We start from the raw sequence: 557641 nt of genomic DNA on the forward strand, positions 1-557641 counted from the left end.
ACTATAGCTCAGTGTCTCACCCATAAAATGAACAGCTTACAGTAGAATTTGGTTATTAGATGCTCTCTGAGGCTCCTTCGCCCTCCACAGGTTTGAGTGTGCTCTGGATTAGAGAACCATTTACCAGCAGACTTAACAGTTCCGGCCAGGTTGGACTCTGCTGTCAACAGTAATCCTTCTCAGGGCTGGGGCTCTGCCGTTACTAGCTCTGTCTGCCATTTCACCTTTCCTGGAAGATATTCTAAGCTTGGATTTTACCAGGACACATGAGCTGTTTGTTCTTGTGCTTCCCAGCAAAGGCTGCATCATAGTTTGGATTTTCACAGAACAAGGGTTGAGTAATAATTACCCCTCAAATTGCTGATCATTCGCTTCACTTGCATCCATTAGCTGGCTCTTTAGCAATCATTCTTGGACGTGCAGACATACAGTTGGAAGCAGATTCCTGAGCCAAATTGCCAGAGTTCAAATCCAGCTCCGCCATCAACCAGCTGGGGACCTTGGACAATTTCGAAACCCCATTCCTCCAACCTCATTTGTCTTTATCTGTAAAATGGGAATAGTAAGAGTTTCTACTGCACAGGGTTATTCTGAGGATTAGCTGAGAAATCTCTCTCAAGTATTTAGCTCAGTCCTGACACCCAGTAACTGCTTACTAACTGTTTCCCTGATAATAATAATAATCTACATGTGTGGTAATCTCATCTACCCCATGGAATAGAGGAAGAAGTAAAAATAGAGTTACCATATGATCCAGCAATCCTACTCCTGGGCATATATCTGGAGAAAGCTGTAATTTGAAGAGACTCGTGCACCCCAATGTTCATAGTAGCACTATTTACAATACCCAAGACATGGAAACAATGTAAATGTCCATTAACAGATAACTGGATAAAGAAGATGTGGTGTATGTACACAATGGAATATTACTCAGTCATAAAAAAGAATGAAATAATGCCATTTGCAGCAACAGGAACGGACCTAGAGACTATTATATTAAGTGAAGTAAGTCAGATAGAGAAAGATAGTTATCATATGGTATCACTTATATGTGAAATCTAAAAAAATATACAATTTCTACTTATAAACCACAGACATAGAAAACAAACTATGGTTACCAAAGGGGAAAGGGTAGAGAGGGATAAATTAGGGGCTGGGGATTAACAGATGTGCGTTACTATATATAAAGTAGACAAACAACTAAGACAACTATACTGTAGCACAGGGAACTATATTCAATTTCTTGTAATAACACATAATGGAAAAGAATGTGAAAAGAAAAAAATACGTATATATAAATATGTATACGTATAACTGAATCACCTGAAACTAACATTGTAAATCAACTACACTTCAATAAAAAATTTTTTTGAAAAGTACAAAAACATACTCTAGGGCCCTTGTATTTGATCTCTGAGCAGCCTTGGACAGGTTAACCATTCCTTCTAATACACTCTTTTGGTTCTTAATCTCATATTTTCCTCTCACCTTCCTGGCCACTCCTTCTCAAACTTTTTTTTTTTCTGTCTTTTAGTTAGTTTGTTTTTTCAATTGTGCATGCCAAGCACACGCTCTACTACTGAGCTATTACCATCCCCCTGCCCAGTCTCTTTTATAAGCTCTTCTTCCTCAATGTGATGTTTCAGTGTTGGAATGCCACCTTCTCCTCCCAAACCTTCTCTCAATTTCATCCATTTCCACTGGCTCTCAAATGTTTATCTTCAGCCAAGTATTTCTGTTTCACTGTGACCAGCACATACACTTGACATCTCCACTTTGAGGTCTCAGGTGCAGCTCAGATGCAATGTATTCAAAACTGAGCCATCATCTTCCTTTCCCTACATAATGTCCCTCCTTTGTTCTCTACCTCGGAGACTTTCCCGAACCCTTGCCCATGTCAGAAACCTAGGAATCATCCTTAGCTCCGCCTTCTCTCCTCTGTCACCCAGTTTGTTACATCACCTCAATCCAGAACAGACCTCAAATCCATCTGCCTCTCTCTACATTCACTGCTACCACACTAGTCCACATCTACCATTAACTCTCTTTTTCTGCTTAAAATCCTTCATGCCTTCTCCCAGACTCTGTGTCTGTCTAGACATTACTGTATCCTCAGTGCTTAAAACAAGCTCCTGGCAAAGATAGACACTAGATAAATATTTATTGCATGAATAAACAAATGAATGTTCATGACCTTATTCAAGAAGTCTTTGTTTTAATTAAAGTGGAAGAGGGAATGAAGGCCATATATGAAAAACCCACAGCTAACAGTACTTAATAGTGAAAGAATGAAAACTTTCCCCTACGATCAGAAACAAAATGAGGGTGCCCACTTTTGCCATTTCTATTCAACATAGTACTACAAGTGTTAGCCAGAACAATTAGGCAAGAAAAAGAAATTAAAGATATTCAAATTGGAAAGGAGTAAGTAAACTTGTCTAGGCTCACAGACGACATGATTTTAATTATTAGAAAATTCTAAAGATTTCGCTCTTATACTCAAAAAACAAAATTTAGAGTTAATAAATGAATTCAGCAAAGTTGCAAGATACAAACTTAACATACACCAATCAGCTGCACTCCTACACACTAGCAATGAACAATCAGAAAAGGACATTTTTTTAAAATTCCATTTACAATAGCATCAACAAAAGTAAAAGGAATGAATTTAACCAACAAGGCAAAAGGCTAGTATATAGAAAACTAGAAAACATTGCTGAAAGAAATAAAAGGAGAGCTAAATAAGTGGAAAAACATCCTGGTTTCATGGAATGAGAGACTTAGTACTGTAAAGATGGCAGTACTATTCAAAGTGATCTACAGACTTGATGCAATCTCTGTTAAAATTCCAATGCCATTTTTGAAGGACTAGAAAAACCCATTCTAAAATTTATATGAAATCTCAAAGGATCCGGAATACTCAAAACATTCTTGAAAAAAACAGAACAAAATCGGAAGACTCACACTTTTCGATTTCAAAACTTACTACAAAGCTACAGTAATCAAAGCAGTGTCATACTGGCATAAGGACAGACATTCAGACCAGTGGGATAGATTAGAGAGCCCCAAAATAAATCTTTACATATATGGTCAACTGATTTTTTTTCAGCACTGCTGAGGTATATATTACTGATATGGCCACTTGATTTCTGACAAGAGTGCCAAGACCATTCAATGGCGAAAGGACAGTCTTTTCAACAAAAGGTGCTGGGAAAACTGGATGTCTTCATGCAAAGAAAAGAAGTTGGGCCCCTGAGGGGGAGGGTAAAGCTCAGTTGTAGAGTATGTGCTTAGCATGCACAAGGTCCTGGATTCAATCCCCAGAGCCCCTGTTTAAAAAAAAAAAAGAAGAAGAAGTTGGGCCCTTACCTAACATCACATACAAAAAGTAACTCAAAATGGATCAAAGACCTAAATGTAAGAATCAAAACTATAAATTCTTAGAAGAAAATATACAGAAAAATCTTCATATATCGGATTTGGATATGACACACAAAAAATAAGCCAACAAAAGAAAAAGTAGATAAATTTGACTTCATCAAAATTAAAAACTTTGGGGCATCAAAAAGCACTATCAAGAGAATGAAAGCACAACCCACTGAATAGGAGAAAATATTTGCCAATTATACATTTGATAAGGGATTAATATTCAGAATATATAAACAATTCCTATAGCACAACAACAAAAAGAAACAACCCAATTCAAAAATGGTCTAAGGACTTGAATAGACATTTATCCAAAAAAAGATATACAAATGGCCAACAAGCACGTGAAAAGATGTTCAACATCATCAGTCATAGCGAAATGCAAATCAAAACCACAATGAGACACCACCTCACACCCATCGAAATGGCTATTACCAAGAACCAGAAAATAACAAGTGCTAGTGAAGACGTACAGAAATTGGAAATGCTGAGCATGGCTGTGGGAATGTAAAATGATGCAGCCTCTGTGGAAAAGCTTGGAAGTTGCTCAAAAACTAACCATAGAATTACCATGCTATTTAGCAATTCAACTCCTGTTATATACCCAAAAGAATTGAAAGCAGGGACTAGAACAGATCTACATACACCTATGATCATAAGCACGTGATGCACAATAGCCGAAAGGTGGAAACAACCCAAGTGTCCACCAGCTGATGAATGGATAAACAAAATGCTTCAACACGGACGAACCTTGACAACATTATGCTAAGTGAAATAAGCCAGACAGAAAAGGACAAATATTATGATTCCACTTATATGAAGTACCTAAAATAGGCAAATTCATAGAGACAGAAAGTAGAAAAGAGGCTGCCTAGATGAGGGAGGAGTGAAGTGTTACTGTTTAATGGATGAAGAGTTTCTGTTTGGGATGATGAAAAAGTTCTAGAAACAAGATGGTAGTAGTGTTTAAACAGAGTTGTGAATGTAATCAATGTCCCTGAATTATGAACTTAAAACTAGTTAAAATGGTAAATTTTATGTTATGTGTATTTTACCACAATAAAAAAAAATGTGGAAAGGAGAAAGACCAATTCAAAACTGTTATACTTCTAGGAAGAATATCATAATATTCATAAAACAGATAAGCCTAATTTTCGTAAAGTCAGAGGATGGCCAGGAAAGCAAAAACCACTCCACAAGTTTCAAGTTGAGGGAACGATGTGTAAGGAAATTGTTACAAAGGTGTTGGAAGGGCTGCAAGAGCAAAAAGGGGAAGAGAGATTGGGACAGAATTCCTACATCATCACCTCTCCTGGGTCTCCAGCTGGCCAACTCGCCTTGCAGGTGGTGGGACTTGCTGGCCTGCAAATCACATGAGCCAGTTCCTTACAATAAATCACTTTATTAAAAGAGATTTATAGCAGGGGTATATACAGCTCAGTGACAGAGCAAATGCTTAGCATGCACGACATCCTGGGTTAAATCCTCTGTACCTCGATTTAAAAAAAAAGATTCATATAGGATATAGAGAGATGCGTACACACACAGGATATATCCATCCACCCATCTGTAGACACCTATATAAGCTACATATCCTAACGGTCCTGTGTCTCTGGCTAATACACACAGGAAGGGAGAGGATTAAGGCCTTCATTAAAGGTTTGGGAGCTTGGGAGTTCCTATTCAGTCTGAGGGCAGCAGTTTCACTGTGGAATTGACACTGAGCTGGACCTTAAGTACCATTTCTATAATAGAGATGACAGATGGAGAGATGAGGGAGAAGATAGAAGAAATTCCAAGCAGAAGCAATGGTATGGGCAAAGACAGATAGGAAAATTCTGGCTACATTCGAAAAATAATGTATCACAGGATAGCACGTTATAGTTCATTGCTTGCTGCCACACACCCTACACTACCCTCATCACACAGGAGCCGATAGAAAATTGGGACCCAAATAAACTTACGGAAGGGCCCACGTAGCTAAACCAAAGTACTTAGCTCCCTTCCCCAAACCCACGGCCCCTGGAGTCAAGTACCATCTCCTCAAGACACTTCACACTCTGGCCCCAGGATGGGTTTTCTTCCTCTTTCCCATAAGCCCTCTCCGGATAGACTGTGTTTCAGCCAAAGGAGGCTTGAGATTTTCAGACAGAGCCCGGGAACCGGAATGTCACCTGTGTGCAGGCGGCAGCTGACTTAGCCAACTTGAGGAAGGCAAATCCTAAACTGCCAGCAGGGAAAGCTAAGAAGCAACCCAATTTATTCTACAAAATCCTCAAAAGGCTCATGAGTTAGCAATTCCAAAGACCTCTGAAACTGAGTGTTGTGCGTGTGTGTTAGGAGGGGTGGTTGAAAGCTATTTTAGAAGCAGCTCTCTCAGCCCCCAAAAATCCACACACTTATGGTCAATGAATCTATGAGAGAGGAGGCAAGAATACACAATGGAGAAAAGACAGTATCTTCAATAAGTGGTGCTGGGACAACTGGACAGCTACGTGTAAAGAATGAAATTAGGACATTCTCTAACACCATATATGAAAATAAACTCAAAATGGATTAAAGATCTGGCTGTAAGACCGGATACTATAAAACTCCTAGAGGAAAACATAGGCAGAACACTCTGTGACATAAATCGCAGCAGTATCTTTCTGGATCCGTCTCCTAAAGTAAAGAAAATAAAAGCGAAAATAAAGGCAAAAATAAACAAATGGGTCCTAATTAAACTTAAAAGCTTTTGCACAGCAAAGGAAGTCATCAACAAAACAAAAAGACAACCTACTGAATGGGAGAAAATATTTGCAAATGATATGACCGATAAGGGGTCAATGTCCAATGTATACAAACAGCTCACACAACTCAACATCAAAAAACAACCTGATTGGGGGTGGGGGTATAGCTCAGTTGGTAGAAAAAACAACCCGATTGAAAAATGGGCAGAAGAGCTGGATAGATATTTTCCCAAAGAGGAAGTGCAGATGCTGAACATCACTAATCATCATGCAAATGAAAATCAAAACGACAATGAGATACCACCTCACACCTGTCAGAATGGCTGTCATCAAAAAGAACACAAGTAACAAATGTTGGCGAGGATGCGGAGAAAAGGGAATCCTTGTACACTATTGGTGGGAATGTAAATTGGTGCAGCCACTCTGGAAAACAGTATGGAGGTTTCTCAAAAATCTAAAAACAGAACTCCCATATGACCCAGCAATTCCACTAGTGGGTATATATCTGAAAAACACAAAAAACACTAACTTGAAAAGATACATTGACCCCAGTGTTCATGGCAGCATTATTTACAATTGTCAAGGAATGGAAGCAACTTAAGTGTCCATCAACAGATGACTGGATAAAGATGTGGTGTATACATACAATGGAATACCACTCAGCCATAAAGAAGACTGAAATTTTGCCATTTGCAGCAATATCGATGGACCTGGAAGATATTATGCCAAGTGAAATAAGTCAGACAGAGAAAGACAAACACTGTATGGAATTGAAGGAGGATTAATAAAATGGCCACTTTAGGCTAACAGATTGTTTATTCTTATGCTTGCCCTTAAAACGGTCAACTGACGTGATTAACCAGTTGCCACTCACAGCTCCAGGCCCGTTGTTAAAATAAAGCTATTAATTTTACTGTTTCTGCTTTATTCCAGTAATCAAAAGTAATACTTATACTTGGTTTCTGAGTTATTCTCCAGGGAGAAGGTTACAGAACTATAACCTAACAAAACAGCTAAATACCAAGAAGACCATGCCTTGGGCGCTTAGGGGATAAAGAGATGGAAAAAATGACAACCTCTAGCCTCTATAGAATTGGTCACCTGGAGGTGGCATAATGATGCCACTCTAAGCCTTATGATGAGAAAATAATTCTGTTGACTGTTATCGATGTCTTATTGTTTGAACTATGGCTGTACAATCACCCTACCGTATCCCCAAGATGCGTTCACAGTGTTGAAGGCACCAGCCTGCTGTGAGTCCCCTTTGCCCGGCAAAGTAATAAAGCTGTCTCTTCCTTCTGTGCTCCAAGACCCTGTCTCTGAGTTTCAGTTTGGCTTGTCAGGGATGGGGGTGCCAATCTTTTGGCAACAGAATCATATGTGGCATCTAAAAAATACAACAAACTAGTGAATATAACAAAAAAGAAGCAGATTCACAGATACAGAGAACAAATTAGTGGTTACCAGTGGGGAGGGGTGGTGGAGCGGGAAGTACAAGCCACTGACAGTAAGATCGGCTATAAGGATGTATCATTGTACAACATGAGGAATATAGCCAATACTTTGTAATAACTGTAAACTGAACGTAACTTTTACAATTGTGTATAGGGGAGGGCGTAGCTCAGTGGTAGAGCGCGTGGCTAGTATGCACATAGGTCCTGGGTTCAATTATCAGTGCCTCCGAGAAAATAAATAAACCTAATTACCTCCTCTCTAAAAAAATTAAAATGAAAAACCATATAAAAAATTTTTAATGTAAAAAGAAAACAAATTGTCTCAATCTATCCGCCTCCCTCCATTACTGGATGTGTCTCCCTCTCACAGAAATCTGCAAGTTTACTCTCTGCATAGGGCAAAATAGGACAGTCTCTGAACTGGGGATGCCAGTTCAGAGACACATGGGTGTGGTCCCGAGAAGAAGAGGACTGTGTGTGTGCTGAGCGCCACATACCGAGGCCGGCAGCCCTGTGTTCCTTTCAGCAACCAGAACACTGAGGACCAGACCAGTGTTCCCTCCGGAAGGAGATTGCTGGATTCTTCTCCGGGAAATCTGAGGGGAAAGATCTAAAGATCCAGACATTTGGGAATTTTCCCAGCAAACAGCCCCACCCAGATACCCACACACTGAGTTTCCAGTCAGCATTTTGGTGCAGATATTTCCCATCTGCTCCTCCACCCTCCTCTCCGCCTTGCTCTGGGCTGGGAGAAGCTCCCAGGCACAGAGGACGAACAGGCCCCCGCACCCCCCAGCTTCTGGTGGGTTCGTCCAGTGTGAATCCCAGGAGGAAAACAGGAGAAAGAAAAGGCAGTGAGGTCCAGCCACTCGTTCCTCCGTTCCTCTTTGATGTCACCCCAGGCTCCCTGTGTCTCAGGCACAGCTCCTACACTCAGCCTTTGTAAACAGCTGTTTTGTAAATAAACCCTCCTGAAATGATCCTAATTTGAATGAACCTTTGTTTCCTGTTGAAATCTGACTGACGGCAGTTCTGATCTCAGAAATAACCAGACAGACAAGATTACCAGACACCTGAGTAAAAAGCCTCCAACAGTGGACGATACAAACAAACAAACAAAAAGCAGAATGAAAAACAACTTGCAGAAACAGAGTCTGGGTAGGGAGAAGACTTTTTAAAAAGTATCAGTAATCTTCTCAGAGAGGCACTAAAAGATATTGCATTCATGAAACAAAAGTGCGATGCTATTTAAAAAGAGGAAGAAGATTCAGGAGCTCTTGGAAATTAAAAACATGACAGCAGAAATTTAAAACTCTGCAGAAGAGGTGAAAGATAAAGAAATGTTCCAGAAGCTGGGGGGGGGGGGCATAAAAGGAAAAGATAAGAAAACGAGGGAAGCAGTGCCAGAAGTACACTATTTGAATAATAAGAGAGAAGATGAAAAATAGAGAGGAAGACATCACTTAAACAAGTCTGGAGTTCTCAGAACTAAAGGACGTGAGTTTTCGGACTGAAAAGGCCAGGGGAGGGCCTAAAACGGGGGATGAAACTAGACTCACACGGAGGGAACACTGAAGACAAAGACTTTAAAAACATTCAGCAAGAGAGAAAAAGCAATCGCCACAAAGGATCAGTGGGCCAGTTACCAGTTTTTGCTTCTCAGCCCCAAATCCACCTTTTAATACCTTCTTGGAGATGATGGATGGGATTCTTTTCAGCATTATCTCCCTCACAACGAGCACAACATTAAGCTTTCTAGGTAGACGGGGCTAGAGGGACACGGCAGGAGGACGGGGCTTTTCCTGCGGGTTCCAGCAGCTGCACCGTTGGTCAGAGCTGTGGGTGGAAGGACATGCTGGGGGGCTCTGATCCAGACATGTGCCCCACTATCCTCCCGATGCTGCACCCCTTCAGACATGGACTCTGAGCGCTGCAGGCCTGCTACACCAGTGACTCCCCGCCAGGGCTCACCTGTGCCCTGAAGGGTTGCTTCCTGCTTGCTTGGCAAACCCGCACACGTCTCTGACACCCACTGAGCGGCAACTCCTCCTTCCAGTGAGGTCTGAACCCCTGCCATGGGGAATGATCCCTTCCAAATGTTTCCTCCTTTGATACCTCCCTCAGCGCTCAGATACCATAGAGTGCTCTCACATCGCACAGTTGTGCTTTGGTCATACTTTCATACTTCTTAAAAAAATAGTAAACCTCCCTGTTTAAATCACTATATAAGCACAGAGGGTACGGCTCAGTGGTAGAGTGCATGCTCAGCATGCACGAGGTCCTGGGTTCAATCCCCAGTACCTCCATTAAATAATTCAAAAACCTAATTACCTCCCCTCCAAAAAAAGACTTAAAAAAAAGAAATTACTGTATGTTCTTGAATCAGAAAGGACTGGTCTTCATAGCAACCCTAGAAGAAAGAAGGCAGTGGAACAATGCTTTCAAAATTGTGATGGGAAAGTATCCCCAACCTAGAATTCTCTACCCAGCCAAAATATAAAGCAAATAGGAGGGTAAAATAAGGACATTTGAAATAAACCCTTGAGAGTTTTGGAGCTGCACACAAAAAACGCGGCCAATGACAGAACAGACCTGTGGGATCTGCAGGAGGGAGAAAGTGGCAACAGTGACTCTGAGGCCACCTGAGCACAGGGAGACCCGGCTCAGTCAGGAAGGACAGGTCTGCAGCCACCCAGCACAGAAACGCCCAGCCCATGGCGCTGCAGCTGCAGACAACCCTCTGTGCCGCAGCCAATCATTTCCTCCTGGCTCCCAGAGTCAGGCTCCCGCCCCTAGAGTGCTCAGCTGTGGTTTGTGACCTGCCAGGCTCAAGGGACTTCCCAGGGCCTTCCTTTCCCCTCCCCAGCCGCCAGCCCAATGACCTCAGGGTCCCCAAGTTATACAATCCGGATGCACACTTCTGCCTCCAGGTACCACACCCTGTCTCCTTCCTGGAGCTCCATCCTTCCCAAGGTGATGGAGGGGGTTAAAGGGGAAGAACTCTAGATTCATTGAACAACTTGAGAAATGAATAGATGGGAAGCTGGCCCTATTGTTTTCCTTGAACGATAGGAAAGGACAGTGTGGGAAGAAGGACACAAAAAGCCACTGAGTTGGGGTGGGGCAGGCACTCCTCCCCTTCACACCTCTCAGGGGCTATGGCTTATTCCCAAGATGAGGCTGAAATGCCTTGGCAGAGAAAAGGGTTCTAAAGAAATGGTTACCCATGTTTTTATCTCTGGCCTCATCTCTGGCCACTTTCTTCTTGCTGTTTGGGCTCCAGCCACAAGAAACAATGTCCTTGCATTCAAGAACATTGACTTGACATGAGAATGTGGGACTCCTGCCATGGGCCCCACATTTAGAATGACCCATATTACACACACACACACACACACACACACACACACACACACACACACAGGGCACAGCACTTCCCTGGTCGAGTGCTTGGCTCAGGGCAGGGCAGGTAGTTCAGTCTGAGGACAGACACGATGGATGACACAGGAGACACCTCCTTCATCTTGCTCTGGATCACTCTGCGTGCACATGGGAGGCCTGGGAAAAGACAGAGGAGCCAGCCCTGGTACATTGCCCCCTGCCACCACCATCACCCAAAGGCTGACTGGAGGCGGCTGAGCTGAAGCTGGTTTACTGCTATTTGACTTTCGGAGTCTCCACCCCAGGGGCAGCAAACCCTAACCCTCGGGCCACATCCGGCCCACTACTGTTTCTGTACAACACATGAAGGGGGAATCTCAAGAATGGAAAAGAAGCCAGACACAAAATATCACAGACTGCCTGATTCAATGTATCTCAAGTGTAAAAACTGGCAAAACTGATTCCATGGTGTGGGTGGTCAGGATGGAGGTGACCTTTGGGGAAGTGGGGGCAAGGGTCTGGACTCCAGCACAAAGGAGGTTTCACATGTGATTACGTGGGTAGTTCAATTATTAAAGTTATTTCTAGGTACTTGTTTCAGAAGCTTATTACAAATAGTATTTTTCTTTTTTAAAAATACTTTTTAAATTGAAATATATTATACATAGCCACGAGGTACACTAACAAGTGTGTAGTTCAATGAATTTTTGCATATGCATACATTTATGAAAGCTCCACCAGATCAAGATACAGAGATATAGAGATATATAGATATAGAATTTTTCTAGCATCCCAGAAGGTTCTTCCCCATCCCCGTTCCCCAGAAGAGTAACCACTACTAGAATGACTACTGTTGGTTCTGCCTCTTCTTGATTTGGGCATAAATGAAGTCATACATAATGTTATCTTTTGTGTCCGGCTTATTTTGTTCAACATAATGTCTGAGATTAATCCATGTTGCTGTGTGTATCCATTTTGAATTAATTTTTTTGTATATGGTGTGAGGTAAGGGTCAATATTTATTTTTTGCATATATATCCCATTCTTCCAGCACTATTTATTTAAAAGAACACCTTCTAGTTGATTGTATATAGAAATACAATCAATTTTTTAATTTGATCTTGTGTCCATAATCTTCCTAATTCATTTATTAATGTTAATAGTTTATGTATAGATTCTTCTGGGTTTTCTATGTACACAATCACGTTATCTGCAATAATTGCTTTATTTCTTTCTTTCCAATGCTTGCAACTTATTTTTTTCTTGCTTTATTGCATTGACTAGAGCCTCCAGAACAATATTGACCAGAAGTGATGATAGTGGATAACTTTGTCTGAATCTCAATTTCAGGAAGAAAGCTTTTAATTTTTGACTATTAAATCATAACATAAGATGTAGGGTTTCTATTAAACTCTTTATCACGGTAAGGAAGTTTTCTTCTACTTCTAATTTCCGAAGAGGTTTTATTGTGAACAGTATAGAATTTTATCAAATTATTTTTCTGTAGCTATTGGGATAAGACAGTTTTTGTTATCAAGATTACGCTGATCTTATAAAATGAGTTGGGAGAATCTGAGTAAAAATGTTTTTACTTTTTTGCTTAGATGTTTAGAGGCATTCACCAATAAAGCCACCTGAGCCTGGAGCTCTTTGCTGGAAGATTTTTTATTTTTAGATACAGTTTCTTTAACAGATATAGAACTCCTCAGATTCAGATTTCCTACTTGTTGTTTCTCTTTTGAAAAGTATTTTTCAAGGAATTTGACTATTTCGTTGAAAATGTCATATTTATTTATGTAGAATTATTCACAATAACCTCTTATTATCTTTTTAATGTCTATTGTGATATCTCCCTTTCCATTCTTGATATTGGTAATTTGTGCCTTTTTGAAAAAAAAAAAAGTTTATCAGTCTTGCTAGGAAAGTCATCAATTTTATTAGTTCTTTCAAAAAACCAGCTTTTGCTTTGTTGATTCAATTATTATATGTTTGTTTCTATTTCATTAATTTCTATTCTTAGATTTGTTATTTCCTTCCTCCTACTCTCTTTGGGTTTAATTTGCTGGGTTTTCTTATTCGTAATCTTGAAAATTGATTAGTATATCATTGATTTGCAGCCTTGATTTGAAAGACCCCATTAGACTCTCAAAAATTATTGAGAACATAACTGGATATCCACATGTAAAAGAATTAAGTTGGACCCTTACCTCACATTACATACCAAAAATAGTTCAAATGGATCACAGACCTAAACTTAAGAGCAAAAACTATAAAGACTCAGGAGAGAACATAGGGGTAAATATTCATAACCTTGGATTTGGCAGTGATTTCTAAATTATGGCACCAGAAGTTCAAGCAACAAAAGAAAAAACTAGATAAGTTGAACTTCATCAAAATCAAAAATTTTTACATATTAAAGGACACTATTAAGAAAATAAAAAAATAACCCACACAATGGGAGAAAATATTTGTAATCATATATGTGATAAGGGTCCAGAATACATAAAGAATCCTTACAACTCGGAAACAAAAAACAAAACAGAAAAAATGAGCAAAGACTTGAAAAGATATTTCCCCCAAAGAACTATATAAATGGCCAACAATCACAGGAAAAGATGCTCAGCATCATTCGTCAGTAGGAAAATGCAAATCAAACCACAATGATATACCACTTCACATTCATAATGGATGGCTGTAATAAAAAACATTTTTTTAAGGGAAAATAACAGGTATTGGGAAAGTGTGGAGAAACTGGAACACTCCTACACTGCTGATGGGAATGTAAAATGGTACAGCCACTGTGGAAAATAGTTTGCAGTTCGTTGGTAAGTTAAACATAGAATTGTCAATATGACCCAGCAATTCCACCCATAGTATATGCTCAAAAGAATGGAAAACATGTGTTCAAACAAAAACTTGCACATGAATGTTCATTGCAACCCTGTTCACACTAACCAAAAGGAGAAAACAACCGAAATGTTTATCAACAGATGAATAGATAAACAAAATGCAGTATATTCACACAGTGAAATGTTTGGCCAAAAAAAAGAAATAATCCAATAATATATGTCACAACATGAATGAACCTTGAAAGAATCAGGCTACATGAAAGAAGCCAGAGACGCAAAAAGTCATATAAGTTTCCATTTATATGAAATATCCAGAATAGGCAAATCCATAGAAACAGAAAGCAGGTTAGTGGTTACCGAGGGTTGGGGGAGGTGGGGAAGTAGGAGGGACTGCTTAGTGGTACAAGGTTTCCACTTGAGATGATGAATAGGTTCTGGAACTGGATAGTGGTAATGGTTAAACAACCTTGAACGTACTTAATGTGACCGAATTGTACATTTTTAAGTGGTTATGATGGTAAGTTTTATGTCAATCTATATTACCACATTTTGAAAAGTTATTGAGGGCCTCAAACAGCTTTTCTTTATGTGGATTATATCAAACAAAATTTATCATATTAGAAGTTAAAACTGAGAGTTTAAAAATACGTATACATTAATTCACTCTAAAATAATAATAATTATACCATTACAAATAACATTTTATTTTGGGGTTTTGTTTGCTCATTAAAAAAAAAAAAACAAATGAGAGTGGCATTGTCTTACACTGTTTACTTTTACTTTAATGTCTGGTTTATAAAAAAACGGCTTGATTCTCACATTGGCTTCTATAGCCAATATGTTGTTATATGATGTTTAGTTGAAGTGTATCAAGAAAGTTTTCAGACCCATTAGGATGGCTGCTACAAAGAAGAAACCAAAAGACAAAAAAAACAAACCTCAGACAATAAGTGTCATTGAGGAAGTGGCGAATTGGGACCCTTGTACCCTGCTAGTGAGAATGTAAGACGGCGCAGCCACTGTGGGAAACAACATGAAGCTTCCTCAAAAAATTACAAATAAAACTACCATATGATCCAGCAATCCTGCCTCTGGGTAAGTCCGCAAAAGAACTGAGAGCAGGATATTAAAGAGAGATTTGTACACCCATGTTCATTGTAGCCCTATTTATAATGGACAAGAGGTGGAAACAACCCAAATGTTCACAGACAGATGACTGGTTAAACAAAATACGGCATATACATACGATGGACTATTATCTGGGCTTTAAAAAGAAGGAAACCCTGACACATGCCACCACATGAGTTAAGCTTGAGGACATCATGCTGAACAAAGTGTCAGTCATAAAAAAGACAAATACTGTATTCACGTACATGAGATGTATAAAAGTTGTGAAATTCACAGAAGCAGAAAGTAGAATGGTAGCTGCCAGGGGACAGAGGGAGAAGGGAATGGGACATTGTGATTTAATAGGTACAGGTGTATGATTAAAGAAATTTTTCACATATTGAGGTATAGAGAGGAGATCTAGCCACACCCAAGAAGAGAGTCACCATGGGCTCGCACCACAGGGCCCAGCAGGGCCAAGAGGGCAGTGCGTGGAGGGAGTGGGGAGTGGGACATGGTCTTTTCCTTCCACCTATACCCTCTTCTCACCTCCTGCAGGCCCTGAGTAAACCCGAGCATCCTGTCCTCCTCTTCCCAGTACCTGGGCCCTGGGGGAGAGACAGCCGGCCTCTCCCAGGGTGCTTCAGGCTTCCTGTCTCTGCAGTCACAGAAGGATGGAAGATTTCTGCAGAATCTCCAGGCCGGGCAGAACCCAAGCTGACCTAGCCAAGGGGAAACCCCATATTCTCTGCCCCAAAATGCTCATTCTTAAGGGGAAACACCCCATAACTATTTCTGGGGGGATGGAAAGAGTCTAGGGCCTAGGAAATGTTTGGGAAAGATTTCCCTGTCTCAACCCAGCAAGATGAAAGCTACGCCCTCCCCAGCTGGCTCAGCGCTGCCCTGCAGGGCAGCTCCCGGCAGCTCACTGAGACCTGGAAAGCTTCCAGAAGTGCTGGGAGAGTCAGACAGGAGGTCACTGTCCCTCCCTGGGGTCAGAACACAATCCTTCAAGGTAGGAGGTTGAAGCCCCAGAGAAGAGTCTGCACTGAAGCCTAGAACAGACCACCTTTTCCTTCACTGGACATAGTCGGAACCACCCTCGCCTCCCCCATCCCTGACCTTAGGATGTAGCTCTCCAAACCCAAAGTCTCCCCCACACAATGTAAAAACATGGGTGCAGCCTTCCCGACTTTGTTCTGAGAAATGAGATAAGAGGGAGAATTCAGCTCCTCCCTTCAGCTCCAGAGCTCCAGCTGCTAGTGCAGGGAATCTCCTAATAGCTGACCTCTCTGGAGTGGTGACCACAGTCCATAGTCCCGGGATTGGTCAGTGACTCCCTCCATTGCGCTGGAGAGGGTGGCGACGGTGGGAAGCTGTAGCCGCCTGTTTGACCCAAATGCTCTGGTCTCTCCATATTCTCTCTTGCAGCACCAAGGAATTTGATATTATCCTGTCTTTATGTTTTGAATTTCAACCTAAATGGTTCTTCCTTGGGGGCAGAAATTTGGCTGGTCACAATCACTGGGAAATAGTGGCTCAGGACAATGCAGTTTTATTCATTTCATGCTCACCATCAAGGGAGACATAATATATGACCTGGAGTGTGGTGGCACCAGAGCAGACGTGTGGGGTTTTCTGCAGGACTTGTGTGTCTGACTTTGGTGGCTGGGGAGATGGTGTGCCACCCACTGAGAGAGGATGCAGTGGGAGCAGGTGCTGAGGGGAATAATGTTCATTTGGGAGCATGCTGAATATGAGGTGCTGGTGAGTCATCCAAGTGGAAATGTCCAGTGGATAATTGAATACAGGGTCTAGAGCATGCGTGTGAGCAGGGAGAAGTCTGATCTGGAGATGAACAACGGTGACGCTCCTAAATCTCTCTCTCTTTTTAAAATTTCTCTTTCTTCATTTTATTTATATATTTATTTTGGGTGTGTGTGGGGGAGAAGTAATTAGGGTTATTTATTTATTCATTTTTAATTGAGGTACTAGGGATCACACCTAGGACCTCGTGCATGGTACGCATGCACTCTACCACTGAGCTATATACCCTCCCGCTCCCCAACAAATCTCATTTAAACCATGGGTTTGCATGGGGCCATTCAAGGACCTTGCACGGACCAGAACAGCTCAGCTCAGAGTCAAGATGGCGCCCTGGGTGGGAAGAGCAGAGGAAGGAGCTCCTGGAAAGGACGATGAGAAGCAGAAGCCAGAGAGGCAGAAGTGAAACTGAGAGAAGGTTTTTTTTTTTTTTTTAAGCCAATGGAAAGCAGAATCTCAAGAAAAGAAGTCAACAAAGTCAAATGACTGAGAAACTATAAGATCAGACCTGGCAATGTCCATTGGACTTGGCCAAATGAAGGTCACAGATGATTTTGGTGAAAATATTTCAGGGGTGGGTCAAGGAGGGGCCGGACTGTAGGGAGTGCAGGGAGAAGATGGGGACATGGACACAGATGGCTAAGGGGTTCACAGGGGTGAGGAGTGGGGAAGTGAGGAAAAAGTTGAGCATCCTTATTTGGTAAAGGAAAGAACCATCGGAGAAGGAGGGGGAGGCGAGAAAAAGAGGACAACGGATAGGGCATCCATAGCGGAAGGTGCTGAGGTGAGAGGAGGGGGAGGCGGCGCCGGCGCACAGGCGGAAGGGCACGCGGCCCCGCCTCTGTGGGCTGGGACTTGCAGGTGATGGAGCAAGCTGGAAAGTTATTTTCCTCTGTGAAGTAGGAGGTAGAACCATCTGTTGAGGGTAGGGTGGGAGGCAGTGGAAAGGAGTTGCAGAAAGAGGTGAAAGTTAGTAATCGTCAGTGAGGGGAGGGAGAATGCTAGTAACCAGAGAGGAAGGGCATTGCCTCTCGGAGTGACAAGGCTACTGAGGCAGAGGCGGTGAATTTCCAGCCCTCTGCTCAACGTGGTCCTGTGGCTTCCTCCTTTCACATCCACAGCTCGCACGGGAGACGCAGGTTGAGCCAGCATCTGAGTGTGGTTGGGCAGAGTGGTTAACATCGGACCACAGGCGCTGAGCTGGGATGGGAAGCGAGTGAAAGCCAAAGGAGCTCCGTGGCTGGGAGAAGAGGTAGGAGTCAGAGTGTGTACAGGGAGGTGGAAAGGCGGAGGGGCTGAAGGGCACAGTCAAATGCTGGACAGCAAAATCTCAGGGATGACACCCCCGAAGACAGCAGGGCGCAGGGGAGTGTGCTGTTTCACGGAGAGGAGCTGAATGCCCTCAGAGATGAGGAGGCTGAGGAAGGACAAGGCGAGGGCATGAGACAGGTTGCTCATCCACACAGTCGGAGAAGGTACTAGGGTGATGGGGGACAAGGCACCAGAAGACAGTAAGCCGGGTGCCCAAGTCCTCAGTGAGTGCAGGGAAGGAAGTAGGGAACCAAGGAGAACAAATGGGCTATCTGAGCAGCAGGAGAGCCAAAGTCCTGTTGACTCGGAGATGGAAGACACACGTCTGGGTGGTAGGGAGAGCAAAACTAACGGGGGCCCTGCCCTCAGATACGGGATCCTGGGGGAGGCCTCCCCCTTGGCTCACTTGAGGAGGTGCAGAGGGGACATTCTCTCCATGGGTGAGCAGTATGTCCTCTGTCCTCTGCAGCCATGCTTGTAGGTCAGCAGTGTGGGGTGGGGGTGGGGACGGAAGCACGGGCGGTGCTGAGTGAGAAGACGGAGGATCTGGACAAGTTTCTACTGTACAGCACAGGGAACTATACTCAACACCTTGCAGTAACCTATAATGGAAAAGAATATGAAAATGAATGTATGTATACATATGACTGAAACATATGATGTACACCAGAAATTGACACATTATGAGCTGACTATACTTCAATTAAAAAAAAAGAAAAGACAATGACTGAGGATTGTCACAGGGCGAGGGGCCATCAGCGGTTTGGTCCATGTAAAAGGCAGCAGGGACAGGAAAGTTGGGAGCCTAACCAGCCTCAAGGGATTATGGCCTGTTTCTGCATCCTGCTGGTGGGGGACTGGAGGCCAGAGGCCACCTGCTCCCTAAGCCTCAGCATTCCAGAAGGATCTTGGTGAAAGGCTGGTTTGTATCTGCACAGGCTCTTCTGCCTGGAGGCAGACGCCAGGCTGCAGTGCTATCCTTGCTCTGGGCTTTCTCTTTGAGAGGGAAACTGATCTTATCTCCATGTCTTTCCTCCAAGCTTAGGCACCTGCTTGGAAATCTCTATTTTTCAGAAGGAAGAAGGGGAGGAAGAGGAATGATTGTGGCCACGGCAGAAAAGACAGGTTAGGTCAGAAGAGGAAGGTTGGGGGCGGGGGGCGGCAGATGGGCATCAGCGGGAGCCCTACTTCAGAATCCAGCACTGGCCCTGAGCTCTCCTGGGACTCCTTGCCCCTCTCCCTCCCTGGAGGAAAGCTCACTTTATCTGCTAATCTTAAATTCCTGCAGTCTTGGTCTTTAATACTTAGGCTCCTTAAATTTGCTTCTGTGAAAACTCAGGAAGATGGGAAGCTATGAGGCCAGTGCTAATGGAAAAGGCTTGGGGTTGGAGTCAAAGAAAAAACTTAAAATATTTACCCGGTACTCTCCCCTACACATACCCACCCATCTGGCGTGTTAGAAATGAGTTTGGCTTGTGTCTGGAAAAGCAAATAGTCCAGGTCCTTACCACCCAGCCATCAGCTGAACACAAAGCCCCCACGGTCTGCCTTAGTCCTGCCCACTGCCCCGCCTTCCAGCTGAAACTCCGACCCCGGGAGGCTAGCACACAGAGGAGGTGCCCCCCACCTCAAGTCAGACACCATTTTCTCCTCTCCCGCCCACATCCACCCACTCAGTGCCATTCAAGAAACAGTTTCTGTCTGTACTTTTACCACCAGTCTTGGTTAAACATCAGAAAAGAGACAAATTACACACTTCTCAGAAATTGGAATTTTATAAAAAGGCATTTTTTTCTTATATCCATAAAATGATATAATTTTTGCAAGTATAGAAATGTGTCATAAATTATACAGAATGTTCCTTAATTACAGCTCAATGCAACTTGGTTCTTTCCTCCCTCCCTAAAAAACGAGAGAGAACCAAAAAAATAATATATATATATATATATATAACTGTATATATATATATTTATATTTATATTTATATAATATAGACAAACCAAATATGAAAAGAAATCATTTCCTCTTTGGTATAAAAATCAGACTCTCACCTTGAGAGACACACAGACAGACATGATGTTGGGTTTGTAAACCGTGCGGCCTAAAGGAATTTCCCTGTCAAGCTTTCCCCGCCCCTGTTCCCTGCCCACCCCACCCGCCTCACTGCAGCCCAACTCCAGTTCCCTTGCAACTCCCACACTAAAAGTGAGATCTCAGTGCCCCACTCCCAGCTCCACACCATTCCTGAGTAACCCCCTCCGCTAGCAAAGACGAGGAAAAATCCTTCCTAAGACCGATTTGGTAGCAACTAACTTGGGAGACACCTGGACTGGGGAAGGGCTTCCTAGGTGTGGGTGGCCGAGAGGGAGGCCATGTGTGCGGACCAAGCCGGCCCTGGGCAGCTGTGTCCTCTGCTCCCCCTGCTGGCCTGGCTCCCAGTACAGGGACCCAGCACCTTTCCACCACCTTCCGCGGATGCGGGCCTTGGGGGGGCGGGCGCCCTTGTTTACCAGAAGGGAGAAGCAGAGGTCAGCTTCCCTTCAGCCTCACCTCATGGCACTCAGCTTCCCGTTTCGGGCAGCCTCAGGTCCTGGGCGGTAGGTGTGGGAAAATACCCATGAGGAGGGAGAAGGGAAGTCAGAACAGACTCTGCTAATGAACTTGGGTCTAAATTTAAAATGAAAGAAAATGTTCTTAGGACTAAATTTCATAGCCAGGTTTGGGTCACTGAGAAGGACGGGGCCACTTCGCCAGGCTCCAGCCCAGTACCAGCAGGACTTATGGAATCCAGGAGTTGATACACATGTGTTGGGGAGGGGGTCGCACTTCACTCTCAAGGTGAGGAAGGAGACAAGACCAAACCCTCCTGTGTACTCTCCCGACACCCTCTACCCTCTGGCTGACAGGCCGCTCCCTCCCTGGTCAGCCTCTCTGTCCCTCACGGGCACCAGTGGCTGGAGGGCTCCTCCGATACCACTCCACCTCCGGCCAGGCGGGGGCACCCGTGAGTGCCGGCTTGCTCTTCCCCAGGAGAGTTAAGACACCAACCACAACAGAAAAGTCACATCAAGGCCTCCTCCACTTGCCAAACAAAAAAGACAAAACCAAACTGGACACAAACACAAATCAAGGAGAGACACACACAATGTGAGGGGCCCAAGGCCCCAGCAGGTCTCTGGCTTCCCGGCATGATACATTCTTGTGTGATTCAGGAACAGGGGCTCTGGGCCCCTCTGGGGAATGGGAGTAAAAAAATACAGAGATCATAGTCTCCCTGTGGGCTCCCAGGAAGGGCAGGGGCAGACACAACCTCTCACAGTTTTTTCTTCTGTTTTTGGTTCCACATCTGATCCCCCACTGGGGCTGGTTCCTGATGCCCCAGCCCCGACTCTGCCCTTGGGGCCTGCCCCCTGCACCCCCCAGCTGCTAGGAGGGCCCTCGGCTGGGGAGCCCCAGCCACTTCTAGTGGGACCAGCAGGACAGAGTCTACCGGGGAAATGGGATGAGGACCCAGGCAAGGGATGAGGACCTGCAGTTCCCAGATGCTGTCCTCTTGGTGGCTGGCCAGCCCTGCGTGCGCTGATCACTGGCACGGGGCGTCCCCGTCCCAGCCTTTACCCCTTGAGGGGCTTGTCGGCCCCTCCACTGGGGCTGCTAGCGCTGTCACTCTTCTTCCTGCGCAGGCTCTCAATCCAGCTGGAGCTGGAGCGGGTGGTGAAGCTGGAGAGCGCCAGGGAGCTGACCCGCATGTTTTTGCCGGACATGATGAGCTCCCCGAAGCCCTCCTGGTGGGAGAAGGCGTAGCCAGAGCGCCGGGAACCCGTGCGACCCACCCGCCGCATGCAGCGGTGCTGGGCCTTCTGCTTCTTCCTCACCAGCTGGGTGTAGCGGACCTGGTGGGGCGGGGGGAGCACGACGGAAGGAGCCTCAGTCAGTGTCAGACCCCACCACGGGGAAGGGACCCAGCGCACCCGGGACTGGGAAGGGCAGAGGACCAGCACTGACACACTAAACAGAAACTGCAGCTGCAGGAGTGCTGAAGCCCGAGGGCTTCCAGCCCCCAAAGCAGCCGACCTGGCCTCTCACCGTGTCTGAGAGATCCGGCTTCAGGTGCAGCCTGAGGAACCGAAAGGCGACCACAGGCATGATGCAGACGACTGTGGTGAGCACAATGGTCAGCCACACGGTGGGTTGGGCCAGGGTGTTCTGGGCATTACCTGGGAGCAGAGGAGTCAGAGGCCTCGGGAGTCACAAAGCAGGCAGAAGGGCAGCCCCCGGAGTTCCCCATTTCTATTTCTGGCAGCCCCACTTCCCCAGTTTCAAAACCAAGTCATCCCTGGCTTCCCGCTCCTCTCCGCTCCCCAAATGTCTACCTCCAAACTGGACACTAGCTCCAAACTCTCCCCACAACTTCAGACATCTCCGTTGAACGTCTAACAGGCATCTCAGTTTCACATGGTCAAAAAAGTACTGCTGTTGCCACACCTCCATCTGCTCCACGTCTTCCCCAGCTCAGGAAATGCCCCCACCCACTCAGCTGCTCCAAGTACAAGCCCAAAGTCCACCTGATTTGCCCCGCTCCCCATCTCAGACCCCTCATCCAATCTGCTGGCTCCATTTTCAAAATGCTTGTGGGATTCCACTGCTTTTCTTTCTGCTCCTAGCCACCATCATTCGCACCTGGACTACTGCTCTAGCCTCCTAGCTGGTCTCCCTATGTCCACCTTTGCCCTTTACATTTTATTATCCACAGAACAGCAAGAGCGATCCTTTTTTTTTTTTTTTTACAGTTGTTTCAAGGCTTTGGTTCAAATTTAATTAAATTAAACTTTCTACTAAATGTTTCTCACTCTTTTATTTTTTTTTACATTTTTATTGATTCATAATCATTTTACAGTGTTGTGTCAAATTCCAGTGTTCAGAAGAGCGATCCTTTTAAAACATAAACCAGTTTATGACATTTCCCTGCTCAAAAACCTCCAATGGCTTTCCCACCACATTTAGATCAAAATTCATACTTTTACCTGTAAGAGCTTAAATGATCCATATTGATTCTCTGCCCTGCCCCCTACCTTGGCCCCACCTTCTAACCTGGTTTCCTCTACTCCCCCAGCTCCTCATCAGCCCTCATCTAAGGCTTCTGCATCACTGCTTCCTCTTCCTGGTCTGTTCCTTCCTGGAGAGGCACCTGGCTCGCTCCTTCCCTTTATTCAGATTTCTCTGTGCCAAGCCCCATCTTTTCCTCAAGAGGTCTCTGCTGACAACTCCTGTCCCTCTCTACCTTGCCGATATTTCTTATAGGACTTATTAGTTTCAGACATTGTATCTGTTAACTTATAAATTGTTTGTCTCTCTTGTTGAAATATGAGATCCAGGAGGGCAAGGATTTTGCTAATTGCTGCATCTCTAGGACCCAGCATAGCTGGTGACTGAATGCCCACTGGATGAGTGAACGAACGGATCTCAAGCCAATGCCAAGACTCACAAATGAGTCTTTGATCTCATGCCTCCCAACCAGCCCCTCCTGGCCACCCATCACTGCTACCCCGGCACCAGTTCTGAACAGCCTTGCACTCAGTCACTATAGAAGCTTCCTCACTGGCCACTACCACATGCATTTTTCTAAAGTAATCCTCTGATGCCATTCCCCACTGTCTCCTCAAAAAAAAAAAAAAAAGAAAAGAAGAAGAAGAAGAGGAAGAAGAGGAAGAAGAAAGAAAGAAGGAGAAGAAGAAGGAGAAGGAGAAGGAGAAGCAGAAGCAGAAGCAGAAGCAGAAGCAGAAGCAGAAGCAGAAGCAGAAGAAGAAGAAAAGAGAGAGAGAGAGACTCCTGGCAAGTTAAATGCAAACCCGACACCTGACAGCCTGGCATTCTGATACCTCAAATGGCCTGCCTGCCTTTCTAGCTTCTCTTCCACCGCTTCTCAGTGGGTATTCTTGCCCATCTCCTGCTGGAGCACTCTCTATTTCCTGGAAAAAAGCGGCCTCCCCACACTCCCAGCTCTTCGACTTGGATTCTGTCTCCCCAGCCCTGGTTCCACTCCCAGCAGCCCTATCCGTGACCATCCCATAAGCAGTTACTTTGCTGACCATGAAGCCTGCCACCCCGACCTCCCTTGGATCCCTGACCTCCCACGGCCTGGCAAGGCTGCTCTTCATTTTCATGGATATGGAAGCCCCCTGAGGGCAGAGCCTGGGTCAGATACACCAAGATCCCCACAGCACCTTGCAGAACACCTGGCACACAAGGAATGTTGAATAAATGCCTACCCACCCTGGTGGTCCCAGAACAGCTGTGATCCCTCACTGATTCAAGAGGAAGCCACAGGGACTCACCCACAAACCGGAACTGGTTTGGAAACATGTCGAAGAGCCCATTGCTGTGCATGGCGAAGAGGATGGCAAAGTAAACCGCTAGGCTGCCCCAGATGAAGAAGTGGTTGATGGCCGTCCAGTAGCCGGTATCCAGCCCGATCTGCAAACAGCAGTTATCACAGGCAGAAGGAGCATCCCCCAAAACTCCGTCCCCCTGCCCAGAAACAGAACTCTAACGGCCAGGGCAGCCCCACGGACAGGAGGCTCACTCCTTTCAGAGGGGAGGGCTGTTCCCGGACTGCCTCATACCTGCACACTGACTACGATGACCAGAGAAGTGGCCACAGTGACTGCAAAGGATTGGTAGTCAGCCAGCTGGGTGCCATCATCCCGGGTGGCCTCAGCAAACACCCCATAGGGGATGAAGAACATGAGCACGGACGTGTAGATGCCCTGGGCGATGCAGATGAAGAATTCCCGCTTGTTGAAGAGGAGGTTCAGCTGGCCTGGCTCATACAGCTTAGGGTACTCCATGCTCCGCTGCTCTGGGACGTCCTGTGTGTGGAGGGCCAGGTGGCATGGGAGGCCTCAGAAGCTGCAGTTTGGACTCAGGACAGCCACGGGCTGACTCTGCCCTTGCCTTCTTTGTTCCAAATTCTTTGACAGCTAGATCCAACCTCAAGCCAACTGCCCCCAATCAATCTTTGTTCAGCAACCCAGGGGTGTTTCAGGTCCAGTGTAGCTGAGGAGAACCAGCCACAGCCTGCCCAGCTCAAAGAACTGCCTTCCCAGGGGCCACAGGCAGTGGGCACAAGGGTCACAGGCCCACCACTATCAGGTGACTCCCTCGCAGCCATGTCCTTCTGCCCAACCCGCTCCATCATGCAACTTTCATACCTGATCGAAGACCCCCATAGCCAGGACTGGGAGGGAGGTGTACACGATGTTATATAGCGTGATGAAATACTGGTCGTAGACAGTCTGAAAAGAGAACAGGGAGCAAGAGAGGAGTGAGCATGCAGTCCTTCTTCACTCCAAACCAGGTGGAGGAAGATAGCTGATGTGGCCTAAGGAATGCTCTGGAACTCCCTGTTCACTCCTTCAACAAGAATTTTTAAAAGGCATGCGTAAGACAACAGCTAGGCCCTAAGGGGACTGAGGGATGAACAGGACTGACACAGTCTCTGCCCGTAAGGAGCTCACAGATAGGGAAGCCAGGGGACTGAGGAGCTCGCTACCTGGGCCGAGAAACCGCAGAAGAAGCCAAACCAGAAGTGGACCATGGTGAAAGCGAAGTTCTTGTAGAAGAAATAGCAGAGGAACTTGCACATGCGCAGGTAGGACCAGCGCCCGTGTACCAGCAGGAGGCGCTGCAGGAACTTGAACTGGGAGAAGGAGTAATCGGAAGCCAGGACAGCCTGGATCCCTTCCTGCCCGCTGATGCCCACACCAATGTGAGCCGCTGCGGAGACAAGAGATGACAGAGGGATGAAGACGGCCAAATACTTCAGAATCCCACCACGTTCCAGCCCCCCTCCCCACCATCCTTCCCTGGGCCCCTCTCCCTGCCCTACTGCCCAGCCAACACACCTAACGGACCACTCACTTTTGATCATGCTGACGTCGTTGGCTCCATCCCCAATGGCAAGGGTCACAGCCTTCTTGTACTTCTTAACCAGTTCCACCACTTGTGCCTTCTGCAAGGGGGTCACGCGGCAGCAGATGACAGCTTTGCAGGCACAGGCCGTCTCCAGAAACTCCAGCTCCATGTCTGCCTCTAACGCATGAGCCTGGAACACAGAGGGCACTGAGAGAGCCCCGGTCATCTCCAGGGGAGACCTGGGGTCAGCTCCCCCCAGTTCCCCTCTGAAATCCAAGGAGGTGGGAACAAGGTAAGAACCAAGAGCCGCTCTCTGAAGAGGTACTGCCCGGGCGAAGGACGGCGACACTTACCAGGCTGTGCCCGTTGATGACCAGGGCATACTCCCCAGCGACGGCATCCAGGACGGAAGCGAGCTTGGAAGAAAGCTTCTCCTGGTAGGTGAAGCCGTTGCCGACGGTGCGGGAGGAGTCCATCATCTTCTCCCGGGCTTTCCTGTGAAGGGGGAATGGAACTGTCATCAGCCAGCAGAGGAGCAGGGATGCAAGCCCAATCAGGGAACCTCTGCCCGACACCCGTGTACAGCGCAGAGCATCTGCCTGCCTCGGCCCGTTTACCTGAGCTCCTCCCGCACTTCCAGGACCGTGTGGCCAGTGACGATGAACACCTCCGTCATGTCGTCAGTCAGCATCTTGCAGGAATAGCCAATGTTCACAGCCGTCTCTACCAGGAGAGAACCCAGGCGCTATGGACAGGCCCCCGACAAGGTCGGCGCGCTCTGCGGCCCGATGTCCTGGGCCTGTGAGAGAACCCAACGGGGCTGCATCCAGATGCAATTTTCTCTGCCCTGCTGGGCTCTCACCTTGTTTGTCTCCGGTTAACACCCAGATCTTGATGTTGGCCAGCGTCAGGAGAGCGATGGTCTCTGGAACACCCTGCTGAAGCTTGTCCTCGATGGCCGTGGCCCCCAGCAGCTGAAAATACCACAAGAGCCCCTGGCATGAGGGTCCCAGGCACGAGCCCTCCTTGCTCACCCTCGGCCCACTCTGCAGCCCATACCATCATGTCGCTCTCAACCTCCTCGTAGACGCTGGCCAGCCGGTCCTCCCGGCTGTCCTGCGCCAGGCTGGCCTGGAGGCGTCTCTCAGCCCACTCCTCATAGTACTCTTCATCCAGATCCTTGTAGGCCAGGACCAGGGTTCTCAGCCCTTCGCCTGCGTACTCCTGAGGGAGGAGGCAAGACACTCGGCTCTTACTCCCTCCCACCACACGGACAGCAGCAGACCCGCAGGGCCCCTCCTTCCTCACACCTACATTCAGGTGGTCAGTGGTGGTGTTGAGCAGCTCCTGGGTGGAATGGTGGAGCCTCTCCAGCAAGATGGTGTCAGCCCCTTTGCAGTACAGTCGGATCTTCCCCTCCGGATTCCGCACTAGGAGTGGGGTGGGAGAGAACACCCAGAAAAATTCAGAAGGTGAAAAGCCCCAACCTGAACACATCAAGGGTCACCCAGCACACCTCACCCATCCTGGGCCTACACGCCACCCCCAGACGCCCCAGCCCCCTGAGCCCGGCCTCACCTATGACCGACATCCGTTTACGGATGTTGTTGAAGTCCAGGATGGCCAGCAGCTGGTAGGTGATGGCCGTGCCCAGCTCGTGGACAGTGATGGTCTTGGGGGTTCGAGAGCGGAATACGAAACCAAAGTTCCTGGCTGCGGTAACCAGGGCCCCCTCGTCTGGAGACTGGGCTTTGTAGTACAGCTCCCCTGGGTAGGAAGGAAGAATAGCGTCGATGGCCACACTTTTTTTTTTAATTGAAGTACAGTTGATTTACAATGTTTCAGGTGTGCACCCAAAAGATACAGTTATATGTTTGTGCATGCGTGCCTGCGTGTGTCCATCTATATCCTTTTTCAGATTCTTTTCCATTACTGGTTATTACAAAATACTAAATACATTTCCCTGTGGTAGCTACGCTCTTGGACTGCGTGTCCCACCCAGAGAGCCCTGGTGGCCACCCTGCAGAGCACAGCCTGAGCCCAAAGGCACGAATCAGGTGGGGGTAGAGGGCCAGCCAGCTTCTGGGCTCACCTTCATTCTTTTCTTCTGACATGACAGTGTGACACAGGGAAAGGAGGCGGAAGAACTCGTGCGTGTGGTGGTCCCCCATCTTGACAGCCTCCAAAAGGCTGGGGTCCCAAAATAAGAACTTCTTGTCAGCCAGAGGATTGAAGGAGAAGTCAACGGGTTCAGGCCTCTGGAGCAGGAAAGGGGGCGATCAAGGGGTTGTCGCCAGGCTGCCTCCTGGGGAGGAGGGGTCAGGAGAGTCTGTCCCCACCCTTCTGTCCCCTACCCTTCCAACTCTCAGTAGGAACTTCCAAGACCCTATCCATTGTGGAACTCAAGGTTACCACTTCTGCTACCAAGTCTTCTTTAAAACACTCATTTCCTCCAAGTGGCTTCCATTTCCAGACCAGACAACACATCACTCCTAATTCTACCACCTCATTCCTGGCCAGGCACCTCAAGTTTAGCTGGCACACAGAATCACTACAGAGTCTGGACCTTACCTCTCCCAACTCAGCTTTGTGTCCCAGGACATCGAATACATCACCTACACACAACCAGGACAGAAGAAGAAGCAAAGTCAGTGAGAGATCTCTCAGAGCAGGCAGAGAAGCCCTCAGAACAGAACTCCTGCAGGCACCTGGAACCCGCAACCCTCATCACTGAGTAAATGTCACACAGATTCACACGCTGACTTGAGGGACCAGAGGCACAGGCACCTTGGATCCTCAGAACCCCAGGGCTGAAGTCGTGACACACACTGCTCCCCATCCCCATCCCCGCCACCCACTCCAGCCCCACCCAGGGCAGCTGCAGTTCCATACCTATGCCCCCACAGCCACTTCAGGTGCCTTTTAGGCCTGCACAACAGAGCCTCACACACTGACCATGAGGCCTGGGTTAGTACAGAAAGTAGTCAGGAGAGGGACTCACTCTGCGTAAAAGTTAGAGCTCACAGCCCCTGACCCAAGCCGTCCCAGCAGCGCAGCCACAAGGCCACTGCAGTGTGGCCATGCTGAAAAGACCGCAGTCACATTCCAGAGACTCACAGGGGCCCTGGACCGCACCACAGGGAGTGTCCAGCACTCCACCGAGGCAGCCGAGGTCCAACCTGGCCAAGACACCCAGAGGCCAGGGTCCCGGGCTTCACTCCAAACAGCCAAGGAGCGCCCCTGCTGCCCAGAGCCAAGATCAGGGTGAGGGTGTCGGCTGGCAGAGGAGGGGGCGGCACTGCTGGTGTCTGCTTCCTGACACAGGGCCCAGAGCGGACCCTTTCAAGGCCCCACAGACCCAAGTAGAAAAGAAGTAAAACCCAAAAGTGAAAACAACTGTGGGAGCACCAAGAGCGCCGGGGCAAGGCGCGAGCCCCCGGGCCCCGGCGGCGCCACCGTACCGTAGCTGCGACCGTGGATGGAGCACTTGTTGAAGACCATGATGTTCTGGGTGAGGGTGCCCGTCTTGTCGGAGAAGATGTACTCCACCTGGCCCAGCTCCTCGTTCAGGGTGGTGGTGCGGGCCTCCGCAGGTGTCCGCTTCTTCATGCAGAACATCTTCTTGTCCCAGTTGATGAAGTAGCTGTGGCCCAGGCGGATGACCTCCACACTGCACAGGGGACAGGAGGTGAGGCTCGGGGCAGGAGCGGGCAGGTGCCCCACCCACACAGGCCCTCGCTGCAGGCCCTCCACCTGGGGAGAAACGAGATGGAGCGGACACCTGGGCATGGACACCTGGGCTGGGAAGGGCAAGGAGAGCCTGAAGGTGGAGCCGGCCATGCACAGCCGGCAGAGGGGCTCCCCGACCCCGACCCTCCAATGCTCTCCAGACAAAAAGGTGCAATGGGCCTGGGCAGGCGGGACAGACGGCACAGGCAGAGGAGAAGGGACTGCAGACAAGGCACTCAACCAGTTCTTACCTCAGGACTAATAATACAGAAACCATGCAGAGAAAACAAGAGAAAGTATAAGAGGGAAGGAAGAGAAAAAAAAAAAAAAGAGAGAGAGAAAGAAATAATGAGGGTGCTGCACAGGCCACAGCAACACAGGCGCCCCTGCAGGGAAAGGAAACCAAGAAGGCCCTGCAGCCCGCGCCTCGCTGCCCGAACACAGGCCGAGCAGGCTCCTTCCACCTGGCTCGGGGCTCCACAACCCAACCTGGGGTGTTCAGGAGGAACGCCAGGCAGACTGAGATGCTGACTCCAGAAGCAAGCAGGGCCTTGAGGGTCTGGGAGATAATACCAATTTACAGTGGTGCGGCGCTCTGCACAGCCCAGGTCTGTTCATATCCTCTTCTTTACTAGGCATTACCTCTGGGATACGGACTGTCAGCATCTCAGAAAGGGCCCTGTGTTCAGGTCCAGCACAGCTAAGCAATGGGGCCACATGTGGAGCCCTGCTTCCGACCTAACCAAGGCTGCTGTCAGGATCTGGTGACCGCGCAAAAAATGAGCCGGCTGGAAACACCTTCATGGCCTTTTCCCCACTCAGCTGATCAAGCACCCGCTCCCCACCCTAAACACACACACCGTAGCCTGATGAGGCTTAGAAATTTTCTTAGGCAGCTACCATGGGCTTCGAGTGAACTTGGATTACAAATCACAGACAGCAAAGTCCAAAGATTAGGGGGGAAAGTCAGATTGGAAACAAGAAAACATTTAAATAGTAGTGAAGAACCAGAGCTGCGATGACAACAACGAACACGCTACCACCTGGTATTTGTATAGTAAATGAATTTTTAAAACGTATCTTCCAATCCAGGATCTTATACCAAGGTGTCCCTGTGAAGAGGGTGCAACAGGTTTTATTACTCCCATTTTACATGAGGAAATCAAGGCCCCGAGTGACTGTGGATTTGTCTGAGGTCACGTGGTTACTGAGTAGCAGGACTAAACCACGAACCTCCTGAGTCTCCCCCCAGTGCTCGATAAAAGCCCCCCACACTGTACTCTCAGCACAGACCCCTCATCGCCTACTCACTGTCATCAGCACTAGGACTCAGGGGCTGGTGGGGAGACCTGAGGACTATCTGGGGAATCTGTGTGAACACACACCAGCAGATGGGAAGAGTTCTGAGCGTCTCCATAAAGCATTTCCTTAAAAATGTCTCAGCTTCCCTATCTCAGGTGCAAGGGACTAGGTTCCAAAAGGAGCCTTCCCTCTTCTCTCCCGGCCATCCTCCCTCCTCCGGTGTCCCCTTCCTCCTGCTCCTCCTCACCAGCCTGGCGCACATGCTCTCGCCCGCAAACATCCTACATGTCCTCTCGCTCCTGGTCGTGCTGCCACTGCCAGCCAGCACTTCCTAAAGCATTCTTTAGATTTTTTTTTTTAAGAATCTTTTTTTAATGGTTTACTATGTAAAAGTCCACTGGCAAAGACGCAAGACCCTCCACAACAGGGGACAGCTCTCTGTCTCACAGCCCTCAACTCATGGTCCATGCTCCTGCCAAACGGTTCTATGACCATCCCGAGATTCCTATTGCCGTGCTTTTGTTCCAGCTGCTACGCAAAGCCCAGTTCAACCGCCACCGCTTCAGAGATGTCCTCCCGGATTAACTGCACCGGGAGGGAGGCTCTGCCAACCCTCACAGCACTTGGTGCCTCTGTGGTATCTCAGCAGGATGCCTGGTATCTCGGTGTCTCACACTGTTTGCATCTCTCCTCCCCTACTGGTCTGCTGCTTTTGAAGGCAGAGGCCATGTTGCACACTTGGTGTCCCCTTGCTTCACACAGAAGCCTAAGACTGCAGGGACAATGACTCCTATAGCACTAGTTCCCCTTTTGTTTTATAACGTGCTTCAATTTCTCTTTCTCTACTAGACAAGCTCCTGGAGAGAAGGAGATCCATTCCTAACACATTTTGTCTGTGCCACAGCACCTAGCATGCTTCTTTGCACAAAGTTGGCATGTGATAAATACGTGCTAAATAAATCAACGTGGTTCTTGTTCTAATACAATCCAAAGTGCCAGGAAACTGTGGTAATGATTGCTTTGCACACAAAGATAAACAGATAACATAAAATGTTCACAGCACAGGAAGGAGAGAACCCCAAGCTCCCTCTCGAGGACTGCATCTTCGCAGAAAAGAAAATCTTGCTGTGGGACCACTTGAGCTCCCTGGGGAGGCCCTGGGGCAGAGAAGTCACATACCTGACGTAGAGCGATATGGGCACAACGGTGTTGAGGATGATGATGTAGGACCAGAAGGAGAGGAAGCCAGAGAAAAAGGCACTGTCCACCGCCTCATCCCAGGGTAGGTAGACCTGAAAGCGTGTCCCAACCTCGTGCTCCCAGATGGCATTGCCAATGGCCAGGATCACCCCCATGCAGACCAGGAATCCAAAAATCTGCAAAGGAATCAGAAGCAGAGGCTAGTAAGCTGCCATTTGGGAAGCCCTCAAAACCAAGTGCATCCCTGAAGGTTACCACTCATTACCCTGAACAATCAAAAGTTCAGGCATCCTTAAAATAGTAACATGATCCAGCAGGAAGCACCCAGAACTGGTGATGGGTTCCAGCGTGCCACTGACCATCCCATGGCCTTCCCGCTGGATGCTTATCTCAGCTGTATGACGGGGAAGCTGAAATGGTTGTGGACCTGACATCCCGGAACCCTCAAAAATCTGCAAAGATGGTAAGAGTGGGGACGAACTACTTTCAATATACCAGGAAAGCTTATTGAAAATCACTCATTTACTTGAGCTAAACCTCCACAAGCCAGAAAAAATGCCAAGTTTCTGTAATGTTCATCATCTCATACAGATTGCCAAAAAAATTCTTTTAACCAAGGAAACAAATTATGTCTTCATAAATGTAGATTCCTTGATAGTCAAAAAACTTAAAAGGTCTGGAGTCCTTGAAGAAGGATCATAAGAAAGTTTTGGTGGTTAAAAGAAAAAAAGAGAGAGAGAACAGTATGTGATTTCAGACATCCATCTCCAAAGCTGCCTCCACTCTGGATGCTTTGGAACAAACCAGAAACCCTCCTGATGTCCAAGGACCACCAGGGGGCGATGTGAGCCTTTGCCTGACACAGGCTGGGTTTCAGCAAACCCTTTAAGGCCAGGGAGGAAGCTGTCTCACCAGAGGCTGGCCCCAGCCTTCCCAAGCTGGCATGTGGGGGGGCAGGCAGCAGGCAGTAGGGGCGCAAGATGGGGAGGAGAGCCCGACAAGGAGCTCACATTTCTAGCCAAACAAGAGAAGGATTCAGGAATTGCCAAAAATGAAAACAGAAACTTTTCCTTTGGGATCCTTCACTCTTGGAACTCAGGGGGAAAGACCCCGTTATCCATCCTTCAAATGGAAATTTTTCTTTTAATTCCCTCTCCATCCCCATGAAGGCCTCCTTGTCCCTGGCAAAAGCAAACAGAAGGTCACATGCTATACTAAGTCATCATCATAACTAGAATCCAGAGAAGGAAAGATTTGTTTTAACTTTCAGTTGTTAATTCATGCACGTTCCTAAGGTTTTTTAAATAACATCTTCCAGGTCCAAAAGGAGCCTGAAATAAACACTGCCTTTGAGTGGCTGACCTGCTAGTGGCTTTAAAGCTAAAACCTGAAGCCTGACGACTGATCAGAGAAGAGAGATGGGAGCAAAGGGAACTGCCCAGGGAGAAGCAGAAGGGCAGGGGCAGGAACCACGTGTGGAAGCCTTACCCAGAGCACCAGTGTATTCATTAGGCGATCGATACTTGTTCTCTTGAATTTTGTCCTGCCGCTGTTCTGCATCAGCTTAGTGTCGGGACCTAGGAAGAAATAGGAAGGGCTACAAAAAGCAAATAACAAATCTGCCTCTGGGCTTCTGCCCTGGTCCCCAGACTACAGGACATCAATGTGGAAGAGAGACACTGGCTGGGCAAGAGGCTTGGACTCAGGGCTGGAGAGTTTCCACCTTTTCACCTTACACACTGTGCAGCCCACTCAGCCTCCTCCCACGTTCCTGAGGCAGGGGGTGGAGGCACCAATTCTTCCCCCGTCTTTCTTTGGACACCAGGAGGCTCACCTGCAAAGATGACCAGCCCGAAGCACCACTCGGTGTTTCGCAGCACACAGCCCCGCAGCAGCATGTTCTGGTTGCTCAGGGGGAACTTGTTTTCCTTCCAGTAGAGGGTTCCACTGAATTTGTCCAGCTTGTTGTTCGGAGGTTCGCAGATCACTTCACCTGAACAGAAGACAAGAGTGCCCCCACTCCAGGTGCGGTCTGTAGCTTGACCACGAGACAGCAACACAGAAAACACAGCTGAAGGAAGGAGGTGTTAGGACATGGGCCCATCCGTACACTGTTGATGGGAGTGTGAACGGGTGCAACTTTGTGGGGAAAGGAATGAGGCAGCATGAACTCATTAAGTACACATACCCTCGGACCCAGTAATCCCACTTTGGGGACTCATTCTATGGAAATGATAGCACAGCTCACAACAATTTTTATTGAAGCGTTCTTTGAATAACTAAAGGCTGAAAACAATTGAATGGTCAGGGAAGAGTTGAATAAATTATGATCTGGCAATTCTATGAAACATGATGTAATTATTAAAAAGGAGGTCAATTTCTTTCATAGTGATGTGATCAGATACCTATGATGAATTTAATAGGTACAGAAAGGCACGCTGCAGAGATTTTAGTACAGTATGACCCCACTGGTTTATGCTCACATGTCTGTATGAACACAGAGGAGTGTGGGTGCATACACACTCACCTGCCAGTTGGCCTGGCTACCTCAGGGGGCTAGAACTGGAGGGCAGGGGCACTGCTTCTTATATACACTACATGGCTTGTCTTGTTAGAAGGAGTATCTGCCTGAGATGAATCAGAATAACTTGAACTTCTCTCAACATGTACAGCAAGCAGGGAGCTATCAGCCATGAAGATCTCTTGAAATGACCATCAATTCAAAAGTAACTGATGGCCACCTAGCACTCCTGACTGCTCCCCACCTCCCCTGCACACCACCAACCCAAAAAATGTCCAGGGAGCTGCACAGCAACAAGAAGCCAGAAAGAGAAGGTGCAACTTAAACCCCAAAACCCAACCCACCACCTCTATCTGAAAGCTGCTTCTCCAGAATTACTCACCATCAAACTTGGCCAGCTTGCTGATGTCTCCCAGTTCCGAGGTGACTGGAATCGCCTGGCGTACTTTCATGTTGGTCTCTCTGGAAGGACAGTGTCCGTGAGTCCTGGTTCCCTTCCCTTCCTCAAGCTTCTACCTGGGGTCACCTGACCATGAAGCATCACCACCCCCATGCATTACTGAGTAGGTAATACTTCTACACACCCAAATCCTTTCTTACCCCGAAATTTTCCAAAAGGGATGGATCCCAGACCCGGGAACCTCTCTCAAAAACAAGCTTTTTACTCCTAAGGAGACAGAATGCAACTCACCCATCAAGTTCTGCTGTCTCTATGTAACACAGCCCATGGGGTTCACTGCTGGAAAGGAGGAGGAGGTCCGCCTAGAAAGAAACCCTCTTGAGAAGGCCACAGACCAGTCTTCCACCCACAATGGACTCTTTGATGATCCCTCTTCCCACTAAGCATGCTTGGTTTGCTTAGTCTCAAGCACATGAATGGCTAGAAAAAAGGCATATTAACATGACACAGAAGCTTCCCACTCAAGAAGGGTTCCTTCCATGGGTGTTAAAAAGGCAACTGTCCATCAGGAAAGACTCATCCCTTTCTGCCAGGGAAAAGGAAGAGCCTGCAGGCCTAGAGAGGCACCTTGTCCCTTACCGCCACAAACTGGTTATTTTCTAGCTTGATAATATCACCAACACAGACATTCATCCACTGCTCCTGCTGGAGGCTGAGGCATGAGAAGATAAAGAAGAGGCTGTCAGTAGCTAGAGAAGTTTCCTTGGGACCCCCTTCCTCCCCAAGGCCCTTAGTCTCCAACAAGCACTCACACTCCATTGATCAGCACCTGAGACTGACGGTTATTCACCTGGTTATCACTCTTGTGGCGGAACTGAAGAGGGGAGAGGAAAGAAAGGTAAGACACCTTCTCCCACTCCAAGGCACTTAGATGATCAGTGGAATGCAGAGCATGCTGGGTACCACATTGGATACACCTGTCCACAGGTCCACTCTCTCCCTGACTCCCCCTCCCTACTCTTGGCCAAGATATCATGGATCTAGCTGGACCAGGTAAAGGAAGGCAAGGGCACCAAGGAACCATCTTGGGTAGGGGAGGGTGAGTTGGGAGTGGGGGTGGGAAAAAGGTATCAGAATGAAAATAACTCACATAGTCATCAGTGGCATCTTTAACAGCTGTGATGGTGAGGACAAGAACCAAAGGCACAATGGTGGTGAACCAGGACAGGGAGGAGATCTGTGGGATTAACTGAAAAAAGGAAAGAGAAGGCATGCCTCTGAGGCCCCATCCTATGCCCTCTTTTCCCCTAGACCTTTCTCTTCCTTGACTTTATTCAGCTTTGTGAGTTGCAAAGGGTCTACCACAGGTCACGTACCTGCAGAATGAGAAGGAACAGGAAGTAGGTATTGGCAACTTCCTGGAACTGCTCAAAGAGGTTGACAGGCAGGAAGGTGAGAATATTGTACTTGGAGGTCTTGATGCAGTTACTCTGTGACAGTGGGAGAGAAGATAATGAGGCAGCCTCCAAACCCAACTCCAAACCAGATGGAGGCTGCCTCCTCCGTTTGCACTTCCCAAACCTCTGTCCCCAAAAGCCGCTACCATAGGTGTGGGAGGGGGGAGAGAAGAGCAGAGAAGGGAGTCTCATGAGGTCAGTGTACCCTGCTTCACTGACAGGCGAAGGCAGGAAAAATTCAGCATGGTAGCAGATGGAGAGTGGTGAGAAGGCTGCCTCCCCCTCCCCTAAGCACTATCCCAGCCAGCCCTCTGTCCCAACCTTGGATGCTCTTGCACCTGTCCCCTTTCTGACTCGTGTGGAGGGAACAGGTGTCTAGAGCCACTTACCGCATACTGGAATTTCTCATTGTATTCTCGGTCATTGGCCCGCGCCCTCCTTTCTTCTTCTGCAACAGAATGATGCTGCAGTCAGGGGCAAACTGAGGCCTGGCCCAGCACCTTCCTGGGCCCACCCCACTCTGTGGGGTTTCCACTGAGGGCCTGTAGTTCTTTCCACAGCATGGTTTTAAGGAGTTAGTGCCACACCTGAGTCGTCACTAAATTCTTCTCTCTAGTCTACCTCTCACCACCAGCCTGACCACCGGGCTCTGCGGGCATTACGCTCATAGGACAAGACGGTTTCTTTCCTCACCAACAACTGTCAAGGTCTTCCTCTAGGGGCACTCAGTTCCTCTCCCCCATCCCTTTAATTGATGTTGTAGGAATTAACGGTCTTGGGACTGAATCTCCAGTGGAGCATCAGCTGAAGACACTAAGCTTCCTTCCCTTGGGAACCCCTGCAGCTGCCCTCCTCCTAACCTAGGGGGTGGGGAGGTGACAAGACGGAGGGTCACTGTGCCCTGGAACTGCTCTGCGGCAGCATCCTAGCCCCACGTGCAGTCTCCCCCTACAGAAGCCTCTGCTTGTCACATGTCACGAGCAGCAGCTTCTGACTGGCCCACAATGACATCATCTTATTTCAAAGCTCATCTTCAAGTAGGAGGAGGGGCAGGTCAGGGATATGGGTCATGCAGACTGAGACAGAGATGGAAGCGGGAGGAATGGGATGTACTTGAAGCAGTTGCTGCCTAACTGTGACCCTTCTTGTGCCATCTACAACACTTGCCTTCAACAACACATTTGTCACTACACCTATTCAGAACCCCCACAGATCTGGGACTGTAGGCATCAAGTTCGGGTCCCAGAACATGGGGGTGTCCTCCGAAGGGTTCTCCCATGGTCTCCCACGGTCACAGTGACCACAGACTGAAAAAGGGGGTACCTGAGTTAGGCAGTAAACATGGTGACATGGAGCCATAGGCAGCATTCCAGACGCCTTCCCTCAGCCCTCCCAAGCCCCCTGCAGAGCAGGCTGCAGTAACAAAACCTCAGACCACGGCATCCTCTGCCTACTCAGAGTGCTCCTTCCCTGCGTGGTCACTTTACTCCCAGAAACTTCCCCAGAGAGGATCCCTCAGGCTGAGTTGCCTGCGCAGTCATCAAAGACCATGCAAAAGGAGAGGTAGGGACTGGACACTTCGGAGCCAGGATCTCTGGGTCTGGAGAAGAAAGGGTCAGGGAAGGCTCGGGGGAGCCCGGGGACAAGCGAATGTGAGGTTGGGAGGAGGGAAATTATGGGCTCAGGAGAGCTGCCAGTCACTGCCTCCCGTTACCTGTCCCCCAAGAAGGCTTCTTTCGGCTCCAGGAGTGGGGCGCCCCGGCCCGGGCCCACTTCTCGGGCATCTCCTTGGGGACCGTCATGATCCCAGTTTGAGCAGGGGAGGGCAGACTGTGGGTCTGTCCTTCGCCTCAGCGGCTCCGAAGGGGCGGCCCCCCGGGGAGGCACAGGAGCTGCGGCCACTCAGAGGGGAGCCCCGGCCGTCGGGCGCGCGCCCCACCTGCAGCCCCGGCCATCCTCGAGGCCGCCCGCCCCGCCGCCGCCCCCGATGCCCCCCGCGGACGCCGGCGCGCTCTGAGTGGCCCCGAACGCGGCGCGCACGCCCCGGGCTCCGCCCCGCCCGCTCCCCCGACTGCAGGGGCAGCCGCCTGCCAGCGCGCCGCGTAGGCGAAAGCCAGCGCGGAGCCCCGCCTCCCCCAGCCTGGCCAATGCGGGTGAGGGGACTGCCAGTGTTGTCCGGGGCAACCACTCCATCCCGCCACCTCCCACCCCCACCCCCGCCCGCAGGAAAACGAAGAGGACCTGGGTGGGTGGAAAAATGAGGGGGGGCGACGAAGTGCGAGGGCGCAAGGGAGGAGATGGGAGCACAGTACCTCAGGCTCCCCAGACCAGAGGATAGGAGCTCCAGGTGCCCCAAGATAAAAGTCTCTGTGCTTGGGGGTGAGGGGCAGGTACTCAGCTTAGAGACCAAGGAGAATTCAGTTTCCTAAGGCTCCCCCCGGGATGGATGGGGGTTGCAATCTACCCTCCTTCAGACCCATTACCAGTCATTCCTCTTCCCTTTACTCCCTGAGCCAAAATAACACTCACACTTGATGGTCCAAGGGATTTCCCCCCACCCCCGTCCCCTGCCTGTCTTACCTGGGGGACGCTTTTTTGCACACAGTGCCATCTCACCCAGCAAAGTCCCAGCAATCCCATGGGAGACCCTGCAGGAAGGTGACATATGCGTGAGGTCAGGAAGCTGAGGGTAACCCTTCATTCCCCTTTTCAGACTCCTGCAGAAGGTCTTCTTCCCCAGTTCTGACCTTGCCCCTCCCCCAGCAATCCCCACTAACTGCACACCAACACTCTACTCTTACTTCCCTGATGGCTCCCTGAAAAAGAAGACGGGACTTCCCCACCACCTCCCGTAGTGCCCCTTCGGAGCCACCTTGGATAACATGGGGAGACTGACAGTTTATAATAACCAAGACCTGCAGGGAAAGGAAGGGGGCAGAGATGAGGCCAGATATTGACAGGAGGGGCGCAGCTCTCAAGGTACCCATCCCAGGGACAATGGATGCCCCCATGTGCCCTCCTGGTGGCAATGTGTTGGTGCCTGTGTTTACTGGAAAGCAGAATTTCCACCAAAGGGTGGGAACGTGAGTCAGGAAACACCTGGCAGAGCATCAGGAAACAGGGTGGGCAGGCTCCACCCTTCTCAAAAAGCTTATAACCTTCCCATCCCCCCACCCCATTACTGGGGCTTCCAGTATCACCTCCTCCAGGGGAGCTCACATTAGAAGCATGGCCTTCACTTCCTGCACACAGTCCCCAAACCACTTCCTCTCAGTCTGGGTCAGCCATCCTTCTGGGCCAGCAGAGGGGTCTTCTCAACCCTGGTGGGGAGTCATTCCTCTCTCTGCCCCACCCCAAGCCTAGTCCAGCCAGTATGGTACTGAGTGCAAGCTCAGGGAGCATCAATCACAGAGGCCTCTACTTCTTTCCATCTCGCCATGTCCTTCCCTTCACCTAAAAAGGCAAAAGGCCTGGACTGCAAGACAGAGTCACAGAGCCTTATCCCTATTGCCCAGCCTGGCCCAAAGGAAGCTGCCAGCCAGGTCCTGGGTCCTTTAGTCACCTCCTCTTTTTTTGTCTGGGTGGAAAGTCTTCCTCCCCCTTGGTTCTCCTGTCTCCAGCCTACAGGGAACACCCCACCAGCCTGTCAGCCCCAAGAGATACTAATTGCCTGTCTGCCCAACCTCTATAATTACAGACTCTAGCCAAGGCCCTGTCACCCACACCAGGTCTTCGTTCTGGACTCCCTTCCTGAACACCAATCAGGCAATACTGAGAGCTAGAAGTCCTTTTCCTCTGTTACCCTCCACAACCCTGGCAACCAAGGGTGCCTGGCTCAGGAAGAAAAACCTCATCTATGTTTTAGAGATGCCAAGCCCTCCTCCACGGCCCCCAGCCAGGGTCTCCACCCAGTCTAGGGTATGAGTCATAGGAGGGTGGGGAATGGAGAGAGAGTAAAAGAGAGGATGCAAGGGTGGGCATCACAAGTTCCATAGCCAGCCCTGCCCTCGGCGAGGGAGGCGATCAAAGGAACTATCTGCTGAAAATCTGGGTTTGAGTCCTACGAAAGAGTTAAGGAGCCGCACAGGCTCTCAGGAGTCAGGAGTCTGGATTCCAACCAGGAAAGTTGTTTTACCTCTAAGACCCTGGGGAGACAGAAAGCTGGCTTGGCCCCAGACCTCATCCCCTCTGGGGGGCAATAATAGGGAAGGAGAGGGAAGGGGGGAGACCTGGGAACAGGGACACTCTCTCACTTCTCCTTCCCAGTCTCACAAGGCATGGGTTTTCTGAACCCAGGCCCATCAGCCACGTCGCTCTGCCCCGTCACCCTGCCCCAGCCCCCTCTGCAGCCACATTTGGGATAAAAATAGCCAGCTCTGGGAAGAAGGCAATGCTCCATGGAGAAAAACGGCTCCTCCTCTAAGCCTGGCCCCTGCCCTGTTCCAGCCCAAACCCAGGAAGACTGACTCCTCTGTCAGGGGAAGCTGGCAGGGATATTTGTGGGCAGGTCAGGGAAACAGAAAGGAATGGAATCCAAGACCCCCAGCTCACATGCCACCAATACCTGGCCACTTTCCATCGCCAAGGACAGAGCCCAAGACTTACCCAGGACCTCAGCTCTGAACTCCCAGACCTCCCACCTCTCCTTGCGCCCTTGCTTTTCCTCACGCACAGAGACCTCCACCTTACAGAGAAAAAGCCTCCCATCCCCGAACTCCCTTCTCCAGGCACCTAAACCCTCGGACGCCGGGTACTTCTCTCACCCCGACAACTCTCTGGGCAGTTCTCTCCTCTCTTCTGCTCCATGGGCTTCTCCTCGGCACTCCCGCGCCCCTTTCCTGGTCTCCACGCGCCCCTTCAGCACCCAACCCTCTCATTCTGCGGACGGCCTCCCGAATCTCCCCCACCCTCAGGCACCCAACACCCTCCTCTCCAATCATCCACTCCCCCTCCTCCGTCTCACCAGAGCTCCGACTCCCTATCCCCTGTGCTCTCCTGCCCACACCTCCTCACCTCCAGCCCCTCGGTCCCCGTCCGCAGCCCCATCTCCCCATCTCCCCCTGCCCTCCGGCCCCGCGCTCCCCGCGGCTGCCCCCGCCTCGCCTCACCTCAGCGCTCAGCGCTCGGCGCCCGCCCCGGCGGCCCTGTCCTGCCCATGCCGGGGGCTGGGGCGGGGGCGCTCGGCTCCGCTCCCCGCGGGCTCCCGCCCCCCCAGCTGCAGCCCCTCTCCTCCCGGGGCCTCGGCCCGCTACTTTGTGTCAGTTTCGGCCACGGCGGGGCGGAAGTGACGGAGGTGGCGGGAGAGGGCGGGGGGCGGGAGGGGGTTTTGGGGAGGGATGAGGGCAAGCGAAGGCGGGAGCCGCCATCTTTGTGCGGGGCAGGGGGAGGGTCTTAACCCCTCGGATGCAAAGCAGTGCGATGCCGACCGAGTCCCCCGCCCCACCCAGCCCTGGATCCATACGGCTCCAAAAAAAGAAAGAAAGAAAAAAAAGGTCGGGAGGAGAGATAGCGCTGAGATTTTTATTATTAATATTATCTGAAAGAAAGGAAACAGGAGAACGCTGCTTCTCTGCTAAAAGAGCATCTCCTTCGGAGAGGTGTGTGAGAGTTGGGGAAGCCGTGAACAACAATTTTCCTCAGCGCCGGCTTTCCCTTATCCCTGTGCTCATTCCTCTCGGAACCCTCAGTTCCTTCGCCTTCTCTCCTCGCCCTGGCTCATCTCATTGTAGCTCACCCTCTCCTTGAATGACACAGCCCGGAATATCCAGGTATCGTGCCTCAGTTTCTCCGCCTTGCTATCCCAGTCTCTAGGCGCTGGAATGGCTGTGTTGCATCGCCGGCCCTCTCTTCTGTCCACACCGCACCCCGCCACGCCCCCTTGGTGGAGGCAGTTTCCTCATCCCTAATTACTGTATGGGGGTGGCTGAATCTAGACGAGGCGCCCCGGTGAGCGTAAAGGTGGGCGGCGCTTAAGTTGCGAGAGCTAGGGGTCAGGCAGTGGGGACCAAGCTTTGGAGGAAGTCTCTAGGGTTGTGCTCCGTACTGGGCCGTCGGCCCCACCATCCTGCAGATTCCCGCAGCCTTCCCAATGTGGTGTCCAAGGTGCGCACCCTCTGGTGGCTACTTTGATGAACTACGTTCCTGGAAGTCCTCAGGGTCCGAAAACCTGCATGGGGGAGGAGAGGATGAAAAGCCTGGGTCCTGTACCTGATCCTCATCAGTTCTTCCTGTCCAGGCATCCTCCTCAGTTAGGAGGAAGCGACGCCTAGATGAGTAAACAGAGAAGCTGCCCAGGACCTGGGGTATTAATAAAGAGGAAAAATATCTTGTCACCAGGCATGGGTCTCTGGCCCTCTTCATGCCCATCTGGAGGTGAGGGCTGCCGTGTCAGAATCACCACTTACACTTCTACATCTGAGCTGAGGTAGGACTTTCCCAGTCTGAGGCTTCAGGTTGGGCACAGTCTAGATTCTGAGCTGGTTCTGAGTCCTCAGGATGGTGCAGAGCCGCCAGCAGCTGGTATGTGATTGTGCCAAGGGTGGCCCCCCAGCCACCGCATTACCAGCGCTGCAAGAGAAGAACAGAAGGAGATATCAGGGGTGAGTCCTTTAGCCTTCCCTTGGAAGGACTGGGGGCAGTGATGAGAATTTCCTAAAGCAGTTCCTAGGGTGATGGACACCAGAAAGAGGGTGTCTTGACACTAAAGCATAGTACTCAGACAGGAGGAGACCCCAGAAGAGCTTGGTCCAGCCTCTTGCCTTAGGAAATTATCAGAATATATGCATTTTTGATGCAGTCACTCATGCCCCAAGGGGTAATGTGATGTGCCCAAGAACATAACCTTTACATCTTACTGTTTCAGTGAAAAGGGTGGAGGGGGAGAGAGGAGACAAGGGAGAAAGGGAGAACTGGGGCTTAGAGGAGGGACACTGTCCTAAGAGGCCAAGAGAAGTATTTAAGAGGAGAGAGCTGGGGATCTGGGGTCAGAGCCCTTAGCAGAGGAATGTGAGTGGAAGGACAGCACCAGGGGAGGCCATCTCCCACCTGAACACTTCAGGGCCCCAGCCAGCCACATAGGTGAAAAGCCGTGGGCCCAGGTCCTGTGCAGGGTTGATTGGGAACCCACAGTTGGCACCCATGGATAGCCTGATGGCAAGGATCAGCAACCCCACTACCACTAGCTCCAGACCGCAGGCACTCCCTTGTTCCATGTGTCCAGTATGGCCAAGATGCCCACAATCAGCATCCTGGTGCCCAGAACCTTGGAGTTGACAGTGGCAGAGGGGCTCCCATCAGCTGCCAGATGCCCTATTGCCCTATTTCACCCAAACAATCCAGGCCACCACCCCATGTCATCTGACTTTGGCTAACTGGGGAAGGTGTGCAAAGATAAATCTAACCCCACATCCCACCCAGAACCTGAACAATAGGCTGGGGTCCCAAGGGATAGAGCAAAGTCTAGGGCTTTCCCAGGTCTCCCCTCACATCTGCCTGATTCAAGAAGCCATTGCTCAGGGACAGATAGGGAGCAAGGTAGGTGGCAAAGATGGAGGCTGTCTCCTTGGGGCCAGTCATTGTCAGGTTCCCACCTGTATACTTCTGTAGGTTGTCTGCAAGTTAGGGGTACACCCAGGATTTCCATCTTTGCTCATTCAAAACTGTTCTGAGACACGTTTGCTCACACATGGGTGCCCCCAACCCTGATCTCTGTTACCATAATAGAGAGTGTACGTGACTCCAGAGGCACGGAAAGCAGGCAGCAGCTGCACCGCGGAGTAAATGGGAAACTTGGCCCCGCGGAGGCGTCCCAGGAAGCACGTGGCCAAGGGTAAGCCTGGATGCAGGTGGGCCCCATCAAGGATCAAGAGAAGAAAAAAATTTTCCATTAAATGTCACTGCCAGGCACTGTCACCAGGTAACACTGCTACTTCTCCTCACAACTCTTAAGACAAATATTACTATTCCCATCGTATAGGTTAGGAAGTTGAGGCACAAGGAGGTTAAGAAACTTGCCAAGGTCACATAGTGAAACTTAGGTTTAAACCTGGATCTGTCTGCTCTTTCCACTACAGCACTTGTATCCCAAGGCTACAGACAGGCACACTGATGCAGTGTGTCTGAGGGACGAGCAGGTAAGTTCCTGCGCAAAGAAGAACCCCAGAAGGCTTCAGGTGGGGGACACAAGAGGATAGCACTTACCCTTACTGCTTTGCCATATGAGCAGAGGATTAATGTGAGGAAGGGGGATGGTGAGATGCAGAAAGGGGAGATAATAGATTGAGCCAAAGGCATATCTCTGTCCAGGGCACTGGTCAACTCAAGGAGATCATGTCCATGAGTCACCAAAGGATCTGCCTTTTCACTGTTACCATACACCCACACTCAAATACACACATAGACTACTTGACATGGGATCCACATTACATTATTTTAGACTAAGGGATCCACATTACAGTAAAGGAGGTGTGGAAGTGGGCACATGACCAAAAGATCCACTGGTCTTACACTGATAGAGGAGTTCAGTTACCTCTTAAAGACACAGCTTCAAGATGAAACCCCAAGAGGATGGGATACCATCCTCCAGAACATAATATATACCCTAAATCAATGACAACTGCATGACTCTTGTGTCCCCAAGAGGAAGATTACATGGATCTGAGAATTAATTACATAGATACAGGATAGAAATCAAGTAGCCTCCACTTACCTTCACTCACAGTGAAACATGTGGGCTATTTGATTTTGAGGCCAAGAGGTCCTGGAAACCATTCACCATTTTAGAAAAAGCTGTTACATTTTCATGGTATTTGGGTGGCAATGTGACATGTTTATATTGGTCAGGATATTTCATTATGGATTCTAGTTATGCCTGAACATTTACATATTGACAAATACACTATTTTATTATAAGTTAGTTCCCTTTTATTTCTCCTTTATAGAAAATTTGAGTATGTATGCATATATATGTAATTATTATGTGTATAGATAGATTATATTATCAATAAGTTTCATTTCTGGATACTAAATAAAGTTTTACAATTTTTTGTATTAAAAAAAGGTAATTTTGGTGGGAATAGCAATAACAATAAAAGCCTAGTTTTTGGATTTTCTTGATCGCCACATAAAAAGATATAACAAATAGATAGCAAAACCTAAGACTCATTAAAAACATTTTTATTAAAACTATGTGACAAAGTACACTTTCAAACCCAGTAGAATAGGGTTTGGGGTTGGGGCAATATAACAGCCATCAGACCTATACCGTTTTAGGGTTTGTGCAAGAAACAGAGAAAAACAGAGAAAAGCAGAGAAAAGAAACAAGATATCTGAGGTATTCCCTGAAAAGTTCTGTAGGTCAGTTTCAGAACAACTGAAACTGGCATGGATTTCACTCCTCCAACAGTGGGTGATTTCAAGAGCCCTATAGAAGATAGTGTGAATGGGCTATGGCAGTCAGGTTCCTATGGCCTTTTAAAACTAACTCACCTGGCCTCCCTTCCAGAACAGGGCCCCACATTGAGGAGAAACGACTTCTCAATTTTTATATTCAAAACCCCTAAGATTTGATAGAAATTGCATTGAATCTATATATAAATTTGGGTGGAATTGTTTTCTTAACAATATTAAATGTTCTGATCCATGAAAGTGGTATACTTCTTTTATTTAGATTTTTATCTTGGCAATTTTTGTAGTTTTCAATGGTCAACTCTTGCACTTTTTTCCCAAAATTATTCTTAAATATTTTATTGTTAATTATAATATTATGAATGAAATGCTTTAATTTCATTTTCAGGTTGTTGCCAATATAGAGAAATCTTTTTTTTTTTTTGTATATTGATCTTGTGTCCTGAAACTTTGCTATACTCACTTTTTACTATTAGTAATTTTTTTGTTGTTGATTCTTTAGGATTTTTTCTACATACAAAGTCATGCTATATGTAAATACATTTTTACTTCTTCCTTTCCATTCCATGTCTTTCACTTCATTTTCTGGCCTTATTATCCTAGCTAGAACTTCCAGTTCAATGTTGCATAGAAGTGGTGAGAGCAGATAGCCTGACTTTATCCTAATCTTAGTGGGAAATCATCGGTCTTTCACCATTAAATATGTTTCATATGAGTTTTTGTAGATACCTCTCTTTCAGACCTCTTTCATGTCTAAACATGACCCCCACATCTAATTCATAGTTTAATTGGATGTACAAATCTAGACTGGAAATAATTTTCCCTCAGTATTTAAAAAATTGTGTTCCCTTGTCTTTTAAATCCGACGTTGCTGTTAAAGTTTCAGATTCCTCTTCCTCTGTGATTTTTTTTTTCTCTTTGTCTCAAATCATTTAGATTCTCCTTTATCTCTAGTGTTCTGAAATTTTATATAATGTGTCTTGGAGTGGGTTTATTTTCATCCTTGATATCTAGCACGTGGTGGGCCCTTTCATATTAGAAGTAATAGTCTTCATTTCTAGGATATTTTCTCAACTTATTTCATTGCTGGGGATTGAACCCAGGCCCTCATGATGCCAAAAACATGCTCTACCACTGAGCTATACTCCCATCTTACTCCTGTTTTCTATCTCTGTATTGGGTCTATTATTTCGGAGATTTTCTCAACTTTATCATCCAAACCTTTTAAATAGTTTTTCATTTCTGCCGTCATATTTTTAACTCCCCAAAGTTTGTTCTTGTTTTGTTTATTCCCCTTTTGTAGCATCTGTTCTGGTTTTATGGATATATCATATTTCCAATACATTAATAATTTGTGTCCTTGCTAAATTTTCATCTTTCTGCATAGTCTGTTTCTTCCAAGTTGCTTCTTTTGTGAGTCACCATCCTTCATCTTGAGGCTGTCCATAGATGTCTGGTAATCTCTGGCTCCATTTGTGTTGCTAGACAGAGCATTTACAGTGGTACTCCCAAAAGCTAATTAGAAATATCAATTGCATTCTTATATGCTAGAACAGTTAGAGGCTAAAAAAAGGTAGAAGGATATGTTGTACTGAATACAACTATAGTATTTAAAATTGTGATATGGGCACAAAAATAAATAAATAGATTAATAGAAGAGAGTGCAAAGACTCAGCAAATGTATATAAATATTTGTGTGTATATATACATATAAACAAAATATATGTATTTGTATTTGTACATATATCTGTATGTATTTTTCCAAGCATAATAAGTGAAATTAGTCTCCTGATTCATACCACATAGAAAGATAAATTCTAGGTGAATTAAAAAACTTAAATATAAAAGACAAAACTACAGATCTTCCTCAACTTACAATGGGGTTATGTCCCAATAAACACATCATAAGTTGAAAATGCATTTAATAACCTAACCCAACAAAAATCATAGTTTAACTCAGCCTACCTTATACATAACACATTATCCTACAGTTGAGCAAAATCATCTAACACAAAGCATATTTTATAATAAAGTGTAGTATATCTCATGTAATTTATTGGATACGGTATTGAAAATGAAAAACAGAATGGTTGTTTACCCTCATGATGCTGTGACTGACGGGGAGCTGCAATTTGCTGTCACTGCTTAGCATCACAAGAGTTAGCATACTGTGTGTCGCTAGCCTGGGAAAAGACCAAAATTCAAAATTCAAAGTACAGTTTCTGCTGAACACCTATCACTTTTGCACCATTGTAAAGTTGAAAATCTGTAAGTCAAACCATCATAAATTGGGGACTGTCTGTGTATGTTTTGAGACACATATTTTTGTGATATGCCTTTAGAAAAATCCCTTGTCATTTTAGTGGGGTTTCCAGAGGGAACAGAAGAAAATGCACTTGTAAGATCTCCTACTCTAAGCCATAGTGCTAAAAACTTTTTTAATGAGAAAAAAAATCCAATAATTAAAAAAATTGAAGTATAGTTGATTATAGCCAACTACCTGACACTAATATTGAACAGCATAATGATTCAATAGTTTCACAGATTATATTCCATTATGGGTTATTGTAAGATAATGGGTATGATTCTCTGTGCCATACAGTAAAAATCCTTGTTGTTTATCTATTTTATACATAATAGTTTGTATCTGTTAATTTCATCTAATTTGTCTCTCCTCTCATCTTGCTCCCCTTTGGTAACCACAAGTTTGTTTTCTGTCTGAGTCTGTTTGGACTCTGTTTTGTGTATACATTCTTTTGTGTTATTTTTTAGATTCCACATATAAGTGATCTCATATAGTATTTGTCTTTTTCTGACTTATTCCACTAAGCATAATATTATCTAGGTCCACCCATGTTGCTGTAAATGGCAATATTTCACTTTTTAATGGCTGAGTAATATTCCATCACACACACTCACACACACACACACCCTTTTTTCCTCCCTCCTCTCCTTTCAATACAGACATCTTCTTAACCTAGTAGTTGATGGACATTTAAGTTGCTTCCATGTCTTGGCTATTGTAAATAGTGCTGCTATCAACATTGGGGTGCATGTATCTTCTCAAGTTAGTATTTTCTTTTCCTTCTGGCTATATGTAGCCAGGAGTGGAATTTGCTGGATATGATTGTTCTATTTTTAGTTTTTTTAAAAAACTTCCATAGTGGCTGCACCAATTTACGTTCCCACCAAGTGTACAAGAGTTCCCTTTTTTTCCATATCCTCTCCAACATTTAATTGTAGACTTTTCGACAGCCATTCTGACAGGTGTAAAGTGATATCTCATTGTGGTTTTGACTTGCATTTCTCTAATAATTAGCAATGTTAGGTATCTTTTCATGAGTCTGTTAGCTATCTGTATGTCTTGACCTTGGGAAAATGTCTACTTAAGTCTTCTACTCATTGTTGATTGGATTTGTTTTTATATTGAGTTGTATGAATTGTTCACGTACTTTGGATATTAACACCTTGTTAGTCGCATCATTTGCAAATATTTTCCCCCAGTCTTTAAGTTGTCTTTTCGTTTTGTTGATGGTTTCCTTTCCTGTGCAAAAGCTTTTAAGTTTAATTAGGTCCCATTTGTTTATTTTTGCTTTTATTTCTTTTGCTTTGGGACACTGATCCAAGAAAACATTGCTACAATTTATGTCAAAGAGTGTTTTGCCTATGTTTTCTTCTGGGAATTTTACAGTTTCATGTCTTACATTTAGGTCTCTAAACCATTTTGAGTTTATTTTTGTATCTGGTGTGAGGGAGTGCTCTAATTTCACTGTTTTACAGGTGGCTGTCCAGCTTTTCCAGCACCACTTGTTGAAGAGACCAATTATGTTTTGCTTGTTATATTTTCTCTAACATATGCAAAAAATAAAAATAAAAACATAGCCAGTAAAGGAAGAAATATTTACCCATGTAATTCCTCAAAATACCTCATGAACCATCCAATCATAGTGATGTCACACCAGGGAAGCAGTTATTTCCCTATACCTCCAAACATGCTGCTGCTTTTTTTTTTTTTTTGAAATCTGATGCAGCCCCATGCAGAAATTTCCCTGAAATTATCAGTAGTTATCTCCGTACAAGGAAAATCATTTTCTACAGGTACCTTACTCCAGTCAAAACCGGGCTTTGGAAGTGGAATCCCCAAAAATTAATAATTTTTTGTGGGCCTATTTAATTTAGGAAGCCCTCGATGGTACAAGAAAGTGGGACCGCCTTGACAAAACCAAGACCAAAGAACTAGCATAAATAAAGGTTTTATTGATCAGTTTGGGTGAGTGACATACTGATATACCCCCAATTCACTATTCCACACACCCAAGGCCCCGAGGTGCCAGGAGGAGAACTACAAGTCCCACTGATGTGAGCAAAGGGTGGGAGGTGAAAGAACCTAAAGGCCTCTGAGGGTTAAGAAGGCTACCGGGACCGGAACCAACGTCCTAGGAATAAATCCAGGATGGAATAGGCATCATCCAGGGATGGAGGTGTTGGTGATTCTGGATCTAAGGAAGAAAGAGATATACACAGGCTAAATGAGAGACTGGGCAGAGGCAAAGGAGAGGAGTAATAGTAAAAGGTAGGAAAGTATGGGTTTCCCATTCCCAAGGAGTTAAGAGATGGACCCCCTTTGACTCATACTCTTCACTTACCATCTCTAGGACTGCCACCTGCTTCTTGATGGGTTACTGTGGTCTCTTTTCGGCCCTCACTGTCCACCACAGTCCGGCGCTCCTCTACTGTCTAAAAGGAGAAGCCCCCAGCATATCCCTAACATCACTAAAGGTGAGTTCACTGGTTTCTTTACGCAGGTTGACCTTTCCAGGGTATTCTCTGGCCACGGTTCCCTTCACAACTCTCTCCCAACTCACCCCATCTGGCTTAGTGATCTTTGTCACAGAGATGCTCTTGAAATAGGATTTGGGCTGGGGCTGCAGAACTGGGCCAAGGCCCTCCTGGGAAACCTGGGAATCAAGATCTAGAAGGGCAGAGAGAGGAAACAAGAAAGATGGAGTCCAGGGGAAAGATGGGGACAAGTGTGGCAGGAAGAAATTTAAGGGAGGGAGAACAAAGGGCTGGTAAACGTTCTCTCCCTCCAGACTCACCATTGTCCTCTCTGGCTCGAGAATCGGGGGTCACAGGCCACATATTATCAAACTGTAGAAGAAGCCAAAGTAGGTGAAATGACATCTTCCAATCTGAAACTTGGAGGAGTCACAGAACCCAAACTATTCCCTAGTTCCAGAACTACTTTTTCTCAGGAGAAGTAATCCCAGTCAGGATAGCTTTACTTACTCACCCCTTCCTCTCTCTAGCTGTTTTATGTATCCTTCTCTCAAAAGCATCCCTGAACTGATACTTTTCTGTCCTCCCACAACAGCCCTGCCTTGTCCAAGAATCATTTGGACCAGTAATTTTTTTTTTAAAGAAAAAAGCAGCACTCCCATTTCCCCCTGAAAGAAAATCCTACAAGAAGCTTAATACAGAAAACAGATTAATACACTAAGGGGAGGGCCTAGGAGTCCAACCCTGTTGGATTCCAGTCTTTGCAGCCAGTTTCTTCCACAGGCTTTCACTTTGGGCCCAGATGTACTCACCCTATGAAAAGGTCTCTGGGATCCCCAGTCTGGTGCTGGTTTGGGGGGTTCAGTTCTTGCATCACTCTCCAAGCCCCCATGAAAGATCCTGGGCTGGTGACTATCTGGATATTTAAGCATTGAGTCCCGAAGCGTCTGTCCTTGCTGTCTCTCACCCGATGTCTCTGACTCAGGACCTGGAAGTTCTGCAGAAAGGTGGCAGATGATGCTAAGGGTGGGAAAGGACTTGGGCCCTTTTATATCTCCTTGAAATCATCAGTTCTTTCACACTTCCCACCCCCACCCCCCACCTACTCTCTGCAGGCTCATTTTTTCTCCCACAGACTCAGCAGAAACCATAGGTTCTCCCCCAGGAGCATCCACACACCAGGAGGGCGGGAAGGCAATGTCCAGGCCCCCATCTCGCTGAAGATGTTATTGAAATCCCGTACTAGGTCATCAAAGCCAAAATTATCGTGGAAACGCATCCCTCCTCCTGGGCTGAAGCTGAAGCCGAAGCCAAATTCCTCGGGAGGCTGGGGACCCTCAAACCTCGAGCTCCCACGGCTCCACGTGGCTCCTTCTTCTTCCTCTTCCTCATCATCTTCATCATCATCGCGAGTCATCCCTCCAAAAAAGGGATCTCTGTGGCTGGGGGTGGAGGCAGATTGGCCACCAAGATTTCAGCACTACTTAAACCATAAAATCAGTTAATGGGTGACGAACTGGGACAACAGCAGGGATCTGGGAAGCTGAAGTGAGGGTTAGAGGGCTGGCCATAAGTTTCTGTTTTGTTTTTACCAAAGTCAGTCCTCACCTCGCGGGTCCCCCAAACAAGGGCTCCTCCCCTTGGCTTTTCAGTGTTCCCCGGCCCCTCCCCTCTCTCCCAAGGTCCTGTTCACTCGCTCATTGTCCTCTTCCCCAGAGCCCCATTGTCTTCCCCACCCGGGCCCCTGTTGCATCACCCCAGATTGGAGAAAGGCTTAAGCGGCTGTTTCTCCTCCTCTTAACGACCGCCTTGGTTACTGTCGCGGGATGAGTGCTCAATGTTGTGCCTTCTGTCCTCTCAGCAGGAGTTGAAGGAGTGGGGAAAAGGATGTTTTTCCAAAAATAGGGTGTCGGGGTCAAGTTCCCCTCAGAAGATCCACCCCTCCCGTCTGACCCAGACCCGCTCTCACCTCCGAGGACCAGAAAAGCCGAAAAAGCCCCGAAAAAGGTCAAAAAGGCTCATTCCCGTAGTGGGACTCGAACCTTCGAAACCCTGTCGATGCCCACCCACACCTGGGGGCAGCTGTTGGCAATAAGAGCGAAGCGTCAGACCACGCTGCCGGAAAGCAAGCCTGTGATCGTACACTGTCGTAAAACGACCCGTAAACGGGCCTTGGGGGGCGGGGCGGACGGTCCTTTCAAATGCAAAAGGCTTTTTTACCCAACCTGTTTCTCGTGAGGGGAGTGGGCGTACTAAGTTTTCATTTTCCAATAATCACCTGCCTCCTAAGCTGATTCTCTTTCCTGCCGACCAACCCGGTCCAATAGGGAGTTTCGAAGGTTTGACGCCGGACGGCACCGGACGCAGCCGCTAGAGGGCAGCCCACCAGCACAAACGGACCAGACCGAGGACCCCTCCACCTCACCGCCGACTCACCACACCCATGGGCAAGTGTTCCATTTGAAGCCACCTTGCCCCTTGCTCGGTCCAGTTTGCTTCTTGACTCAGCCAGTTAGGTGTAATATTATGAGAGACGGACAAGACGTATCAAGCTCCTTCTAGTATTATTGACTTCCCCAGGGTAAAATAGACAGGAACACATGGACTTAACGCCGTCTCTCCAGCTACTAGAGTTCATCAGAACCATAAAGTATTCTTTTAATTCTTCTAGGCTAGCTCTGCAACCAACAGGATAAAGAGGTCAAAGGAAATCTAGCTTAGAGTCTCAGGACGGAAGAATTGGGGCCATAATTATTCCCTTTTTCCTATCGTTGACTTTGAAAGCCTCTCCCTTCCCGCCCCGCCGCCTCCCAACCCCCACCGCCCCCCAATCCCCGCCAGCCTCGCTCTAGACTCCTTTTCAAGGGGTAATTAGCTATGTGAAATGAATGCACTCAAGAAGCAAGAACTCCTCCTTAAGTTCTGCCAGCCCAACAGTGCATGTTGCCCTCATTTTTTCCAGTTCATTTGCCTGGATCCATCTCTGAATTAAACTTTGATTCTACAAAGCCATTTCTTTCAGTTCCTACATAATTTTCTCCCTTTCCACCCAGTACCTGCTATACCATTCCCTCCATTGCCTAAAATCTGCTGTAGATCTAGAGGAAATGAAGATCTGTAGTGATTCTAGCACCAGGCTGTGAAATTCTTAGGGAAGAAGAGAAGGGAATCCCCTCAAGGGCAAGACAGTAGAACATTAAGGTCAGAGGAGTTCTTAAAGGGAGAAGATTTCATTTTATTCCACTGCCTTCGGGGCCTGCTAGGGAAGGCCCAGTTGGTACAGTAATATTTATTCACCATGCTGGTCATCGACGAGACTGAGGAGATCCTAGACGAAGCAAGAATGGGCAGAGGCTGAAGGTAGAGGTTTTCTTTTTATATATACAAGACACAGTAATCCATTAAATTTGAGGACACAGTACAAAAAAAAAACACTTCAACTAATTCATCTGACAATGCTGTTCATATTCATGACGCCATTTTTTGTTGTTGTTGTTTTGTTTCCTAATAATAAAGGAGGAGACTTAGGGCTGTTGGGCTGATATATATTTGGGGGTCCCCCCTCCTCACCTCCCCCACACACCACCAGGGTGAACAGGAGGAGAAGGAAGGGCAGGGCCCACAGCAAAGTTTCATAATCTTGAATGCAAGGGGGGAGGAGGAGAGGAAAGGAAGAAAAAAAAAAAGGAGAAAATACAAATCCTATAATACATACAACAGAGTGGGGATGGTATGGGAATGGGACAGACATGAAGCTGAGGCATGGGGTGGGCCGCTGGGGGTGGGGGGCAGCGGAACCCCCCCCCACATTCCTTTCTCTCTTTGATGCTGTTTCCATAGTTGCCAGGCTGAGAAGCCCTCTCAGAAGATGGGACCGGGAGAAGAGGGTCAGGGCCTCAGTTGGCCCCCCAGCTGTAGCTGTTGTAGGCAGACTTGTTGGTCTGGGGCTTCTGCGGGATGGAGCTGGTCTGGCTACGTTGCCCGCTGCCCGTCTGCAGGGGAATGGGAGGATGAATGGGGAGGAAAAAGATGTCTAGTTAGTGGGACAAATTTGTGACATCTTCAGGTGGAGATTTGGAAATTGTCATACTCTCCCATTCCCCTTGCTTAGAAACTACTCTAAAGCTTACTCTGAAGCTTTCAACCGTAGGAAATTTGGTTTATATAGCAGCTGGAGCACCTCTGACAAGTAAAAAAGCACTTTCAAACTTTAAATAAGGGAAAGATGAGAAGAGGGCAAGATACCGTTAGAGACAAAATAGTGAATCAATTCCATTCATTTTCAATTCCACCTTCTCCCCAACCCCAAAATCCACCCTCCCCTGCTCTGAGGAGAGGCTACTCTACAGTTATGGCCTCTTGGAGATGAGAGATCACAAGGTGGTTTCACTTTCACTGATCCCCAGGAATGCCTCAATTTGGACAGCTGTCTTTGAGAGCAAGAAGCCCTTACTCCAGCTCCCCAGCCACCTATGAGGAGAGGAGGAAAGGTCACTTGCACCACCCCATGGCTCCCCGCCCCTACCACACATCACATGTGAGCCCGTTTCAGGCAAGGTAGGAGACAGTCTGAGGCCCCAGGCTCCAGATGCTGCCCCAAAATCCTTTCCATCCCGGTAACCAAGTGTTTCCAGAGTTGGGGAAGGGTAGAAAGAAAAAGAGGGCACTGAGGAGGGGAGGACGAGAGAGGAATGGGAGGCCAGAGAGCTCAGCAAGGTGTTTGTGTTTGTGTATCCCGATTTGTGACCGTGCAATCTTTTCAAGTTCCCTGAGGCTGTGGAGGTGAAATGGGGACTGAAAAGGAGTGGATTCAAGCATATCATCATTCAGTTTAATTACCTGCTCCTCCTGCTGGCGCTGGCAACAGAGAATCATCTGCAAATATGGTAGCTGAGGCAGAACCAGGATATATGGAAAATAAAGGGACAAACTTTGACAATAGAACTCCACCATTAGAAGGGAAAGCTATAATGTCAGGGAAGGGGTAGGCTGGGAGAGGTAAGAGGGGAGGTGTGACCAAGGTCTGATGGGATGAGGACAGCTGTGCTATGGGAGGAGGTGGAGGAGAAAGGCACCAAAGGAACTGGGCAAAAAAGGTTTCAATCTGGCCCCTTCTCGGACATCTCCTTTGCAGGCTGCTTGTGTTATGTGCGCTTGTGTCTGTATGTGCTGTGTGCCCATGGCTGGCGCTGGGGAGGATTGGGTGAAGGTGGTGGTGAGGAAGGGTAAGAAAAGGAAAGGGGAGGTAGTTTTAGGGGACAGGAAGGAAGAGGAAGGGAAGGGAGAGAGGGGAAGGGCTATTACCTGACCATCCTGCTGCAGGTGATGGTGAAGGATCTGGGAGTGCGGCTGCTGATGGGGGGTCAGAATGTGCATAAAGGGGGCAGGTGGGTAGGCAGCAGCTGTGGCCGGATTGATGGGCCCCCCACTTCCTAGGGCTGAAGGCAAGTTGAAGGAGGCAGCAGGAGTACCGGAATGAAAACCTTGTTTCTCAAAGGACTGCTATCCAGGAGAATGGGAGGAGAGAGAGTAAAAGGGATCAGCAAACTAATCCTTGGAATTTCTGAACCCAAGATCCCAACCCTCAGAAAGCAGCATGTGGTGTCATAGAAGGCACACTGCACCTGAACTCAGATATTCAGGTCTCAGTCTCAGTTCTACCCTTAGATAGCTGTGTGATCCTGAGACAATTACTCAATCTCTCAGCCTCAGTTTTCTCATACCTAATCAGGGATGCTACTGACCTCTCAGTTGGAAGGACCAAATGAGAGGGTGGATGTGAAAGCACTTTGTAAAATCTAACATCACTCATGAACATAGTGAAATCTGCTGACTACTCTTAGCACAAATCTACCCTGGAGTTGGGTAGAGATTAGAATTCCTTAGGTATTTCAAAAGAAATGAATACACACTGAGGTATCTTGAGTGTTAAAGGTCTCGGCCATGAAACACTCCAACATAACTCCTCATAATTTATGTCAAACTTTTAATTACTTATGGGGGGAAGCGGGGAGAACATAATATAAATCTGTGGATAATTCAGATGCCTCACTTTAGTTACGGGGTTGTGTCCTTTCCCACTCTGTTACATACTTACAAAGAATGGAATAAACTAGCCTCCCTCACTTCCATATTTGTTCTCTTTTCTTTTTCTAGTAGGATGGGTTTCCTGACACCTCTCCTTGGGTTGTTCTTGTTCACTGTGCTTCTATCATTGCAGCTCCATCTCCTCTATGTCCATCTCTTTGCCACTTCTATCCAGAGCCAGGCACCTACCTGGGTTTTGGAGTACACAGAACCCGAGATATCTGGCACGCCTGTGTTACTGGAGGTGACTGATACACCTGGGGGAGGAGGAAACAGACAGGAGGATTAGCTGGGCTGGCTGCCTGGCCCATCCCTGGGGGGAGACGATGTGTGCAGCCTTTCTAGCTATACCACTGCAAGGGAATTTTGGTGTTTTTCCAGCTTCAGGTCAGTCCTGAGGGATAAGAGCTCATGAAAGAAAGGGGCTCCCTAAGGGTTCTCTTGCCTTTTCCAGGTGTGTACTACCTGCGTGAGTGAGGTGCATTGTTTTTGGAGGGACTAGGGATTATAGACAAACTTCACTAGCATATGGTTTCAAAACACTTCTGTGCCATTTCAAATCAATCCATCCAAACTCCACTCAGTCCTGCAGTCTTGCTCCTGAATGGGTTCAAAATCCATGCCTCTTGAAAAAAAAAAAAAACAAAAACCACACCTCCACAGCATAAGGTAAGTACCAGAGGAGCAGCCCAGCTCAACCCCCAAGAGCACCTTCATTCTCAAAGACTCAGGTTACTTAGTCCAGCTTCCCCAGAGTCTTGGCGCTTCTAGGCTATAGACTTAAAGACTTTAAAGAGCTAGCACAAAGGTGAAATTCCATTTGTGCAATTTAAGCATGGGGAGGAGAGAGGGATAAGGAAGGTAGATGGGGTAAGTTATCTCCTACAGCCTAAGTGGAACACAAAATCTAACTGTCATTCTAGCTTAAAACTTCAGCTTTTCCATGAGATAAAAGCTCTAATCCATACTCCAGCAACGTGCAAGTTTCTTGCTAAAAAACTCCCTACCACCACTACAACTTTTAAGTAAACCAAAATAGTATGATCCCTCATTTTAATTTCTAATCCTTAAAGTGAAATACACATATTGTACCTCCTGGGCTATGGGGCAATAAGCCAAGGATAGGAAAAAGCCATCAGGTAAAATAGCCCAGCATCTTACTAGAGAAATTTTCTCTATGCAAATATTTGAGGAAAAGTCACTGAAATTTAACTAGGAATTTAAAGCATGCTTTTTAAAGATCTGTTAGTTCTCATGAAGTGAGATAAAAATGAAACCTCAGAAACTTTGTATTTCATTCTATATCTTTAGATCCTTCTCTTCTGCTGTTAGGAGCACTTTGATGAAAGCGGTTTTGTTTTTCTGTTTTTTTTCTTTTTAGAAGCACTATAGTAAACTGACCAAATCACAAATGAGGAATCCTCCATTTACTTGCAATTTAACAGCAATCTCCCTTCAAACGCCAGGACCCGAATCCTCCCAATGCCTAGACAAAAGCAGCCTTCAAACGTTAAGCCCACTTTGGACAACCACTATAGAATCTTCCCAGTAAAAGTGGCATCTTAACCTGGAAAAACACTCCCACATCACAAGCTGAGATAGTTCCAGGGGGAGCAAACACCAGCTAGGAAAAGAACAGAACTACAGAAGCCAAGCATGAGAAAATACTTTTCCATCTCCAAAGTATCAACTCTACATTTTAAAGGCACTGAAGGAAAAGGGACAATACAGGAACTAATAGGGTAATTTTTTTCTTCCCTTTTCAACCCTCAGGTGCCCATTTGGCAAATCACTGGTAATTCGCGTAACTTTAAGAACAGGAGTTCATTTATGGAAAAGGCTAAGCTAATGAGGTCTGTGTGGAAGGGTTTGAGAGTAAGGCGTAATAGGATATATATACAACAGTTTTGAGGGAAACCCAAAGACAATGATCTTTACTGCAAAGGCTCAAACATCTTGCTGACAGCCCCTAGTCATCCCATACAGGATGGGAGAATTGGCTGATTCTCAAGCTGGGTGGTAGGGAGGAATTTAGTTCCAATGTGCCCCTACCTGGTCTCATTCTTTCCAGAGGCTAGACTAGCTAGCAACCAGCTTCAAGTCTAGAGGTCTTAATGGGGCTATTGGTTGAAAACAACTGGAAATGCAGGAAAAAAGAATACTTTGTGTAGTATCCCTCATAGCCTCTGTCTAAGTATCTGAGACCCTAAAGAACAAAGGGCTTTGCTTTCCCTATCTATATTCACCAGTAATTAGAAAGCTTCTCAGACTACAGTTTTCTTGCTTTTCTTCCAACAGTCAACACCCTGTTTATCCCTCACTCCCAAGCAGTGATGATCACACTAACACAATGTGGACAGCAGGGAGGAGAAACAAGAACCGATCTCTCCCAGCACGGCAGCCCCTGGGAAAGTTGGATACGCTCACAGGACAAGATTACTCCAGAGGGCTGGCAACAAATACGAAGAAAGTGAAGTATCTGGTAACCAAGGATTGCGTTCCCACTGTCCAAGTTAACTCTATCAAAAAGGGCTGATGGTGTACCAGTTGGACTGAGTAGAGATGAGAATTTCCATAGTCAAGGAGATGTCTAACCAAACCTCTCCCACACATTCTTAATCTACACTCACAAGTGCAGAACGACTAATTATCCACAATCCCTGAAAAGCTGTCAAGGGACTAAGAACAACGTTCCAGGCCAGCACAGTCTCCGCAGCCTGAGTCGTCAACTAGTCAGTCACTGAGGACGTTATCAGAGCTCAGTCAGTCACCTGGCCTTTGGGAACCAAGTGTGGAAATTAAGCCTTGAAAGGTACTTCCCTAACAACAGCTCTTAACACCATCTCTTCTGCCTTTCACAATGACATGACACGAACTTTTTTGTCCTTCCCCCTCTGCTATGTCAGAGACAAGGGGAAAATCTAAATGGAAAATAAGCATGGAGAATCAGGGATTTTCTACAAATAGCTTTCTTTACCAACCAATCAACAGGCTGGAAACAGGCTGTTTCCCCTCCCACGCCTTAATAAAACCACCATACTGAAAAGTTAACAGTTCTTTGGCTATGCCGGGGTGTGATTGAAAAGGCCACCCTCCACCCTTTATCACAGCACAACATTGGCTCCTAGTGTCCAGAAAGACATGCACGGAAAGAACGCCAGAGTTAGCTAAAGAAACACCACAGTTTATTGAAGACTACAAATATTTTGTTACAAGTTGAAACTACATGCCTTCCAGAAATCAAAAGCAACAGCGGGTGTGTGCATCGATGCTTCGGAGGTGCTGCACCGCTTGAATTCGAAATGGGTAAGACAGGGTCAGACACATGGGGGAGAGGGAAATGGGAGAAGGGCAAGTTCAAAAGCCCAGAAGGTATCCACCAACTCATTTCCCCAAGCCACGCAGGCCATGGCCACAGCTCAGCAGGCTCTCCTCAGTGGTCTGGTTTCTGAAACAAGACTTCAGTGCAAATTTATACACACACACAAAACACAGCCCCCAGCCTTGGGCCAAATTAGCTCTCTGCCGTCCAGAAATGCTTGTAAGGGGGTGGATATTTTCTTCCTAAAAGGAATCAAATACATAAAAATAAATGAATTTAGAGGTTGATGAGGAATGGGATGACAAGAGCCCTCTGTGGGGTTGGGAACTGGGGGCTTTCAAAGAAAGGGCTGTTATAGGTTTCTGAAATCTTCAGGGAGGTAAGAAGCTAGGATTTCCAGAATCAGGTATGTCATTCTCTTACATTATCAATCATCTACCTCTTAAAATTCTTGAATCTGGTCCATCTAAGACCTAAATCTAACATTCTCAGAATAGGGCCACTCCAAGTCAAAAAGCTTATAATCTTCCCCACCAAGGATTGGGGTGGACCATGCTCAGTGAGAGGAGTTCCTAGCCACAAGGAGTCTAGGTATTATTAAATCTCAATGGAGTATCTCAGGATTCTTTAGTTTAAATCTCAACCCACTCTGTCATACAACACAGTTCAAAGCTCCACCTGGTTGTTGTCCGTTTCAGACCTATTACCCTCGTTGCTTAGCTCAGTTTCCCAATTACTGAAAACCCTGGGCAATTTTAACCACCTGGAGCCCATGCAAGGGTGACAAACACAGATGCAGCTCCACCCAAATCACCATGAAACCATAACTGAGCTGAGAATTTTAAAGGACAACCTTCAACTCCAACCCCAAGCAATGGCAACAAACTCCTCCCCATATAGATCTACAAGGCTCTGAAAAAAGTAGATGGAATTGTTTTATTCAAAGACTCTTCTTTATTCTCTGCCTTCCAAAAACAGAGAGCATGTGTCAGATATGGGATCAAAGGATAGGCTAATAAGCACCTTTTAGGTCAGCACCCATTCAGAGGATGCCTATACTTCCCTCCCTACCATCAGATGTGCAAATGGACTTTGCAAAGAGACCAGCTATACAAATGAAGGAACCTAAAGGTCCAACTCTCCCTCTCCTGAGCATTCATGCCCTTCTCCTTTCTCTCCCTCTCAGGCCTTCTAGCTAGGGAATAAGAAGGGGACACATGAGAAAAGTAGTGCTACCAAGAGATTTAAGCCAAGCCTACCGCAGCATGCTAGTTTAGAACCCATTTAACTCTTCCATTCAGTGAATATATTCTCTATTGTACTATCAGTATTAAATGTAACAACTGCTTCCATGGACATCTCAGTAAAATCTTGGGGCCCCTTGCTTCCCACCCAAAGTTCAGGCCAGCCAACATATTCTAATAGCCAATTTGTGCCCTAGGGCATTCCTGTCATGAGCAGTGGATATATGTTCTAGTGTTAAGCTCCTCTGATGGTGCTGCTCAGACACTCAAGTCAGTCAAACATTAACAATCATACATGGAGCAGCAGCACACCCTCACCAACCCTATTTTCTCAAGCACCAAATCTTCCTCCCTGAAGCTCATTCATTAACATCCTACAGACACCAATGACAGCCAGGGTCAAGGTGAGCTTACCAGTGTTGTATCCATGAGACCCATATCCACTTGGCTGTTGGAAAGGGGTGGCCGATGCATTCACACTGACATTCACACCATGCTGCTTGGAAGAGGTAGGAGCCACCTGATGAGCAAAAACACCAGAACTAAGGTGAAATGGCAGCAGAGTACCAGTCACCCTATCTGCCCTCCTCCAGAGACTGGGCATTCAGATGGTTACCCATCGTGATGCAGGCTGTCCACAGTTTGCTTAGCGAAATGGGCTCAGGGAATGAATGACAGTCTGAGGGAAGCAAAGCTGTGTATCACATTCCTCCTGTAGCTAATTCTAAGAAGGGGTAATCTCTACCCCAATACCATCAATGCCAGCCGCACATTCTCCCAGGTCAGAAACATTCTAGAGGTGGGTATTGTTCCTCTTCATTCATTATTAAAAAGTCATTTAGCCTTGAAAGCAGCTAGGATAGGGTCCAGGGCTAGGATTCTTCACCACAAGTAAAGACCAAGCCCAAGTACTTACAGGGAACACAGCAGGCCCATACTGGAAGGTGCTGGGGAGGCCCGGAACCCCTGTGTAGTATGGCAGGCTGGTGTAACTGTAGCCAGGAGGCAGCGCCGGGTTCAGGAATGTCTGCTGCGTGGTGTGGTGAGTCTGCGTCTGGTTCTGTTGGGGTTGGGCCAAGGTTGTGGCCGGGGCCGGGGAGGAGGCATCCCCACGGCCGAACTTTGTGAGGTCACCTGTGACGGGAGAGACTACGTGTACCTACCTCTTTCACCCCCAACACCAATGCAGAATACCTCTTCTGGTTTCACGTGATTCCAGGAGAGTCTACTCAAAGACCACTGAAATCCACGTCTTTGAATTACATTTCTCTGCGGCTCCATTTAGCATTGCTGAGCACACACTTGGCACAGTGCTAGTCAAGGACTGATGTTGCATGACTGCCCAATGCTGTGGCAGACAGGCTCCCAGAATAGAGCTCCTGTATGATTTCTCTGCCTACCTATGTTCTTTTATTTCTTCCCCATCCCAACCCCCTTTCCCTTTCCCATTCCTCTCCATGGGGAACACTCCATGCTGGACTTGAAAAACAGTAACAGACCAGAGAAAATGATAGGTCAATATGGACAATAACAGGTCAGGCCAAAAAAAAAAAAAAAAAAAGGCCCATGGCCCAGCAAGCAACGAGACTGCTACATGAGTAAGGAACAGGAACAGACATGAGTAGAGGAAGGTCAGCTCAACCACTATCCTTCCTGAAAAAAGCCAAAGAATAGCTGAGAAGACCAAGTCAAGACATCCTCTGGAATCACAGGGAGACAACAGAAAGTGGGATGAGAAGCAAAATTGCCACATGCCCATCTTCAGCAGGATTCTGAATCTACCATGATCCACCACAGTCATTCTGTACTTCTGCCGAAGATCTTAACTACAGTGAGAACTGGACCCCTTTCTTTCTACTAATCAGGTTTCTGCCACCAAAGTCAACATAATTTCTCTTTATCCAGCCCCATCCCAGTCCTACCAGAATAAGGATTGCTGGCCAGGCTACCATCCCTCCCAGTCAGCGGAGTGGTGGGTGTGGGAAATGGGATGCTGTAGTAATCCTGAAAAAGAGAAATAAAAGGAGCAGAGACTCAGTGCCACTCATTCCCCAGCATGAGGACACATGGTACAGAGTGAGAAGAATGTTGGAGTACTGCAGTTTACCCAGCCACTGATTAAGCTGGCTAGAGCTAGCACAAACTCCAAATTATTCTTGCATACACTGTCCCCCCTGCCTGGCCACGGGCACAGTCAGGCAGGGTCTACGAGTATGCCCACAGGAAGACACTTCAGGTCTATCACTATCAACGATATTCTCAAACCTCTAGATATTATCTGTAATAGCCAACTACTACTAAGAAAATAAGACTTTCCTTCTGGAATCCATCAAAGTGTTAGAGACATACAGGAAGCATCCTGAGAGCTCCAGAGTATTCTGAGCTACAGGCCAGGTTAAAAAATGTATAAAGATGCCACAACTGATTAAAAAAAAAAGTTATCTTCTGTTAGAACCACTCTTTAAGCCCCTATATTCTAATATATCTTAAATCAACGTAAGTGTATGGAGGTACGGGTTGGGAAAGAGCTAAGTCTGTGACTTACCAACTGAACACCTGGAATAATCCCAACATTAATTTTAAGATAGCTTTCTTTCGCTAAGTTCTACAACTACATACTCACCAATGGAAATCTTGTCTGAAGCATCTGCAAGTCATCATAACCATATACTTGTGGCTGAAAGACACAAACACTGAACAAAATTAGTGGGAACTGGTTGACAGTAGCAAACCAAGGAGCTAAGAGACAAGATAAACCAACAGAATATCATTCTCATTCTTAGGAAGAAAAGGAATATTCTTCCTTGAAGAAAGAACTGAAGTACAAAGAGACTACATGATCCACGGAAGGTCTTGAAGCTTTCCTTGAGCTACATACTGACTCAACTAGGCTGGCGTCTAGGTAGCAGCAGGGGACACACAAGTCTTACATGAACAGCCTGCTTTACTCTCCATGCTACCAGTCTTTGTCTCCTATAGCTTTCAAAATATGGCTTAAAATTTACCTCCTTTATTCTTTTCTCTTTGGGTACTAAGGTAGTATGTTACTATTAAAAAAGTGCTATTGGATGTTTCATTTGTATGATATTCATCTAGACTCTCTGAAGGCAAAAACAGGTGTTTTAAAAACTTTTTAAAAACACCCTTCATCTAAATAGGCACTGAATACATGAAGCTGATAAAAGATACAACAGGCAAAAGGCTACTACTGTCAGCCACGTATTCTCAGAGTCCCAGGCTGAGTCAGGGAACTCTGTTCTGACAAGGTCAGAACCAGCAAAACCCCCAAAGACAGGGAATCAATCCAACTAGAGAAAATAATTTTCTTAAGAAACTGAAAGGGATTCCAGGTAGACACTCTGCCCTCTGACTTCTGAGCCCCAGAATCTGTATCTCACACAGAGAAAATACACAATAGAGAACCTATTCTACTTTTAGTTCTTCCTGTCTAATAACTTATTTTTCCCAAAACTACAAAGATCAAAAATCTGTTTGCTTACATGTGACAATCACTCATTTATAATTTAATTATAGCCTTCCACCTGAGGCCAGAGCTATGAAGAACAGCCACACTGCCTTCCTCTTTGGAGAAAACCGTTCGCTGTCACTTACCGGGTAGGCATGTAACAGCCCCGGGGCCATAATATACGGATTAGGCAACAACGGCGGGACTCCAGGAGGGAGGTTGGGAGGAGCTTTTCCTAAAAGAAAAATTATTATTTTCATTCTGCCACACAATTACTTGGCTCCCCCATCCCAAATGACTGCGATCCACCCTTTACGCAGAGCTACCTGAAGTCGTAGCAACTGAGCTTCGAGTCGAGGCCGTGACGGTAGAGTTGCTGCCCAGGCTGAGACCCAGGCTACTGCCACTATTGAGACTAGAGGAGACGCTGACCACTGGGGGAGGGGCAGAGACCGTGCTGGACGTGGTGGAGAAAGTGCTGGAGGAAGAATGGAGATTCGCCTCACTCTCCACGCTTGTGTGCTTCAAAAAGGGGGAGCGGTGGAAGAGAGGAGGAGAAAACAGTGATGAGCATAACAGGTCAGGAAAGATAATCCCTTCTGTTGATTACAGCATGTCAAGTCCCCAATTAAAAAGGCTGAGGCAGGGTACCAGGGTGCCGTCTGTCAAAATAATTAGAAGAAACTGCTAAGTATTTTCCAGCTACACATTCCCGTAGATTCACCTGGTAAGGATAACAACAGATCCACTACACATCATCACCCTGTTCAGAAAGGCAGCAGACCTAGTGGGGACGAACTCCCCAGAAACCAACGCTGACTGGCCAGCAAGGAGACTAGAGATAGTTCAGGTGTGAAATATTTATCACAGCCTTCTCTCCCACACTCTTCTTCACTAGTTCAGCACAAAAGACCAGTACGTGGGCTAGAAAAAAGTGTAAGCTCTAGTGAGTTTAAACCTGAAACAGTATACTTGAGGAAAAAGAGAATCCTAAGAAAGTCTTAGCTCTCATTACCTTGCCCCAGGCTTTTGGCAAACCACACACCTTTGCCCAAAGCAGGTCTTTTTGAAGTTAGTTTTCTTCCTTACCATCTCAGCTTAATTCCACAAATAGCTGTTATAAATCACAATGGTGAAATTAACTCTTTGGTCACAAACTCTCATGTGGCCTCTACTTTCAAAGGACGCCCAGATTCACACTGATTATTTTCATGACTCATGTTTGGCATACTCCAGACTAATGAATGGGAATGGCTGTTTCAGTTAGAAAGGGATATTCTTACAGAATTTATCATAGCATACAAAAGTCCCACCCAGTTTCAGTGCTTGGAAAAAAAAAAAAGTTACATATTTAGGAAAGTCACTTCCAGGGTTTTGAGAATTGGCTCTATAGTATTTCTGAATTCTTCTGCCTCTCTTGGGTTCAAACATCCGTGAACTCCTTTCCAGCAACCTCAGATCAATTATCATTTTGCCACCTCAGGAAGAAATTTTCAAGAGCCTCTTCTTGGAAGAATCTTATGGTTGGATGGTTGTAAGTGTTAAGAAAACCACACTTCCTCTTTTACAGCATCACACTTACCAAAAGAGTGGATGTTGAAGTGCGCCCAGAAGATGTTGATGATGAAAGGGTATTCTGTTGAGTAGATAACGTGCTGTAAGTAAGGAAACAGAGGTTGCCATCAGCCGTAGTGCTATGGTTACCTGACCTGGACTTTCAGTCAAGAGAAATAAGGCAGAATGTGGAAACAAGGAGACCTAAGATCAGATGGTAAACACAAGAGCCAGCCAGCGATAGTGAGCAGTTAAAGCAGGAATAAGTGTTAGAAAAAAAAAAAAAGGAAAAAAGCCTCCTCTGCCTTTACTTCTCATAGCTTTTAGGTGACCCCTTAATGTGGTCTCTGCCAGGTGCAGAGAGGAGAAGGCAGAACCAGAGAGCTCTGTTATTACTACTCACCAGCCCAAACCTCCATCCTCACCCCAAATCACCTGCTGTGTTGTGTTGTGGTAGTATTTGGAATCTCCTCATTGTGGCTCATGCCACCCAAGGAGGATGAGTGCTGATTGGTTGTCGTCAGCAGGGAAGCTGCAGATACTGTTTCACTGAGAGGGGGGATGCTAGACGTGGAAGGTGAGTCAGATTTCACTGCAGAGCCTGTAGCACCTGGAAATAAAGACAGGAATTCACCTCATCAGAGGAAAGAGAGTGTCTATAAGGAGTTAAGAGGTGACTACAGTCCTAGGGTATCCCAAAGAGTTCAGTTATTTAATAATGGACCATTTATGTTTAGGTATAATCTTTTCCTTTTTAACTCCAAGCTTTTCACAGCACTGATCTCAGCTGTCCAATGATTACCACTGTTATAACACAGAGAACCTAAAATTTTTGAGATTAAGGAGCAAGGCAGAAAGAACCAAGCTAGAACTATAACCAGAAGTTTTGACCACTAAGGCAGAGCACTTTTCACTATAATCTAAGAAATGCAAACTATCGAAAGGGGAGGAAAAATACTACAACTGAGAGGAAAAAGCCTGGAAAACACTCACCTTCAACAGATTGCGTGGTCTGTAACTGCGTGGCCTGCACAGAACTGAAGCCATTCTGGTACAAAAAAAAGAGAAGACACAGACAGACTCAAGTGAATAGGTCAAGTTAGCACACTGACTCAGCTTAATTTCTGTCAACAAACATTTCAGAGAAATTCTGCAAATTAACAAAAGGATTAACATAAGGCAGACTATCCAAACAAAGTAACAAAAACTAAAAATAACAAAAATAAGATATACCAACCCTGTGTGACCCAGGGCAACAGAAGGCAACCCCCAAACTGCTGAAGAGATCCCGAACTCAAAACAGATACAGGAAAGGTCCAAACCCAGTGATCCCTGGAGGAGGATGTGGGAGTATGACAGTTCAGCCAAACCACCTATTCTGCCGGCTGCTTCTGACAGTCACTCCACACTGCCTCTGGCATATGCTGTCCCCCTCACCAAGCCAGGATGTAGCAAGGTGAGGTCTACTGATATGCACTCAGAATTCTAGCAATCAGATCTTCTAAGAAGAGAAAACAGGTACCTGAGACTGATTCTATTAGAGAGAATGACTCTTTGGTGCAAAAAAAAAAATGATCTTCCGGCTCTGAGTCTCCAGGCTTAATGAAAAAAACTTTTTAATTTCACTAACCACGAAAATGTAGTTCAGCTTCTCAATCAGCACTTCAGAGGTGTCTTAGCATCATTTGTCAAGAAGTAAAACACTGATACTCTCCTAACAAATGTCAAGGGGCTCATTAAGCCAATACCTTTGCCTGAGTCAGGTCCTTTTGGGGTGATGAAGAGATGGAGCTGGGGTATCGCCGAGTCTGTGTGGATCTCTGTTCATATAGAGGGCCCTGAGCATTATTTTGGGAGGTATAGGTTGTTGACTGAATTGGGCCACTCTGATAACCGGACTCCTGACTCTGGTTAGATGAAATTGTGGATGAAGATTCACTGTGAGAAATAAAGAAGGAAAATCTCAGAGAAACAAATACAGCAGATCCACTGATACTAATGTAGATCTACTAAAGTAAGTTGATCACAATTAAAAAGAAAATTGCCAGAAACAAATAAAAGAAACTGCCACAATTTCCTCCTCAGATCAGTAGGAGTTTCTACATCCCATAGAGCCAAAGATCTGAACTATGAATGGACTTTAAAACCATTTTCAACTCTTAAAGGAAGAGAAAAAGTTTCTTGTTCCCCTACATTCTCTCCTATAAGAAAAAGAGGCTGAAAGTCAGTAGAAAGGATTTACTATTGGTCCCTTAGATATAGCGTAACATGAATCCTAAGCATAGGAAAAAATCACCTTTTGCACATATTCATTTAAAGGAATTCTGAGCTCCTGGCACTCTCAAAAACCCTGTTAAGCTAAACTCTCTTGAGAGGAACTTTTAAATATTCACATACATTAATGGCAATTATGATTCAATAGATCTCGGCTGGGGCCAGACATCTCTATTTTTAAACTCTAAGGATTGAAAAGACAGTGTATTCTGAGCCCATAAAAACTGGCAACATGGCGCCTCGTGGCCACCTTTTTGCTCCCTCCTCTTCGGAGATAGTCCGCACTCTGTCTATGGAGTGTGTACCTACTTTTACTCTAATCTGAGCACCCAACCCCCACACCTCGTGGCCCTTCTCTTGCCTTCTGAAACAGCCTACACTCTATGCAGTATGTACGTCTCTAAGTAAAACTACCTTTACTAAGAAAAAAAACAAAAACAAAAAAACCCAGCCTAGTCTCATGAAATTCCGCCAGGACCTCCTATTGCTCAAGATGGCCTTCCTTGGTAGCTATCAAAGGAGGCAGGAAAGGCTCTACTGGAAAGGTTTCTTTTTTAATTGTGTAATACATTAATGCTATCTCCTTCCCAGGAGTTCAAAATTACACCTTTCATAGGCATAAGTCCACACCAAAGGGCTAAAAGCATCAAAAGCACTTTTAGCTGCGGCAGATGCCAAGGTACTTTTCCTTCACCCAATCAGAGGTGTGGCCTGTCCAGAGTTCTAGGAATCAGCAAAAATAAAATAAGCAGTGAAAAGTCTAAAAAAAGAAGTTTTATGACAGAGGTTTCCTCTACCTGGCCGTGCTGGTATAGAGGCTACTTGGAGCCTGGCTTGAAGAGGCGCTCGTGGTGGGGGTGGACTCATAATCAGAAAGGACAGGCTCTGACCCAAACTGCAATGCCCCAAACTGCAGGTTTAGCCCTGAGATATCTGCTGAGCCAGGCATCTCCACAGCCAGAGCAGGAATCTGTAGAGAAGATAAAGTAATGGTTTATTATAACCTTACTCTAAGACTAATAAAAAACTTTTGCTTCAGACTTCCAAATTATGCCCTTACTATCTCAATTCTCAAATCCCACACCCCTTTGCTCTAAATAATATCTATCTAAAAATTCAAATACCTTAGAAGTCAAGGAGGCTTTTTTCTTCTGCTGTTTCAGTTTTTGCTGAGCCGGCTGAGGGCTGGAGGATTGGTTGTCTGAAGACCCAGGGGACATTTGTGGAGCAGAGGTGGATTTGCTTGGCAGAGGAGAAGAGGGGGGTGGAGGTGCAGCTGTGGAGGTAGCCACTGCGGGTGGCTTCTCCTGAAGGAACACCTCCATCATGGTTGAAGATGGGGTGAAAGCCTGGCGCTTTGTAAAGGGGCTGTGCACTGTTGAATCATTTGGGTTCTTCAAATCTGCACAAGAAAATCAGTACGTATGAGGCCAGAGGTGCTTGTGAACCTCAAGAAAAAGCTACTGTCCTGCTCTAGAGCCATAAACTAGGTTCCCAGGGATTGTAGCCTCATATAAACAGGTCCTCTTTTAAGACTTAATCTCATTTCTGTAGGTGTCAACCTTTGGATGATGTTTGTTCTTAAGCAGAACCTTATCAAATCAACACTATTACCCTGCGTATGTAAGAAAGAAATCTAGAAATTGTCCATTTGGAGTATAAGGTCCTAAAATGGCAAAGTCCGTGAACCTTTCCAAAGGCAGTATGTTATTTTCAAACACTAAAGATAAATCTAGGGAAAAATCCAAAACACCCCCAGGTCAACAGAAGGCTATAACTATGGATATGGCTACATCTGACGAAAGAGATACACAGCCTCAACTCTGCATTACTCCCCAGGCTTCTGAACTCAGCCTATCTGACAAGGGGAAATCAACGTGGGAAACTAGCCAGCTGGCTGCCCTTCTCCTCACTTCAGGACCTTCTCCTCCCTTACTCCTGCCAGCCTTCTGGCAGCAATGCCCCAACACTTAAAGAATTCAAGTTAGTTTCCATCTTTCTCACCATACTGCACCAGCGATGGGGACTGTGTGGTGGAGCCCATGTCCCAAGAGGAGGTGGTGGTGGTTCCAGACTGAGAATGCTGAGCTGCCAACTGAGCCAGGGCCTGAGCAGTCTTGAATTGCTCCAAGAACTGAGAACCTGTGGTGCTGCTGCCTTTAGCTTCACCAACATCACCAAATCCTTTCCCTAACATGCTCACCTATAGATCAACACAGAGATTAGAGAAATCTACAGCCAGCAACCTTGTTCAGCTACTAAAAAAAGACACTTATCCAGGTTAAGAGCCAGTATTGATAAGACAAGTAAAGAATGTCACCAAATGGAATAGTCAATTAGAACATAAGCTCTGGACTCAGACAGTCTAGATTCAAATCCTGGTTATATAATCATGGGAAAAATTACTTATAATTCGTATGTCATTTTCCTCATCTGAAAATAGGAGTAAAGGTAGTACCTCATAAAGTTGTAGGAAGAGTAAACAAATAACATATGCAAAAAAGCATGTAATATGTACATGGTACATAGCAAGCACTCAAAAAGAATGAGCGCCATTAAAATTTATACCACTACCATCACTCTCCCTTCCTTCCTTCTCAGGGACTTAAGGACTGGAGCGGTTTTCCCCCTTTAAAGTTTTTAAATCAACCACTATCTGATTAAGTTAACACGAAGATGATATAAAATTGCACTTCAGCCATTAAGGTCTTTGCCCCTTCAACTAAACAGCTCAAAAGGAACAAAAACTAACTGGAGCCTCATCTCGATGCTTCTAATAACTAGCATAGAGATGAAAAGTTAAGGGGCCATCTTAACTTCTATACCAGACAATCAAATAATGAGTCAATATGATTTCATTGTTTTCTCTGTGTATATCCAAATATTACAGGATAATCATGAAAACAAAGCAAAATTTACTTTTAATGCTTTTGGGATTCTCTCTATTCCCTACTACCAAGTAAAACTACTAGCCTAGTCCAGAAAATTAATCATGTGGCCTTGACTATTCCAAAAAACCTCCAAGGAGATTGAGTCTAATCTTCCTTGGGTTCTTATTTAACCATATTATGATCTTCATCACTGAGCACTGCTTATACAAAACCACACAAAACTAGTCTGTCCAACTCAAAGTAAGACATTTTTTTCCATTTCAATCTATATCCCAAGATAATACAAACAAAAACAAAAACACTAGAAGTCTAGTTGAAAATATGGGATTGTGGCATAGAAATGATCTAACACAGCAACAATTACGAAATATTCTGCAAGTGTGAAACACTAAAGGTACAGAAAATTACCTAACATTCATATATCATCATAGGGGAACCCCCTGTATTACTTACATTTACTAAATTTTAAGGGAAATCAACCCTCTAACACTTACTCTCAATGGAAGAGAACTACATTAAATAGCATACTGATAATAAAAAAGAACAGAACAGTACTTATGTTTAGTCTAACATATCACATGACACATATTAAATAGAATGTCAGGATGAAATGGAAGTATATCGAAAACTTATTTTTGATATTAGAATTTGGATTTGATTTTAAGTCTTAAATCCCAGACCTTAAAGACAATTAAAACTGACAAAGAACACTTAATCACATTTTCCAGTTACATATCTTAGGGGTGGGTTGGTAGTTATTTCATGATCTTCATTACGCCTTCCTACAACCTTTGTCCCATTTTGTTTCTTCTTTTTCTTTTGAATCCCAACGTCCCTCTTCTCCCTTTCCCTTCTCCCCCACCTTTCTATTGTACAGCACAGGGAACTATATTCAGTATTTTGTAGTAACATACAATGAAAAAGAATATAAAAACAAATATATTTATGTATACGTATGACTGAAACATTATGCTATACACCAGAAATTGACACAACACTGTAAACTGACTATACTTCAATTAAGAAAAAAAAAAAGAAATAGGGAACTGCTACAATCTTCCATCAAAGTTTAATCAGTTTTGCAAAAGGGTTAAAATTGGCTGTCATTGATTCTGTCTCTTCAAACATAATAGCAAACAATGTTCAACACGATGAGTTTCTATAAATGTTAACTCATTGTTTTAAGAAGATTCAGTCTGTCTGAAGCTAATCCTCTCCTAGAGCTTTCCCCTACTACCCAACTCAACATCTCTAAACTCAAGTCTCCTTAGGAAGACGAAAGAGGATACCTTAGCCTGCCCAAACCTCTGGGTATCACAGAAAGGAATTACTGTATACATGTGCTGGGGTTGCAGAAAAGTTTGGTTAGGATACATCATGTTTCTTACCATACTGTGATGAGAAAACGTGTTCCCTGAAGCAGGCTGTGATATGGCACTCTGCTTCGAGTTACTGAACACCAGAGGCTGGGCAAGAGAAGGAGCCTGAGATGGATCCAGATTAGAAGAATCACTCTCCATTGAAGACGGTGATTTCCCCAACAGAACAGCAAGGTCAATTCTAATGGAGAGATGGGATCTTGATGAATAACAAGGGAAATTCTAGCATTCCCCAACACCCAACTCAGGATATGGTTAGATCAAAATCAAGTCACTCCTCAGAAACACAAAGCCCTGAAATGCTTAATTCATCAAAATAACTGATGTATAAGAGCTATGATAGTATCTAGCTGTGTTCCAATGAGGTTGCCATCCATGATAATGTTATTTAAATAATTTTAGTGAAATTAACTTAATGAAATATCTAATGTTAGTTTTAATTCAGTAGCTCGCTAACTGGGCGAAAATTTACAAATTTGTACCCATGATTTTAATACTGAATACTTGTTATTACTAGTACCTAAGATACATAAAACTGCATGTTAGAATGCTGGCATCTTCAAGTGGCTTTGAAACAAGAAGGGTTTGGGAAATTTTTTCCCCCAATTTTTATAAAATTTCAAGTTACTTGTGGTACAATGAAGATATATATTAGAGGTTTTGCAAATTTCCTGAGTAATACGAGGGTCTTTCATTATTGGTAGTTGGTCCCCTTTCAACCAGGGTTTATGCTTGTAAAGTTATTCAGGATGGGGTCCACACAGAGTCTCAGGAAGCAGGCTGGTCACCAGAAACATGGAGAAAGTAATTAGAGGCTTGGAACTTTCAGCCCCACCACATTCCACTCAATTCTAGGGAGGGAAGGAGAGCTGGGGATTGAATTCAATCACCAATTACTTAATTAATCATGCCTATGTAATGAAACTTTGATTAAAAACTCTTGAACAATGAGGTTCAGTGAGCTACCCGTGTGCTGGGAGGGCAGCACAATGCAGAGAGAGCTTAGAAGCTCTGTGTACCCACCCCTCCATACCCTGCCCCTATGCATCTCTTCCATTTGGCTGTTTCTGAGTACCTGTTGTAATAAAGTGGTAACAATTAAAACTCTTTCCTGAGTTCTCTGAGTCATTCTAGCAAAACACTGAACCTGAGGAGGGGACTGTCAGAACCCTCAAATTTGCTGTCAACTGGACATAAATGTGTGGGTAGCCTGGGCACCCATTTGCAGCTGACCTCTGAAGCAAAGGCAGTCTTGTGGTACTGAGCTGTCAACTTGGGTCTGTGCTAACTCTGGAGATTCTGGAGAATCTGTCAGAATTGAACTAAACTGCTGAACACCTAGCTGGTATCAAAGAACTGCAGAATTGGTGCAGAAAAAAAATCACAGCTATTTGGTATCATAAAGAAAAAAACACACATTACCTCTGATAATAACATCCTTAACATCTTATTCATCTCATACTTCTCTTTAAGACATTCTGAGTCAACAGCTATCATACCCAGGTCTAGAAATAATCCAAGACGTTTTTAGAGAATAAAAATATTCCCTGACAAGAGTATCCTCCTCTACTGACCCCAATGACATGCTCAAGTTCTAAAAAGTTCATTAGCCAGATCCTAGGGAAAAAAACTAATCACCATACTCAATGGGCTGAGCAGATCATAATTATAAAGCTAGAGAAGAAGCTACTGAAGAATTCTGCAAATTCAGAAATAAAAACTTTCCACTTTTAGCTTTTCTTTACCTGATTTACTGTAAGTTTATATTGTTCTAAGTTTTAATCAATGCCTGTGACGCTGACAAGAATGACCTATGTAATTAAAGGGCTATTTGGAGAATTAGCTTTAAAATTATAGATGGATTTCCATTTATTAGATTAACTAGTATCAGCTCTTCTAAATCTATCAATCAACTAAATAGGAACCTAATGTGATTTGCTCATTATTACCAACACCATGGAAGTTTGTAAGGGCCCACTGCCACTCTTCCTCACCACTAGCCTAGTAGGTCTAGACCTCTTTGGGAAAGGATACTGAATTATACCACACACTTGCCTCTGACCAGCAGTGATTGTCACATTCTCCGCAGGCAGAGGCACTGAAGACACATTAGAGGCAGTGAAGATCTTGGTCTCAGAAAGCTGGAAAACAGAAGAGTAAGTCACTCCTGATGTTAGGCAGGTTACAGTCAGAAACCTGGCATAGGTAAGAATTCAGCGTCAAGAAAAAGGGGAAAACCCTTAGAGGAGCGAACTATTTACCCTGTGGAATCCTAAGCGGATTGAACTTCCAAGCCCCTTCTATATACGCACAATGGTTTCATCAAAAGAGAAGGCAAAATCAAGAAACCCAGTAAAATCTAGTGAATCGCATAATATGCACGCTGAACTTAGAGGAAGATGAATACACGAGACAGAGACAGAGAAAGCCCCTTTATGTATTTCCGCTGCAGGTTCCCAACTCCTATTTCTAACCAAACTGTATTTTCCACTATTCCTCTCAAGAAAAGGAAGATCACAGCCAAGATGAAGACAGAAATAAATTAATTCTTGGCTTTTGATCAGTACAGGCCCAAGTGCTGGTGAGTTAAGATCGTTAGATCGTCTCAGGGGTAATTTTAACAATATACAATTTTTGACTTAATACTAACTTTATCATACCTAGTCTCTCCACCATTAAAACACTAAAATTAGGTAAGCAATTGCAGGGACTAACTCTTCCTACTATTCAAAAGTTGGTTTGTTTCTCTTGTTTTTGTTTTACTTTTTTGATTAAAATCTCCCCTCTGAAAAAACAGAGAATCCACCCCCCAACATGCCATTCTCTGAAAGGAGCTTAAGCAGACAAGCCAAATCTTAGAAAGTATTCACAAGGCAATCTAGCTTAACTATAACAGAAAAGAATCACCCTCTGATGCTGATGCATCTGAAATTTTAAACCTCAGGCCTGGCAACCAAAACAGTTTAACACATCATTTCCTATTACCTAAAAGTTGATTTAATTGATATTCTTGCCTGAATAAATACAAGTATAGGAAAGTTTATCCATGATCACGGAATTCACAGAAAGCTGACTGTGATCAGGGATCAGCAGAATTCTTTTACTCAGGTACTACTCTGGTGAATTCAGAGAGCTTGTTTATGTGCCACCCATCTATGAGGTTTCCAAGTTGAGTCAAGCTGGAAGATAGCCAAACCTACGTATTCACTTCAACTATAATCACCAAGTTGGGCTTTAATTAAAAAAAAGAAAAAAAAAGGTTCCAGAGCCAACCAGGTTGTAAATTTAAGGACTTGATACTTAACTCTCACTCTGTACCCACGTCTAAGCCAATTACAGGGCCATACACCAATGCCTGAATGTGAACCAAGTAACTGATTTGCTCCAAGGAGAGTCATGTGTCACCAGCAGTTGTTACTCAATGCACTGCCTGCCTCACTCCATTTCTAGTGCTCTACCCAACCACCATCTCTTCCTGGGATAAATCCGACAATCAGATATTGGACTTACACAAGTGCACTTGCCCTTTCCATAGTCTGGTTCCACAGAGTCCTGTTCATGCCCAGCCTCCTTCATATAACATATGTGAAATGTTCTGGCTCAGAACACTATTTTGGATGTAAAAGTTTTGGGTCAGAATCTTAAGGGTGAATTTTGAGGGTAGAAACATATCCATTTTCTATCCCTAAACACCACTTAGGGATAGAAGGTACTAATGAGGAATGACCTAGGAATACCTACATCTTCATTCCAATCTTCAGTTCCCCACTCCTCTGTTGCAGTCCTCCATGCACCTGGGAATAAAGGGAAAACAGTGAAGGAGCTTTAAGTGCCAGTACAAAGCATGTGCAGAAAACACTAATGTGTTCAACTTTTTGGCAGCCAAAAGTGTAACCAGAATTTAGTAATAAGAAGGGATTCTTGGGCTTCAGCGGGAGGAAGAGATTTTTTAGAAAGGGATGCCTCAGAACACCAGGGTTTTAATAAGATTATTATTTCACAGCTACTTTCAGTTGCTTCATAGCTGTAACAGGACAGGGGAGCGAGAGAGCAATAGAAAGAGGGGAAAAGAGAAAAACAAAGTGCAAGAAAGAGCAAGACTCCAATGGACCCAATGCACCAAGCAACCTCCCTTCAGCCTTCTGACTTACTGGTTAGGTCAATGAAATGGGAGCAGACAATTTAAACCAAAACATGCAAACTACACCTATTTGGTATAAGACAATGCTGCAGGCAGTCCAAAGAGATGGCAGCAGTAATAGAAGAACAAACATGGTTGCCACATGATAGTGAAAGGGCAGTGAAGAAGGAAAGCCCTGAAATCCAAACTGAGAGTACTGACACCCATCTGCTGTGGGGATTGAATTAAAATGCACACTCAGCAGAAGTCAAGTGTATAGATTGTACTGGTTTAACTACAAGAAACCCTGAAGGATCTGTTCTTTCAGAAGACACTGGATGAGACTGAAAAATCAAGTATATGTGCTAGCTCTTGTACTAGTCCTAACCACACAGAACATGAAACCCAACCTGCCAAGGTCATGGTACAGATAATACATTCTCCTCATGTCGGTAATAATGTTGTTGGGATACAGTTTCTATAGAAGTCTGTAAGCAATCAAACCACCTTCCATAATCCCGTGGTTTTGCTTCATATATACAAGTATCCTCAGAAAGGGAACCTGCCTTTTCTTAACAAATATAGGTGAGTTTTTATTAGACCCAGAAGTCTTCCCTTCAACCAAAGGAAAACACTAAGAAATAAGAACCTATCTGTAGAAAGGACAAGAAAACTCCTTATTTTCTTCTCTAGAGTAACAGTATATATTTAATAATTCTTAAAGCATTCTCTCCAAATGGAGAAAACATTACAAGAATGAAAGTCTGGCATTCAAATAGTGTCACTGAAGAGACACATTCAAAAATTTACAAAGTCTATCTGAAATTCTTCTAAATATTTAATAATGAAAAATTCTCTTTCCTAGAGAAAAATGTTTAGTGCAGTGCCTTTCCCAGGACAATGTTAAAACTGTACCAGGGAAATTCCAAACCACTTAATAATGACAACATTCTCCCAATCAAACTGAAGTCCAATCTCAGTTTAGACAAATTACAAACCACATTCTTCTGTCTTTGGTGATATACCATTCTTCCTCCCCATTGACATCCATCCCACCCTGTCTAACCGAAATTCAAAATCTAGGTTAACACATAAATACAATCTTAGAGCTAGAAGTGACTAGATAAGTTTTTCACTATTGACAGGTTATTTCTCAATGCAAGAATTTTTTTCCCCCTTGCACTCTAGCAATTGCATCTGGAATGGAAAGTAAGGCTGTAGAAAGCTACCCAGTACCTTCCTATATAGGACATATAGTCATGGCTGCTGAGGACTACACTGATAAGCATTTACGAGCAGAAAGAGTTCAAGTAGTGTGAACAGATTACAGGGAACAGACGATGTAAATAAGTATTCATTAAATAAACTATAATTTTTTTAAGGACAAAAAAAGGCATAAAATATAAGAGAAAAGGGCAGAAAGATAAAAAGCAGGAAAACAGAAAAACGACATATCCACAGATATTTCAGTTCATAAAAATCTATTAAAATATCCGGGGCAGTTAGGCGCCTGGATGTATCATACCAGGAGCAGTCTCAAATTTTCGGGGATAATTTGACCCCTCAACCCCAATGAAATCAAGTCCTGAAACAAAAAAGAAAAGAAAAAAAACAACCAGTGAAATTTTGCTTGTGAATGAGAAATGTCTGCCCCCAATACACAATTCCCACTGTACCTGTGGATATTTTAAGGGTAGATTGGAGTTTCTTTTTAAATTAAAAAGGGAATTTGAAGTTTGCTATCATGAAAACACAAAAAGAGATCATGCATGAAGGTAAGTTCGTATCACGAAACTAACAATGATGGGAATGTATGAAACTACACCCAACACTTTCACACTAACGAAATAACAGCAGCATTAAATAATTTTTCTTTCAGCGACAAGTCAAAGGTTTCTGATTCTAGCCCCCAAATATGGTATTCTCTACCATACATAAATACAAACCTCTCCCTTCCCTCTTTTTCCAACCAGATCCTTATTGGAAACAACTAAGGCTTGCAATCTAGGACTGGGACTCCGTGCCTGATTTTCTATCCATGACTGAAAACAAATCCCTCAACTTCCATTATCTTTCCTACCGATGATAAAAAGCCAAACATCCAAGAACTCAGAGCTCAAAAACTGTGACTTTTGCTGTATGGACTATTACCTCTGCTCTATAAAGCCATCAAGAGATGAATGAAGAGCAGTTCTCATGCCTCCAAAGTACACTAAGTTAGAAAAGGATACTTCATAGCCAAATAGTAAGAGGAAATTAAAAAAGGTATCTTGCCAATAACTCAACTTTGGCCTCCATCAATGAGAAATTTGTGTTCAAAATGAGTTTAAAAGATAGCTTGATGAACAAAAAGCAAGTAACATTTAGGACCTGAGGTATAGCTCTTGTGGGCAGTAGATGAGAAGCCGTTTGTGCCAAAGACCCTCCTAAAGACGCAAGACTAAGATCACTGATCTTTGAAAGGGTACAAGGCAAATTTAAACAGATTAGGAGTCAAAAAGTCTCTTTCACAGTGTTATTATTGACCCATTCCCCTCTCCTCCCTTTATAAGAGGAAAAAGTCTCAGGCTTTCCATATGTTGGCTCAGCCAGAAGGTAGCTGATCTCATCAGAAGAAAGTACTCTGGAACCCAGAAGCTGCTCTTACTTACAGTAGTAAAAATATCTTTAACTCACAAACACATCTTGGTGTATGCCAGAAGCCTAACACATTCTTAAACATACACACCCTACCCAGATATGCACCAAAGTCAGCTAGCAAACTCCATAATACTCTACCACATTTAGAAGACTATCCAACAAAGAGAGCTGAGAAGTCTCCAAATTTCCTTCTTGCCCAGATACTGAGATTTCCCAAAATTGAAGGGAAAAAAACATTGCTATCTTGGTACCGAAAAACAAATAAACTGACAGTGGGCTTTTGTTCTGGGCCCTGTTAATCTCTACAGTGGCTTGATTAATTAATTCTAAGTATCTTTTCAAAAGGAAAAGCTAGCAAGCCTAACAGAAACACTAGAAAACACAACTGGAGCTAATGGCAGCCACACGGTATAATGGAAAGAGTGCAGGCTTTTAGAGTCAAACAATTTTGTATTCAAATACTAGCAAAGTTGACAACCAGCGTTACAGCCTAAGTCTAGTCATCTGGACAGTGATGATAAATAACATTTATTTCATAAAACAGTGATGAAGATCACGTGAAACAGTGCATATAATATGCCTACTGGCACACAGTAAATAAAGAAAACACACAGTAATTCAATTGCCATACCTTTCTCTCCCTGTCTCAGCACTCAAAAACCATTCCTCCATTTTTTCATGTGACTATAACCTCAAAAAAAATTATTTCCTTAGGTTCCCAGAGACAAATAAAGCAGTCACTCACTTGTCCCATCATCTGGTTCAAAGTGGCCAGTGTTGTTCCATGTACTGCCGCTGTTATTGCCGTAGGTCTCATCAGTGTTGGCCGGCTCTGCGTAATCAGCTGGGTTAAAGGTTCTGGCGGGCGGGAGAGAAAAAAGGCTTAAAAGAGTCTCTGAGCTCTAGGCAGCACCAGTAAAAATTAACAAAAAGGAGGGCAATCAGAATCTAGACTCTTTTCTAGTACAGATCAACCATGGCCCCATTCTATATAATCTTATATGCTATCTACTTCTCCTCATTTACTAGCCTACCTGAAGTTTCATGGTGTAATAATTTTAATTTATAAAACTACTATCCATTTTGGCCTAGGACATCAATAATAATAAAATTCTCTTGGAGATTTTGGGAAAACAGCAGGTATATGTATTTAAATGACGCTATTAAGATAAAGAAAATAATTCAGGTGGTAAATGCTAAGTCTCCCAAAAATAAGCCCTATGCCTACATATCTGATTAAACAGTCTAGAAATCTTTCTGATTGAATTTTGGTTACGGTTGCCTATTATCCTCAGGATACCAGAATGTTAGCCACTCTAAGACATTATGATAAGCCTAGGGGAAAACAGTCTTTGACATCAGATCAATGAAACTTACCCCATGCCTTGAGCAGAAAACCTTCCTCCCCGCCTACCAGAGCCACCTAAAAAAAGAGAAAAAGAGGGAGAGAGAAATACTTTAGAAGTTGATATAAAACTACATTGCCAACTGAGGCAGCTTTGGAAAGTGGGTATCATCAGATGTTCCTTCTCTCACTCTGTAGCACATCAGTTAACATAATACAGTAGGACAATCATTATTGACAAGGCTGTTCTGCTGCTGCTCTCTGCTGATCAAACTGCTGGATCCTCAAGCAAATATAGTTAATAGCAATGATAAAGACTAGAGAAAATGGCATCTACCTCCTCCCCACTGTCCACTCAGTAATCTCTAGAATTTGCATGACACCTCAGTAATTCAGATATCCAGACTCCACGTGAATTTGTCTGTTTTTAAATAGAGTAGACCCCTACTCTAATAAAAGTACCTTGTCCCCAGTATCCATCCCCCCCACTCCCCCACCCCCAACAAAATGATCACCTCTGCCTCGGCCACGACCTCTTCTGCCTCTTTCTGTGCCTCTTCCAGAAGGCCCTCCACTCTTGGTGCCATCTAATCCATTTTCCTGACCCCGAACTGAAATTAAAAAAAAAAAAAAAAAAAAACAGAACAAAACACCACAGATGGCCAGAGCAAAGTCAATAGAAAATATATAAATATATAAATGGTATGTATATATGGTGGTAGGGGGACAAAAACAAAGAAGAGAGAATGATCTGGAAGGATGGGACATGCTGGTTACCAGGGTAATGGTGATGACCACAACAGAGAGCTGTAAGTCAATTTTATAAATGACTACAGGGTAATTTCATGCCAAACTGCTGGCCATTGCTAGAAAGAGATGCCAAGGTCTCAAAACAGATGGCAGTAAGAAAAAGTCAAATGGGTGATATAATGGTTACTAGGTCTAACCTAGCAGGGCCCTGACATCCCTGAAGTCTAGACATTACTAACCCACAGCTGGTTTTGTTAAAGCCCCATGCATACACTCTCGTCCACGGCTGGCACCTCTCCCTCGTCTTGGTGGCCCACCACGTCGCCGACTGTAGTCTCTGTCCCGGTCTCGATTTTCTTTGCCCTCCTCATTGGATTCCGTTTGGCCACCATCCTTCTGTCCTGAGACTCCCTTCTTCTTCCCAACCATCTCCCAGGAATGCTGAAGATGGGCAGAAAATTCATGTCTAATCAATACAGACTGCTATCAGGAAACCAGAGATAAAAGCTGGGACAACTGCTAACCATTTTCCTCTCAGCATGCATATCTAAGGTATGCCTATCAGTTTACTTCTGTAAATGGAGAATATAGAAGAACCTCAAAACAAATTCTACACCTATCACTAAAAAGTTGAGGTGCTCATAGCAAATGGATTGCAAGGATCACTTCCAAAAAGGTCACCAAGATATCTATCCAGTTCAGTCACTTGGACCAGTTTAGTCAAAGGACATAGTTACTTACTGGTCCTTATCTTTCAAGTGTTTCCCTGGCTGAAAAAACAGATTGCCTTCAGATTTAGTGACTCCCAATTTTTTTAGTCTTATTCATGTCAAATAAAACAAAACAAAACTGAATGTTTCTAAAAGTTAACTTTGAATTCAAAATGAACGAACAGAATTTGACTCCTGGGTACATTCTTTAATTAAGCAACCCAGAATTTAGGAGGAAAACAACTATACCTACTCCCCAACCCACCCACTTCATAACACGTTTCTTTATTTAAAAGAAGACCACATAGCAGTCAGAAAGCACAGCCCCAGCCCTAAGACATGTTGAGTATAGGCAGCCTTTGTTCCAGGTTTTATCCACTGTGTTCTCTTTATACTTCCTAGATTGATATAATCCAATTCAACCTTCCTCAAACGGTTCATTCCAGATTACAGAAGGAAGTATTTGCAGTAAGGAAAATAAGCTAAACAGTCTTCCAAAACACCAATTCCTTAGGCAAATGCATTTCATAAATTTAAAGTTTTAAATACACATATACCTTGATTTATACCTATTTTTGCAGAAAATGTATACAAATACAAGTACCAGCCAAGACTATCAGATCTTTACTCTCCTAGTTATGATATAACTCAAACTAAAATGGCCCTGTTGCTCATCAATAGCTACCTAATATCTAATAACCTTAAGAATATGGAATAGTAATATGAAATTACTATTAACTCTCTCAGGATTGATAATAATATTGTGGTCATATAAAACAGCATCCTTCTTTAAGGGAAACATGCTGAAAAATTTAAGGGATAAAGTAAATACTACGATATCCACAACTTATTTCCAAATAATCCCAAGTGTCTACCAATGGATGAGTAGATAAACAAAATGTGCTATATACATATAACAGAATATTATTCAGCTTTAAAAAGGAGTGAAATTCTGTCACAAGTCACAATATACATAAACCTTGAAAACATTATGTTAAATGAAGACACAAAAGGACAAATACTATATGATTCCACTTATATGAGGTACCAAGAATAAGCAAAGTCACAGAAACAGAAAACAGAAGAGGTTACCAGGATTGGAAGGAGGGGGATATGGGGAGTTAATTGTTAACTGGATATAGTTTGTTTGGGAAATGAAAAAGTTCTGGAAATGGATCATGATAATGGTTGCACATTATGAATGTACTTAATGCCAATGAATTACATATGTAAAATGGTCAAAATGGCAAGTTTTGTTAAGTACATTTTACCACAATTTAAAATTTTTTAAGTTCAAAGGAAGTAAAAGGGGATAGCTCAAGTGGTAGAGCGCATGTGTTGCATGCAAGAGGTCCTGGGTTCAATTCCCATTCCCTCTTCTAAAAACAAGAAAATAAATAAACCTAATCACCACCCCCCAAAAAACTAAAAAATCAAACACAGAACACTATAGTGAAAGCACACCTACATATTCTAAAGAGCCTATAAGAAATTGTTTATTAAAGTAATCATTTTTTTAAAAATTAAGTATCTACTTAAGACTTGGCAGCTAGCTACTTGTTGCCTATTCTTCAAACCCAAGCTGATTCCACAGTACAGCTGGTAGGTCATTTTATGCTCACAGTAGCTTGAATTAAGAAATCATAGTAACCTTGTAGCTAACTCTGTATCACCAACCACTGAAACTAGACTCAAATCAGCTCTTAAAAGAGTTTTTGCTAGTCTGTCCTGAAACCTGTCACCTTTTCCCTCCTGTATGGTATTCATCAACTGCTAGCAACAGATGGGTTCTGTAAGTAAAAAGAATTACTATGATCTTCCCAAAGGCACTACCAGTTTTCTGATATCTCATCCACCCAAATACATCCAACATCCTGGCAGCTGACTGATTCCCACTGGTTTTGCTAGTAGCTGGTTTATTTGTGTTACAAATCTACATCACTAGTTTATTTTCCTTGTTGATACTGTGGAAAATCTGATTTGTAGCACTAGGCAAAAGATGCTAGAAAGTGAAACAAAATGTGATTTGAGTGGAAAAAAAAAATCAGACTTTTTAAAAGCGTAAGTAGCCCCACCTTTACCTCCACCCCCTCCCTCCATCCCCAAATCTTTAGACAACTACTCTGGAGTAAACTCAAAATGAACCAAAACTACTATCTGATTATCCAAGCAGTAATTTTCAAATAAGGCCAATAATGTAAAATCTAATCTAGGACCACACTTCTGAAGAGAAAAATCTACAAATTTAAATTCAGTAATTAAAAAGTTTCCACTTTCCTATTGTCTCAAAGAAACCAACAAACCTTCAACATTCAGCTAAAGTGACACTGTAACGTCAGTAAAGATGAAATCTGGTTATCTACCCCAACCAAAGATCCCCAGTGTAAGACCAAGTAAATGAAAATGATCTCAAATGATACACTACTCTTTAAAAAAGCAGTAAGAAAATTCTCTACCAAACACTGCAGTAACATCCCAAAGGTTAGTAAGGCAGAATCTCTGTTCTTACGGGACTTAAAATTTGATGCAATGATAAGGCATTAACAAAACATAGGATTCTCATTAAGTGGAAAGGAGGGGAAGAGGTGACAGCAACTCTGTGCTCTAGGGCGAGTTCCTCCAATATCCCCTTAACATCTCTAGGGATAATCAACAGGCTGTAAAGTTTGCTTCTCTGTTACCGCAACAAAAATAAGTTCACATGATGAAAAGGTATTGTGAAATGTAAAGCTGATACTGATGGGAGTGTTCTGAAATCAGAATCCTGTAGTTTGTGGCTTTGTTCAACAGAAATAAAACAGGTGAGCAGAAATCTTTCACAATTAGTAACTAAAGCTATTTAATAGCACCTCTAACTCAGACCAACCCAGTCTTACAAACAGTCACTAGCCTAAAATGAGTAATTTATTCCAGGTCAATTAGAGTGGACTGATTTTATCTGTTTTCTCCTATTTATTGTACATACATTTAAGTATTTGCAAACTGCAGCAAATAATCTCCAAGACAGTTCCTTGCTTTATTTGGAGAATAAGATACTCTGCTTTAAGTTGAATTACCCCACTTGCTATTTTTAGATTACTAGCCTCTCAACCAGGGACCCACTTTCTAGAACACTGTATTAGCACTCTACCGTATCTGGGTTTCCTTCCAGCAGTACATTGATGGCTCTGTTGACATCTCCATTGCAGTCATGCAAAGCAATGACACATTCATCTTGGTTCTTGCCTGTGATATCAATCAACTGCAAGAGAAGGATTAGCAACCATCATGAACCTGCACTCCCCACAAAAAGAAGCCCGGTGAAAAAAAAGGGAGAAGACATGACTGAGTTTGAAAGAACCAGATTTAAAACATAAAATATGCAGCATTTTGGTATCTGAATTCCAAAAGCAAAATATTAACACCTGTGATTATGGATGGGACAAAAGCGATCAAACAATAAAGTACCTAATAAAGAAACAGACACAGAAGCACACAGGCTTTAGCATACCATGACTTTCCGCATTTCCAAGATGTCACAACCACTCAGAATTGCTGTACAATGGTACCAACAAAATCACTCAATAAACAAGAGGTTGAAACTGAGATTAAAAATCTTTGAACATGGTGTCTGTCCAAAGGAGCACAGTAAATCAGACAATAAAAGCACTCATTTACTCACTTAACCTATCATATTTCAGGTCATAATTCTCAATACCTATAGTGAAAAGTATCGTAGTAGGCATCCATGTTATTTAACTGTGCTTTAATCTTGATATCTTTTCCCACAGCTTACAACAAATTAGCAATACACTCACTTGTTTCACCTTTTCCTCAAAGTCAGCATCGTTATGGTCCGAAATCATCTGTGCAAGTCGAATTTGTTCTGCAGTGGCCTAAGAAAGCATGATCAAGAGACAAAAGTTTAGAGAAATAAGAGGGACCTAGGTAGTCAATATTCACCATCTCCCACCCCAATTTCCTTCTCCTTATTACAAATGATAAAGCAATAAAACGCTACCACCATTTAAGATGCTTAAATGAGCAAAATGACAACAAAAAGTAAAGCTGCCACTATTTCATTTTACAGCCTCTAAAAAAGCAGGGAATCTTTTTCACCAATGTTCAGTTAGAGGCTTTCATTTTGGGATCACAACACCACTCTGAAACATCTGTGCCTAAATTCACTTTAATGTATTTGCAAAGTCATGTGTAAACCCTGTTCCTATTTCTGTAATGACCAATTCTACCCCTTATTCCTCAGGGATGAGAGTATCATAAGGTTTAGTATGAGGGCACACTAAGTGTATCTTCTGAATATCAAGTGTATATTTATAAGGTATCACAAATTTCATTGTCCCAACTTAGGTTAAGTACTAAGATTCTGTTATAAATTCTCTTGGAAAAGAGAAGTGAAAGAAAAATGAGTAAGAGAAAAGTTCTGGTCTTACATATTCAATTTATCTGACCATAACCAAGTATAAGCTAATTCATTCATATCAGGTACCAACCAACACCACACTTACAAAAAACAGACCACATCTAGATCCAAGTTTAAAAAAAAAAAAAAGAACCCATAAACCTCAGTGCCCAGGAGGCTAATTTACTCTCTAAAACTGAACAATACTCTAGGGTGTCTCATTTGTTAATTCTGAAGGAACATGGTAAAGATGCTAACTCCTCATGGGAAAAGAAAAACCAGATTAGGTGGCAATGAGACCAGAGAGGGAAACAGAAGACAAATTAGGGAAAAGAAGAGCAAAGGAAGGAAAAAAGGTGGCAAGACAAAGATTGGCTAGAGAGATATCAAGGTGGAAGATCTAGGAAATAAGAAATGTATTGCTAAAACATTTTGGATAAATGAAAATGCTATCTTACAGATACAAAGCACAGGACCCATTCTTTCCAAGCCTCATAATGCAGTATATTAAACAACAAAAAATAAGCACGCTGTATCACAGCATGCCATTAACAGTTATCAGGCCCCAAGTGGAAAGAGGCAAGGATTAGAAAACAAGACTAAAGAACCCAAACCAATAATCCAAAGCACAGAATGATGCTGTATTGGATGGAAACCATTATCAACCAGCAAGGTTACCCCGCCGATCCACATTCCTTGGGTTCTTTACCTGGGGCCGCTGCTTGTGCTGTGTCTGGTTTTGGTTTTGAGGTTGTTCCCAGTTTCCCCGGGCTCGGTTAGTGCCCACCGACGTCATCATTTACAGTATATACAAATAACAGTATTTACAAGGTAGAATACTGAAAGATTTTAAAAAAAGAAAGATAAGTTTAGATGTTAAATGTGGGCAAAATGTTTTCAACCTCTTTTTCATCAGCACCTTCACCAAACACTTTCATTTCTTCAAAGAAACAAATCAACATTCACCTGTTCTTGAAACATACCTAGTCTGACAAATTCCTTAGGGAACTACAGGTAGTAACCCATTTTTGTAGGACATGAAATGTATAAAGCGTATGTTAAGTGATGGGTTTTTTTGGTTTTTGTTTTTAGGTTATGGGCACATTTTGGTTACTAGTCCCCTATAAGCAGGCTTTGTGAAGTTTTGCTATATCAACAGTAAGCAAAACAGTGTTAATAATCAAAAGCCTTCTAATAGCTAAAAATACCTAAGGTCCCTTTGACAGAAGGAAAGATAATCAGCAAAGCTTGGAAACAAAAGCCTTCTAGGAAAGGGGATTAGTCTACACTCCAAATAAAAATAATTTAAAATGCTGTACTCAGTCTACCTTTGTAAACAGCCTTACCTGCCTTATGTACGTTGTATGTGACCTCCATCATTTGGGAAAGGATAAGCTCAAGTTTGCCTCTTTCTCCCTCAAGTTTATACCTCTCAGTATGCTGTGGGGGCTCCCACAGCCTTCAACAAGACATGTGTTAGCCCCAGTGACTTTGCCCAGAATTTTAGTTCCCTGGATAATACTTTCAACACACTTCTTTTGTGGCTGTTTCTGTTGGTTTCCTAAGTCCACAGTTTCCAGACACTGGAATTGCAATTACCCTCCACCACTCACCTTAATATACAGAGAATCCCAAATTTGTCCTAAAAGCATCTAGCCCAAAGTTTTATTTGGAAGAAAGTGCCTCTGGGAAATAATTTTAAACTTGAAACATTGCCAGCAAGATGACTTTGTTGAGTCTTTAAAAGAGACATGAAACACACAAGGCCTTCACAAAACCAGAGCAGTTTTTGTTATAACACTTCTAACAAGCAAGGATTCTACTGAATTTAAGTTGCCTTCATTCATACTTTTATAATGCAATCTCAGCTGCTGTATTTAATAAACAAAGAAAACATTCATCATATGACGGAGTGCTCAAAATAAGAGGTTACTCTGCATTGTTTTATTCCCTTCCAAAGAAGACAAGTTTATACTTTTCTGCTCTATGTTTAATTTTTTTTTCATTAATGAAACTTCATACAGGGTAATTCTTAGCTGCCCGGAAGACATTGCTGGATTTGAGGGAGGGGTGGGATGGGCTTTTAAAAAAAAATGTAAGGATTAACCACTAGGAAAGAGAATTTCACCCTAAAAAAAAAATGTAAGGATTAACCACTAGGAAAGAGAATTTCACCTGTTTCTTGGGGTCACAAAGAAAGCTGACTTTCCTGTAGATAAATTCTTCACCAAGTTGGGTCAATATGTTACATAGGTTTTTATTTTCTAATGCAGTCATTAAGAATCCTACGTTCCCTATCACCAAGATATTTTTAATAAAAATATTTTTAAGAAAACTTCAATCAGAGCTAATTTTTAACTATTATCTCTTCCCCTTACACACATGTGCACAAAAAGGCCTATAAATATGTTTAGGTAGTATAGGATTATTTGATACACAGTAGTCCGCTTTCCCAGGCCAGCATTACTGTCAAGTTTCAACAGTTAATTAAAAAAAAAAAGTGTTGTTCAACTAAGTACCCCTGGATTCAAATCAGAGGGGGGGAAAAAAGTAAAACTACTAAGCTTTATTAAAAAGAGGCTCTTAGGTAAAGATTCTAACATGAGAGTAGCCACTCCAGTAAGGTACAAGTATTGCTTGCTTTCTACTCCACATGTGATTTCAATTCATGAGTATGAGTTACACTGCAGATATGAATTGCATGACTAGCTATATGGACAACTGTGTGTACGGTACCAATGTAAACATATTAAAAAGTCATCTTAAAAGCCACATAATTAGAGGGGAAAAAATCCTCCTGATTACTCTTGCTATTAACTTCCATTTCTCACTTACAAATGCTTTGAAATGTGTGACTAGGAAAATTTTACCACCTAGCTAGTAACAACACTGAGCAACAGGTCAAAAGTAAGTGATCTGGGAAGGATCACTGGAGGGCACAGAATTAGCAGAGACAACATACCCAGAGTTATCACAGTGGAGACGAGGAATCTTGTCAAGTACTCTTTCTTAGAAAATAAAAATATTTAAAGGAAATAGGTGAGAAGTATTGGAGACCAAGGGAATAGTGCAGGAACAAATACAGGTTTCAACACAGGAATGCCCTTGACCATTTTTTGAAAACCAGCTACTTAAAAAAATAGCCAGAGAAATTTTACCGAAAAAAATAAGTAACAAGTATTTATTGAGTATCTACTATGTGTCCAGTACTTTAAAAATACAAAAGCAATATGACTTAGTCGCTGCCCTCAGGGAGCTTACAATCTAATTTGAGAAACAATTCAGAAACTCTGAAGCTGGACTAGGGTGGGTAAGGCTTGTTACTTCTAACAGAGCAACTAATCCCCCTAGATGCTCTGGAAATGACCCCAGCATCCCTTTTTTTAAAAAAAAAGAGTACTTCCCAATTAGGACACATTTGAGAAAGAAGGGGCTTTAAAAATCAAAAGCAAAACAGTACATTTTAAGGCCTTTCATCATTAGCTTACATGCGAGCAAAACTTCCCAACTTCCCATTCACAAAGGAAATAATCACTGGGATAGTCTAATCTTCAAAGACAATGGTTGTAGGATCTCAAAGCAGTTTTATCAACCCACCCATACACAGCCAAGACGTTTTCGCTCTCTAGAAAAGCTGGTTGTCACTGACCCTCATCACCTCCCAGCAAGTCACATCAGATATCCCTAAAGCAGGATATGAGCAGTGAAAGGTGGATAGGGAGGAAACAAAAAGGGGGGGGGGGGGGGGGTTCTCCAAAGAATAATCAGGGACAAAGGCAAAAAGGATAACAATAACAACAAAAAAAGGCCTGTTACTGTGGTGTTTTTCTTTCCACAACATCCTACACCAGAGATGGCTACATTTCAAGAACGGTGGAAAAGGAGCAGCCTCCTGTTTGTGACATCAGTTTGCAAAGCAATTTAGGGACTGTCCACAACATGAAGGGTCTGAAGACATTGGGAATTCCTGTCCCATTTTGAGAAGAGTGAACGAATACACCTCAGTGCTCTAGTGACGTCCCTTAGGCGTAATATATCCCATAGGGGCCTCCATGTCCAGCTTCCCAAATAACATAATTGTTTAGGGTACCCAAAACAACAGTATGGACGACAGGAAGCTAAAGACAGCAGCAAAAAATACATATTTCAAGAGCTAGGGCGATGAGAAAGAAGGAAGGATAATAAGAAGAGCTGACAAAGAGGCTGCAAACGGAGAGGGGACGCAAGCCCACGCGTGGAGGATGGGAGGCTCACCCGGCTCAGCGCCACATCGGGAGCTCACAGGGCCAATCGCCTCCTTACCTCCCACCCGGAACAAATTAATCCCCCGCACTCCAAACTGAGGGCCACATGGGGGAGTTTGGGGCAGCTCCACCCCATCGCCCTCCCTCCCTACCGCCACCCCCAAACCAGGCCGGATCCGGATCACAGGAGGCCCGCAGAGGGTTGGAAAGGGAGGAGGCCCCCTCGTCTTCTTGCAGGCACCGGCCAGGGTTAAGAGAGGGCCCTACCTCAGGCGGGGCCCAGGCCTCGCTCGCTCGCGCTTTCTCGCTCTCCCCCCTTCTCAGGCTCTAGCCGCATGGCCCCCCCCTCCGGCTGCCCCAAGCCCCGCCCCGGCCACGCTCCCAAATCGAGGCCCCGGCTCTGGCGCGGCCCACTAGGCCGCGAACCCAACCATAAACAAAACCTCCAGCGGCCAACTCGGGGTTGGGGGGAGGGCGCCAGGGCTCGCACGACTAGGAAGGGGGGGTGTACAGTGGGGAACACACGGTGCGGGGGGGCCTACCGAAGGAGGAGGATACGGCAGGGGTAGGGGAGAAAGGGGGGAGGGTAAAAGGGGGATCGCGGATTTAAAGGGGCCGCGGACAATACCCGGCCCCGCCGCGCTGCCGCTGCCGCCGCCGCCGCCGCCAACGCCGCTGCGCTCCCAACTTTACCTCAGTCTCCTCCACACTGACACCCCGGGCCGCGCCGCCCCTGTCACGTGATATAAGGTTCCCTCCTCCCCACCCCCCTCCCTCCTTTTTCCTCTCGCGCTCGCTCTCGCGCCTTCCCCCTCCCACTTGCCTTCCTGCGTCCCCCAGCACGTGACGCGAAAAGGGACGCGCACGCAAGCGTGCGCGTGCCGCCTCGCCACGAGACAGCTCACTCCGGCTCCGTGCGTCCGCCCCGCCTCCTCTACGGCGGCCCCGCCTCCACCACGTGACGCACGGATGGCCTCGCTTCCTCTTACTGGCGTAGTTCCGCGTCTCCGCACTAGCCGGTCCCGGTTGCCATTGCCTGCCTGAGTCACGTGCTGGGGGGAAGCGGGAAGGCGTTGTTCTTCTTTCCTAGCCCTCCCCCCGTCCGCCATGTTTTCAGGCCGGGTCAGCCTTGGTTTTTCCGCGTAAGGAAATGGCCGGGGCGCTTCGGGAAAGTCAGGCGCCGTTGCCTCGGCGGAGCCTGGGCTGACGAGGCAGGGCAGTGGGGTAAAGCGGAGCAGGTCTGCGCGGGGTGGGGAGGCCATGGCGTCCGGCAGTAACTGGCTGTCCGGCGTGAATGTCGTGCTGGTGATGGCCTACGGGAGCTTGGTGAGGAGAACCCCCACCCCATTCCTGTTGTCGCGTCTGACTCGGTAGAGACCCTCCTCTTGAGCAGGTCCCTGTCCTCATTCTCCACCCACTCACCTGCGCTTTTTCAGGGCTTTGACGCCTATCCCAGGAGTACCTGGGAGCATAAGTCAGCAACTCGGACCGCCCCGCCCCTGGCCGAGAACCCTCCCTCTAAACCGTAGGATGCAGAGCCCCCAACGCCTTTCCGCTCCAGGCTTCTCTTTAGCCACCGCATCTCTGACGGCCTTGCTTTGTCCACAGTTTATACTCCAAAGCATTACTGAGAGCCCGAGTTGGGGAATTTGAAATGAAGGCATGCCTTATTTTTTAACTAACTTTTTTTATTAAAGATTCTTTATTTCTCTCATATCTTTCGGACAGGTGTTTGTACTACTATTTATTTTTGTGAAGAGGCAAATCATGCGCTTTGCAATGAAATCCCGAAGGGGACCTCATGTCCCTGTGGGACACAATGCCCCCAAGGTAGGTCCTTAAGGCACTAGATGGGCCTGGTTTTCCAGATCTATTATGGCCCACAATGAAATTTAGAAGTGACTGATTTCTCATGTTTTCTTGGCCAGTTACCCATGTGCTTACCTTAGGATATTGAGCAATAAAGGTCAGCTTGGCCCTGGCTTACCTGCTCCCTGCTGTGGCACAGCATGTAGCTTATCCAGGAATTTCAGTTTTTTGCACTGCAGAATGAAGGACTTAGATTAACTAATTCCCAACTCTTTGTGGTAAGATGTTTTCCCGGTTCAACTTAAACTACCCAGTGTTTTCTGGTTTGGAGTTTTTGTTTGTTTTAGAATGAGGTTAGGGTAGTTAGAATTAGCCCCAGATCAGTGAGAGGGGTTGCCTTTGCACAACTTTAGATTTATAAGGGCCCCATAAATCATCTAGTTTGATCATTCATGTTACAAACACACCTGAGAAAAGGAAGCAACTTATGTAAAGACTTACAGGAAGTGAAAAACCAAATAGTCTCTGTCTGTAGGCTTTCCTTGGGTAATTGCTTTCTTTTCCTTGGCTTTAAATACCTACTGATGAAATTTTGTCTCTATCCCAAACCTTTACATGTTCCCTACTTGTATATCCAATTGCGTACCTAACATTGCCAGTTAGATGTCTGATAGGCATATCAAACCCAACATGTCTAAATGAGAACTCTTGATATCCCACTACCACCCCCACCCTGTTTCTTCTGTCTTCTGCTTCTGGGTAAAAGGTGCCTGCTGCCCTTATCAACCTCCTTTTGTGTGGCTCTCCCCTGATCACTGGCAGCCAGCTACACGGGTTGAATTTTTTTCGTCTTTACATATGCTGTTACTGTGGCCTAGAATGAACTAACCTCTGGTCTTCAATTGACTAGCTGATTTGATCTTTAGATCTTACCTCAAATATTTCCTACAAAGAGGAATGCTTATGACCCATTATAAAGTAGGTCCTCTTTGTTTTCAGATACCATTTTACCAGAAATTTTCTTTTATATTCATTTGTTTAATGCCTCTCTCTTTCCTGAACTTCAAGAATGTAGGCACCATACCAGCTTTGTTCACTGCTGTAAAGCCAGGGCCTACCCATAGTATACAGTCAGTAACTCATTGCTGAGTGAAAAGCAGGTTAGTGGGAGAGCTGAGCTGGTACACAATTCTGTCAGTTCCTAGACCAATGCGCTTTCATTTCTTTCAGTGCTGTAACCCTCCCCTCTTTGTTCTTGGCTAATGTGTTTCATGGAAAGCCTCAGGGAAGATGTCAACAGTGCTTCCACGTTCCCTCAGTTCTCTAAATGCCAATTGCCTCCCATAAGACGGAAAGAGGGATATAGCGTTAGTTTCCTGTATGTCATGAACCAATCAAAACTTTTGACTATTTAGGATGATCCCCTCCCTCCCCACCCCATTACATGAGACAAAGATTCCTTTTGCTTTAAAAAATTCTCTTGTAAATTCTCATCCATTTCTTGTGGAAGTATAAATTAGTAAAACTGCTTTGAAAAATATTTGATCATTGTCCAGTGAGATTGCAAATGTACCTAATCCACAGCCCAGCAATTCTACTCCTACCATAGAAAAATTAATTTTTGCTCATGTGTACCCGAAGACATGTCCAAGAATACTCACAACATTGTCTGTAATATTTTAAAAAGAAACTTACTCTTAAGTGTCCACTTAAAAATGGATATATAATGACATATTTACATTCTAGTATATTAGAAGGAATGAAAACATACTGAAGATAAATATATGAACACCAGTGAATCTCTAAAATATTTTTGAATGGAAAAAATGAATCACAAACATGAATCTCAAAAACATAGTGAAAAAATGCCAGAAGGCTGAATATGTACCATATGAGTCTGTTTATTTGTATGGAATTCTAGAATAGGCAGAACTGTATTGATAGCAAGCACATCACTGTTGCCTGGGGCAGGGAGGGAAAGATATATGAAGTATATTTTGGGGTGATGGAAATGTTCTGTATCTTGATTGCTATGGTGGTTGAATGGGTGTATTCATTTGTCAGAATTCTTCAACCTACACTTAAAAATGGATGCATTTAATTGCATGTAATTTCAACCTCAATAAAGTTTATTTAAATTTTAAAAAATAGGTTGCAGAGGAATTCAAGAAGTATTTTTCCATTTGTATGAAGTTGAAAACCAGACAAACTAAACATTTTTCAGGGTGAAATAGGCAGTAAAACAGTAAAGAAAAATAGGCTGTTGACATTAAGATTGGGGGGTTGCATTCAATCAGCGATGGGCACACAAGGCTTCAAAGTCATTGGTAGTGTCCCAGTTCATAAACGGGATAGTGGATACAGGTGTCCATCTTAATGAATTTTATAATTATTTAAAATGAACATATATGTCATATGCATTCTGTGTATGATATGGTTCATGCTGGAAGTTTCTAAAAAGTTACAAGAAGAAAGAATATTTCCTGGGGCTCTGGCAACCCTCTTAAATGAGAGAAATGAATATGAAGCTGTTCACAGTGGTTACTTCTGGGTTAAGTGGGGGGTGACACCTTTAGTATCTTTTTTTTAATTACCTACTTAAAAAATTCAATATGCTCTGGAAGAAAGCCTGTAGAAATCCTGTGGTCCACCAGGTAGGGATAGTCCCAAACTATTATAAATCACATGAGGTCTCTGTATAGGTTTTTAGAGTAGATTATGACTTCTAGCTGATGTCCACTTTTTTCCCAGCTCAAGGAATTCTTTATGACACCCAACCAAGATTCTTCTAAATCCAATTGAAAGTTGAACATAATGTTGATGCTATAGAGCTTGAAGGAATTCTAGCAGGTTAAAAGATCTAGCTTAGAGATGTACAGTTTGGAAAGGTTCTTAGAGAAGCCAGTCCCATTCTTAAATTATTGAGTCCTGTCTGGCAGTTTCACTAGCCAAATGAGCATTCTCTCTGCTTCTGTTCACCTGCTCTGTCCCATTTCCAGACTGATGAGAAGCAAAGTACAGGCTAAGTGGTTATGTATTATTTTCTTCCCATGAACAGGACTTAAAAGAGGAGATTGATATCCGACTATCCAGGGTTCAGGATATCAAGTATGAACCTCAGCTCCTTGCAGATGATGATGCAAGACTGCTACAGCTGGAAACCCAGGGAAATCAATGTAGGTAGCATGCTCTTGGAGGACACTCCAGTGAGGAGTTCCACAAATTCAGAATTCCTTTACTCTCAGGGTGGTCAACATAGCTGCTGGTTTTGCCAGTGGTTTCTTGTTACTGGCTATATGTTAGATATGGGAGGCATTTATTGGCTTGCTGGAGTTTGGAGAATCTTTTAAGGGTTATGCCTGAGACCAGTCTCTTTTCTCAGCAGGTTGCTACAACTACCTATACAGGATGAAAGCTCTGGATGCCATCCGTGCCTCTGGTAAGGGCTGCTTGATGGCCATTCAGGATCCTGAAAGCTCACCTGGGGAAGAGAGGGAGGAACCCATTTTATACATTAGAATTTGTCATTTCTGCACATCCCTGGATAGTAGGAATTTCCTAGAGTTTTGAGAATACTGGGTTACTATTTTACCTAAGGAAATGATGTAGGCAAGTTATTTTTTTTCTCCAAAAAACCTGGATTTGTTTTGTTCTCTCTAGACCTTTAGTTTCATCAACTGGATGATGGTAATTGCTTGTTTTTCCACAAAAGACAGGCAACACCTGCCTTTTCACTAAGCCTACATAGAGGGTTCTTGAGTTTTTTTCCATTCTATGACCACTATCAAAAATGCTCTATCTCTACCAAAACGTAGGTTAAATCTTAAACTATGGGTAAGAGGGCACTATCATGTATCATTGATACAGCTTAACAGTTGTATTGCCACCACCATATGACCACCCAGACACAGCTCTGTATCTTTAGTCATTTTTGTTTTTCTTTTTTTTTAATTTTTTAACATTTATATTATTGAGTTATAGTCATTTTACAATGTTGTGTCAAATTCCAATGTAGAGCACAATTTTTCAGTTATACATGAACATACATATATTCATTGTCACATTTTTTTTTGCTGTGAGCTACCACAAGATCTTGTATATATTTCCCTGTGCTACACAGTATAATCTTGTTTATCTATTCTACATTTTGAAATCCCAGTCTGTCCCTTCCCACCCCGCTAGTCTTTTTAATTCTTTTAGAATTTCCCCCCAACTCACTCATCGGCCCATTTCTAAGTTTGGGAAATTAATTAGAAAGACAATGAATGAAAAAGGGGGACTATCATTGTTCTGTTATCTCCACAGAGATCCCATTTCATGCTGAAGGCCGGCATCCCCGTTCCTTAATGGGCAAGAATTTCCGCTCCTACCTGCTAGATCTTCGAAACACTAGTACTCCTTTCAAGGGTGTGCGCAAGGCGCTTGTGGATACACTGCTGGATGGCTATGAGACAGCCCGCTATGGGACAGGGGTAAGCTGGACGGCCACTTACTCCTCCGAAGAGCTAAAGGGGTTCCTTAGACTGAGAGCCTCATTCTTCCTTCCTCTTTCTTCAGGTCTTTGGCCAGAGTGAGTACCTGCGCTATCAGGAGGCCCTGAGTGAGCTGGCCACCGTGTGAGTTTGGAGGGGAATGTGTCAGATGGAGCTGGTTAGAGGATACAGGGGTGCTGGACTGTTCCCACAGTGAGATGACCTTCAAAAGCAATGTGAACAAAATCTGTGATAACAGAGTTGTCAGGTCCTAGACTGTTAGAGCTGCCTCTCACTCACATTGGAGAACAGATACTGCTCTACAAGCTGACAAGAGAAGTTTCTCCTACTTTTGTGCTTGTACATCTGTTTCTTTTGTTGGCTTTTGGCTTTTGTTTTTATTTTTCCAGTCCAGCTCAGTAAATTGTAGGAATTGGTGTAACCTATCACACCAATAAAGGGAAAAAAGTGTTTCAGCACACAAAGATTCCTTCTCTTCCAGGGTCCCAGTGTCTCCTTTTATGTCATGGTCTGATAAAAGTAAGAATTACATGCTGTGTTTATTACCACTTAAAGTATCAGTAACCCTGTTTAAAATAAAAGATATCACTAAAGAGTCAGCTCTTCAGGGTTTGTGTTATAGAAGAGGAAGAATGACCTTTGTCTGGGAATGTTTTAAATATGCGCTCATAAAGCTTCATTATGTTCTTTATGCAGATGTTTAGCTGAAAAGGTAAAGAGGTAAAACCAACCTAGAATAAAAAATTAGTTACCAGCCATGAAAAGAATACATCTGTTTTCTGCTTTGTCAAGTATGACTTTTTCTCTTAAGATAAAGAGTTTGTCTGTTCTGTCTTCTCTCTATTCTTAAAAATAATCTAGCTTGTTCTAAAGACAAAAGGTCTGGTAGAAACTACTTAGAACACTAATGAAAATGCACATGTGGAGAGAGTGGAAGAGGACGTGTGGTCTAGAAATCAGGCAGGAGGCCTATTCAGAATTCGGTTTCTTTTAAAGATACATATTGTGTGATTCCATTTATGTGAGGTACCTAGAGTGGTCAAAAATCATAGACACAGAAAGTAGAATGGTGGTTGCCAGGGGCTGGAAGGAAGGGGGACTAGAGAGTTGTTTAATAAGTAGGGTTTATTTTACAAGATGAAAAGAATTCTAGAGGTTGGTTATACAACAGTGTGAATGTACTTAACAGTGCTGAACTGTAAACATAAAAATGGTTAGGATGGTAAATTTTTATGTATATTTTACCGCGATTTTTTAAAAAAATTCAGTCTCTTTGATTTTTAGTATGTAGAAAATTTCAGTGGGTATAGTGAAGAATATAGGCACTGAAATCTGACAAACTTAGGTTTGAATCCCAGCTCTCTGTCACTTACTAGCTTTGTGACCTCAGGCAAGTTACTTAATGGACCCTCAGTTTCCTAACCTGCAAAATGGGGATGATAACCACCATATAGGTGGGATGTTAGTAAATGAGATGTTAGTGAAGTGCCAAGTTTAATGTCCTAACGTGGTAAGTATTCAGTAGTTACTTCAGTATTATTTTTTGGTATTCAGTTGTTTCAAGGGACTGTCTTTGGACTCAGAGTATATTAGTGGCATACAGACATTAGGTGAATCAACAGAATTAAGTTTTCTTGAAGGATAGTGAGATGAAGACAAGGTTGAGCCAGAGGCAGGGACTCAGTGGGAGAAATGGTTTCTCTGCTGTTTCTAAGCTACTGGATGGGATTTTAATAGCTAGTTTATAAAATAGGACAGAGACCATTTGTGGCTACAGTTGCGTTTATAGAATGGATAAACCTTGAATTGTTTTCTGTTAGTCCTCATTCTGTCCATGATCTGCCCTCTCTGTATTCTTCAGGGTCAAAGCACGAAGTGGGAGCTCTCAGCGACAACATCAGTCAGCAGCCAGAGACCTAACCCAGTCTCCTGAAGTCTCCCCAACAACCATCCAGGTGACATACCTCCCCTCCAGTCAGAAGAGTAAACGTGCCAAGCATTTCCTCGAATTGAAGAGCTTTAAGGACAACTACAACACACTGGAGAGTACTCTGTGATGGAGCTGCCGGGCTCTCACTGCTGCTAGAGCCAGATGGACTGCAGTGTGCTCGCCGGGTGACCCTCAGGTCTGGCTCAGCAGCCCAGACTGGATCAGCTGAAGGTCCGGCTGTGTTCAGAACTCAAGGTGGATCATGCCTAGAGGATCATTCCCCCACCCTTTCTTGTGGCCAGTTTCAGAACATTAGTTAAGACTTTATTTTCCCTTGGTAGCACTTTTCTCTGGAGTTGAATTCAGATGTTTTTTCTTAATATTTGTCAAAGCTTCCTTAAAAATCCTCACTTGGTTTTGGTCATGGTTCATCTGCCCTTTTCCAGACTATAAATAATCCCGAGAGTGAGAGCTGAGGTGACGGGGCTTGGGTCTTGTCCTCTGTATCTACCCCTTTGTACACGGTTGAATGGGAACCATTTGGGTGTGAGAGTTGATTGGTGGGAAAGGCAGACAAGAACTGATGGGGAGGCTGGACGAGGCCATGAGTGGTATGTGGAACAACTCACCCTGGGGCTCCACTTAAACCAGGATGTGTTGAAACATTAACATAGCTTCCCTGGTGTGCAAGGATCTACTTTCCACTTCCATTCTATACTGTCAGGAATAAATTGAAAAGGTAATGTTTTGACACCTGACATAACCCACCCCCCTCCTCATTTGTGAGATAGTGTGAAGAAATGGTCAGACCAATATACTAGTCTGACTTTATAAATTATTTAATAAAATGAACAACTGAAAAATTAAGCAAATGAGTCATTCCTTTACATTTGGTTTTTAATAAAACAGGCATATGATATGCTCTCTGGACCTAGGATCGTATGGACACTCCTTTGGACCCCAAAAGAAGAAATCCTAAAATTGGGACTGTGGTCCTTGCTCACAGAATTGCCTGTGTCGCAAGTAGAAGGCTGGAGAGCTAGGATTCCCTTCAGGTCTCCAGGGCAGCAGCCCAGGTGACCAATCAAGTCCTGGGCCTAGGGTCATTGTTGGAGGCGCAAATGTTGCTATGACTACTGAAACCTCGGTGACTAAACTAAACAGAAAGGAGAGCCTGCTCAGTCTTCCAAGACCATGTCAAGCAAGTCTGCAGACATGTCTGTGGAAAAGATGGTACAAGTAGAAGAGGTATGCAGAACTGGAAGAAGGGGCTGGATTGGAGGAGTTTCCTGATCGATTTACTGGAAATGGTTGGTTTCCTGAGAGGCCCTTGATGTAACAGGAGGACAGTAACAGGAGTGGGAGACTATGTCTGGCACATAGTAGGTATTCAGATATTTGTTGCATACCAACCCCTGCATGTTTCCTTTGATCCATTCTGAAAGGAGTAGGACTTTCTCCCCACCTCCTCTAGGAAATTGGCTACAGCTTCTCTCAAAAGAGGAAGGTCTATGTGTCTCCCACTACGTTAGGGTACTGGGGGGGAGGTACTGGAGATCAAGGCAGGTCAACAGAACCCCCCTTTTCTTGCAGAGTTTACAAAGGGTCCTGGGACTTAAGAAGATGGTGGACAGGTAATCTCTGCTTCTATCCCTTTCCTTACCCTACTTGACCTTTTTACCCTCCTGTCCTCCATAAGCCACCTCTCAGATCTGCTCCAAATTGCTAGGGGTCATCAAGAAGGCAGACAGGTATGGAGGGGACAAGAAGCAGCCCTTGCTTCACAAGCAGATTGCCCCTTGCTCCACAGTCCCTGAAGGAAAATTGGAGCAAGTTTCTGTTGTTTTCCTTTTTTTATTTTTTAAGGAAAGTTCAAGTATTTGTTGCCTGGCATTGTACTAACCATGTGGTAAGTATGCAGTATTAGTTGAATGAATGAATGCAAAGATTCAAAAGACTAGACTATAATATCTCCGTCACCTGGTGAGCTTTTGGAAAAAACACAGGTCTTCACCCAGAAGATTCTAACTTAAATGGTCTGGGATTAGATAGGATAAGCTTGTTTTTTAAAGCTTTACACCCCTGTTTTTAAGGCACCCCAAGTTAGCAAGGATGTAAGTTATCAAGAATGCATACAATTTTGGTGGTAGTCAAGAGTTATATAGTCTTTTTATGAAGGTAGTTTGATGAAATCTATCTAAATTTTAAATTCACATGTCCTTTGAACTGGAAACTCTACTGCTATTTACATTATACACATGGGTGCAAAAGCACTAGAATGTACATACACGAGTATTCATGACAGCATTGTTTATAAAAGTGAAAAACCTAGACGCAATGTAGCTGGTTAAACTGTACAAAAGCACTAGGCAGCCTTTAAACAGGATGAAGCAAATGAAATGGAATGAAAGTCCAAATTGTTAAGTAATACTGCTTATGTAAATGTATGATTTCATGTTAAAAAATTTAAAAGATACACTTGCTGGTATATGATAGAAGAATTGTGAAACTGTAAGAACTGCAAGAATTTTGTTGAGAAAGACTGGGGCAGAAGAATGAAGGTTTCACTTTTCATTTAGTATATGTTTCTGTATGGATTTAACTTTTCAGCCCTCTGTAAAAAATACTTCATTAAAAAAATGTCAACAAGGGTTATCTGAACAGAAGATAACGTGTGTATATTTCTTTAATGTATTAATGAACGTTAACAAACGATTCTGGAATGTGTCTAGCCAGGATTGAGTATCACTGGTATGATGAAAGACATTAATCCTTAGATTGGATTTGATACCCGGGTCTGCCATTAAGTGACCTTGAGCAACTATCTGAACTTTTAAGTTTTCCCATCTGTATAATGCAAATATTAATATCTTCGACACATGGTTATTATGATGATTAAATGACATAATATACTTAATATATACTAGGTTCTAAGCCAGTTCTAGTTACTCTTTCAAGGAGTTTGCAGTCTTCTGACACTGGCACAGAAGTTCTGGTGAAGAAACAGCCTCACTGATGGGGTTTTTGTCTCCACTCCTAAGTCTAACCCATTCCACCCCTACTTTTATGCCTCCAGCAGGTGGCAAAATTCACACACTTACTGCCTGTGGCAGATGACATTAAGACAGAGGAGGAACCCGTATGCTATCCTAAGGATGCAGGACACTATGGCACAGGAGTTGGCATTGGCCAACAAGCAGCTACTCATGGTGAGTACTAGCAAGGGTGACCTGAAGTTTCATCCTGTACTGCCCAGGGCCTTTGCCCACTTGGATTCCCAAGCTCTTCGTCTCTGCCATTACTCACCTCTCTTACTTGCCTCTGAGGTTTTCACCATTACACCAGAGCAATAACTCTTTAAAACCAACGCTCTTTTTCATTAACTAGTTCATTGCATCCAGCTGCAGATGGCACATTCTAAAGTCCCAAAGTGCAATCTAGTTCCTGCTCCTCTCATCTTGGTGAGACTCAAAACTGCTTCTTAGTGCCCAGCACCTGCCTCTCAGAATCTCTCTCTCTCCCTGGAGTCCCCACTTGCTGTCATGTCACCATCTTTGTATCCGAGATGTCTAGAACAGTTTCTGGTTCACTGTATGTTCTCAGCAAATATTTGCTGAACATAGGGCTTCACTCATGGAGAAAAAAAAAAAAATGAGTAGGCTTCCCCCGAGAGTTCAGCCTCTATGCTCCTGCCTAGCTTTATGTCACAGCTAAATCCAGATCCCAGGAGAACACGGGTGATGGGAAAGCAACCAGGAAGAAAGAATGAGAAAGGGGTGTAAACAGAAGGCAAACGTCATGCTGTATTCTGCCCTCCCCACCAGGTCCGTCAAGCCGCCCTGCACCAGCTGTTTGAAAAGGAACATCGGCAGTACCAGCAGGAACTTAATCAGATGGGCAAAGCTTTTTATGTGGAGCGACTCTGATGGCATTTGAAACATCGTCTTTCCATTCTCACCATACCTGCTAACCTAGCCTTCTTGAGCCCCTACCACCTTGAACTTCCTTCCCCAAACTCACCCAGATCTAGTTATCTGCTCAGAATTTAAGACTGCTCCCACTCTCACCTCTTTCATATCCATGTCAAACCCCTGGTGCTATTTGGGAAACGATCTATGACATAATGGTTAAAAACAAGAGTGACGCCTTGTGGTCAGAATGAGATATGCAGTGTTGATGTAAGCACGGGGAGAGGAGGCAGATAGATGGACAATGTGAGCAGAGAATCCTGATTTCATTTAAGAAATAAAGCTAGTTCTTAAAGATTCAAACTTAGATTGCTGTGCTCATTCTTTCAACCCTCTTTATCTGTTTCAAAACTGCTTATTCACAACTGCCATAATCATAATATAGCTTCCTGAATTTCGATCACCACCTCTCAGATCTCACTTCCACGGATCTTTTCTGTGTACTTGGACAAATAACTCTGAATGTGGTTATTAATCCACAGACACTGTGGTGCTTGCTGTCACGAGGCCTGGATTTTAGGTTTTGACTCGGCCAGTTATTGTGAGACCTAGGACAAGTCTCCTTCCTCTGGATTTCTGCCTGAATTCCCACCTCTGCAAAATGACAGGTCTCCAAATTCAAATGCCTTCAGGGGTCAGGCAGGTAATAACAGCAGGTGTAAGGAGATAAGAAATGGTGGGATTAATGGGGGACTGGAAAGAACACATTAAATCTAAATGCATTCAAAATTTTGAAAAGTACTAATTAATCATGGCCATCTATAGGCCACAGAGAACCATACTTATAAAGATCCAGTTTACATACAAATGACATCTCAAGCCAGAGAGACTCCCATTCTGCAGCCAGTAACAGTTGCAGGAACACACCATCGCTCTTGCTGTCATCTCCATCATACCTACTTTTCCCTGTTCTCTCACCTTGCCGTCTGCATTCTCAATGGTTACTCATCCTTCCACACTGATTGATCATTTCCTGCTCTTAACTCCATGTAGCTCAGTCTCCAGTGCAAAACTGACACCCTTCCTCCCCCTCCCCCAAGTGCGTGTCTATCCTTCAAAACGTGTTTTTCATTTCAGCTGTCAGAGCTTCCCCCTTTGCTTCCTACACACCCCACTGACGAGCACAGAGAGGCAGCAGGGTATATAGGGAGGAGCACCCGCTTTGGAGTCAAGGGTGGGTTCAGAGTCTGACTTGACCTGTTAATTGTTGTGTCACCACATACAAGTTACATCTCTGAGCCTCAATTTTCTCCTCTGAAAATGAAAATAATACCTGTCTCATAGGATCATTATGAGGATTAAATAAGGTAATACATGTAGAGAGCAAGCCTGGTACTTGGTCCCCAGTAGGTATCCTCCCTTTCCCCCTTAGGAGGTTTCCTGGTGACCCAGGTCCTTCATAGTTCCCCGGCTGGCCCCTAGCCAGCCCCGTTTTGCAGCTCTAATGTCATTCTCCATCCCAAGCCTGTCTTTCTTTCTGTCCTATATATATCCATTCATTCTCCAGTCTCCATCAGCCCTGCTTCCCAAGCCCTCTTATCTTTAGTCAATAACTACTCATGAGTTGTTACACCAAACAAAACATGGAGCTCACAGGCTGGTGGGGGAGGCAGGCATTGAACAAGTCATGGCAGGTATGATGGGAGTTTTATAGGAGAGAAAACCACACACATGTGTCCTGGATGTGACCTGTAAAGCTAAGACTGAGTCTCCCATTCCTGCTTTCTCTTCCCTGCCCTTCCCGTGGGGCCATCACGCCTCCACTTCTTTCATCTTCCCTCTTTATCTCCCAGCCACCCCCTGCCTCTAATGTTTGTGCAGCATAGCCTGGTGTTAGAACAGGCTTTCACAGGGCAAATCTGGGTTTGAATCCTGACTGCTACTTATTGCTTTTGTGGCCTTGACCAAATGACTTTAACTTTCTGGGTCACAAGGGTTTTGTTTTGTTTTGTTTTGTTTTGTTTTGTTTTGTTTATGTGAAATGGAGATAATACCTACCTCATTGGATTACTGTGGGAATTAAATAAAACACTTAGCAGAGAACTGACATATAATGTCCAATAAATGGTAACCCATAATGATGTTTTCCTGCCCTATGATAGTTTTCCTCTTTTTGTTTCCTCTCTATTACCTGGCTTCCCCCCACCTCCTACCAACCTCCCTCACCAGCCCCTTTAATTCTTCTTTCCTCTGTTCATTTGGGCCCACAAAATGCTCCACCCCGTCTGCCTTGATCTCTGACCTTGGCCTCTCTCCCCAGGGCTTGTCAGTGTCAGGTTGGCTCCAGTATTGGCAGGCTGGCCCCCTACAGAGCCCATCTCCTGTGATCCTCTCTGCCGACTCTGTCCACTCTCATCACATCAGCTGAGTAGTTCACCCCATCATACCCATCAGCTCCCTTCCCCTCTGTGACTGGTGCTTTACCCAGCTCCTCAGGCTCAAAAGTGCTCAGCCTTATTTGAAATGGCTGCACAGAAGGTACTTCCAGGAGAGCTAGAAAGCTTGCATCAGAGGCCATCTGATGTTTCCACCTAGCTATGCCATCCTGTCAGTCTCCTCCTAAGAGAGCTGCTCCTCCCCTACATCAATATTTCCAGCCTCTGGCTCTGTTTTCCGAGCTCCCCAAACACTGAAGTCCTTTCAATTCCTACTAATCTCTTTCCCAGACTCTCTCCCTCCAGCCTTTGGTTCTCTAGGGTAGTTAAGCTTCCCAGAGAAGGGAACTAGAACTTGGAGAGGGCTGGGGAAGGGAGTAGTAAGGGTAAAAAGGAAGGTCAAGAAAGTAAAATTACAAACTGAGAGCCATAAAAGAACAAGGACATCAGGCAACACCACAGGTGCCTATCTTGGGGCTTGAATGCCCATTTGTTCGTCTTCCCCTGGAAGGCAAGAGCCACACAATAGGAATTGACTGGGGCTCGGGACAAGCTATTGATCTGGATCAAGGGCACTGTCGAGTTGGCATATGTGTTTGTGTGTGTGTGTTGGGGGTGGGTGTCTGGACTAATGGGAACAAGGACACATGGAACAGGCCTGGGGGCTGAAGCAGAGCATCCTCCTCCCACCCCCACATTTCCACCCAAGCCCCGCACCCAACCAGTGCAGCTATAACTCAGGCTCCTTTCTGCCACAGTAGAGAGAAGCATCTGCCCGCCACATGACGTTCAACAAACCCGGACTCTCTTCAGAAGAAAAATCTCCCAGAAAAGCAGGCACCAGGCTGGATCTCTATGAGGGAAGACCCTTAGAGAAGCCAGCCCAGGAGCTGTAAAAAGCCCTAGAAGAGGAGGAGAGTCCTAAGGGCTGCAGGCTGTTTCCTGGCAGAGGGGGTTTCTTCCCCCACCTCGATCTCCTAAAGTCTTAGTTTCAGTTCTGCCAGGCAGGAGAGACCTAAGTCTTCTCTAGAGCCTGCTAGTGAGAGAGGTCCCTCTTCTCTTCTGGACATCCAAGATGACTTTGAGGAGGATGCCTGGAGGACACGGGGAGAAGGTGAGAAGGGATAAGGTGATGGGAAGAAGCAGCCAAGCCTTCTGGAAGTTTCTCGCGGTTACTTATCTGTAGTACTTAAGAGCAAGAGGTTCCAGGCTGGTGTCCTCTGAAAGGCCTTCGGCAGCCTTGTGGTAGTGGTCTGGAAAGGTTAGGAGCTCTGTCGCAAAGGTAAAGCAGGATGTGCAAACCCTTCACCCCCACTCCCGGAAAGCCTTGGGGCAGCTGGAGGGGAGCTGAGGAGACCAGGTGGCAAGGTTGATGAGGAGCTGATGACATGTCTGATCCTCTGGGCACCAGGGCCGTGACATCAGGCGGAGAAGCTCCATATGGGAGCTTTGGGGAAGGATAGGTGCCCGGATGTGGAGCCCTGCCAGATAGTCTTCCTGGTTTAGGCCAACGTGATCCAGCAAAGGCCAGGCACTGGTAGGAGAGGAGCCAAGACAGGGATGGCACGAAGAGCAGAAGAGTAAGAACTGGCTGTCTTGGGAGGTAAAGAGCAGGGGTCAGTGCCCTTCCCTAGGGAGATGGCTCTCCATCTAGCCATACTCGGTGGTTGGTGTCTCTGCTCTGTCCTTTCTTTGCCGTGGGGAGGAAGGCAGATGACCAGCAAAGCTCTCCTGCCTGCTTCTGTGTGATATGTTTGATATTGGGTTGTTTAATTAGGAACCAACTAAATGTCAAACATATTCTTACAGCAGCAGGCAATTTGGCATCACACTCTTCCCCACCTCATCCTCTGGGACTCTGATGCTCCCGTCTTTGTTTCTGAACCTCTTCGCTCCTGGACCCCCTTGGAAGATCAGTGTCTGCAACCTATGTGGATTTCCGTCTTAAGCTGGAGGGCTAGTGTGGGAGCAGGAGAGAGCTGGAGTCTGAGTATCAGATCTTCCTATATCTTTCCTCTGTACTAGAAGGGATATATCTCTGATCTCTTGTCCTTGTATTTTTCTTCTCTTCTTCAACACCCCCCACCCCCTAACTATCCACTGCTTCCTGTCCAGAAAACTGTCCTGTTCCGTAGCCCCACAGTAGAGGTCTTTGGTCTCTCTGCTTTCCTTCAAGAATCAGCTGACGGTCTGTCTGCCTATCTACCTCTAGTGACTGGAAGCTCTCCGAGCGGACTCCAGTTTTGCCCTCTTCCCAGTGGGTGTTCAGTCACCTCATGGTTGGGGCCTGGTATTAATACTGCCCTTCTATCCTTGACATAATGACAATCAGAGCCATTTATGTTCTTTCCTGATAGCTCTGGTCACCTTCAACAGCACCCATCTCCCGCCTGGCATGTACTCAGGTTGCATGGTGCCAGTGTCTGGGACCAACTGCCACCTGCCAGTAAAGGGTTCAAGTAGAAGAATGAACATGGCCTGGAACTAAGCCAGGGAGAATAGAGCTGGTAATGATGATTATGATGATGAGTAGAGGCAGTTAAGAGGGGAGCAGAGGGTGTGAAAAAGAGGAGAGCAAGAGTATAAAAGTTCTATTTAAAGATCACTATGGGGAAATGGAGGACATGATCCTATCTGGATTACTCTGACTGTCCTCCACTTTTCTGTCCCCTACCACCCCGACCCACGTGAAGCACTGGGATAGCCTTCCAGATCCCAACCCTACCCTCTTACTCCGTCCCTGTGGCTCTTAAGGGGGAGGAATGATGTCTCCCTGCCAATTAGAGAGTCTCAAAATAGCACAGTAATTTGATCTGGGGATATGGGGGAATTGTCAAGGATCATGAGTAGCTGCCCCTCCTCAATTGCTCAAATTCCCTGAATACCAGGAGTCAAAAGTTTGATTAGCATCCAACACTAGCTTGGGTGAGAGTAAGGGGGAAGCTGAAGGGCAAGCAGGACCTTCTGGGTGAAAACTACTGTTCTAGAATTGCCAAAGTACCCATCTCTATGTCAATGTTCTACCCCTCCCCCTCCCTGCTCTTTTAAAATACCCATAGAGCTGCCCAGAGTGAGTGGAAAGTCACTTCAGGGTCAGGGAGAACCTTTCCCCTCCCCCAGTTTCCATTGTCTAAAATCAGCCTCAGCTGTTCGTAAATTTTTCTTTGCTGGTGATGTCAGTCTATCAAAGTGTCTCACCCTGTGTTCCCCCGAGAGAACAATCGTGGGGTGGAGGGAGCTAGAAAGACCATATTAGGCACGAGAGGTGGAGCCACAGGCATAGATAAAGGCTCAGGTCTGGGGAACTAGTCACTCAGCTAGCAGCTCCTCCTTTCTTGCCTTAGTCTCCAGTCCTCCAGTGTTCACAGGTGAGCTCACCAACGGCCACTGCTCACAATGGAGGCCATCAAGAAAAAGATGCAGATGCTGAAGTTGGACAAGGAGAATGCTCTGGATCGGGCAGAGCAAGCTGAAGCTGAGCAGAAGCAGGCAGAAGAACGAAGTAAACAGGTAGGCGTTGGCCTTGGTCTCTCTTACCTGCTGGTGAACAAGACTGTGAGATGGAAGAAAGTTTTCATGAGAAACGCAGTGACCACTGGTAACAGTTCATCCTTTGGGTGAGAGGGACTCCTCTTCTTCCCCAGTCTCACTGGATAGGCAGAGGACATCTAGGGTATGTGCCTTAGACTGCCTGTGTGACCTTGGGGAAGTCAGTGGCCCCTTCTGAGCCACCGTATGTCTGCTGGATTTAAGTGGAAGTGGATCGTGTTTTGGAAAGAACCTCTGATTTTGAGAGGAAAAGATAGGAGCTTGGCATGTAGCATCTGTTTTCCCTTAAATGGAGTCACAGACATCGACACCCTAAGAAACTCACCATCCCAGTATCTAAATGGAAAGCATGGCTTGGTCATCTTAGGGTCAAGGTTCACAGAGTCACAGGCCAAGCCCATAGCATAACTTCTGGGGCGGTTGGCTGAAACTGACTAGGGAGAACTCATGTTTCTCTGAGGATGTGCCCAGGGGTCTGTCAGGGCTCAAGACCCCAGGGTCTGAGTCTGCACTGTTGTGTATGTATGTCTTGTGTGTGACTCTTGGGGCTTCTATAGCTGGAAGATGAGCTGGCAGCCATGCAGAAGAAGCTGAAGGGGACAGAAGATGAGCTGGACAAGTATTCTGAAGCTTTGAAGGATGCCCAGGAGAAGCTGGAGCTGGCAGAGAAGAAAGCAGCCGATGTGAGTATTAGAGAGATGGGGGAGGGGTGTTGAATCCACACACATAGATCTTCACATTAAAATGACTAAATTCTAAGCACACTTGGACACATAAATACTTGTGGATTCACAGAACACAGACATAGACACCCACATGCATTTTTTCATATAATCACATGCTGGCATACCCTTGTCATGGCATAGACTTTCTTTCTTAAAGACATGTAGAATTCTTATGTTTCTCACGCCCAACCCAGCAATTTAATTATCTTTCCCTGGACTTGGACAGAGGGAAGGGACTCTAAGTCCAGACTGCTATCACTTATCCCACCTCCTCCCCCATGCCACATTCTTAGCTTTTGTATCCAAGGATTGGCACGTACATATGTGTATTAATAGGGAAACTCTCATCTCTCAACTGCCCAGCAAAGCCAGCTCAGATTTCACAATGGTACAAAGGAGGTCACACTGACCCTGGCCCTATATGGGTTTATTTACCTTGGCTAGTGTGGGTATCTGCCCTTATGCCTCAGAGATGTCATAGGGAGCTTTGTTTATAGGGCAGCAGAGAGGATCTTAGGATGACTATAATAGAAATAAGAAGGACTCTCAGAGGGTGAAATTATCACCACCAGAACTTACACTGTGACCTTGACTAAATCACTCAGCTTCTCTAGGGCTGAATTTTCCCATTTGAAAATGAAAGAAATTCTCTTATCCACTTCACCTTAACTCATAATCACCTACTTTCCTTCATCTTCAACCTTGAAGTTTACCACAGAGATAAATGAGAGACTACACAGAAAAGATTTTTGGAAGAAAAGTAACACAGGAATCTTAAGAGCAGCAAAAGGATGTTCCAGTATTGATGGAAATATTTGCTATCTAGCCCTTTACAGAAGCAGTTTCTGGGGGGAGGGTATAGCTCAAGTGGTAGAGTACATGCTTAGCATGCACAAGGTCCTGGCTTCAATCCCCAGTACCTCCTCTAAAAAAATAAGTAAATAAACCTAATTACCTGCCCCCTGCAAAAATGTCTGCATCTTTGAGGGGAGGGTGCTCTGTTGAATACAAAGGAAGTTCACAGCTCAGTTTCTACTCTTGAGGTTAATAAACAAGCAAACAGCATATTACTCTGTTGTGGATATAAGGGAAAGGGAGGGAGGAAGGAGTCAATAACTGCATGTTTACCCAGGGAGTTCTGGGGATCTGAGAAGCCTTTTTGGAAAGCATAGGGTTTGCTGGGACTCTTTGAATCAAGAAAGGGCAATGGTGTGGCAAGATCAGTCAAAACTCATCTGTTTCCTCCCCAGTTCATCTAAGGTCCTTTTTGTTTGTTTCTTAATTATGGAAAAGTATACATAAAGATTGCCATTTTCACCATTTTTCAGAGTAGAGTTCAGTGGCAGTAAGAACATTCATGTTGTGCAACCATGTCTAAAGTTCTTTTAACCTGAGATGAAATCAGAATCTGTTTAGGGTGAAACAAAGGGAAAGAGGAATGCAATGGTTAGGACATTGAGTCATAACACCCCTTTTTAAGGACAGGAGGTGGGGCGCGATGGGGAAAAGAGGGGCAGGATGGACATATACACCCGTTGATTTACTGTTGTATTGTTGGTCACTAGGAAAACAATAGCACTGGGCCCCTTGCTGCCCATCCATCACACTTTTAAAGGCCGTTAGGAGTCAATCCACCTGTTTTCCTGAATCAAGAGGAGATTATCTGTTCAAATCTACCAGCCCCAGGAATGCAGTGGTGCTCTCAAAGCTCCTTTGGGTTGTCCAAGATGAAGTCTTCTGCTTCTTCACTAGGGCAAAGGAGGGGTGCAATAGTGCCCTCTGCTGATCAGCACCCAGATGACAAAGTCTCATTTTTGTTTCCATAGTCCCTCTCATCAGATTTCTCCGAAGAGTTGGAAAAGTTCTTAGGCCATCAGGGTAGAGTTTACTGAGGCTGGTTTTTCTTTCCAATTCCTGGGTAGGGGGGATCAAAGGGTACCAGTTACTCTATCAAGCAAATTATTTATTTGTTTCTGTTTCCTCTGAATAGTCTCAACGCTCAGTATTTCTAAATGGAGATAGGAAGGCAGAGCCCCTGGTGGCAGTGTCCTCAGAACCAGGCATTGAAGGCTGCACCTGTCTTACCTATCAATCCTTTCAGGGGTTAGGATTCTTAATTTTAAATCCTGCTGTACACCCTAGTTCTCTAGGGGAAAAGACAGCTGTACCACAGGAGAGATATTACTATTACTTACTGAGAAGGTGGAAGGAATACAAAGAAATAAGAGGGAAGAAAAACATTCTCAAGTCTCTTTACTACTGTGCTTTTAAAAACTTCATGGAAATGCCTAGAAAAGTTAGACAGTTTCTAACTCATAAATAGCTCCTTGGAGTACCTGGAAGCAGAAGTGACAGTGAAATTGGTGAAAGCTATAACACAGATGGAGGCTGAGTTCCACAGTACTGTAGTTTTCCAGGTACTCATACCTTGCTGTTGCACAAAGGATCTGGTAACAATAGTCCTTAATAGAGGATTCCTTCCTGTTAAAAGGGGGGCATAAGATATTTTCCTCACCTCCAAAAGGAACTGTAGGAGATGATTAACTATCAAGTCCTGAATCATTCAAGGTTTGGAGAGGCTGGCAGGTTGGTAAATCGCTGGTGCACATTGACTCTCAAAAGTAACAGAGGAAAAGACCAACATTCTAAATAGAACACTTATGTTTCCAAGTGATGCCAAATAGAATGAGAACTTTGCCAACCTGCCCATCTCTTCACCCTCCCATGATTCCCTTCGTTGACTTTCAGAAGATGCAGAGAACCTACTTTAGCGGACCTTAAAAGGAGGCTGTAGGGCAGGGCTCTTTTGAAAATGAGGCCCAGAAAGTCTAGGCTCTTCTCAGCACCTGGTTTTGGAGCCTTTGTGGGGTGGGTGGAAGCAGAGGCTTGTAGGATGTTTATATTGTAGAGAGGATACAGGGTGCCCTGGCAGGAAGATGGTGGAGGATCAGCATTGGGGGAGTGAGGGGTCAACTGCGGGTGTGTAACGGCTGCAGAGACCAACCATTGCGGGCAGCCTGTCCTGTGGCTGGAGAGGCTTAACCGAGACGCGCCTTCCGGTTACCATGGTACCCTTTCCTCTTCCCAACCCCGCCCCCCTTTACTGGCCCGAGGGAGAGGCTGGGAGCGGTCGTCCAGGGCGACTGAGAGATCTCGCCCCTCGGGCCTCCCTCCAGTGGACTGCCTTCCCGCCTGCCTGGCGGTGGGCGGGTGCGGTGGTGGTGACCTCACATCCGGGCGGGTGGGTGAGTTCCGGTATTTCAGGGCGGAGCAGGCGGAAGTAGGGGTGAGAAGCGGCTGCAGCGCCGAGCGGAGGAGGCAGGAACCCGAGCGCTAGCAAGAGCTGGGTGGGCACCATGGCTGGGATCACCACCATCGAGGCAGTGAAGCGCAAGATCCAGGTTCTGCAGCAGCAGGCCGATGATGCAGAGGAGAGGGCCGAGCGCCTCCAGCGGGAAGTGGAGGGAGAAAGGCGGGCCCGGGAACAGGTACGGAGAGGACGAGGTGCATGAGGGAGGGGCAGGCGCTGGAGCAGATGGGACCCCGAACTGGGTCCTGTTTTTTGCGGTGAAGCATGGTCCTTATGGGCGCAGCATACTCGCAGATGAAGTTGGAGCCCGGAGGCTGGGTGGAGCTTAGCTTCAGTTGGACATCGAACAGGAGAGGGGGGAACTGGGTGCTTCAGCGAGCAGGCTTGACCTTTGAAGGAATTGAGCCTCATGGGGCCTGGAGAGTGGTTTTCCTTCTCTTTTCTCCCAGCTCATTCATTCAGCCCTTCGGAGCCGGGCGCGGCCGGGGGAGGGGCTCAGGGGCCTCTCCCTCCCCCACTTCCGCGTAGAAGGGAGGGGGGACCTTGCTCTCGTTTGAGGTTTCCGGCCCAAGGGGTGAGAGTAGGTGGATGCCTCTCTGGTCTAGGAGGGGCAGAGCCGAACTTACTGTGAAAGGGTGGGGGTTGGGGGGGGCTGGTAGCCGCCGGAAAGCCCCCGGCCTGGCCTGCTGGCAGCTTTTCCGCTCCCTCCTCCTGCTCAGGAAATGAGGCAGCAGTCGCCTGAGAGGAAGCGCGGTGCCCTCCCTGGAGGAGGTTGAGGCCACAGCACCGCCTCCTATCCTCCGGCTTGGGGCCCTTTCCTCTTAAGGAGAGACCTTGCAACTGCTAAACCCACTCCTTCTGTTGACGTGAAGCGGGAGGGGAGGAGATGGCACTTTATTCCCTATGTTAGTACAAATGTAGGAGCCAGCCAAACTTGCCCAGCTTCCATGATGACCGGGAAGGCAGAAACTTATGCCAGATTCAGGCCTTTATTGCTGAAGTGTGAAGAGTGCAAGCTGAACCGGTTAAAAACACTTCTTCCAAGCAGAGCTGATAAGTGGGTGTATATGGCAGAGAATCTGATGGAGTGCCAATTTCTGCCAAGGTTTCTGGTTGATGGAGACAAAATGATGAGTTCCGAGGGGTCTCTAAGTGATGTTACTCTGATACTTTCCCAATTGTCCACCACAGCCTTCCCCCCCCCCCAGTTCAGTAAGTATTTGTTCAACTGAAAGTTGAAACATGAAACATTAATGGAATGAGTGGTGATTCTTGAAACCACTTTCATTTTAGAAGTGGTCGACTAGTTTTAGTAAGCCTTATATAAGATTTTCCAAGGTCTAGGGTGCATTCTATTGGGTGGAGCTGATTTAAGTTGAGGCTTTGGTTTTGGAGGATCTTGAGGCTGGAGGGGAAAGTAATTTGCTAAAATTTGAAGACCTAATGAAAGAACTCTTGTGGTTTATTGGTATTCCTTGTTCTTTCCCTTGGTAAGTTGGTTCTGTTTGTTTTCCTTTTTGGCCTCTCCTGTGGGGAGTGGCTGAGAATGTGCTTTGGGAGGGGAAGGGGAGACAGCTGCCCTCCAGGTAAAGATTATTAGAATACTCTTTTTTTTTTTTAAACTGGGCATAGAAATGCTTGACACTTGTCTTCCTCAGTCACCCACTTCTCAGTGGATTTTTCCTCTGTTCATTATGCCACTAACTTCTAATTATAAATTCAAGTGAGATGGACTGGCTGGGTGACTCTTTATGACTAGTGACACTTTCTCATCTCCCTTGTTCTGGAGACCAGGTTCCCTTAAAGGGCAAGACAAGATGGCTTGAAGGAACTAGCCATGTGTTGAGCTCCAGAGTCTTAGGCTCAACATTTGAGTATGGACATCCTGGGGATAGTTCTAGGGTAGATGATGTCCCCCCTCCATGCCCAGGATTTGGTTTCCCCCCTAGCATGTCCTCCCCCACTCACCCCAAGATTTGGTAGTTTCCTTGCAAGAAAATTTATCTCCTTTTTACCCCACCCTTGGTGACTCTGGGGTGATAGGCAGCAGAGGGAGCAGCTTGAGATGTTTTCGTCACTCAGAGCCTGCCAAATTTGCTTATTGGGCTCAGTGAGGTCTAGTGAGGAAGTCCTCAAATGGGGAAGTAGTATGATAGTTAAATATTTATGAAACAAGTGTCTTCTCTTCAGCTTGAGAGGGCCTAATCTTTTGACTTTCTGCTCTAGTGAACTTTGAATTCCTCCTGAAGAGACACCTGTGGGAAGGGAGGGGGGTGCTTGAACTACCTGTTATCCTCTTAGGGCATTCTGGAATGTGGGTTTTGCAGGCTCCTCCCTTCTGGAGCTGGAAGCTCAGCACTCCCTGATGGTATCGCATGCTGTTAGTGGGACTGTCACTTAATTACTTTTCTGGTTGCTTTGTGTGAACGTCCAGCCCTTGTTAGGAAGCTGAAAGAGTCCAGAGCTGAGACTGAGTTGTGGAATCATCTGTGTTTTCTGCCCTTGGCCTGGAGACTGACCTTTTATAATTTAGTACCTTGTCAAATCCACTTTCGATTTTGAATCTTCTTTGCACATTTTTGCTAAACTGAAACGGACTGCAACATAATATTTAAAAGTAGTGTTTTTTTCTTATCTGGTTTGTGCGTGTATGGTGGTGGTGGTGGTAAAAATACACATGATGTTAAATTTACCATTTTAACCACTTTTAAGTGTACAGTCCACCTTAGCTTTTCAATACCTGTAACTCTCCCTGGTATTCCCCACCCCCTGCCTTTTTTTCTGGTCCAAAATTTAGGAGTACTATTGGAGGGAGTGAGTAGGCTTTCAACAGCAGTTTCGATTCTGGCCTTATTGCCAAATTCCTAGTGTGCAAGGGGTGGGTGGTGGTGGTGGTGGTTAGAATGTCTGACTATTGTGTGGCTTGCCTATTTGTGGGGTCTGGTGGGCTAAACAACAGGCTTTATCACCTTACTTTGGTTTAGATTTGCTTTCCTGCTGATTACCTTTCTCTTGCCTTCATACTAGAGCACATACTCATAGGGGAGAGGCAAACAGCCCTTTGCTCTGAGTGCCTCCGCTTAGACTCCACCTTTGTTTACTTGCGGACAGATAGCTCTACTCCCTCCCTTCTAACTTCCATCCCCCTTGATGAAATTTGAAGTCCCCAAGGACACAGTATCTCCCTGGGTAGATAAATTTGTGAACACGGTGAACTGGAGCAGTCCTTTACTCACAGGGCTCAAGCCTTAACTTTGCCTTTACTCTTTTCCTTTGAATTTCATCTGTGGCTTTTGTCTAAAAAGAGAAACCTTAGAGTGGCAGAATGCCAGATTTAGGCGAATCCCCTGCTGTCCTTGGCCCTCATCTGCCTCCTAGCACCAGTGAGTGCCCTGTCAGTTTCTTGCCTTGATGGCTATGACATGCTTTGGGAATCTCTTCAGTGTAGAGGATGGTACCATTTAAACCAAACTCATTTCACTACTGAAGCTGTTGTCAGCCATCTTCTGATGTGACCGAGAGCATGCTGTGTCCATCCCCTGCCTTGGGATCTTTGCTTCCTGGGCAGTGGAGAATCCTGTTATTACCTGAAGGAAGGACCTCAGAGTGTACCTCCAAGTTGGGCAGAGGTGGGCGGGCTGAAAGATCAAAACCACATCTAGGCAAGCTAAACCTAGAATGATAAAATAGGATAAAGTTAATGTTTCCCAGGGCCATGTTTCCCATTCTGATTTGCAGAAGTTAGTCCCACTCAGTCTCTTGGTAGGACTTGACTGACCTGAAAGGGATAAGCATTGTGCATAGGTTCTGGCTTGAAGGAAAAGTCAGGTGGGTGTCTTCCCTTACTCCTTCAAACATTTAACAGATCTTGATTCTGTAAGGTCTTTCGTTTCATTGTAAAGAGAACTGATACTGATCCTTTGTGGGAGTAGAAAAAAGAGAACAGTAACTGCCTTCCTCCCTTCCCCACCCTCAACACCACGGGGTCTCTGATGCTTTTGCTGGGACTCCCTTCCTGGGTTCTGCTTTTGATACAGGCTTGTTCAGTGTGCACATGCTCTGGTTAGGGCACAGAGATGTGTTTTCTCCTCCTCCCTTTTCAGCCTTGTGAAGAATTCTGTTGTATATGCTGATTTGTGGGAGAAGCTGCCCTAGCCAGCTTGTTGTCATGGAAACTGTACACCCCGCCCCCATAGCTTGTCATCTTCTGCTTCATTTGGATAACTACTGGTGAGCTGGGTGGGGACTTGGGTTTCAGAAGCTTCCTTCAAATCTGGGTCCATGCTTCGCTTTTTTAGTTCTAGGCACCTGAAGAGGCGTGGGGTGGGATAAGTCACTGTACTGGCAGTGTTTCATAGTCCTTGCCTGATAGTGGGACTCATTCTCCTAATCTTGACCTGTCCTTGGCCTTTTTGGAGCTTGTGAGGTGAAATGTGTGTTGTCCTAGGGTACACCTGTTTTCCTGAGACAGGACCAGAGAATACTTGTCTTTGTGCCATTTTGAATAGAGACACAAACGATTTCGTGGTACTCTCAGCTTATGGAGGTGTCTTGGTTTTCTTTTCCTGTGGGTCAGTGGTTGTATAGCCCTGGCCCCGCAGTCCCTTGAATCTTCCATGTTTGTATTTGGAAAGTTGGTGCCAAATAACCTGATTTTTAACAGGAGTCTTTTGGGCTATATCCCTTCCCATAGGGGCTGGTGGCCCAGATTACTTCTATAGCTACCCCCACCCCTGACTGCCAGGAGGAAATCAGGGTAATAGAATTCAGGCACAATCTGGGCTGTAGAAGAGAGATCGGGTTAACCAAGCACTTGGATAAGCATCTGAACTGGATAGCATGCAGGGCAGATTAAATTCTTGTACAGTTGCGGCAGTCAGTGTACTTGCCACCACTGAAGGTGTAGGGAGGGGAAAGGCAGTCATCTGAGGGAGGCTACTCCACCAGCAGAATTCACGGACGTGCAGCTGTCTCCTTTCCTTGTTTCTTATTCTATGGCCAAGGAGGAGGCATGGGATTACGTGGACTCTAGCCTGTGCTTTATTGTGGGGTGGAGGCCAGGGAGAGCATTGTCAAGCTGTACCAGAGGATGAGGGTAGGGGATGACTAGAGGAGTGGAAAGGAGTCAAGTTACAATTCAGAAATTTGGAGGGATGGTGCTTGGTGTGGAGGAAACATTCTCTGTGGCCTCTACTTTTTTTTGGTAATGTCATTATAGCTGGTAATTTTAGCCTGAGAAAGCTCCTTTTTGTCAAGTTTTAAAAGGTGGGATGTGGGAAGGCAAGTTGAAAGGATGTGGGTTAGGCATCCCAGAGTTCCATCCTTTTGCTTTCTGGTCTGGAAGGTTATTCTGGAAAACATTCTCTTAGCTAGTCATCCTCCTGATTTGTTAGGGTAAGGTGATCAGAGGGTTAACAGCTTGAGTTAAGGAGCAAATGAATAGCTAATCCAAGATTCCCTCTTTAAGAAAAGCTTGCTTTTTAATTTTTCCACCTTATGAGACACAAGAAAGCTGCTGCAGAGTGAGATACACCTCTAAGCCAGAGCTCAGAAGGACCTCTTCACTGGCTACCTTTCCTGACACTAGTGTGTTCAGGAATTTGAACTGAGTCCAGAAAGGGAGTGGTACTGACACTGGATGGGGCAAGGAACTAAGTTTCAAAACACTCTTCCTGTGGAACATATGGGAATTCATTGATGGGAAAGGGAGGAAAATACATCTAATAATAGAGAATACGTAATCATGTCTGCTAGATCTTGAATGCATCTCAGCTAAGACAGTTTCCATCCTGCGAGACTCTGGCTTCCTCCAGGGGTGGTCAACCCTGGTCTTAGTGTCATAGTTAGTTCAGTGTCTCTTCACTGTGCCTCTGCTTCCTTTTTTCATTGAAATGCAGGCTGAGGCTGAGGTGGCCTCCTTGAACCGTAGGATCCAGCTGGTTGAAGAGGAGCTGGACCGCGCTCAAGAGCGCCTGGCCACTGCCCTGCAAAAGCTGGAGGAAGCCGAGAAAGCTGCTGATGAGAGTGAGAGGTGTGTAGAGGGGCCTGATGAAGCGTGGATTTCAAAAGATGTCATAATGGATGGCTCTGATCAAGATTTCCTTATAAACCTGTTTTTTAAAACAGTAACCTGTCTCTATAGGGTCTTCTTTTCTTCTGTTCTACATGTTCTCTCCACATGAAGACAGAGTAGGGGTTACCTGGACTCGTGACCCTTTTGTAATTTGTGTTTCTCTATAAATTGACCTAATGATCCTTAAATGGGGTCACCAGGACAGCCTTCACTGAGTGAATTGTAAACCTCCGAAAGTAGTGGTTCTTCAGGTAAGGTCCCAGTCCAGCAGCACCTGGGAACTTGGTAGAAATTCAAATCCTCAGCAGCTCCTATGCCTGATCTATGAATCAGAGACCCTGGAAGTGGAGCCCAGCAATCAGTGGTTTAATAAGCTCTCTCACCCCTGGCAGCATGGTGAGAATCACGGGAGTGAATGATGGGGATCGTTGGGGAGTCTAAAAAAATATATCAGAATGTCTAGATCCCACCCCAGATCCATTGTGAAAGGGGCCTGGGCATTGGTGTCTTTAAAGCTTCTCCAATAATTTTAATGTGTGCCTAAGGCTGAGAACCACAGTCCTCGGACAACACATCTTTGTTGAAAATAGCCAATTGGCTGGCTCCTTGCCACCTGTGAGTTAAAGGAGAATACAGGTGTGGAATGACTTGCATAGGGTCAAGCTAAGGCTTTTCAGAATTAGAAATTCCCTGTTGGGAGTGCATTAATGCAGTGCATCTGTGAAAATGAGTAAGACAGCTATGTGTGTACTATTACAGAATAGTGTCCAAATTATAGAAAGTGAGGAAAACAAGTTGCAGAGCAGTGTAGTATGATTCCTTGGGGGTGTGAGGAAGTGAAGATGCGATTTTTGGCATTTTATCTGTATAAAACATTTCTGGAAGGATTATGATGTAAGAGATTACCTCTGATGAGCAGGACTAGAATTGGGGAGACTTACTTTTGCTTTATGCCCTTAGACTATACACTTAAATAGTTCATTTCTTAATAAGCGTGTATTTCTTTTATAAGAAAAAGCTTTAAATAAAATAATTAAACTAAGGTGGGGGGTGCTGTGGGAATTCTTTTTGAGTGGCAAGCAGAGAGGAATGGGCTTTAAAAGGTGCAATCCGGGTCCCTTGGAACTGAGCTGATGACAGGCTCCCCAGGATGTCAGTGCCCCATTTGTCCGTATTGTTTCTGACAGAGGTATGAAGGTTATTGAAAACCGAGCCTTAAAAGATGAAGAAAAAATGGAACTCCAGGAAATCCAGCTCAAAGAAGCTAAGCACATTGCAGAAGAGGCAGATAGGAAGTATGAAGAGGTAGGGCACTTTTAGTTTGTCTGTCTCTCTCTTTCCAGTGGCGTGGGGCTTCTGAAAAGAATCATGAGAGGGAGAGGGCTCTTTCTCAGCCTCTCTGAGCTGTACCTGGGTCTTCTCCCATAGGTGGCTCGTAAGCTGGTGATTATTGAGGGAGACTTGGAACGCACAGAGGAACGAGCTGAGCTGGCAGAGTCGTGAGTATCTTGCTCCCCAAATCTTGCTGTACCATTCTGTTCCTTCCCCTTTGGCTTGGGCACTAATGTGAATAAACTAGCATTCCTTCAACCTTGTTAAACAGGGCCTAGAGAGTGGAAGGCATCCAGAATGCTTTTGTTTAGTCCCTAAGAATGGCTTTGGGTTTTACTCTCTTGACCAGTGACAGGTGACAAATTGGAGCTTCCTGATTTCTTGTAGGGAAGGTTTACAAATTAAGGGGAAAAAGGAAGCCTATAAAGTGGTGAACTGTTAATTGGCAGACCCTTCTGGGTCCTTCCATCTGAAGGTTCTGCTTCTCCTGGAGGCATTGAAATGGCTGTCCTGACTTAAGCTCTGCCTCTGTTTTTACCACTTTGCCAATCTGCTGGGGAACTTTAGGGCAAAGGCAGACGTGACGCCCTCCCCTGCTGGCACCTTCTGGGCCTTGTGTAACAGAGTCAGTGCTGATGCATATTTATTTGTGCTTCCCTTGCATTCCCCTCTCCTAGACATGACATATCATGGCCATGGTGATGTTTTCTTCCCATTGTTTGATTTTTTTTTTCCCCCGTTTTGCTGCTTGTTTCCCTGCTGTGTTCCTTTTTGACCTTTCTCCCTCCCCACAACCTGGCTTGTGCGATCCTTGTGACTATCACTAACAGCCGTTGCCGAGAGATGGATGAGCAGATCAGACTGATGGACCAGAACCTGAAGTGTCTGAGTGCTGCTGAAGAAAAGGTACTAACCATTAAACCCACAGAGAGGTTATGTGTATGGTGTGGTTTTGTTTGGTTTTGTTTTGTTTTGCAGCTGCCTCCCCTCCACTGGTTGATTTGTTGAGTGCTCTCTCATCTCTTCATGGAATGCTCCATTCTTCTCCACTTACCTGGCATCTTTCATCTCCTTTTTCCTAGTTGCTTCACTGCCTCTTCACAGGGCCTCTTCTTCCCTTGGGTGATTTGGGGGCCTATTTGGGTTGGGCATCTGTTCCTACCTCTACCCCAGGTAGCAGTTATGATTTGTTCCCTGTAATGATTTCCCTCAAGTGTTTTCTTTATTAGTATCCAAACATTCTGAGGCCTAGCCCAGGAGGTCCAACTCCTGACTTGGTCTGTGGTAGCGGGAGGAGGGTTGACGCTTGCTCAGATGCGCCGGGAACCTCTCTTTCCCCCAGTATGCCTTCCAACTCTCTCCACAGATAGGTTCAATTCATGTCTGTGTGTCTCTCTCCCTTTTTTTTTATTCTCTTCTTCCCCTTTCCTCTCCTGCGATATTTAAAATATTCACAGTAAGTGTTCTGAGCTGGAGGAGGAGCTGAAGAATGTCACCAACAACCTCAAGTCTCTTGAGGCTCAGGCGGAGAAGGTAGGGGCTGGTTTGTAAAAGTGACAGGCTTTGGGGCCTGGGCCCAGCCCTGCCCTTGATGAAAGACTGGAGCAGTCCATTCCTTATGTAATCCAGTGAGAAGTATCCACCTATCCTCTCTCCAGATTATGGGTTTAGTGCTAATTCCTGCGCACTTTGATTGTGGTCTCAGGTGCCTGGGGTCATGTTCTCCTCAGGCTGATAAGACTATGCTGACAGATGGGGGCAACCAGTAGTACCAGATCTGAGACCTAATGAGCAATTGAGACAGATGACTTGTCTTTATCATCTTGTGAGACTGTTTCAGCCATGTGGCCTCGGGGTGTCACAACACCTGCTCGTTAACCAGGAGGCAGGAAAAATACCTCCCTGGGTTGATTTGAATAAGATCAAAGCTTAGGTCCATTTACAAAAGTAAAGGAGGACTCTTAATATGAGGGTATCGTGGTGCCAAGGACACTGATTTGTGGATTTTTAAGGACTGTTGTCCTGAAATGGGCCTTGCTGTTTCTCATGGATCATTCAGCACATTAAATCCAAGAGGACATTCAATGTCAGAGTAAATATAGGGAGGGGGGCATTCTCCATGTGAGTCATTTCTATCCTGAAATGTGTATTCTACTTCTCTTACAGTACTCTCAAAAAGAAGATAAATATGAGGAAGAGATAAAGATTCTTACTGATAAACTCAAGGAGGTAAGCTGAGGGGATTTGAGGAAGGACCCACAACATTTAGAAGTTTATAAGGCATTAATGTAGACTTAGACTGGCTGGCTGTGGTTCTGCAAGGTGTAGAAGTAGAAGGTGAAAGAAATAAAGATGCTTCTCTAATTGTCTTACTCATCTCAGATTCTGACTGGTTTCATATTTCCCCTAGGCAGAGACCCGTGCTGAGTTTGCTGAGAGATCAGTAGCCAAGCTGGAAAAGACAATTGATGATTTGGAAGGTACGGAGCCTGGGAGAGGGATTGAAATAAATATAGAGGAAGACCTTGCCCATTGACCGTTATCCTCTTTCCCTGTATACCAAAGGGAGTTGGTAGAGCTTTGGCATGCATCCTATGCCCTGTCCTGTGCCACAGCTGGGTGAAGTGGGTCAAACCCTGGAACTGGATTTTTACGTTTAATCCTTTCCCTTAATAATAAGACTTTACCTAACATTCTGGAATTTGCATCCTTCCCTTGGAGGAGACTGATAATGGCACACACCTCCAGTTTTGTAGTCTTAACTCTTTAGTATCTGGGTTGAAATGGTAGCCATATTTTCAGAAGGCAACAAGAATGTGTCTTGTGTCATCCTATGGCTACTTTTGGCAATCCTATTCACCGCTCAAATTGTGGGGGACCTCACCAAGAGACACAGCTGTGGAATAACCATTTCTCAGAGCTGACCAATGCCAGGGGCTTTCTGGATACTTCTGGTCCCCACAGTTTGGCAGCTGCATCCACCTGATCCAAGGAGAATGTACTTTGCTCTGAGAACTCTGAGATATGCTCCTTTGGTAGGCTCTGGGTAGCAGGATGTTCTTTCTTTGGGGAAGTTTGGGGAGGCAACTTGTAGAGCAATGGGGCCAAGAATATTGGTCACGCTTGGTAGGTGGACAAGTGTCTGAATGTTGTATATTTTCTCCTTTTTCTATTTTTGTTAAATTCAGTGTGATCACTGCTAGGAATTGGGTTAACTGGGTGGGAGTGGTATCCTCTTAAGTGCCTTTGGTAATAGGAATTTCTAGTCATGACTGTGCCCAGGTTCTCAACCAGGCTGCAATTGATGAGAGATGTCAGGAAGTCCAACTGGTCCTGGGGATAGTGGATCTGAAAATGGCCAGTCATGGCTGTCAGGATAGATGTTCTCCTAACTGTGGGATTAGACCCATGGTCACACTTTCCCTAATTTCTAATGATTCCCTCTCTTCATCTGCTTCTGATATCTTTCACTCTGTCCCCTCGTTCCTCCCTGTGGTTCCTGTGCCTGTCCAGATGAGCTCTATGCCCAGAAACTGAAGTACAAGGCCATTAGCGAGGAGCTGGACCACGCCCTCAATGACATGACCTCTATGTAACTATCTTGACAGCAGAGTGGGGCTGGGACCTTGGCTTGTGGGTGGGTGGGGGTACAGGCTGTGCACAGAGTGCTTTGGTTTTGTCTTCTGGAAACTAGATTCTCCACTCTTATCTTTAAAACATTGGTGCTGGTTACTTGTTGGCAAAAGCTGGGGAAGCATTTAATCCTGGATCAGTGGTAGAGTACTGATCTATGTAATTCTTACACTTTTTATTCATAATCCCTTCATTATGACACCAGTATTTTTCTATTTGTTTCTTAAATTTGGTCTTCTCAAAAGGGACACTGCTGAAGGTAGAATCATGTCATCATACAGTTAAGGAACTAGGGCCCAGAGAGCCAGTGACTTGGGCCCTTACATTACACAACAAAATTCAGACCTGGGTGTGTATGATTTGTGCCCTGATATTAAAGTTCAGGGGAAACACCCATGATTGGAAGTACCAAATTCACCTAAAAATCGAGCTGAATCCCAGAACAAGCCAGGTAGTAAAAAGCACCAAAAAGAGTTGTTGGGGACTTCATCTGTTTGCTGTGAATCCCTGATCCTTGATGCTAATCTGCCTCTTTCCCACTAACCCTGAAAACAAGCCAAGGGACCCAGGCTGTAGTGTCTGGCTCTCTTTTCTCATTCCTACTGCTACCTCTTCCTTCTTCTCATCCTTTCCCGAACTGCTATCCAGGTTGATGCTAGTCCTTCTCACCTAGAGTCTCCTTACTTTTTCATACAGATAACTATCACCGTTTCTGCTCTGTTCTGGATCTGCCCCCTTTCCTCGGGGAACCCAACTCCCCACTCTCGCTCTGGATTCCATTTGGGTCAGCCTGGCTGGTCCCCAAGGCATTAGGATGAGCGGGGGGCCACAAAGCAACTTATGTATTCCCTTCTACCCCTCACCCCAAATTAAAATGTTAAGCTGCTGGAAGCCTCATGCCACCCTGCATTTGTGTCATTGACAAAGCTGCTGCTGTCCCTAAGAAGGAGCCTTGGGGGTATGGTGTGGGGAGCAACTATTGTAGGCTCTCCTTCCTCTGACTTACATAATCAAAGCCACTTTTGTGTGTGTCTATTTTTTTCTTGACATTTAAATTCAACTGATTGAGTCTATCAGAGTGGTGGACTAGCAGGGGTCTCTTGGAATAGGAGCTCGAGCCTTATACTAAAGCTGAATGAGATCATCGACCTTTACTACCAGGTTCTTAAATCATCCTGCCTGGAATGTTTCAGTCTTCTCTTCAAGTTCTCCTCCTTTGAGAGACTATTTAAATGTCTCCCAGTACATAATTGTCTACCTTTTACCAGAGTTTCAAATGGTGCATCCGCAGAGTACCCAGTGGACCCAAATATGTTACCACTAAAATTGAGTAATTATCCCAAGTCACAGAAAAATACATAATAGGTAAAATTTTCAACAGTTTAATGTTTTCTTTAAACCTTTCTTGCATATTTGAGGCTTACTACCATTTGCCTGCTAGTATGTGCTAGTGGGATGTAAGACAAGTGGTAAATGATTGTTATTGGAAAAACTAAAAACAACCCATCATGCATATTTCAAATAATGTGCACAGGGTAGTAATTTATTACATGCATAAATATGATCAATTGCTGCTAGTAAAATTGTTCCTAGTTTATATTATGGAGTTACATACTGACTTTTTGGAAATCCTATTCTAATTTATATACAGAGATGGAGACTATCATCTGGAGAGGATAGTCATCGGTTGTACTTATCTCAGCACCTAGCACCTAAGTGTTGATCACTTAGTACTTCAGTTTCTCATCAGGGTATATATTTAAAACTTGCCTTTCTTTTAAACAGATACAGCAAGGTAAAGAGATTTTCCCTAATTTAAAACTTTAGGTCTCATCAAATTCAGGTTTCTTTCTGTCCATACCGTTTCTTTTTGCCACACAACCTTTATGATTAAGGTAGATTGAGGTACAGGTTAAGTTATTATTAATTTAGGCTCAGGGTATTAAGGTGGAGACAGAAACAATCAAAGCTCGAGGCACCATCCCTACTCTCAGATTGCTCCAAATCTAGAAGAGAGAACGTATATTTAAAACTAAAGATAAAGTGTGATAAGTTCTCCAAATAATAAAGTGTTGTGGGAGTTCGGGGGAGGGGGAAGAGATTGATTGCATTGGAGATGATTAGAAAAGTCTCATGGAAGGAGGCACAAAATAGGTACTTTAAATAAACATGTTAAAATTTGCCTCTTCATTTTTATTGGGTTCCAAAAGATTGAAAATTACTTTTTTTCATGATAATTCAGTAGTAACGTCTCCTCATTTTATTTATTTATTTATTTATTTTTAGTTTTATTTTTTGTTTGTTTATTGAAAAATAGGGGTGGGTACAGCTCAGCAGTAGAGCAGACGCTTAGCATGCATGAGGTCCTGGGTTCAATCCACAGTACCTCCATTAAACGATTTTTTTTAATTACTGAAAAATAGTCAATTTACATGTTGTATTAGTTTCTGGTGTACAGCATAGTACTCAGATATATATATATATATTCCAAAAGATTAGACTTTTTTTAGTCTCTTTAAAAAATTTTTTTTTAAATGTATCTTTTTTTGGTGCGGGCGGGGAGATAATTAGGTTTATTTATTTATTTATTTATTTCTAGAGGAGGTACTGAGGATTGAACCCAGAACCTCGTGCAAACATTGGATTTTGACAAGCAGGGTCTGGTTGAGGAAAAGTAGATATTGAGCACTTTGGTCAAAGAGAAGCAAAAATAAAGGCGTCGAGAGGGACACAATAGGTACAAAGGTCCTTTAGATACAGTAGGAAACAGGTATGTGCTGTGATCTGGCTAGGGGGAGTTTTAATTTTATTCTATAGATAATGGGATGTCACTAGAGATTTTTAACAAGGATATGTCCTGGGTTGCATGTAAGAAGAGTTAATTTGGCAGCTAAGTTAAGAATATATTAGAAGAAGATGCAAACTGTTGGGTGTAAGATAGACTTAAGGATGTATTGTATAACAAGAAATATAGCCACTATTTTATAATAACTGTAAATGGAAAGTAATTTTTTCTTGTCGGGGGAGGTAATCAAATTTGTTTGTTTGTTTATTTGTTTATTTTAAATGGTGGTACTAGGGTTTGAACCCAGGACCTCATGCAAGCTAGGCACACACTCTACCATTAAGCTATACCTTCTCCCCGGAAAGTAATTTTTTAATTGTATAAAAATTTTAAAAATAAAAAAGAATATATTAGAAAGGGGGAGCAGGTTATCAAAATGATCCATTAAGATGATGATTACCAAAATTTCATTCATTTGCATACCACTTTTGATGGCTTTTGCCATAGTCACATACTGCCTATGTTACTATTTTTTAATTTACTCATTTTCCAATTTGTTTTATTCTGACTCTGGACAGTTCTAATTTGAATCAAAGATTTTGATGTGCTAGGGTTTCCTAATGCACATTCAAATAACATAGCTAATACTTTGGGGGGGGTTAGGTTTATTTATTTATTTATAGATAGATAAGATAATGGAGGTAGTGGGGATTGAACTCAGGACCTCGTACATGCTAAGCGCACTCTACCACTGAGCTACGCGCTCCTAAGCTAATACTTTTTTTAAAGTCCACAAATGTTTACCGAAATCTCGCATATCACTAGCAGTGACTATACCACATTTTGGGAAAAACTGGATTTGCAGTTTTCCCAGAGATAATAATCTGAACTAGAGTAGTGGTAGTAGGGGATGGCGCTGAACATGAGCATTTTGAATGGCCTGGCCACTGAATGCAAGGAGGAAACCAAGCCTAGGTAAATAGTGGTTGTAAAAGTTTTGGGAGACCACGTGGTCCTGGTTTGGGGAGGCAAGGGAAAGCAGAGAAGTATATAAGTCTGAAAAACTGGCAGGTATCCAGATGAAAACCAAATCCTAGGACTTGAGAGGGAGAGATTGATGTAAGAGAGATTTGGGAGTCCATGAGGGTGACAAGCAGTTTAGGCCATGGAAATAAAATCAAACCCTAAAAGATAATTACAAATGTAAAAAGAAAAACTGAGTAAAGAGGAAAATCTGTGTAGAAGAGGAAGCCCAGTGGAACTGGTTGGAGGCATAAAGGGAGAAGGAGTAGCTTTGTAAAACTACTACTGTAAAAACTTCAGTGCTGGATGGTTTCCAGTGATTCTCAACTTCAACAGGTAGAGAAGGAAGATAACTGAAGATAGGATGTTATCACTGATGTTTTATTAATTTGAGGGTAAATTTTGAGCATTAAGGACAAGGAGAGGAACAGAAGAGCGAATTGGTGGAAAGAAAATAAGGGCATGAAGTACACCCTAGACTAATGGTGTCCAACAGAATTTTTGGCAAGAAATTCCAATATGGTAGCCGCTAGCCACATGTGACTGTTGAACACTCAATGTGGCTAATGTGACCGAGGAGCTAAATTCTAACTTTATTTGCTTTTTGTTCATCTAAATTTAATTAGCCAATTGTGGCTAGTGGCTACTGCACTAAGTATTACAACTGTAGATGTTTTAGTATTTAGGCAGAAGGAGTTGACTTTGGCACAGAGGAAGGTTCCTTACAAAGGAAAGAAGTAAGAGAGAGTGAAGAGAGATTAGAAGAAAAGCGAGGTGTAATATTTTGTAGCTCCTGTCTTTCCCGATGGGCATGTCTGGTGTAAGCAAGGATAGAGACCAACAAGCTAGGAAGCAGAGGGAAATTTGAAATACTGTGCCACAATAAATTCACTCTTTTGGGGCAGGGTAATGCCTCAGTGGTAGAGTGTGCTTAACATGCATGAGGTCCTGGGTTTAATCCCTAGTATCTCCATTAAAAAAAATAAAATAAATTCACTATTTTGTTTAATGTTCTGTATCCTCATAGAAGCTATCCTGTTACTTGTGCCTGGGCTAGCTAAGGGAATGGGATCAAGCATCATTGGCAATCTCAAAGCAAAATGCTTGACCTCTTTATTTTATCGCCTCATCTTAATTTCTTAGAAAGAGTTGCAGGTTGATGTGTTGGAGTCCATTCTTCCTTTCTTCATTACCATTGTTAGGATGAGGAAAAAAACAAAACGTGGCTGGACCCCAACTTACCTAATGAATGGGTGGCACTAACTGTCCTGTTAATGTTGGGCAACCTTGTCGTAGCCCCACCCATTGTCTTGCGTTCATGTAGTATTGGTTGAATACTCCCCAGCCTTAATATTAGGGAAATTAAAAAAAAAATCTGTTCTACCTCATTCCTTGAACTTTGTGGCTTTAAAGCTGGTATAGTTCCCTTTGCTCCAAGTACACCCTCCCTTTTCCTGTTACAGAATGAAATTGACCTGATTCAGACCAAGGAACCCTAAGGATGTATAGCATCCATGGGATTGTTCCCTAAAAGGAACATCAGACCAAATGGATTCTCTGGCTTGCTTTTTTTGTTTTGTTTTGTTTGCTGTTATCAGGGAATCAAGAACTTCAGTGAACTATTATCTGATCTTGAATTTTCGATCATTAGAGATATCAGAGTTAGAAACCTTTTTCTTATTACTAAATTCAAAGTGAGAGAACAACTGCGTTTACCTTTCTGACTTCATGCAATTCTTAAGGAACCATATGTTCCAGGGTATAATCAGGCAATAAAATGCTCCCACTTCTTCTCTATCTCTTTATTTCTTCCCTAAGTGGAATAAAAACCTCATTGACCAGGCTGTTTTGAGGGATAAGATCCTGATAACACCCAAGACAGAAGTGGGAACCACACTAACTTAGGTATAGATGCTATGGAAGAGTCAGGGTGCATGTGGACTCTATATGTGATACACTCCCAAAAGTTTAAGTAACAAGAGTTAACACAATTTGAACTCCTACTATTTGTCAGGGGTACCCCAGTGAATAAGACAGGTCCAATCCCAGGCCTCATGGACTAGTACAGACTAGTATAGTGTTTCTCAATGGTGGACTTTTGTCCTTTAGGCCAGGATAATTCTGGGATGTACCGAACAGTCCTATTTACTGCTGTCCCTTGTCCAGTAAATATCTGTAGGGCCCTCTAGTTACCGTGACAGTTAAAACTTGCCCCCCTCCCCAAATTCCCCTCTATAAGGAGGGGCGGGGCACTATTCCTGGTATTGAGAACCATTTGTTTAGTGGGAAGTGCAGTTTTAAAAATTTGCTCCAGTTCTTCTCCTTAATACACCTATTACGTTTGGTTATTCCTCTCCTGGGATCTTCCTCAACCTAGAAGGCATGGTGCCTGAGCATTGCCCACAGTCAGCCCACAGATGCAGTTGATTTTAAGGCAGGAAAGTCTTTTTCTTATTGAGGTCCCAAGACCATTTGGAACAGACCGTAAAACATAGAAAGAAACTTGTTTATGAACACCAGAGGCTGACATTAGGAATAGACCAGGAAGATCAAATTTCCACACCGCTGTGTTGGTCAGATGGATTTAGATTCTCTGTACCCACTTTTTTTTTTTAATTTAAAAAAGTTTTCTTTCCTTGTGATAAGAACTCTTAGGATTGACTCCCTTAACTTCCATATATAACATACAGCAGTGTTAATTATACTTATGTTGTACAGTACATCCCTAGTACTTCTTTATAACTGGAAGTTTGTACCGTTTGACCACCTTCATCCAATCCTCCCTCCCCCACCCCCCACCTCTGTAACTACAAATTCTATGAGTTTGTTTGTTTTTTGAAATATAATTGACCCACAACACTATGTTCCTGGTGCACAATATAGTGATTCAGTATTTCTGTACATTACAAAACGATCACCAGTCTCTACCTGCTCTTTAAGATGTACTTTAAGTAGAAAATCCAGATAAAGCCAGGGGGTCTGAGCACTTAAGTAGTTATATCAGGGATGTATTCAGTTATGAGAAACAGCTTAATAGGAGTTTAAATAAATATGTTATTTATTTTTCTCTCATAATAAAAAGTCTAGATTTGAGCAACTGTGGTTTGATATAGTTGGGGTTTCTGTGATTCTCCTGGACCTTTCTTTTAAGGCTGAAATTTGCAACTCTAGTCATCACATCCATGTTCAAGGCAGGAAGGAAAGCTAGTTTTCCCAGAACCTCCAACACACTACCCTCTACATGTCACTGGCCAGAATTTAATCACATGGTCACCCCTAGCTGCCAGGGAGGCTGGAAAAACAGGATAATCTTGATTGGCTTGTACCAGTAATTCACCTTCCTGGGACTGGCCAGACACACTAATGGCTCTAACAGGTTTTAGCTTCTTTTGGAAAATGTGAAGTTGGATTTTGACTGACTAGGCCATTATGATGGGTCTATCACTCACCCAACACCTAGAACAAGAAGCATCAGAAAGCGTAGGATTGAGTGGATGTGTTTATCCCAGTCTCCCATTCGTAATGCTCTATTGAACGCTTTTGCAGAAAAATGTTCAACCATTCACTTGGATTCCTTACAAACCTTGATTATTGTAAATGTATTTCTGATAAGCCAACTGTATTCCTTCCTTTGTCCTGTTTCACTTGTCTCAGTTTTTCAATCCAGGGAATAAACACTGTGAAGGAGATATTTTTCTCCCTCAAAAGGTCATCCTATCAGCTTATCAGTCTGAATTTATTTTATTCCTCAGTTGGTCTTTTCCGCCAACTGACTGACTCTTACTGCCCTCTGTCTGAATCCTCCTTGCAGCCATCCGGCCTTACAGATGCATGTTATATATACCAGGTAGTTGAAAGTCTCAAAATTTACTTCTGGTACTCTACTAACCTTCCCTTTTTCTCTTTCTCCTCCTCTCCTTCCTTTCCTCCTCTTGTTTTCTCTCCTCCTTTGCTGCTGCAGAGCGTCTCTACAGCCAACTTGAGCGAAACCGCCTGCTTTCTAATGAGCTGAAGCTAACGCTGCATGATCTGTGTGACTGATGGGCAGGGCTCACTGATGCCCATTAAACCCAGCTTACGGCTCACGCCGCTGACCTGGACCCCAGCAAAAAGCTGATTGTCTTTTTAAAAGTTACTATTTGGCCCTAAGCAAATTGCTTTTTAATTGGGGCAGTTAGAATAGTGTTGACTTCCTAATTGCATTGTTAAGTGGGAACAGTTAATATTAATACTGCATTTCTCCCTTTTTAAGAGATTATGGGTCATGATGAAGGGAGGGGCCTGAGAGATTATAGTGTGAAAGCCTGGGAGAGTTTTCTGTTTTCCACCCTTATTTGCTGCTCTTTCACTTGTGCACTGACTGTAGGATATGTTCCCTTGCATGGATGTTTTCTAACAATAAAAGGACTGACTTGACAAGATGTTGTAACTGCTTCATCTGCAGGCCCAGGGATGGGTCGTTCTGACTGGGTAGAAACAAGGGAAGGGAAAGAAAACGGTGTGGGATATGAATAGGTCTGTGTTGCCCTCCCCATCTGTGAGTTGAAGAGTATTTTCCCCACCTCCCCCAGAGCAGTGAGTGGTTTGCTTGCTGGGCAGATTAACTTCTCCTTGATGTTCAGCTGCTGGTTTTCTTCCTGACATTTCCCCCACCTTGCTTCTCTTTCCTGGGTTTATGTTTAATTCTAAGTAACTGTGTTACAGGCAAGTTCTGACGAATAGCTCTGCAGAAATCTCACTTAAAAGGTTTTGCTTACAGGTATATGTTTTGTAGTATTCTTGGCTTTGTTTTCTTTCGAGAGTCTTTGACTTAGACATGGGGGTTCTTTTATTTACCCCACTAGTTACTCTTTACCTTTCTACTTTGGGGGGAAGGCCTGTAGTGCATGGAGGATCCTCCTGTACTCTTTTCAAGTTGAGATTCTGATGTTTCTTTCTACTGGTGGAAATAAGCCCATCCTGTTCTCAGTGTGTCAAACTCCAGTGAGCCATTTCAAGTAGGTGTTATCCTGTGGGCAAAGACTAGAAAGAATGGATGGCTGATGTTTAAGGCCACCTCCTTAAGTGGCCAAAAGCTGAAAGCCTCGGCTGGGTGTGGGAAGGAGAGGAAATGACTGATAAGGTCCCCCACTCCCTCCCCTAGAAGTACAGCAACACCTGCAACTTCGGTAGCAAGCCCGAGGTCCTGCAAAAGCGAGTGATGAAACAGCTCACTTCTGTGGCTGAGAAGGCAGCTATTCTATCAGTCTGCAGGTTCCCTGCAAAAGGAGCTATTCTCAGAGTGGGTAGACCTTGAAATTTGCTTCTAGTTTTTATAACGTCTCTCCTTTACCCCCATTAGATAAGCTGAAATGCACCAAAGAGGAGCACCTCTGTACACAAAGGATGCTGGACCAGACTCTGCTTGACCTGAATGAGATGTAGAGCACCCCAGTCCCGCCCTGCCGCTGCTCCTCCCTCTGACCCTGACTCCGCCTGAGGCCAGCCTGCCCGAAGCTGACCTTTAAACTGAGGGCTGATCTTTAACTGGAAGGCTGCTTTCTCCTTTCGCCACCTTTCCCACCCCTACCCCTGTGTCCTTTTCACCAAACTGTCTCTGCCTCTCCCCAGAGATTCCAGTTGGGCTAGAGGCTGAGCACCTTTGGGAACAACATTTAAGGGAATGTGAGCACAATGTAAAGTGTCTTTAAAAGCATGTTGTGATGTACACATTTTGTAATTACCTTTTTTGTTGTTGTTGATATAGTAACCGTTTGTAAAACATTCCAGATAATTCCCCGTTCTGAAGCAGCAGTCTAATCCCTTTCTCACTTTTGAAAGGTAACATCTCAGCTTAATGCATCTTGCCCTCTCCATAGAGGAGGGAAAAAAGGTATGGGCTTGCCTTACTGAGAGCTAAACAGCCCAGAGAAAGATTCCATTACAGGAAACCTCATTGCTCTGTAAAAAGTACCCACCAAACCAGAAAGGTGATTCCAGGAGGAGCTAGCCAGAAAAAAAAAAAAAAAAAAGGCTGTTCAGGTTTTCAGCTTTACGGTATCTTTGGGCAACTTTATTTTTATTTTTTTCATCAGAAGTGACCAAACAAGATAGTGAGACCTCTGTCTGAGACCAAATCCTTGTCCCATCTCTACCCTGTTCCCAGCTGCTCACAGGATCATCTGCCCCTTATGTTGAGGTGACCACTTACTTGCTATTCTGCCTCCTTGAAAGACAAAACAGAAAATCAGTTTTGCCACTAATTTAGCCATATGAAACATCTCATCACCCTTTCCTGGGTCTGAAGCTGCTGTCTCTAAAAGTGCCATCTCATTGTGCTTTGTATCAGTTAGTGCTGGAGAAATCTTGAATAGCGTATGTACAAAACTGTTTTTAAATTTTATATTATTTTGAAACTTTGCTTCTTTGGGGTTGGGGCACACCGGTCACCCTTTCTGGCTGTGAGAGCTCTCAACAGTCTGTGGGCTGGCAGTGTGCTGATCTTTTAAAGTTTCTTTCCCTACCCAATCCCCCCTTTCTGGTGAGGTTTCAGTGAGGTCTGTTAGGTGTGCATCCTGCAGCTTAATTGGCTTAAAGTGTACTCTCCTTTGGTGTGGTCTCTTTGGGAGCCAATTGGAAGAAAGAGAAACCAATAGTGTAACTGTTTTGATACTGAAAATTGATAAGTGTCTTTTTGAAATAAAGAACCAGTCCCTCCAATGCTGAGACCTACTTGCTTTTGTTTCCTAATCCAAATGTGCTTTCTCCACAGGAACTATGAAGTTTGGGTAAAAATCGGGTCTTTGTGAGTAGTAACAGGATTTGATGTAGAGCACACACTTTGGAAGCCAACCAAAACTGGGATCAAAAACTGGGATCAGCTCTCAGAGGGGTGGGTATAGCTCAGTGGTAGAGTGCATGCCTAGCATGCATGAGGTCCTGTGTTCAATCCCCAGTAACTCCAATAAAAATAAATCTAACTACCCCCATCCTCCCCCCAAAAAGCCTCAGCTCTCAGACCCCTGGCTGTATATTCTGATACAAATCATTTAGTTTCATTATCTGTAAAATAAAGATAATAAGGATTGTTAGAGTAAATATGAAGATTACTTAATTTAACAGTGGCGTCTTCGAGGTGAACTATGCATTTTCCTTTACACGTGTATTATTTCTTATAAACCATAGGTTTATTAGGCTCTGTGCTCCCTAAACAACTTCAACAATATATGACATTGATTACGTATTATATGTGTGATTTTAGTAAACTGTCCTGAGACAGCCTTTGAACTGATACTCCGTTGGATATTTGGAGAAAACAAGTTAATTTAACAAGAAGTGCTCTTAGAGTATTTGCTTTCAGACAGGCTGTGAGTGGATAGCTTTCAAAGCTGCCTTTGAGACGCCAGTGCCTGGCATTTCCTGTACTCTGGCCTTGAGGCTGGACATGAATCTGACTTCCTAGCAAATATGACACAGCTTCCTTGACAAAGTCCAGCTGTTTATACTAGAGACTGGAAAATTTTTTCCGTTTATATGCACGGACCAATGCTGACTGAAAATTACTGGAAAAAAAAGGGGGGGGTGCTCTAGGAGCCAAAGACAAGGTAGGCGACAGAAAAAAATCAAACTGGGAGAAATTCTTTTGACTTTATGCTTGTCCTCTACTTAAAAAGATCTGCCACCCAATACTTCAGAAAGTAGCCCCTTAAGTGGGTTTGGGCCTTAAAATCTCCATAACGTTGGCTTAACTAGAGCGCGTCATAAAAACATCCCCATAATTCCGAGCCTGAAGGGGCGCCCGCCTCCTGCTGACGTCGTGCCTGCGGATTGGCTGGTGTTGGGGCTGAGGGCCCGGCTGTAGCTGAGCGGGAACAGAGAGCGGGCGGTCGCCATGACTGGCGCTGGATCGCCGGCGCCCCGACGCTTCGGGCTGTTCAGCTTACCTCTACAGCGCCTCCTGGTGCTGCTCCTGTTTTCTCTTGGGACCCCGGCCAACAAACTTAACGTGCCACAGGTGTTACTACCCTTCGGCCGGGAGCCAGGCCGGGTGCCCTTCCTGCTGGAGGCACAGCGGGGCTGCTACACTTGGTGAGGTGTGGGGAACACGAGGATATGTGCCCCCAGGCCACCCACTGAGGGTGGGAGGGGTTCACTCAGCGTAAGACGCCACAGGAATGCTGTGTGGTCACTCAGCCTGAAGGGCCTTGCCTGGGGGGTTGGGGTGGGGTGTCAGTGGGAGTGGAGTGGCCAACCCTCCCGGACGTCGCCTTTCCTTGTCTTGTGAGATATCTTCAGCTTATGTGTGGGGTCTTTATATGAGAAATTCTCAGGGTGTGAGACTGCCTTCTCATTGTGTGGGTTGAGGGGGTAGTCCCTGTGTGAAGGGCTATCAGGGCACAACCTTGTGGTGGAGGCCGCAGGCATTGGTGGCTCCCCAGTGTGAAGAACTTCCAGTGTAAACAACTAGAGTGAAAAGGAGTTCCCAAGGTCTGAGGAAATGTATTGAGGGGCCAGAGAGGCTTAGTGTGAGGGTTCTCCAGGAACTAAATAAGATGGGGTTTTCAGTGTAAAGACACAATTATTGCCTACTTAACTAAGCACGTTGCAGGTACTAATTCAATTCAGTCTTGTGAAGTAAGTACTATTACTCCCATTTTACAGATGAGGGAGCTGAGGCCCTGACACGATGAAGTATTAGCTTCTTGTAACATGAGAAGACTCATTTTGGGTGGAGATGAGACCTGCTTGTTATATATGTTTCCTCCCTTATATGAGAGTACCCCCTTGAAGTGCACACTCAACTTTGGGATAGTCAACTCTTAAGGGATGACTTTCTGACTGAGGATGAAAAGACATCATTTTTTTGGTGTGAGAGGGCCCAGCCAAGGAGTTGTGTGGTTTCCTCAGGTCTGAGGGAACCTAACTGAAGTGGACTGCAAGGTATCATAGGGTTCATTCTAATTACCATCTTCTAAAGGGAAGCACTAAGGTTTGTTCAGAGTGTAAGAAGTTCACCTTCCATTTTATGAGGAAGTATAAGGGAATCAGGCTTATAGAATGACCCAGTGTGATGTATTTCCTGACTGAGAGGATGATGCAAGGCATCAACCTAGCAGTGAAAGGTATTCCTCCCATCCATCCAAAAAATAATAATGATTTTAAAAATTGTATTTTGAGTGAGATTCACACCTCATAATTCAGGCATCATCTCCACCTTACTTGCAACAGCCCAATTTCTAAGATTGGAGGAAATTCATTCCTCAGAGTGTGAGAAAGCCAAGTCTCTCATTGGAAACACATCAATCCTATTTTTACATACTGAGGGAAGAAAGAATGTAACAATCTTATTTTAAATACTGAGGGAGGAATGTAACTTTGCAGAGGGATCACTGGAAAATGTTCTAATCAGTCTCTCCCTCTTAAATCTTGTGTCTCTAAGCAATGTTTCTACTTTAAAGAGTGTCATTTAAATACACCTGGTAGTATGTAACATGGGAAAACTATAGGAGTCTGTGTTCCACCAAAAGTTAATTTTAACCCACATTCTTATTTCATGCTCTTAAATATTTTATTCTGGCAGGCATTCCACCCATCATGATGCAGTAACTGTTGAGCCTTTATATGAAAATGGCACCTTATGTTCCCAAAAAGCTGTGCTCATTGCTGAATCTACCCAACCAATACGCCTCAGCAGTATTATTCTTGCTCGAGAGATAGGTATGTTGAGAGAAAACACACTATGTTAACAGTTCATCTAGAGTGGAATAATCTGGTGTCTTTTATAGATGGTTAACACAAATGGTGTTGGTGTCAAATGATAAGGTAAAAAAGAGGATTCTTGCGATGTAAACCCTAATTGTGGCATCCTACTCTGTGACTTTTTCTTTTCTTTTTTGGTATATCCAACCCCTGGTATGGTTCCTGCTACAAAGAAGAAACTCTGGTTGTTTGAATTAATGGAGAAAGTAAGGAATTACTTAGCAAAACTAGCTTAGGTGTTAAGGTCTGAGGTTGGTCTTGAGTGAGGCAAAAGGCAGTATAAAAACTAGTATTTCTCAAAGTGTCTGTCAACCTGTATCATCTGCATCATCAACATCACCTGGGAGCTTGTTGAAAATGTAAATTCTCGGGCCCCACCTTAGATCTGCTGTATCAGAATCCCTGAGGTGGGCTCAGGGATCTGTGTTTTTAACAAGCTCTTTGGGCAATTCTCATACATACTAAAGTTTGGGAAGCATTGCACTAGTCTGTTTTAGACCAGAGCAGTTTAAGAAATGCTATTTGTATCCAGAATCAAAGCAGGGCTCTTTGTATCCCTGAGTTCCTGGCATTTAATTGTCATATTGATAGGCCAGAAATATTTATATGGCTTTTAAATATTTTGATAAATTATATATCTATACTATATTATTAAAGAGACATTCAAGATATTTGGTGTACCATATTTCTTATAATTGAAGATGCCATCTATTGTAAAACTTTTTTAATTGAGGTGTAGTCAATTTACAATATATCAATTTCTGGTGTACAGCATAAATAGTTCAGTCATACATGTACATACATATATTTGTTTTCAAATACTTTTTCATTAGAGGTTACTACAGAATATTGAATATAGATGGTTCCTTGTGCTATACAGCTGAAACTTTTTTTTTTTTATTTATTTTGTAGGTAGGAGTTAGTATCTGCAAATCTTGAGCTCCAAATGTACCCTTTCTCCCTCTGGTAACCATAAGTATGTTCTCTATGTCTGAGTCTGTTTCTGTTTTGCAAATAAGTTCATTTGTCTTTTTTTTTAGATTTCACCTATAAGTGATATCATATCATATTTTTCTTTCTCTTTCTGGCTTACTTCACTTAGTATGACAATCTCCAGGTCCATCCATGTTGCTGCAAATGGCATTATTTTATTATTTTTTATGGCTGAGTAGTAATCCATTGTATAAATATACCACAGCTTCTTTATCCAGTCATCTGTTGATGGACATTAGGTTGTTTCTCTGTCTTGGCTATTGTAAGTGGTGCTGCTGTGAACATTGGGGTGCATGTGTCTTTTTGAATTAAGGTTCCCTCTGGATATAAGCCCTGGAGTGGGATTGCTGGATCATATGGTAAGTCCATTTTTAGGTGTTTGAGGAATCTCCATACTGTTTTCCATAGTGGCTGACATTCGCACCAACAGTGTAGGAGGGTTCCCTTTTCTCAATACCCTCTCCAGTATTTATCATTTGCGGACTTTTTAATGATGGCCATTCTGACTGGTGTGAGGTGATACCTCATTGTAGTTTTGATTTCCATTTCTCTGATAATTAGTGATATTGAGCATTTTTTAGTGTGCCTATTGGCCATTTGTATGTCTTCATTGGAGGACTGCTTTTTTAGGTCTTCTGCCCATTTTTGGATTGAGTTGTTTGGTTTATTATTAAGTTGGGTGAGCTGCTTATATATTCTGGAAATTAAGCCCTTGTCAGTCTCATCTTTTGCAAATATTTTCTCCCATCCCATAGGTTGTCTTTCTGGGTTTTTTTCTTTTTTTTCTTTTTTGGTTATCTTTGTTTTGCTTCTGGTTTCCTTTGCTATGTAAAAGTTTTTAAGTTTAATTGGGTCCCACTTGTTTATTTTTGTGTAAAGCTGTCTTTAATGTACCATTAAGAAAGAACAACATGCCAACTACACTGTGCTTTTCTTAACTTAGAGCTTTTACTTTATGCCTACTGTAGAACTCTTTGATTTAATTAGATGGTTATTTTTATTATGTATTACTCTTATGCCTAACAACAAGGAAAATATGAATAAAATAAACTGGTTAAAATATTCCAGACACTACTTTAACATTTCTGCCTCATCAGAATCACTTTTTGACTAAGAATCATTAGAGTTTGGGTTTATACCCATAACATCTTCCTCAGTGCCATGGAGACTGTTAGTGATGTAGCATTTCTTAAAATAATCAATTAAAAACAAAAATATCTAAAAGGTACGAGTTTGGACTCATAAGTTGGCTTTGCAATTATATAGAGCTGGTCTATTTTTGTCTCCAGCTTTGAAAAGGGTCCTAGCACATCTGAGTCACCACTTCTCCCACCCTGTCTCCTTAACCATATGGTTCCTAAGGAAAAGAGTGCTCCACTATTGTGTTTATTTTATTATTTTTTTATTGAAGTATAGTTGATTTACATTGTTGTGTTAGTTTCTGCTGTACAGCATAGTGATTCAGTTATACATATATATATATATATATACTCTTTGTTATTGTAGTTTATTACAAGTTATTGAATGAAATATACTTCCCTGTGCTATACAGTAGGACCTTGTTTATCTATTCTGTATCCAGTAGTCTAAGTGCTTCACTGTTGTTCACCGAGTTTTCTCCAACTACTAATACCCATTCTGCAAGTTTGATGCTGGCCCTTTTAAAGTTCTCACGTATGCAGTCAGTGACAACTATGTCATGACTGCTGCCTGACTGACAGCAATTCTTAGATGTCATCAGTTATAAGATAAAATCCCAATTTCAGAGATGTTAGAATGCCAAAAAATGAGTGTCTTAGACTCAGTGAAATATGAAATCTCAATGATGAGAATCTTTGAGGACCATGTCATGCAGGGCAACTACAATAAATACAGAAGCATATCAAGATCAGAAAAGAAGCATTACTTTGGTCACATATACTATTTTTAATGTAATTCCTCTTAACTACATAAATGCATTCTGATACAAGATTCATTCACATAATTGGTAGGAAAAATGTCAGATCTGGCTCTCAGCTTAGTTTTACCTGATTTGTAAATATTCCAAAGCTTAATTTAGAAATAAACTTCCCTAATTTTGCTATTAACACAGTTGGGTACATAGACGATGAAGACTCCCAATGATCAGTGGCAGTCCTGGTATTCTAACAGGTGCATTCTCATCTGAATGGGAACTGGCACTCTGAAATGGTGGGTAGGGGAGGGTCATTTCGAAAGGAAAGAACGTACCTAAGAGAAATTGTTCATTTGTTAGACAAATATTTATTGAATTGCCTACTAACTACAAGGCATCTGTAAAGGTAAAAAGATGTAAGCATTCCATTGGTGTTTAGGCACTTAGAATTTTGTTTATGATGTTTTTGGTGATAGAGTAGTAAAATTAGGGGCTAAGACAGAGATGATGGATAGAGGTGAGAGACTTGAGGTGGGCATGTTCTATTTGGTAAGAGTGCTAGATTTCTTTTGATTTTTTTGTTTTATTTTGGCTAGATATTACCTCTATTTGGTAAAATCTTTAAAAAATATATAAAAGGTTATATAGTGAAAAGTAAATCTCTAATCTAATTTCTCCAAGAGACATCCACTTTTCTGTATCCTTCCCGAGGTAGTCTATGAATACATGTATATGCCTTTTTGTAGTGGGATATCTAGATTTTTCAATCTTAGATTCAGGACAAGTAGAAGAGTTTGGAGATGAGGGCATAATTTTATATGAAGAAGCTCACATGGAGGATGAAGAAAGGGTTTGGACAACTGGATGATTTTGGTGGAGAGAATGTAGAATGGGGTGATCAGTATTTTTTGCACTGTGCTCAGCATTGGTTAACGTTCAGTAAATACTTACTGTTTGATTAGTTGCTGCAGTGGATTGTAATTATACAATCAAGAGGAGTTGATTTGGAAGCTAGGACAAATGCAAGAATCAGAGCAGGCAGGAAATATTTGTTATTTCTGCTGTCTCTTTTTTTGTCTGTGGCTCTCTATATATCCCTTTGGTTTTCTCAATCTTGTCTTCATTCTCTTTATTTTTTCTTCTTCCTTCTTCATCTTCCTGGGTCAACTTTTCTCTTTGTCTCATTCATTTTTGTTTATTACCTCATTCCTGTATGGGCCTGAAGTAATATGGGCATGTAAATAAGAATATTCATTATATTACTTAATAAAGTTATTTGTTTTTACCTTTAAAAGCAGGTAAGTTAAATGTTTGATATTTTTCCTAATCACTCTAAATTTACTTATAAATCATACAAGGTAATTTTTTTTCTTTATGGTCAATGGCCCCGTATTGAAAAGCTTTCAGCTACTGAAATAGTCAGATGAGTAGGCATTGTGTGCACAAACTTTTTATGTTATTTATAGAAGGTCACAGCTGCTTCTGTTCTGCCATTGCTCTGCACATTTCTCCACAGAAGATAAGGATTTAATTTCCCATTTAATTAATGCTTTATTATCCAATGCCTGATTTTCTGGTGTATATTATTTAAGCTCACCCTTCTCTCCTTTACCATCCCTGGAACACCTCCTTAATGGTATATTCTACTAGCAGATCCTGTGAGATTTCAGCTTCTCTCGGTTCTTGTCCATAGGCCTCATACCTTGGCCTTCAGGTCTGTTCTTCAGTTAAATGTTAATCAAGTTGAAGATTGATTTAATTTCCAATGCATTTTATTTAAAAAATAATTTTAGATTTACTGAAGAGAGGCAAAGATAATATAAAGATTTCCCATATACCTTTCACCCAGTTTCCCCTGATGTTCCAGTAATGTCGTTTTTCTGCTCTAGGTTCAATTAAGACATCACATTACTAAACTAAATTGTCATGTTTCCTTAGTCTCATCTGATCTGTGACAGTTTCTCAACTTCTCCTTGTCTTTCATGACCTTGACACTTTTTTTGTGACACTGATTTTTAGGAAGAAAACCACAGAAGTGAAGAAGCCTTTCATTGCATTACATCAGGGGGTATATGATAGTAACATGACTTATCACTAACGATTTTAACCTTGATCAGCTGGTTAAGGTAGTGCTTATCATATTTCTCCACTGTAAAGTTACCATTTTTCTCTTTCCATATGCTATTCATTAAAAATGATCACTAGGTTCAGCCCACATTCAAAGGAAGATAAATTAAGCTTTACCTCCTCGAGGGAGATGTGTCAAAGAAATTTGTGGACATACATTAAAAACCACCACAGTAACTAATAAATATTTGGGGAGATACTTTGATACATCATGTTTCTCTTTAAAGTTTAGCCCACTAGTTTTTGCATTTATCCATGAATCTTGCCTGTAGTAGTTATTACTATGGAGTTCTAATGGTGATTTTCAATTTCCCTCATTCCTTCCACATTTATTAACAGCACTCTTCTGTATGAAAGACATCTTATGTCTTACAAATAACTTATTTATTCGTTCATTCAGTATTTACATAAATTTTGACTCATGGACATTTGTTTTAGTTTTGGTTTATAATTCAATACTATCGTAATTCATTTTGTTACTCCAGTTTTTCTAGCTTTGGTGATTGGGAGCTCTTTTGGGTTGGCTCCTGTGTCCTTTGGGCTTGCCCCCATTTTAATTAAGCAATTAATTTTAGTACTTCTTACTTCCTAGCACTACAAGGTGAACCAGACCCATCTTGTATTTTTCCTGCCCGGTCATTTCCTCAGAATTCTGTTTCTTTTTGTTAGAGAACTATATTTAGAAATCAAGATCTGTTTGCTACTGTATTCACGGCTACTGAGTGTCACTGCTTCTGGGCCCTCTTAGCAGACGAGTGCTAGGAAATATATGTATGTATACTAACCAATGTATGTACCCATATCTGTACTTATTTCTGTATCTATCTATCATGTATATGCAACATGACATGTATTAAACATGAGCTCATACTGGTATCTTTGGTTCTAATCCTATACCACAGGGTAATTTCTTTCTCTGACAGTGAGAAACCTGACACTCATTATCTGTAGTATATTTACTTATTTGTTGAGCTCTAATATAAATATAAAGTCGTTTCAAGATGATTAATTCAATTTTATGTTTCTTATGAAAAGGAATATGGTTTTTCCTGAAATAGCATATTTTGATGTTTCTTAGCTTTTTTTTGAGGGGCATTTACCTATGTTATCTGATTCACATTCTCCTTTAATTAAAAAATTCCATAAAAGCAGATCTACAGCTAGGGACAGAGTTTACTCCTGATGTCCATTGGTAATTAAAGGTATTGTAGTGATAGTTACTTTGTTTTCTATTTCTTGTAGATGAAGCTAAAACTAAAATGTATAGTTATAACAGCAGAACAGATTGGCTACGTAGGTGGTTCTCTTAACACATGGTAAATGTGACAGGTGGGAATATTGTTAAAAGATAGTAGAAAATAATTTTTATTTCATCCTCATTTTATTCCATACTGTTTGGATTTGTGTTTCTGAATTTCATTATGGCTATATTGACTGGAACTCTAGTTGGGTCTAATAAATGGTTCCCAGGCTTTTTAATCTCATGGTCCAGAACACAAGTTTGAAAGAAATAAAGTGAGAGAGAGAAATTTATTGGCAGGCAGGACTGACATATGGTTGCCACCCTTTTTCTTTCCTAAATAAATACATTTTTTTAGAAATCTACTCTTATCATAATTTCATAAAAGAAAAAATGTTTTAATACTTCAAAAGTAATATAGAATGTAAGGATAAAGTATGTTCCTTTAAAATAAATACATTTAATTTTATTACTATTTTAAAATTCTTTTCTCATTTTTCCATGGATGAATGAAAACATCATTATAGATCAATATTTGGGAACCACTGGTCTAGTGGCTCTTTTTGTAAACAGATGCTCTTATATTTTGTTGCTGTGCTGTTTTCTTCCACAGGTTCAAAGGAACTGTTACAGCCTTTCTTTTTCTTAATATTTAGAATAAAACTTATGAGTGTGTGAGATATTTAATAGATTCATGATCTGTTGAATTAAATTCTCAGTTTTTGGCTTCATCGTAGTGACTGACCATGAACTGCGCTGTGATGTTAAGGTTGATGTGATAGACAGCATTGAAATTATATCTCGATCCCGGGAACTCTATGTAGATGATTCACCACTGGAACTGATGGTGAGGGCATTGGATGCTGAAGGTAAAGAACGTCAGAGGATTCAACAAAATTATGTAGAATAAAGAATACTCCTTTGTGTTTGGCACTTGGAAACAGCAACTTGAGAGATAAAAGTAAATTGGAAATAATTTTTATTTTCTCATATGAAGTTCATGTACATGAGGAATTAATCATTCTGAGGATGGTTTGGTGTTTTAGCTACATACTTTCATAAAAATTTCCTACTATATTTAATTATTGGTTATCTCAGAAGTTTTCTTAAAAATCCAAATTCTGCTGCTGAGCTTCTGCTAATGGTCCCTAGATCAGCAATTAAGAACATTTTTTAGAATTTATTATGAGCTCTGTTTTGATCAGTTTACTAGCTATAGGCCAGGAGAATTAAATGTAAACCTGTGAAAAAGTTTTATAATTTAAAGCTTATCTTTCTTGATACTGATTTTATATTGCTTTTTAATATACTATACTAATGCTATATTACGTAAAAAACATTTAAATGTATTGCTTTCTTTGTAAGCCAGCAAAGAGTGTTTTTTTAAATCTGAAAAAATGAATATATTAGAAATATTCGAATCAAGTTTTTATTAAAAATTTGTTGAAGGGACCAGGATGTAGGGATGCCTGTCAACCCTGAGTGAGACTATAAGGTGGACTTTATAGAGAAAGGAACAGAAAGAGTGCCATAATTTTGTCAACTAGAGGTTAATCAGGTTGAGTCCTTTTTACTTTCAGAAAGCTTATGCAGCAACAGCACTTATATTGTTAGTGTAGGGGTCTTCCTGGTATATGTGTTTTAGTTCATTAATGATAGTGCTTCTATTTGTTAATGAAGGAGGCCTAAAAGTAAGTCTATTTAAGTTTCCCTTTCTTGTTAAAGATACCTGAATATTTTTAAATATGTGATTCTGTTTGTCTACTTTTGGCTTGCTCTACAGGAAACACTTTCAGTAGTTTGGCAGGGATGATGTTTGAGTGGAGCATTGCCCAGGATAACGAATCAGCAAGAGAAGAACTGTCTAGCAAAATTAGGTAATTTTGAAGCCAAACAACCGTCTGACTTTGAAGGAAACATCTACCTTTGGGTGGTATACTTAACAGTGGTCATTTGTGTGGGCTTTGATAATCCTTTTGTCTGGACTTGTTTGGAACAGATAAATTTACCACGGGGAAATGTCTTTGATAGAATGACATATGGTATGGGTATAGGTGCCTTTATCATGGCTTAATTTGAGCCACTGCAGAGGAGTTCATGAGCTGGGGACTATACAATTATTTGGGTCAGGTGTGTCTTCTGGCAGTTTTGCTGTTCAAGCTATCTGCACATGTGAAATACAGTGAGTGGATAACAGTATGAAATTTTGTCTTCAGTACCAAGTAATAGCTCTCAGACAATCCAAGTTTTAGTCTTACAACAGTTTTAGCCAGAAGCATATTAAATTCTTTCCTTCTGTCTAGTCCTTGTGGGAAACAAATTTTTAAACTTTTTACACTATGTAGACATTGAAGAGACTGTTTAAAATCTCTTAGGGCCTTTTGGAAGAAGATGAATTGTTTGATTCTACTAGAGACAGACCTTATTTTATCTCTTTAGGATTTTGAAATACTCTGAAGCAGAATATTCTCCCCCAGTGTATATAGCTGAGATGGAAAAGGAAAAGAAACAAGGAGATATGATTTTGGTGTCTGGGATTAGAACTGGTGCTGCTGTTATAAAAGTTCGAATTTATGAACCATTCTATAAGGTAAAAAGTTCATGCTATAAACTTGCATTTAATAGTCTTCCCTATGCAAAATATAGTTTATGTTTGTCTATAGTAGAAGCCGTCTAACCTGATGTGATTTGGGCCAGTAGTTGGTCATTTATTTGAAAAAGTCATTTAAAGTGGATAAACAATTTTTAAAAACTTGTCTTCCTAAAACATGTTATTACCTAATTACTATTACAAATACAACTGGCATTTTCTCTTAAAACTTGTAACTGCATTTTATTCATCAATTCTTTGGTGTAAGCCCAAGGCCTTTCTTTGGCTACAGGTTTTCTGGTTAGAAATATACATACTCATTCTTGCATAAATTATAATTTCTAGTTTCTTTTTTTTTCATTTTTATTTTATTTTATAATCAAGTGAAAAATTAGACATGTGTGAAGCAATTTGAGTACAGAATTCTGTATTTTTCAAGGATTTTCCCCCCAATTATTTTACATTTCTCACCTACACCTAATTTGATAGTATATTTTAGCAACTTGCCTTTAACTCCTTTTCAAAACATTTAAATTTTTTATAGAAATAACAACTATCTTTTTGTATAGTTAAAAATACATATATAGTTATAATTAAAAGTGCAACTGACATAAACAGGGTTGGGAAAAACAAATGCCTTTTGGTAAGCCTTTAATTCAAATGGCAGGGACTTGTGCGTGGACATCCTAGAAAGCAGCCTACTAACCTCATTTTGGGTAAAACTTCACAAGAATCAGTATGTTCAACAAGGAATATAGAGTAACAATCTGGAAAGTCAGTTCACAGGAGGTTGGTTAAAAGAATTTCTGTGACATATAGTTAAGTCTTACCTTTTCCCATTTCAGCATACTTTCCTTTTTTTTAAAACCTACTTGCTCTTCTCCTTTAGAAAGCTTGTCATTTTTCATTCTTTGTTTGAGTGACTTAGTTAATAAGTGACTTAGAAAGCTAATATCATATTAATATTCATGATCACTTTTTAAGGCTAACCAAAATTATGACCTGTGATTAGGAAAGCATTTTTAATCTTTATAAAATATTTTAGAAGAAACTTATTACAAGGAAGATGACCTTGAGGATTTTGCCTGTGGAAACTCTGTTTTTTTCCTTCTTCTTTTAGAAAGTGGCAGCAGCACTGATACGTCTGCTTGTTTTGGAGAATATATTTCTTATACCATCCCATGATATTTATCTCTTAGTAGGAGCATATATTAAATACAGAGTTGCAAAAATGGTTCAGGGAAGAATGACAGGTATGGTGATTAATCTTTTCCTAAGATAACATTTTCCAAACCCTTTCTGCTGATAAGAGAAGCAACTCCACATTATGTATGAAAAACACTTCTTTGTGTTTTTAGATTTTGTGATAAAGTACAGTCAACCCTTGAACAACATGGGTTTGAATTGTGCAGGTCCACTTATATGCGGATTTTTTCCCAATAAATACTGCAGTATCATGCATGGTTAGCTGAATGTGTGAATGCAGAACTGGGGTAATGGATGGCTGACTAGTATGTGGATTTTCCACTGTGTGGTGGTGGTGGAGGGGGCCGGTGTCAGTGCCTCTAACTCCTGCGTTGTACAAAGATAAACCATATTCCTTAATTACTATACTTAAGCTAATACTGAACAGAGATAGTCCCCATATCTTGAACAGGCTAATGCTATTGTTCAGTTATTATTCTTCTTTTGTGCCCATAGGCATCTGAATTGTCTATTAAAACAAGCAAAAGTTTACTAGCTTTCATAGGGCAAGTGCAGAAACTTTACCACAGAAGGGACCTGAATGATCTTTGCGAAAGTTGTTTCTTAAGAAACTCAGGTCATTAACTGAAAACTTAATACTCTGTTGACCCCAAAAGCCCCACTGAGTTTATAAAGCATCCGTTAGCATTAGTCTTTTACTTACTTACCTAGTCCGGATCCCTTCTCCTCCTCTTGGTTTACTGGTTTTTAAGAATACAAGCAATATCAACAATAAACTCAGATAGTATTCTCCCCAAAATGGCTACATGTAGAAATTCATCATAGTGGGAAGGAAATTAAAAGCAGATCATGCTCTTCTTTAGGCCTGCTTCCTCTTATAATCCAATAATACACCATTGTCTGTTGGAATGGCTGCTCTTGTTACATTTATGTATCTTTCATGTCTTACAGAGGTGGAATTTCCCCTGGAACATTATACACTGGAGTTGCAAGACCATAGAGTTTCATGTAATGTGTCTCTTTCTGGGAAAGTGGCTTTACTGGATGAGAAAACAGCCATGGTGACTGCTGTCCAGCTGGGCCAAACTAACCTTGTCTTTGTCCATAAAAGTATCCTTTTGTTCAAGTTTTAGCTGTCAATCTATGTTTCCTGGAGCATGCTGGACATGTTCCTTGGTAAAATAATTTGTTAAGCATGATTATAATACTATTACACATTTTCTGTAAGTTCTACATTTAACCAAGCACTATAAATTATTGTCATAATTTCTAACAAAGGGTAGGGAGAGAAGAGTATTTGGAACTTGGGATCTGTTGACTTCAGAGCTTATGTGCAATCTCAATCAAATTCTAATTAGGAGACTGGGGAAAAATAGAGTTTGGAGGAATTGTGTAAATTTTATTTAACTTGTTCTTTCCTGTTTTCACATGAATAATTGAGAAAAGATGGTATTGTCTGTGGTAGATAATTAATATTCATCAAATTGAGTCGAGAATTTTTAAAAATTCACTAAACCTGCTATGTAAGAATTGAACGAAGAGAGATACATAGAGCTCTACTATAGTCAATGGAAACAAAACAGTATAAAGATTTAAATGATCAGAAAATTGAAATTTTCAGAGAATTCAAAAAAATCATAAAATTCTCTCTCAGTGTTTGATTTTAAAATGTTTCCTATTTTTTGAATATTTGAATCCCAAATAAATTCATTCAGCAAATACCTATCTGTTTCTCCTGTATGTTCAACGTTGTTCTAAGTGCAGAGGATACGAACTGTTATGCTCAGGTAGTTACAGAAGTCCTCTCTAAGGCCACATTGAAACAATGAACCATACAGATATCTGGGGGAAGGAGTGCCTGGAAGAGGAAACAGCAATTGCAGAGGTTCTGAACCAGGAGCAATTTTGGCATGTCTAAAGAAGGGCAAGGAAGACGCTGAGGCTGAGTGCAGAGTCGGGAAAGTAGTAGAAGAGGTAACAGAGTAGGAGAGCAAGTGAATTGTGTAGGGCTTAGTAGGCTTACTCTGAGTAAGAACCCATCAGGCTTGGAAGGTACAATATGTTTTGTAGAATAGTGTTAATTAGCTGTTTATATTGTTTGTCTAAAATATATTGAGGAGTTTTGGTTCAAAGTTGTTTGTTCTCTAGTCATTTTAAGGTGCCTAGGGCATTTGTCAGCAAATACAGTAGTACCTACAAAATACATCATTTGATATTTATTGAACCATAGCTCTGTGTCAAACACTTCCCTGAATTCCCCAAGCAGATTTGCCATGATTTTTTTTTTCATATTCTCAGTTCATATTGGTATTTATTCCAAAGTAGTAAATACTAAAATATTTATAAATTATATTTATCTATTTATATGTCTTTCTTGAGGACATGGATGGTGACTATTCATAATTTGTTCCAGCATCTGGTTTAGGATGGCTGGTGGTACTGCTCATAGAGATAGGTAATATAAAAGAAGGAGCAGGTTAAGGGAAAAGAAAACTAGTTTAGTTTTTCACACATTAACTTGAAGTATCTGTGGGATAGACATCCAAGCAGAAATTTTTTTTATATCTCTGGAGGAGAAAGATTCAGGATGAGGGTAGATATTTGAAAGTTATCAGTTTATAGACAGGTGTTAATTGAAGCTATTATTGTAGACAAAAGTCAACTAGGGAGAATATATGGAGTGAGAGAAGAGGGCCAAAGACAGAACTGTGAAATGCCAGCTTTTAAGGTTCATGTGGAAGAGGAGGAACTCTAAGGGAGGCCCAGAAAGAATGTTTAAAAGGTAATTGGAAAACCAGGAGAGAGGAGTTTCTTGGTTAACCAGCTGAGGAATTTACAAAGAGAATGTTCCTCAGGTGAAATAGGCAGAGATAAAGACTGAAAGCCTATAGTAACTAGGAAGTCTTGGGTCACTTCTTCAATAAAAATAGCTTGGCTTTAAAAAGAAGAAAAACAAGGTAGATGTTTGAAAAAGATATGAGAACTTTATTGAGATAAGAGAAACTGGAACATGTCTATAAGTTAAATAGAGAGCAGAGATATGGAAGAAAAGAGAGCCAGTTGATGGAGCAAGATATCTAAGGGCAAGAGAAAATGAGATTCAGAACAGATGGAAGGATTAGATGAAAAGCAGGTATCTTATTCTGATAATGGAAGAATGAACTGGTTTAGAGACCTACTGAGATCTGTTTCCTCATCTGTAAAGTGAAAGGAATGATGTGCTTCTGAATTTTCTTCTAGCTTATATTTTATGAATATTATATTTATGAATATTATATTTTAAAATATTGTAATTATATTATATTTTATGGATACTACATATCAGAACCAAACCTAGATTGGCACAGATTGCCTATCTCTTGTTTTAATGAATAGATACAAATAATTTTAATTAGCATGTCAGTTGTATGTATATTCAGTAGCTTACTTGGAGTACTGGGACAGCTTTAAAAGTTTGATCCCTGAAATAGATGAAATATTTTACTTCCATTATCACTGTAGATAATATACTTCTAAATTGTACCCTAACACACGACTGAATTAATAGAATTTCTAAATTATTGTACTTTAAAATAATGAGTGTCTTCAGTCATTTCAGAACTATATTTCTCAGAAAAGGAATAATTTCTTCTTAGCTTTTGGGTGTAGTATATTTTTGAGAGAGAAGGACATTACTAATTCAATTCTGTATAGACCAATAACAGAATAAATTTGTATTTCTGCTAGAATTTAACTGAAGGGAATAATGGGTAGTATGATGTGTAAGTGACCTAGAAGGATCTTTGGTGGCAAAGAGAAAATATTTTGATATTAAGGAATTACCTCAGATAATAGAAAATCAACTAGTGATTTTTTTAAATTGAAGTATAGTCATTTTACAATATTGTGTTAATTTCTGGTATACAGCATTGTGATTCAGTTATACTCAACTAGTGATTTTTAAAACTGTCTGCAGAGCCCAAGGCATGACTGGATGGCAAGTCATGCCTCTCCCTCCCTCTCCATCTACCACTGTCCATTTCTTCAGCCAAGAGCAATGCCACTTTGTCCTGCTTTCCATAATGGGCTCCTATGTAAGAATTTTTTTGGAGAAAGGGCTCTGCAGCTAAATGAATATTAAAAACATGGAGTATGATCTTTCTCTCTCATCTTCCTTGTATTTGATATTCAAGAATACCTGATTCCTGTGATTCCCTCAGTCTTTTCTCAGCATGTACACATTTAAGTTTTGCTTTCCAAAGAGTGATAAAAGATAGAATTTTTGTTTGTGGGTTTATTTATTTATTTTTAGTAGCTTACTCTAGCTTATATGATTTCCTTAAACTCTATATGATTTCCTTAAGCAAAAATTAAGATGTCCATATGCGATCTGTGTCTGGACTCCCAAATTGCACCATATATGTTGTAGAACCTGGATTTTTAGGTATTTTTAGATAATTATTTTCAGAAATCCAAATAATTTAAAGTATTTCACTGAAATGAGTGCATTAAAAACTAGAGTGCTTCATTTTGAGACTTAGCTGATTTCAAATTCAACCTTACTTTGACATGTTTTCTCACATTTTTTGGATTAAATGCTTTCTGCACGAGTAAAGCATCTTGAAACATATTGTGAAAAAATGTCAAGATCCGTGTAATTCAACTTTGGGTTAGGAAAAGACACTTTATACAAGGGAAAAAGAAACCTAATGTCCTTAAGCCACGTGAAACAATGAATATGACTGAAAGAAGCTGAAATCTTGCCTAACATATCAGGAATGAGGAAACTTGTGGGTTTTGAGGGGGGTTTTTTTTGTATACATATTTAAGTTGGAGCATATCTTTTTATTTGTTTGTTTTTGTATATGTTTTTTTATTGAAGTGTAGTCAGTTTACAATGTTGTGTCAGCTTCTGGTGTACAGCATAATGCTTCAGTCATACATAAACATACATATATTCGTTTTCATATTCTTTTTCACCATAAGTTACTACAAGATATTGAATATAGTTCCCTGTGCTATACAGTGGAAACTTGTTTATCTATTTTATATATATTAGTATCTGCAAATCTCAAACTCCAAATTTATCCCTTCCTGCCCCCTTTCTCCCCTGGTAACCATAAGTTTGTTTTCTATGTCTGTGAATCTGTCTCTGGTTTGTAAATAAGTTTGTCTTTTATTTTTTTTTAGATTCCACATATAAGTGATAACATATGGTATTTTTCTTTCTCTTTCTGGTGAGAGCGTTTCTTTATACCTGAGATGAGCTAAGTTAAACCAGGATCTTTGGATATCCAAATTATTATACAATTTAGTAGAAGGGACTAAAGGATCTACTTTGGAAATCATCTTCATCTATTATTTAAAGAGTTTTGCTCTTTAAATGGCTTTTTAAAGGTTATCTTTTTTATTTCATTGTAGAAAAATATTGGCCTCTTCTAATATTTTTGTTTCTTGATTTCTGTACAGGTTTCACAGTCCAACCTGGAGACCGATGGAGTCTAGAGGTGGGACAGGTGTATGTTATTACAGTAGAAGTATTTGATAAAAGCAGCACAAAGGTCTATATTTCAGATGTAAGTGTATCTTTTGTATTTTTCTAGCCCCTTTATAGATAACTCCTTGAGTGGGCAGTCTTTCTGGCTTGGAAGACTTGTTTTTCTTTTGCTTCCAGATTTTACCTTTGGAAATGCAAGTTACTACTTTATTATTATTATTTATTAGTTCTGTTCTTGAGGAATGCTAAACCAGAAAGAAAAGACATAATTTGGTTAGAATATAGAAAAGAGTTGAAGTTAGCGCCAGTAATAACATTTTAGAGGGGATCCTCATTCTACAACTTCATTTCAAAGATGGTACCAGAGTTTTGTAGTGGTGAGAGTAGTAGTGTGAACACTAGATATGAAGTGTTATACTCACTCTCTAGCATCCATTTTTTTCCCCTCTGAGAACTGTTAATTTATGGAATGGCACAAATTATACTACCATTTACATAAGCTTTGGCTCTTTCTACTTCTGATTACTTGCCATTAATGGATCTTTCAAAAACTAGTACAATTTAAAAATTACATCTGTCCAGCTTAGAATTAGAATTTGATGAGGGAGAGCAAAGATTTTGTTTTTATTTCTTTACTCTCAGAATGCATTTTTAAAAAATGCTTTGGGATTAAGATGGCTTTAGGAAAAAAACATCTCCTCAGGTTTGTGTTCTGTTGGGTTGATTTTCAGAATCTCAGGATTATGTTCAAGTTCCTGAGGGAGTACTTTGAAGAGCAGCTAACTACTGTGAATGGATCTTACCACGTAGTAAAAGCCCTGAAAGATGGTGTTGTCATGATAAACGCATCCCTGACCTCCATCATTTACCAGGTAGGAGTTAAAAGAACGGTCTTTGAATCCTGAGAATACTGATAAGACTTGGCTGACTTGTTGATTTGCAAGCACATATATGACATATCTCACCTTTATCTTTCACAAAATAAAGAAACTAATAAACAGTACACTTACTAGCTTATACCTCTACAGATTTTCTGATCCACTTGAGCTATACCCTCCCCCCAGATTTTCTGATCCAATCTCTGTTATGGCATATATCTGCATTTGTGGTCATTGTGTATATATGTCATTTGAGATTCCTTTAAAAATGATTTCATATGCACATTTCCTTGTGTCATCAGGTCCACATAAGTGTACTTTCTATTCTGAAAATCCAAAAGGTTAATATGCCAGTTGTTTAACCATGCCACCATCTTTGAACTTTTGCGTTTTTAACAGTTTTTCAATTTTGTAAATAGTATAATTGAGTCTCTTTGTACAATTTTTATTCTTTTTGGTTAATTTTTATATAGTATAATACCAGAAATGGAGTTACTGGGTAAAGGAATAAGAAATGAATATGTTTCTAATGCCTCTAAAATGTAAAAGTATCTGATTTTTAATAGCCTGTCAAATTTGTTTCTCTCTCCCAAACCTACTTTTTCTCTAGTGACCCTTTCACCAGCTGTTTAAGACAAAATCCAAGAGTTACCCTTGATTCTGCCTTCTCACTCACCTTCTACATTCAATATATTATTGAACACCATGTCAATTTTTATAAATGTCTCTCAAACCCATTTCTTACCATCCCCACTGCTGCCTTTCACCTAGACATTCATAGTAAACTCTAAGCTGGTATTCCAGTATTGCCCGTAGCTGGAGTGATGTTCCAAAAACTGTAAAAATTATTACATATTTACTGTTTAAATTCCTTTGGTGGCTTCCCACTGATTTTAAGGTAAAGTTTAAACTTCTCAACATGGTTTTGTAAGAACCTCTGTGAGAGAGATCACATATTGGTGGCCTGCAGACTATCTTGGTTTATGGTCTTGTTTTTTATTTAGGCATGTAAGTTTCTTTTTAATTGGGAAATTTTAAATAAAATCCAAGATTTCTGATTCTCTAGGTTATATGAAAATATGACAGTGATTAGCTGGAACAGATAGTGGCTACACCATTTAGACTACATTTTTCAGCCTGCCGTGTTTCCGGCCATTCTCTGTTATTTTATATTCAGTTTGATAAAACTGTTTATGATATATACTTGGTACCAGTAGGCATTTGAGTTTGTGACTCTATTTAATTGGACCCTGACAACTTCTCCAACTTCAGGTCTTGTCACTCTTCCTAGCTTATGTTTCAGCCATATTGAACTTTCAGCTTCTAAAAAATGCCTTGTTCCTCTTTGCCTCTAAGTTTATTTTCACTTATTTTCATTTTTATAAACAAATATAGTTCCTTTTGTTTACAGCATTTTCTCCCTACTCAGTATACAGGTCCCCTTAAACATCAGCTCCTCAGGCATGTTTTCCTCATTCATACGTTCTCAGAGCTCCCTGAACTTCTCAGATCATACTCATCGTACTTTATTGTTATTATTTGCTTCTTTCATCAGCTTATGGTTAGGTATAGATCTATATTCATTATTAAAATATATCTAGTTTTCTCAACAATATTTAATACACAGTGATTTTTTTGTTTTGTTTTTTTTCAAATAGACTTTATTCTTTTAGAGCAGTTTTGGGTTCACAACAGAATTGAGCAGAAAATACAGAGTTCGCACATAGCCCTCCCCACACAAGGACATGGATGCCCCCTCTTACCACTTCTATTCAACATAATATTTGAAGTCCTAGTCATAGCAATCAGACAAGAAAAAAATAAAAGAGATACAAATAGGAAGGGAAGAGGTAAAACTGTCACTATATGCAGATGACATGATTTTGATTCTATATATAGAAAACCCTAAATACTCCACTACAAGAGCTGATAAATTCAGCAAGGTAACAGGTTACAGGATTAACATGCAGAAATCTGTTGTATTTCTTTGCACTTTACCAAATTTGTCCCAATTTTATAAGTTATATATGTATTTAAAATTTTTTCTCCTTTCAAGTGATCATGCTGGTGTATAGAAATATAGTGGGGTTTACATATTACCTAGAATCATGAAAGCTTGCTGAATTCACTTATTCTAGTAATTTTTTGTAGACTCCTTAGGAATTCTTACATACACAATTATGTTATATTTGAATAAAGACAGTTAACTCTTCTCATTCCAATAAGTATGTCTTTTGGTTCTTTTTCTTGCCTCATTGCACTGGCTAGAACCTCCGCCTCAGTGTTCAATAGAAGTGGTAAGAGTGGACATGTTTTCCTTATTCCTGATCTTAATGGAAAAGCATTAACCCTTTCACCATTGAGTCTGATGTTAGCTGCAGGCTTTGTGAAGATGCTTATCCTTAGGTTGAAGTTCTTTTCTATTCCTAGTTTGTTGAGAATTTTCTTCATGAATTGGTGCTGAATTTTGTCAGTGCTATTCTACTTCTACTGAGATGACCAATATAGTTTTTCTTTTTTCATCTTTAAATATGCTGAATTACATTGATTGATTTTATAATATTAAATCAATCTTACATTCTCAGGATAAACCTAACTTGATTATAATTTGTTATCCTCTTATGCCTTGCTGGACTTAATTTGCTAAAATTCTGTTAATGGATTTTGCATGGATGTTTTTAAGGGCCTAAAGCTTTTTTTCCCTTCTCCTGTTTTTATTGTAATGTCTTTGTCAGTTTTGATGTTGATATCATGTTGGCTTTATAAAATGAGTTGAAAAGTATTCTTTTCTGTCTTCTGGAAGAGTTTTGTGGAATTGGTGTTATTTCTTCCTTAAATATTTGGTAGAATTCACAGTGAAACTATTTGAGCTTGGAATTTTCTTCATAAGAAGTCTTTTTTTAATTATTGTGAGAAAATACACATAACATAAAATTTACCATTTTAACCATTTTTAGGTGTGCAGTTCAGTGGCATTAAGTACATTCACATTGTGCAACAGTTGCCACCATCTATCTCTAGAACTTTATCATCTTTTTGTGCCTCCTCCTTCTGTAAACAGTAACTCTCCATTTCCTCTATGCCCTATTCCCTGGTAAACACTATTCTATTTTCTGTCTCTATGAATTTGAATAAGCTAGGTACCTCATATAAGTAGAATCATACAATAGTCCTTTTTGTGTTTGGCTCCTTTTACTTAGCATGTCTTTAGGGTTCATCCATGTTGTAGCATGTCAGAATTTCATTCCTTTTTAAGGCTGAATAATATTCCATTTTATGCATATACCACATTTTATTTATTATTTATCCATTAGTAGATATTTGTATTGTTTCCACCTTTTGTCTATTGTGAATAATGCCGCTGTGAACACAGGTATACAAATATCTTGTCAAATCCTTGCTTTCAGGTCTTTTGGGTATATACCCAGAATTGGAATTTCTGGATCATAGGGCAATTCTAGTGTCCTAACTTCATTGATTTACATGCAGCTGTTTAGCTTTCCCAACACCACTTGCCAAAGAGACTGTTTCTCCATTACATATTCTTGCCTCCTTTGTCAAAAATTAATTAACTGTAGGTATGTGGATTAGAATAATGTTCTTTTAAACTGACTTATTTTCAGTATATGATCCAGCTAGCCAGCTGAAGAGAGTGAAGAGAAAATCAGAGCCGTTATTGCAGATGTGATACAGTTGATAAATATTTCATGGCCTCTTTAAAAAAGAGATAGATAGATAAATAGATAAACAGGTAGATAGATAGATTTTTGCCTTCAAGGAGAAAACACCAACAGAGTTGAGTGTGAGGATTCTATTTTACCTGTATGGATACCGCCTGACCACAACCCTACTCTTGTTTTTAAGCAGGAGGAGAATGTCTTACCCTAGTATCTTTAAATGTTCTCTTTCTTTTCTTCTGAACAGCTTTTAATATCCCTTTGCTTTTACAATTTATGTCCTAACCTGATGGATGTCCAGGAACCTCTTTCTGAAACTATGATTACCCTGTCTATGTTGATAAAACTCTTATTTCAGGAAACCTTAAGTACCTTCTATGACTGTGATACCTATTTTAGGTCCATCAAAATCCTTTTCATTATTATTGAACTGTAGTAGCTGCACTTCTTTAATGAACAGGAGCATTTATTTATTTCTTTTATTGATAGAAACTGGGTGAGTAATCTATTAACACACCATTTTGCTAATGCTTTAAATATGAATATGGGCCATAAGAATAGTCCTTATAAAATCTGTTTTGCTCCCCCACCTTTTTTTTGCTCTTATAGAATAAAAATATTCAGCCTATAAAATTTCCAGTCATAAATCAGCAGGAAGTGAAGGTTTATTTTCCCATCAAGCTTACACCCAACTTTCTGGCATTTCCTCATCATCCCATGGGATTGTTATATCGTCATAAAATAGAGGTATGATACCCTATCATGAGAATTCGTAAATAAGTAAGTCAGTTTCTCTGATAGCTTAATTTATTGATATTTGGTTAATGTTAAATTTCCCCTGCCTAATCCTAGTAGTATAACTCAGTTTTTGGTGACAACCAAGTCATGCTCTTGAATACAGTCATCCTAACAAGACTTGGTCTACTTTCTGTCTCTCTTCCATATATCTTTTCCTTGAAATTGAATTAAGTTTTGCCAAACTCCTTTGTGCCCCCTTTTGACATTTTGTGACACTGCCGTTACAAAATCTCCCTTTAGTACTTCCCTTCCCCATTTAGCTACTTTAGTAAATCATCACAGTTTCTTAATGTTCCAGAAATAATTTATTGTATAGTTTTATTATTTCCTAAACTTTGTTTCACCAGATTTTATATCTTCACTTAAATTTTGTTTTTCCTCCTATACTAATTTAATATAAAGTTGTATTTTTCCACAGGTAAAAGGAGGCAGTGGTAACTTCACTTGGACCTCTTCTAATGAAACAGTGGCCCTGGTAACCACTAAAGGATTTGTGACAGCAGGTCAGGTCAGGGGGAACAGTAGTGTTTCAGCCCGAGATGTACAAAATCCCTTCCGATATGGAGAAATTAAGGTAAGCAACTCCCCAAACAACTTTTATATCCCCTCTGAGACATTGCTGTCTAAATTTAAGTACAGTAACACATGTACAATTTCTTCAAATTGGCTATTTAAAAGTGATGCTTAAAAAAATAAAAATAAAAATGATGCTCAAATTCAGTTTGGAAGTACATATTCATTAAATATTCCTCGGCCTGGATTGAATCCTTCTTCACTTAATAACCAATTATTTAATGTCTGTGTTTGTTTTCTCATCTCTAAAATGGGGATAATAATAGTATCTACCTCAAAAGGTTAGTGTCAGAATTAAATGAGATAATGTTTACCCCAATGCTGGGAATATATTCAATTCTTAATGTTATCTATTTTTGTTATTTTTTTGTTGTACTTTGTTAATATTATCATGTATATGACCTTTATAGAAACTTTATTTCTAGTCTCATATTTTTGTTTACCTATCTTGTTTCTGTAAGACTGAAAACTCTTTTTCAGTGTATTATATTACTATTTTCTGTTTTCTCCCACTTTTTAAAAATCTTTTTCTCCAACTTTTAATATATATGAATACATGTTGTCATTTCCTGCAGGACTTAGCATGTTGTTGTCATTCAGTGAACATTTATTGGGTACCCTTATGTACTTAGCACCATATTAGGTATCATAGGACATTCAAAGAAACAGTATATCATTCCTACTTTAAAGAAAAAGTCTAACTAGGAAGATATAGTCACATGAAAAGTTAAATAACATTTTAAGGTACTTTAAAACTGTTTATGATTGATAGCTATTTGAATTGTGTAGTAAAAGTACTATTAGTTAATAAAAGAAAAATCCTTGTGGCTGTGACTAGTCAAGACTATCATGAAGAGGTGGGAACTTGAACAAGACTTTGAAAGCTGGAGCCAACCTAAGGCCTAAGGGTCAGACTCAGCCTGCTACCTTTTTGGTAAATAAAGTTTTATCAGAACACAGCCATTCATTTATGTATTGTCAATACCTGCTTTCAATCACCAAGTACAGATTTGGGTAGTTGCCACAAGATCATGTGGCCCCCAAAGCCTAAAGTATTTGCCCTCTGGCCCTTTACAGAAAACATTTGCTGACCCCTGTTGTCAACAAGGGGAAGCCAACACAGATTTTTCATAAGGTCAATAAGATGGTAAAGCCTGTGTTTAGAGAGATATCTAATTATTTTATAGTCAGACAATAACAACTATATTTTTAAAAAAAGAATGAAAAATAGTTGCTGATGCTGTATACTAGTAGACTAAAATGGATTGAAGGGAAAAAGTGAAGGCAAAGTATCCAGTTAAGCCTGAACTAGTGAAATGGTATTGCGAATGAAGAGAAGGAGACAAATTGAGGGTTGTTTTAGAGGTAGACTTAGTCAGATCTGAAGCCCAGTGGAGTGGAGAAAAGTGAAATATTAAGCTTGGCAGCTGGGTGAATAGAAAACACAGGAAAAGAATAAAGAAAGAGAGGAAGATGATGAATTCAGTTTTGGATAAATTTAGCGTGCCTCTCCTATGGAGCATCCAGATGAATGTTTGTTGTTGGAAATAGGTGTCTGAAGTACAACTGAAAGATTAGGGCTAGAGATAAAAATTTGGAGTGATCAGCATATGGTTGGTCATTGAAGTTTTAGAACTGGATAAGATTTCCCAGGAAGAGCATACAGAGTCAGAACAGAACATGGACCCTGTGTAATATGTGTCATTTTAAGAGACATGTGTGGAGTAAGAGGAACTAGCAAAAGAAACATAGAAAGTAACCAAAAAAAAGATTCTATTGGTCCATTGGTCCATTCAGGCTGCTATAACAAAATACCGTAGACTGAGTGGCTTATAAACAACAGAAATTTATTTTTCACAGTTTTGGAGGCTGGGAAGGCCAGAATCAAAGCACCAGCAGATTCAGTGTCTAGTGAGGGAAAAAGCATCCTGGTTCATAGAAGGCTGTTTTTTTGCCTTAACCTCATATCACAGAGGGGACAAGGGAGCTTTGAGGGTCCCTTAAAAAAAAAAAAAGGTTTTTTTAAAAAGATACAAAGAAAGAGGAAGTGCTCTGTATCAGAGGTTAGCAAATATTTTACGTAAAGGGCCAGATAGTAAATATGTTAATGTTTGTAGGCCACATATAGTCTCTACCCCATAGTCTTCTTTTTTTGTCGTTTTTTATTTCACAACCCTTTAAAAATATAAAAATCATTCTCAGCCTACCAAAACCAAGAAAATGGTGTGCTGGTCATATTTTGCCAGCCCCCTATTGAGTGGTGTTAGATGTTTTAGAGAGATCTATTGATTAAAGAATGAAATGAGTGATGTGTTCAGCACCTAACTTGCACACACACACAAACACACACATATACATATACATGGTATATAGTATATGTTTTTGTATATAAAACATACATATATGTTCATGTATATGTGTATTTAAATATTTAAGAAATGCTTTCTTTTCTTCTAAGACTTTCCTAGCATAACTTTCTTGAAAGATAATTTTTTTTCCCTTCAGGTATATGTCCTTAAACTGAACAAAATGGAACTGTTACCATTTCACGCTGATGTAGAGATTGGCCAGATTATAGAAATCCCCATTGCAATGTATCATGTAAATAAGGAAACCAAAGAGGCCATCACCTTCACAGACTGCTCTCATTTACCCTTGGATCTGAACATGGATAAGCAAGGAGTCTTTACTCTTCTCAAAGAAGGTAAGAGTCAGTTTTTTATGTTTTCCTTTCTGTGTCTTTGAGTTGAAGGACCAATCATCAATTCAGAAACTACAAATTATAGTCTAAATTCACATACTACTTTTCTTTACAATATTTTTATTTATCCTGTCAACTGCCTTGTAGTAGGTATTATAATGTAATGTAGAAACAAAGACAATTTGAAATTGAATAACTTGTCCAGGCTTCATTTTGACCAGACAGTATCAGTTTTCAGCTTATGTTAAGGTCTTCTCTTTCCAGCTTCAAGCTCTTTTCCTGTTTCTTTCTTTAATATATACATCATTCCTCTTTTTAAAAAGAATGTAGTGCTATTTAATGTATGTATACATTAAATTATTCAAAAAAAGAGAAAATACATTTTTAATAAGAAACAAGTATGAATAAGCTATTCATAAAGATTAATATTGTTTCCTGTTATGGAACTTTGTGTCTGATCCTGGTCACTGTGGTTTTTTCATCAATAATAATGATAGTGGTAGCACCTAGTGGTAGCACCTAACATTTACTTAGCATTTATTATTTGCTAGGCTCTGTTCTGAATACCGTTCATGTATTAACTTATTTAATTTTCACGATACATCTATAAAGTTGCCATCAACTTGGAATTCTCCCTTGCCCTTGCTGATGATGCTATGTAATATCTCCCACCTCTCCTCTGTTCTTAGGGTGTCAGTCCCCATTTTTAGGCTCTCATTTTCTCTCACATAGAATATAAAAATATGCTCCTAACTGTTCTTGCCTTTGATAATCATGGCTACCAGGTAGATCTTCATGAAGCTCAATTTCTTTCTTTCTTTCTTTCTTTCTTTCTTTCTTTCTTTCTTTCTTTCTTTCTTTCTTTCTTTCTTTCTTTCTTTCGTCCTTCCTTCCTTCCTTCCTTCCTTTCTTTCTTTCTTTCTTTTCTTTTCTTTTCTTTTCTTTTTTTCTTTTCTTTTCTTTTTTTGTAGGAGGAGGTAAGTGAAGCTGAATTTCAATGTTAATTTTCCTGCTCAAAAATTTTGAGAGGCTTCTCATTGCCAGTGGGCGAGAGCCAAAGTCCTTTTAGTTTAGTATTCAAGGCCCTCTACAATATAGCCAAATCTACTTTTTATAACTTCATGCTTTGGCCTCATATATGGCTCCGGCTAAACCAACTACTTTAGTTAAAATTTCCCATATATCTTCTTCATACTAATTTGTATCTCATTTATATTTCTATCTTTGTTCATTTACTTGTCAGCTTAAGATACTCTCTTCTTCATGTCTAAACCTTCCTTGATCTCTCCAGCTACAAGTAATTTCTCCGTTTTCTAGACTTCTATAATGTCTACCATTTTCTACTAATATTTTAATTATATAAATGTTCACTCTCCCTTTCTAAATTATATATGCCTCGAGGTAGGGTCTTTGCTCGCATTTGTATCCTCACTGTAAACAGAATTGTGTCTTACATGGTATATATCTGTTAATAGAACAGATTTTTGTATCAACTTGATATGAATAATTGGGGCCTGGTAGTTAGTGTGTGAGATCACGATTTTTTAATATATTAAAATTTTTATATTTCTAGGGACTGATTTCCTTAAGAACTGATTGCTTATTACCCTACTGAAGTCATGTGTTTTGATTTGCAGGTATTCAAAAACCTGGACCAACGCACTGTTCCAGCACCCACATAGCAGCCAAATCTCTGGGCCATACTTTGGTAACAGTTAGTGTGACTGAGTGTGAAGAATACTTGGAGAGCAGTGCCACATTTGCTGCTTATGAACCCCTAAAGGTGAGCTATTTCATGGTAAGGAACTGGCACATCTTTTCATGGACCCCATTATGTCCATTCTGGGGCTTCCTATCTGTAATCTCTATTAAAGTTCAGTGATATTTGTGTTCTCTTTGCTTACCACTCTCTCATTTTTAGATCTACAACTTCCTCACAAAATCTGAGTATCAGGGATTTTACTCTCTCATGTTTCTGCCACAGGAATATTTATAAGTTGTATCAGAAAGTTTTAGATATTCTACTTTCTTTCTTCTTTTTTTAAGATACAAAATATGTAAAGTACACTAATGTTAAGGTGCTATTTGAATTTTCACATATGCATATATCTCTGTAAACACCACCCTGAATAAGATACAGAATATTAGTATACTCTCTTTTGAAGAACACTGAAAGAAAACCTTCCATACTAGGGAGGGAAATCAATCATCTTTTACCCTTTATGTTTGCAAATTTTCAGCACAACAGTCCTTATTTGGGGCCTTGAGGATTGGTCCATTACAATTGGGATATTGTGACAGGCAATGATTTTAAATAAAAGTAGATAGAGCCTGATATGCTTTCTACATTTTTGAGTCCTTCAGGAGCTAAAATTGATGTCTATAGATTCTTGCTGATAGATACTGACAAATCTTGATTCAGTGCCTCTTGGGATAAGGAGGCAACCATAGGGGAAAGATTAGCATCAATGAAAGAATAATGTTAAGTTATTAATTTTAAAAAGATAACTTGTTCATTAAAATTTGCATTTTAAGTTGGCCTTATTGTACATTGTGCAGCATGAGTGTTAAACATAGAGCCTGAATGTATTTCATTCATTTTCTTAGTGGATGGGTCATCCTACTTGCCTAATTAAGTGAAAGTGCTTGGCTGTGGCTCGTTGTCATTTCATTAGGTTTTTTCTCAGCTTTATCATTATCCTTACCCTAATTTTATATTTGTTGAATGCCCACAAATCAGATCTCCCCCGAGTGAAAACTGTCCTCAAAGTAAAGGCAGTAAGATGATGATTTTCTTCTCCTACCTAGTGCTTTGGTCATACATCTTTCCCTTTAGCTGCTAAAAAATATGTGTTCTACCTTTGTTATCAATATTATGTTTCAGTACATGGTGCATTTTTCAATTTGTCCTTTTATGTATCAGTCCAATTCAGTTGCTCTGCTTAGTTTTGGACTGTACACATCTAGGAAAAAGGAATAACTTCTATTTTGCTTTCTCACGGAAGCCTTCTGTGAAGCCTCTGACTAGTTTAGTTTCTTCTATTTGAGACTTGTTTGGCACTGTGTATTGTACCTTTTTTAACACTCACTCTACTCTTTACCTACTTCAAATCTGTCTTTTCCAGACTGTGAGCTCCACTGTGAGGCAGGACCTTGTTTTGACTTTCTATTACTGTATCAACACTGGGCCATCAATGAATACTTGTTGAACTGAATTATATATACATTGTTTTAGGGAATATTGCCATTAAACATAGAAATGTTTAATGTTAATAGTATTCAATAATAAATATGATTTACTAGTTCAGGAAGGAAATACTAAAGCATGGCTTACTTACATTTTTAGAATGATTACTTCAACTCAGTACGTCATTTTGTGACTTGTTCACTGTTGTAGACACTTTGTGCCATATAAAAATCACCTGCACTTGAGAATACTTCATTGCCCTAAAACCAGTTTCCTCATCTATAAATAGGATACAACTCCTCTGTATACTGGAGTGAGTAATACCTGTCTTGACTACCTCTTAGGTGAGAGTTCTTTCAGAAATAGTGTGAACTGTATAGATGTATTATTTTTATACTTTTAGGGCAGAAGTTCTTTGATACTTTAGTAAAATATCCATTTAAAATTCTTATGCAGTATGGTGACGGATGGTAACTAGATTTATTGTGGTGATCATTTTGTAATGTATACAAATATCAAATCATTGTGTTACACACCTGAAACTAGTATAATGTTATAGGCCAATTATACTTAAATTTTGAGAGAAAAAAAAAGAAAGAAAAAATGTTCATGTAGTTTTTTATTCAGTATCTTTTATGTGTACAACATTGTACTGAAATTTGACACAACACTGTAAAATGATTATGAATCAATAAAAAATGTAAAAAAAAACATTGTACTGAATCTCATTAAGAAAGAGAAATTCTTTCAAATGTATTGCATATAATATGCTCCTTTCTCTTTATTTAACTAGAGAGCATAACATGAATTATTAGAAGTATATATATGAAGCATTTGAAACACTTAAATAGCATTAGGGCATGAACAAGTATACAAATGAATGGTAGAGATAACTTCTGTAAGAGCTTAGAGGATGCAGAACTGGTTGTGGTCTGGAATGATTAGACATTACTTAATGGGTAGGGCACACGAGTTAGGCTTGATTGATAGGTAGGGTCTAAATTAGTACAGAGGTTGAGAAGCATTTTAAGTAAAAGGCATGACATACTTGTTTCTATTTGGGAATTAAGTCTAATAACATTTACATCATAGTCAGATAACCAGTTTTTCACTTTAGAAAACTGTTGAATTCTCTAACCAATCAGGGATTAATTTCTTTAAATGTCATCAGGCACTAAACCCTGTGGAAGTGGCACTGGTGACATGGCAGTCTGTAAAGGAAATGGTATTTGAAGGAGGACCTCGTCCATGGATCTTGGAGCCTTCCCGATTCTTTTTGGAGCTAAGCATTGAGAAGACAGAAAAAATTGGAATAACACAAGTCCGGTTGCCAGCTAAGAGAAAACAGAACCAGTACATCTACCGGGTTCTGTGCCTGGATTTAGGGGAACAAGTAGGAGAATGGTCTTTTTCTAACACTTCTTTTTGCAGTAATACTCCAAATCTTCTGTACTTCTATCCATTCGTTTTCTGATTCTAATAGATTTAGTTTATGGACTAGATAGGAAACTTCTAATTATTGATTAAAGTATCTTTTTAAAAAACTTCACTATCCTTTAAATATAGCCAAGGGTTTTGGTTTGCTTATCTGAGAATTTCAACAGTTAACTAACTAAATGGTTCAAGATCTTTTTGTAGTAATGAGCTTATTTCAGACACTTTATCACTATAATTCATTTTCTTGTTGTCTAGGCTAGAAGATACATGGTTTCCCACCTCTGAAGATCGAGAGGAAGGGAAATTTAAAGTGTCATCTGTCATTAGCAATTTTAAAGAACTGGTTAGATCTGTGCTGATAAGAGTAACTAGTATGTTGCTCTTTGTCAGTTGAATTAGTTTTGATTATTTTTAGAGGTAGAGATGGATTTATCTACAGCTGTGCCTTCCTTCTGTCAAAACCAGCAAAGGTTTGCAATTTGACCGGGGTTGAGAATGTAACGTATGACTATGAAACATAGCGCAGCTAACTAGCCCATGTTAGTGGGAATCCATGTATGATTTTAACTTAATAAAAACTGTGCTATAATCAACTGAGCTGCTTTTTAATTTCTCCAGTGAATTCTATTGCATATATGACTAGCTGTTAGTGATTTCAAGCCTAATTATCCCCTTTTGAAGCTCTCTAGCTTCTTCTTCACATTCTATTACTCATTAGTATTTCCACCAGAGATGAGTTGAAACACAAATTAGTTTTTCCACTTTTTACCAACTGGTAACAAAAGATTTGGTGGAGGAAAAGACTGAAGTAATTGGCCAGATTTTTAAAGTTCCCTATGTTTCTATGATACCCTTGTTTTTCTTAGCACAGATAATTAAGAAATACAATGCCTTTAAGGGATTTGCATGATTATAATATCCAAAGGGACTCTGTACTTGAATTTGAATAATTCTAACACATTTAGATTGGCACAACTGACATCAAGTGTCTACCCACAATTATCTCTTGTCCTTGTGTTTTCTGAAAGATTCTGACATTCCGAATTGGAAATCATCCAGGTGTCCTGAACCCTAGTCCAGCTGTAGAGGTTGTGCAGGTACATTTCATATGTGCCCACCCTGCCAGCATGTCACTAACTCCAGTGTATAATGTGCCTGCTGGTGTCCAGCCATGTCCTCTGCCACAGCACAACAAACAACTGGTAAGTATAGTGTTTCCAACTAACTTGCCCTTTGTCTTCCATGCTTTAAGATAAAATGTCTGAAATACAGCTTTTGTCTTATTGAAGTTAGTAAGGAAACTGTTTTATTTGTTATTCAGTCCCTGATGGTGTCTGAGAAGTGGTGATTAAATTAGGTTAGAATTGGCTACACTTAGTGACACTTGGTGACTTAGAGACTTTGGTTCTCATGCTTAGGTTCACTTTTAGTCTGTATAATGTTTTTATCACAAAATAGTTTCACATTTTGTTAAATGTTCCTTCTGCATCTGTTGAGATGATTGTGTGTTTTTTTCTCTTTATTCTATTAATTCTGGTGTGTTACACAGATTGATTTTCATGCATTGAATTTATCCATTGAATTTTGGGGATAAATTCTGCTTGTTTGTAATATGTAAACCTTTTTATATACAACTGGATTTAGTTTGCTAGTATTTTGTTGAGGACTTTTCCATCCAGGTTCATAAGAGATTTTGGCCTGTAGCTTTATTTTCTTGGGGCATCTTTGACTTGGTACTGGAGTAATACTGATGTCATAGAATGAGCTGGAAAGTACTCACTTCTTTTCTCTTTTTGGAAGAGTTTGTAAATAATTAGTATTTATTACTCTTTAAACATTTGGTAGAATTCACCCAGTGAAGCCATCTGGGCCTAGGACTTTCATTGTGGGACATTTGTGTTTTTCTTTATTTACTGATTCAATCTCAGTATTTGTTATAAGTCTAGTCAGATATTTTTACTTCTTATTGAGTCAGTTTTGGTTACTTGTATATTTTGAGGAATTTTTCCATTTCATTTAGCTTATCTAATTTTTACGCATACAGTTGTTTACAGAAACCTCTTATAATCCTTTTTATTTTTGTAAGGATGGTACTAATGTCCACCCCTTTCCTTCCTGATTTTAGTAAATTGAATCTTCTCATTTTTTTTCTAGGTTATCCTAGCTAAAGGTTTGTCAATTTTGTTGATCTTTTCAAAGAACCAACTTTTGGTTTGGTTGATCTTCTCTATTGTTTTTCTGTTTACTATTTCATTTATTTTTGCTCTAATCTTTATTATTTCCTTGCTCTGCTTGAGTTTAATTTCCTCATTTTTTCTAGTCTCTTAAGATGGAAGTTTAGGTTATTGATTTGAAATTTTTCTTCTTAAATAAATTTTCCTCTAAGTACAGCTTTCACTAAATCTCTTAACTTTTGGTATGCTGTGTTTTGTTTCTATTTGTCTCAAAATATTTTCTTTGTGGTTACCAAAAGAGAAGGGTGGGGAGGGATAAATTGAAAGTTTGGGATTAGCAGATACAAACTACTATATATAAAATAGATAAATAACAAGGTCCTACTGTATAGCACAGGGAACTACATTCAGTATCTTGGGGTTTTTTTTGTTTCTTTGTTTGTTTTTACATTGTAATAATCTATAATAAAAAAGAATATGAAAAAAATGTAACTGAATCACTATGCTATACACCAGAAACTAACACAATGTTGTAAATCAACTATACTTCAGTAAAATATTTTTTAAAAATTAAAACAAAGTGCCCTAAACAGGGGAAAAAAAAAGATATTTTCTAATTTATTTTGTGATTTCTTCTTTGACCCATTGTTTATTTAGGAGTGGGTTGTTTAATTTCCACACATTTGTAAATAATAAATTTCTTTCTATTATTGATTTCTAATTCCATTGTGGTTGGAGAATATAATTTATCATTTAAATCCTTTTGAATTTATATATAAATTTTATACGGATTGTATATAAATATATTTTATTTGCAAATTTTTGTTCAGATTTATTTTGTGACTTAAATGTTTTATCTTGGATGATGTTCCATGTGCATTTGAAAAGAGTGTATTCTGCTGTTGTTGGAGGAGGTGCTCTATAGATGTCTGTTAGGTCTAGTTGGTTTATAGTGTTAATTCAAGTCTTCTATTTCCTTGTTGATCTTCTGTCTAGTTATTCTATACATTATTGAGAGTGAGGTATTGAAGTCTCCAACTATTATTGTTGAATTATCTATTTCTCCCTTCAATTCCATCAGTTTTGTTTCATGTATTTGGGGGCTCTGTTTTTAGGTGCATATGCATTTTTAATTGTTTTTTTTTAATAGATTGACCTTTTGCAATACCACAGTGCAATTCTGATAATAAGTGGAGTTAGATCAGACTACAGTCTTAAGGGTATAGTCCCCAACTAGACTGCCCTCACTTAAGAAGCCAGCCACAAGTGCAGGAGTCCACAGACCACCCACCCTTCTGATCAACTGGCTACAATTCTGGGGACTCCCACAACCACTTCATGTTTGATAATTTGTTATAATGACTCTCAGTTACTGTTTTATTATGAAGGGCCAGCAAAACAAAGAGACACATAGGGAGAAGTCTGAGAGAGTCTGAGATGTGGAGCTTCTGTGTCCTCTACCCAAGGAATCAAGTTTGTGTGGGAACACTAATGTGTTTACCAGGAAGTTCCACTGAGCTTTGGTATCCAGAATTTTTATAGAGGTTTTATTATATAAACATTATTGATTAAATCATTGACCATATAGTTAAACTCCAGCCCCCCCACTGCCTCCCCTGCCTGGAGATCAGCTGGATATCACCTGGCTCAAAGCCCCATCACTCTATACACATGGTTGGTTTTTCTGTCAAGACCAGCTCCATCCTGAGTCATCTTATTATGTATAAACTCGAGTGTGATCCAAAGGGCCCACCTTGAATAATACACACACTCCTATCACTCAGGAAATTCCGAAGATTTAGGGGTTACTTCTCAGGAACTGATGACAAAGACCAGCCAACTTCTTTATTATACAATATTCTTTTATCATTATAAACTGTCCTTCTTTGTCTCTAGTAACAATATTTGTCTTAAAGTCTATTTTGATATTGTTATAACCACTGTAGTTCTCTTTTAGTTACTGTTTGTATGGCATATCTTTTTTTTTAATCCTTGTACTTTGAATCTGTGTCTTTGAATCTAAAGTGTGTGTCTTGTAGATAGCATATAGTTGGATCTTTTTTTTTTTGGAGGGGAAGGTAATTAGGTTTACTTCTTTTTTTTTTTTTAAAGGAGGTACTGGGGATTGAACTCAGGACCTTGTGCATGCTAAGCATGCACTCTACCAGTTGAGCTATTCCCTTCCTTCAGCTGGATCATGTGTTTTGATACATTCTGGTAATCTCTGCCTTTCGATTGGAGTGTGTAATCTATTTCCATTTAATGTAACTATTGATAAGGTTGGATCTATGGCTACCATTTTACTGCCTATCTTATGCCTTTGTTGTTTCTCTAATCCTCCATTTCTTCCTTCTTTTGTGTTAAATACATATTTTATAGTGCATCATTGTAATTCCCTTGTCCTTCCTTTTACTATATTATTTTAAGTTATTTTGTTAGTTGTTGCCTCGGGGATTACAATTAACATCTTAACCTTCAGTAAACTAGTTTGGAATAATACCAGATTAATTTCAGTAGTATGCAAGCTCTTCACTTCTGTAAAGCTCCATTTCCTTTCCCTTCCTTTGAACTGTTATTATCATATATCTTTATACATCCATACCTACCAGATTCATAATTATTGCTTTATGCATTTTTATTTTAAACAAGATAGGAGAAAAATAATTACAAACAAAAATATATTTATACTGTTCTTTATATTTACCTATATGGTTATCTTTACTAGGCCCTTTGTTTCTTTATGAGGATTCAAGTTAGTGTCTAGTAACATTTCATTTCACCCAGAAGGACCTCTTTTAGTATTTCTTGTAGGGCAAGTCCACTAGCACCAAATTCCACCTACTTTTTTTAGATCCAAGAATGTCTCACTTATCCATTTTTGAATAATTATTGTTTTCAATATAGAATTCTTGGTTGGCAGTCTTTTTCTTTCATTACTGGTTGCTATGGTTTCTGATGAGAAATTAGTTGTTAATCTCATAGAGGATCCCTTATAAGTGACGAGTCCCTTCTCTCTGCTTTTATGATTGTATCTTTCTCTTTGACTTTGGAAAGTTTGATTATGATGTGTCTAGATGCCAATCTCTTTGATTTTATTCTACCTGGAGTTCTTTGAGATTCTTGGATGTTTAGAATATGTTGTTTTTAATTGAACTATAGTCAATTTACAATATTGTATTAATTTCTGGTGTACATCACAGTGATACAAATATATATGTATATTATATTCTTTTTCATTACAGGCCATTACAAGGTATTGAATATAGTTCCCTGTGCTATACAGTAGGAACTTACTATTTATCTATTTTATAAATAGTATTTAATAAATTAGTAGCTGGAAATCCCAAACTGCCAATTTAGAATAATGTTTTACATCAAATTTGGGAAGTTTTTAGCCATTATTCCTTCAAATATTCTTCCTCTTTTTCTCTCTCTCCTCTCCTTCTAGGATTTCCATTTTACATATACTGACACACTTGATGGTTTTCCATGGATCTTTGTTGCTGTTCATTTTCATTTTCTTCATTCTTTTTTCTTTTTTTTCATCAGCCTAAATAATCTCAATTGACCTATCTTCAAGTTCTCTAATTTTTTCTTCTGCCTATTCTTATCTACTGTTGTATTCCTCTAATTAGTTTTTCATCTCAGTTTTTATACTTTTCAACTACAGGATTTCCTTTTGGTTCTTTTTAATAATTTCTATTCATTTATTGATTTTTTCTACATGATCAGGCATCATTTTTATACTTCAGCATGGGTTTCTTTAGTTCTCTGAACAAAATAGTTGATTAAAAGTCTTTGTCTAGTAAATCCAGTGTCTAGTCATCCTTAGGGATAGTTTCTATTGACTGATTTTTTTTTCCTGTGTATGGGCTATACTTTCTTGTTTCCTTACATTGCTAATAATTTTTGTTGAAAACTTGATATCTTAAATAACATAGTGTAGCAACTCTGAAATCACTTGAGCTATTGTTTTTTTCTTTTGCTTCTTTTCGTTTTAATGAAGATTCCTGTATCAAGCCTGAGAGACACAGTCCTAGAATTGGCAGTGTTTGATCAACACAGGAGAAAATTTGATAATTTCAGTTCACTAATGCTAGAATGGAAATCCTCAAATGAAACACTAGCTCATTTTGAAAACTATAATTCAGTGGAGATGATAGCAAAGGATGATGGCAGCGGGCAGACCCGGCTACATGGTATTGTAAATATTTATAGATCCTTTCATATACCTCCTAAATGGTTCTGCACTATTTCCTTATGGGTGACAGTTTATCCTATCTCACCTTTCATCTTTGAGCTTTATATTTTTTAGAAAACATAAAGGTAGATTTCCTTATTTGCAAAGCTAGTCTAGGGTCCAACATTTCTCATAAGAATATAAAATTAATTTTAAAATTTATTGATTGCCTATTATTTGCCTAAAACTTTGGATATATTCATCTGTTAGCCAGTGTTTATTAGTGGCTACTACATGTAAGGCCCTCTGGAAGGCACTTGGAGATATAATGATGAATGAAACACTCACAGCCTTTGCCCTTGTAGACTCACAGTCTAGTTGAGGAAACCAAACTTTAAATATTACAATTGTGTTAGGTGTCTTGAAGAGCAAATATGGGGTGCATTAAGAGCATATAATAGGAGGACCTAACCTAGTTTGGAACAGAGAAGGCTGCTCTGAGAAAGTAACATTTATTCTGAGATTTGAAGGGATGGCAGAAAGAGGAAATAGAAAGAAAGATCTAAATAAGGTGAGACTAACTTTGTCACTGATGTTCTCATAACCTCTATCCTACTTTGCCACAGTAGCCTCCTAAGTGATATCATTGTGTCTCTGCTACCCTCTATTCCATCCTCCACATTGCTGTCCAGAATGATTTTTCTAAAATACAAATTTGAATCTTTTTCAATATTCTTTTTAAAAGAATTTAAGGCTACTGTTTACTGAGCTCTTATGACATGCCAGGCACTGCACTGAATACTTTATATACATTTTCTCATGTAATTTCCATAACAGTCATGAGAGACTGGCATATTATCGCCTTTTGTAAGTTTACTCATTTGTCAAACATTTACTGAGTTTTTACTATATTCTTGGCACAGTTTTAGGCCTTGAGATTATAACAATAAATAGATGAAGCAGCAAGTTTTGTGATATCAAAGCCTGTACTTAACCACTGACTATACTGTCAGTGTGTTGTCACTGTGTTTTTCCGGATAAAATTTATATGTTGCACCTTAACGTACGACTGCTGCCTACTTCTTTGGCTTCACCTCTTATTACCACTCACATATATCCTACATTTTTGTCATACTCAACAACTTTAGATCCTTAACCATGACAAGGCTTGTCATACCTCTTTTCTTTGCGTATGTTATATAGTCTCTTTTCTTGCATCTTCACTAGGCTGAAATCTTCCTCTGGTAATCTAGGAGTTTTCTGTTTCTCTGTATTCCCAATCTAAGGAAAATATTCCTTTGTGCCCTTATATACTCTTATACATGTGCTCTGTATATACTTCTGTAGAAGTACTTATCATGCTGTACAGTAATTGGTTTACCTCTCAGTCACCTTCCTAAGCTTTGGGTTTCTTTGAAGACAAGGACTGTATTGTTTTCTTCTTCATCTCTGTATCTAATTGTCATAGAGCCTAACATATATTAGGCCCTTAATAAATCTTTGTTGAATGAATGAATGAATGAATGTGACATCATGAGAAAATGCTTCATAGATTTATGCATGATCATCATGTGTTGAGGATAAAATAAGAATTGATCTAAGTGGCAGATTTTTGTTAAATTAAAAAGAAAGAAAAAAGAATGAATGAGTAAAGCAGGGTTAGATTATGGATGGCTTCAAATACTAGTGTAAGGAGTTTGAATTGCTCTAATAAAGAATAGTTAGCCATTTAAAATTTTTGAGTAAACTGACATTACATTTACATACACAAAACAGTTTAGAAGAGGGAAAAGTCCTGAAGGGCTCTTATTTCTCACTTCCATTTTTAAATCAAACAAAAATTTCCCCATACACTATTGTCAGCCTATTTTTGTATTCACAAAACCATTAGAGCTGAAAAGAATTTTAGATTTTGTTTGGCCCAATCCCTCATTTAATAAAGGAACTGAGAAATGAAGTAATTTCCCCAAGTCACATAGTAAAAGAAATACAGTGGCAGAGTCAGCACAAAAACCCAGTTTTCTGTTTTTCTGTGTATATTTATTTCCCCATTCAGTGTTTTTTTTTTCCTCCCTGCAATAAAACGCCATTTGAAAGAAAAATAGGGCAGAATTTGGTTTTCTAGAGACACTTTTGTATTCTACATGTTATTGTTTCTCACAGGGTATTTTTCTGCATGTCTCCAGGTCATCAGATCCTTAAAGTACATAAAAAAAAAGGGACTGTACTCATTGGAATCAATTTTGTGGGCTATTCGGAGAAGAAAAGTCCAAAGGTAAGAAGAGATCGTTACATAAAAAATATTAATTAACTGAAATTTAAGGCTCCTAGAAGTCATTTATAACTGATGTAAATCTTGAGAACTATGAGTCTCTATGATTCTGTTATCTTTGGCACTTGAAAGAGTACTGGAATCTTTGCTCACTGAGCTGAGGAATTAAAAGTTTATATTCACCTTTGTGGTTCTAATTACATTTCTAGGAACTTTACAACTTGCCCAGATCTGCATCTGTGGAGCTGCTCCTGGTAGATGATGTAACTGTATTGCCTGAGAATGCCACCATCTATAACCACCCTGATGTGAAGGTAGAAGCAGCACAGGTCTAACTAAACAGAATCATATTGTAGGGAAAAGTACTCGGTTCTTAAAATAAACAGTATAACAATAAAAATCTCACTTACATATTAAAAATCACTGCTATACATCTATAATGCATATGTAATAATTATCCTTAGGAATAATACTCTAATAATCATATTTTGTGTTTAGTCCATTAATCTTTTAATACCATACTCTTTCTTAGGTAAGTAGAAGTTATTTTCTTTGAATTATTTATAAACCAAAGGGAATGGAATATTATTTGTGTGATTTTTCCATAGGAAATATTTAGCCTCGTGGAAGGATCTGGTTATTTTTTAGTCAACAGTAGTGAGCAAGACATTGTTACCATCACTTACCTGGAAGCAGAAAGCTCTGTCCAGGTGAGTTCTAGAGGTATTTCCAGATGGACAGTCTCAGGTCAAAGTTCTTTCTTAAGAGAGTGATTGGAAAAATTCCATTGGTTGTCTCAGACTTGCTACAAAAATAACATTTGCCTCTTTTTTTTTTTTTAACCTACCATAGATTCTTCAACCAAAAATGACAATTGTTTTTTTTTTTTTTCTGTAACTAGCTACAATATGGGGCAATTTTTGGTTCTGGTTGAACTGAGACAGTGTAGGAGACATCTAATTATAAGATTTCCATTTAAAAAAGGTTCATTTTTATCAGTTTCAATGCACAGAACTATGTGGATAGTTAGATGTACTATTGACTTTATAACCTGAGTATATGGGTATTTTCAGCCAGGACATGGCAACTCGAAATATTAAGCTGCCTCCATAGTCAGTATGCCAAGGGACTTGCTTTTAGTTGACTTGTAATAATGAAAACAATACCTTACATTAATATATGTATTTACTTCCTTTCCTTCTAAGCTCAAAGGAATTTAATTTACCATAGTTACAATGCTGCTTTTTAAAAGGGGAAATTGAGGCACTATGTGCAGGCAAAGGATGTGAAAAAACACGCTGCTCTGCAAAAGCTGTAGTATAGGAAGGAAAAACAAAGTGTCAGTCCATCCAGTGCCTTCTCTCCTGATTTGGGTTTGCAACGCAAATATGCCTGATTTTCTTCATGATATCCTTTCCCTGTTCATAATTAAGAAGCTGGATATGTAGGCTGGATTCTGTTTGAATTCAGTCAGTTTAAAACTCTGCTCTTCATCAGTTAATATTTGTTAAGGATACATATTGCCACAAACTGAAACATCACTTTAAGGGTACATATTGTGCTATGCCTGAAACATGTAATGTGACCTCTAAGGATTCTCATCACAAAGAAAGTAAGATATTGTATTTTCCACTGTGGATGGAAATAATTGCTATGATTATGCTTGGAGCATGTCTGCTACTTTACCCAGCTACCAACTTCTTCCTTCTAGTTAGTTCCAGTACATCCTGGATTTCTCACCTTGGAGGTCTATGATCTGTGTTTGGCTTTCTTGGGTCCAGCAATGGCTCACCTCAGGGTGTCAGACATACAAGAGCTGGAACTTGATCTGATTGATAAGGTGAGAGGTGTTTGTTTTATCTCATAAATGAAGCAGGCGTCATTCTCACTCTCTAGCATCTCTTAATATATAGTCTATGCTCAGCTACCGTGTGTGTATACCAGGTCCTTTGATAATGTTAATGGAAATACTTGCCCTTAAAGAACACCATTCCAACATTAAACATGATGAAGATTAAAGAAGTAGTAAAGAACAACTTCAAAGAGTACACATAGATTAGGCCTGCTCAATCAAAGGCTGACTAAACATTTAGCATGAACAAAGAGTTTGCCACCTCTAAGAGTTAAACTGTCCTAGGTGAATGAGACACCTCGACTAAAATTATCTTTTTAATTTTTAACCACTAGGTTGAAATAGGTAAAACTGTATTAGTAACTGTGAGGGTTCTTGGCTCTTTGAAACGCCCATTCCGAAATAAATACTTCAGAAACATGGAACTCAAACTGCAGTTGGCGTCTGCCATTGTCACCCTGACGTGAGTACCATTTCAATACTTCTTTCTCCCTATGCTTGATATCATGAGAATCTCCCTTCAGGTAGCCGGGTTAACTCTCCCTTAGGTTATTACAGATTTTCTTCTTTCCTTTTTCGTCCCAGTACCTTTCAGCCCGTATTCTCTTCCCATATTCAGCTCTCTACAAAATACCCCTTTTAGTTCCTCAAGTGTTTTGTTTGTGGGCTAAAATCATGTGGCTCATTAATATTTGCATTTTATGAAACTTCTCCTTGGATGCTATCCTTTGCGGATGCTTCAGGCTAGAGAACCTTCAAAGAATCTATCTAGAAATATAAGCATTGATATTCTCTGCAAAAGGGGAAATATGAGGATTCCAAGGCAGTTTAGTATTTGCAGTTTTGCCATGTTTATATTGCCCTTATTCCTTTGGAGAGACAAAACAAATTTTTGCCCTTCAGGAGCTTCCTACAATTGCTATGAACTTCGTCTTGACTCTGGAAATTTATTTTCTGGCAGTTCCTTCTAACTAGAGTTAAAATGAGTAGAAAATGTTAAGCACTTTAGAAATATGCACAACTGGCCACTCTTAAAACCAAATCTTTCTTACCTAAAAACACATGGGTCTTTGCAGGCTAATGGAGGAACAGGAAGAATACTCTGAAAATTATATCCTTCGAGCTATCACTATTGGGCAAACCACACTTGTAGCTATTGCCAGGGACAAGATGGGGAGAAAATTCACATCAGCTCCTCGACAAATTGAAGTAAGGAAATTTTCTCATCCAAAATTCATACTTCATCTTATTTAACATTATTTATCTTTTTCGGTTTAGTTTGCACAAGTTGAAAATCATTTTACTAAAAACATGATAGTTGTCTAACTCTTAAAACAATATGATATTTGTTGGGGTTTTGTTTTGCTGTATAAAAGTAATACACTTGTAAAAACTTCGGGAAGCACAAAAAAGTATAAAGATGCAGAATGAAAAAAAAAAGATGCAGAATGAAAATCACCTATAATTCTACTGCTCAGAGACAACCATCAAGATTTTAACGTATTGCCTTCACTTTTTTTCCCTATGCTTATTTTAACATGGATGAATCATACTGCTTTTTTCATCTTCATCTTATATAAAAAGTATTTTATTATATCATTAAAAGTTAATTGTTGGCCATGTGTTGATAATTGTTGAAGCTGAAAGTTCATTACACTATTCTCTCTACTTTTATGTATGTTTGGAAAAAAGTAAAAAAGAATAGCCAAATGTATCTTGAGACAAAAGGACAAAGCTGGAGGTATCACACTCCCTGACTTACTACAAAGCCACAGTAATCAAAGCAGTATAGGACTGTCACAAAACAGACACATAGATCAATGGAACAGAATAGAGAATCCAGAAATAAACCCATGCACCTATGGTCAATTAATCTACAACAAAGGAGGGAAGAATATACAATGAAGAAAAGACAGTATCTTCAAAAAATGATGCTAGGACAGCTACATGTAAAAGATGAAATTAGAATATTTTTATAAAATCATATACAAAAGGAAACTCAAAATGGATTAGAGACCTAAATATAAGACTAAAAACCATAAAACTCTTAGAAAACATAAGCAGAACACTCTATTTTTTTGGACCTGTCTCCTGATGCAAAGGGAACTAAAGCAAAAATAAACAAGTGAGACCTAATTAAACTTTAAAACTTTTGCACAGCAAAGGAAACCATCGATAAAATGACAAGTCAGCCTACTAAATGTGAGAAAAACATTTGCAGATGATATGACTGATAAGGGGTTAATATCCAAAATATATAAACAGCTCATACAACTCAATATCAAAAAACTAACAAACAAACTATCCAATTAAAAAATGGGTGGAAGACCTGGATAGGCATTTCTCCAAAGAAGATATATAGATGGGCAACAAGCACATGAAAAATGCTCAGCATCGCTAATTGTCAGAGAAATGCAAACAAAATCACAATGGGACATCACCTCACACCTGTCAAAATGGCTGTCCTCAAAAAGGCTACCAATAACACATGTTGGTAAGGATGTGGAGAAAAGGGGACCATTGTTGGTGGAAATGTAAATTGATGCAGCCACCTTGGAAAACAGTACAGAGTCAAAAAACTAAAAGTAGGAGTACCATATGATCCAGCAATTCCACTCCTAGGTATATATCTGAAGAAAATGAAAATTAGTCTGAGGAGAAATATACACCCTAATGATCCTAGCAGCATTGTTTACAATAGCCAAGATATGAAAGCAATCTAAGGATCCATCAACAGCTGAATGAATAAAGAAGAGGGAGAATGGACTATTACTCAGCCATAAAAAGGAATGAAATTCTGCCATTTGCAACAACATGTATGGACCTGGAGGATATTATGCTTAGTGAAATAAGTCAGACAGAGAAAGACAAATACTGTATGTTATCACCTATATGTGGAATCTAAAAAGGAAACAAATCAATGAATATAACAAAACAGAGACTCACAAATACAGAGAACAAACTAGTGGTTACCAGTGGGGAGAGGGAAGTAAGGAGGGGAGACAGGGGGAGGGGATTAAGAGATACAAACTACTATGGATAAAATAAGTAAGCTATAAGGATATCCTGTACAGCACGGGAAATATAGCCATTATTTTATAAGAACTTTAAATGGAGTATAATCTATAAAATTATTGGATCAGTACGTTGTATACCTGAAACTAATAAAATATTGTAAATCAACTATACTTCAATTAAGGCCACTGCTGCCGCGACTCAGACTGTGCGCCAGCACTCCCTGGCCGACAGTGCCACTGCCGTGGAGGACATGAACCAGTACAGCAACATAGAGGAATTTGCAGAGCGGTCCAAGATCAATGCAAGCAAGAATCAGCAGGATGACGGTAAAAATGTTTATTGGAGGCTTGAGCTGGGATACAAGCAAGAAAGATCTGACTGAATATTTGTCTTGATTTGGGGAAGTTGTAGACTGCACAGTTAAAACAGATCTTGTCACTGGAAGATCAAGAGGATTTGGATTTGTGCTTTTCAAAGATGCTGCTAGTGTTAATAAGGTTTTGGAACTGAAAGAACACAAACTGGATAGCAAATTGACAGACCCTGAAAGGGCCAAAGCTTTAAAAGGGAAGGAACCCCCAAAAATATTTTTTGGGTGAATTGAGCCCAGATACTTCTGAAGAACAAATTAAAGAATGTTTTGGAGCCTTTGGAGAGATTGAAAACATAGAACTTCCCATGGATACAAAAACAAATGAAAGAAGAGGATTTTGTTTACATATACAGATGAAGAGCCAGTAAAGAAACTGTTAGAAAGCAGATTTCATCAAATTGGTTCTGGAAAGTGTGAAGTTAAACTTGCTCAGCCCAAAGAGGTATATAGGCAGCAACAGCAACAAAAAAAGGAGGGAGAGATGCTGCAGCTGGTGGGCGAGGTGGTACCAGGGGTTGTGGACGAGGTCAGGGCCAAAACCAGAACCAAGGATTTAATAACTGTTATGATCAAGGATATGGGAATTACAGTTGTGCCTATGGTGATGATCAAAACTATAGTGGCTACAGTGGCTGTGATTATGCTGGGGGGAACTATGGGAACTATGGACATGGACAGGGATATGCAGACTACTGTGGCCAACAGAGCACTTAATGGCAAGGCGCCTCGACGCGGTCACAATCACCAAAACAACCAGCAGCCATACTAAAGAAGAACACAGGCAGGAGAAAACAGGAGGAGATGCTAAAGTAACCCGTCTTGCAGGACGACATTGAAGATTGGTCTTATGTTGATCTAAGATGATAATTCTGTAAAAGACCTCCTAGTGTACAAGACACAACTGTGTCCAACTGTATATAGCTGCCAGTTAGTTTTCTTTGTTTTTACTTTGTCTTTTGCTGTCTGTGTTATGACTCGATGTGGATTTGTGTTTATACAAATTTTATTTGTATGGTTTCATGTTAAACCTCAAATAAATGCTTCCTTATGTGAAAAAAAAACTATACTTCAATTAAAAAAACAAAGTAAAAAAGAAAGTTAATTATAAATAAAATTTTAATGACCACCATTATTTCAGTAAATGGATATGTAATAACTTATGTAAGTATTCTCATTTAAGTAATATATAATTTTTTTGCTATTATAAATAAAATTTGTATTTATAAGTAAAATAAAATGCAAGTCTTTCTATATAACTTCATTGTACATAATTAGGATTTTTTTCCTTAGAATAAGCTGCCTGATCATTTGTTATGAAATTGACTCTAATTAGTCATTGTCCTTTTGGTTTTCTCCTTCAAGGTGTTTCCTCCATTCAGACTTGTTCCAGAGAAAATGACACTGATTCCGACTAACATGATGCAGGTGATTCTAAAGCCAGAAAAATAAGATTTACTGTTTCTCCTTATCCCACCTCTGCCCCATGCCAACACAAACATACACATACACCTCTTCCTATTGGCCTTCTCTTACCCACTCCCAGCCAAGTGCAACAGGATCTGATCAAGAAGAAAATTAGTATTTTCTTTGTTCCATGATTATCATGGTATGAACCACTTCTTGGAATCCCATGGATCATTTGTAGCACTTCCATTTCTTCTGCATTTGAATTGATGTGGCATATGCTGCTTGGAAAGTGGGGGAAGATGAAGAAGTCAAGTTGCTTGGACAAAGTGCTGGGAAAAGAGATGTATGTGACTTCTCCCCATGCTCCAGGCATTCACTGATGTGTTTAAATTCCAGGTAATGTCTGAAGGTGGCCCTCAGCCCCAGTCTATCATTCACTTCTCCATCAGTAATCAGACCGTGGCTGCTATTAATAGGAGGGGCCAAGTTACAGGGAAGGTAGTTGGCACAGCTGTGGTCCACGGCACCATCCAGACAGTAAATGAAGATACTGGAAAAGTCATTGTGTTTTCCCAGGTATTGGTTCTTTGTTCTGCTCTGCTTCTACTCTCCCATCTGGGAACCATATTGGAAGGTGGAGGAGGGAGTAGTGATAAGGAGGGTGTCAGCAGCCCAGGAAAACCCTTTTAGTTCCTTCATTTGGCATTCTCTTAACCAGGACTGGGAAATGTGGAATCTTCAATGAAAAACCCACAGAGTACTTGGCATTGTTATAATGTAGTCCCTAACACGTAAGGAATTGTTTCAAGAACAAAAAAATGCCGTATCTATGGCATGTTTTTTTGCTGAATGCCCCAAACAACAGCAAACAAACTAGTTATCATAAGCATCTCTGTCCCCCCAACAGACACTCCCTCTTAGCCTAAGCTTGCTCTCCACCCTGTTGAGCAGGATGAAGTGCAGATTGAAGTTGTTCAGCTAAGGGCTATTAGGATCCTTGCAGCTGCAACTCGACTCATTACAGCTACCAAGGTCAGTATGATGACTCTGTTCCAGGTTCATTATTTTGATAATGCCAGCTGGACAAGATACATAGCACAAAACACTCCTTCTTTTCAGATGCCAGTTTATGTCATGGGAGTGACCAGTACCCAGACTCCTTTCTCCTTCAGCAATGCCAATCCTGGGCTCACATTCCATTGGTCCATGAGCAAAAGGGATGTATTGGATCTAGTGCCGAGGCATTCAGAGGTATGAATTTATCTGTTTATTATATTACCTTGGGGATCTTGACACTAAATTTACTTTATTTCTTCATAAGTTTTAGACTGACTCACTTCTAAACTACACAATATTATTACTTACTCCTTTTCCTACTGTTCTGTGAGTGCTGGAAAACTGCAAATCATATGAAGAATCCAAATTTGAGTATTCAGATAATGCTATATTATTTTTAATATACTTTCAAGGAAGCAATGCTTCCTTTGATATATGTTTATTATATAATGTTGTATTTGTAAGCAGATGACTATGTTACATGAGTAAAAAATTATGAATATAAAGTATTTATACATGGAGTTTAAATATATAGTATAACCTTTTAACATGTTTAGACATAATTATATTAATAATCATGTTTGTACTGCATGGTGGGCAGTTGACATTAAGAATAAGAAAGGAGGATTCTGGGGACATTCCTGGGCCTACACTCCTGGGAGCTGGGGAAGAACTAGAATCCCACCTCAAGCATGTTGGGTGCTGTGGGTGCCATGGAGCTAGTGTGGGCCACCAACTGGCAGCTGATTCTCGACTGAGTACCTTATACCAAAGGCAAATTTAAGAACAAGTAATTAAACTGGTTTTCCAAGAATGGCCTTCGAGTAAATCCACAATGCAACATAAGTCTTTATGTTTTTGAAAATAGCTTTGATGTTTTAATACATATAGCACTAAATTTTACTCAGAACCCTGAAAAACAAAAGGACAAAAAAAAGGTGGATGCTACAAACTTAACCTAGTTCACAACATTGTTACCTGACCATAATTAATGGAACCCACCAAAGGTGGTCCAAGGTCAGTGGCAGCCACCTAGGCCTGGGCTTTACCTTAGGAAGAAGGAACCTGGGGCCAAAGTACCCAGTAGGTCACAACTAGGTGCCCACAAAAACAAATTAGACTTTGGGAGAACAGATTACAGAAGCTAGAATTAGTAGGTTATTTCTGGAGCCAGCTAAAAAGAAAAGTCTGGAAAAACAGATAAATCTATTTCTAATTTTCTAAGAATATCCTAGGGACTCTGGTGGTTGGGTCTTCTGTATGTCATGAACTGCCCAGAGCCTGGTTATCCTTGGAACTGAGGAGAGGTAGAGCTGTACTTAGTTTGGTAGAGTTCTGCAGAAGTATTTGGCCTTTTTTTTTTTTTTTAAATGGCCAGTAGGAACTGTGTTAAAGGGGGGGATGGCCTAGGTCTTGGCATCTGTTCTACTTCTCTCTTCCTCTATAATTTTCTTATCTAAAGAATTACTCTCTTTTCTAGGGGAAGAAATGATTGAGAGCCATGCAAAGATTTTTCTTCCCCTGCCTTAGACCCCACATAGACAAACTAGGTGATGAAATGGGCAAATAGAAAGGTCTCTAATGCCCCACAAGGTAGACTTCCTGCACTGTGGTGTCACCGTTTAGAAATTCACTTGAATTAAAAAATTATTTTAAAAAATGATAAACCACTCATTCTTTTGCAGAAGACTTTCTTCCAGACAACTGATTTAAATCTGCACAAAGGAAATGGGAATTATGTAAGGGAGGAGGGAAAGGTGATTTTGGAACTTGAGACTCTGTGTGAGTTAAGAGAGCTAAAAGGAAGATCTTGAGGGCTCTGGACAACAATAAGGCAGAGGAAATAGGACATGAAATGGTGCCTACAAGGTAGGCAGTGCCTACTTCAACATTTGCCGCAGGGTTAGCCTTCTTTTCCCTCTTACCAGAAATCTGTCAAGGGCTAATCCGTATCCAGTCTAGACTAGAATGCTGAGTGAAGCAAGTGGGGAGATGGTCAGCCAGTTTAGCATAGTCCTAAAACAGTGGCTTCCTTTTCTTGTCCTCTTCTTTCCTTGCTACCACGCTGAACTCCAGGAGTCGATTGCCTTGCTTCTCTCCCATCTCAAGTTCTACTGTCTGAACCCATTTTAGAAACCCTTTCCTTTATTTCCTTTCTTCTCCTGTCAATAAATTAACTTCAAGATAACATAAGAACTATTGCACAAGAGTCTTGCAGAGTTAATTGAACACTGAAAACAGAAGTTTACTTTAGCGGTGACTATGTTGCTGGGAATATGAAAAGAAATAAATATGAAAATAAGCCCTGGAACTGTAGTTCTTCTAGATAGCTATTTCCAACATACATTTTCCATATTGTTACAACAAAGAGGGACGGGCCCATGAATATTTCTTAATCCATCCCTTCACTGTCTAGGTTTTTCTACAACTCCCAGTAGAGAATAACTTTGCCATGGTTGTCCACACAAAAGCAGCTGGTCGGACCAGTATCAAAGTCACTGTCCGCTGTATGAACAGCTCTTCTGGGCAGTTTGAGGGGAATTTGTTGGAATTGTCTGATGAAGTTCAGATCCTGGTAAGATCACAAGCCTAAATCTTTTTAATATGTCAAGGAGAGAAAGTTATATTCTCTTATCACTCATGAAGAGCTTCATCTGGATAGAGATAGAGAAATTGCCAGAGGGATCTCTGGAACAGGATTATGGTTTCCAGATCTTTGTTATCCCTAGTAATTGCTTCTGTGTAAGTACTGACATTAGAAACTGCAGCACATGAACTCCCCTCAACTCCCCACACAATGAACACAGTGTGTGAACACCATAATAACTAACGAGGGGTTAATTTCTGATTTGTTCTGTCTAACATAGATAATATGATACAGTCAACTTAGGACTATCTATGCACAGGTAGAATGAAATCCTATCCTAAATTCTGGTAAGGTAGAAGACTAGGAATAGTTTCTACACATGTTCTCAGGCTAAAAGCTAAATAACCCTATTGTTTCTAGAATTCAAAAGAAAAACTACCATTTTTGTGGGCAAATAAATTTCTCTGTCTCTGAATTTGGGACTAATTTTTTTCCTCCTTTATTTTTGCTTTGGTTCCTAATTCAGTGGTGGGTAGAGGAAAGAGCACTTTACCGGGAGGTAGACTGAATAGTGTCCCTTGCTAATTTAATATTATAGGTTCTAGTTCTCAAGCCTCTTTTCAGATTACTAGAGCTAAAGCTAGAAATTTCAAAATTATTTTATACCTGTATCTAGGTAATACAGAGGATGTGGTAAGTGTAAACTTTGTCATGTGTGCATTCCCTTGTAGTCAGAAGGAGGGCTAATGTTAGGTTATATATGCTAGATTACCTAGATGTTTTAAATGCCTGGCTCATTTTGGAAAGGAGTATTGTGGGGCATTGGGCTAAACTGAATTAGGCAGACTTGATTTTCAGTTATTCATTTGTGAATAAAGATCATCATTTGTCTTTTCTGGAAATAAGAAAAGCCTAATTTTCTCATTATAGGTGTTTGAAAAACTCCAGCTTTTCTATCCAGAGTGCCAACCTGAGAAAATTCTGATGCCCATGAATTCTCAGCTCAAACTCCATAGCAACAGGTAAGGAGAATGGAGAAGAGGACAGGCCAGGATCTAACCTTACCTTCAGTGAAACATTGCACATGGAAAGAACTATTTACCTTCTGGGTGATTTTTCTAACCCATGAATAATTTTTTTTAGTTGAAGTGATATTCACATAACCTACAATTAAAGTGTACAATTCAGTGGCATTTAGTACATGCACAGTACAATCATTACCTCTATCTAGTTCCACAACGTTTTCATTACCACCAAAGGAGACCCATACCCATTAAGCAGTCACTCCCAATTCTCCCCTCCTCTCAGCCCCTGGCAACCACTAATCAGCTATCTCTATGAATTTAACTACTGTATATTTCATGTAAATGAAATCATGCAATATATAACCTTTTGTGTTGGCTTCTTGCAGTTAGCATAATGTTTTTGAGGTTAATCCACATTGTTGCATGTATTGGTACATCATGCTTTTTTATGACTGAATGATATTCCATTCTATGAATATAACATATTTTGTTTATCCATTCATCCATTGATGGACCTTTGGTCTGTTTTCACCTTTTGGCTATTGTGAATAGTGCTGCTATGAACATTCATGTACAAGGGTTTGTTTGAATACAGTTGTCCCTTGGTATCCACAGGGGATTGGTTCCAGGACCCACACTTCCCTACCAAAATCTGCGGATGCAAAAATCCATTATATAAGATGGTGTAGTATTTGCATATAACCTGTGCACATCCTCCCGTGTACTTTAAACTGTCTCTAGATTATTTATAATACCTAATACAATGCAATTGTTATGTAAATAGTTGCCAGTGTTTCAAGTTTTGCTTTTTGGAATTTTCAGTCTGCAGTTGGTTAAATCTTTGGATGCAGAACCCGCAGCTATCAGGAGCTGACTGTACTTGTTTTCAATTTTTTTGGCCAAATTATTTTTGATGATAAATATGTAATAGTATTTGATTTTTAAAGAGATAAGCATAATCCAAAGGCTCACTTTTACGTGAGGAACAAATAACTACATAACATGGAGAATGGCAAGCAGTTTCCTCAGAGTACGGTCTGTAACAGTGATCCTGGCAATCTCTACTTCTTTCTTTCTGGTCAAACAGAGCCCCCAAGAGATGCCACTTGCCCTGTTTGTTCCCTAGGGAAGGGGCCGCCTTTGTGAGTTCCCGTGTTCTCAAGTGTTTCCCTAATTCATCTGTCATTGAGGAGGACGGCGAAGGGCTCCTGAAAGCTGGTTCCATTGCAGGTACTGCTGTGTTGGAAGTCACATCTATAGAACCTTTTGGAGTCAACCAAACAACTATAACTGGGGTTCAGGTGAGTTCAGGCACTCACTCAAAAAAAAAATAAAAGGAATAGCATGGCTTTAAAAGAACTGGAAACGTCTCTGAAAGTCAGAAATGAACTCAGATAAAAGGACAGACTTGACATGGTTATGAATCATCAAATTAAAGTGGACTTTAGAGTCCTTGTTGTGAAAGGGATTAGCCTCAAACTGGTATGACTGTCTCCTGAGTAGCTTTGGCAAAAGGGTTGGTGTGGGAGAAGTATAGTACTATTGCTATCAAAATCAGGCTTTGTTTTTAGAATTTTTTTTAAAAATTAGAATTAAAAGGACCTTAGAGGTAAGTTAGTTTAAAACAAAAAAAAATTTAGGCATTAAACATCTAGTATATTCCATATATTATGTTGTTCTTTTTATGTATATTATCTCTTTTAACTACCACAAAAACCCTATAAGGTAGGAATTATTATCCCTATTAAACTGATAAAAAATATGAAACCTAGAATGGTTAAATGAAGCTATGAAATGATGAAGTTAGGATTCAAAGCTGGACTTCTCTTACTGTATCATAGTTTAGCTCTTAAAGTGTGAGGACAGAATCTATAGTATTCTTGATAAATGATAAATTATTTAACAATAAATATTGACACTCTGCACAAAATAGATAAAATGCAGTCCTTTCCTCAAAAAGCTCCAGCTTCCCTTCACATTTCTTGGGAAGCCATTGCCTGTGCTGTCATATTTTTTTTTTCATTGATTTAAATCATCTCAAATCAAGAGCTAACTATTTCCTACAGAGGAGGAACATCATTTTTATCATTGATTATAAATCTCAGAACATGGTTACAGCTCTTCTCCAATGCATCCTTCTCTGTACCAGAAGATTTTGTCTCCCACAGGTAGCACCAGTGACATACCTGCGAATGAGCAGCCAACCCAAGCTGTACACAGCTCAAGGAAGGACCCTATCAGCCTTTCCACTGGGCATGTCTCTCACCTTCACTGTTCAGTTTTATAATAGCATCGGAGAGAAATTCCACACACACAATACCCAGCTTTATCTGGCTTTGAACAGGTATGGAAGGCAAAGGAATGGTGTTGACACTGTGGTAGAAATCTTGTAGATAAGCCTAGTATTATACAGCAGCTCTAGTGAATTCATCTCATACTCTGCACTTGGAATCTGATCTTTCTTTCTTTCACTAAGATGGGGGAAAAATCCAGAATTAGTGCTCAGTGAAGAAACATTTCAGGATGTTTTGACTTTGACAAGTCCTAGTTCATAGAAAGCTCTTCTAGGGAGCTAACTGAAGTATTATCAAAAAGCCATACTGGAAAAAAATTTAATTAAAAAAAAAAGCCTTACTGGGTACTATATATTATGAAGGTAATAGACCTGAACCCTGGCCCCTAGTTGCTTACTCTCCACTGCAGAATTCCATCTAAACTTTTGAGCTGTTGAATATAAAATACTGTGATAGGGTCTGCCCCCCAGAACTGTTTCCTAACTATTGTCTCTTTTCAGAAATTTCTACCTTTCATGTCTACTTTCAGGGATGACCTGCTGCTTATTGGACCAGGGAATAGGAACTATACCTACATGGCCCAGGCTGTGAACAGAGGGGTGACACTTGTGGGGCTCTGGGACCGGAGACATCCAGGCATGGCAGATTATATTCCTGTTTCTGTAGAGCATGCCATTGAACCCGACACCAAGCTCACCTTTGTCGGAGATGTCATCTGCTTCAGTACTCACCTCCTCAGCCAGAATGGTTTGGATACCTTCTCTTTCTCAACCTCACAACTGACAGGATTAGAAAACAACTCATCCCTTAGAGGATTTTTTCCATGTTATCTAAAATCTAAGGGGTTCTCTGAGAAAGAAAATACTTTTGTGTGTTTTATTATTTTTCATGTTAACTGATAGTTCTGTTTAATGTTCATTTCTCTCAATAGCCAGCTAATTAAAGGTCAGCCAGTAATACTTATCAAGTGCCTACTGAATGTATAGGCAGTGTAGAGTACTGTGCCTTCTCCTGCATTCAGCTTCTGCAGGAGGGTAATTGCTGAGTTGAACATCAGTAAAGGATGAAATAAAAGGAAGGAAAGGACAATAAGGCTTTAGTTCTAAGAACCAGTTGTGTTCACACTGTTTTGTGAGGCACATTTGAAGGCCTAACTTCTTACATACACCATCACTGTAAGAAGGTTTGGCCTTGTAATGGGCTACACTATACTCTTGATCAGCAAAGCACTTCTGTTCTAAGTACTATTGAGTTAAAAAAAAAAAGTCAGTCTTGGGTTAGGAAATGTGTATTATATCTTTGGACTTACAGGTAGCATATCCCAAAATGGTGTACACTGGGTGTGTGCAACCAAATAATCCATCCAAGTAAGGCTGGCTGCGGTGGTATGTGGCTTTGGTTTTTGCATCCTCTTTTGAGAACTATGGATACGTGTGTTTGGGTAAAGTAATGTAATGTTGGGCCTGACTTTAGCATTATCTGTATATTTTGGACTTGATACAAAGGGAGCTCTATTCAGCCTAGGTCAAATCCTCCAATCCTGTAATAGCTGATTTGCAAGCAAGTACTTACTAACATGTAATCCAGGGCCGATGAGCTAACTCTGCTTAAAATACTATGATTGTTAATCTCTTGTCAATGAAACAGAGGCTTTTTTACTCCTTTTTCCTAGGTTCTGTCAGTATTGTCCCTATGTCTTCCATTCTGGAATTTTGGGGGCATCCCAAATCCATAGCACTATGGATGAGGAAGCAGAAGAGTTACATGCTAGGATCAGTAATATAATCTAACATTTGACATTCTTCTGCCACCTTGAGACTTAAACCAAAGTAAACCAATCCTCTCTTCTGCCAGTTGACACTTGCTTGCAGTCTTCTTGCTGGTATCAATCAGTAGATCAAAGCAAATTAATCCTTAGCAGAGTGTATACAAAGTTTAATCAGAGTTATCCCTATGTGTAAAAAGAGTTTTTCTTTTTCCTAAGGGAACAGTTACATTCTCCAACTAAGTAGCTCCTTTTGTGACTCTCAAAGTCAGTAGTTCCTATTTTATTTTGCTGGCATAATACATGAAGGGGTACCCAACATTCAGAAAACAAAGTTATCCTCAGAGCTGGATGTTCCCTTTGGGAAGGGATATATGTATGCTTGAATGGTCTACTGATTTGGATTCTGAGTGAGGTTACAATGACCATCAATTTGTATCAAAAGTTGTAGCCAAGTGCTTTCTCTTGTCTTTTCCTAGGTGAACCTGGGATATGGATGATTTCCACTGACAGTATTCTAAAAACAGACATTGTCACTGGGGTAGGAGTGGCCAGGAGTCCCGGAATAGCAACAATCTTTCATGACATCCCAGGACTGGTGAAAACATATCGAGAGGTAAACCTAATGATACAAAAGTTGAAGTCTAGAGCAACAATTTCTATATATAGGGATATGCATACAGAAAACAAATCCTAAGAAAAGAAATACATTCACATATGAGATATTAAGCCAGCCAATAAACTTTATTGGAACATGAAGGTAAATAGTGATTAGGATTCTTAACCAAAAGAATGATTAATCTGATTTAAAATATCACTGTGGCTATTAGTTGATGCTAGACTGTAGGGACAAGAGTAGAAGCCAAGAGACCAGTTGGGAGGCTATTATTGCAGTAACCCAGGTGAGATATGATGATGGACCAGGGGCATAACAGAGAAGGTGGTGAAAATTGATTAGATTCTAAGTATATTTTACAGGTAAAGTTGATAGCCTTCCCCGACAGATTATATGTAGAGTGTGAAAGAATAAAAAATAACTTATGGTTTTTGATTGAACAACTAAAAGGATAGAGTTGGTATCAACTGAAGTGGGTAAGAGTGTAGGCAGAATAGTTTTGGAGAGAAGACAAGTTTTGCACACGTAAAACTGAATGTCTGCTAGATGTCAAATGAATGTGTTGAGGTAGCTAGATATAAAAGTCTGGGAGTCATTGGCAGGCAGATGATATTTAAAGCCACTAGATCACCAAGAGAATGAGTGTAATTAGAGAAAAGGTCCAAGGACTAAGCTCTGGGGGCACTCCAGTATTAAGAGCTCTGAGAGACAAATAGGAACCAACAAGAGAGATTTATAAGAAATTACCAGGGTTGGGGGGAAAACCCAAGGATACTGGTATCCTGGAAGGCAAGTGAAGAAAGTATTTCAGAGAGGGAGAGGGTGATCAACCATGACAAAGCTATTGATAACTCAAGTATGAAAACTGAGAAATGACTGATGGTTCTTGCAGTATGGAGACTGGTGACTTTGATGAGTAGCTTCACTGGAGTGAAGGGAGTGAAAGTTTGGAGAATTGAAAAGAGGAGTTGAAGACAGCCCTCTTCAAGAAGTTGGAGTCAAGGGTTTGTTTTGCTGATTGTTTAAAATGGGAGAAATCATGAATCAGTAGAGAAGGAAAATTTGATATAGGAGGAAGAATTGCTTAAGTGATATCCTTGAGTAGGTGAGTTTGGTGAACAAGTGGAGGTAGTCTGCATAAAGCTTTTTCTATTTCCCCCTTACATACATGTAATATCTCCTTCCTCTGTGCCCAAAGAACTTGTTTATTCCTCTTTTCATTCTGAAATGTAATAGCTGTTATTTTTTGAGCATCTACTATGGGCTTGGCACTTTGCATCTATTTTTTAAATTTTGATTTTACATGCAGTACAATTATCATTTTTAATCTTCTCAACCCTGCAAAGTAAAGTATTATCGCAATTTTATAAATGAATAAATTGTCCAATAAATGCCCACATGGTACCTTTTTTTAAGGGGCTCAGAGTCGAGTGGTAACATAAATAATTACACATAGATGGCATAATTTACAACATAAATGATCATGTCAGAAATTCTCTTAGAATACAGAAGAAAGTCACTAGTTCTACCTAGAGGCTAAATTTCCCAGAGATGACATTTAAACAGTTTGAGTCTAGGGATTAGTAACTTGGCAGGTAAAAGGGGAGAAGGCATATATGTGCAAAGGCAAATAAATGTATATGTTGTGTGAGTAGACCAGTGAATAAATCAAGGTGGCTTCAGGTTAAGTTTTAAGGGTAGAGAGGGAAAAACTGGATAACATTCAAAGAGAACTTGTATCATGGACAGATAAGAGGGTTGAGGACAGAGGCAGCATGAGGAGATAACTAGAAAAAGAGACTGAGAAAGGTCTAGGTACTAGAAAAGCAAAGAGAAAGGGTGTCACAGAGGCAAGGGAGGAAATGGGTTATTGTGTCAGAGGCTACAGAGAAGTCAAAAGGTCACTTTTTCCAGTTTGTGTACTTTGTAAAATCCTCATTTAATTACTCACTAACTAGGAGACAATCACTGAAGCCTATTATGGGTCTGATTGTGCAAGGCTCTGGAAATACAAAAATGAAAAAGAAAACTCCTTTCCTCACTGAGCTCTTAATGTAACTAACTTGGTTTTAAGGTCCTTGAATAGTTTTAAAAACAAAAAACTATGGTAGTACTAAGGAGACTGGAAAGTAAATTGCATTTAAATTAAATGTATTTGGAGGAAAGGGTCACCATTATCATCATCTTCTCTCGTTGTAATAATTAAGCACTTGCCTTATATTCAAGGCACAGTATAGAATGTACAAAGATAAATTAGAGTTCTCAGTTGGAGAACTTAGAATCTAATAGGAGGGATTTTAACAAGTATAAAAATACTTACAATATAAGGCAGAACATTACAAGTATATTGAGAGAAACAAAGTACTTTAAAGTTTCAGAAAAGGTTGAGATTATATGCAACTAGAGAGAGGAAAAGAGAGAAAACTTTCTAAAGAAAGTTTTGTCATGTATAACTGAAAAATTGTGCTCTACACTGGAATTTGATACAACATTGTAAAATGATTATAAATCAATAAAAAATGTTAAAATAAATAAATAAATAAATAGATGGAAAGTTGTGATTGTCTTCAGAAGCATTTTAATAGGGAGTTATACAAAGGGAAGATATATCAGAAGGAATCATGGACAAAGACCTCCTTTTAGAAAAAAAATGTTATCTTCTTCTCAAAAGTGAGCAGATTCTGTGGTTCTCAAATATGTGATCACTAGAAGGGCAATATGCTGTTGTGTGAGACATACTTTTGGTTAAATAAGTTATGAGGCATGAAGAGGGAAGGAACCAGATTTTCTAACTTAGGGACCTATTTTCCTTTGGTTTACTGACAGGTGGTAGTCATTGCGTCATCAAGATTAACACTCAGTTATGACCTCAAGACTTATCTCACCAATACCCCCAGTTCAACTGTGTTCAAGCTCTTCATCACCACTGGCAGAAATGGTGTCAATCTTAAAGGTCAGGAATCTCTTTATAGGTGTGGGTGGTTATTCCCATCTTTCTTATCCTCTCTCAATTCATTTACCCCTTTGGATTAGCAATCCAAGTTTTCTTTTATGTCAAAATTGATTCTACCTTTACAAAGAAATCACTGGGAGCTATGAGACTTCAGAAATTATGACTAGATTAAGGTTTTGAAATAGGCTCAACCTAGTCACTAATGTCTTTCTACTTATAACCCTGCCTAGAACAGGAGATAGCCTAGACCAAGGATTTCCAAACATGGCTGATTTTCAAGGTTACCCAAGGAAATTTTTTTAAAATACAGATTTTTAGGCTCCATCCAGAAATTTAATAAGTTTGGGATAGAGCCTAGGATACAATTCTTCTAAAGCTTCCCCAGATTTGAGAATTGTTGGACTAGATGACATCTGAAATGTTATTTGCTCAGCAAATTTGCCTTGTGTGTTTTTTGGTTTTTTGTTCTGTATTGGGCTATGATTTACTGTCAAAAAAGGGGTGCAGAAAGATTACTAAAATACAAGAAGCTACTAATAGATTCCAAATGCTATGTTAGGAATTTTTGTATCTTTTATCTCATTTAACAATCTTAACATGTAGTAATTAATGATCATCACTTTAAAGATGAGATTACTGAGTCTAAGAGCAAGTAACTTGTACAAGGTAACAACCAGTTAGTGGCAGGAATGGTAGTTATGTCCCACAGCAAAGTCCATGTGCATCCTTCCATTTTTTAAAAGAACAAATGCCAGATTTTTTTTTTTTGGCCGAGAAAACACTCAAAACCAAGCAGAGAAGTCCAGAATATAGCAGAATATAATTGTCTATAAAACTTAAGATAATTTAAACTCTAATTACCATTTTTTGTCCTTCAACTTTTAAGCACTTAATGTATTTTCAGATAAAATATTTAACCTTATAAATACATCTAAGTATGTATGTATAAATAAGAATATTTGATCTTTAAAATTCTGCAGGTTCTTTTACAAAATACTAAACGTTTCTTCATAACATACTCACTCACTGTTGTCTACCTCACTTAATTTTACAAACAGATTTCAATTTTTTTCCCTGCAGAATCTTTCTTAAACCACAACTTACTATGAAACCTTATGAAGCAGTTCCTTTAATATTGCTGATAGTCTCCAAAAGATGAGAATGGTTACTGGACTGCTGGCAATTGAGAAAGCTTTAGTAAACTGAGACCATTAAGAAACTGTACAGGGGAAAATCTTGTTAACAAGACACCAGTTCCTGTTTAATCTAAATAGGGGGAGGGTGTGGTTTAGCATGCATGAAGTCCTGGGTTCAATCCCCATTATCTCCATTTAAAAAAAAAATTAATGCCATCAATGGCGCCAGTCCATTTTTTGCCGGTGCTGTTCGGCTCCTGTTTAAGGCACCACTTGTAATGAGTTTCTAGAGATCTTTGACTTGAATCACTGCAATCAGTTATGGAAAACAAACCTTGCTACACTAAAAATCTACTTCCCAAGTGTAGCACTTTATTTCTAATAGCTGTCCAATTTCTCTGTAATCTTATTCCCACTGATGAATTCCAAAAACCTTTGAAACAGGACACCACCTATGATATTGATAATAATAGTCTCATTATAATCATTCACAAACTAGCAGAGGCAAGGGTCTTACACTTGATTGTGGTAGGACCCAACAGAGCTGGCAAGTAGACAGCTGTAGCAAGTAAAGCAGAACTGACCCTCTTTCTTGCTTTTTTTTTAAAAAAATACTAAACTGCCTCTATATAACAGTCTCCCCTTTTACAGATTGTTACTGACAAAGCTAATTACCTCTTTTCTGCTCATTAGGATCCTGCACCCCAAGTCAGGCCTTGGCCATTACAACAATGCTTCTTCCAGAGACCCTCATTCTGTGCCATGTACAGTTCAGTAATACTTTGCTGGATATTCCAGCAAGTAAAGTCTTTCATGTCCAATCAGATTTCAGCATGGAGAAAGGTGGGTTCCACCAGTTGAATCTGGTTTCCCCCTTGTTTTCATATTTGTACAAATGTCACATTCTTATGGATTGCATTTCTACTTTCCAGTTTCATTGCTCTATAACATGGAATCTTTCTCAATCAGCATTTTTGTTCTGTTCATTCAACAAACTTTTAACATGTGTCTTTATATTATACAGTGCTTTTCTATTATAACTTACTATTTTCTCTTTCTCTTATCTCTGTGAGGGATTGGATTATGTCTCATTATCTTTTATCCCCAACTAGTAGCACAATGTTTCAATGTTGTTGAACTGAAGGATATTCCAATCAGAAGCATAGCATTAACAAAGTAGAAAGTAGAAATAGGCCTGACATTGGGAAGACTTAATATAAATCAACTGATCTAAAATGGAACAATTCATGTCAAATGTAAATAGGTAGTACTATATCATGGGAGAGCTCCTACTCCAAGGTCAGGCAGTTTGAATGGTACAGGTAATGAGAAACCACTGAAAGAAGGCTCATTCAGCAAACTGTTGAGCACCAAACAGAATGGCTGGTACCACATCAGGCACTGGACGTACAAGGAGTTAAGACAAGGCTTTTAACTCTTACTAGTACTGCACAGGGTAACTAGTTATAGAATAAAGATATACGTGGGATGCTAGGATGGCAGAAAAAAGGAGTATCTACATCAGACCTGGCGGTTAGACTCAGTTTTCACAAAGGAAATAACCATTAGAAGGACAATTAGGACTGAAATAGATGCAAAGAGAACAGGACATTCCAGGCAATACAGAGCCCTGGGAGTTTTCAAAAATAAGTTTGAAGCAGTTTTTAAAGAATCTAGTGGGGGTACACAGAATGGATAAGAAAGAAGAATGGGATGCAAAGAGACTAGTAAATGGGGCCATTACAATAATCCAGGCATGAACTGATGAGGGTCTAGACCAGAGAATCAGAGAAATACTAAGGGGGCAAATGTGAGACAGGATGAGCTAGCAAGATTTGGAGAATGACTGGATATTGGAATGAAGGAATGGATGTCAAAAGACAACTAAGGTTGAGCATGGGTAACTAGAAAAACAACACTATTAACAGAAATAAGGCCATCAAGAGGTGGTTTGATAAAGAATCGATTAAACCATGTTCAAAGCTTGCCTTTCACAAACTCCTTCCTGACCTCACCAACTATGACTACTTATCCTACCTATATCCCCTTAATTTCCATTTGTACTATATTATTTAATACTCTCTGACATATTGATTTACCGATAATAGTATTCTTAAGTTCAATCGTGGGTTCCCTGGGACTGTTTTTTCTCTGGTAACCTCCCCTATAGTGGCCAACAGTGTACTAATTAGTGAATGCTAAAAATTGAGTTCATGTTTTCTTTTGAATTTGCATGTAACTATTTTTTCCTTCCTATCCTAATTCAGTTGACTAAATAGAGCCTCTGAGCCTTACTGCTCAGTTTCTCCTCTTGTTTTCAGGGGTTTATGTCTGCCTAATCAAGGTTCGACCCCAGTCAGAGGAGCTGCTCCAGGCCCTCAGCATGGCTGACACCTCAGTCTACGGTTGGGCCACACTTGTCAGTGAACATAGCAAGAATGGAATGCAAAGAATCCTCATTCCTTTCATCCCAGCCTTTTACATCAACAAGTCAGAATTGGTTCTTAGCCACAAAAAAGACATTGGGGAGATAAGAGTACTGGGAGTGGATAGAGTTCTTGAGAAGCTAGAGGTATATGTTAAGGACTGAAGCAAAGCAGAGCAGGGGTTTTTTTTGTTTTGTTTTTCTTTTTCTTTTCTTTTTTTTTTTGGCAGGGGGAGGTAATTAGGTCTATTTATTTATTTTAATGGAGGTGCTGGGGATTGAACTCTGGACCTTCTGCATGCACTTACCACTGAGCTATGCCCTCCCCGCTAGATTAGAGTTTTGAAAAGGGGATTTTTCATTCTCAGTCCAGGGTAACGGAACAGTTACTGAATGACTTGACAAAATTCACTACAGAAAATTCTTAAATAAAATGAAGACAATGTATCCCCTTTCCAAGGCCAAGGGGACTCCCAGAGTCCAAAGTCTAGGTCATGTGCCTTGTCAGTCTGGAAGATAACACAAACACTTTAAATATATATACATATATTTACACCAATGCTATCTTAAAACAATTTCAGAATGCTAGTTTAAAACTTTTTTTGAAGACTATTTTATTCTTTTTTAGATCTGTCCCTACCTGGGTGACCTTGGGCACGTCATTTATCCCTTCAGTTTCCTCACTAGCATCCCACTGTGAATGCTCTTTGAAAGCAGCAAAAGGTGTAAACATATCTTAGGAATTAACATCTTAAAAGGGTTAAGCTTCTCTGTTTAGGGCAAAATTACCTTAGAGGGACTGCATCATGAACTTGGAACTGAATCCGTACATCTCTGTCAACACTTACTGTTCCTTCTACAATTCTCCTCTTCCCTCAAAGGGCATAACTGACTCTGCTCAAAAGCAGAATCCCAAGCGCCCCTTCCTTCCTCTACTCCTTCCCTATCCTACTTCTTCAGCAAGGGGAAAACAGCAGCCTTATCTCCCCACCCCAAGCCACAGCTTCAGAGGACCCCACCCCAGGCACATCCGCCCTCTCTCTTCTCCGGGGGCACCAGAGGCCAACCTCGCCCTTCCCCTCCTGCCCCAACCTAGAGGAGACCCTGGAGGCATTCAGGGCCAAGCAAGGCAGGCGGCATTTACAAACCTGCTTTACCACTCGAGTAGGGTAACCTCGCTTATGCCCACAGGGCCCCTTCGGCTCCTCTGGCCAGAGCCGAGACTACGTGCCTCAGCCATGGCTATCTCGTGACCCCAGACCTCCTCTGCTCCGTGCGGGGCTACCGGGACTGGGACAGAACAGCCACACTTTACCAGCAACTGAGGCACTCACCTGAAGTCTATTTTATTCTCACAGATCATTTTCTTCCCCTTCAATACATCTAAGTGTGAAAAAGTGACTTATTGTCAGACAGCTAGCTAGAACTAGACATCCAGATGTCTTATTGTATATGTTTAAGATTGGAATGTATTCATACAAAACTGATTTTTCATCTTTCAAACAAGTACCTTTTTATCTTTTCTCCAAGGTCTTCCCCAGCTCCCCAGTTGTAGTGGTCTCTGGCCATAGGCAGTCTTCCCTCACACCTGGCCTGGCCATCTACCCCGTGAGAGTAGTCAACTTCACTTCCCTCCAGCAGATGGCAGCACCTGTTTTCATCAATATTTCCTGTGTACTCACCAGTCAAAGTGAGGCTGTGCGAGTGCGAGCTATGAGAGAGAAGCCTGGTGCAGGTGAGCATTGAGGGCTGCTATTTTAATATAGAGGGAAAAAGACAGAATGTATTACAGTTTAGTTAATGGGAAACATTCAGCCACTTGGCCAAGATCACTCAAACTAGCTGCAGCATGGATCTTTATTCTCCAAGCCTACTCTAAAAATAAAACCTTCAGATAGCTTTCTTATCACTAGCTAGATGTTATCCTTAACTTACACATTTAAGAATCATTATGTTATTTTAACACGAGTTTGTCAGCTTCGTAAGTGTACTTCTTACCCTGTTTTACATTTTTTTATTGAAGTATTGTTGACTTACAATGTTGTGTTCATTAGTTTCTGGTGTACAGCAAAGTGATTCAGGTACACACACACACACACACACACACACACATATTCTTTTTCTTATTTTCCACTATGGTTATTACAGGATATTGAACGTAGTTCCCTGTGCTATATAGTACAGTATTGTTTATCAATTTAATACGTAGTAGTTTGTATCTGCTAATTCCAAACTCCTAATTTATCCATCCCCCACCCCCTTTCCCTTTTGGTAACCATAAATTTGTTTTCTATGTCTGAGTCTGTTTCCATTTTGTAAAGTCCATTTGTGTCATTATTTTTTTAGATTCCACATATGTGATATCATATGATTTGTCTTTCTCTGACTTTTCTCTCAGTATGATAATCTCTGGGTCCATCCATGTTGTTGCAAATGGCATTTTTTTATGGATTGAGTAGTATTCCATTGTATTTGTATACCTCATCCTTCCTTCCTGAGTTGACGGTTACTTCCATGTCTTGGCTATTGTAAATAGTGCTGCCGTGAACACTAGGGTGCATGTATCTTTTTGAATTAGTTTTCTCCAGATATATGCCCAGGAGTGAGACTTCTGGATCATATAGTAACTCTAGTTTTTAAAGGAACCTCCATACTGTTTTCCATAGTGGCTGCACCAGTTTACATTCCCACCAACAGTAGAAGAGAGTTCCTTTTTCTCTACACTCTCTCCAGCATTTATTGTTCATGGACTTTTTAATGATGGCCACTCTGACTGTAGTTTTTGTGTTTCTCTTATAATTAGCAGTGTTGAGCATCATGGCCTATTCGCCATTTATTTGTATGTCTTATTTGGAGAAATGTGTTTAGATCTTCTGCCCCATTTTTGGATTGGATTTTTGTTACTGAGTTGTACGAGCTGTTTGTGTATTTTGGAAATTAAGCTTTTATCGATTACATCGTTTGCAAGTATTTTCTCCCATTCTGTAGGTTGCTTTTCGCTTTGTGTATGGTTTCCTTTGCTATGCAAAAGCTTGTAAGTTTGATGAGGTCCTATTTGTTTATTTTTGCTTTTATTTCTATTGCCTTAGGAGACTGACCTAAGAAAACAGTTACAACTTATGTCAGAGAACGTTTTGCCTATATTCTCTTCTGGGAGTTTCATGGTGTCATGTCTTATATTTAAGTCTTTAAGCCATTTTGAGTTTATTTTTGTGTGTAGTGTGAGGGAGTGTTCTAACTTCATTGATTTACTTGCAGCATTCCCAACACCACTTGCTAGAGATAGTTTTTTCTCCATTGTATATTCTTGCCTCCTTTGTCAAAGATTGACTGTAGGTGTGTGGGTTTACTTCTGGGCTCTGTTCCTTCTAATTCTGTTCCACTGATCCTTGTCTGTTTTTGTGCCAATGCCATGCAATTTTGATTACTGTAGCTTTGTAGTATTGTCTGAAGTCTGGGAGGGTTATGCCACCAGCTTTGATCTTTTGCCTCAGGATTGCTTTAGCAACTCTGGCTCTTTCTGGTTCCATATAAACTTTAGGATTATTTGTTCTAGTTCTGTGAAAAATGTCATGGCTTCTTACCCTGTTTTAAATCTCTTGACGAAGTTTCACTTTTTTCAAAAGTATTTAGCAGATCTTTTTGCATCAATGGATAAATGGTGATAACCCTAGAACCAAGACTTAATGTCCCTAAATCTTGATTCTACCATTACCCAGTTTAGAAATGCCAAATTTGAGTGGGATGGGGACAATTATGGAAGGAGGCATTAGGAAAGCCAGAAAACCATCCGTATACCTGTCATTCCCACTTGCCCATCCCTCAAGGGAAACAGTACTTCTCTTAATTACTAGGAGTGATTTAGGCTGAACCTTAATACATCTAATGGGAGAAAAGGTTTTTGTTTTTATGAGCATCTGCTTTGTACTGGTCAATAAATACCCTAAGCATATTTGTATGTAGTTTGTTTTTTTAAACCATTTTTTAAATTGAAGTATAATTTACAGTGTTGTATTAGTTTCAGGTGTACAGCAAAGTGATTCAATTACACATACACATATTCTAGATTATTTTCCATTATAGGTTATTACCAGATATTGGGCATAGTTCCCTGTGCTATATGGTAGGTCTACATAGATTTTAATTCTCATGATTTTAAAGAATGTCTTATAACTCTAAAGATGTTTCCTTTAAAGAGCTGAGGAAATTGTGGGGCAGGGTGGGATATTAAAAAAAGGGGGGGGGGGAGTATTGAGGAAATTGAGATGTTTGTCAAGTTCCCACCACCAGAAACTACTCATCCATGCTTTCTGAGTTTAAAATTGAGGTTTCGTGGATCTCCACAGACTCACAGATAGAATTCAAGGTGTCCATGCTTTGAATGGGAAAAAAACTGCATCTTTATTTTCAATTAACCTCTAGCTGAAAGTATTTCTACTGATTATGAGCATAGGCAACAAGTCACAACAGTATCAGATGTATGACTTTGTCAGCAATGGAATCCATAGATTTTCTCGTGTTCCTACTGTCACATCTCAAAATTACACACTAGTTTTCAGACCTAAAGCTACTTTTTGTTCTTATTAAAACACACGTATTAGTGTATCACAAATTAGGCCTTTTAACATTTTGCTAACTGCACAATATAACTATCCTACAAATTAGGTTTCCTTTATTCCTACATTTTATCTTTTGCATTTAAAAACTTGAATTGGAATCCCTCCACTTCAGCAGACTGCCAAAGTTGCCCACGACCAGAAACAAAACTCAAGAACCCCTGCCCTTCTCAGAGATACAAGGGATAAGCAGTACAACCACGGTTGGTGGTTTAGATACAAATATGAACACGAATTTCAGCTTATTCATACAAGCATGATTGCCTACTGTTATGCCAGACAGGCACGATACCTGTTACAGAAATCAGATTTAAGGCAGGGCCCAATTAGACAGTTCAGTGTAGCCAGAACAAAGAGGTGCTATCAAAGTTAATGTTTCTTCAGTTTTATTTGGACTCTCAACATTGGGACCTCATCAGGGGTTAGTATAGTATCTTGTTTTCAGTGTAGGCAACCTCAAATTATTCTTCAAAGTGAAGCAGTGCGTAGGCAGTGTGAAGTTGTAAAACAGTTGTACGTTGGTAGGTAAAACCAGTGGAGAGCCCAGAGTTAGAGTGCCCATACAAAGGATGCAGAATAGGGAACTAGGTATGAGGGCCTGGTGAGTTTATCAGGGAAGGCCTGTTAAGTTCAGGCAGTTTGGTGGAGCAGGGAAGAGTTTATTTCTAGACACTGAATTTGAAATAACCAAAGGTAAGTGCCAAGTATGCTTCAAAGACACAAGTCTAAAGTTTTATTGAGGACAAAGTTATATACAAATCACAATGTGCCCTACAAATGACACCTGAGTAAAAAAGGACAAGTAGCCCTTAGATTTAAGAGGTCATTGGTGACCCAAGGAAATGTTTCAGGTTAGGGGGATTAAAGTTAGAAGCTGAATCACCATAGACTTTCACAAACTTTAAGGGAAATATGTCACCTGGAGTTAAAAGTGTACAGTTAAAGTAACAGGCATTTTAAAGTAGCTCTTTTGTAAACTGGAGAGGAGTCTCAAGAATTTAGTTTATTACTGTAGGGACAGTAAAAAGCCAGAGGTGGAGGAGCCAAGTATAGTTTACCTCCTCCTCCCTCATAAGAAGCAAAAGAATTTCCTAGAGAGCTGGATTTTGAGTGCTTCAGCTAGATACTCTTAGGACCACACAAGTTTTTAAGTGCAACATCTGTCTTGGATACATTAAATATTCTTCTTTTGTTCTGCCAAACTGTAGGTCAATATGAAGATTCAGGTGTCCTCCAGAAGTTCACGGGTTCTTACCAGATCCTCCTCTTTACCCTCTTTGCGGTGTTGGCATCAACAGCTTTCCTCTTTCTAGGTAAGGAGTCCTTATTTTCAGCATCGTGGACTTTTGACTTGGAAACTGCCTTCATTTTATTTCACAAACTAAATGAGGATGAAAATTAGCTGTTTATCACATCTAATTTGGGACAAGCAATTGAAATTGATTTAGCCTCCCTAGCCCTAGTCACCTAGTGGACTGAAGTTCCTGCCCAACTTACTACCAAGCAATAAACTAGATGTGGCAAACAAATACCACTGAGAAGTGGAAATCACTTCTAAACCTTTTATTATAGCTAGTTCTGCTCTAATTCATAGCTAGAAATGACTTAAGCAACACAAAACTATGGTCTACACATGCATTTCCTATCTTTCAGCCAAGAGTTAGAAAATACCTCGAAAATCACTAAATAAAAATTTCTTGTATTACTATGAAGTTATTTAATTTGAAGCATTGCTTCTTTCTATCTAGTAATACTTAAATCTCTGAATTTTAGAGCTGACTTGCCCCTTAAGGCCTTCCTCCAATGAAAATAGATCTCTTTGGTGACATCTCCCTTGCTGTTTTTCCAGCATACAATGCCTTTGTAAACAAGATACAGACAGTTCCAGTTGTTTACAGACCAACTCTAGGAACGCGACAGCCTGGTAAAGAATCACTGTCTTTATCTTTGAAAAGCTTAGATATCACCCTCACCTTTATTCACCATTCATCTATTTCTCTCCCTTCTTTACTTCTAGGTTCTTACACATTTACACATTCTCCCCCTCCCTTCATGAGTCCACAACCACCACCAGCCCATAATCGGTTACAACACTGGCTTTGGAGTATAAGGCATTAATCTCTGCTCGGACAAGTTCCCTTAACTGTAGGGTACTGAAGATTTCTAGCCCTAGACAAGGAGCGTAGCAGCAACTTCTATACTCCTGAGCCTCCAAACAAGGCTTCTGAGAACTGTAAATAAAGGATCCTAAGCTGTTTTGTATTAAAGTGGTGTGTTGGGTTATTTTTTAAGATCAATTATCAGTTTTTAATCCTAAGAAAATATTAAAAATCAAAACAAGTACCCCATTTATACACTATCCCAGTATTTAATCAAGCTCTGAAGATTTACCCAACGAGCCTAGGGATACAAAGGTCTCAAATCAACTTTTTACGTACTTGGCCACTTACTTGCCCCAAATGACTCTAGTAGTCCACTCTTCTGGTTGCCCCTGAATACGTGAGGTAGGAACTTCCTAGCAGTAAAACAAGACAATAAACAGGATGTATCCAAAATGTGTTTATTGGGACGGTTTCCCATTCATCTTGATTCAGGGTTCTTTTAGTGCTGCTTCCGTCTGAAGGAGCATCCTGGAAGAAAAGTATCTCAAGGTTAACTGATAGGCGCTTTCTTACCCTGCCCCCACAAAAGAAAATAATACCTGATACCCACAGGAAAGCTCCATCTGTATTTTTCTCAACTCCTTTAGCTCCTACCTAGCCACTTAAAGACCTTATTATCAGCTTCAGGTCACGTGAAGCGCCTTTTGTCACCCATCCACCCCAGCTTTAATCAGTAACATTTTGAAGTTAGTAAATACTTTCTGATAATGCTTTTGTAGGAAAAAGAAAAGACTATCGAGCCCAACCAAGACAGTCTGGTAATTCACATTACACACGATCCCTCTTAAGTTTCAAAGCCCAAAATCCTAATACCAGTTAAATTATTTACCTTCTGTAAGCCTTGCTTTTCCTCCTGTAGGCTGGCAGAGGACAGTAGAGCAACCAACACACAAAACTACTGTTTGTGCATGGCTAAAGACGGTGGTGATTTTATAGCATCCTGAGAAAAAAATCAAGAAGTTAACCTATTCTTCCCATACCTTTCTTCACTTGAACACATGCTATCATGTGTTAACTGTAAGACAAGCATGTTATGTAAATTCTTGAAATTAACTTTCCTTCTAAACCTGATTACCTAGCTCTACGTATACATTAAAGCCATATACATTAAAACCAAGTTAGAAGCCATCTAGACTCTATGCCCCCACCTATGGATTTTTTGCTTTTCCAGCATACAATGCCTTCATAAACATCATCATCTAGAGCCTGAAAGATAAAGGAGTGGAACCATAAATTATTCAAAAGTCAAAAAGCAGAATACTCTACTTGGCTGGGAGGGATGCTCAGTAATGGATCAACATCCACCCCCTTGCTTCCAGGTACAACTACATAAAAGACCACAGCAGTGTTTCCAAAACAAAGAAATGTTAGTTTGCATGTGGAGTTTTTGAAGAGAGATCGCTTTGGATCACTCCTAAAATGCAAAATTTTACCCACCTCAAATATCCGAATTTTAAAAAATTAGGGTCGCTTCAAGGATACCCTTTTCCAATCCTTGGAGTCCAGTGCTTTCCCCACTACTACAATTTATCTCCTCACCTGGGCATTTCACATCCATGAAATAGGAGTTGGGGCTCTGCACCAGGCGCTTCTTCTTGTGTTTCCTTTTCTCCTCTTCTGGAGAGGGATGAAGGAGATCCTTTGCGAGCTAAGAGAGGCAGAAATTCAAAGATTTAGAAACCAACGGCGAACATGGGCTGATGGGAAACAGTCCCCACTGCCACACACCGGGGAGAGCTCGCCCCTTGCCGCCCCTGCTGTCTGCGCAGCTGGGCCGCCATCTTATCTCCTCTCCGCTCCCGTCTAAGCAGGGGCCCCCGCGGGCCTCTGCGCTCCCTGTGGTTAATGTTCCGGGAAGTGCGGAGGGCAAATGAGGGCCCTCTGCGATGCGAAATCAGCGTGAGGGGAGCGTGCGGACAGAAGAGCGAGACCGCCGCCGAAACCTGGACCAAAGAACTCACAGGCATGTTCTCGTTGGGAGGTCGTCACCGCCGGAAAGGAGCGAAAGCGGAAATCCTCCCCCTTATATCCGCCACCCTGCAGGAAGTGACGCCTGGACCTTCTGCCGCCATGTTGGGAAGGTCCTTCTCTCAAGGTCTGCGGGCGGTGGTGGTGAGGAGACGGCTGCCATTTTCAGAAGGTCTCTGATAGGACACAGATAAGTCGCCATGTTGAAAACGTGAGCTTTCTGTCTTAAGGTCAGCATTTGGTCTCTGTGGAGGAGTAAATGGACAATTTTTAAATTTCGGGCTGCACTTTGACAGTAGGAACTGCTTAGGAGAATAGCGAGACTCAGCCATGTATGAGACTTACTAAATTTCTTTCCTATTTTCCAATTGGTTTAGTTTGCCCATTAAGAAATGTAAGTATTTTAAAAAGTCCTCATACTTTCCCCACCTCCAGTCTACTCCTAGGGCTAACCATTGTTGAATTTTATTCTCTCCTTCCCATCTTTTCCCCCTAATAATTACACCACTCACTTACGTAGTTATTATTTGTGCATTGTTCTGACTGCTTTTCGTACGTTAATTTATCTTCCGAACAACTCTATCAGGTTACTATTATCAGTATTTTACAGATTAGGAAAGTGATGTCCAGAGACGTTAAATAAATTGTCCAAAGTGTGCTACTGAAGTGCCTTCCAAAAAGATTGTGCTAATTTATATTCCCACATCCTTTACCCTGCATTTTTCACCAGCACTGTATTTCCAAGATTTCTCATCTTGGCAGCACTGAGACGCTTGACGGGATGAGAAGAAAGAGAAACTGAAGACCAAATCTACAATGATGATCAAAGGGTTAGAATGCCCATTTTTCATAAAGAAGGAGCCTAGATGATCCAAATGGCATCTGGGGACCTAATTAATTCCAGAGGAATGGAATAGGGCAGGGTATATAAGTTCCAGTCAAGGGTGTGCTGGTAAAAATTTTAACGACTGGCTTTATGGAGAGTAGGCCCTGATTTGTTGTCTTTCCTAATTTCAATGGTGTGAATATTCACACCATGGCCAATTTCAAACTACCAATGTCACATCATTAAACACGGATCTAGGAAGAGAGATGCACAATCTGTTCTCATAAGCCAGTAAGAATTGGTTCCAGCACACTACTAATGGACAGGAAAAATCTCTGAGGAAGTGACATTTAAGCTGAAATCTGAAAGACAAGGAGCCAACTAAAGAACAATCTGGGGGAATAGCTTTCTAGGTTGAAGGAAGAGCTTGTGAATACAAAACCAGAGGCCAGAATGAGCCTGCCAAAATTGAGGGGGGAAAGGCATTGTAGCGGAAGCTCTGAGAGCCAAGGGGAGAGTACTGTGGAGATGAGGTTCCAGTGAATGGAGGTATACACTGTAAGTACAGTCTAGAGAGGTGAGCAAGAATAATGTATTGCTGTGGATGAAAAGTCCAGATCCAGACAAAATAAGATGAAAAAGAAAAAAACTAATGGATTTTTATCCTAAAATCCTAAAAGATTAAAGAGTAATTTAAAGGACTGTTGAGAGACAGTTTGGCCAGTGAGGAAAAGTAAAGAAAACTCAAGGTTAGTAATACAGCTTGAAGACCTAATGAGAGGTGAGATAAAGGACAAAGGGGGATTGAACAGTTGTGTTTGAGAAGAGACAAACATTGACACAAAAGTTGAGAAGGGTAAGTGACAAAAAAGATGCTTCCTCACTAACTTTATACAAGGACTATTCTAACTCGCTGTTAGAAAAGCAGATATTTTGACTAATTTTTTTCAAAGGCAAAGATAAACTTGTTTCTTTATAGCCATGTTCTTCACACTTCAGTTTCCTGGTTGCCAAGGCTACGCATTCACAGTCTGTTCTGTGAGAAGTCCGGAATACTGCCTCAGGGCTGTTAAAGATCTGCATCTCATCAGAAGAATGAGACGAGACATTTGTAGTCCCAATCTCTGTTTTCCTGAGCTGGCATGTGAGAATTCACATACACTGTCCCAGAAGGAAGGCTGTTCAAATTGAAGCCCCAGAATCTATCTAGGTAGGTATGTGTGGTTTGTGGGGGGAAGTGGGCGGGCCGCGGGGTTGGGGAGAGGAGGAAGTGGGTGATGGAGGCGGGTGCGAATTCTATAGTATAATGAATTTTAATTTTTACTCTGTTACACCAGGGGGCAGACTGACTCAACAAATAGCCGCCTACTCCAGGCATCCCGCTTTTTTTAAAAAGGAATTGGGATTCTGAAACTAAGGGCTTGGGACTAACACCAGAATTCTACAACTGCCCCAGAAGGATTCTATTTTCTTTGAGTCGCCTTTCCAAAAATCAGTCCTCAATTTTTCTTAACTCCCAGTGTTATCCTGGCCTTCACCCTTATTCCCAGAAACTTTCCCTTTCCCCTAATTCATCCAAAATTCCTCTTCCGCTGGTCATTTTGATTAAACCTCTACTTCAGTTCGCTCCAGTCTCTCTGGCCTCAGACTGGAAGAGTGAAGTCAAAAGAGGGGAGGAGTAGTAAGCAAAAAGCTTTGGGAAATGCCTGGGAAGACAGGCCAGCGCCGCTGGGAAGGGAAAGCCCAGAGAGCAAAGGGCTGGACTCGCCTCCTAGGACAGCAGAAAGGGGTGGGCGGGCAGGGGGTGGGGCCCAGAGGAGTGCCGCCTCTCCTCTTTCCCGGAGCCTGGGCGGAGAGGGAGGAAAACTTCCTGGCCTGGGCTCCGGGGCCGCTGTGTTTGCCAACCCTACAATCCCGCCTACCAGTGCCCGTCGCTTCCCCACCCCTCCCCCGGCACCCCCGGTGTCCGCCATGGCCAAAGCCTACGACCACCTCTTCAAGTTGCTGCTGATCGGGGACTCAGGGGTGGGCAAGACTTGTCTGATCATTCGCTTTGCAGAGGACAACTTCAACAACACTTACATCTCCACCATCGGTGAGCCCACTGGCCATATCCTAGATCCCCAACTCCCTCATGCTCTCATCCTCTGGCTCTTGGATTACTGGTGACCCCACTTTTCAGTCCCCTTAGAGTCAGGTTTCTAAACTCCAGTCCCTCAATCCCTGTCTCAGACCCCTCCCCCCTTGTATGTCTCCGGATGTTATCCAAATCTTTGAGTCCTCCAGGTAGCCCCTCAGTTGTGTGAGCCCCTCGTCTCCAAATCCACATGAACCCTTCCCTATTTCCTTCTCCACTCCTCTTCCCCCATCCCTATCCACCTAGGATTCCTGATCCTGTATCCCCTTTTCCCTGAATATGTCTTCCAATTCTTCTGGCCTCTTTCTGTCCCACTGAGTTGCAAACTCTCCCATCACATTCCCACCTTACCATCTACTTTCCAGCCTCCATGCCCCTCAACTTAATTGGGGGTTGGGGAGGATGGAACAGAGAGGCTGGTTGTGTTGTGTTGGACTGTGATCATGAATATGCAGTCAGCCTGGTGAGGAAGGTGGGAGTGAGGGGACTTTTGGGGTCTCTGAGTCAGCCTGGTGACTCAGCCTCCTCCCTGGGGCTCCCAACAGGCTCGGGGGAGGTGCACAAGTTTCCACTAAGAACATTGTCCCCCCCTCCTCCCTCTCATCTTTCCTAATCTCCTCTGGCCTGGGAAATAAGACAAAGAGAGTCTCCAGACAATTCTGGTTAGAAAGAGGACGGGAAAATGCCCCTCTCGCTGAATTCAGTCTCAGAGGGAATCTTGTTTGGCCTCAAACTTGGTTTCAAGCCTGGCCTACTAGTTAATTCACATAGACTGGCATCAGCTACCTTTTACCTCGCTCTTGATCTTTACCCTGTAGGGCCAGGAGGGTGGGTGGGAAAACCTAGAGCAGAGGGTTCTAAGAAAACAGAAGAGAAAAGGAATCTGAAAGTAATACTTTGGGAGAGACATTGAATTGAGAGGGTTGTCAGCTGGCATGGCTGAGTGAATCCAAGAAGTTGCCTTAAAGGCCTTGAGCCTTCCTGCAAAATTTTCATCATCATCTTCCCCACGAAATCCATAAAATATAAGTAAAAACAATATGCTTGCTATACAAATACAGCTTTGAGAAAATCCTCCTAGTTTTACTGTTCCAACATGATTGCTTCCCAAGTGCGTCCCCTGCAGAATCTCTGCCACTGCTCGATTCCTGTCTCTCTCAGCACACGCTTTCACATGCACATACATACATGTCTCAGTCTCAGTGTCCACTCTCCACCCCTAGGAATTGATTTCAAGATCCGCACTGTGGATATAGATGGGAAGAAGATCAAACTGCAAGTCTGGTGAGTGAATCCCCAAGGATTCCTAAACCAGGCTTCCTCATTTACTTCCTGTAGCCCTGTCTCTTCTATTTTTCCTCATTTTTCTCCCTTTCCCCATTGCTCCTTCCAGCACTTTTCCTAATCCATTTCTGTCACCTCACTCAGATGTCCTTTTGTCTCTCTTCCTGCTTTTCCTGCTTGCTCAACTATTTTCAGCTTTTTTATATATATATATATAATTCTCGTGCCTCTCTCGGCTCTAGAGCATTCTCTGAACTTGGCAACAATTGTCTGTTGAGCTGCAGTGTGGAAACAAGCTCTATACAGTTGACTAGCAAGTAGCAGAATTAAGCCTTGACTCTAAGTCTGGTGCTCCTGTTAAATTACAGAGAGCTCAGAAAGCCAAGTGTAAAAGTTTGACCTGACTTGAGGAAGCTGCAATCCTGACGGTGTTAAATGGAGGCATTATGATACGATAAGAGCAGAATGTGGTTCAATCCTGGTTCTGTTACAGTATGACCTTCATTAGTTATTTGGCCTCTCCAAATCTGTTTCCTCATTTGTAAAATAGAGACAATAAAACATGTCTCACAAGGATAGAGTGAAGATTAGGTAAAATGACACAAATAAGATGATACATACACAGTGCTTAGCACAGAATAAACAATGAATAAAACAGGTCTTGTTTCTTAGGCTTCAGCCATCTCCAGTATCAGCCCAGCTATCTTCCATCCCTTTTCTCCTTTTCTGTTTCCTTTCAGCACCCCTTGTTGCAAAAGCTAAATTCTTAGGACGTGGGGGCGGGATTCTCTATTTCAAGAGCTCTTCCCTCTATCCCACCCCATGAAATATTCCACCTCTTCAGGGACACAGCTGGCCAAGAGCGATTCAAGACGATAACTACTGCCTATTACCGTGGAGCCATGGTATGAAGTGTGGTTCTGGACAAGGGAGGAGGCATGAGGCAATAGAAAATATGAATACAGAGGGGCAGGAGTTGGGGCAGAGAAGAACGGGGAAGGGCACAGTATGGGTTGCAGAAGGCCCCGTATGGCCTAGCGTTAGACTTGTGGATAGAATTTGCACGGTCACTTAGAGGGCAGTAGGAAGCCTAAACAGGGGAATAAGTGAACTTTGCCACTTTCCAGGGCATTATCCTGGTATATGACATCACAGATGAGAAATCCTTCGAGAATATTCAGAACTGGATGAAGAGCATCAAAGAGGTGAGGACTCTCCCAGAGAGATGGGGGAATTGGGTAGAACCTGGAGGATGAAGCAGACTGTGAAAATGAGCAGGACCCAACTTCTACTCATCCGTCTTACCCTTTTGCTCCCAGAATGCCTCTGCTGGGGTCGAGCGCCTCTTACTGGGGAACAAGTGTGACATGGAGGCCAAGAGGAAAGTACAGAAGGAGCAGGCCAATAAGGTAAGAGCCGGCTGGGCAACGTTCCAGCACTGGGCCAGGAGGGCCAGGATGAGGCCGGACTGCAGAGGGCTTGGCTGCTGCCCTTCATCCAACTCTCTTCCTCCCACTTCACCCCCTGCAGTTGGCTCGGGAGCATGGAATCCGATTTTTTGAGACAAGTGCCAAATCTAGTATGAACGTAGATGAGGTGAGACCTACCCACCCCCACTCCTCAAAGAGATAAAGTATTGGAAGACAGGCTTATCCTCCCCTCCAACCTCTTCTGACCAGTCTCTCCTTTCCCCATTAGGCTTTCAGTTCCCTGGCCCGGGACATCTTGCTCAAGTCAGGAAGCCGCAGATCGGTGAGTTAGTTGGATTTGCTGGGCTAAGTACGTGTGTGTGTGTGTGTTTTATGGCCCCAATGTGTGTGTGTGTGTGTTTTATGGCCCCAGTGTGTGTGTGTGTGTGTGTGTATGTGTGTGTGTGTGTGTATGTGTGTGTGTGTTTTATGGCCCCAGATCCCAGCCAGCCATTCTCACCTTGACCCCTGTACCCTTCTCCCTCTAGGGAAACAGCAACAAGCCCTCCAGCACTGACCTGAAAACTTGTGACAAGAAGAACACCAACAAGTGCTCCCTGGGCTGAGGACCCGTTTCTCCCTCCCCACCCTAAGCCTGGAGGCTGAACGTGAGGGAGGCAGGGCTGAGAGGCTGGGCAGGGGAGAAATAGCAAGTGGGGCTTGGAGGGATAGAGACAGGCAGATGGTGGAAGAATGGGGAGGGAATGGTAACAAAAAAAGGAAGGAGAGAAAAGGAAAGAGGAAAAGGAGGTAGAATAGAGAAGGAAGGAGAAGAAAGAAGGAAAAGAATTGAGGAAGTGAAAGGTGAGGAGATAGGAAGAGAGGGAGAAGGAAAGGAAGATGGCCCTAGGCCTCAGGCCTTTTCTGGGTTTCCAGGGCAAACATAAATGTAAATAAATAATTGATTTATTCTGTTACTGAATCAGGCTTTAGGGTCCTGAGAGAGGCTGGCTCAGCACCACCCTCTGATGGTTTGGTCCTATCCTGTCACTCTGCATGGTCTTTCTCAGTATTAAAGGCCACCATTTGCACGAATGTCCCTGGTTTGGGTAACTTTCATCATTGTCAGAATTGCTCTCTACTCATAAACCTAATTCTTGCCTCTCTAAGGTGGTTGATCTGCCTGAATCTGGTCCTGTTATGCCAAGACCCTTCCTATAGCTCTCCCTTCCCCAGATGTTTAATTGGTGAAGAAAAGCAAGGAACAGAGTTTCTCTGAAACTGAAGGTCTGGACATCCTTTCTCCAGCATGGGGTTTAGAAGATCCTTGTGTGGGCAGTCTTGTCCAAGAGATTCCAAAGGAGAAGGGCTCTTACTGGGCCTCCCTAGGGGAGTGACAACCCTAGCCTCAGGGAAATAGTAGAACCAGTATTTTTTCTCCAGTGATTTCTGCAGGCACCTCTGATTCTGCCAGCAATCCCTTTAGGTAACTAGTGGCATTATTATCTGCTTTTATAGATGAGGAAAATGAGACACAGAAGAAGTTGATTTAATCATAAATATTGACTGAGCATCTACTACGTGCCAAGCACAACGGTCAAGTTAATGTTCTATAACCTCTGGGTGGTACTTACAAGAAGAGGGACTAGTAAAATTCAACAAAAACAGTTCCTAATTACTGAATAACAAAGAGGGAAAACTATTGGCATGCAACAGAACCACCAACAAAAAACTCAGGCAAACTCAGGCTTGATACACAGTCCCCTTAAGTATACGCAGCCCCCTTTTGCCCTTACACAACATGTTTTAAACAGTAAAATTATCTCACAGACTTGATCTTGTATCAGGATAATGAAAATGTCAGATTTGGTTTAGACAAAAAAACATTACTTTTATTCATGGATATGATGTTCAAGGCATTTAAAAAATCCCCAAGCCTTCAGTGTGGAAGGCACAACCTTCATCATCAGCAAAGCCTTTTTGTGTTTGTGCTGCTGTTTCTGTTGGTAAAAGACAACACTCAGAAAAAAAGTGACAGTGCCAGGAGAAGGACTCGGAAAATAATTCGATAAATGTATTAAGTATCTAAGCTTCGATGGGGTAAGGATCCTTATCTATGGCTTATGTTTGAGCTCTGTAGTCAACTGCCCAGCTTGTTTAATTTGCTCAACAGATGAGGAAAGACTTGCATTTTGTGAATCCCAGGAAGAAGATTGACATCTTTGTCATACCTCAGAGCAGATATTTTAAAGTCCAGTTTGAGCATAGAGATCTTATTCAGTTGCTTGGTATGGCTATGGGAAGTGAGATCTTACAAGATCTCAGTTTGTCATAAGACATAGTAGGAATGGGAAAGGCGTAACAGAATACTAGACTTCGGCCAAAACTCTTACAGCTAAAAGGTACTGGAAAAAACGTCATACCCTACTTTCTATAACATAAAACTATTGACACACACAGACAAATAATAAAGGAACAAATACATAGTTTCAAGCAAAATTAAAGCTCAGCCCTCACTAGGTGTTGGGTTTTTCTTTTTCAACTCTCACCCAATGATCTTTCTAGCCTGACAGTTCCTGCTTTTGAGAAGCCAGGTTAAAGTCTGATAGGAAGACAGAATTCATGGGATGTAGCATCAGACATACTGTTAATCTCAAAATAGAGTGTTCTAGCCCTTAAGGCTGGAGGGGAGGGGAGTAGGCTATGTTTTTTAGCCTGGAAAGATTTGTTGGGGGAGGAGAATGTGGAGCAGAGTTAACAAGGAAAAAGTATGGGGATAAATGCTTTGATTTTGAGAGGTGGGATATAGATTAATTAATAAAATTAACTAATAGTGCCTAGATTTATATGAAGTTTATTTTTAAATACCTCTTATGTATCTACTGAGCAACCAAGAAAACTAAACTCATATGGTCCAGTTGTCTGGGAGACAGCAGAAATACATATATGTAAAACTAGGAGGAAAATTCTGGCAGAATTAGTATAGTGACTGATATGTTACCAGACAGTAAAGCATTAACCTAGAATGTGGGTCAGATCACTGCAGTTCTAGATGTATGTTAAGGTTTGACTCCATGGGGAAAGCAGGCACAAGTCTGAAGCCTGGGAGGTGAAAGTCTAGGTTTAAGCCTCAGCCTTCCTACTAGCTCTGAGCTTGGACAAGTGACACACACTGAGTTTATTCACAAAAAGAGATAATAACCAACTGACTCCTCAGGATTACTGAGAATCAAAAGGAGCTAAATGCTGAATTCAAAAAGTATGATAGAAATGTGAGGCAACATAGAAGAGGATAAATTATTAGAATTAGAAGAGGATAAAATATTTTCATAGACATTTCACTTGCACCTTGCAGAAAAAAAAAACCAACAAAACCTAGAAAATGCATATTAGCATTTCCATTTTATACAGAACACTGAGAGCCAGATACCATTCTAAAGTTACGTTGCTAATAAGCACCAGAACCTAGACTCAACACTTCTTGGGAGTTCAAATCTCATGCTCTTATTGCATTATGTAGGAGCAAGGGAGCTGAAAACATTTGAGGAAGTCATTCAAAGGTCCGGCTGTGGAGAGTGATTTAGCAATTAATATCAGAGAAGGTGATACCGGAATAGAGCTGAGTGGGAGCCCAGAGACAGGAAAGGGCTTCACGTTCATCGCTGGTCTCGGGCATTCCTGGCCCCAGAGAGAAGAGAAAGTGCAGTTTCGCCTCCGTTCCTGGACGGCCAACTCAGCTTCTCCCCTTGACTGTAAAGGGTAAGGAGGTCAAAATCTGATGCTGAATGGTGAATCCCAAGGTTTTAAGGGGGGGAAGAAAGCCCCGAGAGGGCGACGCATTGTTCCTTTTTGTGTCTCGCTGTTCACCTAACGCCGAGGCAACAGGCAACAGCGCAGGGAGTAAGGAACCGAGAACGCCCACAAGCCGCACCACCGCCATTTCCTCAGTTCCCTCAAAAGACTACCAGGACCATAGTGCAACCGTGTGTGTGCCCCGTCAATAGGTCGCATCTCGCTGCTCGGATGCCGTGAAATCCAATTCCCAGGGAGCAGCGGGCGCGGCGCCACCAACCCCGAAAGACTACAAAGCCCATCAGGCAACTCGCGGACCTCCGCCTCCGAAGACTGGCCGAAAACCGACCGGCACCCAGGATCCTCCGCGGGACAAGATGGCCGCGCCGGGAGCGGAAGCGGAGCCGACAGGGTGCTAGGCCCTACGCCTCCTCGGCCTTTCGTGAGGACCTTACGGGTCCGACGAGGGAAACTCACGAACCTGTCAGGCAAATGCGTATTGCCTTTTCTCGCCGTGGCCATGGGGCCGTCCTGATAGAGCCTTGGAACTGACAGGCAACCACAGCATTTCGCAGTCCCGACTTGGAACCTCCCCAGGACTGCAGAGTAAGCGCCGCCTCTGCGTTCCGACAGAGGCACGAGGCCAGTCAAGCAGGTCCCTCTGTCCCGACAGGTGTGACACTGAGCACTCCATGCCTGCGGGCGCGGGGAGGCATGGCCCCCCCCAGGGCCGCCACCTCTGCTGGTTGCTCTGCGCTTTCACTTTAAAGCTCTGGTAAGGAGGGGCTGAGGACTGGGAAAAGGAGGGGACTGGAGGGTCGGATCGTCCCCGCCCCCCAGGTTGAGGGAGACCGTGTCCCGGGGCCGCGGAGGTGGGCGGTTCACTGTATTCTGGCTTCTTACTTTTGCCCCTTTCCCTCCCTCACCCGCTGCAGCCAAGCAGAGGCTCCCGTGCGGGAGGAGAAGCTGTCAGGTGGGTGATGGGTCTGGGAACACGACGCCCCTAGTTTTTTTGTTTTGTTACTACCTTCTCCTATGTGTCAACAGCACAGGTGGAAAAGGGCGGCATCACTTGGAATGAGGGCGTTCAGCTGGGCTGGGAAGTTGATGGGCAGAACTTTGCGGAGAAGTGTTTTCTGAACGAAATCTGCGGCTTGCATTTCTCTCCCTTTTTAGTGAGCACCTCAAATTTGCCGTGCTGGCTGGTGGAAGAATTTGTGGTGGCAGAAGAGTGTGCTCCGTGTTCTAATTTCCAGGCTGTGAGTATCAGTCTTCTCTCCCTTTTTCCTCCTATCTGATCAGTCCCTAAGTCTTCACTAAGAGTGCTTTTACATTGTCTTTTTGTCCTTTTCCTTGTGTTTTTATCTTTGTCCTTTCCTACTAAGGCCAAACCTGAATTTGTCTTTTCCCCTGAACATGTGCCCTTTCCCTTCCAAGTTAATGGCGACATCCAGCTAATCACCGTGTTCGGTTCATTTTTAATCCAGTAAGCTCCGGAACCTGCCCTCACCTCTCCTAGACTATTGTCCCTGAAGTGTTCTCATTAACACATATTCCGCATCATGCAACCACTGCCTCATCCTTACCATCGGAACTCTTCAGTAGTTCTCCGTTGCCTACCAGCTCTGAGCCATAGCACTTGAGCACCTGCTCATTCTGAATGGCAGCGTTTCTGCTTCTATTGCCCCTTCTTAACATGTGCTTTGGTCCTTTTCTCCTGTCAGAAAACCACCCCTGAGTGTGGTTCCACAGGGTATGTGGAGAAAATCACATGCAGCTCATCTAAGAGGAACGAGTTCAAAAGGTAAGTGTTGTCTTGAAATCTCCTAGATCGTCTCCTTTGCTCCTATGACTTTATGTAGATAGTCCCACCTCTTCCTCTTTGTCTAGAGGCAGCATGGCATATTGGAAAAGGAAGGGGATTTGGAGCCAAATGACTTCAACCCAAGTCCCACCTTTATTCTTCAGCACTATATTCTTGGCCATATTTGCTCATCAGCAAAATTGGTTAATACCAGCTGTTTATCTCACCAAAAAATAAATTACATAGTTGAGGGGGATTAAGGTACTGGAAACACCTTAGAAGACTGGTTTCCACTTTCCCCTTCAGATATATCTTGGTTAGGATGAAGCAGGAGGGAGATTAAAGGTAGAGGCTATCTGACCTTCCCTGGAAATAACTGTTTCTTCTTGCCCTCAGCTGCCGTTCAGCTCTGATGGAACAACACTTATTCTGGAAATTTGAAGGGGCTGTTGTGAGTGTGGCCTTGGTCTTTGCTTGCCTTGTCATCGTTCGTCAGCGACAGCTGGACAGAAAGGCTCTGGAAAAGGTCCGGAAGCAAATTGAGTCCATATAGCTACCTTCTCCCCTTTTATGGGGTCTTAGAGACCCTATCGCAGACAGAGAAAGTGGAATGGACTGACTCATGCCCCTGGTTCTCTGGAACCTTATGGTGGCACCCCCTTTCTCCCATCTTCCCCATCTAAATCATTAATGAGTAGAATAAAAAGTAAAATCATTTCCTTCCCTACTGTAATTTGATTTGGAGCAGGAAGTCATGGGGGTAGAGAGGAAAAGGGGTGGCAACTTCAGGCTCCAGTTTACCGAGTATCTATCTTCCCTGTCTTCTACTACTTACTTAAAACTTCCAGGATACAATTTCAGCAAAAAAACAAAAAGTTTATTTCTCAGCCAAAAGGTCTGCTTCCCCTAAACCCTATCCCCAAAGAAGAAATAAAACCACAGATACATAACAAAAGTATTTGAGGTGCCCCCTCACATAGGCAGACTGAGCTCAGACATCTAGAGTATCCTGAGCCCTGAGGCCAGAGAACCCTGAATGGGAATCCCAGGTGGGAAGCAGAACCACAGTGGAGCCCTGAATTCCTTATTGTGAATGGGAAGTGGGCCAGGAAGTGTTACAGCTCACATCTCATCTCCGTGCAGCACAGTTCTGATGTGCCTGTTGGGCCCTGCCCTCCCTTCCTTCTCAAGCAGTGTCTGTGTTGAGCCATTTGCACCCTTGGCCCCAGGTGGCCCCTCCAATCTGGACTCAACCACTGGGTTCTCCAGATTTTCTGTCATGTCCTTGTGAGTCAGGATGTTTCTGGAAATCACTGTGGGGTGAAGGAAAAGGGCAGTAGTATAGTGCTCCCTTGGTTGGGGGATCCTAGACAGAACAGGACCTCCCTCCCACCTCTTGACTACCCTGGAAAACAGAATCCCTTCCTGCCTTTGCCTCTCACCTCCATGAGGCTGGTAATCCTCAGGCCCAGCTTCTGGTAGGCCCTGAAAGGGGCTGAAACTGGGCAGGATGATGAGAGCCAAGGAGAAAAGAAGGATCTGGGAAGAAGCAAGAGGACACTTGGGCTGTGGGAACAATAAAGGAAGGGAACAGGGGGCAGTTGGGGTCATTAGGGACGGGAAGATAGGTATGGCTAGGAAGTGGGGGTGTCAGGATGGAAATGTGGCAGAAGATGGAGGAGGTGAGGGAGAGATGGGAAATAAACTAATGGTACCAGAACACAAGTGCTAGTCTGGGCAGCTTTGTTGGAAGTTTGAACAATAAGCATCTGCAGCTGGCGGAGCTGAGTCACCAGGGAGCTGGGAAACAGGGAATGAAGAGTTAGATCTCCTGGAACCAGGGCCCAAGAATGGTGACCCTGTATGCTGCACCCTTCTCCCAACACGCATACTATGTTTTCACTCACATGTTGTGTCTCTCCAGCTCCTGGACTTTCTTCTGTAGTTCCTGATTCTGTGCAGAACAGGCAGCCACCCTAGGGAGTGTGGAAAGGTAGGATAAGGCTCTGTAATCACGTGAGCCCCTGACCTTACCTCCCTTGGTAAAGGAAGGGGGCCCAGATGTGTAAGCCTGCAATGTGAGGCAAATGTACCTGCTCTCCAGTCCATCGATGTACTCTTTCTTCCGTCGCCGACTGTCCTGAGCTGACTGCTTGTTACGAATTTTCCTCCTGACCTTCTTGAGGACCCTCTCCTCTGCCTGGGGACCCAGGGTGTGTCAGTCCTGGGCCCTTAACCTCCCTCGATTCCCCACCTCTCCCCTGGTATCCTGACTCCTCAGAGGCCATGGAAGGGCTGCTGGGTTAGGATACTCTTTGGGGAAGCACGTTACCTTAGTGAGGGGCAGGTGAGAGGGTAGGGAAACCCCTTCCTGTCCCAGCAGACGCTTCTCCTCATCTGTCAGGAACAAGGTTTGACAGGGCAGCTGGTAGGGGACAAGAGAAGATGAGAATGCAGAGAGGATCATGCCATTGTCAGTACCCAGGCCGTACCCCTTGCATGCCTCCTGGAGAGTGTTTCTTACACTGAGGAATAACAAACCATGAAATGAGGAGCAGGGACCTTAATTCAGACAGACTCTGGATTGAGCCAAAGGGAGTTCTTGAGGCTGACAAGGGAGAGGGGAGGTGGTTTTGTCATATTCTTTGCCCACTAACTTAGGACCTTGACACTCTGAGCAAGCTAGGGAGGGACTGTTCTGGTCCACGTCTCCCCAGACCTTAGGGGTATTTGAAGAGGATGTGGAGTAACTCACTAAGGTAGAGTTTGCTTAATCTTACAGCAGGCAAATGATTCACTTTCAGCCATTAAATTTGGCAGAGCGTTATCCAGTTACCTGTCAACCACAGGGAAATCCCTGGGGCAGGGGCCCATTCTCCCCTAGAGTCTGAGCCCCCCTTTTCAGACTGAAGTTCTGTCCCATCTCAAAGAATTCCCCAAAGGCAACCAGACTGAACAACTTCTCATAACAAAAGTATGTGGGGAGAGTAGATGGTATCTGGTAAGCTGAGCCTATCAACTGAATAACTTGCTTTTCTAACTCATATTCCTTTTTGAAAGACTTACGGTTCACTTTGTGACTTAAGAGGAATTTGCTTTTGTTTTTGCCTCCTGATGGTCTCTTGGCTTTTAGCTAAACCACTTCTATCTTTGCTGTTTTCTGATGTTCCCTTCTTGCTCTTGTGACTATTTGGCAAAATATTACCAGACTCCCCAGTGTTTTTGATACATAGTCAAGTTTAGATGCCTCAGACTTTTTAAGGTTTCTCAGCCTAGATTCTAAGATGCTTGGCTTGGCATCCAGTTGTAGCTTCCACAGATTTGCAGGGAGGCTAGAACCCATTCCCTGCCTTTTGCACACAAGGCATTCTTTCCAGGATAAAGGGAGGCACAATGACCTGAGCAAGGCCCCCTCCTCATCCCCACTGCAGGAACCAGCCCAGCCAGTCTTGGGAAGCTGTGTGATGTGTGACCCTCCCTACACTGTAACCCTGGGCAGTGGGTGCCTGCTGAACATTGTTCCAGTAATAAATCTAGTTGCAGTTGCTTCTACACCCTGTGCCCAGTAACCAGTTGGAATCCAGGTGGCCTGTCCCATTTCCACGTCCTGACCCAAAGCTGAGACAACTGCCCTGGCTGAGCAGACAGTGCACACAGATTGGGGCTTTCTCCTGAGCCTTGTCCCTGGATTCCCTCACCTCACCCTCTCCTTAACTGAGGCATTACCACCTTACCCCTGAGGGCTTCTGTCCCTCTTATCCTTTCTTGTTCTAAAGTTGCCCATATCTCCATGGCATTCAGGCCTGATGCCACAAAAACTGAGGCAAAGACAGTGTTCAGCATTAGTTTCCCCCTCCCTCATCCCCTTCTCCCCAGTTCTGTACATCAGGGAGTACTGAATCCAGCTGACCCCCGAGACTCACCAGGGCTGCAGGAGGCACTGGGTTTACAGTGCCCGCTCTGGGCAGGATGTGCGCATGAGTGTCAGCAGGCAGCTCACTGACCACGCAGGCATCAGGCACCATAAATGGTGGGCTCCACTGATCTGAAGGAGACATAGGTGATTGGGAGAAAGGAGATGCAGGGTATACCCTGATGGCTGCAGGGCCTGAGTAGTGGCACAGGGTGGGGAAGCCCCCTTAACCCCAGGCTTAGGGCTGGACCTGAAAGGCCATTGTCCCCTTTCCATAAACACTGACCTAGTTGGATGGAAATGAACCCTACAGCTGTCCCAGCTTCCTCCTGCATCCTCTCCAGGGCTCCTGTCTCATAGACAACCTGATAGAGGGCAGGGGAACTGGGTGGCTTCGGGGCAGGGGGACTGTCTGGATGGCCAGGATCCTCAGAGTTTCCACTGTCACTGCCAGGAGATGCTTCTGAGCAGTACACTTCATTGGGATCAATGAAAAGCTTCAGGAAATCTTCAGACTCACTCTCTCGAAGACCCTACAGAAGAAGAGGGTGTATATGTGTACAGCGAAGAATTCTGGAAGTCCTATCTGATGTCAAAACTAGATCCTTCATGCTTCAGTTTCAGTTCCTTCTGTCCTTGGACATGAGAATAGTGGAGAGTTACAGCTCATGTCTATTTTAGGGGCTCTGTCTTCAGACCTCTCTGAGTGGAGGCTAAAGCCTCTTGGACTTCTTATTACAGAGTTGTGTCTCAACCCACACCCACCTCCATTCATCACACTCACACAGCCATGGCCCCCACTGGACTCCCAGCCTTGCAGCCCCTGTTCTTGCAGCCTAGTTACTGGGCCTTCTGGAGGTAGAGAGAGTCCCAGCTCCAGGAAGGATCCTGTTGAGAAGACATCTTCTGGGGGCTCCAGCCACACATCCAGCAGGTCAGGGGTTCTGAAATCCATGCTTCTGCAGGGAGGGTGGGGGGTGGAAGTTGCAGAAATGGGGTGATAGCTCTCCCCCTCCCTCCCCCAGTTTCTGGGTTCATCTCCCTCTTCCATTGTCCCCCTTCCTCACCTGTGCAGCCCCCTCACCTGTCACCCGGAGCTCTCTCCTCCAGCCTTATCTCTGGCTCAGACCAACAGGCTCCCCACTGGGTATTACCTGTTCCGAAGAGCTCAACCGTGCCAAGCCAGCTAGCCCGTTGATGGCCCCAAACACTACACCTTTTCTTTTCTCCAGGATCTCGCATCCTGGACCTGCCTAGCCAAACCCCGCCCCCAATCTTAACAGTTCGAATGTGGGTTGCACCTAGCCAGGAGCCACGATAGGGGCGCAGTATCTGGGAGCAGTGTTAAGACGCTGAGCGTCCACAAACGGAACTTAAGGGAAACAGCAGCCTTGCCCTTTCTGCCTGAGTTTCTCCTAGTGATAGTAGATCTTCCTGAGGATTTAGTGGCTCCTCAGGGAAGGATAGAGATGACTGGAGCACTGGACGCTTGAATGTTCTCTGGCCATCAATTTCATAGGCCAAGGCGGGGTTGAAAACAAAGGAGGGAAGAGTCCACAAGGATTGCTCAAGACTTACAGAGACATCCCCTCCCCCACCCTGTGGCGTCTTCCCACGGTTGAGTCTGATTGGAAGCTAAAGACATAGGGGTTTTGAGGGGCAGGCCATTGAGCCAATGGGATACCGCCTCCAGGCAGGCTCCGCCGTAACTGGTCGAAATGGGCTGTCAGAGACGGCTTGAGGCCAATGCGGCCAGGGCTCTTATTTGTCCCGCGGGGATTGGGTTCAGCGGGACCAAAGGGAGGGTAAGAGACAGAAGACAAATTGTAGGGAAGCGGGGAAAAGTTCCGGGATTGTGGGTAGCTTGGTTTAGTTTCGCTTGCGCGTGACTCTGAAACCCTAGGCCGGGAATAAATAACTTGTTGACCCAAGTTAAGTGACAGAGCTTCGACTCAGCGGGCGGAAAGTCGTGCAGTCGTGTGTTATCCAAATCTGTTATCCAAGCATTATAGTACTGATAAAGAACAGCAGTTACACATACACACTCACAGGACTCTGTTAACTAACGGAGAGACAAGGTCTAGAAAACTGCAAAAGGTTAAAAAAATCATTTGGATTTGGTTTGGGAATCTGTCTTATTTTTTGCGAATAATTACCAACAACATGCAATTTGTATCCTACGTGTATATAGATTACAAAATGTTTTCATAAACATTGTTCCTCATTTAATCCACAACAGCTCTGAGGCAGACAGGGAAGGTGATGTTTTTCCGATTTTACCTATGAGGAGTCAGAGATACACGACTGGAATGTAGTGATACGGAAACTCAGAAAATTTTGCCTTGGTCTAGAGACTGATGACCCAGGAATTCACTTGAAATAAAATAACGAAGCTATACTGATAGAGGTATAATTTTCATCTGCCTGCCTCCCCAACAGTACTTCAGATAAAGGATAGGAGTGAATAATAAAGCACAAAAATTTGGGATGTGGATTCACAATTCTTCCCTCGAAAATTTGAATGGGCTAGGGGTAAAGACAAGCACAGGGTCTAATATTTATTGAATAATTGATATATGTTAGGCATTTTCCTGTTACTCTTATAATTCTCATAGCAACTCACAGCTGGCAGAGAGAGTAAGTTAATTTTCTCAAGATTACTCTGTAAGTAGCTGAACCAAGATTTGAATGTCTGAGCCCATATTCTTTGCACTATACGAAGGAAGCTATCTTGCTGGGACTTTCTCAAATTTTCCCACTGTCTTTTCTGCTCATCTCCCTGCATCCTGCTGAAGTATGAAGAGACAAAGCTGGCTCATGCAGAGCTCCAAGGAAAGCAGAGCTGTCCTTTTTGAGCTCATTCCTAGAGCAAGGAAGGTTTCAAAGAGTTTCCTGCAGGCTGCATGTGTAGAGACAATTAAGTGGAAAATACACAGTTGCCCCTGGTTATCTGCAGGGGATAGGTTCCAGGAATCCACCCACCTCCCCGTGAATACCAAATTCCTCAAATGCTCAAATCCCTTAGGTAAAATGGCAGAGCATAGTCAGCCCTCTGTATTCACAGTTTCTGCATCTACAGATAGGGAGGACTGACTGTACTCAGCTTCTATTAATGTTAGAAGTGGGCTAGTCTAACGTCCTTCTTCCACCTGATTTATCAAGCTCCTGAGAGAGAAAATGACTTGCTTTACATTACACATCAAATTAAGGTAGCGCTGGGACTAGAACCCAGGTCTCCTGACTCCCAGTCCATGATTCCTTGTTAATGCTACTAATCATCAATAATCTTTTTAAAAATAATCTTGAAAGCATAATTTGCCACAGACAGACCAGAGCATGCATAATATTCCCTTGACTATTCTGGAGTTGCCTCTAATAGTAATTTTTCTCTTTTAATTAAGAACTTGGAACAACAATTATTCTTTTATTAAATTATAGAACACAAATATCCCAATTCACTTACACCCTGATCTTAGAAAAAGAAAAGAATGATTCTTTTCTCCTAAGCCCCCTCCATCAGAATGTCCTCCTGTCCCTCTTCTTAAGGAAGTTGCCGGCCTCCCCTTCTAGAGCCTTATCAAAGGCATCACCTTGTCCCTTCTTCAGGTGAGGCCTTTTCACCTTTGCAAAAAAGAACAGACTAAGCCCCCTTTATTTTCCTCCTTTGTGCCCTACCCTCCCATGAGACTAGAAGAGGATTCTGATAGCACAGGGATGTGGGCCAAGACAATTCAGGCTAAGGAAACAGTTAAGGTCCAGAGTCGAAAATACCTTGGTTCATTCAAGGAACAGAAAACAAAAAGGAGGCCAAGAGGGCTGGAGGGAGAGAAGTTGGAGAATTCCAGATGGCTTTGGCGAGAACTCTGGACAGATGCCTTGAGGTATGGTAAGGATGATAAATGGAGTGTACTGAAACTATTCTCTGAGTGGGGTTCCAGCAACCCCTGAGAGGGGTCCCACCACTTTACCAACTTGCAGGCAGAAGGCTGCACAGAAGTCAACTCGGGCCATTGGTAGTTCAATGTTTGATATTCAGGAAATACCCGCACTTTGCTATCCCCCTTTTCCAAGTCTGCCTTGTCTTTTTTTTTTTTTCCTTGTGGGTGCTAGCTAGGAAAGTTAAGCAAGGAAGTCAGTCCTAAGGTGGGAGCTTTCCCTTTGGCGCCAAGGTGCACAGAAGCGGTCTTAGAACTTTGGCCCAAGACCCGGCAGATACCCTTAAAAATGTGGTAGGCGGAAGACTTGGGAAAGGGGGTTGGATATAGAGCACCAGCCTTGCCCGCGGGATTTCTAGCTTCCCCTTTTATAATCTCCAAAAGATCGAACCTTTGTGACCCGCCAGTTCCGCCCTCCAGACATCCACCGCAGAGCCCCAGGCCCTCGGGCCCCCAGGTCCTCTCGGAATTCCTTTTCCTTGCTCTCCCCAACTCTCGGCTAGTCTCCGCCTCCGTCCGGCTCCGGCTGCTGGTCTCTGATTGCTTCTAGCTCACGTCACTCCCAGTCGGGCCCCGCCCTCCAAGCGCTGTCATTGGCTGCCGTGGGCGGGTACGCGGCGGCTGAGGCGGGAGGGGGAAACGATGGGGAGGGGGCGGGAATTCCCGACTCCCGACCGGAACCGAGCGGATGCGGTGTAGTGAGACCCTCGAGAGGTGAGTGCGGGCTCCTGGAAATCAAGATCGGGGTAGGCTGCCCAGGCCTCCCGGGGCCTACGAGCCAGAGTCCCGGCTCTCACATTCTTCTGCTTCCCGGGACGCTGGCGATCTCAGACCCCGCCTCCCGGACCCCGGACTTCCAGACACCGCCCTCAGTTGTCGGGTCAGCCCGCCCCGGGACCCCAGACCCCTAGAGTCATCTGCCTAGACGACCCAGCCTGTGAAGTGGTCACTCTGCTTTCAGGGGGATGGCGCTGGGGAAATAGGAGCCGGAGAGTGATCCAGCACCCCAAATCGTCTGGCTCAGGTAGTCCATGAAGCTACCCGCGACATCTCTCCCCAACCCCCTTCGCTTCATCCACTCCTTCCCGGAGAGGAGAGCCTGGCCTCTACTTTGCTTAGAGCACCCCAGCTCCCTAGTTCTGTTGGAGCTCCGGGTGAAAGGGTAAAACGAGAGATATCCACACAGTCCTCATGCCTCAGTTTCCCCCTTTCTGGGTCCCTGAATAAGTCACTTGAAAGGGGTAAAGTCTGAGAGGAAAGGGGAATATTTCCAGTACAGGAGTGGATGAGTCATACTGGGTTAAGGAAGATCGTGAAGCGGCTGGGGTGAGGGACCTGCATTCTGCTGACCAGCCTTCCCCTTCCCTTGGCCCTGTCTTTCCTAAGTGACCACTCCCCTACTCACTCTGTCTTCCTAGGTCTGAGAGTCATTGGAGCTACCATAGCCACCATGGGGCCCTGGGGAGAGCCAGAGCTCCTGGTGTGGCGCCCGGAGGCAGTGGCCTCGGAGCCCCCGGTGCCCGTGGGACTGGAGGTGAAGTTGGGGGCCCTGGTGCTGTTGCTGGTGCTCACTCTCATCTGCAGTCTGGTGCCCATCTGTGTGCTGCGCCGGCCCGGAGCTAACGCTGAAGCCTCAGGTAAGCCTTGTCTTTTCCCTGCTGCCATGGATGCTTGGGATAGGGGAGGCTCTGGGACTAAGGAAGGTGACCTAAGAGGGGAGTGACCATTGCTTGGGTTGGAGTAGTGGGGTCTAAAGGGGGTTCCTTTGTTCATTCCCCTTTATGGTCCACTCCTGTCCAGCCTCCCGCCAAAAAGCCCTGAGCCTAGTAAGCTGCTTTGCGGGTGGTGTCTTTCTGGCCACATGTCTCCTAGACCTGCTGCCTGACTACCTGGCTGCCATAGATGAGGCCCTGGCGGCCCTGCACGTGACGGTAAGTCCTGATCAACTGCATGTGACCCTGTGTATGTGGGTGTTCCATCACATACTTCTAGGAGAGGTGGTTTGTATGGATCTTCATGTGTCACTCCATGAGTGTGTGGAAGCCTCTTGGCATGTGACCCTATGAGCTGTGATTTTTAGTTACAGAGCCTAACTCTCTCTGTGGGTTCTCCTCCCCCCCAAACCCTGAGTCCTGTGTGCCCCTATGTACCCTTTGAGACAGTGTGAGGAAACTTATTACCAGGTGTGTGACCTACTCTGGCGGTTCCTTAGTTCCAGCCTCCAGGAAGTTAATAGCACTCCAAGAATCATCTTCACCCTCTCACTGCTTTCCTGAAGGGCTGGGGATAAAAGTCTCTACAGGCCTGGAAAGGCTAGGAGGCAATTCCCAGGGCCCTCGTATTGCTGACCAAAGAGGCTATAGCCCAAGGAAGTAGGATGTGGGGAAGATGAAGTCCAAGGCGTAGGAAAGTCCCACAGGAAAAACTGAGACAGTTGGGGGAACTGAGGAAGTAACACTGACTATAACCCTCTGTGTGCCTGTGACTGAGTGACCTGTGTCTCTGTGTGACTGTGTGTAACCCTGATTGTCCCGTGACAGTATTTGGCTCCGTGTGTGAGCATTTGGAAAGATGGGCCAATGTGTGACCTTTTGTTTATATGCCTACATGTGGCACTTTGTGTCTGTCTACATTAGTGACTCTCTGCTGCGGGTAGTTTTGCTCACACCTTCCCTCAGGAAACATCTGGTAATGTCTGGAGACATTTTTGGTTGTCCGAACTCAGGGTGGGAGGGCTTGCTGCTGCATTTAATGGGGAGAGGCCAGGTATGCTGCTAAACATCCTGTAGTGCACAGGACAGCCCTCTGCAACAAAGAATTCTCCAATCCAAGATGTTAATAGTGCCAAAGCTGAGAAACCATAGTCCACATGTAACACTGTCAGTGACACCATAAAATCCATAAGGTTGTGTATCATTCTGTGTCTATGGCACCAAGTGTCTCTGTATTTCTGTGTAAACGAGAGTGGCTTTGTCTGTGTGGGACACCAAATCTGTGTAGCTGGGACTCCCCTAGACTCTGCATCTGACTCTTCTTCCCCACTCTTGACCTATCTCCTGAACTCCATGCTGCCCCCTCTGCCCACAGCTCCAGTTTCCCCTACAAGAGTTCATCCTGGCCATGGGCTTCTTCCTGGTCCTGGTGATGGAGCAGATCACACTGGCTTACAAAGAGCAGTCGGGGCCACCACCTCGAGAGGAGATGAGGGCTCTGCTGGGAACAACGAACGGTGGGCCGCAGCACTGCCATGATGGACAGGGGGTCCCACAGCCAGGTGGAGACCCTGCAGCGCCCTCAGCCTTGCGTGCCTGTGTACTGGTCTTCTCCCTGGCCCTGCATTCAGTGTTCGAGGGCCTGGCGGTGGGGCTGCAGCGAGACCGGGCTCGGGCCATGGAGCTGTGCCTGGCTTTGCTGCTCCACAAGGGTATCTTGGCAGTTAGCTTGTCCCTGCGGCTACTGCAGAGCCACCTGCGAGCACAGGTGGTGGCTGGCTGTGGGATCCTCTTCTCGTGCATGACACCTCTGGGCATTGGGCTGGGGGCAGCTCTGGCAGAGTCGGCTGGGCCACTGCACCAGCTGGCCCAGTCTGTGCTGGAGGGCATGGCAGCTGGCACCTTTCTGTATATCACCTTCCTGGAAATCCTGCCCCAGGAGCTGGCCACTTCCGAGCAGAGGATCCTCAAGGTCATTCTGCTCCTAACAGGCTTTGCCTTGCTCACTGGGCTACTCTTCATCCAAGTCTAGGGGGCTCCAAGATGGGCAGGGGAGGTTGGGTACCACATGCCCTTGACCTTCCTCCCCTCCCCCAATGTGTGGGGAATAAGAAGGAGTGAGGCAGGGAGATATTGAGGACCAAAGACCTCTCTGGGAGGTAGGGATAGAGCCTTTGGGACTATTTGGCCAATGAGAGGGAAGTGGACAGACAAGAGCCTGGCTCTCAGGCCCAAGGGACAAAAGATGGTCAAGTCACTAGAGACATGATCAAGGGACATTAGTATTGGGGAAGACACTGAGTGCTGGTATCAGGTCAGACTACATGCAGGGACGAGCTGACACTGGGGAGGCTGGAAGTGGGCACCCAGCTGCTGTGAGACAAAGGTATAGAGAGAACACAGGCCCAGAGGCAGCAGTCCTGTTGGTTCTAGCCCATTTCAGCCCTCTGTCACTTGGAGGGGACCTCTCCTGCTTTTCTTTGCTCCTACCCTCGTATCTATTTTCCTCTTCTTTTCTCCCAGGGGACTAGTGCCAAACGGCCTCTTCTGCCAGTTTTGGTACTTTCTCTGGCTTCTCCAGTCCTGCTCACTCCTCTGGTTTTAAAGTGCCAAATAAGTCCCCGCCCTCTTTCTCAAAGCACAGCGATGGCACTGAGCCCTGCCCAGCACCTCAGTGGTGGGTGACTACTTACTCTTTGTTTTCGTCCCAGATCCTGGGGTGGGGCAGAAATGTTTGCTGAGTTGGGGTCGGGGGAAGGTTGTTAGAGCTATGGTCCCCTACCACTGCTGCACCCTAGGAATGCTGAACATGGTGCCCCATGCCCAGATGATAAACACTGAGCTGCCAAAACTTTTTTTATACCAGAGGATCCCAAGGGGGAAGGGAAAGGCTCACCCCCATGGTTATTTTTGGGGAGGGAGGGCTGTGCTTAGGGCCATATTATCTAGAATCTATTTTACTAATTGACCTGTTTTGGGACATGTTACCCAAATAAAACATGTTTGTATACATCTGTACAGTATCTTATTTGTCTTGGGAAAGGGGTGGGCACGTGGCGAGTCTGAGAGGGCCTGAGCCCCAGATGTTTAGAGCTGTTCCAGTATCCCTGGTCTCACTGTTTTCATTCAGGCCCCTTTGGTCCCCTTCCCTGAAGATGACCAAATTTTTCCTCTTGTCTCTTCTTCCCTCCCTGTCTCCACCCCTTCCCTTTCCTCCCAGTTTCCTTTCCTCTCTAATCCCTCACCCGTTAGTGTTTGTAGGCTCGAAACCAGTTTAGAACTACTTTTCCCAGCTTGCTCCGCGCAGAGAGGCGCTGAGGAGGAGGAGCAAAGTTACCAGTTCCCGGAGTCAACAGGGCTGTTGGGAAATGGTGTCCGTTTCCTCTCCCTCACAGCGTGACTGGGGCTATGAAGGAGTCACGTAAACAAACTACAATTCCCGGCGGTCCCCGCGCGCAACAGGTCAGGGCTAGGCTGGGGCCGGGTTCGCGGTGCTCGCTGAGGCGGCGGCGGCGGCTACGGCTGGAAGAGCCGGGCCGGGGCCCGCGGCGGAGGCCGTGGCTTGTATTGGGGGGGTGGCGGGGAGGGACGGGGGAGGAATATGGCGACGTCGGGGGCGAACGGGCCCGGCTCGGCCACGGCTTCAGCTTCCAATCCGCGCAAGTTTAGTGAGAAGATCGCGCTGCAGAAGCAGCGTCAGGCCGAGGAGACGGCGGCCTTCGAGGAGGTGATGATGGACATCGGCTCCACCCGGGTAAGGGGCCGCGCCGGGGAGCGGGAGCGGAGCTCAGTAGTTACCGACCCAGGAGCCGAGAGGCGGGGCGGGGGCGGGAGCCGGGGCGAAAGAGGCGGAACGCGGCAGGGGCAGCGGCCGCAGCCGTCTGGGAGGCGCGGGTGGAGGGCCGAGGGGCAGGAAGACGGATTTTGCGGGAGGAGGTCGAAAATACCAGAGAGGTTGAGGGTTTGGGAACGACTTGGGACCGAGTAAGTGAGGCGAGAGTGAGCAGAGAGAGAAGGTAGTCCCCGAAGCCCGGCGGAGGTAGGAGGTGGGTGGTCCTTGTGCATCCCTGATTGAGTTCTCCCCGGGATTCTACCGAAGCATCTCCGATGTTGGGTTATGGGGTGGAGAGATGGCCTCTTTGCCCTCGTCTGGCTCCTCTGTGTTGATGATCTCCTCTAACCTGGTTCCTCTGTCCTGTTGTGCTACTCTCGGCACTTCACTATCTCCGGGAAAGGGCCCCTTGAGTGGTTTGAACGGCAACGCTGGGTATGGGGCAGGAAGTCCCCTCCTGCGTCCCGTCCCTTTGCTTCCTTTTTCAAATACTTCTTGTGGTTTCCTGACGTGAATGAAGGTGAGATCCATTGCTCACAGACTGGTGCTTGGTGTTTTGCCCTGGTCGCCTTGGAGAAAAGATAGGGCTTTGAATCGCAAAAGAGGGTAACCAGTTGGCTATAGGTTGTGTAGAACCTGATGGTTTACTGAACTTATTAGAGAGATAGCTGCTTTGTGGGTCCCTTATGGGGTGCCTTAGAGGGTCTTATAAGTGTAGGAAATATTCATTCCTGAGAAGTTTCAGGGAAAAAGTCCTGGCAAAGTTGCCTCTGAAGCCCCTCTAAGCCTTGATTTCTTGCTTCCCAGGACTGGATGTCAGAGTGAGGAGTGGGAAGTCATCCAGCTGGTATGCAGTCCTAATTTAGGGACACATTATTCTCGAAACAGCAGGTGAAGATATTGCAGTGATCCCTCATGTCAGGGAGCTAGCTAGGAGGAATTTAAGGAGAGATGATGGAACATAAATACCACATTTCAAAGCGCTGCTGCGTTTCATTGACCTTGTCTATGACTGGGACTCTGGTTGTATTTTTGTGTGTGTCTCCCTTAACTCTGTTAGTCTTTTTTGTGTTTTTTACCCCTTTGAGTCTCTAGAGACCATGTGTCCTAGTTTGCGGGAGTCAGAACAGAGAAAGTTAGGTGGGGAAGCAAATCCTGTGTGTGTGTACGCACACGCACATAACTCCCTCTCACTGCCATGAGGATCATGATCTGACTGTTCACTGCTCCTCTTTTAGGAACTTTTGATCATGGTTGGGGCAGAGGCAAGAAGGTAGGCAAGTTGCTGACCTCCAGCTGGCAGCTTGAGGCCATGCCTTCTGGACTGTGACTCCAGCGGAGGCACAGTTGGACCTTGGGGCTTGTATGTTACAAAGAAAGGCTCAAAAGTTGGGCATTCTATCTTTGTGATGCCTTGGTCTTTCAAAAGATCCCCTCCACCCACCTTGCCCCTACTGGGTTACTTCTCTTCTGCACATAAAAATCTCATGGGCATACGTGGTCAGGGCTTGGGGACTCAAGAGTCTAAGGCTAGAGATTGGAGACCTTGGGGCCCAGCCTGTTATCCGGCCATCTGGGAGGGCTCATCTGAGGCAGGTGTGGCCTTTGGGGCCTGTACTGCTAAGAGGCTGGGGTTGTCATATGTAGTAGTAGCAGTCCTGAAGTGGCCCAAAGGTTAGCATAGTGCCCACCAGACTCACTGGGCTGACCTTTTGGAACAGAAAGTCAGTTCTGATGTCAGTCCAGGCACAACAGTGTGCTCTTAGAACTTACCACTCACCAGCTGCCCTGGGTCTGCTTATTTGGCTGTTGGCAGTGGCTGAGCCTCAGAATTAGGTGCTCACCTCTCACAGAGGGACACGGGATCTGTAGGAAGACTGAAACTGTGCCAGGCTGAGGGTGGTGGTGTCTTACTCCAGTGCTGCACATGTCTCCCCAAAGCGGGGATGAGGCCAAGGAGATGGCTCTGGGCCAGGCTGGAGTGGGCTACCATGCCTTTTCTCACCCCCATTGTCCAGGCTCCCCTGCCAATTCAGGGGCTTTAGGACCAGGTAGAAGAATGCTTCTTGGTTTGGGCACTGTTTTTTCAGCTAGGAGAGCCATCATTCCTTATTTGTAGAGTTTGTGAGGTGCAGGCTCTTTGTAGCCTTCCTGAGGCTGGGCAAACGGCAGAGCTGGGAAGCCTGTGCCTGCCCTCCAGAGTGGGAGGGAAAGAGGCTGGCAGTAATGGCTCCATGGCATCCACCTGTGGCCCTCCGCTTGTCTTCCAATTAGTCCTGGACACATCTGGAAGGGAAAGCAGAGGTGCCTAATAGGCACCCTTCCCCAGGAGTTAGCTCATGTGACTAGCCTGGGGGCACCTGGCCACCCCGCAGGGACTCTGTTTAGACTGATGCCAACTGGAACAGGCCCTGAGCAGAGTGTCAGGCTCCGCCTGGCAGAGTGATGCCAAAAATTAGTGATAGCACCAATGAGGGTAGTGTGCGGAGGAGCCAGGGCAGTGTTTGCACCAGGTCTCAGTGGACCTGCCCCTGGCGCTGGTCTTTCTTCTGGTAGATCTCTTAAAAGCCACAGCAGTAGTAGCATGTCCTGGAGACAGGGATGGCCAGGGTGGCCACAGGAACAGTGCTCAAGACCCTCCCTGACACTCCCATCTGTCCTCCATGTCTCAGTTACAGGCCCAAAAACTGCGATTGGCGTACACAAGAAGCTCCCACTATGGTGGCTCTCTGCCCAACGTGAACCAGATTGGCTGTGGCCTGGCTGAGTTCCAGGTGAGTGGACACCAGCCTGGGAGAACACAGGCTCTCAGGCAGCTTCCCCCTGTTGACTCACCTGTCTCTTTTGGCAGAGCCCCCTCCACTCACCCTTGGATTCATCTCGGAGCACTCGGCACCACGGGCTGGTGGAACGGGTGCAGCGAGATCCCCGAAGAATGGTGTCCCCACTTCGCCGCTACCCCCGCCACATATCCTTCACAGGGGTCTGGGGAGTCTGGAGGGCAGTGGGATGGTGTTCCTCAGGAACTCGTGGTAGGGAGGGACCTGAAGCACTGTCCAGACCCATCCTCCAGAAGTTCTTCTTTACCCAGCCTCCCTGAAAAGTGATGTCTGGCCCAAGTGCTGGCGCCGGCTCCTGAGGCTGTGCCCTCCGTCTCTGGCTGGCGCTGACTGTCCTGACTTCAGCTTGCTCTTTGCTGGTAGAGGCAGGGCTCCCTGATATGTCTCCTGCTAAAGGAGGTTTGCGTCCCTCTTCCTTACATTTCTGTTCTTAGCTTTCAATCTGAGACCTCCACAGACCTCTCTCCCCCAAGCCCTGCCCAGATATTCTCCTATATTTTGCTGACTCCACTAGGCCTGATTCCCTTTTTCTCTTCCATTCTTTGCCTGTTCTGTTGCTCCTTGTAGAGGAGGAGAAAGGTGTTTGTTTCTTCAAACAACTCATCTGCTGCCTCCACTACTTTTATCTGGTCTCCCTCCCATCCATCCCCTCCTCACTCTCTTCCTTAACTGATGCTCTTCACATTGACAGCTCTCCATACAGTCCTGCCTACTTGTCTCCTCCCCCAGAGTCCAGCTGGCGGAGGTCAGTGTCTAGGGCAGACAGGATCTCCTGCCCACTCTCTGACTTGTCTCTGGCAGGAGCTTGGGTTGGGTCTGAGCCTGTGGGCTAGGCTTCCAGCAGTATTTCCTCGCATAATGGCAGGGCTGGGAGGGGTGGGGGTAGGTGGAGTAGGTGGGTCAGAGTCCGGTCTTGGCCATGTTGACACGGGTGGCCAAGCCTCCCAGTCCAACCAGAGCAGGACCAATGGTAGCTGGGGTGTGTGTGTGAGGGGGAGGGGAGAATGGCAAGGTGGCAGGTGAAAATGGCTGTCTCCTGTCAAGAGCGGGTGTCAGACGTAGTATTCTGGCATGTAGGTTTCTGAACCCTGTCTCTGTCCATCTCATCCCTAATGCTCATACCCAGCAGAGCTGCTGAGCTCCAAGATTCCTATTTAGCTTGTCCTGGCAGATAGAAGTTGAGAATTTCCTGGTCTCCTAGGTTGTTTGGGAAGAGGGTTCATGGATCACAGATCTCAGAAGAACCAGAAAGAGGCGTGATCCTGGGTGCCCAGCCCCCTCTACCTTGGCTGCCCCACATTTTCCAACCCCCATCCCTGCCTCTGGTCCATTGCTAGCCTTCCTCCTGATGACTTTGTTTTTCCATCCCAGGACAATGCCCTGGGGCAATTTCCCTGCAGAGAAGGGGCAGTTGTTTCGACTACCATCTGCACTTAACAGGTGATGGCCCTCGCCTTCTTTAGGCCACATCTCTTCTTCTCTGTAGTTTCTGGGGCCCTACTCCCTCACCCCACCCTGTCGCAGCCCAGCTAGTGTTTTCCCCGACTGGGCAGGGCATGAGGACCAGGAAGCCTGTCAGTGCTGTCAGCTCATCTCTGTTCCCCCAACAGGACAAGCTCTGACTCTGCCCTTCACACAAGCGTGATGAACCCCAGCCCTCAGGACACTTACCCAGGCCCTGCCCCTCCCAGCGTCCTGCCCAGCCGCCGTGGAGGTAAGTGGCCACGTCCCAGGGTCCCGGGTAGCCATGGTGCCTTTGTTGGAAGCAGGTAGGCAGGTGGGCATAGCAGCCAACTCCACTGCCTCCTTTGCAGGTTTTCTGGATGGTGAAATGGACTCCAAAGGTATGTGTTTGTCAGCACGTTCAGCAGGTGGGAGCTGCATGCCAGGGAACTTCTGGGCCGGCGCTGGGGGCTTAGTGCAGGGCCATGGAGTGGGACTCCCTCCTGCCTGCCTCTGCTCCCTGACCTGCCTTACTGGCTTCTCCAGCCCTCTCATCACCACTCTTTCTCTTTCAAGTCCCTGCTATTGAGGAGAACTTGCTAGATGACAAGCATTTGCTGAAGCCATGGGATGCTAAGAAGGTAGGCGTGGCCCGTGGTCCCTCCTCTTTCCATGGGGCAAGTCTTCAGGGTCTGCCACTGAGCCCTGTCCTCATTTGCCACGTGCTTCCCTCTTCTCAGCTGTCCTCTTCCTCCTCCCGACCCCGGTCCTGTGAAGTCCCTGGAATTAAGTAAGTACCTCTGTGAAGTTGGCTGACGGGTAGGGGAGGAAAGTAACAGGAAATGTGGGCGGCTGATCTCCGCTCTTCCCTGTCCACTGCCCCCTCCCACTTACAACTTGTCCTCTCCTTTCCCAGCATCTTTCCGTCTCCTGACCAGCCTGCCACTGTGCCTGTCCTCCCACCTGCCATGAACACGGGAGGCTCCCTACCTGACCTCACCAACCTGCACTTTCCCCCACCGCTGCCCATCCCTCTGGACCCAGAGGAGACAGCCTACCCCAACTTGAGTGGGGGCAACAGTACCTCCAACTTGACCCACACCATGACCCACCTGGGCATCAGTGGGGGCCTGGGCCTGGGCCCAGGCTATGATGCGCCAGGTGAGTGGCTGTCCTAGCGAGGTATCCATGGGGTGCTGTCTGGCTGGAGGGACAAAAGGGTGGGAGGCTTGAGCACCTGGGATCCTCCTGTGACTGTCCACACCAGCCCCTCACCTGTCCAACCCAGGATTCCCTCCCTGCAGTTTTCTGCCAGGGAGAACTGGTAGGTGTGGCTTCTCCTAGAAAGAAGATGGAGAGCAACTCCCAAGCGGGCAATGCCAACCTCACTGTCAGGGACAGAGTAGGGAGGACATTGTGTTGCCACTTCCATAGTCTGGTCACTGCTCCTCATTCTGGGCAGAAACGGGCCCAGTTCCCATCAGTAATGTTGGCATCTCTGGTTTTTTTGTCTGTCCCTACAGGACTTCATTCACCTCTCAGCCACCCATCCTTGCAGTCCTCCCTAAGCAATCCCAACCTCCAGGCTTCCCTGAGCAGTCCTCAGCCCCAGCTCCAGGGCTCCCACAGTCACCCCTCACTGCCTGCCTCCTCCTTGGCCCGCCATGCACTGCCCACCACCTCCCTGGGTCACCCTTCACTCAGTGCCCCAGCCCTCTCCTCCTCCTCCTCCTCTTCCGCTCCATCTCCTGTGCTGGGTGCCCCCCCTTTCCCAGCTTCTACCCCTGGGGCCTCCCCCCGCCACCGCCGTGTGCCCCTCAGCCCCCTGAGTTTGCCCGCGGGCCCAGCCGACGCCAGAAGGTCCCAACAGCAACTGCCCAAACAGTTTTCGCCAACAGTGTCACCCACCTTGTCTTCCATCACTCAGGTATGCGTGGCTGCCTTCCCTACGTGTCTGTGTCCCTTCCCCTTCTCTTCTGCCAACTTCTCTCCCTCCCACCCGGCTTTTCTCAAATCCCTCTTCTCTTTACTTCCCATGTTCCTGGTGTCATCCATTCCCTTCCATTCCTCTGTCCTCTTCCTGCCCCACCTTTCATCTTGTTTCCTCCTGGCTTTAGAGTACAAACCCTGGGGTTAAGCTTTCTGATGTTAAATCCTCGCCCCGCCTCTTACTAGCAGTCTCCTTGGCTAGTTATTTAACTTTTACGAGCCTCGGCGTCCTCATCTAGAAAACAAGGCCGGTATTGTCAGAACTGAAGGAAGTGAAGTTCTTAGCCCTGTACCTAGCCTGGTCGCACGCTCAGCAGATGGTAGCCTGTCCTTTCCCTTTTCTCCCTTTTTATTTCCTGTCCTTCTTTTCTTGTCTGTTTTTCCCTCCTGCCTCCTTCCTGTCCCATCTCCTCTCCATCTCCCCTCCTTCTTTCCTAGATTTCAGAGAGTTAGAGACTGTCAGATTGTGGAGCCCAATCCCTTCATTTTACAGACAAGGAGGTTGGGGCACAAAGGGAAAGTGACTTTCCCAAGTTTATACAGCACGTTAAGAACAGTTGGAACCAGAATTAAAGCTTCTTAGTTTAGCATTTTTTCTTCAATGTTCAAATCCTTAGCTCTTCCCTCCGTCCCCATCCTTCTCTGTTTTGCTCTTTCTGCTCCCCACTCCTTCTACCCTAATGCTCTCATTCCCTCTCCTCTGCCCTACTCTCCTCTCCTTCTCTGTTGTTCGTTCTTCCCTGGAATGTGTGTTCTGTGTTCCATCTTTACACAGGTCCCCTTTCCTGTAGGAAAGACTAAGGCCAGGCCAGCAAGGGCTTTGCTCTCTTGGAGCGAGGTTCACGCCCCTTCTCCTTCCCTCCTTTTCCCCTCCTTCCTCTCCAGCTCCCTCTGGCCTCTTCAAGACTTTAGAACAGTAGTTCTCAAGATCACTTTTGTGTGATCAGTCGCTTGTGAGTTGTCACAAGTGGTTGATTACTAGCAGTAGTTGATGTACCAAGGTTTAGGAACAGTTTACTCCTGGAGTGGATTCCAAATTATTCTTGTGTTAGCCTCACTCAGTCTCTTTCATTCTGAGATGCATTTTTGAGTAATCGCACCCCAGGGATGCCCAATGGAATGCTGTCAGGTTTGTGTTGAGCTTAAGAGGCTGGGAAGCCCTGATAAAGACTTCCTTTTAGGGAGCGCACTGAGGGCTAAGCCCCCCCTTTTCCTTGCTTCTCTTTAGGGCGTCCCCCTGGACACCAGTAAGCTGCCCACTGACCAGCGACTGCCTCCATACCCATACAGCCCCCCAAGTTTGGTTCTGCCCACCCAGCCACCCACCCCAAAGCCTCTACAGCAGCCAGGTCTGCCCTCCCAGGCCTGCTCAGTGCAGCCGTCAGGTGGGCAGCCCCCGGGCAGACAGCTGCATTACGGGACACTGTACCCACCCAGCTCCAGCGGGCATGGGCAGCAGTCTTACCACCGGCCGATGAGTGACTTCAGCCTAGGGAGTGTGAGTACCCAGGTCCCTATCTTGGAAGCAGGGGAGGGGATGGGGGTGGGTCAGAAGAGCCTGAGTGGTATCTCAAGGATGCCCTGAATTGGGAGATCTAAGTGGAGGAGATCCTCCCCCCCCACCCCCTAACAGAGTACTGCCAACTTGGGGTTCCCCTCTTCCTGCATTTGACCCCACTCCTGCTCCTCTCCCCAGCTATCTCTGCGCAGCTTGCTCTTTGGTGACTACTGCTTTGACCTGTTGTCTTCCTGGCACGCACATGCTCTGTCCCAGTAGGTACGGTGCCCACACCTACTTTGGGCCCCGTGCTCACTTGCGTCGCTCTGCTTGCTGCCATCTCCCTCTGTCTCTGCTTTTGTTCCCGAGGTGGGGTGGTGGGGGGAGGGGTGTGCAGATTAGTGGGCATAGGGGATGCATTAGCAGGGCTCGGCCAAGGCAGGCAGGAACACCCTGTTCTGAAGCCTGCTTCCTCAAGGTCTGTCTGTGTGTCCATAGCTGGAGCAGTTCAGCGTGGAGAACCCATCCACCAGCCTGGCGCTGGATCCCTCCAGCTTTTCCGAAGGGCCTGGATTTTTAGGGGGTGAGGGGCCAGTGAGTGGCCCCCAGGACCCCCATGCCCTCAACCACCAGAACTTAACCCACTGTTCCCGCCATGGCTCAGGGCCTAACATCATCCTCACAGGTAAGAGGGGAGGATGGTGACAGGGGCAGGAGGGCGGTGGTGGAAGGAGGGTGTGATACATTGGTTGGCGCAGCAGGGGACTGAGGGGGTCTTGGAAGAGTTCAGTGGGTGTAGGGTCCTCACTCATCTCTTCTGCCCACACAGGCGACTCCTCCCCCGGTTTCTCTAAGGAGATTGCAGCGGCCCTGGCTGGAGTGCCTGGCTTTGAGGTGTCAGCGGCTGAGCTGGGGCTGGGGCTGGAGGAGGAGCTGCGCATGGAGCCACTGGGCCTGGAGGGGCTCAACATGCTCAGCGACCCCTGTGCCCTGCTGCCCGACCCTGCTGTGGAGGACTCGTTCCGCAGTGACCGGCTGCAGTGAGGGCTCCTCATCGCCATGCCTCTTCTGGGGCCTGTCCCCCGTCACTGTCCTGTTCCTCCCTTCCCCCTGGCCAGTAGAGACTCCACTCTCTGCCCCCAGATCCTCTTTCTAACATGAATGAGGGATCCCAAGAATGAGAAAAAGCAAGGGGTTTGTCCAGGTGGCCCCTGAGTTCTGCACAGGGGGCGGGCCTGGGGGAGCTCAAGGGAGGGCCTAAAGCACTTGTAACTTTGAACCGTCTGTCTGGAGGTCAGAGCCTGTTGGAAAGCAGGGGGCATAGGGGAACCCCGGAGGCAGGGCTTGTCCGGATGCCTGGGGTGGGCAGTGCCAGCCCCTCCTCACCACTCTTCCCCTTGCAGTGGAGGAGAGAGCCAGAGTGGATATTATTTTTTATTAAATATATTATATGTTAATAAAAAAATCATTATCAAACCCTTGGTGTGGTTGGGGGAGTTCTTGGGGCACGGGACCCTTTTATCTGTTAAGTTTTGGGCATCTTCTCAACATGTGGTTTGTGGAGGGGCCTCCAGCCTCAGAATTTGTACTCAGCATTGGACATGGGGGTCCGGGCTGGGTGTAGCCTCCTTTAGCAGCACACGTGCCCTCTCATCTGCCCAGGGCTTTGCTGTGGCATCAGGTGATGGGGCTTTGACTGGCGAGGAAAGCTACTGCCCTTCTTCAACGCTGAGGCCTGGCAGTGAGTCGGGAGGTGAGGAGCAACTGCTGGCTGAGCTCTTGGCTCTGGATGTTTCTGGTGGTAGAATGACCCCAGCTTTCCCCAGGGTAGCTGGCCTCAGTGTTAAGGCTCCCAAAGAGAAGATTTAAAAACTGCTGATGCCGAGTAGGCACCAGGTTGGCTCCCTCTTTATGGCCTTTAAGCCTAGAGGGCCTGGAAGTTACATCTACCTGGCCAGCCTCTGACCCGGTTCTCCTAAGGCTCATTCCTGACCCCTTGCTATGTGTGAATTCACTTCACCCTCCCCCATCCTCTCCACTCATTGATTCACAGATGCTTGAGCACTAACCTTGTTCTGATAGTTTCCTCTTCCTGGCTTGGGTTGCTAGCCCTCTGACCAGCTGAGCTTCTGCCCTCTTCTCTTCCCCACACAGCACAGTCAGAAGAGTAGTGCCCTTCCTCAGTTACCCCCATCTCTGCTGCTCTTCCACACCCTACAGTCCTGGCCTCTGCTCTTCCTCTTTCCAAAGCTGTTGTCATTTTCAGAAAAGAGAACTGAGAGCTTCTGGCTAAGGCTAGAAGGGAATGCAGTGTACCCTAAATCTGAAAGTAGGGGGAGCTACCAGGGTTTCTGCAAACCAGGTTTTCAGGGTATTCCCCCTGGCAGGCAAGCCACATCTGACTAGGACCCAGGGCGGGATGGGAGCGAACCTCGGACTTCAGGGGCCGCCTGGGGTCAGTGTCCTGCGGCAATGGCCGAGTGGTGGGAAGCCGCCTGGGTGCAAGGGGCCCTCCCAGCCGCCAGGGGTCGCGCTGCAGGCGGCTGGGCGCTGGGCAGGCGCTGCCAGGGTCACGGCCGCCGGCCGGGGAGAGGGGGTTGGGGGGAGCGGCGGCGCCCGCGGCCCGGTAGGGGGGGTGGGGGGAGCGGAGAAAGCGGGGCGCGCGGAGGAGCACCCGGTCTCCAGTGCGGTGGGAGCCGGGAGGATCGCGCGGCGCAAGCGAGCGGCGCGGAAGCACAGTCCCCGCGTGGCGCAGCGCGGCGGGGACGCTGGGATCGCCTGGATCTCCCTCCACGGCGCCCCGCGCCCCGGAGCCCTCCGCCGCCTCTTCCTTCACTCGCCGCCCCGGCGGGAGCGGCGCCCGAGTCCGTTGCGCCATGTCCGGGGCCGGGTAGCCCAGCCGCCCGCCGGCCCGCCAGCCCGCCCTCCGAGCCACCCGCCCGCGGGCCGGCCGGCCGGAGAGTCGCGGGGCAGGCAGGTAGGGGCTGGACCGGGCGGGGCAGCGGGCGGGGAAGAAAGGGAGGGAGCGCTGGCAGGGCGGGGGCTCTCCCCCAGCTGTTCTCTGGCGCTGCACATCTGGTTCCGGTTCCTCTCCCCTGGGGAAGTGAAAGTGGAGGGGAGGATGCAGCCGGGAGTTAGCTAGCCGTGCCCCGGCGCCCTGCACCCCTCCTGCTCCCGTGGGTCCGGAGCCCGAGCACCCCTCCCTCCTGCCCGGGTCACGCGGCGGCCGGCGCTGCTGCCGTCACGTCCCCAGCGGCCGCGCACCCGCTCCTCTCTGCCCTCCTGCTCCTTCCTCTGCCTCCTCCCGCTAGGCGCGCCCTTTGCCCCAACCCGAACTTCCCGTCGCCTGGCTTGTGGGCGTTGGGACCCAGAGTGGCGCCCTTGCCCCTTGCCTTCCCCAGTGAGAAAGGGCTGCCTTCTGCAGGACTCTTCCTGGCTCGGTGAGGAGGCCAGGCTGCGCAGGTCCTGCCGATGGGTACCACGCGCCCCTTAGCTTGGTCCCACCTCGTGGCTCCCGCATGTTGCCTGGAGCATGGGGCATAGGGCTCCCATTCGCCTGCACTGGACGAGACACGGGGCTGTGTCCCAGAGCTAAATCAGGAGGCTGACGCTGACTCCTGGCTTCACCTCGCAGATGTGGAGACTAAATTTAGCAGGAGTTGGGGAGGGGTGTGTGTGGCCAGAGCCCAGGTTAAGGAGACAACCAGCCTGGTTCCATGAGATTCCATCGTCCCATCTTCCCTGGGGAGGGATGGGAAGTTAGGTAGGACTGTACATTCTGGATCCAGTCTGAGCTTTCTAAGCCTTGTTGCAGGTCCTTTAGTCTAAGGTTCCAACTTGTCATGATGCTGTGTTGGAGCCTTCAACACTATCTTCACTACCACCACCACCATCACTGCACACACCCGTAGGCTGACTTCCGCTGAGCTGCAGCTTCCCCTCCACTGTTTCAGGAAGTAACCTCCCTTCCCCTCTGAAGCAGTCCCCACGCCTTCTGTCCTCTGCTGCAAGCCACCCACCAAGTGCTTTCCCAGCTTCTGCTCCCTGGGGCACCCAGGGACCCTTGGGGCTTCTACTCCCTGGGGTTGGGCCATGGAGGCAGGTGAGAACAGTTACTGAAGGGCTGTTGTGGGCCTGTTTCCATCTCTGGGCTCCACGGAGGAGGGCTTGGGGATGGCCGGGACTGTCTCCCACAGCGGCTTTGGACCTAACTGGGGATACCTAAGGATCCTGGAGGTAGGAGGGCACTAATTTTCTTGTCAGATTAATGGAGTTAGATTAGGAAAAAGGACACTTAAGTCTGGTAAAAAGAAACTTAAAGCTTGGGTTTTGTGGGGTCCTCATGAAAACCTAGAGGTGGGCTCTTTAAGAATATTAGCTGGCTCATGAGGTTTTAGAATGTCATAACTAGAGTAGGAAGGCCAGAACCCATAAAAAGACGGTTTAAAGTTGGCATGATGTCATGGCCAGAATGAATGCTGTCGTTGCAGGCCATTACCGAAAAGACTGCTTTCTGTTAGGGAGTGAAGAGGGATGGGGCCTTTGAAAGGGATACAGAAACTATATGATGTCAGAGCCCAGGTTAGCTGTGTGCAGTGCAGTGGAGTTTGGGTTTTTTAGGGAGAGGGCCGGTACCACTGAAGGAGTGTCCTGGTCTCTTTAAGCAGCTGTGGTGGGCTTTGGGGGCCTGGTGATGTCACAGGCGGGAGAGTTCAGGATTGGCTGACCACTGATCCTGCCTTTCCTTGAAAGGACTAGGAAGTGGGGGGCGTGCACCCTGGTTGCCATGGCAACACCAGCCTTCCTTGCTTCATCTCTCCCCTACTTGACCATTCCAGATGCAGTGAGTGAGGGGGGGGCCATGGCGGAGGAGCGGCCCCCCCGGCTGGTGGATTACTTCGTGATAGCTGGGCTTGCAGGGAACGGAGGACCCATCCCTGAGGAAACATGGGTTCCTGAACCCAGTGGGCTCCTGCGCCCTCCCCGGCCAGCTGAGCCCATCACAGATGTGGCTGTCATCGCTAGAGCACTGGGCGAGGAGGTGCCCCAGGGCTACACTTGCATCCAGGCTTCTGCTGGGGGCCACCCCTTGGAACTCAGTGCTGGGCTCCTGGGTGGAACTCAGCCCGTCATCTGCTACCGCAGGGGCCGTGACAAGCCCCCCCTCGTTGAGCTGGGGTGTGTGCACCTACCCATGCAGGCACCAAGGGAGGGCGGGAGGGGCTCCGGGGTGAGGCAGGGGTATGGGATGAGGAATGGACAGTGAGAATGGGAAGAGAGCGGGCTGGGGGTCAGGGAGAAGGGCCTGAAGTTATATATACTTAGTCCTCACACAGATTTGGGTTTGTGTACTGGTGCTGCTACTTGCTAGCTCTAACCTTGGGCAGGCTATGAAGCCCCTCTGGGCCTGTTTCCTCATCTGTAAATTGGGGGAAATAATACCTCCTCATAGGGTAGTTGAGAAGATTAAATAAGATCATCCATGTAAAGGGACTTAGCACAGAGTCAATAAATGGTAGCTTTTATTCTTAGCATTTATTAATGGGCCTGAGAGCTGTGGAAGGCTTGGAGGGGTTGTTACTGATCAAGAAGTAGAGCCAAGTGCAGAAGAGGGGATCTGGAGGGCAGAGCGATCGTGCTGTCAGGGTTTGACAAGGCTGAGTAGGTAGGATAGGACTAGGTAGGCAGATCTAGCAGGACTGGGGTCTTTCTTCTCTGTCCTGAGTTCTTGACATCTCTCTGCTCTTTCTGCCAAGGGTGTTGTATGAGGGGAAAGAACGTCCCAAGCCTGGCTTCCAAGTGCTAGATACGACACCCTACAGTCACTCAGCCAACCTGGCCCCTCCAGGCCCTGGGCACCCCCGCACCTACCTCACTTACCGGCGGGCAGCAGAAGGGGCAGGGCTGCATGCCCTGGGCATCACTGACCTCTGCCTGGTACTGCCCAGCAAGGGCGAGGACACTCCTCATACTTACTGCCGATTGCCCCGCAACCTCAACCCTGGCATGGTGAGTGGGGCCCCGGGCCAAGAGCTGAGACCTGCACCATCTCCCTGTGAGGGTGTGGACCCTGGGCACAAAGGGCAGCCTAGGACTGAGGCCTCTGTCAGCAAGGGTGGGCCCAGAGGGGAGTCTGGTCTTGGAGGACTGTGAGTAGTGGAAGTTCTAATCACCAAGACTACTTAGGGGTGGTGGAAAAAATGGACCCCAGAAATCTTTGTTAGCCGTGTGTCTGCTTGTCTCTTGCCATTTCTGGGGCAGTGGGGCCCAGCAGTGTACCTGTGCTACAAGGTGGGCCTGGCCAAGGCCAACACGCTCGTGTATGAGGCAGGTGAGTAGTCAACCCCTTGACCCTCTGTGTCTGTCTGCCCTGGTGTCTCTTGGCTGGCACCTTCAGTATCCCCAGAACTCACTTCCCCTTTGCCACTTGGCCCTTCTCTGGGATCCTCTGGTTCCTTCCCCTGGAGTCTGATGGACCCTACTCCTTTTGGGTACCCCCGACTCTGCCGGGGGTGCAGAGCTGCTGGGCCGCTACCCAGAGGAGGACAATGAGGCGTTCCCGCTGCCCGAGTCAGTGCCCGTCTTCTGCCTGCCCATGGGGGCCACTATCGAGTGCTGGCCTACCCAGACCAAGTACCCCGTGCCCGTCTTCTCCACCTTTGTGCTCACGGGTGCAGCTGGTGATAAGGTGGGTGTGTGGAGTGTGGTAAGGGGTCCGGGCTCCACAGGGCCCTCCTGACTGCCCCTCTGCCCCCGCCAGGTGTACGGTGCTGCCTTGCAGTTCTACGAGGCGTTCCCGAGGGCCAGGCTGTCGGAGCGGCAAGCTCGGGCCCTGGGCCTGCTGAGCGCTGTGGAGCGGGGCCGGGCGCTGGGGGGCCGAGATGTGCGCACCCGCCGCGCCATTGCCGTGCTGTCCCGCTGGCCCGCCTTCCCTGCCTTCCGCGCCTTCCTCACCTTCCTCTACCGCTACTCCGTCTCAGGCCCCCACCGCCTGCCCCTGGAAGCGTGAGCACGGCTTCCCTGACACCGGGAAGGGTTACAAGAGGATCAGAAGACCAGGAGAGCTGGAAGAGATTAGGATGGAGCTGGGGGTGGAGAATGGGGCTGTAGTGTGTAGCTGGATGGTTGGTCCATTGCAAAGGGGCTGAGCAGGGCCTGAAATCCACTCTACACTTGGTAACTAAGTCCTGGCCAGGGGCTGTGCATGCCCAGAGGGAATCTCTTTCTGAGCTGTACAAATGCTGTATATAATGGAGACTCTGATGGCTGACATTGGTCTCAAGGTGGCATTCAGGGAGGAATAAGGGTCTCGTGGACAGGTGAAGGAGAAGAGTGAATGTGGCGGTGAAGTACACTGAGAGTCTGCCTCTGACTGTATCCCTCTCTCCCCCAGGCACATCTCCCACTTCATTCATAATGTCCCCTTCCCTTCCCCACAGAGACCCCGCATCCTGGTGCAGGTGAGAGCTGAGGCCGAGGTAGGGGCTGGATGGGAGGAGGGGAGTTGGCAGGGACTAGCCTTCACCACCCTGACCCATGGCCCTTCTGCCTCCCAGATGTCTCCCTATGACAACCTGCTCCTCTGCCAGCCCGTATCCTCGCCCCTGCCCCTCAGGTATGTGCCCAGGTTGGGGGGGCTTTGATGACCAAGGCCATGGTAGGAGCCAGGCAGATGGGCACAGCCGTTGAGGTCTGTGCAGGCTGGGCCCAGGGGGTGTCTGTGCCCCGTGGCTAGGGAAGGGCCTCCTGTTGACCCTTCCTCCACCTTGGCATTGCCTGCAGTGGTGCCAGCTTCCTGCAGCTGCTGCAGAGCCTGGACCCTGAGTTGGCTATCACGCTGCTGCTGGCTGTGCTCACGGAGCACAAACTACTAGTTCATTCGCTGCGGCCGGACCTGCTCACCAGCGTCTGCGAGGCCCTCGTCTCTGTGAGTGCCACCCTCCCTAGCCTGCCTTCCGCAGAATGTTCTTGCTGGTGCCCCCATCCCTGCCTTGGTTCTCCTTACTTTTCCTTCCTTGGGGAAGGTTCCTCAGCCTTATCCTTGGGTACAGTCTACGGGACACACAGCTTCTGTCAGGAGCTCTTTGGAGCCCAAGTCAGACAGCTTCTCTCAACAGGCACCACCCGCCAAGGCTGATGCCCCCTCTCCCCCTGCTCACTGGTCTTCACTCCTGATGCTTTAGATGATCTTCCCGCTGCACTGGCAGTGCCCCTACATTCCGTTGTGCCCGCTGGTGCTGGCAGACGTGCTGAGCGCCCCCGTGCCCTTCATCGTGGGCATCCACTCCAGTTACTTCGATCTGCATGACCCGCCTGCTGATGTCATCTGTGTTGATCTTGATACCAACATGCTCTTCCAGTAAGAGGGCTGGGTATCATCCGGGGGGCTGCGTGGAGATGGGCAGGAGATGGCTGGTGTATGAAGTGCTACCTGCGGGGAGGAAGCCTCAGGCAGAAAGAGGAGGCTGGCGAGGAGCCCTATGACTCTTTTCTCCTTTTGCTGTCTCATAGGACGGAGAAGAAGCCCCTCTCCCCTCGGACCCTGCCCCGCAGACCCTACAAGGTTCTGCTGGCTACACTGACAAACCTATACCAGCAGCTGGATCAGAGTGAGAAGCCTGGGTTGGGGGTGGGAGGCTGGAAACTGTCTTTGACCTTAAACCTCCAGTTTGGGGAGGGAGGCCTGTGCAGAGTTAGACCTTACTGGAGGAGGTTAGAGGGGTTAGGATTTCATTTGGTGGAAGTGAGAGGAATTCAAATTCCGGTTTAAGCAAAAGGGAGGGACGTGTAATATGGATATACCTAAATATGCCAGGAAGGTCCAGCTTACCATTGGGAAGGCTTGAAAATGTTACCTGGAGGTAATTTTTCAGTCACTGTTGGCACCAGGTCTGTTAGAAGCTGGAGGTGGTGAGGCGGCAGTGGGGACTTCCGGGTGACGAGCAGGGTTGAGGCAAGCCCTACAGGTGCTGGCCCTGATTCTCAGCTGCCCTGGTCCCCAGCATATACTGGACCTGAGGAGGAGGCCTCCCTGGAATTCCTGCTGACAGACTACGAGGCAGTGTGTGGCCGCCGGGCCCGGCTGGAGCGCGAAGTCCAGGGAGCCTTCCTCCGCTTCATGGCCTGTCTGCTCAAGGGCTACCGGGACTTCCTGCGCCCACTCACCCAGGCCCCCTCTGAGGGGTCTCGTGATGTGGACAACCTCTTCTTCTTGCAGGGTAAAGAGGGTGACACGGGAGGGTTGGCCAGGGGCTGGGCTTCCAGGGGAAGACAGAGGGGACTGGGAACCACACAGTTGCTTGTTCCCTCACTTGGCATACGTTTTTATGGGCATCAGTTTTCAGCCATATTCTCTTGGGGGCTTGGGGGAATAAGGGTACAAAGATGAACAGGCTGTGGCCTTGTCCTCTGGGAAGCCCTGGGCTTGGGGGACAGTGACACCTGTGGTGAGCCACCCCCACTGGCCAAACTCTCTTTAGGTACCCTGTCTTTGGACAACCCCTAGTCTGAGGCAATAGATGCAGACAGACAAAACAGAGGGTTCCATGGGACCATGGTGCTGGGGGAGCTGAGTGGGTCAGCTTGGCGTGTGGTGTAGGGGTGCCAGAGGGGCCAAAGAGAGGATGACTTTAATGGCCTTAGATGCCAGGTTGGCAGGGAGCCAAGAAAAGGGTTTAGAAGGGGGTGGCCGTGATAGGGACCTCTGGTCACCTCCCCTGCTCCATTCTCATCCCTCAGGCTTCCTCAAATCCCGGGAACGCTCCAGCCACAAGCTGTACTCCCAGCTGCTGCATACACAGATGTTCTCGCAGTTTATCGAGGAATGCTCTTTTGGCTCTGCCCGGCATGCTGCCCTGGAATTCTTTGACTCTTGTGTTGACAAGGTATTGGGCACTGCCCCTTCTCTTTGTGCCTGTTGTCCTCTGCTCTTTCCTGGCTGTCTCTGCTATCCCAGAGTCACTATAAACACACTCTGTATCTCCTCTGTGGTGAAGATGATGCCTCTGGAGTTATACAGTGCACAGCCTTTGCAGCCATACATGACGGGCTTCCTAAACCATCCTCCCATTCCTTATTCCATCTCCCAGCGACATCTCCAGGGCCTTGGTAGAGTCTGGGCCCATTTGCTTCTTCTCTGTGGATGTGCTTTCCCTGGGGGGATGCCATCCTCAGGACACCCTGGCCCTGCTCCATGCCCAGTCTTTTTTTTCTTTTGAATTGAAGTATAGTTGATTTACAATATTGTGAATATATGTTATATTAAACATATAATATAAATATCAAATATATTTAAATATTTATTATATTATATAATTATGTTATTGTTATATATAAATATATAAATGTATTATATTTAATATATTATGTTAAAAATATAAAGCAATATATATATTCTTGTTCATATTCTTTTCATTATGATTTATCATAGGATATTGAATATAGTTTCCTGTGCTATACACTAGGACCTTATTGTTTATTTATATATAGTAGTTTGTATCTGCTAATCCCAAACTTCTAATTTATCCCTCCCCCACCCCCTTTCCCCCTTTGGTGACCATAAGTTTACTTTCTATGTCTGCAGGTCTGTTTCTGTTTTGTAGATAAGTTCATTTGTATCATTTTTTAGACTCTACATATAAGTGATATATGATATTTGTCTTTCTCTGTCTGACTTACTTCACTTAGTATGATCATCTCTAGGTCCATCCATGTTGCTGCAAATGGCATTATTTCATTCCTTTTTATGACTAAGTATTTCATTTTCTTTATCCATTCATCTGTTCATCTGTGGATGGACATTTAGGTTGCTTCCATTTCTGTTATTGTAAAGTCACGCCCACTGTCTTGATGCTCACTCTCTTACCATCCTGCTCCAGGTCCACCCAGAGCAGGAGAAGCCTGAGCCGACACCCTTGGTGGAGCTGGAGGAGCTGTCAGGGAGTGAGCTCACCGTCTTTATCACACCTCCTGAGGAGCCCCCGGTGCCAGAGGGCAGTGAATCCACTCCCCAGTACTGGTGAGAACCTCTTGTCCCCTCACTTGTTCCAAGGCCCCACAGGCTGACAGTGCTGACTGCTCCTGATGCTGCAACTCTCTGCCCCTCCAGCTACGATGGGTTCCCAGAGCTCCGGGCTGAGCTGTTTGAGTCTCCTCAAGAGCAACCCGGGGCTCTGCCTGTGCCGGGTCCATCCCGTAGTGCCCCCAGCAGTCCTGCCCCTCGCCGGACCAAACAGGTAACCAGCAGGTGGGCCTCGCAGAGGCATCTGGCTCACACCAAGGGCTGCTGCTTCAGTTTCTTCATCTGTAAAATGGGTCTAGTAGTACTTACCCCATAAGGTTGTTAGGAGGTTTCATCATGCTTGGCACATAAAGGCACAGGAAACATTAGCACTCGTTACCATTGTCACCTTCCTCATCTTCATTTTCTGAGAACTCTGGGAAGCCAGGGGCTTGCTGCCTCTTCCTGGGCATCTGCTCAGGCTCAAGCTGGACATCTCCCTTGGGGCTCAGGGCTGTGTGTCCTGCCTCAGCAGCGCACAGCCCCTTCCTCAGGGAGGGCGCTGCTTCTCCCACACTGTTATAAGACCTGCCCTGCTCTGGCATCATACTCACCCCAGTGTGTCCCCTGCCCTACCTAGGAGATGAAGGTCGCACAGCGGATGGCGCAGAAGTCAGCAGCCATGCCTGAGCTGTGGGCCCGGTGCCTGCTGGGCCACTGCTATGGCCTGTGGTTCCTGTGTCTGCCCGCCTACGTGCGGTCGGCGCCCTCCCGGGTGCGGGCACTGCACACAGCCTACCAGGTGTTGCGCCAGATGGAGAGCCGCAAGGTGGTGCTGCCCGACGAGGTGGGCACCCTCACCCAGCCCCAGCAAAGGCTCATGCAGCTGTGGGGGCTCTGAGAGGGAAACTTGGTGACCAGGGAAAGCAGATAGGGAGCACGGACACAGGCTGGAGAGCTGGGCAGATACTCCGTTATGTTCACTGAATTAATGAGCATGTTCAGGGTGTAGAAGTGGAGCCTGCAGGGTGGCAGGGTCAGCCGGAAGGGTGAGTGGCTCTGAGGCAACCCCAGGAGTTGCCAGGGGCCAGTAGAGTCTGAGAACTGGGGAGGCTGGAAGACGGTGCTTGCTGAGCCTGGAGGATTTGGGTTGGGAGTGAGTCCGCTCTCATGCTGCGCATCTCCTGGCCCAGGTGTGTTACCGGGTGCTGATGCAGCTCTGCTCGCACTATGGGCAGCCTGTGCTGTCCGTGCGGGTCATGCTGGACATGCGGCGGGCAGGCATCGTGCCCAACACCATCACCTATGGCTACTATAACAAGGTACCTAATTGGGGTGAGGGGTGGGATGGCAGCCTGTGCCAGGGGTGTTTATGGGAGGGATGCTGCTCCCTGACACCATCCTTGGAGATCAGGCTCCAGACAGTCCAACCAGGTCCTATAACCACTGTCATCCATTGTGCCCCTTTAGTGCCTTAGCGCCTCCAGAGGGTTTTCTCATACTTGGCTGCTTTGATTCTCACCTGCAACAGCCCTGACAAGGAGGTTGGGCAAGTACTGCTACTATCAGTAATCACTGATAGCGTGAGCCAATATGCCAGGCACTGTTCCAGATACATTACTCATTTAAAATCACTTTATCTTCAGCACAGCCCCATGAAGTGGAATGATTATTAGCCTCATCTTACAGATGAGGTGATGAGGTTACAGAGAGTTAGTAACTTGTCTGAGGTCCCACAGTAAGCTAGGGAGTTCAGGTATGAACACAGGCATAGCAATGTGTCCTGAATTTAGGCCCTTAACCATGATGCTAAACTATTTCCTGTTTTTTAGATGAGGGAACTAATGACCAAAAATGAACTGATTTCATCAAAGACTGTAGTTTATAAACAGCAGAGTCTGGATACAGATTGTCTCCATCACTTCTGACTTCCTCTAGAACCCCACAGGGTGGCTCCTGTCAGCTGCCTCTTCTGGGCTCTTGTTCCTGGCTGAGCCACGCAGCACAGTCCTAGGCAGGACATCTGGAGGGAAGCTGGTCCTTGGGGCTCCAGGTCAGACAGTGGGCCTCAGGCTGGGCCAGGGTGTGGAACTAGGCCACCTTGATGTGCACGGTGCTTGGCAGGCGGTGCTGGAAAGCAAGTGGCCGTCTGGTACACCGGGTGGGCGCCTGCGCTGGGCCAAGCTCCGGAATGTCGTCATGGGGGCTGCTCAGTTCCGCCAGCCCTTGAGAGAGCGGCGGCAGCGTCGGCAGCAGCCGAAGCAGGAGGAGGAGGCGGAGACAGCAGCACAACGAGAGGCAGGCAGCTCCCAGACAGGTGAGTAGGGACTGGTGACATGGCTCGGGATGGACTAGGGAGGCTCAGGCAGGGACAGGCACAGAGAACTGGGGCTGGCCTAGTGGTTGGTATTGAAATTACACTTGGCTGGTGACAAAAGACATGAAGTTCTGCCTGGGAGAAGCCCTATGATTCCAGGTCCACGCAAGGAGCTGTTTTGGAATCTGGGGTTGGGTTTCTAGCCGGCTGCCTTCAACCCCCTCCCTGTCTTTTACAGAGCCCTATCTGGGGCGCCTCTCCCCAACCCGCCCCCTTCAGCGCCAGACTACATGGGCTGGGCGAAGCCTGCGGGACCCCGCCTCACCTACGGGGCGTCTGGTGAAGAGCGGCAGCCTGGGTAGCGCCCGAGGGGCACAGCCCACTGTGGAGGCTGGCGTGGCCCACAGTGAGTACCCCTGTCCCACCCCCCCACCCCTCAGTCCTGTCAGCTTTCCTAACCACTTGCCAGTGAAAGAGGGGAAGACTAGAGCCAGGATGGGGGGGTGGCACTTTGTGCTGGGTAGACCCTGAGGGCATCTTGCCTGGAATGCCATCATGGTGGGGGTTGTGTGGTGCCAGAGTTCGTGCGGCCAGGAATTGTGTTTACTCAGTTCCTAGAGGAGGGGCTGAGTTCCATCTTCCCTGATTCTTTTCTGCCCTGCAGTGATAGAGGCCTTAGGGGTACTGGAACCCCGGGGATCACCTGTACCCTGGCACGATGGAAGCCTCTCAGACTTGAGCCTGACCGGAGAGGAGCCAGCACCTGGAGGCAGCCCAGGGGACTCAGGCTCAGCCCTGAGTACCCAGTCAACTGAAGCCCTGGAAGGGTCAAGTGGGCGGGTGCCCAAGGCTGGTGGGCGTCAGGATGAGGCCAGCACACCGCGACGAGGGCTGGGTGCCCGCCTCCAACAGCTGCTCACTCCTTCCCGCCGCTCCCCTGCCTCTCGCGTTCCCCCACCTGAGCTGCCCCCTGATCTGCCTCCCCCAGCCCGCCGTAGCCCCATGGACAGCCTTCTGCGCCCCCGGGAGCGCCCTGGATCCACTGCGTCCGAGGTAGCCAGTGAGGGGAGGGTCCAGCCACTGTAGCACCGGGAGGCCTGGGGAAGGGCTCCTGACCAGGTGTGCCCAGAGAGGGCCGTGAGGGGCGGCTGAAGCCAGCATCCTGGGTGAAGAGGAGCATGGGGTGGGCTAACTGTGCTTTCTCATGTAATGGCAGAGCTCAGCCTCTCTGGGCAGTGAGTGGGACCTCTCAGAATCCTCTCTCAGCAGTGTGAGCCTTCACCGTTCCTCAGAGCGCCTCAGCGACACCCCTGGATCCTTCCCACCGCCTTCCCTGGAAGTGAGGATAACCCCTCCTACACAGATGTGCTTGAACACACACACACCACTCCCATTCACTCTGTCACAGGCAGGGGCTGGGAGGAGGTGGGGAGGCTGGGCTGGGATGTGAAGGTGAGAGGGGCAGGGGAAGAAGGAGCATGGGCACCTGAGCCTGGATGCCAAAAGGGCCTGCTTCCTGGGGTCTCCCTGCCTGCAGATTCTGCTGTCCAGCTGCTCCTTGTGCCGCGCCTGTGACTCACTGGTGTACGATGAGGAGATCATGGCCGGCTGGGCACCTGACGACTCCAACCTCAACACAACCTGCCCCTTCTGTGCCTGCCCCTTTGTGCCCCTGCTCAGTGTCCAGACCCTTGATTCCCGACCCAGGTGCCCAAAGCGGGGAAAGTGCGGTGGGTGGGCCACGGAGGTGAAGGTCCAAGGGCTAACCCCTCCCGCTGTCTTCCTGCAGTGCCCCCGGCCCCAAGCCTGCTGGTGCCAGTGGCAACAGAGACGCTCCTGTCCCTGGGGGCCCAGGCCCTGTGCTCAGTGACCGCAGGCTCTGCCTTGCCCTGGATGAACCCCAGCTCTGCAATGGCCACATGGGGGTAAGGGCTGTGTGTGTATGTTGCCCTGTGGTTGGCTTCAGTGGTGCTGGGGAGAGATGGGCATCGAGAGCAAGGGGCATCCCAGAAGCTGCTGGCTGTGGTGGCTCAGTGGGAAGCGTGGCTCTGAGGATGGGGCCATGGTACATGCCCTCCACTGCCCTTCCCCTTTGTGCCTGACAGGTTGCCTCCCGGCGGGTCGAGGGTGGGGCATGGGCATACCTGAGCCCCCTGGTGCTGCGTAAGGAGCTGGAGTCACTGGTAGAGAACGAGGGCAGTGAGGTGCTGGCGTTGCCTGAGCTGCCGGCTGCCCACCCCATCATCTTCTGGAACCTTCTGTGGTATTTCCAGCGGCTGCGCCTGCCCAGTATTCTGCCATGCCTGGTGCTGGCCTCCTGTGATGGCCCCCCACCCACCCCGGTCAGTGCCCTGATGTGGTCCCTGCTTCCCCTCCTTGTCTCCCAGCTCTGTCTCTCAGTCCTCTGTGTCCTTGGTGCTATAGAAAGAGCACAGGCTTGGGAGTCATTTGTACCTGGATTGACTCCTGGCCCTTTTATTTCACTGTTCTGAGCTACAATTTTCTCATCTGTAAAAAGGCGTAAGCACTCACCTCGCTGGTCTGTTGTTGGACACCTAGTATAGTGCCCGGTACCTCGGTGATGATCCGTTAATGTTCGTCTATTCATTGCACCAATATTTATTGAGCACCTTTTAGGTTCTAGGCAGAGCTTTAGGCACTAGGGATGTAGCAGACTACAAAACAAAGTCCTTGCTCTCACAGAGCTTGCCTTCCTGTGGAGAACAAGAGTTCCTTTCCTCTTCTCTTTGGCTATGTCCTGTGATGGCCGTCTGTCTCTGGGAACATCGCCTGTCCATTTCCTGTCCTTTGCCTCCCATTCCCTGAGCTTGGCTCCTTTATCTTGGTTCCCTGCAGGCCCCATCTCCTTGGCTAATGCCCGATCCAGCATCTGTGCAGGTGCGGCTGCTGTGGGATGTCCTGACCCCTGACCCCAGTAGTTGTCCACCTCTGTATGTGCTCTGGAGGGTCCACAGTGAGTCTGGTATTTGGCCTAGGGTGGGAAGGGGTGGGTCCCACGCTTGGAGGGCTCATTAATCCTGGGTACCTTTTTTTTTTTTTCACCTAGGCCAGATCCCCCAGCGGGTGGTATGGCCAGGCCCAGTACCTGCATCCCTTAGCCTGGCATTGCTGGAGTCGGTGCTGCGCCATGTCGGTCTCAATGAGGTGCACAAGGCTATAGGGCTCCTTCTGGAAACGCTAGGGCCCCCTCCCGCTGGCCTGCACCTGCAGAGGTATGCTGCTCCCACTGGTCTGTCCCGGCTCCATGCCCCCTTTCCCTCGCTTATACCCTCCTGCCTCTGCTCCAGGGGTATCTACCGTGAGATCTTATTCCTAACGATGGCTGCTCTGGGCAAGGACCACGTGGATATAGGTGAGGGAGCAGGCAGGGGGCTGAGGAGTTTAGAGACCTGGGGCCAGGTGTGGGAGGCTGGACTCCTAATATACTAACTTACCCCCACCCTCTTCCCTAGTGGCCTTCGACAAGAAGTACAAGTCCGCCTTTAACAAGCTGTCCAGCAGCATGGGCAAGGAGGAGCTGAGGCAGCGGCGGGCACAGATGCCCACCCCAAAGGCCATTGATTGCCGAAAATATTTTGGAGCACCTCTGGAATGCTAGGGACCCTTAAGCTTCCTTATCCAGCCTGGAGTGAGGAGGTGAGGGAGAAAGGATTCTAGAGATAAACTGCTTCCCTGTTCCTTTTATAGAGGAATTGGGAACAGGCTGGGAAGCATGCCCAGCCGTAAGCTCTGAGCGGGGGCAGCAGGAAGAGGGACCCACTGTTACCAAAAGTCACAAAACCCCTATTTCCAATCTGCCCAACATGCTCATGCTGATTTTGGAGGATGCCTGGGGGCTGGGGTGGGGGAGCTGGCACATCTCTGTACCTCCCCATCCTATACCAGGAACTCTCCTCCAGGGTACCCACAGATCTGCAGTGCCCTGGTCATTTTTATAAGTTTTTGTTTTAAAAAACAACTGGCAAGATACAGAGCTACTGAGCCTTTGCCCTGAATGGGAGGGAGGGATGTCATTCCCCACCAGTGATGGTCCCTCTTCCCTAGAGTTGTCGAAGGAGCCCAAGGCTCTCCATGCCTTTCTACCTTAGTGTTTGTATTTTATTTTAAGTTATTTATTCCGGAGCCACAGCCCCCTTGCTTATGGGGTTCTCATGGATGGTGAGAAAGAGAAGGGAAATGGGGGCACCATGGTCCAGTGGTTTGGAGCTCCTTGAAATTCGGGAGGTGGGAGCTAGAGGAGTCCCAGGCTCCCCTTAGGGAGGATTGGTGCCCCCTCTAGTTCTGATCCTTCTTGTCCACTCCACCTTGGGGAATGCCTCACCCACCCAGGGCCCTGACTGTGCAATAAGGATTGTTCCTTGCGAAGTTTTGTTGGATGTAAATATAGTAAAAGCTGCTTCTGTCTTTTTTCTTCTGCCTCCTGTTCCCTGGGTCTGGGGTAATGGCAGGGGATACCTCTCTTTTTCTCTTGGCTGCACATCCTCCTTTCCACCTTTCCACCCCTTGCTGCCTTCAGGCACACACTGCTTTCCCCGACCAGGTCTAGTACTGGTCCCTTGGGGCATAGGGAGTTCTCAGGGCAGGAGAGGGGTGAATCCGGTAATAGCTATGGTGGTGCCAGTCTGTGTGGCACTTCCGGCCCTCCCACACAATCACCCCCTTGTCCCTCATCTGTACCCCACACAAAGGCTCCATTCTCTGGGGGCCCTGAGCTCATCTCTGCCTTCTTTCCTCTCCCCCAGCTCCCCCCTCCCAGCTTCTCTAGTACCTCCACAGGGATGACAACCCTGTCCCCGGTCATTGGTATTGGAAGCCCTCATGCATCCTGGAAGTCCTGGCACTCATCCTAGGCCTCCTTAGTTGCTCTAGCTGCAGGCAGTACTCTTCCAGCCAGGGTCTCAGCCTAGGGACAGCACCAGGAAGACAGGGGCAAGGATTAAGGGGCTCAGTGCATGTGGGCATCATGGAGCCAGGCATCATTTTTCTAATCCTTTTGGCCCACTCCGAGTTCTCCCTTTCTTTCCTGTATAATGAAATAAACACAGGAAACAACTCCTAACAGAGCTGCAAAACCAATTACCAAAGGGAATTAGCCAACCAAAGAGAAATGCCTTGGGGAAGGAGGGAGGGCAGCAGTGTTAATGGAGGAAATAACTTACATGAGCCCCAGTGCAGATTCCTACGGGTGATCAGGGGATGAAGAGAGCAGTACTGCTTCTGAATTCTGGGAACTTCAAGCCAGAGGATGCTTCCCCATCCTATCTTGAGCTGCACAGGAGGGAAGCAGGAACTTAGAAAATGCCACCTGTTTTGTTTTGTTTGTTTTAATTTTTTTTTTTGGAACTTCAGTGCTGTGTTTCAGGTGCATAGCAAAGTGATCAGTTATACACACACGCGCGCGCGCGCACACACACACACACACACAAACGCAGTCTTTTTCAGATTCTTTTTCCTTTTAGGTTATTGCAAGATATTGACTATAGTTCCCTGTAGGTAACATGCAGTAGGTCCTTGCTGTTTATCAAATGCCATCTGTTTTTTCCAGGGACTAGGAGATGCCTTCTTCAGAAGGAAACCCTCATGTTACCCCAGGGTCTGATCAGACCCACTCCCTAGAACCAAACTTTCCCTGTATCATCCCCAAGGGCCATCTGCAAGGGAGCAACTGCCTTCCTGAAATCATAAGTTTCTAATGAGTGTAGTATGCCCAGCCACGCACTGAACTGTCTGGAATTACAGAGAGAATTTTAGGGCTGTCTCTACCTTAATAGAGCATAAAATCTTATTGGTCTAGAGTGTCTCTCAGTTCACAAACAATAATAATCAACCTTACCTCCCAGCTGATGCTTCACATTTTGGGGCTTCCTCGAGAGGCCTATAGTCTGATGGGTGAAACTACTAAATTCTTTAACCACAAAAGTATCTGGGAATTCCAATAGCAAAGTACTCATATGGCATCTGACATCTCTGTCCTTGGCCTAGGGAGTTGTATGGGGGAAAGGATATGTCCAAATTACCTGGCCCAATTTATCTTCCTAGACTTCAGAGTGTATATGGTTTGAGTATGACAAATTTTAGTTAAATCTTGTTTCTGGCACTTACTAATTTTATTACATCAGACAAGTTAAATGCTGTGCCTCAGTTTTTCCTCATCTGCAAACTGGGGAGGTTGTTTAAAGATAAATTATATAATCCACATAAAGTGCTAAGCACACTAAATAAATGTTAGCCCCAAAAAGAAAATGAACAAACTGGCAGAGCCTGCATAGGGCAAAGGTCATGTCCATTACACCAGTGGACTCACTTACTTGTCTTTCTTGGAGCTTAATCATTCCAAATTGAAAGTCCCCCCTCCATGGCCTGACTTTAAGTTTGTTGAAAGCCATTTCCTCAGTCCTCACTAGTATCTTCCTCAGGCTGGTATCTTCCACCACTGTGTTTCTCTCATATCCTTGCAACCCTTGAAGAATGGCCCTTCGGACGCAGAGAACGCATTGGACTGATAACAGACAAAATAGCACGTTTGGGAAAGAGGGCTGTACCTTCCATGAGGGCAGTGATTTTGTCCCATTTATTGCTATATCCCCAGCACACAGAAGAGTGTCTGATCACATAATAGGTCTTATATCATGTATGGGAAATAACTGAGTTAGTGAAGGCATTAAAGTGAAGGGTTAGTAGAGAAATAATTTTTAGTGCAGTACAAGGTAGGTACTACAGGTAGAATAACAACTGAAGCTGAATTTTGAACTTAGAGGGTGAAATTTTGGAAAAGTGAGGAAAACTCTCATAATAGTTGCTATTATGTTCGCTGAGTACTTACTGTATCCTTAGCACTGTCCTGAGCATTTTAAATGTGTTATTTTATCATCCTCACAATTACCCTGTGAACTAGGTACTTATCAATCATCCCCATTTTAAAGATAGGGAAACTAGGACATAGAGAAGAGAGAGGTTAAGTAACTTGCACCCAAATCACACAACTGGTAAGAGATCCAAACCCAGGCAGTCTGACTCCATATACCACGTTCTTTACCAGGACATTATACTAGAATGAGGTTTTTTTACCCACTTAAGAACTGTGGCATGTCTCTGTATGTTGTGTGTGTTCCAGGTCTACCTGTGTCTTTTTGTGGCTATGCCCTTCATTAGTTTCTTCTTTCTTTTTTTTTTAATTGAAGTAGAGTTGATTTACAATGTTATGTTAGTTTCTGGTGTACAGCATAGTGACTCAGTTATATATATTCTTTTTTATTTTCTTTTTCATTATAGGTTATTACAAGCTATTGAATACAGTTCCCTGTGCTATAAAGTAGGACTTAGTTGTTTATCTACTTTGTATATTGTAGTTTGTATTAGTTTCATTTCCATTGCACAGCATGACTTCTAAATGATTCAGAAAGCACATTCTAGTGCCCCCTGGAACCAGTTATTTCTGGGTTCAAACCACTGCTTAGTCACTAATGAGCTGTCTGACCTTTGCAAGTCACTTAGCCTCGCTGAGACCCTTTCTTGATCTACCTCGGTTCAAATTGCAGCTCTGCCAATTATCATGTGTAACTTTGGGTAAATCATTTGATCAGTACCTCATTTTCCTCATCTGTAAAATGGAGATAATAGTATTACAGAGTTACGAGGAATAAATAATCCACGTAAACCTCTTAAACGAATAAATAAGACTGTACACATAGCACAGTGCCTTACACAGTCTTTCCCCAACACACTGACTCTGTGATACTCGGTCCCTATCGTCAAGATGTTCAAGAGCAATACTTGTGGTTAGTTGCTCGAGCAACGCTGAGAGTTAGGGGGGGCCCTAACTGCTTCGGGGAAGTAGGGAGGCTAGCAGGAGCTGGGCCTTGAGTTGATTAGGTGGAGTCGGTGGAGTGGGAGGCTGTTTCCCTCACTGTGAACCTAACCATACCAGGAGATCCCGAGAGAAGGAGCTGCGAGGGCTCTTCACGGCGTAATTTCTCAGCAATTTGGCGAGCCCTTTTTCCTCCTGTTGTGGTTTAGTCACGAGAGGACCGTGCCGAGATACAATGAAGACCAGGAAGCTTAAGGCCTTTGGCAGACGGAGACAGGCCACGCCCCAAATAGACTGCAAGGCCCAAGCGCCTCAAGCTACTTCTATCGTGAAATTTCTGGATTCTGTCGCGATGAAACACACCACCCAGCGCAGAGCCCAGCGCCGTTCGCCAGTCTCCATCTTTAGAATTGGAAGAATGAGAGCTGGCCAAAGGGGAATCCCGGTTTTGGGATACTGGGGTACGGCGGCTGCCTGGGGACCAAAACGTCTCTGAGGTAAAGTTGCAGCCTGAAGCGATTTTTTGACCCCCGACACTTAATGGGCTGCTGAAGACCCGGATGTGTCTGGGACTGGCCGAGGTACCCATTAACGCGCCCCCGCTAGACCATCCCCCTCCTCCGTTTAGGATTGGGTCTTAAGTACGCCAATCATCACTTTTCCAGCCACTCACTCTTCAAGGGTGGGGTGTAGTCCCGGCATCCCGTCCCCTATTGGTATGGCCGAGAAGAGGAGGGCGGGGAGGCCGGCTTAGGTCGCCCAATGGGCGTCGTGGCGTGTGGGGAAGGCGGAGCCGAGGCGCTTGGCAGCTGCCCAATCAGCGTCCTTGTTTGTGTGGTGCCGCCGCCGCCGGTGCAGCCGCCGCCGCCGCCGCTGCCCCCGTCTGTACCGCAGTGTCTGCTCCGCCCGCCCGCCCCGGTCCGGCCCGCCCCCCTCCCCCACCCCCGCCCCCGGTCCCGTCAGCGGGGTCCGGAACCCACTGTGCCGTCGCCTCTTCCTTTTTCGACGCCGCCGCCGCCGCCGCTTGAGGAGGCGAGCTAGCCGGGAGTTACACCGCCACCGCCAGGTGAGGAGCTTTGGCCTAGGCCGGCCTGGCCGCCCGCCCGCCCGGGGGCGGTGAGGAGCGAGGAAGGGACGCTGGGAGGAGGCGGTGGTGGCGGAGGTGGGGGAAGGGAAAGGTGGAGGGGCGGGGGGAGGGGAAGCGCCCGCGAGCCGACGCCCGCCCGCGCGCCCCCGCCTTGCGTCCCCCTCCCCCCACCCCGGCACCGCGCGCCCCCGCCTCGCGCTCCCCCTTCACCTCATCCCTTCCCCCCGCTCCGCGCGCGCGCGCCCCGGTCTTTCACTTCGGCCTCGCGCGCCCCCAGCTCGTGTCCCTTCATTTCTTCTCCTTTTACTCTTTCTCCCCTTCCTCGCGCCCCGTTTCCCCCGCCTTCCCCGCTTTCACTCACTGCCTCATGCCCGCCATGCTCCCCTCCTTTCCTCTCTAACGAGCCCCCCCTTAACTCTGTCCACCCCCAGTGGTGCCCTCAGGGTGCGGGGGCCGCTCCCTACTCTCAGTTTTGTGTTTGCCGGTGGTTGGGACAAATGGGGGATCCTTACGGGTGAAGGAAGCACAGGATAATTATCTTGATTTAGACAGAGGAATCAGGAGCGCAGAATCTTACCCCTTTATTTCATCGTGCACCGTTCCCTCGTCCTCCCGTAGAAGGGAATTGTCTCCGCCTGTGTGGGTACTTCTCTAGCAACTAAACCACCGCTTTCTTCAGCTGAGCTTCTGGGACCCACTGGATCTGTATCCTAGTTCAGTGCCTGAGGGTCAGTGGAGTCAGAACTTACCCTTCCCTAAACCAAACCCGGATTTAGAGTAGTTTTTGCCTCCCTGAGCTAAATTACACTAAGAAGCTAGCCACTCCTGTGAGTGCAGAGGTTTGGGTACTATTCGCCAGCCCAGGACAGCTTTCCCCCTCACAAAGGTATGGTAGCCTCTTTGGATTCTTCCCCAGCATCAACTTCTCTCCAGACACAAGATGTTAGTTCATAGGAATGGCACTGAAGTGGAGATGGAGGCATTGCTGGTGGGTGGGAGGCATGCGGATGCTAACTGAGCTAGCTAGCACGCTTTTTTTCTGCTGTCATCTGGAGAATCAGGTAGCTTTCCGAGAATCAGTTTTTTCATTTCTGATAAACGATTATTTAGAGGGCTTGTGTGTCTGTGCGAAGAGAGCTGGGAGATACTTAATATTAGTATATTTCAGCAAAGGAAAAGAGCAGTGCTTTCAGGCCAGACTGCAACAGAGAGATCTGGACTTGGAGCACGAGTAAAGGCAGGTTTAGCAGATCTGTGTTGGGAGAAGAGCTGATGCTTTTGAGTTTTTAAAACATTTCTCTCTGAAAATTTTTATTTTTATTTTTATTTTTGAGTACACAATGCAGGCATAGAATCAAAGTGAAAAGAAATCTCACCTGTTTCCTCCAGCCATCCAGTCCTCCTCCCAGTGCAGATGACTCCTGATTGTTTTCTTGCAGCAGCATGGAGTCTATATGTTGTTTTCTGTATGTTAGAGATTAACTTATTTGGGAGTTTAGTGCTAACTGTATTGCTCTTTCTTTGATACATTGAACTAAACTCTTCCTTGAGGTCTGATAACCACTTGGATTCATATTTTTGGTGCTGGATCAGTCTTGATGGAATATTGTCCTAGAGTAGCATTTCCATTGGTGCTTGGTTGGGAAGGAGGCTACTTCTGGAGCTGCTAAAGGTGGTGCCATGGAGGGGCTCTGTGTATTTTGAGGGAAAACCCACACCTGTTGGAAATGGTGCTTTTTTGGTGACTGATATCCAGTCTTTGACTGTTTTGGAATGGATTGGGTCAAGGATAGTCTTTCCTTGGGCTTTTTCCTTAGATAGGCTATATAAATAATGAGTTAATGGGAATAACTGATCTGGTAGTACTGTCTTCAGTTTTTTTTATTTTTATTTTTTTATTAAGTTATAGTCAGTTTACAGTGTTGTGTCTATTTCCAGCGTAGAGCACAATTTTTCAGTTATACATGAACATACATATATTCATTGTCACATTCTTTTTCTCTGTGAGCTACCACAATATCTTGTATATATTTCCCTGTGCTATACAGTATAATCTTGTTTATCTTTTCTACATATGCCTGTCAGTATCTACAAATTTCGAACTCCCAGTCTGTCCCTTCCCACCTCCCTCCCCCCTTGTCTTCAGTTTTAAGAAGAGAATAATTTTTAGTCTAGTGGCAGTGATAGTCATGGTATGGAATGAAGTAGATAAGTATTAATCAACGGGAATCAGAACACTGGACCTTTAGGCTGAGCAACCCAGTTTGAGAGGAGGTGAGGCTTATGGACTTTTGTCCTGCCTGTTCCTTGCTTGAGAACACTTTGAATGAGGTGAGAGTGATTTGTAGCTGACAGCAGCATCCATCTTTATGACACTGTGGTTTGCCTTCCCTGACTGTGTGTGATGTCTGTTAACTTCCTGTTTAGAGGCGGTCTGAATAGAGGCTGCATTCAAATACTTGTCTAGGAACAATGTTAGCCAGGTTGCCTGATCAGCACTTGAGATCTAAGTTCTGGCAGTAACTCTTACAGCAGTGTTTAGCATAAGGCCACAGAGTGGAGAAGGGAGGGAAATGTGAGAAATTTGTTCTGATTCTTATAGTCTTAAAGTGCATTCAAAAGCCTGTGTGCTGCTCAGCGCCCCGTGTTTTTTCCCTTGGCTGGGCCTAGCCAGACCTCCAGGTTGGGTTTTGATTAGAAAACAGCAGTGTGGAAGAAGAGTCAATGTGTCAATTATAGTATCCTAATCATATGCTGGGGCCTCTGGATTCATCCTAGCTTTAAGCATTATCGAGTATGTTGTATGTAAACCAGGCCTCTTGTTTCGACTTACTGATTCTTACTTCCTTATCGCCCCTACCCACCAAGCTGGAGGTGCATGTATAGGGGAACAGCAGTTGTGCTGTCCTGGTTTCTAGACTGTGGAGCATATTCCATGTTAGCCACCCCATTGAGAGTCATGCTGACAAGCAGCCCCTCAGCTCAGAATGCTTATATTGTTCAGCTCATTGAGAAAAACCAAACCAGCTTTGGTTGATTGAAGCAATTGCTAGAGAAATTGTAAGATTTGAACCATAACTGGAACCAAAGGACTTTTTTCTCCAGACCCCGTGCAATGCTTAGGCATGTATCCTAATGTATTAAGACATAATAGCCAGGCATTTTCTGAGACAGTTTAGAGAGGAACGGGAAAAAAAGACACACACTCAGATTGACTATAAATCTAGTGGTGGCGTAAAGCTGTCCACCTCTTGCTCAGGAAAAATCCAACCTATCAGGCCAGTGCCACACAAAGTTACAGTTTCCTGCATTGGCTAAAGCTGGGAAAAGATACATAAGGAAGTTCAATTTCTGTTGAAAAGAGCTGGCTTTTGAGGGAAGAGCTTCTACTAGGCATATTGTTGGTTTTACCTGAAGTAATCCCTGTGATGCTTTTTCTGTAGGTACTGGTTAGGGATTTTGGCGGCTCCAGAGTCCATGAAGCAGAGAGCCTCCGATGTTCGAATTGTAGTGTTGAAAGCCTCTGAAGAATAATATGATTTGAAAGCTCCCTCCTCATGTTCCATCTTTTACCTTTTCTTTTATGATTATATGAAATATTTCTATACTGTTTGAGTTTATCTAGTAGGAAAGGAGTGATCCAGGGTCATTAGGGTTTCACCAGTCTGATGTACTTCTTAGGTGGTATCTCAGTAATGTGTGGTATCTCCCTGAAAATCCGCTCATCTTTGCCATTCCCTTAAGTTGCCATCAACTGGCAAGAAGCTATCAAGCGTTTTGGGTTACAGTATCAGAAACAACAGATGAATAAGAACAAATATTTTGTTGCTTTTGAGTATGAAATGGTCAAATCCCAGACATTAAAGAGACATAATCAATGCAGAAGCTTCTTGGACAGCATGTGAACTTAATTGTTATTAATACTAACCGGTAAACTCTTAATGAAAATGCCAGTACTTCAATATTTCTGAGTCATTCTCTTGTTTCTTTTCACATCTGGCTAATGTATGTTTTAAAAAATAATTCAGGTTACCATTACTTGAACCTAAAAATCTTGCCATAAACCTCCTGATAAAGCTTTCTTGATCTTGTCTCATTTTAGGGGAAGATGGAATTTGTAATCTCCCGAAATATAGGCTGGAATGTTAGGATTTAGATTAGACATTAGGATTAGTAAATTCGCATTATGGTCGTGAGGGATTCGAAATGTTAACCAGACAGGTTGTGCATCTCTTACCTAGAAGGTATTTATAAAGTTATCTTTTTGATAGTATTTAAATTCAGACTTTCAGGGAGGGGGAGTTTGTGGGCTAATAAGTGGCAAACTGGAATAGCAGAACACAGGTATAGAGAGTCTAGAAATTCTGGGTCAAATTCTAGCTTTGCTGTATTAGATATATGACTTTGGGAAGCCTCCTAATTTTTTAAGTCTCATTTCTTGCACAGTAAAAGCTAGTCTTTATAGTGGCCTCTAAGGTGTTACATGGTTTGCCCTTCCCCATCCGTTTTCTTTTTGATCTTCTGTCATCCTCCCTTTTGCTGACTCCATTCCAGACACCATTGACTTGTTCCTCAAATGCATCAGTCCTTTATCTTAGGAACTTTGCGCTCGTTACTCCCACTAGTGGGAAATAGCTGAGTTTTCCCACAGAGATAATACAAATGACTAATTTTCATACCTTTTTCAATCAAGTCTGCTTAAATGTCACCTTTTCAGTGAGACCATATTCTACCCCTATTTCGAATTGCACGTTCAGCTTCCACCCCTCACTCCTAATCCTTTTCTGTTTTTTTTTTCCTTTTTTATAGTACTTAACAACTTTCTAACGTACTTATTTGTTACATTCATTGCTTATTGGTTCCCCTGGTGTAAGATCTATGAAGGCATGAATTTATTATGGTGTTTTGTTTAATGCCTAGTACAGTGTCTGGCATATAGTTAATATTCAGTAAATATTTCTTGATCAAATAGGAATGATAACTTTTTCTAACCTCATGTTTGTTTATAACGAAAGTATGAAATGTGATATGTGTGATACAGGATCTTAAAATGTCTTTTGAACTTTGAAGCATTAGACAAATAATGATGGTAAAACGATTGCCTTCCCATTGAAATGGTAAATAATACTTGATTATTGGAAAAAAGTTTAAATATATTCACATATATTATCACGTCTCTCCTAAATTCCAGCCCTCTTTGTTTCCAGTTGTCTACTGTGTGCTAGACATATCCATCTCTGTCTTCCATTGGTACCTGACACTCAACATCATCATCTATTCCTCTTCCGTGAGTCGTTGAGTCACCTAAGCCAGAAATGTGAGGATCACTGTCAATTCTCTCTTATCCATTACTTTCTTAATATTTCTGAATCTTTACCTTTTCCTATATCTCTGTTACTGGTTTCCTAATTCCGGATCACAGCAACTCTTATTTCAAATACTGCTGCAATCTTGTAACAGGTGTCTCTGTTTTTAGTGTTATCCCCCCCCCCTTTTTTTTTTTGAGAATAGAAAAGGAGTTTATTAGGTCACACTGCCATAGACAACAGCGGGCTACACAGAAGAGAGGTGCCTGTGTGAGCCTAGTCTTATTCCCTTTTGAACTCTCAATCATATTGTCTTCAAAGTAGTCTAACTTAGAGATCTGTTTATTCTGCTTCCCCTTCTCAAAAGTATTCAATAGTTTCAAATCATTTAAAGGTAAAATTTAAACTCTGCATAGTATCAAAGGCACTTTATAATCTTGGCCTTTGCCTTTCTAGCCAATCTTACTTTTCTCCCTTACAGTTTATATATGAGTAAATACAGTTCTTTTGGTGCCCAGATCAGCTTTCAAATCTCCTGTCAAGTTTTCCTTTCTGTGGGAAGTCTCCTTTGACTTGCCCAAAGAGACTTAGATATGCTTTCTAATTTGATCTCACTCTGTTTTATAAATATCACTTGTCTCCCCTCAATGGACTGTCAAAACATTCTAAAATAAAGAGGTACCATGTGTTTTTACTATTATGTCTCCAGTACCTAGCATGGTGCCTGTCACCTAAAAGATTTTTTCAAATATAAATAATTCTGTGGGTTGAGAAAATGCTGCATACATTTAGAAAAGATGCCCCTTTTGTTCTGAGGTCAAAAGAACAAGGGTGGAGTCTTGGTTCCATTTATCTGTGTGACCTTGGTTGAGTCACTTGAAGTCTCTAAGCTGTAGTTTCCTCAATTAGAAATGAGGATCAATAGCTGCCTTATCTATTTCACTAGGTCTCTATGTCAGTCAAATGAGATTATGCATGTAAAGATACTTCATAAACTGTAAAGCACTGTACAGATGTTGTTATGTGCTGACGCAAGCTGAACTTTTCTCACAACTCATTTTTTTCTTGTTTATATTGATGTAAGGCCCTTTCTTTCTGTCATTGAAACCATAAATACTTGACAGCATGTGTTTTCTTCATATCCATTTTCATCAGTGGATGTAGTATGCTCCTGAATATCATCTTAAATGTGGCAAGTTTAAAAGGCTATCCTAGCAGTCCAGTGGATTAAAAAGGTTGTAAAATCCTGAGAGTTTATACTTCTCAAGGAGTATTTCAGTCAGGAATTCTGTAGTTTTTTTCTCAGATTAAAAAAATTGCATTTCTGCAGCTTTTGGGACTTGAAGGGAATTTTTAAAATGTAAATATAAACTCATTTGTTGAGCACTTTCTTTGTGTAAGGCTTTGTGCTATTTTAATTCTTACAGTAACTCTGTGAGGAACATGCTATAATCATTTTACAGATGAAAAAGCTCAATTCTCAGGGAGGTTGTCTTTTGCTGGAATCTCAAAGATTAATAATAAAAGTAGTGAATCCAGTATTTGCACAACTTTGCCTGACTCCAAAAGTTATGATCTTACCATTCTCCTAACGCTTCTCATAGGGTTTTGTTTTGCCTTAAAAAAATTTTTTTTCCCCTCAATGTTAATAGGTCTTATATGAAAAAAGTTACATGGTCAAATTCAAATACAGTTTTGGAAAATTGTGGGTTAAATTAACACAGATTTGTTAACAATGTAACTTCCCAGAGCCTTACATGTCTAAATAAACATTGTACATTAGGAGTGGTAAAAGAATGGCTAAACGATGCAGAGCTTCTGAAAATTATTTGACGATGAAAGAGCATCTTAAGGTACTAGTGATCTCACTGAATACTTTGAGAAGACAGTACTGCACTTTGCTGTTACGCTTCCCGGTAGTTCCTCTGTGGGTTGAATATTTTTTAAAGGGTTGTCATTCTTGAATGAGGGAATTAACTGCCTTTGTGTGCTGGTTTTCCAGAGAACAAGTATGGTGGTGTTAGGCCAGATATTTTTTAGAAACTTCACTGGTATGGAGGCTGCAGTTTTTCCCCCCATGAATCTTATAAGGCAAATGGCACAGCTCATCCAGGGTGGCCCTCACCTTCAGTGAGTTCCCAGGAGGATAACTGTAACTGAGCTGCTGCCCCCACCTTCTTTCATCTAACGTGCTAAAAAGTAGGAGAGTAAGGTTTCAACTTTGTGATTGAGTGGAATCTCTGAGCCAGGAGCAAGAAATTCTTCCTTTCTGTAAAGATAGTTGTATCACACTAAGAAATCTGTAAAGCCTACAATTCTTTCTCTTCTGTGAGGCATGCAGACAGACCTGGAGATCAGAGGCGAGAAGGAACAAAGTCCTTTAAAGGTGATATGTTGGTATTGTAATTAAAACTTTGAGAAACTTGTCTTATGTTGTTTAAAGGCATAAAGGTTACCTGACTGGTGTTCACCACTGAATTACAAACTTCTATCCCATGGTTTGAGCTACCAGTGAAAAATACTGAAAACATTTCCCCAATAGGATAACATTTTTTGGAGGGAGGGGAAGTTTTCTAACCACTCTAAATAACATTTATAAGGGTAGATTGATGTGCTGCTATCAACGAGATTAGCAGTTGGTCATGTCTGTTGCTACTGCCCTGGACAAATTGGCTAGAAGACCCTATATTAAGTTCTGTCGGAAATTTGATGTGAATAGCATGACACTTTTCCCATGTACTAGTGTTTGGCTTTTAATAAGTATCCATGAATAAATTATTATGTTACTCTCGTGCCATTCTTTTCTCATTTTATGATTCATTAATAAAGAATGCTCAGTTCTTTAGCTGAGTGAATTGTGAATTTGAAAGTTTTGCTTCCTTAGAGTATTTTAAATCTAGATATTTTGTGCCAAATGAATGGAAACTAGAATATGAGTCTCTTACTGCACTAAAATCCCGTCCTAAATTTTCATTAGCCTGCATTTTTAACTCTTCACCTTCTGCTTGAGAGCTATTTCCCAGTTGAGTTCTGTATAATGCATTAATATTGAACTGAAAGCTTTCAAGGAATATGGGTGACCGGAAAAGAATCTTTTGCAGCTGTGTTTGCAGTGGACAGAAACATCTTAAAAATGGCAGTTGCATCTTTGAAAAACCTGGAGGATTCAGCGGAGTAAGATCTCTGTAGCTTAAATAGTGGTGTAGAAGTTTCTCTGAGATCTAATAACTACTATACATAAAGAGTTACTACCTGTTATTAACTGTTTTGATTGTTGCATTTGTACTACCAAAGCCTTGATGTATATCTGGTATTAAATGGTACATTCCCAATTTTGTCAAAGATGGAGTGGTAGATGTCTCGGAAGAGTATAACCAAGGTTAGAATCTGAGCAGTCTTCATTTCCAAATTGAATCTTCTATTCTGACAGGCTGAATACCTGATCATATTCACAGGAAGGAGTAAAATACAATATGATTTTTTTGTGTGTACAAACAGAAGTTGTATCAAAAAATAAAACTTGAAAGTGTGTGGTTATGAGTGACTTCTGTGCTGTCTTCTGGATTCAGTTGTGTTGAGAGTGTGAAAAGGACTGTATAAGGGACACTTTTATGGTACAGAGAGGTTATTAGAGGAGGACAGTTGAGATTTTTACTCATTGTTTTATAGCTGTAGTGATTAACTGAAGAAGCCTTTAGATGTGGTCATTTTAATTTTGTTGTTATTGGGGCTGTTTAGCACACCTTACATATGTTGCCTAGACTGTGCCACATTAGCTTTTACTGGTTGTTGTGAAAGCGTTGCACTTCCTCAGGCACTCTCTCTCTCTCTCTCTTGCTCTCTCTCAGAACCAGCCATTCTCAATGTTATGCATAAATTGAATTCTGGTGTCTGGATATGAGAAAATAGTCTAGTATTGGTACTAATTTTAGGGGGCGTTATTCATGTAATTAGTTGAAACCGTTCCTTCTTTGGTAAAACTGGAACAGTTTTTGGTCCCTGTGAAGAATATAGCTCTGCAGTCGGAAAGTCCTGGGTTCAGATTTCTACTCTACCACTTACTTGTTGTAAGACCTTTAACTTAACTTCTCTGTGCCTGGCAGATAGTAACAATTCAGTAAGCGTTAGACATTTTTACAAAAGATAATGGTAAACCTAGCACATAGTTTGTGTGTGTGTAAAATGTATATAACTTAAATTTACCATTTTAATCATTTTTAGGTGTACAGTTTAGTGTCATTAAGTACATTCACATTGTTGAGCAGCCATCACCACTACCCATTTCCAGAATGTTTTTATCTTCCCCAAATGAAACGATGTCCCATTAAAAAATAACTCCCCATTATTCCTCCCCCTAGCACCTTGCAACCACCATTCTACTTTCTGTCTCTGAGAATCTGACCACTCTAAGTACCTCATATAAGTGAAATCATACAATATTTGTCCTTTTGTCATTTCAGTTTAGCATGATGCCTTCAAGATTCACCCATGTTGTAGCACGTGTCAACATTTCATTCCTTTTAAAGGCTGAATAATACTCCAGTTTTTGTATATCTGTTCATCTGTCAATGGATGTTTGGGTTGTTTCTACCTTTTGGCTATTGTAAATAATGCTACTATGAACATGAGTGTACAGATATCTGTTTGAATCCCTGCTTTCAGTTTTTTTGGGTATATACCCAGAATTGGAATTGTTGGATCATATGGCAATTCTATGTTTAATTTTTTTGAGGAACTGCCATACTGTTTTCTATAGTGACTGTACTGTTTACATTTCCACCAGTGATGTAGGAGGATTCCTGTTTCTCTGCATCCTTACCAATACTTGCTATTTTCTGTTTTTGTTTTTTTTTTTTTAATTTTTGTTTTTATAAAAGCCATCCTCACTGCATGAAGTAGTTGTATCTCATTGTGGTTTTGATTTGCATTTCTCTCATGATTAGTGATTTTGAGTATCTTTTTTATGTGCTTATTGGTCATTTGTATGTCTTCTGTGGAGAAGTGTCTGTTCAAGTCCTTGCCCATTTTTTAAATTGGGTTGTTTGTTTTTTTATTGTTGAGTAGTAGGAGTTCTTTATACTGGATATTAATCTTATGTCAGGTAAATGACTTGCAAATATTTTCTCCCATTTTGTGGGTTATTTTTTTTCACTCTGTTGATAGTGTCCTTTGATGCACAAGTTTTTGTATTTGATGAGATCCAGCTTACTTTTTCTTTTGTTGACTATATTTTTGGTGTCATATTCAAGAAATTGTTGTCAACTCCAATGTCGTGAAGCTTTCTCCCATTTCCTTCTAAGAGTTTTATAGTTTTAGTTCCTTTATTTAGGTCTCTGATCCATTTTGAATTAATTTTTGTATATGCTGTAAGGTAGAGGTCCAGTTTTATTCTTTGGCCTATGGATTTCCAGTTTTTCCAGCACCAGTTGTTGAAAAGACAGTCTTTTCTCCATTGAATGGTTTTGACACCCTTGTTGATAATCATTTGACCACATATGCAGAGGTTTGTTTCTGGAGTCTCTATTCTTTCCCATTGATTTCTATGTCTGTCTTTATGTCAGTACCATACTGTTTTGATTACTGTAACTTTGTAGTAAAATTTTGAAGTCAGGAAGTGTAAGTCTTCTGACTCCTCTTTTTCAAGATTGTTTTGGCTATTTGGGATTCCTTGAGATACTGTATGGCTTTTAGGCTAGGTTTTTTTGTTCACATCCTTTTTTGTATTGAGCTAAACAATATAAAATTAAACTGAATGGGATCCTCTTCCTACAATATGGCAGCTGATTCCTGTCATAGGGTTTTTTAAAAATTTTTTTAAATTAAAAAAATCAGGATATGTGGTGAAAAGTTTCTCATTTCTCACCTGCCTAGTTTTAAGCCCCATCACTGTTACTCCCTTCTTTTCTGTCATTTCAGTTTCTTTATATATATGCAAGCAAGTGTGAATTTATTTTTAGTTTTACTTCTTTTTACGTAGAAGATAGCATAGTTTTCTGCATCTTGCTTTTTTTCGTTTAACTATAGAGGATACTTTTTTCAAATCTGTACGTAGAGAATTTACTTATTCTTTAAATGAGAATTTTAAGGGTGAAAAATTTTTCATGAATATCAGAACTTCATTGGGAAAGAATATTTGAATTTATGGCTGTATACCTTTTCTGTTGCCTACAAGTCTTGCTTTTTAATGACTTTCGTTGCTATTTTTCTCTTGGTATTGAATAAACATAATTTGAGCACCACCTAAACTTAATTTAGGAATGCTGATTACCTAGTCCATAAAATCTGTTTTTTATAACTTCACCTATAGTCCTAAATCCCAAATTATGTCAGAAAATCCAAGGCTCTGATCAGTGACATAGGGTTATTTTTCCAGTTCCTGGAGTATAGGCCTCAAGTGGTCTTCTCTATTCTAGAATAGTTCAGTGTAGGAAAATAACAGTTAATCAATCACTCTGATAAAGAGAAAAACTTGAGTTTCTTTTCTTATGTGTCAGAGCTCTATTTGCTTTATAGCCACCTAAATCCACTGGTTGTGGGGAACTGAAAAAGCCCGACCATTCATATATTCGTATGAACATTTGTTGTACATCTACTATGTAAAAGACGTACACATAGGTGATGTAGATTATATAAAGGTAAGTGATACAACGTTATTCCTCAAGAAGATAAATAGCCGGAAGAAGACATGTATTAAAATTAACTATAATACAAGATATAGTATGTTTATAAATTAAGTAACAAACGTATTAGGAAGAACGTATCAGCACCTTTTACAACTTGGGTCTAAAGTGTGGGTTAAAATTACCAAATCCTGAAAATTCTACTTTTAGAACCTCTCTTTATTCCATCTATTTGTGTCTATCCCAACTTCTTTTGTTTTCATTTTAGCCATTGTGATTGCTTACCCATATCTATTTAATACTTTGGACATGTTTTTAATAATAACTAATACTTACCGGGCTTTTCTATGTGTGGGCACTATTTTAAGCACTTCACATTGATTAACTTGTTTAATCTTCACAATACTCTAAAGGTAGATACTGTTAATCACTCCTATTTTATGAATGAAAAAAAACTGAGGTGCAAAGAGATTAAGTGATTTGCCTAAGGTCATATATCTAGCAGGTAAAATTGCTGGGATACAAAATCAGGAAGTCTGACTCTTAAGCTGAAATTCTTGAGCGTTATGCTGTATTTTTCCTGTGTGTGTGTGTGTGTGTGTGAGAATTACACACTATGTCATTGTTTTAGTGTCTGTAACATTTCATTGTATAGATATACTTTAATTTACTTAATATATTCTCTCTGAGGAACATTTAGGATGTTTCCAGTTTTTGTGTGTGTGTGTACTGTCATAACCAGGGTTCCAGTGAAACGTCTTACGTACACCTTTGTACATTTTAGTATATTTATAGGTAAAATTCCTAGAAATACAGTTACTGAAACAGAAGAGCATGCACATTTAAAATTTCATTACATATTATTAAATTATCCTCCACTAATTTGTACCAATTTACATTCACACCAACAGGCTCTGAGAATTTCTAAAACAACTCAATTTAAATCTAAGTTAGATGGGGGAAGGTATAGCTCAAGTGGTAGAGCACATGCTCAACATCCATGAGGTCCTAGATTCGATCCCCAGTACCTCCTCTAAAAATAGAAATAAACGTAATTACCTCCCCCCAGGACAATAAAATTTACAAAAAAAATTTTAATTTGAGGAAAGTAATATGGCTGGACAGTGATGAGTACTATCTTCAAGTAACTTTGTTGAGCTCCCAGTAGGCAGAGGCAGAGAGCCAAACACTGCCATGTTGGCAGGGTCATACTGTTTTCAGGAAATGGGGATGTTAAGATGAATAAGACCAAATGCCTTGTACAACTTAGATTTCCTTCTGACTAGTTGTGCTCCTCAATGAGTCACTTACTCATCTTCCCCCTCATCCCATTTCTTTGCTTTTAGGGTGAAGGTGCTTTGTTTTATTCAATAGATTTGAATTTTGTTTTGTGAACTTAGAATTTATTCGTAGGCCTTCACCTGCCCAGAGTAGGGTCAGAGTAGAGGAATTACCTTTATTGGTACCATGACCTCACATACATTCTGTTATTCCATATTCAGGACCTACTGTCAGAAGTAAAATGAAAACAGACTTAGTTTTTGTAAATATCCTTAAGGAGTGACAGGAAGTTTGACTAATTCAAGGGTAAGAGATGTTCAAAGTTACCATCTCCTTTGGGATTAAAAGAACGTTGGAGACTGTTTCATAGATTAATTGTTGGTGGTGATGATGTCTTATTTAATTCCTATTCAGGAAGTCTTCCCTTTTATTTCCAAGGAGCAAAAAAACTTGTCTTCTGGGCCTGTTAATATCAGTTCTGTTAAGTTTTGGATTCACTATGATATTTCCTTCTGTTGATTGACCAAAAGATTTAGATCCATTGCTGATCTTTATCTTCCTTATTGCTTGACACTAGTTTTTGGAAGTGGTTTCTTCACTGGTTTTCCTCACTGGTTTGAGGAAAAGAAACTGGAAGCTTCAGTTGTCGTATCAGTACTACCTGTTTATAGCATAAGCCTGAATGAAAGCAACTGTGAAGGGGATTCTAATTTTAAAATGTTGAAAGCTTAATGATTGTGATATTTGAAGCGAAATTTATTCCTGGAGTTTTCTTTTATCTCTTTTAGCTTAACAAGAAATATCTTTAAACAAACCTTAGTGAAGGGGGAAATATTTCTCTTCCATTTGCTTATATAAATGGATTTTTTTTCCCTTCACTTTCTTCCATATTTTAGATAAAATTAGGTCAGTGCCACTTTTGAGACTTCACTTGGGACAGAGATAATATTAAAGAGAAAGTGCTAGTGTCCATCAGAGTAAACTTGATGGAGGGAAGAATTTTACCTAATTCATTGTTGTAACCTTTGCACCGAGAGCAGTGCCTGCCATGTAATAGGTGATTAATTTGTTGAGTGAACAGAAAATAGAAAAATTATGATATCTCATAGTTGGCATTTTGTATACCATTTAAGATGAATGATCTAGTTATATATGTCATCTTGGATAAATATCAAAGGTAATGTTAAGAAAAAAGTAAGTTGCAAAGTGATACACATACGTGTATGATACAATACCATAAAAATCTTAAACTTGCAAAACAATATAATACTTTTTATATAGATATACCAGTACACACAAAAGTACAAAAAAGGAGAAATGGCAGAGATCAGCACCAAATCTAGTGTAGTGATTACGTTTGAGAAAAGGAAGAGGGAAATAGGATTGGAATAGTCAGAGAGCTTCCATTTTATTTGTAATGTTATGTTTCTTTTCTTTTTAAAAATATTTTTTAATTTGACAGTCTATAGTCGTTTCATTTTTTCTAACTTTTATTTTTCTTACTCTTCTTTTTCTTTCTTTTTAAAGCCCAATATTTTATCCTTTTTTTTTTGGAGGGGGAGATAATTAGGTTTTGTCTTATTTACTTACTTACTTACTTATTTATTTATCTATCTATCTATTTATCTATCTACTTATTTAATGGAGGTACTTCGGATTGAACCCAGGACCTTGTGCATGCTGAGTACACACTCTACCACTGAGCTATACCCTCCCCTCTATAGTGTTACATTTCTAAAGCTAGGTAATAAGGTGTTGTTTGTTATATTATTCTCTACACTCTTTTGTAAATTTGAAATGTTAAATAAACTAAATGAGAGGGTATAGATCAGAGGTCAGCAAACTTAAGGGCTGATAAGCCAAATTTCGCTACCTGTTTTTGTCCAGCCTATGAGCTAAGAATTATGAGTGCTTTTTACAGTTTTAAATGGTTGGAAAAAATCAAAAGGTGGATATTTTGTGGTATGCACAAATTATGCAAAATTCTGATTTTGGTGTCCATAAATAAAGTTTCATTGGAAATAACCACATTCCTGCTTTTTTTTTTTTTAATTCTTGCTTATGTTTGTCAGCAATTCTTTCTTTTTTTTTTCTGGCTAGGGGAGGTAATTAGGTTTATTTCTTTATTTATTCTTAGAGGAGGTACTGGGGATTGAACCCAGAACCTCATGCATGCTAAGCATGTGCTCTATCTATCACTTGAGTTATACCCTCCCCTCACCACATTCATCCTTTACATGGCTGCTTTCACACTCCTACAACATCAGAGTTACTACTCACAACAAAGATTAGGCCCCCAAAGCCTAAGATATTTATTGTCTGTCCCTTTACAGAAAAAAGCCAATCTGTGGTATAGGTGAATTCTGGTCCTAGATTAATGATGGTATAGCTGAACAAATGAGCTGTTATTTGGTGAGTACTTATAATAAGTTGGAGGTAGGTATCCCCAGATTGTATCTTTTGAAAGAGCATTTTAATCAAAGAAAAGTCATCCAGATACTGACTTTTATGGAAGTTTTTAAATAGTTGCCCCATAGTAGTCTTCATCTTGTTGAATAAGTCTAAAGTTAATGCATTTTCCCCCTTTGAATCACTTCTTAAGTTGCTTGTTATTAAAATTCCTGATCGTCATTTAATCTTGGATATTTGACAGGTTGTGTGTTTTTTTTGTTTTTGTTTTTAATTTTTTTGTTTAATGGAGGTACTGGGAATTGAATCCAGGGCCTCGTGCATATTAACCATGCACTCTACCACTGAGCTATTCCCACCCACCCCCATCTTGAGTTTTAAATACCTACTAGAGCTTTGTGATTTGGGATTGGTGTTTTGGTAGCTTATTGTTTCTTATTTCCAAGAATTTTCAGCAAAGAAGCAGCATTTTAAAGGAGTGTAATATTTAAATATGCAAACATAACAAAGTCACTGAAGTAAGGGCATCTTATTCAGCAATCCTTTTAGTTTTAAATGTATTAAACTTTGGCCAAGTGCTTAGTTCTGGGAACTTAACCTATACAGCAGGTGTAGTGATTTGAATCCATTACAGTACAGTTGATATTTTTTAACGATGTAGTGCTGAATCCCCAAAGAAGAAACCGTTCTAAGGCACATACTTAGACTTCAGAGCAACGTGATGTAATTTTGATTATTTGTAGAAAAATAATGACTTAATAATCATCAGTATTTCCCTGAGAGGCACTGATTTTTCTTTTGCACTCTGTTGTGTAGTCTGAGACATTGAGCATCAAAAGTCAAGTAATCCTATTTGAGGTAACTGTATTTGGTTCACATTCTCCCCAGGTTACATAAGATTATTGTGCGCTTATATTAGAAGAAACGGAAAAGGCAAAATGAGATGATTTGAGTGCTCTTCATCTTTTCTTCCTTATAAAGTGTTTTAAGAGATTTCAGTTTTCAAAGCCATAGCTACAGTATTTTTTTTTATTGAAGTATAGTTGATTTACAGTATTATGTTAATTTCTGGTGTACAGCATAGTGATTTAGTTATACATATATATATTCTTTTTCATTATATTCAATTATAGGATGTTGAGTATAGTTCCCTGTAGTATACAGTTGGACCTTGTTTATCTATTTTATATATAGTAGTATCTTATGATATTTTTTAATTAATTGGAAATGTTTGGTTAACCAATATTTCTTTTTTAAAAGACCCTTCAAAAAAGAGTCTTAATATAGTTACTTTGGATATAAAAAGCAATGAAACATAAACATCTAGTCTGCTGATATTTTTTTCTCTAAGAAAATTATGGATGTACAAGTAGCATATAGGAAGACCTAAACTCCTCTGTAGTTAATATTTCAGTCAGTATTAGGGATTGCTTTCTTGGTCTGAAAATCTTCCTTTCCACTCTTACAGGCTCACAAGCCATTCTGTTTTTATGGTCTCTTCTCCTTTCCTTTTTGTTTCAGATTATCCCCTTTAAAACTGCCTTACTTCTTGGAGTAGAGAATCCAGTTCTTCTTCGATGGTGTTTTTGCTTGGAGATAGGCAACTGTCTTGATATTAGGAGCCAGTATGTTTCATACCTGATCTCATGAAACATCTTTAATGCTCCTTAGAGATTTTCTTGTTAGAGGGGCTTTTGAAGAGCCTTTCTTAAATTCCAAAGTCAAAAGTATGAAAGTCTCAGTGAACAGAATACATGACCTTAACCTCAGTGTGATTATCAATCTTAGAACGCTTTATAGGTAAAGAGGAATGGGTAATTGGAGCTGTGTGGCTGCAAGAAGGACCTGAATACTGTCAGCTATCTTGAATTCAACGGTAAATCATTGTATTGTCAGAAATATTTAGGGACTTGTCTTCCTACCCCTCAGATGTCTTAGTTCTGTACCGTTTCCACCTGATTTCTAGCAGCACTGAAGCAAGAAAATAATACCAACGTTCTTATCTATCAGTTTTTGTTTTGTTGTGCTTTTTGGTATGCTTTTTTTTTTTAACTGAGGTATAAACATACTGGAAATGTTTTGTAAGATGAGCACCTAGATAGAGATACAGAAGATCATCACCACCCAAGAGCCTGTCTCATATTCTCTCCTAGTAATTATCCTTCCCCATCCCCAAAGGTAACCGTTAACACTATTCTTACTTTTCTTACTTCTCTGGTAGTGCTTGTCTTAAACTGCAGGGTTGAGGTTGTTGGTAATAATAGCCACAGACCTCCTTGAGGGTAAAATCATGTTGGTGGTGTTTACTCATAATGTAATGGTTTTCAAGTGGAAAGATTTTGCCCCCTCCCTACATGTGGCTGTGTATGGGAACATTTTTGGTTCTTAAAACTCAGCTCTGGAGGGGGGGTGGTGCTACTGGCACCTAGTATGTAAAGGCCACAGTGCACAGGATAGCTCCCTGCAACAAAGAATTATGTGGCCCAGAGGTCCAGTACTGAGGTTGAGAAACCCTGTTCTGATAGCTAGAGCCTACTGAAGTGATTATGGCTATAAGTGATACTTCAAATTGTTGAAAATCTATTCTGCTTTTGAAACTTCTGTGAGGAATCATCAAAAAAAAATCCCTATTTGCAGGGAACTCTTAAAGAGAATATTTACTGCCTGGTAAAATAACAGATGTCTGTCTACTATATCATATCCTACCAACCATTGCAGATCTTTGCCCTTGAAGAAAAATGACACCTTTTGTCCTATAGGCTTCATGTGCTTGTTGATGCTGATAGGCAAATCTCAGCTAATAGAAGTTCCAGAAGTTCCCCCTGGGTGAAATCCAGACCAGGCAGGTTTTCTACTTTGACCTGTGTTTAGGTACAATTTCAGAGCACTGGATTCACTCTTGCATGAATATGTTCATCCCTTACTTCAGTAAAGAAGTTTCTTTCCAAGCTTACTGGGTAAAATATACATCTAATCCTCAGTTGATTTTGATACCCAGGGTGATATTTTTATATATTGCTGTATATAGGTGGTGAACATTCAGAATGCCCCATTGGAGTATTTCCTCTATCAATTCTGAAAAACTTTTGACCCATTTACATGTTAATTGAGCAGATATGAGTAATGCTGCTTTGACCCTGAAAGACTCCTTTAATTTACCAATATATTTAGTATTTGGTCAGCTAGATCTTCCTTCATCTCTGATCTTTAGCCTTTAGGGTATCTACACTAGTGTTTTGTATGCTGTAATTGTCTTATTACCTATTTTCCTATTGAGTCTTGCTGATGGCTCACCTTCTGGCTAGACCTGGGAACTCTGTTCCTTTCTTTTGTTGGACATATGTATCTTTCAGAAATTACGTTAAACTCAACTAGTATTTTTTTGTTTTATAAGTTAGTTTTGGGTAGGTAATGTATAACATGGTATAGTATTCATAGTTGGAAAAAGGATTTAAATAAAAAAGGACATCTTCTCTGGAGAAGAACTTACGTGTTTCTTGGTATCTTTCTGTGGATAATCTAGCTGTTACAAACTTAAAATGACTTTTCTTTTTTTTTAACCTTTTTATTCTGAAGAATTTAAAATGAACACCCAAATAGTATAGAGTAGTTGACTTCCATGTACCCACCACTGAAGTTCAAAAATCTCAACATTTTGCCACAGTTAATTTTAATGTTGAAAATATAGAGAACATGTTTTGAAGGTATTTAAATTTTAATACAGGAAAGTTTATTTTAAATTTGACAATCACACATGTACCACTTTTTTTTCTAGATCTTTTCTTTTATATCATCCTCCATTTTTCTTATTAGTTTAACACTAGGTTATTGTCCAGAAATTCTAGTAACTCAATGCCTCAGAAATCTACGAAGATTGTCACAGATCGAAGTGAATTCCGAACTTGCCCAGTCAGGACTGTAGGCTAGATTCCCAAATGATTTCTCCAACTCTGATCATTAATAGATAGATAGACCTAGTTCTAGCAAAGTCTGTAGAGGATAGGAATCCAGTGTGGCAATTATTAAAGTGGAGGATAGATTTTAAAAGTTTATGGCAGTCATTATGTAGCTATGATAATCTATTTTCTTATGTTAGATTCTCTGTTTTTTCTTCATAGTTGGAGGCTCTTTTAGAGTCAGATTGAGTGGAACATCAGCATATAGAAGGTATATACACACATATATATATATTTGGGGGGCATTGTTCATGCCTTACTGATAAAGATAAGAGCAATCGTGTCAACAGAAGCGAGAGATGAGAAGCTTAATGTAAAGTAAAATATCTGAAGCTCCATTAGAAGCTATTCATAGATAGACTGGGAGCTCTACCCTTGGGAAGCTTGAGAGGGAGAGACACTGGTGGATACTTAGTAACAGAAAAAAGCCAGGTGGAAAAGAATCCAAGTGCTTAGAAAATGTGGGGCAAAACATTAATTTGACTACTGAAACACAACTTTTCTCTATTTCCTCTGTGGCATTTAGTTGGTGACAGGTGTTAGCACATTGAAATGTTTGAGTTGAGTTTTTATTGTTGGATAGATACGAACATTTGTGACTTGCCTTTCCTGAAAATTTGGTACCCCTGGAAAGATACAGGGAAGGTACAAATAGGAGAGAATGAAAAGTCAGCAGTCAAGAATTGAGAAATGAGATGTTCCAGGTTTGGTGACAAGGAATCAATTGCATGCTTCTGATACAAGGATAAGAATAAATTAGGGATTCAAGACTATCCTAGTTATGTACCTTGTGGACCCCCCCGCTAGAAGTGCTTAGTCTTTTGGAAGAGAAGAACTATAATTTTGTAAGTGCTGAATACGAATTTAGTGCTATAGATGATCTTTATATTTTGATTTCTTCAGGGTAGGAGGTGAAATTCTCCAGTGCCCTTGGGAAAGTAAATCACCCTCATAGAAAAGATTGGTCTAGGAACATTTTGTGTCTCATCAAAGAGGAAATAGTTGATGTTATTCTTACTCCCTGTATTTCTATCTGGTGATTAAGTCATCGAGATTAGGATATGACAGTAATTTTTTATGATTATTTTTAATACTTGAGCTAGTAGAGGTCTTAGCCTCTGCAACAATTTTATTTTCTATAAACCCAGGTGTGAACACATTGAGGAATACTACTTTGAGAAAAATGATACTCCTTAGTTTAAATGCTACCTCCAAATAGGGAGTCTTGTTCTCATTTCCTTTGTACCTGTGTAAGACCCAATCATTATTCTGCTTTATAAGGCATTGTATTTAGTTTTTATTTGATTTTAACCAAATTTTTAATAAATGCATTTTCCCTGTTATTGATAGACACTTTAATGTCAATCTATCACTAATTTATAACTCCTAAGTAACTGAAGACTGATTTTTCCCCTTTAAAATAGAAATTTTTCACGAGGTGAGTATAGTTCAGTGATAGAGCGTTTGCTTAGCATGCATGAGATCTGGGGTTCAATCCCCAGTACCTACATTAAAATTTTTTTAAAATAGAAATTAATTCTGTTTTCCCTAATGAGCATAAATCACCTGTTTCTGGAGACTAAATCAGTGCGTTATTTTGGACTTAATTCCCAATTTGTGTGTCGGGCTTGGGAAACAAGATAGTTTTCTTTGTAGTACTGATTAATTGCATGGTGTACTATTTCTAAATATGTGGTGGAAAAACTCCCATCTCCTAAGAGTTAAAGTCTCCTTCTGGCTATTTGAGCTTTTTTATACTTAATGAAAAATGGACATTTATTGATCATATGAATAGGGTCGTGCTGTTCTGTGATCTGATTGTTGTTGTAATAGTAGTAACTTTGAAATGTCATGAGCTGATTTCTCCAAATAGACTTTACCCACTGAAAACAGCTATAGGGAGTTCGCAGGAGAGGAGAGGACTAACAGCTAGTTACTTTGGCTTGTTTCTTTTCTTTTCTTTTCTTTTGACACCAATAAATAGCTTGGAAATTTTATACAAAATAATCTAAGTGTAGTTTAATATTTTTAAGTTGGCTTTTGAAAAAGGTAGACTTTATTTTTTAACCTTAGCAAAGGTTCTAATTTTGATCTACTTGTTTTCTGAGCCCAAGGATATGTATTAAAACTGGTACCAAAAAATTTAGCAAATTAGTTATAAAATTTGTGAAGAGCAAAGATGGGTAGCTATATAGTTTTTGCAAATATGTTTCTGATGTTCCTGAGGTGTTTTTAAGTGTTTGTATAAAGTTCATATTTGTCTTTTAGGAGTACCTTCAGGTTTTTAGTTATAATTAATTTGAATCCTGTTTACTGAGTCCAGATAGATAATAACCTCTTTTCTTACGATGATTACCCTTTATGATTTGACCTTCCCAGACATTTGTCTATCACGTCTCTTTCGTACATATGTAGATTGTATATGCTTATTAAGCCTTTCAAAAGAAGTCCTGGATGAAATATATGAGTAGAAATCATGCATGCCTGCCAAAGAGTTTGTATTTTTGAATTCATGAGTATTTAGCTGATATTTTCTTTAGTCCAATGGTTTAGAACGGAGATTTTCGCAGCAAACACAGTGAACTGGTCTCTCGAGCTTGGCCAAGAAATGCTCAAATCATTGTGCTGTAGTGGACCCAGTATGGGCATTGGAGCCAGCATCTACTTTTTTTAGCTTGAATGAGTGACTTCATTCAAATTTCTTATTTTCACCGAGTTACTTTCCATATCTATAAAACAAGAAAAAGACCCTACCTTTCTGGTTTGTTGTGTGGATTAAATAACTGTTTAATGCAGTAAATGTTCCGTGAATGTTAGATTTTTTTCCTTTCTTAAAGGATTTGATACTCTTCAGAGCATCACACTTGGATAACTTACTAAGGAGTATTTCTAAATTTAGAGTTTTCAGCTCACACAATTAAATACCTTTGGTTTTGGATGACTGTGATTTAGCTGAAAAGAGCTGGCGACTATGTAGTTCTTAATTTTCAGAGTTCCTGAAGAAAAATACTTGTTGGTTTGAGAGCATCTCTGGTACTTCTGAACTACTGACTACCAATCAAGTTAATATAGAGGCAGATATAGTAGTAAACATTGTGTACTGTCTTAGCCTGTATAATGTTGGAGAATTAACTTTGGCAAATGATAATCACTACTGACAGCTTAATTGTATCTAAGCCTTTTATATTATCTTAAAGGCTGAAAAAAATTGACCAGTATTTAAATGCAGTCAAATGTATGGACTTAAATGGGCAGGAGCTCTGAATGATTGTTAAAAGATACACAATCTTCCCTATTCTGATTAAACATGAAACTAGTAAGCTTCAATTTGAAATTTATAGTTACTCTCTTGTGGAAATGTGTTGAATAAGAGGAAAATGGATTATTTTCTTTGCCCCATTTATCACAGACATCATGTTTACCTTTTATCTTCTAAAATGATAGCAGTTTCTAGATCTGGAGAACTCTGATGGACTCCTATTAAGTACAACTTATTGTGACTGAGATGGTACCACATCAGTCACTTGAAGCTTAATTAGCTTGATGTAGATGTAGTTTTCCTTTGTAGTTCATAAGTTACTGAATGCCTTATGCCAGTGGTCAGTACCTCTTATTTCAGATTTAGCTTAGTGTTCCTTTTCTGAAAATTGAAGTTAATACTCAGTTGCTCAGGAAGACTTTTATTCATAAATTAATATTTTTGGTTAGGATGTTGATTATTTTCTCTATATGCTGTAGACTCTAGAAGCTTTAATATTTGGGAAAAACAAGGGTTTTGTGAGAGATTCTGATGGAGTAAGTAAAGTGCAATTATAATTCAAGTTTCAGAGGCCCAAATGAGGCAGGTATTTGAGTGATACCAGTTGAAATCAGTTGAAAATTAATGAACTCTCCTCCCCACCCATATTCCTTGTTACTGTTTATAAGGAACTTATTTCCTCAAAGATCCTAGAATAAAGGTCCCCTAGCCAATAGATGTCCAAAACAATTACCACTGTCTTACCTCCTCTGATTTGCTTGGATTTCTTACCCAACTTTCTGAGCCCTTATCAGTACTCTTGGGAAATAAAAACTTACAAATGATTGGAGACATTTGCTTCAGAAAAAAGAAAAAGAAAAGACATTAATCAGGAGACCAGACTCAGATATGTCCGGAGTCTTTCTTGATCTATCCAATGACATAGGATGTGTGTGGTAAATGGTACATGATGGGTGAGGAATTTGCTGGAATTTGAAGAGGAAAGAGTGGTCTAGCTGAGACACAGAAAAATGAAATAATATTGCAATTATACTATGGCTGGGCTTAAGCCATTTAAAAATTATTATTATTCCTTAAATTTTGTAAAATATGCATTGTAAGGGCCCAAGCGATTTTTATAGTGTACATATGCTGTCGTGACTAATTCACTGTGAAACCTTGCTATATGATTTTTGTTAGATGTGGATTCAACTTCCCTGAGTGGTGTGAATTGATAGGGCTAAATCAGACACCTGTGGGTCAGCTTCAGGGAAAGAATCTTTAATGAACACATTTACTGTCTTATCAGTGTCTGTTCCCTGGCACTGGCAATAAGAAATAAAGAAAAGGAGCTTGGTTGGCAATATGTCTTTGTTTTTTGGTAATTTGGAGTGTGTTTTGGTATTGATGCTGTGTCTTGAATGTTGGCTTTGGAAACGAAACAGTTAAAGCATCATGATTTGAGAGGAAACTAGCTCTCATGAATGAAGGCAAAGTTTGGCACTAGGCCAGAATAGTGGGGGTGATAGTTAGGGTGGGGAGACTAATTGACTTTTGTACCACAGACTTTAAAAAATTAAGAGATAATTCCATGTCCTGAGGTTATAAACCGGCTACAACTGGTTTTTCTCCCCCCTCTTCTGCCCCCGCTAGGCATCATGGGTAAAAGTAAGCATCCCCCTGTTTCTTTTGTTTAATATAACAGTACGCCATGTGATTGGCAGGGCAGTGCCCGCTTAGAGCTTGGAGACTGGGTTTGTGCAGGTCTCTCAAGGGCGCTGGCACGTATGGGGCTGCTCCTGTGCTATAGAAAGAGCTTCTCTTACGATAGAAAAGAGAAAGGGAACCTTTCCTCTCCTCCCCCCTAAAAAAACAAACAAACAAAAACCTAAACCCATCTCTTATTCCTTCTTTTCCTCCTTTTTCTGTTTCCCCCCTTTCTTGTCTCCAGCTTTCCTGGCAGCTAGAGGAGGGAGCAGAAAAATGTATACCTGTAAGTACATTTAACTGTCTTCCCCCACTCCCTTTTTTTCTTTTTCTAAAAGCAGAAACTCAGTTCTTCACAACCTTTTCCTGACTATGTGTAGAAGATGATAATGCTGAGGTTTTTGATGGGATTGAAGTAATAAATATTGTTGCTTTTTAAAATTTGTTGCGGAATAATTGTTTCTCATACAAAGCTCCTTTCGGTTTGGATCCTCAACCCTTCTGCTTTCATCCTTTTGCTGTAATTGTCTGTGGATTCTAGTTTTCTTCTAGCTGAAGCTGTGAGAGGAATGTTATACTGAAGGTTTCTTTCTCTTTCTCTTTTTAAAAAATTTCTTTTGTCTGTAGAAATGATGGTTCTAATTCCTCCTTACCCTCACTACCCACCCCCCTTTTTCCATGTCAGCTCCAGCCCTGCTCTGTGAATGGAGTCAACCAGCTGACTGAGTGCTGGCATCATGCCAGGGGCTGCAAAGCAATGAGAATGTGCGCGCGCTCGCGTGTGTAAGTGTATACAGAACACAAAGGGAAAGGCCTGCAGTCTAGGAAATCACAGGCTATTATATAAGGAAGTCTGCGTCATCTCTGCTTATTTGGGCTGATGGACAAGGAAAAGGGGAAGGCTTAGAGCAAGAAAAATACCCTTTAGAGATACACATGCACACGCACATATATATACACACACATTTTTTTTCCTTCCTGTCTTTATTAAAAAATTAAAACAAAACAGGTATTTCTGTTGTGGCAAAATGAAAGAGAGCTTCTCTGTCCAAGTGATAGTGACCATGTTCCTAGTGAAGTAGTAACTCTTTTGGGAGGTGAAGCACTTTGTTCTGAGTCACTTCTATCTTGCCCCCATTCAGAGGTGTGTGCTTGATGAAGAGGGGTGACTAGAAGAGAAATGCCTCCTGGATTTAACAGCTATAATTTTTCAGATACTTTAAAATTTTTTCCCAAACTGTTTCTAATATTTGGGATTGTCAGGGGTCCAGGGTGGGGTTGGAGTGCTCTTAAGAAGAAGCAAAAATCCAGATAATAGAGCAAATATTATCTATTAGCTACTCTTTTGAGCTCCCCCTCCTTTCTCTAATTTCTTGTTGTTGTTCTATTAATATAGTATAAAAATGCAGTATTCTCCCCATGCCATCTGCTGCAGAGTTAGGGTTGTGCAAAGGGAAAGTCAGACAGCACATGGAAGGAAGGAAAAATGAAAAATCTAAGCTTCCAGACATTGCAAGTGTCACAATTTTAGGATTCAGTTGGAATGACTGTCTCTTTCAGTGGTCTTTTTGTATTTCGGTTTGCCTCCAGTTACCATGGTCTTTTTTTCTTAGTTTCTTAATTTCTCTGCATGTGCTTTCTAGGTGTGTTACATGTATGAAATAGCTCTTGTTAAGTGGAAATGTAAATACAGAGTATTACTGATTAAAAGAAGGCCATACTGTTATAGTTACTTTATGTGAGTTTGTTTTTGCTCCTGTCTGATCATTTATGATAATGATGCTGATGTAGGTGGGGAGTGTTTGAAGTGGGAGGGAACTTTTGAACTAGTTCATCCTATAGTAGGGTTTGTCAGGTCACAGTCTGGAGGAAGTTCCTTAATTCAGTCTTTTTGTATCTTTGTGTTATAGCCCATGAATTTATGTTCTTGCCACATTTCACAAGCAACAGTCTTTGAATATATTGTGTATATTTTTCTCTTTGATATGTGAATTTTGGTGAAAGTGTTGGGAAGTGCATAGAAGGTTATATACTTGAAAGGTTTCTGATCGGGACTTATGAGAGTGACTGGTCTGCTCATTTCTTAGGCTGCCCCCAGTTGTTTCTTCACCACAAGTAGCTGTAGCTCACTCTTCCAAATTTCCTTTGTAAATGAATTAAGGGACATTGTTTCTCAGTCAGTTGAGTACTAGACGACGAAACAGCAACAGAGACCAGCATAGCTCAAATCTAGAGGCTAGATAGAGATTCATTCAGAGTTGTGAGATTCTCTAGTTCTTAGAATTAATAATTATCATTTTAAGTTGTTCTTATCCTCTTATATTATTATTTGGTAATGCTCTCCATAGGAACCAGCCATTTCACTGGTGTGTATATATAGTATTGTCATGTTTTAATTCTGTCTATATGATGCTTGTTTATTAGACTGATAGGTTTCAAAGAAGACCTTTTGCAGCCTTTTACTTTTAACTCTACTCTTCGTACCTGAAAGCTGATTATGGTTAGGTAGTTACAATCAGTGTGAGGCATGAGTCAGTACATTCTGTGAATGGACAGATTTTTTTTCCCCCTTAATTCCCATAGGCCCTAGTTACTGTTTAAGAGTGACTGTAGAGTAGTTTTGAAGGATGTGTGAAATCTGCCCTTTGACCATATGTATCTCCTTCATTCTAATATCACCTGTTTTACATAATGTTGGGCAGCTTTCCTTTGGCATATGTCAAAACTTTTACGCCGATTTATTATAATTATTCATTATAATATATTATTATAAAATATATTAGTATATGCTGTTACATTTATGCCGATTTATTATAAGGTGACAATGGGAGGAGAGGACTGCTTACCTCGTATTCATTAGCAACACACCCTAATTTGTCACATTTAAGCATAGGGACCTTTCTGATCTTTGGTGCATATTATTAAACAAAACAGTGTGTCATCTAAAGCAAGGTCACCTAGGCTCTTCTATTCATGGATATGAGCCAAGGTTTGTATAGTAGACTCTGATATAGAAAAGACACTGTAAAAACAAGTGAACAATGATGGCCTATTTTTATTTAGAATTACTGTCTTAACAGTTTAGATTAAAATACCAAAAATGACAGTATAAACATATAGTATAGTTTGATCAGGAACATGGACCTTGCAGTAAGAAAGACCTGCGGTTGAGTTAGGCTTAGCTATTTACAGATCGTGAGACCTTGGAAAGTTACTTATCTGTTTCTGTTTTCTGTTCTGTAAAAGGAGAATTATTTAAATTATTAAAGTCCTCCTTTAAAGAGCTTAAATGAGGTAATGCATTGTAAAGCACTTTAGCACAGTGCTTAGCAAATAAAAAGAGCTCAGTGAATGTTGGCAGCTATTACTAATATTCTTATCTGTTGGGTTTGTTTCCTACTGTTTTCAGTGTTCCTGTTAGTTTCTTTAGCCAGTCTGTCTGTGGCTATCTCCTTTTTTAACTTTTGGAATCTTTTTAGTTAGACTGAGTTGATTGACCTATATGTTGGAAAAGTCTAGATCAGGAGTCAGCAAACTACAGCTGCCTGTTTTGTAAATAAAGTTTTAGCAGAACACAGCCATACCCTTTTGCTTACAACAGCAGAATTAAGTAGTTAACCCACTAAATCTAAAACACTTGCTCTCTGGCCCTTTGCAGAAAAAGTTTGCAGACTCCTGGTCTAGATCAAGAGTCTTTTTCCCCCTGGGAAAGTGAGCCAGAAAGCAAGTTCTAGAAATCAAAAGGGAAGTAATTAAAATAGAGTAGATTTAAGTGGACCAGAAGGAATTAATCATTTCAGGTTTTTAGGAATGGAATTTTGTAGCCTGGAGAATAGTGAGAAGAGGTCCATTGACATAGCTGATACGGGTTAGATGAAGGAAAGTACCATTTGGAGTTGGTTAGGCAGTAATAGTACTTATGTAGTCTGTTGGGGCATTTCATAGTAGTGAGTAATAAGGGAAGTACAAAAAAGAGTGATTTGCTGCCGAGGAGTTTGCATTAAGCCTGAAAAATGGTATGAATTGGTAGTTTACCTATTAAACTACTGTGTTAAAGTAGGCCAGCAGTTTTCAAAATGGAATCTATGAATTCCTGGGGATCCCCAAGATTCTTTCAGGGAAATCTTGAGATGAAAACTATCTTCATAATACTACAAAGACATTATTTGCCTTTTCCCTTTGTTGGTGTTTGCACTGATAATCCAAAAGCAATGGTGAGTAAAACTGCTCTGATGCCTTAGCATGCATCAAAGCAGCGGTGCCAAACTGTACTAGTAGTCATTGTGTTCTTCACTGCCATGCAGTTTAAACATGCAGTTAAAAAAAAAAATCCAGTTTCACTTAAGAATGTTCTTGATGAAGCAGTAGAAATGAATTTTATCTAATCTTGACCTTTCAGAACATGGCTTTTGATTATTTTGTGTGATACAGTAAGAACTGCTTATAAAGCACTGTTGCTGCATATTGAAATACAATGACTGTCTCAGGGAACGTACAACTGAATTGCAAGCAACCTAGCTGCTTTCTTCTTAGAACATTGTTTTTACTTGATGGAAGAATAATCAATGGATTATTGCCTTTAGATTTGGGTATTTGGCAGATATATTCTTGAATTTTTCGAAGAAAACAACTTACTGTATTTATTCCCAGTGATAAAATTCAAATAAAAATTAAACCATGAGTTTAACAGCTTCCCAGGACTTAAATACTTCTCTGATGAGATTATTGGTGTTATTGACAAATGTGGGATTTTTTTTTTTGATGTTGTATAGTGAACTGTATCAACATTTGAAACTTCATGACCTAGTGGACCAGAATTTTCCAAATGATTAATGCATGATGTAACAAAATTATGTTTGGGTAAAAGATCCATTCAGAGTGTAAGATAGACAATGGATTTTAAAGTAACAGTATGGAAAGTTCATTGATAAGGTTGCACATTTCACATTGTAACTAACCTTTGAAACTACTGTGTTAATTTTTTTTAATTGAGGTAAAATTCACATAACAATTAACTATTTTAAGTTGTATAATTCAGTGAAATTTAGTACATTCACAGTGTTGTACAATGGCCACCTAAATCAAATTCTAAAACATTTTCATCACCCTGAAAGGAAACTTGTGGCCATTAAGCAATTGCTTCCCATTTCTCCATCCCCTAGCACCTTGCAGCCACTAGTCTGCTTTCTGTCTTGATTTATTTATCTATTCTGGATATTTCACATAAATGGAACTAGGCAATACATGACCTTTTGTGTCTGTGTTCTTTCACTTAGCGTAATATTTTTGAGGTTCAACCATGTTGCAGCATGTATCAGTGTTTTATTCCTTTTTATGCCTGAATAGTATCCACTGTAGGAATATAGCACATTTTGCTTATGCATTCTTCAGTTGATGGACATTTGGGTTGTCTCTACCTTTGTGGCCTGTTGTGAATAGTGCTGCTATGAACATTTTGTACAAGTTTTTGTTTTAATACCTCTCTTCAGTTTTTGTGGGGTTTTTTTTGCCTATTTACCTATGAATGGAATTGTGACTTTTTGAGGAACTACCAAACCGTTTTCCAAAGTAAATGTCCCATTTTACATTCCCACCAGCAGTATACTAGGATTCCACTTTCTCCACATTCTTGCCAACACTGATTTTCTGTCTTTTTTATTATAATCATCCTAGTGGGTATGAATTGGTATCTTCATTGTAGTTTCGGTTTGCATTTCTCTAATGACTAATGATGTTGAGCATCTTTTCATGGTGCTTTTTAGCCATCAGTGTGTCTTTTTTGGATAAATGTCTATTCAAGTCCTTTGCCTACATGTGTTGAATTTTGAGTATATCAAAGATGAAGATATCCACAATTCTGACCGTTTGAAAAGACCTGTCTGGTATCAAGATGAATGAATGAATTTTAATCTATGTACATGTTTATGTATACACATAGATTTATACAGATGGATATAGAAATAGATATGGATGGAGATGGGGGATAGAGCTCAGTGGTAGAGCGTGTGCTTGGTGTGCACAAGGTCCTGGGTTCCATCCCCAGTGCCTCTGTTAAAGGGAAGAAAATAGATAGGAATATGTATTTCCTTGTTCTGAGAGAACACCACTGTATCATGAGCACATGTGACACCAATTCTTGGTTTCTAAATGCCAATCTCCAATAAAAAGAACCAGAGCTCCTAGGAGAAATGACTAGGGCAGAGAAACAGTTCAGGTGAGTCTGAACCATCATGTAGTACCAGAAAGTAATGAAATGCTAAAAGAAAAAAAGTTGGGAGCCAACTTGAAAGAACTTCCAATGACCAGATCTGGGACAATTTGAAGAACAAAATAAGTAATGAGAGTAATGGATTATAACCCCTGGTATAAAATAAATATCCACAAGTCCATACTGCTATGAATAAAAACTTGAATAAATAAATGAATGGGAGAGAGAGGACAGCTGTCTATTATAGTAAAATTTAGATTAATTAACATGTAAGAATGATAAAAATTATTAGGCAAATACTACAGTAATAATTCTTGCAGGCAAAAATTATTTGTGGATGTTAAAATTAGTGGGTGAAATTTTGATGCAAAATGGCATTTTGCATAACCTCCAAGTATCACCCCATAATAACTTTTTAGTAGAGAAAGCATGGCAGGACACCACCTCGGTCAAATGATTAAGGTTGACATTACCCATAGTTCAACATATTGACATCATATGCTCCCTGATATGATACAACATTGCTTTTGTGACATTGCCAAAAATATATAGCCTCAGTCTAATCATGAGAAAACATCAGGCAAACACAAACTGAGAGACATTTTACAGAAGAACTGGCCAGTACTCTTCAGAAAAGCAAAGGTAAAGAAAAACTAATAAACTACCATTGGTTGAAGGAGGCCAAGGAGACATGACAATAAGTACTATTTGGGATTGTGGATTGTATCCTGGATCTGAAAAGGGTATCAGTAGGAAAACTAGTGAAATTTGAATAAGGCCTGTAAAGTAGTTAATAGTATTGTATCAACACTATTTCCTGGTTTCAGTAATTGTACTATAGTTATATAAGATGTTGATATTACAGCTATACTTAAAGTAAAATTAATGAAAAAACTATACTTTAAAAAATAATCTTTTTAAAAGATGTTTACGTTAGGGAGAACAGGATGAAAAGTATGTGGGACTTCTCTAAACTATTCTTGCAACTTTTCTGTAAGTTTAAACTTATTTCAAAGCTTTAAGTTTTTTTTAATGGTGAGTTTATTAAAGACTTTAAATTTTTAAAAATTACTCTTCTTTTCTAACTGCATATCTGTTTAAGACCAGATTTTTTTCCCTATATATTTCAACTAAAACAATGTATCACAGCAGATTGAATGCAGAAGCAGCTATGAGAATCCAACTGTATTTTATTAAGCCAGACATTAACAAGATTTGCAAAAATGTAAAATAATACCACTCTTCTCAGTAAATTGTTCTTTTTGGGGGGAAATAGTTATTTTTTAATAAAGACTATGTCATTTATGGTAATGTGGAATGTGGATTTTTTTATGAATTAATAATTTTAAAATTCTGTTTTAATTTCTAATATGTTAACTGTAGCCCACAAGCAAAATCTCTTTGGAGTCTCGATTTTTAAGAATGTCCTCTTAAAGGGATCCTGAGACCAAAAAGTTTTGACAGCCTGGAGAGCTTGCCTAACAGCTACAAAAAAGATCCAAAAATGCAATGGCTCAAACAAGGTAGAAAGTATTTCTTTCATGTAGTTGCCCAAGGCGGTTGGTTCCTGTTGCTCTGTTGTTCCATGTAATTCAGGAACTCAGGTTCTCTTAGACACTGATTTTCTGCTGATCCCTGGAACACTGGTTCTCACACTATAGTGTGCATCAGAATCACCTGGAAGGCTTGTTAAAACACAGTTCCTAGTTCCTATCCCCAGAATTTCTGACTCATAGGTCTGGAATGTGGTTCAAGAGTTCGTATATCCAACAGAGTCCCAAGAGATGCTGATGCTGCTAGTAGGGAGATCAACTTCTAGGATATTGTCCTCCTCTGCAGGCTTGAAACTGGGTTGCACCCAATAGGAAGAGGGGAAAAGCATGAAAGTTTACCTACTTTCTATAGTTCTTAGGCAGGAAGTGGTACACATCACTTCCTCTTTATTCCACTGGCAAGAATTTAGCCTAACAACAATTAGCAAGAAAGGCTAGGAAATGTTGTGAGCTGAACCACCATGTGGCCAGAACTTCTATTACTATGGAGGAAGGGGTGAATTAATTTTGATGGGTAGTGAGCAACAATATCAAGACACTGAAAAAATTAATACTTAGATAGGATTAAGTAACTGGGGAATATGTTTTATCAGATAAAGAACAAGGATTTTTAGAATTCTTCACAGTTTACTTAGAATTGTGGCAAAGGCATGTCTAGGAGAGTAGTATATGAAAATATAGAAGTGAGACTGTCTTTTGGAAGATTGGAACAGAGTAGCTAGATTAGCAGGGCAGAGTACAGGAGACTAGGTAGTAATAGTGGAAAGTATTATATGGCAAGAAGGCTTATCAGATATATATGATAAATTGAACAGCAAGAAGTCAACTGAAAATCTGTTCTCTACTGCTGTTAGGATCTTAAGGTTCTCTGTTGATGATGCTCTGTGTTATTTTCCCACTCTAAATTGTAGTCACAAAAGTCATTTTAGGGCCTTTTGGTGCCTTGATGTTAAGTACCCAAATATGTGTATCTGATCTATAAATTTCTCTGATGTGACCCTGAGAATGGCAGTTGCGTGATATATCCCCTCACCTCATCGGCCCACAAACCCAAATGAAAAACGGAAAGCCAAAACTTAGTTGACCACCTGGAATAGGGTAGGGATAATTTACCTGGGTTGAGGCTTCTTGCTTTAGAAATGAGAAGATGTTATACAAAGAATAATCATCAGAAATCTCTGTCTAGTAAGAAGGCTGAATAATCCTGAAATAGCAGAAATAAATCAATTCTGCTCTTGAATTGTGTAACATTTGCTCTGTCTTATGCTCTTCCCCTGTCCCCTACCAAAACAACATGCAGATGAGGAGTCCAGTTATTCATTTAACAGGTAATTATTGAATGATTTTTTTTTTTAAGTACCAGGAACTTATCTGAGAACTGGAGATAAAGCAGTGAACAAAGTAGACAAATCCCTCACTCCCTAGAGTTTATAAGTTAGTGGAGGAACGAGATAGAGAATAACCAAATTCATACTATGTCAGAAAAACAAATCAGGGTTTAGGTGAAAAGGTTAGTGTGCCTTTGTTTTCAGTGTGGATCAGTTTAAGTAGGACCCATGATATCCTACCTAAGAAAGGCTTAGGACAAATTCTACATGTGTCATGTGTAATTTTTGCAACTTTAATTTGGAGAAGTAAGTCTTGGCTTAGAAAGTTGATAAAAATGAATTGTGATCACTTTGGATCCCAGCTTCTTTCTATGCAGGCTTGATGCTTTGTAGCGGCTTTTGTGATATTTGTGGTAATCTTCCAGTGGCTTCTATAGTTGTGTCACGTTCTTTTCTCTGATTTGCCAGGTTTGTTTCCTCTGGTTGGTAATATTGCTAGATATATGGTTGTATAATAAACACTTTACAGTCTGATATGTCCTGTGTATTTTTGTCCTATACAGAGATCAGGGTGGTCTCTTTTGGTTCCCTATTATCTAAACTTCCTTTTAATGAGAAATAGTTAATAGAGCTCAGATATCCACATTGATGCATATTCTTCTCAAGCCCTTGTCCACAGCCTTTTCTAGTCCACCAATTGCTGAATTCCAGAGATTGCTACTTCTAGGACCGTATGGAAACAACTTCTAAGATGATCCAATAAAATGGTACATTAGGAGATAATTTTACTCTTTGTAGCATCTAACATTTTGTAGCCATTTTGTTTTTCCTTAGGTGCTTTTACCTCCATTTGTGGAATTTGTTTTGCAGTTTGGTTTGTATGTGTTTAAATTCCTTTAGGGAACTGAAATAGAGAGGTTCCATCCTAGGAAAGTACAGAGTTAAATGCTGGGAATGATTGGCAGTAGGAAGCATGAGATAGCTTGAAAGGAGCTCAGCTATTTGGTTTGCATTAGGATGGTTTAGAGATGTGCAGAACAGAACCATTGTTCTGTGATCTTTGCCAGGACCTAGAAGTACCATTTGCTTCCGGTTTGATGGAAGTCAAATGGCCATTGATTCAGTTTACATTTGCAAGTAGAAGACATGAGCCCACTAATCTCCAATGCCCTGTTGGGGTTGAATTTATTTATATGGTTATGTTTGTGCCTGAAAAATAATTTTCATTAAAGAAACTTATTAGACCTGCTCTTTGTGGAATAAATACCTAGCTAGGCTTCTGCTTATTACATTCTCCCTTTTCTGTTATGAGTAATTTATTATACAGAGCTATGAATATCCTTGAAGGATATTCTGGAGAAAATTTTTGTGAGGCCAAAAACTTTTGTGAGACTTTCATAAGGCTTGCAGATCTCTGCTGTTTCTCTTTCATGACCATCTCCCAGCTCTTGTTTCCCCAAAGTACAAAAATGTGGTTACCCTTATAGGCCACTGAATTCAAATGCCTTTGATTTTACTAGTCTGATTATGAGAGTGTGGATATGGTAAATATTTGGTCTGTGTTTATATTACTGTTTTCATATGTTATACCTCTAGCAGACAGTAATTGAACAAAAGTCTTTACTGATGGAACAGAATGTTACAGGTGACCATCATCAGTAAAATGAAGTTGGCATGACAGTTGAAATCTATTTCCTTGGTGTGATGGAAGTTATTAATCATGACTCTACAATTTATTGTGTGACCTTGGGCAGGTTTATTTAGTCTTTCTGAGTCTTAGTTACTTCATTCATAGGATGGGGATAATACGGACTTCATATGAATGTTCTGAAAATTAGATGAAATACTGTTTATGCGGTTCTTAGCTCAGTTTTGATATTTAGTCATCATTCAGATGTTACTCTCTTCTATTTCTCCTGCCCCTTTGCACCATGTGTTGAAGTGCACTTTCCCCTGTTTTTAGATTTGTATGATGAATATATCACTTGAAAAATGGTTTATTTGAGAAGAGACTCTTCTGAGCATGTGTGTAGATATGTATCTACGAAATCATGTTTTTCAGGACAGTATGAAAGATCACAGCTATTCAAAACTCCTCCTACCACCCATTGTTATTAGTGCCCTGGTATATAACATGAAAAAAAAATTTTGTTTTCTTCTCTTAAGTATTATTTTTATATTTCTAAGGAAAGCCTACATTTTTTCTACTTTGCCCAAAGTAAAACAGAGTGTTATAGACAAGTTCTGAAGGAGGTTGGGAAAATGGCTAACTCCTATTCCTTTATATTCTCCGTAGATTACATACTTACCTGTTTCTTTTGTGAAAGTTTAAGGCAGTCTTTCTTAAACTATACAGTGCCTAATAATCACCAGGAAAACATGATAAAATGCAGATTCCTTGGCTTCTCCCTGAGAAACTCCAGTTCATTACTTTGATGGTCCTGAAAGGATACATTTTAAACACATATCTGAAGTAATTCTGATGAAGTGGTCTAAAATGATACTTAAGAGAAACATGAATTTAAAGTAAAATAAAATTGACTAAATTTATTGAGTTCCATCCATGAGTCACACACATTGGTCTACATTGTCCTCTTCAGCAATACTTCCCCAAACCTTCTGTGATGAAGGACCAGTTTTTTGTTGTTTTCTAATATAGCATGGATCAGTACTTTTGTAAATACAGTGAAATGAATTACTGGAAAAGAAGGATAAAAAAAGATTCCAGATTCAAGCCCAATATTTTTTATTGTTAGATTCAACAGGCATAAAATTATTTTGTCAAATTAAAGAAAAAGTTTCTAAATGCTTACTTTCAACTTCTTTGGTTATCTCATTGCAGAGTGGTAACAAATGGTTGATGGACTAGCACCAGTCTGTGGACCACACTTTGAGTAGCATTGCTCTTCAGAAAATGAAGATGAGTTTGTGTTGAAACTGGCGAGCTAGAAACCTAGTCTCTTCTACAAATCCCAGGGAGCCTGATTTCTTCATCTATAAAATTGAGACAGTTTTACTACTGTGTCTATCTTGTAGGGGTTGTTATCCTCGTATAAAATGTAATGTTTGTGAAAGTACATTGCAAACTGAAAAACTAACTGAAGTTATGTTAATCATCAGAAACATTAGTGAACATATTTTTGTGTAAGGACTTTGTTAGCAACTAGGGATATAGAGAGAGGTGGCCAGGAGCTTACTATTCAGTTACATATTTGTTACATAAGGTTGGCAGTATGCTGAGCTGATTAAATTCCAGCTTCATAAAAATTTTTCTAGACTTGTACAACCTTTCTCTGAACTCCAGTAGCATGCTTATATTTTTAAAATATGTAACTTTGGGATATTTCTTTGTAATGCTTGAAATAAGAACTTTTTAAAAGTGTATACATATTTCTCTTAATAGATTGGAAGCATTTTGGAGGCAGGCACTCTTGAGTTGAAGTTTGTGGTACTCCTTGTGTATGGGTCCTTTCCTGTTGATCCTGGAGCAGATAACCCCTTCTCCAACTGTCTCCCACTGCCAGGCTTGCTGCCCAACTCCATGCCATTTCTCTTTTCTGCCTATCTCCTCTTCTCAGAGTGTTTGCAGGAGATAGAGACTCTTGAATCCGGGAATTTTTGAGTGCCTTTTCTGTACAGATTAAGTGCAAGAGATAAGCAAATAATACATAAGGTTCCTGACCTCTGGGAGCTCATAATTTTTTAAGGGAAAAGGACAAAGAATTCAGTAATGAGACAGGTACTGACATGTTCAAAATGTTCTGAGAACATGGAGAAAGGAAAAACTGCCCTAGGGAATTGGGGAAGGTTTCATAGATAGGATGACCATCTAATTTACCCTCCAAAATGAGACATTGTTAAAGGTGAAAGAGTCATTACTAATCATCAGGAGGGGACAGCAGGTATAAATTGGGACTGTCCTATGTAAACTAGGACATACTGTTACCCTGTTTATAAAAGAAATGTCTCTGTGTAGTGTTACAGTAAGAGTTGGAGGATTTGCTAGGTAAGTAAAATAACACACAGAAAAGCTTAGAAGCATGAAATAATATGTAGGTGTGCCTAGCCCATAAAATACTTAAGGGCAGAAATAGTAAAAAGTAAGATTGCAAAGGTAAATTAGGACCAGATGATGTAGGGACTTTTGTATACTGTTGTAACTAATGGCAAGTCTTTGATATTAAGGATGGGATGGTAAGATTAGATTTTTTTAAAAGGTCACTCTACACTGTATGAAAGATGAAGATGGGGTAAGGTGGGGGACCTTAGATACTGAGACCACAAAATCATTTAAAATATTTGCTGTAGATTAGGAGAGAAAAGATGGTATTCCAAACTGAGGAGTGGGAAGACAGTTGGAAAGAATTGAGAGACTCCAGAGATATTTAGATCTTTAGAGATATTTAGACTTGTAGGGGAAAAGGCACTTGACTTCCAGGACCCCATGCTCTCCTGGTTTTCTTCTTACTTTACAGACCACTCCTCAATTGTATTTGGTAGGTGTTGTCTTCAATTCATAAATGTTGGAGGACCTCAGAGTTCAGTTCTCAGACCTCTTTCTGTTTACATTCACTAACTTGTTAAATGATTTTGTCTACCCCCATGACTTTAATTTCTGTCTGTCTGTTTATGACTCCTGAATTTGTATCTTCAGCCAAACATCTACTCTTAACTCTAGACTTGTGTCTCATTGGCATTTCAAATTTAACGTGTTAGAACTACACTTTCTAATTTTTCACTCCAAACATACCATAATTCACCATTTTCATAAAAGGCATCATTATTCACTCATTTGTAGAGATATCCACCCTGGAGTCATCCTTGACTACTTTTTCCCTCATATTTCACATCCAGCACACCAGCATTTTTAGTGGCTCTTCTTTCAAGGTATGTCCTGATACTTAATTTGGCCCTTGGATTACCTCTCCTACTTCATTTTCTGCCACTCTCCCTCTTGGATGTGCACTTCATTTGTAGCTTTCTACTGTTCCTAGCATATACTAAGCATCATTCTGTTTCAATCAGCATTCTTGCTTTTTTCTTTACAAGGTACATTCTCTCCCAGATACATGCATAGCTCACTTCATCACTTAACTCTGGACTTAGCTCAAATGTTATCTTTTTTAGTTGAGACTTTCCCAACTGTGCTTTTTAAGAATACCCTCTTCCCCCTCATTTGATACTCTCTATCCCCTTTTCGTGCTTAGCTTTTTTCAAGGTATTTATCACTACTTGTGTGTGCGTGTTATTTGTTTATTGTTTCTTTTCCCCACTGGAATGTTAAGTCTGTGAGGATAGTGACTATTCAGAGTTGTACACTCAGTGCTAGAAAAATGCTAATAATAAATATTAGACATTTCATAAATACTGTATTTCATGGACTCTAAGATGCCATTAATTTTAAGAGGTATCAATATTTTATGAACCAATAAGAAAGAAAAAAATCCTTCCATTGTTAGATGCCATTGATGATAAGATGCACCCTGATATCAGAGGTTAAAATGGAGGAAAATGTGTATATTAGAATCTATGAAAAAATAATTCGTTAAATGAGTGAAGTAGAAAGGAGTCATCTCACATGACTTTAGGGTTTCTAACTTGATCAAAGAAATGATGGTATCCTGTAAATATGGAATACAAGAGACATAATAAGATTGATAGAGGAAAGAATACCTCTTCATATTTGTATAATTCATGAGGGAGAAGCAAGAAGAATCTTGCAGGAATGGGGAAGAAAGCAGAACTATCTAGTCTGAGACCTGGATTCTATTCTTCAAGTTATCCACATTATAACACTTATTACTAGGCCACTTCTCTGAGGATAAACACATCTCCAGATTTCTCAATTATTGTGTGATCCTTGTATTCATCCTCGGATTACTTGTATTTCTTTTTACTACTATGTACATACTAGGTGCTTCAAAACTGTTTGAGTGATTTCTTGAATCTTGACCCCCTCATCTCCTCCAACCTTCTTTCTGTGTTGTTGGATTGTCTAATTTGAAGTTATTTATAATATTACATGGGAGTGAAGAGGTCTTGGTAGGCCTCAGTTGATTGATGTCTCCCAGTGGCAGAAAGCAAACCAGGAATTGCCTCTTCTCTAAATGTAAAGAATTGGTGATTCCAACACTTCCTGTTTATAATTGTCACAAGTATTTATTTACCAAGACTGTCCCATTCTGAGCCCCATAGGCTTCTGTAATCTAAATTCTCCTTATATTGCCCTCTTTTTCACCACTCCACTTTTAGACTTGAGTAGATGAATCTACTGGATTTGATGACTAGTCTGTACATATTTTATCAACATGAAAATTTTATCAGATACAACTAGTTTTATTAGTGCCTACAGTTGAAAAGGGAATCTTTGTTCTACGAAAGAATACTGTACCAAAGCTAAGCCAGAGCTATCTTATATATATATATATTTTTTTAAGTTATATTTATAAAAAATTATAAAGCATACTGTTTATTCCTTTTAAATATGAAAGCAAGACATAAGAAGTCCAGGTTTCTCATCCAATGGGTCTTTTTACCCAAGGCAGTTAGTAGGACTGTGACAACTAGCTCAGAATGATCCTGCTCTTCAGGTGGGACGCTGTCATCTGCATGTAAAGAACAACTTAATCCCTAACAAGCCCAGCCAGTAACCGTATCTACAGTGTCAAGAGCTACATGCACTTCACCTTACTAGTGCTGCTCTGTTGAATATCACACACTATCCATATTACATACATCCACATTACATTCCTGTTCTCTGTGGTCAGGTTAAAGGCCTTCTTTTGAAAAGTCTGTTCTGCTTACCTTTTTTAAAAATTAAAACAATTTAAAACCTTTTCAATTTTTTAAAAAATTGGAAGTGTTTAAATATATAGAATAATGTAAAGAGTAGTATAATGAATAGCTCTGTAACTGCCATCTTCAATCAACAATGAATGTTTTGTCATATTTGCTTCATTGACATGTAACATATACATATTTCTACTGAATCATTTCAAAATAAGTTTTAGACATTACCTTAAGTATTTACTTAAGATTGCTGTGTTAGGCAAAATAATGCCCTTTCTCCCAAGATTGCCAAATCCTAATCCCCAGAACCTATGAATATGTTCAGTTTCATGACAAATGAGAATTAAGACAGTAGGTGGAATTAAGGTTGCTAATCAGTTAACCTTAATATATGGATATTATTCTGGATTATCCAGGTGGGCCCAGTGTAATCACAGGGGTCCTTAAAATGGAAAAAGGCAGAAGAGAGTCAAAAAGATGACAGCATGAGGAGGTATGGGCCTAATATTAGTGACTTTGAAGATGGAGAAATGGCCATGAGCCAAGGAAAGCAGGTAGTCTCTAGCTGGAAAAGGCAAGAAGATGGATTCTCCTCTAGAGACTGCAGAAGGAATGTAAGGAGCCCGGCTGTTGCCCTGAATTTGTCCCAGTGAGACCCATTTCAGACTTCTGACTCCCAGACTGGGATACTAAATTTGTACTATTTAAACCACCAGGTTTATGGTAATTTGCTACAGCAGCCATAGAAAACTAATATGATTGCTTCTCCAAACAAGGAGGACAGTTTTCTGTTCAACCACAGTACCATTATCATGCCTAATAAAATTAACTATAATTCTCTAATATTATCTAATACCCAGTCCATTTGGAATTTCCCCAGTTGTTCCCCATAATATCTTTTGTAGATTTTCCTTTTAAACCACGATCCAATAACATACCATACCTTGCATTTGGTATGTCTGTGAGTGTCTCTTAATCTAGAACAGTCAATACTCCCCCATCTTTTGTATCAACTTTTGAAGAGACCAGGTTCATAGATTTGCAGCGTATTCTGCACTGTAGATTTCTTAGATTATTTCTGTATGGTTTTTCATTTAGCTTACTCTTTAATTCTGTTTTTCCTACAAACTGGACTTCAATGTAAAGTTCATGTTTTGGGGAAAAATACTTTATGGGAGAGGCTGTATATTTCAAGCAATATCACATCAGGGAGCTCATATAATATCTGATTGTCTTACTGTTTACATTGCTAAGTTTTGTCCCTGGGTTAAGGTGACAGCAAGATCTCTCTATTGTTAAGGTATGTTAAGGTATATTCCCTTTGCAGTTAGTAGTATGTGGTGGTGTTTTGTTTATTAGAAGCTGGGAGGCCTATCTGCTCTGAAAGGATACTGAAGTAGTTACTATGAAAATAAAATTTTAACTTCCAGACCATCATTTAAAAAAATTTTTTTTTAGATTTGGTTTTGTTTTGGGGGGGATAATTAGGTTTATTTATTTATTTACTTTTATTGGAGGAGGTACTGGGGATTGAACCAGGACCTCATACATGCTAAGCATGCACTCTACCACTTTGAGCTATACTCTCCCTCCTCTGGACCATCATTTTTGGCTTTGGAGTGTGACAGACCATATAACATTAAAACCCTTTGCAATTCCATTTCAGAACAGCTAGTGATACCGGGTAAAATAAAACAAACTTTAAAATTTTTTATTTTTAAACAAGCTTCCTTTTAAATGCATAGCTGAGTCTGAAAGAAGTAAGGGAGATTCTCAGTGACCACACAAATGAAAAGGGAACTGAAAACGAGCTGTGTGCATGTGACTTAAAGCTGTGACAGTTCTGGGGGCTTTTCTACTTTCAGTAACTGAAAGACTTGGTTTTAATGCTCATGAGGGGTCCAAGAAACAAAGCTGTAGGGCAGTATGGAACAGAGCTGGAGGTGAGAATCCCTTTAAATCCCCTAAAGCCAGGAGCCTTAAAGGCTCGTGCTCAGGGAAAGGAGGTGACCATAAAAAATTCCATCCCCTAGTTGAAGGAAACAAGAAAACTTTTCTGTCTCAGCTTGGGCTCTGACTAGGAGTCGGTAGGAATACCCCCTGAAAATTGAAGTATGAGTCTACTCTCATATGAGTTTAAATTATTTTTGTCTGAGATCCCTAAACTGAGAAATAAATACAAGAAAAATTATTCAGAATACTTTATACCCTTGGGATAACTGGCAGAAGTATATGAAAAACTACTCTGGAGGAACAGGTTGACAATCCAAACCACACAGGATTCCTACAGATAAAGTCTCAATGAAGACAAGGTACCCTTAAAAAATTGACAAAAAGCACAAGAAAACAGTCATTTACCATCAACAAGAGTCACAGATATAACCTGCAGCCGAAACTGAAAACTTCAGGTAATGGATCCATTAACTATAGTCCATAAAGTAAGTATATTTAAACTATTAAATACAAAGACTTGAAATAAGAAAATATACTTTGGAGGAAACAGATTTGAAGAAAAAGTAAATAGAATATCAAAAAAATGCAGATTGTGGTCTTCTATTCAGCAGGTATTTATCAATACATATTATGGGCCAGGTACTGAATAAAATAGGAAAAAACAAAACAAAAAACCTGTCCTAAGAAGCTTACATTTTACTGGGTGGGGAACAGACCAACAGATATAAACATAACATGCCAGGTAGTCATAATTACCAAGAATAGGAAAAAAGCATTGTAAGAGGGTGACAGAGTAATGATGGAAGATGCTGTGTTTTTTTGTTTTCTGTAACAGATGCATTAGGAAAACGTTCTCTGACATATGAAGAAAGTAAAGTAAGCCACATGGCTATCAGGGGGAAACAGGGAAACTAAACTGACTAGAAAGGGAGTGATGGGAGGGTAGTAGGAGGTATAAAGTCAAAGAGAAGAAGTAGTGGGCCAAATTATGTGGGACCTTATAGACTATGATAAAGACTTGGAATGCTGTTCTGGTTATATTGCTGTATAACAAATTAGTTATTCCAAAACTTAGTAACTTAAAACAACTGTTTTATTAATGCTCTTAGATTCTGTGGGTCAGGAATTCATTTAAATTGGGTACAGCGATGATGGTTTATTTCTGCTCTACAGTGTCTGAGAGTGTAGCTGGGAAGATGCAAAAATGGGGAAGACTTGTTAGTGGGAGGCAAGAATCATCACTTACATGACTGGTGCCTGGGCTGAGAGTAGGCCCACCAACTGAAGTGTCTACATGTGACCTCTCACTGAGGCTTTGCTTCCTCACAGCATGGCAGCCTCAGCCTAGTTGTACCTCTCAGAAAGCAGTTCAGGGCTCCAGACCTAAGTGTTCCAGGGAATAAGAAACTGCATTGCTTTTTATGACCCACTGGCAGAAGTCATCGAGCATCACTTCTGCTGTACTCTACTGGTTGAAGCAGTCATAAATCCACCCAGATATAAGGCAAGGGAACATAGACACCCCCCCCACACACACACCCTCATTATGTGAGGTATGTCAGAGAATTTGGAGGGGGACGTTGTTTGTAAACCACCACAGATGCCATTAAAGCATTTTAAACAGAGGAATGATATAATCTCACTTAGTGTTAGGAAGATTACTCTGGTTTCTCTATGGAACATAGACTGAAGAAGAGCAAGAGCGAAAACAGAGTTAACAAAAGTTACTGTGGTCTGGGCAGGAGATGACAATAGCTTGGACTAGAATAATATGAAAGTGGTGATAAAGGGTCAGATTTGAAATATATTTGAAAAGTAGTGCTAACAGAATTTACAGATGGAATGCATGTTGGGTGTGAGAAAAAGGAACCAAGAATGGCTCCTTAGTGTTTGGTTTGGCAATTGGTTAAATGGTGGTGTTTACTGAGGTGGGAAACACTAGGAGAAGAGAAAGTTTTCATTTGGGGAGTTCAGCAATTCAGTTTTGGGCATAAGTTCATAAAATGTCAGTTCATAAAGTGACATCCAAATGGAGATGTTAATTAGGCAGTTGAATATATAAAGAGAATTTTAGAGGAGAGATGAATTCTAGGAATATATATTTGGGAATTAGCATTTAGTTGCTCTTTAAAGCCATAGGAATGTGTGAGATTATGTAGGGAGTGAGTACAAATAAAGAAAAGGTACAAGATTGAGTCCAAGGGCATGCTTACAGTTAGAATTAGAAAGATGAGTAGAAACTAGTGAAGGAGAGTAAGAATAAATGGTCATGAAGACATACAGATGGCTAACAGGTACATGAAGAGGTGTTCAGCATCAGTGATTATCAGGGGAGTGCAAATCCCCTGAGATATAACTCACACTTGTTAGAATGGCTATTATCAAAAAGACAGTAAGAAATTATATAGTGTTGGTGAGGATGGAGAAAAAGGAATCCTTGTGCACTGTTGGTGGGAGTGTAAAATGGAGTAGCCACTATGAAAAACAATGTGGAGATTCCTCAAAAAAATTAAAACTAGAACTACCAAGTGATCCAGCAATTCCACTTCTGGGTTTTTATCTGAAGACAAGAAAACACTAACTTGAATAGATAACATACCCCCCTGTTTTTTGCAGTCGTATTTACAATAGCCAAGACCTAGAAGCAACAAGAGTGTCCATTGGTGGATGAATGGATAAAGAAAATGTGATATATATGTGAATGCATGTGTGTGCATGCACACATACACACACACATACAATGGAATTATTAGCCATAAAAAAAAGAAGGAAATCTTGCCATTTGTGACAACATAGATGGACCCTTGAGGACTTTATCCTCAGTGAAATAAGTCAGACAGAGAAAGACAAATACAGTATGATCTCACTTATATGTTGAATCTAAACAAAACAAAACAAAAAACCTAAACTCATAGATACAGAGGACAGATTGGTGGTTGCCAAGGTGTTGGGGGGACAGGGCAAAATGGCTAAAGGTGATCAAAAAGTTCAAACTTCCAGTTATAAGTAAATCACAAAGATGTACAGCATGGTGACTATAGTTAATAATACTTTTTAAAAAAATTGAAGTATAGTTGATATATAATATTGTGTTAGTTTCAAGTGTATAGCAAAATGATTCAGTTATATATATTTTTTCAGATTATTTTCCATTATAGGTTATTATAAGATATTGAGTATTATTCCCTGTACTATATAGCAAATCCTTGTTGCTTATCTGTTTTATGTATAGTAGTTTGTATCTGTTGATTCCATACTCCTAATGTATCCTTTCCCTTCCCCTTTGGTAACTATAAGTTTGTTTTCTGTGTCTGTGAGTCTGTTTCTTTTTTTTGTATATAGATTCATTTGTATTATTTTTTAGGTTCCACATATAAGTGATGTCATATAGTATTTGTCTTTCTCTGATTTCATTAAGTATAATATTCTCTGAGTCCATCCATGTTGCTGCAAATGGCAGTCTTTCATTCTTTTAATAATACTGTTGTGTGTATTTGAAAGTTACTGAGAGAGTAGATCTTAAAAGTTTTCATCCCAAGAAAAAAATGTGTTACTCTGTATGGTGATGCATGTTAACCATTCTTATTGTGGTGATTACTTCAGAGTATATTCAAATATCAATAATTATGTACATCTGAAACTAATATAATATTGTATGTCAATTATGTCAGTAAAAATAAGAAAGAATACATGGGTCATGAATATAGGATGAGAACCCCAGATGTGTAAAGTCTTGAAGGCCAAGTGAAGAAAGTATTTAAAGGAAGGAATGTTGATTTAGTTAAATGCTGCTGAAAGTTCAAGTAAAATGAGAATTGATTTTTTAAAAAAAGCTATTGGATATGACAACATGAAGTTAATTAGTGATGTGGAAAAAGATGGTCTCTTTATATTAATGGGGACAAAATCTGAGCTGAAGTAGTTTCAAGAGGAAAATAGGAGAGAAAGTGGAGACAGCATGAATAGCACTTTTCAGGACTTTTGCTGTAGAGTGCACAGGGAAATGGAGCAGTAAATGGAATAGGACAGGAGGTCATAGGAACATTTTTCTCAAGGTGAGAAATAATATACCAAGTTAATATGAAAATGGGATGATTCTCAACATTGGCTGAATAATGGAATCATTTGGGGAATTCATTAAAGTATGAGGCTTGAGTCCCATGGCAGACACTTAAATCAATCTTTAGGAGTGGGACCTATGGTATGAATTTTTTTTTAATGTATATATTTCCTCAGATAATTCTAATATACATCCAAGGTTTATCTGTTCTTCAGTATATCAGTGAAATCTCAGTAGATTATTTTTTTTGAATGAAGGTAGATTTATTTACAGAGTTACATGCTCCATAGACAGAGTGCAGGCTGTTTCAGAAGGCCAGGGAAAGGACATGAGGTTTGGGGATTGGGTGCTTAGTAGACACACACTCCATAGACAGAGTGCGGTCTGTCTCAGAAGAGAGAACAACCAGATGTGTTTTTCAACAGTGTATTCAACATAACTGAAGAGAGAATAAAGAGCAGTAGGAAATTATGCAAAATGCAGCATAGAGATACAAAGAAATGGAAAATACAAAAAAAAAAAAAAGAAGACTGAGACATGGAAACCAGAATGGAATGGTCCAGGATACCTCTTACAGGGGTTCTAGGATAGAATTGAGAAAATGGAAAGAGTAGCAATATTCAAAGAAATAATGGCTAAGAATTTTCTAAAATTGCTAAATGTATGTTTCTTCAACTTGAGGAATAAACAGTGAATTCTGAAAGGATAAATAAAACTAAACACATTAATGATACTATAGTTTTGTAGAACATCAAAGACAAAGAACTTATAATTACCTCCCCCTGCCAAAAAAATAAATAAATAAATAAAGACAAAGAACTTATGAAAGCAACCAGAGAGGAAAAAACAGATTACTGCAAAGGAATGAAGATTATACTTAAAACTTCTCAACAAAAACAAGATACCAAGGAAATAATATTTTCAAAGTATGGAGAGAAAATAAGTCAGCTAGAACTATATGCTGTTTTTAGAGGATGAAATGAAAACATTTTTAGGCAGACATGAGCATGTTTACCATTTAAGTATTATATTAAAAGAACATAAAGGATATGCATTGGGAAGAAAGAACTGAATACAGTAGGAATGGCAGGGGAAAAAATGTGGGTAAATCTAAATTAGCTTTGACTATATATAATGCTCTAATAAGAATGACTAATTTGATATGAGCTAAAAATAAGTTAAGACTGAAATAAAAGAGAAAAATGAATAAAGAAAACTTAAATCCAGTCAGTAGAAGGAATAAAAGAACAGAAGCTGGTAGAAATAAAACCAGATATATTAGGAATCATGATAAATATAAATGGGCTAAACTAGATAAAGAAATAGATTATCAGATTGAATGGAAAAACAGTTTCAGGTAAATACTGTCGAAAAGCAAAGAAATTGACATTACGAATGGAAAAAGATGTTCCAGGCAAATACTGACCAGAAAGTTATGTCTCCATATGAATAACAGACAAAGGAAGCTTTGAGATCATTAATTAGGGGAACTTCTAAGCTGCAAATAAATATAAATTGTAAAGGAGAAGATTGATAAGGAAATTTAAAATAACTGAAAGGTTTTTATTTCATCTTTGTTTTTAAAAGACTTTTTTGACAGGTATGGTATTTTTAGATTGTCAGATTTTTTTCTTTCAATATTTTAAAGGTGTTGCTGTCATCTCTTTTACATTGTTTCCAGCAAGAAATCTAATTTATCTTTACATATGATGTCTTTTCCCCTCCCACTTTGGCTGCTTTTAAGATTTTATAGTAGTTTTGAGCACCTTGATTATGATGTTTCTTGCTACAGTTTTCATGTTTCTTGTGTTTGGGGTTTGTTGGGGTTCTTGGATTTATAGGTTTATGGTTTTCATTCATTTTGGCCCTTATTTCTTCATATATTTTTTCTTGCTTCATCTTTCTCCTTTCTTTGAGGAACTCCAATTATCTGTATACTAGGCTGCTTAAAGTTGTTTCCCAGTCCCCTGAAGCTCTTCTTATTTTTTCTGTTTTCTATCTTTGTTTGATTTTAGAGTGTTTATTGCTATGTCTTCTGGTTCACTAGCCTTTTTTCCTATATCTAATCTGCTCTTAAGATCATTCATTGTATTTTTAAACATTTTTATTGAGATATATTTCACATAACCATAAAATTCACCTTTTTAGAGTGTACAGTTTTGTGGTTTTAGTCACAGAGTTGTGCATCTGTCACCACAATCCTAGATTAGAACTATTTCATCACTCCAAAAAGAACCCCCATACCCATTAGCAGTCAATCACTATTTTGCCCCTCTCCTCAGCCCTAGGCAACCACTGTCTACTTTCTGTTTCCATAGATTGCCTATTTTGGGACTTTTCATATAAATGGAATCATATAATATAAGGCCTTTTGTGACTGGCTTCCTTTACTTAGCATAATGTTTTTCGAGTTTCATCTATGTTGTACACGTATCAACACATCATTCCTTTTTATGGCAGTATAATATTGCATTGTATGGATATACCACATTTTGTTTATCTGTTCATCAGTTGATGGATGTTTGGTTTCATCTTTTTGGCTATTAATGAATAATGCTGCTGTGAGCACTCCTGTACAGATTTTGTGTGGAGATGATGTTTTTAGTTCTCTTGGGTGTACACCTAGCAATGGAATTGCTGAGTCATATAGTGACTCTATGTTTAACTTTGTAAGGAACTGCCAACTCTTTTCCAGAGTGATTGTACCATTTTACATTCCTTCCAGCAGTGTATGAAGTTTCCAGTTTCTCTACACGTTCAGTGCTATCTGTCTTTTTTATGATAACCATTTTTCTGCAGCTCTTACTTCTATGATACTTTGTCCTTTTTGAAATCTAGTTGTCTTTGTCTCTCTATACCCTTTTACTCTCATCTCCATCTCTTCAACTCAAGAGTCTGCCTGGCTCTACTTCATTTCCCCCTGACCACATCATGTCCCAGAAACACTCTTTTGGCAATAAATGAGTGCAGCTGTAGAGTTCACCTCGTTTGTTTCTTGTCCCTCTGATATCACTGTCCTTTGTTGCCTGATGTCTAGCATCTTGAAAACCCTTGTTTCATGTATTTTGTTTGGAGGTTTTTTGTTTTTTAGGTGGGGGGGGGTAAATTTGGCCTGTTTTACACCTTCTTGACCAGAAATGGAATTCATGGCATCATTAACATCAACAAATTGATCCTTAGTGTGAACTGGAGAATGGATTACTAAATCATATATTTTTGCTGTGGAGTTCTACACAGCAGTTAAATGAACTGGAGCTTCGTGCATTTACTTGGATAAATTTTAAATATTAAAAAATGAAATATTGAAAAGCAAAATGAAAAGATATATTCAAGAGCAACTTTTAAAAATATAATTTATAAAAACACAAACTAGACTATATATTATTTATGGATACGTATGTGTGTAGTAGAATGATAACAAATCCATCATAATGCCTTTCTCTGGGGAGGGAAGAAGAGGGTAGAGAATGGTTTGGGGGTGAGGTTACATGGAGTGCTTCAACTATCTGTGATGTTTAATTCACTAAAAATAGGAAGTCATATATATGACAAGTGGCTAGTATCTAGAATATGTAAAGAACTTTCAAAACACAACTGAAAAAACAGAACAATTCAGTTAGAAAATGGGCAAAAGACATGAACAGAAGTTCCACAAAAGAGGATTTACAAATGGCAAATAAAAGCACATAAAAAATGTTTAATATCATTAACCATTAGGGAAATGTAAATTAAAACCACAGTGAAATATCACTATATACCTATCAGAATGCTTAACTAAAATATAATGACAACACCAAATACTAGCCAGAATATGAAGAAACTGAACTTCTCAAGCATTGTGGGAATATGTGGTGGTACAGCTACTCTGGAAAATAGATTAGCAGTTTCTTATAAATTCTTGAGCATTTATCCCAGATAAATGAAAACTTACGCTCCTACAAAAACTTGTGTATGAATGTTCATAGCAGCCTTATTTAATTAATAAATAAATAACTGTTTTCTAAAAAACCTAAGAACAACTCAGCTGTCCTTCAGTGGGTAAGTAAATGTGGTACATCCATACCATGGACTACTACTCAGCAGTAAAAAAAGGAACAAACTATTGGTATATGCAACAACTTGAATGAATACCAAGAGAATTACACTGAATGAAAAAGGCCAGTCCCAAAGTACTGGATGATTTCAATTATATAATATTTTTGAAAAGATAAAAGTTTAAATATGGAAAACAGATTCACCAGGATTTGGGTTGTGGCTGGGGATGGTGGGGGAATAAGGTAAATGTGGTTATAAAGGGCAACATGAGGGATCCTTGAGGTGATGGAATTGTTCTGTCTTGACCGTGGTGGATACATGATCCTATGAATGTGATAAAATTGTATAGAACTAGCAGAAATGAATACAAGTATAACTGGGGAAATCTGGATAAAATCTGTAGATTATGTCAATGTTGATAATTTGGTTGTGATATCTTATAGTTTTGCAAGATGTTAACATTGAGGAAAACTAGGTAAAGGATATATGGAATCTTTCTGTATTATTTCTTAAAATTTTATATGAGTCTACAATTACCTCAAAGTTTAAAAATTGAATAAAAATTAAATACAGATAAAATATTTTCTGTTTATTATTCTCTATGCTTATATCCATGATTGAGATGTTTCATAATAAAGAGAACACACACTCTCTTCATTGGGTACAACACTAAAGTTCTCTTCAGCTCTGTATTTTGACCATTTGGAAGACTGGGTCAGAGGGAGAGAAATCACTAAATAAAAATAGTAGAAATAGAAATGAAAATAATTTCCCTCACTTATTAATATTCATTTAAAAGTCTTTAGACTTTAAGAAGGTAAACACTTACTAGAATTTGTGAGAAAGGTGTATTTTTTTAAAGAAAGTCCTTACATCCCTACTTAGAATTTTGAAACCAGAATACTTTTTTAAACTTTTTTTATGTGTTAAAGAAATACTGTTTTACTTTGTAAGGATTGCTGTCTCATTCAGTATAAATACTAAGAACTCTTCATTAAATAAAAACCATCTTACAGTCTATAGGCTATTGCTACTTTAAACTTAAAAGTCATGTTATATGACTATATATAGGTTTAAATTTCATCATTTTTGAGAATTGGAGGTTTTCAGACTTAGCTGGAAATTAAAATCGTTCTCTAATATGATTAAATGGGGGAATAAATATAAAGGACCTTACACATTTGCCTAGTAAATATCAGGCAACTCAGTAGATGTTAATTCACTTTGCTCACCTTCTCTATCCCTTCATCCTCTTCTGTCTCAGGATCCTGTCTTTGTTGCAGACCTGTAATTTGGTTTGGGAGTAACAGTGAGTCAAAAACTTGACAAGAATGAATCTAGAGTTGTGTTACTATCTGACCTTTCTTGTTTTTTTACAACAGTCTTAGAAAATTTAAAGCTGCCTGCATTTCTTCTGCTGTAATTCTTGGACACAAATAACTACTCTTCTTGAAACTCTCCTGTAATTTATTGACATGTTATGCTTTCCTAGTTTCCCCCTCGTTCACTCTTAGTTTTCTCTGACCAACCAATCCTTAAATGTAGATATTGCCCAAGGTTCTATATTTGACCCTTTTCCTTCTGACTGTATACTTTTCCCCCTCCCCCCGGGCAGTTTCACTCATCCCCATTCATTAATTACCTCCTTTACCTGTTCAAATATTTATCTCTAACTCTGGTCTGAACTCTGGCTCTCTTGTTTGCATGCCATGTATCTCCCTGTTTATTGGATATCTCCATCTTGATTTCATTTCAGCACTTCTGACAGTTATCCTTTAGGATATTTTCAGTTTAGGTAACAGAAAACACAGTTCATACTGGCTTAAACATTAAGGGAATTTATTGGCCTGTGTAGCAAGAATCCAGACACTAGCTTCAGAGTAGTCTGATCTGGTGGCACAGCTATGTTATTAGCTCTTGTTTAAATGCTCTGCTGTGTACAGTGTCTGCTTTATCTGCAGGCTGCCTTCCCTCATGGTCACAAGGTGGCTGCCAGCAGGAACACTCCAGGGCTATATATTTTTTCATTTGGAGGAAAAGAATAGAACTGATAGAACTTGGTGACTTAGATTTAAGAGTCTGGAAAAGTCAAGGATGATTCTCAGGCTTCTGGCTTTTGCCTCTGGATGAATTGTTTTCTCTTCACTGAGATAGGAGGGAGAAAAGCAGAATATAGGGAAGGCAGAGAAAATGAGTTCATGTAAACATCTAAGTACTTACTTTAGTTATATGCACATCTGTCTCCTATCAAATGAAATTGTTAAAGACATTGACCTAGTCTTTTGTAATCTTTACTCCTAGTACTTAGCCCTGAACTTGGCACATAGTATATACTTAATATTTGTGGGGGATGGAAGAATTGGATGCATGTGCAAATACATGAATACACAACACTGCTTCTTAAGATTATCTAGCTCTGAGCCAGGAGATGTACTATATAATAGATTTTTGAAGTAAGCTAGACCTGCGTTGGAATTCCAGATTCACAATCCAAAGCTTTACAGTCTTGGGATCCTTGATTTGACACTTTTTCTACCTCTAAAGTAGGGATAATATCACTTACTTACGTGACTTGTTGAGGAGATGTAAATAAGAACACATGATAGTGCCTAGTAGCATGTTTGGCTTTTAGGTAGGTACTTAAGAAATATTAGCTGTTTGCAGCCTAGAAGAATCAGAAAAATTTGATTAGGCATTAAAAAGCAACATACAACATTCATTTTACAGAATTTTTGTGTTACTTTTTGGAGAGGAATTTTTATGTGACACACTTACATTGAATACTAATTTTACAACGTTATTGGAGTGTAAGTGTATGATTCAGTAATTTTTTTAAAAGTAAATTTACAGAGTTGTGCAACTTATCACCACAATCCAGTTTTAGAACATTTTCATCACCCCAAAAAGATCTCTTGTGCCCATTTTTAAAATCAGTCTCAATTACATTGGATTTTTTTCTTATTATGGCAAAATATACATAACATAAGATCTACTATTTTAACCACTTTTAAGTGTACAGTTCAGCTTTAAATACATTCAGAGTGTTGTGCATCCATCACTGCTATCCATTTGAGAACTCTCTTTTCATCCCAGAGACTCTGTTCCCGTTAAATAACTCATTACCTTCTCTCCACCCCCAGCCACTGGCAGCCTCTATTCTACTTTCTATCTCTGTGAACCTATTCTAGGTACCTCATATAAGTGGAACCATAAAATATTTGTCCTTCTGTGTCTGACATTTCACTTAGCATGCTGTTTTCAGGATTGATCCATATTTCATTGACTTTTGAGACAGGCTCCGAGTACATAAAGTTGTGCCTTTTAGACAGTGAAGTCAAGAGTGGGCAAGGAAAATTTGGTCAAAAGTTTTCAAGCCATCTTTGGGGAAAGATTATTTACCTCAGACATTCACATATCTGGCTCTGGCTTCTTCCAACTTCCAGTGTACCTGTTTATGTCAGAGTATAATAAAGGGAATTTATTTGAATTGATTTCGACTATTTGTATCAAACTCAGTTGAAAAAACCAAGATGATGGCATCCCAAACTCAATTTAGCTCCAGGTGATTGAATTTTGTCGTTTTGTCATACATTTTCAGTGCTCATGAATATAATTTATCTTGGAACTTGGAACACTGTACTGTGTTAATAGATATTTGTTTATCTTGCTGTGTACTTTTTTTTTTTTTGCTGTGTACTTTTCTAAAGTACTTTTTGCATCTAGGTGTATAATTAGTTGAGTGACAAACTTTTCAACCTCTGTAACTCACCATGGTATTCTCAGTCATTCTCAATATGAGGTGTTGATAGAGTTACCCGGGACATTGTTACTGTGAAGTTAGGGCTTAACTTTTGATGTTCTGTAGCATTCAACTTTACAGTCACTCTTAACTGGGGGTATTTTTCAAAGGTAAACCACTTCAGAAGTAACATATGTCAAAATAACAAATCTTTGAGGGACCTGTAGCTAAAGAATGTTTATATCTGCTGTAATGTTTCAGATTTGAAGCTGTTGAAAGAGAATTAAGGGGAAATGGAGAAATTAGAACCCTTATACACTGCTAGTGGTAATGTAAAATGGCACAACCACTTTGGAAAACAGCCTAACAATTCTTCAAAATGTTAAAAAGAGGGTTACTTTAGGACCCAGCAGTTCTACTCATAGGTGTATACCCAAGAGAATTGAAAACATATGTCCATATGTTTTGTAGCATATGTTTTGTAACTTGTATATAAAAGTTCAGTAGCAGCATTATTCATAATAGTAAAGAGTAGGAAAAACCAAATGTCTATTAGTTGAGAAGTGAATAAACAAAATATATATCTATGCCATGGAATATCATTTGGCCATAAAAGATATGATACATGCTATATAACATGAGTGAACCTTGAAAGCATAATGCTAAGTGAAAGAAGTCAGTCACAAAAAACACATATTATATGATTTCATTTATATAAAAAGTCCAGAATAGGCAAATTTAGAGACAGAAAGTATATTGGGGAGAGTGACTGCTAATGGGGCATGGTTTTTTTAGGGAGGAGATTATGAAAATGTTCTTATATTGATTGTGGTGATGGTTGCACAACTCTGTGAACATACTATAGACCATTCAGTTATACACTCTAAATAGGTGAATTGTGTGATATGTGAATTTTTTTATTGAAGTGTAGTCAGTTTACAATGATATGTGAATTATATTTCAACAGAGCTGTTCTTTAAAAAAGAAAGAATTAAGAAACATTATCTGAAAATTCAGAGATCTGAGTTACAGCTTTTCTCTGGTCTCCAAAAGGTCTGTTTCCTTTTGTTGGAAATTCTTTTGTTGGTTACTCTTTTTCTTCATTATAACTAGCAGAGAGTCAGACAGCTCTTGCTGTACTCTGCACTACAGGAAGATGCCTCAAGCACATACATATTTATCTTTGCAAGAACACCAGTTAACATTGGAAGTCTTCTGTCCTACTTCTTGAGTCTACAAGTTATCAAGCATGATCTCATGTCTTAGGTGTGGAAGTCATTTCCTTAGGATATAGGAATTAAGTTTTGTTGAGACTCTTCTGAGTGTCCACTTTTACATATGAAATTGAGACTTGGGGATGTAAAGTAACTTATTAAATATTTGACCTTGTAAAAAGTAAGTAGCAGTTTAATCCTATATTTCTGTGACTCAAAAATTTTTCTTTCCAGTGCCACATTGTCATACTAGGAAGACAACTCTGGATTTAGAAGTGTTGAAGAAATTCTGCATCTTGATTTTGTTAGTGTGAAAATTTTTGTTAGTGTGAAAATGAGAAGGAAAAATGATAACTAGCTTGCCTGTAATAATTTTGCTATATGAGAAAAGAACGTATTATTTCTTATCATCCTAAGCAACTGAGTTCTTCATTAAACAAAGCCAAATATCTTAAGATATTAAAGCTGCATCTGTATAGAATTAAGAGCAAATAACAGTGGGCCCCTCTGACCCTTGCTGTATCTAGACAACTGAGGTTCCTGTTGGATGTTGTTTATGTAATTCATCTTTCTCATATTTCTCCATCAATAAGGTAGGCCAGTTGAAGATATGCATGGGTGACCTGAAGAACTTCCCATTCATAAGAGTCTTTTCCAGGGGAAGAATTTGATATGAGAGTTCAGACCAAAGCATCTGACTTTGTGCATGCATGTACAAACCAACAGTCATAAAAGAATGTGTTTTTTTTTGAGAGCTGTAGACTGTTAATAGACTATCCAGGTGAGCATGGTGTTTGGTTTCAAGCATCTGTACAGCTGGGACCTTGATGACTAGAAAGCATTTGAATGTTACTTTCACTGCTGAGCTTGAGTGACGAAATCTCCTTTAATATAGATCATCTAGGAAAATACAGGGTAGAATGTTAGCTCAGTTAATTTTGAACTTCCATATATATATATCTGTGATTCTTCTTAACACCTTTACCACCCTATCCTCTTTTTTCTTATAGACTTTTTAAGGGACTTTATTCTGATCTCACTTGTATTTTTCTTTCCATAGAATGGATAGAATGACAGAAGATGCTCTTCGCCTGAATCTGTTGAAGCGGAGCTTGGACCCAGCCGATGAGCGAGATGATGTCCTGGCCAAGCGACTCAAAATGGAGGGGCATGAGGCCATGGAACGTCTGAAAATGTTGGCACTGCTCAAACGGAAGGATTTGGCAAATCTGGAGGTGCCACATGATTTGCCCACCAAACAGGATGGCAGTGGTGTCAAGGGCTATGAAGAGAAACTTAATGGGAATCTCAGGCCTCATGGAGACAGCAGGACTTCTGGAAGGCCAGGCAAAGAAAACATCAATGATGAGCCTGTGGATATGAGTGCTAGACGGAGGTATGGCTTGGTTCAGCTACCTCCTTAGTTCTCGTAAACTAAGCCTATGAAAAAGGAATGAATTCCAGTGAGAGGAGGGTATTTTTCATCCTAAAGCTTCTTGAAGGAAGACATACCTGTGCTGTTTGGCTTGACCGTGAATTCCTCGCATGTCCAAATGATGCTAGGTGCCTCCAAAATTTGCTTACTAGCATACAGAAAATTATAATTACTATCCTTAAGATAAAGTGGCCATTTCTGGATAAAGGAGGCACTATAGAGTTGATACCCCATTAGAAGTAAGTTAATGTACACTTTCACTCTAATCTTATGGCCATTTTAATGGTGGGAAATAGTCTTCTTCAGATCATCCCAGGAGTTTCAGGATCTGTTTATTATGGAGTCCCAGCTTTTATTACATCAGAGAACATGGGTGGCTTGTCTTTCCTTGTGTCAACAATTCATGTGCCAATTCTTTATATTCTTACTTGAGTTGTGCCACTCTTCCCAACCCCCATATATGCATACACATTCACTTGTACATGTACACTTAAGCTTGTGCTTTTTTAAAAATTTTTTGTTTGTTTTTGCAGGGAGAGGTAAGTAGGTTTATTTATTTAGTTAGTTTTTTGATGGATGTGCTGGGGATTGAACTCAGGACCTCGTGCATGCTAAGCATGCGCTCCACCACTTGAGCTATACCCTCCCCCAAGCTTGTGCTCTTTCTCTCTTTTTCACACATGCACACGTTTTCACAGGCCTTTGTCAAGGCTGAGTACTTGGAGCTCTGGAGAACGCAATAAGAAGAGGTACCTAGAACTGGCTGAGGGTAGAGCCTACCTGAACAGTGAATCACAGTATAGACAATGCTCGTTTTAAGAACAGTTAGTTTATTCATGGTTCAGAGACAGATAATAGACATGAGAATTACTCTTCAGTGTTCAGTTGCCCTCCACCTAACCTTGCTGACTTTGTCCTAGGAGTGATCCAAAGCAGGATCTTTAAGGTGGACTGATGATGAAAGAAGGCAAAAGGAAGGAATGTTATAATCTTACCTTGGTTTCTTTCTCTGCCTTTTAATATTTACTTATTAGTATTGTACCAGGATTATTTTTTTAAACTACACCCAATGGGGGAACATTCTTGGTAATAGCATGAAAAAACCCTTAGGAAATTTCAGGTAAATTCTCTAGTGGTCGTGGAAGAAGAGAAAAATCCTTGGGAGCTGTAGGTAGTGTCAGCAGAATGTTATGAAAGTAGATTGATCCTTAGATCCTTTATAGAAAAAAAGTGGGTGAATGAGATAATGCACCTGAGTAACCTACTTGCCCCATAATCACCCTTACACTTCTGGAGCAACTGTCTAATTCTACTTCACTGGGGACAAAGAAGAGGAAGCATGTTAGCTGGATTCCTTGCATCCCAAATTGAAATTGAATATATTTTTCATAGAATCATTGTTACACTCTTTGGTAAGGTCTGATTAGTGCTGTTGGAATTGTACTATATCTCAGATAATTCTGTGTTGAAAATTAAGACTACCCTGACAACCATACCACTGTGTTTAGTTTTATTAGAGGGATGAACTTTTGGAAACTGGGAACTGTTTTAATGGCCTACAGGAAAAGAAGCTTGATGTAAACCATCTAGATCTCCAGTCTGCATGGAAAACAGGCCCTGTTGTCCCTGTCGCTCTTCTTCCCTTTCACCAGACCAGAAATACTGACGGCTACTTCCATTTAGCCTCAAGCTTTTTAAAAGAGTGAACAAGATTGATAGATTGCTCTATATGGAGAACAATGGTTTCTTTGATATGGATAAAAGGAGGAGATAATTTAAAAGTAGAGAGAAGGAAGGGCTCTTGACATGATAGTCATAACTGCCTAATTGCCTAAATATCTTTTTTTTTTTGTCTGTGTGCCATCAGTTGGACAAGTTATGATATCTGTGAAATGAGGTATACGTAAAACCAGCATTGCTTGTGTTTTGGAATGCTAGTGAGACATGGCAGTTCATTCTCTTCCGGCTTTGTTTTTACTACCTGGGTAAAGATAAGGAATTTTATAGTTTCTGGAAATCTGCCAGTCTGAGTCACAAAGTGATGTCAGCAGCAAGTCAGGCTTTTAATATCTAATAGGTAGAGTTTCATGTTTAAGAACACCAAATATTGTAAATCATATGTGTTTGGGAAAGTAGCAACATAATTTTTATCCCTGGAAAGTTTAATAAGTGAGGCTAGAATCCCAGGTCAAAAGTGTTTAAAAAAATCAGGGTGGAGAGGGTATAGTTCAAGTGGTAGAGCCTGTGCTTAGCATGCAGGAGGTCCTGGGTTCAATCCCCAGTACCTCCGTTTAAAAAAATAAATAAATAAAGCTAATTACCGTACCCTACCCCCCAATTTTTTTTTCAAGTTTTTGAAAAAATCGAGGAATGAAACTTGACTTGGGCTTTTCCTTATCTGTGCTAGCTATCTAATGTGGGTCTTATTGTATCTGGGAAAAAAATACCACTTAGGTTTTCCTCAGATACAACTTCCTGATAAATGTCGCTCAGTTTCAAAATCTCCATCCAGGAATGTCTATCCCTATTCTGTTGCTGGACAGTCCATAAGCAGTAGGTGGCACTCATTTGATTGAGAAAGGAAGAATTCCATAGCTTAGAAATAATCTGTGATGTATGTATCCAGCCAGGACCAGAATGGAAAGAGCTTCTGACTGTTGATGTAAACATTAGGGTATCAAGTAGAAGTAGAAATCTAGCAGACCTCAAAGTTGTTCACGCACTTTAGTGTTAGGGATGAGGGACATGAAAGAATACAGAAATGATAAATAAAATCACCCCCAAAATTAATTCAGACATTCCTGGAACTTGGGGTTAGAGAATTAAAGTTTCTTTTCTCCCTCTAGTGGCTTTTTTTCCTATAGCTCTGCATTCTCAGCTTGCTGTGTCTCTGACCAGTGGTTATAGAGCGACCCAGACAAACTTAATAGTTCCCAAGATAGTCATCATTATCATTCTCTCTCCCTATTTTATTTCCTGAGCTTAATTTGGTTGATTCTAGTGACTCAGTTTTACCCTGTAGAGAAATTAAATGCCTATCCCCACCATCCAGGGTGCCTTATTCAGAAGGCGTCTAAGTCCCAACAACACCTGAGACAGGAAACCCTGAGAAATGATAGAGAGGCTTTTGGGACTAAAGATCTGCAGTTAAGGTTTTGAGTTACATGTTTAAATAAGACCTAAGAACACATTGTTGCAGACCTGCAGTGCTCCTGACTGCATTATAGATCTTAGAGAAATAGGATCTGAGAAGATATCTCTCAGTTAAGAAATCAAAGGAGAATTAGAGGATATGGTCATTGCTTCTGGAACCTAAAGCAGTTGGTATTTACAGGAGTCTTATTATCCAGGTCTTAAGCAGTGAGTGCTATTTTTCATTATTTTAGAGGGACAAGTATGATGCTTTTAAGGCTAGTCCCAGAAAGACCAAAACTAGAGTTGTGTAGTAAATAAGATAGGGCATAGGGGGAGCCAGTGTGAAAGATTTAGATTTCTAGATAGTTTATTTCTGAAGGAAGATGTTAAGTAGAACTCTGGCAAGTACATGCAAGTCCCATATATTTATTTCTAGAGTTTCAGTCCTCCAGGAAGTTACGGATATTTTATTTAGGACTGTCCATTCTCTCAAGCCACTGACAACAGTACCTTCTTTTGCTTTTACTCTTGACAAGATAGACTGTCACTAGAGTTGTCACATAACCTCCTCTGTTGTAAATCCTCAGATAGCCAGTACCATGTTGTTATATCAGTATCATGAATGGTTCCTTAGCAGCATGTCATCTGTACCTTGGTTGGACAAGTAGGCTCTACTGCCTTTGCCCTTCTTCCCTTGTCAAACTAACCCTTTCCTTCTTGAGCTTTTGTGTAACTAATGAAACACCCCAAAGGAGAGTGAGATGTGTGGAAGATATTTGGAATTTTGATTAAAATCAATGTGATAAAAAACACTCATCTCTTAATTTGCATTTCTAAAGCCAATCAGTATCTTTCTGTCTACATCCTATGTAAGGAATTTAGATGGGAAAAGTACTTTTGCTGAGGTTTCATCGTCACTCAGTATCTTGATGTCTCCTTTATTTTATTTTGGGTGTCTCTGTCTTTCCCTGGGTGAATCAGGACAGACATAAGTTCCCTTGGATTTTTTTTGTTCAGTGTAGAGAAGAAGTTTTCTTAACTTTTCTATGAACTGTCACTGTTGGAAATACCTTAATTTTTCCTTTTCTTTTCTAGTGAGCCAGACCGAGGAAGGCTAACTCCCTCCCCAGACATCATTGTTTTGTCTGATAATGAGGCTTCCAGTCCCCGTTCCAGCTCCCGAATGGAAGAAAGACTCAAAGCAGCCAACCTAGAGATGTTTAAGGTAAAAAAAAAGAAAAAAAAAGATTTCTTTCTTAATTTCTTGCTTCTGCTATTCTCTTTAATTTGCTGAGAATCCCATTTCCCAATTTTGGATCTAAATAACTACTTATTGATGAAACTATTCATAAGTGATTCTCAACTCAAAGATATGCCCTTTTAAGGGGGACTGTTAGAATTAAGTGGAGAAGAGAGTTTGAAAAGCATATTCAATATAATTTATCTTTGGAAAATGAAAACTTCATGTTTCCAAATCATGTAAACTCAACTCTTGGCTGAAAGGATACCTTCTGCACTCTGTCCTGGGTTTCAGTTTATGGAAGAATTCCTTAGTTTTTATTTGTTTCTAGAGGAAGCATAACTTCATGAAAGATTTAGAAACATTATTTTATAAAGAAAAACAATAGCTCCCTTTGGCCTTACTTCTGTTTTGTCAGGAATCTGGTTAATTAGCATTTACATGTGGTCTCTCCTTTCATTCTGTAAGCAATTTTTGAGCACCTACTCTATACCAGACACTATACCATACTGTGTGGTAGGAACGGAAAGATAACAACCCCATGGCCACTTGTGCTTGTGGAAGATGAAGGTTTCAGACCTAAAAGAGAAGATCATCTTGCAGGAAAGGACTCTGAGTACCTGCTACCATAGCTGATAAGTCTCCATGTTTCCTCAGGGGAAAGGCATTGAGGAACGGCAGCAGCTCATCAAGCAGCTGAGGGATGAGCTGCGATTGGAAGAAGCTAGACTGGTGCTGTTAAAGAAACTGAGACAGAGTCAGCTACAGAAAGAGAACGTGGTCCAGAAGGTAATATGCCCAGCAAATAAGGGACTAGCAGAAAGCGAACAAAAACTGGTTTGAGAATGGGCCGCCCCAGGTAGATGGAGCTGGGTGGCTCATTCTTCTCTGGTTCCATGATTTTTAGTCTCCAAGAACAGTGATTTTTTTTTTTTAAATCTTGGGCCTTATTCGAGAAAACCTTGATACTCTTATTTTTCCTCCTGGTCAACAGGAGCTTCAGACTGACAAGGAGTTTTAAAAGCCTAGAAGTAGACCAGATTGCTACATGTGATTACTAGCCTTTTCCACTGTCTCATTTTCTCTTCTCTCCCAGACTCCAGTTGTACAGAATGCAGCATCTATTGTTCAGCCATCTCCTGCCCATGTAGGACAGCAAGGTCTATCCAAGCTTCCCTCTCGGCCCGGGGCCCAAGGGGTTGAACCTCAGAATTTGAGAACATTACAGGTATGAGACCCATAGTGGAATCTTAGTGTCAGGGGACCCTGTTATCCTATCTCTGTTTTGGGGCTTTTGTGAGGTTTATAGAAGAACCTGGCTTTAATAGAGGTGTTACTACTATAGATAGTCCTGTTGATCCTTTGTGGTGTGATTTAGTCTGCAATAGGACAAATAACTAATCTTTTCCCTCTAGTCTTTGTATTCTAGAGGTTTCTAGCTTGGCCCTTTTCCATATAGGGTTAGATAGCTTCTACCAAAAAAGCCAGGGAATTCCTAACCACTAATCAGGTTTTACAGTGATGGTAGATTCGTCTCATAGATCAGTAAGATAGAATTACCAAATCTGACTATTTTTCTGTGTTTCCATTTGGCTGTGTATTTTCCCTTTGGCATTTTGTGGGGCATTTTACCACCTATGACTGTACTTTTTCCTCCTCGTCTCTTTCAGGGTCACAGTGTCATCCGTTCAGCGACCAATACCACCCTCCCACACATGTTGATGTCTCAACGTGTGATTGCACCAAACCCAGCCCAGTTACAGGGTCAGCGGGGCCCACCTAAGCCTGGCCTTGTACGCACCACAACACCCAATATGAATCCCGCCATCAATTACCAGCCGGTAAGGGGGAACCCCAATGTGGAAACAGAGAAGTCTTTTATTTGCCTTCCCTGTTAAAGGGACCATTGATTTTAAGTTTTGAACACTGAGAAACCCTAGGACAACAAAGATAATTTTAATGGGTTGACAGTGATCCCAGAAGTATAAGCATTGAGGAATTATGTGAATATAATAGTGAAGAGAGGTTATATACAGCAGAGCAGCAGTAAGCTAAAATCTGCCTAGGAGAAAGAGATAGAGGAATTTAGGGAGTAAGTAGCATAAGGTTGTATGACAAAGCAGCCTACATCTTCAGTTATCTCTTAACAGCTTTAGTTCATGACCAGTATCATTCTTCTTTCCTGTGTGCCAGAGTTCTTTTTCAATGAAGAAGTTGGCTACCTCCTGTCTTTTTCTGAGTTTGGGGGAAGCTAAATCATTTCGACTAGAATCAGATAGTATTCTCTGCCATGAAAGCAAGAATTGATCCTTTCTCCCACATACCATCACTGACCCCTATAATCAATCTATTTCAGCAGTCAAGTTCTTCTGTTCCCTGTCAGCGCACAACATCCTCTGCCATCTATATGAACCTTGCCTCCCATATCCAGCCAGGGACCGTGAACAGAGTGTCCTCACCACTTCCTAGCCCCAGTGCCATGACTGATGCTGCCAACTCACAGGCTGCAGCCAAATTGGCTCTTCGCAAACAGCTGGAAAAGACACTCCTGGAGATTCCACCCCCTAAACCACCTGCTCCCTTGCTTCACTTCCTGCCTAGTGCAGCCAATAGCGAGTTCATCTACATGGTAGGCTTGGAAGAAGTCGTACAGAGTGTCATCGACAGTCAAGGTAAGACTGTTTTTTCTGGTCAGTCTTTTTATCTAAGCGAGAGGTTGCCAAACCTGATTGATATGGGCAGAGTTGATCACAGAGCACTGGGTAATATTAAATAATCTTTCCTTACTATTGCCAAACTACCGCCCATCCCTTATTTGGAGGCTGTTTGGGAGCAACAGATCAAAAACCTTTTTGTATGTATATTTTAGGCTTATTATTTTTTATTGTGTGTTTTGTATATCTTGCCAATTTTTTGCAACATATTGTTCTTTAAAATTATGCCTAGCATGATGCATGCATAATTTGAAGACTAGAACACTTACTTTTAATGTCAGTGTTTATGTGGCATTGTGCTGCATTATTATATTCAGTCCCTGCCACTTGAGTGCTTATAGTTGAGACAGTAGACTGATTTGGATAACTATGACCCCATAAAAGCTGTAAAACAACACTGAACCAGACTACAGAGTATTAACATCATCCAGTCTATACATAAGGAAGTTATTAAGCCTGAATTTAATTTCTTTTTTTTTGTTGTTGTTGTTTTTTTGGGGGGTGGGTAATTAGGTTTGTTTATTTATTTATTTATTTTTAGTGGAAGTACTGAGGGTTGAACCCAGAACCTTGTGCATAATAGGCAGGTACTCTACTACTGAGTTATACCCTCCCCACAAGCCTGAATTTCTAAACATATGGATTTAAGGGAACACCTAATAGTAAAGTGCCTAAAGGGCTCAGTATTGACTATAAATAGATCGTGAAGTGAATAATTCAGACACTGATAGGTAAAAATTACAAATAGGGGTAAGTGCAGTCTGAGGTAAAGAGATGCTAAGAAGCAAAGGTATTAGCTGGATTACATGGACCCTTTGGCTGTGAATTGACACATATTTTCTTAGTGTAATGTAATAGGAAACCAGAAAACTTGGGTTCTTGTCCCAGCTTTGTCATTTAGGAGCTGTGTTTCTTAGACTTAGTTTCCTCATTTGTAAATGGGGATGGTACAGTCTAATTCCCTAATGTTGTTGCAATCAAATGAAATAAAAGTATTTTATAAACTACAGTATTTTATAAATCCAAACCCTCTATATGGGTTGGATATGGGAGGCAAGGTTCATATAGATGACAGTGGATGTTGTCTTCTCAATTCAGCAGAATAAACTCTTGGAAAAAGATTCATCTGATGATGAGAAACAGGAGATAGAGAGGAAATGTGAAACCACTGATTATTCTTTTTGTTTGGCATCTAGGGAAAAGCTGTGCCTCACTTCTGCGGGTTGAACCATTTGTTTGTGCTCAGTGCCGCACAGATTTCACCCCTCACTGGAAGCAAGAAAAGAATGGTAAGATTCTGTGTGAGCAATGTATGACCTCCAACCAGAAGAAGGCTCTAAAGGCAGAACACACCAACCGGCTGAAAAATGCTTTTGTTAAAGCCCTACAGCAGGAACAGGTAAGAACTCTGACTTCTTACCAGCCACCTGCCTAGGTTGGGTTTTCCCAAAACGTAGTTCCTTCTAGTTTTACAAGAGTTGTCTGTGTGATCCCCACAGCCCAGGTGATCTAGGTTTCTCATCTAAGTTCTTAGAACCTAGAGGCCTGGGATCCCTTTTTTCCCTCCTTACCAGCCTGTCTTTCCCATTTCCATTCGACTCTTTCTGATTGGGTACGAGCATAGTGACATATAATGGCTGAGGTTAAAGGAAAGGGACAAAAGTCTTGACACTTGGCTTTCCCTGATAGCACTCAAGAAGTTCCTTTATTCTTGACTTCATTTCCTCAAACAAATGGATTTTGGTGGAAGGGATTTATATTTGTACTAGAAATCTGTTCGAGAGAAGTAATTATCTGCAGTCCATATTTGACAAAGAAACAACAAAGGAGAAGGTAGATTATAAAATAGTAAGATTAGTGAAGAGTGAAGATGAGTGCTGCTGAAGTGTGTGAACTCTCCTATAGTATTAATAGAATGAGGGTTTCTCGGAGAGGGGAGGATATGTTGGGAATCTCAGATCCTTTTCCTCTATCCCATTTCCCACCCCGCCACCTATCAGACCCATTAGGGTAACATCATGGGCCTTCTGGAAAATGGATAGACAAGAGTCAAAAATAAAACCTCAGTAACTCATCAGGCTTAATTACATCAGTCAGCTCTGGGTGGGTGCCACCACCCAGATGTCTCCAGCCAACTTCTGAGAGCCAGCTCTTTCAGAGAGAGGGATTCCTTAATCAGTGAAGCATGTAGATTACTTGTACCCAGAGATCTTAGTGCACCACCCCACCGGACTCTTTTGCCTTTTCCATATCCCTCTGACTAACTGGCAACATTAGAGATAAGAAGACCTCTAGGTTTTGGTTAGGGAATTGGGTGCTGTCCTGCCCAACTTGACCTGATGACTCCCAACAGGAAATTGAACAGCGATTACAGCAGCAGGCAGCCCTTTCCCCTACTACGGCTCCAGCTGTGTCCAGTGTCAGTAAACAAGAGACCATAATGAGACATCACACGCTTCGGCAGGTGAGGATTTCTCTTGAGGGTTTGTCAGCCATGTATTCCAATCTGTCCTTTCTTCTGTGGGAAATCGTACTGTTCTTCTGTACTCCCACACCCTTACCTCCCCTTTTCACCTTCCATCATGGCAAAGTTATGATCACTTGTCCCTCATCGTTGCAGGCTCCACAGCCCCAAAGCAGCCTCCAGCGTGGCATACCCACATCTGCCCGTTCCATGCTCTCCAACTTCGCACAGGCACCCCAGCTGTCTGTGCCAGGTGGCCTCCTTGGTATGCCAGGTAAGAAGGGTTGATCTGAGAACTTTCTCAGAGATTGACAAGTTAGTATGCTGTTCTTTAGCAGCCCCTTCAGGCGAATTGTTCTTTCTTTTGTTTTCTGCTTTCTTTAGGCCCTGCTCCCTTCATTTCTGTTATTCGGCATATATTCGCTAAATCCATATCACATGCCAGGCACAGCGCACTAGGATTTTGGTGGTGAAAATGATACAGTCCCTGCCATTATAAATTTAATATCTAGTGTGCCCTCTCGGTGGGCATGTGATTGCTGATCTCTTTTGGCCATAATGAAGGGTTAACTGTTCTAATCCTGTGAATGATCCAAGGATGCTCCTCCACAGTCAGCAGCTGCAAAACCAAAGCGGATTCAGTAATTCTCTCTTTGTCTTGATTATTTTCTTCTCACCACTGTTTTCTCTGACTCTTCGACACCATCCAGTCCATGTTTATTATTCTTGGTAGGACTGAAGTTTTGGAAAGACCTCTTTTCCTAAAGCTTGGGAGCAGGGAGGTAGTTGCTACTGAAATAAATCTCAACTGAGTCTGGACAGATGTAGATAATTTCTGATGTTTCCTCCTCATTGCCAGTTCTGCAGCTCCAGGGTAATGCAGAAGAAGGGGTCATTTCCTCTTTTAATACCTGCCCTCCACTTTTGTCTCCTGGGTCTAGGTGTCAACATTGCATACTTGAACACTGGCATCGGAGGACACAAAGCCCCCAGTTTGGCAGACCGACAGCGGGAATATCTTTTAGACATGATCCCTCCCCGGTCTATATCGCAGTCCATCAGTGGACAGAAATAACGCCTGTTCCACTTGTACTGCCCCAACCTTGAATCCTTTACCCCTCTCCTCTCCCATTGTCCCCAACTTCCGTCGCATGCAGTGCCTGTACTGGTGCCTACCATACACGGAAAACAAAACAGAAAAACAGAAGACAAAAAGTAGAAATCAACAAGAAAACACATGCCCTGCCCCGCCACCTCCCTTTTGTTTCACACTGCTGCGATCTGTTCTTCTGCGGCTCTGTCTTCTCTTCAGTTTTCTTTAACACTGAGGTGGACCCTTGCCTCTGACAGAGGTCAGAATGAGGTCCTGGGGAGAAATGTAAGCCCTCTGACGTGTGTCTAAAGTTCGTTTTTATGCTATAATTATTATCATTTTTAATGATGTTGTGTGTCCTCCCTTTGTTCAGTGGACGGTTAAACCTTTTTATTTCCCCCCTAGTATTTTTCTTTTTATCTTTAGTCTTTTTTTTTTTTAAACACAAATAACATTCAGTTAAATGATAGCATTGCAGTAGGGTCCCCAACTGCCAAGTAAGACATGACCGAGAGTTTTAGGGGCAGAAATTTTAAATGCACTTAACCCAGGGTTGGGGGGGGCGGCATCAAACAAGAAGGAACAGCACACTAGCTGTGGAGCATCTCTTGGCTGGACAGTTCAGGAGGCAGTGTTTGGTATTGAAGTTGGGCTCTCTAAGGATGAGGGGAAAGAGCCTAGAAGGAGAAGCTTTAAAAGTTAACCACCCTGGAATTGATCCATAAAGAAGGGGGAGAAGGGGGCACACTGATGAGCATAATGTTGAACCAAGGAGGACTGAGACCAGGTCCTGGCCTTGTGGATGCTGGGGAAGAAGATTGGTCTCCTAACCCCAGTGGAGACAGAGAAGTATATTACAGGCCAACTAGCCCAAAATTATTTTGTCTTGCTTTCTTTGTAAAATTCTCCCCTACCTGCACCTCTTTCTTTTCTTTTTTTGAACTCCTAGCCTGCCCTCAGTAACCACAGCCCACTGTAATATAGAGGAGTGGTGGTTCCCAGCCTGATTTTGCTGGATGTTCTGGAATGGGCATGAGTCAGATGACAAAGGGAGGAGATAGACTTAAAGGAAGGAAGAGGGGTTTCTCTCCCAACAGTTGAGACTTTCTCATTCATCTCTCCCTTCACCCTCTGAGTACCAGGAGATGAGGGTGAGGGCACCTGGTCAGGTTGAAGCCCTGCCCTGACGCTGCTGCACTAACTGCAGAGCCAGCTGCTCAAACCAAACAAGTCATGTCAAAACCAGTCCTGGACCTCTGTTCTGAAAGTAGTTGTCTTTTTTCTCCCCAGAATTCTATTAATCGTGCTTTTTTTTTTTAATTAAGTGCTACTAATGTAGAGAATGAATTGAATTGTGCAATGTTGCTGTTCTGGGGATTGGGGAGATTAGCGTCCCATTTGCCCACGCCGTGGGGGAAGAGGGAGGAGACCAGGCTGTTTTTGAGGTAAGCGAAGCCCCTTAAAGGTAGGAGTTTCTGCTCTCCTCATAGTATACACCCACCTGCCTCTCAGCTCTAGAAGCTGCCAGAGTTTGAGTAAGGGATACTCTCAGCAGTGAGGTGTGAAGAGGAGTTTAACACTTTGCCCTTGAAAGCCACCTGGGGAAGTTCCCCCACGTTTATTTTTTAAAATTAAATAATTTTTTAAAGTAAGAAGGCACTTTTAAAGTTAACACACATACAAACTGCACATCTTCCCCGTATAGTTTGGGGATGGGATGGGAGAAGGAGCTGGAATCAGGCTCAGTTCCCCTGACACTGGCCTCTACTCCCCATACTCCAGAGCCACTGTGGGTGATTATACTGGCCCTACGGGCCTTCCTGGCTTTTTTTCTTTCCTCCCTTCCCCCAGATTCATTGAGCACTTAAAAAGGAGTAGAGATGCAGCCCGTGTCTGGGCTCCCTCAGTGGTGAAATGATGTGGAAGCTAGACGCTAGTAACAGGTAGTGATGGGGTCGTTTCGAGTATTTTTCTGGGGAACGTGGAACCCCTGACTGTAAGTGGTGGGAGAGGGAGGGGGGGTTAATGGAACTGGGTCTGGGATTATTTTAAAATTATATATATATATATATAAAGATATATTCTTACATCTTTTCTTTGCCCTCTGTGCTTTGAAAGCACTGGAGAAATCGTTTGGTTTTGCTTTTCTCTCTTCCACGAAATTGGAAGCTTTTTTAAAAAATGTTTTCCCTGTAAGTCATCTTGCCTTATGGCATGTCTGTCTAGCCTCTTCCTCACCGCCCCCCTCACCCATGATGAAGTGCCATTTCTGTTATGTCTCCCCTCCCCCAGCTCAGAGGTGCTCAGAGGTACAAGGTGCCCAAGTTTGTCAGTTGAGATTAAAAGTAAGGAACAGAGAATGTGCAATACCGTCTGGCTAGGGGCCGTCCCTGCCCTGAGCTGAGTCCCTTCCCTGGGAGCCAGGCCACCTTTGAATGGGGTTTGGAAGTTAAGATGTGTAGAGATGGGGATGATGAGGAAGGAAGGCCTGTAGTCAGTGCCTGCCAGGGTACTGAGGCGAGAGGGGAGAGGGTGGAGTCTTCCCTGTTTTTATCCCCTCAGGGTCAGCTACGTAGAGGCTGCTTGTTGCTAGTATAGCTCCATGACCCTTTGCTCAGTCGCTGAGGTTTGATTTCTTATCTTCTCTTCTCCCCATTTTCACACCTTTCCTAGGGATTAGTGATGGGGTGAGGTTCCCCTAATCATGGTAAAGTATTAGCCTTCCACCTCCTCCCCTTCACCCCTCTACCCTGTCCTTCTGTCTTCCTCATTTCTCTACTGTTTTCATCACTGATTGCCTCGTGTCCCTCCAAGTCTGTTGCTGTCCATCCCCAGGTCTTGGGCCCTATAGACACTAAACCTCATGCCCTAAAGATTGGAGGAAAGACCTTTTGCTCAGAGTTTTCCTTTACCCCTAGAGCAGTGAAGCTCAAGGTGATACTAGAGTGAGCATCCCACCAGCTCTGCCTGGCTTCCTCCATCCCCAGAGGCTTTAAGAATAGTTCATGGACAGTGGCTTACTCCCTAGAAGCCTGAAACAGGGGTGGATGAGCAGTAAGGCTTAGGTAAAGGTGAGGGACAGAGGTCCTTATTTGTCAATTTTTTTTCTTTTTTTTTCTTTTCTTTCTTTCTTTCTTTCTTTCTATTATTTTTTATTTTTATTTTTTATTTTTTTTGTCATTTGACCACAGCATCTGGACTTCCTTCATCCCTGGAATAAGTATTTTTTCCACATTTTTGGATGTATGTATGGTAGACAATTTTTTTTAAGACACAGAGATAAATGTTTTCCTGCTTTGGTTACCTTTCCTTTCCCCTTTAAAAGGAATTAGCTATAGAACTGCTTTGTAAAGATGCTTCTTGATATTTTACTTTTGTTCCTTTTCCCCAACCACTCCCTTTTCTCCCCGCTCCTCCAGAAGGCATAACCTTCTTTCCACACCCCCCACCCCAACCCCAGTCCTAGGCTCCCTTCCCCTCCAACAAGACCTTCATTAGCTTATGATATTTGCTGCCGAGATGTTATAACAAGGACTCATTCGTGTATATAAGCTATTTCTTGATCCATTTAAAAAGAATTGTACATTGTGTAGAAAAAAAAAAAACCTGAAAAAGAGAAAAAAAAGCCCTAGCCATGGATATTGTGAAACTGTGTTACGTCATTTTGTAATGTGCCCGTTTGTGTATGATCCGTGCAAAAGGGTTTCTGGGGAAGGGGAGGGGGTAGGGAGGCAGGGCTGTGGAGGGTGGGTAGGGGAGTGGGCCGGGCCCAGCACACTGAGACTGGCAGCTGCTCCAACCCCATCCCTCCTTAGAGATGCCACCTCCCCCACCACCCACCCCTAATTTGTGCCTTGCCTCCCCACCCTGGAGTAGTCCCTCCGGGTCACCAGCACTGCCTTGGCAGAGCCCACTCCCTACCCTAACTTGCCCACCCTCCCTATCCCCCAGCATTAGGTTGAAACTGTGGGGAAGTGCTGGGGGTTGGGAGGTAGCCGAGGAATGGGGCAGTTCCCGGGGGCATTGAAACCAAGTATTATTATGAATTGTAATTGTATTTGCACTGTTTTTTTTTCTCTGATTGCATCAGCATATATACAATATACCTATATAACAAAATTCAGTGTCAAGCTTTCTTATGCAAGGGATTTCCCCCACCCCCCCAAAAAAGAACCTAGTTTCATGGGCCTTTGAAGGTGGATTGTCAGGGGATGATAGAAATCATTTTAACAAGTCATCCTTAGAAAGTCTCCTCAAGGGAGAGCCATATCCATCTGCATACAGTTTCAGGCTTTGTAAATTGGGGTCAGGCTGGGTTACTGTGAAAGCTAAGGCTCCAGTCCAGACTGTGGAGAGGAAAGAGGACCATAGCACAAAGGGGTGGGGTGGTAGCACAGCCTGGGACCTGGGGTCTAGCCCCAAGCTCTCCTGCTAACCTGCCATGTGACCTTTGGTAAAGTTAATTTTCTGGGTCTCAGTTTTCTTATTTGTTAAGTGATGGCAGACAGGGGGGATCATTGGCCACCAAGTTTAAAACTATTCTGTGCTTCCTTCCCAACCCACAAAACGAAACAAAACAACTTAAGGTGAGGAAAGTGTTGGGCTGAAAACCCAGGGAGGAAACCAAAGTGACTCGTGTTGAAGTGGGTGTGTGTGTGACAGTGCCCTTGGGGAGCTGCCAGGCCCCTGCTATGATGATTTGGGAAAGGCAGCAGAGTGATGTTTAGGACGTCAGTCAGACCTGTGACATCTTTGCCCTCATGCCTCTAGTCATCCCAAGAGCAGGGACCAGGCTGCAAACCCACCTCACAAACAGCTGCCCTGGAGGGTGGTTGACCAGTGAAGGCCCAGGCGGTGGCACTCACACCCTTTGTGAGCTACAGGATGCAGAACTTCCCCCATCTGAGGAGAGCTCAGATAGAGTCCACATCTTGTCTCCTTCCCTCAGATCTCATCGGAACCCCCTTAAGGCAGCTGTCTCACAGCTGTCACCTTCAGGGGCCCAAGTCCCCACAGCCTGGGCTGAGTACTCCCATACTCTTTAGGTTCTTGGCTGGTAAAGCCTGGAGAGAAAACAGGATGATGGGTGAAGCCCTGGTGAAAGCGGAAGGATAGATTGGGGGTGGGGGGTGGGGAGCAGGGAGGTGGGATGGGGAATGGCCTTCTGTGAATGGGGTGGGTGGGAGGGGAACAAGACCCTTTTGCACAACTCTCTTTAAGTTTCCTTTTTTTAAAAAAAAAACAACTCATTCTAATTTTCTGCATTGTGTTTGGGAATTAAAATGAAAAAAACTAAGACCAATAGAAACTGGTTTTCAAAAAGGCAAATACACTCCCATCTGTTTCAGATGCTGCTGAGCATTTCAGCAGTGACAGATTCAAATAATAAGCTAATTTTTGGAGAAAGGATTAAAAGAAAAAAAAACTTTGTAATATTTATCACTTGCAAGCTATGTTTAATAAAGAAAGGAATGGTTTCTAAACTTTCCTGTGGCTTGTGCTTTAGTCTTGGTAGGGGTGGGGGGGTCAGTTTGGTGGGAGAGTTTTAGGGGTGATTGGGAGATGACCTATGGCTCGTACTCCCTCCAGTCAATGGAGTACCCTTTACTTTGTACACTTTTCTTCAGTTGGGATGATTAAGTCTTTACCTACGTCTGTATTTTTGTTCCTGTCCACCTTTATGTAGATCCAGTGTTCTGGAAGCCACTGAACCCACTTTAATTACCTGATGACTCGGGGTCTAAAGGCATTTGGAAGGAGGCTGCATTTAACCCAGATGCTGGATGTCCATTCTGTACTAAGGAGAGGTGTCCCCTAGCCATCCTTGGCTCTTCCCGTCACACTGCTCTAGTCTCTAAACGAAATCCTTTATAGCTTGCTGGTTTCTCCAGGTGAGGACCTTAAACAATGGCTCACACTGTTCTTTTCTTAGCAAACTACAGAATATAGTTTCTTAGTCTGAAGGCAGCATTCCCTGAAGAACTTGGAACTGCTCTGTCTTACCACCACGACACCCCACGTTTTCCTTTCAGTCTAGAACATTAACCAGATCCTAATTTATTTTTTCCATTTGGTTTATTTCCAACAAAGCACTTAGACCAGGCCCACCCAGAGGAGAGGATACATCTCCTCGATGACTTGAAGTTTGGGGCTGTTCTTAACCCCTTGAACCCCTGCCATATTTCTAAGTTACAGCTGCTGCTGCCCCTTACGCAGAAGGAGCGTTTGTGGAGGGGCAGGGCCCAGCCTTGCTGGAGCCTTGTCATTGGTACTAGCGTCATCCTACAGGAGCACAGAGGGGACAGAGTTTGGGGTCCCCTAAGCCCTAGGTTTTACCTTTTTTCCAAGACCCTCCCCCACTTTGGGCACAATACCAGACAGCCCTAGAGGGAGAGACAGATTGAGGGAGAGCCTCGGGTTTTGGTTCTAGGGTATAGTAGCACTAGATGAGGAGAGACCAGGGGGCCATAGGTCAGGAGAGGGAAGAGAGGGAAAGAGGTGCTCTGTGCAAACCTAGAATTGAGGGCAATAGAGGCTGGGGTGTTCCACAGCCTCTGTGCTCATGTGACAGGTGGTTCAAGGCCGCCAAAACCTCAGCTCAAGCTATTCTCTCCATTCAAAAATAGAAACCGGATTGGGAGGAATGTCCCCTGAAAAGGGACCGATGCTTTGGATCTGGAAAGGGGGAGATGGGCATTTGGTCACTCAGAGAAACAGCACATGTGAACTCAGATGTTCAGTGCTCTTCACTGTATTGGGACAAGGGGGCAAGGAACTCAGCAGCCCCTTTGCAAACCTGCTTCTTCAGATCACCAGGAAGGCCAGTCGCCTGTCCCTGGGTCAGACTTCAGCTTAGGCATGAGGAGACAGAAATGGGTTTCAGACCGGGGGGTTTGAGTTGGAAGATGGAGGTGATGACAGAGTCCCTCGCCCTGCCTCCCCTTGTTGGGGGAGCCCTGAAAGCTGTCTGTCTTTGGGCAGGTTCCTGTTTGGATCAAGAGGATATACTGGGTGAAGTCATGAGGCAGGAGTAGTGGGTTGGGGAGAACGCCCACTTGAGCACGGCTTAGTCTGAGGTTATGTGGTTTGTTGAGGAGGACAGTTTCCCCCATTTCTTGAGGAAAAGTTAGAAGCAGAGAAGCCACACCTTCCTCGCCCTGTGGTCAGGCCTACCCCTCCCCAGACGGGCTGAGGGACCTTTGGTTCTTTTCTGATTCCGGGGTGGCAGGGAAAGGTGAGGGAGGTAGATTCGTTGGTGGGGCTGGAGTTGGTGGCATCTGGGAGGGACCCAACTTGGAGAGCCCTGGGCTAAGGGTGACTGCTCCACGGTCACCTGATGGGAAGGAGACGGTCAGGCCTCGGCCTCAAGCACACCGCTCCCCTTCATCCACTCCTCACTTGGATCCCCTCACCTGGGTGATGAGTTCAGTCTTCTCCCCTGGCTTTCTTCCACTTGGAGCCTGGCGTCTGTGGCGCGCAGCTCTGTCCATGGCAGTATGAGGCACTACCCAGCACTCCCGAGACGCCTGTCTGCAGAAGAGGCTGCCCAGATAGGAAGGGTCAGCACCACGACCTGTTTGAGGCGTCCCTCTGGCCTAGCACCCATTGGCCCCAGCCCTTCATCCTGTTCCATACTCCCCTGGGGGCCTCGCCTTGTGTGCAAGATGGCAGGGATCTGGCTCTGGCCACTTATGCCACCTGTGAGCCCCAGTGCTCTCTACCCGGCTTCATGCACCCCACTGGGCCGCCTCCCGCTCCTGGTACCATGCACCTCTGAGAAGAACTGGTGCTCCCTCTCTGCCTCAGTCTCCTCCTTTGTAAAATGGGTTAATAATGGATAAAAAGCTCTTATGCTTTGGGCCTGTGCCACCGTAGCGCAGACTGTCTTCCTAGCCGTTTTCCACATTAGCCATCCTGGCCCTTACCTGTGTCTCCAGCCCAGAAGGAGGCAGAGGAGGCAAATTATGAGGGCAGCCAGGCCCACGTGGATGCCCACCACAACCCCAGGCAGTGAGCTGCTCTCTTCCTGGCTGCAAGAGCATCCAGCCTTGGACTCTGTGGACACAGTGCCATCTGTCTGAGGACCAGGCAAAAGGCAAAGCCCAGCCCCTCCTCCTCCCTGAAGACTGACAGCCGTGGGTCCTACAGGAGGGGCCTGCTCTGACCCCAGGCCTGCTACCCTCCTACTGGACCCCACTCAGCAGGGGTGGCCAGAGGCATATCATGCAGAGAGACAAAGCGGGCACTGCTGTTACCATCCCCATTGCTATTGAATGCCTGGAGCTTGATCTCATAGAGGACGGCTGGCTCTGGGGGGAGCCGGGTAGTGTGAGGGAAACAGGCCTGTGTGGGCCAGGAAGCTCGGTGCCTGGGGCGAGACCACACTGAGGAGGGGGCCCGAGGGAGGCCTCACCCAGATCTGTGTAGAGGAAGGAACTGACAGTGCTAGCCGGGAGCAGGGGCCCCTCAAAAGTGGGCAGCCGGCAGCTTGCTGTGAAAGAGTTTAAAGCCCTGGATGGGCCCCATCTGGGGTGGCAGCTCCCAGGAGGCCTGCACGGAGGTGGCATTGAGCACTTTGGTGGAGAAGCCCAGGGCGGCAGGGGCTGCAGAGGAAATGGGGTGAGCTGGTTGCAGCCCTGCTGGCCTGAGGCCAGGGCTCTACAGGGCTGGAAGGGTGGTCACTCACTGCTGCCCATGGTGGAGGCATGGATGGAGACAGAGTCCTGGCTGGCACCCTCTGCTGAGTAGGCCCACAAGTGGATGGAGTAGGCTGTGGCAGGCTCCAGGTTGGAGAAGACATGCTCAAAGGTGCCTTTGCCCACGGCCTCTTGGAGCTCCGGGCCAGCTGGCTCTGAGGAACAGAGCAGCATGGCAGCCAGCATCCCTTTCCCTCACTACAAACATCCCCCACCCCCACAAAGTGGGCACGAAGCCCCAGCCAGGCCTCCAAGGAGGGCAGGGAAGGGAGCTGCAGAAGTTGGAGCCAGGATAAGAAAGGCTGAGGATGAGAAAGGGGCTGATGAGCGGAAGGAAGTAGCAGAGGACCACATACCTAGAGGCCCGGCCAGAGTCCAGACAGGTCTGGGGGTCACTAAGAGTGAGAGGAACCTACCCAGAGACACCCCCAGCCGGAGGCAGAGTGGACTAGGTCCAGGGACTCCTATCCAGCCACCCACACCCACCTCCCACAGGCTGGAGGTGCAGCACGTAGCCGATGACGTTCCCGTTAGAGGGGGGTGGTTCCCAGGACACCCGAGAACGGCAGAGGTGGAGAGAGTCACTGCCTGCAGGCCCCGGGGACGGGGTGGCTCTGGGTCCCCTGTCACAGCCAAGCGGGCACTGGCCTGATTGGAGCCTGCACTGTTCTCTGCCACACATTGGTAGATGGCCTCGCCCTTGGCTGAGAGCTCCGCCAGCATCAGTGTGCTAGGGAAAGACACATGCAGCCGCTGGGGGCTCCTTCCCGCCGAGCCCCCTCCCCTAGGGGGGCAGCGAGACCCACAGACCTGACCGGAGACAGGACACACCACCTGTGTGTGGGCATTGCTTGTATGAAACAGGCAGGACAGAGCCTCCCGTGGGTGGGGGTATTGCAGGGGGTTGTGTGGGCTGCAGAGAGTAGAGGTAGAGTGTTGTGTGTAGGTGGGGTGGAGGGGTGGGACAGCGGTACCTCGGGTACCTGTTGTTGTGGGTCACCCGAATGTTATTTCCAGGACTCAGCCCCTTCCCATTCTTCAGCCAGCCCAGCGGGGTCTCAGGGACGCCCTGGGCCACGCAGGTGAAGACGGCGCTGCTGCCTGGAGGCTTGGACAAGGATTGCGGCCACTGGACAAACTCAGGGAGAGCTGGGCAGGCAACAGCAGGTGGATGAGGCCTGGCCTCTTGTCTTCCTCCTGCCCCTGCCCCTGCCCCTCTCCCCATCCAGGTTCCCATGGGGTGAGGACCCTCCCTGGCTGGCCCTTGGGGCTCACCCTGCACGAGCAGGACACCCTGTGCTGTGCGTCGGACCCGGATACCCGGCCAATTGGCTGCACAGACGTAGACTCTCGAGGGCTGGACCGACACATCAGAGATCATGAGGTTCCCGGTGCCCAGGACTTGGATGCCCTCCACGCCGATGGAGCGGCCGTCTGCAGGGAGGCAAGGGGTCAGAGCTGGGAAAGGGCAAAGGACTGGGGGCTCTGGTAGGCAGGTTGACTGCCCACCCCGGCGGCTTCAGGAGACTAGTGGCCGTGGGTGGCCGGTGGCGATGCATTCCAGCACTGCTGTTCGGTGCACCATGAGCGTCAGGTTCTGCGGCCCAGACAGGATCTCTGGCTCCTGCAGCAGCCGCGGGGCTCCCACTGCAAGGTGGAAACAGCAAGTTGAGGGGATCAAGAAACGGACTCTCCCCCTGCACCCAGGACGCATTTCTCCTGGAGCCCCTACTAGTCCTCGAGTGACCAGACCTCAGAGCGGTTGCTGTTTTATTTCCAGTTTACAGATTAAGAAAATTACCTGCCCAAGGTCCTATGGTAGTAAGTACAGGTATCTCGTTTTATCTTGCTTCATAGGTACTGCTTTTTACAAATTGAAGGTATGCGACAACCCTGCGTTATCAGATGATGGTTAGCAATTCTAGCAATCAACTTAAAAAAAAATAAGGCATGTACATTGTTTATTTAGACATAATGCTATTTAATAGGCTACAGTATAGTGTAAACATGATTTTTACATGCACTGGGAAACCAAAAAAAATTTGACTTTTTTTTTAATTAACTCGTTTTATTACCATATTTGCTGTGGTCTGGTATCGAATGCACACTACCTCCGAGGTCTGCCTGTATCAGGGCAAGGAAGACTTGGCATACTAAGCAGGCCCCAAGTTAAACTGGAGGGGTGGAGAGAAGAGGGGGTGTAGGCATGCCCCCCAGGGTACCCCCAGATGGCATGTAGCAGTGTCAGAACATGAACTGCCCAGTGAGGGTCAGGAGCCTAGTCCCCTTCCCTAAGTCGCCCACAGAGCTGGCAGGAGACCCCTCCCTCAGAAAGAAAGTCAGGCCCCGCTGAGAACTCAGCCTGTCTCAAATGCTCAGAAAAGATGCAAATGTTTTTTGAAATATGCTGCTCTTTTGGTCTAAAGCACATCTTCATTTTATACCACCTTCTCCCATCTTATTATTCAACAAATCATCCCTGGGGGTGCTGCCGTGTGCCAGGCACTCTTCTCACACTGGGGTACGGCTGTGACCAACAGGGCAGAGAGGCCTTTGTTTTCCTTTATCCTGTCACCCCCATTTTGCCACTTTGTATTTCATGAGACTTTGTGACATATCTTTAACCTTTTCATAAATGTCCATATTAAAAACTTCTCATACAAAATTTTATCTCTAAAATGACAGTTTCTCAAGGACTGCTATGAAGTCTTCCACATTTTAGAAAAAGGAACCATCCTACACTGTTGGTGGGAATGTAAATGGGTGTAGCCACTATGGAGGGCAGTATGGAGGTTCCTTAAAAAACTACTTACCATATGATGATCCACAATCCCACCCCCGGGCATATATCCAGAGAAGAATATAATTCAAAAAGACATGCATCCCAGTATTCACAGCAGCACTGCTTACAACAGCCAAGACATGGAAACAACCCAAATGTCCACTGACAGATGACTCGATAAAGAAGATGTGGTACATATAGAGAATGGAATACTACTCAGCCATAAAAAGGAATAAAATAATGCTATTTGCGGCAACATGGATGGAACCTGGAGACTGGCATTTTAAATGAAGTAAGTAAGAAAAGAGAAAAAATGCCACATGATATCGCTTATATATGGAATCTAAAAAAAAGGACACAGATGAACTTTTCTACAAAACAGAAACAGACTCACAGAGAACAAACTTACGGTTACAAAGGTTAAAAGGGCTGGGGAGGGATAAATTGGGAATTTGAAATTACACCTGTTGGGGAGTGATGGAAATGTTAGCTATCTTGATCGTGGTGGTGGTTCCATGGATGTATACATCTATCAAAATTCATCAAATTGTACATCCGAAATATGTGTAGTTTATTATGCAGGAATCACACCACAATAAAGGTGTTCTTAAAAAAAAAAAAGTCTTCCACATCTTTAAATCTGCCTCAAGGCCTAGAATAGTATTTCACTCATCCATCCACCCATTCATCCCACCACCATATGCTGAGGGTCTACTGTGGGCCAGGCACTCCTCAGTTTACCTCCCACAAGCTCTAGTTCAGGCTCTGGATTGTCTTGGAATGTCCTGGCCTTGGCAAAGGAGGCTGTGTTCTGCCTGGTCAGATCGTTCAGCGAGGCAGAGCTGGTCCATATAATGACACTTCAGCATCATTGGCTGAACCCCTCCACATGCCAGGCATTATACTGTAAGCCCCACAGTCACTGCCCTCTTTAATCCTCACTTTGCTTTTATTTCTCCAAGTTTACAGATGAGGAAGCCAAGTGTCAGAGAAGTTAAGCAACTTGTTCAATGTCAGAGGGACTGGTGGAGGTGGGACTCAAACCTGGATCCTGGAAGCACCAGACAGCTGACAGCATATCCCCCTGCCACTGCGCTCCCTGAAAGTCTGGGATTCCGTGTCCCTGGTGCTTACCCAGGGTAAGCCCGCCTCAGGGAAGGGCTTTAGGAGTGAATGGTTTGGGGCCTTAGTCCCCAGCTTAGTCCCTGGGGATGAGTCTACACTGACCCCAGCTCCTCTCCTGACATTTAGGCAACCCAGGAACCCTCAGTTACCGGCTGACCCTCTGCTCCCTCTGCTTCTCCTTACGTGCCTGGAGCTCTCTGACCATTCACTTCCCTGGCTCTGCAGGCAGCAGGATGAGGACCCCTGCCGGCTGGACAGCATGGCATTTGGCCAGAAGCACTGATCATCATGGAAGCCTGGCATCCTGCCCTGCCCTCCTGCCCCAGATGGTTGATGGGAACGGGAAGTGGGAGGCCAGAGAAGCCCCACCAGGGCTTCCCTCTGCTCTCAGGGAGGAGACCCTGTTCCCCACCCTTAGCTTTCAGTTTCTAAGTCAGCTCTGGATTAGAGACACAACAGCTGCCCACTTCCCTTTCAGTCTTCAGTTTAAAAAATATGCATCCTTTGAAAACATCTGACAAAATTTTACTAAAGTGTGTAGAAGCACCTAGATGCCTGCCCAAGGTTCGCTTGTTACCGATACTATGGAGCCCCCTAGTGGATGATTCCAGCATGCCATCCTCTCACATCCCCGGTGGCACCTGGGCTTCAGGCTGTGGTACGAGTCTTAACCTCGGTTTCCCACGAGGCACTGACTCTTCATAGACTGTGCTGCAATCCTCACTTCGGGCACAGAACTCTCCCACCCCACTTGGCCTGCATTTGGGGTCATTAGGGGGCGTTCCATCTCAGGTACAAAGCTATTTTCCTCCTCACCCCAAGGAGGAAAACATGCAAATGTGCACACACACTCACATGTACACACAGGCACACCACGTATAAACACAAGCACACACCCCACATGCACACACACAGGTGCACCCAGGCCACCACTCCCAGCTGAGACACAGGAGCCCCCCACTCTAAACCCAGCAAGGGCTCCCACTGCTCTCTGGATCAAGCCCACACTCCTTTACATGGTGGGCCTCACCTACCTTTTCTACATCAATTCTTTATAACTCTGAATTCTGCCCATTTTATGGTCCAGCAACATGGAACTAGCTGCATGAACTGACTATTCTCACCCTTGTGCTTTTGTTCAAGGCAATGCCAGGAATACCACCCTGTCTATCTCCCTGACCTTGGCCAGCCTCTCTCCACTCACCCTGCAACACTCAGCTTTCTCCCTGGGGCCCCTGCCCATCCCTTGCCCACAGCCCAAGGCTGGGTTAGAGGCCCCTGCCCTGGGTTCCCACAGCACTTCCCTCTCCACTTGGTTGCAAGCTCTGGGGAGCCAGTGATGGGTTAAGCATGTTCAGTCTGCTTGCTGCTGTATTCCCACACCCAGCACAGTCCTCATACACAGCAAGTGCTCAAAGTGTCTGTCTTTACAAAGTATCTGCACCAGAAACAGCTGACCACATCAGCTACACCCACTCGCAGTGGCACCAGCTCCCACACCCTCCCCTCTGCTCAGTGCCCGCTCTGATCCCCTGGTCCTTGCTTACCCTTCAGAGTCAGCCGAGCATCCTGGCTGTGGCAGGTATTGGCCACGTTGCGGGCCACACAGCAGTAGGTGCCCACGTCAGCCTGGCTCACGTTGGTGATGTGGAGGATGCCACTAGGCAGCAGCGTGGCCCTGAGGATGCAGAAGTCAGGGGTCCGAGGCTGTACTGTGGCCCACAGCCAGCCGCCCCACCACACTCCTGGTTGGTACTCACCGGTGGTCGGCAGTACTCAGGGTCGTGCTGTTGTGCTCCCAGGAAATGGAAGGCTCAGGCACCCCCCGGATCAGGCACTGAAAGTGGGTGACTCCTCCACTCCACCTCCACGGACTCTGGATGTTGGTGGAAGCGTGACAGACCTAGGACATGGGGACCACCTGAGCTCCCACAGAGCCAGCCCTGGCTCTGCTACCAGCAACCTTATCTCAGGGCCCCAGCCCCCCACTCCCTGCTGACCACCCGCTTGACCTCTGCAGTCTCCTGTCTGTGACTGTTGCTGGCCATGAGCACTTTGCCTTCCTCCAGAAGAAATGTTTAAAATTATGTTTTACAGTTGCATTGGTATCAAGACAAATACAATCCAGCCCTATAAAACTATAACTCATTATATATTCATTATTATATTCATTTTTCCTTCTGGCTTTAAAGAAATTAGAATTCAAACATGTTCACAGGCCCCTGAAAGTACCCTGGGCCCTAGGCACCATGCATAATACGTCTAATGGCCAAGTCAGCCCAGCCCAGGCCCACCATGGTGACTGCCCCTGGGTGCCATCTTTGGGTGCCCTGCGCACTCTCGTCCTCCCCACCAGGAGCAGCCCAGTCACTTACTTGCCAGCTGCACTGGGCCCGCTGGCTCACCAGGCGCCCGTAGCGGTTCGGCCACGCAGTGGTACTCACGGGTGCGGGAGGGGAGGCTCCTGTGGGAGGGCAGGGTGGCCAGATGCAGGGAGCCATCCGGCATAACGGTGGCACTACTGTCGTTGGCCAGAACCAGCCCATTCCGCTGCCAGGAAGTGGACATGGGTGGCTTGCCCTCCACCTGGCAAGGCAGCAGCACCAGCGGGCGCTCCTGCACAGCCACCACGTCCCCTGGCTCCTGCACGAAGGCCAGCTCAGAGCCTGCAGCACGGCCTGTGGGGACAGTAAGTGAGGCCTGGACATGGAGGCCTCCTGTGGCCTATGGCGTCCCCTCAGTTTTGACCCCCTCCCGGCCATGGGCGAGGGGTGAGGAGGCAGGACTTTACTCTGAGGGACCTTGGGCCAGCAAGGGAGGAGCAGGGCCGGCCGCTGTCTGGCTGGACCGCGGTGATTGATGGGGAGGGGGCGGGGTGGGCACAACGGCGAGGTCAGGGGCCCAGGCTGGGCATTGTGCTCCCCAGGGTACAATGGGGTCACTCCCTCCCTCCCCCGCCGGCCCATCTGCCTGCCTGCCCGCAGGGTCAGCTTCCCAGGACTCCTGGCTCTGCCCTCCCACTGCCAGACCGTCCCCTGCACAGGGAAGGAGCGCCCTTATACACACTCACAGACACACACACTTGGACTGAAGAGCCCAACCTCGCAGACCACCCCATAATCTAGACACAGACAGATGGTTTGCATCCCCAACACAGATACAGGTGTCCCTACAGACTCAGTCACAAGTACACAAACTCAGGGCCACAAACAACAATGTCTCAGGCCTAGCAATGTGTGAGCATAGCTGTGAACCCACATGCACAGGTCCCCTACACGCACACCCGTGAACAGGGACTATGGTAACTCAGCTTGCAAACCTAAGCAGGGATCCACCCAGTAGATGGGGGACAAGGGTGGAAGGGTGGAGGGGGCGGAGATGGAGGGGCAGATAGCAACCTGTGAGGGGCCAAAGCCCACAGGCCTAGGGCTCAGCCAGCCTCGGTACCCTTAGGACATCTGTGGGAAACCTCTTGGTCCCTGCCTCCACAAGACCCTCTGCCTGACAGCCCCTCCTGGCCTACAGGACCCCCAGCTTCCCTCCCAGCTGGCGCAGATGAAGGACTGTAGCCGAAGTCCTTGCTTCTCCAAGGCTCTCCTTCCACATGGCTCTTTCCTGCGGCACATGCCAGTCCTTCCTGCTTACCTACAGGGTTTCAGCTCCTCTGCTCTGATCACCGAGGTGCCTCTGCACCTCCTTCCCCCACTTTGCCCCCCAACTCTCCCACCCCTGTGTCTTTCCCTTTAGCCTTTCACTCACCTCCCACCTGGTTCTCCTCCACTGCTCCCCTCTGCCTCCTCCCTTTATACCCTGCAGGCCCTGCCCTCTTACCCCAGTCTTGGAGCAGCAGCAATAGCAGCAGCAGCCCCCACCCCATGTCCCCACAGGCCTGGCCCCCTCAGCCCCTGGCTGCTCCCCAGGCAGCCCTGGTCTTCTGCCTTCAGCCTGGGGGCCCCTGGGCTGTGGGCATTCCCACATACACACTCGGGGAGCATGGTGTGGGGGCTCTGGCCTTGCTGTGGGGAGCCTGGGGTCTGAGGGGACCCGGGGCCTGGGGCCAAGGCTGGAGGCCGCTGTCCTTTGCTCCGTCCTCCCTGGAGCTGGGTCTCTCTCTGCTTTCAGCCTGAGCCTCCTCCCCACCCCCATCCCCACTGTCCCCTCCTCCCAGAGCCAGAACCAAGACACCGAGACAATTAGGGTGGGGACGGGGGTGGGCAATGAGAGGAGGCAAAGTTGGGGGATCAAGCCCGCCCCTTTCCCAGCCTCCAGACTCCTCTCCCAGCCTTCGACCCACCCCTTACTCCCTCTCAAACGTTGACAGAATGAGTGAAGTTCTAGGGAGGTTGGGGCATCTTCTAAGCCCATCTCTAAGGATCCAGGGCCAGAACGGGGAGGCCTGGAAACGGACTGGGGTCCTGGGGAGGGGGGCAGAGCCCCACCCTCCTAGAGGAGTCGCTGTCCCAGGTGCTGACCTGGGCCCAGCATGGGGGAGCTCATCCCGTTAGTTTGGTCACGGCCCCAGCAGCCCCCTCACCATTCACAGTGTCACTTTCCAAAGCTGTTCTCTCTATTCTTGTTGAGACAATGGACTGGGGCCGTCCAGGGCCGGGGGTTGGCCAGCATGCGGGAGGTGGGGACCCAGCCTCCACCAACCCATCCTATAGAGAAGAAAAAACCCTGGCCCCCTCCCCTTGCCAGGCTGACCATCTAAACATGCAAAAAGCGGGGGTGTGGGGGGTGTAGGGCGGGACTGCCCTTTCGCCAGAGGAGCCTGAGGCTCCTCTGACTTTCTGACTTACTATTTCTGCAGAATCTCCCTCCCCTAAACTGCAGCCTCCCCCCAAAAGCAAAGTTTCTGGAAAGATAAGAGAGAAAGTTTGGGGCATTGGCTGTGAGAAAAGATGAGAAGCAGAGGTGGGGAACCTGGTGGGGGCAGAACACAAGGCCATGAGCATCCAGGCTCCTAGCCGCTCCAGCCAGCCTGGCCACTGACCCAGTCTTTCCTGAGTCCCCTCCCCCTGTTTCTCCTTGGCTTGGCCCTGCCTAGCTCAGGCTGTGCCCCTCATCTCTTCAGCACAAGCCCCTACCCTGTCTTCACCTCACACCCTTCTCTGTTCAGTCTCCTTTCTGGCCCCGCACCTTGCACTAAGGCATTCAGAATCAGCTCAACACTGCCTCTCCCAGCCCAGCTCAGCGGCTCCTCCTCCCAGACCAGCAGTCCTAGGTGGGGTGCATCTGAGCCAGGGCTACCCCAAAACTACTGCCTTGTGGGAAGAGAGCCTGCAGCCTCCCCTCTGGGCCTTCCTTACCCAGCCCTGTATCTCTCTGTCCTGGAGCCGCCAAAGCTGGTTCCCACCCCTTCCTCCAGAGAGGCCTCCTGAGTCAGAACAGCCTGGACAGGGAGAGGATCACAGGCCCTGAGGTCAGGCAGACGTAGTCCAAATCACATACAAGCTTTGTCCTCTGTAGGCGGCCCCACCTCTCTGAGCCTGCTTCATCGATAAGACGGGGGTGGGTTTGTGCTAGAAACAACTTCCCGCCATGACTGGGAGGATGAAATGGGACAAGGGTGTAGGACACAGTGTGGCCCAGATGAGCATTTGGAGTGTTTGAGCTTTCCTCTCTTCTCTATCTGGTTAACCCTGCTGCTGTCAAATCCCCCTCCCACACCTACAAAGATGCCTCCTTATCTGCTGCACTTACCTTATCACCTCGGAATTCACGCTCCAGCATTGCCCACAGGACAAAGAATGACCAATACAGAAGACCTGGGTTCGAGTCCAAGCTCTGTCACTAACCAGCCATCTTGCCTTGGGCTGGTATCCCTCCCCTCTGAGATTTCCCCGCCTGTAAGATGGGAAGAAGGCAAGGCCTGCCTTGCAGAACAGGTGAAATGCCTTTCACTTTAAGGGTCAAGAGCCACTTTTTCCTCTCCTCCTCCTCCTCAGAAGAGTTTGATTGGGATAATTTACATACCTTAAAGTTCACCTGCACAACTCAGTGGTTTTAGTATATTTCCAGAGCTGCATTACCATCACCACAATCTATTTTAGAACATCTTCATCACCACACTAGAAACACTGTACCCATTAACATTCACTCCCCATCTGCCCCCCTTTCCCTACCCCATCTTGGGCAACCACTCTACTTTCTGTCTTTTCCTATTTTGGACGCCTCTTATAAGTGGAATCATACGACGTGTGGTCTTTTTGTGTCTGGCTTCTTTGACTTAGCATGAGGTTTTTAGCATGAGTTTTCCAAGGCTCATCCACATGTCAGTACTTCATTCCTTTTTATAACTGCGTACTGTTCCACTGCATGGCTATACCACATGTTTATCCATTTACCAGGTGATGAGCGTTTGGGTTGTTTCCACTTTTTGGCTGTTATGAATAATGCTGCTGTGAACATTCATGTTTGTGTGGAAATATTTTCAGTTTTCTGAGGTACATACCTAGGAATGGAATTTCCGGGTCCTCTGGTTAACCCTGCATCTTGAGAACTCTCAAGCTGTTTTCCAAAATGGCTGTAGCAGTTTACATTGTAAACACTGCTTTTTATAAGCCTCAAGATAGAAATTAACTTTTTTTTCATCCCAGGCCTCTTTGAGAATTTGATGAAAGCGTCCCCCGACTCCCACCAAGGAGACAAAGATACACTCACATTCCCGTGGACATCTGCATACACCCCAAGCCCCAGGTTGGGAGGTGCTGTCCCAGGAAGAGAGACCCAAATAGCCTTGATCCTTAGGAAATGCTGACAGAGTTGATTTCTCTTTGCCTCCCTCCCCAACAATTAGCAATTGGCCTGACCCTGAACTGCCCCAGGCTCTTCTGGAACAACTTCCCTGGAAGGTCCCCCAGGCAGATGAGACCCTCCCAAGGACTCCCCTAGCACACCTTGGACACTGTCTTTCTCCCTCTCTCCATCCCTCCTCTCACCTGGAATCTGTCTCTCTTTTCATACCCTTTTTCCCCCCTGCCTCTATCCTTCTCTATCTCCATCTGTCTCCCCATCTGTGGCAGGCGGAAAAAGGGCCCTGAAGTGATTCATGTTCTAATCCCTGAACCCATGAGTACGTTTGGTTACATGGCAAAGGGTAATTAAGGTTGTGGATGAAATTAAGGTTGCGGATGAAATTAAGGTGACTAGTTATCTGACCTTAAAAAAAAATTATCCTGCATTATCCATGTGTGCGCATGTCATCACCAGGGTCTTTAAAGATGGAAGCGGCTGGCAAAAGTCAAAGGGAGAGAAGTTAGAGTACTGCTGAGAAGGAGCCAAGCCCTGGGCTGCAGATTTTGGAGATGAAGGGAGCAGAGAGCCAAAGAATGTGGGCGACCTCTAGAAACTGGAACCAGCAGGAATGGATGTCCCCCTGCAGTCTCCACAAAGGAACGCGGCCCTGGGGATACCATGATCTTAGCCCGAGAGATCCGCGTGAAGTCCGACTTCAGAGCCCTGCGACAGTAACTTTGTGTTGTCTGAAGTCATCAGTTTGTGGTAACTTGTTACAGCAGCAAAGAGAGCGATAAAGGAGTCCTGTCCCTGACACTATCAACCCCTGACGCCGCATTTCACCTCTGCGTGGGTTTGTCGCGCTTCTACTCCGCTGGAATGCCAGTTCCACCCGGGAAGGGATTTCACGTGGTCTCGCTGCGTGCCCAAAATCAGAGCACCTAACACTCCGGGTCAGCACTGGGGGAGGGAGGAGGGAAGGAGATCCAGCCGGCCTTGCAAAGCCATGCCCAGACCTCCCTTTGGCGAATCCCAGTGCGGGCTCACCTATGAAGAGCGGAGACAAAAAGTTAGGGAAGGCTGCGCGTTCCCACGGGTGGGGGCCGCCTCCTGCAGAGGCTTGCGCATGCGCCCTGACACCGCCCACCCAGAAGAGTCCGTCTGGGGCTGAGCCCCCCCACTCTAGGATGTCTCTTCCCAAGTGCCCGCAGGGTCTGGTACCAGCCAGTCCTTCGGCTCCCCACCTGCTCCCACCTTGCCAGTCACTGGGGTTTTACACCTTCTGTTTCCTCCTCTGCTAGGTGCATCTTCCCTCGGTCTTCCGTCTTTCTTTGTTGAAGTATTTTCAGATAAATTCCGGACATTATCTCATTACTTATGTGTATCTTAAAAAAATAAAAATACAAACTTTTTCCCATAGCCATGATGTCATTAGCATATCTAATAAAAAGAATGTACCCAAGTCCAAGTTTCTACTATTGGCTGCTCGGCAGGCCAATCAATGGAGATGAGAGATGAGTCGTTGGAGCAAGGAATAGTGACTTTATTTGGAAAGCCAGCAGACTAACACCGTGGTGGACTAGCGTCTCGAAGAACCAGCTTCCCTGAGTTAGAATTCAGGCTGCTTTTATACTGAAAGGGGAGGGGGTAAAGTCCTGCTTCCCTCCAGACTCCAGGGGGCATGTGTTAATTTCTCCTTTCTGTAACCATTCCCAGGTGGGCCTGGTCAGGATGTTTCCTGTGACCTAAACAAACGTATTTTGGCTTAATGCCCATTACCTGGGAGGCAGGTTTCCCAGAGGTGGACCATTATGTATAATTTAAGCTTATAGGCAACATTCCTTTAGTGATTAACTCGTAATGGAATACAAAGTTCCTTTCCTATTATAATTCCCCACTGTCAGTGATCCTTTCCACAATCCTATGGGAAGAGGGAGGAAGATGGCTCTAACTTCTTCCTGCTGAACACAGGCCACACAGAGGTGATGATGGAGCGGCACCCATCCACCCTGGACAGGAAGTATTCCTTAGAATCTTTCAGTCAGCAGCACGGTCGGTCCTCTGTTCTCTTAGATCGACAGCTGTTCTGAACCTGATGAAATCCTTAGCCTTTGTTGTCTAATTTACAGTTGGTTCCAGTTCCACATAACTATTAATTTTAACTTTCCAGCCGTTCCATAATTACCCTAGATTCCTGTGCTATTCATTTGAACAAGATTAAAACAAGTAGGTTGACCCTTCTTTAGCTACAATGAAATTACATCTCAATACCTACCTTTCTTAAACGACAGCCTTAAGTCTTCTTCTCCTACCTTTTTTTTTTGTGAATACTGTTTTATTTAGTCATTTTTGTTTACAACTGAAACTCTGGAAATTCAAAATTAATATCCTCACCTGTGAGCTTCTTATAGACACCAGAAAACGTTTCAACCTGTGCTCCATGTTGTTCTACTGCACTTTGTCCAAATGCACCTTTATGAGCCAGCTGCCGTCCAGCTTCACGTGGATCCTCTTGGCCACGATCTCACTTGGGAAGACCAGGTCCTCCAGGATGGCGTCGTGCATGGCCGTCAGAGTGCGGCTCCTGGAACACTTTTGCTTATTTTTGGTATGGCTTTTTCGAGTTGGCTTAGGCAGAATTCTCTGAGCGATGAACACGACGTGCTTCCTCCTGAACTTTTTCTCCAACTCATGCACCAGTCAGACCTGGATTTTCTGAAAAGATTTCAGTTGAGGGACCGGGACGAAGATTATAATAGCTTTCCAACGACTGCCAACTTCAATTTCCTTGGCCCCCGTGATGTTCAGCTCCCGCAGCTGCGCCTTGTGGTCCCAGTTCATCTCCAGCTCCAGGAGGGCCTGGGAGATGCCGGACTCAAACTCGTCTGGTTTCTCGCCACTGGGCTTCATGATCTTTGCGCTGGAGCTGAACATGGCCTCGCTCTTTGCGGGGCAGGCAGCATTGGCTGCCTCAGCCGACACTCGTGAAAAGAAATCTTCCTTTTTTAAAATTCTATTTTATTGAGTTATAGTCAGTTTTCAATGTTGTGTCAATTTTCAGTGTAGAGCACAATTTTTCAGTTATACAGGAACATACATATATTCAGCGTCGCATACTTTTTCACCGTGAGCTACCACAAGATCTTGCATACATTTCCCTGTGCTGTACTGTATAATCTTGTTTATCTATTCTATATATACCTGTCAGTGTCTACAAATTTCGAACTCCCAGTCTGTCCCTTCCCACCCCCACCCCAGCAACCACAAGTTTGTATTCTATGTCTATGAGTCTGTTTCTGTTTTGTATTTATGTTCATTTGTCTTTTTCTTTTCTTTCTTTCTTTCTTTTTAGATTCCACATATGAGCGATCTCATATGGTGTTTTTCTTTCTCTTTCTAGCTTACTTAGAATGACATTCTTCAGGGACATCTATATTGCTGTAAATGACGTTATGTTGTTTTTTAGCCTTGAATCTTCTAAGAGTTCACAAACCTATCGTTTCCCAGACCTCTCAGGACTTGGGTTGTTTTCTGATGACGGTGGTGCTGCTTTAATCCAAGTGTAATTAATCCATGGCTTTACCCCAGCTAACTTGACAGATGAGTGCCCTAGTAAGTGATACGACCTGGTTCTGTCTACCTTGGCTAGGTCTTTTAGAGCATTTATAGATTGTCCCGCCTGGGCAGGCGCCTGGAACGGCCTACCATAAAATATTTCAAAGGGGCTTATTAATTTAAGCCTGCTTCTGGGAGCCACTTTGATCCATAGCAGGGCAACTGGCAAAGTCTTATCCCAAGTTAAAAACATCTCTTGAGATTTTACTAATACTCCTTTTTAATGTATGATTCATTTTCTCAGTTTTTCCTGTTGATTGTGGTCTCCAGGATGAATGTAGTTTCCAATTCATTTACAATGCTTTTAATTCCAATCAGGGGCTAGTTTCCTTAAGGAGGGCTTCAACCACATCAGATGCTTTTTCTGACAGAGAGGGATATGCTTTTACCCATCCTGAAAAAGTGGCCACAGACACTAGCAGGTATCTGCAATTCCCTGCAGCTTGAGGCATTTGAGGAAAGTCTGTCTATTTGCCAGTCCTCGGTGGGGCAGGTTCCTCTGTGTTGAGTCCCCTTCAGGGGAGGTCTGACAGCAGTCTTTGGGTTATTTTTAGCACAAATCATGCAATTCTGAGTAACTCGCTGGATGGTCTTCTGTGGATCAAGCCCCATTTTATACTTTTGAATCACTGTAAGGTGGCACCTCTCCCCTGATGGGCATTATTATGAATGTGCTGCAGTGCAGTGTCCAGGATGCTTCAGGTTTCTACCATACAGCACAGGGAAGTATATTCAATATCTTATAGAAACCTATAATGAAAAAGAATATGAAAAGGAATATATGTATGTATATGTGTGACTGAAACATGATGCTGCACAGAGATTGACACAACATTGTAAATTGACTACACTTCAATAAAAAATTAGTAAAAACTACAACAGCAACAACAGAAAGAGTGCCTCAGGCATCAAAACAATTCCTCCTGCACTGCATTTCCTGCCAGGCAAGGCATGATCAAGAGTGAAACCCCACTCTTTGGCCCTCTCTTTGTACTTTTCTGAAAATACCAGGCTGGTATTTTGACCAGTCTGTGAGAGAAGTGATGCTACCTACCGTGCCTGGAGAATCGCCTTCCTCTGCTGCCTTCTTTGCAGCTTGGTCAGCTTACTGGTTGCTGTTTACATGATGAAGGACATCAGGATGCGGTCCCCTAGTTGGCATTCTAGAGGTTGTAAGAATGAACGATTTTGTACATCTCCAGAAACTCCCACGACCAGGATGGGTTGAGATGTTTTCTGTACCATCTTGGTGTTTATACCACAGAGTATGTTGCATCCATGTTTGTCAGAAAGTCAATCAGCTCCTTCCCCATTGTCAATTTTATCCAGGGCTCCTGTGGGGAAATTGGAATTGGACGCCCCAAGTCCAAGGAAGCCCCTGGGCCTCTTCATTCATCATGTTCCTCTTTCTATCACATAAGAGGCTCCCATCTTCCTTTTATTGTTTGCCTTACAGTTTGGCTACGGGCAGTCTTTTTTCCAGTGCCCTTCCTCCTTCCAGTAAGCTCATTACTCTTTCCCCAGTGGTGGCTTACCTCTTGGCAGTGACTCACCTTCCAGGAAGCCAATGCCGCTGCCAGAAAAGTGGCGTTTTGTTTTTGCATCTTCTGTCTTCTGTTGTTCCCTGTTGTTGCTAGCAGTTGAGAGGGGTTCTTTCCAAAAGGTACTCTCTAATTTTTGCAACTTTTTCCCAATATCTGAGACGCTTTGCCCAAAAAAGGTCAAGTTGACCATTCTAGTACTTCCTGGGGCCTCGGGATCTGCATCTGTTTAACGTCTGTAGGCCTGATAAATCTTCATTTGGTTTTTGCTGAACTTCTTGAACTTTGTTCAGACTCTTTTCTTTGGTTCCCCTTTTCAAAGCCCTGCCAAGACGCACTCACAGCAGTGCTCTAATAAGGGCCTTCCTCCCTCATTGGGGGGGGGGTGGTCCCTGTTTGGCTCTCCTGCGGGTACTGCCAGGTGGGCTTCAAGTGTACCTTTGGGTCTGTTAGGTGGAGCTTGTGTGCTTCTTCCCTTGCCTCATCAAAGATCATTCTTTCATCTCGAGGATCCTCCCTGTAAGGAGGGTTGCCAATCAAACAAGTCTAAGGTGGAGAAGGGCTGTAGAAACCAAGCTGGCCGGCTGTTTGCCCTTAGGCCCCCTAAGGGATAATGGCTAAGGGAAACCGCCCTGCCCCGGGAGTGGCTCCTGGTCCAAACTGGGTGCTGTGTCGGGTCTTAGATGGTGATACCAAACCAGGACCCTGTGCCCCAGCAACCAACACCGGATTTTCTAGTTGACCCCTATAAGGAAGGGGAGCCGGTTCAGCCACTTCCTGAGCCCCAGTGTTGGGAATTGGGGCTGGATAGGAATGGGAGGCAGTGGAAGTGGTGGATATATTGGCATAAAGGCTGCAGCAGCTGGGACAGCTGGCTCGGCCAAAGATTGGAACAAGATATCTTCACCCTCGTTCCCTTTCTTTTCTTCCAGTATGACAAATTTTCCCTTGGGTTTCTTTTACTGTAAGGTGACAGCTGTCTGACCTTCTCCTACCCTGATGTTCCAGCACAAATGCTTGCACATAGAGGATTTCCTCATTCATCCCTGCTTCTTCACAGAATAGCTATGGAGCCATTCAAAGGCCACTGCAAAACATAGACAGCAATTGATCATCTCTAACCATTAAAAACGTACCTTTTTTGCCTTGGCATCCACCGGCCAGGCTGAGGTCTGGGATGGGGCTTTTGGTGACTTTAGGAACCAAGTGGAACCTTTCTGTTCTCCCCAGGAATGTCCTTTCCTCCATTTGACATCAGTCAATAAAAGGAGAAATGGTATCAAAACAAAATGAAATGAAAAACCCAAAAAACAAACAGAAAACCCCAAATAAACCCTCAGGTTTGGTCTCGGGGTTTTACATGTGCCAAGAAGCATCAACTCAACCCCCATGCAACGTGACTTCTTGGAGAGCTGTTGGATCCAGACCAACGACACAGGAGACCGCAAACAACGTAGTTAACACAGCAAGGGTGACAGCACATGGTACACAGGGTCCCAAGAAAACCCTGCCTAGACCCCTTGTGGAGATCCTAACGGGGTACTGTGGCCACACATTGTTACAATAAAATATCTTCCTCTCAGTCATGGGTTCATAGCTGCAATCAGATCACTTATCCAAAATGTGCCCCAGAGGAATTTCTTTAAAGATAGTTGAAATATTCCCCCAATTTTTAAAGACAGAAACACAAAAGGCACACACAAATGCTAGCATCCAGAGAAACAAACTGGTTCACAAATCAGCTAAAGTCCAGAAAGTATTTCCTCTCTCCAACAGGGTATCCCACTCAAATACAAAACAAACTGGCTTATTCTGGAGAAAAAAGCCCCAAATGGAGAGGAAATAAAGTTTTCAACTATACACACCACAGTGACTTCTCCTCCTATGTTGAGGCCAGTGGTTCCCAGATGTTGATTCCTTGTTCCAACTGCCAAACACTGGGCCAGCCGGTTCTGCTTCAGGGAGATCCTCCAGACAAGTGGTCCCAGCAGCTGCTGGGACTTACCTGAAAATTCCCCAAACAGGGCTGGCTGGCCATGAGCAGCAAGGCTCCTGGCTGCCTTTGCCAAAATTTGTTACTGAGTCCAAGCTCATACTGCTCACTGCACAACAGGCCAACCAATCGAGGGATGAGTTGTTGGGGCAAAGAAAGTGACTTTATTTGGAAAGCCAGCAGACTGAGAAGATGGTGAACTAGTGTCTCAAAGAACCATCTTCCCTGAGTTAGAATTCAGGCTGCTTTTATACTGAAAGGGGAGGGGTTTTGTAAAGTCCTGTTTCCCTCCAGACTCCAGAAGGCACGTGCTAATTTCTTCCTGCAACCATTCCCAGGTGGGCCTGGTCAGGATGTTTCCTGTGATCTAAACAAAGGTATTTTAGCTTAATGCCCATTACCTGGGAGGCAGGGTTCCCAGAGATGGACCATTACATATAATTTAAGCTTATAGGCAACATTCCTTTAGTGATTAACTCGTAATAGAACACAAAGTTCCTTTCCTATTACGATGACAATAATTTCTTAATAATCACCTAATACCAAGTCCATAATCAAATTTCCCTGAGTGTCTCAGAAATGTCTTTTTATTCTTTTTTTTCCCCCTTAAATTGGAACAAGGTCCGTACACTACACTATATTTGATTATGTCCCCTAAGGATCTACTGGGGCAAGCCCCATCCCCACTCCCCACCTCTTATATATTGAGTTGTTGAAGAGACTGGGTAAGTTTTCTAGCAGAATTACCTGTATTCTGGATCTGTTTGATTTCTTTGGTGTTATTAAATATGTTCCTCTATAAATGGATCTTGGCCCTAGAGGCCTGGTCAGTTTCAGGCTCCACTTTTAGGGAAGAAAACCTTACAGGCAGTGCTGTGTGCTGCACACTGCATGTCTTCAGGAGGCGAGCAATGTCTGGTGGTCCCAGATTTAGTGATTCTAAGATTGAATGGGGGCTTCAGGTGGTGACAACCAGATTGCTCCATGGTAAAATTCCCTGTCAGTCTTTCATCTAATAGTTTTATTCATTGATGATAATTGCTTGCCTCAGTGATTTCATTAGGGGTTGCAAAATGGTGATTTTCCATTTCTATAATTCCTTTCTCACTCATTAACTGGAAGCCTTTTGTAAAGAACTTTCCCTCATCAACTAGGACAATTTGGTAACCCTGAAATAAAATTCACACAGGAAAGGGGGGACAAATGCTTGATTCTTTCCTTTAATTGCCAATTGTTCGAATAAGGAGTTGGTGCTCGTCCCATGTGTTTCTCTCCCCTTCTAGACCTTTATCCTCCTCGTCCCTTTTCCTGTCACTCTGAATGGTTACATTTTGTATGTTCAGTGTTTCAAGTGCCTTCTATTAATCTTTCTGACAGTTCAGATTGCCCTGTCTTAGGCAATGGGAGCTCTGTGTCCTTTACTGGTTCCCCATCCTCTGATGTCTTTGCTTTCCGGCACAAGATGCCCCAAGGCTCATCCTGAGTATTTTCTGCACCAGATCTGGAACCAACCTTTCCTACAGAGCGCTGGGTACCAGGAGATCTCACTGTTGTCAAATTGTCCTTTGCTTTTAGGCTTTTTCAGTGCCAAGATTTTTATTTTAATTATTTTATTTTATTTTATTTTATACTTACACCTTTTCTCTTGCTCTGGAAACAGTGACTCCTAATATGTTTGTTATTATACAATATGCCATAAAATAAGTTCAAATAACACCAATACTACTATTAACAGGTACACTACCAAACAAAATGAAACATATCTTTATGCCTTTATTTGTCCTTAGGGAAAAACTAACTCTTGCAATATTCTCTCTGTATAAAAAATTAGATAAACTGTACTTCAGCAAAATTTAAAATCTTTGTGTTTCAAAGAACACTATCAAGGAAGTGAGAAAACAACACACAGAATGAGAAAAAAATATTTGCAAACCACATATCTGATAGGGAACACGAGTCCAGAATATATATTGGAAAAAAACTCACAACTCAGCAGTAAAAAGGCAAATAATCCAATTAAAAAACAAAGAAATAATTTGGATAGACATTTCTCCGAAGAAAATATACAAATGGCCAGTAAGCACTTGAAAAGATGTTCAACATCATTAGCCCTCAGGGAAACACATATTAAAACCACAGTAAGATACCAGATCACACCATGATTGCAATAGTCAAAAGACAAATAACAGTGAATGTTAGGAAAGATGTAGAAAAATTGGAACCCTCATATATTGCTCGTGGGAACGTAAAATGGTGCAGCTGTTGTGGAAAATAGTTTGGCAGTTCCTTACAAAATTAAACACAGTTTCTATAAGACCCAGCAGTTCCAATTCCAGGTATACACCCAAGATAATTGAAAACATTTTTATTTTATCTTTTTAATTTTTTTTTATTTATGAGGAGAGGTAATTAGGTTTATTTATTTATTTGTTTATTTAATGGAGGTACTTACTGGGAATTGAACCCAGAACCTCATGCATGCTAGGCATGCACGCTACCACCGAGCTATACCCTCCCCCCAAGATAACTGAAAATATTATGGCCAAAGACTTGTACACGAATGTTTATAGCAATATTATTCCAAGAGCCGAAAAGTGAAAACAGCTTAAATTCCATCAACTGATGAATGGATAAGCAAACTGTGGTATATACATACACCCAATAGACTATTACTCGGCCGTAAGAAGGAATGAAGTCCAGATACATGCCACAACAGGGAGGAACCTCGAAAAGTGAAAGCCACTGGCACACAAAAGGTCACATATTATATAATTCTATTTACATGAAATGTACAGAATAGGTAAAGCCGTATAGACAGAAGGCAGACTGATGGCTGCCAGGAATTGGGGTGAGCAGGGAATGCTAACGGGTAGGGGTGATGAAAATGTCCTAAGTTAGATAAATGGCTGTGGTAGCACAAATTTATGAATATCCTACAAACACTGAACTTTACACTTTAAAATGGTGAATTTTATGGTATATGATTTATATCCCAATTAAAAAAAACCTTTCTCCCCGCGTTTGCTCCTTAGACGCCCAAAGAGAACTCCAGGTACTCTAACCCCGCCCCTCCATTCGTCTCCGGGAGTGGCTGCCACAGCGTGGGCAGCACAAATGCGTAAGCGCCTTTCTGCTTTGGAAGGCGTGGGGCTGGCCCCGCCCATGCAGGACGACCCCGCCCACTCCTCGGCCTGCCCCGCCTCTCTCGCCAATCTGCGCTTGCGCCCCAATGCCCCGTTTCCGCGCGTCCGCGTGGCCGCCCGGGGCGCGTGGCTGCTCCGAAGTGAGCAGGTGGCGCATGTTAGTCCCTTTCCCGGCTCCTAATGGGCACAGGCGGCCCCTCACCTGGGAGATTTCTGCCAAGTCCCCGGAACGGTCAGCACGCATCGCCCCGGGCTTCCGACGCTCCCTGTCAGCCGCTTTCCCGCTCCGTGCTCGCGGGGAATACCGGAGCCCTGTTTCGGGGGCTGGACCAGCCTTTTAGAACGGGGGTGGACAGTCTTTCCCTCAAGAGCCACGCAGTAAATAGTTTATCCTTTGCAGGCCATGCTGTCTCTGTCACAACTACTCAACTCTGCTTTTGTGGCACAGAAACAGCCATGACAATAGATAAAGGAACGAGTGTGGCCTGTTCCAATAAAACTACTCTGGACACTGAAATCTGAATCCTATATAATTTCTACATTTCATGAAATATTCTTCTCTTGATTTCTTCAACCATGTGAGAAAAAAACAAAACCTAACAACAACAAACCATTCTTAGCTCGCTGGCTGCAAAAAACATGGTTTGCCGACCCCAGTGCCCCTTTACAGGTTTCGGTAGTTGTCGAGGACAGGACGCCTAAGTAGCCCGGGGAATCCACAGACACAAAGCTGAGAACATTACCTTGGTCCGAGGGTGGTGTGAAGCCGATCTCTGGTTCCACACTTCTTCCACTCCAGCGTCCCAACGTCTCAGGGACTAGCATCCTGAGAAAAGGGCCTCACCACTTGAGGACCAACCTATTTTACCTTTGCAAATTATCTCATAATTCCATTTTATTTTATTTCATTGGATTTCTTTGGTAGGAAAAATCCTTTTAAAGTTTATTTTTATTTTTAATTGTAGTAAATAGAAAACCTAATTCTTTTGGATCCAAAGCGTGCCTTCTTGCAGCTCTGCATTCTTACCACCAGTTATACAGCCTCTGCCACAAAGCTGGTTCAGAGCTGCTGCTCTGTCTGGAGGGCAGAGTGCCAGCCTCAGCCACTTGGCTCCGCCCACTGGAACAGAAGAAGCCCCTCCCCTCCCTGTCCTTAGGAAAGTGCAGCCGCTCAAAGGCAGGCATGATGTGGAGACAGCTCACATATTACACCCGGTATTTGTGGGTCTGCAGAAGGAGTGGGGACAGGATTTAGGCCAGCACTACTCAGTAGAAATTTAACAGTGGCTAATATGTAATTCTATATTTTCTAGTAGCCACATTTACAACAGTTAAAATGAACAAATAAAGTTCATTTTAATATATTTTATTTAATCCAATGCATCCAAAATAGTATTTCAACATGTAAACAGTAGAAAACAATTATTAATGAAACTTTTACTTTATTTTTGGTGCTAAATTTTCGAAACCTGGTGTGTTTTTGACACTTACAGAGCACCTTGCTGCAGACCAGACACATTTCAAGTACTCACTAGGCACGTGTGGCTGGCGGTACCATACTGCACAGATTTAGACCAAATGAAACAGGGATTGTGGCGAAAAGAAAGTGGTTTGTGATTCCACGAGAGAGGAGATAGCTGCTCAGCACATAGTCCTGGGAAACCTGGGCTGAGTTAAGGTTATAAGAGGGCAGCTGCCAAGCACTGCACCTACCGGCCCCACCCCATGCCACCCGCAGGCATACCCTAACCGTTGCATTGTTGCTAGAGCAGATTAAAGAGGTGAGCAGAAGGTTTAATTCCTCATTTACTGGTCAGTGTGTGAAGGCATCATCTGTACCTCAGTGTGCGCCTCTGGTCTGTCAGTAAGGCTGAGCTGGGTTTGTTGGTGGAGAGTGGGACAAGGTGCACGGTTTGGAACAGGAGGTTTGGCCATCGGGACCCAAGGCTGGTGATGAGGCAGGTCCACTGAACTTTCACATTGGGGACAGGCATTGGAAGGGGAAAGACAACCCAGGGGAAAGTAGCAGAAAATGTCGAGGACCCAGAGCTTAAAACAGAGGGGGATTTTAGTTCAAAGAGAAGCAGCAGTTTCATCATTTCAAGCTTTAGATGATTAACCTTTTTGACACTTCATTCAGGGGCCAAGGAAAAGCCCTTTTCTTTTTGAGTCCCTCATCCCGCTGCCACCACATGCACACACGCACTCTGAGCCCTGCTCCAAGGAGGGCCTCCAGTCACGCTCTCCCCAGAACTTGAGGGGCCCCAACCTGGGTTGCTCCTTCTGGGGATAAGGTAGGACTAAGAGAAGGTAAAATTAGGAACTTCTGAGTCGGGAGGCTGTGGCCCCACCCTTCTGCGTCACCGAATGGCTTATCAAAGACAGCCCTGAGGGGAGAGGGGCGGCTAGAGCGTCCTCTTTCCCAAAATCAAACCTATATTTTGCCTGGTGAGACTCTTCCCCAGGCCCCCAGCCACACTTGAGTCTGTGGAGATGTTTCAGCTGGCCACAGGGGGCAGCGTTTCTGGGCCTCTGTTCAATTCTGCCATTTACACCAACCCCTTGGGTCCTCCAGCTCCCCAGGCAGAGCAGTGTGGGCCCTCCATGAAACTGGGACAGGGGACACATGAGCACACACAGTCATTAGTCACCAGGGGTTTTCCAAGGACAAGGTTCACATGGGGTCACCTGAGGGAAAAACACCAAGTTCCAGACATTGGGCTCGGGCCCACTTAAAGTCAGGGTAGGAGCGTCTGTGGCCCTGTGCTGGGAGAAAGTGTCAGAGGAAAAGCTCCAAGATGGACAGGGAAGACAGACACTGTAGATCAGAAAGACACAGCCAGATTGGCTCTGGCTACATTTATTACAAAATGATTACAAACCTGGTATTAAAAAAAATCCCTGACAGCAACTGATACACCTGCAATCCCCCCGCCCCACGAAGTCTCTCCCTCAGGTGCCCTGGTGTGGAGGGCTCTCAGATGCGAAGGTCCCCAGCCAGGAGAGCACTGTACCTGGCAGGGGTGAGGGGCAGGTAGGCGCCCCCAGCCTGGTCCAGAATGTAGAGCGGGTCGGACAGCGTGCTTGGGTCAAAGCCCTCCTTTGCCATCCGAACCTTCTGCTGCTTGAAGGTCTCTGTGGTGGCCAGACACTCCTGGGGAGGGGGAGGTGTCAAAGGGAGCTGAAGGAGGGGGTGTTCTGCCCCACGGGTTCAGGTGAATTGCCTAAGTTTTGTCAAGGGGCAGGTCTGGGGAAGAGGGGCATGAGGCCAGGGTTTAGGGGAGGGGGTGACAGGGAAGTGAAGAGCCAGGCCTGGAGGATGAAATGGGTGAAAAGCGTGTGTCTGGGAAAGAACTGTTCTTTCTATTCACAGAGGACGTTATGTGGGGGCCCTTTTGTGGGGTCTGGGAGGCACTGACTGCTGCAGATAGAAGGCGTGAGGGGTCAGAGCAAGAGTGGCTGGTTACCTGGAGCCTTAGGAATCGAGGCCGGGCATAAGGTGGTAAGTTCTCAGAAACATGGGCATAGAGCTGCACGAGATCCAAAGAGTGCGGGGGACGCAGAACCAGGGCTGCCATCCCAGCCCTGCCTTCGTGCCCTGGTGGGTGTGGGGGGCAGGGTCAGCCATGGTAGCCAGTCACCATGAGGCTTCATGCTCCCTGTGCCCAAGTAATAGGGGGTTGGGCTGGGTGGGCTGGGTGACCCCTCCCATGCCCAGGCACCTGGGACAGTGACTCCGTAGACGTTCACCTCCTGAAGAAAATCCAGGGTTTCCAAGGCCTCCGCCACCTCAGTCGTGGCTACATTCTCCCCCTTCCACCTGTGAGAGAGCAGAGATTTGAAACTGGGAGTCAGGGCTCAGGGCCTTATGAGCTTCGTGGGGAGGGAAAGAGGTCAGGGATGAGGGTGAGGTGCCAGACGGTCACAGGGAAGAGTGTTTAGGAGGTCTGAGGTAGGTTAGATGAGGGGCTGAGTTAGGCAGATTAGGGAACTGTGGTTTAGAGGACTTGGGTCAGAGCTCAGATGCCCAGGAGAGGGATCAGAAAGTTAGGGACAGATACCTGAAGGTGTCTCCAGTACGATCATGGAAGCGAAGAAAGCCTTGGTCATCGCAGACCAACAGGTCCCCGGTGTTGAAGAAAACATCCCCAGGCCGGAAGACATCCTTCAGCAGCTTTCCCAGGGCCAGCTCAGGCCCCCCAGCATAGCCCAGGAATGGCGACTGCGGGCTCACAGGGGCCACCAGCAGTCCTGGCTCACCTGGCAGAGTTGCCGGAGTCAGCCTCCTAGCCCCAGCCCCACTCTCCAAGTCCAAACCTCTTTTGCGAGCTCCACCACCCCTGCCCACACCACCTGGCACAAACCTGGGGATGTGGCCACACAGTGCCCTTGGATATTCCGAACTGGCTCCCCTGTGGTGACATCATAGCGAATCAAAGAGAAGGGGAAGACATGCTGGGAGAAGGGAGACCCAGGCACTGGGTCATTTTGTTTGCATGAGCTCCCTCCCCACCAGCCCCCCACATTGTTCCAGGGGTTTTCCAGTTTCCTCCTGCAACTCACCTTGTAAAGCCAGGAAGCCCGCCCCACAGCACCCTGCTGTCCAGTGTAGTTGAAAGTTGCCACGTTGCCCTCAGTCAGCCCATACGTCTCCAGCACCTGCAGGGGCCCGAAGCGGCGCACAAAACGCTCCCAGGTGTCTGGACGCAGCCCACTGCCCACCGCCAGCCGGACCTTATGTCCATGCTCTGCCTTGTCCTGAGACAAGTGGGGAGAGGGGCAGGAGACTGAATGCCAAGATGCCAGCTCCTCCAAGTGGAGCCCTGTTTCACATTCCCCAGAAATCCCTTCCACTGTGACCTCCTTCGGATGCCCTAAACATCAGAGTCCTAGCACCCCATACCCTTTCTTGCCATTTTCTTCTCCTCGCTTCCTCTCCCCCCAACTCCCAGGCAACTGTCTCGGTGGCTCCGCCAACTGCCCATCTCCCTTCCGTGGCTCTGCAAGGAGCTGTGCCCACGCACCGGGGGCTGGTTGACAAGGTATCGGCATAATTCCCCGATGTACTGGAACACCGTCACCCTGTGCTGCTGGCAGTCCTCCCAGAACTGACCAGCTGAGAACTTGGACTTCAGCACCACTGTGGCCCCTGCCAGAAGTGGGGAGGGAGGGGAGGAAGGAAGGAGGTGAGGTTAAGGGCTGGGGAGTCCTGACCCCCTCCTTCCCAGGCACTAGCCTCCCCTGTAGTGTAGTTCCTGGGAAAGGCCTGGCTGTGACATTCACACTTTGCACAGGCCAAGCTGGCCCTCCTTCCTTCCCACCTGTGCCTTGGAGAGGTTTATGCCCTCTTCCCACTTCCCATCCCCAAGCCATCCATCCTTCGAAGCCTGCCTCCAAGTCTCAACCCTCTTCTCCATTTGCCTCTTCCTGGGCTGCCACTCACAGCTCTCCCCTGCCCTGGCCCCTGGAGTTCTGTGAGCTGCATGGCTGCCTTAGTTGCCCAGTCTGCAGGTCTGTGCAGGCGATGCTTCTCCACTGTACCAGGAGCTCCTGGAGAGGAGGCCTTGCCTCCTCCTTCCTCTGGATTCTCTACCTTGAAGGGCTCAGGAAGCATCCCCAGGTGAGCGTACCACAGTGGATATTTAATGTTTGCTGGTACGAGCATTTGTTGGAGGACTGAATCGGGGGTTGGGGTGGGGGAGACTGACCAATGCCCAAGCAGCCCACGATGCCCAACAGGGAGCCAGACATGTGGTAGAGTGGGAGGGCGAGGTAGATCACATCATCCTGGTGGGCACCACAGAGCTGGTAGAATCCCTGGCATTGAAGGATCTTCAGATGACTGATCCGAGCAGCTTTGGGGAGGCCTGGGGGTGGGGTAGTGGGGGAGATCAGGGGAAGGGTCTGAGCTCCAAGTCTTGTGTCCCTCTTTGTCCCTCCTGGGTTTCCCACAGAAAGCCACAGAGGCAAGACTGAAACTGAGAAGACAAGCCAGGCTGTCTTAGAAATGGAGGAAGTTCAGGGACGTAGAGAAATGAAGAGGGATGGGAGTGCTGGCGAGAGAGGGGATATGATCGCTGGGCTAAGAACCCTCTCTGGGGGCTTTGAAGGCGTGGCCCGGTAGCAGAGGAGGTCACAGGTCCTGTTCTTAGACCCCTGCGTTCCTCGACCTTAGTTTCTAGGAGGCAAACATTGAATCCAGCCCTCACCCGTCGTGCCAGAGGTGAAGATATACAGGCACGTGTCCATTATGTTCTTGGGGGCAGACAGATATCCAGGCACTGGTTCATCCACTTCAGCTGAGGCCTCAGCCAGCAAATCGCTGATTCCAGCAGGATGGCTTTCAGCGCCTGCAGCCCACAGGTGGAGCCCCATGGCTCTCAGGGCCGGCAGGTCAGGCTCCAGGGACTCCAGGAACTCTGGGTGGAGTGGGAAAGCATAGCTCCATGGCTCTGCCGCTACCCACAGGCCCTCTCCACCCTTTACCCTATTCACACCCCTCCTCCACCTCCCACCCGTATTGCTCCTGGATGAGACTGGACTGCGGACGTCCATCATGGGTCTGGTATGGAGCGCGACTGTTCGGAAATCCTTGGAGAACCAGAGACTCAGCTCCATCCTTTCGCAAACCCAGACTCCTCTCTCCACCCTTTCTGAACCCCAGGAAAAGCGTGCGGCCCGCTTCCGAGCCCACCCGGTCGCTGCCGCTCGCAACACGCCCCTTTCCGTGGCTGGCCCCGCCCCCATCGGCCAAGCGCTCCAGCCTTACCTGGCGCCAGCACTAGCGCGCGGGCGCCGCAGCTGCGGAGGCAGTGCAGTAGGGGACCCCGGCGCAGGGCGGTGGGCACAAAGGCCGTGCGCAGGCCGGCCTTGGCCAGCCCGAACCAGAGCCACAGGAACTCTGGGCAGGCAGGAAGCAGCAGCGCCACGGTGGCCCCAGGTGTCAGGGGGGCCGCGCCATCCCTTTCCCGCACGGCCCGCGCCGCTCCGCTTCCGGCCGCGACGTCTGGAGCGCCGTGCGCCGGCTGCTCGCCTTCCTCGGCGCCCCCCGTGCCGCCGCCGCCGCCGGGTCCCCTGTCCCAGCCTCGTGCGCGCAGGAAGGCGCGCGCAGTCCGGTTGCTCTGGCGCTCGGCCTCCGCGTAGCTAAAGCGCCGCGCGCCGTGAATGAGAAAGGTGTGCGAGGGGCGCTGCTGGGCCAGCTGCGCAAGGCGCCAGGCCAGGCTGCAGCCCCCCTCGGGACCTTCCGGGTCGGCGGCAGCCGCGGCGAGGGCGCGTGCTCGAAGAGCCCGTTTGCAGCGTAGGGCGCGCACCGTGAAGGCCAAGTCCGCCGCGAGCCAGCGCAACTGCGGCCAGAGGCGCAGCTTCAGCAGCAGCAGCGGCAGCAGTAGCAGCAGGGGTAGCAGCAGGAGGGCGGCCATGGTGCCCTCTTCCTCCACTCGGCCCTGTCTGGCCCCAGCCGCTCGCAGACTGCCCTGATACTCCCTTCCGAAAAACTGGGGCCGCTGGCTAGCGTTTAGACCTCTCGTTCCCGGGAGCGCGCGCTCTGGCACACGCCCCTTCCCACCCAGCCCCCCTCCCCACGGGCGGAGAGCAAAGGCCCGGGAGGAGGGCTAGCGGGGGCCGGCCCCGCACTCCCGGCCCTCCCCACAGCTACGCTCCGCCCTAGGCGCGCTCCCTCCCGGGCTACTCGTGGCCCGCACCCTACCAGGTCCTGGGCGGTGCTCCCGCCTTCTATCTCAGGGTCGGCTCGGCTCCCCGGGCTTTTTGAGGTTTTCGCTGCGCAAGGCTGGACGTTGGACTCCACAGCCTCAGTGCCAGGGCCTCAGGCTCCAAGCCCATCTTTCCCTCTTACATCCCATTTTCACCCTGCTCTCTCCCAAAAGAGATTTAAGAACTCGGCCCCTTGCCCATATGGTGCCCCAAGTCCCGGCGAGACAGCCAGACCTATGTCCTCCCTCCAGCTGCCAGGAGCAGCAGCAACCCCAGGAGATGGGTGGGGGCTGAGTTAAGCAGGGGAAAGGTGGAGGCCCAGACGGCCAGATTTCTGGAGGGGCCACGGCGGAGGCCCCTCCCTTTGGGCAAAGGTACAATAATTAGGGCCAGCCAGCAAATGCTTTCCATCCTGGTTTTAATTGTGGCAGAAGAAACTGGGGAAGGAGAGAAGAAGGAAAAGAGAGGCCTACGGCAGCTCAGACTTTCAAAGGAAGGGGCAGCAGCTTTGAGGGGAGAACCTGGATTCTGTAAAAGACAGATTAGCAGGCTAAACAGGAGCTGTCTGCAGTCAGCTCAAACTTCACTCCCCTCTCCTCAGCCTGCCACCCAAGCTCCCTGGACTACGAACAAAAGCACAGCCAAGGAGCTCTTTTCTGCTGGTACACATGGATGGGCAAGTGGCCAGACTGGAAGAGGGTCCCTTCTGCCTAGTATCTGAACTCTCTCGACCAGGCACACTTCTGTCCTTCAAGATCCCAGCTGGGAGCATCCCTCACCCCGAGCAGCTGGTCCTCCAGCAGTTGCTAAGCATCGGAGTATGAAAAACACTAGTTTCTGGAAGCCTCTAGTTTCTTGAGACAGGTAAGGACAGAGCCTACTGGGGAGATGGTGCCAGCATCAATTTCTGCCTGGTCAGGTTGGTGCCTGGCCCGCACTGCCAGTGGTAGCCAGAAGGATGGGGTGTGGGGGGCGGTGGGCAAACCCAAGCCCCTCTTGGTCCAGGCAAGAAAGGGGCAGGTGGGAAGGGAAAAGGGGAAGCTGTGAAGCAACAAAGAGGGGGTGCCAATTAAATTGAGACCACTTGTACATGCGCAGGGTAGGTGGGGGCAGCAACTCCGGCACAAGAGATTCTGGCTTGTTTTATTGTCATTTAAAAACAACTTTTAAAATGCAATTATCTCTGCCAAAAAAAGGAAAAAAAAAAAAAAAAGAAAGAAAGAAGGCAGAATCAAGGAAATGGGACCATTTGACAGTTCTGGGGAACATGTCTCTGGGACTCCCGGGCCCTGGGCCAGCTTGAGGTGCCGACCTCCGGCCAACACAAGCCTCCCAGGCACCCGAGGTGGCGCTGTGGCCTCCCTCTCAGGTTTCTTCCCGAACACTTGTGGCATTTGCCCCACGGAGAGGAAAAGGCAGCTGGACCATGTCACAGATTAAATGCCCACTTCATACTGGTGTATGTGGGGCAACTATAAAATGCCTGTTCAGAGCAAACCAAGACCTGAAGGGGGAAGCTGGAAGGGGCACCCACACAGTTTTCACTCTCATCCTAACCTCTCTGGCCAGCTGCCCCTTTGCCATTTCTTCTGTTGAAACAGCTTTTGGGGGACTGGGAGCAGAGGCCAGGGGAGTGGGGAGGGGGCTGAAGACCTCCACCACAGTCCAGGTTTTGTACAGCCTCTGGCTTCAGTGGGAACCCAAGTATCAGTGGGAGCAGCAGTGTGATGGGGCTGGAGGCCCCAGAGAGGAGGGAGGAGGGGCTGGGGGCTGCACGGCAGCTTCTCAGGCTGGGCCAGTGGAGGCAGCTCATCCTTCTCACAGGGTGAGCTTTGGGATGGGGACAGGGTGCTTCCCCTACTATCTCCCCAGCCCCTATTAACCTCTGATTCACCAAGAAGGGGAGGGCAGTCCAGCTGGGGGTGGGATGGGGAACACAGGGCCTCAGTCACTGTCAGACCCCACTGCAGAGGACCCTTTCCGTTTCCGCTTGGTGGGCTTCGGTTTTGTGTCTTCTTCTTCCTGGAAGAGATTGGTGGGGGAGAAAGCACTAGCCTGGGCAGCTGCTGCCCCAACTCTGCCCGCACCCCGCCCCCCTTTCCTCCTGTGCATGGCTTACACCGCCAGGGCTCTCACCGAGGCACTGCTGGAACCTGACTCTTCCTCAGCATTGGGAGGCTGGGTGGCATTCTTTCGACTTCGGGGGCTGGACAGAGCTGCTTTTCGCCGGCTCTTGGGCGGTTTCGTGGAAGAGTCCTCATATTCCTCGGCCAGGGAGAAGAGATCACTGAACCTAGGGAGAGAGCAAGCTCTCGGAGGGGAGCATCCCAGCCCCATGGCCGTCCTCCCATCCTCCACGGCCACCACGCTGGGGTCTCTTATTTGTCTTCAACCCCATGGTCTTGCTGGTCATTAAGTTTGTGTTGCCAGCACCCCCGGTTCCCCCAGGCCTTCTCCCACTACTTCCCAAGGCCAAAAGCGCAAGGAGCCTTACTTCATCTTGTGGGCTTCATCACAGCTCGCCTGGACGTGCTGTAGGGCCTGCAGAATTGGGGTCTGGCTAAAAACTAGAGGAAGGAAGGGAGAGCGGGGAAGGAGGAACAGTGAGGTGTCTGGGAGTTTGTTAAATGGTACCCAAGGGTTACTTTCTCCTGCCTCTATCCCACCCGTACCCACGGGTGGTCTGAGCCAGGGCAGCACCAAGCACGCTAGACTCGGAGGGGGCAGGAAAACATACAGTTCTGCTTGGTGTTGGTCAGGTTGAGACGCAGGTTGTCCAGGTGCTCTAGTATCTGCTCCAGAGTTAGCTGGGCCAGCTTGCTGCTGGAACTCCTCAGGCTGTGGGAAGTCACAGGAGCCAGAGTCTGAGCTCGCAGTGAGGGCTCTAGGAGGGCGAGATGCCCATCCCCACCAGGGTCCCTCCCTAAGACAGAGAAGGGGCTGGGAGGGGCCGGGCAGGGTGAAAGGAGGTGTGCCTAAACACGAGGGAGAGGGGAAGGGGCCGCAGTGGTCCTGCCTGCCAGGCAGCTTCACACCACTAGATGTCGCCCACAAGCCAGGCCGGGACCAACGGGACACCAAACGGGACCGCCCTGGGGCCTGGGGCGCCCGCGGGGCTGTGTCCCACCTCTGCCTCTTGCGCGGGAGGCTGTTGTTCTTGATGAGCAGGGACTTGACGTGCTCAGCCAGCAGCTCGTCGTGCTTCATGCACCAGTGCCGCAGGATGCTGGTGGTGAACTGGTCGTCGGGGTGGCAGGGCCGGCTCAGCACCATCTTAACCATCTCCTCACTGGGTCTGTGGGCGTGAAGGGGGGCACCCTTCTTGCACAGCTGGCCTCAGAACCGCTGGGACTCTCCCACCGACTCTCCCCCCAAACCCCAGCCCCCACACCCCTGCCCCACCCCAAACTCGCTGTAGCTTCCTACTCTCACATCTCTCTCCCTCTTCTCTTTGGGCCAAGGAATGCCTGGTTTCATCCTTTGCAGAAGCCAGGAGACAAGAAGTGAGACTCTTCAGTTTGTGTGGTGGTAGGTGTGTGTGTGTGCGTGCGCGCAGGTGTGCTGGGATGGAGGCCCACTGAATCCCCCACTTTGCCCAGAACAGTCAGGAAACAGGCCAGGGAGGCAAAAGAACAAGCATGTGGTGTGTGAATGTGCCGCTTCCCACCACTGACTACCCTACTAGAGCTGTAAGCCACCCTGGTATCTAGCCCAAGGGAGGTATAGAGGAAGGGGCTGGGAGGCCCCCCAAGGCCCCCCAGCCTTCGCACTTCCTTTCGGACACGCTGTACCATTTCTAGTGCCTCAGGCAAGAGAGGAGAAAAGGTGGAAGGAAGGCAAGAAGGTAGGAAGGAAAAGATACACAGCTGTTACCCCGTTTATCTGGGGCTGCTGGAAAACTGCTGCTGATGGAGGGAGGGGCCTCTGCCTTCTCTCCCTCTACGCTCCGCCCCTGGTAGGGCGCACAGGGGTCCAGCCGGCTCTGCTCTCTGCAGGTTGAGGGAGGGGATGGTGTGTGACCCTTCTACCCTGACCCTTCCTCCTCTCGGAGTAGCCATGTGGTGGCCTCAGGAGCGTGGGGGAGGGGAGCAGGAGTCACCAGGGATTAGAATTGCTGTGGCAGCAGGAAACAGGGATGTCCGGTCCCCACCTCTGAGGGCAGCTCCTGGTGGGCAGGGGGGTAAAGTCGAGAGGAAGCCCAGATCCCAGGGGAGCTGCTTATTTGTAAATCTCTTTGAGGGAAGGGCAGAAGAAGCAGATGTCAACAATAGGAAAAAACATGGCCAGAGGAGCAGCACAGAAGCCCTTTATACCATACGGCAGGATCTCTTGGTGTGTTGGGATTGAGGACTAAAGAACCTGGAGGGTGGAACTCACTTCTCTCTTCGGAGTTGAAGCAGTAGGCAGGACAGGGCCTCTGGGTGCTCTGTGGGGGAGGGGAGAGGCTGTTCAGAGGAATTCGAAATTCCAGGAAGAAATCCTGGCACCTCTGCCATCCCCCAGCCAACAGCCACTGGAAGGAGCAAGGATAATCTTCAACAAGAAACCAGGAAAAGCAATTTCCTCCCCTACTCCTATGAGGTCCCAAGCCACCAGCGCCTGGCCTGGAACTGGCCCGAAGGGCTCAGCTACAGAGGATAGGTGACTGACAGGAGCCTGCCTCTCCAAACTTGGCACTTTGGTGGGGAAGGGCGCGGTGGACCTGGGCTCATCTAGAAAGAAGCCCAGAGGCCCAAGGCCTGCCGCAGCCAGACTGCGAGTGTCCTCTCCCCCGCGTTCCCTGCCCACAACCCTACTCACCCTTGTACTTGAGGTGCTGCAGGATGGGGATGATGGTCTCCAGGGGGATGTTGTGGGCCAGGAAGAGCTGCCAGGCGCAGTACTGCTCGAAGGTCTCCCAGTCCAGGCTCTGGACTGAAGAGACACATTCATTCATATTCATACTCCCATTCCCTCTCTGTCTCTCTCTCTCTCTCACACACACACACACACACACACACACACAATCCACTAACACCAGCGCCCCAAGCAGGGGTGGTACAGGGCTGGCGACAGCGATCCTAAGTCTACAGATACTTTCCCTTTCCACACAAAGCATATTTCCAAAGGCTTTCTGTAGTTTCTGTATTCCCATCAGCCCCAAGGCCGGAGGGCCAGGAGGAAGTCTTTGCAACTTACAGAGCAAGAAATAGATCCAGAGAGACACTGCCCAGGACCACACAGCAGGGCAGAGTGAGGTTCTACCCCATTCTCAGCCCCAGAACCAGCTTTCCAGTTACTAGAAAACACACAGGGCTGCCACCCATCTCTCCTCCCAGAGAACCTCAAGGGTTTGCTCACTTACTGAGTATATTGAGGACTGAGTCTTTTCGAAACATGACCAGGTTCCCCATCATCACATGGCAGACCAGCTCCTGGAGCTGAGGAAGAGGAGGAAGAAGGCAGAACCCATTGGTTCTAATAGGGACCAGGAGGCTTGTATGGAAGGAGAAGCAGGAGAGCTTATTTGGGGAAAAATCAGAGGAAGTGAAAACCTAGTTTTAAAGGAACAGGGAGGAACTGGCACATGATGGATGCCACGGGCTCTGAAGGATGAAGGGGGCTGGCAAAAGAGAAACAGGCTTCAGTAGTAACCACAGGCCTACCTGGAGTAAAAGCAATTAAGGAAAACCACCCCTTACATCCTGATGGCAGAGAGAGAACGGGCAACTTCTTTCTCTACTTGGATGTAGTCTGGGCCTCCGAGCCATCCCAGTCTGTGCTGAGGAGGGAAGGGCCCTGGGAGGCTGGACTACAGGTGTGGGTAGGAGAAAAGCAAAAGAAGGACCCTTGACTGCTAAGCTTCCTTTCTTATGGATGGGGCAACTAAGTGGGAAGAAGGAGCACAAAGGGGACCCCAGTTTACGCCTGAGAATGGACACAAGCAAAGCTTCCTAGGACCTACATGTGATAGCGAGGTCAAAGGGAAATGGTCTGACCATTTTCATTCTGAGCCAAGGGGAAGGCCAGTTGAGAGGTAAAAACAAACAAACAAAAACCCAATCCCTTCGCTTTCCCTGTAGAACAGGAGTGCCCCCGAAATATGGAGAATAAGGGGAACTCCGGGCTGGAATGGCCCAGCCCCAGCCTGCCTCCCTGGGGCTCCACTTCCCTTCCCAGCCTAAGGCGCACACAGCTGCAGCCAGGAGCGGGGTGCACGTGAGCGTGGGCTCCCGGTCCGCAGGCTGGCGGGGGGGCAGAGCCCCGTTTCCCCAGTCCCGCCCCTCAGGCTCTCGGGATGACAGCTCTCTGCTCACCTGCGCTGAGTCAATAACGGCCACGATCATGTTCAGCAGCTCCCCGCTCCGCAAGGTCTCATCTGGAAACTGGAGGAAAAAGAGGGAAAGTGGAGCAGGGGTCCAGGGTGCACCCCGTAGCTGCTACCTCATAACCCATTCCTTGTCCTTACCGCATGCTCAGGGGATGGCTGGGTTAGCAGACATGGCGTCCTACAGAAGTCCCTAAACAAAGATCCAACAGCTATGAAGCTGGGATTTTAACCTTTTTAAAGAACCCGACCTTTGTTATTTGTGTGTACTCACAGTGAGAGTGTATGTGTGTGTGTAAGGAGAGGAACTGGAACCATCTAGAGACAAAGCTAGAGCTGAAAGAGATTGGACGTGATGGTCAGTTGTGTGTGGAGTGGTGACAGAAGCATTTCCATCTCTGGCAGCAAAGGAATCCAGTCCACACTGCCCCTTGCCAAACAGAAGGTGTACAGAGTGTGTGTGTTTGCGGGGTGTGAGGGTGCGGGGCAGGCAGGGTCCCTTCTGGAGAGGCCAGTTCAAGGAGGGAGCAGGGGAAGAGACTGCCATCTGCTGGGCACCTGCACCCTCCTCCCTCCAGCTTTTGGCTGACATCACAGTTCCTCCTGTCAAGCACACACCCAGTGCCCTGATTTCCCTCTTCCTGGGAGCTTTCACCAAGAGGAGGAAGAGCTGATACCTCCGCCTAGTCCCAGTTCCTAGAGAAGACTGTTAGTGAACCAGGTAAATGAGCGGTGAATGTCCACTCCTGAGGCCCTGGTCTTTGAGAACCATTAGAGAGAACCACAGGGTGAGCCACCAGGCGGCAAGAGGGCTTGGGATATGTGAACGTGGGTCTGGCTGGGGGGCCCTGTCCTAGGTCCAGAGGACAGGGCCATAGCAGAGGAGACAAATGTGTAGGCCCAGACCCAACTCACACCACAGACAAAGCACAGGGTAAGAATTCTGGGGGTTTTAAACATTTTTCGATTTGATAAAGAGAGGCAGAAGGAGGGGATGGCTGTGGTGGAGGAAGAAAGGGCCTACTGAGGCCAGCAGGGATGGGCACAGGACAGTCAGGGCTGCGTGCGATGAGGACAGTCTCCCACGAGCCCACCCGCATGGCGGCCCCGCCCACGTGGGCGCAGATAAAGGTGCTGACCTCTGTGTAGATGGAGGGTGTGAGGTGGCACAGCAGCCGCACGTCGTCCTCCTGGCAGGCCTTCATGTCCATCATTAAGCAGGTGTGCAGGTCGCCCAGCTGGGTGGCCTGGGCAAATGACTCGTACAGGTTCATCTTCCCTGCGGCAGCTTTGCTGCAAGACCAGTTGGGCCTTAGTCAGCAGCCTGACCCCAGCACCCGGCACCCGGCCTCAAACGTCCCCTAAGTAGACCCTCGCTCCAGAAACTCTCTGCTGCCCTAGATGCCCTGGGCTAATCTGTCCCACGGCCTTTGCCAAGGACTTAGTAGCTTATGGGAACTAGGAGACACTCTTCTTTCTCCTCATCTTTCCATAGCACTCCAGACAGGGCTCAGACCACAATTAGTGAAGCTACTTCCTGGTGAGAGTCAAGAACAGGAGAGAGAGAAAGAGAGAGTGCTCCGGTCAGGCCAGAGAAAGCTTTCTCTCCTGCTTTTTGGGCTTTGAGCAATGACAGGAATAACACATGGAGATCACCACCTCACACCATATACAAAACTTAACTGAAAATGGGCCACAGGCCTTAATGTAAAAACTAAAACTACGTAACTCTTAGAAGAAAACATAGGAGTAAATCTCATGCCACCAAAAGCACAAGTGATAAAAGAAAAAGTAAAGTGGACTCGATCAACATTTAAAATTTTTGTATTTCAAAGAATGGCATCAAGAAAGTGAACAGAAAAAACAGAAGACATAATGGGGGAGGGATAGCTCAGTGGTAGAGTGCTGGCTTATTTAGCATACACAAGGTCCTAGGTTCAATCCCTAGTACCGCCATTAAAAAAAAAAAAGATATAACAATTTGGCAGTTTCTCACAAATTTAAAAATACAAAAACACAGTTAACTTTGGACCCAGCAATTCCACTCCTAAGTATATACTCAGGAAAGTTGAAAACATATGTCTATGCAAAAATCTGTACATGAATGTTCATTAGCAGCTCTATTCAATACAGACAAAATAGTGCAAACAACCCAAATGTTCATCAGTGGCTGAATGGGTAAATAAATTGTGGTATATCCACACAGTGGAGTATTCCTTGGTCATAAGGAATGAAGTACAGATATACACGCAAAAGGCATAAACCTTGAAAATGTTAGGCTAAGTGAAAAAAGCCAGTCTTGAAAAAAATCACACGTTGTATGACTCCATTTACATGAACTATCCCGTAGACATCTACAGAAATAGAAAAGCAGGTCAGTAGTTGCAGGGGCTGGCTGAAAGGGAGAATGGGAAAGTGACTGCTAATGGGTATGGGGTTTCTTTTTGGGGTGATGAAAATGTTCTAAATTAGACAGTAGTGATAGTGTACAACTGTGTGAATATATTAACAAACACTAAAGCTGTTATTAAACAAACACACATACAAACACCCACATACAAGGCCCTGATGATGACAGCCGGGGCGGGGCGGGGCATCAGTGCATGGCAGGAAGAGGCTCTCCAGGATGCTTCCTGACACTTTCTTAAACATGGAGACCACACCCACCTGGCCCGCAGGTAGTAGAGCAGGTGGTAGCCGATCTTGGGCTGCTTCTGGTACAACTCAGAGAGAAGGTCCAGGAGCAGAGAGAAGCTGCTGTTGTCTTCCTGCATCTGGCACAGGTTCCTGGAGTGGGAGACGGGAGGACAGGAGAGAGCTCTACCTGGGGAAGACTCTCCTGTGGTGCTTCCGGGGGGCATGGCTGCATGGCTGTCTGTGCTCACTGCACACCCCCTCCTCCCCGATACCCCAGGACAGAAGCATACGCGCACTGAGAGGGAAGGTGGATGGCACAGCAGCGTCTCCTACAGCTGGATGCTTACCTAAATATTAGGTAGAGAGGCTTTCCCACAGATTCCTCCAAGGACCTACAAAAGGAGGGTGATATGTGAGAGTCCAGGTGAGCGGAGGAAGGCTGGGCTGCAGGCAGGTATTACAGAGGACCAGCCTGAGGCTAGATGCCAGCCTGCTCCTCTACTAACCAAACCTAAGCTTCCTGCTGCCCCAGAGGTTGGCTCACAGAGAAAACATGTTAATGGAACCACAGTCTGGGTTGTCATCATTGAAAGTGAGAGGCCTGCCCTTCAGGGAGGTTCCAGGCCAAGGGTCCAATCCCACTGGAAGCAGCAAAGGCTGGGGCCGCTGGGGCGGCAGCAGGGGCAGCTCACACGGGGCAGGGGCTAGCTCCCTGCCCTGGTGCGCTCGGTGTTCAGCAGGCAAAAATAAATCCTCTTTACATGATTGAGTACGTGTGAGAATAAAAACAACGGAAGAGATTATCTTTCTCAACACCACAGCAAGGTGCCTCTTGGACTCAGGCCGTAAAAGCACATTTCTGGCCCCCTGAGGCCTGCGGGGCTGTCAGGAAGGATGAGCCTTACTCCTCAGTGATCTCCTCCGGCAGCACCTCCCCTCGGAATTGGGCCTTGAAGAGCTCCTGCAGGCAGGAAGCGAGGACAGACAGCTGCTCCGAGTCAAAGTCTTCCTGGTGGTGAAACAAGGAGGGCTATCAGCACCCAGCCCCAAGCCTCGCTGCCGCCACTACCCAAAGCCTCTGAACTCATCTGCCTCCACCTCCAGGACCAGCAGGCCCCTCCCCCGTCAGAGGGGACCCATCTCCGAGAGGGGAAGGAGGGAGTCAGCTGCGGGGTGGGGGGCCTCTAAGCTGGGCGGCGGCGGACAGGCTGCTTCCTCCCTAAGGGGGTGGGTTCCTCCTCACCTCTAGGACCTGGTCCACGATTTCCTGCATGACCTCACACTGGGCCTCTGTATCACTGCAGTGCAGAAGGGAGAGGAAATCTCAGGGACGTAAGTGATAGCAGAGGGCAGGACACACAGCCAGCACGGCGTGCACAAGCGCACTCATGTGCACAGAGACAAAACAAAAGAGCTCTGTGAGAATCCGGGCTGCAGTGGGGGGCTTCAGGGCAGAACCGGCTGCTCCCTGGGCAGAGGCCCAGAGAGCAGGGAAACCCCCACAGTCCTGCTCTGGGTCTCAGGCTCTTCTACTCAGAGCCTTGGAGCAAGAACTCGGACACTGAGGAACAAGACTGCCCCCTCCTAGCCTACGCCTCCCAGCCTAAACTGCAGAAGGCATCTCCCGTGCAGCTTCACCTACTGCTCCACACGCACCCACCAACCCCACCAGCCTGCCACCTCACTAAGCACCAGTTGGAAGCCCGGGGCTGGACCCCCCAAGGTTAAGCAGGGCCGGCACCCACCTCCCCTTCTGCAGCTGGAGCACTTTGTCCCTCAGGGACTCATCCAGCTGGTCGAGGTAAGGGGTGATATCGACCGGCTCCTCCACGACTGTCTCCTTGATTGGGTGGAAGCGAAACTCTCTCTTCTTTCCTGAAGGGAGTGATTTAGGAAAGAAGTCACTTTGCCCAAACACCAGAAGCAGAGACAACCCCTGAATAGTCCGGCCCTCTTCACACGCGCTGGGTGTGCACTGTTTACTCAGAGCTGTGTGTGCCTGAAGCACTTCCCTGAGTGAGTGTGTCCGAGTCTCGAGAAGCAAACAAGGGCAGGGACCACTCCTTGCTTCCCTCCTGCTTCAGTGCCAAGTGCAGGGCTCTGCACCCTGGAGTCTCCTCCAGTAACCCTGTTAATAAAGCTAACTCAGAGGTGCAAAGGTGACAGAGAGACTGCAGAGAGGCTGCTCCTGCCAACCAGTCCTCTCGGGGTTGACACAAGCCTGGACCACCTTTGCTGCCACCCTCACCTTTGCTGTTGAGATCCTCCTCATCGTCACTGAAGGCTGCTTCTGCATTGTCATAGCAGCTCTCATCCTTGTCTGACATGTGGTTGTCCATCTCCATGGAAACTGGCTCCTCAATTTTGACTTGGAAGTAAAGAAAGACAAGGCACTTGATGGTCTCCTGTGTCCCAGGCTTCTGGGAAGGGGAGACCGGAGGGCAAGCGGGAGAATAACAAGTTCATGCTCTAAATGGAATATGAACCCTGAAGGACAGGCATCTTGTCCTTAACCCTCCAGGGCTTTCAGGGGGATTTTGCCAGGAATGAGAACAGCACAGGACAGGACTCCTCTATGCTCAGCTGAGGATCAGCAAGTAGATAAGACCAGGCACGAGCCCAAAGGAAGGGGGTGTGTGTGTCTGTATGTGTGTGTGTGTGTGTCTGTATGTGTGTGTGTCTGTGTGTCTGTGTGAGTGAGTGTGTGTGTGTCTGTGTGTGTCTGTACGTGTGTGTGTCTGTGTGTCTGGAATTGGAAGCAATATTTGAGACCCAACATGATGACAAGCTCTCATCAGAGGCCAGGGCCTAGGGCTGGGTAGAGTGGGCAAAGCTAAAAGCCTTCTTCTAACAGAGAGGAGGTTAGTAAGAGAAAAAATAGGAGTTAGGAGAACAAGAGAGCTCAGTGAAAATCTGGTAAGATTAGATGGAGGGGGGGAGCCAAGGAAGATGACACAAAAATGAGTAAAAGGAAAAACTGAAGTGGACAGTGTCACAGAGGTGGAGCACTGCACAGGGATGACATCCTAAACAAGGGCTCTGGTCTGAGCATCCTGGACGTCTCCATCCTGCTTGCGAACTAGGTGATGGAATGGGCGTGTTCCATACCTTCCACAGGTGGGCTGGGCGAACTGCAGAACTCAGGAAACTTCTCCCTCAGCATCGCCCGCAGTTCTTTATCCAATTTAGGGTTGTCAAACAGGGGAGCCAAATGCCTAGTGGGGACATGAATGAAGGTCAACATCAGAGCTCCTCACTTGTAACGCAACACGGAGTTAAACAGGTCTGAGCCCAACTGGTATAACTGGGCCAGACTCAGATCCTTGGGAAGGGTCACCAGGGCACAGGGAAGGCATCTGTCCCTTTGCAAGAGACAAATTCCTCTAAGACTCAAGAGGACACAAGCCTAGCGGCCTGCAGCGGAGCCAGCACTTTCCACATCTCTCACGGGGGGGGGCAGCAGTGGCACAGCGGTACCTGGATGTGCCTGACCTGGTGGAAAACGAGAAAACAACCCCTCTCTCTGCCTTTCAGACACATTAAGTCCTTACGCCAAGACCCGTTTCTCCACGATGTGATTGAGGGAGGAAAAGACACCCTGCCGCACGTGGCCCTCCAGTGGTGGGTAGAAGTTGGGAATGATCTGGACGGGAAGAAGAGGAGGGAAGAATGAGCACAGGACTCTCCATCCAGAGTGTCCTGCTGAACTAGATCTCGAAAGCTGCTTTGGTTTTAATCAGGAGACGCTGGGTTGTATGCCTGAGGACAGGACTGCAATGTCCCCCGCCAGTCTGGGCTGCTAAAATGGGAGACCCTTACTCGACCTGACTGCTCCCCGAGGAAGCCAGATTCTACCTTAAATCATCATCCTTGAGTGAGAAACCCCATGGAGACATGGAAAGATCCAACTGGAGACAGTGGGACTAGGGAAGGGAAGCTGTTCACTAACTTGGGAGGTAGGACCTATGACCACTTCTGCCGCCACGGTCCAGGGGCACTGGGAAGACCTATTCACTGACCTACGAAGTTAGAAGGTCGCACGCTCAGCTCTGCTCGGGCAGGCGTGGGGAGAAAGGGGCACGGGCACTTACACGGCACATGAAGTCCAGGAGTGTGGCGGTGATGGCTGGGTGGGGCTTCATGGAGTGATGCATGACCAGGATGGCTGGTTCTGGAGAATGTGGAATTAGAGGGTCCACCCACATCAGACAGTTAGTTTCCAGCTCCATAAAACGAGACCTCGATAAACATGAATGGCTCCAGAGAAAGCTGGTCTATCCCCAGACCCCTACTGAGCAGAGCAGACCTAAGAGCATACGACCCCCACATGGCCTGTAGCCCTCATCTTCCTTCTGGTCCCCCGCATCAGCTTGGAGGGAGGCAGCAGGAAAGGAAAAGCAGGAGATGGCACAGCCTTTTCCTCCGCCTGGGCCCTCCCCACTCGAAGCCTAAGCTTCAGGCTATGGGGCCAAGGGGGTGGAGTGATCGCTTGGCCTCATCAAAGCACTTTTCCTTCTAGGTCAAGGGAGCGCTAACAGGAACAACAGAACTGCTCCCAGATAAGCTGCCTCCACTCCACGCTGCCCTGAGAGTTACAGCTGCTATCGCTGAGACAAGGCAGCGGGGCCCTGGGGGATGGGGGGGTGCTGCCTGGTCTCGGTCACATACCTATGTTCATAATGCTATCCTTGTCTGGGCTAAAGAACAGCCAGTCGTAAAACAAAGCCAGCTTGGCATTAGACGCAGCGACATTTGACTGGAAAAGAAAGAGGAAAAAAAAAGGCTAGTTTCATCACCAGCTCCCTTCCCTTCAGAAGCCCAAGGCACATTCCAGGGTCCATGTAACTGCTCCATCTACGGAATTCAGTTTCTAGTGAGACAGGGTGGAACCTCCACGGGGGTGAAGGGCACCCAAATCTGTATGACTGTGAGTACGCCGTGGTCTCACCAACCAAGGGGGCTGGAGACCCGCCTGGGCTCTCACGCATCCAGTAGACAGATCCCTGATCCCACAGGGAGAACACCTGGGCCTGGGAGTCCCCTGCTCACGCCTGAGCTGAGATACACTCGAGACTAGCCCCTCAGCTGTCCCTGCTGAGCTCCCCAGGCACATTCCTGAGGGAAAGACCCTTAAGGAATAGCCTGTTGTTGTATCTGAATCAGCACATTCCAAGGACCCAGTCAGAGGGGGGAGGGGGAACCCCGTCAGAAGAGGTCAGAGGGCAGCTAGATGCCAGAGAACAGAATTTCCCACCCCGGGCACAAGGAGGAAACACTGGGAAGGAAATGGCTCCGTTGCAGATTCACTGTGTTTGAAGAAGGGAAGTACCCAAAGCTGATGCCAAAAGGCATGAAAGTAAGGGTCTAAGAAACACAAACCCTGAATCTGAGAAAGGAATAATTCAGAGGAATAATCATATATGGTTTCTGGAAGCTATAAAGAAAGACAGGAATGCCCCAGAAACCCAGGCTTGGGGATTGGCAGTAAAGGCACAGATGAACTTGGTCAACCCCAAACCCAAATGGGAAATAAAGAGTGTAAGTAAACTTCCAGAGACAGAAAGGGAGATGGGGCAAAGGCTGAGACATTCAGGAGGAAGAGAGAGAAGAGGTCACGTGGCCCAGAAAGTCAGGAAGAAGCACGGAAATATGGGACGCAAGGGAAGAGGGGCCCTTCATCACCCAGCGGCGTCTACCCCGTGGCCCAGGCCCTCACCGTGCACGTAGTGAGGAGCCAGCCAATGATGGCCCATCGGGGCAAGATATCTGAACTCAGCACCTCATTAGAAGGGTGGACAACCCCACAGATGTAGCGAATGAGGTCACAGCGCAGAGACTGACTGTCTGGGGTTGACAGGTACTGGCGCTGGAACCAATCTTGGTATCGCTTTTGTTGACCAAACCGCACCTAGGGGAAGGGGATGTTAGAAAGAGAAACTTGGAAGGGAGGGTGGGGTCTCTGGGCAGAGGAAAATGAGGACCGGTCAACTCTAGGCTTGACCTAGACCTCAATTTCTTCCCACAGTTTATTCATTAATTCATACTGTCTTTCAAGTCTCTCCTCCTTTGGGAAGACATCCTGATTTAAATTTTCCTTAATCAAAAAAAAAAGATGCTGTTGACGACTCACCACTGACTAGAAGCTTTCTGAGGCTGAATAACCTAACAGGCTCATTATTCAAAGCACACAGACTCTCCAAACCTCCTTGCAGCAACTCCTTCCCCTAAGTAGACTCTAAGTGGTTACAACAGCAACACTACCCACGGGGAAAGATCTAGTTTTCTTCTTCTATTCCCCCAACTCAACCAGAACAGAGAGCAGAAAGATTAAAAATTATATATACATCTAGACCAATTCTGTCCAGTAGAACTTTCTGCAATGATGGTGGCTACCGAGCACTTAAAATGTAACTACTCCAACTGAGGTACTAAATTTTAAATTTTATATGACTTTAACGAATTTGAATTGTAACACAAACTAGTGGCTGCCACATGGGGCAGCCCAGATCCAGACAGTTCTCCTGGATGCCTTGGGAAACCGAAAGTTGGCTAGAGCAATGGTTCCCTAACACCAGACTGGCTGCAGAGGAGTTTGCTGCCTGGAAAGTCTGTTAAAAATACATACTCCTCAATCAGATTCTCTGGGAGAGGAAGGTCCAGGAAGATGTATTTTTAACACGTTCCTTAAGCAAGTCTGCCATAATTCAGCCATGTTTGGAAACCAAATGGCCTGAGCTCTCCTCCTGAGAGGTCATGGTTCACTCAGAGGAATCGTGAGATTTCCAGAACGAACACTCTCATTCTACCACTTTATGGCACACTGCACACTTGTAAATTACATGATCTGTATACAATGACTGGTTTAGACAGACTGAAAGTTTCCTAACAGCTGAAACTGTACCTGTCTTATCCAACACTGTATCCCTAGTTCTCAGCACCGTGCCCAATCACGCACTTGACCACCGCTCCACCAGTCAGTAGCCACCAGTAAGACACCTGCAGGCTGAGGCAAGCAGCCCAGCTGGCGCCCGCAGCCTCTCCTCCTACTGCGCTAGGTGAGCTTACCCGGGACGTCATGAAGAGGAGCTTAGTCTCCATGTCTGGGGTCAGACGACATGCTAGGAATTTTCGGGATGTTCTTGACTGAAGAAGCTGTAGGATACCTGAACCAGTGTGGAAGGAAAGAGAAAGAGAGAAGACTGAGGACCGGAAGGAACAGAAAGCAGACAGGGAACCTCGCTCAAGTACTGACGGCCAGTGGTCTTGCTCACAGGGAAACTCTAAGCCAAGACCAAGAGAGGTCAAGCTCAGGTACAAGTGGGGGTTGTAACCAACACCTGCATGATCTGCTCCAACCAACCACCATCCCCAAGACCCAGATATATTCATTCTTCTCGTCTACAGAACATCCAGAGCCCCCTACTCACATTGTTCCAGTTGGCAACATGTGGGAAAGTTAGGGGAAGATATGGGAAACCCTAGCCTCTCCTCCTCCTCCCGATGGTCCCATCACTGGGTCCTGGGATCAGTGTGGATCTGTGGTATAAGCATGAGCTCTGGAGTCAGACAGAACTGGATCCAAATCCTGCCTCTGATACTTACTAGCTGTGTGGCCTTGGGCAAATTACTTAATCCCTTTGAACCTCATTTTCTTTATCTGTAAATATGGAAAGTAAAGTATCCATCTTACAGGGGTCCTGAGGATTAAATGAGTCAGCATACATGTGTCCAGCACACAGCAGGTGCTCAAAACAACTGAATCCATGTTCAACATAAGAGCAGTACACTATGGTAGAACCAGAGCTTTCTTCTCTTCCTTCCTGACTTCCCAGGTCCTACACTACTGCATTCACATCTCGTGTGCACATGCGCACACACATGCGTGCTGGAGGTGGGGTGGGGAGCAAAGCTGTACCCTTATTGTTCAGATCATAAGCAGGACCCTGGAGAGGGGAAAAGGATATGAAAAGGACCTTGTCGGGGGAGGCACACAGAGACTCTTTCTCTTCTCCAGAGAGGATTCTGGCCAAGCTGGATCCTTGGAATTCAGGGGCAAGACTGCTCCTGGGGAGGAGCCTTCGCTTACAGGACTAATTCCAGCCCCTCTGCTGACTCAGTCTCACAAGCTGACCCCTGACTCCCCTGACAGACTCAGGGAAGCTGGGAACTGGTCATCAGCTCACCTCCTGAGGAGCTGCCAGAGAGGAGGAGAATCATAGTTCTCTGCTTCACTTTTTCTTAAATGACAGCTGGAGTCTGCTAAAGAGGGGCTGTCTGGGAATCACGTGAACTCTTCTGTGCCTCTGCCATTCCCACGTCCAGCTGTGCCGGTGGAGCCTGCCCAGTCCCAGGCTTCCTCTATCTGCCAAAGCCTCTCCTCTCCAACCTCCACCTTCTTGACTCCAGCAGTGTTATCTATCCTGACCTCCCACCTCTCAAGGACAGGATGTGCCAACCCTTACTTACCTGTGAACTGAGGACTCAAGGCCTGAGGATTATGGATAATATCTTTCCAAAGCAGTTCAAATTCGGGTATCCTGGCAACATTCTGAAGTAACCTCACGAGGTCCCGGCCAATCATCAAACATTCCATGAACTAGATGGGGTGGGTGGCGGGAGAGAGGAAAGAGAGGCAGAACATGGACTGTTTACCTCCCGTAGGGAGGAAGAAACAACGTGCTCGAGGGAGGGAAAGGAAGAGGGTCGAAGGGATTATATGCTTTCTTCTGGAACCAAAGGATTGGCTTCTACCTGGTCAGGGAAGTTAGGGGCTGATATTAATGATGAGAGGTTACTGGAAACTGCAAAAGCCCTGTGGGCTTTCCCATTAATCTGTTGCCCTCTTCTCCTAGAATTGTTTAGATCCAGCTCAAGGGAGACCAAGATTCCAAAAGGATGGGACTAGCAAGTTGAGCCCCAGGCACCTGACCCCAGAACTTGCTCCATGAAACAGAACATTCTGTGGTGATGGAAATGATCTCCATATCTTCTGTCCAGAAAAAGGACACCCATTTTCCACATGTGGCTGATGAGCACTTGAAATGTGTCTAATTCAACTAAGGAACTGAGTTTTAAATTTTCTAATTTTAATCAACTGTAATTTAAATTGCCACATGTGGCTAGTGGCTACTGCATCAGAGAGCTTAGCTCTAGGATCTGTCTCTCTTGGGAGATCTGACAGTGGACAATTCACAATCCCACTTGACCGTGGCAACTACCCAAGTGGGTAGGTGGGCCAGGATAGCCTCACAGCAGGCACACAAGGCAGCTTATGTCAGTGGTGCTAACAACAGTGTCCGTGAGGCTGGCCAGGAAAATCCTCAGGACGCCAGCATAACAGGCAACATTTCTAGGAACCAGGACCATTCCACACTGATTTGTTCACCCTTCTGCCCTCACCTGAGAGTGATGAAAAAACAACAGACCTCAAACCAGTTCCATCTCTCCAGCACATCTCTGGGCCCCGGTACTGCACAGAACCTAGAGGTGTCCCATCCTGGGTTTCACTTCCCCACCTTGTTTCTGTCCTCACCCGTTCCCGAAGCAGTGAGATGCAGAAGTCCACCTCCTTTTGCCGCAGGGCCTGGAGCTGGGCGGTCCCATGGTGGTCAACGATGAGGCGGAGGTATGTGTAAACGGCCATGGCAATAAGGATGCTGCTCTTCAGTACCCACTCCCTGCAGGGAGGGAAGACACTGGCACCTGCGCTCTGCTGAGACCTGCTCACCCTCCCAAATCGCCCCCGCATTTGGCTCTGGTGCCTTGGAAATGCTTGATTAGCGCTGGGAGTAGGTTTTTGGTTCCTTAATTGCTTGCTCGTGCTGTCATTATCTATCTTGGACTATCAACTGGTTAAGGTGGGGACAACTTCCTACCATTCTACCAGGTGCCCAATAAAGATAAGTGCTGAATGAATGCAATCTCTCTGCCACATAACTACTTAGCTTCCAATAAAATAATTTCGTCTGTTGACTCATTCATTTAAACATTAATTGAGTGCCTATCAAGCAGTGTGTGAGGTACCAGGGACAGAGATAAACCATAGCTTCTACCAGACTATGAAGAAAAAGGTTTGTAAGTGTCCCTCAGTCAGCAATCCTAAAAGTGAGGTCCAAGGACCTCAGGGATTACCAAGACCCTTTCCGGACCCTGGAGGTTGCAGAACACACTGTGTCAGTTTGTCATTAGCAGCCCACCACGTCACAAACCTGTCCCTGGCTCGCTTCCTAGCCACTGATCCTACTCCCAGACAATGAGTCATCTGCCCTAAATCACAATCTGAAAAAAGGAACATGATTTTGGATGGCAATGTCTATTTTTCCCAGGAGTTTAAGAAGCTCCCTGGGGAAAAGGGGGTGATGAAAGAATTGTGTGTTTCCTGCTGCTTGAAAAGAGGTATTAAGACACAGCGGGGAGATTCTAAAAACTCCAATGCTGGCTCAAAGTGCCAAAACTGGGGAGCTGTCTCCTCCAAGCAAGTAGTTTGTAAGTGCTTTGGCACCCCCGCTGGAAGGCAGGGAACCAGAGGAAGAAGACAGGGAGTTTAATTAATCCAACCAGGCAACATCCTGATTCCGGAAAAGTGCTCACGCCACCTAATTAAGAGACTCTGGCCTTTTCCTTTCACAGAATGTAAGCAGCAGCCAAGGACACTGGGGTGGATCCCCTCCCCTCACCTGCTACCTTTTAACCCCACAGTCCTAGAGACACTTGGGAAGGAGTGAGAGGGAGGGTGTCTCAAACTTCTAGGGACTCACTTGCGTCAAAGGATGTGAGTTTTCCAGACAGCAGGAGAAAAGGTAAGGCAGTCATCTGACACCTGCACACTGAGACTGTGCCCACGTGAGGGGAACTCTGCTTTAAGGTACGGGAACAGGAGGTTTGTGGCACCAGGGACAAAATGAGAAAAATCACTTTTTAGGAAGATCGCTAGCAGAGGTGATGGATGTATCTAAATCCTGGGACAGGGTAATGAAGAGGAAGAGAGATGAAAGTGAAAAAGTGAAACCCTCTGACCAGGCAGCTAGAAAGGCACAGCGATCTAAGAGAGGCAGAGACCCGGTAAGAAACCGCTAGGATCTCTGTGCTGTGCGATGGCACAATGATGGAAGAAGTGCACCTGCAGCTGCACGTCCAGGCCCAGGGCACTAGGTGGCGCTGCACGGCAGACCTGACAGCTCTCAAGCTTGGGCAGAGCGCAGAACACAGCCAGCTCTTCTGGAAGCAAGTGTAAGGGAGGAGATCCACTCTTTTAAACTGTGGGAAATATGGAGACTATCAGCCCTCTCAATTATTTGACTACTCTGGTGTCCTCACCCAGAAAGAGACTCTGAAATCAAGCAACAGGAAGACTGAGGCCACAGGACAAGAGGTAGGCCTCACCCCCAACAAGTTCAGATATGGAACAGCCCTCACAAAATTCCTGGTACTTTACTCTGACGGGGAAGGGAAAGAATCAGTCAGAAAGCCCAACATCCCCCCTCATGCCCTGTCTACGGCTGGAGGACTCACCGGTCTCAGCGACCTCCTCACTCCCACTGCCACAGAGCCACTTCAACAAAAGGAGGGCACGGGCTGGATGGACAGTCTCGGAAGGGAGGAAAGCGCTACCTGCCAGGCCTGGGTGGTTGGCTGGGCCCGCTCCGCTGAGCTCATTCTCCCCTACCTCCCCCCAAAGATAAACATTCCAAGGAGGTCTGGATCAAAAATAAACCCTTATCAGATGAAATGAGTTTTTCCTGGGCTCCGAGATATTTCAGCAAAGACCTTCTTTCCCACTCCTTCATCCCTGGGGCCACACCATGACATTAAGTCCTTCACTTGCCATCAACACACTGGCCTCTCCCTCCCCCACCTCATCCGCTCTAACCTAGGGTGTTGTTCGGCCACCTAACAGTCTTCCCGTGATCCTCTCATCCCCATTTCCCACACTCACACCCACCGTGGCTGCATCTGGCTCCTGCCCCCACCCTTCATGGTAGACTCTACCTCTGCTCCGTCAGGATATCCAGAACACTCTCTGCCAACCAGATATTTTTTGCTGTAACATCCCCACCTGATCAAAGGGGAAGAAAACAAGAGAATCAGAATGGCTCTGATCAGCACCACGGCTTATCCAGTATACGTCTTTACCATCCAACTGGTCCATCCCTGTTATCCCACCACCAATGTTCTGAGGGCTAGAAAATCTGCCTCCTGTTCTGTCAGGCTTTAAAGTTTCCTTCTTTGCCTCCAGAAAGAAAGGGAGGGAAGGTTCTGGATTTTTCCAGAAACCAGAACTGCTATTTTTCCTCAGACTGGGGGCTTGAGTGGGAACACTTTAATCCCTGAAAGGGAGTGTCTGGGAAGGAGATATGAAAAGCCCATGGTTGGAAAGAGAGGATGATGTTTCAGACAGGGCCTGAGAAGTGTGGATGGCCAGTAACTGCTGCAGCCCAGCCACTGGATGTCCCAAAGCCCATGTAAGGCTCACGACAGGCCAAGGGTTTCTTGTTTCCAGGTGTCACAGTCTTCCGTGCGCTGGGCAGAATTAAATATGCAGTAATGCCAGACCAAAGTCTTAGGATGAGAAGTGGGGACTGGGCGTGCCACAGAGGGAGGAAAGTGCCAGGAGAGTGGATAAAAATAGCCAGCACAACAACGCTTTGCCTTGCCCCAGATCCTAATTAAAAAATTCAATGTTCACAGAGTCACACATCACACAGATTAAGGTTTATACACATCACAACGGGAGCATCGGTGTTATACAAAATCCTGAAGAGGAAGCAAAGAACCAACGGGCAACGGTGAGAGAGAGGCAGGGTTGTTTTTAAACAACCACGTATAATCTTGGGAACAGAAAAGGTAGAAGGGGCAGGCCTGTTGGATATTCAGTGGCTCAGACAGATGTCACCGATGCCAAGAAGATAACAAAACCTAAATGTCAGGGTCTGTTCTGTGACATAGTTTGTCCCTCAAATTGGACCCAAGTGCTCAGAACACTGGGGTGGAGCCAGAGATGTCTGGGTTTCTGAAAGCGCAGTGTGATGGGAACCAATTATTTTGCCCTCACTTCTCTCCCTATTCCTTCCAGACTCTTCCTGATCCAATATGCCATGAAACCCCAGTGAGGACTGGCTACAAGAGGCCAACTATTCTACATCAGGCCTTGCGTTTGGCAGGAAGTTTTGAGTTTTCCTAAATGAGGCACGACTTATTGCTTCAAAAGGCCCCCTGTAATTTCTCAATTTCTTTCTGTAACATATGTGGCCAGAAGATGCCTGCGTCAGAAGGAGAGAGTCTAAGCAATCCAGGAATCGAGTCCCCTGGGCACTTAATCATTTTCCGTTGCCTGGATTCAGGCTCTGGGCTCCTCTCCTTTCTTCTTTACGCTCTTGCCATCCAACTCACCAGCAATCTGCTTCATGAATGTCATGCAAACACCATCAGCTCCCAGAACCCCACTCTTCACTAGTTCCCGCACCAACCACACCAACTAAAGGAGAGAGGAAAAGACAGATGTGAATCTGAGAAAGAGGCTAATCGAATCACATTATAATTTAGGTGTACAAAGGGTGGGGGAGTTGCTCCCGCTTCCTCCTTCCCTTCCTCCCTGTTATGTCTCTGAGCTGGAGCTCTCTCTTCTTTCTGGCCTTACCTGAGTACGGCAGGTATCTTGCAACTTCAAGTACTTCTCCATAAGTATCTGGTTGATTTTATTCAGGACAATATTCATGCCGTCACGACTCACCAGAGCCAAGTCCCGGTAACACTGTGAGAAGTAAGGTTTGTAAGCAGTCAGCAAGTTGAGCATAGGCTCCTGACCCCACCATCGTGGGCCCCCTACCCCTCAGCCTCTCCAACTTAATCCCCACCAATGGGGTATGAGTGGCAACGAAAGACTTGGCACTCTAGATGCCACCCTTCCATAGGGCTCCTCCCCCGCCAAGCCTACCCCTCACTCTGTCACACAGGGGTGGGAAGAGGGACTGAGCTCCTCTCTTAATGAGGCACAAAAGCCTGCTTAGAAAGGCTCCCGGTCCCCCTACCTCCCTTCTTAGGAAGTGTCATACTGTTTGATGCTACCAGCTGAGCAAAACCAGGTGGAGGCCATCTGCTTTTCATCTGCCAGTAAAAGGTCACTGCAGAATGGGTTTGGTTGAACAGGCCGGAAAGGATCTCAAAGAGATTTTTAGACTTGTATTGACACAGCCAGATGAAGCAAAGGGCTAGGAGTATTAAGGGAAGAGGATCCAGGGACCAGGGTCCCGGAAAGAAAGGGTAGAACCAAAAGGAACTTCCTTAACCAAACATTGCTCTTTAGTCTGGGCTGCCCTTTGCTTCTGCCAAGTATTAAAAAAGGAGGGGCATTCAGGATAGCCACCTCGGGGGGAGGCAAGGGGGGGCCTGCGGTTTCCTCTGAGACCTCTCGTCCCCTTTCCCCCTAGAGCTTTTCTTACTCCGTCTCTCTAAAGAGACCACACTCCTGGAGGACTGCCTTGGGGGACCTCATTAGCAACCTCCTTAGCCTGCTGAGTTCCGTGCTGTCAGGGTCTCAGCACAAAGGGTAACAATCAGGTAGGTAACATCGCACGGCCTCAGAAGGTCAGCAGCAAGGCCAGCATAAACAATTATGGCAGCTGTAGCGGGTCAGCGTGCAGCGGCACTGCGCACGAACTTCACCCCATACATGTTACTGCATCTGAATCACATAACCGCCCTCTGAAATAGATGCTATTTATTACCATCTCTGTGTTTACAGATGAGGAAACAGGCACAGAGAAGTTAAAGGAATTTGTCCCAGATCACACCAGAGATAAGAGGAAGATTCAAGTCCAGGCCGTCCAATTCTAGATTCCATGCTCTTAACCATCCCTAGAGCATCATCAGAAACAACTAAGAGGAGAAGAGGCTGGTGGAGACGGAGGTAAGAGTGTCTGGTGGCTTTGAGACGGCTACAATTCCCAGCGCATTCATCCTAAGAGAAGTACTCCTCAAGACCAGGTGCGCCCTGGCCTTGGTGTGACTCGGGACTCCGAAGAGATCAGTTATTGCTACTTCTGCTTCCTCTGTTGTCCTTAAGTCAGAACAACTGCTCTAATGAAAATACTGACATTTAGAGATTCCCCCACGTGCTACAAAGTTTTCACACTCAAAGGAGAATTCGATTATCCTCTGACTCCATCTTGGGGGAGGACTGGGAGATCAAAAGTACAAGCAAGCAAACAAGAGAGAGATAAGGAACCGAGTGAACTACTGCCAAAGGGCCAGTCACTGGATGCTGATGGTTCAGCCCTGGAGCCTCCCCCAGAGGAGTGAGTCACAGAATGGGCAGAGCATGAGGGAGGCAAAGGAAGAAAGAAACTTATGTCAGGCCAAAGACAGAGACACTGCTAATTAGAGAGGAGCCCTGTCTGTTCAAACAAAAGCAGAAATCCCAGAAATGCAGAAGAGACCTGGGACAAGGAAGGGACAAGCCCCTCAGGAGACACAGGGTCAGAAGAAGGCAGCAGATTCAGTCTGCCTCATTCCACGCTCCATGCTCCTTCCGGGACCTTACGGACCACAGCTGCTGGTAACACATGGCAGCTGGGTACCAGGAATATCATATTCCTGATGCTGCCAGTTGTCTCTCCAACCTCTGTGCTAGTTTGCTGACTGGCCTGGAAGATAAGGAGATGGAAGAAAACTCAGCTGGGGAGAGAAAAGAGAAGCAGAGGGTCTCAAAAAAAAAAGTGACAGGACAGCGATGAGGCAGCACGCCTGTCTGACTGTGTTGGGAGTAGTGACATTCCAGCCTAGGCCCTCATAGTCCCAGCTTTCTTTCTGCCAGAGCCTGGATCCGTGACCCTCTGATGAAAAGGGACCTTGGCATTGACTTAAACCCTTTCCTATTACCTGTATCTACTGACTGCTAGAGCCAGCACAGGCCCCAGCTGGGCTGCTCCCAGCTCTTCAGTTCAGACATCACATAGGAAATAAACTTAACAGAATATAAACACAAAAGCTGCCAAGAGGGCAGGTACAAGTTAAAAAGGCAGAACTAGAGCAAAATCCACCCCCCGCATATTTCACTCTCCACCAGTACCTGACCTGGTTTTTCCTCGGCTGAGTTCTCATTAGCTCCGCCCACTAAGAAGTCCCAGAGAGCTGGCCCTCACTCTCTGAACCAGCCTGCTGGCACTGACACGGGCTCCTCAGCTCACGCTTTCCCAGAGCACGTTTCCTATGCGTTCAAGACTCAGTTTCCACTACCACCTTCTCCACCATCCCCATCTTCCATCTCTCAGCCTGTGGAAATGCAGGAACAACTGAATCTCCAATTTACCCTGAGGTTTCTGTTCCAGAGACAGACTTAACCCCAAATAAACCCTTAGAAAACACTACCCTTGTTTTAAGCTGAAGCCTAAAACAATGCATTAGGGTCAATCCTCATCAGTTACTCCCACCTAAAACCCTCTGCAGGCCAGAAGGTACTGCACAAGATAATTACCTTTCAGGGAGAAGGATAAAGAACTACGGAGATAGGTCACTAATTCCTCCCCCATCCTCTGACCTGGCTCAAGGTCTCTGAATGAGCCACTACCTGACAGTTCCTCACTTGCCCAAATCTGTACCCTCCTAATTCTGCATCCCTACCCACTGTGTCTGAAGAGGCCTGACATGGGGGCCTGTGGCCTAGGAGGCTCCCAGGTAGGGGGTTTACTTGGAAACTTTTAGCATGTGAACAAAATCCTGCTGTAGCTATTAACCAGTTACGAGACCCAAGGCGAGGGCCTGGGCCACCCTCATGGGGCTGTCACAGAGCAAAAAGAAGACAAGGTGCCCTAGTCCCTGTCATACCCGGAGGGCCAAATTCATGACATAATAAGCATTTATAATGCACAACTCTGTGGCCTCTCACTGCCAGACCAGACAAAGAGCTGGAATCATCAGACACCCCCCCCACTTCACTGAGGTTTACTCATTTACCCTGGCTGATTCAGATCCCACTGAGACACTAATAAAACCAGTGGGCAAGACGAATCTACACTGAGATGACTAAATGAGATTTTAGTTGTATATATAAAAACCCACACAAAAGAAAACTAAACCTTAACCCCCAACCCTTCACCCCCATCTTTGCCAACACTTTCTTTAAAATAGAAGGGCTGGGCTGGCTCACATTCTGTTTAATGCCACCAAATTGGAGACATTCATTCGTCTTCAAAGATCTTGATGACGATAAATCCAGTATGAAAATAAAATGCCAATTTAACTCGACAAGGTCCCAGCTCAGAAATGGCCTGGGAGATCAAGGACTTGTGAATACCTGCTGCTCTACCACCGTCCCTCACCCCAGAACCTACTCCAGGTGGCACCAGAGTACAAACACATCAGGTTGCCGTGCCATAAATCCTTCCCCTGCGGTTAGTTCAAGAGCCAGGCCAGAGGGCCATGGGCGTCCTGTCCTTGTCCCTAGGAATGATTTTCCTTCGGTTCTCCTTGAACAAATGACAAAGTCTCTGAACTCCAGTTGCCTTACAGGTAAACTGGGAGCAATTTGGGGGAAAGGTACAAAGCCACAAATTTTACATGGCTTTTTGAAAGGATTAAATGAGATCTTGTCTGGTTAGAGCCAAACACAATGCTGGGCACACAGCATGTTTGTCTCCTTCCACACTCTCTTTGTTCAAGGAAAGGCCGAGGAGAATATTGAATTCCCTGGCTCTAAGCGCTTCTCTGTTAGTCATGCAGGTAATGCCAGATACCAGACGTATGCTTCTAAACCATCATGCCAAGACTCAAAGGACACAGAAAGTGCAAATCCGGAGAGGTAAAAGATAGAATTTTGCTACTTTATTATAAAAAGAATGGAATTCAAAGAGATCATCCTGCTCAGTTCCTCCCCTCAAGGAAGGACCCCGCTTAGACTATTCTACATAAAGGAGAGCCTTCTGTTTATGAAGAACCTCAGACGAGTTTTCATACAGTATTCCCCAGGAAGTCAGACTCCAGCGTACTGCAGTGTTCTCTCAGTCACTACGCTGTTACTGCATCAGTCACCTAACGTTAAGCTGTCTAATTTAAACCCTCCTTGCTGCAATGTCAAACCAGCTTTCTGTTCACCTGCACTGATACAACCTGCAAACTACGGGTCACACTCTTCTGGATACGAACTCTCAACCGACGTGTTTACAGTCGTGCTCCTCTCTCCTCTGGATTAAATCCCAACTCTTCTAGCCTTGACTCATAAATCTAAAACTTAAAGCTCTTTAAGGGGGAGGGTGTAGCTCAAGTGGTAGAGCACATGCTTAGCATGCACGAGGTCCTGGGTTCAATCCCCAGTACCTCCTCCAAAAATAAATAAACCTAATTACCTTCCCCACTAAAAAAAAAATTAAAAAATTAAAAAAAAAATTAAAACCCTTTAAATGCCTTTTCACTGTCACAACTGCCTTTTAGCTTTAGAATCTAGAGAAACAGAAAGGACTTTAGTCAGAGGATGGCCAGAGAGTGAAAAAGGGAGCTGTAGCTATATTTGGAGAACAAGATGATCCAGCTCTGGTCAAAGGGTCTGGTCCTATGCCAGTTAAACCATAGTTCCACCGTATTCCCAGATCACATTTGAGAAAGGAATGTGGGTCCAGAGTAGGGAGCCTTACCTTCTGGGCTTGGGCAGGTTCAGTGAGGACAAGAGTGAAGAGACCCAGGCAGATTTCCTCATGCTGGGGGGGGCCTTTGCATACCTGAGAAATGAGGAAGGAAAAAACTAGTTCTCACTCACAGGAGGAAAGCTCTGGAGCACAGCTGCTCCCAGAAAACTTGGGACTCTCGAGTAACCTGCAAAGGAGAATCATCAGCTCTTCAATCTGATGACTTCTTTCTCCTCAAAGTGATGGGGCCTCCCTTGGTGAAGGGAAACACCCATACTACTCTCCCCAGGGCTGGATGGAGGCCAGAAGCAGAAAATAAACAGAGCGTATAAAAGAGGGGAGAAAAAAATCCTCTTCCACACTTTTACCAGATCTTAACAGCCTTCAGTAGAGAGGGAGCTGCAAAGAGTTATTCATGGAGTAAAAAGCACACCTGCCAAGTCAAGACCTTGGGCAAACCAATAAACCCCTAGTATTTGTAAGGTGATGATAATAAGAATAACATAATAATTGGGAAATACAGAACATTCACTTTGTGCCAGGAATTACTCTGAATCCTCTACATGCACTATTTTGAACTCTTTCAACCTCACAGGTTGATTAAGAAATGTAAAAGGTCAATTATGTGAGAATGACTTGGGAAGAAAAAAGTCACTACAGACTGTGAGTTATTTTTTAAAGCTGTTACTGAAGGCTCCAAGACCTGGGGCTCCATTAAGAAAGAAAGAGAGGAGTTGGGAAGCCGGATTTGGGGGAACCAAGAAATGAGCGTCAGTCCCCCAATTCCTAGCCACTGAAACCCTCCCACCTCTCTGATCCTGTCTCAGAGCTTTCAGAGAAGCAGAGACGGGAGTGAGGAGAGCACCATACTCACGTAGGCGTTGAGGGCGTCGTTGGCCTCTCTCTCTGAGACACCAGCAGTCATGGATGTCACGATGCTCATACACCTTTCCAACCTCTGCGAAGGGGTGAGAAAGCATTTAGAGGGTGTCACAGCACCACCTATGAAGCATTTCTGGCCCCCAAAAAGTTTTCTGAAATTTAAATCTCATCATGTCTCTATACCTAACTAGTAGTTTACAAGTCACCATGGGGATATTATCAGCAAAATCCAGAACATGTAAACCATGACAGGTTTCCTGGCTTAGCATTTAAATTGCAGGGGAAAAAGTAGGAAGGGGGAAACCCATGTATTAAAGGAGGCTTAAGATTATAAATCACTGAATAAACTAAGAAATCCATGCTGATAAGCCAGATACATATATACATAGTAAACAAAGAAGGGAAAGCTCTTCCTTACGGTGGAATGCCCACTAATAAATTCAGAAGGAATGACAGGAGTAATAACTGATTCAGGCAGATATCATCAATGGATGCTAAAAGAGGGACAAAGGCGAGCGACTTTCCCCATCCGAAAGGTCATGGCAAAGCATCTTGTTGAGAACTACTGCAGCATTGTGAGGAACTGACAAATAAGAACAGGAAAGAGGTCTGGGAAGAAAAGACAACCATGTTTCTCCTTAGACCGTCATCCTGAGGTTGCCTACATCCGTTCACATTTAAGAGCAGAGGAGGACTGAGTGTTAGGGCAAGGAGCACCTATAACCACAAAAATTCAACCTAAATTAGGCCCAAAGCCACCCAGGTTTGACAATATTCAACATCAGGTCATCCTCCAAATTAGGTCAGATCAGCATGCTCAGCCATAATTAACAGCTCCTGCATACTTGAGAAGAGTAGCTGTGAGATCACATGAAAGCTGAGGTGTAAATCTCCCAACCTGCCTCTCCCACAAATCTCCCGTCATTACCTAGGCCAGCTCCTACATGGTAAGGGAAGAAAAAAGCCTCAGGTTGGATTTTCTCTTTTTAAATCTTATCCCTCTCCACCTAAGACAGTCCTCAGTGACTGGGGTACCAGTTCCCCCAGCTGCTAAATCGACTGTTCTTGCTGGGGAGCTCTGGGGGGCCCTGCTCAGCCAGCCCGGGTTAACCAGCGTTTCAGAGTGGAGGGAGACGGTGAACGAGCCGCAGCACCCTAAACCCTAGGTGTTACTTCCCGCTCAAGGGAAGAAACCTCTGCTAGCCCACACCGACGCAAGAGAAGTCAGAAGAGCAGCCAGCTGACGAGACAGCTGAAAGCGCCGCAGAAGGATCCTTCCACCACTTGCTTGCCTTGGGCTAATCTTAGGTGAGTTACTCCACTCCCTACTTAACTTACTAGAACTTAATCCTTTATCCTGGTTTTCGGATAAAGCCAGTATCACAAGGTTGCTCTGAGGATTACACGAGACACCGTATGTGACAGCACCTAGCACCTAGCCTCTATGCCACGTGTGAAAAAGCTCAACAATCACACAACTAAATCCAAGAGGACCAGATCGCCCCCCAAACCCCTTGCCACTATTTCTAATGGCATCTCTTCAAAAGACTCCTGGAAACGGAGCCTCCTACCACAGGGCATGGCTAAGTCCCTAATCAGGCTGGAAAGATTTCTCTCCTGTTTTTGCCTTCTAGGAGAAGAGGAAAGAGTATGGGAGAGGAGAGGAGGCCTGACGGATGGACCCTGCACCAAGAAGATCCTTGCGCAAGCTGGATATGTAGCCTTATGAGCTTCTAGTTTCTGGCTGTGATGTAACACACAGAGAGCTTGGACTGAACCAGATTTCTCTAGGCCCCTCCTCGATAGTCTAAGCTCCACTCAGACGCCTGAGTCAATTCTGTGGGTCACTGCCCAGTCAAGAAAGAAAAGTGGCCTCTTGGAACAGGGAGGCCCAGCTAAGGATGTAGAAAGTGGGAGAGTCCAGAATTTGGATGCGTGGATAAAAGCAATGAGGAGAGCAATGTGAGGGCCAGTCCTTTCCAGGCAACATAAGTAGAAAGATGCTGCGCTTCCTGAACTACAGAAATTACTTTTCCAAACAGAGATGGGAGAACTAATAACAAATCAGAGTGACTGAAGGACCACATCCCCTCACAGAGGGCTGCAGGAAGCCAGATCCCTACAATGAAGTAGCAGTATGCCTCTCCCCACCAGTCTCCAGTGGCCCTGAGTAAAGATGGAATCATACATGAAGTTGCCAACAACTGCTGGCAGAATGACTCTGTTCAGAGTAAGCCCTCCATGACAGCACCTCAGAGATCTGAGTAAATATTTACCATCTCTAGGAGTTTCCGAAATAATTTTTCTAGTACTAAGACCACCTGACCGTGGTTTCCATGGCAGCAGCGGCAGACAGAGTTGGGGCAGAGAAGGGGGAGGCCTTCCAGTTTGTAAATATATACCTGAAGCTGGAGACTGAAGTCAGAAGACTGGCTAACCTCTTAGTTTCCCCTGCCTCCACCAGAAGAACACACAGTTTGGTAAAAGCTATATATTAAATACTGCCCCCTCATAGGAAGTCAGTGGCCTTGAGGGACTAAACTCCATCAGCTTCAGGAAAAGAAGATATGGTCTGACCTACAAAACCCCCAAAGACCCACATTAGTAAAGAGTTACTGAACAACCTGGGTTCCAAGGATTCTACAACCAAGAGTCATTTGTATGTGAAATGAGGATATAAGGGGGAAAAAGGAGAAATGACTCAAAGCCCATTCCCTGGAGAACCCTCTTAGACCGGATGGGAGTTATTCCTTGGAGAAAACCTGCAAGGGACATGCCTCTAACCAAATGCAACCCTGAGACCTGTCCATAGCTTAAGAGAAAGTTCTAACTTGTTTGGGCCACCGCTCCTATTTTTAGCCTGACTTCAAAATGGACCAGGTCCTTCTCCACAGAGGAATGACCGGGAGCCATGAAGGCTCGTGAGACTAGGAGCTACGTGTTCAAAGCGCCTCCAGTCTTTGGCGCATTTTTATCTCATTCCCCAAATCTGGATGGGGATGGGCAAGAATTCCCCCTTCAAAGAGAGGAACAGGGCCAAAGAGCAGAAAGGATCCAACAAATGCTCCCTTGGGCATGTAGAAGAGTCCCTGTCCCTGCCTGGGACACTCTACACCAGGGCTTCAGACTCCAAGCCTCTAAAGGGCCTTTCCTCAACATACCCAGCTGTAATGACCCCAGTCTCCTCTCTTCCTAACCGGGTTGTTTTGTTTTTGTTTTGTTTCATTTTAACCTTCCTCGTGTGTTAACTCAGTCTTCAGAAGATAAGCTCTGGAAGGCAGACCTTGGGTCTCCCTCATCCTATTTTCCTATCAGACTTGGCACACAGTAAGTATATACGGTCAGGAAGCTACCACTGTGCTCCTGGGCAACAGGTAGACCTATGCTGGAAAATAACCAAACCTAAACAAGCAGAGATCAACAAACACAAGGGTTTGATAACTTCTGTGTACCGAGATCTGTGGGGTGATGCAGAGGAAAAAGCAAGTCTTGCCCTTAGAGACACTCGGTTTAGTGGGAACCACACACATGGGGTTAAAAACAGTGGCAAGGCTTGCTGGAAAACTCAAATGCAAAGGACAAAGGGCAAAGAAGGGAAGGGGGGAGCCCGAGACATGCTGGGAAACATCTGCACCACAAAGGATATCAGGAAAAAAAAGGTGACCCTTCCTCCCCACTTCTCTCTGGAAACAGTTGAAAGTTCACTATCAGACAGTCCAAAAAAGCAAGAAAATAAATGCTTCCTCTCTTTTGTGGTCCCCTTCTGCCGTATCATTTCGTTTACTAGCAAACGCGTCATCACTCAGAAGAACAGGATGCTGTACTATTCTGTGGTGCCAACTATAGCAGGATGACCCCTCTAGCAACCAGGGTGGGGAATAAACAGAGTTTCACCAACCCTTGGGGTCTTCTCCCCTCCACCCAAACTGGCGTAGGGATCAAAGGTAGTCGACCATTTTCTTGCTGCAATTCTAGACTTTCAGGGCTAGAACACAAGGTTCAATAAATGCTCTGACAACGACAGTGGCCATTTCTAAAAAAGTGGGTAATATAAATTGCCAGGCAACCTGGCAAAGCCATTTAAATTTGTTTGGGAAATACATTACTTTTAGAAGCATTGTTTATGTTCCTAATTATGCCTACCTTAGCTGATAAAAACAACAGCAGAAAACAAACTCTGATTTATCTAAATACCCACAGAATTACAGGGGAGTATGATGGGAAGCCAATCTCCAAGCAGACATCTGCGGATGCATAATCCACAAAGTTGCTTTCCAGCCACTTCTCGACTCACTAAGTTCATTTTTGCCCCTATGTTCCATCACCTTGTATCTGAACCAACATTTTTTCAAATCTAAACCATAAATTCCACCTATCTGCCTGCCCACCCTCTAATACCTGTTAAAGAACAGTGACAAAGTTAGAAGCAGGGAAATGGCCAGTGAAGAATCAGAGCCTATTAATTTACTTGTCCTGTCCCTGGATAACCACTGAGTTGAACGTATTAGGTCTTATAAACACTTCAGCAATCATGTCCCGCTTCTGGGTCTCATATTCCTAAGTATGTCTCTTCATGTAGAGCAGTGGAAAGGGATTTATAATCAACTCTGGGTTGTCAGGGACACAGTAAGAGGAATCAGTAGGGGAGGGGAGGGTCAACTATGCAGTAGTCTAAAATCCCCATTGAGGCCCACTGCATCGCCTCATCCTACCTTCTTCCTCAACATCTATCTACTTTCTCCTTTGCGTGTGTGCTATCTGGTTCTGAAGGAAAGCCCCTAGGTCCATTCACCCCTTACCCTGTGTGTGCTATCTGGTTCTGAAGGAGAGCCCCTAGGTCCATTCATCCTTCACCCCACTGCTGTAGTTCATGCTACCTAACTAAACACAACTCATTTTTCCTTAAGTCTTCACTCATTCTAAACACTCAGTTAACATCACTGGCAATTGACTGTGTCTACATTGAAACCAATACTATCTAACAGGAGGGCCCAAGGTCTACTGTAAGCTCTGTCAGCCCCCCCAGACACCTACACACACATATATTACTTCCCAACTCAATATATGACCTAAGAATGAAACAGGGTAAATAGTAAGAATAGCTGTGGCCTGTATGTCAAAAAGACTGTCAAAATAAGTTCGATAGATCTGGATGCTGCATCCCTTCTTCCTCAACATCCCCCCACCCATTTTCATACTAGTGGCTGCTGTTACTATGACAACCTGCCCAGGAAGTTGACCCACACTTCTTCCTTCAGGAGCAGGAAGTCTGGAGCAGTGTTCGTGGTGCCTTATAAAAAACTTGAAGGCCTCCCCCCACCCCACCCCATATCCGCTCCAGTATCCCTCCTCAACCCCATTTCTTAACTCCCTTCCCCACCCTCACACCTACCTCCTCTAACTCATCCTTGGCATCCAAACTGGTTGAAAGTAGCAGCCTCCCCCCTCCTGGGGCTCCTGCTCCCGCTCCTCCTCCACCTCCCGCTGCTCCCGAAGCAGCTGCTGCAGCTGCCCCCTTTCCCTTCTGTAACTCCATGGCTGCAGCCAGGAGACGGGAAAAGGCCAGGGAGTGGACAGGTGAGAAGTCCTAGAAATGAGGAACTCGGGATTGCCAGGCCCTGGGGAGGGCAAGAGGAACAAGTAGGGGAGGGAAGGGAAAGGGTCCCTGGCCTCTCCACTCCTCCCTCTTCTCCGAAAGTCCGCTCCTGTGCAGGAGGCGAAGGCTGACGGGCCTCTAGGTCCTGCCTCCGTAGTGGCAGTACTGAGGAAACGCCGTTAGCGTCTAAGTATGCTGGGGTGACGGTCTGCGCCCCTACGGGAAGGGTAGGAGAGGCTTCTGCCCCTGAAGAGTCCAAAGGGGGCTCTTTCTGGCTTCTGACCCTAAGAGAAGCAGGGAAAACCCTAAGTTTCTGCCTCAGGAGGTGGGGGAAAGAAGAGTCCTGCCCCTGAAGCAGGGGGATAGGAAACCTTCCTGGCTGGTGCCCCAAGGGTTGGGGAGCGAGGTTCCTTTGGATCCGGCCCCCAGGGGGTGAGGGTGAGGCAGTAAGCGCTATAGGAGGACACGGAGGACCAGCTTCTCCCTACACCACACAGAGGCGGCCATGGTGGAAGAGCGGGGGGTGGGAAGGCTGAGGGCGACGGCGGGGGAGGGGGAGGAATCGTGGAGGCCCGCGCCGGAAGTGAGCAGTCGCGGTCCCTGGCCTCCGCCAATAGCGGCTTCCGCGGTGGCGCTGAGTCTCGAAGGTGGAGGCCGACGTCGGCCCGCCAGCCTTTTCCCCGGCTGCCAATGGTATTGAGCAGAAGAGACACTGGTCTGATGGACAACCAGAGTGCCCAATCGCATCCCTCCTTTGCTCTCGGAGGGCGGGATGGAACGACTTCCCGGAGGTGGGGTGGGAGTGCGAGGTGATCAGGAAGGAGATAGGCTGCGCCTGCGTGCATTGACGCGCATGCGCAGCGCCAGCCTCCGCCCTCCTTTCCTCCCTCTTTCTGAAGCTAGGGTGGGTGCGGGAACCGGGGCACTGTTCCTGGGTGGCTTAGGGAAACCCGAAGCCTGGCTACGAATTGACAGTGCAGGGCCAGGGAGTGGATTCCTTAACCCTTAAGCAGCCCCAGAGCAAATGTCATCAGATGGTATAGAGCCAGCTTCTGGAGCTAGGAGTGCATCACGCAAGCAAGTATATCTGCTCGTGCAGTGCAGTTTTCAGCCAGACGTTGCGAAAGAAAGGAAGGGAGGGAGGGAGGAAGGAAGGAAGGAAGGAAGGAAGGAAGGAAGGAAGGAAGGAAGGAAGGAAGGAAGGAAATGCATGGGCTTACTTGTGCACACCAAGTCATTAGAATTGCTCACTGATTCATTACTGGGAAGGCTTCTGAAAGCTCTACACAGCCCTGCTTTATCTGTGTTAGGGTCGGCATTTGCCCCAACAATTCCAAGAGCAGAAACTTATCGTTTCTGACATTCATTCTTTTTTCTCCGATATTCAGTTACTAAAAGCCTTTTGATCTTTCCCTTAGAAATGTTTTTGGAATTTGTGTGTACATATATATATATATATATATATATATATATATATATACACACACACACAGAGAAGTGTGTGTTGTATATATACATATATGTGTGTGTGTGTATATCCTTAGGAATTACAATGGATTCCAATCCACTCCACACCTTTAATCTTCCTAAACTTCCCTCTCAGACAACTAAATTTCCCAAATCCTTTATAAACTTAATGACTCACACCTATCTAATCAATAAAAACTCATTGTAACAATTCCAACATTAAAGTAGGGAGAAGTGAACCCTCTCTTTTCATTTCACCCCATCCAATCTTCTGAGTCAACAGTGTCACTAATTTGTTGTATATCGTTCTCTACTTTTTCAAAATACACAAACATATCTACAGTTTATGTCTTTGGTTGGTTGCTTTCCTTAGGCTTTTAACAAAAATGAGATTATGTTTTACAGTTTTTTGGTTCTTGCTCAATTAACGTTTATATCATGGCCATTTTTTCCCAAATCAAAACACGGAAATCTACTTAATTCTCTTTAACAGCCTTATAATAGTCTCCTCTTCTCTGGAGAAATCGAGCTCTTTCCTGATCCTGTCCCTACCTAGTTGATTTCTAGAACAAAGGACCCTCCATTTGTCAAAATCCACCCTATGTAGAAAGCAACTGAGGTTACAAATAGCAAAAATTTTTAGAGGGGGAGAGGCTAGTTAACATTAATAAGAATTGAAGAATAAGGCCTTATAATCAAGAAAAAATTAAAAAGAGTCACAGTGCTGCAGAAAGTTCCTCCATCAAAGAAAAAACAACCAAACACTTCATAATCCTGAGTGGCTTTTGGGTTGTGACAATGGAGAATGATGAATTAAAGAAAGAATTTGGGTGAAGACTAGAAAGGCATGCTTATAAAATCTCAACCTTTTGGCTAGGATCAAGTGTAAAATCTACAGAAAATATAAAGATGAGATTACTAACTAATAGACTGGATTATGAGACTGCACTGAAAAAGTTCTTAGTGAGATAAGAGAATGAGCTAAACAAGAAGATATTTAATAATGAAAAGTGTACTTATTTACATGCCTACGCCTTATTCTAAAAAAGATTTAAGACAAATAGGGATAAATGTGAGTTCCTGAAATTAATATTAAAAAAATTAGTGAAGTGGGATACACAAAGATTTCTTAAATAGATACAGAAATCATGATGGGATGATGGGTGAATTGGACTTCATTAAAATTGAGAACTGTCCATTAAAAGATACCATTAAGAGAGTAAAACACAAGCCATGGACTGGGAGAAAATACTTGTAACACACATATCTGACAAAAGACATGTATCACAAGATATATAAATAGTGATATAGATATGTAAAAGGCAGTCAACTCATTTGAAAAATGGACAAAAGACATAAGCTGGCATTTTGCAAAGAAAGACATCCAAATGGTTAACAAGCATGAAAAGGTTGTGGACATAATCAATAATTATGATAATACTAATTAAAACTAAAACGAGATACTGGAAATTCTAGTCAGAGAATTAGAAAAGAAAAAGAAATAAAAGGCATCCAAATTAGAAAGGAAGAAGTAACATAATCGCTATACACAGATGACATGATCCTATATATAGAAAACCCTAAAGAATTCATAAGAAAGACCCTAAGCTAGTAAATGAATTCGGCAAACTTGTAGGTACAAGATCAATACATGAAACCCCATTGTGTTTTTGTATACCAGCAATGAACAATCTGAAAAGGAAATTAAGAAGGCAATTTCATTTGTAATATCATTAAAAGAATAAAATACATAGGAATAAATTTAAACAGGAGGTGAAAGACTTGTACAATGGAAACTACAAACTATTGCTGAAAGAAATTAAAAATGTAAACAGATGGAAGACATCCCATGTTCATGGGTAAGAAGACTTAATATTAAGAGGTCACTACTATACAAAGAAATTGATCAATAGATTTAATGCAATCTCTATAAAAATTCCAGCTTTTTTACAGAAATGGAAAAGCCAATCCACAAATTCACATGGAATTGCAAGGAGCACTGAAGAGCCAAAATCATCTTGGGGGAAAAGAACAAAGTTGGAGGACTCAAACTTCCCAATTTCAAAATTTACTACAGTAAGCTACAGTAATGAGAACAGTGTTCTATTGGCATAAAGACAGACATATAGATCAACAGAATATAACTGAGAGTCCAGAGATAAAGAGACAAATGTATATATAGCTAATCAATTTTGACAAGGATATCAAGTCAATTTAACAGGAAAGAACAGTCTCCAACAAATGGTGCTGGGATGACTGGATTTCCACATGCAAAAGAATGAAATTGGACCCCTACCTCACACAATATACAAAAATTAACTCAAAATGGATCAACAACCTAATCATAAAGCTCTTAGAAGAAAACATAAGATAAAAGCTTCATGACATTGGCCTTGGTGATGGATTCTTAGAAATGATAACCAAAGCATGAGCAGCGAAAGAAATAAACTGGACTTCATTAAAACTTAACTTTTGTACATCAAAGGACATTATTAAGAAAGTTAAAAGACAACCCATAGAAAGGGAGAAAATATTTGCAAGTCATATGAGTGTTTAGTATCTGTGATATATAAAGAACTCCTAGGGGGGAGGGTATAGCTCAGTGGCAGAGCGCGTGCTTAACATGCATGAGGTCCTGGGTTTAATCCCCAGTACCTCTATCAAATAAATAAACCTAATCGCAGCCCCTCAAAAAGCAAAGAACTCCTAAATCTCAAAAACAAACAGGAAGACCAAACAACCCAATAAGAAAATAGGCAGAGGACTTGAAGAGACGTTTGTCCAAAGAAGATACACATATGGCCAATAAGCACATGAAAAGATGGTAAACATTACTAGTGATAATGGGAATACAAATCAAATAATGCTACAACATGGAGTTACCTTGAAAACAATATGCCTGGTGAAATGATCCAGACATGAAAGGATAAATATTGCATGATTCCACTTATGTGAAATATCTAGAATAGACAAATTCACAAAAATAGATTAAAGGTTACCAGAGGTTAGGGGAGGTGGGAATGGGGAGTTACTGTTTAGTGGTTATAGACTTTCTTTTTGTGGTGATGAAAACATTTTGGGAATAGTGGTGATGGTCGCACAACATAGTGAATGCAATTAATGCCACTGACTTCTACACTTTAAAATGGTTAAAATGACAAATTTTGTGTTACATGTATTTTACCAAAGTAAAAAATAATTTTTAAAAACTACAATGAAAAGTCATCATTTGACAGAAATCATAGTAATAATGACTTAGGCAAGAATCAGAGAAACCCAAACTGTGGGACATTCAACGGAATAACTGGCCTATCCAAAATGTTAAGGTCATTTAGACTTAAAACTGCAGAACTCCTCTAGATTGAAAAATACCAAGGACACATGACAGCTAAATGTAATGTGTGATCCTAGACTGGATCCTGGACAGAAAAAAACCCTGTTTTCTATAATGTACATTGTTGGGACAACTAGAAATTAGAAACATTTTAATTTACTTCTATAGATTAGATAGAAGTAAGTTTCCTGATTTTGACATATAAATAGTGGTTATGTAAGATAAATATATATATATAAAATAATATATAAATATATTTATACACATATATATATAAAATCCTAACCCTTTATATTATAGATATGGATATATAGATATATACAGACAGATAGGTAGATAGAAAGGGAGAGAGAGAGAGAATGATAAAGAAAATGTGGTAAAATGTTCATTGGTAAATCTGGTTAAAGGGTATATAGAAGTTCTTTGTATGCTCCTTACAACATTTCTGTAAATTAAAAATTACTTCAAATTTTTAAAATTAAAAAAAAAAACCTTATGAGATACCACTAAATACTTATGAGGTTTAAAAGACTGACAATACCAAGTGTTGGCGAGGATGTCTAGTGATTGGAACTATCTATGATGCACTGCTGGATAGTGTGGAAATTAGACTAATTCTTTAGTAAACTGTTGAATAGTATCTACCAAAGGTAAACAATTGCCTGTCCCATGATACAGTAACTCCACTCCAAGTATATAGCCAAGAGAAATGAGTGTGTGTCTCTGCTAAAAGACATGTATAAGAATTTTCATAGTAGCATTATTTATTACAATCACAAAATAGAAACAATGTTGACATGGTTCCTGGCAAGCGCATGTGTGTTGAGAGCTTCTCTGACTATCCTCCTCTGGGCCGTTTTGCTGTCCATGACATGAGACAGACAGTTGCTGTGGGTGTCATCAGAGCAGTGGACAAGAAGGCAGATGGAGCTGGCAAGGTCACCAAGTCCACCCAGAAAGCTCAGAAGGCTAAATGAATATTATCCCCAATACTTGCCACCCGCCTTAATCAGTGGTAGAAGAATGGCCTTAGGACTGTTTGTCTCAATTGGCCATTTAAGTTTAATAGTAAAAAACCAGTTAACGATAACAATGCACCGTGAAACCTTTGGAAAGGAGAATGTTTTGTGGACCATTTTTTCTTTTGTGTGTGGCAGTTTAAAGTAATTAATTTTAAAAATCAGTACTTTTTAATGGAAACAACTTGATGAAAAACCTGTCACAGAATTTTCAGACCCATTAAAATAAAGTTTGATGAGAAAAAAACAACAACAACAGAAACAATGTGAACCTAAAGCTACTCTAAAAAAAAAATAAAATCTTAAAAGAAACCTGGAAGCAATCCAAACGTCCACCAACAATAGAAAGGATAAATAATTACAGATATATTTATACAATGGAATACTATTTAGCGGTAAAAAAACAAACTCCATTACTTTCACAACATTGAATTCATCTCACAGACATAATGTTGATGGAAACAATCCAGACACAGCACCAAAAATAAATGAGCTGTCAAGCCATGAAAAGACATGGAGGAACCTTAAATGCATATTGCGAAGTGAAAGAAGCCATTTTGAAAATGCTACATACATACTGTATGATTTCAACTTTATGTCATTCTGGAAAATGTAAAACTGTGCAGACAATAAAAAGATCAGTGGTTGCCGGTGGGTGGAGGGAATGGAGGGATGAATAAGCAGAACAGAGAAAATGTTTAGGGCAGTGAAAGTGCTCAGTATGCTATTATAATGATGGATACACATGTCATTATACCGTAGTCCAAGCCCACAGAATGTGCAACACCAAGAGTGAGCCCCAAGGTAAACTATGGACTTTGGATGATAATAATGTGTCAAAGTAGGTTTATCAGTTGTTACAAATGTACCAATCTGGTGTAGGATGTTGATAGTGAGGGAGGCTATGAATGTGTGGGGGCAGAGGGTATGTAGGGAAACTCCGTACCTTCCCCTCAGCTGTGCTGGGACCTCAAAGTGCTCTTAAAAAAAAAAAAGAATCCGGACACACCAGGTACACTAAGTATATATTCTATCATTTCATGTATTTAAAGTTCAAGAATCCTAAAGGTTATCTATACCAATAGGAGAATAATTAACTCTCAGAGGGTGAAGGCTGGGAGAGGTACTGATTGGGAAGGGACATGAAGGAGACTTCTGAGGTGCTAGGAACAGTCAGATCTTTACTTGGGTGATGGTTATATGGTTTATTTGGGTGATGGCATACATAGGTAAAATGTTTTGAGCTGTACATTTTACTATATATATGTTTTATCTCAAAATTTTTAATGGAGCCAATGAAGCTAAATTGAGGCACTACTTTTCATCTGTCGGGTTGGCAAAAATCCCAAAGTTTGAAAACAGTTGTCGAAGTTTAAGGGAATCAGTTACACTTATTAGTCACCCACTTTGCTGGTGGGTGTGCAGGTTGGTAAACCCTATCTAGGGACAATTTGAAATAGATATAAAACCTACAAACACATATACCCTCTGCTCAGCAGTCCCACTTCTAGGAGTTTACCTTGCAGATACATTGCATGAAACATGAGGTATAGATATGAGGTTAAACATCACAGTGTTATATATAACAGCAGAAAATTGAAAACATGTAAACGTCCAACAACTAGGTTAATAGATTATGACAATATCCACAAAATTAATACTATGCAGCTCAAAAATAATAAGGAAGCTCTTTCCAAACTGAAATGGAAAGAGTCCCAAGATACATTATTAAGTGAGCTAAGCAAGATGTTACTTTTTATATAAGAGAGGGGAAAACATAATAAATATTTGTGTGTGTGCTCATGTTCACATAAAGAAACTTGGTAAGGATGAAAAGAAAGTTAATGGAAGTGCTTACTTATATGTATGTGGGTATAGATGACAACAGGGCAGATGCAAAAGAAACTTTTCATTGCATATCTTTATATACATATTTTATTCTTGAACTGTGTAATTGCTGACTTTAAAATTCAATTCGTTTATTTTAAAAGAGGTAGACTACCATGTGATCCATCAATTCCACTTCTGGGTATTGATCTGAAGGAAAAGAAAACATTAACTTGAAAACATGTGCATGCAGCATTATTTACAATAGGCAAGATATGGAAGCAACCCAAGTTTCCACTGATGGATGAATGGATAAAGAAAATGTGGTATGTATATTCAATGGAATATTATTCAGCCATAAGAAAAAAGGAAATCTTGCCATTAATGACCACATGGGGGGAGAGTATAGCTCAAGTGGTAGAGTGCATGCTTAGCATGCATGAGGTCCTGGGTTCAATCCCCAGTACCTCCTCTAAAAATAAATAAACCTAATTGTCTCCTCCCCTGCCAAAATAAAATAATTAAATAATACAATAATAGATAAAATATTCAGAAAAAAAGACAACATGGATGACACTGTAAACTGACTATACTTCAATAAAGAAGAATGAAAATTTAAAAAAAAAAGACCACATGGATAGACCTTGAGGGCATTATGCTAAGTGAAATAAATTAGAGAAAGACAAATGTCAAAAATTTCATTTGTGAAATCTAAAATAAACAACAATAAAAAAAAAAAACCCTGAACTTACAGATACAGAGGACAGATTGGTGGTTGCCAGAGGTGGGGGTAAGGGTGGCAAAATGGCCAAAAGATACCAACTTCCAGTTATAAAATAAATGTGATGGGGATATAAGGCACAGCAGGGTGACTATAGTAAATGATACTGTATTGCCTATTTGAAAGTTGCTAAGAGAATAGATCTTCAAATTTCTCATCACAAGAAAAATAATTGTAACTCTGTATAGTGATGGATGTTAACCAGACTTATTGCGGTGATTGTTTCACAGTGTACACAAGTATTGAATCATGTTGTACACCTGAAACTAATATAATGTTATACGCCAGTTACATCTCAATTAAACAAGGGTTGGGTGCTGTGGTCCCCTAGGAACTGGATCTTGGGGCATTTTAGGGAAGGGCTGGAGATAGAAGAGGCAGATTTAATACGGAACTGATAAAGCTTAGTGTTCAGAGCTACTTACTTGCACTGACTGCTTCCAAGGCCTGGGAGGGGGTCTAGCAACGTGCTCATGTGTGTTTGTAACATCTGCAAAAGGGAGCTATTTTAGCTATAATTTGCTGAGACCACTCTTTTTCCACTCGTGCCCCTCTGCAGGCTTCCTCTTCTTCTGTATAGTAGGAGAGAGACCAGAGGCATTCTGGTGATCTGGCTAAGGTGAGGTTTGGTTGAGAATACATTTCATTTCAGTTCAATGGGGTATATTTTCATAATTTGCAGTCCCCTTCATGCACAGTTGTTGCTAACCACTTCTGTGTAGAAATAGCTTTCAGGAGTCCTCTGCCATGGACTAGGCAGACTCACCCAGCATTATGACAGGCACAGGGTCAGAGGCTATTGGAACATAGGATGTGAACATATCCTTTATGCTGAGCAATGAAAGCATGTGGTTAGTAGAGGAGAAACCAGTTTTGAAGTACACAGAGCCAGAAACTAGCCTATGGAAAATCTTGCCAATCATCAGATGTGTAAAATTATAAAAGGAGAATTCGACTTTCATTGATGCCTAGTCAAAACAGAAGTCCTTCCCTATCAGGAATATACTCAGTTATGTAGTATATAATTATAAATATATCTTTTTCTTTCATTTTTGATAGAAATTGTGCAAACTATATTTTAGCATCAGAGCTTCTGCTCCAGGGCACGAACTTGCAGCAGTATTACAATTTTGTGTTATTTGTTTTACAAGTTTGTATAGGAAGTTACGTGTTTTATACATCCCACTTACTGATAGTAAAAAATAAATTTCACAAAAATAAATAAATAAATAAATTTCACTTAACTTTGCTAGAGGAAAGGCTGAATTTACCTCTCTGTTCCCTCCATAGAAAATGAAATTATGAAATCGTTGTCATATGAAAAGGCAACCAAAGAACATGCAACAAGAACAGAAGGATGCAGTATTACAGACATCTGCCAGGCAAATTAATGTTATTTTTCTAGGTTTTGATACGTTTGAATATTTACCAGCTCTTTGAAATTTTAGATTTGTGACTTGTGACTTATTTTCACATCTTAATTAAATATTCCATACTTAATTTTGTATTTTTTTCTTAAACAGAGTCCACCAAATGTATGCACTTCATGCCCCACAAAAACTAGACCCATCCTGGCTGGAGGCCAGCTGGAGAGGGACTTTGAGGAGACAAGAAACCTGTCTAATGGAGTTTTTAGGTAGAAATACTGTTCTCTCTCCTCTTCCCCATCTCCTATGTGAAATCTTTAGTAAAACAGGTATTTTTCACTTTAAAATGTAACAGAGAAGAGGTTGGGAGAGACTTGGATTAACAGCAGCAATGTGAGAAAAACTGGAGGTGGAGGGAGGGAGGGGTATGTGTGGCCAAATTCCATAATCACCCGTTATGTGGCAGATGCCAGGAGCTGTGGTGGTTGCCTGCTCTCTGCACTCCTCAGACTGCACCTGGATGATTCTGCTCCAGACCGAGAGGCAGGCTGTCAAAGGATGTGGACAAATCAGGATGAACCCACAGAAGCTCACCCAGAATGGTACAGAGCTCAGAGCTGGACCTTGGAGAAATCTCTAAAGAAACCTGTGTTGGTACGGCTTTTGTTTGTTTTTCAGCAGAGGTACTGGGATTGAACCCAGGACCTCCTGCACGTGTGCTCTACCACTGAGCTGTACCCTTCCTCAACTAGTGATGTCATGTTTAAGGGGCAGGTGGCGGGGGAGATGGGAGGCAGGCAGTGCTGTTGGAAGAGACTGTACTTTTACATGGCTAGGAATGGCAGTGCTAGGGCCAGCAGAAGAGGCAAGAGGCAGACTGGTTTTTCTATAAACATAAAGGGAGTTGATACTAAATATCCAACGTCAAACAATTTCTAGTTCACATTGGAATGATGTTCATCAAATATTAGCAATAATTATTTCAAAGGCAGATTTGGGGGTGATTTTAATTTCTTCTCTGCACCTCTGTATGCGTGCATGTCATTTCTAGAAAACAAAAAGTCATTAGTCTTTTTTTTTTTTCTTTAAATTTCTATTAGATGGCTTGGCCAGCTTTAAAATTTTGTGATTCTTGGGAGATGTGAAAAAAAATTGCATGGCTTGTTTTTAGAAGACCCAGAGGAAAACAAAGAAAGAGAGGAGGGAGGGAAGGAGGAAGGAAGGAAGGAAGGGAAGAAAGAAAGAGAGAAAGAAAGAAAGAAAGAAAAGAATGAAAGAGAGGGAAAGACAGGAAGGGGGAAGGAGAGAGGAAGGGAAGGAAGAACAGGAAGAAGAAAGTAGAGAAAAATAAAAACTGCATCTATATAGGGAAAAAACCCTTAAAGTTCAAATTCAGTCTAGGCCATGACCACATCAACAGAATAAATGACTTACGGAATTTTGGTTTTAACTGAAGATGGTATTTAAGCTCAGCAAAACAAAGGACCCTCCACCAACAAGGTGCACTTTCCTTAGATGGCAGTTGAAGGGGTACACCCCTTAGTCCATCAACAAATATGGTTCCCTCAAAAGGAATTCTGATGACTGAAATATCTCCATCTTCTGTCAGGAAGAATATTCTAAGTACAGCTGTTCAAAAATAGAATGGTCTTAGTTCCAAGTCCCTGAAAGTTTTCCAATAGAACATGGAAGAGAACACAGATATTTTAAAAAGGATTTCAGCCCTGGATAGGAAGTTGGAGTACATAACTTCTACTTTTTCTTCTAAGATTTTTAGATCTTATTTCTCACTGAGAGGTCTGATCATGGCTGCGTCTCACTGTCAGCTGTCCTCTGGACATCGGGAATGCCCTACACGCAGCATCATGGTTCATCTAACGCAGACTCTTAATAACATTAGCAAACACTTACCTAGTTCTTATTACCTGCCAGTCAGTGTTCTAAGGATGCAACAAGGAAAATCAACTCATGTAACCCTCCAAGCAGCCCTATGGGGTAGATCTTATTATGATCGTTCCCATGTTAAGAGCAGAAAACTGAGGCTTAGAGAAGTTGAGGAATTTGCTCAAGATTCCACGGATTGTGGTTTGCAGAGCTGGGATTTGAATCCAGAGTTAGCCTCTTTAACTAGCACCATGTTGCCTCTCATTTGATAGAGGCTTGAAACTGCTCCACTTCTGAATACTGAGGTCTGTGTAGTATTTTGGCCTGATTCTGGCCTGCTGGGCATTTGGTGGGCTGGGACAAGATAAGCTGACCAGATCACAGGACATTATCAACAACCAAGCGATGCCATATGCAGTCTGCATCTGAAAGCCAAAGACAAGAGAGTAACTGTGGGATAGTTGCAGGAAGCCCAGAAGGGTTGCCACAGATGTAGGTTCTTTAAAGGGCAACCAGCCCAGTCACTTACTCACTGGGTACAATGTGTGTGACCCGGAACGGGTAGGTGGATTTTGCTTCCTATCTGGGCCGCCTCACTAAACCTTAGGTTAGCACTACAGTCAAGCAGGTTCCCGCCCTAACCTCTTCCTATGGCCCCATCTCCTCACCAGCATCCTCGCCACTGCTTTGTGCCCCACCAAATTCATCTGCATCTCAGTGGTAAACACCTCGCCTGCAATCTTACTTGTGTTCCAGTGAGAGTCAATCTCCCTGGACAGCATTAGGTATTTTCTTGCGGTTAATTTATTTTTATATTTCTACAGCTCCTGCAATTTAATTAGAAAATGACTTTCAGGCTGCAAACTGGCCTCCACTGCTAATTAGGTTCCATGGATCTGAAATATAAATCATTAAAAAAAATAATGATCGCTAAATGCACTGCTGTAATAAATAGATTACCCAAGCTGTTTGACGTAGATATAAGAGCGGGTCGGGGAAGGACATTTGTCTTTCTCTGTCAGCTCTATTTTTTCCCGAGTCCCAGCCTTGTTGTGCAGGGCTGGTTAGGCTGGGGTTCCGTCTGCACTGGGTTCTCCTAGCCACAGCTGGACCTCAGCTGGGCCCTCCTACCTCCAGCTGCACTCCCCGCCCTCCTTTTCCAAGGGTGTCACGTGGGCTGATGAGATAACGTGTGTGAAAGCCTTTGTCAACTACGAGGCACAACTGAATGCCAATGATTACTGTTGTTATTATTCTTAACCATACTCCAGGGAAAGCCTGTCGCCCCCCACCCCTCCCAGACTTGGTCCGCAGGACAGCCCGGGGAAACTCTGCGAGGCTAGACAGCCCCTCCCACGTGGGCGGAGGTCCTGGCGCAAACCGGTCCCCCGGGCGAGCCGGAGAGGCGCTCCCGCTGCCCTGAGACCGCCCCCCCTACCTCCCCGCAGTAATGGCTTTCCCAGTTCTTCCTGGCTTCGGGGCCCTTCCTCCGGAAGGAAATCTCCGCAGTTCCAGTGAAAGTTCTCGAGCTGCTGAAGTCATCGACTCCTTGGGCCTCTCCGCACGCCCACTCCCCCCCAGCCCCCTCCCCTCCAAGCGCCCGCTGTGGAGCCAGGCTGCCCCGGAAGGATCTGACCGGCAATTTCCTAGAATTGTCTTACTGGGGCTCCTCAGTCAATCAGCTCCCCGCCCCACCTTCCCCACCTCATCTCTGACAGTCTCCCCTCCCCAAAGCCCCAGTCTGTCTGGATATCCCAGCCCCCACCCTGACCCAACTTCTTAGACCCCGCCGTTCTCTTTAGCATCTCCAGTCTCTTCTGGGCCTGTCACTACTCCTGGGAAGAAGAATGGGGGCTTGGGAGTCAACGTGGTCACCAGGGCCCACCGGGAAGTGGGGTATGCTGTGGTTACCCGGGCAACCATCCTTCTGTCAGGCCTTCCCAGAGCTATTCCTCCCCAGATGAGGAGGGTGAGGACTTGACCATGTTGGCTCCCACTCCCAATAAATCAAATCTGACTGAAGCCAGAAAGGGTGGACAGGGAGCACAGGACCTCAGGAAGAGCCACTAGACAAGACGGAGAACAATCATCCTTTCTTCACCCAAGACCACCCCTGGTGTCTCGGGAGCACTGTCCTGAAGGCAGACCTCCAGTCCCACTGGGTGTGGACTCCAGGAAGAGGCTTGGGGAGGTCGGAGGAGGGGCCTGTCGGCACTTGATGGATGGTACTGAAGAAATGTCTGGCACTTTCTTTCCCCATGGGGGAGGTGAAGCTGCAGCCACCTCTCCCCCGCATTCGCATTCCTGCCTGCCTGCTCAGGAAGGGGGTGGGGTGGGTGGCTGGAGCAGGGAAAGGAGGGCCCTTAGTCCAACTGAGAGTTATTCTGTAAGCCATCTCTCGTGTTTGTCTACACCATGGGAGTGCACGGGCAGGTGGACAATTCCCAAATTTCAATTGTGGTAAAAAGGGATCCATGTGTCCCCACCCCAGCCCTCCTTCTTGGCTCCCAGGCCTCCTGGGGTAGATGCCAGGACTCTCCATTCAGTCCACACTCATTATATTCCTACTGCATGCTGGGCATTGGGTAACACAGCAGTTCTCAAATTGCAGCCCACGGATTTGGTGAGTCTCCAAGATCCTTTCAGGGGATGGATGAGGTCAAACGGACTTTTATAATCCTGCTGATGGATTATTTGCCTTATTGACTGTGTTGGTATTTACACTGATGGTGCAAAAACAATGGGGGTAAACCTGCTGGTGTCTTAGCATAAATCAAGGCAGTAGCACCCAACTAGACCTGGTAGTCTTCCAAAAAAATCAGTTTCTCTTAAGAAAGTCCTTTATAAAGCAGCAAAAGATTACCATGTGAGGGGTTTATTATAGTTACTTTAAGTGAGTAATAAAGATTTGTTTTAATTTCTAATACAGAATATGTTGATAGCTGTCACCCACAGAAACAAAAGCTCTTGGGGGCCCTCAGTAATTCTTAAGGGGGTGGCTGTGGTCCTGAGACCAACAACAGCGTTGGCCTGGCAGGGATAATCCTTACGCTGTTTCACTCCTCAGAGTGGAAGGGGAACCGCGCCTTTTTCAGATACTGCATTCCCACCTTGAGAAACATGTCTTGTTTGAAGTAGAGGGTGGGGAATATAGCTGTTTTCTGGCAACCCTCTCTCCCTCAAGAAAAGACACTCTCACTGGAATAAAGATTTTAATGGTCTCCATTCACAGGAGAATCAAGGCCTACAGGCCCACAGCCCCCGTGCCTGCCCCTTGTCCCCTGTGCACTGTTGGGCAGTAGGGCACAGGGGGTGTTTGCGGCCCCTGTGGGCTCGGCCCAGGTGTGGACTCCTCTCGCCCCCTAGATTCACCTAACGTCCTTTCCTGTTCCCCCTTGGGGGCTCTTCCCCCTCCTCATAAAAGTCACAGCGCAGCAAGGTTGCAGGAGGAGGGAACAGGGAAGGGCAGGGGGACCCAGGAATCCACACCCCAGCCTGGCTGGGCCTGAGTCAGGGTGGAGAGCGGGTGCGTGTGCCTATGTGTGTTGCTGGGCGTGACTGGGAGTTCTGGTCCAGTCCTGTGAGCTCCAGGATCTCCCCCAAACCAGTCCTCTTCCAGAGGTAATATCTGGTGTCTCCACCGAGGTCAGCACACCTGAACTGTGGAAACTACTTCTTTGGCAATGGTGGGGCTGCTGTGGGTGAGGCTGAGGCCTGGCACCTAACTGTCACCTCTGGCTCTGGGAAGTGAGGTGTGAAAGGCCAGGAGGGAGGCAGGTCAGCCCCGCGTGCTACTCCCCCGCTCCCCCAGGAGCCAGTAGGTCCGAACTTTGCCTTTGCCCTGGAGGGAAAAAGAGGAGGTTGGGGTGGGGAGTGACATGCCCCCTTTCCCAAATGATGAGAGTGGGGTTGGCTGCTTGAGAAGGGGTCTGAGGGAGGGAAGCCCCTCTGGGACCCCCAGGTGTGGTGAGGGCATGGGCTTCCTTCCATACCTTCATTTCTACATCCCCTCGAAGCTCCAGCTCGAAACCACCAAACTCTTCCAGGACAGCCTTGGTCTCAGAAGACAAGTGGATCTTCAGGGCTGGGTAGGAGAAGGGAGGAGAAGGGAGATGAGAGATGCAAGAGTTGAGAGTAGGCGATCAGGGACCATGGGGGTAGAAAGATGCTCTCCCTCCTCCCTTTGGCCCAGAAAGCCTCCTAATTCAGAGTCCCACCCCCTCCATGTGGTGTCCCACCACATCGGCCTCTCCCTAAGAACCCTCGAGTCATGCTGTCCCCATTATAGCCACTAGTCACATGCTATTCCCTAAATACAGTTTGAAATGCAGTGCCTCAGATTTATGACTCCATTTCACGTGACCCGTAGCCCCCTGTAACAGAGGCTGCTATGCTGGACCGCACAGATTGTAGGACATTGCCATTACTGCAGAAAGTTCTACTGGACCGCACTTCAGAGTGTTACCAGGCTCTAGACAGACAGCAGAGCAGAGCGGTCAGGAGCTCAGACGTCGGAGCCTGCTCTGCCTGGTACGGATCCCAGCTTGGACACTTGCTTGGGGAAGTAATAGCAACGCTCTGTGCCTCACTCTCCTAGTCTACAAAATGCTGATAGCGACAAGACCCATCTCAAAGCCTCGTGAGGATTGCATGTAACGTTACTCATCGACCATGTAAATAGAATCCAGCATGTAGGTGGCACTGTATGTAAGCAGTCGCTATCCCTGTTATTTAGCTCAACACCCTCATTTTCGGGCTGAGGGGACCCAGGCCTGGGGGAGGAGAGCTGCCCAAGCTGCTGAGGTTGGCCCCAGGCCTCCTGACTCCTGACTGACTCCTCCCCACACCCCTTCTCCGACCTCCCTCTGACCTCGCCCCTACCACTCCTGGGGTCTGCATCATGGAGGCCTTGCTCTGCTGTTAAGCCGTTTCTGAGAATGTGCTCCTTCAGGACTAGACCCCAGTGAGAAGCTTTCTCCTTCTCCAGCAGCCCCCAGCTCAGCTCCCCAGGGACTATCTGCTGAACCACACCCGCTCTGGACTCCCAGGTAGCCCTGCTCCCGCCAGGAGGCTTGCCCGGGTCTGCACGGGCTCCCCAGCAAACGGTGCTCTGGGCGGTCTCAGTATTCCAGGGCCTGGGACTCAGGAGCTGCTCAGTGAATGCTTACCGAATTGAATTGTGTTGAATACAGCAGGAGGTAGATCAATAGGAAGCAAGCCCAAAGAAGAGGGTGGGAACAAGCATTTATTAGGCACCCACTGTGTTCCAAGGGTTGGCCTACGGTTTTTACAACCCTGAGACAGGCCTCATTTTACAGATAAACGGCTGAGGCTCAGAAAAGCTGGATGACACGTATGTGCTGGTCATGATACATGGCTTTCTTAAATAACTCCTCTGAGGTAGGTATTTAATTCTCATTTTACAGACAAGGAAAACCAAGGGTCAGGGAGGTGTAGCAATTTGACACACAGCTGTGTCAGTTGTAGAGCTGAGATGCACACCCAAGTGGGCTGCTCTGAAGCCCTCGTTACCACACCCAAGAGGGCCCTAAAGGTAAGATTCCTGCTGAGAACTGCCGGACATTGGCCTGGGAAGACTTTTCAGTCATTTGGCAAGAAGGCACAGCTGGGACCTGAGTCTCTGATTAGATTTGAGGTGATCTGGCCGGGTTGAACCCTTATGAGAGGGGGCCTGGGAGGAGAGAGAACAGGGATTGGATAGGCTCCAGCTGCCAGGAGCTACAGCGACCCTGCCCTCCCCAGCCCGCCAAGAGGACCCAGCATACCTTCCCCATTAGACTCCATTCTTGAGGCCGTGTTGACTGTGTCCCCAAAGAGACAGTAACGGGGCATCTTCAGCCCCACTACACCAGCACAAACGGGTCCTGGAGGGAGCGGAAGCCCATCAGCGAGTGGGTGGAAGGGGTGTTAAGGGAGATAGGCGGGAGGAATGGAGGGTCGCTATGGGACAGGGCTAGGGCGCTCCAGGAGAGACAGCAGGTGGGATCTGCGGCCCGAGGGAACGCAGGTGCGCGCGCGTATGCGCACTGGTGGTGAGGGAGGTGTGAGGGGTGCTGGAGAGGGGCTGGGCCTGGTCTCCAGCCCTCCCTGCGCCGTGGGCGGCCTCACCTGTGTGGATGCCGATGCGCAAGCGCAGCTGCTCCTGAGGCCTGTGGCGGATGCGGAAGGAGCGCACGGCGTCCAGCAGCGCCAGGGCCATGCGGGCCACCTCGGGGGCGTGCAGCCTCCCATTCCGCACCGGGAGCCCCGACACCACCATGTAGGCGTCGCCGATTGTCTCCACCTGTGAGGGTCAGCCGCGAGAGGGTGCAGGGCCTGAGGCCTGGAACTTTCTCTTCCCCGTGCTGCCTCTACACTGTGTGTCCTGTCCTCCTGTCCCCTCATCTGCTAGCCACTGTGTTTGCTCATCCCTCACAGCCCGCGCAGCTTTTCTGCCCGACCTGGGTCTCCCTGTGACACTGTCCTTGCCCATGTCCCTTGGTCTTATCTTTTAAGACTATGTCATTCTGCCCTACACTTTTCCATGACTGTCCACGTCTGTGTGTCCCTTCCCATCTTTACTCACCTTGTATACATCAAAGTTGTCTATGACGGCATCAAAGCAAGTGTACAGGTCGTTGAGCAGGGTCACCACCTGGAAAAGAAGAGAAGGGGTGGGGAGTAAAGGAACTCACCTGGGCTCTGGTGGAAAAAGCTGACCCAGAAGGCAGGTCTATGGGATGGAGATGCTAAGCCACACCCCTGGCTGCTCTGGCACTGTGGCTGTCCCTGACTTACCTGCATGGGCGTGCTCTCCGCTGACAGGGCTGTGAAACCCACAATGTCACTGAAGTAGATAGTAACGCTGTCAAAGGCTTCGGCCTGGACGGTCTCCCCGCGCTTCAGCTGCTCAGCCACTGAGCTGAGGGGTCAGGGACAGGTGCAGGATCAGAAGGTGAGGTAGGGCTGGGGCAGGGGCTGCGGGAGCACCGGACGCGGGCACTCACTGAGGCAGAATCTGGTAGAGCAGGGCCTCCGCCTTGCGCTTCTCCTCCAGGTAGGCCTGGGTCCGCTCCTCCACCAGCTCCTCCAGGTTGTTGGCGTACTGCTCCATGCGGGACAGCAGGTTGTCCAGGATGTTGCTGCTGCTCCCCCTGAGGGCGGCCACGTGGTAAGAGGAGCAGCGCACCCTGCCCTGAAGACACCCCCCCGCCCCGCACGGACCCACCCCCGACTTAGTGTCAGCCCACCCTGCGACTGATTGCTGTGGGGCCCCTGGGGAGGGTCAGGGTAGTGGGCACAGCACGATGGGAGTGGCGTGGGAAAAGGGTAGGAGGAAAGTTCAATTCATCCAAGACTCCAGGGTCAACTGTGACGTTTCAGACTTATTGGCTATTTTGTTCACCTTTGTTGAACACAAGTGGGTTAGAAGAAGGGGGAGGAGGCAGAAAGGGCCAGGGATCAATTGAGAACAGAGTGAGGGCACACAGGCTGGCAGAGGGGTGTGTCTGGAGAGACAGGGCCCCTACAGGGCACACCAGGAAAGGGAGATCAAAGCGTGCGATGGGAGCTCCTGTGGAAGGCAGAGAGGTGGAGGGAAGAGGCAGAGGCCATTTACTCTGCACGCCACTGAAGGCTGATGGCGTAGGGGCAGGTGAGTGGCGATGCCGGTCGGGGAGAGGGTTATGAGATGTAGGGGACTGCAGGGACAGCTGGGTCATACAGTGTTCACAAAGGGGGCTGTGAGTCTGTGCTGGAGTAGGCTGGGTGCCGGGGAACTGTGTGAGGGCTCTGCCACTGTAGGAATAAGACTTAAACGTGGGGTACGTGGCAGTTGTGGGTGGGTAGAGGCGGCTGGGAGGATGCAGGACTAACACCAGTGACCTATTAAATTTGCGCAGCATCAGGCGAATCTGTTGGAAGGGTGGCCGCTCCTGTGGGTCCTCGGCCCAGCACCGCTGCATCAGCTGCCCCAGTTCCTCCAGGTGACTCTGCAGGGCCAGGGAGGGCCGGAAGGGGGGCTGCTCGCCCCGAGTCACGCGCTCGATGATCTCTGTGTGGTGGGGGAGAGGGGCTGAGGGGTGGGGTCAGCCTAGGGCCTGCTGAGGGATGGGATGGGGTGGTCCAGGACTGGGACACAGGGCAGGGGAACCCTGTAGGGAACTGGACCAGAGTCACTGGCAGCAGTGGAGCAAAAGGTGGTGGCGTTTCCAGGGGCCCCTGTCTCTGGGGCAGGGGTTGGTTGAGTGTGATGGCACTAGGGGAGAGCATGGTCCTCTCACCTTTGGGACTGAGGTCCAAACCTTCCACATGGAAGACACCACTCCTCAGGGCAATCTCCTGAAGGATGATCCCAAAGCTGTACACGTCACCAGCCTGGGAGCCCCGGGCAGGGGGTGAGGCCATTCGCAGGAGCTCTGGGGCGGTCCACAACTTTTCTGTGGGTCAGAGGTCAGGAGTCACAGAGTGAAGGGCCCCAAAGCTAAGGGGTGAGGGGAAACAGGACCCTGGAGGATGTGTCTGGGACTGATCTGGAGACATCACACAGGATGCTGGAGCTGGAGGAGGCCTTGAACCTGCCGTCTGCCTCCCCTTTCTACTGATGACGAACTGAGCCTAGAGTCAGGAAAGGTGGGCTTGAGCCCATCAGAGGCCAGGCATCAGTCTCCCTATCAGGCTGTGCTGGGGGCAGTGTTAGGGGTCAGAGTCAGGGCGGGGCTCACTGGCATAAAGGGTGTGTCCTTGCTCTGGCTCCGGGTCCCTGAAGCTCTCCAGCCCGTAGTCAGTGATCTTGAGCACGAAGCGCCCATCTACCACGCAGTTGGATGACTTGAGGTTCCCATGGGAGCAAATGGCCCCATTGTGTAGGAACAGCATACCCTGGGAAATTTGGGGGGCAGGGGTCTCAGGCATGAGTGGGACCTCCAATCACGGCCAGGCTAGGGGAGAAGCCTGCCTGGCCCTTGCCCCCCACATCCATTGGGCTCTTTGGGGCCTACCTTGACGATGTCATTGGTGAGTGAGTACCGGAACATCCAGTCCAGGGTGATGCTCTCATTCTCCAGAATGTCCTGCTGGGCAGTGAGAGTCAGTCCTGTGCCCTGCAGATGCCCCCAGGAGGAGGAGTGCAGGGGTCCCATTGACATAAGCTGGCAGAAGGGGACAAAGCTTTGGGTTTACTCTAGTGCCACCACCCTCTTCCCTACTCCCATTTTACAGATGAGGAAAATTAAGGTCAGAAAGAGGAAGTGGCTTGTCAAGGGCCTTATGGCCAGTCAGGGGCAGACCTAGGGCTACACCCAGGTTTCTTGACACCCCTTTGTCCCCTCACCTGCAGGCTCCCACGGGGACAGTACTCTGTGAGGATACAGATGTTGGGGGGGTCAGTGCAGGCCCCCACAAACCTGGTCAGGTGTTCATTCTGCACATCCCGCATCTGCAGGTGAGAGCCAGCATCAGAGCCTGATAGAGACCTCAATCCTCATCAAGTTGCTCCCCACCCTCACGGGACCCCCTCACTCTTCTTAAGTCCCTATTCATTCTCTGCAGACATTCTAGAACATTCCCTGCTGATTCCCACTCATGTTCTAAAGAAACTTTCCCCTGGAATCTGCTCCCCACTCCCTCTGCTTCCTAAGCCCCCCACCTCCTATGATGTCTCCAGTATCTCTTTCTCCCCACTTGCTCCCACAACACGCAATGGCCCATCCCAGGGCTGCAGTGCCCACCCTTTCCTAGGACACCCTGTGGTCCCTCCATACCAGTTCTGTTGGCCAACCACCCCCGTGTCCCCAGATTCTCCCCCAGGCCACTGCCTTGCTCCCCGACATTACATGCTTCAGCTCAAACAGGACTTCCCGCGTCAGCTCAATGCGTTTACGGTTCACACGTTTCACAGCCACGAGGTTACCCTGGGCAAGGAATGAAGATGGTCACTGTGAGGAGATGGCCCAGCACTGGGAACTCCACCCCTCCTGACAGCCCACCCTGGCCCCTGTGACCCTCCTCAGTCCCCCATCAGAGCACTGCCCTGCCCCAGTCCTGAGGACCAGTGGTCTTTCCCCAGACCCACCTTATAATATGCTGTCTTGGCAAAGATTTGGAACTGGCCCTCTGTGGTCATCAGGGAGCCATAATTGGAGCCCCTCTGAAGGGAGGAAGTGCAGGAGGGATGGTCAGCCCATGGGCCTTTCAGATTTCTTTTCCATTAAAGGTTATTACAAGATATTGAATATAGTTCCCCATGCCATACAGTAGGTCCTTATTTATCTATTTCACATATAGTAGTGTGTATCTGTTAATCCCAAACTCCTAATTTATCCCTCCCCCTTTCCCCTTTGGTAACTATATGTGTGTTTTCTATATCTGTGAGTATATTATTCTCCTTTTTAAAAACGTATGTTCATATATGCTATCTCTGACCTTTGAAAGAGTCTTGTGAGGGAGGCTCATCGATGTAATTAACACCTGAAGTAGTCTTAGAGAGGGAGTGTGACTTGCCCAAGGTCACACAGCAAATGAAGGCAGAACTGGGGCTAGAATCCTGCTCTCTACCCTACCCATCAGGCACTGCGCCCACACTGTACCCAGCTCTGCCCGCTTACCCCCAGTCCTGCAGTTCTTACCCCACTCAGGGTCAGCCGGCTGCCGGCACTCCGGAGGTGCCTCTCAAGACTGCTGGGCTGCAGGTCCTCCCAGCGCACGCGCCACAGCTCTGAGGCCAGTTCCTTTTCCAGCTGCATCTTCCTGGGGCATGAAACCTGCATCTGAGCCCCAGTCTGAGCCCCTGACCCAAGGTGGGGGCGCTCAGCAGCCCCTCCTCAGCGCCCTGGGATCATGGCAGGTGCTAAGAGATGGATGAGGGAATTACACCCTCTCGCCTGAGAGTCAGGAGGCTTGGGTGAAATTCTGCCTCACTGGCGACCTTGGGGTAGTCATTTCACTTCTCTGAGTCTTATGTTCTGACACCCAAACATCCTCATTTGGAAATTATTTATTTCAAAGCATTGTTATAAGAATGAAAAGAAATGTCTTGTGGAGATGGCTGGCACACAGTAAATGCTTGACTAGCATTAATTTTCTTCCCTCCTGTCTTGCTTCCCTCTGTTAACTTTTCCTGCATTTTCCAGCTACCCACTGGAAGGCAGGAATGAAGCTTCCTTATCTCTCTCCTCCACTCTGGGTTCAAGGGTTCAGCACCCAGTACACAGGAGAGCCATCATCCCCTCTCAGTTAAAATCCAGTCCCACAGGTGCTGAACCACTGCTGCCCATCTGGTCTGCGTGAGCAGGAAGGGAGGATAAACCAGCCTCAGGCCACAATCCACACCCCTATGATGCCACTCCCCCAACTGCTCTGCCCCTTCTGGATCCCCCAGATCCTCCCTGTCGTCTCCTCCTTCTCTCTTCCTGGTGTCCTCTCTTCTCCCCCATCTTCCTCGGCCTTGCTGTGCTGTCCCTTCGCCCTGCTCTCTTCCATCTGGGCCCCTGCCACCTCCTCTGCTATTGGTTCTCCAGGTCTCCTAGCCTCAATCACCGACCGGCCTCAACCCCAGCTCACCTGTAGATGAAGAAGGAGATGATCAGAATGCTGAGCAGGGAGAGGCTGCCCACCAAAGCCAACACTTCCAGGGTGGAAAAGTGGTCTGCAGGGGAGAGTCCGAGTTACAGCAAGAGAGATTTTTGGTTAGACATTAAACGGCAGGATGGAGAACCTTCTAATAGTCAATCAGTGAACTCAGATGATGGATGAAGGGAAGAAAAAGGCAGAAATCTCTCCAGGAAACCCTCAGTGTGGGAAAGAAGCACCTATTTGATTCCCTAAGCAGGAAGAGTGTGATGTCTCCAGAATGGAGGCCCAAAAAAAGTGGCATTCACCTTGATTGCAGGCTGGGTCCTCGTTGTCAAAGCCACATTTGGGGACATCAGGAGGTGGGTATCCCAGGGGCCAGTGTAGTTTGCACCCTGACGTGGTCAGCAGCTCTTGGGAAGTCCCATTGAAGTTCAGAACAACCTGTCGGAGGGCAGGAGTGGTGGATGAGCAAGGGCCATTGGTGAGGCCTCTTGTTCAGTGGATCAGTCTTGCCTCCCACCTACTCCATCTCTACTGCCAGGGACTGTGTGTGGGTGTCAACTGTGCACCGAGCCCCTGCTGTGACTGGGTACAGAGAGCCTCACACTCATGCCCCAAGGGTGCCCCAGAGTAGACAAACTTGAAGATGACTCAAGGGCTTTCTAAAGAAAACTCAGGACAGAATCACAGCCTTACATTCAGGGAGTTTGTAATCTTGGATCGAAGCACATATAATACAGAAAAGGCACCGTTCTCAGTCCGCATTCCGAGGCCTAATCCATGTACTCCTCCTCCAGGAAGCCTTCCTGGATGATCTGCTCCCTGATGCCTGTGGCTTCAATCTCCTCCTGTTCCTAGATGCACTTATGGAGCTGTACAATGTGCATTTATCATGGCCCTGAGTCAGCCTGTCTCTGCTGAGGCGGATCCTGCCTACCTTCAGAAACACAAATCTTCCACAGGGCAGGGCTGTGCTCCCTCCTTAGACACAAGGTTCCCCAAGGGTAATGCCTATGAGTCCCTATCATCCTGGTTCCTCGCCCAGATTGGCCAGGGCTCTCTGTAAGTGACCAAGCATGGCAGGGTGACTACAGAGTACACAGATGCCCTGGCTGGGCTGCAGGACACATGGGAGGTGGAGATGTCATTACCAGTTGGCACTGTTTTCTGGGGGGGGGGGGCACAGCCTTACCCTGAAGGCTCCAGTCTCGGGATCCATATCCCAGAGGGAGAAGTCGGTCTCCCGATCACCATTGCTGTCCATTTTCAGGTATCCTGTCACACCTGGGGGGTACGGAGGAACATAGCTGTGTTTTGAGAGAGTGAAGGTTCAGGAACCATGCACTTCATCTCCATCTTTTGATCTTCTCTGTCTTGCCCTCCATATACATACATGTATTTTATATATGTGTGTAACCCAGACAGGGGTTGTGCACTTAGGAGGAATTCTTTTTTGGGGGGAGGGGGGATAATTAGATTTATTTATTTAATGGAGGTACTGGGGATTGAACCCAGGACCTTACGCATGCTAAGCACAAGCCCTACCGCTGAACTATACCCCCATCGCCTAGGAGGACTCCTTGATGGAACTAGGGAGACAGGAAAGACGTCCAAAGGCAGCTGCAGAGGTTCCTTATAGAAGAGAGGAAGAGACTGGCGTGGGTGAGTGACTGCCTGCACTGCAGGGCTAGAGGCTTCTTAAGGCCTCCTGCCTGGGACACCCCCAAGGTGGCCCATTCCTGCCACCTCCAGGTCCTGACCTTGGAAACTTCGGTTCCACATCCGCTGAGTGATGCCCTCCCCATCGGTGACAGCTCCCCCATGTGCTAGAGTCTCTGTCACTGCCTGGACATACAGCAGGAGCCCATCGTGGAAGGATGCTGGGATGGTGTTCACCTGCAGGGGCAAGCAGAGCTGGGCTGGAGTGGGATGGATGAAGGGCACAGAGTGAGGCAATGTGGGGGAGGGGTGGGAGGCACTGGGAACGTGGAAGAGGGTGGGAGAAAACACCCTCACACGACAAAGAGATTTTACTACTTATAAGATGCCTCTGCATGTATCACTGCTTCTGAATCCGGATAGGCAGATAGGGCAGGACGTATCAGCGTCATTTTACTGATAAGGATGCGAGTTTCAGAAGTTGAACAACTTTCAGTGTCCCCCTCCATTATCAAGAGAGATACGGGAACAATGTGAAGGGAAAGAATGGGAGACCTGGGAATACAGGGATGGCTGGGCGAGCAGGGTGGAGACTGGCAGCGGGTGGTGAAGTAGGGGCTGGAGGTCTATGATGGAGGGTCCCAGGACCAGCTCCTACCAGGCCATCGTCCATGGTGAAGTTGAACTGCTCACGGGCCACGTGTTTTAGCTTCAGCAAGAATTCCAGGTACTCAGGATTATCTGGCTCTTTATATGTAATGATTTTGGCAGCCTGAGGAAGGGGATCGATGGAGAGGGGAGAGATGGGTGCTGACTCCAGTCCTCCCAGTACCCTGAGTGCCCACCTCCCGGAGCTGCATCTCGGCTTAGTTCAAGGTCTAATGGGACCCTATGTCCTTCATGAGGTGCTGCCTCCTTCAAAGCAGGGGATGCACTGGGATGGCTTCTCCAAGTCCTGATGGTCTGTGGGACTTGAATATCCTCCCACCTCAAGCACATCCATGCATGTTTTTAGCCTCCTGGCTCTGAAGTCCCCTGGCCCTCTGTACACACTCTCATCTTAGCCCCCTGCCCTTTGCCACCTGGCTCCCTATGAGCATCAAGAACCTCTTTTCTAGAACCATTTCAGACACTGAGGGACCCAGGACTCAGGACCCAGAAACAACATGCCACCAGCCCAGAGTCCCACAGCCTTGGCTTCCAACCTGGACACCCACCTGAAAGGCCTGGTGGGCACTGACATCCTGCCCATCCCCTCTCTCCCAGGGCCTGCGGGGAGCAAGGCCATGTCCACCTTGTAGGCTTTGCCCGAAGAGGTCCAGGTGGAAGAAAACATACTCCTCCCCACTCAAGCCAGCTTCCAGGGCCAGAAGCATCAGGGTTCTGAAGGTATCTGGGTAGCTGCAGATGTAGATAACTGGGGAGGAAGAGGGGTCAGAGAGAAGCGTAGGTTTCAGGGAGTGGGAAGCTGGAACAGACACGGGGTCACCCAGGGGAGGATGTTCAAAGACCCTGCTGTAGTTAAGCGCAACTCCTGGCTCAGGCTAGGCTTCGGCAGGAGAGAGATGGAGAAGGGAGGGAGAAGGAGGAAGGACAAAGGGGCACAGATAGGGAGAGCCGGAATTGTGGAGCTTAAAGTGGGAAAGGTGAGGTCAGGAGAGGGGAGAGCAGAGGACGGTCAGCTGGAGAGGGGACTGGAAGAGGGGAGGGAGCACTGTGTGTGGGAGCAACGAGAAGGGAAGATGGAGGAGGGGAGAATGCTGTTGGGAAGAAATGGAAAATGGAGGAGAGCAAAGGGATAGGAACTAAGCCGGGGGCCAACTAAGTGCCAAGATGCCTAGAGCCATTTTCTCCCTCCTGTTAACTCGGGAGGAACCTGTGGGAAGAAGGTTGGGAGTGGGGCGGTGAGAAGAGAGGAGAGAGTAGGAACGAGAAGAGGGGTGGCGAGGTGGAGAGAGAAATAGAAACTCAAGAGGTGGAAAGGGCGGAGGAGGCTGAGAGAGCAATGAGGGGCCTCGAGGAGAAGTCTGGCCCGGAGACGAGAGAGGACATCCCGGAGAAGGCCCGGGGGCAAAGCGGCGGGACGGCTGTGCCCGCCGCTCACCTCGGCCTTTGCGCCGCACGGTCCGCAGCAGCATGGTGTAGTGGTCGCGGTCGCCCTCGGCGAACTCCAGGTGGTCCACGGTGATGTTGAGGCGGTCGCGGACCCGCATGTACAGCCCCTCCACGACGAAGAAGCAGGACTGGTCGTCGCCGGGCTGGTAGGCGTAGAGCACGAGCGCCTGGCGCTCCCAGCCCAGCCGTCGGTGCAGCGCCGCCACGAAATCGCCCAGTTTGGCGTGGCTGGGCCCCGCACGGGTGGTCAGCGCGTACTCGTCCTTGGCCCCGAAGCCCAGCGCCGGGGCGCCGGCGGTCAGCAGCGGCACCCGCCAGTGCGCGGTGAAGCGGCCCACAGGCGCGGCGGCGTACACGCAGCCCGGGCCCAGGAACACCGCCGGGTTGTGCTCCCACTTGAGGTCCACCGCGGCGAGGGGCGCGGCGGTGTCGGAGCAGACGCCCAGCGCGCTCTCGCTGCTCCCCAGCACCGTGCGGACTGTCCAGCCCGGCAGCAAGTCCGGGCGCGCCTTCACCCGGGCCAGGGCCAGCTCCACCGCGGGTCCCACGCGCGCCCAAGACCACGGGTACGAAGTGTTGGCCAACGGCAGCACCACGGCCACTGTCAGGTTGCCCGCGTAGCCGCCCGGGAGCAGCAGCAAAGGCGGCAGGAGCAGCAGCAGGCGCAAGCGGGCGCCGGAGGGGCGCCCGGGGCGCGGCATGGCCTCAGCGGGCACCGCGGCGAGCGAGCTCTCCCACCATGGCCTCCTCGGTCCCCTCCGGCTCAGTGGCGGGTCCTGGGCACCGGGAGCGTCCCAGTGGGAGGGAGGAGGAGAGGGGCGGGGGCGCTCACCCCCAGGGCACGCCGCCCTCTCTGGCTGAGACTGTCCGCTCCGGGAGCGCCAAGGGCGCGCGATCGAGGGGTGCGCCCGCCGAGGGCGCTGCGGAGCAGGTGGGTGCGAGGAGAGCGCCGGGGCCGACGGGACCCGAGTGTGAAAGCGTGTGTGTGTGTGTGTGTGTGTGTGTGTGAGTGAGAGCGTGTGTGTGTGTGTGTGTGAGAGAGAGAGAGAGAGAGTGTGAATGTGCGCGCTTATGTATTAGAGAGAAAAAGGGAGCGCGAGTGAGCGCTCGGAGAAGGATGGAAGAGGGCGCGAGGGAGGGAAAGGGCAGTGTGAGTGTTTGTATGTGTGCGTGAGCGCCTGGCCCAGGGAATGTGCCAGAAGGGGCGTCCGGCCGGCCCAAGTCTCCCGCTGTCCGGCGCAGACTGGGGAGGACCCAAGCCAATCTCCTAACCCTCCCTCCCCGCCGCTTCCCCTCCCAGACTCCCAGACCTTATTGCCTATCCTGCATCTTTAACTCCTTCCTCCCCGCCCTGAAATCGCGGGCCCTCCCGCGCCCCCCATCCCGTGCGCTTCCCGTTAGACCCTCTAACTACTTCTCGGTGGCCAAATGCCTTCCTACTCTGAGAAGCGGCACCCGCTTGAAGGGGCTCACTCGCCAAGATGGGAAGGTAACTTAACAGAGATATGTGTGGGAGCAACCGAGGGCCTCTTGCGTCCCACCTTGTCCAGCTCCTCCTACCTGGTTCCGTCTGAGGAAGAAAGAGGTGCTGGTTTGGGCTCTTGGCAGGAAAAGGTGTGAGTTTGTGGATGTGTGTCTGGGGGTGGGGCAGGACGGTGACGGTTTCTGAAAAAGGTGTTAAAAGTAGATGAATCCAGGGTCCCCGTGACCAGTCCGTCTAGGGTCTCACCCACCCCTAGCTTCCAGATTGAGCGGATTAGCGAAGAAAAGCATTAGGTGGAAGGGCAGAGTTAACTCTTTAGTTCTCAAAGGTTGTAGGAAGTGGGAGGGAGAGCTTGTAGGTGGCTGGAGGGGGTAAAAAGGTGTGACCTCAGAGCCGCTCCCAGAGTTTGTGTGTTTGCTTTGTGTTGAGGAGGATTATTAAGAATGGGATTTGTGGGAGCGGTGGGGCACGGTGTTGGAAATGACCCGTTGGAGACTAAAATTGGGGAGAGGGTTTTGGGGCCCTTGACGGCTGGGCTGCTGGCCGGAGAGCCGGTGGAATTAGTCTGCCCTCTAATGGTCAGCTGGAGTCATTGACGATATTGCGCTGCCAACCTCTCTACTGTACCTAGGCAGGACCAAAGATTAGCAAACTTCTTTCATACAGCCAAGAGTCCCAGAGGACCTAGTACCCGTCAAGCACAGGCCAGATGCTGAGTGCGTAAAGATGATGTTATATATATATATATATATATATATATATATATATATATATATATATATTCCGTACCTCGGAGGAACTCTATTTGGGACAGATAGATGTAATGTAATACAGTTAAGCACTACATCAGAGAGATGGGTAAATTCTCTGGACCTGGCAGCAAGTCCAGAAAGAGGCCTAGGAAAGGACTATTTTGCTTGCAGTGGGACCAGGAAAATCTCCAAAGAGAAATAATTCAACAAGGATAGGAGGATGAGAAAGGTATTCTGTGCAGAGAGATCACAATATTGAAGTATGTTTCCCATACACTTAGGAGAATTTTGAATATTCTAATGGTCTAGAGCAAACAGTTGGTCCATGGGAGCCCATGGACCAACTTCAGACAGCAGGCAGGCATGTTTTGTTTGACCTGCAGTCTCTCTCATACATATATAATATTATTTAATTGCCCACACTTAAAAATCAGTAGATTGCACATGAATATTTGGATTTCTGACTTATCTTGAAATATTGGAGAACAGGTCCTGCATCTCTCCATGAACAATCAGCTGATACCAAGTATCCATTACTTCAAAATGGATGAGTCCAATTCATCACAGTTCCTATTCACCCTGTTCACTCATTTGCATTCCTGGCTGTAGGGGGAGTATATTTTTTCTACTCTGATCTAGAATATAAGCTGTGTGCATGTAAGAATGACTGAGGAGTAGAGACACGAAAGGGCAGCAGAGGGCAGATCACGCAAGCTTTTGTGTGACAGGCATAATGTCTTTGTCCTGTAAGGAGGGCTCCAGAGGCTATAGAGGTAGATAAGAGATTGGGAGAGTCTTAAAAAACAGTTTTATTGAGGTATAATTGATAAACCATAAGCTATGCACATTTAGTATATACAAGTTGATGAGTTTGGATTTTTACATACACCCATGAAACTGTCACCACAGTATCAAGGTAATAAACATTTCTATCACCTCCAAGTTTCCTTGTGTCCTTTGTGTGTCTGTGTGTGTGTGTGTGTGTGTGTGTTAAGAATACTTAACATGAGATCTACCCTCTCAACAAAATTTTAGATGTGTAATACAGTGTTGTTGACTACAGGGAGATGTTTTGTAAGTAGAATCAGTTGGACTTCAGGAACAAGGACAGCATACAAATAACTGAAGTCTAGGTGATATTGACCCATTAGTTAAGAAGCTGAAGAAGCAGGTTTTGGGGGGATGATAACAATTTCAGTTTATTGGGTTTGAGCTGCCTGTAGATACACAAGTGGAGGTATCCAATAAGCTATTGGATTAGTGGAATGAGCTCAGGAGGAGGCTAGAAATCTAATTTAACATGGGAGGATATAGCTCAGTGGTAGAGGGTATAGCTAGCATGCTTGAAGCCCTGGGTTCAGTCCCGAGTACCTCCAACAAAATAAATAAATAAATAAGCATGATTACCTCTCCCTGCAAAATAAAGAAATCTAATTTAGTAATTGAGCTTCTCTTTCAGCAACAGTGGACTAAATAATTTGTCCAAACTCTGAGCTGAGCTGAAAGAACTACAAATGTTGGATGAAATGCTTTTTAAAATCAAAGAACTAGGAAGACAGTAAGAGCGTGAAAGGACAGAAAAGCAGTGAGTTGAGACCAGTGTTTATCCCGAAATCATTTGCTGATTTCAGAACTGGTGGCAGAAAATAGGCTGTATGGGTCGAATGAGACAAAAGTTGGGATCCAAGGGTCCCCAAAGATGATTACCCTGGTAAACCACCTTCCTATTTTGGGTTAGGATCCTGAAAGGCTGCACTCCTAGGGGAAAATAGGAGTAAGATAAACTAGAAATAAACAGAAAATCCAGAGCTGAAATATTCAAAAGTTAAAATTAAGGACCAATCAATGGGTTTAACAAAAAGTTAGATTTGACTGAGGAGTAAGTTATATATTGAAAGAAAGGACAGAAGAAGCTACTCAGAATGAAGCATGGATAAAAAGGAATGAAAACCGTAAAAGGGAGGGTTAGAGATATAAAGGATACTGTACGAAGTCTGACATGCCTTTATTTGGCACCCAGGAGGGAGGGAAATAATAGAGTAGAAGCAATATTTAAAGAGATAATGGCTGAGAAACTTAAAAAATAAAAGAAATACATCAAACCATGGATTCAAGAAGTTTAACAAACCTCAGGTAAGATTAAAAAAAAAATCCATATCCAGACCCATCAGATGGAAACTGCAGGAAATTAAATCAAAGATGAAATCTTTAAAATACTCCAAAAAAAAAAGTCAGAAAAAAGAGGATTGATGAACTTCAAATAAGCAACGATTTGACTAACAACTTTTTTTTCACAGCAAAAAATGGAAGCTACAGACAGTAAAATAATATTGTAAATGTATTGTAAGAAAATAACCCCCAATCTAGAATTCTATATCTGGAGAAAATATCTTTCAAAAACAAAGGTGAAATAAAGTCATACTCAGAAAAACCAAAACCAAGAAAGTTAGCAATCAGCAGATGGGCACTAATTCTGAAGGCATATTATTCCAGATGAATGTTGGGGATGCAGGAAGGATTAAAAAGCATTAAAAATGGTAAATCTCAATGACCACTAATTTAATTAATAAGCATTAATGTCTTGTGAGATTGCAAATATATATGGAATTTAAATTCGGTAAACATATGCACCTACACTTACCCAAGAGTAACAAATGCATCTGACCACAAGAATCATGGTCAAAAATGGTCAAAGCAGCTTTATTCATAACGGCTCCAAACTGGAAACAACCCGAGTGTGTTTGCCTGTGTCTCAGCCAGTTGGAGGTCCTGAATTCATCAACAGGAGACTCGATATACTGTGCAATATTTATGCAATGGAATGCTACTCACAAATAAAAAGGGACAAATTACTGATAAATGCAAAAACATAGAAGAATATTGAAACGTGTCAAGCCAAAGAAACTAGACAAAAAAAAAAAAAAAGAGAGCACATAGGATGTGAGTCCAGTTATGCGAACAGACACAACTAAATTATGATAATAAAAATCGGAATGGTGATTGCCTGTAGGAGGAGGGCAAAAGGGTATAAGCAAATTTTTTGAAGTGATTAAAGTATTCTTTATGTTAATCTGTGTGGTGGTTACATTACTCAAAATTAATCGAGCTGTAGGCTTAAGATCTGTGTATTTTGCTGTAGTAAATTATACATCAATATAATACTTAAAAGAGTTACATAACAATATATATAATTCTGGAGTGATGGTGGTAAATGGAATTGAATTATTCCTGCATTTTTCACGAGTAGAGTAAGAGTATTACATAAAATTTGACTTTGCTGATTCAAGGAAGCATGTAATTTTAGGGTAACCACTAAAAGACTAGAAAAAGCGTACATAACTTACAGTTAACAGAAGGGAGGAAATACTAATAAATATTAATCAATAGAAAAGAAGGTAAGAAGGGGGAGAAACAGGATTATAGAAAAGACAAAAAACCCCACAGTAGTGTGATTGATTTAAATGCAGCTACGATGTATCTATATATGTGGCTGTGAAATCTGCCAGAGATTGCATTGTGAGTAAAGAAGAGACATGAGGGGAACCTGGGCAAATTGGATGGGTCTGGCCCTTTTCTTCTGTCACTTCCCTTGTTCTCTTTTTCTAAGCTCTCTTTGCAAAGGCTGTCTCAGTTTCCCTTCTGATCTCTTAGCACCAGTATTTTCCCATCTGATTCAATCAATATACTCAAATCCACTTCTGCCTCAAGTTTGTAGCCTCTGTGAACTATATCCAGACGTGTAATGTTCATAGTGGCTTAAAGTACCTTTTTATTCCATTTCGCTTGTTTGCCCCATTTCACTCGCTGATGGCAAAAACAGATTCTAAAAGCTGCATTTTTGAGGGAAGAAAAAGTAGGAGTATGGCGTTTATATTTACTGAAGAAAATTAAAATAAAAACACAGTCCTGGAGAGGAGAGGGCGAAAAAAAATAACCAGCTCGATAGCAGAGGATGGTTTCGATCCATCGACCTCTGGGTTATGGGCCCAGCACGCTTCCGCTGCGCCACTCTGCTATCTGGAAGAAACCTTTCCCATATGTCGTATAGAAAGTTCTCTGAATGTTAGCCACCCTGATTCTTTTACGTAGCGCCCCCTAGTGTTTGCGGAAAAGTCATTACTGTCAAGTCTGTTCTTATTGGCTGGTTCCTGACACAGTAGGCGCTTTTTATTGGTTCATAAACCGGCTTGCCGAAGTAAGCCAATAGGCATAAGCGGCGGAGTACGGCGGGAGCCAATCGCGCTGGAGCTTGTTGGAACACGCCGGCAAGCCTCCTATCCAGTTGTCGGCTCCACAGAGGGAAGGGGCGGTTGGTGTGGCCTCCATTGTTCGGGATTTAGGACGCCATGAGGTAAGCGTGGTGGGGTGCTCTGGAAAGGTTTGGGGTATTCGACCAAAAACTTTGGGAAGGTGGGCCGAAGGAGTCGGAGGACCTGAAAGGGCCGGGTATCCGGGGGCTGCAGGAAAACCTGAGAACTCCTGGTCTGGGAGAGTGGGGGCGGTCGGGGCGGCGGAGGCGGGGAAGCCTGGACCAGGGATGGGGGTGGGGCCCAGGAGTTGGGAGGCGGGTTCGACGCCTCGGGCTTTGGGGGTTTAGATGAGGAGGCGGCCTCAGGTCCCGGGAGGAGCGCTCCCCGTATCCAGACCCAGAGGCTGGAACGTGCCTCATTCATCCTCAGTGCCAAGCACTAGACAGGAAAAGCCCGTTAGATGCTTTCACTGCGTTGACGAATAAATGAGCAGTCACGTTAGTCTCTGAACTGTTAGGGTTGCCGTGTCCCGGGAATTGCGGGGCATTACTTGTAGGGCTCACCGAGCCGGGTCAGTATTTGATGTGGGGTGTGATGTGATTAAGTTATACAGAAGGAGGAAGTCATGGGGGGTGAGGCTGGGCACTTGGAACAGGATCTCTTGGCTTCCAAAGGGAAGTTCAGAGCGACAGAGGTAGGCTAACGTGGAATGATGTGGCCCGTATGGTGGAGATGGCTTCAACGAGGTCAAAACAAGTTAGAATCTATTTATGCATTTCCAGGGGTGACAGAGGCCGTGGTCGTGGCGGGCGCTTTGGTTCCAGAGGAGGCCCAGGAGGAGGGTAAGTGTCAGTTTTTAGCATCTCTGCACCGGTTAGTTTCCATTTCAGTCATCTGTTTAGGAGTTTGGAGTGGACACATCTGCTTTTGTGAGATCCAGCTGTGGTTTGGAAACATTTCTTTTCATGCTCTCCTGCTAAATTAGTTGGGCCCCATTATGCTAAGTCAATTTGATTTCTGTGGTGAATAATTTGGATTGTCTTTCGTATTTTAGGTTCAGGCCCTTTGTGCCACATATCCCATTTGATTTCTATTTGGTGAGTAGCTTGGCCCCTGTTCACTTGTAGTTTCCTGGAGCCCAGCATCTCTCTGTTAATAAACTCAAACGGTGGTTGGAGAAGGAAAAGGGATTAGTGAGTGGTGTTGGGATTTCTTGCTTTACGTACAAAAACAATGTAAGCAGGGTGGGGAAGATAGTTCCTTGGCAACTATTGATAGTAACATGATTATAGTCTTTGCTCTGAACAATTAATTGTATCTCCGGCTTATCTGTTAATATAAAGAGCTTAAATTATGGTTGTTCTCTCAGCCTGTATCCTTGTTTGAACATCTTGAGGAGTAGAAAATGTAGAATTTCCTATTTTCAATTTTTTTGTTGCTGTGGCAACAGAAAAAATAATCTCTACTGTATTATTTTTGGGAAGTAATATATAGTTATTTATTTCTGGTTTAGTGTGAAATGGCCTTCCCCCGGGTCAAGCCAGCACCTGATGAAACTTCCTTCAGTGAGGCCTTGCTGAAGAGGAATCAGGACCTTGCTCCTAATTCTGCTGAACAGGTATATTCTTTTGGCTTCCTTCATGAGATTCCTCCAAGGAAGCTAAAGAAGTAAATAACTACTGGTGAGGCTGGTGTTACCAGAGCTAAACTCCACAGAGGGTTTAGTTGTTCTCTGTATTTCTCATTGTGGGCAGAGGGAGAGCACCAGGTGAATATATAAACAAGTTACGTGTGCACTCATAGTTTTACTGGGGGACTTTTTGGGGGGATCAAAAAGTTTTCTGATGTATATTCAAGGCTGGAAGGGTCAGTGTGCTTTCAGAGCCCCATGTTGGTTTTGATTCAGCTCGTACAGAAGGGATTGGGGGAAATGTTCAGACTCAGTGAGAAGTTGTTTATAAATGTTTCACCTAGGATATTTTTGTTTCCTGCTGTTTTTTCAGGCCTCTATCCTTTCTCTGGTGACAAAAATAAACAATGTGATTGACAATTTGATTGTGGCTCCAGGGACATTTGAAGTGGTGAGTTTTTGATGATTTTGTCCTAGGAAAGGGCAGCCTTGGTAGTGTGGACGTTTTCTTGGCTCCTGTCTCTTTAATTGTTCAGGTGCCTGTTATCCAAAGCCATGCCTAAAGTGGGAAAGTACAGTGGAGCCCCTTTATAGTGCTGATCTCGGGTACCAGACTTACTATCAGCTAGCTGTGATGAATCAGGCTTTTCTTGTGCTTATTTTGGGTAATCCAAATCTGGGTAATAAGCTGTGTTGTAACTGAGTTCTGAGAGGAACTAGGCAGTCTTCTCACTTCTATTTTTTCTGAACTCTCTTTTCCAACAGCAAATTGAAGAAGTCCGACAAGTCGGATCATATAAAAAGGGAACGATGACTACAGGACACAATGTGGCTGACCTGGTGGTAATCCTCAAGATTCTGCCAACATGTGAGTGTGCCTCTTTCTGGCCTCGGGAGCAGAACATAGTAGTTGTGTTTGAGGCATAGGGATCTCTCTGTAAAGCCCAGATTTCTTGTGAGAAAGGTTGTTTGGAAGACAAACGGGAAATTGTTTTTTTAAGTGCATACTGTATCTGAAAGAATATATGAGCAGTTACTATAGGGCAGTATTTCTCAACTAGGGAGGATTTTGTCCCCCAGGGTCATCTGGCAGTGTCTGGAGATGTTTTGAGGCTAATGTTTCTGAGTAGAGGCCAGGGTTGCTGCTAAGTACCCTACAGCGCACAAGACAGACCCCGACCCCCCAATCCCAAACAGAGAATTATCCAGGCCACATCATTAGTGCCACTGATGAGAAACCCTACTGTGGAAAAAGGTGTGTGTATAGGAGGAGGTGTCCTGTTTCCTGAGCCTTCCAATTTCTCTGTCCAGGTGTTAGCTTCCCCGTGTAAAAGTGTTTATTCAGTTGCTTGCCCTTGCTCCAGCAGAAATTAAGAGTGCAGAGTAGCTTAGAGATGTATAGAAAGTCTTCATAATAATTGTAATGTTCATTATCTCCTTTTCTCTCAATCAGTGGAAGCTGTTGCTGCCCTAGGGAACAAAGTCGTGGAGAGCCTAAGAGCACAGGATCCTTCTGAAGGTTTGAGTTTATTGCTGAACATGTCATTTAGAGGTCATAGGAGCCAGGTTTGTAATTATAAGTACATTTTAACCAAGTCAGGATAGGCTAAGGAAGAGTGAATGCAGAGTTTAATGTTGGGGAAGTTTTGGCAGAGATCTCTTTTCTTCTAAAACTGTATTCTCACCTCTCATTCTGGGCTGTTGCTGTTTTTAAAACCCTATCTGTTAACCTCACGCCTACCCCAGATTTACCTTTGGTCATCTAATGGGAATGTGAGAGCTACAGGTTTTTCATTTTTCTTTCAGTTTTGACCATGCTGACCAATGAAACTGGCTTTGAGATCAGTTCTTCTGATGCTACAGTGAAGATTCTCATTACAACAGTGCCACCCAATCTCCGAAAACTGGACCCAGAACTCCACTGTTAGTCTTTTTTTTTTCCATTGCTGGGAAATTTGGGGGAAATTCAAGACAGGATAAAGTGCTGTTGTGTTTACTTAATTTGTTGCTATTCATGTGAGACCTTCTGGGACCTCAGTTTACCCCCAAACCTAGCTTTCTCTTTGTATAATTTAGACAGTTTCACTAGCTTGCTAGTGAAATTGTCAAAGAAAGCAGTTTGAGGGCTTTAGAGAAAGGACTGAAAAAATATCTGAGGGAATAGGCCTCTGGAGAAAATCATGGTTGTTGCATGGTTCGGGTATGGTTTTAGGGAGGAATAGTGATTTTTGCACCAGTGATTTGCTGATCTGGGGAACATGGGGTGATTTAAGGACTTACTAAGTTTTCCTGTCCTCCTTTCAAATTCTTGGGCTATGGCAGTGGGACTGAATTGCTTAATAATAGGAAAGTTTCATCTTGGTGGATGTCACGCTTGTCTTCTAGTGGATATCAAAGTGTTACAGAGTGCCTTAGCAGCCATCCGACATGCCCGCTGGTTTGAGGAAAATGCTTCTCAGTCCACGTGAGTCCGTCCCTCACTATCTGAGTGAAGATACAGTCTGGCCCCTCTAAATACAGTGAATAGCAGGATACCCATACTTCCACTAACAGAACTTTTTTGACTGTAATCTTCTGTCTGGATTTTGCTTTTTATCTTAAGTAAGCAAATGTAGGTTGAGGGAAAGAAGGTATTGTGTAGTTCTAGAAATAGCTTCAGCTCTGTACCTCAGGTATGGAGGTAAATAGTACTTTTTTTTTTTTAAGATACAGTTGATGTACAATATTACATGTTATAAGTATACAAAATAGTGGTTCACAGTTTTTAAAGGTTATATGCCATTGTTATAAAATATTGGCTGTATTTCCTGTGTTGTACAATATATTCTTGAGCTTATTACTTTATGCATTAGTTTGTACTCTTAATCCCATACCACTGTGTCCCTCTCCCTTCCTTCTCTGCACTAGTAACCACTCATTTGTTCTCTGTATCAGTGAATCTGTTTTCCTTTTTGTTATATTCACTAGTATGTTTTATGATCTGTTATTACTTTTAATACCGGGGCCCTCTTATCTTCAGAGTTAAAGTTCTCATCAGACTACTGAAGGACCTGAGGATTCGTTTTCCTGGGTTTGAGCCCCTCACACCCTGGATCCTTGACTTACTTGTAAGTAATGAAGGGAAACTGGAATTCCTCATCCTCCCTATTTAACAGTAGTTACTCTGAAACCTACCAGCATATGAAATTTGTTAGAGATTAAAAGAAGTCTCATTGGTGGACAAGTAATCCAGTAAAGATTCAATGTTTATTATTTCTTTGGGGTTTTGGAGTACTTAGTTAAGTTAGTAGTTATCACTGCCCCTTTGTCTTTTTCATTACTGTGCTGATTTCATTAATGTGGTAATGGAGAGAAATTACTGAATGAGCAGTCATTTCAGAACTGCTTTCTGAACATGAACATTTTCGCTAGACCTTAACCAGTTTTTCACATAGTGGTTTAAAGTTTTAATTTGTTTGAAGACAGAACTGCCACTTCATTTCCCACCTACCAGATGCATTTTCTCCTAGGGGCACTATGCCGTGATGAACAACCCCACCAGACAGCCTTTGGCCCTAAATGTGGCATACAGGTATAGCAAGCTACTCTGGGTCTGGGGTTGGATGTAAGCTATCTTGTGTGTTCTTCTGATACCTCCTCCTATTTCAGACGATGCTTGCAGATTCTGGCTGCAGGACTGTTCCTGCCAGGGTCAGTGGGTATCACTGACCCCTGTGAGAGTGGCAACTTCAGAGTACACACAGTCATGACTCTGGAACAGCAGGTATCGGGGACAGCTCTGAAATGGTCTGTTGTGCCCCACTCTTGAATACCCCTGGTCAGAGGCAAAGGGAATGTGGTCTTTTGGGGGTCAAGGATTTGGGGGTTCTCCCAGACTTTGGTCTTGGAATTAACAGTTGTCTTGATCTCTGTTTTCATGTTAGTCAAAGAAGGTATTTTGATTCTCCTTGCTAATTTATCCTCCCTTTGCTCTCCCTCAGGACATGGTCTGTTACACGGCTCAGACTCTAGTTCGAATCCTCTCACATGGTGGCTTTAGGAAGATCCTTGGCCAGGAGGGTGATGCCAGCTGTGAGTGACCACTGTGGGACAGGGGTTCTTTATGGTATCCTGTGATCTGCAAAGAAACTCAACACTACTCAGATGTCTTAATGTTTCCACTGTGTAGATCATGACCTGTATGTTGGACTACTTGTCTAAAGTCACCTTTTTTCTCTTCTAGATCTTGCTTCTGAAATATCTACCTGGGATGGAGTGATAGTGACGCCTTCAGAAAAGGCTTATGAGAAGCCACCAGAGAAGAAGGAAGGAGAGGAAGAGGAGGAGAATACAGAAGAGCCACCTCAAGGAGAGGAAGAGGAAAGCATGGAGACTCAGGAGTGACCTCCCTGTCTCTGCTCCCTTTCGTACCCAGGGGGAAGACTGGCGCCTCAGCTAAATGCTACTGGGCTTTTGTATGGTGATGTTTCTGAGGGATAGGGGAGACAGGAAGGAAGATAAAAATAAACTCTGTAGAAGGAAGTGTCACTCCACTGGGTTCTGAACTGGCTTAGTAGCCAGAAGTCTCCCATTTATGACCTAAGCCATCCATGTATAGTGGTGGAGTATACCAACTTTTGCTCCTAATACTCTAGAATCCCCAAACTCCCAGAAACCTCTTTCAACCAGTACTTTGTTGTTGAAATGTGAATTGTTAGTGTCTGCAATTTTTTTTTTCTAAGAAAAAAATTAAAGTACTTCCTACTAGGGCTCTTGGTCTTGTTTTCCTTGGCATCTGGCAACCTGTTTTGTTTCCTTTTGCTTTCTGTATTCTGAATTGAAAATGATCCTGGAGTCTTTTCATTGTGAACACTAGATCTCAATTTGAAGCTATATTTGAATTAAAGTAGAAGACTTCTGGCACCTTTCCATATACCAGAGTAAACTAGAATACTGTTTAACCATTTATTGAATTAAATGATTCTAATAACACTGCTACAGTAGCTCAAGCCAGTGCAGTCAACAAAAGAGGACAGATGGGTCATTCACTGTGACTTTGCCTGTCCTTTAAATACCCTGTGTAGACAAAAGAAAATTGGAAGTCACAGACAGAGGACAGATCCCAACAGCCTGGCATGTAGCAGAGGCAGCCCCTTCCTTGATGAGTCTCAAAGAAGGTAGAGGAGGTGGGCCTTAAGTATGTAGCTTAAAAAAAAACAAATGTAGAGGCCTCAGCTCATTCTTGGAAGCAAGAGCCATAATAAATCCTCAGGGATGCTGAGTCCTGCTATACCCGAGTTTCTTTAGGCCCCGTATAAATAAGAAGGACTTTTAAGTGCTTCAAACACAAACCACAGGGCTGCCTTTCTGATGTCCCAACACCTACAGGGAATCCTGGAGGAAACTGGCAGCCAGGGTATAGTATTTGTGCTATTCTGTGGTCATGGGTCCATCTTCTGGCCTGTTACTTGCTTGGGGAACCAGGCGGGTAAACTCCTGAATCCAGCATTGCCCTCCTTCGGGCTGTTTCCTTGGCAACACTGTGGTTTAACCGTCTCAGCCGTTCCTACAAAACAAGGTTTGGAATCAAGACAATTGCCCTGTGAAAGGACTCAGAGCTCACTGTCAACTAGGCGCTGAAGGATGTCTTGGAGAATACCCCGAGGACTTGGAAAACAAAACGAAGACTGTTGGCAGGAAATTCTTGTACCTGGGCATTCTGTAGGATGTTGTTAACCAAGACGACTCGTCGCCGGGCATTAAGTAGCTTCTTTACATAGGGGTCGAGATCCAGGGCCACTTTCTGATCCTCGTTGATACGGCACAGTTCTGGGGGATGAAAGTGAGGTGCAACTAGACACCTAATGGCCCATTTCTTGTTCTTAGGGCAAGGAGGCTAGTAAATGGTTTGGAAAACACTTGCACCACGTGGGCACAGTCACTAGAAACCTAAGAAAGGAGTACGTCCACAGCCCTGGAAGCAAGCGACAGAAACCCAGCCCAGAGGCTGGTCCTTAAGTGAATTGTAGGATTCTATCTACAGGGAATGCTTACTCACCGGTAGCGAGGTTGTCAATTTGTTCCCGGAGCTCTACCTGGCTCTCCCTGCAAAGAGGTACAAAGCGTACACGGTCAGACAGTTAACGGATCTCAAGAAGCCTATTCCCCCTACGTGTTTCCAAAGTGCTGAGAGAAGCCAGCCTCAGAACCGCCACCCACGGGCCTTCCGCCGTCCTGTTCTGCCTCCAATCAGTTTCCCACCTTTATTCTTCTCAGTCCCAACAGAACGCCGGCTGGATTCATCACGTCTCCGCCCTTTCTCGGTCCCGCCCCTACAAAGCCAAATCCAGGAGTGGCCCCGCCCCAACCTTCCCCCCTGGGTACCTGACTGCGTGGACGTGAGAGTCAAGCTGCTGCACAGCCGGTCGCAGGAACTCGAGGAGCCCCTCTGCGAAGAGGTCGCGGCCTGCAGGCCCCGCCACCGGAGTCCCTGCCCCGGACACAGCAGCGGAACCAGTCCCCGCCATCACGAACTGCCCTCACGCCCGGAACCTGCCGCGAGGGCCGCCGGGAACTGAAGCCCGCAGAAGTGCGTCGCCAGGGGGCGCCCGGGAAGTGCCGGCTCCGGGCCGCCGCCGGGATTTCTGGGAAATGTAGTCTCTGGAGCCCGTGGGGCGGGAGAAGGGCAGGGCCCGAGACCTCACGGGAGTTGTAGTTCTTTACAGGCCTTGAAGTAGCGAATTCTGAAAGTCTCCAGACTTCAGGAGCTGGGAGAACGAACCCTTCTGTGCGGTGAGTACTTTTTGTTTTCCCCAACAGAGGAAAATAAATGCTTATATCCCCAGTTGTCCCATGTTAACTGTCCCATGTTAACTTTATGAGAAAGCCAGATTATTTTATTAGCATTTCTAAATTTAAATGTATTTTAATGGCACTAAAATACCAAACTGCAATAATTCAACTGCAAAATTCAATAATATGAATATTATTTAGCCTTAGGAAGAAATGAAATTCTAGTAATTCTATGACATGGGTTAACCTTGAATACGTAGTGGTAAGTGAAATAAGCCAGACTCAGAAGGACAAGTATTTAGTAATTCCACTTATATGAGGTGCCTAGAGCAAATTCATGTAGTTTGGGGGGAAGGTATAGCTCAATTGTTAGTGCGCTTAGCATGCACAAGGTCCTGGGTTCAACCCCCAGTACTTCCTCTAAAAATAAATAAGTAAACCTAACTACCTCCCCCCTCAAAAAATAAAATAAGTTTAAAAAATTAAAATGTAGTTTTTATCTCTTTATCAGACCAGTGTTGCCAGGGGCTGGGGGGAAGGGGGAGTGGGGACTTACTGCTTAATAGGTACAGAGTTTCAGTATGGGATGTTTTAAAAGTTCTAGAGATGAGTAGTGGTAATGGTTACAGCATAATGTGAATTTACTTATTGCCACTGAACTGTACACTTAAAAATGGTTGAAGTGGTAAATTTTGAGTTACGTATATTTTGCCGCAGTAAAAAAATCTTTTAAACCTGAATATTCCATCTTTGCATTTTTTTCTACCCTCAAAATTTTTTCTTAGTTTAGTTTTGTTTTTTTATGGCTTTCCAGAGAGTTTACATCTCTTGTTGAATTCTCAGTGCGAGGCACAGTCCTCTGTTGCTTGGATTCTAATGTGTTCCAGTGGTCACAATAAATGGGCGCCAGAATGTTAAGCCTTGAGCTTTGATGAAATAAAATTCCTATTTTAAGGCAAAACAAGAAAAATGTAAACATAACATTTTTTCCCTGCCTGTTTGGGCCTCCTCCCTCCCCTGTGATGTGCATCGTGCATCCGCATTATGTGTTAACCAGCTCTCTCCCAATGGCAGAAACACTTTCTCCATGATAAGGATCAATTTTTCTTCTGACACCAACCATGTAACTCCTTAGAAGATAACATTCCTTTCTCAATCTTGTAAGATGTCAAGATGACCCACCACTCACCTTGTACGTGCACATGCCTTTGGTAAACCTTATATACAATGCCAGTATATTCTTTCCTTTAAAGAACGTGATTGTTGCACGACAGACTGGGTCAGATGACCTGGGGAGATACTGGGCTGCACCTAATGGAAGTTCTTAGCATAAATGCTCACTTAATGACCTTATTAATGTTACTAGCTATATTACTTGTATTCTGCCTATTTAATAAGATTATTGTTTCTTGCATTACCAAATGTGTGATTGAGCCTCTGATAAAAAGAATGGTGATTAGGTGACTTGAAATGATTGACCAAATATATAGTTCTATAAGATATTGATTGTAATAGTGTAACTCTAGATATGGGAAGACAACAAGAGAGTGGTCTTATTCTGGACCAGAACAGACTAGTAAGACTGGTGGTCCAGAGACATTTGGCTGTTAACAGGGCCTAGTCCAGTAATAGCAGATTGAGTGGCCTATCAACGAAATCCTCACCTCACCTGGGAATGAGCATTCCTAGCACCATGGATCAAGCTGGCTATGAAATGCCTCCCAAACCTTCACTGAAATTAAAATCAAAAGTAGAGGACTATAAAATAATGTTGCCTACCAGCCAGTTATAGAAGAATTAAATCATTAGCCCTACAGTCACTGACTTACCCTGAAAGGAATTTAGGATCAAGATGAGGCACTTTGTGCTCTGGGAAAACTGGCAGAACTGGCCCTCAGGTAGTTAGATAGTTTCAGGAGAAAATTCTGTGAATGCAGTTTCTTACATCTTCCCATACTTAGAAACGCGCTAAAACCGTTAACTAAGATATCTGTTCCTCGAAAACAGCAGTAAACTTCTGCCAAGATGTGTGCTTGATTTCACATACTTGTTTGTCAACATCACACCTATACTAGCCTCCCCGCTTAATTCTTGGTTCTTTGGAATAGTCCTCAGAGCTTCCTGAAAGACTGTTTCCCAGTTTATAACCCTCCTGTCGGTTCGAGTAAAATTTTCCATTTCTTTCTCAGATTGAGCACTGGTTGATTTTTTGCTGACAGCTTCATGCTCAGGAATAAAGAGAAGGTGTTTAAATTACTGTGGGAGAGTAGTGGTCAACAGCTCTAAACCTGAGACCCCAATCGTAATAACTTTTAAAGCCCCGCACACCTTTTATCATTTATTATGCTTGTTTCCCTGTATCTTTTGCTCTAGTGATTAAAGGTAAACTCTCAGGAGAGACTGGGGGCTTATTTTGGGAGTAAGCAGCAAGGAAAGGGGTAGCTAGGGCAACTGCCACCTGCTTCACAGTCAGACTTTCAGAAGAGGAAGCCCAGGGGATAAAGTGGTGAGTACTGAAGAGGGAAGGAAAAAGGGCCAAGTCCTTGAGGCCTGCTCTGGGGATAGAGAAAAGGGGCTGGCCTCAACTGGGGAAAGGGGTGATGGCCCAGTGTCTAGACAAGAAGCCCCCCCAAGTTAGGCCACAGCCCTTTCAGGTACCTCTTCCAAGTAGGGTTGCCAGATTTAGAAAACAGAACAAACAAAAATCTCTGGGACACTAGGTAAATTTAAATTTCCGATAAACAACCAAATAATTTTTAGTATAAGTATCTTATCTGGTAATCCTACTTCAAAGGCTGGTTCTCTGAGGAAAATCACGCTGTGTTTTGTTTTTATGCATTCCTTTCCACTCGCTTCTTTTGAGTTCTGTCTCACGAGGGCACTGTAACAGCCTCCTGAGCGGTCTTCTTGCCTCTAGTCTCTCTACCCCCGAGGTCAGCCTGCATTCGAAAGTATCAGATTATATAATAACCTTGCTCAGAGAAAGTTAAGTGCTCAAAGGGACTTTTAGAATCCATCTTTTCTTGGCTCCTTGGACACCTCTGTGAGGGAGGCTGGGCAAGGGTCTTCCAGAAACCCTGAAGTTTGATAACAGGTTGAAGGCCAGTGCCAGTTCAATTATTCATTCTCTAAAGACTTATCAAATTCCAGGCATCGTGGCACAAGGTATTAAGCACAAACCCCTCTCCTCCCCACTTGCACCCATATCACATAGCAGTGGCCCTCTAGTCCTTGGCTTTTCCATAGAGGCTGAAGGAGATGCAGGTCATAAGAACCCCCTCTCTTCTGTCTCCCATCTCCCCAGCTCTCGGGCAGTGCTCCCCACGGGCTGCCTGAAGGTGGGTCGTCTGGGGTTATGTCCACCAGAGCGCTCTGCGCTGTGCTGAGTGCTGCCCTGGCTCAGGCAGTGCAGACACACAGAATCCTCCGCCACCCCCACATCCGATGTGGAGCCTGGGTGTGGTGGGGCAGGGCATGGTCAGTGTGACCAGAGGATCTTTCTTGTTGGGAGTGGGGCACAGAATGGTGTGTGGTGATGGCTTTCACTGTGGAGGGGACCTGAGAGTCAGACTCTTCTGGCCTCTGTCAGGCCCAGGTAAGGGACAGGGGTTTCCTGGTCCACTAGCTTTCTGCAAGGTCAGGACTTTGGGGAGCCCTACAGCGCTCCACTGGTGGAGCTGAAGCGGGCAGCAGTGGGGGTGGGAGGGGAGGAGGGGTAGAGCAGGCAGCCAGGAGACCTGAGATTGCCTCTGGTTTATCAGCTGGTGCTTGGGAGTTGTCATCTCCACATCCCACATGGGTGAGTTCTCTGGTCAGACCAGGATCCGGTCAGACTTCAAGACTCCTGCTTATCACAAAGGGGTCAGAGGCTGAGGAGTGCAGGGAGGCCGAGGAGACCTGTCCCCTTCTTTTATCTTTCTTGTCTAGTGTTCCATCATCCCCTCTCTTCTCCATTTGCTGACCTGGTGTTACTTGTACAATAAAATTTCCTTAGAGGATGGTTTTTCAGTTAAAACCTAAAGGGTAAAGCTTTAGGACATTTTGGGAGAAACAGTTTCACCCAAGACTTCCGGACAAGCTTTTTCACTATGTATGCCTCCAATCCCCATGTCTTTTGGGTTCCTTGACCCAATTCCCATGTGTGTGTGCGCGAGGCGGGGTGGTCCCTACCACCTCCAACAAGCAATTCTCAGATACCAGCAGGGTGTCTGAGAATTCAATCTAATTCTGACACTACCTGGAGACAGCATCAGATTCCAGTGTCAACTTAAAAAAAAAAAATGCACAACCTGAAAGTTGAGAATTGTTTTATTTGGGCCATCACTGAGGATTTAAGCCCAGGATACAGCCTCTCAGATAGCTCTGAGGGACTGTTTCCAAGAGGTAAGGGAGGAGCAGGATATATAGGAGTTTTTGCAAACAAACAAACAAACAAAAAAAAACAAACCCCAAACCAAAACAGGTAGTAGAACATAAAAAGATTACTACTACTTAAAGAACAGACATTTCAAGTTAATGAATTTAGTGCTTTTCTATGTGTGGGAAGGTGCAAGAGTCTGGGCTTACTGAAATTATTCCTTTGACATGCACCTTAACTGTGTAGGGCCAGTGTCCTGTTTTTCTCTATCCTGACTCCCCTCAGAGTGCACCTTCTGGAGCTGCTGCAGAGGCTGATGGTTTGATGGCTGCAACATCCTTTGTTTACTGAAATGGCAGGTGACATTCTTTGTCCACAACAGGTTAAAGTTTGTCCTACAAGACTGCCACCAGTCCCGCCCCCACTTCCCACCCCTTCCCGCTTCAGACAGGTCTCTACCCTCTAACGCTAGCTCACGTCGATACCTGTACTTATGACAGCTGGGTATTAAGCCAGAGGTTCTCCTCCTGCTAGGATTTACTTAATTTGTTAGAAGGGCTCACAGAACTCAGAGAAACATTTTACTTACTAGATTATAGGTTTATTATAAAATAGTATAACTCAGGGACAGCCAGATGGAAGAAATGCATAGGGCAAGATATGGGGAAAGCATGCAGAGCTTCCATTCCCTCCCCAGGCAGGGCATTCTCCCCAAATCTCCACCTGTTCACCAACCTGTAAGCTCTCAGAACCCAGTCCTTTTGGGGTTTTATGGGGACTTCACTACATAGGCAAGAATCACTGGCTGTTGAACTCAACCTCCAGCCCTTCTCCTCTTCAGAGGTCTGGGAGCAGGACTGGAAGTTCCAACTATCTCATCACAGGGTAATCAGCCCCCGTCCTTAGGCTACCTGAAGCTTTCCAAGTCACTTTATTAACATAACAAAAGACCCCCTTATTGCTCTTTTCACAGGAAATTCCAAGCATTTTAGGAGCTTTGTGCCAAGGACTGGGGCTGAAGGCCAAATATGTATTTCTTATAAATCATAGTATCACAACAAATGTGTTTAAATCTTAAATTGATAATCACCTTATACTAAAGGGTAAAGAAATTAAATAAATCAAGCCTAAATGGGGAATCAAGAGAATGCTTTAAGGAGGCCTCATGGAGAAGTTCCAGGGTCAGAAATGAGATACAAGCCCCCACTGTGACAACCATGTCTATATGTGTGTGTGTGTGTGTGTGTTTGTGGAGAGGTGAGTCCTTAAAGGCCCCAGAACCCAGGGAAATGGAGGCTTAGGCACCCTTGCCTTTCCCACATTGCCTGGAGAATGAGGTTGAAGTGGGATGGATGGGACAGCCGGTGGGAAGAGGAGAGGGGACACAGAGGCCAGGCCAGGCCAGGTCCTCTTCCCAGGTCCCAGCCTCTCTGGGCCCCAGGCCTGCCCCACTTACAGTGCTGGTCTGCATGCTGCTCACTGCTGGGAGGTGGGTATTAGCTGAAATTACCTGACAAGTCCCCAGGGAACCTGGAAGAGGGGAGGAAGGGGCAGCCATTTGGGCTTATGGGGGCTGGAGCCCTGTCGGCCTGTCCTGGCCTCTTGCCTGGAGGCTCAGCTCTTCCCAGGGTGTAAGACCATGGGGAGTGGGTGGCTGTGGTACAGGCTGGGTTGGGCAGCAGTGCTTCTATTGGCTCCAGATCAGTTATCACAGGGTCTCTGCAGGGGGGCAACTAGGGAGACAGAGCAAGAGTAGGCCAGGGAGAGGCATATGCCCCACGCTGTCTCCTCTGTCACTGCTCAGGCATCCATGACTCCTCTTGCTCTGACAGACATCCCAGACATCAGCTGGCTAGGAAACTGCTGACTGCGTGGTCTTCCTCCCATCTGCACAGCCACTGCCCAGGTTCAGGCCAGCCCTGCTTTTTGTTTGGACTAACCCAAGCCTCCCAGCCTCCAAGGTCCTCCCTCTACCCATTTTCACTTCCCACCACCATTCTATGTTAATCACCCCATGGCATCCTCCTGCTTAAAGTCATCTATGACTCCCCACTACCTGGAGCATAAAGCCCAAGCTCTTCAATAGACAGGCTCCAGGCTACCCGATGTGATCAGTTGTCTCCCATCCTACTTTGAAGGCCCAGCACTCACTCACTTTCCCTGGCATACAGCATGCTCTTTTAGGCCTCAGTACCTTTGTATTTATTGTTCCCTCTCCTTGGAATATTTTTCTCCCTTCTCTGATAAACTTTCCCTTGACTTTCACAATCCAACTCATAAATCTCCTCTCTCCACTACCAGTGCCCTTCTAACAAACAATGCCTTGTTCATGTCTGTATGGCAAGCCCTTGGCAGATGGTGGCCAAATGAGTCAAAGGCTGACCCAGGAGCCAGGCTGACTCTTTGTCCCACTCTACCCAGGACACCCACCAAGGACTGAGGATGGCATAAGTGGGCACGGGCCTCAAGGAGACACCAGGAACTGCACTGAGCAGCAGGTGGAGCTGGAAGGCCAGTGACTGGTAGGGAAGTTCCCTGTGCCCACTGTTGAGGAGGAATTCTTTCATGAGGTAGGAGGGACACAGAGGAGGCAGAAAGGGAAGGGGGCTTAAGCTCTAGTGGTCACCTCATTGCCCACCTTCACTGGGACCAACAAAGCAACAGCCCCCCAACCCCTTCCTCGCCAGGATGCTTCAGGGTCCCCGGACCACTAGGTCAGCTTGCCATTTCCATAGTAAAGATCACAGATGCTAGGAATAGCAGTTTCAACCTGGTCTCAGATCACTGCCCTGCAAGTTGGGTCTGTGCAAGACAGGTGTAGAGTACATGGGGCAAATCCTTTTGGACTGACACCAGTGGGTACTAAGAGCACTAGGCCAGCAGGATGGGGTGGGACTGGAAGCACCCTGGGCAGAGGTATCCTGGGCTGGAAGAGGCAGCTAAGGCACACCCAGCACCTTGGGGAGTCTCCCTTTCTCAAAGGACCCAGGTGTTCTGGCCCCAGCTTCTCTTCCTTAGTCTAGGGGGCTGAGGCATCCAGGAACTCTATTCTGAAATGGACCCCTCCCCCAATCATTCCATCAGTGGATGGACTGGCAGTGGTGGGAGACCTCAAACACTTGCTGCCATTCTGTGCCTCTGTCATTTCCTTACTCCCTCAACACTTTTTTTTTTTATCCTAGAACCTTGCCAAATGTATTCTCCAAATCAGACAGACATGGGCAGAGGTGCGGGCAGTGTGGAGATGGAATTGGGCACTGTGAGAACCACTCCTACTACTGGACGTCCCCACTGTGGCCCCTCTGCCTCTCTAGCCCTGCTAGGTTCCCCTTCCCTCATGTAAGCTCCAAAACCCCATGCCTCTTTCACTTTTATACAGAGGACCTCAGCAGATTGGGGGTGGGGAGGGGGGTTGGCACAAAACTACCAGATTAAAATATCTTGGCAGTATATACCTGTTAGCTACTTTGGGGGAAGGTCAATGTATTTAGGAAAGGCAGGGCTGGGGAAAAGTCCCACAGAGATAGGTCACCCCAGGTTGTATAACTGAAGAGGGTAAATAAAGGGACCCACTCACCCTGCAGCTCCCTCCCCTCTTTCTCCCAAAGGTATCCTGGAGGCCCTGGAAGATGCCTGATGCAAGGTAATCAGTGAGTGTGAAGTCTGCAAAGGGTAGTCTGCCCACTGCTAATCATCTCTCCCACAAAAGAGCCTTGGGGGCTGAAAAGAGTCTGGGGTCTAAGAAGCTAGCCTTACAACAAGCCTTGCCCATAAAAAAATATGTATTTTTTTTACTCCAATTAAAGATTATGAACACTTTATGAAAGGTTAATTAAAGACCTTAGCCTCACAGTCCACTCGTATTAAGAGAAAGTAATTGTACATTTCAAAACTAGGTCAGGTTGGTTATGCCAGCATGACTGTCCTCTAGCCCCACAAGGTTTTTCCCTTCCACCACTAAGCTGCTTCACAACCTTTCTAGAGGTTAAGTAGCCCAGATCATACAGGTGGGATTCAAGTTCAGGCTTTCCTGACCAAAACTTCCTTCCCAGCCTGCAGTGACACACAAGCTCCCAATAGTTCAGGGAGCCAGGTAGCTCTATGGTAACTGGTTTGGTTGGAGGTGACTAGATTGGATCCTCTTTTCCCTTAAACAGCACAAGGCAAAAGGGAAATCAGTGCCAGAATCCTGGATACTGCCTCAGACCATCATGCTTGAGCTTCCTATGGGCCAAATGGGTTGGTACATTATTTTGGGTGGCTCATCTTTCCATAGATTATTCAGAGGGCAAATTCTTCACCTTCTTCACATTCCCCTCCTCACCCTGAATTTTAATACAACTATGAAGAAAAGGATTCTCAACTCTACAAGGGATATATGAAACTATTGTTATAGTGGCCATACCATTTCAAAGAGCCTCACAAATACAAGAGAAAATCCTGGTTGGATTTGAGAAACCCATTTCTTGTTACAGTGAACCAGAAACAAAACATTCCACTGAAACTGGAACAGTTGACAGCAAATGATTTAACTTAATTAAACCTTCAAGTAAGAAGAGGGTCAAAGCCAATGAATGGAGAAGCCCAAAACTGGTTTGAGATTAACATAAAAATAGCAGTTCAGCATGGGTATCCTCTGACCCTTCCCACCTGGTATCTGCCACCATTTCCCTAGCCCTTTTTCCCTTCTGAAACATCTGCCACACCAAATGGCTTTTCCCTCTTTTGCAGGTATAACCCAACCCAAAAATGCCCCTTTGGACACGATGCAAAGCCAAGAGGAAAGTTTATAAATTTCATTCCAGGGTAGAAAGTGCACATACTCAACCCAGCACACTGATTATGTGGTGTCAATATACATGGTAATAACTGTAATGAAATCAGAGCTGCTACCATGTGTAACCTGTTAGGTGGATCTGTAGCTATGTCAATGTTCCTAATTTACAACACTAAAACATCAATGTGGCAGAATGCATGTTTGAGCTCCAGATTTTCTAAACACTTTTAAAAAGCTATTAAAAATGATGTAAAACAGAACTGTATCTCAGAAATCTAGATTTTAAGAAGGAATATTGATGGGCTGTTTCTGGGACTTTTTCATGGGGGCACAGAGATGAACAGAGGAAACGTTAGAATGTCAAAGCTTATGACAGGTGAGGGAAGGCAGAGGTGGGAAGAGGGTGTCCTAGCCGCAAGGCCAACACATTCATATTGAAAGAGGCGAAGGAAAAAATTCCCAAACAAAATCAAACCAAACCCAAGTCAGAGGAAAAAAAGGGTTTCATACAACACAGTATCAAAAAGTAAAAGGAACACACTAAATGCACAAACTGGTGGCAAGTCAGTCCGCCTATTATGATAGGTCCTTCCAGCATCAGTCAGGTTTCTTCTCATCTGTTATCTCAAGGTTATTTACAGATGTGTGACTTTAACAAGAGTCTCTCACAGGAGGGAAGGCAGGCTTCAATCATTAGTTTCGGGATCTGTCTGTGCCATGTAGGCATCCAACTCAGCATCCAGGTGTCCTTTTGTTTTTGACATGTATGCATCCAATTGGTTGTCCAGCTGCTCCTTGGTCAGTACAGGGCGAGCAAGGGCACCTCTCCCTCGTCCACGGCCTCGGCCTCTGCCTCCAAAGCCCCCTCTTCCCCGACCTATCATACCCCGACCTGGCCCAAGGGGAAAAAAAAAAAAGAAAACAGTTACAAGTAGGTTTAATGGGTGCTATGGTAAATGCCCCTTAGAGCAGTGGGGCCTAGCTGAGAAAGACTGAAGGGCAGGGCAAAGAGGAGAAATCTGGAAAAACAGGAAACACACTGGGTAGAAAGCAACACACGGAAAGCACACATAATGAAACCCTTACTACATGCTCATCTCTACATTTTTATTCTATCAAAAAAGCAAGGGAAAAATATTTAACTGATAATTTAAAATTTCTTAATCTCTTCTAAAACAGAAAAACTAAAATCTGAGACTCACTTTAAGTTTATAATTAAAATACAAATATAGATAACCCCATTTAGTAAGACAAGAAGGGCACAGAGAAACAGGAGTATGAAGCTAGACAGTTTTCAAATTAAACTTTATTGGAGAGCCTACTGAAAAATTAGCTCATTTCTCCTCAAAGTGATCATACTAACAAGTGACCCCATGTCAGGAGACTGAGGAATTATTCTGGCATTGGAACAACGAAGGGAGATGGGGAAAAACATTTTGAGTAGTCCCAGTCACTTCTACCTACATTTCTAGTCACCTTATAACAATTATGGTTATCTGAGAGGTGGTTTCAGTTCACTTATCAAGACATGCCCAGCTTTCTGAAAAGCTACTTTAGACCCCCCACCCAACCAAGATGTCTCTCTCAGAAACCAAGTCAAGATAATTTGGAAACATGCTATTTCATCCTGAAACCCAAACTAGTTTGCACTTCACTCAATAAGCCAAGCAACATATAATGCAAGAAAAGAAAACAAGCCCTCAGTTATCAAATTTCCTTTCCTAATAGTTACTATCCTCTGGCAACTTCAAGGTCATAAATTATGGCAGACCCACCCTACTCTTTAAAGGGACCAAAGCAAATATACACAGGAGCTACAAGAATAGAATTTTTTCCCCTGGACAGGTGTTGTTGGGAGTTTTCCACTAAGCTCTAAGCCAGAAAACTCCCATGAGATTCAGCATTAACAGCAACACCATTAAACTCTTTCTCAATCTGGGTCATGAGCTCACAAGACAACTATCACTAAGTCTTGAGGTAAGATTATCAACAAGAGTCAGTTAATTAACTGACAGATACCATTTTGCTTTCTACTTTGATCAAAAAAAGTCATCTCTGGCTTTGCATAGACACAAACTTTACTTGAATTTACTTTGTTTCAGAGTCAATAACTAGCTCCCAGTCTCATCATCTTTAACTCTGCTTCGTTTTTTACATCTCCCTCTTCTCTCTTAGACTAGAAGCAGGGGTCTGAGCTATGGGGTGGGGTGTGTGGTGATGGGGCAGGGACAGAAAAAGGTAAAATCCCAAACTGACCATTTTGTCATTTGAACAATGCAATTTAAATTTACAACAGCCTAAAAGACTGAAATAACCTGGCTCTGTAACATGTACCTGACTGTCCTAAGAAACCCCATGACAGACTTTCGCACTACCAGCGTATGAATTCAGAAAATAAGCCAGTTTCATAAAACAAACAAGACAAACAAATAAGCCTGCCTATGACTTGAAGCTGTGCAGAAAGGTGGCTCTGAGTTTTGAAGGGAGAGAAGTAAGGGGGAGCTATTCTCTGAAGTTGGTAGCTGACTAACCTCTACCACCGATTCCGCCACGACCCATAGCTCCACGCCCTAGGCCCCCTCTCCCAGGACCTCCACGACCTCGAACACCACCTCTTCTTAAGCCCATTCGGGGAGCTACGGCTCGTCCACCTCGGAGCAGGTTTTGACCTTGGAGAGGAGGCATACAATGTATATGCAGGTAAATCCAAGAGAGACAAAGTAGATTCTAACCAAAGGAAGGCGGTGAGGGTTAAATGAGAGTTAATTCAGTTAATATTTAGGTTGGGTGGGGAAAGCTGCACACTGAGTGTGAACAGATTAAGCAGCTCTTTATTCAATCAATTCAACAAGCCCAACCACAAATCCTTTTATGGAAGCTGGGAGTTAAGTCAGTTAGTAAATACATACATTTAATAAATACCTATTGAATAATCACAGATAGGTGCCTAGCATTAGTTAGATTTAAAAACAAATGATATGGTTCCTGCTCTCAATACATTTTTGTAGGGGACAAGAACTTATACAGGGAACAGAGTAACAGTGCCCAAAATGTAACATGTAGCTAAGGGCTATGGGTCAACTTGTCCTCTTTTTTCCAGATGTTTCACTAGCACCAGGAACAGAAATGATTAGTTAAGGTATAGGCCAAAAGACCCATACATTTCTTAGATTTGACTTATTTCTAGAACTTGAATGTGCTTTGATTCAAGCAGCAGCAGGGTGTTTTAAAATGGAATGGAGATGACATGAATTACCTGTTGTTACGCAGGTCATAGCCTCTCACCATTGCACATTATCAGAAAAGGAATGGTATCGATAAAAGACATGCAGCACTATTAAAAATATGTGATTTCAAAAGTTATTAATTATATTAATACAAATTCAGGCTTAAAGATGTTAAACAAATGGGTCCATAAGCAGCCCAAGAGAAAAGGGAAGGGGGTGAAGCCCAACAATCATCAGATACATAGCACTGACCTCGGAGCGACATCCCGCCCCTAAGTAGGGTTCTTGTGGCACGTCCCCCACGTAGTCCTCCTCTGGGCAAGCCTCTCTGGATTATGGGCAGGCCTCGTCCACCGATTGCTCCCCTGGCCAGGGCCCCTATGGGTCGGCCTAACCGTGCCTGGATGTTACTCTTACCCAGGCGCTGCTTTAAGCTCTTCTGGAAGAAAAGGTGTTAGGAATTGAGATCAAAAAAGCAATCCAATGGGATTTGGCAACTCAAAGTGCAGAAAAATAGAAGCAAGTGAGATGTCTGTGTGAAGAGAGGTAAGCCTGCAGTGGGCGTCATAAGGATCCCAAACCAGAAGCAAGCCTTTGCCTCAGGACATGGTATAAAAGCAGAATTCTGATCCAGAGCGTCTAAGAAACTTAGAGTACGGCCCCATGAAATTGGCATCACCACAAATTACCTCACTAGAGACATCATATATTACCACTTTGAATTTAAGTTTTAGTAAGAACTTTCCATATTTCACATCCTGGATTCTGCTGTTTTTGAACGACCAGTTGACAATGATATGACTTGATTCATACCTGCCCAAGGACTACCACTGTCTTCAAAGGCTTACTCAAACACCATAGGAGTTCATCACACTCTGGGCAAAATTTAAATTACAAGTTCATTTGAATTCTTGTGACTTAAGAACAAGTTTGATTTCTCAGTCAAAGAGGCCAGTGTGTTCCATTTTTCCTCTGAGTATCTATCTCCAGACGGTCCACTTTTTACCTTAAGATGTAAATAAACACAAAAAAGTCAAACCTCCTTTCCTTACATTTCTTAAATAGCCATAATTCCATGTCTACCTTTGCAAACAACTCCATTAAGGCAATATAATGACTTTTAATTAAAAATAAAAATGTAACTCAAAGGCATCTCCATAAAGCCAGCCAATCTTGCATGAGAATTAAGAAAGTTGAGCTATCTTCATAAAACTCAGGGCCACATTTGAGGACAAGGACATACCAGAAACAGAAGATTTTTCAATAATCTGTCCCTCAAAGAGAAACTATGAAGATCAGTATCTCAATTAAATTCCTTCAAAGGGAAGGGTGACTGTGTAGCCTTGAACACAACCAAAGCCCTAGCAAAGCTGTTCTCCTATAAAACAGTAAGTCAATATGAATGAAAATAAATTAGGAGCCCTCAGGATTCACCTACAAATGACTACCAATGATTTTCTTTGCAACCATATGCTGTGAGTTATTAGCTTTCTAGTATACGTTCATAAACTGCTTATCACCAGAGGGACACGCTCTCAACAAAAGCACAGAATTATGAGGTCAGGACTTCATTCCGTAAGTCCCTTATGTTTAGTCATCCCTACTATATCCTCCCAAGACGTGTGCTTTAAGAGAAGGTTCCGTACTTAGTTCTTCTCCCTTCCCAATCCTTATTTGCCACCAATACTGGTCTCTAACATTGAGAAGAAGCTTATGGACATCAACTGTACCATCCAGTTTCCATTCCTACTAGAGCTGTGCTGTACGCTGAGACAACCACCAGCCACATGTGGCTGAGCGCTCAATAGTCAGTGTGGCTAGTGGCTACTGTATCGGAGAGCACAGATACAGAAGATTTCCATCACTGCAGAAAGTTGTATTGGACAGCACTGCTCTAGAGGCTACATTCTGCACAGCCTATGTTTAAAGTTTCTTATGGAAAGGCCCTTTGGAATGATTTATCAGACTTATCTTCAGCAATGTTTATTATTTACTCTTAGAAAATAGTGGTGCCTTTTACTGCTTTCCTGAGTCAGGGATGAATGCAGTCACTCCAAGGCTTAAGGTAGCTGAAGCAGAAGGCCTTGTTTATTTTTGGTCAGTGAGCCCAATGGTTCAGGATGGGGGTGGAAGGGTGTTATATTTAACTGCTGAATTTATGCACAGCCATGCAGTGCTATCAGTTAAAGTCCTTACAGTTGCATGGCACCGCCCTCCAGACGCCCAGCCACAGCTTGGACATATCCTTCCACAGCCACTGTCCGGACTTGCATATAAAGTCTATGAATAATAAAGAGCAGGTTTTATTTCAGATCTGAATAGGATTACCTATTATTGGAAATTTGAAAGAGAACCCACTAACTCTTAATTACTCAGTGTTCTTAATCTACTCTTCTGACAAAACTTTAGGTGCTGTGGAGATAAAGTTCACCCTACTCTTTGTTTCACATCAAAAAACTTTGACTAAGAGGAATTTCAGATTCCCTGTACTAGGGAAGAAAGAAAAAAAACATTTCCCTAATTTGTAAACCATTTAATAGGGAATAAAGGATTTTTTGAAGATCATCCAAAACAGACACCAAAATTTATTTGTGGAAAAAGCCAGTGAATCTGTTTTAAGGGCAAAGGATCAGAAAACAAAAGAAATTAATACTCATTGATAACACAGAAACAGGCCACATTGATGGCAAACTCCCTAAAAGAGAGAGACAACAAAAAGTTACTTATTGGTACCTGCCAAAATGGAAATTCTCTGAACTTCTCTTTCCTCCAGAGAAGTTCAGCTTTTGCCCTGAGCCACCTTGTAATCATCCATCACGTCCTGACAGCCTCAGTGGACTGCCTGACAGAGATCACCAGCTGCTTCTGAAGTGTTAAGATCCATTCTCTCACCTGCTTAAGTTTTAATGCTGCCTGGACAGAGGGTCTATTCTCCATCTGCTGGGCCAGTCTTCTGTTTCTGGCACTGGCTAGCTGCTGTTGTTGCTGCATCGAAGCCCGAATATTCACTGGCATCGGCTGTTTGTTCTTCAGCATATTAGTAAAGCTTCAAGGTCGAACAAAATGGATGTTTAAATAAAAGCTTTATTACAAAACATTTATTGGCATTTTCATGGCTTGCTAGACCAGGAGCTCCAGATCCCACGAACTTTAAGTAAAGTGGTACACTTAGATCAAGGCTGATGTGGGTTAAAGACTCCTCTGCTTCCACAAACTTGCAGGAATCAGAAACTTAGAAATGCAGCTAAGTGCAGCACATTCAATCAAAAGTGATAACAAGTGCTCAGATAACGGCTTTTAGAAAGGTGGAAAGTAAGAAAAACACGCAATAAGCAGATATGATAACAAGAAGACAGAAGATGTAATTTCAAAGATAGACAAAGCAAGCCAAAACCTTCGGGGACCTGAAGGTGCATTCTAAGGGCAAATATAAGGAAGAACCTGAGCACCTTCAAAGCCCTTGGAAATTATACACCCACATAAATTACAGGAGTATATCACATTTACTTTATATTTGCTCACTCAATAACATGTAAATATGGAGAATTAGTGAAAACGTGAATATGGAGAATTAGTCTATCATACCTTAAGAGATAAGCAGCAGCACATATGCTTCAGAAAAGGCAAACAAACATTAAGTCAATCTTTCAGTGGTCTAACATCAACTTAATAAAATCACTGGTGAAAGGCACTAAATGACCAAAGCTCTTGGAGACAGAAAGTGCCTTTAAATACCTTAACTTTTCTTAAGTCTCAAGTGATTACTTTTTCTGACTCCAAGTGACTACTTCGGGAAAAGTTAAGGTTAGTTCAATTATTTAAGAGCTTGTGAAGACACTCTTCTATTTATTCCTGTCAAAGTATGTTTAATGGAGTGAAAGAGAACAACACTTAACTTTAAGAATCCAAAACAAAAAACAAACTAAAAGCAGAATGGAAAGAAAGTGAAATGGAGCAAAGCAAGTGCCTCTTACAAGGCCCAAGAATGACATTCGAGGGCCTTTGGACATATTTATAGCTTGCTACCTGCCTCTTACAGGCCAGACACAACACTGCTGGCCTTGGACTGGGCAGCAAGCGTACTGCAGCCAAGGTATCATGCTACTGAGCTGCACCACCCCTGTATCAATGTAAAAAAAAAGTGAAAAGGGAGGGTGTGAGGAGTCTTTTTAAAATACATCCCACCAGATAAATATTTCAGATAGCTTAACATAAAAATCTACTGATAAGGGGTTTTGAAACAACCGCCCAATTTGTTTTGTGTACCACATAAGATGCAATTAAGAACAGAGGTCTGTAGCCTTCTGTTGGTATTTAGTTTAAAACCGGTTTTTGAGCATTGGACCCCAGGGCCAACTTAAGTAATGTTTTCTTATGAACGAGCTGAAGTTGCTGTTGGCTGCCTCACCGCTCATTTAGAGACATCTTGGTGGTGCTTTTTAGCACAACTTTCGGCGCTGACTGTGCAGCCATCTTCAAATCCCGAGAATCTACAAAGGACAATGGGGAGAATAAGCAAATCAGAATGATGACCACCTCATTTCAACAAGGCCTAAAGGCCCAAACCAGAAATCAATGGAAAGGCACGTATCAATGACTTCTGATGATCACTTTAAAACTCATTCCAGCTGCTTAAATTTATAAGCCAGTCACCTGAAGTGAATAAACTTCCAGGCCACATGACAGAAAATATCTGCCCAAGCCTCCAAAATGGCAGTCCTAGACTTAGCTAAAACAAGTGTTAAGAGTTTGGTTTTTCGTCTAGAGCGGTCCTTCTCAACCTTGGCAGCAAGGAGCTTTTAAACAAAACACAGAAGGCTGGGCCCAAACCATTTAAAGCACAATCCCTGATGGTGAGGGCTGGGGATCAGCCAATAAATGGGGGGAAAAAAGTCTACCTCGGCGCTTCTTATGTGCAGCCAAAATTGAGAACCACTGATCTACAGAGATGATACAGGTGTATCAGTTTCAAAATTGGCTTTCGACTCCAAAATCAAGCAGGAGCCTTGGCAAGGGACTCGGGACCTGGCGGGAGGGGGGATAAGGAGGAGGAGGAGTAACGGTTTTCTAAATGGGCACTCACCTGGGAGTTACCTCCCAGAGAGCATGCTACAAAATTTAACCCTAACGCTGCCATTACTCTCCAACGTTCCCTAAAGTCGTGAAGTCCTCCTCTGATTTCCCTACCATCTCAAAGCTCCGTCAGCACCGCCAACTTTGTTCAACCCGTCAAACAAGGTTCCTTTTCACCCCTATTAAATCCCAACCTTTCCCATCAACCCCGCGGTGAGTTTCCAGCTCGGGAAACTCCCCCTCCCCCGCCTCCCTCTCTGGGGCTCCGCCCCCTCCCCGGGGCGTCCGCTCTCCAGCACCCTATCTGCTTCCACATCCCCACAGCTCCCGCTCCGCGTCCGCTGGGCCCTTCAGCTCCCCAAGACTCTTGCCCTCCTTCTCACTACAGAAACGTACCGAAGGAAACGGACGCCAGTGCTCCTCCCGGGGCTGCCACCACGGCTGCGGAAGGCGGGCCGGGGGCCGGCCGAACCTGAGTTGACGGTGGAGAGGCTCGGGTTAACTTGGTGGGCGGTTGGTTAGATGTGTTAAGCGGTAGAGTGCTAGCTTAGTTCGTTGCTGTTGGCTGGCTGTCCGGTCCGCTGGTCCGCCTGCTCGCCCGGCCTGCCCTTTCCTGCCTTTCACCACAGCCGCTGCCGCCAACTCCCGCTCGGTGTCCAAAACAAAATGGCCGCCACGCCCAGTGCGGAGTGGGACCGGCTAAAATGGCGTCGACGCAATTACGTCAGACGTCAGATCCGCGCACAACTAGGGGGCGGGAAAATTTGTGCCACGCCTGCGCGGGGATCGGGGAGGAGCCTTAGAGAGTAGGCGGGCTTTAGCAAAGGCCCCGTCTGGGTTACACCCAGCGCTCCGCCCAGGTGGCTGGTAGCATCGCTCTTGGGTTTTAAGGGAACTGTGCGGTAGTGATTTGGGCCGCTCGGGGCAGATTTGGTGCCCACGTAAAGGATGTTCGTATTTCCTCTCGCGTCCCTCAGCCCCTCAAGCTAAGGCAAACAGATTAAACTTTTTTTACGCAGACGTGCCTCGCTTTCTCTTCCGGACCACGTGGCCCGGGTAATTTCCGCTGGCTCTGCACTCCTCATTTGCCTGGCTCAGAGAGTTGTGGATGGCCGTGGGGACCAGGGCCGGGAGCACACCTCTGCTGGATCCTATGCCACTCACCACCGCTCTTGCATATTTGTCTCTTCACTTCCTCCCCAATTTGATCTAACCATTGCTAAATCCTTATTTGCCGGGAACTTTGTGTTCCTGCTCCCTCTTCCCTTCCATTTCCTCTCGCCAGATGCCATCCATGTGGATTCTGATGCAGACCTACAAGGGATTTTCCTTACGCCTGGGCACACAATAAAAGGCTTGAATGTATGAAGAATGAGTGAATGAACACGTCTTCAATCGCTCCCCCTCCCCCGCCCCCAGGGGCATCGGATCGTTTAATTTTCCTTTCTAGCATTTATGTGTGTGTTTAATGGTTTGGCATCCTTACTGGACTTTACCTATGCGACGTTGAGGGTTGTATGTGTTTTGCTCACTGCTGTTATCTCCAGTTCCTATACAATGTTTAACACATGTTAGGTCTTAAGTAAATATTCTTTGAAGGTTGAAGGGAAATTCTTCTGGCTTTATAGCTGAGAAGCTGATGTCTCCTCCACTTCCAGCTGAAACCTTGAACCCCTACCCTACCTTCCTGGACCCTGAGCATTCCTTAAGTAGGAATATGTAATGGTCCCCTGATCTCTCTCCAAATAAAATCCCTCCCCCTCAAAAGACCCTTCCCCAAAAAAGGGGAAATTGAGAGTCAGCAGCCTTCACTTCCCCACCCACTTCCATACCCTAAAGGAGACAGACAGCAGCTGGCAGCTGGTAGAGAGGAGCCTTTAATGAAAGAGGAGTTGCAGGCCTGGCCCACTACTCTTGCGCCCTTTGAGGGTGGGCAAGGGTGGGAATGTGGGGAAGTAAAAGTGGGGTAAGGGGGAAGCAGGGCAGGTACGGCAGAGTGGAGGGGAAGGGCGCCGCCCACGGGGGCAATCGGCTCAGCTGTTCTCCCAGAAGAAGCTGTTACAGGCCACAGTGAGGGCAGCCACCAGCACTACGTACTCCTGGAAGTCCACCTCCCCATCTCCATTCTCATCTAGCTCCTTCATCACCTTGTCCACAGCATCCGCATCCTTCTGGGTCTGTGCAGGGAGGAGATGGAGAGGTCGGTGTATAGGGAGATGAATAGCACTGAGTCAGGGACGTGGTGAGTAGTTCATTGGGGAGAAGGAGGCAGAGATGGGGAGGAGGGAGAACTTCATCTAATTATGGGACTCTTGCTGCCCTCCTCAAAACTGAAACACTTGTGGCTTCCTGTTGCCTACGGAATAAGCTTAACAAGGCAGAGGAATAAGAACATCAGTTACCATATGTTGAGTGCCTACCATGTGGCAAACACTACACTAGGAGCTTTACAAGTAATGTCTAATTTAATTCTAACATAGTATGAAACTGGTTTCATTATTGCTATTATAGAGAAAAGACAAATTCATAGTTGGTGGTGAAATAATGTGCCCAAAGTCACACAGCTAGAAAGTGGCAGCATCAGAATTTGAACCTGGGTCTAATAAAACCTCAAAGCTGGTGCAATTTCTTCTGGCTTCTCCTTTTCTGCATCCTTCAGTCCAGTCACAACTACTAAGCATGCTCCATCTTCCCCCCCATGCTCTTGTTTCCATAATGTACCTTCTCCTAAGATAGCTACAGTTACCCTAATAATCTTCCAGTGGAAATCTATGGCTCAGGTGCCACCTCTTTGGAGAAGCTGTCCCACTTCAGTCAGGTTAATATTCTCCCATAAGCCTTTCCGGCACCTCTGTTAAGGCTCTGCGTGCTTCCTGATGTTCAAGGTTTACTTTCAAGTGTCAGTTTGTCCCTTCTAGACTGTGAGCCTTGCTACTGATGCATCTACACGGGGCCTAGCACTTAACAGGTGATCAGTAAATTAGGGCATTTTGATTTGAACCAGGAGGAGTAGGGGAGCCTGGGAGAGGAAGGAGATGACTGAGCTGAGCCAGGATGGGGTCAGGAGATGGCAGGGAGGTACCCGCTCTGTTCCCCCACCCCTCGCCCACTCCACCCCATACCCCGACCCTGTGCTCACGTCCAGGAAGCCGGAGAGCTCCGTCTGCAGCAGCTCTTTCAGCTCCTTCTTGCTCAGCTTGTACTTGTCCCCTTCCTTGCCCGAGTGGGCGTGGAACACGTTGATGAGAGTCTCCATCGCCGTCTCCAGCTCAGAGCCCATTGCGCAGCTTACCTACCCACATCCCACCATGGAAGTGAGCTGGGGACCATGCTCGGGGTATCTGGGGTTCGGGTTCGGGTCCCACAGCTCAAAGAGCTATGAGATCAGAGCCCCACCACAATTTATCTTTTCTGAGATTTTACGCAAACATATCTAAATCTAGACTTGAACTCTGTGTCCCTCAATCCACATTCCAGCAAGAGGGAGTCAGGGCTGAGAGCACCGCGGTAGAGCAGCTGGAGCTGGGCTGGCGCTAGAGGCCTGCAGTTGACCCTGCAGTGGCTCCGGGCTGCCCGGGCAGACGCTGAGGAGGGTGGGGCAGGCAGGTGGGGGTGGTCACAGGACCCAGCCGGGCTTCCTCTGGCTCTATTTTTACCCTGGACTTGCCTGCCCAGCACAAGCAAGCTCTGCTCTTGGGGGTGGTGGGCTGGGCTCCCCTCTACAGCCTTGACTCTGCTGCCCACCTTGAGCAAGGAGTCAGTCTGGTGCCTTCGGTCAGCCTGGGGAGGGGGTGGTAGTCTGAGTGGGCGGCCCAAGGTTCATGGGGAAGGAGCATCTCACTGCCTTTGAGTTTCCTGTCAGCAGACTGGGGGCCTCCCCTGATCCTTCAATTCTATTCCCTCCTGAACCTGTCACTTTGGCTTCCCTCCATTACTTCTAGTTTGGTTCCTCTTCTCTGCAGAATCAGTCCTTCCACTGGGTGGTGGTGGGAAGGGGAAGAGTAATGTCTGAGCCTCTTCCCTGGAGTCAGGGCTCCCAGGGACAGGGAGAGGACACATGTGAGATCTTGTCGCTGCTGCTGGCCACTCCCACCCCGAGGCCCAGCCTGGTCGATGTGGGGACAGTGGCATCAGGGAGAATGGGGCTGGTATGTGTGGGGGAGATAAAGGCTGAATGCATGAGGTCCTCCAAGTTCAAGGGGCTTCGAGAGGGGAGGGGAAAAATGGAGAGGTCTGTTGAGAAGAGGGGATTGCTAAGCCAGGGGGCCTCTTTCCCTTGGCCTTGGGACTGTCAGCCCCTCCACAGCCTCAGGGGGCGACTCAGGTGTCTCAGATCAGGTGTCCCCATCCTTCTCCAGGCCTGAGGGGCTGGACAATGGGCCCTGATCGGATGACATCCCAGTTCTTCAATGGTGCCCTTGTGAGTGTCACCTGAACTCCAGACATGAGAAGCGGTTGTCACAGAGACATGGGGGAGATGGAACCCAAGCCGGGGCTGATGGAGAGGATAAGAGGGTGTGTGAGGAGGGGTGCTAGTGGCTCAGTTATCGGCCCCATCCAGGGAGGGCACCTAGAGGTTGCCTGGACACCTCAAGCAGCCTGGGATTTTGCGTAGGGGCCATTCTGAGAGGACCTTGGCAGGGAGTGGGCAGACAGGAAAACAAAGGGAAAGAATGGGGGAAAGAGGAGTCTGGGGATATGGGCCAAGAAAGAGGAGGAGGAGAAAGGGAGGTCACGTGAAGCGAGAGTTGACAGTGGGAACAGTACCTAGTGCCCCCCTTCCTGGTATCACATGGTCCATACTCTGCCACCAACACCACCCACTACCCCCCGCCCCCCGACTTCCCTAGGACCCAAGCATTTGGCAAGGCTGGGTGGGGTGGCAGAGAGACCAAGGCTGAGGCGGGGGGTGGGGTAGGGTGGGCAGAAGTAGCTGTTCCATCTGCTCTCTTATTCTTACACCACTGGAAACAAGGCGAGAGCTGGATCCCCTCCCCAGCACCTGGGTGACTGAGGGAGTCTTGGGAGGGCCCTTGAGGGCTCTGTGGTAGGAGGGCCCGGTGTCCTGGAGGCTCAGCAGTTGTGTTCCCCCCTGGCTTCCTCATTCACTGAGCTCCCAGATCTCCCTTTGATCTTCCCTTGCCTCCCTCACCACCTTCCAAACACTGTCTCCCCCAAAGCCCAAACTCCTCCCAGACCCACAAGGCACCACAACGCCATCCTCCACAGACTCTTGGAGCCCTGCTGAAGTCCCCTTCCCTGCAAGCTGGCCAGGGCAGGGACTTAGCACAGATGGGACAGGATACTCACTGGCGGCCTGGGCGCAAGGTGGGAGCAGGTTCCCGGAAAGACAGGCAAGGCTGCAAATGTGGCTACCGGAGCTGTGTGGGGAGACCTGCCTTCAGTCGTCCTTCCCCCGCCAACCCTCCCCCAACCGGCTCCACCCCTTCACAGACAGACACCCAGTGGGGCAAGGGGCCAGGAGTGGACAGAGGCGCCCTCTGTCTCCTGGGCTGGGACAGGCTGCCCTGTGTCCTCTTCTCCAGCCTTGGTTGTCTGCCCCCTCAACTGCTGGGCCCCAGCAGGCACAGCGCAGAAGGAAGGGAGGTGGGAAAGATCTTGGGAGGAAGGAACATGGAGAGGACTTCCCTGCACCCCCCACCCCCCAGTGCTGGTGTGCTGCTAGGCAGGGCAGAAGGCATGCACCTCACTGAGGGGGCTCAGTGAGGGGGCTTCTCTGTGAATAATTTAGTCTTGGGCTCCCTGAGGGGTTTCAGCCTGAGACCCCATTGAGAGATTTCAATCCAGGGTCTCCTCTGTGAAGTCAGCTTGGATCCCCCTCTGTGTTTGTGGGGTCTCAGTCCAGATCCTCTGTGGGGGTCTCGGGCTGCAGGGTCCTTGGCGGGTTCTCATTCTGAGGGGCCCTCTGTGGTGTTTCTTAGAGGGGACTTCTCAGTGTGGAGCTCCCTCAGTTTGTTCTTTTAACCTGCAGTGGCCTCTCCACCTCCCCCGACATACACACCTGATTAGAGGAGGAGGGTGTGGTGGGACTGCAGGCTCCCTGTATTGGAAAGGATGGGACCCCAGGATACCTGCTGACTGGAATCTGACCAGGCAGCCCCAGGCAGGTCCTCCCCTCACCAAGTGGAGGCTGCATGGGCTGGGGCGGCTGGCGGGGGCGGGCAGGGTTTCTGGCCCGATTGCTGGAGGTGGGGGCGGGGGCGGGGGTGTGTGTGGAGGCGTGAATGGGCGGTCTCCTCTTCAGAATCCACGACGGAAACTTGACACCTCCGGGCTTGGGAGGGGCTCTTTCCTCCCTCCCGGAACGCATATAAACCTCAGCCCTAGGGCTTCTGCTCGCTGCTCCCCATCTCCCTGCCCCGGTGAGTCGCATCCCCTAACCCTGGAGAAAGCCTCGGGAGCCTCTTCTCCGCCCTGGGCTCCCAGGTCCCTCCCCTAGGAGCCGGCTCAGATGGGGACTCAGGAAATGGCTTTGGGAGGTCCAGCAACAGTCTTTGCCGAGAGGAGGGGGTACGTGGTTGAAGGGAGGACGAGTGGGCAAGTCCCCTTCCCCCAGCCTTGTCCCCCACCCCGCCCAAGGGCTGCGAGTGCCGGCATCGAGCCCTTCCTGGGCGCGGGCAGCCAGGGGAGCCCCATCTAGGACCCCCGTCGCGGGGAGACAGGCGCGGGAAGGGCCGTGGGGTCCTGGGCTCTGCACTCCGCCCGGCTGTCGCCGAGGGAAGGGGGGGTGGGGCCAAGAGGCCGGGTCTGGCCAGACGGAGCCAGCCCTGACCACAGCTGGGCATTTGCCAGACCCTGGGCTTCTCTGCTGGGAAGAGCAGCCAGTGTGTGTGTGGGCGGGCGCAGCGCAGGCGGGTGGAGACCCAGGTCCTTGCACAAACAAGCTTTGGAGACAAACGACCTCATGACCCTTTGAGGCCGGCAAAACTCGAGAAAGGGCCCTTGGGTCTGGACCCCACAGAAGGTCCAGCAGACTGAGAGGACTTCAAGGAAGGATCCCAGACTGAAAGCCTCCTCCCAGACAGGGGGCTCTCCAGACTGAGGGGCCATCATGCAGGGGTCCCCGAGACTTCGAAAGGATCCCCAGACTGTGAGACTTAAAGAGGAAGGGGTTTCCGGAAGTGAACGTTCCTTCCCTCACCTACACTGAGGTACCTGGTTCACTGCCCCAAGCTCCATCCCTGCATCCCTGTTCCTTCCGTGCTTCCCCATGAGGTCTGCTCCAGGTAGAGGCCCTAGGTGGACACACCAGGGCAGGGGCGCTCTGGTCTCTCCTGACTCTCCCTTTCTCTCCTTCCCCTCCTGCAGGTTAGCCCCGTGAGGACACCAGCTCTAGCCCCAGGGTCATAATGGCAGCTGAGCCACTGACCGAGCTGGAGGCGGCCATCGAGACAGTGGTCACCACCTTCTTCACCTTTGCAGGGCGGGAGGGCCGGAAGGGCAGCCTCAGCATCGATGAGTTCAAGGAGCTGGTCACTCAGCAGTTGCCTCACCTGCTCAAGGTGAGTGGAATCTCTGGGCCTGAGATCTTGGGAGCCAGTGGCTGTGGGACGCTGTGTATGTGAGGTGACATTGCTCAGCATGATAAGGCTCAGCACAAGGTGTCGTGGGGGAGGGTGTGGGGACTGCATGTGTGTAAATGGTTCTGGATGTTCTTACCTGGTGTGTGTGCGCGTAACTCCGTGCCAGCGTGCCTGTGAGTGCACGTGTGTTCCTGGGCTTTGCTCTTCCATCACGTGATGCTGGTTGGATTCTTGTTGTGTCTGCTCTGTGCCTCTCTGGTCTCATTTACCCAACACAGGGCTGGACCCAGAGCTGGTTTCCAGAAGATTCATAGACCATCAGAGCTAGAAGGAAGCCAAGAGAAAACACAGTCCTGATTCCTCACTTCATGTATATAGTAACTGGGGCTTAGCTATGGGAGAGGATTTATCAAAAATAATTCTATGAGTCTGATCCTTGGAGTCATAGGATCTCAGTGTAGGAGGGACCCGTAAGTGGCCTGTGATTACTCCTCATCCCTTCTGGGAGTGCCCTCAATAATGCAACTGACAGGATCCTTCCTTCTCTCCTACTCACAGGCTGGAGTAGGGATTCACGTTTCATCTGCTCTGGGTTGGCACATCACCCCAGGCTGTTAACAGTTTCTCTTACATCCTTTCTGAAAATTCACAGGCACATAAAAGTGTGTGAATATGGATTTTTAAAAAAAAACACAAACAGTTCTGAAATTCATAGTCTATCATCTTCAGTATCTCCTACACCCTTAAGACTTTCCCCTTCCTCCTTTCACAGGAAACTTCAGGCTCTCCCCTAAAAATGCAACATTCCCTATAGTCTTGTTAAATAGTGAGTGTTTTCTTCTCCCAAATCCAACTCCCTCTGGGCTTGGAGATGCAGGTAGTGACCTCTTTGCTCTTCTTGCTGCTTCCAGATCTTAGTTTCTTCCTGTTCCTAAGATGCCCAGCTCCTTGAAGCTCCTATGTACCCCCCCTCCACCGTTCTTACTGCATTCCTTCCCGCCCTTCAGCTCTGGCTGACTGATTTCCTTCTCATCACTGCTGCCGCCGTTACCTTCAGTATCCACATGGACAACTCATCCAGCATCCAGGCCTCTCAACTTCTTGAACTCCTCACTTTCAAAGATTCTATCTTCCTGCTGCATCCCCCCCGACCCCCGTTCATTCTTCAGATCTTATTACCAATGCACCACCTCCAGAATCTCAATTCCAGGCCCCTCTTTCTCTGTCTACCATCTCCTGTTATCCCAGTTCTATTCCTCTGTTTCGTTCCTCCTCCCCACCATTTCCTGACACCACTGGGACCTTCAGTCTCTTGACCCTATCACTTTTTCGCCTTCCATCACCTTCCCTCATGACCTCATTTCCCTTCTTACTCAGCTGGGTTCTAAGGTTCATCATTATAATCATACCCTTAACTCCCTTGATTCTCTTTCTCTCTGTCCTCTCTCTGGGTTGGGCAAAATCCCAACTCAGGTTAAATGCAACATTTCACCTCCATTAACTTGCTGGTGAAACTCACCATTCTGCGTCTGCACCCGACAGCTGAATCTGGCCGGAGACGAGCACACTACCATGTTGACTTGTCTCATGTTAAATCTATAAGCCCAAAGCCCAACGGGACCCTTAGCAATGCCTGGCTGTTCAACTACGTTTCCCTAGTGGGTTCATTGACCATCTTTCGGATGGTTATTTCACAGTTTTCCCTTTCTCCTTGAACTCCAGTGCCTCTTTCCACATTCGCTTTCTTAATGAGAAAATTTCTCATGAATTAAATAAGAACAATCAGGAAACTTCTATGTGCTCCCTCCCCCCAATCAGCCAACCCATCAGCACATTCCCTGCCTTCTTTTCTGTTACTGTGAATGATCCGTCTCTGCTCCTAAGGCCAGCCCCTCCACTGGTGCCTTAACTCCCATCCCTACTCATCCACTTAAAGATGCTACTGTTTCCATTTTTACCCTTCTTTCTTTTGTCACATTTACCCTCTCTACTCGGTTGTTCTGATCAGTTTACAAACACGCTTTTTCAAGCCAAATATCTCCCAGCTTAAAAGAAAACTTCCCTTGACTTTGTAACTCCCTCCGGCTATGCCTTATATCTCTGCTCCCCTTTGTAGCAAAACTCCTCAAAAGCAGTGAGAGTTACTTATACTTACTGTCTCCACTTTTCCTCCCCTGGTTCAGAATGCTCATTCCTCAGCTATCTCCTAGGCTTATTCCTCATTTGACTCAGATTTCTGCTTATATGGCAAATCCTCAGCATGAGCTTCCTTCACCCCTGAGTACAGAAGTCACCTCCTTGTGCTCTGTTCCTTTGCCCTGGGATATTTTCTTTCAGAACACTTCCATCACAGCTTAGCCTCCTTTACATAATTATATGTCACTAAGAAGTAACATATAATTGCTTTTCTTTCCATGTAGGAGACAAGTCTTTTTCCATGAAGGAAAGGAACCTGCTCACTGTTTTACCTGCAGCACTTAGAGTAGTGTCTGACTCCTAGTAGGTGCTCAATAAAGTATGGAGGGTATCAGGGAGATAGAAGAAAAGTTGAAAAAAATAAAATTGTTGAGTGAGTGAATGAATAAATGCATCTTACCTACTGTTCTACAAATAGCTTTTTAAAAATGTAACAATGCATATAGGCTATTTTCCCATTATAAAAAAAATGATGCACTGTATTCTAATATGTAACTCACCACAAATTTATGTAGCTAATCCTCTATTGAGGAATATTTCTCTTCTGTCCACTTTTCTGCTTTTGCAAACATTGTTATTTATATATCTTTACATACTTGGAGGAAAATATTTATAGGGCAAATGCCTGGCAGTACAAATATTAGGTCAAAAGGTAGGTTGTTCTTAATTTTTACAGATATTATCAATTTGCCTCCCAACAAGATTGTGCTAATTTTCATGGCCACCAAGAGTGCATGCGACTGCCTGTTTCCCCCGTCCTTGCATGAGTTTTTGCCAGTCTACTATGTGGAAATCTTGTTCTGATTTACACTTCTTTAATACTGAGTGAAATAGAACATTAAAAAATATTTTTGATAATCATGCATATTGCTTTTTCTGTTGAACTGTTTGAGTTTTTTCTTTTCATATTAATTTATTATGGCTCTTTATAGAATAAAGAAATTAGCCTTTGTCTGTTATGTGTGTTGCGAATATTTCCCCCCAATTTGCCCTTTGTCCTTTGACTTTGTTTTTGGTAGTTTTGGCCATACAGAATATAAGGAATTTTTATGTACTCAGATCTGTCAAACCTTTTCTGAATGGCTTCTGTGTTTTATGCCATGCTTAGAAAGGTCTCCCCCAATTTAACACATTAAAAAACTCCCAGACTTTATTTTATTATTAAAATTTTCTCACTGATGTGACACATTATTTATTTAATTCTTCTGTGTATTTTGGGTCTCTTTGTTCTGTTTCATTTATCTGTTTATTATTTATTTAAAAGCAGCCTCATTTAATTACTGTAGCTTTATAATATACTTTGATAACCTGTATGGTTGGTTCTCCCTCATTATTCTTGTTTTTCAGGTTTGTGAATTCCACATGTTTATTATTCAAGAAGAATTTTAGAAACATTTAATCATATTAAAAAACATATTAATCATAAATTTAATCATATCAAAAAATCACATTAAAATCATATTAAAAATTAAATCATAAAAAACATATTAATCATATTAAAAAATCATAATCCAGCAGATATTTTAGTTGGGATCATATCAAATGTTATTTTAGGGAAAATTGATTTTTTCACACTAGTAAGTCTTTCTCTCTAAAAATAAGTCGGCTATTCTACATTCATGCTTTCTTTCATATCCTTCAGTTCACATTTCTTCACAAAAGCTTGATTGATTTCTACATTTATTCCTGAGTTCTTAGTTTTTTTTATTACTTAAATAGGATCTTTCATATAGTATGTTTGAAGTGGTAGTAGTTTTTGTGTATTAATATTGTCACCATATCGTCTAATAGTTTTGGGGGAAGAAATACAGAATAGTGGGTAAGAGTATAAGCTCTGAGCAACAATCTAGGTTCAGATGCAAGGTCTAGCTTGTCATCCCTAGTTAGGCATTTAATCTTTCTGAACCTTAATTTCTCATCTGTGAAATGGACTCATAATAATACCTTTCTTATTGGATTGGTCTTGCGTTCATTCAATCAATATTTATTGAGCACCTACTGTGTCCTGTCCTGTTGCTGTCCTAGGCTTTGTGCCATAGTGGTGACCAAGCCTCTGCCACATGCCAGACACTCTCCCGGGCATTGGGATTATGGTGGTAAACAAGATGGACAAGGTCCATGTGCTCATGGAGCCTTTCATTCTAGCAGATTATGAAGATTAAATGATGTAAAGCCTGTCATGTGTTCAGCATAACTCTTGGAATGGTCAGCACTATTAAGTGTTTACCCTTGTTGACATGTTAGCCGTTATCACTCCTTTGTTTTTTTCTAGGTATGCAGTTTATAATTGCTAATATAGTAAGAGGTGAACTTGATTTTTCTTTACTAACACTTATGCCTTTTATTTCTTCCTTTTGACTAACTTATGTTATCCCCTCCCTCCCAGCATAGTGTTAACGGGTCACTTTTGCCTTCCACTGTCAATGCTTATGGTATTTTATAATTAAGCATGATTGTGGCTTTAAAAAAAAGCCTTATTCAGCATTTCTATGAAGTAGTTTCGTGCCACCTTTAGATTTGGCAAGTCTTCTCTGCTTCATCCAGATGTTTATTCAAATGTCGAGCGCCACACTCTGCCTGAGGCACCCTTGTCTGGTTGGACATCGATCCACTGTTCAGCAGTCAACTTTTTGGTTGTGGTTGCTTATTTGGCAATACATCCTTTGATCATGATGGTCCAGCTTAGAATATCCTTTGGTTTTTGTTTTGTCTTGTTTTCTGACAGGGAGGTAATTAGGTTTATTTATTTAATGGAAGTACTGGGGATTGAACCCAGGACCTTGTGCATGCTAAGTATAGCACTCTACCTGCTGAGCTATACCCTCCCCTCTAGAATATCCTTTGATTTCTGAGGTCTGCCAAGAGACACTTTGTCAAGGGCCCCTTAGAAAACCAGATACCGCGTGTCCTTGCCATTCCCCCAATCTACCAGGCTAGTGACCCAACTGGAAAAGTGAGAAGACAGTAGGGTTATGCAAATGGGCAGCCAAGTGCTGTGAACTTCTCCAGCTTTCTGTGAAGGAGGAGGCTCTGAGGGTGGTGAGAGTGGGTTGCTCCATGCCTGCAAGGGCTCCTTGGGCGCAGTGGTATGCTGCAGCCCGCTGTACCTGCAGGTGAGGACCCATTGTGTGCATCGCTTCCCTGCTCTGCACTCAGTGACATCATGTTTGTGGTTCATAATCCTCCATGGTGGGAGTTTTTAGACCACAGCCAACACTGTAACCAGGTTCCCTACCTCCGTCTTCTGCTTCCCCTTGGAGTTGGGCACCTTGGCAGCACTGTCTTGGGGCTGGAGCTTCGTCCTGAAGGTGCGGGGCAGGTCCTGAAGGTAATGGTGATTGGCAATTCTCCCCTCTCTCCGTGTCTCAAGAGCCCTCATTTCTAACCCGACTCTTGCCTGTGTTGTCTCCTTAGGATGTGGGCTCCTTAGATGAGAAGATGAAGAGCTTGGATGTGAATCAGGACTCAGAGCTCAAGTTCAATGAATACTGGAGACTGATTGGGGAGCTGGCCAAGGAGCTCAGGAAGGAGAAGGTCCTGGAGATCCGGAAGAAGTAAAGCGGGCTGGCCGGGATGAAGGCGGGCATGGCAGGTCTCTGCGGAACCCTACTCTCCCCCAAATAAAGTTTCCTCCTTGAAATACACGTTTCTTACTCACTGCTCCCCGCACCCACACACCAATTTCTTCTCTTGAGACCAGGGGTGGGAAAGCTCTATTCTGACCTGAGGGTGATTCCAAAAATTATGAGCCCCTTGAGGACCAGGAATGGTATTCATCTTTGAATATTCTGCATCAGGTCTTGTCCAGGGTAGGTGCTCAATAAATAAGTGGTTGATGAATGAATATATGAAAGGTAGAGATGGATCTCTGGGGCAGGCAAGGTGACTCATATCCCACCCGGTTCTGAGGGGCTTGATCTTGGCTCCCACTATTTTTATTCTGGGGGTTTTTGTCATTGGTTGGTAATGACAGTGATGAACATGAGTTGGCTTGCCCTGTGCCAGGTGCAGTGCTGAACATTTCTTGCATTCTCTTAGTTAATTCTCACAGCCCTTTGAGGCAGGTACTATTTTTAAGTCCTGTATTAAAGATGAGAAAACAGATTTTAGAGAGGTTAAGTCACAAAGACAAGAATAGTTAGAACTGGGCTGAAATTCCAGAGCCTCCGTGATGGACCTGGATCCTCTCTGGATGGGTGCTTGGGGACTGGACCCTCCTCCCCTCTCTCCCTCCGTAGCCAGGGGGAAGCAGATGTATGCTTACAGGGTTCCGGGTGGAGGACTGTAGGGTGAGGGTGGCGGCGGCGCTGCAGGAAGCAGAACTTTGGGGCGCCCTTGGCGCTGCTCTCCCCGTCCTTCTTGGCTTGAGGGGCATGTGGTTTGCATTGCCTGCCGCCAGAGGGAGCAGGGGCGGGGCGGCCCAGCGGGCGCTGCCTTCCAGGGACTGTCACTGCCTGTCAGGTGTCCATCTGAGGCAGCTGTTAATCCAGAGGAACATTTAGGCTGGGAAAAGCTCCTCATCACACACCATTAAAGGGCAGATTGAGAACTTCCATCTTAGTGCCCCCAGACTGAGAGACCTCAGAGGGCCCTCCAGGCTGGGACTCTGAGGGCCCATTTGGCTGACACATTCCAAAGAGGCTCCCCCACATGAGAGACCCTAGAAAGGACCCCCAGACTGACACCTTGAGGGACTTCAGGCTCAGGCACTTTCGGAGAAACCCTCAGATTGAGACACCCTCAGAAGAACTCAGATTAAGATACTTTGGGAAGGGCCCCTTCATTAGACACTTACAGACACCTGGATGGCGGCCAGAAGTACAGAGGAGCCCCAGTAGGAGACCCGGGGAGGGGCCCTGGGAGGTATGCTCTGATCTCAGAGTTTAGGAGAGGAGCCCAGAAACTTTGGCTCTGGGCACCGCCCCATCCTTGCCCTGACCCACACAGACTCCCCTGCCCTTCTCCTTTCCTCCTCCTCAGGTGGGGTGGGCCACCAGGTTAGGCTGAGTCTGGACCGGCTCCCTGGGGTGTCATTCCGGGTACTGGATTTTGTGTGTGTGTGTGTGTGTGTGTGTGTGTGTGTGAGGGGGTTGCTGTTCAGGCCCTGGGTTGGGGAAGGCATGGGATTCTGAGGGAAGGAGGGAGGGGCAGGCAGCCCAACCAGTCTGGAGAGGTTGTCAGCTGCCACACAACCCGCTTGGGGCTTGCAAGTGTGCATGCTGGCTGAGGGGCCGAGTGAAGTCAGGACATCACTCAATCTGTCCCCCTCTACCAGGCTGCCCTCCTCTGGCTCCTTCCCCCTGACCTGAGTCCTCATTCATCTCTCTGCCCTCAGGACTAGGGAAGGCTGGGATGTGGGATCTGGGCAGCCTTGAGTGTCACTATCCAAATTGGCCCTGAGGGAGTGGGGAGGAGGAATGCGTGTATGAGTGTGTGTGTGTGTGACACATTAAAGTACCTTAGAGGGCACTGGGGACTTCTTTCAGCCCACATGTCCCTCACCTCCCCCTAGACCACAAAACCTGCCTTGACCAGCCTCTGCTTCTCCTTCTTTCCTCATTACTGACTCAGAGCCCCTCAGAGCCCCCTACCTCCCTACCCTATGATTCCTCCAGGCCTTTCCTCCCAGGCTGTATGTCACAGTGTTCAAGTCCTCCCTCTGTTCCTCCCCCCGTAGCTTCCTCTCCCCATCTTCCCTCCACTCTTCTCGCTGGTCTGGGGCCAGGGGGATCCCAGGCCCAGCCCTCCAAGGGTTCCTCCATAGGGCAGGGGTAGGGGAGGGCTCTCGGAGCTGTGACCAGTGGAGGGTGGGGCCCACAGAGCTGGCTCACCGGCCTAGGCAGCTGCAATAGCAGGGGTGGCTCATGGGGTGAGGCCCAGCCCCCTGCCTCCCCTCCCTTCCCCCAGGTATAAGAGCTGAGCTCAAGCGAGCTGGTTCCTCCAGTCCAGTGTCAGCAGCTGCCAGCAGGTAAGGAGAGCCAGGGCTTGTCACCCAAACGGGCTGCTCCCAGTGCAGAGGGCACGCGGAGCCTGTCCCACCTTAGTCTGCCAGGGGAGGGGCTGGGGGACCAGGTCCTGGAGGTTGGGGTGTGTGTGTGTTTGGACAGGACTGAGGGTTGGGGTGTGGGTTGGAAGAGATGGGAGGAATGAAGCTAAGTGAGGCCCAAGGAATTCCCTCTAAACAGGTTGGCCTGAGGGCTGTGACCTTAGCTCCTGGAGCCTGGACAGGGACAGGGCTTGTGTGGAGTTGGCTCTGAGCCCCTGGGTGAAGCACAAAATATCTGGGGTGCAGCCAAAGGGGATAGTTGAGAAAGAAATGCTGAGTTCTCCCCTCACGCCAGCCTCCCCTCTCCTCTGAGCAGATCATGAGCCATCAGCTTCTCTGGGACAGGCCGTAGGACGACAAAACCCTCACCACAGGACCAAGTGCACCAAGTACCATGGGACAGTGTCGGTCAGCCAATGCGGAGGTGGGTCCATTCATTCCTGGCCTCTCTGTTCCCACCCTCCTCTCCTTCACCCTGAGGGTCTGTGTCCCCCCTTGACTTCTGCCCCCTAACCCAGGCCTTGCCCTGCACTCCTGACCCTGCCGGTGAGACCCGAAGCCCCTCTCTGGTGCCCACACAGGCTGATGTAGATGGGCCCTCCCTGGAGGAGGATGCCTGGGCCACGTGCTGGGACCTGCCCTGCCTGCGTGCTGGCGGGTGGTGGGGAGGAAGCCTTGCCCAACCTGGCTCAGGGCAGAGGACAGCGGGGGCAAGGGGGCTGGATGCTGGGTTCTGGAGTGGGCGGGGGCCCACGTGCCTGCCAGCTGTCTTCGGCCCTGTTGGCTCTGCCGGTCTCCTGAGGAAACAGGGTGTCATAGGGTGGGTGGAGCCTCCCTGACATGGGCGATGTCCCTTGCCCTCAGGATGCCCAGGAATTCAGTGACGTGGAGAGGGCCATTGAGACCCTCATCAAGAACTTCCATCAGTATTCGGTGGAGGGTGGGAAGGAGACGCTGACCCCCTCCGAGCTACGGGACCTGGTCACCCAGCAGCTGCCCCACCTCATGCCGGTACTGAAGGAGTGGGCCCCACCCCAGGCAGTACCCTGACTTCCCAAGCAAGTGCTCCAAGACCCCGCCCACGCTGCCTGGGCCCCTGGCACTGGCAACCCCCAGCCCTACCCCTTGTCAGTGCCAGGTAGGCTCAGGTCCTGCTCCCTGCTCCTGGGCAGGCTTGGGTGGGAAGGCTGGAAGGTCCTCCTGCCTGAGCTGTGGTGTCTTTCCTTCTCTCAGAGCAACTGTGGGCTGGAAGAGAAAATCGCCAACTTGGGCAGCTGTAATGACTCTAAACTGGAGTTCGGGAGTTTCTGGGAGCTGATTGGAGAAGCAGCCAAGAGTGTGAAGCTGGAGAACCCTGTCCGGGGGAGTTGAAAAGCTTCCCCTGGAATTGGAGGGGGATACTGGGGAAAGGGGACTTTAGAGCCTATGGGCTTGGAAATAAAACTCCTCCCCACCCCCCTACACTATTCCCCAGCCCCACCTGCCTCACCTCTGCAAGGTTCAGGTCCATAATGGCCCTGCCAGGGGCCTCTATGCATTTCATCCCTGGGAGCTCCCAGGAGCTAATGGGTCCAGTAGTGCCCTGTCAGAGGAAGGCTCGGGGGGCGAGTTGGGGCCAGGGATGGATGTGGAGGGATGCTGGAGGGTTGAGGATGGTGTAAGGGCCTGATCATTTGGTGATGGGGGAAGGGCAGTGAGGAGCTGGGCTACGTGAAGTAATCTGAAGGGGGTGGGAATAAGGCTGGATATTTGTTACGAAAAAGGGTCTCTAAGAACCTACCCCTCCTAATCTCTTCCCCAACCCAAACTGTAGCTGTCTGTCCAGTGCTACCCCTCCCTGCCTCTTCTTCTGCCCCAGCCTGCTCCCAGGACTTGTCCCTGGGCTGGGGAGGGGAAAAGAGAGAGAGCAGGGTGGGGGAGAGGCTGAGGAGGGTGACTTTGGGAGCGAGAGAACCAGCTGGGTGCTTGGGCATTTAAAAAATGATGATTGTTTTGTATCATTTGATTAATAAAAAAATGGAAAAAGTGAAAGATGTTGTCTTGATTGGACACCCTCCCAGGGTCCATGGGTGAAGAGATGTTGGGGTGAATGGCAGTCACTGGGTGGTGTGGGCTGTGCAGGGCTGCCATGGTTGGCAGTGGAAGTGAAGGGGGGATTCACTTTCCCCCATGGATTTGGGTTGAGGATGGCATCAGGCCTAAAAGGTGGGAGACCTGTCCTCTCTGAGGGACAGGCTTCTCTTTGCCAGTGACCTGGCCCTCTGACAGGAGAGGAGAGCATGGAAAAGGATGTGAACCTGTGCCCAGAGGGTATAGCTCAGTGGTAGAGCATGTGCTTAACATGCACTAGGTTGTGGGTTCAATCCCCATTACCTCCATTAAAAAAAAAAAAAAGGGATGTGAACTCAGTTGTGCTGGAGCCTGGCTGACTAGTAGCTTGGGAACTGTAAGACTGAGAAACAGACTGACTGGTTTGAATCTCTGCACTCACTATCTTTGGAACTTTGGACATGCTCTCAGAGTGTCAGATTACTCACCTGGAAAGTGGGGATATTCATAGTCCTTCCCTCGCAGCATTGTTAGGAGGATAATACAGTGACACATCATGTAAAGGATGGGTCTCCTCTGGTTTCAGCTGTTGCCTCTGGGATGTCAAACTGGCCAGTTCCCTTGGGTATCTTGGAGAAAGGGTGGAGGGGTGTTTCCAGAGGAATCCGCTGCTGCATAGGAGAGGTCCTAGGAATGGGTCAACTGGAAGTGGAAGACAAAGACACTCTGGTCCTTTCTGACTTGAGCCCATAGAAATCAGGCATTACACCTGAAATCCCAACAGCAAGGAAGTTTCTGCGGCCAGCCAGCCAGGCATGGAAAGCTAACTGAACTTGTCTGTTAGGGGCCCCTGAAACTGGGCTCCCAGTGACCCAGGTGAGAAGGGCAGGTGACAGTCCTTCCCTTTCTTTCTCGAAGCTGTAAATTCTGCTCGGGCCTGGTGGGGCTGGGAGGGTGGGGTTAGGGGAGTGCCAGCTTCCACCACTCCCTCTGGGGTGGGAGCCAAGGAGTGTTAAAAAAAGGTGTGTATCCCTTTAACAAGGGCCCAGCCCCGGGGCCAAGACGAGAGGGAGCTCAGTCACTACCTTCCCACCGAGCCAGCTCAGCCAGGCAGGGCCGGGAGGGAGTGGGACAGATTCTGGGAGTGCAGTGGGGAGGAGCCCTGGCGGGGCTGAGTGTGGAGCTGCTTCAGCTCCAGAGCCCAGGCCCCAGAGCCCTGCGGGAGAGGAGGTGGATCCAGAAGGCAGGTGAGCACCCCAGGTCCGTCCTGGGAGACATGGGCCTGCCAGAGGGGCCCTGCTGGCCTGGGAGGCCTGGAGAAGGGGCAGTGAAGGGGGCCTGAGCAGGGGGGCCTGCTAGAGACTGGGCAGGAAGGTTTCGTTAATTGTTAACTTTCCCAAAAGGCCAGTTGGGGAATGGAGAATTCTGGTGAGGGGGTCAGCGGGAGAGGCCTTCGGTGGAGTGGAGGCGGTGGCAAGATCCCCTCCCTGGCCCAGCAGCTGACTGGGCTCCTCTCCAGGGGCTGGGCCACCAGGCAGAGTGTTCAGAGTGTTTGGTAGCTTTTGCCCACAGCTGCTTTTCCCCAACAAGAAAAGTTTCCCCAACAGAAAAAGGGCAGATTTTCCCCAACAGAAAAAGATGTATGTTGGAGGGGGTCGGGGAGCGGTCAGACCTTGGACGCAGGTCTCACTGGGCTCTGGGGGCTGTATCCTGGGAGAGGTGATGGGGTCCCGGAGGAGCCAGGGAGGGTCCCAGGGAGCCTGAGAGCCCGAGGACAGGAGGCAGGCACCTCATGACTCGGGCAGGTCCCCAAGGCTGGCCCCACTGTGCTCTGGGAGCTGTTCTGTGTGTGGGAGGGACGATGGGACCCAGGAAGAACCTGGGTGAGGCCCCCTGGAGCCTGAGCTCCAGGAGAAGGGTCTGGAAAGCGGGCAGCATCTCCTCCACCTCGGGACCCAGGCAGGTCCTGGCTTGACTTGCTTTGCTTGGGGGAGCCACCTGCACCCTAGAGCTCTCCCCTGCCTGGCCCTGTCCAGGTGGGTGGGGGTGAGGGCAGCGGTGCTGGGAGAGGGCACACTAGGGTGCTGGGAGTGGGGCTCCCTTTCCCCATCTGCTAGGAAAGAGCTCTCTGGGCTTTGGTGGGGCCAGGGGCAGCAGAGTGTGTGTGTGCACCTAACTTCGGAGGAACAGGCTTCTTCTTCCAGTGAGATCCTCCGAAAACAAGAGTGTTTGGAGGGTAGATGGTTCACCCAAGCAGAAGGAATCAGAAATGGCAGGATTCCTTGCTCATTGTGTACGTAAGTGTAAACGTGAGTTAGATGCAGTGAGTCCTGTGAGGGTGGGGAGGGCAAGACTGGGACACGTGGGTGAGATGCTAGCCCTGGAACTGGGGAAAGAGCATGAGAAGAGGGAACAGAGAATGGAGCTGCAGAGGCTGGAGAGATTAATTTGAAACAGCCTTGCAAACAGAGTAAAGCTTCACCAGCCCAGTGGAGATGGCACCTTCCCTGTGTGCTACAGGCAGTTGGGGCAAGTGAGTGAATTAAGAAGGAAATGAATGAGTGAATGAATGAGAATGAATAATTGAGTCCATGAATGAGTGAATAAACAAGTGAATGGTGGATAAATGAGTGAACAAATTCGAGGTAGATGGAAGGGACACAGAGAACAGCACAATTAGGCTTCAGAGTGGTCTAGGCTCCTGAGGGGAGGTGACTAGGAGTGATAGGAATGCAGGGACATTCCCAACACTTGGGAACAATTTAACACTCAAGGAGTGTGTGTGGAGATGGGAAGAGAAGGTGAATTTTAGAGAGTGTGGTGGATGTTCAGGGCTCCACGTTGAAGGGGACTGGGGAGTTGAAGAGGCAGGGTGAATGGGCGAAGCTAGGAGGGGTGGGGCCCAGAACCTGGGGGTGGGAGGGCGGGGCTGGAGTGGCTGAGACCCAGGGGCATGGTGTCAGGGCAATTTGGGCTTTTGGAGAAGTCAGCAAGCTGGGCTGAGGTGGGCGGGGTGGGGGTGGGTCCTCTTGGTTGCTCAATGATGAATCAGCCATGGAGAAGACAGTGAGAGCACTTGGGGAGGGTTGGGGGCCCCACTGTCCTCTGCAGGGCAAGTCCCTCCATTGCCATTTTGGGAAGTCTACAATGTACCATCCATCTCCCCGCTAACTCTCAGCCCAGGATCTACCTGTGGCGAAGTGAATGCAGGCGTTACCTCCTGCCCTGCCCTTCCCAGGGAGGGACCAATGGGACAGCCAGCTACCTCCCCTTCCCACAACCCCATGCCTGGGGACCCTCCGGCCCGGTTGGTGGGAAGACTGGGCAGGCTGGAGGAGCAGGTGACCTTGGCATGGGTGTGGTGGCAGAGCCCCCAGGGGAGGGAAGGGGAAAGAGGGTAATGACACCTGACTCCCCCCCCAATACCCTTCCTTCAGAAAAAGCTTCAGAAAAGCATTTGTCCAGATTGTTATCTCCAGAGTTGTCTATTTGACTAGAAGAAGGTGGTGTGGGGATGATTGGGAGGCCTGGGAGCCGAAGCCCAGCTCTCTGGGGTGACTGCGTACCTGACAGCAGGTGCTGAGATGGCTCCTGCAAGCTCACCTGTGTCTTGCCAGGTAGAGGCTGAGGCCTGGGCTCAAGAAAGGGCAGGAGTAGGCTCCCCTGGTCAGAGGAACAAGACTCCGAGAGGGAAGATGGTGGGAGGGGAGTGGGTGGCCAGTAGGGAGAGGGGCAGAGGCACACTACTGCTTAAAATCCGTCTCTTTCCTTTCCCTGACTTCCCCACGGACTCCTCACTTAGGGTAAGAGGTCTGGGCTGGGTAAGGTGCTGGGGTTCTTTGAACTTCCTCCCCACTCCCAAGGCTGGTTGGAAATAGGCTTGACACCATCCTTGCTGAAAAGGGTGTAGCTTTCGGAATCCCCAGGAACGCTGGTCACAGACCTAGGCCACTCCCCACCCAAGGGCAGCAGGGCAGACAGCTCACAGATTGAAACATTTTTGTCTTCATTTGCGAACGCTAGACCATTTGTGCAGAAGTCTTACAAGGGTATAAACATTGAACCACACAGTTACACACAATAGATAAAAAGTATTGGAAAAAGAAATACGGTTTCCTACGGTCCTGGTTCCACACTTCATTCTTCTGGCAACAGACCAGAGTGATCAGGTGGATGTGGCAGGAGAGAGAAGGGGAGGATTCCTGATCAGAGTTGCTCTAACCTGACCCCTTTCCCTCTCAACTCTCTTTCCTTCCTGCATCCTGATTTTGTCCTTCTGGGTCTCACTCTTCCTCCAGAAAAAGCGTCATAAAAGAAAACTCTTAGAAGGATGATGCAGGGCCCTGGATACCTTGTAGCAGGGCCGAAGGAGGTGGAATATTTATAGAACACCTACCTAGAGCAGGGCATTGCTCCAGGCAACGTGGCCGAGGGGAGATGCGGAGATTAAACGCAGGGAGGTGGTATATCCAGGATTTTAAAAAACCCTCCCCAAATCTCCGAGTCCTACTGTTTGGTTCAGAAAACACAATGGCTGCATGTAAGAAACGCTCCCCTTGCTTCAGGGAATGTCTGATGACCGGGGAGACAAGACCCAGGGAAAGACTGCAGCCACACCAGCGAGTGGGCCCCGCCAACGCTGCCTGAGTCTGTGGGAGTAGGGGAGGAGGGCGCTGAGGGCCAGGGTCAGGGCAGGCTTCCCCGGGAGGCGTGGTTTGGGCAGGCCTCAGCCAGGTGGAGAGGGCAGGGCAGTGGGCACCGGAGGAGGGGCGGATGGCCAAGGGGGGATTAGAAAGCAGGTGGCAGGGCAGGCGCAGTGGTGGGGCCCAGTGAAGCCCACCTTCCTCCCTTCCAAATCGAACCGTGGGATGCCCAGGACCAGATGGTGGCTGTGTCCGTCCACCTTCTCTTGCCAGGACCCAGTGGGCAAGGCGCTGCGTCTCATTCCTGGGCTTGAGGGTGGGAGGGGAGGCTCATTTGCCAGGGTTCACTTGGGGGGGCTCTGGGCATGGGCGGTGACTCACAGAGTAGATCCGCCTGCTCCCCTCACATCCTGTTATTCAGTGGGCTGTATCCGCTTGGAATGTGAGTGCCTTTTGTCCTGGGGCGAAGGGGTGACGTGTATAGCCTCTGGCTGGCTGCGGAGGAGGCTCCATCTCCAGCTGTCTCCAGCTGGGGCAGAGCCGGGCCTGGCTCCTCCTTAGGTAACGAGGTGGGGGGCCCTTGGATCCTACTGTATATTTTGGGGTGGGTATGAGGGATGATAGGCTGGCGGGCAGTGGCTGGGGGCCAGACTTGATGGATTGCCCTTTCCCAGAGAAGGGCATTCATGGCCTGAGACCCTGGATGCACTGTCCTGGAGCCTGGCTGAAGGGACTGGGTACAGCCTAGTCCCGCCTCCTGTTTTGTTGCCTGGGGCCGGGGTCTCAGCCAACACTGGGTTGGGGAAACAGTGGCTCCTGCCCCTCCCCAGCCCTGGAGGCCCATCCTAGCAGTTTCTAGCCGTGCTTGTCTCCCGTGTTTGTCTCCCGCGGCAGGGACCCTGGATGGGCCAGGTTTGGAGACGGCGGAGGAATGGGTGCTTGCCCTCCTCCCCTTCCCATGGGAGCCTCTATTCTCTCTGGAGCTGTGACAAGCCCAGTGCCTGGGGCTGGGGAAGGGCCTGGAAAACCTGCTGAGGCGGTTGAGCTGGGGAGCACCTGGGTGAGAGGAGACACATAGCTCTCATTCCAGGCCCACCCCCGCGCCCACCCTGGGTCCACTTTTCCCTTCCCCTCCCTTCTCTCAAGGACCAACCAGCCTGGGGAGCTGGGCGGTGGGGGCGGGGTGGGGCACGCAGGAGGACAAGGGCAGGGAGACCAGAGGGGCTGTGGCCTGCAGGGCCTCTTCTCATCTCCCCTCTGTCGCGGTGGCACCCAGGCCCCCTTGGAGGAGTGAGGCAGTGAGATGGCGGACAGCTACACGGAGCTGGAGAAGGCGGTCGTCGTCCTGGTGGAGAACTTCTACAAATACGTGTCCAAATACAGCCTGGTTAAGAACAAGATCAGCAAGAGCAGCTTCCGGAAGATGCTTCAGAAAGAGCTCAACCACATGCTGACGGTGGGGCCCCCTACCTGAGGGCTTGGCCTTCTCGCCCTCTCCTTCCCCAGCTCCGGAAGCCCTTGTCCTCTCTGGGTGTCCTTCCCCACCACTGCCTCTGTCCTTTCAGAGTTATCCCCCCAAACCAGGGTCTCAACTCCACCCAGGCCTCTGTTCTCAGGTGCCCAGGAAGGAGCCGCTGAGGGCTCTGTTCCCTTTTCCCCAAGGGCAGCAGCTGCCCAGCTGGACCCTGGACTCTGCCTAGGGTCCTGCAGGGGGAGCTCTGCGGAGCTGCCACCCTCAGCCCTGCTGACCCCTGATTCCTCCCCAGGACACGGGGAACCGAAAGGCTGCTGACAAGCTCATCCAGAACCTGGATGCCAATCACGACGGGCGCATCAGCTTTGATGAGTACTGGACCTTGATAGGCGGCATCACCAGCCCCATCGCCAACCTCATCCGCCAGCAGGAGCAGCTGAGCAGCAGCTAGAGGACCCGCCCCCTGTCCCTACCCCCAGTGCTCTTCCCAGGCTTCCTCCTCAGCCTCTTCTGCCCGCCCAGGCCCCCGTCCTCTCTTCTCCCTTCAGACCTTCTCCTGACCCTTGCTGATTAGGGAAGGGGGGGATGTCAGCGCCCCTTTGTGATTGTCTCAGTCTGGGGTGCCTCCCTGGGGCCCCTCTGTGAGATCTCAATGCTGTTTGGGGACCCAAGAGTTTCCCCACCTGTTCAGTCTATCTACCTTTCCAACGTCTGATGTTCCTACTTGATACCGGGTGTCTCCTGACCTTTAGAGGGCAGCTTGCTGCTTCAGGTCTCCCTGCACCGGGCAGCACCAGCAGAGACCTCTCTCCCCTTTCCCTCAGCCCCTCTGCTGGGTGGAGGAAACTTCCAGGGACTGCTTTCCAGCTGCCTTTGGGTCTGGAAACAGCAAAGCAAGATTGAGCCCCCTTCCTCCTGCTCAGCTGTGGAAATGGGCAATAAAGGCTGGATTTGAAGTTTGTGTCTCCCTCACCCAGTCCCTTTGTAATATTCATTAAAAACTTTCCACTCCTTGGAACCTCCTTATGCCTTGGTGATATTTGCCCTGGGCCCCGAGGCAAGGGGGAATCTCACCAAGAAACTCCAAGGCATAGCAAGAAGCAGAACTCAGCTTCCAGCAAGTGCTGTCAGCCCTGAGCCAGCAGCTCCTCCCCTCCTCTATGAAAGGCCAAAGGCCACCTGTCACCACCTCTGGGCCCTCACAGCCCAAACTCAACTCATATTCAGTTTCCAGGCTCACAGTTTTTCCCATTTGGTCCTCACTGCAATTACATGAGAGAGGGGCCATGACCCTCAGTCTTGAGTCATGAATAGTGTGAGATAATGAATTCTCAGCAACAGATTATTCTAATACATAGAAGTTTGTGGGATAAGAAAGTAAAAGCACAAAGGAAGAGGTGTGGGAGGCCAGGGTTGGAATTCGTAGCTGTTGGAGAGGACAATGCCAGCTTCTCTGTTTCTCCCCTGCTCTTGCATCAAGGGAGTCCCTGCCATGGAAAGACAGCACATGCCACCAAGGGGAGGCAAAGAAGCAGGGCAGGAAATCCAGGCTGCAGGGCTGGGTCGGTGGTTTTCAACCTGGGGCAGTGTACTCCAATGTTTAAGAGTTATCAAAAGATTATAGGCATAGACAGTTTTCATTGGAATCCATTTGAGATCCTTAACCTTCTAAAAGTAACCTACTTCTGAATGGGCTTGCAGTCAAGGTAGCACGCTGGTCTTTCCCATCCCTCCTTCACAATAAATATGGAAGGAATAGCCTTTACCTGTCCTGGGGATCACAATGCCACCTTGACTGAAATATGAAGAAGAATATTTTTGTGATTATATATCACATAATATTTGTGATATATATATATATCATTTATATATATATATATAATATACATCATATATATATTTGTGATAAAAACACACACAACATCAATTTACCTTCTTAACAAATTTTAAATGCACATTACAGTACTGTTAACTACATGCACGTGGTTGTACAGCAGATCTCCAGAAATTTTTCATTTTACAGGACTGAACCTCTGTACTCATTCAATAACAACTCCCCATTCCCCACTGCTTCAGCCCCTGGCAACACCATTCTACTTTCTGTTTCTATGAGTTTGATTCCTTTAGATACCTCATATAAATGGAATCCTGCAGTATTTGTCTTTTTGTGACTGGCTTATTTCAGTTAGCGTAATGTCCTTAAGGTTCATCCATGTCATAGCACATGACAGAATTTCCTCCTTTTGAAGGCTGAATAATATTCCTCGGCATGTATATACTACATTTTCTTTATTCATTTATCTGTCAAGGGATATTTAGGTTGCTTCTAGATCTTGCCTATTGTGAATAATGCTGCAATGAACATGGAGTGCTAGTTTCTTTTCAAGATCCTGTTTTCAGATATTTTCAATGTATATCCAAACGTGGGATTGCTGGGTATATAGTAGTTCTACTGCTAAAAATCTGAGGACACGCCATACTATTTTCCATAGTGGATGCACTATTTTACATTCCCACCAACAGTGTACAAGTGTTCCAATTTCTCCACGTGCTCACCAATACTTGTTATTTTCTGTTTTCTTGTTTGTTTGTTTTATAGTGGTCATCCTAATGAGTGTGAGATTATACATTATTTTTTAAAAATTTGCATTTCCCTGATGATTAGTGATGTTGAGCATCTTTTCACATGTTTCTTGACCATTTGTGTATCTACTTTGGAGAAATGTTTATTCAGCTCCTTTGCCCATTTTTAAATGTTTTTGTTGTTGTTGTTGTTTCATTTTAGGTTTTTTTTTGTAATTGAGTTGTAGTTCTTTATATCCTGGATATTAACCCCTTATCTGATATATGGTTTACAAATATTTTCTCCCATCCTGTACGTTACCTTTTCACTCTGTTGATTTTTTCCCACAGAAGTTTTTAAGCTTAATGTAATCCCATTTGCCTATTTTTGCTTTTGTTACCTGTGTTTGGTGACATAGCCAAGAAATCGTCACTCATTACAAGGTCATGAGGATTTTCCTCTGTTTTCTTTGAGGGGTTTTATAGTTTCAGGTCTTATGTTTAGGTTTTTAATCCATTTTTTGGGTTAATTTTTGTATATGGTGTAAGGTAAAGGTCCAAATTCATTCTTTAGCATGTGGATATCCAGTTTTCCCAACACCATTTATTGAAGAGACTTTCCTTTCCTCCTTGTGTGGTCTTGGCATCCTTGTTGAAAAATCACTCGACCATGTATGTGAAGGTGTATTTCTGCATTGGTCTGTATGTCTGTCTTTTTGCCAGTTCCATACTGTTTTGATTACTGTAGCTTTGTAAAATGTTTTGAAATCAGGAAGTGTAAGGGCTTCAGCTTTGCTCTTTCTCAAGATTTTTTGGGCTATTTGAGGTCATTTGAGGTTCCATATGAATTTTAGGATAGTTTTTTTCTTCTTCCAAAAAAAATTCCATTGGAATCTTGATAGGGATTGCATTTAATCTATAGATGACTTTGGATAGTGTGGACATTTTAATAATATTAAGTCTTCCAATCCATGAACATAGGATGTCTTTCCCTTCATTTGTGCTTCTTTAATTTCTTTCAATAATGTTTTGTAGTTTTCAATGTACAAGTCTTTTTCCTCCTTGGTTAAGTTAATTACTTTACATATTTTTTTAATGCTATGGTAAATGGAATTGTTTTCTTAATTTTATTTTTGGATTGTTTATTGTTAGCATATAGAAACACAACTCATTTTTGAGAGTAGATTTTGTATCTTGCAACTTTGCTGAATGTGCTTATTAGTTCTAACAATTTCTTTGTGAAATCTCTAGGTTTTGCACATGTAAGATTATGTCATCTGTGAACAGAGATAATTTTAGTTCTTCTTTCCCCCATGTGGATGCCTTTTATTTATTTTCATTGCCTAATTGCTTTGGCTAGGACTCCAGTATTACACTGAACAGAAATGGTAAAAGTGGGCATCTTTGCCTTGTCCCTGATCTTAGAGGAGAAGTCTTCTGTTTTTCACTGTTGAGTATGATGTTTACTGTGAGCTTTTCATTATGATTGACTTTTATTATGGTGAGGTAGTTTCCTTCTATTCCTCATTTGTTGAGTGTTTTTATCATGAAAGGGTATGGGATTTTGTCAAATGCTTTTTCTGCATCAATTGAGATGATCATGTGTTTTTTTTTCTCCTTCATTCTCTTAATGTGGTGTATTATATTGATTTTTGTACGTCAAATCATCTTTGCATCCCAGGAATACATCCCACTTGGTGATGGCATATAATCCTTTAGATGTGTTATTGAGTTCAGTTTGCTAGTATTTTGTTGAGGATTTTTTGCATCAGTATTCATCAGGGATATTGGCATATGGTTTTCTTTTCTTGTAGTATCTTCATCTGGCTTTGGTATCAGAGTAATGCTGACCTCCTAGAATGAGTCTGGAAGTGTTCCTTTCTCTTCAACTTTTGGGAAGAGTTTGAGAAGGATTGGTGTTAATTTTCCTTAATTGTCTGATAGAAAAGTGCATTGAAACTATCTGGTTTTGGGCTTTTCTTTGTTTGGGTGTTTTCTTGATTACTGATTCAGTCTCCTTACTAATTATAAGTCTGTTCAGAAATTCTAATTCTTCATGATTCAGTGTTGGTAGGTTCTGTGTTTCTAAGAAGTTACCCATTTTTTCTAGGTTATCCAAATTTTTGGCTTACAATTGTTCACACTAGTGTCTTATTATCCTTTGTATTTCCCTGGCATCAGTTGTAATGTCTCCTCTTTCATTTCTGACTTCAGCGATTTGAATCTTTTCTTTTTTTTTCTTAGTTAATCTAGCTAAAGACTTGTCAAATTTGTTGGTATTTTAAGAATTACTCTTAGTTTATTGGATTTTTTCTGTTGTGTTAATTCTCTATTTCTTTTATTTCTGTTCTGATATTTATTCCTTTCTTCCTTCTGCTAACTTTAAATTTAAATTTTTTTCCTTTTCTAGTTCCCTGGGGAGTAAAGTTAGGTTGAGATTTGATATTGCTTTTCTTTTTATTTTCTTTTTATTAAGTTTTTCAAAGAGCAGTTTTAAATTCACAGCAAAATGTAGGAGAAGGTATATAGATTTCTCATATATTCCCTGCTCTGACACATGTGTAGCCTTCCCGATTATAAGCATATTCCACCAGAGTGGTGCATTTGTTACAATAGATGAAGCCACCTTGACACATCATAATCACCCAAGGTCTATAGCTTACAATTACATTCCATTCTTGGTGTTGTACATTCTACGGGTACATGTATTTGGATAAATGTATAATGACATGTATCTGTCACTATAATATCATACAGAGTAATTTTATTGCCTTAAAAATCCCCTTTCTTCTTTTTCTAATGTAGATGCTTACTGCTATAAATTTCTCTCTTTGTACTGCTTTTCCTGCATTTCATGTTTTGGTATGCTATGTTTTTATTTTCATTTGTCTCAGGTGCCAAGTCCTTGATGTGGTGGTTCCTTGAAACCTAAGGTGCAGGTGTGCCATGAGAAATCCCAGAGGCAGCTCAGAATAGAGCTCCTTTCGCTGTCCCTGATTTGTGTCTGGAGACCAACACTTCCATCCCTCTAGGACTTTAGAACAGCTGGCCCTGAGCTGTTCTAAAATGAACAGGTGTGTGACCTCAGCTAGAGGCCTGTTTCTAGAGGGGTCTGAGCACAAGCCTAGAGTGCTGGGGAGGATGCTGAGCTTCAGTGGAGGTCAGAGAACCTTAACAACAGTCAGCGCTTGGGCTGCAGGGCCTGAAACCATAGAGGCCCCAAAGGAGCTAAAGCAGCCACTGCAAAGTCAGGCAGCTCAGCTGGAGGCCTCCCTGGGGAGTGCTGGGGTCAGAGAAGGGTGGGTCTTCCTCTCTCCCCAAGGAGTCCAGGGACCAGACAGCCTGAACAGAGCAGGGGAGAGGGAGCCAGAAGCAGGGTCCTGTGGGGGTCCCACAGGGGAGCTGAGAAGGGTCCATCTGTCTGGAGTCTCACACTGGCCTGGTCTAGTGTCTAAACTATTGAGACTGAGGTGGGCATGCCCACTGATGCCCATCAAACCCATCTGTAGCCACACTTGTCATTCTACAGGATGAGAATCTGGTTTATCTTGCTGCATTAGGGTAAGGAACCCAAAACCACCTGTGTCAGCTTTTGTACTTCCTGTACATTTGGTTTTCCTTTTCATTTCGATTCCTAATAAAGTTCCTTTTGGAAAACTATACAATCCTTTCTGCTTGTTCAATGTTAAAAGTTAAAAAAAAACCCAAAAATCTTTCTCATCCAAGGCTCATTTGGTCCTCCTGACAATCCTGTGAGATAGGATTTTATAGACAAAGATATCGAGGCTCAGAGAGGCCATGTGACTCAGCCAAAGACACATGGCTGGTGACCAGCAGACTTGCCACTGATTAAGTACTCAGTATTTGTTGAGTGGATAATTACAAACTGAGGTCAACTCCTAAGGGATCATATTTGTAATAGTTTTTAACAAAGGAACCTGATGTAGCCTGGGAGTGGGGAGTGTCCTTGTGGAAGTGACTTCCACAAGGATGTCTCACAGTGTATGAAACTGACAAGTCCAAAAACAAACTCTTGTTTTTCCCTCCAAATCCACATCCCCAACTCCACCTTCCCATATTAATGGTGCTACCATATACTCAGCTGTTCAAGCCAAATCCAGAGGTCTTCTTGGGTTCTTCCTTACCCTAATTGATCAACAAGTTCTACTGGTTTTACCTCAAAAGTAAATCTCAAATCTGTCCACTTGTTTCCTTCTTTAATGCCCCTCCCATCATTTTAAAACCATTACCATCTCCCCCCACTGCAAGTACCAGTCTTCTCTGTTTTCCACATGTCCTGCTTCAATCCATTCTTGAAATAACTGCCAAGGTCATCTTTACTACTTCTTCTAAAAGAATGCCCATGACCCGTATCCTCCAGCAGCAGCAAAAGCATCAACAAAAAATTAAGCAATGCAGTAAAGTACAGAGAAGAAAGGAAAAATTTAATCACTATCCCACTACCCAGAAATAAGCATTAATATTTGTGGAACACCATTTGACTCTCTACCAGACAGACAGCTAGAGAGACTGACAGACTAACGGGAAAAAAGCTACAAAAAATGGAACCATAATACATGTTATTTATAATGAAAGGTACTACTAAAGTTTTACTTATAGACAACAAAAGGGAAAAGTATCAAAGGGAAAATGAACAAATTACTGAGCTTCAGATAAATATTTTTCATCATGAGAAATATTAATTTGTAAAGGATTCAGAGATGAAAAACAGCTCCTCACCACATGCTTTCATTTTGGCTAGCATTTCTGGACTCTACCAGAAGCAAAAGGAAAATAGTATATTCACACTTCCTCCCATTTTCCCTACCCCAATCTACCAATTTCTGATAGTTATCTTACTTAATTTTAAAATGTTGACGTATACAGTATCTACATTCTGTTTTGTAGATTTCCAAAGCAAGTTTAGTCTTAGTTCTATGAATTCAGTGCTCACAAACAGACCTTTCAGCCTGGCCTCTTCATTCCTGCATCCTTTATTTGAGTCATCACTTGTTTCATTGGGTTTCAAAGGGCTCTTGGCTTCTGTATTCCCTGAGTTCTTTCAGCTTGAGACTGTTGATGCTTTGTAGGGCATAAAATCCTCGGGTCATGCATTCTTTCTCTCTGAGCCCCGTAGACATGGATCCACTGTTGCTGCCATTGCGAGCTGCATGGGGAAATCTCAGGCTAACTGGAGTTTCCTGCCTTGTCTGTGGCTTGCTTTCCCTCCATGGATGGTCTCTCTTCTTTTTTTCCTCTTTCCTTTTCTACTATTTTAGTGATGAAATATTTCAAGCATACGGAAAAGTACAGAAAATAGCACAGTATCCAATCATAAGCGTTGCTGAATCTGAACATATTAAAAAAATTGCTTTAGATCACTTGCAATAAAACAAAACCTACAGATTCAGGTGAAGGCCTCCACGTGCCATCTTATATTGCATGGGCCCTTCCCATCACTGTAGCCACTGTTGTTCCGGTTGGTCTAAGCATTAAACTGACATGAGACAGATTAATAGGAGAAAATCAAACGAAAGTTTAATAACATGTATACTTGGGAGAGACTCAGGAAAACTGGGTAACTCACTTAAATGGCCAAAACCCTCATCTTAAATACGTCCTTCAGCTAAAGACAAAAGGGGAATTTAGGGGTAGTGGTTTGGAGCTTCAAAGGGGAGGTAGACAGTTCACTTGGAAATGGAAAAGTAAACATTTGGTAAACAAATGTTTGCTAAGGCAGGCAGAGACAATGGGACACACAGTGGACTCTGATCTCTTTTCCACCACACCCAGCCTGTATTCTCTGCAGGTATAGCTGGTGATAGCTCTGTTTGGAGAACAGGCCCTTTATCTAAATTCTTTAGGCAGCTGAGGGGGAGGTAAAAAGAAAGACTTCCTGAATCTTCTGTTTCTTAAAAAAATAACAACCTAAATTAATCTTCAAACCGAAGAGACACATTTTGGAGTGGCAAATTTTTCTCTCCCTACGCAACCATCCTGAATTATGTATTTACGATTCCTTTGATTAAAAAATTTTTTGATCACATATGTACATATTCCTAAGGAATATGTTACTTAGTATTACATGTTTTTGCACTTTATATAAATGGTATCATAATGCATGGATTCTTCAGCAACTTCCCCTCTTGTTTAAAATAAGAGATCATCCATATTGATGGAGTTCATTCATTTCCATTACTATATCATATTTCATTTGAAAAATATGCTCTAATTTATTTACCTGTACTCCTGTTGTGACCATTACAGCTGTTTTCAGTTCTTTTTCTGTTTCCCTTAAGACTATTTTATCATCTATTAATTAGAAATTTTTATTGTATTATAGTAAGAAAACACAATTGTAATCTATATGATATTGAGTTTTTAGAATTTATTGAGACTTCTTTTGCGTCCTAGAGCTTATTCAATATTACATGATCCACATGGGCTAGAGAAGAACGTTCACTTCCTCTTTGTTGGGTGTAGAGAGCTATAGACACCAGTAGCTTGAATTTCTCAGTAATATTATTCAGCCTTTTTATATTTCTGCTTATTTTTTTGTCTCCTTGTTCAATCAGTTTCCAAGAAGAGTGTATTAAAATCTCTAACTATAATTTCTTTCTTTCTTCCAGAAGTTTTGTTAGCTATTGCTTTGTATATTTTGAGGCTATATTATTGGTGTTTTTATGTTCATGATGTTTATATTTTCTTGTATTATGTTCCTCTCGTCTCATATTTTTTCATCTTGAATTCTCTTTTATCAAATATCAAAATTGCTTCTCTGATACTTCCTATGTTTTATATTTACCTGGTGAATTTTTTCCTATTCTTTTATTTTAAATATTTAATTTTTTATATTTAAATATTAATTTTAAATACTTAAATATTTAATTTAATTTTATTTCTCTTGTATGCAACATACTCCTGAAAAAAAATTTAAACCCAATCTGGGAAACTTTGTCTTATAAGAAATATGTTTATTTTGTTCATCATGATTACAAATACTGTTATGGAATTAAGACTTATTCCACCCTATAAATTTTTAAAAAACTTTTATACAATTTTAAAGGTTACACTCCATTTACAGTTATTACACAATATTGGCTGTATTCCTCCTGTTGTACAATACATCCTTATAGCCTATCTTACACCCAATAGTTTGTACCTCCCATTCCCCCAACCCTTTTTGTCCTTCCCCACCACTGATAACCACTAGTTTGTCCTTGTATCTGTGAGTCTGCTTCTTTTTTGTTATATTCATTAGTTTGTTGTATTTTTTAGACTCCACATATAAGTATTATCATACAGTGTCTTTCTCTGTCTGACTTATTTCACTTAGCATAATGCCCTCCAAGTCCATCCAAGTGCATCCATTGCTGCAAATGTTAAGATTTTGTTCTTTTTCATAGCTAAGTAGTATTCTTTGCCATTTTATTTTAATTTCCTATATACTATGCCTATTTTTTCTTTCTTTTCTTTCTTGCTTTCCAATGGATAGAGCCAACTTTCTTCTATTTTAAAAGATATACATTCTACATTTTTAAAATGTTATGTTGCTTTCATTTAACTCCATGTTACTCCTCTGAATAATTTCCAGGTTTATCATTTATTTTACATTTCCATTAAAAGGAAAAGTACTTTTTCACACCCTCATCCCTGTAGTCTTGCTTTTTCCTCTCTCTCATATCCCCTCATCTTGAAAGTTCCTGTAATTCAGGCTGATTCTTGCTTTGTGTAAGTCTCCAAGCAAAGGCTGGCTTGTCCTTTAAGGGCTTTTCCTGAGGCTGATAATAAAATTCTGTGCCAAGGCCTTTTTGCTGACAGCTCATCTGCAGACGGAGTCCAGCTGCAAATACAGTCTGTAACAACTGGAGACTGCTCGCCAACCAACCATCCCATCCTCTTTCTCCTTTCCCCTTTCGCCTTTTAAAATAATCAATTTGATCATATTCTTTAACCAATTCTACTCGCCATGTCTCAGGGATCCTTCTGATTTATGTCCCCTCTGATTTGAATCCTTTCTCTAAGAGTGTTTTTAATGCAGGTCTTTTTCCTGAGGCCTGTTTTGTCTGAGAATATTTTCATTCTACCCTCACATTTGAACCACTATTTGGCCCTCGCCAAGATTTCTTTACACATTCAAAACCATTGTTACTTTGCCTTCTTGCTTCTAGTCTTTCTGTTGAGAAGTCTGATGTCAGTTTGATTTTGTTTCTTTGTATTGCTTTTGACATCTATTGAGATAATCATATGGTTTTGATTTTTCATCTGTTAATGGGGTGACATACAGTAATATATTTTCTAATGTTAAAACCATATCTGGATGGAGTGGGTATAGCTCAGTGGTAGAGCATGTGCTTAGCATGCACGAGGTCCTAGGTTCAATCCCTGGTACCTTCATCAAAAAACAGACAAATAAATAAAATTATCTCCCCCATCAAAACAAAAAACAAAGCAAAAAACCACCAAAGACAAAATAAAACCATCTCTGCATTCATGGCATAGGCCCAATTTAGTCATGATGTATTTTTCTTAAGTGTAATGCTAGATTCCATTTGCTAACATTTTATTTAGGATTTTCAGTCTGTAAGCAGACGTGAGATTGGCTGCTAATTTTTCTTTCTCAGATGGTACATTTCTGTTGTTAGAATCTAGGGTGCTCTACTTAGTACACAGATTTGACTGTGTGTAACAAATACTAAAAACAGCAGTGGCTTGAAGGAGGAAGAAGTTGATTTCTTTGTGATGTACTATCTGGAGGTTTGAGGTCTAGGGCTGGTTTGGTGGCTCTGCTCAGCTATCCCTAGTTTGTATTGTTCAGATGTCTCATCTGTATTCTAAGCAGCAGTATGAAAGAATGGGGTGTTCTCTGCCATTCAGGGCATGAATCAGAAGTTCGGAATCAGAGCCAGACACGAACTTAGGTTTGGCTGATCATTGCTCAAAAGTCAGTGTTCCAGAGACAAGGGTTGGTGGAAAAACAATATATGAAATAGATAAGCAACAAGTTTATACTGTATAGCACAGGGAACTACATTCAATATCTTGTAGTAACTTATAATGAAAAAGAATATGAAAAGAAATATATGTATATATATGTATGACTGAAACATTATGCTGTGCACCAGAAATTGACACATTGTGAACTGGCTATATGTCAACTAAAAAAAAAAAAAGACAGATGCTTTATTCAGGAAGCCGGCAATCTGGGAAGATGGTGGACTAGTGTCCCCAAAATCACCTCTGAGTTTCCAGTTAGAGGGAAGAGGATTTTATAGGGAAAACCTGGAAGTTTCAGGGGTGTGCAGGTGGGGGCTATGCGCAGAGCAGCACAGTCAGCTCAAGACTGGTCCAGCAGTGGTCTGGTCAGCATCACCTTGATTGTTTTAAGTGCAGTTAATCAACAAACTCCAGTTTTTTCCCATTTCCTTGAGGCCAGCTTCTGGAGTTATCCAAGCCAGAGACTGAGTACTGTTCAAGATGGAGCAGCTTGTTATGGCTATGGTCTGATCACACAGCTTTTCCCCTCTGGTGGTGGTTTTAGTATCAGCAAAACAACTCAGGAATGTGCATCAGACACTTATCTATGTCCTTAGGGAGGGACTAAGGAGTCTGTGACTGCTATGTGGCTAAACTGTTACTTAAATTGTCACCAGTTCTCCTGGTCCAACTGATAACTTTTGTTACTATGTGTTCACATTCTTCCCATCCTTAACTCTTGAGCTGTTTTTTTGTGACTCACAGGAGGCCTGGGACACTAAAGCTTGTCTGCAAACACGAGGCAGGCGGAGAACATGGTGGGTCTGTCCGGAGAAGGTCCCATAGGGCCCTGCTCAGTTACATCACTTCTGTCTACTTCTCTTGATCAGAGCTTAGTCACATAGCTACACCTAGCTGGGAAGTGTGGCCTTTATTTGAACTTACAAGTAAGGGTTCTTTTGCTATGAGAGACAAGAGGAGAACAGATAATGGGGCAACCAGCAATCTTTATCATGAAGGTTATTTCACATCTGCCACATAAAGTAAGCTGGGCACTATTTCCTTTTTTTCTGGAGATACAGATTTTTTTTCTTGATTATCTGATAAACTTGCCCACAAAACCCATCTTAGTCTACTGTATTTTTAATTTTTACCTTTATTGTGTAGATTTATACTACTGATCAATTTCTTTAATAGTTATAGGTCTTTAGATTTTCTCTCTCTCGGTCAATGTTGGTATAATATATATATATATATCCTGCAAAACTGCCTATTTTATGTAATTTTTCAAATTTCAATCTCAGTTGTATTTGGGGTGGGGGTGGGGGTTCTGGTTAATCTGTTTTAAGAGTCTGGGTTTTCAAAGTCATTTTGCTTTTGCCAAGCACCTCAGGCCATTGCCAGTATAACACCACTTTTTATGCTAATTTCTTATTCTGAGATTTTCTGAACCACGCCAGCCATGTAAACTAAAATTCCAAATCTGCATGAAGGCAGACCCATGGGTAAAATTTCTCTAGGAAAACCATTTTCCCTGGATGATTTTTCCATCCAGAGTCCCGGATCAGGCAGGCTATGAAATCTTCCTTGTGATCTCTTCTTGCTGGTGGGAGATTTTTCTTTCAGGGCGATTCCTCCACTCAGGGAGCAATTCTTAGAGGGTCTTTGCTTCACATGGGGGGGCTTTCCAATTCCTGGCTATTTGCAGATATAAAGACTCATTTCTTCTCAACGGATCCCCAAAGACTGAAGCCCTTTGTTTCCTGAGGCTAGAAACCACCCCTTCCCGAAGACAGCTGTAACATTAACTCACGCTGCTTGGTTTTTAGCTCCTCCTTTGCTTTGAGTCTCCAAAGATTTCCTTTACTTTTTTGTGAGTTTAGCAATAAATTACAAAAAGTATGACTGCTTTAACCAGATGAAAATGGAAGTCAAATTCTTTTTTCTCAACACAATAACTTCATCAGAATATGTCTCAGTTTTGATAAATTCTGGATCATTTTTTTCCTTGGAATATGCTGAACAGCCAAGGATTTATTTTAGATTATTTTATTCGATTTGCTTCATTCTCTTCTTTAGGAATGCAGATTACATATTGATTGGATTTTTCTGTTTTCCACATTTCTTCTTCTTTCCATATGATACTTTCATTGTTTTGCTTTTCCTTTCTTTTTCTTTTTTTCTTTTTTTCAGGACCTCATGGACACCAAGCATGGGCTCTACCACTGAGCTACACCCTCAACCCTGTCCATTTCTGCTTTATGATTTTCTTAAACCTATTATTAGGTTCCTGATTTTAATTTCCATTGTATTTATTCTATTTTAGCATATGACCTTCATCTGTGTAACATTTAAATTTTTTCCTTTTTTTGTTTGTTTTGTTTTATTTTTAAATGGAGGGGTAATTAGGTTTATTTTTTTAGTGGAGGTACTGGGGATTGAAGTCAGGACATCATGCCTGCAGGCCGGCACTTTACCACTGAGCTTACCCTCCCCGCTTTTTCTTTCTTTTCTGAAGTCTTCTAATTCTCCCTTCTTCTCCTTTTGCTATATAATCTTTTCTCTGAATCCTAGTATCTTTTTTAAAAGTTATTTTTAAATTTTCTTGACCGTTATCCTTTCTGATTATTGTTGACTTTGAGCGGAGCTAGCTATCGCCTGAAGGGTGGTGCGCTGTAGAGCGGGGGCGGTGTAGGTGGGCTGGGGCGGTCCCTGGGGTGTGTGGGGGCACATATCTCCTCTCACTTTCAGTGTTTGGGAGGTAGGGGTGCATCTCAGTAAAACTTGGTGGCATCTAGTCTGACATCCTCTGCCTCCTCTCTTGCTTCACCCCAGTTCACCTCTGGTGGCATCCTTGACCAGGAGGCCATGTCAAGGCAACAGGAATGTCATGCCAGCTACCTGTTCCCTGATGTCCTGAGGTGTCAAACTAGGTCTCTGCAGGACGTCCTCTCCTAAGCCTGTTCTCAACCTCCAATATTAGTGTTTCAATCAAAGGGACATTGGATTTCCCTTCCAGGAGGTGTTCCACCCAAGGGTTTGGGCAGTGTGTTTCTGCTTTCATAGAATGCCCTTGCTTAGGTCCACACATAACTATATTTGGCAGGTGCCTTTCATAATTTATGGCTTGCGGTTATACCAGTTTCATCAAACATGGTCTTTTCCATCTCCTCTACTTTTTTTTTTTTAATTCTTTGGAGGTTCCAAAGTGGAGAAACAAAAAACACCTCTACTCTGCCATCTTTCATTGAGAGCGTGTCCCAGCGCCATGCTGAAGCCCTAAGGTAGCATACCCCAGTGCCATGCTGAAGCCCTAAGGTAGCGTACCCCAGCGTCATGCTTTAGCCCTAAGTTAGCGTACCCCAGCGTCATGCTTTAGCCCTAAGTTAGCATACCCCAGCGTTATGCTGAAGCCCTAAGGTAGCGTACCCCAGCGTCATGCTGAAGCCCTAAGGTAGAGTACCCCAGCGCCATGCTGAAGCCCTAAGTTAGAGTCTGTCACTGTATTACTTAAAATCCTTCCATGGTTTCCTGTGGTACTTGGAATAAAACCCAGGCTCCTGACACTGGTCTCAGAGGCTCTGCGTGACTTGACACCCACGGGCCTCTGCAATTGCATCTGATGCCATTCTCTCCCTCGCCACCCGTGCCCCGCCCACACCCATCTTCTTTTGCTTCTTTCACACCCCCAAACTCCCTCCCGTCTCTGGGCCACTGCCCGGAACGCTCATCCCCGACTCCCTGTGTGGGGAACTCCTCATTCCTCAGGTCTCAGGTGAAATGTCTCCTCCTTAGCAAGCCCTCGCCTGACCACCCTACCCAGGTGGTGACTTTATCACAGCACCCGTTTGTTTTCATTCACAGCCCTTACTACAGCTTGTAATTTACACTTATTTCCTGGCTTCCTCACTTGATTACATGCCCCACCAGGGAGAGGAATGCATCCATTTTTTTCCACCAGTGTGTCCCCAGGGCCCAGTGTAGTGTCACGACCTAATAAACATTTGTGGCATGATGAAGAGGGAATTGGAGAGTTGTACCCTTGGGAACCACATTGAAGAGTTTACTTTTTAATTGTTTAATTTTATTTATTTCGGGGTATTTATTTATTTATTTATTTATTTACTGGAGATACTGGAGGTTGAACCTAGGACCTGGTGCATGCTAAGCATGTGCTCTACCACTGAGCTATACCCTTTCTGCCTTGAGTTTAAATGATGTGCTGCTCAGTAGAGAGACCTGGATGGTCTTTGAGCAAGTGAGGGTCAGAATGGATAGCTCTGATCAGAATGGAGGAGGGGAGAGACTAGAGTCCTGGAGGGGACTGGTCAGGAGGTTGCTGTCCCAGCACAGCCTGGGTGAGCCTATTGCTATGGGCACAGAAAGGAAGGGTCGGCCAGGTGAGCTTCCAGGGAAATGCCCAGCAGCACTGGGTGTGTGCTCGGTAGGGACTTGTGGCTGGCGAGGCTGCCTGGCTGGATCCGGGGTTCTACAGAGCTGGGCGGAGACGATGCCCAATGCCCGTGTTGGGGCTTGGATGACTAGGGGAGCAGTGAGAGCCTGGGGCTGGGAGGGTGGAGCTGCCCGAATGCCGATTCACACCCTTTCATTCTAGGAGTCATCTAAATTGAGAAGGTGATGGTGCCGTGAGAAAGAGGGAGAGAAAGGAGACAGAGGGAAGACAGCAGGAGAGAAAGGGTAGAAAACTAATGTCAGAGGTAGGGAGCAGAAGGGGACCAGGGATGTGGCAGAGAAGGAACTTCCAGTGAAGGAGAAGCAGGTGGTCGGGGTGACTGAGCTCTGCAGCTGGGCCAATCTGAGTTCAAATCCCAGCTCTGCTCTTAATCCCCTGAGCTTCTGTTTCCTGATCTATTAATCACAGGCATGGCCCACATTCTAGGCTGGTGGGGAGGATTAAATTAGATAATGTACTACTTAAAACAATGTCCACACAGAGTAAGCACTCAGCACACTTGAATTTCTTCCCTCCCACCTGACTGCTGCCCTCCTTCCTTAGAAGCAGATGTTTATCTGGTCAGAGGGGGGACAGGTTCAGAAAGTCATTTGTTATTACTTGACTTAGAGATGATCTTGTTCCGAGAGACTAATCTTTGTGCATCCTTATGACTGCGTGGTAAACTCAAACAGTCTGGAAATCAGCTCAGTTTCTTTCCAGAAGGAACGTTTCTGTGAGGATCCAATACAAACCAGAGGCTGGCTGGTGAATAGAGAGCCAGGATGACTGGAAGTGGATGCTCTTGATACCGTGCGTTAGCTGGGATGACGATGTGCGGGTGTGTCTACTCCCAGGCACGGAGTCCACCTCCTCATCTATGGGATGGAGTACCAGGAGGCACTGAACTAGGTCAGCCTAGGTTGTCACCAAACTCCGCTATATCTGCAGCTGGTCTTAGATGTTTTGCCAGTTAGAATGCGAGAAATATGATCATTTCCAAGCTAGGAGGAAGAATGAAGCAAGTGAGTGGATTTTCCTTAATTTTAAGCTTTTCTTCATTATTTTTAAAAATTAAACTGTTAACACATGATACTAGCAGATGACAAAATGAGGGCTCAAAAAAAGCCTATCAGTGTTGACAGGGAAACGAGGAGCTGATTATCTCCTTCGTGTTTTAGTGGCTATGCGGGGCTTGGTCGTGGTTGTCCATTGCTGACACGTCAGACGACCCCATCTCGGCAATGACCGTGGTTCTAGCTGCCTGCCATGGTTTCTTCTTCTACTGCTGTATCTAACAACATTCATTGAGTGCTCTCTAGGAACTTTACACGGGCTATCTCATTCGATCTGTGAGGCGGGTGATAGTAGCCTCATGTTACTTAACAGAGGAGGAAACTGATTCCTAGAGGGAGGTTAAGCAGTGCTCATAAGGTGACATGGCTAGTGTACTGACTGTGGTGACCTGCTTCCTTCTTTTGGAAAGAGACCCTTGACCGCAGGGCCGGGCACCTCACCCACGCTGGCTGCTCATAGCTCCCTGACTCCCTGGAAACAGGGGTTGCTCCATAGATGAGTACATGGACCAAGCGGGACCAACCAGGGCTCTTCCTGGGATACAGGGACACTGGGTCTACGAAGGTAGAACAGCCTGTGGCCATGTTCCTTGTTATTTCGAGAGACCCTACTGTAGTAAGAGTGAAGCCAACATGTAATAGAAGAGAACAAATCTGACTCCATATTTGATCTCTTCCTTTGGCTTCAACCCTGTGTTCTGTTTCCTGGGCTTAGCTGTGCTGGTTCTGCCCCGTTCGTAAAAGAATGTTGCCTGTAGCTTGAAATATACAGGATAGCCTATTCTCAAGGCTCTGACCTTTAAGGGTATTAATATTTTTCCCATTCACATAAAGATAAAAAGTTGCAGAATAGAAAATAACATTGTTTTGTTGGAGGTTTACAGGGACACGATGACCTGACCCACATGGACAGTTGCAAGAACAAAGGATTCGGACACCAAGAAGTTTGCAATGACCACATCCCCTCCCCTTTATAGCATAAAAGGGGCCTGAATTCTGACTTGGGGAAGATGGTTCTCCAGGACATTAGCCTTCCATCTTCTCGGTCTGCCAGCTTTCCAAATAAAGTCATTATTCCTTGCCTGATTTATTGACCTGTTGTGCGGCAAGTAGAACGAGTTTGGACTCAGTAACAAACGTATAAAGAGAGAAACAGCGATGAGAGAAGGTTGGATGGGTGGATGCATGGTGTTGAGTGTCCTGTTCTAGCCCCCAAGGCTGTGGTTCATTGATCCTGTGAATTATTGCAGTGACCTTAACAGTTATGTAACATAATACAGCCCCCTCCCCACTGTTTTTTTTTTTTTTTTTGCTTCAGTGAGCTTGCCTGGAACTTCTGTCTCTTAGAGCTGAACGGTCTTGATCCCTAGAGCCAGAATGTGGTGGAGTCAAGATTTAAACTCAGAATCCAACATCTTACCTTCTCTGCTATAACCATTTCCTAGTATTACACCCTAATCTCTTAAAACACTTCTCTTTAAACCACTTCCTCATGAGCAATATTCTATGCTTTTCAACATCACTGCTTACCTTCCTGAGTCACCTTTTTTTTACCCCCCTGAAGCTGCCTTTAGTTCTTTTCTGAGATTTGGGAAGTTCCCTGGGTTTATCAGAATGCATCAGAACACATCTCTCAACTTGGGTATTTCTGAGAAGGTTGTTAACCACTCTGCTTTCTGCTGATTCCAGTTATCACCCCTTTCTCCAGCTGACTTTTTCTATGCTTGGCATCCATTCTGGCAAATGGTGGAACCCTGCTTCAGACCCAGGGCTGCCTGACGCCCAGGCCTGTGTGCTTTGCAGGCATCAGATCTCAGGAACTACAGGGCTCTGTACTGACTCCGTGAGGAGTTGTGGGTGGAGGAGGCCTGTCTCCCCCAGGGAGTATCTGTGTTCCTGCGAGCCTGCTGTCATCAGGACGGGGACGACAGTGGGGGTGGCTGGAGGCTAGGGACACAAGGAATGGTTTGTTCCTGACCAGATCCCCTAGTACGGGCACAAAGTCAGTCTGCACCTCTCCAGCAAAGGGGATGACAAATGCAATACACATGGCAGATTCAGAATAACCCAAACAGTGCGATAACGCAGGGGATAGTTAGATAAATTATTTAATGCAGTTTGTTAAGAGCAAATACTCAAAGCATATTTTGAGGATCAGAAAAATAATAAAATGGCTCTTCGCAGTGAAAAATTTAAGGTCAAAGGTTGGTGCAGCTCCCCTAAGATTGCACAGTCAGCCAGGGGAAAGACAGGGCTTAAACCTGGGGCCCCAACAGTGAGGCCATTTCTCTTTCTGCTGAACTGCCCCGGGGATAGTGGGTAGGTTGGCAGAGCTTGGCAGTGCTCAGCACCTCACTTCTGCTACCTAGTTCCCTCCTGCCCTCTCCCAATGGCTGTTAAACATTTTACAGGCATCTGTCTTTCGTCTCAGCAGCCCACCTGGGTTTCCCAGCAGGAACTGTCCAGGAAATACCTTATACATCAGGCGGGTGTGAGAGGTGTGGGTGTGGGAAGGCTCGCTGGAGATGAATCAGCAGTGCCTCCTTCCTGAGTCAGGAGCAGGGCAGGGCAAGGGCTGGCCGGATGCGGACTGGAGGGAGGGAAAGAGGGAGAGCAGGGAGAGACCAGCCTGCAATGACGCATCTTAACCACCAGGGGGCAGAACAAGACGGGAAAAATCCAGAAGCCGCTGGTGGGAAACGTCTGGCGCCTGGAACCAGGGGCGAGGGGGATGGACGGAAAGCAGAGACCTAGCTTCTCAGGCTGGGTATGGACAGAGTCATGGCCAGGTGTGCCCGCTGCCTGTCTGTGCCCTGGCTTCTCTGCCGTCATGGAGAGGTGGAGAATGGAGAGTGGGATTGGACTCTCCGGGTCAGTCTGTCCAACCTTCCCGTTCTGCCAAGGAGATGAGAATTGCTCAAGATCCATCACACAGCAAGTTAGTGGCAAATTACTGTGATTTTCATCAGTCTCAGGAATAGCGCCACTTAATGGACACTATCTTGGCCTCAGTTCTCATTTAGGGACAGGTGTCCAGGTGCTGCCCCTGAGCAATCAGGAGCTCTCTCCCTCTCTCTCTTCCATCTTAGTCCCTTTTACCTCACAGTCCCTTTGTTTCCGTGACTCTATTTTTCTCTGACCTTTTCTCCCAGTTTCCATCTGACTGCCCCTGTGTCTCTTCCTCTGCCTCCTGTCTCCATCCCTGCCCTTTGGGGAGTTTGCTCAGCTCCTCGCTAGGTCCCCAGAGTGAGATGTTTCCTGCAGTCACTCCTCAGGGATTCATAGCTCTCTCAAGCTCTGTTTTCCAACCCAGTGTCTTAGTTTCACTCATGGGATCCAGAGGAGAAGTGACGATTTGGTAGCATAATCAATGGTGTGATGTGGGGAGGTGAGAAGGCCCCCAGCTCCTAAATACTACCCCCAGCAACCCCCCCCCCCCGCAATTTGGTAACCATAAACTGGTTGGCACCTGGTGTGGGCAATCCCGCCCAGTGAGCTCACCATGTGGGCGAGAGAAGACAGTACATGAGTGATTCAATCGAGAGCAGAATGCTTTGAGCACACAGGACAAAAGGAGTGCCTGGTAGGGGTCAGAGCAGGTACAGACAGAATCTGGTTGGGCCCAGGGAAAGCCCTGTGAAGCAGGGGACGTTTTACTGGCCTGTGAAAGCAGGGTGGGATTTCAGCAGGAAGGGATGTGATGAGTGGGCGCATTCTGAGAAGAGGGGTGGGCATAAGCCAAGAGTCGTGGCCACACCAGGGGCACGTGCCCCCAAGGGCTTAGGCGCAACGAGCAAGGCAGTTAGTGTGTACGCAGGGGAGGCTGGAGTGCAGGTGGGGGCCAGGGCCCAAGCACCTCACTGCTGGGAGGAGCTGCGGGGACGCCACTGTGGCTTCTGAGCAGAAGTGGCATCTGCCGAAGTCCTCAGTTAACATGGAAGGAGTCCTCTAAAAAGCAATGCCTTGCATCCCTTTGGTCCTTACCCTCAGGGTGAACAATTTTGATTCCAAGCTCTACCTGAAATAGGTTTTGAAGGGGAGGAACAGTAGCCTGATAGGTCAAAGTGCCTTGGGGAGGAGGGGACACTGGGCGGCTTTGCAAAGATGTAGGAGAGGATGCTGGGGGCCCCCAAAGTGTGACTTCATTTGTGCTCTCAGGCTGCCCCTGAATCCCAGGGCGGCCCCAGGAAGAGAGCAGCCTGGCGCCACAGCTGATCCTCTGTTGGTTCTCAGTCTGAGCTTCTCTGTGGTGTCCCAATCCAAAGGTCCCGGGCCTGGGAAGGGTCTGTGTGCCAGCGCTCTCGCCTCCCAAGCTGGGCTGGGGTTTCCGCCTGCTGCCCCAGGACTGAGGCTGCCCTGGCCCTGGGGGAGGAGGGCGGTGCTGGTGAGTCACTGCCTGGGCATCTGGGCCTGGAACCATGGGTGAGTCACCTAGGACTAGGGGTGCTGGGGGAGGGGAAGGAGGCTGGTGGACATCTGGAGTGGGGAGGGGAGCTGGGCCCACAGGAAGGGTGGAGCCCAGACTGGCCCGGGGCAGTAGGCGAGGGGACCTGGGAAGGGGTGGCAAGAAGCCTGCTCTCCCCTGAAAACCCCTCCCCTGGGCTGGGTCCTGAAAGGCCTCAGTGTTTGCCTGTCTCTCCCTATGGGGAGGGGCCTTTAGGAGTGGGCTGAGGGAGGCGTCACCCCAGGCCTGGCCCCCTGGCTTTGGGAAGTGGTCAGCCCCCCCCCCCACTCACTCACCCCTCAAGCTGGAGAAGAGGAGACCAGAGTTTTCTTCCTTCAGACCTCCTGGGGCTTCCTTCCACACCACACAGACTGCTGCTCACCCCAGCTGATGGTAAACAGCCATCTCAGCTCTCACTGCCTCCCTGTCCCCTTCCAGACCCCTTCCAACACAAAGGGGGTCTTTTGCAGGTACTTTTAGGCACATCAACTTTCCTCATTACATCATTAAAAGGTATTGTGGTGCCAGCTATTAAACGTAGCTGTGTTTCCCTCATTCCCTGAGGTCACCCCGCCCTCTCTTTCCTGATGCCCCCCAAATGCTGCTAGCCCCCAGCGCGAACACAGGTACACACACACACACACACCTGTGAAGTCCCAGTGTGCACCTGCAGCCTCTGATACACCAGTGAGCCATGACTCATAGGCATGTGTCATGAGAACAAGGCCTGGTCTGAGTCTCTAGGCCCCAGGAACAGGGGCTGCCTCCCCACGCCATGGGCCCAGGATCCCCCTTCCCCTCGACACCTCCAGCTTCTCGCTCCTCACCGTGGCCTGGGTGGGCCTAGGGGCTGCCCTTGGCCAGCCTAGAGCTGTCCCCAGCTGGCGGTGGGGCTGGCGGTCTCTGGGAAGGAGGGGGCTGGGAGGGAGTAGGTGGGGGTGGCAGGAGGCCAGGCTTTGGCGAGATCAGGTTAGGGCAGGTTTGGTTTCCTTGAATTCTGTGTTGGGGGCCTGTGGGGCTGGCATATAAATCCTCACTTTGGGCACCTGGCCCTTGCTTTCCATCCTGAGTCTCTCTCTACCATCAGGTCTGGTGAGTAACTCTGTCCTGCTGAGGGCTGGGTGGGGAGGACCCCTGTGGGTCTCTGCCTTTGTGCCTTTGTCTTGATCTTTGTCTCATCCTGATTGCGTTGCTGGAAGAGTCCTGGGGCCTCTGTGAGTCCCTGCACCTGAGGGGAACCTCCTGTGAAGTGTCAGACTGAGACTTTTCAGGCTCCTCGGTGAGGTTTCAGTTTAGGGATTACTCTGAGGCCCCCTCTTGGGGCTCCCAGTCTGGGTGTTAGTCTAGAGGCCCTTCTTGGGGGTCTAGGCCTAGGAGTATGATATGTGTGTGTGTGTGTGTGTGTGTGTGTGTGTTGGAGTGCTTTAACAAGAATCCTGGGTTTGTTTTGTTTTTGTTTTTGTTTTTGCAAAATCCTGGATTCCAGCAGGACTCAGGAACAAGAGCCAGGGCTCTCAAGTGCGTGGGCCCTCCTGGGTCCCTGCCCTGAGTAGCGGCCTAGCTCTGCCCACTGCCGCTTCCTGTCCTCTCCCACCTCCTGAAGGCAGGGCTGGCAGGATGGGCCCCTGGGTTCTCCCCGCCTCTGGCACCAGCTCCTTTGGCCTCCCCCTGGACCCGCCTAACCCTTCTGGGCTGGTCTGAGCATTCTCGAAGCAGGACCTTGGAAAAGATGACCTCCGAGTTCTGCTCTTATGTCCCAGATTCTCCCCTGATCCTGAGGCCCCGGGCTTTTAATTTCTTTCATTCCAGCCCCAGTAAGATCCTTCCTGGGGAGAAGGGTGTTCAGCTGCCTCCATTCTACCCATGCCCCGTCTGCATAGAGCCAGCACCACTGCTCAGGGGCCTCCAGTATGAGGGGAGACACATTCCCTGCCCTATGAGAGCCCCGAATCCCAGGGAGGACATGTGCCTGCCCCGGGGAGCTTCCAGTTAGATGAGAGAGCGACACCCTCTGGCTGAGGAGGGAAGTGACCCCTCAGGGACCCTCCTACCCCTGAGGGGAGCCAGCAGCCCCACTGAGTAGCCCATGGAGGTGTCTGTCTCCCCAGCGCTGGCACAAAGCCCACTGGCCTGTGGAAGGAGCTGCAGAGAGATGATCCCAAATGGGACGCTGGCCGACCTGCCGTTTCCCTTCCACAGACACTCAAAGGGGGAGCCCTGCCCTAGGGGGTGGGCCCCAAGTGGGATCAGAGGAGCCCTGAGGCCCTTCCGAACACAGCCAGCAGAAGGGCGAGCATCTGCCCTCAGTGGGAGGTGGAGGCAGCCCAGGGAGCCACGGGCTGAGGGGGAGACGCAGCCCTGCCTTCCCATTCAGAGAGAGGCTTGGGGAGGCGGTTTCGGGGCTCATGGGCAGAAGTGGGTCTCCATCACCTGCCACCTCTGCAGCCCCAGATCCAAGATGTCCAGTCCTCTGGAGCAGGCACTGGCTGTGATGGTCGCCACCTTCCACAAGTACTCTGGCCAAGAGGGAGACAAGTTCAAGCTGAGCAAGGGGGAGATGAAGGAACTTCTGCACAAGGAGCTGCCCAGCTTTGTGGGGGTGAGTGGGGCTGGCCTGGGGCAGGAGGGTCCTGGTGTGTGTGTCGAGGGGGCATGGGATGAATCTCCTCTCCTTTCCTCTGGGGCGCCTGCTGACGTAGACAGCAGGGTGGGGCCGGGCCCTTCACGGCCTCAGAGCACGGAGGCACTCTCAGCGCCCAGAGAGGGGAAGTGACTGGCTCATGATCGCACAGCGTGTGTGTGTGTGTGTGTGTGTGTGTGTGTGTGTGTGTGTGTGTCCGTCCTCTCTCTCTCTCTCTCTCTCTCATTTTCCATATTTATGTGCCAAAGTACAAAAGTGTGTAAGGAGAGAGCAGTCCAGCGAAGACACCCCCCCCCCCGGGACGTTGTGCGGAGACACGCAGTCAGCTCTCAGTTTGCCCCTTACCTTCCCCTTATCGACTCCTGGGGAATCCCAAAGTCAGGTCTCAGGCTTTGAACTTTGAGACAGGCCCTTTCTTTTTAAATGTTTCTTTTGGTCGCATTTGTCTAATTTGATTTTATTTTGGCTGGTATGAAAAAGGGTGTGTCTTTTCTGAATTCACCTTGCTGGTGATGGGGAGTGGTGGTGGCCTCAGAAAACTGTCATTTCCTCATCAGCCGATGAGGGTAATGCCCACCTCGCTGGGCTCCTGTGGGGAGTAGAGCGAATCCTGTGCTTAGAGGGTGCTTGGCGCGTTCCCCACTCCCAGCCCGGAGAGCTGGAGACTCCCTGTCCCCACTCACGGGGCCGCCCAGTGGCTCCCGGGGGCTGCCTACCCGCCACTCACCCGGCTGCTCAGTGCGGAGGGACAGCGGGGCTCTGACCCGCGGGAGCAGCCCGCTGATGACCCCACTCTCTCGATTCCAGGAGAAGGTGGACGAGGAGGGCCTGAAGAAGCTGATGGGTGATCTGGATGAGAACAGCGACCAGGAGGTGGACTTCCAGGAGTACGCTGTTTTCCTGGCCCTCATCACTATCATGTGCAACGACTTCTTCCAGGGCGCCCCAGGGCGGTCCTGATGCAGTGCGCTCGCCTCCCTCCCGTGGGCCTCGGGGGCCCAGGAGGACTCTCTGTAGTTAGTTTTATACTCAATAAACTTTTTCACTTGTTGAAAATATTGTTTTTGCTTGTTGACCAATATCACTAACATTTTTTAAATTTTGCCAGATAAAGCTATTTTCAAAGGGCAAATACCATCCACCATCACTAGCATTTCATAAAAAGAAAACTTCAACAAAAAAGGAAGGGTATAGTTTCAGAATGAAGAACAGACCTTGACATTCAATATTACAAAAAATCAGTTGTTCTAGGGTCAGCTCGAGGGGCGTTAGTCTAACCAGCCTGGCAGAGCTTTGTGTTAAGGACTTCCTGTCAGATCGCAGGCCATAGGCAGTGTCCCTGTTTCTAGCAAAGCTGTGTTTCTTTTTCTATCTGCTTTCTGATTGGCTAGCTCCAGTCTGGGTTCTTTCTTCTCCTGTTGGTCTCTGCTGAAAGCTCCTAGGAGCCAGTTCGTACCAACATTCGTATTTTTTCTACTCTGTTGCCTAAGATTGTAGCCTAAGTGACTGTATATTATTCCGCACCCTCTGGTGCATCAAATGACAGTTTGGCCAAATGCTTTGCTGTCTCATAACAAAACCACCAACTTTCCAGTATGCAAAGGTTAGGGTGCTCATATGTTATCCTTTCGTCTCTTCATCCAATTCCACATTTTAGGTTCTTTTTTTCTTTTCTTCGATGGAGCCCACTTCAGTTACCAGATTCTTTACTAGTTAGGAATGTATTCACTTGTAAGTTGCAGAAAACCTAACAATGGCTTCAATAAATGGACACTTAAATGCCTCAGACAATAAGATGTCTCTGGTGTGCAGTTCAGGTTTGGTCCAGTGGCTCAGAGTTGCCCTTCCAGTTATTGCTGCATCACAAACCACCCCAACGCTTGGTAAATTAAACAGTAAATTTATCATCTCTCAAGGTTCTTTGTGGAGACTGGGATCAGATGATGGGGTTCTCATGTGGGACCTCTCATGGGGTTGCAGATGGAAGTTGGGGCTGGAGTCATCTGAAAGTTCAAGCTAACTCAGCATCCAAGGTGGCTCATTCAATGTGTCTTGTAATTGATGCTGGTTGTCAGCTGGGAGCTCAGCTGGGGCTTCCGTGTGGAATGCCCACTCAAGGCCTCTCTGTGTGGCTTGGACTTCCCAGAACATGGCAACTTGGTTCTGAGAAGGAATGCCCCCAAAGCAAGCATCCCAAGATGCCCAAAGGGGAGCTGTGAGGCTTCTTAAGATTTATCACGGAAATCCCAGCACATGGCTTCTGCTGCATTCTGTTGATCAAGCAAGTTACTGAGTTTGGCCCAGATTCAAGGGGAGGAGAATTAGGCTCCATCTTCTAATGTGAGGAACAGCATGCATGAAATTGACAGTGACCATCTTTGGGGATTACGTACTGTAGTCTGTTTTCTAGCAACCACAGTTCACATCCATTTCATGTGCAAAACCTACTCACTTCCTTCCCCAAATCTAAAGTCTTATTCCATGGAGGAATCAACTTGAAGATCCAGGATCCTGTTATTTAAGTCAGTTCTAGATATGGATTTGGCTTCTCAGGTGCAGTTCCTCCACAACTTCTCAAGACCAGGTCCTCAAGAATGATTCCCTTTGATCTGGAGATTTGCAAACAACACATTCACTGTACAAAGATCAGACAGTGATCGATAACTCCAATAAACACTCCTATTCAAAGAAGGGTGATGGGAGGAGGGTATAACTCAAGTGGTAGAGCACATGCTTAGCACGCACGAGGTCCTGGGTTCAATCCCAAGTACCTCCTTTAAAAAATAAAATAAAATGAACCTAATTACCTCTGCCCCCCAGAAACAAAACAAAAAAAAAAGGGGTGGATTGGAGGCACAAATTGGTCCATAGCAATTCTGAAATTGTGTCAGACACGTGCCACCAGATTCTTGACTAGGACCCAGTTCTGCTTTCTATAAATTGTTCTTCTTGGCCCCACCCTCTAGGCTCTTGGTTTCATTTTGAATTAACTTTTTCTTTTCTATAAGAAATGTCTGTGTTTGTAGCTAAGTGGATTTCTCAGTCTGTTTCTTGCCCATAGCTTCTTTTTGTTTTGAGCAGTCTCTAGTCCTTTCAGTCCAAGATAATAAAATTCCTTTAAAAATGTTGTGAGCTTCCTGTGTATCAACTTATAATTCACTTAATGAGACAAAAGCCATATTTACAAATCTCTTTGAGAGGTGCCTCTCTGTATCTTAGAGTCAGGATGCTGTGAGAAAATGCCCTTATTATTTTTAGAGGCCTTCTTGTCTGAAAGGGTCAAGAGACACACTTCTAAAATTATTGGAAGCCAAGGGGGAGGATATAGCTCGGTGGTAGAACACGTGCTTAGCATGCACAGGGTCCTGGGTTCAATTCCCTAGTACCTCCATTAAAAAAATGAATAAATAAACTTAATTACCTCTCCCCTACAAAATAAGAAATAAATGAGTAAAACTATTAGAAGCCATACTGTTTATCTGAGAAGATCTGAGATGTGCCCTTAAGCCCTTTTGAAGTCTCCTCTGACGTGGTCTCACTCTGAAATCCTTTACCATGGCATGGCTTTGGATTTGATCTTTGCCCTGAGGCTATTTATGGCTTTGAGAGTCATTTGCTGCCTGGAAAGGCTGTCTGGGGCCCTCTATATTTCCTCTAAATTCTGCTCAAAGCTGAAGAGTTTCTTCTTTAGTTCATTTCTTTCTTCTCATATCTTATCACAGGCAGCCAGAAGAAGCCAGTTGGGACTTTCAGGATTCTGTCTAAAAATCTCCTTAGCCAACCCGTGAGTTCATTAGGTAATCTTTCTGTTTTGCACGTTACCATGGATACTAGTGTTTCCAGACATTCCACCACGACACAGTAGGGGTCTCCTTTTCTTCAGTCTCCAGTAACAACTTCCTCGCTCTCCTTCAAATTATTACCAGCAACCTCCCTGAGGTCTTGAGGTCATTCTAGCTTGCACCCATTCATTGCCTTGTCCCAAAGCCAATTACACCCACTGTAAGTTTTTGTAATAGCAGCCTCTTTCTCTTTCAGATCTTTGATGAAAGTTTCCAGGAGCCAGCCAGCTCATGCTAATTTGCTAAGCTTTTCCTACCACTTCCTCTATCACTGCACCTAGGTTTCCATTTGGTCTGTATCCCAAGATACATCAGGGGACAGTTTGATCGAATATTTTGTCATTTTCTAGCAAAGTTGCCTGACTTTTCAGCCTGGGTCCTCATATCTCACTATCTTCCCTCCTCCACTTGGCCAATTTCACCTTTTAGATTCTTTTGTTTGAGGACTCCACTTCCAGGTGTAAAAATCTCTATCAGTTAGGGATTTATGCAGTTTTGAGTTCCAGATAATCTAACAATAGTGGCTTTAATTGCCCTATGTAACAAGAAGTCCGGGGTAGGCAGTTCAGGGTTGGTTCAGGGGCCCAGAGATGTCATATGACACCCATTGTCTTTTCATTTTTTTTTGCTCTGTTATCTATAGCATGTATGCTTTTCCCCTCATGAATGTTGCTTCATGATCACAAGATGGCTGCTATATCTCCAGGTCTCACTGTCCATGTTCCAGGTTGGAAGACAGAGGACGGGTAAGGTGCAAAAAGCTTTCCTTCAAGAGACTTTTGCCTTCTTATCATGCAAGAAGCACTCTCTCCAGGGATTTCTACTTCCATCTCTTTGGCCTTAGCTATATAATATAGCTAGTCCTAGCTACAACCAACTATTTTGAGCTGGGCATTGTGACACTTTGAAAGAAAAGAAAAAGGGTTTTAATAATAAGGAAAGGGGGGCATGGATAGTAGACAAGCAGTGAACAAGATTTTCCTGAATTGTTTCCTTACTTTTCTTAGTCCCCTAGAAGTGCTGATGCTTGGATCTGCTTACAGAGTAGCTCAGACAAGAGTTCCCCAAAGGTGGAAGGAAGTGAGGAGGTTCTGGGGCAACCTGACTGTTCTCACTGCTCTGACTTAGCTGCACATCTGGAGCTGGTGAGGTGAGGCTGGGCAGGCCCCAGCAATGAAAAGAGAGGTGGCCGGGCTCTCCACTAGGCCTTTGCAAGTAATCCTTGTAGCACTTGGAGGTGTTAGTTTCTGCATTTCACGGAGGAGGGGCTGGGAGATTAAATCAAGAGCAGTGTTGGGACTTGACCCGGGTCTGTAAGAAACTTACCCTATACCCCTATGGGACTGGGATGGGGTGGTGGTGGGGTGCCTCCCCTTCCTCCAAAGCTTGGTGTGCGATGAAGGGGACCTGGGTGAGCAGAGTCCAGATGCTCTTGGTCTCTTGATCCTGAATCCAAGGGGAAGTGGGTCTGCTTGCCAGGTTTACTGTAGTCTGATTGCTCACATGGGATCCTGGGGCTCATTTCCAGGTTCTGGGGCTCTTTGGGTTGGTGGATACTGGCCTGAGTTGACTGCCTCTGAAGTTGCCCCTGGCTGGCTAGGCACTGCCTGGGGCTAATTCTCGTCTGTATATTAGGTTTACTTATTTTTATTTTTGGAGGAGGTACTGGGGATTGAACCCAGGACCTTGGGTATGCTAAGCCTTGTACTCTACCACTTGAGCTATATCCTTCCCCCCTTCCTTCTATGTATTAGACAAACTAAGAAACTCTTAACTTTCTTAGCTGGTCTCAACAATCTTCCCTCATCCCGCCTCTCCCCATAAATCTGCAGAGAGCAGGAGGGTCCGGGAAATGGTGCTGTTCAAAGGCCTGCTGGCCAGATTCTCTCTCACCTCCTCCTGAGTCGCGGCTGGGAGGTGACCCTCAGGAATACATACTGCATCTCCCATCACATCCTACTGTCACTTTGTCCTGTGCTCTTTGGGGTCTATCCCTGGCAGCCTATCGACCCTCCAAGAAGAGAGAGACTGAAAGCAACAGGTGGGTTTTGAGGCAGGAGAATGACTGAAATGGGGCTCCCCACGCACCCACTTTTAAGTCCCTTGATTCATCTCCCCACCAACTCAGTGCTCCCATCTGGGAAATGGGGACAATCAGGCACTGATTGGGCATTCAGTGGGGTTGTAGGTCGAAGCCCCCCAGGCTTTCCTAGATCCCCAACTCAGATCTTCTCCCCCTTCAATTCTGTAGCAAAAGCCTCCTTGACTCCAGCCCCAGTAATCCAATACTCCTTCCCACTCTGTCCCCACACTTGCCTCAGATGATGGGAAAGGAGGAGAATCAGACTGAAGAGGTTCATTGGCCCCCTGGGACTCTGGATTGGGGCTAGGGTCACCCTGTCCCTCGGGCCCAGGTCTCTTTGGCACAAGCCCATGAGTGTCTGAGTACTCTGGGGCCCTTCATCTTATTTCTCCCTGAGAGGCAGAACCAGACACTGACCTTCGGGGGGCAAGGCAGTTTCCCAGGAGCCTTTGTAAGGTGGTGGTGGTGACAGTGGGAGCCAGAGGCAGGGAGAGATGGGGAGGAGGGGGGACAGCCCTGCCAGGTCAGAGAGCACCTGCTCCCACTCTCCCACACTCACCTGGTTCCTTCTCTTCGAGATGTGATGCACTTCTCGGGGGGCAGCTCCACATCTGCAGTAGGGCAGCTTGGGTGAGAGGCCAAGGGCATTGGGCTCCGTCCAGGGTAGAGAATCGAGTGGACGGTGTGGACAGCGGAGGGTGGGAAAGGAGAGGGATGGCCCCTGTCTGGGTCTCGGAGAGCTGGCTAGTGTCACGTGCATTTGGAACCACAGCAGAAGGGGGTTTCAGAGTAGACGCTGGGAAGGAACTCTCAGCAGGCCAGGAAGATTCCAGTCATGGCCAGAGGAACTTGGGAAAGCAAAGGAAGAGAGGCTGCAGCTCTGCCCACCGCCTGCGTGGAGGCAGAAGCCTGGAGACAGTGACCTCGTGGGAAAGGTCTGGTTCTCCCCCTGATGCCCCGCAGTCTGAGCCTCTCCCAGTGGACAAACAAAGGTAAGGCGTCCCGGGCAGGCGCAGCCAGGCCGTGAAACGTGAAAGGCTGAAGGAGAAGGACCCGGGCTGGGAAGAGGCTGCCCAGCTCTTTCCTGACCACCCAGATAAAGCGCTCCAGGTCCCACCACCACGTCCCCCCTAAGCCCTGCTGTATCGTTCTTCCGAGCACTTCCATCGCCAGTCTAGCAGACATGAGTCTGTTACTTCCCTGAGGTGGTCCTCGCCACAGAGCTTGGGTTTTGTCTGTTCTGTTTATAGCTGTACCCCCAATGCTCATGACAGGTGCCTCTAAATATTTATATGAATAATGAAAGCCTCTCACCCTGCCGCTAATTAGTTATGTGACCTGGGCAAGTTACCTACCTCTCGGTTAACATGTTGCCCTTACCGTGTACCAGCGCTATTTACCTATGAGCTTTGTAAATATTAACTCATTTAAGCCTCACGGCAATCCTGTGGAGTGGTGGCCACGATTTTCCTCGGCCATCGACAGATGGGAAAAGGAGGCCCAGAGAGATGAGGTGACCTGCTTGAGGGAGGTGGCTGGTGGCGGAGCCAGGCTGTCATAGGTGGGAACAGTGCTTGACCTAGAACCGAATTAATTGCTGGTCCACTCTGGCCACCACCTCTGTCCCCTACTCCCCATAATTCCTTGCCTATAAAACAAGGTTAATCACAGCTCTCCCCTCCTTGCCTTCCCCACTGCCCACTCCCTTCACCCACAGGGGCCGAGTCTTCAGGGAGCTGACGGCACAGGCGAGCTCTGGGTGCGGGGCCGGGGGCCCGGGGCCCGGGGTGAGGTCCAGGCGGCATGAGCTCTCTGGCTGCCCCAGGAGCATTTGGGGGTCTTCAGAGGCCTGGGTGTTGACTTCTTGCCCCCCTCCCACACTCTGCTGGGTCTTGCCTTCTCTTCCTGTGACGTGAGGGGGTGGGTGTGTGTCTCAGGCCCAGGGATGAGGGAGGGAACAGGGAAATGACACCGACGGATTTTCATTTCTGATAACATGGTGGCTTGTGCGGGCTGCAGTTAAGAACAACCAAAAATCCGGATAAAATAAAAACACTTTTTTTCAAAGCACTGGCGAGCTCACAAGGCAGTAAGTATTGAGGAGACCATAATCTAAGTGAAAGCAGACTCCAGGAGGTGGGGAGGATGCCGGGGCCCTCAGGCCCTGAGGGCATTGGCCAAACCGAGCCCAAATGACCTTTGGCTTTGACAGTTTGTGGCATGAGGAAGGGCCCACTTGAGGCGGGGAGACAAGGGGGACACCTCCTACCTCACAGGGCTACCTGCTTGAGCCAAAACCCAGAGGCAATCTATCCCCACCCCACGGGAGTGCAGGGAACTCGGCCTTGGCGCCAAGGGGGGATAGGAAAGGCCTGAGGAGCTCTGGCTACAGGCCACCCGGGCATGAGTCTGCACTTGGTGTCGGGGGTGTGTGTGGGGGAACCAAGAGAAGGCAGCCTAGACTTCTGGAAGCACCCCTAGGACTTCCTCCTAGGCCTCAAAGACATCCCTCGGGCGATCTGCCCAGGGGAGGAAGCAGTTCTCAGCCCAAAGCGGCCAAGCACCATCCGTCTGGAGATCAGGCAGGGAGGGGGTCTCATGGCCTCAATGTTGTCATCGTAAATAAGGGGACTTAACCAGATGCCCTCCAAGACCCGCTCTGGCATGGGCATTCTCTGGGGGTGAGGCTAGAGTGTGTCCCCACTTTGTCTTTTGGGGTGTCTCTTCAGTGTGAAGGGATAGAGGATGGTTGTGATGAATCACTTGTCCCTTCTAAGCTCACTGGAAGGAGACAGGCAGGAGGCTGTGCAGAGGGAAAATGAAGAGGTGGTGGTGTCTGCAGCCCAGACTGGGCCTTTGATGTGTGCACGGCTAGGTGGGTGGGTGGGGCCTGTAATAGGGGTTGCCAAGGAAGGAAGCAGGGGAGCCCCTGGGGACACCCTCAACTTGACCTACTTGGACTCCCATAATTGCTCCCTTCCCCCCTTGGAAAGCTACAAATAGGGATGCTTTGTGGCTGGGCTCTCAGAGCTGAAACACCAGCACCAGGGGTGAGTGCCGGCTGCCTGGGTCCTGCCCTGGGCTGGGTGGTGAGTGGCCGGGGTCTGGCTCCTGGCCCAGGGTCTGGCCTAGGGGGCAGAGGGATGACCACAGCAGGGATTGACGAGGCGAAGGGAATCAGATAAGGTGGATTCAGGGGTGCCCTCTTACAGCGAGGAGTTGTTGGGAAGCTTGGGTTTGGGGGTGTGCAGAGCTGAGGTCTGGCCGAGCGGCGCAGGCAATGAGCTAAAAGCTAAAGGCACTGCTCTTACCCTCCCTGCCCTCACCGCCTCTTTCATTCCTGTCAGCAGGTTGAGATGGGCTAGGGCCGTGGGGAGGAGAGGATTCCTTCCAGTCCCCAGGCACTGGGCTTCTGAAAGAGCAACAGTAGTGGCGCCAGGCAGGCTGGCAGGAGCTGGGAAGGACAGCTGAGCACCTCTGCAGTTCCCTGTTCCCTGAGATCATGACCCTTCCTTCCCCCTGCTCCAATCCTGAGCTGTCACAAAGAGTTAGACCTCACGCAGGGCAGGGCAGGGCCCCTCCCCCTCCCCCAGCCCTGCACCTCTGCCCCCGCCAGCCACAACCAGGTGGGCCATTTGCTCCACAGGGCCCAGCAGAGGGGGAAACATCAGGGAGAGAGTCCTGGCCCAGGCTGCCTCGTGTTGCAGGACTCCTGTCCCCTGGGGGAACCAGGCGTGAGTCATTGGGCTCACATGGAAACAACACATGCCTTCCTGGCTGCCTTATGGTTTCCCCAGGCTGGAGGCAACTCCCTGAAGGGTGGTGGGTGGGGCCAGCGGAATGGCGGGGGTGGGCCATTCCAGGAAGGATTTCCCCTTTAACAGAGCAGGGTACCCTTCTGCAGAGCCTTCTGTCTCAAGACCCCCAGGGGTCAGGGGGATGGCCTCAGGTGGGGGAGATCACTGATTGGTAGGTGCATACCTGTGTTGGTGAGGTGGTGGGGGTTCCTCTGAGATCTGACCCTCCCTGAGAATGCCCAGCCTTGCCAAGGGCCTGAGGACGGGGAACACGGGGCCAGGGTCTCCTAGTGCAGGTTCCTAGAGAAGGAACTCTGGGGTCGGAAGGGGAGGAGGCTTCTAGGGCCAGGGCCTGTGTCTGATGGGGTGGTGCAGAGTGGGACTGAGCCCTCGCTGGGTGCTGGGATGAGGAAAGCTGGAGAGAATCAGGGAGTCCTCAGGAAGCCCCTGGGTGGGGTGTGCCAGCTAGGGGGTGGGCCACTCTCCCTGAGGAGTTTGCAATGATGTTGGGGAGAAAAAAGTCCTCGGTCCAGGGGAAGAACAAGTGTGGAGGGGACAGTCGGGAAATAGATGAGGAGGGGCCGGTGTAGTCAGGGAGGGCTACTCAGAGGAGGGGGAGTTTGTGGGGCTGGAAGCCTGGAGGAGATTAAGTCAGATCTGAGCACAGTCCCTGGGACACACGGAAGGCAGGGGGGAGCAGGAGGCTGACATGGCCTCTGCCCTGAGTCGTACCCCTGTTCTGTGACAGTGAGGATGACCAGTCCTCTGGAGGAGGCGTTGGCTACAATTATATCCAGCTTCCAGAGACATGCTGAGCGCTTCGGGGACAATTATACGCTCTGCCAGGCGGAGCTCAAGGAGCTGGTACAGACGGAGCTGCCCACCTGGACCCCGGTGAGCACCTGGGGTGACCATCCCACGGGAAGCACTGCTAAGACTCTGCAAAGAGAGTCCTGGAGATGAGTTGAGAATCAGACAGCCAGGGGGTGGAGGCCGGATTGTGGGGAGGGGGTGCTAGGAAGCGGGTTAGCACAGCAGGAATCTCAACTTCCCCACCTGTGAAATGGGAGGACAATCATCACACGGGTGGCCTGGCAGGGCTGTTCGGAGGACCTAGCGACAGCACTGGGAAAAATGCCTGACACACAGTAGGCACTCAGTAGCACAGAGCAGGTGCTCAGTAAATGGCCCGAGAAGGAGGACTTGGGAGGCGGATGGACACAGGTGAGTTACCAGAATAGAAGGGGTGTGGATTGAGCGGGACCACCCAGGATGGTGGAAGGGATGCTGAATGTGTGCACGAGACCGTTCTGTCCTCCTCAACCTGCCTCCCCATCCCTCCTCAACCCTGCCCTGCACAGACGGGCCTTCGGGAGTGTGACTACAATAAATTGATGAGTGTCCTGGACACCAACAAAGACCAGCAGGTGGACTTCGCGGAGTACATGAACAAGCTTGCCTGCCTTTGCATCTACTGCCACGAATACTTCAAGAACTGCCCCCCAGAAACCCCCTGCTCTCAGTAATGGGCAGGGCTGCCCTGGGGCAGGGATCTGGGTCTGCTTAGGACCTGCTCCATCTCTGCCCTGAGCTGTCCTGGGTCGGTCAGCTGCCCTTCCCTCCTCGTGTCCCCTCCATCCAGAATCTTCCAGGTTTGCCCCTGATCTGTGAACCCATTTACCTGTGAGTCCAGGAGGCATGAGGGGACCTCCCAAAGGATCTCAGTGAGTGACCAGTAGAGCAGCAGCCAGCCGCTGCCTCCTCACCGTGGCCCATGCTGGCTGGAGGCGGGGGTCTGCTTTGAGACTGTCCAGGCCCACAGAATATGTGCAGGAATGAGACCATGGCGGGAAAGGTCCTGTTTCTCTCCTAATAAAGAACCGGCATCACTTGGCTTTGTTTGGTTCTTCTGAGAGGATAGCTGGGGTCAGGTCAGAGTCTTGCCGAGGCTTCGCTCCTCTCTGGCCACTGGAGGATGGGAGGCTGAGGGCAGTTTCTGGCCCTGCGGAAATGAAATGTTTTCAATATCCATCAGGAGGGGTTGGGGTCAACACAGGGACCATGTCTGTGGGAGGCTGGTGGCTGGGGGACCTCTCTCTCTCTCTCTCTCTCGTGGGTCTTTGAAGAAGCAGCTCCCTTGGGCTGTCCACCTGACAGGATGTTCTGGGAGGAGCGTGGAGCTATAGGGGAGGGAGTGGGTCTGTTCCCCCTGCCCCGCCGGGCTGTGGGAGCCCACAGTGCAGCACTAATGGGATTAGAGGTCTGACTAAGATGTTGTTCCCTGATCAGCAGAGGAGGGGTGCCCTACATTGGAGGGGGAAGGGGATCCCTTCAGGCAGACCCCATCCCAGAAGCTACAGCCACCTGAGGGACTTAACCCCTTAATTTGGACCCTCCCTCAATCCCTGAGGTCATACCCAGACCGAAGAGGTTACCTTGATCCCTGCCTCCCCCATTTTGTGCCATGTTGTCTCTAACTTTCCACCCCAACTTGCACTCATCACTTCTGTCACCCATCCCATCTCTCAACTCCCCCTTCTGACACCTTCTGCCTCACCTCTGCATCCTCTCTTGGTCCCTTCAGTCTGTTTCTGAGCCCCCAGGCCTGACTCCCCTTCTCCATTCCATCACGACTTCACCCAAAACCTTCCTCCATGGACCTGCTTGTGGGGGTCCCAGCACCTCCTTGGGTGTCAATCTGTTCTTCCCCTGAGACCTGCAGCTCCTGTCCTGGGCGTCACCCAGCCTGGCAGAGAGCCCTTGGGGGAGGGGAGAAGGACAGCGTGAGTTGTCCCCAGCACCAAACCTGGGGTCCCTTCCCTGTGTTCCTAGGCAGCCTCACTCCAGGGCAATTTCCCACCTGTTACCCACCACCCTGAACCCGTTTCCTCTATGCCGGCTGCGCAGTGGGACCACACCATCCCTGTCCCTCATGCCCCAGGCACAGACTGCCCCTTCCTCTAGCTCCCTAAAACTCAGGCTGAGCTGTGCACGTGGGGGTGCCCACCCAACCAGGGCCCCTCCCTGTGCCCAGCGGAGCTCTGCCATTATCCATCTCTGCCTACTCAGGGCAGGAAACTCGGTTTGCAGGCTGGGCTGGTGGAGGGGGCCCGTGGCATTTACCACATCAGCACACGATAGGAGGGTTGTCTCCCGCTCTCCCCCATCCCCTGCCATGGGCAGGGCCTGGCCAGGGTATAAATAGGTCACACTGCTGGGCTCTCCCCACTCTTCCTCTCTCCCCAACCCTCTCTCCTCAGCGCTTCCTCTCTCTTGGCCTGGTGAGTTGTGGTCTCCTGACTGGCTTGCAAGGGCTGTTGGGGCAGAAGAAGGGGAAGCTGGTGGGGACAAGATGACTAAGTGGATCCAGATGTGAGATTCTGATGCAGAGGCTCTGGGCTGGGACATGTGCGTGTGTGTGGTGGGCATGCACGCGTGTGTGCTTGCAAGAGAGAGAAAAAAAAACACAAAAGAAAAAGTGTGCAGGTGGCTGGGTGGGAGCCCTCTGTGTGGTTTTGTGACGCTGGGGCTTGCAGATGCTGTAGTGTGTTTTAGCGCATGTGTGACTGGTGGGCATGCACCTTGGCTTGTGTCTGCTGGGTTGCACAAGCTCGTGTGTACGCCCTCGGACATGGGGAGCACGGTGAATGCAGAAGGCGACTGCGGACTTTTGTCTGCTTGTGTCCTAGGAGCCTCTGCCCTGCACGCAGCAGCCTAGCCCAAGGGAGGGTGGCCTCCTGGTCCCTCCCCTGCATCCGAAGCCTCTGCCACCTCACCCTGCCCCTCCCCATGCTGGGCTCTAGGCCGCTGGGTTTTTCCACTACGGGGCCCCTGGGCAGGCCTCCAGCGGCCTCACCCCGCGCTGGGAGGGAGAATGGGTTAGGGTGGGGCTACTGTGGGCTGAGCCATGGGAGTACTCCGGACAGAGTGAGGGGTGGAGAAAGCACTCTTGTTGAGCTGGCTGCCTGAAACCCAGAGCCTGTGCACTGGGCCCTGCAGGTGTTCACTGCCTCAAGCATGAATTTTCCGCACCACCTCCCCTCCAAGCCCCGCTTTTCCAGGCAGCCTCTGTAGCGGGAGCTGGGTCGCACTAAGTGCTCCCTGAGGGATGGGAGTCGGGTGGGCATTCTGAATACATGACTGGGGGTGGGATAGGGAAAACAGGGGTGTCTCTGTGACCCTGCCCCCAGATCCTGACCACCATGGCGTACCCCCTGGAGAAGGCCCTTGATGTGATGGTGTCCACCTTCCACAAGTACTCGGGCAAGGAGGGTGATAAATTCAAGCTCAACAAGTCAGAGCTAAAGGAGCTGTTGACCCGGGAGCTGCCCAGCTTCTTGGGGGTGAGTGATACTGCCCAGGAGGCACCAGTCTCCTGTGAAGCCTGGGCTACAGCTGGCATCTACGTCTGAGTTGGGCGAGTTGGGGCAGAGAACTCGCTCTGGCTGCCTGGGGAGGAAGCACAGTGGGCACTGAACGCTCACTTCCTGGTCCCCAGCAGAAAGAGGGCTGAGAATGAACGGGTAGGTCACTGGTCAGACTCTCCGCCAGGTGCTTTGTACGATTTAACTGGAGGGAAACTGAAGCTCAGAGAGGTTAAGTAACTTCCCAAAGCAGCCCGTGTACAAAGCTGAGGTTCATGAACCAGGGCGGTCCAACTCTTGCCATCACTCCAGCAATGAGTCTTCTTTTTTCACTGAAGTATAGTTGATTTACGATATTGTGTTAGTTTCAGATGCACAGCAAAGTGATTCAATTATACATACTTATTTTCAACTTTTTTTCCATTATAGGTTATTATGATATTGAATATAGTTCCTGGGGCTATACAGTTAATCCCTCTTGCTTGTCTATTTTTCTATATAGTAGTGTGTATCTGTGAATCCCATACTCTTAATTTATCCTCCACCCATAAACATCTTTTAAGTTCCTATTTGGCTTGTGGATGTGAAGACACAGTTACGGAGACACTCACACATGTACAGACTTCCCCTGAGCAATGCTGCTGCCGTCTCTATTGACCTTTATGCAGTTTATATATTGCTTTCATGACTCTTGTCTAATTGGATTCTTTTTTTAAAAGCTCTTTTTTTGTTTTTCTAGGGAGGGTAAGTAGGTAATTAGGTTTATTTGTTTATTTTTTTTAATGGATGTCCTGGGGATTGAACCTAGGACTTCATGCATATTAAGCATGCACTCTACTGAGATATACCATCCCTCCAATTGGATTCTTCAGACAACCTTGAGGGGACACATGTGGTGCCCCTTTCCAGTTGCACCCAGGTCCTCAGACTTCCTCATCTGAGGATAGCCCTCCTCCCACCCTAGCTTAGCCCTGAGGACTGGAGGTCCAAAGCTGGGTCTCCCGAGGAGGGGCTGTGCCCTCCTGAACTCCCATCTGGAGGTGGAAACCTGGTCTAATCTTAGCTCTGTGCCCACCCCCACGCCGGGCTTCTGGTTTCTACCTGCAGCTTCTCGCCCCTGCAGAAAAGGACAGATGAAGCCGCGTTCCAGAAGCTGATGAGCAACCTGGACAGCAACAAGGACAACGAGGTGGACTTCCAGGAGTACTGCGTCTTCCTGTCCTGCATCGCCATGATGTGCAACGAGTTCTTCGAAGGCTTCCCGGATAAGCAGCCCCGGAAGAAATGAAGGCTACTCGGGTGTGGGTGAGGGGCCTGCCGGCTGGGTCTTCCCTGTCGGCAGTGGGCACAGTGCCTCACCCCGGCTCCCCTAGACCGTAAGCTCAGTACTGAGCAAGTTCAATAAAGATTCTTGAACACTAGGAGGCTGATGGTCTGAGAGAGTCTTGGGGCGTGGTGTGGGGCTTGAGGGATATGGGGGGTATGGGAGCTCTGGCAGCTGAGCTGCAGTTCTGTGGGGAGTAGAGAGCAGGCTAGTGAAGGTGAGGGAGGGACGTGGGTGAGCGTGCATGTGTGTGGGGGACAGAGTTGACTCTGGATGGAGCTGAAGGCAAGGAGAGGGGCCCCCAGAGACTTGGAACAGCCCCGCTGTGGGACCTCAGCCAGCGCACTTGCCCATCCCACTCTCCTACCTTGCCTCTGGCAGGACATCTGACTGCAGCGGGGATGGGATGGAAGGTCGCATCTGCTCTTGGTTGGGGTCTGGAATGGAAGTGGACGTCCTGGGGGTGGGTGGGGGGAAAGGTCTGAGTCACAGGGAAGAAGCAGTGAGGCCAGAGTGGGATGAGGGGAGGGCTCAGTCTTGACATTTACAGCCCGGGCCCTGTCCTGCCACCCCTTCCAGTGCTCTGACTTCGAACCCCAGGATCGATAAATCCTTCCTGTCCATGGTCGGATCAGGGAAGCAACGTGGCGGGAGAGCTGGCTGTTGGCCGCAGCATGAGATGTGATCGTTCTCTCAGCCATCCACCTCTGTCCCAAAGACCCTGGGATGAGCTCTGTTACCAGTTAGCAGCCATGCTTCTTCAGCAGAGGACAAAGGACCTCGGAAGGGATGAGTGGAGGATAGTGGCTGCGGTGGGAATAGGGAGATGGTGGGAGGTGACCATAGTTTTGGGGACAAAATTCCAGACATAGGATCTGATCAATGAAATTGAGATTTTTTCCACCCAGAAAAGATCAGGCATGATGTTTCCCTTCAGGTTGAAGGCGAGCAGCTCCAGCAGGCAGTGGGTGGGATGGGCATCAGACTTCCAGGCCATGCCTGGGAGGTACGGGGACCCTAAAGAAGAGGTGAGTAGAGGCAGGTCCAGAGGCAGGGAAGGTCTGGTTCCCTTGACCTTTCAAGCTTCCTCCTTTCCTTCTCATCGCATTGTGTTTTTCTCAAGTTTCAGTGGAGTGGGTAGATGACTCAGAGGTTCCCTCAGGGTGTGACTACAGAGACTTGGGTAGAATTTTGATCCAGGAAAAATTCTGCCGCCTCCCCCTCCTTCCCCAACCCGGCCCCAGGCTGCCCATCTTCCAGGGAGCGCCCTCCCTTGGGCCTCCTCCTGCCTTACTCTCTACTTTGGAAACTCCTGTTGCTTAGCGACCGTCCCTGGGGCTTCTCTAGCCTTGCCGGCCGGCCTGGGAGTGGAGTGGGGGCAGCGGGGAGCACCCAGGCAGGCCGGGAAGGGGCGGCAGCAGCGGTAGGCGCTAAGCTCCTAACTCAGCTCCTTCCTCCTACTTGGACTGGTGCCGGCAGAGCAATGCTGAGTCTCTCCTGAGACACAAGCAACTCTCCCTGACTCCTGCTCCATCTGTTACTGCACCCTGGACCTGCTCACCCCGGTCCACGGCCCATGGCCTCGCTCCCACCACCCAGCCCTTCCCTTCCTCGGTCTCCTCCCCGGTCCCTGATTCTCAGTTCTCCATTCTGAGCGTCTCTGACAATTCTTTCCTGGGATGATGAGTGAGGTTTAGAAGAAACAATTCATTGAAAAGCCCTTTCAGAATGTTAGGCTCTTGAGGGGAGGGAATAGCTCAAGTGGTAGAGCACATGCGCAACATGCACGAGGTCCTGGGTTCAATCTCCAGTACCTCCTCTGAAAGCAAATGAATAAGTAAACCTAACTTCTCCCCCAACAAGAACTAAAGAAAAAAATGTTAGGCTCCACTACTCAGCCATGACAAAGAATGAATTATAATGCCATTTGCAGCAACACGGACGGGCCTGGAGATGATCATACTGAGTGAGGTAAGTTGTACAGAAAAAGATAAATATCATATGGTATCCCTTATATGTGGAATCTTAAACATGATGCAAATGAACTTACTTACAAAACAGAAACAGACTCACAGACATAGAAAACAAAAGGTGAGGGAGGGATAAATTAGGAGCTTGGGATTAGCAGACACAAACTATTAAATATAAGATATATAAACAAGGTCCTGCTGTACAGCACAGGGAGCTATACTCAGTATCTTGTAATAACCTGTAATGAAAAAAATATATTAATGTCTGACTGAATCACTGTGCTGTACATTAGAAACTAACACAACATTATACATCAACTATACTTCAATTAAAAAAAGAAATCTTAGGCTCTATACTTGCTAATGACCTTGACCATGCCCTTGGTGGAAAACATCTTCCCTCACTGATTTCCATCTCAAGATGTGTCTGTTCTGTTCCTGGAGTGGGTGGGAAGAGAACAGCCTAGGGCACGGGGTGGGGGGGGGTACCTGCATTTGTCCCACATCTCCTGGGTCTTCTTTCCAGGGCAGCCTGGCTATTGTCCCATCAGATTGTGAGTTCTGATTTTTGGTTGAGAAAACAAAGCTTCTGGGACTGAAGGTCTGTGTGCCTTGGTGAACTCAGTGTGCCTCCATCCCTTCTGTTTGGAAACAAGGAGTATGAGACTGGCAGAGGGGGGTTCTCCCCAGCCGCACCCCAGGAGGCTCTGACCTGGGCCTCCTTGTCCCTGGCCCCTTCTCATTGGCCCTTTCTCTCCGCTGGTCTCCTGGGGACTGGAGCCAGGGGATAAAGGCAGAGAGCAGTGGGAGGGAGCTTTTTTCCGCTCTGTGAGTCCTTTGGCTCCCTCTTTCCTTGGTGAGTCCTTCCTTCTGATCTCCCTGCTCATCTGTATGGTGGGGTAAGCTGGTGATGAGGCCAGAGGGTGACCAGCTCCCGTGACCTCCACCAAGGAAGGCCCGGCCCGATAAGTGGGCATGTGCTCAGGGAGGAGAGGGAGAGTATTTGGACCTGTGGCTTCCGGAATCTCCCGAGAAGCAGCTCTGGGGTGGAGGTGGGGATCAGGACCAGCCAGGATGCTGCTGCAGACGCCCAGAGACCCTTGCCTTCTTCCACTGTGGTCCTGGCTGAGTCTCCTGGAAGTGGGGACAAGCTGACGGTTTTGGGTGGTGGGAGATGAATGAAGGGTCCAGCTCAAGAATTGCGAGGTGGGCTTTGGGCTGAAGGGAAGAGACAGCAGTGCCTTCCTCCCTTCCTTGCTCAGGACTCTACACAGACTTACCTGCAGCCCCTGAGTTCCCTGGGTGTTGGCTCCTTCCTCCTGAAGGGGGAAGCGGTTTTCGAGCCTGAGTCACAGGAGCTCCGACTTCCTCTTCTTTTGGGTGGGTGTGGCTGTGCAGATGGACTGGAGGGCCCCATTCAAACCCAGCCTCTGGATGCAGCTCTCAGAGTGACCCTGGAGGTTTCAGCAGGCCCACCCCCTTTGCTGCCTTGTGGTCGGTCTGTGTGTACAGGTCTCTGGGCAAGAGACGGGAGACCAGCTGGACAAGCCCTATCACCTCTCCCTGGTTTCCTTTGAAGATCTTATCTTCCAGCTCCAGCCCCAGTCTCCTCTAACCCCTGGACTCTCTCTTTGCCCCATTCCCCACTTCTAGAGTGGGACACTCCCTGATAACAGGTGATTCAGGCACCCAGGCCCTGGAGGGCGACTAGGGTGAGGACTGCCTCCGAAAAATGAGTGCCCAAGCTTGACATGGCAGGGAAAAAATCCTGACCCTTTCTCTGTTCCACCATCTGCCACCAGTTCTTCTTTTGGGGAGGCCACCTTGTCATCCCTCTGCCCTGAGACATCTCCTAGGCTCCTTTGGGGCTGGTCAGTGTCCCTGCTCCGGGGGTTCCAGGTTTGCCCTGGGTCTCATTACAACCTGTCCTGAGTCGTTGGGGTCCACTTGGTAGATTTCAGTCTCATCATGGAGTCATTGAGGGAGCAGCTTGGAGGTGGGCTAGTGATGGGGAAGCAGAAGGTCCAGCTTCCTGGGCAAGGCAATCATTTCCTCTCCCTTCTGCCTCCAGAACGTCACAGTGTGATGGAGACTCCTCTTGAGAAGGCCCTGACCATGATGGTCAGCACTTTCCATAAATATTCAGGCAGAGAGGGCAGCAAACTGACTCTGAGCCGGAAGGAGCTGAAGGAGCTGATCAAGAAGGAGCTGTGTCTTGGCGAGGTAGATGGTGGTCCCCTCCCCACACCCCAGGGTCCCAGGGCTCCCCCCCAGGGCTCCTCCCGTGGGGAAGGGAAGGGGAGAAAAGAGAAATACCAATACACCTGCCCGCAGAGTACTTGTTTTGGCCAGGACAGAATGGCCGGAGGGGATGGACAGAGACTCAAAAGCAGGTGGACATTGTGGGCCAACACAGCCTGAGGCCTGCCAGGGGATGAGTTAGATGTCACTGGGAAGGAAGAAGGGACTGCAAGGGTCTGGAGGGTGGGCTGCAGGCTGCGTGAGGATTTAGAACCAGATCAAGGAACCCTCTGTGTGGGGATTGGGCTCTCGCAGCTATGGAGCCGGTGCAAGGGGTTGTGGGGGATGAGGGGGTCCAGGTGTCCAGGTCAGCCGCATCCAGCTCAAGGGCAGGGCCCCTCCTGGTTCTCCTCTGAGGGTCTGGCATGTCCAGGGCTCTCAGCTGGTGCTGACATGAGAACCAATAGGTTCACTCTGCTAGTTGGTGGACACAAGTTGGAAGGAGACAGAACTGATACCAGACGGCGATGGTGGGAGGGAGGCAACTGACAGAGGCGAGGGCCCATAAGGTAGTCATTATATTATTATTACAGTTAAAAAACAGTTGAGGCTCAGATACATTCTGTAACTTGTCCAAGGACACCCAGCTAGTGAGAGGCTGGAGTTCCAGACCAGGCCCATGTGTCACCCTCCCTCTTTCCTTTAAAATCAGCCTGGGTGTGGTGGTGGTGGTGGGGAGGTGCTCTTCTGTCACATCCTTAATCCAGGGGGCCTCTCCAGAGAGAAGCTCCAACGAGTGTGTCCTTGTGGGCAAGGGACCGAAGCAGGTGTGGGTGTCACCAGGCTTCCCCTCTGGCCTTCCAGCCAAAATCTCTGCATCCTGGAGTTAATGAGGGCAGAGAGAGGGACCGTGGGTCCAGCAGGGTTAACTACAGGGGGACAGAGACCCTGGGGAGGGCCTGGCTATAACGGGAGCCCAGACTGGGGACAAGGATGACGTTGCAGAGAGGCTGTTTCCATCTCCGTATGTCCTGAAGTCCTGCCTCCTGTGGAGAAGCTGGAGTTGAGGGCATTGAAGAGGAGAGGGCAGGATGTGTCTGTATTTTCCTCCTGTTCCACCCGAGGGCCCTGTCTCATCCTCTTGGTGGAGCTGGGCTGTGAGGACAGAGGACGAGGTAGACAGTACGATGGGAGGCCAGGCACTCACTCCATACAGCTGTTCTAGCAGGAGAGATGTCTGGTCAATTCTCAGCTGTCCCCAACAGGGACAGAATAAGACTTGGACCTTGCTCAGTGCCACATAGTCACCAAGTCGTTTCTATTAGGTGTTGTACGAAATCTAGATCCTTCTTTCTTTGGGTGGCAGAAAGTGTTGCGGGGAAGTGGGCTGCACTAGCCTTTCTCTTGTAGTTTATTAGATTCAGGAGTCAGATCACTGAGCCCCTGCTCGGTGCCAGGCCTTGTGCTGGGTGTGGCCCGGGGGAAACTCTGGGGGTCGAGATGCTCTATGTAGCTGACTTGGCTGGGATCACCCTGAAGCTGCCTTGCCAGGGGATGGGTGCCAGCACGCAGTGTCAGGGCAGGGCTCGGAGGGGTGGCTGACCTGTCTTTCTACCTGGGCCCTCGAAGAAGATGAAGGAGAGTAGCATCGATGACCTGATGAAGAGCTTGGACAAAAACAGCGATCAGGAGATTGACTTCAAGGAGTACTCGGTGTTCCTGACCACGCTGTGCATGGCCTACAATGACTTCTTCCTGGAGGACAACCAATGACCGGGGCTCAGTCCCTGGCCTCCGCGGCTCCTCTCACAAACCCTCTGAAGTCTCTTGCCCTCCCTGTCCTCCTAGAAGGACCCTGCTTGGGCCTTCCCTTCTAGCAGAGGAAATAAAGATTTTCCATTCCAGGCATCTGGGGCTGGTTTGAAGATGTCTTGTCCACCTTGGCTGGGGGTGGGGTGGGGCAAGACAGAGTTTCTCCTTAGGTGGGTGGACAGCCTCCCACCCCCTTTCCTGCCCTACAGTGAGGACGTGACTAAGCTTATCCACACTCCCTTTTGCCCTCCTGGAAAATGGAGAAGTCCGGCCAGGCTTTTGCTCGCCTCCCAGGAATGCTGCAAATATGCAGAGAAAGCTAAGAGGGAAAGTATGTTGAAAGCGAGGACCCTTGGGAGGCTGGGATATGTTTCCTGAGGGCAGTGATGGAAAGGCCAGTCTGACTTGTCACCAGTTTGCAGGAGGCCACTTGACAACCCTGGTAAGGGGGGGAGCCCGGTCTTGACCTCCACACCAGCCTCCTTTCCATCTCCGCCACCCCCCCTTCAGCAGCAAGCCCTTGCAGCCCGCCCTGCCCCACCCCACCCCACTCATCTCTGGAGTCCAGGGCTTTTTGCTTTCTCCCTCTCCCCATATCAAAATCGTTTTTTCAAGAGAGGCTCTGAAAAAACTTAACTGGAGGGTAAATAGCTAGTAATACCTAAAGGGCTCGGCTCTGGTGTGTGTGTATTTTAACGGCCAACAGGCTGCGGGTGGAATTCAGGGTGGAGGGTGGGGAAAGGGAGCGGAGTAGTGGCAGGAATTTTTTGCTAGAGGAATGGGTGTTCGAGGGGTCCTTTAAATCACATCGCGTAGACCAAGGGCTGCGCCCCATCCTTCCTCTAGCGTTGACCATGAACGCCCCTGGGGGGCACCCTTCTCCACTCTCTTCCCCCTACACACACACACACACACACACACACACGGCCCTGCACCTCCTCCGCATGCCGTGTCACGTCGCGGTGGAGGACAAACTGAGTTTTGGGAATTAGGCAGGAGGGAGCTCAAGGTCACTGGGCTGGCCGCGGCCCCCCCTAAGCGCCCCCACCCCGAGGAGCCCCGACGGGCCCGGGGCAGGAGGCGTGGAAAGCTTGGGGCCCGGGTGCGAGCGAGCGGCGGGCGCGGGGCGGGCCGCGGGGCGGGCGGCGGGCGGGGTGGGCTCTCGCCGGGCCGGCCTCCCGGACACGCCGCTATAAGGAGGGCGGGCCGGCCGCGCGCCGCGTCCCCTCGGCCGCTCCCTTCTGGCTCCGCTGCAGCCGCGGTGAGTCCTCGCCGGGGCAGCCCCGTCCTTCCGAGCCGCCCGCCCTAGGGGGAGGCCGCGGGCCGTGCGCGGCGCCTGCATCCCGCCCCGGCCGCTCTGCGGCGCTCCCGGGCCGGCGGGGAGAGGCCGGAGCCGCCAGGCTGGCCCCCGGCTAAGGCATCCAGCGGGGCGGCTCCCCGCAGTGGCCCTTCTCGGTGCGGGAGGGTGTGTCCCGGGTGTGTCAGCGCCGCAGTGCGCGGCTCTGTGAGAGGGAGAGGGAGAGAGAGTGAGAGAGGAAGAGAGAGGGAGTGTAGCCTCCATCCCCATCCCCCAGCATACTCCCCAACTTTGCCCGGAACCCTTGGAAAAGAGTTCTCGGCTGCGGTCCTGTTTGCTCCTTAGAGTCCTCCAGCCCCGTCTCCTCTGGTCCCCCGCGGCCACAGATCTCTTGGCCCTCGAGTCTGCCCGCTCCCTGCCCTTCAAGCCCTGGGCTGGCCCCTGATGTCGTTTGACACCTGGCGGTGGGCAGGGTAGTCAAAGGGAGTTGGGGGTGTTGGGACAGAGGTCTTGGGGTGTATGGGTGAGTGAGAAGGCCCTGCCACCCAGGGTGCTGACCAGCCTCTCTGCCCCCAGCTCTGAGCCCAGCCTCCAGCCATGTCGTGCCCCCTGGATCAGGCTATTGGCCTCCTGGTGGCCATCTTCCACAAGTACTCCGGCCGGGAGGGTGACAAGAACACCCTGAGCAAGAGTGAGCTGAAGGAGCTGATCCAGAAGGAGCTCACCATCGGGGCGGTGAGCGGTCTCCCCTGGCCCTCTAGAAGCAGGACTAGGGGAGGGGGGAGGTGCCAGGTGCCTCTGACTCACACTTACCCACATTCTGGCCCCGCGTGAGACCACGTGCCTTCCTGGCCTACACCCCTGAGGGGCCAGGGGTGCTCTTAGCCTGGTACTTACTCCCCTTAATGAGGAGTAGGAGCAGGGAAGTAAAGCCAAGTGAATCCAAGGTGGACTTGGATCTTTGGTGACAAGTGAGCACAGAGCCACCTGTATGAGAGAGCGCTGCCTGGGACGGGGAAAGGCAGAGAAACCAGGGTTCTCATCACCACTGATGGATTTCCCGTTCTGACATGTTAGAAGCTGCAGGATGCTGAAATTGCAAAGCTGATGGACGACCTGGACCGGAACAAGGACCAGGTGGTGAATTTTCAAGAATATGTCACCTTCCTGGGGGCCTTGGCCATGATCTATAATGAAGTCCTCCGGGGCTGAAAATAACTTGGAAAGGTGGAGACACCCTCTAGCTAGCCTGTCTGTCTAGTGGTGCGTAACTACAATAAATATTTTTCTTTGGTTAAATCTACCCCTGTGTCCTGGCTTCCCAATGATTTCTGTTTCCTCCTCTGGTGCTGCATCAGCCATCAGATTGTTTTCTCACAGGCACCTCTGGGAGTGACTCAGTGACTCACCAGATCAGGAGAGCAGGTGGGAGGGTCCACACGATGTGGGTGCACCCTAACAAGGCGGCTGCTAGCTCATAAGGTGCCTTTATGTGAAGTAGAAAAGATGCCTGCTCTGAGTGAAGCCATCTTAAGGAAAGGCTCAAGTGGTCCCCAGGAGAAGGCATTCTGGGATGGGCTTAGAGAAGGAAATGGTGCCTGAGCCAGGCTGTAATGGGTCCAGAATGGGTCAGAGATGGTCCTAGCAGGGTCCAAGAGGACAAAGACATGTTTATTTGCTCTGGGTGTGGTGAGAGGGGCAGGGCCAGAAGAGCTGTGGGGTGGGGCCGGTCCACTTTCTCACCACAGTGAGGTGGGGACAGAGAAGGCATATCCGTGTGCCCAGAGCCTGGATGGGGAGCGCTCTGTCCGAGATCACCTCGGATGCTGTGTGGTTGAGTTCAGTTCTGCTCCCTCTGCCCTGGCTGAAAGGGGGAGACATGCTTTAGGAGTCCTTTGTGCTGGGGGCAGTGGTCTGAGGAGCTGACAGCCGTGAGAATACGTGAATCATAGGGTGCTCGTGAAAGGGAGGGGTGAAGGTCCCCGGAGCTGGGCAACATAGCTTCAAGCCCTTCAATCAATACTGAGCCAGCTCATCTTCAGCAGAATGAATCATCCCAGTTACTCCATCGGAGCCAAGCCTGGCTCTCAACCCCCATCAGGGAAGATGACTAATTGTTGTCTGAGTCCATTGTTTGCATTAGTGTTTTCAGGTGGGGGCAGGGAGGGGGCAAGGGGGTAAATTGTGTCTCAGGGGTCGGGGCAATTGTTGTAATTCTATCCCCTCCAGGTCTTGTCTGTGTCAGGCAAGTTCCTCTTTAGGTTCCGGGGACCTCAGAGAGAGACCATATCCTCCTTCCTCTCTTGCTCACCTCCCAACTTCCCTGGGGGCCCAACTTTGTAGAATTAAGTGGTCTTCTAACTTCATGCGGTGGGGTTGAGTGAACATGAGTGAACAGTCTCAAGAGGGCTGCAAGCCTCACCTTTTGGCATCCCTCCTTCTCTAGTGGCCTCTCCTTCCCCGCAGGGAGCAGGGACTGGCACTGCTGAGAAGCAGGAAGGGACCCAGGGCCTGCGCTCCCGGCCTGCACAGCCAGTCTAAGTCAGCTCTATCCAGCTCCCTCGGGGAAGGGACTCTCCTGGCGCCGCGGCGGCCAGCGTATTGGGGCGTGGAGCGAGCGCCCTCGTGTGGACAGAGAGCGCGACGCTGGGGGCGGGTCGGCGTTGGTTTTCACCAACAGCGGAGTGGTGGAGACCCTCCAGAGAGGAGGGACACACGACTTGGACGTTCAGGGAATGTCCCCACGGGGATCTTTTGGCGCCCAGCAGTCAGCCTCCAAATGAAGCAACTCAACTTCATATAAGACACACCATGAGCAAGTCAATGAAAGGAAGGCGGTTTGCAAATACAAATGGAATCTGAACCCTGCCCCTCCTTTCCCCCGCTTTCAGGGCCCAGAAGACCTTGGTACAAAAAGGGAGAAGGGGTCATTGCAGTGAGTAAACACACACTGCCGGGGGAGGGGCTGCTCAGCCTTCCATTTGCAGGAGCTTGAGTGGGTGGGCGGGCCGAGAGGTTGAAGAGAATCTATAAGCGTGTGGCTTCCACCTCCTAAATAAACAGGCGTGTCCTTTAGCTCCTGCCTTTCCGCAGTAGTGGAGGGGAACAGGAACACGGATTTAAAAAATAGAATAAAAGCCGAAACATATAGCAAACCTTTTGTTTGCTTTGAGGGCATGATTTTTAAGTTTTTTTTTAGGGGGCGGGGGGCCAGCGGGAGGAAGCAGCATTTCCAGTGGAATCTTGTGGGTGCGCTGGACTCGGAGGGTGGGACTGGGTGTGGAGAGGGGCACAGACTGGTCATTTTTGTTGCATTTGCCTGCCACTGATATAACGTTGGAGGTGAAGCCTTCAGCTCACTCTGTGGAACAGGGTGGGGCCTGGGCTTGGAGGGGAGGGAGACGTTCGGGTGGGAGCTGGGTGCTTCGCACACCCGCTGTCCCTTTGCTGAGGCTGATCCAGGAAGTCTGATCCGCCTGCAGGCGGCTGGTGGAAGCGGCGCCGGCACGGGTTTCCGCTCGCTGAGGCTCCTTTTTCCCTCGCTGTGCATAAATGAGCATCCAGCCTGCAACCGAGTCACCCCTGCCGTGGAGCTGAAACAGCAGCACCCCGGCCCGTCTGCAGGCGGGGGCGGGCCCCAGGCGGAGGGGCTTAGGACTGAGTCACAGGCCGTAGCTCTTTGTTCTCTGCCAGGCAAATCTGAAATTGTCAAGCGTCATGCCGCTGTACGTTTGTACAGCACTTTTATTTTTACAAGGCACTTTCATATCCATTGTCTTTTGTGATGCTCAGAGGATTTATGTGTAGTAGGTATCATTAACCCCATTTAACAAGTGGATAAGCTAAGTTATAGCGAAGTAAGTGCCTCGACCCCAAGTAAAGTGTAAGTGGGGAGCGGGGCCCTCTCCATCCCCTTGCCAGTTCCTTCGTGTTTATCTCCTCATGCCATATTTTGGCCATTTCTCCTTGTTTTTCTCTTAAATGTTTTAATGACATTGATAGTGTACCAGATGATTTATAGAAATAATCAGTGAGTCAGGGCTGACTTGGCTCAGGTCTTACCCTGGGCTGAGCCCCATTCGAGGACCAGACATTCAAAGGTGAGTGACAAGGTGTGGGAAGGGTATAGATCATGCATGAGGTCCTGGATTCAATCCCCAGTACCTCCATTAAAACAAACAAACAAACATAATTATCCCCCCCAAAGAAAACAAAGGCGAGTGACAAGGAAAGACAATTTTTCTCTACTTATAAAGGGGAAGAGGGCACCTGTTCTCCTCCCGAAAGGGTCTCCTTGGAAATGTCACGTAAATAAAATTTCTCCAGGAACCAGAGAGCTCCAGGAGCCTCCAGTTTTTAGGTCCTAGAGATCTCTAAATTCTGAGTTTTCATCCCTTTTGAAGTATAAAAACCTGGAGAGACAGCTCTCTGATCTCCTGGGCTCCTTGGGGCTTAACCTTGGGACCTACTCTAGGTGGTAAGCACTCAACTCCCTCTCGCTGGGAGAGAAGAGAAGTTTTATTACCCTTTTGGATCAGAGCAATTAACTACACAAGTGGCTGTGAGTCTAATTCTCAGGTACGGGAAGGATCCCAGGGAGTTAGGGCTTACGCTGCAGCACTGAGGAATGCACGAAGTTTTGTTTCCCCCGACTCAAACAACCAATGTTAATAAACAGAATGATTAAAAATAAACTAGAATGATTCATCCATAGTGTTCTTTATGATCGTGTCATTATACATACAGATAGTTCCACATGTGAGATCTTTTGTATAATGTAATTATATTATAAAAATGGGGTCAGGATATATATCTATTTTTCTCATTTTATTTTTCCCCCATTTAACAATATATCACAAATATTGCTTCAGGTCAACTGGTAGTAATCTAAACGCTTCTTTTTGATGGCTGTGTATTATTCCACGGTATGGACACCACAATTTTTCTGACCATTTCCTATTGGTGGGCATTTCCTACCCCAATTTTGTTCATTGCAAGCAATAATAATATTGCTGAATAAACACCTTTGTGCACACATTCCCAAAGACTGATGCTTTTGTTTGTTTAGTACCGAATCCCAGGAGTGAGACTGCTGGGTTGAAGGGCAGATTGCATATTTAATTGAAATAGCTGCTGCTTTATCACTTTCCAAAACAGCAGTGAATACTCACACTTCCCATTAGTGGTAAACGAGAGCAGCTTTCCCGGCACCCCGGACAGCCGAAGGCGGTGTCGTTTTAAAAAGTTTTAGCCAGTCTGATAGGATCTAGTGGATTTTGAACCATGAGAGCTCTAGTGGGTCCTCAGAGGTGGCTTAGGGGCTTCTCTGTGGTGGGGGTGGTGGCTCAGATGGGGCAGCTTCTGACCACTTAACCCTATTTTTGCCAGAGCTCTCTATTTTTCGTATATCAGCCACCCCCACAAGAGTTAATTTTAAGAAAGGGTACTAGAGATAAAGGGATGTTTGAAAGCCCAACCTCTAAAGCTATGAGTGTCCGGTGGGTATTAAAGGTTTTGAATAGGGTGGTGATTTGATGAAAGCCTGGACTTCAGAGAGATCTGGGGCCTGGGGAAGAGGCCAGAAAGCTGGTGGCACCTGCAGGCGGGACACTGAGGATCTGACCTGGAGGTGGTGGGGTGGCAGGAAGAAGGCAGGCAGGCAGGCAAAGATGAACAGTGGTTTGGATGTGTGTTTGGATCCCTTTGGATCCACTGGATGTGTGTGTGAGTGGAGTTTAGAATGTTTAGCTTGCCCCAGGTTGGCACATGGATGGGTGGCCAGGAGGCCTGTGATGGCATTCCTGGAACTGCCACCCCAGTCTTCCTGACACTTTGTGACTTAACTTACAGACCTAGTCCAGGTGGTGAGCAGAGACAGACCCAGAGGAGACTGAAAAGGGAGCTGGGTTAGGGGGGCGGTGTGTGTAGAGTCAGGGGTGAGGCTGGGCTGACTACAGTTCTTGCTTCACAGAAGACGGGTGTGGCCGGGGAGCAGGGAGCAGAGTAAGGGAAACTTTAGTCAGCCACTGGCCATTGCTCAGGGGGATGTCCAGGCGGGTCCCTTCCCCTCTCCTCTGAGTGCCTGCCTGCCTGCCTGCCTGTGTCCTCCCGGAGCCCAGGGGAGAGCAACCCAGCCCTCTGTCCGGGGGGCGGGGAGGCGGGGAGGGTCCCGAGGCACCCCTCACGCCTGCCCCCTGGAGGCTCTTCCTGGTCAGTTCAGGCTTTCAGGTGGACAGCGTCCCACAGGGAGGCTCCCCCCACGGAGACCTCTTCCCTCTCCTCCGTCCACCTTTCTTCAAGCCTCCAAACTCTAAGTTGCCGCACCCCTCCCTTGGGACACTCCACTGCTCTCCTTAGATAAGGACACCCCATATTCAGTCCCTTTAGAAGCCAGTGGAATTTTCCTATGCCGGAGTCTTCCTGTTCGGGTGGATTCTGAGGCAGGTGGGGGTGTCCAGACCCAGGAGCGGAGATGCTGCTGAGAGTCCCGGCCCGGTCCTTCGCGGCACGTGATGCTTGCGCCCCGCTTCCTCCCACGTTACCTGGAAGCAGGACTGCTTTTGCTTCCGCGGCCCCGCCTGCTCCTGCCTCTGTGGACCTTTTCCTTCACAGGGAAATGTTACAAATCGTATTTTATGACTGTGTCGGTATAAAGACAAGCATAAACCAAGATGGATTCATTACTATATATTCATTATTATTGTATTCACATTTCTTGTGCTTTTAAAAGAAATGAAAATGAAAGTATTTTGGGGGTTCTCGGCATGGTGCCTCCTGTGCCTAATGGGTGCCCCCTACCCAGAGGCCTGCACCCCACCCAGGGGGTATTTTCATTAAAAGAAAAAATAGCTTCATCAGTCTGTTTCTCTTTTTATTTTAAAAACAGCTTTATTAAGAAATTGAAATTAGGTTCTCACAGAGACATCAGCACTCCCATGTGCACTGCAGCGCTACTCACTACAGCCAAGAAGGGGAAACCATCTAAGGGACCGTCGATGGATAAAGATGTGTCACACACACACACACACACACACGAATATTATTCAGCCACGAAGAAAAGGAAATCCCGCCATTTGTGACAACAGGGATGGACCTTGAGAGCATTATGTTAAGTGAGATGTCAGATAAAGACAAACCCTGTATGTTCTTACTTATATGTAGAATCTAACAAAGTCAGACTCAGAGAAACAGAGAATAGAGTGGTGGTTTCTGAGGGCTGGGGGTGGGGGAAATGGAGAGATGTTGGTCAACAGGTCAAGAACCTTACACTTCCAGTTATAAGAATAGCAAGTTTGGGGGATCTACGTACAGCATGGTGATCATAGCTAATAACATTGTATCAAGTACTTGAATGTTGCTAAGCCAGTAGATCTTAAATGTTCTCACCACAAAAAAGAGATGGTGACTTTGTGGTGGCCTGGAGGTGGTAGCTAATGCTATGGTGGTAATCATTTTGCAGTATATAAGTGTATCAAATCAACAAGTTATACACCTTAAACTTATACAATGTTAAATGTCAATTATATCATTGACAAAACAAAACAAAAAACCAAGACCAAAAGACACAAAAAAGCTTTACTGAGATATAATTCATATACCATAAAGGTGACCCTTTCAAAGTGCACCATCCATTGGGAATTTTTAGGGGAGGGGTTTAAAATAACAGAAATTTAGTCTTTCACAGTTCTGTTTACCAGAAGTCTGAAATCAAGGTGTGTCTAGCAGGGCCACACTCCCTCCAAAGTCTCCAGGGGAAAATGTCTTGGTTCTTTGTCTCTTTCAGCGTCTGGGGGCTGCTGGCACCACTCAACTTGTGTCTGCCTTTGTGGTCACACTGCCTCCTCTGTCTGTGTCAAATCTCTCCCGGCCTCACTCTTTTCTTTTCCCACTTAAAAAAAAAATAGCAAAACACAGGCATACCTCAGAGATATGGCAGGTTCGTTTCCAGACCACTGCAATAAAGCGAGTATCACAATAAAGCGAGTCATACAAATATTTTGGTATACCAGGGCCTATAAAATTTACGTTTGCACTGTAGTCTATTCAGTGTGTAATAGTATTATGTCTAAAAAATGTACATCCTTTAATTTAAAATTACTTTATTGCTAAAAAGTGCTAACCATGATCTGAGCCTTCAATGAGTCATAATCTTTTGGGAAGAGTAATATCAAAGACCACTGATCACAGATCACCAGAGCAAATAAATACAATAATAAAGGAAAAAACTGAAATATTGTGAGAATTCCCAAAATGTGGCGCAGAGGCATGACGTGAACAAATACTGTTGGAAAAATGGGGCCAGTGGAGTTGCTCGACACAGGAGTGCCCCAAGTCTTAAATCTATAGTAACCACAATGTCTGCGAAGTGCTGTAAAATGAGATCTGCCTGTACACAGAACATAAAATGAACAACCTGAACTTTTTAAAGCATGCCGTTCCATGATATTAAATACATTCACATTGCTGTGTGGCCTTCACTGCCACCCATCTCCATAGCTCTTCCATCTTGCAAAACTGAAACTCTGCACCCACTAAACAATAACTCCCCATTCCCCTCTTTCCCCAGCTTCTGGCAACCACCATTCTACTTGCTGTCTCTACGAATCTGACTCTCTAAGTGTTTCATATAAGTGGAATCATACAGTATTTGTCTTTTTGTGCCTGGCTTATTTCACTTAGAATAATGTCCTCCTGTTTCATCCATGTGTAGCATTTGTCAGAACTTCCTGCTTTTTTTAAAAGGCTGAGTAATATTCCAGTATTTGAATTACCACATTTTGCTTATCCATTCCTCTGTTGATGGACACCTGTGTGGCTACTACATTTTAGCAATTGTGAATAATGCTGCTGTGAACACGGGGGTATAGATATCCCTTTGAGACTCTGCTTTCAATTCTTTATTCTCCTGGGTGCAGCAGAGGGAGCTCCTCTCCGCTGCCCCACTGGTGTCCTGGGGCGTCCTTTGTTGTACAGTTGTGCTAGGGGTGCTATGGAAACCTCTCCTACTGTGTGTGTGTGTGTGTGTGTGTGTGTGTGTGTGTGTGTGTGTGTGTGTGTGTATGTGTGTGTGTTGCTCCAAATTTGGGGAAAAATATACCTCCTTTCTTTTTTGACCTCCTATCTGAGGTCAGAGTAGGGGGCTGGGAAGAATGGAGCCCACGGGACCAGGCAGTGCCAGGGTCTGGAACCTGGATGTCTTCCCTCTTCACCACGTGGCAGAAAGGACCGGACCAGCCTTGTGACTGTCCAGTCACCGGTCCTTTGGCGCCCCCTGCTGACCATTCAGTCCCCACTCAGCAAGGTCCTGTCTACGGGAGAGGCCTGAGAAGTAAGTCTAGGGGTGGTGGGATTGCCAAGTCATTGCCTAGGAGAACAAAGATGTTTGGACAGCGGCTGGCTGGACCAGAAGCCAGACACCCTGCTCTTCTCCAGGTTCAAGCCACACAGCCCTGCTAGTGGGCAGCCCCACAGTGTAAAGAAGAAGTGGAGTTACACACAGTTTGTCTTCCACATTGCAGTCGCATTTGTTTTTCTGGCAAATAAAGCTGGTTCCCTATATTAAAACCCTATATTGGCTTCTGCTATGGACTGAATCTTTGTTCCTCCCCCCCCCCCCCCCCAGTTCATATGTTGCAGCCTTAATCCCCAGTATGATGGTATTTGTAGGTTGGGGCCCCTGGGAAGGCATCAAGTTTGGATGAGGTGATGGGGGTGGAGGGATGGGATTGGGGCCATTGTAAGGGTGCCCTCTGCTGGTAGAAAGGAACACTGCACACAAACTGGACACGCCCTGGTCCTGGTCTGATCTTGCCATGTCCATTCATGATTTGTTCACGCAGTTTCTTCCGTCTCCTGGGAAATCCACTCCAGGTTCAAATGCCACCTCCTTTGTGATATCTCAGGTCGCTGCTCTTGTCTCCCACAGCACCCCTACACTCCTCTACTCTAGTCCTATTACACCGCAGTGTAACCATCTGTTTACAAGCCTCTTCCCTCTTCACTTCTCCTTCCTCCCATCCCCTCTCCTGATACTCACACTGTGAGCTACTAAGAGTGAGGGACCTTGTCACTCTCAGTTTTATTTAGCACACGGCCCGCCACTTAATAGATGTCTTATAAGTTTTTATTGAAGGATGAACACACTTCCACAGTGTAGCTGGTTATGGGATAAAGGGTTGGCCGGGGTGGGAGACCCATAGAAGTTTTTATGTAGGACTCGGATCCACACAAATCTGGAGCTGGAGGACAAGTCCAGCTCTGAGGTACGGGGACGGATGAACTGAGTGTTTGAGATCAGGCCCAACAGATGGGTCCTAAGTCTGCACACTCCAAGCAGAGGATATCCACGAATCACAGTCTCAGGGGTCCAGTGAGGGGTTCAGTCCTGCTGCTGAGGGGTGGTGGGGAGACAGCTCTGGGCCAGCACAGCCTGGAATTTTACTCTGATGCAAACTCCAGCAGGGCCCGGGGAACCCTGGATGCTGCATTCCCCGCCGTGTCCCTCGTACCCAGCACCATGTGGGGCGTAGAGCAAGTGCCTGTGGCCTGCGCTGTACTCAGAGGAGTGCAGACGGAAACAAATCTCTGCCTCTCCAAATGCTCGCCAGTAACCCTGCTTTGGACCACCATTCTCCTGTAGCCTTGGATGAAAACTTGCAGGTCCTACAGACTTTCTTGCCACTCCGTTCTTGATTTCCAAGAAGTGACAAATCCAGCCTGAAGCTCAGTCTGTCAAGCTGATGAAAACACCTGGCTTGCTGAGAGGGGGCCTGGAATTGGGGGAGCAGCCTTTTCACTGGCCCCCTTGCCCTTACACCCTCCCTCCCGACTCACTGTGTCTCCTTTGGCCCTCCTAGGGGGGCAGAGACAGGAGAGACAAGGGATCACACAGGTCTCACTGACCAGCACTCTCATCATCTCGCCTTGGACGGGGCGGGGGTTTAAATGCTGACTCTCTCAGGGTGGGGGGGGTAGATTTTGTGGGTTCATCAGTGCCCCCCCTTGCTTCCTTCACTCTATCATTTACAACATCCCACCTCCACCCCTGCCCCGATTTCTAGCAGAAGTCTCCACGCAGACTCATTATTGGGGTCCCCCGTCCTGGAGGCAGGCCCCTCCTGGTGCGAGGTCCATGTCTGGCCATAGGACCTGGGCAGTCACCCCACCACTGAGGGGAGGGCAGCCTCACCCCTTCGCAGGCATCCCTTTGTATCTGCTGTTGGCGCAGCCAGCCTCTTACCTTGAGAGCTTGGGTGTCCACAGGACACAGACTGAGTCCTGAGTGCCTCTCACCTGGGTGACAGTGAAGGGGACGCACCTTGGCCTCCACCTCCATGGGGGGTGCTGTGGCCTCCCAACATCCCTGCCAGCTTCTGTCTCTGAGCAACCCCAGCCTTTCCTCCTGTTCTCAGACTCAGGTCCGTCTGCTTGCCACTCAAAAATCAATACTTGAGAGAGACAAATGCTGGCAGAAAGGAAAGTTACTTTCAATCAGAATGCCAGTAATCTGGGGTGATGGTGGGCTCAGTGTCCCCCCAAAACCATCTCTGAAGAGCCTGCTTGGCCATGAAAGTTTTAAAGGGAAAAGGAGAAGTAATCTCAGTTAATTATTGAGATGGGGGTCAGAGTTGTCGCCACCCCCCACTACGTGCAGCTTGTCAACTTCCCGTGATCTTTCCTTAGATCTATCTTGTTCAGTTTGTTCGCGAGATTACTGAAGGGGAAGCTAGGGAAGAGCTCTGGTCATCTGCTAATTACTTATTCTCCAGTCCTACTGCTTTGATCTAGGACAGAACCAGCAGGTTAGACAAGGTGCTGTGTGATCAAATCCAGAGGTCTTCTTGGCTTCCTCCTTACCCCTCCCTCCCCATATCTAAGTGACCAGCAAGCTCTATTGGTTTTACCTCAAAAAAAAAAACAACTCAAATCTGTCTTTCCCTCTCTAATGCCTCTTCCATTATTTCTGGTAAAGAGCTCCTTCCTGGTGTGAATGAAAAATACTGCAAGCCATATCAGTAAACAAAGAATGCTGAAACCATCACGTCATCAGGGGCTGCCGCCACCCCCCAGTAAGGACAAGCCTGCAGCCCGGCCTCTGCAGCCACTCACAGTGGTGCCCTCTGAGCGGACTCAGAATAAGAAAGGAAAGGATACTGGCCCTAGATAGCTAGGTGCTTGTCAAAGGAATGAATTCAATGAGCCCAAATGTTTGTTCCCTCCTGTACATAGAAAAGCGCTAAATTCTTTAACTTGAGATGTCTGGCTTTCTTCAGTTAACAAGTAATCTTTTAATGTTCCAACTACCTGGTCTTTGTCATAAAGCTCCTATATATCCTGGCTCCTCCCCTACCTCATCGGAGCAGCCCCTCAGAGTGACCTGAGAGGCTGTCGTCTTGGGCTCGAGTCCTCAGTAACGTCCGCTGAATAAAACTTAACTCTAACTGTTAGGTTGTGCATTTACTTCAGTCTACCCTGCCGAAGGCTGCACACACCTCCCCTGAGGAGAGGGGCGGGTAAAGACAACAGACTGTGCTTTTGATTCACTTCCTTCCTGGAAAATGCTCCATAGCTGGTCAAGAGCCTTTCTTCGGAATGTGTAGAAAAGTAACCTTTTGTCCTCAGCTTTGGGGCAACAGTAAAAAAGGAGACAGCTGAAAAAGTTTTTTTTTTTTTTTAGCATCCTGTTACGTCAGGGTTGTCGGACAACGGTCACTATCGAGGCTGCAAAGAACAAAGAGCTTTATCTGGGCTTTTAAGAACTGCAATTTGGGAGACGCAGACTAGGGTAAAACAGAAAGAGTGTTCTGGGGAAAAGACAGTTAGGGGCTCACAAAGAAAAGCCATAAGGCTATCTTCTCACACAAGGAAGGAAATATTTGTCCTTGAGGGACAGGCTGTCAGGCGTTATTTGAGGGTAAGGGTCTGATAAATATCTTCAGTTTCTGGAACACTGGGCAGCCGTTCTAGACGTCTCTGTTAAGATAATAAGTGGGCAAAAGGTCAGATTCCATCTGGGCTGAGTGAACGAAAAATACTGCTAGCCACATCAGTAAACAAAGAGTGCCGTGGCCACCAGGTCATCAGCCAACCCAGGGTGCAGACAAGCAGGCAGCCCGGCCTCTGCAGCCACCCCCAACTTAGGGGACTCAGGATGTGCAAGGACAGGACACTGGCCCTCGACAGCTACGTGCTTGTCAAAGGAATGACTCCAATGAGCCCAGACCTTTGCTCCCTCCTGTACGTAGAAAAGCACTAAATTCTTTAACTTGGGATGTCTGATTTTTCTTCAGTTAATAGTAATCTTTTAATGTTCTGACTACCTGGTCTTTGTTGTAAAACTTCTATATGTCCTGGCTCCTCCCCTACCTCTTCGGAGCCATCCCTCAGGGCGACCTGAGAGGCTCTCATCCGCTCGGAAGGGTTCAAGTCCTCAGAAATGTCCACTCAACAAAACATCACTCTCAACTTTGAGAGTTGTGCATTTATTTTGGTCCTTAGCTGAGACGTGCTCACATCTTGCGTCCTCAGTGGCTCCCATCTCCACGTTGCAGCGCTCTCTTAGCGATACCAACTCGAGGGTTTGTGGACTGAATACAGGGCTGGCCAGGAGGCTTCCTGGGTGAGCCAGGAGGTGGCAGGAGAGCAGCGAGGGGGACTCAGCTCAGGATCCCAGAACAGACTGGGACTTGAAGGCTGGTTCTCTCGTTTCTTGGTTGTGTGTTTTGGAGAAAGTGAAGGAGTATAAAGCAAACTAAGGAACTGACTTCTTCGATGCTAAATTGCTTGCTGATTCATTCTTTTCTGAGAATAACCTTAACCCAGAGGCTATGCTCTGGGAAGGAGATAACCAGCTGATAATCTGAGAATGGACAGCCCCTCTGGAGTTCCTCCTGAAGATTCACTGAGGTGAAGAGGAATGCAGCCCCTCTAAAATGCCCTGATTCTTACCACCCTTTCTGTTCCATCCAGTTTTTCTATAAAACCTCAAGACCTCAACCCCAAGCTGGGCTCACAGTCTCTAAGGCATTAGCCTGCTGGGACTCCCTTTGCCGGGCAGAGCAATAAGGCTGCTCTTTTTGGATTCTCCCAGAACTCCGCCTCAATCTGTCTTTCGGGATACAGAGGCCGGCTTTGCTGCGACGACGAGATGAGGTGGACTCGAGCCTGAAGGCAGGAGCGCCTTCACTCTGGCAGTATCTTCCCTGTTGAGGTTATTGTTCCTCCGAGTGTAGGGGTGGGGGCGGGGGCGGGGCGGGGTGGCTTGGTTGGAAGAGGCAGGAGAGCAGGAGGGAGGTGGGAGACCTGGAGCGAGGAAGCCGGTGCAGAGGGGGAGCTGGTTTCCGGCCCCTGGGTGGGTCACTTGTCAGAGGAGAAGGGTAGAGAGGGACCCCTTGCTGAGCGGCTCCCATGGTCCTTAAGGATGTGCTCAGCCTGGCTGCAGACACCCTGCACTGCCCGCCTTCTCCCTCCCTGGGCAGAAGGACCAACTCTGTCTGCTCCCTGGAGAGTGGCCCAGGGTGGACATGTGACTGCAGGCTGGCTGGTCTGAAGGCCCTTTCCCCAACGCTGTGGGCCCTGGCCAGCCTGCTGTGTCCAGTCCCTCCTGGCCCTGGGACAGAGGAGGCCTCTGATGCATGGTGGTCAACCGGCCATCCTGACCTGGCTGCAAGGTGTCTCTGCATGTACCAGTGACACAGTAAGATGAGGCTCGTAGCCGAGAAGACATTGTGCCTGGAAGCTGGAGGTTGGATCCAGGTGATGTGGTTTCCTAAAGGCTGGATTTGAAACCATGTCAGGTAACAGCTGGAGTTTCAGGATGACAAGGTTGAGAGCATGAGGGGGAGTTGGAAAACTGTTTGGAAGACATCTTCCAGTCTGGAATGTTGTGTGGGGTGGAATTTTCTGGATCTTTTGCAATAAATACAAGCTACAAAAATGAAGTGTCAGCATGCTCTTTTCTCCAGGCCTCAAATCCAGCTCTTGTGGATAATGTCACCCTGGCCACAGCGACTGTTCCAGGGGTGGTCATGTGATCTCAACTGGGCCAATCAGGATCCTTTCCCGGGGGAAGGATGCTGGGAGAAGAAAGCTCCTTCCCCTGTGATTGCTGCAGGTGGACGATGAAAGCTGAGAGCTGTCTGTCTCCTCACAGAGGAAGTCCTCCTCAGGCAGGAGAGAATGGAACCTTCTAGGAGAGACAGAGTATCACTGGATCCATCCATTTAGAAACCAGGTGATATCATTTGAGTCTTGGCATTTACCCCTGTGTTCTTCAGTGATGTGAGCTTTTTTTTTTCCCCTCTGAAGCTACTTTTAGTTGAGTTTTATTCTTTTCAGCCCTAAGAGTCCTGCCTAAGATCTCCCGTCAGGAGCCCCCAAATTCACACTCTGTCACAGCAACTTACATCCTTGGTGCCTCTCACCCCTGACCCCCCACGCCTTGGATGACTGCCCTTTGCCCACCTCCCCTACCTCACATACATACAGTGGGGGATAATTAGGAGATTATGGCTGTACTAATGTCCTCTCCTCCCACTGGTCCCTCTGAATGGCTCTGTGAGGCAGATGGGCTGGGCAGGTCACTTGTACTGCTCTGGGGTCTGCACTTTGAGAACCACTGTCCTTGAGGGTCTGTGCCCAGCGATGGCGTCGGAGGGCCCTTTGTGTTCTTCCCTCCTCTAACGTCACTGGGCTGTACCTAAAGTCCTTGCGTTACCCAGATCGCTGGACCTGAGTCACTGGCGGCTTGAAGGATATGGTTAGTGCAGAACCAGAAAAAACACAGGTATCACATATTTGGTACTTGCATTTTAAAAAGCTGGGGTAAAGATCCAAGATAATAAAGATTTGAAAGCATATGTAATCCTTCCCTAAGATCCTCCCCGCAAGCCCCCACCAAGGAGCCAAGGGCAATGGAGCAGGGGCGCAGGAGCAGAGAGATCACTGAGCTCACAGAGCAAGCTCTGGCCCTGAGATGGGGCCTCTTGGAGCTGGTCAGGACCAGCACCTCCTGGTCCAGCAGGAGGGTGATCCTTGGCCTGGAGTCTTGGCTGCGCCTCCCATCCGTTCTCCAAAGGCCCACATGGTGGGGGCCTGGATACCTAGAGGTGGTGCTCGGAAGGGGTAGTCCCCTTCTCGCTCCCCCGGCATGGGCAACGAGGGAGGCTCCTGGTTACACAGGGTTATCATCAACCGGACCAGTCTCTTGCAGGGTTTACTTCAGTGTGTGTGTATGTGTGTGTGTGTGAGTGTGAGTGTGCAAGCAACTTTTGGCAGGAAAGAGCTCTTTGCAGGAGGCCCCTTTTCTCTCATCACTCACCTTAAACCAGGCACTCCCAGACTCTGCTCATCTCTGGCCCTTAGCACACCTTTCAAATCTTTTGATCACATGATACCTTGCCTAACCTGTTGGTTCGTTCCTTAGATCAAAGAATTAGGAATGGAGAATAAGTAATTAACAGGTGACCAGATCTCTTCTCTAGCTTCCCCTTCGGTCATCTCACAAACAGACTGTGAACAAGATAGCGTCTAAAGGAAAGATCACAAGAAGGCAACAAGCCTGCGTGCGGTGGGGGCTGGCAACGACTCGGACCCCCGTCTCCATGATCAACTGAGATTGCTTCCCCTTGCCCCTTCAAAACTTTCACGGCCAAGCAGCCAGACTTGGGTTCGGTGCTATCTTTCTCTCCATCCACCTGAGGCAGCCGGAGCCCTGAGTGCCTCCCTGCTCTCCCCAATCTTTCAATATCTCAGAAGAGAGTGCAGCTCCACACAGGGCAGGAAGACGCTCTAAGGGAGAAGAAACAGGAGACTGGGAGTGGCCCAGGAGTTTCGTTTGGTAGCAAGAATAGGAACTGCTAAGAGTGTCTAACAGGATTGCGGGCGGTCATTCAGAGAAGGCCTGGGCCGCCAGCACGGGTGTGGCGGGTGTAAGGGGATATGAAAACAACAAATCAGCAAGTCCCAAACTTTCCTCAGAGCTGCGGCTCCCACCACATGGATCGGCTTTTTATATTATTAAGCATAGTAATTACCATTAATGCCTGAAGAGCTTGACGGCACACAGATCAATTAGAGGGTGAAATTATCCAAATGACAAAAAAGTATTGGATTATATTAAAGGGTGACAACATCTTAACAGAGGGAGAAATGAAAAACACAGTTATTCCAGGCATTGTGGGTTCAACATGGAGCACAGATTAAGACGAAGCAAAGCTGAAGGTGTGATCATAAAAAAGGTTTTTTCCTCTCTCTTCCTTTTTCCCTCTTTGCTTTTGAACAGGAAGACAAACCTCCAGTTACCTTGCAACCTCATACTTTTCAGGTACCAGTCCCTATGCTAATCCGTTTATAAACATCATATTTAATCCTTGCAAAGTATTGTTACCCTGTTTTCACATAGGAGGAAACAGGTTTAAGAAGATTAATAAACACGCCCAAGTTTGCAGAACTTGTTGGATGGGAGCCAGAGAGTGGCTCCAAGTGGGCCTGATTCCACACCTGGACGTCTAATCTCAGCAGTGCCCTGTGTGGTATGGTTAGTTCCTGAGGAGGCCAAAACACGTAGAACAGAAGTAATTATTTTCAACACCAAGACTGAAAACCTTCCTGAGCTGAAAAATATACAAGAATGTGTCGAAGGAGGGTTTCCTACAATTCAGGCAAAATTTATAAAGACAGAGATGCCTAGAAATGCTCTGGCAAAAGTTGGATCATTAAGGAGGGGAACGTGGTTCTCCAGAAAGGAACAATTCAACTGGTTCATGTTTTTTAGAATTTGCTCACAAGGGTTACAAAATAAGTGAACAAAATCTTCAGTTTTGCAGGGTTAAAGAAGGTTGTGAGTCAGAATTTTATAACTAAGTTGATAGCCATCTGTGAAGGCATCAGAAAAATTCTCAGATATGGAAAGGTCCATCAAATGTTCTAATTACATTCTCTTCTTGAAGTAAATATACCGATTATATTGTCTTCGTGCGGTGAATTACTGGAAGTACTATCACTGATGAAAGATGAATCAAAAATTAGAACTCGAGAGTAGGGACTTAGAATTCTTGTAATAAATCACTTAAACTATATAGTTAGGTCTAAATTACCAACACATAAAAATAAAACATATTATTAATTTATCATTATACTAGATTTTAAAATTAAGTTTAAAAATAATTATTTCAAGAAAACAATGCAATGTAAACACAATAAATTATTAACAACAATTGTAGTTTAAATTGCAAATCATATTAACAAATGCTACCAGTTAGTAGGTAGTAGCTTGGGAAAGAGTAAAAGTAAAAGTAGAAGTAAAAGGGATATAATGTTATTCTTGACTTTTAAGATTAGAATAGTATTTGTAAAAAGCTTTTGGAAAATCTTGAAAGTTACCCACAGGAAGAACGGAGAGTGAAATATATATTTTCCAAATAACTAGAGAGAATATGATGAAATAAAACATAATCCATTTAACAAAAGTAGAAAGCAAAGGAAAGAGCCAGGAGGTATAAAAAAGGAAAACATTAGGAAAGCAGAAACAAGAAGAGCATATTAATTATACCCCATTAACTTATATGTTAAGTTTAGACATATATAATTTAATTTAATTATATAATTTAATTATATACATTATATATAAGGTGTATCCTGTTGCACATTAAATGATACAAAATTATATGTACAATATGATTCCAATTTTGAGTCACAGTGATATTAGTGTAAGTGCAGGTAACAGAGTTTCCCATGTTGCATTCTGTAGAGCACTACTTTCTGTGCCATGTTAACAATTGTTCAAGAGAAAGGGCTGTGGTAAAATGAGACAGGAAATGCCCATGTGAAACCTTCCCAGACAGGATTCATTTTTGTGAGTCTTAGAGCCTTGTTGGAAACGGGAAGTGGATTTTTTTTTTAATGTGGTTGCTCAGCTCCTGGACTCCCATCCTATATGAGGGACTACCTTAGTTCACTGTAAGCAGAATCTTTCTCCTACTGCAGAAGCTGAACATTCCAGTTAAGTACTTACTAGCTCCCTTCCTTGGCAGCTGCACTAGTCACAGAGATGCACCTGCCTGGGAGTCTGGATCAGGGCCAGTTGCCCCAAGAAGCAGGAGTGGTGGACGATCCTTCCTGGCAGTGCGCGGCAGCTTTCGCCAGCGCCCATGCTGGCCATGCCGTCCAGTGCTCAGGGTGACCGCTCCGGGTCCCCGCCAGACCGCCTCAGTGGCACAATTTTGGCAGTGTTTCTGTTTGTGCAACTTTGGTTTATTTTCGCCCATTTTCTAAGCCCTCATTATCTAGTCCTCATGGTAAATCTGTGAGATGTCTATTATCATTCAGATAAAATCTTTGCTCAAATCAGTTTGAAGCAGTTTCTGTTGTTTTTTGGAATACTGACAATACATTATGCAAATGTGTATACACATTTCTAAGAGGGAAACATTTTCTAAAGTTATTTGTCTGCATTTTTTTTGTTTTCTTTTCAGAAAACTTAATTAATCTCTTGCGAAATTAATAAGCTGTGGAACATAAGCTGGAAACTTCTGGTTAGGAAAAAACCTGGAAGAAAATACAGCAAATGAATCATAATGGATATTCAGCCCCAAACAATGAGTTGAGGACTTGTGTCTCCATCCAGAGATCCCGTTAAAAAGGGGATAGAGCGGGAGGGCATAGCTCAGTGGTAGAGCACGTGCTTAGCGTGCACAAGGTCAATTCCCAAAACCTCCATTAAATAAATAAGTAAATAAACCCAGCTACCTCCCCCACCCTACAAAAAATTAAACATTTATTTAAACACTCAGAAGATGGAAAATCGAAGGAGTTGTGTTGGCAGATGAAACAGAGTAAAGGAAGCCTCAGACAGGATATTGTGCCCAGAAAGGAAAGGAGTGAAGCTGAGAACTGATGGAATCCCAAAGAGACTTCAGGGTGAGTTGGCAGTGGAGGATGGGAATGACACAGAGGGCTGGCATTGCTAGGGTTAACTGAAAGTTTGCCGAGGGACCATTGAGGGCAGCCACAGCTCTCTCCTCTCTCCTTTCTTCCTGTACCTGTTGGCAGAGCAAGAGCTGTCTGGATCCAGCTCTTCCTTAAAGAGAATGAACAAATACTCTGGAACTCCCCTCTTGGCATCCCAGCATGAAGCCTGCCTAGTTCTGGCACAGGTGGTCAGCTCCCTGCCGTGTAAACAGCACTGCTAAACAACCTCTCCAGGCAGGGGAGAGACCAGTTGGGGAAATAGATACATGTTCACAACAGCGAGGAAAGCCTGCATCAGCTAAAAGAGCTGCTTAGAATAACGAAATTACTCTTTCACACCTAAGGATATGAAATCACCAAAATGTGAGAATACTGGCAGCAGGAAAGGGGAAGGATAAAATAACAAGCAGAATAACCAGTGGCCCGAGAAGAAGATGCAGAGAAAATATAGGAGCCAGAAGGAAACTGCATCCTCAAAGAGATTCAATGAGTGGATTTCCAGAAAAATGACTTCAGTTTAGTTTCATGTAATAGAATTAGAAGTGAGAAGACATTAGTGATACAATGTGGAAAGCACAGGCTCCTTCTCTTACCCATAGGGGAACAAAACCCCCACAGAAACACGTCCAAGACAGCGAGAGACTTGTGAAAAAACAGAAAACAGGAAGAAAATCATGGTACAGAAGCGGAGCATCCCCTAAGGTGACATGATTTTGAGCAACAGACAGAGTGGAAGTAAAGAAGCCCTTATTGAACTTTGATGCTCGGTCTGTCCTGTAAGTGACCCTGGACCATTAAATAAAGCAGCGTCATCTTAGCAACTTCTGGTTATGGAGCAAACAATTATTATGTTGTCATAACAATGTAAGCCCTGTGTTTTAGTTTCAGTTATTTATAATAAACCTACAAACAAAGCCTGAAGATTTAGTTATGACTCCAGAACGGAATGTGAATGTTTTGCACAACCATCTAAAAGAAGGAAGGTGAGAGGAGAAAGGAGGGGGAGGCAGCTGGCGGGGAGGCTGCGATGCTTACATCCCCACCTTAGCGGAGGCAGGAGGCACGGGCTGGAAGGAAACGAAGGGAGACTTAGGTTTCTTACTGGAAGTTGCACAGATAGTTAAGAGAAGAGTTAGAATAATAATATAACTACCAAACTGGGGAGGAAGCTAGAGAGAGGAGTTGGGAAATAGAAAAAAAGGTGAGTTAATCTTCATTGTTCATTGTAGGCATTCAGCAGATAATGTTTAAAGTCGGTGCATGTCTTGTAGTAACCTATAATGAAAAAGAACATTAAAAGGAATATATGTATGTACATGTGTGATTGAGACACGAAGTTGTACACCAGAAACTGACACAGCATTGTAAACTGGCTATACTTCAGTACAAAATAAGGTCAGTGCGTGCAGCGATAGAAGCATAAACCATGTGGTTAGAATGATGGTACACAGAGCGAGTACAGAGTCAGTGGAAGAGAAATGATTAAAATGAATGCATTTGGAAAGAGAGACTGCTTGAGAGGCAGGGAATGCCCGTTTTTTGTTTTTGTTTTTGTTTTTGTTTTTTTAATAATAAGCTTTTCTGAACTATTTAACTGTTAAAAAGCTAGGTGCATGTCTCAGTTTGATTAAAATACAGAAAAGAAAGGAGGCAGCACTAGAAAATGAAAAAAGTGAAAATCGCTTGTAACCTGAATGATTCTTCTTTTCTGTTTTATGTGCTTTTGTATAGTCCAAAGTTTCCTGCAATGAGGACAAATTGCTTTTTTTAATTAATAAAAGAAAAAAGATAGGAAAAATAAAAATAAAGAATGGCTTCTCAGCTGGCGACCTCTGGAAGGACGAGCATCGTTTCTGCGCTGTCTTTCTTTTTCCAGCGCCCAGGGCAGCCCAGCCCTGGGCAAGAGGCTAAGTAAATTGAACACAGGAAGACAGACCCTGGGAGAGGGGGCATTTGGGAGAGAAGAGAGGCAGGATTGGGTCCTAACTCTGATCTGAGTTGGCTGGAGACTTAGGCCTGTCCCTTCTGGCCTCTCAGAACCTAAGCACCCCAAAGTGCTTGGAAGTCTCATGATTCCCTGAGTTGGATCTGGAACCTCAGGGATCCTCCTTGCTGAGGACCCTCAAAGATCCCTTGTATCTGTGTCTGCCATGGCCTGTGTGACTGGTCCATGACGGTGTCTGGGGGGCCCAGAAGGATACAGGAGAAGTGATGGAATGGGAGACGGGGTGAGGCACGGGCCAGCGAGGTAATAAGCACCCTCCCAACCCCGGGCCCTGGGGAGAGGTGAGGTCATCCTCTGCTCTGGTGGGAGGTGGGTGGGAGAGCCACACCAGCAGTTAGGGAGGAGCTTCTGTGTGCTGCAATTTAATAAAGGGATTGATCCCTGAGAAAACGCACACCTTGGGAGTGGATCCTCTTTGTTTCAGTGAAGTTCAGAGCAGGTGTGACCCCCCCAGCCTGTCCCGTGGGACCAGCCTGTCCTCACCAGCTGGGAGGTCACCTGCCATGGTCACCCTCGCTCATTGCTGGAGGGCTGGCCTACGGCCACCCTGTTTCTTTAGCTTGTCCTCAGGTGGCCTGAGGGACTCAGGAGAAGGAGGGGCTATGCCCTAACCACAGAGTGACTCCCGCAGGAAGCTCCCAGTCTAAGGGGGGGGCCCAAGTCTCGCTCTGAGGGGGAGACAGCCCCTGCCCACTGGAGTTGCTGGCCTAATGGTGAAAGTAGGGCTTCCCTCCGTGTGCGTCAGGGCAGGCCCAACGTCAGTCCCTCCTGTGCCCCTTCAGTCTGGTGCCAACTACTGCTCCTGGGAGCAGTAGTTGTGGTGCGGGGTCTGCGTGAGTGGCTGGAACATCAGCCCTCTCAGTTCAGAGAAGGCAGGGCTAGGGGAGGGGCAGCAGAGCAGCCCAGGGACATTGCTGAGATAGGCCAGGAGGGGGCAGCGGCGTTACTTCAGTAGGAGAGGGCCGAGAGGAGGGAGGGAAGGGGGGAAGCGGGCCAGGCAGTGACTGGTTGGGACTTCTGGATGTTGTCTGGTTTCTGGGACGACTACCAGAGGGGGAGCTAGGGGTTGAGGGTCCTTGTATAATCAGTCTTAGGAAGAGGAACTTTGTACCAGTTGGGATCCTTTTAGGTTGCAAAACCAGAATAATTGGTTTGAAGTGGATTATAAATGGAGGTTTATTATCGCCTAACAAGAAATCTGGATGTCAGAGGTTCCTGGTTTGGCTAGCTCTGCAGCGCATCCATGCCAGTTTCTCTGCAGTTCTTTTTGCTCTCCTCCAGAAAGAGGCTCCAGCATCAATAAACCCATATCCCTCAGGAACAGTTAGAGCAAGAAGGGAGGGCAGAGGACACTTTCTTCTAAATCTTTTTCTTTCCAAGGCAGAAAAAAATTTCTCCTAAGTTCTCCAGTAGACTTCTCTTTCATAACACTGGTCAGAACTGGGTCCTACTGTCTGCTTCTAGATGCAAAGGAAGCTTTGAAATGCCTTTTGGGTTTTCAGCGTTGCTCATGGAAGGCAGGGTCTGCCCATAAGAAGGAAGGGTGGGGGGAGGGGACTGGTGGATGGTTGAAGGCCAGCGGTGACTGATGCAAACCAAAGGATGAAGGGAGGTGGGATGGCTGCAAAGAAGAGGCAAGAAGACTGAGTCCTGCGGGCCTTGCAGGAGAAGAGGAGGAGAGCTCCTGGGGTTAAGGGTGGCCTGTGTGTTGGAGTTCAAAGCATAGCCGTGGACTGTGTGCTTGGTGTGAGAGGCACTCCACCCACACGGGGGCTGGAGTGTGCTAAAATCTGAGATGAAAGCTGCCCCAGACTTTGTTTTTCCTCCTGCCAGTTTCAACCACAAGGACTTGCCTTGAGCCCGCAGGGCGGAGGCTGGTGTTGCATCAGTGGCCATTGACTCCCGTCCTCTTCTGTAGGGAAAACTCCCTGGACGTGAGTGGAGACGAAGGACCGGGACCAGACCACATCTCTTTTTCTCTTGAATTTCCAGATCCAACATCTTGCCCTTAGCAGTAGCAGGGCAGCGGTGCAGGTGGAGCAACGGGCAGGCTCCTGTCTGATGGGGAGGAAACAGCCCCGCCCTTGACGAAGTCCCATCTGTCAGGGGCAGTGGGGCCCAGTGCTCTGATAAGACCTAGCATGGAAGTCATGCGGCTTGGCGTGGGGAGCTTTTGGGGGCATGTAAAGCTGGATGGGGGTGTTGGACAGAGGGCTGGGATCAGGAGCGCTCAGTGAGAAGACCAGGGAGGGGGATTCGAGGAATGGACCCAAAGGGCTAGGGCGAGGGCTGGGCAGCAAAACGGCAAGGCTCCCGAGGTCAGCCCATCTTGTCTCCTCAGCAGGTGTGCGTGGGGACCTTACCCTCACTCTGCACCCAGAACACCGTCCTGAGGGGGGCTGTGCCCAGGGCCCGGGCTGGGCACGGAGTTGGATGGAGAGCTGGCTTCCCGAGGCTTGGGCTGGGGCGCTCTAAGCACGCCGAGGGGCTTTCTTCAGAGAATGATTTTTTAAAAAAGCACTCCTTCTTCAGAGAATGATAAAAAATTAAAAATGCCCTTTCTTCAGCGAATGATTTAAAAAACATGCAGAAGGGTGAGGGTGGGCTTCCCCTTAGAACCCAACCTCCACACACTGGGCTCTCCCACCCCAGAGAACTGAGGAGGCGTCCCTCTCCCATCTTGTGTGTCAGCAAACTCCTTGGCTTGCCAACTAAGTGGTTGGCAAATCGCATACGTTTTGCCTCCCGGGGGAGTAAACAGAACCCCTTCCCCACAAGGAAGACATGAGCACCTGGCTTAGGGTGCAGGCGCTCTGAGTTAGGACTTGGTTCTGTCCGCCAGCAGCAGTGTGGCCGTAGGTGAGTCTCTTGGCCTCTCCCAGCCTCAGTCTCGCCGTCTGTACACCTGCTACACTGTCCGGGCCGTGGGGGAGATGGGCTCCAGCCTGAAGCTTCTGTGGGCTGTGTGGCTTCAGGCCGACCTCCTTTGGTCCTTGGTTTCCTCACTTGGCAGTGGGTTTGGATTGTTTACAGTGTCTAAGCTGCGCCTGGCACCTAGTTGGCTCTCAGTGAACGTTAACTTCTCCCCATTTTCTTCCTGAATTTTTTTTTTTTTGAGTTTTCAGCCATTCACCTCCGTATACACGGAGGTGCTATTATGCACATCGTGCTAACCTTTGCCGGGGGGAAGGCTGAACAGCCACAGCGCAACAGTGAAATACACAAACAAAATGGGTCACATCTCATGAGTCATTAAGAAGGATTAACATTGGCCTCTGGGGCTGGCTGGGACCCAGAGTCCAGTCACCATCCTGAACTAAGTGGGACAAATCCGGTGTTGTTCTCTGTAAAGGGCACCCAGGACAGATGTAAGAAATTAGTCTCCGGGAGGGAAGCCTGAGTGATGGGCCTTCAGGCAGGGTGACAGGCGGGTGAGGGGCCTCCCACACCCCAGGGTCCTCAGGGTGGGACTTTTAGTGACAGATCGGCTGGGTCCAGGACAGGGTGGAGATGGAGGGGCATTTCCTCCAGGGGGAAGGACATTTCTCTGGAGTTCCTGAAAGTGGCAGAGAAAGGCTCAGGGTTTGCTTAGCTCCTCTCCGGAGCAGGGTTCAGCCCCCCTTTAAGTGGGGATGAAGGGCTGGGACCAGAACACACCTTTTCCTCTTCCCACAACTGCCCTTGTCCCTCAGGGCTCTGCACCTCCGCATCTCTGGGCCCAGAAGGAAAAGGACAGCTCTATGTTAGGACTAGGTGGAGCTTTAATGAATTTCAAGGGTCAGTTTTCGATCCCTCAAGTTTTACGGTTTCACTCTAGTGGCTGAATGTCTGCGTTCACACCCTTGAACTGTCTGACGATGATTTACACTTTGCCACCCCCAACCCCGACTGCCACTGCCGCGGCCACCCATCACCACTTCTGCGACTGTAGCATCACGGCTCACAAAATGGGTAGCATGAGACATAAAAGTAAGCCTGTTTAAAATAGACAGGAGGGTAAAATAAACACATAAATAAAGTTAAAAAATGCAAATAAAAAATAAAATAGAATAAAATGATAGCAGGCTCCAGCAGTTTAAAGTATGGACTCTGGAGCTAGACGGCCCAAGTTCAAGTCCAGCCTCTGCCGTTTACTGCCTGTGTGAGCTTCAGCAATCACTTAACCCCACTGTGCCTCAGTTTTCACATCTATAAAGTGGGGGTGACAGTGTGACAGCAACGGTGCCCACCACGTAGTGTGTTGTGCGGACTAAATGAATTCATGTAAGTAAAGTCTCTAGAACAGTGTCTGGAAAAAAGAAAACCGTATATAAGTATTGAGTATTTGTAGGTTTGAAAACCCTCCAGGGTACTGTTCCATCGGAGACTGACTTCTTGTTTCTCAACAAATTAAACACAGTCAAGTTCTTCAGTTGTTGGAAAGAGTGGTTGTTCCTCAGATGAGTCCCAGGCGAGGCACTTGGCTTGGGTTGGGGTGCCATGTGGTGTGATGAAGGTGTTTCTTTATCATTAATGTTGTCCCCATTAATGACAGTTAATGAGATGATTCAGTTCATTGAGATGATTCCCCATGGGAACTAAGATGGCCCCAGGAGCCGTGGCTTCCCACCTCCCATTTCACACCTGGATAGACTCTCTAGGGCCGTTTTAATTCTCTCTCTCTGCTGATTAAATGCGGGTGGAATTGACTGCAAGTCTGAGGGCATCACACCATTCTGCTGCTATAGTTGCTAATAGCACTGCCACCATCCATCAGACCATCTACGGCTCCCTCTGTGCCAGACACCGTCCTGGCCATTTTGTAAGTGTTGTCTTATTTAATCCTTAACAACCCTGTGAAGTACGTATTATTATCATCCTCATTCTACAGGCGAGGGAACAAGTTCAGAGAAGTAACTTGGCAAAGTCACACAGCGAGGAAGTCGAGGAACCAGAATTCAAACCTGTCTGTTTGGCCTCAAGGCCACTACCGTTCACCACGGGATTGCACACATCAGCCCCCTCAGCGATGCCTCAGCACAAGGACGGTGTCTCCCGTGTCTTTCCATCACAAGCCTGGCACTTGGTACCCGTGATTTTAATACACTGGCACATCTGCGCTTCCTTCCAGGGTGTGCCTGCTTTCCAGAGCTTTCTAATTATGATTTCCATACTACATTCAAGCCCCTGCGTGAGAAGGCCCATTGCTGTCTGGATGTCTTCTTTCCTGGTGACTCTGGGGCAAGTTGTGGTGCCGGAGAGTCAGGGAAAGAGGGTGCTGGAGAATGTCACTCTCCCGGGACAGGCGTCTGCCTGGTCTCTCTTACTCCAAGTAATTTGGGAGGGGCTTCTAGCTCAGCGCTGTTGGTGTTCGGGGTGGTTAGCACTTGGATGGGAC

General features: G+C 45.4%; 32 protein-coding genes, 6 long non-coding RNA genes, 3 other non-coding genes and 2 pseudogenes across 134 annotated transcripts; 24 read left to right on the forward strand and 19 right to left on the reverse strand.

The window, feature by feature from the left end:
• Window positions 1-19837: 19837 nt before the first annotated feature.
• Window positions 19838-42464, reverse strand: ATP8B2 (ATPase phospholipid transporting 8B2). Of its 4 annotated transcripts, none has more exons than XM_072946481.1 (28): window positions 42339-42464; window positions 39185-39252; window positions 36994-37052; window positions 36524-36637; window positions 36298-36396; window positions 35960-36021; window positions 35787-35859; window positions 35439-35509; window positions 35130-35209; window positions 34061-34219; window positions 33715-33803; window positions 32206-32402; window positions 29457-29665; window positions 28567-28610; window positions 28088-28253; window positions 27574-27762; window positions 27310-27425; window positions 27055-27219; window positions 26858-26969; window positions 26613-26718; window positions 26349-26490; window positions 26002-26185; window positions 25634-25857; window positions 25293-25376; window positions 24705-24950; window positions 24417-24555; window positions 22168-22298; window positions 19838-21974 (listed from the first exon to the last, which is right to left on the reverse strand). In XM_072946481.1, the coding sequence occupies exons 2-28, from the start codon at window positions 39213-39215 to the stop codon at window positions 21696-21698; spliced, it is 3570 nt and encodes a 1189-aa protein (XP_072802582.1). In that variant the 5' UTR covers window positions 39216-39252; window positions 42339-42464; the 3' UTR covers window positions 19838-21695. The 4 variants fall into 4 exon arrangements, with proteins under 4 accessions (XP_072802582.1, XP_072802581.1, XP_006214739.1 ...); XM_072946480.1 differs by lacking the exon at window positions 42339-42464 and adding an exon at window positions 41713-41890; XM_006214677.3 differs by lacking the exons at window positions 39185-39252; window positions 42339-42464 and adding an exon at window positions 38319-38743.
• A 1095-nt stretch (window positions 42465-43559) lies between these two features.
• AQP10 (aquaporin 10) lies at window positions 43560-44490 on the reverse strand. Its single transcript, XM_006220151.4, is given in 5 exon segments — window positions 43560-43616; window positions 43618-43796; window positions 43799-43865; window positions 44096-44214; window positions 44319-44490. Coding segments are annotated over 5 exon segments (594 nt in total).
• A 5756-nt stretch (window positions 44491-50246) lies between these two features.
• Window positions 50247-52953, reverse strand: HAX1 (HCLS1 associated protein X-1). 5 transcript variants are annotated; one of them, XM_006214679.3, is made up of 7 exons: window positions 52758-52953; window positions 51968-52230; window positions 51601-51785; window positions 51109-51160; window positions 50875-50981; window positions 50656-50746; window positions 50247-50508 (listed from the first exon to the last, which is right to left on the reverse strand). In XM_006214679.3, the coding sequence occupies exons 1-7, from the start codon at window positions 52808-52810 to the stop codon at window positions 50423-50425; spliced, it is 837 nt and encodes a 278-aa protein (XP_006214741.1). In that variant the 5' UTR covers window positions 52811-52953; the 3' UTR covers window positions 50247-50422. The 5 variants fall into 5 exon arrangements, with proteins under 5 accessions (XP_006214741.1, XP_072802590.1, XP_072802588.1 ...); XM_072946489.1 differs by having other exon boundaries at window positions 51968-52268; window positions 52758-52892; XM_072946487.1 differs by lacking the exon at window positions 52758-52953 and adding an exon at window positions 52545-52733.
• Window positions 52954-53077: 124 nt separating this feature from the next.
• Window positions 53078-60192, forward strand: LOC140688093 (uncharacterized). Of its 2 annotated transcripts, XR_012062831.1 has the most exons (3): window positions 53078-53235; window positions 58257-58617; window positions 59174-60192. It is a non-coding gene; the product is annotated as an uncharacterized lncRNA (long non-coding RNA). The 2 variants fall into 2 exon arrangements; XR_012062830.1 differs by lacking the exons at window positions 58257-58617; window positions 59174-60192 and adding an exon at window positions 53460-53800.
• Window positions 53441-92708, reverse strand: UBAP2L (ubiquitin associated protein 2 like). Of its 38 annotated transcripts, XM_072946483.1 has the most exons (30): window positions 91842-91956; window positions 87679-87808; window positions 86368-86445; window positions 85701-85811; window positions 82100-82301; window positions 81626-81721; window positions 81143-81188; window positions 80511-80623; window positions 78651-78710; window positions 76747-76799; window positions 75061-75146; window positions 73015-73186; window positions 70740-70938; window positions 69860-70137; window positions 69533-69705; window positions 68210-68399; window positions 67455-67509; window positions 66897-67071; window positions 66490-66562; window positions 65234-65429; window positions 65054-65142; window positions 64065-64118; window positions 63364-63445; window positions 62358-62575; window positions 61856-61961; window positions 57065-57132; window positions 56093-56290; window positions 55628-55678; window positions 54086-54116; window positions 53441-53466 (listed from the first exon to the last, which is right to left on the reverse strand). In XM_072946483.1, exons 2-30 carry the CDS (start codon window positions 87766-87768, stop codon window positions 53456-53458), a joined length of 3354 nt encoding a protein of 1117 aa, XP_072802584.1. In that variant the 5' UTR covers window positions 87769-87808; window positions 91842-91956; the 3' UTR covers window positions 53441-53455. The 38 variants fall into 38 exon arrangements, with proteins under 38 accessions (XP_072802584.1, XP_072802585.1, XP_031544896.1 ...); XM_072946484.1 differs by lacking the exon at window positions 55628-55678; XM_031689036.2 differs by lacking the exon at window positions 53441-53466 and having other exon boundaries at window positions 53985-54116; window positions 82133-82301.
• LOC116284978 (small nucleolar RNA SNORA58) lies at window positions 63525-63660 on the reverse strand. The gene has a single exon (XR_004194662.1). It is a non-coding gene; the product is annotated as a small nucleolar RNA SNORA58 (small nucleolar RNA).
• Window positions 92168-100317, forward strand: C21H1orf43 (chromosome 21 C1orf43 homolog). Of its 5 annotated transcripts, none has more exons than XM_072946491.1 (7): window positions 92168-92355; window positions 92942-93043; window positions 96081-96198; window positions 96405-96461; window positions 97328-97494; window positions 97580-97638; window positions 99377-100317. In XM_072946491.1, the coding sequence occupies exons 2-7, from the start codon at window positions 92981-92983 to the stop codon at window positions 99570-99572; spliced, it is 660 nt and encodes a 219-aa protein (XP_072802592.1). In that variant the 5' UTR covers window positions 92168-92355; window positions 92942-92980; the 3' UTR covers window positions 99573-100317. The 5 variants fall into 5 exon arrangements, with proteins under 5 accessions (XP_072802592.1, XP_015103708.1, XP_015103707.1 ...); XM_015248221.3 differs by having other exon boundaries at window positions 92169-92539; XM_006214684.3 differs by having other exon boundaries at window positions 92170-92539; window positions 96408-96461.
• Window positions 100318-100459: 142 nt separating this feature from the next.
• CFAP141 (cilia and flagella associated protein 141) lies at window positions 100460-103720 on the forward strand. 4 transcript variants are annotated; one of them, XM_072946492.1, is made up of 4 exons: window positions 100460-100755; window positions 101039-101079; window positions 102522-102654; window positions 103270-103720. In XM_072946492.1, the coding sequence occupies exons 1-4, from the start codon at window positions 100696-100698 to the stop codon at window positions 103369-103371; spliced, it is 336 nt and encodes a 111-aa protein (XP_072802593.1). In that variant the 5' UTR covers window positions 100460-100695; the 3' UTR covers window positions 103372-103720. The 4 variants fall into 4 exon arrangements, with proteins under 4 accessions (XP_072802593.1, XP_072802594.1, XP_072802595.1 ...); XM_072946493.1 differs by having other exon boundaries at window positions 102525-102654; XM_072946494.1 differs by having other exon boundaries at window positions 100460-100693.
• Window positions 103721-106996: 3276 nt separating this feature from the next.
• LOC140688095 (uncharacterized) lies at window positions 106997-110580 on the reverse strand. The gene is made up of 3 exons (XR_012062834.1): window positions 110498-110580; window positions 109326-109996; window positions 106997-107383 (listed from the first exon to the last, which is right to left on the reverse strand). It is a non-coding gene; the product is annotated as an uncharacterized lncRNA (long non-coding RNA).
• On the forward strand, window positions 109105-134917 carry TPM3 (tropomyosin 3). 10 transcript variants are annotated; one of them, XM_006214695.4, is made up of 9 exons: window positions 109105-109298; window positions 109895-110020; window positions 119270-119403; window positions 120633-120750; window positions 120874-120944; window positions 121608-121683; window positions 122944-123006; window positions 123188-123257; window positions 133560-134917. In XM_006214695.4, exons 1-9 carry the CDS (start codon window positions 109185-109187, stop codon window positions 133640-133642), a joined length of 855 nt encoding a protein of 284 aa, XP_006214757.1. In that variant the 5' UTR covers window positions 109105-109184; the 3' UTR covers window positions 133643-134917. The 10 variants fall into 10 exon arrangements, with proteins under 10 accessions (XP_006214757.1, XP_015103738.1, XP_072802597.1 ...); XM_015248252.3 differs by lacking the exon at window positions 121608-121683 and adding an exon at window positions 122235-122310; XM_072946496.1 differs by lacking the exon at window positions 133560-134917 and adding an exon at window positions 124291-124373.
• LOC140688094 (uncharacterized) lies at window positions 111593-112832 on the reverse strand. Its single transcript, XR_012062833.1, has 2 exons — window positions 112578-112832; window positions 111593-111976 (listed from the first exon to the last, which is right to left on the reverse strand). It is a non-coding gene; the product is annotated as an uncharacterized lncRNA (long non-coding RNA).
• Window positions 134918-136060: 1143 nt separating the features above from the next.
• NUP210L (nucleoporin 210 like) lies at window positions 136061-204749 on the forward strand. 6 transcript variants are annotated; one of them, XM_006214704.3, is made up of 40 exons: window positions 136061-136285; window positions 137778-137914; window positions 144948-145079; window positions 145994-146087; window positions 146650-146800; window positions 147921-148053; window positions 148958-149116; window positions 152361-152429; window positions 153455-153561; window positions 154214-154354; window positions 158647-158784; window positions 159254-159409; window positions 161914-162112; window positions 163747-163892; window positions 166468-166689; window positions 167762-167935; window positions 172914-173106; window positions 175274-175362; window positions 175569-175673; window positions 175968-176069; window positions 177071-177199; window positions 177547-177674; window positions 178288-178420; window positions 181965-182027; window positions 182406-182585; window positions 182961-183041; window positions 183129-183260; window positions 185482-185640; window positions 186583-186674; window positions 187804-187978; window positions 188846-189021; window positions 189501-189718; window positions 191216-191352; window positions 194179-194305; window positions 196135-196284; window positions 197763-198013; window positions 199397-199601; window positions 203691-203795; window positions 204332-204406; window positions 204500-204749. In XM_006214704.3, the coding sequence occupies exons 1-40, from the start codon at window positions 136089-136091 to the stop codon at window positions 204598-204600; spliced, it is 5661 nt and encodes a 1886-aa protein (XP_006214766.2). In that variant the 5' UTR covers window positions 136061-136088; the 3' UTR covers window positions 204601-204749. The 6 variants fall into 6 exon arrangements, 4 of the variants coding, with proteins under 4 accessions (XP_006214766.2, XP_072802599.1, XP_072802600.1 ...); XM_072946498.1 differs by having other exon boundaries at window positions 136072-136285; window positions 187765-187978; XM_072946499.1 differs by lacking the exon at window positions 185482-185640 and having other exon boundaries at window positions 136072-136285; window positions 187765-187978.
• Window positions 180465-181371, forward strand: LOC102533781 (heterogeneous nuclear ribonucleoprotein D-like pseudogene; annotated as a pseudogene).
• Window positions 204750-205026: 277 nt separating the features above from the next.
• RPS27 (ribosomal protein S27) lies at window positions 205027-206759 on the reverse strand. The gene is made up of 4 exons (XM_006214706.4): window positions 206606-206759; window positions 206184-206292; window positions 205474-205584; window positions 205027-205112 (listed from the first exon to the last, which is right to left on the reverse strand). The coding sequence occupies exons 1-4, from the start codon at window positions 206609-206611 to the stop codon at window positions 205084-205086; spliced, it is 255 nt and encodes an 84-aa protein (XP_006214768.1). The 5' UTR covers window positions 206612-206759; the 3' UTR covers window positions 205027-205083.
• Window positions 206760-206762: 3 nt separating this feature from the next.
• On the forward strand, window positions 206763-213363 carry RAB13 (RAB13, member RAS oncogene family). 5 transcript variants are annotated; one of them, XM_072946505.1, is made up of 11 exons: window positions 206770-206842; window positions 207343-207442; window positions 208438-208648; window positions 209364-209533; window positions 210799-210859; window positions 211704-211764; window positions 211987-212064; window positions 212179-212268; window positions 212390-212455; window positions 212558-212611; window positions 212817-213363. In XM_072946505.1, the coding sequence occupies exons 4-11, from the start codon at window positions 209410-209412 to the stop codon at window positions 212892-212894; spliced, it is 612 nt and encodes a 203-aa protein (XP_072802606.1). In that variant the 5' UTR covers window positions 206770-206842; window positions 207343-207442; window positions 208438-208648; window positions 209364-209409; the 3' UTR covers window positions 212895-213363. The 5 variants fall into 5 exon arrangements, with proteins under 5 accessions (XP_072802605.1, XP_072802606.1, XP_006214769.1 ...); XM_072946504.1 differs by lacking the exon at window positions 207343-207442 and having other exon boundaries at window positions 206763-206842; window positions 208418-208648; XM_006214707.4 differs by lacking the exon at window positions 207343-207442 and having other exon boundaries at window positions 206829-207006; window positions 208418-208648.
• Window positions 213364-215800: 2437 nt separating this feature from the next.
• On the forward strand, window positions 215801-221416 carry JTB (jumping translocation breakpoint). Of its 3 annotated transcripts, XM_072946508.1 has the most exons (7): window positions 215801-216835; window positions 216996-217033; window positions 217237-217319; window positions 217785-217864; window positions 218261-218390; window positions 219789-219857; window positions 221296-221416. In XM_072946508.1, exons 1-6 carry the CDS (start codon window positions 216753-216755, stop codon window positions 219807-219809), a joined length of 435 nt encoding a protein of 144 aa, XP_072802609.1. In that variant the 5' UTR covers window positions 215801-216752; the 3' UTR covers window positions 219810-219857; window positions 221296-221416. The 3 variants fall into 3 exon arrangements, with proteins under 3 accessions (XP_072802609.1, XP_072802608.1, XP_006214771.1); XM_072946507.1 differs by lacking the exon at window positions 221296-221416 and having other exon boundaries at window positions 219789-219970; XM_006214709.4 differs by lacking the exons at window positions 219789-219857; window positions 221296-221416 and having other exon boundaries at window positions 216023-216835; window positions 218261-218580.
• CREB3L4 (cAMP responsive element binding protein 3 like 4) lies at window positions 218720-226232 on the reverse strand. 4 transcript variants are annotated; one of them, XM_015248258.3, is made up of 10 exons: window positions 222862-223918; window positions 222562-222736; window positions 222064-222310; window positions 221788-221909; window positions 220197-220289; window positions 219958-220064; window positions 219772-219840; window positions 219580-219664; window positions 219307-219403; window positions 218720-219177 (listed from the first exon to the last, which is right to left on the reverse strand). In XM_015248258.3, the coding sequence occupies exons 1-10, from the start codon at window positions 223017-223019 to the stop codon at window positions 218987-218989; spliced, it is 1344 nt and encodes a 447-aa protein (XP_015103744.1). In that variant the 5' UTR covers window positions 223020-223918; the 3' UTR covers window positions 218720-218986. The 4 variants fall into 4 exon arrangements, with proteins under 4 accessions (XP_015103744.1, XP_072802602.1, XP_015103745.1 ...); XM_072946501.1 differs by lacking the exon at window positions 222862-223918 and adding an exon at window positions 226104-226232 and having other exon boundaries at window positions 218720-219403; XM_015248259.3 differs by having other exon boundaries at window positions 218720-219403; window positions 222932-223919.
• A 78-nt stretch (window positions 226233-226310) lies between these two features.
• On the forward strand, window positions 226311-230436 carry SLC39A1 (solute carrier family 39 member 1). Of its 2 annotated transcripts, XM_015248293.3 has the most exons (5): window positions 226339-226426; window positions 226674-226736; window positions 227131-227349; window positions 227513-227643; window positions 228800-230436. In XM_015248293.3, the coding sequence occupies exons 3-5, from the start codon at window positions 227163-227165 to the stop codon at window positions 229454-229456; spliced, it is 975 nt and encodes a 324-aa protein (XP_015103779.1). In that variant the 5' UTR covers window positions 226339-226426; window positions 226674-226736; window positions 227131-227162; the 3' UTR covers window positions 229457-230436. The 2 variants fall into 2 exon arrangements, with proteins under 2 accessions (XP_006214772.1, XP_015103779.1); XM_006214710.3 differs by lacking the exon at window positions 226674-226736 and having other exon boundaries at window positions 226311-226426.
• Window positions 230437-230911: 475 nt separating this feature from the next.
• CRTC2 (CREB regulated transcription coactivator 2) lies at window positions 230912-240502 on the forward strand. Of its 2 annotated transcripts, none has more exons than XM_072946510.1 (14): window positions 230912-231178; window positions 233929-234030; window positions 234108-234221; window positions 234777-234841; window positions 235468-235536; window positions 235707-235810; window positions 235911-235940; window positions 236116-236180; window positions 236280-236329; window positions 236456-236700; window positions 237063-237466; window positions 238757-239026; window positions 239225-239305; window positions 239525-239610. In XM_072946510.1, exons 1-13 carry the CDS (start codon window positions 231026-231028, stop codon window positions 239303-239305), a joined length of 1752 nt encoding a protein of 583 aa, XP_072802611.1. In that variant the 5' UTR covers window positions 230912-231025; the 3' UTR covers window positions 239525-239610. The 2 variants fall into 2 exon arrangements, with proteins under 2 accessions (XP_072802611.1, XP_072802610.1); XM_072946509.1 differs by lacking the exon at window positions 239225-239305 and adding an exon at window positions 239856-240502 and having other exon boundaries at window positions 230918-231178; window positions 239525-239711.
• A 1144-nt stretch (window positions 240503-241646) lies between these two features.
• Window positions 241647-256772, forward strand: DENND4B (DENN domain containing 4B). 3 transcript variants are annotated; one of them, XM_031689015.2, is made up of 28 exons: window positions 241647-242003; window positions 243865-244204; window positions 244783-245035; window positions 245288-245357; window positions 245545-245714; window positions 245787-246031; window positions 246420-246486; window positions 246583-246641; window positions 246809-246953; window positions 247210-247385; window positions 247538-247635; window positions 248029-248244; window positions 248765-248910; window positions 249904-250043; window positions 250134-250260; window positions 250666-250872; window positions 251219-251347; window positions 252150-252342; window positions 252581-252748; window positions 253007-253395; window positions 253559-253681; window positions 253880-254049; window positions 254132-254267; window positions 254448-254684; window positions 255199-255316; window positions 255410-255575; window positions 255651-255715; window positions 255816-256772. In XM_031689015.2, exons 2-28 carry the CDS (start codon window positions 243888-243890, stop codon window positions 255959-255961), a joined length of 4476 nt encoding a protein of 1491 aa, XP_031544875.1. In that variant the 5' UTR covers window positions 241647-242003; window positions 243865-243887; the 3' UTR covers window positions 255962-256772. The 3 variants fall into 3 exon arrangements, with proteins under 3 accessions (XP_031544875.1, XP_006214776.2, XP_072802612.1); XM_006214714.4 differs by lacking the exon at window positions 241647-242003 and adding an exon at window positions 243006-243128; XM_072946511.1 differs by lacking the exon at window positions 241647-242003 and adding an exon at window positions 243131-243262.
• Window positions 254787-260743, reverse strand: LOC107034579 (uncharacterized). The gene is made up of 3 exons (XR_001460108.3): window positions 260288-260743; window positions 257523-257631; window positions 254787-257386 (listed from the first exon to the last, which is right to left on the reverse strand). It is a non-coding gene; the product is annotated as an uncharacterized lncRNA (long non-coding RNA).
• Window positions 260744-260994: 251 nt separating this feature from the next.
• On the forward strand, window positions 260995-334564 carry GATAD2B (GATA zinc finger domain containing 2B). Of its 3 annotated transcripts, none has more exons than XM_072946512.1 (11): window positions 260995-261236; window positions 317714-318049; window positions 322319-322448; window positions 323121-323252; window positions 323560-323691; window positions 324134-324304; window positions 324820-325135; window positions 326374-326576; window positions 327531-327641; window positions 327798-327915; window positions 328583-332383. In XM_072946512.1, the coding sequence occupies exons 2-11, from the start codon at window positions 317715-317717 to the stop codon at window positions 328714-328716; spliced, it is 1782 nt and encodes a 593-aa protein (XP_072802613.1). In that variant the 5' UTR covers window positions 260995-261236; window position 317714; the 3' UTR covers window positions 328717-332383. The 3 variants fall into 3 exon arrangements, with proteins under 3 accessions (XP_072802613.1, XP_072802616.1, XP_072802615.1); XM_072946515.1 differs by lacking the exon at window positions 328583-332383 and adding an exon at window positions 334421-334564 and having other exon boundaries at window positions 261102-261236; XM_072946514.1 differs by having other exon boundaries at window positions 261102-261236; window positions 324823-325135.
• TRNAT-GGU (transfer RNA threonine (anticodon GGU)) lies at window positions 291754-291825 on the forward strand. Its single transcript has one exon. It is a non-coding gene; the product is annotated as a tRNA-Thr (tRNA).
• A 1371-nt stretch (window positions 334565-335935) lies between the features above and the next one.
• On the reverse strand, window positions 335936-344249 carry LOC140688096 (immunoglobulin superfamily DCC subclass member 3-like). The gene is made up of 7 exons (XM_072946516.1): window positions 343713-344249; window positions 343098-343240; window positions 342885-343015; window positions 338706-338864; window positions 338405-338579; window positions 336660-336789; window positions 335936-336276 (listed from the first exon to the last, which is right to left on the reverse strand). The coding sequence occupies exons 1-7, from the start codon at window positions 344097-344099 to the stop codon at window positions 336160-336162; spliced, it is 1242 nt and encodes a 413-aa protein (XP_072802617.1). The 5' UTR covers window positions 344100-344249; the 3' UTR covers window positions 335936-336159.
• Window positions 344250-350428: 6179 nt separating this feature from the next.
• On the reverse strand, window positions 350429-351273 carry LOC102536775 (small ribosomal subunit protein eS7-like; annotated as a pseudogene).
• A 9913-nt stretch (window positions 351274-361186) lies between these two features.
• Window positions 361187-366016, reverse strand: SLC27A3 (solute carrier family 27 member 3). Its single transcript, XM_072946517.1, has 10 exons — window positions 365137-366016; window positions 364577-364786; window positions 364076-364234; window positions 363392-363516; window positions 362931-363125; window positions 362732-362822; window positions 362429-362627; window positions 362090-362187; window positions 361835-361965; window positions 361187-361521 (listed from the first exon to the last, which is right to left on the reverse strand). The coding sequence occupies exons 1-10, from the start codon at window positions 365783-365785 to the stop codon at window positions 361345-361347; spliced, it is 2034 nt and encodes a 677-aa protein (XP_072802618.1). The 5' UTR covers window positions 365786-366016; the 3' UTR covers window positions 361187-361344.
• A 1188-nt stretch (window positions 366017-367204) lies between these two features.
• INTS3 (integrator complex subunit 3) lies at window positions 367205-400707 on the reverse strand. The gene is made up of 30 exons (XM_006214716.4): window positions 399910-400707; window positions 394510-394593; window positions 393645-393728; window positions 388658-388771; window positions 388411-388495; window positions 387010-387076; window positions 384554-384698; window positions 383488-383617; window positions 382087-382184; window positions 380738-380929; window positions 379690-379777; window positions 379113-379192; window positions 378573-378664; window positions 378130-378236; window positions 377270-377389; window positions 376767-376896; window positions 376265-376319; window positions 375927-376030; window positions 375369-375413; window positions 375052-375171; window positions 373524-373677; window positions 372374-372442; window positions 371422-371497; window positions 370878-370991; window positions 370455-370503; window positions 369205-369372; window positions 368815-368915; window positions 368572-368644; window positions 368214-368370; window positions 367205-368099 (listed from the first exon to the last, which is right to left on the reverse strand). Exons 1-30 carry the CDS (start codon window positions 400051-400053, stop codon window positions 368022-368024), a joined length of 3123 nt encoding a protein of 1040 aa, XP_006214778.1. The 5' UTR covers window positions 400054-400707; the 3' UTR covers window positions 367205-368021.
• Window positions 400708-414651: 13944 nt separating this feature from the next.
• Window positions 414652-428209, reverse strand: NPR1 (natriuretic peptide receptor 1). Of its 5 annotated transcripts, none has more exons than XM_072946519.1 (22): window positions 427127-428209; window positions 426240-426439; window positions 425681-425794; window positions 425124-425259; window positions 424556-424647; window positions 423669-423804; window positions 423352-423436; window positions 422418-422538; window positions 421865-421939; window positions 421626-421703; window positions 421124-421228; window positions 420792-420941; window positions 420516-420672; window positions 420075-420230; window positions 419677-419845; window positions 418800-418946; window positions 418591-418714; window positions 418379-418447; window positions 417922-418096; window positions 417579-417677; window positions 415785-415876; window positions 414652-415633 (listed from the first exon to the last, which is right to left on the reverse strand). In XM_072946519.1, exons 1-22 carry the CDS (start codon window positions 427836-427838, stop codon window positions 415571-415573), a joined length of 3255 nt encoding a protein of 1084 aa, XP_072802620.1. In that variant the 5' UTR covers window positions 427839-428209; the 3' UTR covers window positions 414652-415570. The 5 variants fall into 5 exon arrangements, with proteins under 5 accessions (XP_072802620.1, XP_006214780.2, XP_031544871.2 ...); XM_006214718.4 differs by having other exon boundaries at window positions 420792-420863; window positions 427127-428208; XM_031689011.2 differs by having other exon boundaries at window positions 420792-420866; window positions 427127-427973.
• Window positions 428210-433315: 5106 nt separating this feature from the next.
• TRNAM-CAU (transfer RNA methionine (anticodon CAU)) lies at window positions 433316-433387 on the reverse strand. The gene has a single exon. It is a non-coding gene; the product is annotated as a tRNA-Met (tRNA).
• Window positions 433388-433615: 228 nt separating this feature from the next.
• On the forward strand, window positions 433616-440000 carry ILF2 (interleukin enhancer binding factor 2). Its single transcript, XM_006214720.3, has 14 exons — window positions 433616-433723; window positions 434405-434464; window positions 434677-434719; window positions 435136-435240; window positions 435626-435703; window positions 436018-436120; window positions 436706-436771; window positions 437059-437175; window positions 437638-437716; window positions 438272-438359; window positions 438762-438823; window positions 438901-439015; window positions 439233-439323; window positions 439475-440000. Exons 1-14 carry the CDS (start codon window positions 433719-433721, stop codon window positions 439633-439635), a joined length of 1173 nt encoding a protein of 390 aa, XP_006214782.1. The 5' UTR covers window positions 433616-433718; the 3' UTR covers window positions 439636-440000.
• Window positions 440001-440182: 182 nt separating this feature from the next.
• On the reverse strand, window positions 440183-441843 carry SNAPIN (SNAP associated protein). Its single transcript, XM_006214719.3, has 4 exons — window positions 441616-441843; window positions 441290-441336; window positions 440942-441060; window positions 440183-440797 (listed from the first exon to the last, which is right to left on the reverse strand). Exons 1-4 carry the CDS (start codon window positions 441756-441758, stop codon window positions 440696-440698), a joined length of 411 nt encoding a protein of 136 aa, XP_006214781.1. The 5' UTR covers window positions 441759-441843; the 3' UTR covers window positions 440183-440695.
• A 7503-nt stretch (window positions 441844-449346) lies between these two features.
• On the forward strand, window positions 449347-457286 carry LOC116284953 (uncharacterized). The gene is made up of 3 exons (XR_012062838.1): window positions 449347-449719; window positions 449989-450023; window positions 457158-457286. It is a non-coding gene; the product is annotated as an uncharacterized lncRNA (long non-coding RNA).
• CHTOP (chromatin target of PRMT1) lies at window positions 451150-460163 on the reverse strand. Of its 3 annotated transcripts, XM_015248266.3 has the most exons (7): window positions 459854-460145; window positions 458793-458874; window positions 457277-457430; window positions 456581-456664; window positions 454637-454823; window positions 453689-453826; window positions 451150-452049 (listed from the first exon to the last, which is right to left on the reverse strand). In XM_015248266.3, the coding sequence occupies exons 2-7, from the start codon at window positions 458855-458857 to the stop codon at window positions 451844-451846; spliced, it is 834 nt and encodes a 277-aa protein (XP_015103752.1). In that variant the 5' UTR covers window positions 458858-458874; window positions 459854-460145; the 3' UTR covers window positions 451150-451843. The 3 variants fall into 3 exon arrangements, with proteins under 3 accessions (XP_015103752.1, XP_006214784.1, XP_006214785.1); XM_006214722.4 differs by lacking the exon at window positions 456581-456664 and having other exon boundaries at window positions 459854-460163; XM_006214723.4 differs by lacking the exon at window positions 456581-456664 and having other exon boundaries at window positions 454637-454820; window positions 459854-460143.
• Window positions 460164-461316: 1153 nt separating this feature from the next.
• S100A1 (S100 calcium binding protein A1) lies at window positions 461317-464967 on the reverse strand. The gene is made up of 3 exons (XM_015248268.3): window positions 464768-464967; window positions 462597-462749; window positions 461317-461634 (listed from the first exon to the last, which is right to left on the reverse strand). The coding sequence occupies exons 2-3, from the start codon at window positions 462735-462737 to the stop codon at window positions 461491-461493; spliced, it is 285 nt and encodes a 94-aa protein (XP_015103754.1). The 5' UTR covers window positions 462738-462749; window positions 464768-464967; the 3' UTR covers window positions 461317-461490.
• Window positions 464968-465696: 729 nt separating this feature from the next.
• Window positions 465697-472837, forward strand: S100A13 (S100 calcium binding protein A13). 3 transcript variants are annotated; one of them, XM_006214725.4, is made up of 3 exons: window positions 465697-465840; window positions 466787-466980; window positions 472612-472837. In XM_006214725.4, the coding sequence occupies exons 2-3, from the start codon at window positions 466828-466830 to the stop codon at window positions 472753-472755; spliced, it is 297 nt and encodes a 98-aa protein (XP_006214787.1). In that variant the 5' UTR covers window positions 465697-465840; window positions 466787-466827; the 3' UTR covers window positions 472756-472837. The 3 variants fall into 3 exon arrangements, with proteins under 3 accessions (XP_006214787.1, XP_072802003.1, XP_015103781.1); XM_072945902.1 differs by lacking the exon at window positions 465697-465840 and adding an exon at window positions 465847-465988; XM_015248295.3 differs by lacking the exon at window positions 465697-465840 and adding an exon at window positions 466313-466629.
• A 2280-nt stretch (window positions 472838-475117) lies between these two features.
• On the forward strand, window positions 475118-477274 carry S100A14 (S100 calcium binding protein A14). The gene is made up of 4 exons (XM_006214726.4): window positions 475118-475165; window positions 475560-475667; window positions 476108-476254; window positions 476477-477274. The coding sequence occupies exons 2-4, from the start codon at window positions 475638-475640 to the stop codon at window positions 476612-476614; spliced, it is 315 nt and encodes a 104-aa protein (XP_006214788.1). The 5' UTR covers window positions 475118-475165; window positions 475560-475637; the 3' UTR covers window positions 476615-477274.
• A 1076-nt stretch (window positions 477275-478350) lies between these two features.
• On the forward strand, window positions 478351-484431 carry S100A16 (S100 calcium binding protein A16). Of its 3 annotated transcripts, none has more exons than XM_031689003.2 (3): window positions 478351-478552; window positions 483212-483391; window positions 483702-484431. In XM_031689003.2, exons 2-3 carry the CDS (start codon window positions 483239-483241, stop codon window positions 483858-483860), a joined length of 312 nt encoding a protein of 103 aa, XP_031544863.1. In that variant the 5' UTR covers window positions 478351-478552; window positions 483212-483238; the 3' UTR covers window positions 483861-484431. The 3 variants fall into 3 exon arrangements, with proteins under 3 accessions (XP_031544863.1, XP_015103785.1, XP_006214789.1); XM_015248299.3 differs by having other exon boundaries at window positions 478354-478539; XM_006214727.4 differs by lacking the exon at window positions 478351-478552 and adding an exon at window positions 482348-482496.
• Window positions 484432-505853: 21422 nt separating this feature from the next.
• On the forward strand, window positions 505854-508617 carry S100A2 (S100 calcium binding protein A2). Its single transcript, XM_006214728.4, has 3 exons — window positions 505854-506012; window positions 507366-507519; window positions 508369-508617. Exons 2-3 carry the CDS (start codon window positions 507379-507381, stop codon window positions 508519-508521), a joined length of 294 nt encoding a protein of 97 aa, XP_006214790.1. The 5' UTR covers window positions 505854-506012; window positions 507366-507378; the 3' UTR covers window positions 508522-508617.
• A 2799-nt stretch (window positions 508618-511416) lies between these two features.
• Window positions 511417-513357, forward strand: LOC140688098 (uncharacterized). Of its 2 annotated transcripts, none has more exons than XR_012062839.1 (4): window positions 511417-511563; window positions 512047-512149; window positions 512411-512553; window positions 513236-513357. It is a non-coding gene; the product is annotated as an uncharacterized lncRNA (long non-coding RNA). The 2 variants fall into 2 exon arrangements; XR_012062840.1 differs by having other exon boundaries at window positions 512411-512548.
• A 3113-nt stretch (window positions 513358-516470) lies between these two features.
• On the forward strand, window positions 516471-519172 carry S100A3 (S100 calcium binding protein A3). 2 transcript variants are annotated; one of them, XM_006214729.4, is made up of 3 exons: window positions 516471-516536; window positions 518032-518177; window positions 518645-519172. In XM_006214729.4, exons 2-3 carry the CDS (start codon window positions 518037-518039, stop codon window positions 518807-518809), a joined length of 306 nt encoding a protein of 101 aa, XP_006214791.1. In that variant the 5' UTR covers window positions 516471-516536; window positions 518032-518036; the 3' UTR covers window positions 518810-519172. The 2 variants fall into 2 exon arrangements, with proteins under 2 accessions (XP_006214791.1, XP_015103793.1); XM_015248307.3 differs by lacking the exon at window positions 516471-516536 and adding an exon at window positions 517147-517220.
• Window positions 519173-520418: 1246 nt separating this feature from the next.
• On the forward strand, window positions 520419-523068 carry S100A4 (S100 calcium binding protein A4). Its single transcript, XM_006214730.4, has 3 exons — window positions 520419-520564; window positions 521474-521626; window positions 522771-523068. The coding sequence occupies exons 2-3, from the start codon at window positions 521486-521488 to the stop codon at window positions 522933-522935; spliced, it is 306 nt and encodes a 101-aa protein (XP_006214792.1). The 5' UTR covers window positions 520419-520564; window positions 521474-521485; the 3' UTR covers window positions 522936-523068.
• Window positions 523069-527023: 3955 nt separating this feature from the next.
• On the forward strand, window positions 527024-529005 carry S100A5 (S100 calcium binding protein A5). The gene is made up of 2 exons (XM_015248192.3): window positions 527024-527164; window positions 528812-529005. Exons 1-2 carry the CDS (start codon window positions 527027-527029, stop codon window positions 528953-528955), a joined length of 282 nt encoding a protein of 93 aa, XP_015103678.2. The 5' UTR covers window positions 527024-527026; the 3' UTR covers window positions 528956-529005.
• A 1094-nt stretch (window positions 529006-530099) lies between these two features.
• S100A6 (S100 calcium binding protein A6) lies at window positions 530100-531594 on the forward strand. Its single transcript, XM_072945904.1, has 3 exons — window positions 530100-530255; window positions 530868-531026; window positions 531369-531594. The coding sequence occupies exons 2-3, from the start codon at window positions 530889-530891 to the stop codon at window positions 531501-531503; spliced, it is 273 nt and encodes a 90-aa protein (XP_072802005.1). The 5' UTR covers window positions 530100-530255; window positions 530868-530888; the 3' UTR covers window positions 531504-531594.
• The last annotated feature ends 26047 nt before the right edge of the window (window positions 531595-557641 follow it).

This window comes from Vicugna pacos, chromosome 21, assembly GCF_048564905.1.
Source record: "Vicugna pacos chromosome 21, VicPac4, whole genome shotgun sequence".
NCBI classification, from domain to species: Eukaryota; Metazoa; Chordata; class Mammalia; order Artiodactyla; family Camelidae; genus Vicugna; species Vicugna pacos.

What these genes read in the sequence shown, in the direction of transcription:
- ATP8B2 (XM_006214677.3), bottom strand. Translation starts at nt 38,406, where the DNA reads ATGACGGTCCCCAAGGAGATGCCCGAGAAGTGGGCCCGGGCCGGGGCG. An exon ending in CATCCACGGTCGCAGCTACG is followed by an intron (nt 28,611 to 29,456) that starts GTACGGTGGCGC and finishes GGTTGTGTGTAG; the next exon opens with GTGATGTATTCGATGTCCTG. An exon ending in CCACCACTGACCACCTGAAT is followed by an intron (nt 27,220 to 27,309) that starts GTAGGTGTGAGG and finishes CTCCTCCCTCAG; the next exon opens with GAGTACGCAGGCGAAGGGCT.
- HAX1 (XM_006214679.3), bottom strand. Translation starts at nt 52,810, where the DNA reads ATGAGCCTTTTTGACCTTTTTCGGGGCTTTTTCGGCTTTTCTGGTCCT. An exon ending in AGATCACTAAGCCAGATGGG is followed by an intron (nt 50,747 to 50,874) that starts GTGAGTTGGGAG and finishes TTCTCCTTTTAG; the next exon opens with ACAGTAGAGGAGCGCCGGAC. An exon ending in AGGTGGCAGTCCTAGAGATG is followed by an intron (nt 50,509 to 50,655) that starts GTAAGTGAAGAG and finishes TTTCTTCCTTAG; the next exon opens with ATCCAGAATCACCAACACCT.
- UBAP2L (XM_031689027.2), bottom strand. Translation starts at nt 87,768, where the DNA reads ATGATGACGTCGGTGGGCACTAACCGAGCCCGGGGAAACTGGGAACAA. An exon ending in ACCACAACACAACACAGCAG is followed by an intron (nt 66,563 to 66,896) that starts GTGATTTGGGGT and finishes CCTTACTTACAG; the next exon opens with CACGTTATCTACTCAACAGA. An exon ending in GGCTGTTACATGCCTACCCG is followed by an intron (nt 64,119 to 65,053) that starts GTAAGTGACAGC and finishes TGTGTCTTTCAG; the next exon opens with CCACAAGTATATGGTTATGA.
- C21H1orf43 (XM_015248221.3), top strand. Translation starts at nt 92,474, where the DNA reads ATGGCGTCCGGCAGTAACTGGCTGTCCGGCGTGAATGTCGTGCTGGTG. An exon ending in CAGCCCGCTATGGGACAGGG is followed by an intron (nt 97,495 to 97,579) that starts GTAAGCTGGACG and finishes CTCTTTCTTCAG; the next exon opens with GTCTTTGGCCAGAGTGAGTA. An exon ending in CTGAGTGAGCTGGCCACCGT is followed by an intron (nt 97,639 to 99,376) that starts GTGAGTTTGGAG and finishes TGTATTCTTCAG; the next exon opens with GGTCAAAGCACGAAGTGGGA.
- CFAP141 (XM_072946492.1), top strand. Translation starts at nt 100,696, where the DNA reads ATGCAGAACTGGAAGAAGGGGCTGGATTGGAGGAGTTTCCTGATCGAT. An exon ending in TGATCGATTTACTGGAAATG is followed by an intron (nt 100,756 to 101,038) that starts GTTGGTTTCCTG and finishes CTTTTCTTGCAG; the next exon opens with AGTTTACAAAGGGTCCTGGG. An exon ending in CTTAAGAAGATGGTGGACAG is followed by an intron (nt 101,080 to 102,521) that starts GTAATCTCTGCT and finishes TTATGCCTCCAG; the next exon opens with CAGGTGGCAAAATTCACACA.
- TPM3 (XM_006214695.4), top strand. Translation starts at nt 109,185, where the DNA reads ATGGAGGCCATCAAGAAAAAGATGCAGATGCTGAAGTTGGACAAGGAG. An exon ending in CAGAAGAACGAAGTAAACAG is followed by an intron (nt 109,299 to 109,894) that starts GTAGGCGTTGGC and finishes GGGCTTCTATAG; the next exon opens with CTGGAAGATGAGCTGGCAGC. An exon ending in TTACTGATAAACTCAAGGAG is followed by an intron (nt 123,007 to 123,187) that starts GTAAGCTGAGGG and finishes TATTTCCCCTAG; the next exon opens with GCAGAGACCCGTGCTGAGTT.
- NUP210L (XM_072946498.1), top strand. Translation starts at nt 136,089, where the DNA reads ATGACTGGCGCTGGATCGCCGGCGCCCCGACGCTTCGGGCTGTTCAGC. An exon ending in CTTTACTCTTCTCAAAGAAG is followed by an intron (nt 162,113 to 163,746) that starts GTAAGAGTCAGT and finishes TTTGATTTGCAG; the next exon opens with GTATTCAAAAACCTGGACCA. An exon ending in CACAGCACAACAAACAACTG is followed by an intron (nt 167,936 to 172,913) that starts GTAAGTATAGTG and finishes GTTTTAATGAAG; the next exon opens with ATTCCTGTATCAAGCCTGAG.
- RPS27 (XM_006214706.4), bottom strand. An exon ending in CATGGATGTGAAATGCCCAG is followed by an intron (nt 205,585 to 206,183) that starts GTGAGGAGATAA and finishes TTTTTTTCTCAG; the next exon opens with GATGCTATAAAATCACCACC. An exon ending in AAAAGCAAGGCTTACAGAAG is followed by an intron (nt 205,113 to 205,473) that starts GTAAATAATTTA and finishes CTTTTCTTCCAG; the next exon opens with GATGCTCCTTCAGACGGAAG.
- RAB13 (XM_072946504.1), top strand. Translation starts at nt 209,410, where the DNA reads ATGGCCAAAGCCTACGACCACCTCTTCAAGTTGCTGCTGATCGGGGAC. An exon ending in AAGATCAAACTGCAAGTCTG is followed by an intron (nt 210,860 to 211,703) that starts GTGAGTGAATCC and finishes CCACCTCTTCAG; the next exon opens with GGACACAGCTGGCCAAGAGC. An exon ending in AGTCAGGAAGCCGCAGATCG is followed by an intron (nt 212,612 to 212,816) that starts GTGAGTTAGTTG and finishes TTCTCCCTCTAG; the next exon opens with GGAAACAGCAACAAGCCCTC.
- JTB (XM_006214709.4), top strand. Translation starts at nt 216,753, where the DNA reads ATGCCTGCGGGCGCGGGGAGGCATGGCCCCCCCCAGGGCCGCCACCTC. An exon ending in GCTTTCACTTTAAAGCTCTG is followed by an intron (nt 216,836 to 216,995) that starts GTAAGGAGGGGC and finishes CACCCGCTGCAG; the next exon opens with CCAAGCAGAGGCTCCCGTGC. An exon ending in GCGGGAGGAGAAGCTGTCAG is followed by an intron (nt 217,034 to 217,236) that starts GTGGGTGATGGG and finishes CTCCCTTTTTAG; the next exon opens with TGAGCACCTCAAATTTGCCG.
- CREB3L4 (XM_015248257.3), bottom strand. Translation starts at nt 223,019, where the DNA reads ATGCGAGATCCTGGAGAAAAGAAAAGGTGTAGTGTTTGGGGCCATCAA. An exon ending in CCAGTGGGGGCCATGGCTGT is followed by an intron (nt 222,311 to 222,561) that starts GTGAGTGTGATG and finishes CTTCTTCTGTAG; the next exon opens with GGTCTTCGAGAGAGTGAGTC. An exon ending in ATCGATGGACTGGAGAGCAG is followed by an intron (nt 219,841 to 219,957) that starts GTACATTTGCCT and finishes CACACTCCCTAG; the next exon opens with GGTGGCTGCCTGTTCTGCAC.
- SLC39A1 (XM_006214710.3), top strand. Translation starts at nt 227,163, where the DNA reads ATGGGGCCCTGGGGAGAGCCAGAGCTCCTGGTGTGGCGCCCGGAGGCA. An exon ending in AGCTAACGCTGAAGCCTCAG is followed by an intron (nt 227,350 to 227,512) that starts GTAAGCCTTGTC and finishes ACTCCTGTCCAG; the next exon opens with CCTCCCGCCAAAAAGCCCTG. An exon ending in TGGCGGCCCTGCACGTGACG is followed by an intron (nt 227,644 to 228,799) that starts GTAAGTCCTGAT and finishes CTCTGCCCACAG; the next exon opens with CTCCAGTTTCCCCTACAAGA.
- CRTC2 (XM_072946509.1), top strand. Translation starts at nt 231,026, where the DNA reads ATGGCGACGTCGGGGGCGAACGGGCCCGGCTCGGCCACGGCTTCAGCT. An exon ending in TGGACATCGGCTCCACCCGG is followed by an intron (nt 231,179 to 233,928) that starts GTAAGGGGCCGC and finishes TCCATGTCTCAG; the next exon opens with TTACAGGCCCAAAAACTGCG. An exon ending in CCAGAGTCCAGCTGGCGGAG is followed by an intron (nt 234,842 to 235,467) that starts GTCAGTGTCTAG and finishes TTTCCATCCCAG; the next exon opens with GACAATGCCCTGGGGCAATT.
- DENND4B (XM_006214714.4), top strand. An exon ending in TCTGCGAGGCCCTCGTCTCT is followed by an intron (nt 246,954 to 247,209) that starts GTGAGTGCCACC and finishes CTGATGCTTTAG; the next exon opens with ATGATCTTCCCGCTGCACTG. An exon ending in TTGACTCTTGTGTTGACAAG is followed by an intron (nt 248,911 to 249,903) that starts GTATTGGGCACT and finishes ATCCTGCTCCAG; the next exon opens with GTCCACCCAGAGCAGGAGAA.
- GATAD2B (XM_072946512.1), top strand. Translation starts at nt 317,715, where the DNA reads ATGGATAGAATGACAGAAGATGCTCTTCGCCTGAATCTGTTGAAGCGG. An exon ending in GATATGAGTGCTAGACGGAG is followed by an intron (nt 318,050 to 322,318) that starts GTATGGCTTGGT and finishes TTTCTTTTCTAG; the next exon opens with TGAGCCAGACCGAGGAAGGC. An exon ending in AAGAGAACGTGGTCCAGAAG is followed by an intron (nt 323,253 to 323,559) that starts GTAATATGCCCA and finishes CTTCTCTCCCAG; the next exon opens with ACTCCAGTTGTACAGAATGC.
- LOC140688096 (XM_072946516.1), bottom strand. Translation starts at nt 344,099, where the DNA reads ATGGCCGGGAGGGGGTCAAAACTGAGGGGACGCCATAGGCCACAGGAG. An exon ending in GGGTGTCCTGCTCGTGCAGG is followed by an intron (nt 338,580 to 338,705) that starts GTGAGCCCCAAG and finishes TTGCCTGCCCAG; the next exon opens with CTCTCCCTGAGTTTGTCCAG. An exon ending in CTTCTGGGCTGGAGACACAG is followed by an intron (nt 336,277 to 336,659) that starts GTAAGGGCCAGG and finishes CTATCTGGGCAG; the next exon opens with CCTCTTCTGCAGACAGGCGT.
- SLC27A3 (XM_072946517.1), bottom strand. Translation starts at nt 365,785, where the DNA reads ATGGCCGCCCTCCTGCTGCTACCCCTGCTGCTACTGCTGCCGCTGCTG. An exon ending in ACCTTGTCAACCAGCCCCCG is followed by an intron (nt 363,126 to 363,391) that starts GTGCGTGGGCAC and finishes CACTTGTCTCAG; the next exon opens with GACAAGGCAGAGCATGGACA. An exon ending in CTCGATTCCTAAGGCTCCAG is followed by an intron (nt 361,522 to 361,834) that starts GTAACCAGCCAC and finishes CCCCCTCCCCAG; the next exon opens with GAGTGTCTGGCCACCACAGA.
- INTS3 (XM_006214716.4), bottom strand. Translation starts at nt 400,053, where the DNA reads ATGGAGTTACAGAAGGGAAAGGGGGCAGCTGCAGCAGCTGCTTCGGGA. An exon ending in TCCTGGACTTCATGTGCCGT is followed by an intron (nt 378,665 to 379,112) that starts GTAAGTGCCCGT and finishes CTTCCCGTCCAG; the next exon opens with ATCATTCCCAACTTCTACCC. An exon ending in GTGGAGAAACGGGTCTTGGC is followed by an intron (nt 378,237 to 378,572) that starts GTAAGGACTTAA and finishes TGTCCCCACTAG; the next exon opens with GCATTTGGCTCCCCTGTTTG.
- NPR1 (XM_072946519.1), bottom strand. Translation starts at nt 427,838, where the DNA reads ATGCCGCGCCCCGGGCGCCCCTCCGGCGCCCGCTTGCGCCTGCTGCTG. An exon ending in GTGCCCACCAGGCCTTTCAG is followed by an intron (nt 425,795 to 426,239) that starts GTGGGTGTCCAG and finishes CCCCTTCCTCAG; the next exon opens with GCTGCCAAAATCATTACATA. An exon ending in ACAACTTTGATGTATACAAG is followed by an intron (nt 418,097 to 418,378) that starts GTGAGTAAAGAT and finishes TGACCCTCACAG; the next exon opens with GTGGAGACAATCGGCGACGC.
- ILF2 (XM_006214720.3), top strand. An exon ending in TCCCATTTGATTTCTATTTG is followed by an intron (nt 434,720 to 435,135) that starts GTGAGTAGCTTG and finishes TTTCTGGTTTAG; the next exon opens with TGTGAAATGGCCTTCCCCCG. An exon ending in TCATGACTCTGGAACAGCAG is followed by an intron (nt 439,016 to 439,232) that starts GTATCGGGGACA and finishes GCTCTCCCTCAG; the next exon opens with GACATGGTCTGTTACACGGC.
- SNAPIN (XM_006214719.3), bottom strand. Translation starts at nt 441,758, where the DNA reads ATGGCGGGGACTGGTTCCGCTGCTGTGTCCGGGGCAGGGACTCCGGTG. An exon ending in AATTGACAACCTCGCTACCG is followed by an intron (nt 441,061 to 441,289) that starts GTGAGTAAGCAT and finishes TTCATCCCCCAG; the next exon opens with AACTGTGCCGTATCAACGAG. An exon ending in ACATCCTACAGAATGCCCAG is followed by an intron (nt 440,798 to 440,941) that starts GTACAAGAATTT and finishes CTTGTTTTGTAG; the next exon opens with GAACGGCTGAGACGGTTAAA.
- CHTOP (XM_015248266.3), bottom strand. Translation starts at nt 458,857, where the DNA reads ATGGCTGCACAGTCAGCGCCGAAAGTTGTGCTAAAAAGCACCACCAAG. An exon ending in GAGGGCGGTGCCATGCAACT is followed by an intron (nt 454,824 to 456,580) that starts GTAAGGACTTTA and finishes CTTTTCTTCCAG; the next exon opens with AAGAGCTTAAAGCAGCGCCT. An exon ending in GGGCGGGATGTCGCTCCGAG is followed by an intron (nt 453,827 to 454,636) that starts GTCAGTGCTATG and finishes CTCCTCTCCAAG; the next exon opens with GTCAAAACCTGCTCCGAGGT.
- S100A1 (XM_015248268.3), bottom strand. Translation starts at nt 462,737, where the DNA reads ATGGGCTCTGAGCTGGAGACGGCGATGGAGACTCTCATCAACGTGTTC. An exon ending in AGCTCTCCGGCTTCCTGGAC is followed by an intron (nt 461,635 to 462,596) that starts GTGAGCACAGGG and finishes CTCCCTGCACAG; the next exon opens with ACCCAGAAGGATGCGGATGC.
- S100A13 (XM_006214725.4), top strand. Translation starts at nt 466,828, where the DNA reads ATGGCAGCTGAGCCACTGACCGAGCTGGAGGCGGCCATCGAGACAGTG. An exon ending in AGTTGCCTCACCTGCTCAAG is followed by an intron (nt 466,981 to 472,611) that starts GTGAGTGGAATC and finishes TTGTCTCCTTAG; the next exon opens with GATGTGGGCTCCTTAGATGA.
- S100A14 (XM_006214726.4), top strand. Translation starts at nt 475,638, where the DNA reads ATGGGACAGTGTCGGTCAGCCAATGCGGAG. An exon ending in GTCGGTCAGCCAATGCGGAG is followed by an intron (nt 475,668 to 476,107) that starts GTGGGTCCATTC and finishes CCTTGCCCTCAG; the next exon opens with GATGCCCAGGAATTCAGTGA. An exon ending in AGCTGCCCCACCTCATGCCG is followed by an intron (nt 476,255 to 476,476) that starts GTACTGAAGGAG and finishes TCCTTCTCTCAG; the next exon opens with AGCAACTGTGGGCTGGAAGA.
- S100A16 (XM_031689003.2), top strand. Translation starts at nt 483,239, where the DNA reads ATGGCGGACAGCTACACGGAGCTGGAGAAGGCGGTCGTCGTCCTGGTG. An exon ending in AGCTCAACCACATGCTGACG is followed by an intron (nt 483,392 to 483,701) that starts GTGGGGCCCCCT and finishes ATTCCTCCCCAG; the next exon opens with GACACGGGGAACCGAAAGGC.
- S100A2 (XM_006214728.4), top strand. Translation starts at nt 507,379, where the DNA reads ATGTCCAGTCCTCTGGAGCAGGCACTGGCTGTGATGGTCGCCACCTTC. An exon ending in AGCTGCCCAGCTTTGTGGGG is followed by an intron (nt 507,520 to 508,368) that starts GTGAGTGGGGCT and finishes TCTCGATTCCAG; the next exon opens with GAGAAGGTGGACGAGGAGGG.
- S100A3 (XM_006214729.4), top strand. Translation starts at nt 518,037, where the DNA reads ATGACCAGTCCTCTGGAGGAGGCGTTGGCTACAATTATATCCAGCTTC. An exon ending in AGCTGCCCACCTGGACCCCG is followed by an intron (nt 518,178 to 518,644) that starts GTGAGCACCTGG and finishes TGCCCTGCACAG; the next exon opens with ACGGGCCTTCGGGAGTGTGA.
- S100A4 (XM_006214730.4), top strand. Translation starts at nt 521,486, where the DNA reads ATGGCGTACCCCCTGGAGAAGGCCCTTGATGTGATGGTGTCCACCTTC. An exon ending in AGCTGCCCAGCTTCTTGGGG is followed by an intron (nt 521,627 to 522,770) that starts GTGAGTGATACT and finishes TCGCCCCTGCAG; the next exon opens with AAAAGGACAGATGAAGCCGC.
- S100A5 (XM_015248192.3), top strand. Translation starts at nt 527,027, where the DNA reads ATGGAGACTCCTCTTGAGAAGGCCCTGACCATGATGGTCAGCACTTTC. An exon ending in AGGAGCTGTGTCTTGGCGAG is followed by an intron (nt 527,165 to 528,811) that starts GTAGATGGTGGT and finishes GGGCCCTCGAAG; the next exon opens with AAGATGAAGGAGAGTAGCAT.
- S100A6 (XM_072945904.1), top strand. Translation starts at nt 530,889, where the DNA reads ATGTCGTGCCCCCTGGATCAGGCTATTGGCCTCCTGGTGGCCATCTTC. An exon ending in AGGAGCTCACCATCGGGGCG is followed by an intron (nt 531,027 to 531,368) that starts GTGAGCGGTCTC and finishes CTGACATGTTAG; the next exon opens with AAGCTGCAGGATGCTGAAAT.